Below are 576716 nucleotides of genomic sequence, written 5' to 3' on the forward strand. Positions count from 1 at the left end.
CCTTGGTCTTAAAGGCTATTTTCCACTCATCTCCTTCTTGTATCTGTATCTGATGATAGCTACTATTGAGATCTATCTTTGTGAAGTATTGAGCTCCACTCAAGCAATCCATAAGATCATCCATTCTTGGCAAAGGAAACTGATACTTGATGGTTATTCTATTTATAGCTCAAGAGTCTATACACACCCTCCACTCTCCATCCTTCTTTGGTGTTAGTACTGTAGGTACCGCACATGGACTTAGGCTCTCCCGAATCAAGCCCTTCCTCAATAGCTCCTAAACCTATCTATTTAGCTCCTCAGTTTCAGTAGGAGTCATCGTGTGAGCAGCCTTGTTAGGAAAACTAGCTCTTGGGATTAAATCTATCTGATGACTAATTTTCCTTACTGGTGGAAATCCTTTTGGAACATTATTAGAGATGATATCTCCAAACTCACCTAGTAAATTTGAAACTTCAAGTGATATTTCACTACTACTTTCTTTATCTTTCCTAGGGATCAAAGCATAGCACATACGCTAATGTTTCATGCCATCTAAAAACTTCCTTCCATCAACAAGAAAAATCCTAGCACTGCTACATACCTTTTCAGCTTCCCTTTTCATGGGCTTTAGTTTGTGGCAAACTCCATCCTTTGTTAGAGAGTATGTGTTTGCATGACCATCATGTACTACATGCCTATCAAATTGCCACGGTCTACCCAACAATAGATGGCAAACATCCATTGGAATAACATCACAAAGAACTTCATCATGGTAACTCCCATTTTTGAATTTCACTAAACATTGTTCACTTACCAGGACCTTATGATCATCTTTCACACAAGCAATCCGATAGGGCTTGGGGTGTTTCTCCCTCTTTAGCTTCAACTTAGAGACCATCTCCTCTGATACTAAGTTATCAGTCCTACCACCATCAATGATCACATCACAACATTTATCCTCACATTTGCATCTGGTACGAAATAAACTTCTCCTTTATTTTGGTTCAATCTCACCACTTAGTAGGACCCTTTCATTTACTAAAGTATTACCTATTTCTGTATCCTCTGAATATGATGATTGTGCATCCTCATCTACATGAGCAACCCTAGCTTGACCCTCAACTCTCCTATCTGTCCTTCCTTGTCGTTGATGGTATTCAAAGGCATGATGACCTTCTTCATTGCAATGGAAATAAGAACCATGAAAGCCTCCTCTTCCTTGCCCATGTCCTTTACCTCTTCCTCTTTGATTTCCAAAGTCTTGATCACAGGAGTGGTTGAAACCCTTGTTCCTCCGCTTCCTGCTAGTACCCACATCTTCATTTTTCTTTTGGGTTTCATTTCGACATCTAAATGACCTACCACTACCCCTTCCTCCTTGACTGTGCCCTCTTTGTCTCCTTTCAAACTTTTTATTTAGCTTCTCTTCAACTCGTAGGGCAAACTGGTATGCCTCTTCAACGCTAGTTATTCTTACCAGACTTAATTCCTCTTGGATGCTAGGTCACAACCCACTGATATAATGAGCAACCTTCTCCTTATTTGCTTTTGCATGCCCTACTCTAATCAGAAGTCAGTAAAACTCCTCTGTATATTCTTGGACTAATTTTCCTGCTTGCTTTAACCCATGCATCTTCTTAAATAAATCAAGCTCATAGTCAACAGGAATGAACTGGTTCTTCAATTTGTCCACCATACGATCCCACCTTGTGATCTTCTCCTTTCCTCTTCTGTTTCTTTCCAATTGAACCTCTTGCCACTAGATTTTGGCATGGCCTTTTAGTTTGGCCTTTGAAAACTTAACCCTATCTGGATTCTTGATATGCTCATACTCAAAGTACTCTTCCAGTTCATCGATCCAGTCGATCAACTCATCTGGTTTTAGATTTCCTGAAAATACACCCACATAGATTGTAGGGCTTTTCCCAAACTTAGTAATGACCCTAAAAAGCCTTTTATTTTCCTGACTCAGAACTTCCCCATCAAATTCCCCTTTTGGTCCAATTTCTTCTTCTTCATTGTCATCCTCACTTTTGTCGCCTACAACAACATTTGTTCCTCTATGGAGCTCCTCCTGCAATGCTTGTACCTGCCTTTGGAGGGCTCTAATCTCCTCAAGATTAATAGCTTTGGCCCTTCCACCATGCTCTCTTCATGGAGGCATCTTCTTAACTCAAACCCACAACAACACAACCCTGGTGCAAATTGCCTCACAATCGACGCTCTGTCTACACACTCAGGAAAACCAGCTCTGATACCACTTGATGGGGACATGACCCAAGCACATAATGGACACAATAGGAAAGGGAAAATTGTATTAACTGTGTAAATATTCTATTACATTCTGTACAGAGAAAATAGACTTCAAAACATGCCCTAAGGGCTTACAATAGCATAAAACTGGAGATAATTTCTTCTCCCAATACCTTCTCTGAAACTCCACTCCTAATTGCCTTTTACAATGCTAGAAATGTTCTTAAATAGACCTTGGAGGGTTAAGGATTAGGAATACATTCTATAAAGTGCTAGTAGGCATCCACCAACCAAATAGAAGGCTCTAGAAGTCACATTAGAAGTCGGCACAAAATTAGAAAAATCCAGAAATGGTAACCAAACTTTCGGGAGGCATAACTTTTGAACCGTAGCTCCAATTGACGAACCGTTTACATTTTCAGAAAGCTCTCAAAGTGCTCTATAGCCCTATGGACCAAATTCACTCATCTCCCATTTTTTGGCCCTATTCAAGGTCATTTAATGCCCCTAACCTGACTTCAAAGCATTCTTCTGCAATAACTTTCAAACCGTGGGGCGTTTTGACCTGATTCTATTTTTGGAATGCTTCAAATTACAATTACATTCATCCAGCCAATTTACACCCTCTAATTTACCAAAATGATGGCTCAATTACATACTCCCATTTTTTTGACATTTACACGTATCCCAAGGTGATTAAAAACTCTAACCCAGAACACTAATAGTCGAACTGTGAGAGTTGGAACCTTTATTTAACCCAAATGGGTATCTAGAAATGAAAATACATGAAACATAAACTAAGTCTAAGTACATTTTTTTTTAGGTTGACACAGGATTACCCTTATACCTCTGGATGCTCCTGCGTCAGAGCCCTTGATTGATGAGTTGTTGGAGTTATGGAATGGTCTCACTATGTATGACATCTCTAGACCAATTGGTGAAAGACAATTTCAATTCCATGCAATGCTTATATGGAGAATACATGATTCCCTTGGACTAACACATTTTTGTGGTATGTAAAATTGTTAACATATATTTTTCATTATATGTTTAAGTTTTGTGTGATAATTGTAAATACGAATCTTATGGTACACATGTCATCCAATTATACATGATCTTGTAGGTCTTGAGACAAAGAGAAAATTTGCATGTCCAATTTCTGACCCAAAGATGAAATCTCGCCATTCAAGAGGTTTAGGAAAGTAGGTGTTCGATGAGCATAGACACTTTCTCCACAAAAATAATAAGTGTTGAATTGTCAAAAAATATCTTTTCAATGGGAAATAAGAGACAACGTCAAAGCCATGAAGAATAACACCTAACATGTGCAAGTTGGAGTACAATAGAGTGAACTGTCGAGGTAATGTGAATCGATCTGATGCAAGTTTTTGTATGAAATTTAAATTTGGATACTATGTTTTATTTAGTAATAATATAATTGATGTTCATAAAGGTCATCAAGGAATTGATGAGAAACTTCCAAAAGGACTTAAAAGCTATCCTAGACAATTTAGTAGGTTATTGTACTATGAACACCTCCCAATCATGCATTTGTTTGATGCTATGCATGTTGGGAAAAATGTAATAGAGAGACTATGGAAAATATTTGATGGAAGGTGTGACAAATAAAAATTAGTCAAAATTTGCAATGACATTGATGAATCCATTCATGCATTGAAGTTTTTCATTGAATCAAATAGTAATGGAAACTAGATTAATATGAGCACCATTCCTTGGTTATTAACATAGCAAAAAACTGATGTCATATATCAAGGCATAAAAAAAACTAAATTTCCCACAAATTTTTTTGGAAACATAAGCAATCTCATATCAAAGAAAGGTGATTTTGGGTCAGGGTTGAAAACACATGACTGGCATACCTTCATCAAGGTAAGTCATGTTCTTCTCTATTTATAATAAATTTGTAAAAGACTTTACTTTTGATTATTTTATTATATAATATTTCGAAAAGATCATTTTATTATTATTGTATTACATTCTACTTCTATCTCTCCCACACAACTTCGACAATATGAGTGTCAAACATGTTACATATGATCTTGAGAAATACATGAGGTTAGAAGTGTTACTTGATAGATTTGTTGTATTGAAGTGTTATTAGTCTTGTTAATATATTTTCGTGTGATGAATATCTTCTAAGTGGTTTTTATCCAAAGAAATTGATTAAAAAGATGTAAAGTAATGGAAGAGAAAAATTTCTCAGCTTTTGTGTGAGATGCAAAAGTGTCTACCTTTAGCTTTTTTCAATGCATAAGAATGCTTACTCATAGATCTAGTTGAGGAAATCTAATTGTGTGGATTTGTACTAATTAGGTCAATGTGGATGGTTGAGAGGCACCTAAAATTTTTGAAGGTCTTGTTTCGATAGAGATCATGTCCTAAGGGTTCCATGGTCTAGGGATATATGGTCTATAAGACCATGGTTTACATTAATAGTGAATATCATCCCATGTTTGCATCAAAGATTCATGTATATCACATTTCCATGAATAGATTCAAAGGGGAGTACTTGATAGGGGAAGGTAGATTGAGCAAAGTGAGAGGTAATTATAAGATGTTATTATAGTTAATTAATTCTTATCCATCATCAATATAAGTTGTTTGTAACTGGTCTATTTTTTTATGCAGTTGCTCATGAGTGGGATGCACTTCATTTGTATATAGCAAACAATCTTGATTGGATGATGGTATGGATTGAACAATCTCAAAAAAATGGTTGCTCATTAACATGGGATGGTGTTGCTCCATTGGTTAAAGAATCTCATTGTAATGGAGATCCCAATGTTACACTGATGGTAATTGATATAGAAAATGGTTTAAGAGGTGGAAATGTATGTATAAGTTAGTCTTTCATGACCCATTTTTTTAATAACAACTCAAGGATGGATGCATAATTTTGACATGTTTGAAAAATAATAGGTCAAGCACCACAAAGCTATGTACTACAATGGCCATAAATTTCACATAAAAAAGGTGGATGAGACTAAGAGAACTTGTGATTCTCAGATAACTGTAGTGTTTGTGGTCACCAATATTTCATCTAGAAATGACAAGCATCCTCAAGAATCTAAAAATAGATACTATGGCATTTTTGACAATATAACTGAGTGCAACTTTAATACCTTTAAACAAGTTTTTTTTAGTGTTAAATGGTATAGGCTATGATTGAATCAAAACGATCCTGATAGAATTATTATTGAATGTGATATTAGATTTACAATGATTAATACAATGTCATTTAGCTAGTTGGAAATGGGCCCTATGTTCTTCTAAGCCAATGTGAGAAAGTGTTTTACTTTTCCATTCTACATAAAATGGGTTGGTCATTTGTCATTAGACATTACCCAAGAGGAAGACTAATAAAGTATAATGTGATTTAAGGAGAAGATACCAAAGAAGTGGATGATGAAGTAGATGATAATGGTGAAGATGAAGGAGGATATGATGATGCTGATGATGGTGAAGATGAAGAAGGAGATGATGACGATGATGATGACGATGATGACGATGATGACTATGATGATGATGGTGGTGATGGTGATGGTGATGATGATGATGATGATGATGGTCATGGTGACTTTCATGATGTTGATGATGCTCATTCTGATGATTTGGATGATGATGGTGATAATGATAATGTTCATGATGATGAGATGGATGAAGAAGATGATCAATGACATGATAAATAGAAATGTATTAGGTGTTGATTACTTATAATATGTTTTTTGTAGAGATAACCAATTAAGAAATATATGATTTTATGTTTTTTGTGATGTATGCATATTGTTCATGTTATGTTCTATGCATAATTTGTCGCATAAGTATCATGTAATTTGTAACTAACTTAAGACAAATGATTTACATATGTAGGAAACTATACCCCTTTAACAAGGATCATACAAAGTGACATGGATCGAGAGGTATAAGTTTATTACATGCTTTATTTCTCTTTACGTTTGACATTAACTTTAGGAAAACTTTATCAATATTAGCCTCATTTTATAGCAAAATATTTATCTCCTTCAACTATATCTCTCATTTTATGGGCTCCAGGTACCACCAAATAGGAATCTATCAAATTTGTCTTCCTTAAGTGAGGAAATGCAAGAATAGAAGAGGACAGTGAGACATGTAGTAGGTATACAAAAGAGAGGTAAACTAGAGTGAAAAATATTATAAGAAAATTCAATAAACGCAAGTAATTTTTCCTTGCACAAGGGGGTTCATGTTCTTATGATGATGAGATAAAGGTCAACGTCAAGGCTTCCTTGAGGTACACACATCTTGGGACCCAAGGAATTACCTCCAATTGACACTGGTTTTTGTGTTAATGAGAGGATATATCACATAGCTCCGTCATCATTATATGGTTAAGGCCTATATTCCATGGATGGCATAAAGGTTAGTTATAAAAAAGTTTTTGAATTTATGGAGTATGTAGGACCTTGTTACAAATACAAAAACTATATGCAAATAGTTCAATATAAAAAAGTATGCATAGGTATGCATTGTCAAAACATTATCTACAATGGAGAGTAAATGATCAAATAAAAAGACTTGTTGTATACATTGATGGAAGGCCAAAATCTATTGACATCGTAGTCAAGCTTGTTTTTTAGTGACACACACACACACACACACACACATACACACTTATTTAAATAGTTAGTATCTATCTAGCATATTGTATAATTAATAGTGTTACCAAATAATTTAGACCCTACTAAGTTCTATAGTTTCTACTGAGTTTCAGGAACAATATTCAATTTACATCGACCAATTTCTACTAGGTTGATCATTAACAATGCAAACCAAGATTGTTAGTGTTTACCAAGTTTCTCAGTGAAAATTGAGTTCTAAAGTGGTTACCAAGTTCATAGTTCCAGTGATGTGAAACCAATGTTGACCATACCACTCATTGTCAAACAAGTGATTTAGTTTATACTGAGCTTGTAGTGATAGCATTGACCGAGCTATGTAATTTGAATCAAGTGATTCGGTTCATATGTCAAGTTTCATAGTATTCACTGAGTCACTAGTGTAGACCGAGTTAAGACTACTTGGATGTGATCAGTATGAAATGAGTTTCTACATCTACCAAGTGCATGACAATGCTGAGCATTGATGATGGATGCCAAGAGTCAGAACCTAACTGAGTTAGTCTTTAGAAATAGAGTTCTTGTAGTTGGGTTGACTTTGTGTATTTTATGTAAACTTGTATTGTAGTTAAGTTTGATGAATTATAAATTTGATTGATATATGTAATGTATTGTATCACGTCCAATAGAGAGAAGTATTGTAAGCAGATTGAAAATCATAGAAGTGTGAAGTAAACAGGCTACAATAGTATAAGGATCAACACAAATTTCTCTATCACAACAAGGGGATTATTACACTCAAAGGAATCTCATTCAACAAACTAAGTTGTAGATTAGAGATCAACCACTAGTTCATCCTAATAGGTGGAATAGTTAAATCCTTTCACAAGGTAGATTTAATATTATTTTGTAAATATCTTTACTGAGTTCATACTTCATTGTATGTCTACAAATTCTTTTGCAAGGTGGACCTAGTAGTCCTTATTGCTCCTAATAGGGTAGATCATCAGAAGTGATCATTGTAAGCCTTAACAAGCCAACTTTATACTGCAATAGTAAAGCTTGTGGCTATCATCCCCACCCCATTTTTACTTTCTATTTGGAAGGTTTTTGGGTCACCATATTGTGCATCAAATTTTTATGAATGTTTTAATGATTTTAGTTTTTCATGTATGCAAGTAAATCAGAATACACATGAAGGACTAATTGGTAAATAAAGTTAAAGTTTTATTGGTTATTGATTCACTCGTTTCCTCTCTATAACTTAGCCTATCATATATATTTTGAACAATTGGTATCAGAGCTTTGTGGTTCTTATAGAAGAAGTTTAATAGCTTGAGCAAAGATCAAAAGCAATAGAGGTATTCAGACTTGATAATGCTATTGACAATAAAAAGTGAGATTTGGAATTGGCTATTGGGTGACTTAAGAAAGAAAAGGAGCAACTCTCTCAATCCTTGAAAGGAATAAAAGATCTTGTAGTACAGATGAATGAAAAAATTTACATTTAAGACACAATTCAAGACATCCATTCAAAAAGGAATTCAGATGAAGCTAATGAGGCAATTAGAGAACTATTAGAAAAGAATGGTAATCTTGAAGAAGAAGTTAGAAAACTGAAAAAAGAACAAGGAATTCAATTAGTAAGATTGTGTGAAGTCATGAAAGAGAAAAATAAGATAAAAGAAGAGTTAGAAGGAAAGAGTAATGAAATTCAACATCTATCCCTTCAACAGGAAGACTTCATTGATTAGCTTACCAATGCAAATGAAGAAATCATGAATCTAACAATAGGGAGTGAAAGATTGTAGAAAGATCTAAACATTGAAAGGGAAACCAATGAGAGGATGATGAAATCTCAAGTAGACGTGAATGAATTGAATGATAAATGCCATTACAGATAAAAAGGAAAAGTAGGAATTGGATATACAAAATAAGGTGAATTATCCAAGAAAGGAGCTCAAAAGAATCAAAGACCTACTTGAAATCACTATGGTAAGATAGGTCATACATCAAACAAATGTTGGAGAAATGGAAAAGATAAATTTAATGGAAAATTCTACAATTGTAATCAGCATGGTCATAGAGCTAATAAATTCAAAGAGAAACCTAAATTTGAAGGAAAATGTCACAAATGCAAGAAGCATGGGCACAAATCTTCTAAATGCAAAACTAAGATATTGAATCCAATAGAACATATTGTAAAAGCTATATTTGGTTGGGACTACAATACTTGGTGTAGATGTCATTACTGTGGAGAATTTGGATGCATTGGAATGAATTGTGTAAAACATCACATGAGGATAAGAGACACCTCTAGAATATGTTTTTTTTGTATAGAACTTGAACACCTTGCCAAGAATTGTATGAATACTAGAAGAATTGAAGATGAAAAGAAAGCCAAGGCTAATAACATTAGAAATTAGATGAGATAGAAATGGATTCTAAAATCTTCTAAGAATGTAAGTCCAAGCAATGAAGAATATGTCACTCAATAATTGGGTGACTCAAGAATTTCTACGTTATCTCCCACAAGGAGAACTGGAACAAGGATTCTGAAGTAGACATATTACTTTAGTTCTAGTCAGCTAGAAGAAAAGATCCAAATTAGCATTCAAGATGCAAAGGGATCACCGAGCATTTAAGGAGTTCTAGACATTATTGAGTGAGGTTGGGTTGCAAGACCCTACTGAGGAATGTTGGGAGTTACTAAAATTATTGCATGGACACTAAGTCATGGATGACTCTATTGAGCAATCAATGTAAGCTAAATGGAAGATAGTCTATCATTGAGCAAGTGATCATACCAGGCATTTACAATGATAAAAAGGTGAAATTTGATAAAAAGGGCAAAATTTAATTCATTTGTCACCATGAATTTTCAAGAGTTATTTCTGCAAAATGATTTTAGTGCATTTGAGTGATTTGTGTGAATTATTGTCGAAGTTTTCTATATTCTCTCAAAACCTACCAAACAATGGCATCCTCCAATAATAAGACAAAAAAAGGGTTAGAAATATTGGTTCGAGGCATTGAATGGAAGGCACCTGATTTCAAGCTTATTCCAGCTGTTGCAGAAACCGTTGATCCCACTAGAGCACAATCTTAGATTCCACTAAAGATACTTCTAATAAACAATATTCATTTGCATTTTTGGTGTTCTATCTAAGACATAGGAACCCTAGAAATGGATGATTCATTGGACAAATTGTGTGTGAATGGCATGTTAAAACCAAAGCATGAACACTTGGAAGCAAAGGGTTTGACTCACATTCCATACATGCCACAAGATTTTCAAATTAAGTGGATAATATTTATTCTCAGTTGTGTGCATAATGAGAAGTTATGGTTGGAGCAACCTATTTTGACAATAAAGAAAATAATTAATCATATCACAGGACTTCTAGTGCTAACCAAGGAAAAAATGACTAAAACCCTAAGTAGGGTAGAATTGGAGAAGAAACCCCATACCGAATGGGATGGAAGGGGTATGGAGATTAGTTGTGTAATTGATATGAAGCTAGAGTTTGGAATACATGTGATTTCACATAAAATTTATAGCTCCAATTTTCTAAATATTGTATCCAATGCAGAAATGGATCTTGCTTTCAATGTGGTCAAGAACAACATGTCCTTCAACCTTGCCAAGTTGATGTTAATCTAGTTCAACAAAAATATGAAAAGCATCTGAACTTCAAAGAATAACCCTTGTAAGTTATGTTCACTCTTAACTTATTTATTTTTCTTTGTTCAAAAGTTCCTTCCATCAAAAGGTACATTTGTATGGAGAAAAGATGTACCTATTCTTTACCAAATCAAGGACTATATAGCAGAAATAGGAGAAAACTATGTCAGTATCATGGACAATTATTTTGATGCATTTAAGGATAAGATGAATAATAGATTCAAGATACCTAATAAACTTGTAGAAGACTAAAAACATGATATTTATTTTATGGTTTATTGTGATAAAGTACATATTTAAGTAGTTAGACCAAGAATTGTATGGGTCAAGAATCTAGGTTATGAGGTTAATATTGATGAAACCAAGCCTATTATTAAAGCTTGGTTAAATGAACCTATTGATCCAAAGGTTACATATTTTAGGACATATTAGGAAGCTAAGGCTAGAGTTGAATTAGAGATAAAATTCCCTTGGGCAATCTAGTCTCCTATTGATTGAAGGTAAAGGAGATGACATAGAGGAAGATAATGCAAAAGATGAAGGGAAATCATAAGAACACAAGCTAGTAAAGAAGAAAGGTAAGGTTATCATAACCAAACCTAAAAAGACATCTACTATAGTATTTACAAGAAGGAAATCTAGAAAGAAACTAAAGTTGGGTGAAGAAGAAGAGGATGTGATTTTAAAAAAGCCTCCACCCACATTTTAGGAAAGATTAAAAGAAATAGATTCAGGAGCCAACATAAAAAACTTTAGATCATTAAGGTTTGAAATTAGAAATGCAGAGGAGAAGAAGTAAGTTGAAGACAAGGTCATGTTAAAGCTAGGAAAATAGAAATACTCTCCAGATCAACTTACATAGCATATTCCGAATGAACTAATGGAGAAAATTAAGCCAAGATGGGAGGATGCAAAGAAAATTGCAAAAGATATTTATGAGCAGACCCTGAGGCAACTCATGCCGACTCCAAATGATAAAGAAGTAAAAGAATCCATCAAGAAGAATGAAGAAAATATTTAGATTTAACACTTGTCTGATATTGATCAATGACATTGAACATGTGGTAAGGAATGCCACCAACAAATGGAAGAATATCTATAATCTTTATAAGTAGAGTGATTTTTTGGTTCATTTCAATGATAAGGATGATGATGAAAATGATAAGGAAGAGGAAATTGATGATGAAGAAGTAACAAATTTTGACAATATAGATGATGAGAAAAAAAAAAGGAAGCTACTGAGGAGAATCTCCTTGAGATTCAAAACATTGAGGAGACTGGCCTTGAGAAGGTTACAATAGTGGTGATAGCCTCACTTCTTCATTCTCTGAGTGAAGCATTGAAGACATCAACCTTAGAGAAAGCTACTGTAGAACTAGTTGTGTCAAATACTGAAAATATAAGTACTCAACCAATATTTGCACCTATTTGGCTTAGTATTTCATTGATAGAAGTGACCAACACTTCGTCTACCAAGTAGTCATTAGTTCCTCCTCCATCAGTTTTGGTCACTTAGCATTAAGGTATTTCTTTAATCAGTTCTATATCAACATTCAATTCCATTTCTACTATTTCTACTATTGATTATATTTTGATTATGCAAATAATAAATACTAAGACAATTGAGAGCAAGCCTCAATCGAGTACAAAAGTTTTCAGTAAAGGCAAAGACAGGAAAGAAGAAATTGATCTTGATGAGGATATAGTTATCTTGAATTGTGATATCTCCAATCTAAATCCTGATCAAATGCGTATAGTAGGTGAGCTACTATAGAAGAAAGCTAAGTGACAGAGGCTTAGAGAGGAAAGGAATAGATAATTTTAAGTGCTTGAAGATGCAAAGAACATTCTTTCAGATGTACTTAGCATTGAGATTGACACTTCTCAACCAATTTTGGCTCAATTAGCAAAAGTGGTCTGGAAATTCAATTAAGATTTGAATGGACAAGAGAAATTGTTGCAGAGAGAAGATAAGAAATTTGAAAATAAATTATTGGAGCCAACAATACAAAAGATTGCAACGCATTAAGAAGACTTGTCTACTATTCTAGGCTCATTGGAAACCTCTGCCAACAATGTCACATCTCTATTCAGTAAACATTGTGACACATCCATTTTCACCAATGAAATCAAAGATAAACTTTCCAAGATTGATGAAGATCTAAAAGCTAGTGCACAAAAATTATAACTTGACCTGAGCTATAGTTCTTCTCACTACACAAAGATCATATTTCTAATTGATATGCAGGCAAAATTGCTAAGGAAGGAAGCCATGATAAGGGCTGCACTTGTAGATATACAAAGCATGATTCTTCCTAACATGGATATATTGTAGAAACATATTTCACATGCTAAAACTCTCATCCATGATAACAACTTCTTCATTGCTGATCACATGGTAGAATTATCAATAGCAGTTTAGATTGAATTGCAATCAAGCAAGGTGTTGTAAGAAAACTAGGACAAGACAATGACACTTATTCTTAATGTACATTCTGATTTCTTGTCAGATTTTTGTATAATCTTATAGTATACACCTTTTGCATTTATGTCAAAAAGGGGGAGAAGATATGATATAAGATGTGATATATAATAGGGGAGAATATGTAAAAGGGGAGAAGATGTAATATAAGATGCAATAATGAAAAAATGAGAAGATATATAATGTGTAAAGTATATTGAATATATATGTATGGGGGAGAATCATATACATGTATAGATATTCAGATAAAAATATCCTACAAAAGCAATTTTGAAAAATTTCAAAAATAGAGTACATTACTGAGTTGAAGACAAAGTTTGGAGAATAAAGATTGTTTGAAACTTTTTGAAAATTTAGTTTTGATTGATAAGTTTTTTTGTCACTAATACCAAGGGGGTAGATTGTTGACACTATAGTCAAGTTTTTTTATTAGTGACACACACACTTATTCAAAGAGTTAGTATCTACCAAGCATATTGTATAGTTAACAATGTTAACTAAGTAGTTTATACTCTACCGAGTTCTACAATTGCTACCAAGTTTCAAGAACAGTATTCAGTTTGTGTTGAGTTTCTCAGTGAAAACTAAGTTCTATAGTGGTTACTGAGTTCATAGTTTTAGTGATGTGAACCCAGTGTTGACCAAACCACTCAGTGTAAACCAAGTGATTTAGTTTATACTGAGCTCGTGGTGATAGTATTGACCAAGCTATGTAGTGTAAATCAAGTGATTTAGTTTATATGTAAAGTTTCACAGTATTTAATGAGTCATTAGGGTAGACCGAGTTTAGACTACTTGGAAGTGATCAATATGGACTGAGCTTCTATGTCTACTGATTGCATGACAATGAAAATGGATGCTGACTGTTAGAACCTCACCGAGCTAGTCTTCAAAACCCAAGTTCCAGCAATTGGGCTGACTTTTTGTAAACTTGTATTGTAGTCAACTTTGATGAATTATAAATTGGATTGATATATATTCAATTTATTGTATCATGTCCAATAGAGAGAATATTGTAAGTAGATTTAAAATCATGGAAGCGCAAAGTAAAAAGGCTACATCAGTATAAGGAGCAGAAAATATTTATCTATCATAGCAAGGTGATCATTAAACTCAAAGGAATCTCATTCAACAAACCAAGTTGCAAATTAGAGATCAATTGTTGGTTCATCCTAATAGGTGGATTAGTTAAATACTTTCAAAAGGTAGACTTAATAGTCTTTTGCAAATCTCTTTACCAAGTGCATACTTCATTTTCTGTTTTTAAATCCTTTTGCAAGGTGGACCTAGTAGTCCTTATTTCTCCTAACAGGGTAGATCATCAAAAGTGATCATTGTAAGCCTTAACATGCCAACTTTATACTATAGTACTAAAGCTTGTGGGTATCATCTCCATGCTAGTTTTACTTTCTACTTGGAAGGTTTCTAGGTCACCATATTGTGTGTCAAAGTGTTATGAATGTTTTAGTGGTTTCAATTTTTCATTCATGCAATTAGATCAGAATACACATAAAGGATTAATTGGTAAATAAAGATAAAGTTTCATTGGTTACTGATTCACTCCTTCCCTCTCAGTAACTTAGCCTATCATATATATTTTCAACAATCAATAGGGAACATTGCAGGTTTTATAAATAGTACATGTCCTGGGCCAACTAATGAGTGACACAATTGCATTTTTGAGGTGCATGAGGGAAACCATGTTTTTATATGTTTGATAAAATTAATAATTTTAGGGGAAGAGTTTCTAATAGATTGCAATTTGAATTGCATAGATACAAAGAAAGTTACTATCATGGGACTTGTGTAAGTACTATATTTGTAAAATTTAAACTAATTACTTCTAATTAGAATTCTAATATACAATATACCATTTTAATAATAAGTTTTTTTGCTAAGTGGACTATTCCTTTGATTATTCTAATGTTTTTATATGTATTATTTGTCATAGGGTGACATGGCTGATCCATCAGATGATAGAGGCAGGGATGTTTCTCCCACCCCTTCTCCAATGCAGGTAAACCTTTTGTATAAAAATTAATGCAATTATAATCTTACAAAATGTCAGATTATTATGTTACTTTTGTGAAGGCTTCAGACTTTTTTAAAATTATTTTGCTGATTTTTTTTGTTGTAATTTTATTCATAGGGAAATGGAAAGGAGCATATTGCACAAAAGTAATTACTTGCTAATATGGTGGCCATAGTATTATGTGATGATTACATCACATATAGAAGTGACCCTATTAGCCTATGTAAAAAGACCCTCAAGACCATCAATCTACAAATTCTTGGGCTTGTGATGGATTCACATCCAACAGAAGAGAAAGAGGCCACAAGAAATGAATTATGTCATAGAGCACATTGTTTGGAAGTAAGAAACAATGAGTCATTTTCTAGGACAATAGTTCAATAAAGCTTTTATGTTTTATATTAATTTATGGATCATGAACCACAATATGTATGTTTTGTTACAAGATTTTTTGAGACCACATTGAGTTCTTCCACTTGATAAGGGTACTAGTATATGTCCTATAGGTATGTGATTTCAATTATCAATCATCAAAAAGGACATTAGTTTCTTCATGATTATTAGTGATAGTTTTATATTATTGTTATCATGTTCACTCTTCTCATTTACTTAACCACTTGTATTCATTCTTTGATACTTAAGATTGTTACAATCCATTATCTTGGTGGAACTCTCTGCAATGTCCACATGTACAAGTAAAACTTTTCACAACTTAGTGAACCCATATCCATAAAACATATTCATGCATGCATCTATTAGATCATACAATCACTTAAACTTTGTAGGTTACTGTCAAATCAACTTTGCATAAATGTAAGCATGAAACATAATAGATTCAATAACACATTTGACACAATGATTTTACATGGAAAATGAATTTTAGAAAAACTACCAGTAGCATGCTACTCATTCTCACTCTTTTGAAGTGATGCCCTTTGAAAGGCCAACTAACACACTTGTAGATCACAAATATTTGTTCCAGTCCTCCATTTTGTTTGGCTTTCACACACTTTAGCTTTGATAGCTTGTTCACCCTTCAAGCATCCACACACTTAAGCCTTCTTCCTTTTCTTTCCAATAGCAGTCTCTTTTGGTTGGTCTTTGAATGAAGTAATACCCTAGATTGCTTGTCTAACTTAGTTTCTCACACATGACATCCTTTTCTTCTGACCAACCATCTTTATAAATAGAAAATTAAGATCTTTTTCCATTCATCATCTATCGTCCATTTTAGGGTTAGGTAGGATTAGTTAGGATTCAATGAATATACCCATCTTTTCATTTTAGTCCCTTCTAGAAACTTCTCCTTTAATCCTCTTTGAATTCACCTAAAAATGGTTTACCATGAATTTTGTGCCACCAACTCATCATAGTTATCTTCCACATAGTTCACAAAATTCAAGAAAATAAAATAGTCAGCTTAGATTTGTCAAATCCATGATTTAACATCAATGTAGGCACTCAACATCAATTTACTATCACCTAGATTCCATATTGCTCTTCCACTTGGCATTAACTAGATAACTCGACAAACATTAAAGTTTACTAGTGCTCGAGTGTAAGGAAACTTGGCAACAAAGAATATAACCGTTTCCACATAACCCATAATAGATTTGAAATAAACATGGAATAAAATCCACATGCAAGAGAATAGACAACATACCCACAAAATTGTGACACAAGATATACCCTGGGAAACCCTCATTGAGGGAAAAAACCCAGCCTCCAAAATCATCCATCACTATGTATTATTCAGCAAAAAATACCATTTCAATACAACCATGGAAGCCTTCATGGACATAGCCACAATCAAGAAAACTATGTGAACAAGCATGAATACACACATCCCATGCCATGCTTCCAACCTTCACAAATGCTCCCTTGGCTAACCTGTCAAGCCTTGTCCCACTTGACTCTTACCTTTCTCACTCTTTCTCTCTTGCCCTCTACAACAACTACCCTTGTGGCTTCTTATATAGTAGCAAGTCCCACAAAACCACTAAGTGGTATCACATAAACCATGTGCTAAAACCATGTGCTACCTAATCCATTGACCTCACATTTAATATTGGGTATTTAGTTCTTTTCCCCAATATTAAATAATTACATGAAATATTTTCACAATGTTACAATACAACTCATCAAGAATATTCCATGGGAATCTTTACATGTTGCACGTCCATCTAGGCACAACATTACATAATAAAATAATAAAATATAACAATATTATGCAATGTGTGCAACACCCATTATCTCAACATCAAGATCAACTAAACTTTACTTGGCTTACACTGTATCACTTGATATACACTAAAATTTGACTTTTCTCGGCTCCAATTGATTTTCTACTTGACTTACACTAACTTTTCTCGATATCTACTATCCACTCGATCAAGCTTGGTAGACTCGATTCTTCTTACTTTTTTTGCTAGACTTAATCAATATATCCATTCTTTGCAACCTTAAGTAGATAGTGAATGCACTAAATGATCACTGTTTTAACTGATCTTTGTACTCCTTTTTCATACCAAAACTCAACCTTTCCTCTAGGTGCTTTTGTTATCTCATTTGATCAAAACCTCCTCATTAATCAAGCAAATGATACTACTCAAATAAACTAATAATTGTCTTACCAACAAGTAACAGGTTTGACATCAGTGAAAAAATAATGATTAAAACACATTCTCATACTTGTATCATCTGTTTTCAACAATCTCCCTCTTTGGCATTGATGGAAAACTAGTACAACTAGTACAGCCAAAATTAATACCAAAAAGAAAATGATTCCTTGTAATGAAATCTATCCCTCTATCACCAACTTTCATCTACTATATAGGTTACACAATTTTGTTATGATCAATAGACAATCAACTCATCCTTATGACTCCCTCTTGATCACTTCTTATATCTTCCTTAGCACTATCTCCCTCTTACTAGGTAGATGTAATCATTTCTCTATCTCTCTCTCTATAGTAATCAACATGTACACTATCTCCCTTTGAGTAGATATTTTATTCCTTGATGTATTTCTCTATTCTATTGTATCTCCCTTTTTGACAAAAATGCCAAAGACTTGTCATCTTAATATGTATACATGAACATTTTTAGTTTCTCCCTCTATCACCTATCTTGTAACTGATTTGTAGCTCCAACTCTTTGATTACTTTAGGCAGCTCCTAAAGTAAGATCCACTGCATCAATGTGTAACATATGTCAATCGTCTCAGCTAATGCAGGGCATTTCTCATGTTTGTTAGATATCCTTAGATAGGGGTATCACCACTACTTTACCTCTTAGATACTCATGAGCATTCTTAGGTAATTCTTTTGTGAAGATAATCACCATAACTGCAAGACAAAGGAGGAGATAATAAGACCACAATCAAAATACCAGTATATCAAAAATATTTCACAAAAAATGACTAATTTATTATACAAACTCTTACAACCCACTCTTCATCTTTCTAACTCCACATCTCATCTCCTTACTTCTATGTGAGATTACATGTTTTTATGAAAAAGCATGACCTTTCACCTCCTCTAAGAGCTCGTCTAAGATGGATGGCTTTCCATCTTCCAAAACTTTTCATTTTTGTAGAAAAATGCTGAAAAAAACTTTTTATTTATTTATTTACAATTTACATGTCTAATTCATTTGTGGATTTATATATTCTAACATATTCTAGAAGTGTGATTTTGGGTTTATATAATCTAACATATTTCAAAGTTTACATATATAAGTTGCAGGACACATCGACGGCAACACAAGCTTGGAAAGAGAAGGTTGGTCAACACCATCTTGGCTCTAGTGAATATATGAAAATTCACTCACACCTTGTAAGTAGCAATAAATAAAATTTCATATCATTTTATTATTATATAAAATTAAAAATAAGAAATACATTATTATTGATGATATTATGCAAAAAATACAGGGCATTGAATTTAATCTAGCACCCATAGAAGAGGACAAATAAATTGGATTCAAGCAAGGCTATTAAGCAGTGGTTACCCACCATCGCACATATTCCAGTGGCCAAACAGATGTAGAAGATTCAAGTGTAATAGTTGAAACATAGGTAAATAGGGAAAACGAATAATAATAGTAATTGATAACTTCATGACAAATGATCTATTTGATATTAATTTTGAACAATGATAACAATGTGTGCATGACATTTTATTGCAGCCTACTACCCTTGGCACATATCTTACTCATGATGACGAAGGCACATATCCTAAACATAAAGAAGACCTTTATGTGCATCACAATGATATAGGTACATATTAAATTTCTATTGAAAATTAATCGTGTAATTATTAATAAAATTCAACATCTTAAATTGCAATTGGAGTAACCTTTATGTGATAATTTTTGAGTATGTAGAGTGTGATGTTAGTTTTGAGCATGTTGAGGTTGGGGCTGAACAAAATGTGAGAGTAGATGATGTGGCACTATTAGGTAAAGAATAATACTTGTTATGTTCTTTAGATTAATGAAATACTTATAACATTGAAAAAAATTAGAATTAAACCATTTATTTCTTATTGCATGGGCGCATCAGCCTTGTCCTTGACAAAAGAAGAGGAAGCCTCATGTCATAAGATTAGAACCAAAAGAGCCATTGGATGTCAAAGATAGTCACAATGTTCCTATTAGCCTTTATCTTCAAAAAAACAAAAAACAAAAGAAGAAATGAATGTTAAAAATCTTGTTTGATGATGAATGTGTTGATGGATTTTTATGAATGTTTCTTATTAATGGTTTTTTATGATGATGAATGTTGCTTATTAATGCATTTTTATAAATATTTCTTATTGATGATGAATGCTAATGAATTTTATGTCATGTTATTGAATATTATTATGTGATTATAATGATTGACGTATTCATGAATCATTGATGAATGTTTATAGGTATTAATGAATTATATGTCATGTTAATGAATGTTATGTAAATATAATGATTTGCATGTTCACAAATTATTGATGAATATTTATATGTATTAATTAATTGTATGTTGTGTTGATATATGTTTTGTGATTATAATGACTCAATGATATACTTATAAAATGAATGAATGGAATATTTACTTTGTCATTAATTGGGAATTTAGAGTGATTATTGGGGGGGGGGGGGGGGGCGGGGCGGCAACGGAGAGGCCAAATGAGCTCCCATCTTCATGTGGTTGGCCTTGTTAAGTAGAGAATATGAATGGATTCTCGAATCCAAGTGAAGCTCAAACTAAAACCATGAAAATAATTTTAGTTACAACTTATTTTTGTATCATGTCATTATTGTCTCTCACATGCATTGTCATCATTATTGTAGATTGGGATGCTTAAAATTTGAAGTCTCCAACATGGTACTTACTTTTAGTGGGTGAACATAGTAGTGTTAGAAATATAATGACAAGCCAAGTTACTAAGAGGGGAGGGGTGAATTAATAACTTCTAAAAATTTTATCCCAATTAGCAATTAATGTTTTATATGAATTGTGATCTAACAACATGCATGAGAAATTAAAAACATGAAACACAACACTTTAACACAAAATTTGGTGACCTAGAAACCTTCCAAATAGAAAGTAAAATTGGGGTGGGCATGATACCCACAAGCTTTAGTACTGTACTATAAAGTTGGCCTATTAAGGCTTACAATGATCACTTTTGATGATCTACCCTGATAGGAGCAATAAGGATTGCTAGGTCCACCTGGCAAAAGGATTTACAAACATACAATGAAGTATGCACTTAGTAAGGAGATTTACATAAGACCGTTAGGTATACCTTGTTAAAGGATCTGACTAATCCACCTATTAGGACAAAATATTAGTTGATCTTTAATCTACAACTTGGTTTGCTAAATGAGATTCCTCTAAGTGTACAAATCACCTTGCTATGATAGATGAATCTTTGCTGCTCTTTATATAGTTGTAGCCTTTTTAATTCACTCTTCTGCTCTTCTCTGATCATTACATTGCTTCCTTACATGATTCAATATGATTTGGATGTGATACAGTACATTACATAAATAACAATCCAATTACACAATTACAAAGTTAGCCACAATAGAAGTTTACACAAATATTAAAAAGTTGGCTAAGTGTAGAAACTCAGGGTTTGAAGATAGACTCAGTGAGGTTCTGATACTCAACATCCACTATCAATTTCATTGTCATGCACTCAGGAGATGTAGAAGCTCAATCCATACTAATCACTCCCAAGTAGTCTCCAACTTGATCTGCATTGGTGACTTGGTGAATACTGTGAAGCTCAGGATATAAATTGAATCACTTGATTCACACTGCATAGCTCAGTAATCACTATCACCTCAATCTCAGTATAGACTAAGACTCTTGGTTAACATTGAGTAGCTCAGTTAACACTAGACTTGCATCACATCAACTATAAACTCAATAAACACTATACAACTCAGTTTATATTGGTAAACTTGGCATACACTAAGATGCTCAGTTTACATTGTTGTTCATCAACTTTGTAGTAATTGCTCAGTTCAAACTAAAATCTGTCCATCAGACTCAGTAGCAACTGTAGAACTTTGTATGAACTCACAATATAAATAAGTGTATGTCACTAATAACAAACATGACTGGAATGTCAACAATCTCCCCCTTTGGCATTAGTGATAAAAAATCTTATTAGTCAAAATTGAATTATCCATCACCTTATATCTCCAACTTGGTAGAGTATATTATTTTTGAGATTTTTCAAAATTGGTTTTGTAAAGGATACATTTTTGCATATGCTAGTGCTCCTCCAATATACATTTTCTTTGCACTCTTCTTACAATTTTCTCCCCCTATGTTTTTTACATCTTTATCATAGCTTCTCCTTATAACCTCTATAATTTCTCCCCCTTTATATCATCTTATATCTTCTCCCCCTTTTTGGAATTAATGCCAAAGATTTATACTATATGTATTTGCATAGTAATGCCAAAATGAGACAAGAAATCTGAATGTACCTTTAGTATGAGCACCAAAGTCTTGTTTTAGTTCTCTTGGATGACCCTACATTTGTGTAATGCAACTTGCACTTCTGCTAATAGTTCTACCATATGGTTTGCAATAGAGAAATTATTGTCATTGATGAGGGTTTTTGAATATTCAATATGATTCTACACTGCATCCATGTTAAGGAGGATCATATTTTGGATATCTATCAAAGTTGATTTAATTTTGGCTTCTTCTTTAAGAAATTTTTCTTGTATATCTATCAAAATTTGATCTTTTTAAAATGGGCAGAGCTTGAACTCAAGTCAAGCTACAATTGCTGAGCACTCACCTTGAGATCTTCATCAATCTTAGACAATTATTCTTTTATCTCTTTTGTGAAAATTGAAATATCACATAATTTACTAAAAAGTAAAGTTACATTAGTGCATGAGGTTTCTAGAGAACTTAAAATAGTAGATAACTCTACTCGGTAAATAGCAATCTATTGAGTAATGAGCTCTAACACTTTATTTTCAAACTTTTTCTTTTCTTTCTACAATAACTTGTCGTGTCCATCTAAAATGTCATTATACTTCTAAACTGTCTCTACCAACTGATAAAAAATTGGTTGAGAAGAATCAAATCCTATACCTAGAGCCTCTACCAAAATATTTTTGGCATCCTCAATGATTTTAAATTCTTTTTCTATTTCCTCTCTTAGCCTCTCATATTTGGTTTTCTTTTGGAGTAATTCTTTGAAGGTCTATACTTGATCAGGATTGAGTTTTGAAATATCCCAATTAGGAATCAGAATATCCTCGTCAAGATCTACATTCTCCTCCTTTTCTTTACCTTTACCCAAAAATTTTGTGCTTGGTTGAGGCTTGGTCTCAACTTTTCTTGCACTTATTGCTTGTGTACTCAGAATGGAAACAATAGTAGAAATAGTAGGGCTTGCTGCAAAAATTGATACTGCACTCAATATAGAAATACTAGTTGCACAAATACCTTAAGTATCCAAAATTGATGTAGAGGGTAGAACTTGCAGCTTGGTAGATTAAGTACTTGGTACTTCAGTCAATGAAGTGTTGAGCTGGATTGGTGTAAAGATTGATTGAATGCTTGTGATTGTAGTGCTAGACACAATCAATCCTACTAAGATTGTCTCTATGCTTGGTGGTGTCAATGTTTTGTTTTGGAAGTGAGGCAATAACCACTATAGCAATCCTAACTAGGTCAGTTTCCTCAACATCTTGTGTACCTTCCTTGATAGTCTCTTGCTCTTGTTCCTCTTCACCATCCTCATTATAAAAATTTGTTACTTCTTCATCATCTTTCTCTTCATCCTTTTGTTGATCATCTTTATCATCCTTGTCACTTATACTAACTAGAAAATCACTCAGTTTTTGGAGAAGATAGATATTCTTCCAAGTATTTGTTGCATTCTTCACAACATGCTCTATTTCTTTTAAGAAATAAGACAAGTATTAAATCTTAAATTTGATTTTTCTTTTTTTTTTCTTTAAAGATTCTTTCACTTCTTTATCAATTTGGCATAAGTTGCCTTAGGGTCTACTCATGAATATCGTTTGCAGTTTACATTGCATGTTCCCATCTTGGCTTTATTTTGTTCATTAATGAATCTATAATTTGCTGAGTAAGTTGATCAGGCAAGTATTTCCATTTGCCCATCTTAGATATCAATATATCTTCAATCTTCCTTTTCTTATTAGCTATTATAGTTTCATATTTTAATGCCTTGAAATTGTTTATCCCAAAACTTAATTCTAATTCCTTCATTCTCTCCTCAAATGTCGTCGAAGACCTCTTGAAAATTATGTCTCCCCCATCTTTTTCAACTTTCTTTCTGGAGGATCTCCTGGTGAATACTACATTGGATATTTTGGTAGGCTTAGTAATGATGACCTTTCCCTTTTTCTTCAGTGGCTCCTCTTCCTTTGATTCTTCATTCTCTACTTCTAAATCTTCACCTTTTCCCTTGGTTAGTAGGAGAGTAGAACTTGTTTTCAAGTTGGCAATCCTTTTCTTGCCTTTGTTAACCGCCTAAGGGAGCTTAATCTTCAATTCTATCTAGGCCTTAGCCTCATCACATGTGCCAAAATATGTAGCCTTGGGGTTAACTAGCTCATTTATTAGTGCTTCAATTATATCCTTTGTTTCATCAATATTTACCTCATATCCTAGAGGTTTCACACATACAATTCTAAGCTTAACTGCCTAAATGTATACCTTATCACTCTCCACCATAAAATAAACATCATCTTTATAGTCCTCAACTAGTTTCTTTGGGAATCAAATTTTTTTATTCATTTTCTCCTTGAAAGCATCGAAATAATTATCCATAATACTAGTGTATTTTTCTCCCATCTCAGCAATGTATTCATTTATCTGATAAAGTAATGGTACATCTTTCCTCTAAACAATATTACCTTTTGATGGAAAGAATTTATGAACATAAAAGAATAGACATGTCAATAGAGAGCCAAACTTACAAGGATTTTTCTTTGATGTCCTGATGCTCTCCATGTTCTTGTTGAATTGATTCAATAGTAGCTTGGCAAGGTCAAGAGATAGGTTATTCTTGACTACTTTGTATGCCAGGTCCACTGCTTCACACGACACACTATTCAATCTACTCAAACTATAAATCTTGTGTGCAATGAAATGAATACCAAAATTTTATTTCATGTCAATGATACTGCTAATTTTCATTCCCCTACCATCCCACTCACCTAGGGTTTTCTTCTCTAGTTTGACCCGACCTAGGTTTTTTGTTATTTTAGCTTTTGTCAACATTGGGAGACCAACAATCCTGTGGATCATCTTCTTGGTTATCAAAATTGGTTGCTCCAACCACAACTTTCCATTGTGCACATGACTAAGGATAAACCTAATCAATTTCACTTGAAAATCATGGGGCATGTGAGGAATATGGGTTAAACCTTTAGCCTCAAGTTGTTGATGCTCAGGTTTCAAAACAACATCAACACATAACTCCTTTAAACATTCATCTATTTCTAGTGTACCAATATCTTGAATTGCACATTTAAAATGAGAATGAATATCATTGATCAATAGTACCTTGGGAGGGATTTACGACCATGCTCCACTTGGATCTAGGGTTTCAGTGACTACAGGATTAAGCTTAAAATTCAGTGCCTTCCATTCTATACCATGAACCAACATGTTTGATCCTCATTTCAATTTGTTGTTGGTAGCTGTCATCTTCACTTCATAGGGTTTGAGAGAATTTGAAATTTTTTGATAACAATTTGCTCAAATTGCTTGAATGCACTTCAAGATCGCTCTACACAATTTGCTCAAAAATTCACAGTAAAAATGACTTCAATTTCATTCCTTTTATGAAAATTTTCCTTAAATGCCTGGTGTAAATGTTAGATAAATTTGACAGACGACCATCCACTTTTCTTGTAATGATTACTTGGTAGAGTCTTCATCATTTGGTAGCCACATAAGATTTAGTTACTCTTGACCTTGCTTGGTAGAGTCTATGACTCAACCTCACTTGGTAAGGAAGGTAACTCGATAGTAAATGGTACCTTTTACTTGGTGATCCCTTTCACATCTTGAATGCTGATATGGATATTTTGTCCTATCAATTGGAACTTATTTAGATGTCTTCTTTGGTAGCTTACTTCTAGTTCTCCTTTGAGAAATCAAGTTGAAGTGGTGGAGTCACCCAATTCTTGAGTGACTTGATCATCACTGCTTGGACTTGCATTCTTAGTAGACTTTGGAACCCATTGTTGTCTCATATGTTTTCTAATGTTATTAGCTTTCACCTTCTTTTCATCTTCTATTCTTGTAGTATTCATATAGTTCTTGGCTAGGTGACCAAGTTCTATATACTTGAAACATATTTTGGTAGTATCTCTTTTCCTTATGTGATGTTTTAAATAATTTATTCCAATGTGTCTAAATTCCCCATAGTAATGACATCTACACCAAGTGTTATAGTCCCTACCAAATATAGCTTTCACAATGACCATGCTGATTACAGTTGTAGCATTTTCCATTCAATCTTGCTTTCCCACTTCTCTAACATTTGTTTGAAGTATGACCTATCTTACTATAGTGATTTTTTGTGGGTTTTTGATTCCTTTGAGCTCCTTGCTTGGATGATTCTCCTTTTTCTATGTATCCAATTACTACTTTTCCTTTTTATCTGAAGTGATTTTGCTCATTCAACTGATCCATGTCTGTTTGAGATTTCAACATTCTTTTATTGGTTTTCCTTTTAATGTTTAGATTATTCTACAATATTTCATTCTCTAATCTTAGGTTTATGATTTCTTCATTTGCATTGGTGAGCTGATCAATGAAGTCTGCATGCTAAAGGGATAGGTGTTGAATTTCACTATTCTTCCCTTCTATCTCCTCTTATTTTCTTTTTCTCTTCCATCACTTCACATAATCTTACTGATTGAATTTATTTCTCTCTTCTTAATTTTCTTAATTCTTCTTGAAGATTATTATTCTTTTCCAACAGTTCTTTGATTGCTTCATTAGCTTCATCTAAATTTCTTGGATAGATGTCTTCAATTCTTTGTTCAATGTAGAGTGAATCATTCATTTGGATTGCAAGATCTTTTCTTCTTTTCAGGAATTGAGAAAGTTTGTCTTTTGCTTTCTTGATTTGTTCATTAGTCTCAGATTGGTTTTGACATTTGAGTGTCAACACACTTAACCAAATTCTTAAGATGATGCCGAGTGTAATATAGAAGCTCAGCTACAATGTATGTCGAGCCAAAAAGTTCAATAGGTGCGGAGTGAACTTCAAGTGCCAAGTAATCTTTAGGTGTCGAGAAAAGTTCAAGTGCTAAGAAAAGTATAGATGTCAAGTGAAACAAAATTACTATAGGAACTGAGTGAGCTAGTTTTCCTATATGTGTTGAGCATGAGCAACTAGTATGTGCTGAGTAACATAGAATCAACATATGAGTTTGTACCTTCACAAACTTAGATGTAAACCATTTTTGGAGCTGACATAGGATGAATCTCAAAGGATCTTGGAAATAAGAATGAATATTTTTCATTACCTATGTAATCAGCATGCAACCAATAGGAAAAGTGCAAGAAATGAGTGGGAAATGAAGATTTAATTATGATTGTAGATTTATACCTAACCCTAAGTCTTCAAAAAATTTAAAAGGAGGATGAGACCCCATTGTATGCATGGATGAGAGAAGTGTATGGGTGAACTATAGAAAAATTTGGAGGGGAATTGAAAGACTTAGTGAAGAACATAGCAACATTGTAGAATTCAGTTGACTAAGAATAGAGTATCTAAACTTCAAAGAGTGACATATTAGATTAAGCAAGGATATGGAATCAACAATTGAAGATTGCAAAGCTATCAGGTCATTGTATTAGATAATGGAAATCCGATGGACTTAGGTTTGTGTAGTGCTATTTGTAAATCCTTTAATAGGGTGGCATTCCAAGTGAATGTACTAAAGTCCTTTAACCAGACCTACTTTTTGCAGCATAGTGAAATCGTCTAACCAAGTCACTTTTAAAAGGGTGTTAAGTCTTTAACAGGATAGGCCTTTCATAGGGTAGACCATTGGAAGTGGTCAAACATTGTAACCTTGAATAAGTTGCACATTGCTATAGTGATGTTTTGTCGATGTCATCCCCACCCCAGTTTTACTTTCTCAAATTTTGGAGGGTTTCTGGTTTACCAAACTTGTGTGTTATCTATTTTCATGCATGTCTTTACTTTCATGTTTATTAGATGAATTAGATGCATGGGAATGATATCAGTTAAAAGGATTTGAAAAGGTTTAAGTTAGTTAATTTTGATTCACCTGCCTCCCCCGCCCTCCCCTCCCCTCTCAGAAGTAAATCTTCTCACTTGTTAATTCCAACAATTGGTATCAAAGCCAAGTTCTCATAAGAAGGAGCCTTATAGCTTGGAGAAAAATATCTAGAAATGGAAGTCTACAAACTTAGGAAGATCATAGAGAATTAGGCAATTGACATATAACTTGGCTTACATTCTTTGGAAGAAGCTAGAGGAGAATTGAGAAAATCCTTAAAGAGAAGAAGAGAGATTGCCATAGCTGAGAATGACACACAATACAAGGAGATTGACAACTCAAATCAATTTTCAAATGAAGATTCCAAAGAATTTGATTCAACAATAGTAGATCTGGTGGAGAAGAAAAGAGCTCAAGTGGAAGAAATCAGAACACTCAAGCTTGAACAAGAATCACCATTCATAATGCTTTGCGAGGTAATTGAACAGAAGAAAAGAGCCATCGAAGATAAGGCTATGCTAGAAGAAGACAAGAGAAACCTTGCTAATAGACTGAAAGAAAAGTCAATTGAGCTTGCAAAAATTTCAAACATGCAGTTAGATAGCCTTAGCTAGATGATGAATGCACATCATGAACTAAATATCAAAGATATTGAGATCTCTACACTGAAGATGCAAAATGAACAATTGCAAAATGACTTGAAAAGATAAAAGGAGATTGTAGAAAGCTTCAACAAACCTAATGAAGAAATCAAGTATTTTGAGTAGCTATTGAAATCACCAAGGGCTAGCAATAATACTTCAAGACTAGGTTACACTGGCACTAAACAAGGAGAGTCATCTAGGACTGCAGAAGAAAGGAGTATCAAAGGTAAGAACACTAAATCTGATTATCATTTTTGTGGTAAAAAGGGACATACCTCTAATGTATGCAGGAGTAAGAATACCATTCAGCATTACAAGCCTAAAAATGCAAGTTATTGTCATAAGTACAAAAGAAAGGACATCGAGCACATAACTATAGGACTAGGACTAGTAGGACACCAAGATTTGAAGGTCACTGCTACAATTGCAAGAAGTATGGACATAGAGCTTTTGAGTGCAGATCAAAGCCTATGTGGACACCAAAATAGGTAAAAGAAAGTAACCAAGGACATCACTATAATTGGGACTACAACACAAGGTATAGTTTTCATTACTGTTAGGAATATGGACACATTCTTGAAAATTGCATAAGAACACATTTTAGAGAAAACTACAGAAGATGGTTGAGTCAAACTACATGTTTTACTTACTTGAAGATTAGTCATATCAGTTAGAATTGCCCAACAAGGTCAAAGGCATACAACTCAAGGAACAAAAAAGGTAAAGAGAACGTAGATGTTGAACATATCAAAGGAGAAATGAATAAAATATGGAAGAAGAAAGATGGGTGTAGCACATCAAATGAAGGGATCACTTCACCTAACAGGTCAGGTGGTCACACTTCATCAAACTAAGCAAAGAGAAGGCATGAGGGACTTATTTACAAAGCTTTATCATACATCAATTCCTAAGACAAGAAAGAACTGAAAAGAAGAGATCAACATGAACAAAGATGTAAAGTTGAGTTACCCTCAGATGCCAAGCAAAAAATCCAATACATGCCAAGCTGATTATCAAAATAGTGGGAGCCAAATGATTAGTAGAAGCCAAATTGGTAGAGGAAGCCAAGTGAAGAAATTTTTATTTGAATCCGAGAAAATAATACTTCTGTGGAAGCCAGGTGATGAAAATACAATGGAAGTTGAGTAATGTAGAATCCTTTATAAGCTGAGTAGACAACTGTAAATGCACTAAGCATTAAATACAGGAAAATAAGGTATATTATCATATTTTCAATAATTTTTTTCTCATTGCAAATGGAGAGAAAAAGATGAGAAAGAGCACAGAGATGAGAAAGTAGAGATTCCAGTGATCAAGCAAAATTCAATAGCATTCTAGCACGATTCCATCGATTTCAAGGTATTTATGATAGTGCTGAGCTACATAGTTTCATGTTAAACTCCTAGATTGTATAAAATGGCTTCAAGCTCTAGAAAAACCCCAGGAGAAGGAACCATTTGAAGTTTAGCTTTTATCCAATGAGGTTAAACAACCTGATTTCCACCCCATACCAGAAGTTGCATATAAGAATGACCCAGCTGGAGTCCTATCCATCATACCCCTTAAGGTTGTAATGGTTCGAGATGTAAGGAAATGCTAAAATTGCAAGATTGGAGCCATAGGTGACATGGAAATGAGGGAAGCATATGAAATTTTTTGTGAGAATGGAACATTGAAAGAAGAATATAAAATTGTTGAAAACAAGGGTTTAACATGTGCCCTAGAATTTCCCACAATATTCAAGACATAATGGATTAGGCTAGTGCTGAGCAAAATACATGATGGAAGCTTATGGTTGGAGGATGGCCCTATAAAGATCACAAAGAGAATTGTTCATAGAGTAAAAGGGTACCCAACCCTAGATCGGCCAAAGACCCTTAGGAGTGATTCTAAGGAGGCAATTGAGAAAAATACAAGTGTAAAGTGGAATAAGAGAGGGATGACAATTGATACCATTCAAGACCCTTTTCTTGATTTTTCTATTAGAGTGATTGCACACAAATTCTACCAGTCTAGTAGACTCAATAATGTGCAATGCATTGCAGTGGATGTAGGATAAAAATTGGTGAAGAAGGATCACACATATGATCTTGCAGAACTGCAACTGCAATAGATAAATGAAAAATCTAGCAACACTTAGAAGAACCAAGGGATCCCAATGTAAATTTGGTGCCATTTTGATATGTATTTTCTTTTATGTTCAAAATGACTTTCCTTCATTTGGTAAAGTAGAGTGGAAAACAAACAGGTCTATTATAGCTTAAGTCAATAAATATATTGAGTAGATGGGAGCTAGTTTTGAGACCCTAATGATAGTCTATTTTGAAGACTTTAAGAAGTCAATGAAACAACGGCTGGGAATTCTAGTGTCATTAGTGGAAAAACATGTAAATGATGTATGTTTTGTTGTAGATATAGACTATACATACATTCAAGCTGCCATACCAAGAATGAGATGGCTAAGACCTCTTGGGTATGAAATAAACATAGATGAAGCATCAACAACAATAATTGCATTATTATTAGAGGAAATAGACAAGGATGCACCACATTTTTGGAACTTATGATGTGGTGAGATCAAAAGTGGATATGGCGCTGAAAACTACCTCTACTTTGAAAAATAAGGACAAGCTTGTTAAGAAGCTACAAGCTAAATTTGGGGAAGGAACTGTAGAAGAAGAAGAGGAAGAAGGTGAAGATGCCGAGGGTGATGAAGAAGAACAAGATCAAGGGCAACTTGTCTTAACCCAAGGTATAGGAGAGTATGTAGATGAAGAGGATGATGCTGATAGAAAGCACCCAAGGCTAAGCCATAGAAGAGAAAAACTAAAAAACAACCAACTGCATAGCCCAAGAAAAAGAAGAAGGCTACAAAGCCAAGTCTAGCCAAGCCAACTATAAGGGTTGATACCAGGGCTACAACTCAAGTAGAAAAGGAAAAGGAGAAGCAGAAGGCAACATAACAAGGAGGACCTATAGAACAAAAGAAGAGAAGAAAGTATGTTGCACCTCCTAAATCAGATGAAGAAAGGATAGAGTCTGATGAAGAACAATTCAGATTGGTAAGATGTTCTACCAAGTAAAAATTGGAAAGCATTTGTAATAACATTAGAGATAATGTTGATTTAATTGGTCTAAAGACCATAGATTTTAATAAGTTGTCAAAGGAAGAACAAAACATAGTGGAAGAGTCCATCTACACTATGATGGCTAAGTTCAAGACCACCCCACTTGAATTGTGTAAAACAATGCCTAAAGAGCTAAGCTCACTAATTGAGAATAAATGACATTATTGTGTTATCATATAAATCATGTCTAGATATTGTCTATATATATTTTTTGCATGTTTTTTGCTCATGTGAAATCTACAATAATCACTTCCTCTCACTTGGATGATAGTGATACAGAAGAATGTTACACAAGGGCAATCTTGCATCACCTAAAAATATTTTATTTTTAGTCTTTTCCATTTTAATAAGGACTAGTAGACAAGGTGGTTACTATTTATGGAAACTTACAATTTTTAGTAAGTTTGACATACAAGCTCAGAATGTTCTAATTTCTATAGGAAGGTTCATTTTAGAGTTGTAACCCTACCATAAAAATATTACTGCTCAAGCATTAATTAGTATCAGAGAAGTTATTGCAGATTTTTGGTGGAAAAATTTGCAGAAAAATCTTTAGGATCACTGTTGGAGGCCTTAGAATACCAAGATGAGGTCCAAAAACTTGACAAAAGGGCACTAGTAGAAGTCCAAGCCTGTAGATCGAGAGCTGGCATTTTTGAAAAGTGATTATAATAGCCAATTAGAGCAACAATTTGTGAGTTATGGCCTTCAAAAGTTGGGCTACCAAAATTTCTAAAATAATTTGTCAAAGATGTATTTGGCAAACTCTATGTGTATTGTTAGGGTCTGTCAGCCCTAGGTATTAAGTTTGAGCATCTAGAACCTTCTCGGGTGGCATAAAACTGCCTATTTAAGAAAGGACCAAACATTGTCTAGGACAGCTCTAGATGATAGTTCACAACTTGTCTTGTAATTTATTGTATTGAAGGTGCCCATGTGGGTTAGCATATTGTATTTATGAATTTTGTAATTCCATATTTGCGGTGCAAATAAGAAGTCCATATTTTGTTCTCTCATTTTTTGTTGTTTCTATGTTTTTGTTATGAGTTTATGGTATTAAGGGAAACACCCTACATTAAGTGGTATCAAAGCTAGATTTCTTGAGTGTGTAGATAGATTACTGACAGTGAGGTAGTTCACACTAGAACTGTGGTTTGGGTGAGTGTGTAGGCAGATCATTGATTGTGGGGTAGTTTGCACTAGGGTTTCAACGGAAGCACAAAAATACCTCTACAAAGAGAGCATCATAAAAGAGTTGTAGGTGTTACACCTGAGGTTTTTTAAGCCCTCCAAAGAAAAATGCAAGGATTGGAAGAAAAAATGCATAGAGGAATGAATCTTCCCATAAGAGATGAAAGTGAGGATGAGGATGAAGTAGAAGAAAATGTCGAAGTAGAGGCAATTCTAAATCTATAGGAGGAAAGGCTTTTTACGGCCATTTACAAGATTGGAAAAAGACCCAAGTTTGAGGTTCCCAAATTTTTGAGAAGTCTTAACATAGAGGAGCTAGTTGATTGGATCAATGAAATAGAGGAGTACTTTGAGTATGAAGATATTGATTATCCTGATAGGGTCAATTTTGCAAAGGATAAACTAAAGGGACATGCAAAGATCTAGTGGAAAGAGGTTCAATTGGAGTGAAATAGAAAGGGAAAGGAAAAAATCACCAGATGGGATCAGATGAAAGATAAACTAAAGTGACAATTCATTCTTGTGGATTATGAGCCTGATATGTTGAAGAAGATGCAAGGGTTGAAGCAAGCAAGAAAATCTATTCAAGAGTATACCAAAGAGTTCTACTGAGTTCTCATTAGAACCAACCAAGCAGAAAATGATAAGGAGAAGGTTGCTTGTTATCTTAATGGGTCAAGGCACACCATTGAGGATGAGCTAAGTCTTGTTTGAATGAGCAGTATTGAGGAGGCATACCAATTTGACCAAAGAGTTGAGGAGAAATTGAGCAAGCAATTTGACAATAAGAATAGTGGAAGAGGTCGTGGTGGAAGGTCTAGTAGACAATCTTATGGTGGTCATAACGATGATCAAAATAATAAGGATGAGGCTAGAGGTAGTAGTTAGAACCAGAGGGGGAATAATTTCAATCACTTCCATGATCATAACAATAGAGATCAAAGAGGAAGAGGTAGAGGAAAAGGATCTGGAAGAGGAGGTTTCTGTGGAAAAAGTTTTCACTACAAAGAAGAAGGGCATAGAGCATTTGAATGTACTGAGTGCCAAGGAAGCAAAGATTGAAGAACACAAGGTCAAGAAAGAGTTACACATGTTGATGAAGATGCTAGATCCTAACATTATAATGATGCTCAAAGAGGAGAAGTCCTAGTTAATCAAAGAGTCTTGCTGAGTGGTGAGAATGAACTTGAGCAAAGAAGGAGCTTGTTTCACACAAGGTTCAGATGTGGAGATAAGTGTTTTGATTTGATAATTGATGGTGGAAGTACTAACAATTGGGTGTCATAAATGATGGTCACCAAGTTGAAGCTGAAGAGGCAGAAATACCCACGTCCATATTGTATTGCTTGGGTGCAAGATGACCACAAAGTCATGGTCAATGAGTAGTGCTCAGTGAAGTTCAAGATTCGAAGCTACTAGGGTGAGGTATTATGCAATATCAAACCTATGGACATATATCATATATTGTTGGGTAGGCCATGGAAGTTTGGAAGACATGTTGTACATGATGGGTGAGAAAATACCTACACTTTAACTAAGGATGGAGTGAAACATAAGCTGAAGTTGTTAAAGGATAAAGAAGAAAAGGTATGTAGTGCTGCTAGAATATGTTTTGTTGATGGAAAAGAGTTTCTTAAAGGTATGAAACATGAGTATATGTGTTTTGCTATAATTCTTAAAGATAGTAAATAAGAAGTAGAGGAGGTACCTACATAAGTTGTAGATATGTTGGAAGAGTTTTTTGATATTGTATCAGATAATGTATTTGATAGATTGCCCCCAATGAGGAAGATCAGTTAGTAGATGGATTTTGTTCCAGGAGCCACTTTTCCAAACAAGGTAGTACACAAAATGACACCAATAGAAAGTTAAGAGTTGAACAAAGAAGTTCATGAGTTATTATAGAATGGGTTGATTCGAGAGAGTCTAAGTTCATGTGCTGTACTAGAAGTATTAGCACCAAAGAAGAATAGAGAATGGAGGATGTGCACAAATTCTCATGTTATCAACAAGATCACAATAAAGTATAGATTTCTATTGCCAATGATGGATGATATTATGGACTGTTTGAGTGGAGCTAAGTATTTCAAAAAGATAGATTTGGAGAGTGGTTACCACCAAATTTGTATTAGAGAAGGTGATGAGTGGATGATTACTTTCAAGACAATGGAAAGACTATATGAGTGGTTAGTCATGCCTTTTGGGCTAACCAATGCATCAAGCACTTTCATGAGGATCATGAATGAGGTACTGAAGCAATGATGCCTATTTGCAAGGTGTTTGATAAGTTGAGGGAGGAAAAGTTACTAATAAACCTAAAGAAGTGCAGTATTGTAAAGAAAGAGTTGGTGTACATGGGATTTGTAGTCTCAGGAGAAGGTTTGAAAATGGACCCAAAGAAAGTGAAGGTTATCCTTGAATGGCCTACTCCAAGGAGTGTGATAGAGGTATGATCTTTTTATGGACTAGATACATTTTACAGAAAGTTCATAAGAAGTTTTAGTAGTATTTGTGGACCCTCAACTGAAACAATGAGAGGGGATAGGAAAGAATTTAAGTGGAATATAGGAGTAGATAATAGTTTTAATGTATTGAAACAAAAAGCTTATGAGAAACCTATTTTAGCACTTCCTAATTTTAATAAGGTGTTTCAAGTAGATTGTGATGCTAGTGGTACTGTAATAGGAGTTGTTTTGAGCCAGGAAGGTAGACATGTTGCTTATTTCAGTGAGAAGTTGAATGATGCAAAAAGAAAACATTTTTTTTATGATCAAGAATTTAATGCTATAGTTCAAGCATTGAAGAAGTGGAGACATTATCTTCTTCCTAAGGAGTTTGTTTTGTATATTGATCATCAAGCTTTGCAATATTTGAATAGTCAAGGAAAATTGAACTGAAGGCATTTAAAGTGGGTTGATTTTTTGTTGAGTTATACATTTTTTCTAAAACACAAGAGTGGGAAGTCTAAAAAACTTGTAGATGCTCTTAGTAGAAGACAAATTTTGCAAACAAAAATGTAGATAGTGGTGGTTAGGTTCGAGGAACTCAGTACATTGTATCTAGATGATCTTGATTTTGGCAAAGTGTAGAGGGCTTGCACAGAACATCTTACACTTGACATGACAACGTGGTAGGATTTCATGATTCAAGATAATATGTTGTTCAAAGGAAGCTAGTTGTGCATTCCTAGAAGTTCAATGAGAGAGTCTCATCAAGGAGAAGCATAGTGGAGGATTGACTAGACATTTTGGTAGAGATAAAATCGTATCTTTGGTTGTTAAAAACTACTACAAGTGATAGTTGTTGAAAGATGTGATGAAGTTTGTACAAAGTTGCAGAGTATGTCAGATGGCAAAAGGAGTGAAGCAAAATACAAAGTTGTATCATCAATTACCTATACCAGAGAAGCCGTGGGAGGAGATCAACATGGATTTTGTTCTTAGATTACTGAGGACACATCATAGGCATGATTCTATTTTTATGGTGGTTGATAGTTTTTCAAAGATGGCACATTTTTTTCCTTGCAAGAAGACTAGTGATGTTGTTCATGTGGTAGAGTTTTTTTTTAAAGAAGTGTTGAGATTACATGGCCTGCCAAAGAGTAATGTTTCAGATTGAGATACCAAATTTTTTGGGTATTTCTAGTGTACATTATGGAAAAAGTTGAAGACAAATTTGAAGTTTAGTTCATCACATCATCCACAAACTGATGGATAGACATAAGCTATGAATCACAGTTTGGGAAATTTGCTAAGATGCTTGGTTGAAGATAAACCATAAGGAAGGGATATGATTTTTACCACAAATGAAATTTGCATATAATAATTCTGTCAATAGGAGTATTGGTAAATCACTATTCCAAATTTTATATGGGAGTAGTCCTATAAATTCTAATAAACTAAGGTAGTTGGATAAAGGAGAGATAAGTAGTGTTAAAGCAAAAGATTTTGTTGAACATTTGAAGAACATTCATGAGGAGGCGAGGAAGCACATCATAAAGATGAATACATAGTATAAGGCTAAGGAAGATGTGAAAAGGAGATATAAGAAGTTTTAGATTGGAGATGAAGTCATGGTTCATTTGAGAAATGAGCATTTTCTAATGGGTACACATAATAAGTTGAAGATGAAGAAGCTTGGACCGTGCAAGATAGTGAAGAGGCATGATTTTGGAAATGCATATGAAGTGGAGCTTCCTGCTGAATTGAATATTTCACCAGTATTTAATATTTCAGATTTGACATAATATTATGAAGGAGGTGATGGAGATGAAGTTGCAAAAGTGCAATGGAGCATTCAAGCAGCTAGTTCGACTACAAAGGAGATTGAGGAGATACTAGATAGTTTTGTTGGAAAAAGTACTAGAAATAAAACTTATGAGGAATACCTGGTCAAATGAAAAGGGAGACCAATTGAGGATTCATCATGGCTAGCAAAGGAGGAGGATAACCATCTTCATTTTCCTCTAAACACCTAAGACATGATAGGGTCACTTCTCAAATTACCTCGGGTGGTTGGTGCAAGGGCAATCTTGCATCACCCAAAATATTTTAGTTTTAGTATTTTTCATTTTAATAAGGATTAGTAGATAGGGTGGTTACTATTTATAGAACTTTCTATTTTTATAATAGCCAATCAGAGCTTGTAGATCTAAAGCTGGTGTTTCCGAAAAGTGGTTATAATGGCCAATCAGAGCAATGGTTCATGAGTTATGGCCTTCAAACGTTGGGCTACCAAAATTTCTAAAATAATTTTTCAAAGATGTATTTGACTGACTCTATGTGTATTGTTAGCATTTTTTGGCCCTAGGTATTAAGTTTGAGTATCTAAAACCTTTTAGGTAGCATAAAATTGCCTATTTTAGAAAGGCCCAAACATTGTCTAGGACAACTTTGGGTGATAGTTCATAGCTTGTCTTAAAATTTATTGTACTAAAGGTGCCCATGTGGGTTAGCATATTACATTTATGAATTATGTAATTCTACATTTGCGGTGTAAATAATAAGTTCATATTTTGTTCTCTCATTTTCTATTGTTTCTATGTTTTTGTTATGAGTTTATGGTATTAAGGGGAGCACCTTGCATTAGATAGTATATTTGTATGGTGAGAGGGAATTTAAAAATAATGATAATTTGGTAAAGAATGAATTGATGAAAATGGTATTAGTCAGTTAAATATTAGTATTACAAAAAAATTGAAGTATTTTTCATTTAATCGATCTTTAAGTGATGTCTTTTATCAAGTTAATGAATTCTGTAAATGGAGATGTGATTTTTATTTTGAATGAAAAAGAGTCTAAAAATTACCTTTTAGATATAATAATCATTTGTATTTTTTAAATTTGATATCTTGGAAAGTGTTTATCACTTCTTAATGTTCAACACTCACAATCCTCTCTTATTAAATTGGGTTTGTAAGACATTTATTTTAAGAGACTTTTGGACTTTATTTTCAAAAACTACGTACTTTAAAAAATATATCATTCTCCTCTTTTAGATAGACATGTTATCCTATTTACATCTCTATTCTCTTTAGCCTAAAAAAGTATCTAACCATTTGGGGTTGGTTACTCCTTATTTCCAAGTACAAAATATTTAATTTATGCTTTTAATGACTTGGATCAATACAACCTAGTCTGCAGTTCAATATCTCTTGAAGTATGCAAGCATGCTTTTCTCCCCTTTAATGTCAATAAACTTCAATCCATTCACATTGAATTTATTATAAGTAGAAGAATCCACTTTCAGTAGCTCTTGCACCATTTCTGCATGTTCTTCTTCCCTAGATATTGCTTAGCGCAATGGAGTGCTCCTAAGTTTGTTTGATAATTTAGGTAATTTTGGTAGGTCTTGTAGAAACTTAACCACTACATCTTCAATGAATGAAAATACTATTCAACATGAAGGAGATCAAATTTGAAATTTATATTATGAGCCTTAGAATGCACAAGCATGATAACATTGCTGAAATATATGAAACTGAATTTATAATTGATACTACTCCTAGTTTGCCCTTGTCATGGGTGGATATGGATCTCCATCTTGATCAACACCTAGTGGATGGGGCACTATGAAACTTCATTTGATAGTGAGCTATTTGAATTCAAATTCTCCATTAAAGTTCTTTTTGGATGGTTTGATTTGACTTAAATAAGCACTTTAGATGGTGTACTTCATAGCCAAGTAAACTTGTCAATTCATTCATGAACATACTTATAAAAATGGTGGCCTTTTACTCCACATTTTACACACATCAGTTGATTTTATGATGGCTCAAATCATATCATTCTACACCAACTTCCTTTTTCAACTCTTGTGGATCAAACTGAAATTCTTTCATGGAGATTATATAAACACACTATTTTCTATTATAGTCATTTCCTTGTGCTAGTGGCCTCCTTGACATCATCATGATTTGCATGAGTAAAACACAAGAAAAATTTTGTATGCTCTTTTTTTCTTATTATAGTTTCTACATATGAGCCATATACCTAGTCTAAATCTCACTCAAATAGGCTCCGCTCTTACCATATTCAACAAAATCTTGTACTTTTCAAATCTTTGATGGTTTCGAATATGTAAAAGAGATAAAAGAGAATGTTGTAATTAATATCTTTAGAGGAGTCTAAAATTTTTAATCTAGAAGTGGATAGCATCCACAGACTGTCAGCACCCTATCTAGGTAACCTAAGAATATCAACTCAAATTGTAGGTGTACATTGCCATAATGTTTCCAAAGTGATTGAAGATTATGTTTCCAAACTGATGTTGATTTCCATAATGCTAAGACCTAGAGTATAATATATAGAGCTTGTTTGGTTGTAAATGATTCTTCAAATCTCTAATTACTATATGTGACCTTCAATAGAAGATTCATGAAAACTAAGGCAATTGGATCCAAAAGATTATTGGGGACTACAAGTGACATAAGTAAAGATGGAAGCATCTTCCAAACTAAAGACCACTGATGCAAATCAAAGGTTAAGATTATTTGAAAAAAAAACTTTGATTACCATCAATATTTTGATGCTTCCTATTGTTGACAATATGAGTAACGCATCGAGTCATCTCTACAAGTTGTCAATATTTTGATGCATCCTACCATTGAGAGTATGATAGACCCATTGAATCATCTCTACCATTCATCGATATTTCAATGTATCCTACCATCGATGGTGTGCAATACCCATCAAATCATATCTCATAGTTGTTGATATTTTGATGTTCAGAACTAGTTGTCTGATGCCACCATGCAATAATTATGGCAATAATTTTTTATGGATATTACCATTGATACATCAATAGCCATCTTGTGCATCAAAATTGTAACTCTAGTTTAGTGACATTCATTTTTAACATTTGTGAGTCACAATTTTGACGTCCACACATCTAAAAATAGGTCCCAATTTACTAGTATTGAATTCCATATAAAACATATACTTAATCAAATTCAATGTATTTAGGTATGCATACTTGGCATTTAAGGTTAGATATCCCTTGAACATAACTCCAAAATCCTTGTGGATGTCTTCATCACCAATACTCTCAAATTTGTAGTGAATGTAACTTCTAACATCGTCTATGTGAAGTACATTTGGCAAAAGTTGAGAAAATGCTCCTAATGGATCATCAATGAGAGAGGCATATGAGTGCTTCTTGAATTTATTCCTAGGTCTCTCACTAACATCACATACTAATTGGCTTGCCATAATGCTAATAGCTTATACTATAAATTTCAACTCAAGCTTCATAAAATACCTTTAATTATGTGTATTAGGTTTTCTACAACTTTTCACTTCAAACACTTCACTTCACACTTCAATTCACTTTCATATCACTCATATATTGCTCCAAGCTATTTACACAATCAAATAACATTCACAATCTTTCTTGCAATCCTTAAATCGTTCCAATTTTAACTCCACATTAAATGAATATTTACTTAATCTTCAAAAAGTTGTCACTGATTACAAGTAAACTTGTTTTCTTTGGGCTATGAATTACTGCAACCATACAAAATTCTTGTGTGCTTGACCATAGCTTGCTCACATTGTCCTCTACCTTCTGCTGACTGCACAATTTCTAATTCTCTATAACATCACTTCTGATTAATTGTTGCTCTGCCTCTTTTAGAGATTCTTAATTTAAATAGGATGAGTCAAAAACAACTATTGATTTCAATTTTCTATTAGGCACATTGAAATACCACTCTTCCAAAATTGTACAAGAACTTTCTGGATTACTATTTTTCACAAATGCTTCCTTGAGTTCATCAACATGCTCTTTAATTGCTTCCTTCTAATTGTTATCACTACCACCATCATTTCTTATCTCATTTATGTTATTGTTCCTTCTATAATTAGGATTTATGTTGAAATTCCTTCTATCCATTCTACAAAATCTTTTTTTGTGTCCAAATTTTTTGCATAAATAACATATAGGTGCATTCCTTATCTAATTGGTTCCATTCTGACTTTCAGGTGCTCTGCAATTCCTTGCAATATGTTTAGGGTTGTTACATTTGTAACATACAACTTGTTTCCTTTCACCACTGGATTTCTCTCCATCATTTTATCCACTTTGTGATCTTTCTCTCTCATTACCTATAGGGTTAGTATTCCTAGGCTTTCTACTATTTTCATAACTATTATCAAACTTAGGTTTCATACAATCTACTACTTTGTGTCCATAACCATGAGAATTATAATAATAGAAATTAGTAATAGGTTTAAAAGACATACCTGTTTAATCTCTCTTCATATGATCAACTTCATTACATATGAAACATCTACCTCTAAATTCATCTCTAACTTCCTTAGATGATTCAACTTTCTTAGATTCATCAACTCGCTCTATTTTATTTGGTTCATCATGTTTCATAGACAAATCAATTAGTTCAACTTCTTTAGATAATTTTGTAGGTATGCTTTATTCAATCTTACTTTGATAACTTTCTTTAGGTTTAGGGTTTTAAACAATTGGATTTGGTTCCTTTCTAATTTCAACTTTCTTGGCTGATTTTTCTCCAATAAGATATCCAAGGTCTGTCTTATCATAAGAAGGCCTTTGATAAAATAGTTGGTCATCAATTTTCTCACTATTAGAATAAAGCTTCTCTAACTATTGTTTGACTTGTGTCAATTCTCCTTTCACAATGGTATTGTACTTTTCAAATTCTGCATGTTCTATCTTGATAGAATATATTTTAGACGTTACTCAACTCAATTAGGATCATAGATCTGCATTTTTAGATTTTAGATTAGGTTCAGTTTTGTTATCATTTTTCCTAATCCTCAACTTAAGTTCAACAATTTTCAACTCATGTTTAAGGATGTAATTTTCTTTCTTGAGGGTTCCTACTTCATCATTGTCACTATTATACTCTTTCAATTCCTTTCTCGATCTCAGATCATCAATGTTATCTTTTAGTTTACCCATGTAGACTTTTGCATCTTCATACCTATCTTTCAAGTCATTTCTCTCTTTTGTAAGAAGATCAATTTTCTCAATAGCTTCTTAAAGTTTTATCTTCAACTGTTCCATATCCATAGGGATCTTACTCAAGTTGTTAAGCCTCTTCTGAGTAACTAAGCTCTGATACCAATTTTTAGAAATAGATAATATTGAGGGGGGGTGGAGGAGGGGGGGGGGGGGGGGGGGGGGGGTGGATTAGTATTCTACAAAATTTTGCCCACAACTAGATATTGTTAAATACTTTATAACTTGCATAAGAAATTAAACCAAAAATGTTGAACAATAAATATAACCATACATAGAGAGAACTTATAGCACCATTATTTGTTAACTATGGAAACCTTGGCCAAGGGAAAACCCTGGTGGGGATGATACCCACAAGATGATCCACTAAACAAAAGAATCATGTTAAGGATATTGATGCTATTAGGAGTCTATGAATCACATATAGTGTTTTAGATCCTTGTTAGAGGACTAGGCCCTATTAAAGTCCTCAAACCTCTTAGGAGTTGCTTCAACCCTATTAGGAGTTAGTGGAACAAATAAAATGTATGCACTAAGAGCCCACTTCCCTAACATGCAATATTCAAATAAGTTTCTTCACAAGAGTAGATGTACATACAATACAATCTCACTATTGTATCTTGCACATGCTTTGATCATACATCATATTTCGTATCACATAAGGCTCACATATCACTTTTACTTTCTTTACAATAATTCACATCACATGCATACTTCACATTTATTGTGCAAGATATGATCTTTACTTATACCTTGGAGATTATCAAAACTATGCTTAGTCAACCTTAATGTTTTCACACAATTGAATAATTATAACCTAGGATGTTGACTCATCATGATTAAGTAATTATTTCATTACCAAAATAATTCCTTAAGTTGTACAATTCAATTTACTGATATTCTCTATTATGCTCTAGTAATTACCTGTACTGGTAATTATTTTGTAACTAATATTGTACTATTTGTACAATCTTGTGCACTGACATATGTCCTCATGACACTGTCTCTATGCTAGTACAAACTGTCCAAAACTTAGACAATTTTCTAACTTTGATTATATAATGAAATATGTTTCCATAAATGACAACACTCATACATCTATCTAGCCACATTTCCAACACTATCATTACGAGCATGACACATGAATAATTGATTCTCATTACTTGGGTTATGGTTTATATCTCCAAGACTGGACCTATAATGTAATTCAATATCTATCTGGCTGACTTGTGGTCTAGATGTCTATATAAAAAATTGGATTTAATATAGGAAATTAAGTAGATAAAAGTAGAATAGTAGCATGAATTAGCATGATCAATAGAAGATAGATAAAGACCATTCATTTGGAGTCTGATATTATAATTCTTTGTTCAAGGTTGTAGCTCAAAAGGCCTCACAATCAGACATGTTGGTTTTTGTTTATCTTGGTAAATATATGAATTCTTTGGTCTCTTTTTTGAAATTATATGTTTTTCTTCCATGTGTACTTTAAGTAGGATGTTAGTAGCTTTAAGTTGAGATTATTTTGCTTATGCATCCTACCATCCACTACATCAGTTGGTATTAAATCTTGTGTTCTTTCTTTTGAATTAGATAATGGAGGACATTAATTAGACTGGTTATAGGGTGGAAGATCTAAAATTTAACCTATAACTTGTAGAAGGTTACAATCTTGCAAGAACTATTGTCAAAATGGTTTGAGGTAGAGGAATTGTAGACATTGTTATAATGGATATGTTGTGGAAGATTGCTATGAGACTTGAACCTATGGAGATAGCCCAGAGAAGAGATGTACATATTAAGGATGATAGTAATAATGAAGAAGAACCACCTAATCCTAACCTTGAACCTAAGGTGGAACAAGGTGAGGAAAGACTTCTTAGATTTTTTTCTAGGGTGAATTTTAGACCTATTGTTGAAGTTTCATGCTATAATTGAAGACTTGAGACTAATACAGTTTTAGATTAGATCTCTAAGATGGATAGGTACTTTGAGTATGTAAGAACTCTTGATAAAAAGAAGGTGAAGATAGAAGTCGCAATGTTGAAGGGTCATGCTTCACTCTTGTGGGACCACTTACAAACTTAAAGAAAAAAAGAGGAAAAGAAAACATTATGACATGGGAAAAATAAAGAAGAAGTTCCTTCCTACATATTACCAAGTTAACCGTTAAGGAAAATGTAGAACCTAAGAAAAAAGGACATGAGTATGAAGGAATATATTGATGAATTTTATACATTGGATATCAAGTCTAGGCATGTGGATGATCAAGTTGTAAAGGTATCTAGATACCTAAATGGTTTGAAGAAATTTATTTAAGATGAGATCAATTATATAAGATAGATAGTGTGGAAGAAGATATCAGTATGCCTTAAAAGATGAAGAATGGTTGACGAAGAAACAAAATCAAATACAATGAGGTAGAGGTGGAAGATTTCAAAGAAGTAAAGGAAAAACCTATGGAGAAAGTAGTAGATCTGACAATGTAATGTAAGATAAATGAAAGACAAAATGGAAAGAAGAACCTCTTTGGAAAAGAGGCAATTAAACTTGAGGTATTTATATTGCTTACTCTGGGAACAATAATGGTTCTAATAGAGAAGAGAGATCTTGGTTTAAGAGTACTTATTTCAAGTGTGGAGAAGGGCATAGAGATTTTGAATGTAGAAATTCTTATAATAATATTATAGGTAGTTGTAGAAATACTTTAGATTGTGAAGAAGTTACTAAAACACCTCATGAACCTGTGAATGTACCTGATGCTTTATCTCTAGTGAGAAGTATTAGTCACTATATGGATTTGATACTTGGAGGTATTAGCTGAAGGAATGTTTTAATGTATAATCAACCAGATTATATCTTCTAGGTTCTGGCTAAAGATGGTAAATATTCTATTAAAAATGATACTTATCTCTCCAACACAATCAGTTTAATCAAACCACATATTGCACTTTTAAATTCTATTGGAACAATTAAATTTTGCCAAAAGTAAGATGCTTTGCATGACTTACATTAAAGAACCAAATTTTAACTAGTGACTGACTTCATAGATTGAATATTTATGATTCCTTTAATTGTGTTCTCTGTCTGCAAGTTATGGAAACAACAGATCACCTCCTCTTAAATGGTCCTTTTTCCCAAGATTGTTAGCATTTTGTTCTTAATAAGATTAATTTCCATATTCCATTATCTAATTCTCCGTGGGATTTATCCTAGGCATGGCCAATCTTATGTCTTGAATCAACGTTTTCATGTCGTTGGAAGTGCATCCCTACCTACATCTATAGTGTGGGAAATTTGGTGGGAGAGAAACAAGAGTATTTTTAGATAGACATCATCTCCAATCTGTCAATTGGTGGAACGATTGGAGAGACAAATTTTTGAGCTTGTTAATGCTATAATAAGTAAATATAAGGGTAAACATATTTTTTCTCCTTGGGATGGCTATGTTATTCATCAGTGGAAGGGTTTACTTTTTCCTTATCTTCCTCCTCCATTGTGTCCATCCAAGGTTTCTCTTATCCAAGCATAAACCAAGTGGATTCCTCCAAGTGAGGGTTATTACAAACTCAATTTGATGGGCCCTCTAGGGGAAATCTAGGTAACTATGGATATATCATTGTCATTATAGACTTTAAAGGTCATGTGATTTTAGCAAAATATTCTCCTCTCCCTCTAATTACTAATAAAAAAGCTGAGGCCTTGGCCTTTCTTTTTGATTTCAAACTTGCAAAATCACTATATATATCTAAGTTACATGTTGAAGGGAATCTAGCCATTATTATTAATGTGTGTATTAAACATCTTGTATATAGTTCGTGCATACAGTATATATTGCATCAAGTATGGTCTCTTCTTTATTCAATCTCTGATTATTACATCATGCATTCTTATAGAGAAGGCAATCTATTAGCTAATCGTTTGGCTAATTTGGGTATTGATGGGGTATATTATCTCTTTACTTTCCCCACTTAATCTCCTTGATTTCCCCAACTTGGTTAATATTATGACAGAATAATATATTTAGAATCATGTTGAGCCCTTCTCAAATATTATTTGATAATAAATCACAACTTCTCTCTGATTTCACATGTTTTACTTTTATGGATCTCACTTTTTCTTTTGAGATATTGTATGCAGTTCAGGGTCTTGGATTGCATTTTCATTAGTTGGATTTTTTTCAATATCACAATCTCAATTAGAGTTTTGAATGAAGATCAATGATGGAAATTTTTATGATAGTTTTTGGCTTGGCTCGTGGTGTTATCTCCAACACCAAATAATGAATTATATTCATATGAGTTTTGTGTTCTTTGTAATCACAATGATCTAGATTTTGGACTCACAACACAAGATTCATCAGTCTTGATAGATACTCTCTCTAGATGCAATATTTATTCCTTTCCATCCTTTTTGTATTAGGCAATGACCAAATTTTTTAATTTTTATTTTGGCTCTTTTCTCTAAGAGCCATTTTTGAACCAGTTATTATTAATATAAATACAATGTTTCACCAAAAAACAAACAAACCCTTTAGATAGTAAACAATTTGGAGCAATAAATGGCATAAAGAATGGAATTGCGTGTTAAATGTGCAATAATTTTTGGCATATTGCTAGGAATTGAGGAATATAGACTAATCAATTTGGATCTAGATATGGGAAGAGACTTATAGAATGTTAGATTTGCAATAATTTGGGACATACAAAAAGATTTTGTAGAATGAATAACATGAGATCACAAAATATAACCTTTATAAGGAATGCAAATAACAATGTAAGAAAGAATGAGAATATGAAAGGAAAGTAAATTGAAATTCTACAAAAAAAAATTTGCTAGAGAAGGAAGCTACAAGAACTAAGGTATGGAAAGATAAGACTATTGGAAATTTGGGTAAGGTAGAAATTAGACGTCGTCATTTGTGGTGACATATCTTTTGTGTGAAGAAGGCAAGCTATAAAGACTTAGTTATGGGATTTGTACTTAGAAAATTGTCTAAGTATCACTCGATTTATTTGGCAGAATAAATAGAGTTTTAAGTAGCAAAATTTATAGAGACAACTTGGACACATGCAAAGTTAGGTAAAAATACTTGACATTATGATGAAAATGTATGTAAGAGCATTGGATTGTATGAATAAAGTTATTACAAGTTTACTAGATACAACAATATATAGGTAGAGTGAAGAAAGACATAAAAATGAGTATTTTAGGTTAAGGAACTATTTTGTTTACAAAATAATTACTTAACTAATTAGGGATGACATCCTAGATGTTAACCCTAAGTTAGAAAAAGTTAACTTTATATTTTGTAAAGTGTATAAAGACATGAAGGCCGACTAGGCAATAATTTGTAATTAGCAAGGTATAAAGGAAAAATTGCTTTATGCAAAGTTGTGATATGGATGTGTGTAATATGTGATATGTGAATTATGATGTATTATCTGAGGAATGTGAATTTTGTGTGAACAACAAAGTCAATATCAAATGTTGGAGATATTAACAATAATGTAAAGAGGTTTTTGTATCTATCTTTATATTGAAGAACTACATTGTATATTGCATATTTGGGTAGTGGGCTCATCTTTCATACATTTTGCATTTGTATATACCAATTCCTAATAGGTTTGAGACTTCTAACAAGGCCTATTCCTATAATAAGGATTGAGACACTATATGGATGTAATAGACTCTTAATAGGGTCAATATCTCCCACAAGATACTTTTGATTAGTGGGTCATTTTGTGGGTACCATCCCACCAAGGTTTTCTCTTGGCCAGGGTTTCCCTAGTTAACACATATGGTGTTATGAGTTCTCTTATTGCATGGTTATGTTTACTATTCAACATAATTAATTTTCTTAGTTTTGCAAGTTATAAGATTGTTAATAATATCCATTTTTGGGCTAAACTTTGTAAAATACTAATTCACCCTTAGTATTTTCTATTTCAAACAATTGGTATTAGAGTGCAGTTGCTCAAACAAGGCCTAACAACTTGAGTAAGATCCCTATGAATATGGAATAGTTATAGAAGAACCTAGAAGAAACTCTTGAGTAGATTGGCATTCTTATTGAAGAAAGAGATGTTTTGAAAGAAATAACAAGGATGCAAAGGACTATATTGGAAAGATGAAAGATAAGATTTCTTATCTCAACACAAGCTTGAGAGCTTGAAGATACAATGCGTGTGTGCATGTGTGTAGGGAGAAGTGATGAATTTTATAGATATGTATGAAAAGGGACTGCATAGGGAAGTCATTTAAACCAATTACTAGTTTTTATTATTATAATTGTCATGGATTTTCTCATAGAGTAGTTAATTGTAAGAAACCTAAGTTTGATAGTAGTAGTAGCAATAGTAGATCGTTTAGAGGTACTAAACTTGCAGGAAGAAGATCTAATGAAGGAAAAAATGGAATAAGGGACAACATTGTATGTTATAAGTGCAATAAATTTGGGCAAAACCATAGATTGCAAAGGACTTGTTGATCAACCTATACCTAGATTCAGAAACGATGCTCTAGTATGCCAGTTATGTAATAACTTTGGTTGTATAGAGAGATTTTGTAGAATGGACATGATGAATAACACAAGGAATCCAAATTTTAGAATGAATATAAACATGAATGCCAAAAGGAATGATAACAATATAGACAGTCATAAAGACACCATAAATGAATATGTAGAAGAATTCAAAGAGGTATTTGTCAAAGCTAAAGATCTATCCAATTCACATATGTTGTTAGAGGAACATGTCAGATGAAGCATCTGGAAGAAGATTAAAGTCAATAATTTTATTTGATTCATCTTACTTGAATTAAGTACTTCCTATAAGAGGTCAACCATTAGAAAGATAGAAGTGATGATAAAGAGCAAGTTAAGGTTTGTGAAGTTAATATGAGGTAGAGTATCATGTATTGGAGTCATGGTTAAGTGCACAGATGATTTTAAATTTTTATTGGAGTGCACAAAGGAAATAAAGTTATCAGGTCATCATAAAAAACTTTTTGTTGATTGTGTACTTAAGTAATTAATGCAATGATAAATTACAAGAAATTTAAGGGTCAAAATTGAGTTATTGAGTATCATTCGATCATCCAAGAGTTAAAGAAGAGCTTTGAAGCATTTTTGAGGTGAATTTGAAATAGTTTTCAAGCACTAATAGAAGGAATCCCTAGTTACACAGAAATAAGGTATTTATCATGTGCACAATTTTAATTTGAAGCATTAATCAACATAATGGAAAATCCTACAATTTGTGATGTGAGTGAAAGACCTGGGTATAAATTTAAGAAGCACCCCTATGTTTCTTTGGAGGATGATCCCCTTGAAGAATTAATACATGTTTCACCCAATATTTTATATGTGGAAGATATTAGAGTGTACATACATTGCAAGTTTGGGTGTATTGGAGATAGTGATATACATAAGGATCTAGACCTAGTTTGTTACAGTGATTTGTCTCTAAAAAAAGGGTTTGAACATTTGAGTGGTCTGAACATTGTCAAACACATGTTTTATAACCATGAGTGGAGTATAATTATCTTGAGCATAATTCACAAATATATGTTTTGGATAGGAGATATTCTCGTCATGATTGATAATTAAATGTTTGATAAACTTACTAGACTTAGTAATGAAGGTTATAACCCAGTTAATGAGAAGAATGTGAAAAAATTGGCTAAGACAAACCTAGAAACAAAAATTGATGGTAGAAATATGAGACTTGACTTAATAATGGAAACTAATGTAAGGGTTATTAGCAAGGTTATTGGGTATAAGATGAACTAAAGTTCTAGATTGAACTTTGTGCATGTTGTCTTTACCCATGTAGCTAACGTAATGATAGTAAATAGAGAGAAAGTTAACATGTGTGAGATTGTAACACAATAATTAATAGAAAAAAATGAGATATTGAAGAAGACACCAAATGCAATGTTTAGATTTGAGTCTTTATTGACACATTTATTCTTTCAAGTAATCAGAAGATTCGCAAGAATACCTGACTGTGAATGGGACAATGACAAGTGCACAATGAGTATGATAACACACTGTTGGAATTTACAAGTGGGAAGAATACTTCTGAGTTGGGGGGGGGGAGGGAAATCAGAAGTACCAAACTTTAAGCTATAAAACTTTTAACTAAAATCAATATGTGCATGTAACATTTCTAATTAACATGAAAGTAAAGGCATGCATGAAAATAGACAACACAATATTTGATCATCCAAAAACCCTCCAAAACGAGAAGGTAAAACTAGGTGGGGATGACATTCACAACTTATCACTGCAACAATATGTAACTTGTCAAGGTTACAAATTTTGATCATCAGCAATGGTCTGCCCTGTGAGAGGCCTATCCTGTTAAAGTCTCCAACACCCTATTTAAAGTGTACCTTTCTAAAGGATTTACAAAACATTCACTTGGAATTTTACTCTATTAAAGGATTTACAAAATAACTATTAAACCAACCTATCTTCATAGGATTTTCATTCTACAATACAGTTGTTAGAAAAAATAGTAGAATGTTTGACCTGATTACTTGCAATTTGATAATGCTGATTTTAGATCCTTGTTCTATCCAAACTGATCCTCACTAATTTGGTATGAAACTATTGTAATCTTGATTCACTATTCTGCTAACTGATATTGCAACGTTGTCCTTCTTCTAAGTCTTTCACTTCCTTCAAACTTTGCTATTATTCTCTCCTTGCATGCATTCTCTTCTCACAGACTCTCTCATACATTACAAAATTATGGAATTTTGACCTCCTTAAAAAGATTTCATGACTTAGGGTTAGGTATGAATCTACAATTGAGATTCATCCATCTTTTCCACTCAATTCTTTCCATTTTTCTAATTGGTTGCATGTTGATTTCATAGGGAATCAAATAGATTCGATCTTATCTTTTTAATCCTTTGAGATTTATCATATGTCAAATCAAAAATAGTTTACATCTTAGTTTGTGAGGGCACAAATTCTTATGTTGATTCTCTGTTACTCAGCACTTACTGATTACTAATGCTCAACACATATAGAAATTCTACCTTGCTCAACACCTATAGAAATTCTATCTTTCTTGGCACCTATAGTTTACTTGGCACACATATTGGCTCAAAATCTATTAGTCACTCAGTAGTTGAAACTTGCTTGGCACTATCTATCTGCTCAGCATCTAAATGACTCAACACTTGATGAATTACTGGCTCGACAGAAATTGTGACTTGACATCTATATTATACTTGGCATCATCTTAGAGAATTTCTTAATTGTGTTGACACTCAATTGTCAAAACTAGTCTGAGATCAACAATCTCCCCATTTGATATGAGTTTCAAAAACACTTAATTATGCATGATGACTCTAGTCTTTTTTAGTATAATATACATCTTGTTTGGCATATATACAAAACTTCAAAATTATTCAAGATTGTTTAAAGGAATTTATACCTCAAAATTTTTAACTCCCCTTGAGTTGATGTGCCTTTGCTATATCCAAAATTTCTAATGCTGGATTTGGCTAATGATGATTTTGATACTCTTTATATATGCCTTGCCTTATCATTCTTTCTTTTATCTGCTCTATTCTAACTCCCCCTTTCACATATCTTCTCTTGTAGTTATAGTTTCCTTTTGGCTTTTCTACTTCTCCCCCTCACAATTTATCTCCCAAAAATTTATCTCCCCCTTCTTTGACACTTATATCAAAGGAGTCTATACATTAACTAGATATTTTTCCAAAAAAGACTTATTTACCTCCATTACTATCCTCAGAGCAACATCCCAATTCTGTAGTAAATTTTTTAGTAATTTTATCTAGATGGTTGACTCTACTGCAAGGTGAACTAGGCCTTCTAATGTAGAACAATTGGGGGCTTTCTTTAACACATTTCAGCATAGGCCAGTTCTTTCTACAAAATCTCCATATGTGGGGTTATGGCAGATTGTATCTGGATTGATCTAGCCTTTGTATTTGCCTCATTTTTTGTTAACACAACTGATTCCTTCTGACTATGAAGCATAGTATTCAAATGCTTCTCACTCTAACCTGGATCTTTGGGCAGTTGCATGCTTGATATCTTTAAATTCCTCTCCAAGTTCATTATTCACTAGATGGTTTCTTGTGTGAAAATTGATGGGTCACACAATTTTGTGTACAATGAGAATATGTTCTCAAGTACTTCCTTCAATTTTGTGCACAATGAGAATATGTTTTCAATTTTCTTAGCTAGTTTAACTTGGGAAAGTGCAATTTTAGTAGAGATTTTCTCAATTGCCTTCACCTGAAATTTCCTTTCTGACCATTCTAGTAGTTCGCCATTTGTATCAAGGTCTTCATTATGTACTTGGTCCACTATATTGGATAGGTGCTCCATAATTGGCTTAGTTTCATCAGGTGCCTACAAGCTAAATGCATCAAGAAAGTTGTCTTTTATTTCAATTAATGCTTGCCTTTGTTTATACTTGCTCCTGAGTATCTCCTACTTCTTTTTCCTCTCTAGTGTCTCTTACACTTCATTGATTTAATCAATGTTCATAGTTTCATATTCATACTTGGGGATGACTATGTCATCATCTAATGTAGGGTCTCCATAGTGAAGTACCCTTGCTACTCTTATTGAGCTTGAGCCTGGTGTAGATATTTGTAGTGGCATGGAAATAGTGCTTAGCTTCTGAAGCATTGTTGAAGTCCCTGTTGTAGGAAAATTTACCAATGTTTGTATTGCCTCTTGATCCCTCTCCTTAGGACTTTCCTTGTCCTCTTTAGATCTTTACTTATCAATAATTTTAATTTTTGGGGCTACACCTTGTACTTGTGCTATAGAGATAGATGTATCTATCTGTCATGTTTCTTCCCTTGTAGACTCTTTCTCCTCTGTACTCCGTGTCTTTTGTTCAATCATCAAGACTTGAATTATGGAGTCAACCTTTGTAGATGTGTCTACTATTATTTGCATTTTTGGTTGTCCACTTGTGGCTGTAGGGATGTGAGAAGGTGGTTATTTTGGATTCACCTTATCCCTTGTTACATCTGCTACAACCTTTTGCGGTTCTTCCACACTGACCAAAACTGGGTTTGTACACAATTGTGCTTGTAATGTAGTTTGGTCAAGAATCTTTTTGAGATCCTCTATATTCAATGGGTTGATGTTTAGACCAAAGTTGTTAGGGAGATCCTTTACAATTATTATATCTGCAATTGTGGTGGTATCATGTGGAGGGATCAAGGGTGGTAGTTGTGTGTCTTACACACTCTATTTTTGTTGTTGCTCCTCAACAATTGTCACTTTCTCTTTCCTTTGTTGTGTCTCCTCCATTGTGTTTTCCCTTCACTATTTCTTTCCTTCCTCCTCCTTTTCATTCTCTTCTTCTTTGTCATGGTCTTTATTTGTAAGGGGATCCTTTTCTCCCAGTTTCACTATTGTCAAAACATATATCAACTTCTATATCTTTGTTGATTTATTTACAACATCTTCAATGTTATTTTGAAGAATTTTGAAGGCTCTACACTTGGGACAAAATTTACTCCCATAATTTTTTCTTGCCTTAGTAATTTGAACTTTCATTAGCTCAGGCATTACCTTGGCTAAGGTAGATTCTCTTATTTCCTTTTCCATGTTAAGGTAGTAATGCCATTTATTTTCAATAATTGAATACAAATCTTTTGGTGTTGAGTTGTCAAGTTTAAGTAGAGTTGTCTTGAACTTGGACATCATGGTGTAGATATATTCTTCCACCATTTTTTTCTCTTCTCTACTCAATTTACAAAAATCAACACTTTTCAAGCTAGTCAAATCAACATTATCCTTAATATTATCACAAATGTTTTCTAAATCAGATTTAGATTCATGACTTACCACTTTGAATTGGCTTATGTCCTCTAACTCAGTTTTCTCTTCATTAGAGTCAAGTTGAGAAACATATTTTCTTCTCAAATTTTTCTTTTCTAGCCATTGTTGCTCTATTGCCTCTTCTTCTCCTTGGCCTATTCTTTGACTTGCTGAGTGCTTGCCCTAGTGCTTACTCTTATTGTAGTAGGTGCTTCCTCAGCTTCCTCCTCCTCGACACCTTCTTCTATGTCTTCTCCCATGCCTTGTGTCAAGGAAAGTGGCCCTTGATCCTACTCTTCTTCCTCCTCACCTTCCTCTTCATCATCCTCTTCACCTTTTGTTGTGTCTTCACCAAATCTAGCCTTTAGCTTCTTCGCTAGTCTATCTTTCTTTTTCAAAACTAATGTTGTCTTTAGTTCCATCTCCACCTTGGATCTAAAAACATCATAAGTGCCAAAGGGTTGAGCAATTTTATCAACTTCTTCTGCAAGTAAAGATGTTATTGTTGTTGAATCTTCATTAGTATTGATTTCATAGCCAAGTGGCCTTAGCCATCTAACTCTTGGCACTGTAGCTTGAATATATATAATCAATGTCAACTAGGAAGAGATGCCATTGATGTGCTGCTCAACTAAGGAAATAGGTATCCTAAGCCTCTATTTCATAGACTTCTTAAAGTCTTCAAAAAAGGTTGTCAAAATTGTTTCAAAATTTTCTCCCATCTCCTCTATGTATTCATTGATCTGTACGACAACTGATCTATTTGTTTTCTAGCCTATCTTTCCAAAGGAAGGAAATTCATTATGAACATAGAAGAATATACAAATCAAAATTGATCCAAATTTGCATGGGAACTCTTGGACCTTCTTATGGCTCCCAAGTTCTCCATGATTTGTTGCAGTTGAATCTCAACTAGATCATATGTGTGATTCTTCTTCACAATCTTATATCCAACATCAAATGCAATGTAGGGCACACTATTCAATCTGCTTGATTGATAGAATTTGTGAGAGATAACTCTAACAACAAATTCTATGAGAGGGTCCTTAATTGTTTCAATTTTCATACCCCTCTTATTCCATTGAGTCCAATGTTCCTTTCAATGACCTCCTTTGAGTCACTTCTTAAGGTCTTAGGCCGATCTAGGGTTGGGTACCCTATGACTCGGTGAATGATTATCTTGGTTATCTTTATTGGTCCTCCTTCTAACCATAAGCTACCATAGGGAAGTCTAGGGCATAGGTTAAGCCCTTCCTTTCAACAATTTGAAATTCTTCCTTCAATACCCCATTCTCAAAAAGTTTATCATATGCTTCCCTAATATCCATGTCTCTTATCCCACCTACTTTGCAATTATATCATTTTAAAATGTCTTTAACCATGACTACTTTAGGGGGAAGGATGGATAGGGAACTGGCTGGATCATTCTTGTAGACTACTTCAAAAATTGGTTTGAATTTTGGATGTCTTACATCCCTACTAACTAGTTGAACTTCAAACAACTCTTTATCCTTGGGGTTTCTAGAGCTAGATGCCATTTTCACAAACTAGAGTTTAATGAATTCAAACACTGCGTAGCTCGACACTTGAATAAATACCTTTAGATTGATGAAATTGCTCTGATGCTCAGAATCTCTGCTCAAATTTTTTTGAATGTTTTGCCTCTGCTCATTCTTTGCTCTGCATTCGAATGACAAAAAATGGTCAAAAAATCAAACAAATACCCTTCAATACCTAACATTAAATGCTTAGTACTCATATAGCTGTCCACTTGGCTTGTATGCATTTTCCTGTGTTACTTGTTAGCTAAAGGATTTACCCTTACTCGACGTCAACTAGCACAATTTTACTTGGTAGCAACTAATCAGTCGGCTTCCACTAGTTCTGTCTAACAACTTGACACATACTATGATTTCACTTGGTAACTGAAGGTAATATTTGGCAACAATATAAAAGCTTTTGAGGATAAACTTGCATCTTTATTTATGCTATTTATGTCTTTTGTAGTACTGACTTGTCTTGGAACTAATGTGTGATACAACATTGTATATCAGTTCCTCATACCCTTTTTTGCTTAGTTGGATGAAGTGTGACCACTTGACCTTTTAGGTGAAGTGATCCCTCCATTGGATGTGCTAATTCCATCTCTTTTCCTCAATATCTTATTCATCTCTCCTTTGATGTGCTCAACATCAACTTTCCCTTTTCCTTTGTTGAACTCAGAGTTGGGTGCCTTTGATCTTGTTGAGTAATACTTGTCGACGTGTCCTATCTTTATGTAGCTAAAAAAAGTGGTTTGACTGAACTACCTATTGTAGTTTCCACTAAAGTGTGTTCTTATGCAGTTCTCAGGAATGTGTCCATATTCTTTACAGTAGTGACAACTCTACCTAGCATTGTAGTCCCAATTGTAGTGATGTCCATGACTATTTGTCTTTGCTGCTTGGTTTGGTGTCCACATAAGCTTGGATCTGCATTCAAAGGCTCTATGTCCATACTTCTTGCAATTGTAGCAATGACCTTCAAATCTTGGTGTCCTGATGGTTCTAGTCCTACAGTCATGTGCTTGATGACCTTGCTTGTTGCACTTGTGACAATGGCCCATGTTTTTAGGTTTGTCATGCTGATTGGTGTTCTTGCTCCTGCACACATTAGAGGTATCTCCCTTTTTACCACAAAAATGACAAGTGGGTTTTGTGTTCTTACCTTTGTTATTTCTTTCTTCTGCAGTCTTAGATGACTCTCCTTTTTCAGTGCTGGTGTATCCTAGTCCTGAAGTGTCATTACTAGATCTTGGTGATTTCAGTAGTTGTTCAAAGTACTTGATGGCTTCATTAGGTTTGTTGAAGCTGTATGCAATTTCTTTTTCTCTTCTCAATTCATTTTGTAGTTGTTCATTCTAAATCTTCAGTGTGGAGATCTTAGTGTCCTTGACATTTAGCTCATGATGGGAATTCATCATTTGGCTTAGGGTCTCTAGATGCATGTTGGAAACTCTTGCAAGCTCAGTTGACTTCTCCTCTAGTCTATTGGCAAGGTTTCTCTTGTCATATTCTATCATAGCTTTATCTTCAATGGCTCTTTTCTTCTGTTCAGTCACTTCACAAAGCATCATGGCTTGTGATTCTTGTTCAATCTTGAGAGTTCTAATATCTTCTTCTTGAGCCATGTTCTTCTCCATCAAGTCTGCAATTGCTACATAAAAATCCTTAGAATCTCCATTGGAAAACACTTTTGTGGTGTCAATCTCCTTGTATTGTGTATCATTCTTAGCTATGGTAATTTCTTTTCTTCTCTTTAGGGATTTCCTCAATTCATCCCTAGCTTCTTCCAAAGAATGTAGAATGAGATGTATTTCAATCTCTTGATTCTCTATAATCTTTCCAAGCTTGTAGAATTCCATTTCTAGATTTTTTCTTCAAGCTATAAGGAATCTCCTTGTAAGAACTATGCTCTAATACCAATTTTTGGAATTTAAAAGTGGGAAGAATACTTCTGGGGGGGTGAATCAGAAGTACCAAACTTTAACCTATAAAACTTTTAACTAAAATCAAGAATATATGCATGTAACATTTCTAATTAACATGAAAGTAAAGGCATGCATAAAAATAGACAACACAATATTTGATCACCCAGAAACCTCCAAAATGATAAGGTATAACTAGGGTGGGGATGACACCCACAACTTATCCCTACAACAATATATAACTTGTCAAGGTTACAAAGTTTGACCATCAGAAATGGTCTGACTTGTGAGAGGCCTACCCTATTAAAGGCTCCAACACCCTGTTAAAAGTGTACCTTTCTAAAGTATTTACAAAAAATTCACTTGGAATGCAACCCTATTAAAAGATTTACAAAATGGCTATTAAACCAACCTATCTTCATAGAATTTTCATTCTCCTAATATAATTGTTAGAAAGCATAGTAGAATATTTGACCTAATTACTTACAATCTGATAATGTTGATTTTAGATCCTTGTTCTATCCAAATTGATCTTCATTGATCTGATATGAAACTGTTGTGATCTTGATTCACTATTCTGGTAACTAATATTGCAATGTTGTCATTCTGCTAAGTCCTTCACGTCCTTCAAAATTCATTATTATTCTCTCCTTGCATGCATTCTCTTCTCACATACTCTCTCATACATTGCAAAATTATGGGATTTCAACCTCTTTAAAAAGGTGTCATGACTTGGGGTTAGGTATGAATCTACAATTGAGATTCATCCATCTTTCCCACTCAATTCTTTCCATTTTTTTGATTGGTTACATGTTGATTTCATAGGGAATCAATTAGATTCGATCTTATCTATTCCTTCGAGATTTATCATATGTTGGCTAAAAAATGGTTTACATCTTAGTTTGTGAGGACACAAACTCTTATGTTGATTCTGTGTTGCTCGACACTTACTGATTATTGATGCTCAACACATATAGAAATTCTATCTTGCTCAATACCTATAGAAATTCTTTCTTGCTTGGCACCTATAGTTTACTCGGCACACATACTAGCTTAGCATCTATTAGTCACTCGGTAGTTGGAACTTGCTCAACATTGTTTATCTGCTTGGCATTTCAATGACTCAGAACTTAATGAATTTTTGGTTCGGTACATATTGTGACTCGACATCTATATTATACTTGGCATCATCTTAGAGAATTTCTTAAGTGTGTTGACACTCAATTGTCAAAACTAGTCTGAGATCAACACACACTACTACAAGAAGTAATATAAACATAGAATAATTGATGACATAACAAGAATGATGAAGAGTTTTCAGTTACCTACGAAAAAAAGATGTATAATTCCCCAACTTTGGTTGAGAAATATAAGAATGATATTTGCTTCATGGTATAAACAAATGTTACTTTTATGGAAGCAGTTGAACCTAGAGTCAAATTTATTGACCCTATGGGATATAAAAAATCTTTTGATTTGATTGATTTGGGTTTGTTGTACTTTATTGTCTTCACATAGATTTTTGGTAGCAAAAACACCATATATTTATCTCTCATATGAAATATGCCAACACAATCCTAGATATATTTGGAATAAAAGACTCTAATCCTATGTCTACTCAAATTGAACAAGGTTTATAAATCTCTTACTTCTAGGATTCACCTCATGCATAGGGCACTCTCTATAGATAACTTGTTGGGAGTCTCATTTACTTGACATATACCAAACTATATTTATGCTTTGATGTTATATATCTATCCAGGTTTATGTAGGAACTAGATGAGTGTCATTGGGGGACAACTAAGTATATTTTGTGATAGGTTTGAGTTACTCTGGACTATGCTCTAGAGTATAAGAAGAATGCTATTTTTTTTTTGCAACCATATCTCAAGTTAGACTGTGTTGGACCTCTCGACGATTAGAAATCAACATTAGGGTATATATATTTCATCTTGGATATGGGCCTATTTCGTGGACAAGTAAGAAGAAAAATATTAAGTTTCTCTTTCATCCACATAAGCTAAATATTGTGTTACACAAGAAGCTATTCCCAAGGTGATATGGTTGTGTTGCATCCTAGAAGATATGGATATTTCAAAATATCAAATACTAATTTAGTTTTGTGAAAATTAGTGTAACTAAACTTGTTAGAGATCCTATTTTTAATGAGTACACTAAACATATTGAGGTTAATTTCCATTATATTCAAGTACAGGTGGTCAAGTACCATATTTGACTATAGTTATGTCCCTTCACTTCATAGGTTGTTGATGTACTCTAAGCCTCTTGGAAAGGTGAAGTTTGAGATCTTTTGGGGATTCATTTATAGACCCAATGTATTAAGTGGGTGAATGTTAGTGTTAATACATTAGTTATTAAATAATAGCTTAGATTTATTTATTTAAAGTTAGAGTTACCTACTATATAACCAATATGATTATCCTTTCCTATTTCTTTCTTTCTTCTATATAGTTTTGATATTGCAATACAACCATCTTCTTCCTATTCAATCTCTTGAGTTCCAATATCATTTTCTCTCTCTAAAGGATGCATTCTCTAAGTTATTCATTTTCATAACAATGGTCATGAAGTATAAGATCATGAAAAGGATAAATATAATTTAATTAATGTTTGACATCTAGGTTTTACAAGAAACTAACATGTGATGAGTGTTTAAGGATAAAATTGAGATAATTTAGATTGTTGATGGAGTACTAGTATATCTTGGGTTTAGCATTTTCTCAAATTCATTTTTTTCATAGAGTATAATGAGTTGAATTTGGTAGTTTTAATAATAATGTGTGACTTTGGCAAGAGAGTTAGATGTACTCCTAAAAGTTATTTTTATGTGGTCATCTATTACTTGATGTTAACATGTGATCCTCTTAATATGTTTTGTTGACATCTCTTGAGCCTATAGTATACAAGGACTGATATCTAGAATATTGTAATGTATTTGTTTTTTCATCTCTATAATAATACATGGTCGTATATGTATATGATAGTCCATTAGGAGAGTAGTAATTCTATCATGATTATTTTAATTAGCTACTTGTAAATCATTCATGATAAGTGATTTGACTATTTATGAAATATCAACATGGTGACAGTGAAAATCATGAACTACGATAATTAAAAGATACCAAGAGTATACTAGAATAGGATAGCTTCAACATACACGAGATTGGATACCCTACAAGATAACCAAAACCAAACACTGCATATGTCTAGAAGAAATAACCAAAATCAAATACTCTTCATTTATAAAAAAGGTATTTAATATAAATAAATTAAACACACCATAGAGATATAGGACAAAACCAAACATCTAATAAGCTATACTCATCCTTTAAAGAATCAATAAAAAAAATATTTATATAAATAATTTATCTTTAAAAAATTTCTAAAATCAATATTAATATTATCAATCATTTTTTTTGAATAAGAGAGTAAATGAGATGAATTTTAATATCTATGAAAGCAACGATAGCCTATAAGACAATCAAAATCAAATACTCTATCAAGGAGAGGACTGAAAACCAAATAATTCATAAACCTATACAAATAAATTAAAAATTAGATACTAAATATACCTATTGAACAATAAAAAATTGTATATTTTATAATTGTAAAAAAATACTCCATAAATCAATAGGACAAAACCTCAGTCAAATAGTACATATACATATTTGAAAACAAACACCATAAAACTAAACCAAAATCAAATACATCGTATTCATATTTGCATCTAAACAGATAGAAATGCCTTTTCCAAAAAGAACTGTAGTCACTCCTTAAGAGTATTTTTAAACTCATGAATTGATAAAAAAAATATTCATCTTTATTTCTTACTTTACAAAAGTATTTCACATGAAAACCAAATCAAATATTCTATACATGACAAAAGTATAATCAAACATTTCATAAATTCAAAGAATACAACCTAACTCTGATACTACTTGTACCTCTTGCACAACCAAAATCACATGACTAAAATGAAATCAAATACACTATACTCATATTTGTGTCTACATAACTAATAATAATACTCTACACATAAACATGTAAGGAAACTCAGGTATGGAAACAACTTCCTACACTAATCTCTTAAGAGAAGTATGGCACAAATCCTATTAAAATCTTTTACACTTATAGATTCAATATCATGTAAGCAACAATATTTCAGCCAACCAAGCATAAAGAAAATAGATACAAAAAGAAACACATAACACAAAGATTTGCCGGTGGGGAAAAACCTTTCGATAAAACAACCCCACCCCTCTAGAACTTGCACAATGTATTATCTTCAACATAAGGTTACAATACACTTGCAATGCAAGTTCAACAGTGACAATAGAAGACTTCAGTAGCAACTCACAGTACCAACAATACACTATTTTCGCTTACTCCTCTTCGCAACCCTAAAAACGCTTGTAACATAAGCTTCACTTTTAGGGTTACTCCCAAGGTAACCTTATTAGGGTTTTACCATTCTCCGAGAAAATAGGAACCGTAAAAAATTGGGGTAGAGTGTACAGTACTCGAATTTATCAGTTGCCACGTGTCTTCACCTATCACTGAATCTTCCTGACATAGCTCTTACGTGTCATAGGAATTCGTCATAACTGTTTTAGCTATGATCTCCTTATACACAATTGAAGATTCTGACACATCAACATTATTTACAAGAAATACATTTTACAAAACAAATAATAAGAATAGGAATTATCCAAGGTTGAGACACCTTATTCCTAACAAAACAACCTACAAACTACTTTCTTGGACCATTTTAAACCTTTCAAACCATGTCACTAAAACAAAATCAAACACATTATATTCAACTTTATCTCAGAATAACAAATAATACTTTCTCCAAAAGAACCATTTATAGCCTCTTTCTCCAGCTATTTCAGACCTTATGAACTAACATTAACAATATATTCAATTTATTTATCTTACTTTATTTAACAATAATAATCACCCATTTGAAAAAACACAGATCATAGTCACTCATTTGAACACACCACACCAATAACATATATAGATAATCAATCATTGGAGAAATAACACACCATATTAACAACTAAATCAATTGTGATTTTGAGTCCAACTCATTGGTCCATGTTTCATGAGTAGTGATTTAACATGAATCTATCTCTCATGAGAATAAATGGAACACTTAGCACTCATTGGATCTAGGTGATGCTCATTGGGATGAAGCACCAGGACTTCCCACTAGGTCACCCATCCCAGTACTACTCGAGTACTCAATGTCTAAACAACAAACTAAAATGTGTATCTTACGAAGAGGCACCTCACTTTATATATTTTATGTTGTAGTTTGTTGGATAGTCACTACAAAGAACATATATAGATAATCACCCATTTGGGAAATGGCACAGCACATTGACCATAAATTCGGCATGGAAAGGACAATGTAATCTTGTTTGCTTGTTCTTGTGAGTGCCAAAGGTCACTGAAAAAATAAGAAAAGATGCCAAGAATGGTACAAGATTGACAGCTCTCTATGTGAAGTAAGCAAGAAGACGATAATTTCCATCCACAAACTTAGAAGTCGAGAATCCATCGTCCAAGAGTGGACCTTTCCTCCTCCCAAAGGGGACCACATGTTTCCCATCAATCAGTACATTGCTGGTTCAAGAGGACATGAAAAGAAAAGGGAGCACCAGAGATACCGTATATTTTCTTCCCCACATACAACCCCTGCATAGTCCTTATTTTTTTCCTTTTTTTGCTCTGCACGTCTCTCACAAACACTCTAAAGGACACATGTCGTCTGTCATGGGACCACTCATAGATTATCCATTCGAGCGAAATCGATATGCTCCCAATTATTACTATTATGAATACCCAGTTTGTGCTTCACATCGTAAGCTCAAGTGCTTGCAACGTACACAAGCAGCAGGAAAATCAATCAACGACGCCAGATGCAGACAGGGAATACAATGGCAGACTTACCCAATTTATAAATCACCTTTTTCCCATTCTTAAACTCAGGTTAGATGACTCTTCTTTTATATATATATATACACACCGTTTCTCTATATATATAGGGTTTCAGAGTTCGAATTTTGCAAAGGAAAAGAAAAAGAAAAAGAAAAAAAAAACAGTTTATTGTAATTGAATGTAATTAGTGTGAGTGATGAGATCTTCTCTATAATAATTTATGATATCATATGTGTTAATATTGTGCTAATATTTAAAAGTAATTTTTCCTTTTTTTATGGGTAATCTGTTGAAGTTTTTTTTTTTTTTTGGAAGATGAATTATTACTGTGTTAAGTTTAAGTAGGCTCAGTCTAAGAGACCTCCCAAATGAAAGGTTTCACATGTTACCATTGTGTTGTAGGTTCTTGTTATTTAAAAATATATATTTTTATACAAGATCTAAAATAATTTATGTGAAACCTAATTTGACTGGGATAAATTTCAATGTCTTGCACATTTTTTAAAGATAAATTTAAACATTAGAAATAACATAAAGAATCACTATTTTTCATTGGTAAATTTAGTTATTAGATCATTGTTCTTGTACTTTTTAGGTATATTTAGGTACACCCTTATTAAGAAAATAAATGATTTTGTTTGTGTATTTTTATTGAATTTTAATATTTAATATAAAATAGTTCAAGTGTAACTTGATACAATTGGCATGAATAGTACTGTGTTTTATAGAATAGTTTATGTAACCTTATACGACTACTATAAATGATAATGCATCTTACATGTGTCTGAATACAATTTCACCCTTTACATAGAAACATATTTTTACTCTACTTTCATGAAAATGATTCTCATTTATGTCCCTAAATCTTTGTCGGGTATTATCTCTACTTCATAGAAAAATAAAATAAACTTTCTTTGCACAAAAATGAATATATATTATTGTTTTGATGACACTCCTTCAATAAAATTGAACATCTATTCTTGGACTAATAACTCTTCATTATAGATAATTAAAAAATATTGTTGTATATTGGAAATATAATGGGAGCTAGCTCCCACAAGCACATGGGTCTATCTTTACTTTGTTTACATTTAGGCTTCTTTATTTGGTGTCTCTACAAAATAAGAAATAAAATCTTAAAATTATAAAGTACTATGCTACTTTATTGACCATAATATTTGAACACCTAAATATCAGACAATTGTATGTCAAAATTATTGAGGAGGGTCCTACAAAGTGAGGATATGCTCATGATGTCTATGACCTTTAATAATTTCAATAAATGTTTCTCATACTTTTCACCTTATTTGGATTCTATATAGGTGGATTAGAGAATCTTTTTCTTTTCTACTTAAATGGGTGATGGATGTATACTCATCAATATAACCATTAATATCATATTATTGCTTTATAAAGTGTGTGATATCTTCTACACTAATTTATTTTACTATTAATAATAACTTCCATTCATCTTGTATAACACAAAACTCAACATTAAAGAATATAATTTTCACTATCTTAATTACTAGCATCACTTTTGCTTAAGAAAATGTCACACTATTGTATTATCATTATTTTATATATACCATCACCCTATATTAAAACATTTAAATTTTTTAGGCAACCACTTAAAAATAGAGCTTTCCTACTACTTATTTCAACATAGATAGTTCATGGCTAAATGTAAAGTTTCTAAGAACACACACACACACACACACACACACACACACACACACACACACACACACACACACACACACAGAGGACACACATGTATTCTCTCTCTCTCTCTCTCTCTCTCTCACACACACACACACACACACACACACACACACACACACACACACACACACACACACACACACACACATGCACGCGTTCGCACGCGCACACACACACACAAATGTAACTAACCACCAACCCACCCACATAGACATACACACATATGTGCATGCATGCAAAAATATATGCAAATCTCCACACACACACACACACAAACACATGCATACACACACACACACACACACCCATGCATACACACATTATTAATTGTAAATTAGTGACTACAAATAAAAAATTATATACAAGCTGAAAAAATCCTCAAGATAAACATGTTATCATAAAATCGTGAAAGGGGGGATCTCATGAATAATTTAGAGCAATTTTCACTAGGACAAAATGGTACCCACAAAGAGAGATAGGTGATGTGGAAAAGTCAAGGAAGATGAGAAGTACTTCATTCATAGTCATAAATGTGTTTTTTGTAACAAGAAATAGGTTGTTATTGCACAAAATTAGTAGGTTTTATGGAAGGATGCTCCCCTTAATACCATAAACACATAATATAAATAAAGAAACAACAATAATTTGGAAGAACAAAATACATGCTTTTTATTATCTTCTTGAAAGTATGGAATTACATAGTTTAAAATACAATTAGAGTAGGTTAATGTGCCAATTGTAAGAGAATTCTCCCAAGGTATATGCAACTATATGAAAGACCACATCTTAATGTCCTGTCTCTTTTTGATTGCATATCATTTTGAATGCATACATTTTCTTCTAACTTGTTTGTGATTCTTTATACAAAAATTTGTGGTAGAGTTTTTAAGGATTGTTGGGTTGCTCATGGAGCTATCTAAAAATGTTCAATGGTGAACTCTAAGAATTTTCAAAGAAGACTATTAGACCTGGTGGAAGTGGCTAGTTTTAGTTAGCCAACATGTTGATAGAAGAACCTAAAGTTGGTTGTGCAGAAATATTGAAATAGAGGTTTGGATTTTTTTTTGGAAGGGATGGAGATTTGGACACAGACATTCCCCTTGTGCTATGTGATCAGAATTTATAAAGTGGACTACAAACATGATACTTGGCGAATCAATTATCTGCTATACTAATATTCAAATTCTGGAAAATCTTGCAAAACTCGAAAGAGTTGTATGCAAACCAAAAGCCATCTTATTCATTAAGATTGAAAGAATATATACAATGATGGAATATCAAAAGCCAACATAACCATGTATTCAAAATTTTTATGGGGCTAAAATAAAATAAACAACAAATTAAACTAAACTATTCAAAACCAGGTGTCTAATTACCAATTACCCCCAACTTGTTGAGGTCATAACTTTTGACCCATAGCTCAAAATTCAAAATCGCTTATGCCGTTGGAAAAAACTAAAAATCTAGTTTAGTCCCTAAAGTAGAAAGCCTATGGCTACCTAATTTTAGGAAGTGATTACAATTTCGGCTTGAAATTTTGAGCAGAAGACCTCTAAAAAGGCCAAACAAAAGGATATAGAAAAACTATGAAAAAAATATGAAAAATACTTTCAAAAAGATTAGATCTTCTATATAATTTGGATCACTATGAGTTTGAAAAAAGTGGATAAGTTCTAGAAACTCACCCTTGGTAAGTGAAGACCACAATATTCACTCAGATTTGCAAGGGGATAAAAATTAAAATTTTTCTAGCTTTTTAGATTTTAGAATTGGTAAATTTTGGTACTCCTTCTCGTGCCACTTTTGTTGAGTTTTTTTTTAATGCAAAAATTGAAATAGATTTTTCCCCTTGAAAAGCCAATGAAATCAACTCCAAGGTTCCTTTAGGTTGTTTGTCAACCACCTGGGTAGCTTAATAGGAGATAAATGTGATTGTTTACAATGAGGCATTTTGTCAGTTTGAAATCCTTAAGATTGTAAAACCTATAAAATAACTAGAGATTACTTTGTAATATTTTTTTGTATATTCTATTTTTTATGCATGCAAATTTTAATATGCAACTATTATTAATTTCCTAGTTAACCATATTTGGAATATATTAAGGTATATATATATAACAAGAGGTAAAGAATTTCTCTAAAATTGAAAACCTAAATGGACATAACCTATTGCTAAAAATATTTTATTAATTAAATCTTCAATGGAATGGTAGGAAAACCCACATATCCAGGAGCAACACAATCATGACTTTGTAGATGCAATCACCTAAAGAACTTTTCAAAGGTTGTAGGATGTTTTGTAATCCATTGAATCATGCAAGGAAACTTATACATACACATGAGAAAAGTTACATTAATGTACCAATAAAAAATCTCTTTCTAATTCATCACAATAGAGGGATTTGCAACAATTGTGAAAAACTCCAAAATTTCCAAAATTGACAAGCATCGCATGCAATAAACAATCAACTCTTGCATCATTCTAAATAAAAAGTCACAAAGATTGTATATTCAAGTAGGATTAACCACATACACAATGGGAGAACCAATTGTATGTGTCTTATAGCAATTTTTTTGTCCCTTATATTATATTATACAATCATGCTTATATAGAGAACTAACCTCAAATTTATGGTTTTTAGAGGTAGGGTTTTCTTCCATGCATAAAATATGAAAAATGTTGTATTTTTATCTAATCAAATAAAAAATTAGTCCCTATCAAGATTGTAACTTATCCTATACACTTTTTTAAATATTTATTATGTGCATGAGGCCATTACACAAGCATAAAACTAGAGGAGACAATAAGAGAAGAAGAAAATTGAACTCTAGTTGAACTAGTCTTGAAATTATTGTCCAAACTCCACTTCCAAAAATATGGCCACTTAAAATAAAATAGGCTGATATCTACAATAGAAAATATTAGTTAACTCACAACTACCTCATCTTATCCAAAACTCTAGTGGCAAAAAAAATAAACATGTTGATGACCAAAGTTGGCAAAGAAATATTTTGTGTCTATAGACTTGGTTTCAAAATTTGTTAGATCTATGTAGTTATGCAGTTGTAGAGTCGACTGTAGAGTTGTAAAGTGAAGAGCTCTATAGTTTTCTAGCCAAAGCTAAAAACTAGATAAGTCTTCAAAACTCCAATACTTCGATATGGGGATTTCTATTTCAAGTTTCAGAAGCTCCCTTATATATTCTAATCTTAATTTTTTTAGTAAACCTATTATATTAAAAGGAGCTATTTTATTAGTGTATTAGAACCTTAAGCATGTAATGAGTTTTAAAATGTATTCGGGTCCAAGTCGAGTAAATACATTGAAATAAGATAATATGGATCATGTAGACCAATTTTGTAATCGGTTTAAGTTATTGCAAGCCAAATTTGTCATCAAAATTTACTTTAGAACTAATGAGGTCAATTGTCTCATATATAGTCATTTCAGATCAAAATAAGGCAATCACCCCTTGATCATGTTTCAAATTTTTTTTAATGTTTTATATGGTCATTTTAAGGTTTCACATGTCCTAGGGTACTCTAGAAGATAAAAAATTAATAAATTGTCAAGTTGCTAAAAAATTATCAACAATAACATTTTGCAAAATATTGCCAAGTTGTGAATTTTTGTTGTTAAGATTTAAAGAATTTGAAAATTGTTAACCATTTTTTCCCACCCCTTGCTAAAATTTGATTTTTTCTAAAATGGCAAAAATGTCTAACAGTCAATTGATTATTTCAAATTTGAATTGCCATGAATGTTTAATAGATACATAATGCTTTGAACCTTTATATTCTTAAGTTTAACCTTAGCCTTCATAATTTTCATTTTATATCTTACAAACCATCCAAGTTGTGACTGCACAATTTCTCTTTCCTCACCTAGTTGCAAGCTGTTAGCACTTAACACTCAAGTAGACTGTAAAGGTGCGAAATAGTTGAATGTTTAGTCAATGGATCTTCGCAACATTTCATGTTTGCATGCAGCTCCTAGGTATGATGGTGCAAATTTAACTCTAGCAGTTAGAATTCATGAGTTTGCAAGGTCATGCTAAGTTAAGGATTAAGCATGATCAGATTAGCAAAGCTATGTGTTCCTTTGCTTAGCACATTTGCAAGGTTAAAATGGTCAACCAAGATTTAAGTGATGATGGAGTGATCTTCTATTGTTTGAATTATCACAAGAGTTTAAGGGTAACCCTAGATCTAAGTTGTGAAGTGACAACACATTGCAAACCACATTGTTGTTGAGGTTAATGACTAATCATGGGTTAAGGTCACGGAGTTGCGACATGGTGCCATATGGATGAACACAATGATATGGCAATTTCTGATTAGTCAAAGAGCTACTCTATCAATGAAGGATTCTAGTTGTATTTTGATCGTTTGATTTGGATAAATCTATAGTTGATATATGCGTGCTTTCTGGAAATGCATGATCTTTAGCCATTGTGGGGAAACACTAGATAACCTGTCTCTAGGTGGGACCACTTTCAAGTTTATAGAATAACAACATAATCATCTTCATTGCATTGTAGCAAGTTTCAAAGTCATTTATTGAATAAAGGCTAATTCTTTCAATCAACACCCTTCATCGATGAACTTCAATGTTTCAAGTTATGACAATGTGAATTCAGGAGGTAGTTTTCATTTTAATCTTAATCATTTGATCTTCCAGGATTGATGACTGGTGTATGCACACTTTTGGAGGGTGAAGAATTTTTAACCAATGTGGGATTATCCCAGTTGGACACATGTCCTTGGAGGCCTAGATGGTGAAGCCATGGAAGATGAAGGAAAAATCAAAGATCACCATGTGGTGCATTCTGGGAAGGATAAAAAACTTAGCAAGGTATTGATAGTTGGCTAATAGTGATATGTAATTGTCATTAATGGAAAAAAATGATGTACATGTTGACAGGAAACCTTGGAAATAAAGATAATTAGTTTTTGGCTATCAAAAAATTGTCTAAGTACAAAATTTGGTTTACAACAATGTATTATTTTGTTTATAACATGTTTCATACATCATATCATGTCAAGCAAAGTTACATGGAGATAATATACATGTTGGTGATGATGTGTATAAACTTAGAAGTTTGTACAAACTATATGGAACAAAGTTAATCATGTTTTGATGAAGCAGGACAATGGAATTGAAGGAAATAATTTTTTTGATTGCAAAACAATTACTTGTCCAATTAGGGTCGATATCCTAGATGTTTACTTTAACTTGGAAAACTGAATTGTGATCTTAGCCAATCCAATAGTATTTTATGTAAATGCATGGTATTTACGCAAAGGACTTCTTGTGATAAGAAGTGGATAATCTTGGTGTATTGGTATCTTGTAAGATTGCAAAGTGAGCAAACTTTTGTGAAAGATATATGCAAAGTTTTATTTGGTGATCCAAGATTGAGCTAAAGATCAGAGATCAGACAAGGAAAATAACAGTAAATTACTTGTTTGAGTAGTGGCCTCTTCTTGTAGTTAAAATTGCATGTTTGGGCAGTGGGCTCTTCTTGCATACATTATTCTACAACTCCTAACAAGGTTGGAATCTCCTACCCAGGATTCAAAGTCTGCTCACAGGGATTGGTTATACTAAATTTTCTCATTGACTCATAACAGGCTCCATCCTCTAACAAGGAACATATATATCAATATATTATCTAGTGGGTATCATCCCCATTGGGGTTTTCCCTTGGCCAGGGTTTCCCTAGTTAATGAAATATGGTGTCATGAGTTATCTTTTTGTATTGTTACTGTTACTATTTAGCATTAATTTATTGCTTTGTTATGCATGGTTTAAATTAAGTAATAATATATAATTAGCAACTAAAGTTTTTAGAATACTGATTCACCCCCCCTCTTAGTAATCCTAATTTCTAACACAAGGGATGGTAGGGTCAGTCTTCAATTAAGTTTCATGTATTAACCGATTAAACTTATATATTTTTGTTCAACATAATTCTTTTGAAAGAAAAAATGATATTTAAGTGGTGATGTTGCGATCATCTTTTGGATCACATAGTTGCAATGGATTAATGATAAATAATGGTTAAGGCTGTGATAGAGAAAATACATTTGTTTGTTGGGTCATAGGGTTAAATGTTCAACTCTAGGTCAAAGTAGAAACAATACATATAAGCAATTGCAAGGCATTTGAAGTCTCAATTAGTTGCATCATTGTAAGGTTTAAAAATGTTAATGGTTAATCTATTTTCAAATGAAATTTTCATTGGATAATGCAAGGTTTTTCAATCAATGGATTATTTCAAAAAAAGCTTCAAACGCTCAAATGAAGACAATGTGAGAGTCAGTATGTAGTTCTAGTTTGATCTATATCATGATATCCTGTTTAATCAAGGGCCATCATTTTTTTGCATTTTGAAGATGTAGGGTGTTTAGCTAAAGTGGGATAAGTTTCATGAGCTTCCTTCATTGCTTGGTCACTAGGGTTAAAGCATTACTCAAGGTTTAAGTTGTGAAGTAGTGAATTCCTTCATTCGTGGCTCTGAAAGGTTAAATTGTTAATCTATAGTCATGGCAATGAAGTTGTGACTAAGGCAAAGGCACAGGTCAATATAAGTTTGAATGCTAGGATAGGGTGGAAGAATGTTTTAATATCATTGGGCCACATAGTAAGATTGTTGATTAATTTTGTTTGACTTTTTGAAATATCTAATTAGGTAATGATAAAATACACATAACTAGTGGCTTTTTAATGACCAAATCAATCTTTTGATCATTTGCAACTACTATTTTGCATTCCCCATGCCTGGTCAATAAATTTTCTATCTTCTTGCTGCTTTAATTTATCCATCTACCGAGTCTTTGAGTTATGACTGATGTTTTTGTCCCTTCCATGGTTGATTATGCACATAGGGATCAGATTTATGCATGTGGGTGCACACCTGATCAAATCCTTCTGTATCTGCATTGATGTCTTTCTTGCAACTTGATGGCAGTGGTTGATTTTTAGCTTCCATTAGAAGTTTCTTAGTTATGCTTAAAGTATAAAATCAAGTTTTATACCCTCTCCAAGGGTTTTCTTTTTCTTTTTTTTTCTTTTCTCTGATTCTATAGAATTGTATTCTATGCTCTGCTACTATAAATTTTTTTTTCCCTCTGAATTAATATTATTCTTTGTTTTACCTCTTCTTCCATTAATATACTATGTAATACCTTCTTTCTTTGTGTTAATGTATTGTATTTTTCTATAGCTATATGATTGTATCTACTTGGCCTTTGAATGATATAGAGTGAAGTCTCTTCCTTATATCATTCCTTTGGTTTTTGATTTGCATATAGTTGTTGGGTTAAACAAGGATTGAATCTATATACTTTGAGATTATATTGATGAACTATGCATTCTTAGGAAGGGATAAGGTTGGACATACTATTTGGTGTATCACCTCCTCTTAGATTAGAATAGGTACTTTTATTGCATGCATTCCTTCTTCTGTTTCCTCACAAAGACTAGTTAGGTGCACCCTGATTGTAAGGAAGCCAAATTTCTCCAGAGACTCAATCTCATAGTTCAAGTCCCACAACTTGGAGATTTTTTCCATGTTTCTCAAGGTTGCCTTTAGGTAAAAACATTAGGAAAGGGTGCAAGCTTTTGTGACAATAATTTTTGGCACACCTAATGGGACTCTCATATTGAAGCATTCTAAGTTCACTGGTGTTAACAAGAGAGCTTCAAATATATGATGAGAAGATAGCACTAGTCTAAGTATTTTAGGCCTTCAAGAGGCTCATTTTCAAGTGCTTGGTGACTCCATCTCTACTTTCTTGTTTCTAGACCAAAGTTTTTGTGATTCATGCCCAAGGCTCCCACGAGGGCATCTTATAGAGGTAATTTTTAATACACTAAGCTCTCATTTTCAAACCCTAGAAGAAAGAGAAATAGATTATCTCTATCACCAATTAGGAGTACATCAGTAACAAATATGACTGTGAGATCTCTCTCCACTCCTCTTGTTGATAGATCACAGCCTAGGTTGCCATCTTTTCATTTAAATAGGTCATTATTCTACATGGCCCAACATAGAGAAAATGCATTTTCCACCTTTAATGGTAGGAGTCCTCTCCTTCTAGCCCAAAGACATGACATCCTAGTTGCTGCACTTAAAAGTATACCTAAATCTACTGGTAAAACTTCCATTTCTCCCTTAGAACATATTCAAGAAGTTTCAAATGTCTACAATATACAATTGTAGAAGATGTTGTTGTTGTGAGGTTTCTATCTTCATCTTTGAAGGAGAAGGGATTACAGTGGTATAGAGGTTTGTCTTCTAGCTCTATTACTGATTTGGATGAGTTAGGAGCTAGGATTTGTGGACATTTTGAAGATAAGAGTGATCACTTATCACTCTTTGAGCAGCTAACAACTATTAAAAGAGTACCCCATGAGCATATAACTAATTTTAATTATAGATTTCAAGAAACATGGGATATAATACCAACTATAGTAAAGTCATCTCCTCGTTGTGATATTTCTACCATTCTATAATCCATGGGAGTAGACACTTTGCCTAATGCCTATGAAATTTTTATAAAGGTAGAAAATATTCTAATAGGAGGAAAATTAGCTCCAAGACCTCCAATGCTTTTCTTCCTAGATATGCCCAATCATAGGCCTCTAGTAGCCCCTATTCCTACTACCTCCACAAGTCAACCTCTTACTATAACTCTAGTAGCCTCCACATATTCTAGTGAGTTTAGAGAGTTGAAATAAATGATGTAATCCTTGATGTCAAGTAATCAAAAATTGCAAGATTAGGGCTCTAAGATAGGCAAGAAGCTGTGGGATCAAGAAAAGAAGTTTGAGGATAGTTTCTTAGTAGTCCAAAAGATGAGAAGCAAGGTGGTGACCTTGGAAAGGAAGAAAGAAAAAAATGTTAGGCCTCCCCAACCTTATTTTCAAAGCCCTACATATAGTAGGTCTATTGGATATACCTCTATAGCAAATATAAACCCAAATCTAGTGAGAATATTAGTTCCTCTAAATAATCTTTCTCAGGACCAAGACTTTTGTCCCTCCCATAATTATTCATATAGTCATTGCATGTGCCAAAGAGCAGAATCATACCTAGCTCTAACCACTCAAGACCAAGGATTAGGAAAATAATATAATTTCCCTCAAGCTACCAATGCTGCCCATTTTTAGCACTAAGTTGATTTTTCTTTCATTAACCATCAACTAGGAGAACATTGCCATACTAATCAAGATGCCATAGCTCACAACACCAAAAATAAGAAAAGAGCTATCGAGGATTTTGTTCCTCCTCCATCTAATCAAGCTTCAAATTAAGGATTTTCTCCTCATCTTCAAATAATGAATACACAACCAAGTTTTCCTACCCAACATGAGTAAGACAAAAATAGAGGGAAGCCGAATGAATCTCAATCTACTCGTGTTCAGCCATTCTCCCCTATAGTTCCTAAAGCTTCAGTAAAAGTAGCTAGTATTCCTCTTAACATTGTGGATTAGTTGAAGAGAACCAGATTTAGTTTCCCTATGTGGGATGTTGTTACTACTATGCCATCACAAAGTGTGTTACTACAGTAGGAGCTAGAGACTATAGGAGTGGAAAATCAGCCAACCAGAAGAGGGGATGCTACAAGTCTAGTACAATCAAGAAAATAAGGAGAATCAAGTAAGAAAGGTAGACCTCCTCCCTTTTATGTCTCTTTAATTATAGGGGACAAGCTAGTCCATAATTGCATGGTTGATTCAAGGGCTAGTAGTTCTATAATGCCTAGGTGTGTAGCCATCCTCATGGGTACCAAATATGAGCCAATGATTAGAGATGTGATCCAGTTAGGTGGTAGCTTTATCAAGAAAGTAGGAATCTTGAAAAATGTATAAATGTCATTGCATGCTTGCCCTGGTTGTAAGTTTTTACGCAAGATATATTAGTAGTAGAGGTCAAACCACATTTTTCCATTTGTCCTTCTAGAGACTTTACTGCATAAACAGGTGGCTATATTTCATCTAATTGTTCTTACATGTTTTTTAGAACAAGGTATGGAACGAAATCCTCCATTAGAGAAGAGCCTCTAGCCCTCAATCATATAGAGAGCTGTACTCCAAGTCTCATAAACATGAATTGCACTATCCATGAGATAGATGATAAGGACATGTCACAAGAGCTTGCTACTTCTTTGGTAGAGTTACCTAATTATCTCTTGGATGAAAGCGTCAATGCTTACCAATTTGACCTAGTGCAAGAGTCTCTATAGATAGGGCTTGGCACATATTGCATATCGGATAAGGGTACTCCTATTCTTACCCTCATGAAGACACAAGAAAACATAAGTGGATTGTGGAGTTTTTTCTTTGATGGATCAATGAATAAAAATGGCTCAGGGGTTTGTTTCATTCTCATTTCCCCTAAATTGGAGTACTATTTCTCTTATAGATTCTAATTCAACTGCATTAATAATGTGTCATAGTATGAAGCACTGATTCAAAGCCTTCAATTGGCACAAATGAGAGGCATCAAATCTTTGATGGTATATGGGGATAGTGAGTTGGTTATTCATTAGGTTAAAAATTAGAATATTACAACGAACAACCTTCTCAAATCATACAAGCATAGAGCGTGGGATTTGCTTGAGGGTTTTGAAGCATTCAATATTTAGAGTGTCCCTAGGAGCAAAAATAAACATGTTGATAGGATTGCAGAAATTGGTGCTTCTTATGATGTACCAGAGCATGGTGAAGATGAAAAGGAGCAACGCATTAGAGTGGTTGTAAGACCTTCAATCTCAGACAACAATACCAATTGGCAGGTATTTGACTTTTTTGTATAGATTGTCAATTTTTTGTGAAATGAGGTATAATTCTTAGGGAGGCACCAATCTAGGTTGTAAGGCTACTACGATGATCAAATCATCAACCTCAACTCTAACAAGTATCCCAAGGGTTTAATCACCTTGGAGAGTGTCTTCAATCCTGATGATTAGGCAAGAAGCAGAAGTGTGAATTTAGCTACCAACAAAGATGATCACATACCAGTTGTTGTTGCTAAGGGAAGATTATCAATATGAGAAAGGTATGTTCTAAAATTGAAAAATATTTTTTTTTTCATCTATGTCAAGAGTTTAATGATATATTTTCTTGGACATATGATGATTTAATGGGTTTTGACCCAAGTTTATTTTAGCATACCATAGATTTGAATAATAATGCCAAACATATTAGAAAAAAATAAAGGCCAATCAACCCTATAATTGAACCATTAATGAAAAAGGAGTTATCCAAGCTAATAAAGGCCAATGTAATTTTTCCTATTAAGCATTCCTCTTGGGTAGCTAACCTCAAGCCTGTTACGAAGAAGAGTGGGGAGATTAGACTATGTGCAGATTTTAGAGATCTGAATAAGGCCTCTCTTAAAGATCACCATCTTCTCCCTTCCATGGAACAAATATTATCCAAAGTCAAGTGTCAAAAATATTTTCTTTCTTGGATGGGTTTTCAAGTTACAACCAAGTATTTGTTCAAGAGTTTGATAGGTATAAGACAACCTTTACAACTAAATGGGGCACCTATGCCTATAGTAAAATTCCCTTTGGGTTAACTAATGCAGGTTCTACCTTCCAAAAGGCAATGGAGATGGCTTTCAAGAATATTCTTGAAATATTTTTGTTGGTCTACCTTGATGATATAACAATCTATTCAAAGAAAGTGGTAGATCATTTTGGCCATCTAAGGAAAGTGTTCATAAAGTGTAGAGAATATGGTGTATCTGTAAACCCAAGAAAGTGTGTGTTTTCCACTAATCATGCAAAATTTTGTGGCCATATTGTATCCAAAGGTGGTTTGACCATTGATCCAAAGAGAACAAAGGCAATCTTTATCCTTTCACTTCCTAATCACAAGAAAGGATTGTAGATATTCCTTGGTAGAATCAACTTTTTGAGAAGGTTCATTCCTAATCTTGCTACCATGGTCAAGCCTCTCATAGCCATGCAAAGAAGAACAAGGTGTTCACTTGGAAAAAGGACGGAAGAGACAGTTTTGAAGAGATTGAGGTAGTAATAGCATCAACCCCCACCCTTATCAACCCCAATTTTGATAACTTCATTCTCTACACTCTAGGGGATAAGTCAAGCATTTCAGTTGTTTTGACTCAACTAAATGATGCAAATGAAGAGAAACCTATAGCCTTTCTTATTGAAGACCTCAAGGGATATGAAGATGAATACAACCATGTTGAAAAACAAGCTCTTGCAATCATAAGAGCTCTAAAAAGGTTCATACATCTACTATCTCACAACAAGGTACATTTATTGGTTCCTCATACAAGTGTGAAGGACTTCATCCTAAGAAAGGATATCAATGAGAAGAGAGCTAGGTGGGTCACCAAGGTCATGGAATATGACATTGATATCTAGGTCACAAAGCTTGTAAGGGGAAAATGATTGTGTAAATAGATTGTGGCATCTCAAGAAATTACTACGAAGGTTGCACTAGTATTGACAGATGCGCAACCAACAGGAGATGAAAATCCAAACAATTAGATGCATGACATGTCAACCTTCTTATTAGGAGAATGATATCTACAAGGGGTGAATAGGGCCAAAAGAAGACAATTAAGATTATAGTCTAATCCTTTTTCCGTAGTGGATGGGATTCTTTTTAGAAAAGATTTCAATGGAGCCCTATTGAGATGCATCAACACTAATTCAACTAATAGGATGATCAAGGAATTTCATGATGGTCCTGATGGTGGTTATTTCTCAACTACAACAATAGCTATGAAGGTCATGAGAACTAATTATCACTAGCCAACTCTATTTTATGATTGTCATAGGCATGTGAAGAAATATTAGAATTATGCTTTCTTTTGAGGCAAATAATGGATAGTAACTCTTCATCTTCATCCCATTCTAGTTGATCAACCATTTGCTCAATGGGGGCTAGGTATCATTGGCCCAATCAATCCACCTTCCAGCTCTATCACAAGTGGATCTTAGCTACAAAAAATTATTTTACAAGGCGGAAAAAAGTAGTAGTGTTTAAGGATGCCACAGAGGCCGTAGTAGTTGAATTCCTTGATGGAATTGTGACTAGATTTGGCACCCCTTCAAAAATAATATTAGACAATGCTAAGTCCTTTGTTGGGACTCATATTTTATCTTGGATAGTTGGTCATGGAATCTATTTGAGTACATCCTCAAATTACTATCCTCAAGGCAATGGCTTGCGTGAGTCCTCTAATAAGAACCTAATTAGAATCATGAAGAGGACCATTGAAGATAACCAGAGGATTTGGCATGCCAAATTGAGGATGACCCTTTGGGATAATAAAATTATACCAAAGAGGGCCATTGGGAACTCTCCTTTCATGTTATTTTATGGAAGAGAAGCCAAGCTTCCTATTTCACTGGAGTTCCTTTCTTTAGAGTTAGATAATCAATTAGAGATGACTGAAGATAATGCTATGACTATTAGAATAATAGAGTTAATGGAGATAGAAGAAAAGAGACAATAGGCTATGCAAACTCTTGAGATACATAAACAAAAAGTCAAAAGAAGCTTGGATAGAAAAGCTAAAGCTAGGGTTTTCTGATAGGGAGATCTTGTTCTTAAGTGGGATGTAGATAGAGCCAAGCTAGGAAGGCACTCCAAATTTGATGCTATATGGCGTGGCCTTTATGTTATCACTAGCTACAAAGAGGCCAATGCCTTCCAATTATCCAAACCTAATGGTGATGTTCTACCCATTCCAGTTAATGCAATGTACCTCAAACCCTACTTCTAGAGAGGGTTAGGATTTTCAATAAATATTAAGTAGTTTCTTGTTTTCTAATAAGTGAATGAGAACATGTTGTTTGTTCTAAAGATAACAGGCTTTGAGTTTGCAGTTGTAGACGAGGTAAAGTTTTCTTTTGTTTTTGAAGTTGTAGAGGTTCCAGTTCTTCCATTTTCTAGTTATTGCATAGTAGATCTTAATTTTTGTGACTCTATAGCCCAATGGATGTCTAAGGCCACTGATCTCATGCTTAGCAGGCTAGAATCCCCTCCAAGTCACCAAAATTGTTAACCATATTTGCCTCCCCCTCCCCCTACTAAAATTTGATTTTTTAAAATGGAAAACATGTCTAATGGTTAATTGATTATTTCAACTTTGAATTGACATGAAAGTCTAATGGATACATAATGATTTAAACCTTTATATTCCTAAATTTAGCCTTAGCCTTCATAATTTTCAATTCATATCTTATAAATCATCCAAGTTGCGATCACATGATTGCTCCTTTGTCACCTAGTCACAGGTTGTTAGCACTTAACACTCAAGTAGACCACAAAGGCGTGAAATAGTTAAATATTGAGTCAGTACATCTTTGCAATATTTCATGTTTTCATGTGGCTCCTAGTTTCAATGATACAAATTTAACCCTAATAGTCAGGATTCATGAGTTCCCAAGGTTGTATTAAGTTAAGGGTTAACCATGATCAGGGCAACAAAGTTGCATCTTCCTTTGCTTTGTACATTCACAAGGTTAAAATGGTCAACAATGATTTAAGTGGTGACGAAGAAATCTTCTATTGTTCGTATGATCACAAGAGTTTAAGGCTAACCTTGGATCTAAGTTTTGAAGTGGTGACACACTGAAAATATCATTGTTACTGAGGTTAATGGCTAATCATGGGTTAGGGTCATGGAGTTGCGACATGGCACCATATGGATGAACCCAATGATGTTTTAGTTTCTAATTGGTTGAAGAGCTAATCTATGCATGAAGGATTCTAGTTGTATTTTGATTGTTGGATTTGGAGAAATTGAGGATTGGCATATGCGTGCTTTTTGGAAATGCATGATCTTTATCCATTATGGGGAAACACCAAAATGTCACGTGTCCAGGTGGGACCATTTTCAAGTTTATGGGTGAGAAGCGTTATCATCTTCATCACATCATCACAAGTTTCAAAGTTAGTTATCGAATGAAGGCTAATTGTTTCAATCAACACACTTCATCGATGAACTTTATTGTTTAAAGTTGCGACAATACAAAATCAAGGAGTAGTTTTCAATTTAATCTCAATCGTCTGATCTTCCAGGACCGATGAATGACATATGCACTCTTTCAAAAGGTGCAAAATATTTAACCAATGTAGGATTACACTAGTTGGATATGTGTCCTTGCGGGCCCAAATAGTGAAGCTAGGGCAGAGGAAGGACAAATCAAAGATCATCATGTGGCACATTTTGAGAAGGATCAAAAGCTTGGCAAGGGATGGTAGGGAGAGTCTTCGATTAAGTTTCATGTATTAATTGTTTGAACTTATGTATTTTCGTTCGACATACTTCTTTTGAAAGAATAGAGGATATTTAAGTGGTGATGTTGCGATCATCTTTTGGGTTGCATAGTCGCAATGGATTAATGATAAATCATAGTTAAGGCCACAACATGATGAATACCCTTATTCTCTAGGTCACAAGGTTAAATGTTCAACTCCAAGTCAAAGTGGCAGCGGTCTGTCTAAGAATTTGCAAGGCATTTGAAGACTCAATGGTTGCATCATTGCAAGGTATGAAAATATTAATGGTTAATCTATTTTTGAATAAATTGTTCATCAAATAATGCAAGGTTTTTCAATCAATGGATTCTTTTGGAAAAATCTTCAAAGGCTCAAATGAAGATAATGTGAGAATTAGTGTGTAGTTCTAGTTTGATCTATGCCGTCAGATCTTGTTCAATCAAGGGCCATAATTTTCCCATATTTTGAAGATTTAGGGTGTGTAGCCAAAGCGGGATAATGATATTGTAACACCTGTAATGGTGGGCCATGTTTCATGAGCTTCCTTCATCACTTTATCATTGGTGTTAAAGAATTACTCAGGATTTAAGTTGTGAAGTAGTGAACGCCTTCATTTGTAATGTTGCAAGATTAAATCATTAATCTATGGTCATGGTAGCAAGGCTGCGACTAAGGAAAAGGCATAGATCAACATAAGTTTGAATACTGGGACAAGGTGGAAAAATGTTTTAATATCATTGGGCCACATAGCAGGATTAATGACTAATTTTGTTTGACTTGATGACATATATGATTTGGAAATGATCAAAAACACATAACTAGTGACTTTTTAATGACTAGATCAATCTTTTGATCATTTGCAACTACTATTTTTCGTTCCCCATGCCTAGCGAATGAATTTTCTAACTTCTTGCTACTTTGGATTATCCATCTACCTAGTCTTTCAGTTATGGCTATCATTGTTGTCCCTTCCATGGTTGGTTATGAACATAGGGATCATATTTATGTATGTGGGCAGACACCTAATCAAATCCTTCTATATCTACATTGATGTCTTTCTTATAACTTGATGGCAGTGGTTGATTTTTGCTTCTAGTAGAAGTTTCTTAGTTATGCTTGAACTATAAAAGTAAGTTTTGTACGCTCTCCAAGGGTTGTTTTTATTTAAAATCTTTTCTCTGATTCTATAGCATTGTATTCTATGCCTTGCTAATATAATTTCCTTTTCCTTTTAATTAATATAATTCTCTATTGTATCTCTTTTTCCATTAATATACTGTGCAATGTCTTCTTACCTAGTGTTAATGTATTATCATATTCTATAACTAGATGATTGTATCTACTTGGCCTTTGAATCATATAGAGTGAAGCCTCTTCCTTATAAAATTCCTTTTGTTTCTGATTTGCATATAGTTGTTGGGTTAAACAAAGATTAAATCTATATACTTTGAGATTATATTGATGAACTGTACATTCTTAAGAAGGAATAAGGTTGGACATACTATTTGGTGTATCACTTCCTCTTAGATTAGAATAGGTAGATTGCTTTCATGCATTCCTTCTCCCTTTTTCTCTCAAGGACTAGTTAGGTGCAACTTGATAGTAAGGAAGCTAACCTTCTCCAGAGACTCAATCTCATAGTTCAAGTCCCACAACTTGGATATTATTTCCATGTTTCACAAGGTTTCCTTTAGGTAAAACATTTATGAAAGGGTGCAAGGTTTTGTGATAGAAAAAACTAGTTAGGAAACATTGGTTAATGGTTCAAAAGAATCTATAATGGAATGAGCAAGGGTGGTGACGGTTTTGGACAATTTGGAGAATAATACAATAAGAATTTTTACAATAATTTGTATGTTTTAGTCTACATTTTTCATGTTTTTGGATTAGTAGAAAATGATTGTGATTATATTATATTAGAGGATTTACTACCTTGAAATTTCATGTATTTTTAGTTCCTTAAGTAATAAGAGGGATAAGATGTTGGAAATTTGATTAAAAAGTTCATTGTTGAAGATCAAACAGGGAGATTGTTGCAAAGAAAGAAGATTGTTGTTTTCAATCATTGTTTTGTCATTGATGTCAAATCTACTACCTGCAGGAATGGAATTTGCTTATAAGATCCAAGTACTATCACTTAGTTGATTGACGAAGAGGATTTGATCAACAAGATGTAACAAGAGCACCTAAGAGAAAGGTTGAGTTATGATGTTGTAATGAAGTGCAAGGATCAGTTAAGACAATGGTTGAATGATGTGTTGATAACATACTCAAGGATACAGAGGCTAGTCACACTTAGAAACATTGGAGGAAGAAGTTGTAACAAAGTGGTATGCAAAGCTTAAACTAAGATCTTTAGTCGGTGCTAAACAAGTTAGTTGAAGCCAAGAAAAATTCAAGTTGGAGCCGAGTGATCTTCAAGTGCCAAGTGAAGATTAGGTGTTGAGCATTAGAAAATTTCTAGTTGGTGCCCGGTGATCTTTAGGTGCCGAGTATTAGGAAAAACATAGTGGGTGCCAAGTAACACAGTATGTGTCGAGCACCAATATTTCAATAGTGTTGAGCTGATGCATTATTTCAAATGATGAAGATTTTCCAAATCCAAGTTGACATAGTCGTTACATTGAATTTTGTGAATGAGTTGGAAGATAAGGATGATGAATTGGTGGCACAAAATCCTATGTAAACCATTTTTTGGGAAAATTCTAAAGAATTATTCAAGAAGTTTCTAGAGGAAATAGAATATATGTTATATGCAATGAATCCTATCTAATCCATGTGAATTGAAATTAAAGAATGGAAGAATCAAGTAGGAAAAAGAACTCCACAACTTCTATTTAAGGAGTCATAGAACAAGAAGCAAAGAGTTGTTGATACTATTGTTGCTGAAGAGCCAAATCTGCGAAGTGATTTGAAGGGTGTCAAGGAGGAGACATCTAGGAGAAGGAAGAGCATAGAGGCTCTACTTCTACAAGTGGTCATGAAGAGATGATTGCACTGGTACATTGGGCATGGAGACTTAAGGAGACTAAGCTTGAAAGGAGGGCAAGCTGTCAAGAGTCGCAGATATTGAAGGCCAGGCAAGGGTATGAGCTGAGAAGTGATCTGAGATCTACAAGATAAGTTGTATGTTGTAGTCAGGTCAAGATTTTCCAATAATCTCTAGCAATTGTATTAGATCTGAAAATCCTATGGACTTAGGTTGGCCTAACAACCATTTGTAAATCCTTTAATAGGGTGACATTCTAAGTGAATGTTCTAAAGTCTTTTAACTAGGTCCACTTCTAATAGGGTGGTTAAATCCTCTAAAAAGGTCACATTTGACAATGCGATGTAAGCCTTTAACAAGGTAGGCATTTCACAGGGCATCACTTTAGAAAAGTGTAAATTGAGTGGCATGTTATTGGTGGTTTTTCTCAAATTGGGTTTCCATGTAAATCACTGTGTCATGTGTTGATTTCTTATGTGTTATGCTTGCATGTTGATTTACCGTAACCTACTGATTAGATAAGTTAAAGCTTGGATGAATGAATGGTTGAATGGGTTTACTATACTTAGTGAAAAGTTTGAATAGGACATTTGGACCTTGAATAACTGATTCACCCCCCCCCCCCCCCCCCCCCCCCCCACCCGTCAATTATTCTAAAGCAATTTTAACAATTGGTATTAGAGCCATCTACTTATTTAGTTTCAAGGTACTAGAAGCAGGAAGATCAAGATGTGCAAGAGAGAAGTTCTCAAGCTTAACAAAGACAACTTTTCTACATGGTAGAGTCTGATGAAATTGCACCTTGGATCAATAGGTGACTATGCACAAACCTCAATTGGAATAGAACATCTAACTCTAGTAGGACCTCTAACTGCAGATGATTTGAACAAAAAGAAGGAGAACAACCAAGCAATGTTGGAAATTGCCTCTGCACTTAACTATGCAGAATATGATGACATCAAAGACTGTGACACTACATTTAAGATGTGGAAAAGCTTATCAAAAATCTATGGAGGAGATCAAAATGTCCAGAGAGCAAAAAGAGAAAGCCTAACTAGAAAGTTTGATGACATGAAAATGGAGGAAGGTGAAAATGCTACCCAATATGCTACAAGAATGAAAGAAGTGATAAGTGCAATAAGAAATCTAGGTGGTCAATTGGAAGAAGAAATTGCAATTAGCAAATACTTGAGAACTCTACTCCCTATCTATGCTATTAGAGTTTCAGCCATCCAAGAGCTAAGGTGTGTACAAGGAAACACACTAACCTTTGAAGGAATAGTGGGAAGACTTACTACATTTGAGCTATCCAATTTTGATAACTACAAAATTGAGAACCTTGAATCTACTTTCAAGGCAAAGATGATAGTGAAAGACACTAAGGAGAAAACATCAAATAAGAAAAGAAGAAAAGGAAAACATGCATCTAGTGATAGTAGCATAGATGAGGAAGATGTAGAATAGTTAGAAGCACTACTGGCTAGGAGATTCCATAGAGGCAAAGGTAAATTCAAAGGGAAGCTCCCTATCATATGTTTCAATTGCAATGAAGTAGGTCATATTTTTGTAAGGTGTCCACAGAAGAAAAACTACAATGAAGGAAATAGGTATAGAAACAAGAGAGAAGATGATAGCAAAGATTACAAAGAGAAAGGCAAGAGATGCTACATTGTTGAAGAAGATTCTGATGAGAATGATGATGAAGTAGTCTATGTAGCTATGAAGGATAGATCAAATAAAGAAGAAGATGAAGCAACAACATCAGTTACCTATGTGAACAAGGATGACAAGTGGATTATAGATAGTGGATGCTCACATCACATGACAGGAGATAAAAGTAGGTCCATTACCTTTGCTTATTATGATGGAAATAATGTTAGATTTGGTAATGATGCCCCATGTCAAATCAAAGGAAAAGACTCTATTAAAATTATAGAGAAAATTTCATGTGATAATGTATACTATGTTGAAAGATTGAGCTACAACTTGTTGATTGTATCACAGTTAGGCAATGTAGGTTGCAAAATTGAATTTGGAAAAAAAGCTTCCAAGATCTATGACATTGATAGAAATCTGATAGGAAAAGGTGAACAAAATAGGAGCAATTTATTTTACCTAGATATGGAAGATGCAACATGTCTTGTTGTTAGACTTGATGATGTGTGGTTGTGGCATAAAAGGTTGTGTCATGTTAACTTTGATAATTTGATTAGTATCAACAAGAAGAAGAAGGTCAAAGGGTTGCCCAAGTTGAAGAAACCTGAAAACACAATGTGCAAACAATGTCAACTAGGGAAGATGACTAAGTCCAATTTCAAAAGCAAAACATACACTTCTAATGAAGTACTAGAACTAGTCCATATAGACTTATGTGGTCCAATAGAAGTACAAAGCTACCTAGGAGGTAGATACATAATGCTATTTGTAGATGATTATTCCAAGATGATGACTACTATGTTTTTAAAGCAAAAATATGATACATTTCAAATGTTTAAGTGGTGTTTGGCCATAGTTGAGAAAGAAATGGGAACGAACCTAAAATGCCTAAGGTCAGACAGAGCAGGTGAGTTCACATCAAAAAAATATGAAATATTCTACAATGACAAAGGTATCAAAAGACAAACATCAACACCAAGAACTCCACCACATAATGGTATTGCTGAAAGGAGAAATAGGTCAGTGATTGACTGTGCTAGAACCATGAAAAAATGTTGCACTAAAGTACTAGAGAGAAGCTGTAAGTACTACAATCTACACACTGAATAGAGTTCAAGTCAAGAAAGGTACAAATGCAACACCTTTTGAACTATGGTATGGTCACTCACCTAATGTTAAACATTTCAAAGTATTTGGTTGTAAATTTTATATTCTCAAAGATAACAAAAATGGAAAGTTCGATGCAAAGAGTGATGAAAGCATATTCCTTGGATACTCCACTAGAAGTAAGGCATATAAGTGTTTGAACACTAACACTAACAAGATTGTGGAGAGTGAAAATGTAAATTTTGATGAACATGTAGAAGTTTAGGTTGATGAGTCAAAGCAATCAGAGGATTATAGATCCTTTTTATACTTCCATCAAGGAATGACTATTGAAGAAAATGCTACAAATCAAATTGGGAATCAACAACAAACTTTAGTATCTGTTGAGTCTTAGCGTGTGAATGTTGAGTTTCATTTAAAAGCTAAGTTGTAGAATGTACAAAATACACATTCTAATTCTGAAAACAATACACATGGAAGGAATGATGAATTACCAGATGAAGAAGAACAAAATGACTCTGAAGCTAAAGGATCAAACATGGAAAGAAGGATAGAACCCAGATTGGCTAAGTATTAGAGAAGACATCACCCTGTAGATCAAATTATTGGTGACAAGGATGCTAGACCAATGAAAAGAAATAGACTAAGGAATGAATCATGTATGCTAAGCAAGGTTGAACCTAAAATAGTGAAAGATGCACTATAAGATGATTAATAGTATAAAGCCATGGAAGAAGAGATAGATCAGATTGAGAAGAACAAAACCTGGTCTCTAGTTCCTAGACCAGCTGATAAGAATGTGATTGGTACCAAATGGGTGTTTAGAAACAAACTTGATGAGAATGGAGAGATAACAAGAAACAAAGCCAGACTAGGTTGCAAAGGCTATGCACAAGAAGAAGGATTAGATTATGGGGAAACATTTGCCCCTATTGCAAGAATGGAAGGAGTAAGAACATTACTTGCATATGTTGAATACAAAGATTTCAAAGTCTACCAAATGGATGTGAAGTCTACTTTTTTGAATGGTATACTGGAAGAAGAAGTCTACATAGAACAACTAGAGGGATTTGTAGATGAGAAAAATAAGGACATGGTCTACAAACTGCACAAAGCACTTTATGGATTGACACAAGCACCTAGAGCATGGTATGAGAGACTGCACAAATATCTTGTAAAGATTAGATTTGAAAGAACAGGTGACAACAACAAATTGTCCATCAAATCTGAAGAAGGTAAAGACATTTTGATATCAGAAATCTTTGTTGCTGACATAATATTTGGAGGAAAAGATGTTCTTTACATATATTTTGCTGACCAAATGAAACATGAATTTGAGATTTCAATGTTTGGAAAAATCAAATTCTTTGTTGGATTACAAATACATTAGTTGAAGCATGGAATATTTGTGACCCAATCCAAATACATCAAGTAAGTACTCAAAACATTTGGGTTAGAAGAATCAAAACCAGTTAGCACACCAATGGCAATAGGCCATAAGCTATCCAAAAAAGATGAGTCTATTGAAGTAAATCAGACATTGTATAGGTCAATGATTGGAAAGATACAATATGTTGTACATAGGAGACTAGACATTGCATTAGCTATTGGAATAGTAGTGAGATTTTCTGCAAATCTAAGAGAAAATCACTTAATGGTAGTAAAGAGAATACTAAGATACCTAAAAGGAATTGATGATTTTGGTTTGTACTACAAGTGGAGTGAAAAATTTGAACTAAGAGCCTACACTGATGCAAATTGGGGAGGCAAAATTGATGATAGAAAAAGAACCTATGGAGGAGCACTTTTCTTAGGAAAAAGGTTGATTACATGGACTAGCAAAAAGCAAAGTTGCACCTCATAGTCCATTGTTGAAGCTGAATATGTGGCAGCTACTATAAATTGCACCAATATTGTATGGATCAAACACTTACTGGAAGGTATGAAATAAGAAGTAACCGAGCCTATGATATTTTATTGTGATAATACAAGTGCTATAAACATATCAAAGAATCTAGTAATGCATGCTAAAACTAAACATATTGCAATCAAGTATCACTATGTAAGAGAGTTGGTGGAAGAGAAGCAAGTGAAAATGGAATATGTTAGCTCAAAGGAATAGATTGTTGATATCTTCACAAAAGAACTACCTAAAGATGCTTTTGAGTATCTTAGAGTGAAGTTAGGTGTGAAGTTAGGTGTGATACCCCTTTTCAAATGTGAAGATTTTACACATTGATGTAAAGGATGTTTACTTTGGGATTTATGCCTAATGTAGTAGAAGTGCTGAAGTTCCAAATTAGTCACAAGAAAGCTGATAGAAGGAGAAATTGAATGAAACTACAAAAGCTACACTTGCATACTAAGATGCTTTGGAATTTTTGTCAAAGAGGGAGAAGATGTTTGAAACTAATCAATAAGAGAAGGATCAGGAAAAGGATAAAGAAGGAGAAGTGAAGTAGAAACTAATCAACGATATGAGGGAGAAGATGTGAGATACTAATAAAATGAAGATAGAAGGAGAAGTTAATAGAAATAAGCAGAGGTTGATCAGAACAGTAGAAGATGAGCAATACAAAGGGAGAAAAACAAAGAACAAGGAGGCAACAACAAAGAGGGAGAAGTAGAAATTAAGCAATTATAATAGTAGAAGGAGATGTGAAGCTATAATTAATTTTTGGCATTTGACTTACTGTTCTAACCTAGTTAGTTTATGGTTGAATAGTTTAGTCTTATGGTTGATCAGTTTGGTTTTTCATTAATGCCAAAGAGGGAGATTGTTGGAAATCTGATTGAAAAGCTCATTGTTGAAGATCAAAGAGGGAGATTGTTGCAAAGAAAGAAGATTGTTGTTTTCAATCATTGTTTTGTCATTGATGTCAAATCTGCTACCTGTAGGAATGACATTTTCTTATAATATTCAAGTACTATCACTTAGTTGATTGATGAAGAGGATTTGATCAACAAGATGTAACAAGAGCACCTAAGGGAAAGGTTGAGTTATGATGTTGTATTGAAGTGCAACGATCACTTAAGACAATGGTTAAATGATGTATTGATAACATACTCAAGGATACAGAGGCTAGTGACACTTAGAAACATTGGAGGAAGAAGTTGTAAAAAAGTGGTATGTAATTCTTAAACTAAGATCTTTAGTGGGTGCCAAACAAGTTAGTTGAAGCCAAGAAAAATTTCAGTTGGAGTTGAGTAATAGGAAATTCTAGTGTGTGCTGAGTGATCTTTAAGTGTCGAGTGACTGTTAGGTCCTGAGCATCAAAAAATTTCTAGTTGGTGTTGAGTGATCTTCAGGTGTTGAGCATTAGGAAAAACACAGTGGGTGCCAAGTAACATAGTATGTGTCAAGCACTAGTATTTCAATAGTACTGAGCTATTGCATTATTTCAAATGATGAAGATTTTCCAAATCTGAGATGACATAGTGGTTGCATTGAAGTTTGTGAACAAGTTGGAAGATAAGGATTATGAGTTGGTGACACAAAATCCTATGTAAACCATTGTTTGGGAAAATTCTAAAGGATTATTCAAGAAGTTTCTAGAGGAAATAGAATATGGGTTAGATGCAATGAATCCTACCTAATCCATGCGAATTGAAATTAAAAAATGGAAGAATCAAGTAGGAAAAAGAACTCCACAACTTCTATTTAAGGAGTCATAGAACAAGAAGCAAAGAGTTGTTGATACTATTGTTGCTGAAGAGCCAAATCTGCGAAGTGATTTGAAGGGTGTCAAGGAGGAGACATCTAGGAGAAGGAAGAGCATAGAGGCTCTACTTCTACGAGTGGTCATGAAGAGATGATTGCACTGGTATATTGAGCATGGAGACTCAAGGAGACTAAGGTTGAAAGGAGGGAAAGTTGTCAAGATTTGCAGAGATTGAAGGCCAGGAAAACGTATGAGCTGAGAAGTGATCTGAGATCTACAAGATAAGTTATATGTTGTAGTCAAGTCAAGACTTTCCAATACTATCTAGAAATTGTATTAGATCTGAAAATTGTAATGCCCCGCCAAGGGACCCAAAGAATTTCACTAAGTTTTTCAAACAATTTTTTTTAAAACATGAAAGTAAAACCATTCATAACATTTGCGGAAGCAATAGTAACATCCAACTGAAAATAACATAACATAACAGATTACATTCTTTAAAGATCTCTTAACGTTGAATTACTTCTAACCATAACTTATTCATCTAGCATCGCATCTTTATGAAATAACAATGATGCATCTAATGTACTTAAACAATATACAAGTGTACATTTTAGATTGCTCAATCATCCATGTAAATAAAGTACATCATCATTCAATACTAATCCATGATGCAATAACATAATGAAATCATAAACCATACATGTTACATCATCACAAAAGATATAATCATCCATCATAAAAGATAACCATATATCACAAACATAACTAACTAAGTGCACGGTTCCTCCCAACCGTAAATAGCATCATTAGACCATCATGGATCCTAGCCATCCCTCTGTGTGTAACATTCCAAAGCACTGAAGAGATCATCGGCTATAAACATAGTAGGAATGTCACTCCTAAAAACATCCTACTAACATGCAAAGTAAAGCATAAGATAACATCATGTAACCTATGCAAATCATCAATGTAAGGAACATACCAGTAAATACATCCATCATAGGGTATCTCATCTATCATAATACTCCAAGAACAGAATGAAGATAAATACCAACCAATAATACTCCAGCCACAGTGTCTCAGACAGATCTAAAATGATAAGAGTGATAAAACACTACCACCCGACCGCGTGGAACCTAAATGGTCCACTCCCACCGTGCTGAGAAGATAATCTCAAGTCCCAAACATGATATCATAACCACAAAGCATAAATCTCTATAAGTCCAGGAATCCTAAAAGTATACTAACTCAAAGGTTCCAAGCACAAAATCGACATCTACTTCCCAGAGGCACACAATGACATGTAGGAAACCTACTCTGCAAGCGGGAAAGTGTCATCGCATTTATCTCGTACAAGTTACCCTGGCAATTAGCTAAACTCCACGGGTCCATACAGATCTCATGCGGCCACTATTATCCTCTCATACTGACGAGGCATACTATGGAATGCAAGGTCGCAACCATGCATCTCACTACTCCCATCCTAGCCTGTACAAGCGCTCAAGGCATGGGCGAGAACATCCAAAACAATTATCTTTTTAGGTTCATTTAATCCCCATTTAGTGTGTAAATGTTATCACTTATTAACCAAACTTACAATGAGTTACCCTGGCAGCCACTTAGGGCCCCGACCCCCATTGCAAGCCATTTCCCGACACTGCAAGTAGATTACCTACCCTAATGCTCATGGAATCATAAAATCACCACAGTCCTGTACAAGCGACTGTAAAGAAAATCCAAAAGATAATCCATAAAAAGAATCATCAAATATCCACAATATAAGCATCAAATATCCATAATAAGAATCATCAAATCTCCAAGATAAGAATCATCAAAAATGCATAAAAGCATCAAATCTCCATGAGCAATATCCATAGAAAATCATGACCACAACAGTTCTCTATTGGCAACTGAAGGCATCACTGATAATCATAAGTATCCATTGGTTCTCAATAACCAAAATATATCATCACATCCATTGTTACTTCAACAAGCAACCAAGAATATCTCAAAATCATACTGATCGAAGACTCCAAAATGGTTGAGTCAAACATGTCACAACATGACATCATCAAGAAATAAATCCACATTTTAGTCCCATCATGGTGACTAGAAAATAAACCAAGGATAACTGATCAATGACTCAAAAATGATTAGCTTAGGTATCTCATACACTTACATCTCAGCTTCACACATGAAGACTGATGAACAAATGCAAACATTTCATAGAGCATACGATCACATAACCATGGTTGGGCTTATAAAGATCGAGACCAAATAAGATCAACATGCCAACACATCTCATAACCCCCGAGCCTCTGGTAACAACCTAGGACTGGTCAACACTAGTCAACCCAAAACCCAAAACAAGAAGCATATAGAATACATGATGCAAACACATGTCTTGGTTTACTAATATCTTATGGTTGAATCAAGTGTAGAGTTTCATTTTCCATTTTCAAATGTAGAGGTTTCAGTTTCCATTTTCAAGTATACCTCAAATGTCTAAGTTTCATCATTTGACCTACAAGTCAACCCAATTGTTCCCCGATAGCATTATCCTAAGAATAACTTAAGGATAATTATTCACTAAACTGATCATCATTGACCTTTAATTAACTTGTTCTCTTTATTTGACCAAGATCCATATTATTAATTTAATAATTCTTCTTATCGTTACTTCAACTTTTCACATAAATCAAGGATCATTGATCGTTAAATTATAAGAGAGCCAATTATCAATCTTCGAATAAGATATATTAACTTAATTAGAATGATCAATTAAATCCATCAATTAACATAGGCACACCATCCATGACCTATTATCATTCTAATAGCCTTCAATTAGAAACTTAATTAAGGGTTACTAAAGTTTGAGTCTTTTAATTTAATCGTTATCATCATTGACAACCATATAATATCTAAAATCACAATTCAAGTCATAAGACTTGTCAACCTCAATATAGATAATTCACAATCTCGTCAAAAGATTTATATTAATTAAATCTCCATTACATAACTTAAGTATTAAATCCAATTAACTCTAATTAATTGATTTAATTAATAATTTCACAACCAAACCATCAACTCAAAGAGTATTAGTTGACTAACAATAGTTTGTACACAAATATTAATATTTTAATAATAATAATATTAACAAGTTACTTTGGTAATCTTATCCACAATAACTACATTCATCTTTCTTAACGATTTCGTATTAATGATAATCATTTCCTAGTTAAATCTCTATCGCATTTAATTATATTGACGACTCATTAATTGATAAAAATCATTTATAATCCAAAAACTAATGTCTTTACAAGACTTCAATCATTAAATAATCTCTTCTGGATTATCTCTAACCCTTATTTATTAATAGTTTGTTAGACCCAACAAACATTAAAATAATAAACTCATCAAAACTATTATTATTCGATCTAGATAATCTTCATTAGTTAATATTTGACTAACCCTTAAAAGGTATATCAATAATTTACATAACGAATTAAGAATAACATATTAATTCAATTCATAGCATTGTTATGATATAACAATGACTCCCTAAGTTAATTCATATAAACATGTAGCTCACCATTTACAATCAGATTATTATGTTAATAACTCAATTAGGACTTGATGAAATATTATCAAAATTTGGAGCACTTAATGGAATTATCGATAACCATTCCATTATTAAAATTGATCTAAGGCTTATTACTATACTCTAATTATTAATCAATCTCAATTAAATTTGATTGAATTAATTAATAATTATAGAAAAACTAACTATAATTTATCATTTATTAATAGTTTGTTAATCTTAACCATCATTAATAAATGATCATTCCAATATTATAGTGGTTAATATTTGAATCATATCTTCGTTCATTTAATCAACCAGTCAAGAATATCAAATCCTCCATATCAATATCTCTTTCTATGTGATCTAAATTATTATTAATCAATAATTCGTAATCAATTATAACTCATTGCCATATATATATATTTTATAGCATTGATGAAAAACATACATTAACTTTCAATATAAAACTATATTAATCATCCGAAAATTTAATTAGCTTGAGTATTCAAATCTCATTAATATTATATTATATATATACATATATATATATAACAATTAATATTATATATATATATATATATAACAACACATTATATTTAATAAAGAATCGAATCGCATCACATAACAAACGGATGTATGAAAGTACCGACTCCATATTTTAAAAGGCTTGCGCAGGCTTTAAAGCTGTAGCCAAACGTACATACATGGTCGGTCTTTGAATGATTGGGGCCTGCTGATCGCAGGTATGAGCATCGGGGGTTGACCCTCAGGGGTCGAACCATCGAGCAGGTAAGGGTCCAATGGGACCCTACTGATGATTCTTCAGCTACTTGGGAGGATGCAGCTAGATTGAGGGAGTTATATCCCTATTTGTTTGTAGGCTTCCAGGAGTAAGCCTAACCCAAGGGGGGGTGGATGTAGTGCCTACCCTTGTTCACATCTTCTCTGGACATATTATTGCTATTGTTATCAGACTTTGATGGACTAGTTTATGTAGATGGATTAGTAGTATTGTTTGACACTATCAGACATTATATTATGGATTCAGTTATCATGTGATGAGATCATTTAGACTTCACATTTCATGTATGTATGATGATCACTATATTGTTTTCAGTTACTGCTGATGATTAGTTAGATGGTTGATTATCTTATGTGCTTTATTATGGATACTTACCCCATACTTGCATGTGTATGGTGTGCGTGTTTTCTTATTGTATGGTGTTTCTGATATGGTTAAGGAAGGGAGTCGTAGTCACCTACTTAGTCGGGATCTACACGATGCACCACTTCCTGCCATTGCCTGTTTAGCTTAGCACTATATATTTTGTATGTACATGCATGGCTTTTCTGCAGGTTGCAGGTATCGGGTATCGACTTCCCTAAATTGCCAGGATGAGCGTACCCTATTATACTATCTCAATGATAAGAGAGGGGAGATAAATTCTCAAGTCCAAATCCCAAACCCTAAAACCATTTGTCCTAATGAGTTGGGACAAGTATCTGAGTTGAGTACCCACTGAATGTGTCGGATGACATATTTTGTAATTTTTAATCTTTTAGACTGATTTGGTATGAATTGTTCCATGATGGGTTTTCATATTTTATCATGAAGGTCCATGGTGAATTTTCTATTAACTAAGTTTTAATAAATAGATTTAATTAACAAATTAATTATTTGAGAGATTAAATATCATGATTTTGATATTTTGATTATTAATTAAAGGAGAATTAATTGAGAGAAAAGAATTAAATTAAAAGTAAATTAGAAATTAAAATAAATTATAAATTATAAAATATTAATTAATTAATAAACAAATAATAATAATAAAAGTTATAAAAAAAATTAAAATAAAAGTTATGAAGATTAAAGTGGAAGTTATAAATATTTAAATGAAAATTAATTTAAAAGTTATTGGAGTTATAAGTTTGCATGGGAAATAATGCAGTTTCCTATTTTTCATGTGTCAACAACACGGGGGTTAGTGCATCAATTGAGCACATGGAGTCTACAACCCTAGGGCTTATCTAAAAGGCTGGAAATAGGTCCATGCTTAGTTGGTGATATCTTCCAGCTGATTGTAGAAGCATTCTAGGGTTATCCGAAAGCTCTTTATATTCGGGCATTCCTTAATAGCTTGAGAGAGAGCGGGGACATAGCATGGATAAGATGGTTAGCGCAGAGAATAGTTGAGGCATTGGAGGATTTGGGAAAATTCTGAAGAAGGGAAGTTTGCTCTGCGGGTTGTCTGAGGATAAGCGAGTTTAGCATCAGAATCCGGGTAGATTCTTGTGATTTCATTATGATACTTCTACATCTTGCTTTCCCCTGTCTTCTTCGTATTTTTCATATGTCTTCATTGTGCATTTTCAATTTGGGGCAATTAAGTTTTATTTAAGGATTCTATATGTTTAGATCTGAAAATAATATGGACTAGGGTTGCAATTTCATGGACAAACCCATTAGAATTAGTCATCAAAGAAATTCTTAAGAGAACAAGTTCATAGAGAGGTTCTGAAAATGGAAGCTTGTAATTTTATAAACAATCAAAGATTCTGTATATTATATATATATATATACATATATATATATATATACATAAACCTTGTTTTATATATATATATATATACATACATATATATATATATATGATATGTATTTATATAATTGTATCCTTATTATGGCGGAATCGCAACATGTTATATCGCGCTGCGATTGTTTGATTTCATAAAAACTAATGCATATTGGGTGGGGGCAAAATTCGCACCCCATACCCATGTATTTAAGGGGCGCGCGGTACCTGCTGCGCAGTGTACCCACGACTGCATTGGTCACAGGGTACTTGCGGCAATGGTCGCCACAGTGACAACCGACAGTATATTGATTCGGCTCTGTTCTAAGGAAAACTTTGTTATTCGATTTCCTTATGAATCGAAATTAATAAAAATTTGGTTCTTTTTTTTATAAAATGCAAAAATATTAAATATTATATTATATATGTACGTATGTATATGTTTAAATATAAATATATATATGTATATATGTAATATATATATATTAAAAGATTTAAAGTTGTTAATAAAAGATTTATAAATTCATCTCTTTTTAATGATGGATAGTTTTGTAATTTTATAGTTTTAACTATTATGAATTAATAGTTTAAGATTATAAGATAAATGAAGCATATGAAAGTTAAGTTAGTGGAAAAGTCTTTTAAATGTTATAATTGGAAAACTGAAGTTTAGAGGGAATTTTTAATCCATCCAAAAATTAATACATGGAAAAACGTAGGAAAATGTTCTTTCTCTAAACTTGGAATACAAAAATTGAGATTATGCATATGAATTCAAATTTGAAAACTTAGCAAACCAAAACATGTGTTTACATTGTGTATTCATTATACTAATGTTTTGGGTCTTGGGTTGACTAGTGTTGACCGGTATAGGACGTCTACCAGAGGCTTGGGGGTTATGTGAATGTGATATCTTGATGATGTTTTCATTCGATCTTTATAAACCCAACCATGATTATGTGATGGAATGCTCTATGAGTTGATTGTGAATACTGATTGTTATAGTTGAGATTTCTTGTGTCTGGAACCCTTGACTTAACCATTATTTTGGTCATCGATCAGTTGTCCTTGGATATATTCTAGTCGCCATGGTGGGACTAATATGTAGATTTATTATTGATGATGTCATGATGTGACATGTGTTGACTCAACCATTTTGGAGTCTTCGATCAGTATGATTTTGAGATATATTTTGGTTATTGAGAACCAATGGATATTTTGATTATCAGTGATACTTCAGTTGCCAATAGAGAGTTGTTGTGTTCATGATTTTCTATGGATGTTGCTCATGGTGATTTGATGCTTTTATGCATATTTAATGATTTTTAATCATGGATATTTGTTGATTTCTTATTATGGTGATTTTGTGGACTTTCTTTATGATTATGATACCATGAGCATTAGGGTAGGATATCTGCATGTAGTGTCGGGAAGTGGCTTGCAATGAGGGCCGGGGCCCTAAGAGGCTGCCAGGGTAACTCATTGTAAGTTGGTTAATAAGTGATAACATTCACACACTTAATACTAACTGAATGAACCTAAAAAGATAAGAGTTTTGGTTCTCGCCCATGCCTTGAGTGCTTGTATAGGCTAGGATGGGAGTAGAGAGAACGCATGGTTGCGACCTTGCATTCCATAGTATGCCTTGTCAGTATGAAAGGATACTAGTGGCCGCATGAGATTTGTATGGACCCGTGGAGTTTAGCTAACTGCCAGGGTAACTTGTACGAGATAAATGCGATGACACTTTCCCGCTTGCATAGTAGGTTCCTACATGTCATTGTGTGCCTCTGGGAAGTAGATGTAAAATATAAAATATAACCATATCATGAAATTCATATAATAATATTATAACATATAACATTACCACCGAATTCATGTGGTAACATTATACATTATAATACTACCACAAAATGCTAGTTATCATTTCCATCGTACCCTACGATCATAATCAAACTGTACTGCCACCCGCAACTTCCATACCCACGACCATCCGTGGATTGGTGGCAGTGCCAAAGCAGCCTGCTGATGCAGGCCTGCGACAACACTGCTGTCGCAGTGTCTACGGTAGCAGGGCTACCGGCTCTCATTACCGTGAGAGAGGGTGGGGGTACGGGCTTGTCCCTCCCTGCCTCTCCTTTATTTTATTTTTATAAAATGTTTTGGCAATATATATATAAATCGACTCATCATTCGTTTCGTCTTAATTCAGTTTGCAAATTTGAATTTGTAAACAAAGTTTCTTATTTACACAAATATATGCATATATGTATATATGTATATATATGTATATACGTATATGTATGTATATGTATGTAAGTATATATATGTATATATATGTATATATATGTATATATATGTATATATATGTATATGTATATATATATATATATATATATATATATATACAACATTTGTTATCAATTATTATTGCATATAAAATATATACATATAATTATTTATATGTAGATTTATAAAGGAAAATAAACACTCAGATTTAGAGGCTTTTCTAAACAAGAATTCTTTCCTTTTAAATAATTATTTTTCTAAACATATCCATTAATTCATTCAATAGGTTTAACTACAGATTTGAAATCATCATTCTCAATCTAATTTTAATTCGAACCCAAACCTGTTTAGATCTAATTTATTTCCTAAATTGGATTTAGGGTTTTCTAATGTTTTCTTCTCAACCAAATAGAATATCTAGATACCAATTTTCAATTTTAGATTCAATCACAAGAGTATTCAGACGCATAGATATGATATGGACAAGAAGAGAAATAGTGCAAAGAGAATATGTGATTATCACGAGTGCACCTGGACACTGATGCTAATTTTTCCATGCTTCAGAAGTCCATAGAAAATCCCTTTCTTCTCCATCATTCGCAATTTCTCCATGATCCAGCCAATCGAAGCCTCCAAGTGACTAGAAGAGCTAGAAGAAGCATAGAAGCATGTAGAAAATATATGAGCGTGAAGAAGAATATGAGCTTGTAGCTTGTAGCTTCCATTAAGCTTGTAGCTTCCATAAGGCTTGTCCAAACACACTAGGAGAGCCTCTATTTAAAGGCCTCTAAGATGCATCTAGAGTGTCTCTAGAAACAACTAGAAGATAAGCATGACAACCAAGCATGGGTCTTCTCCAACCTTCTAGATAAGTCTTAAGGTTGTAGACACCATGTGCTCAAATAAAAATGCTAACTTCTAAGTGTAGACAACTTGTGCAAACTTAGAGTGCAAACTTCTGTGTTGTCCACATGACAACTCCCAAGAATTTGCCAACTCGTATGTGAGCAAATATTTAAAATAACGCACATTAATTAATTTAATATTTAATTTACTCTTTCCAATTTAATTAATTAATTTATTAAATCTCATGCACTAACTTTAATAATTCCACTTTTCAATCTTAATATATTTATATTTAGAATCTTTTATTAATTTAAATATATTTTCTACTTTTAAATTTCATTTTTCAAAACTTAATTGCTAAAATATTTATTAGCTTTAATAATAATATTATTTAGTCATTTATTTAAAAATGATCTTCAAATATATTATTATTAAAATAAATATTGTCACATTCCAAATTTAAACTTTTAACTTTTATTTCACATTTAATTATTTTATTTAATTAATTTCCCAGTTAATTAAATAAAATAAATATTAAAATACCATATTAATTTTCCATTTAAATTAAACCATTAATTAAATCTTTTAATTAGGCTTAATTAATAGAAAATACTCCAAAGACTCACAAGGTAAAAATACGAAAACTCATCACAACCAAAATACATACAAAATCAAACCAAGGGTTAATACCGCGAATTACGTTATCCAATGTATTCGGAGGGTTCTCAACTTAGATACTTGTCCTAATTTTTCAGTTAGAACAAATGGCTTAAAGGGTTGGGATTTGGACTTGAGAATTTATCTCCCCTCTCTTATCATTGAGATAATGTGATAGGGTATGCTCATCCTGGCAATTCAGGGAAGTCGATACCTGGTACCTGTAACTTGCATAAAAACCACGCATGTACAAGCACAATATATACTAAGCTAAATAGGCAATGGCAGGAAGTGGTGCATCGTGTAGATCCCGACTAGCAAGTGACTACGACTCCCTTCCTTAACCACATCAGACACGCCATACAAAAGTAAACACGCAAAGCAAACACGCACACCATACACATGCAAGTATGGGGTAAGTATCCAAAACACATATGATAATAAATCATCTTACTAATCATCATTAATAACTGCAAACACTGAAAATAATCATCATACATACATGAAATATAAAGTCTAAGTGATCTCATCACATAATAAACTGAATCCATAGCATAATATCTATTAATCCCAAAACAATGCTGCTAACCATCAACATAAAACTAGTCTTAAAAGAGTTCAGCAATGATAACAAAATGCGAACTAGGGGCAGGCACTACAAAAATCCTATGGACTTAGGTTGGCCTAACATCCATTTGTAATTCCTTTAATAGGGTGACATTCCAAGTGAATGTTCTAAAGTCCTTTAACGAGGTCGACTTCTAATAGGGTGGTTAAATCCTCTAACAAGGTCACATTTGATAGTGTGTTGTAAGACTTTAACAAGTCAGGCCTTTCACAGGGCATCACTTCAAAAGGGTGAGAATTGAGTAGCATGTTATTGGTAGTTTTTCCCAAATTGGGTTTCCACGTAAATCATTGTGTCATGTGTTGATTTCTTGTGTGTTATGCTTGCATGTTGATTTACAGTAACCTGCTAATTATATAAGTCAAAGCTTGGATGAATGAATGGTTGAATGGGTTCCCTATATTTAGTGAAAAGTTTGAATAAGACATTTGGACCTTGAATAACTAATTCACCCCCTCCTCTCAGTTATTCTAAAGCAATTCTAACATAAGAAAGAAGAAATTTTCTATTGCTTGACTAAAACCCTTACTAACTAGGGTTAGCAATAAATCATGAGTTTTGGACCTATATCCACAGTTCAAATTTTTTAAAATTTGGGGGATTTAAAGGTTCAATCATGTACTATAACATTATAGAATCCATTATATTTCCACTCCAAGTGGCTAATTGTAAAATCATGTCTCAATACCTAGCATTTCAATGTCATAGGCTTAATTGTTTAAATAGAGTATAATAGATTGAATGGATGAATGAAGTAAGGGGTTTGAGAAATTAGAAAAGGTTGAATGGGATGAGTTTTAAAAAAAAATTAGTGTTGGGAGGATTACTTTATGTGGATAAGTACTATGAAACAAGAATCTATTAGCAACCCTGCATATTAACCCTTATAGGCCAAATAGCTTAAAGAACCAACCCTTAGTAGATGTTGAGACCCTATCATCAAACTTGGTACTCTGATAGAGGGTCCAAATGGGTATGTTGTGGTCTAGGAAAAAAAAGAAGAAGTTATGGATATTTAGACATGGATGTTCCCCTTTTGATACGAGTTTGAGAAAAGTGGATAGTTTCCAAAAAATTGCCCTTGTTAAGTAAAGACACAGTACTCACTCTGATTTTCATATTTTATAATTTGTAAATTTTGGTTATCCTTCTATTGTCAATTCCTTTGAGTTTTGTTTTACACAATGGCAATCAAAGAAATCTGAAATAGATTTATCCCATGAAAAGATGATGAAATCAAGTCCAAGTTTCCTTTAGGTTGTTTGTCAACCACTTGGATAGCTTAATAGGAGATAAATGAGATTTTTCACAAGGAGACCTTTTTCTTTTTCAAAAACCATAAAATTGCAATACAAATAAAAAAACTAGAGAGACATTTGCAATTTTTTTTTTGTATTTTCTATTTTTATGCATGTAGATATTAATATGAAACTATCATGAATTTCCTTGTTAACTAGATTTGTACAAAAAATGCAATGCGGTTAAGGTAACAAGAGTGTTTTAAGTTCAAGTATTTTTTAGAGAGTCTTATTTATTTTGGTTTCCATTTTCTTTGGAACCATTGGCTTTGATTTTCCCTGTAGCCCAAAATTTCCTAAGAATATAACATGAAAATTTATCCTCATAAAGCTAAACCCTCCTTTTTTTTAGTTGCTCAAAGCCTTTCCATTTAATTTAGTTATGAACCTTTGAACTTCCTAAACTATCAAACCTCTTTGAACTTATGAATCCATTTGAACCTCTGACCACTTTGAACTCAGTTCAAACTAGTTTGAAATAGTTATTTTTAAAGATGAATAGGTGGGACCTAGTACAAGTATGTGGCATAGATGAAGGAATTTGGACATCATGAATATGTAAGTGGATCTGATACATGTACTTATGATGCAAAAATAAGAAAATATGGTGGATGGATTAATGATAAAAAGTAAAATTATGACAGAGTTTATTTCGATTAAAATAATTAAACGGAGAGCACCCACAAAACAAGGCTCAATAAATTGGGGAAGTTAAAAATGTGTCAAGATAATGATGATGAGGTAAAAAGTTATAATGGGTGAAAGAGTTTTTATTTATGGTAATTACTATAAAGGGTCTTGTCGTACTAAATTGCTAGACATGTAAATCAAGTCGAAATCCAACCCTCCATGTTAATTAAGTATCTACATTCTTTAAATGGACTCATTTTTAATGGTAAGTCCATTTTCATTTTGATATTATCTATGGAGGACACATGATAGGAGGGTTCATTAGAGTTACTTATTGCAGGTTCAAGGTAATTTTCTAAAATTTCTTCAACTCAAGTTGACATTTCTCAAGAAATTTCTCTTTGGGCTTAGTTGAGTATTGTTATTTTCTTCAAGAATTGGAAAAAATGAATTAATTTCTACCATTTTTTGGGAATCATGTTAGTATGGATTGCAAGAGTTCCTTGTTAACTGACATAGACTTAAAGGGGGTCAATAAAGATGATGTATATGATTAAATTTAGTCAAACGTGGAGCCTAAATTAATGAGGAAAATCATGGATAGTGAGATATTGCAAGATTTGACTTTTCCCAAGGCCTCTATTAGTCCTAAACTAGTTTAGGAATGTGCAAATCACTATGACATTAGGTCTCTATTAGAAAGAAAAGTCCACCAAGATAATTGAGAGGGGGTGGGGTGGGTGAATCAGTTATCCAACTATAAAATGATTCATCAACATTATTAGTCCTTAACCATTTAAAAAATATAACTAGAAACCATAACAAGATACACATACATGATAACACTAGATATGTAAACTAGGGACACCCTTGATCAAAGGGAAAACCTTGGTGGGGATAGCACCACAAAATAATGTATTGTTATAAAATTTCCTTGTAAGAGGATGGGATCTATTAGGATCTGATGAAATACACTTAGTACATATCAGTTCTTTTTAGGAGACTATGAATCCCTATTAGGAGATTCTAACCCCTTTAGGAGTTGTAGAAGGTAGAAGGAGCCACTATCCAAATAGATTCAAAGAAAGACCACCAAAAATATTGTCCAAGTGATCTCTATATTATTCCTTGTAGAATTATAGAAATTAAATAACTCAAACTCCTTCTCTTTCCTCTTGACCAAACCAAACCTCTTTAGATCTCAATGCTAGATCTTTTAAACTACATGGAATAATCCCTTGGATCTCTCACACCCATTTATCAACTTCGCATATCACTTGCTTAATTCACACTTGCATAATCACTCACTTCACTTAATTTTACAGTTCACCAAAAGGAAAATAACCTTACTTTATACCATATCCTCAAAATAATTCTTTGATCCATCCTTGAGGATTTTCCAATTAATTATAATAGGACCTCATTAAGATTTTACAATTCATTACATCTTTTCTCAATTACAAAATACTTTCAGCTCACAACAGATACAACTTCTAACACATGTAACTTTTGACCTTGCACACACACTAACATCATCATCAGGTTGTCTACTATCACTCTCTAACTTTACTCATCAAAAATCTATCTTTTCTAAGAGATACAATCCAAATATCAGAAACTATTTTTAGATTCTCTTTCTATACATTGTCCTCTTCTTTCTATGCATTGTCCTCTGTAATTCTTGAATAACTCTCACATGTCTTCAAATCTCTACATGTGCACTTGTACACTTCATTAGGACATAATGTAGAACATATCCTTAAGTGCACTTGATCTCATCATCAATACACAATCTGTATGACCCCATTCTATGTCTTGTATTCTTCCAATATTTATAGAAACAATACAATGTTGACATCAATGACAAACACAATCATGATAACATCTCTCCAGTGCTTAGGATAATCCCCCAAAGGAATACCATCAACATTCATGCTAACAATCTCTCCCTTTAGCATTGATAGAAACATAGATGAAAAAATCTAAGTTCCAAGAATACCAAATCCAACTTTGTTATTGTTTTCTTGTTTTCAAATCCTCTTCATCAATCAAATATATAACTCACATGAACAACTCTTCATCTGTGCTTTCTAATTCTTACATGGATTGGCATCAATTGTTCACACCTTTCCCCTATTTATATACTTCAGTGTTTCTTCTTATCGATATCAATCTACTCATGTAAAATTCTCCCCCATACATACATCTCCTACATATTACCAGAAAATGTTTTCATGTACTATCTCTCCCCATTGCTATAGGATTCTTTTCATGTACTCTTCTCCCCCATTGACATCAATGAAAAATTCTTCATTATGTCAATCATCTTCTCAAAGTTTTCAACTAACTCAAAAGACATTGTTATATACCAACTAGTAAGAGTCCTTGATGAATTTTCTCATCAAAGATACTCCTCAATGAATGAAGCATCAACATTTAGTCAAGATAAACAATAGTGATTTGTACCATTGGACTAATACACTCTCTACATCATCTATTCATATATAGGTAGGGGCATAACCCCATGCATACCTCACAAATACTCAAATATATCCTGAGGAAAAGGCTTCATAAAAAATATTTGTAATCTTCTCTTTGTATTCACATACTCTAGTCTAATTTATTTCTCTTTAACTTTCTCTCTCAAACATGATGCTCAATGGATATATGTTTAGTCTTAGAATATAACACATGATTATTAGACATAATTATTGTACTAGTGTTATAAAAATGTATGATAATAGGTTATAAAAATGCTGTCACAATATCCTTCAACATCTATTTCATCCACATGATCTAATTACAATTTTTTTTTGTTGTTACATATTCTATTTCTACTACACTCTATGAGATTAAGTCTTATTTCTTACCTATCCAATACATCAATCTTCCTCCAAGGAAAAATGCTCAACCACTTTTACTCTTTGTGTCATCCACACTTCCTACCCAATCCATATCAATATATGTACACAAAGTAGTGTCACTTGATCTATCATACTACAATTAAAAAATAGGTGTACCCTTCAAATATCTGAATATTCTCTTTACTGCTGCATAATGTGCTTCTCTAGGATCTTCTTGAAATCTTGTAACTATACTAATTGTATTTTCTATATCTAGCCTGATGTGATTCATATATTGTAAACCTTCAATCATGGATCTTTACTTCTTTTGTTCAAGTGTAGGTGTCTCATTTTTGTTAGATAACTTGGGGCAAGTTACCATAGGAGTTCCAACATGCTTACAAATTTCCAAGATGAATCTTTTCAACAAATCTTTCAAATAATTTGTTTGTGATAGGAAGATGCCATCACTATTTTGCATAATCCGTAGACCTAATAAACCTTTCATCTCACCAATCATGCTCAACTCAAATTTATTCTTCATTTCATCAACAAATTTGTCACTTGCTTCATCATTGCCTCCAAATATTATGTCATCCAAAAATATCACAATGATGAAAGATACATTCTCAATCTATTTAAAATACAAATTACTATCTATCATACCTTTACTAAATCCAAAATTTGCCAAATACTTGGCCAAACTGGCATACCAAGTTCTAGGTGCTTGCTTCATACCATACAATGTTTTCTTCAATATACATATTATATCCTTTTATTATGTCAAATGAAATCCTTTAGGCTACTTAATGTAGAATTTTTCTTTCACTTCTCCATTTAGAAATTATGACTTTACATCCATCTAATACACTTTAAATTTCTTAATTACTACATAAGCCAAGAACATTCTTATTGCTCCAATTCTAACAATAGGGGCAAATGTATCTTCATAGTCTATATCTTCTTCTATTCAATATCCTTTGCATATTAATCTTTCTTTAATTCTCATAACCTCACTTTATTCATTCATCTTATTTCTTAAAACCCATTTAGTTCTCATAACATTCTTGTCTTTAGGTCTACAAACCAATTCCCATGTCTCATTCTTCACAATCTAGTCTAGTTCATCCTTTATTGATTGAATCCAATAGTCATCCTTTCATGCCTTAGCTACACTCTTTGATTCAACCTAAGAAATCAAAGACATTTCTTCATGCACTCTGTTTCTTTTCATATCTCCTTTTTCTTTTCTTTTAATAATCTGATTAGTAGGGTGATCCTTTGTCAAATTCATGTTAGGTGTAGGTGATACTCACTCAACTCTTACTTCTTCTCTAGGTTCGGATCTTGATTCTTCTCCCTATTCAATAATTTGAACATCATTCTATAAATCATTGTTATTCTCAAATAAAGTTTCAACATTTTCTATGCTAGGCTTAGGATTATCTTTTTCATCAAAATTATAATCCAACATTCTTTCTTTGACTCCAAAGTTTTCATTCACTTTTACATTTGTGCACTCAACAATATTCTTAGTTCTTTGATTAACACATCTATAATATTTTATTTTCAATGAATAACTAAGCAACATACCTTCATCACTTCTTGTATCAAACTTACCAATATCATCATCTCTCTTTATGTAAAACCTTTTTTTTTTTTTGGAATACTTCATTGAGGGTGCATGTCCAAACCATAATTCATAAGGAGTCCTACTTGTACCTTTTCTTATATGCACTCTATTCATTGTGTATACTATTGTATTTATTATTTCTCTCAAAAATGTCTTTCATACATCATTCTCAAAGATCACATCTCTTACTGCTTTTGTTATAGAGATATTTATTCTTTCATCAATTGCATTTTTTTCAAGAGTCTTAAGTGGTTATAGCTATCTCTTAACACCATTCACTTCACAAAAGGTGTTAAACTCATTCAAGGTAAATTATCCACCTCTATGTAATCTTAAACATTTAATCTTCAATCCCAATTCATTCTCAACTCTATTCTTAAACAACTTTAATTTCTCAAATGCCTCAAACTTTTCCTTAAGGAATGCTATCCACATCGTCATCATAAAATCCTCAACAAAAATTGTGAAGTACCTTTCACTGTAGAATCCTCTTGTTCTAGTAGGACCACTAAAATTTTCATGAAAAATATCCAATTTATCTATGGTTAATAACTTCTTGCTAGGGAAGGAAACTTTCTTCTTCTTATCCATTACACCTTCAATGCACCCAACGTTAATATGCTTCGCAATTTTAGGTAAATCTCTGACAAAAAATGTACTACTAGCCTTCACAATATTATCAAAGTTTATATGAAAAAATGGTTTATTGTATAACCAAATATTATCCACTTTTGTAACCAAACATGTCATCTTTGTAGGGTTCGACTCAAAAACATTATCTCTAGATCTTGTACCAATGCCAATCAACTTTCCATCTTTATCCTTGACAATGTATGTCTTCTTTGTGAATTGTAACTAATATTCCTTATCAACCAACTATCCAACACCCAATAGGTTATGCTTTAATCCATCAAAAAAATAGACATAATCTATATTAGTCTTTCCATCAAGAGTAATAGATCTTGTTCCCTTTATATGACAATCCCTCCATCATGACTACTATGTTAGTTTATGGTGACTGAGAGGCAAAAATACTTGTATAAAAGTGCTTAGGGTTAGGTATCTTTCATAATGTGTGATGCAAAAATTGCTTCTTGTGGCAATATTGAGTTGTAAGGGATTACAGATTGTAATCAAGTTGTAATTATTGGATTGTAATAATATTGGACTTGAAGTTTGGTGGATGTAACCCGGGGTTTGGGTGAACCATGTTAAATCTTGGTGTCTTGTGTTGTCTTCTATGCAATCTATTATTTTTTGATATTGTTTATATTTGCATGTAATTGTCTATATCTTGGTGTCTCACGGTTGAGTGTGATCAATGGAAGATGAGGGTAAAATGAAGGTGGATAAGTTTAATGGGAAGAACTTTCAGTTATGGAAAATGAAAATAGAGGACTATCTTTATCAAAAGGACTTATGGAAGCTATTGGAAGTAAAATCTAAGAAACAAGGAACTATGACAAATGAGGACTAGGAGATTTTAGACAGGAAGGCACTTGGAAGCATTCAACTATGCTTGGCACCATGAGTGACATTTAATATTACAAAAGCAAAGACAATAAAAGATTTGATGTGAACCCTAGCGAAATTGTATGAAAAACCCTCTACTTCAAATAAGGTATTTCTCATGAAGCATTTATTTAATATGAAGATGCCATAAGGTGGTTCTATTGCAGATCATTTAAATGAATTTAATATTATTACTAGTCAATTATCTTCTATGGGTATTAAATTTGGTGAAGAAATTAGGGCTCTCTTGATTTTATGTTCTTTGTATGAAAGCTAGAATGGCTTAGTAATGGATGTCAGTAGTTCTATTTCTAAATCTAATACCCTAAAATTTGATGATGTGATTGGCATTATTTTGAGTGAGGAAACTAGTAGGAAAACCTTAGGTGGATTTACATTAAGAAGTGCTTTGAATGCAAAAAGCAAAGGTAGAACAATTAAGAGAGGAAACAATTCTAGAAATTGTGGAAAATAAAGAGAAAAATCAAAGGGGAAGAGTTCGCAATTGAGAGGACCAAATGACTGCTGGTACTATGGGAAACTAGGGCATAAGAAGAAAGATTGTTGGACTCAAAATAAAAATGAAGGAGATAAACTAGAAGGGAACAAGAAGAAAAATGTGATAAGTGAAAAATCTAGAGAGGATTCTTTTCTTATATCTTTAGAAAGTGTTGATCATTTATGGGTTTTAGATTTTGGTGCTTCATTTCATGCTACACCTCATAGAGGTTATTTTATTAATTATTTCCAAGGTAATTTTGGGCTTGTTTAATTGGGGGATAATAAACCTTTTCAGATTTTTGGAAAGGGAAAAGTTAAGATTAAGTTGCAGAATGAGAATCATTGACTATTATATGAGGTAAGAAATGTTCCAAGGCTAAGTAGGAATTTAATTTTAACAATGCAACTCGGTGATGAGGGTTGTGTAGTTACTTTTAATGATAAAATTGGAAGGTTTCAAAAGTTTCCCTTGTAGTAGCAAAAGGTGTGAAAGTAGGCACCTTTTATCTTTGTATAGGTCATATTGTATCTTCTACTTTGATTATTTAAGAGAAAAATTAGTTTTCAGGAATAATTGTTATAGTTGATTAGGGAGAAGAAATAGTTGTTGTAGATTCTGATACAGTGCTATGGTACAACAAATATAGGAACATCGGTATGAAAGTACTTCATTTAAAGAAAGTTTTACTAGGTCTAAAATGTGTTAATATGGTTTTCTGTGAAAGTTGTGTGTATCGAAAATAAAACATAGTGATTTTTGTGAAGATTGGGAAGTAAAATAAAAGTGAGAGATTAGAGCTTGTGCATACAGATGTATGAGGATCAGCTTAGCTAAGTCAAAGAAATGTATATTTTTTGGATATGGTATTGATGAATTTGGTTATAGGCTTTGGAATTTAAAAAATCATAAAATTGTAAGAAGAAAGGATGTCATATTCAATGAGAAAGTTTTGTAAAAAGATTTGATGTAGCAACATTAGAAGAAAGAAGATGATTATGTAGTGCTAGATGATACTCCAAAAAATGATGTTCCAACAATTTCTCATGATTTGCAACAACATATACAACACACACCAGCAAATGTTAAATGGTCAATAAGGCTAAGTAGACCTCCAAAAATAAATTCTCCCTCTTTTTATTCTATTTTACTTACTGATGCTAGTGAACCTAAATGTTATGATGAAGTTGTGCAAGTGGATACTAAGATTCAGTGGGAGTCTGCAATGGCAGATGAAATGGATTCCTTGCTGAAAAATAAGACTTGGGATTTATGCAAGTTGCCTGTAGGTAAACAAGCTCTACATAATAAATAGATTTACAGGTTGAAAGAAGAGGATGGAGGTAAGAAAATATTTAAAATTAGGTTTTTCATAAAAGGATTTGCACAAAAAAAAGGCATTGATTTTGATGAGACATTCTCTCTTGTTGTAAAAATGACTTCTATTTGTATTATTTTAAGTATTGTGGTTATTAAAGATTTTCATTTGGGGTAGCTTAATGTTAAAACAACCTTCCTTCATGGTGATTTGGATGAAGAGATATGTATGGCACAACCACTGGGATTTGAGGTCAAAGGTAAGGAGAACTTAGTGTGTAGATTGGAAAAAATTTTATATCGCCTGAAGCAAGCACCTCAGTAATGGTATTTGAAATTTGACAGTTTTATGCATGAAAATGGATATAGTAGGTCTCAATCAGCTCATTATGTTTATTCTAAGAGGTTGGATGATGAAAATTGAATTATTTTGTCTATATGTTGATGATATGCTTGTAGCTGGGTCTAAGATAGATCACATTAAGGTGCTGAAATGCAAGTTAGCACATGCATTTGCTATGAAGGATTTGGGGGTAGAAAGATAAATACTTGGTATGAATGTTTATAGAGATAGGATGAACATTAAATTGACATTATCTCAGGATGATTATATTGTGAAGGTGATGCAACATTTCTCTATGGAGAATGCTAAAGTTGTCAGCACACCTTTACCTAGTCATTTGAAGTTGACTAAGGAGATGTGTCCAAAGATGTAGGAAGAGGAGGATAAGATGTCCAAGGTACCCTATGCTTTAGTTGTAGGAAGCTTGATGTATGCTATGGTATGTACAAGGCTAGATATTGCACATGTAGTGGGAGTTGTTAGCAGGTATATGAGTCATCCAGGAATTGAGCATTGGAATGTAGTGTAATGGATTCTCAAATATTTGAGAGGAAAATCTAGTAAGCGTCTACATTTTGGGGGTTCTCCTACTAATTCATAGGGATATGTTGACTCAGATTTGGTAGGGGGTATTGATACCAGGCAAAGTACTATATGTTATGTATTTAGTATTGGTGGGGCAATAGTGAGTTGGGTTTCTTGATTGTAGAATTTTAATGCTTTATCCACTATAGAGGTAGAATATGTTGTAGCTATAGAGACAACCAAGGAGATGATATGGCTTCAGTTCTTCTTGGAAGAATTGGGACACCCTCAGAAAGATAATTATTTGTTTATAGATAGTTAGAGTGTCATTACTCTTTTGAAGAATTCAACTCTACATTCAAAGACAAAACAAATATAGTTGTGGTACCATTTTATTCACTCAGTTCTAGATGATGGACAATTAAAGTTGGACAAGATACATATAGATGAAAATCCAGTAGATATGTTTACAAAGGTAGTTACAAGGGAGAAGTTGAACTCCTTTTCAACTTTAGTTGGTCTTCTAGACTAAATAGAATAAGAGAACAACACAGTCCTGGGTGGTTTGATCTAGTTGGAGCCCCATGGAGTAGTGGCATAGCTATAGGATCAGTCTCCAAGTGGGAAATTTTTGTCTAATGTGGAGCTCGATCAGTCTCCAACTGGGAGATTCTTAGTTTTTAGTGATTGATCAGGGAAGTACTATACATACTTCATAATTCTTTGGGGTTTAGGGCATCCTCTACTGAACTTAACAAATTTACTCATGTCACCAGTCATATGATGTGACAAACCACTATCTATGATCCAATCAACTTTCTTTTAAACTTGTGAAACTGGAGCTTTCACTTCTCTAACTTCTTCTTTAATAGCTACAGATCCCAACTCATCATCACTTTCACTTTGAACTCTTTCATCAAATTCATTATCTTCATTTGCATACAAATAATCTCTAGGCCTTTTAGACTTGAAATTCCTTTTATAATTTTTCTCTATTTTAGGACACTTAAAAGCATAATGACCAAATTCATTATAGGTCCAAGATTTAAATAATCTCTTACTATTTAGTTCTTTCATTATAAGTAGAGAAATTATTTCTTCAATTCTTTTATCCTCCTTTGATCTAGATCTACTATTGCTAGCATAGTCTTCACTAGTTCTTGACTTCTTGATTAAAAAGGGTGACCACTCAATGCACTAAAAAAATTTCCACTCTTGGAAAATCTCAAGATTGCTTCAAGTTCACTTTTGCTACTTTTAATCTTCTAAAAAGTGTCTATCTAGTAAATTTATTAGTGAAAGGTATCACTTACATAATCATCTACGTTGTATGCCTAAATGGTGGTGTCAAAGTTTTCAAGATCTTCCATACAATCTCATCTTCATCTTTAGATTCATTGCAATGCTTAATTCCTACAATAATTTCTGATATTATATCAATATAGCTTCTTGTAAGAAAATTTATGAGCAAAATATAAGTATTTTAACATAATCCATAAAAGATCTAAAATAAATATGCAATTAAAATCCACATGTAAGAGAATAGACAACATAACTACAAAATGTGACACAAGATATACCCTAAGAAACCCTCATTAAGGAAAAAATAAATCCTTTAAAAGCATCCATCACCATGTATTATTCAACAACACAATTACAATATAACCATGGAAGCCTTCAAAGCCATAGCCACAACCAAGAAATGCATGCGAGAAAGCATGAATCCACACATCCCATGCCATGCTCCCAACCTTCACAAATTCTCCCTTGGCTAATAGATCAAGCCTTGTCTTGCTCAACTCTTTCCTTTATTCCCTTTTGTCTTGTCTCTACAACTACCCTTGTAGCTGCTTATATAGTAGCAAGTCCTAGAAAACCATCAAGTGGTATTGCATATACAATGTGCTACCTAACCCACTGAACCCACATTTAATATTGTACATTTAATTATTTTCTCAAATATTAAATAATTACATCAAATATTACCACAATTTTATAATTTACAACTCATCAAGTATGTCCCATGGGAATCTTTCTTGTTGTATGGTCATCTAGGTTCTCCTAGGTACAACATTACATAATATAATATAACAATATTATGTAATGTGTACAACACACATAATCTTAATAATCTCCCACATGTTGTATAAATTGCATAGGGTCAATCCATAACCACATAAAGGAAACAATCCCTCCTAGAACATCCACCATCATGGATCAATGTATACCATGTGTCCCATCTAGGTACCCATAGCAAAATCAAAGTATCTAACCTCTTCAACATGAATGATACAACCTCCTATTATGCCACCATCTCTAGAAATACATAGATTCCATCCAAATAGAAATCCACCCAACTTGTTACATAAGGATCATAATATCCTATACCAACTGACATGTCAAGCACAAACACTTGATCCAAAGGTAATCACATGTATCTATAGCTGTCAAAATCCATAGCTGAAATAGAATCAAAAGCAAGTGACAACCATCCAACTATCCATATCTCCAAAGGTATACCAAGTGAATCTCAGATCACTAACATATCCAATCTGTAACCTACAATCACAAGCCTCAAGAGAAATACCTACCACATTTATACCAAGAAGCACCTACTGCAAAAATAACATCAAACGTATAAAAAATATACTCACAACATCTCATTGAAGTGAATGCACGTAGTATCAAGGAGATCCATAATACATAAAAAAATAATAACCTACAAGAACAACTCTTATAGAAAGTCTCCAAAACTTTCCCAAGTTCTCCACGGCCAACAAAGGAAAGAGATAAAGTAAGAACCATGACATCTCTCACATGACATACATGAATAGAAACCAACAATCATAGTTTCCAACCAATCTCAAATCCAATGTAAGTGAAATTGAAAATCCAAGAAGATAACCAAGACCAAAGAGAAAACCATGCAAATCATAACATGTATCATGTCCTTCTACACACAACTCTAGATGTAAACTATGCAAGTATGATCTCCTCCATAAAACCCCAACCAAGAAGCCACAAAACCACCCAAACCATACTATATAGCCAATCATAGATGTAAGGCTCTCACAAGAAGATCAAACTTATAAGCCATTCCTAAACCAAGGAACAACTATTCCTAATTAAAGGAATATGCCCAATATAAAACTATCTCCTAAACCCAACCAAAATAACACAAACATATGCACATAGACATAAAAAATGCTAAAAAATCTCTCAAATGAATCCTTATAACTAAATCAATTACAATAGTTCAAGATCCATATCATGAAATAAAACCATAAACATAATGCACCTAAGAGAAATAATGGGCTATACCTCTCAAGTAACAAACCACTGAGTAGGCCAAGAGTGGGGAATGAGAATGTTCAACAAGATATCCAAGTCTCCAACCAAGACTCATCTAAGAACAATCTCCTCTCAAGTCCATATCAGGTGAATGTACCTCATTCTTCCTATAGAAACCATAAATTGTCCCAACAAATACTTCTCTAATCCAAGAGAAATCAACATCACTACCATCTCTAAATATCCATGATCACCTATAACTAATCAATCCATGCCAACTCCAAATGAAACATAGAAATATCATGAAGTATCTAAAAAATGATCAATATACTCAATAGAAAGAAACTAAATCAAGATCAATGTCAAAGTTTCAACCATGGCCTCACAAACATAAAACATGACAACATGATCTAAACAATCTCACCAAAGAGATAGCATGCTCCATATGAACACACCATAACATGTCAAAACTCTAAATGTGTATCAAGAGTATACCATAACATAATTATGAAAGTATCTTAACACGACGAATAATATCTCAAATGAAAGCATAAACCATATCTTTAACAAGAACCCCACAAGTCCTCAAGGTGAAACCATCTCCACACACCATAAAGAAAACCATCTCGACATGCCATGAACAACTCTATCCATACACCATAAATAATCAATTGTACCATGCAAATGTCAAAGATGCTTCTGTAGCAACAAGGTCTAGGACGAATCTCCAACATCTACAAACACTCGATAAATATATCAATGCCAAAAATTCTCACTCAACCATGGCACTGAGTCACCATCGCATCATAAAATCCATCTCCTACATGAAGATGCTCTAGGTCTACCCACACATTACCAAAGTGTCAAAACTAAGTCAAACCAAGATCTTCAAACCAAGAAGATGCAAATTAAGCTTGAAATTTATCCTATATTATCAAAAGCTCCAACTCAATTAGGTATCCAATATATCCATGACATCATGATAAAATACTATTAGAAATAGATAATATTGAGAGGAGGGAAGGGGTGAATCAATATTCTATAGACTTTTGTTCACAACTGAATATTGTTAATTACTTTATAACTCACATATGAAAGTAAACCAACAATGTTGAATAGTAAATATAACCATACACATTGAGAACTTATAAGACCAGTATTTGTTAAGGATATTGACCCTGTTAGGAGTCTATGAAGTACATATAGTGTCTTGAGTCCTTATTAGAAGCCTTAAACCTATTAGGAGATGGTAGATCAAATACAATGTATACAAGAAGATCCCACTACCCTAACACATAACTATACAAGTCAGTTCCTTCACAAGATAGGTATACATACACTACTTTCTTGCTACTATAACATGCACTTGCTCTGATCTTACATTAGATTTCACATCACATAAGGCTCACAGACAATTTTTACATTAGTTATCATGTCACATCTAATCATGTAACATCCATAATATTTGTGCATTACACACATTCACTTTGCAACACAATTTTTCCACTTTATCTACACAACATAAGATCTTTACTTATATCTTGTTCATTCACAATTAGTTGCTCAATCAAATTCCATGTCTTCACACACTTGACATAATATAAAATAATATCCACATAGTTGGCTTGACACGAATTAGCAATTATTTTGAAGAAAAAATAATGCCTAAAGTCATACAATTTTGTTTTCTGCTATGCTATGTTCCGCAGTGTTAAATATCAACACAGTTAAACTTACTGTAACTTGCACCATACTGATTGTACACCCATGCACACCGGTACATGTCATCATGATAATGTTAAAAACCTTTTCTCAACTATGCATAAACTAGTTCTCTATGCATCATCTGTACTATTAAGATTTGTTCACTATACTCCTACAAACTATCTAATACTTAGACAATTTCCTATCTCTTAATGCATAAATGAAATGTTAAATATATGTTGCCAGAAATGACAAACATCAATACATGTAACTGATCATATTCCCAACAGTCTCCCCCTTTGGCATTGATGACAATATTTGGGGATATTAGCTAAGTCCCAAAATGATGTCATACAAAACAAAAGCAAATAAAATAACTACATAGAAATTGCCTTCAAAACCTAACAAATTTATTCATGTTTTGGTGGATCATTACATTGCTCATCACTCCTTTGCACTGATACATATGCTAGCCTCTATGTGTGTGTGTGTGTGTACATGCGCGAGCACGCACGTGCGCATGCCAAGAGTCATCCTTCTTGAAGCACCTATTTTATTTAAATCCTAATACACACACACACACACACACACACAAAAGCTAGTAGTAGTTCTCATGCACTGTGGAAGATATTTTTAAAGAAATTTGGATGGTTATGGTTAGGAGCAAGATATTTCTTTATTATTAAATATAGTTGTATAAAGTTACTATAAAATTATTCTTCAACATTTTATATTTTAATTGTATATACGGTGTTTTTTTTGCATAAATTTAATGTGTTTTTATTTTAAGAATATTGTTACATAAAATATTATAGTTATGAGTAGAGTTATGGTTAGGGTTAGATTTAGAATTAGGGTTAGCATTGTGATTAAAATAAGAATTTAGGATTGGGTTAGGGTTAGCATTAGTTGTAGGGTTAGGGTTAGAGTTAGAATTAGAGTTAGGGTAAGGGTTAGGGTTAAAATTAGAGTTAGGGTTAGGGTTAGGATTAGGGTTAGAGTTAGAAGTAGAGATAGAGTTAGAGATAGGGTTCAAGTAAGGGTTAGGGTTAGGGTTAGAGTTAGGGATAGAATTAGGGTTATAATTAGGGTTAGGGTTAGAATTAGAGTTAGAGTTAGAGTTAGAGTTAGAGTTAGAAATAAGACTAGAGCTAGAGTTAGGGTTAGAATCAAAGCTAGCATTAGGGTTAGAATTAGAGCTATGGCTAGAGTAAGAGTAAGAGTTAGAGTCAGAGTTAGAGTTAGAGTCAAGGTTAGGGTTAGAGTTAATAATAGGGTTAGGGTTAGGATTAGATTTAGAGTTAGAGTTAGGGTTGGGATTAGAGTAACGGTTAGGATTAGGGTTAGAATTAGAGATAGATTTAGGATTAGGGTCAGGGTTAGGATTAGAGTTAGAGTTAGAGTTAGGATTAGAGTTAGAGTTAGAGTTGAGGATTGAGTTAGAGTTAGAATTAGAGCTAGAGTTAGGGTCATAATTATGTTAGGAATAAGGTGTCTCAACCTTGTATAATTCCTATTCTTATTATTTGTTTTGTAAAATGTATTTCTTGCAAATAATGTTGATGTGTCGACATCTTGAATTGTGTGTAAGGAGATCATGACTAAAACGGTTATGACAGATTCCTATGACACGTAAGAGCTATGTTAGGAAGATTCAATGACAGGTGAAGACATGTGGCAACTAAGATATTTGAGTACTGTACACTCTACCCCAATAGTGGGGATGCCCCAAAAAAATTTTTGGGGTTCCTATTTTCTCGGAGAATGGTAAAACCCTAATACGGTTTACCTTTTGGCAGTAGCCCTAAAGTGAAGCGCATGTTATAAGCATTTTTAGGGTTGTGAAGAGATGCGATGCGAAAAAGGTGTGTTGTTGGTACTGTGAGTAGCTACTGGAGTCTTCTGTTGTTGATGTTGAACTTGCATTGCAAGTGTATTGTAACCTTGTGTTGAAGATAATACATTGTGCAGGTTCTAAAGGGGTGGGGTTGTTTTACCGAAAGGTTTTTCCCCACTGGCAAATTCTTGTGTTATGTGTTCTTTTCTCTGTCTATTTTTTGTATGCATGTTTGGCTGCAATATTGTTGTTTACATGATATCGAATCTGTACAAGTGTAGAAGATTTTAATAGGATTTGCATCATACTTTCCTTATGAGATTAGTGTAGGAAGCTATTTCCGCACCTGAGTTTCCTTACAAGTGGTATCAGAGCTTGATCAAATTTTGATCCTAGTTGTTGGGTAGGGTTTTTTGAGCTAATCTCAAGTTGAGTGGGAATATTTTATTATTTTATTATTTTAATATTTAATTTAAAATTTTATAATTGCTCCATCTCTCAACATAATAAGCTCCCCCTTACATATACATTTACATCTATACAATTTTCCTCTACATAGTAAGACAATACTCCCCCTTTACCATCAATGACTACAAAGGTGTTAAAAACTATATCACAAAAATTGGTTGCCTATTGTTGATCAACTTGTCATTCTGGATATGCAATTTGCAAAATCAATCTTCAATCTATCAAAGTCCTTCTTCTAGTTTCCTTTGACTTATTCAATATATTTATGAGTGCACAAAGTGCATCAACTCCGCTAAAGTTAGTATAGGCAAAATTGTCATAGGAATTCTTTGTTGAAAGCCATTCCTCCAATTGCCTCTACAAAATTACAACCTTGAGGGCTAGATATTATTTGAGAACAAATAATCTTCTTATTACCTTGTCTTTGTCAAAATCAATGCTTCTGACAACATTTTGGATCTTCTCAATCTCATTCTTAGAATCTTCAATTTTGATCTCTAGTTGTTGTAATCTTGTAGTGAGTGATTGAATCTCACTCATATGGCATTTGATCTTTGCATCAAAATAAAATAATTAATTATAAGACATTGCACACTATCGATACAACTTCTTGTCTTTAGCAATACACTGTCTCAATTCCTTGATGTTTCCATCAAGTGCCTTCAAATCATTGTGCACCTTAGTGCATACTATGTTGAATAGGGTTGCATCATGATTAATGTGTTTGCACTATTGCTAGTTTAGCTAAGGTTATGAATTCCCCATATAAGGTATTCACCAACTCTTTTTCCTTGGCTTGCAAGTCTAGATTAGCTACAATTGTGGAAATTGTCTTTTGCATGTGCTCCAAGACTTCAGCAAGGGTCTTCTCCAAAGACTTTATAGATATGTTTTTCTCAAGCAATTTTCTCAAGATGTCCAATAACTCTTTCTGGTCTTCATCATCAAATGGAATAGGTATTGCTACTGATGTTCCAACTACTAATACTACTAAAGATACAATAGTCTTTATCTATTCCTCTATGTTCTTCTTTTCCTCAGCTTCTTTCTTCTTGTCTTCTTCTTCTATACTTTTCTTCTTCTTCTTCTTCTTTCTACTTTTTCTCTTTTTCTTCTTTCCTCTTCTTTTCCTTTTCTTCTTTCATCTTCTTTTCTTTTCTTTTCTTCATGTTCATTTCTCTTCTATTCTTCTTCTTCCTTCTTTTTCTCTTCATCTTCATCATCAAAATTGGTATAGGCAGTGATATTGCCAAAAATATTTTCCCCATATGCTACAAATGGATTCTCCTTTTTATCCATAGTTATGTGCATACTATCCACTTACATGGATTTAGTACCCATAACAATGTAAGGTGGAGATAGTTCTTGTTGTACCCCTTCTACCTCTTCCTCTTCATTGGAAGGTATATCTACCTATACATATACTAGACTATCAACCTTTACTTGTGCACTCTCCTTATGTACCGAGGACATATATTTAACTATAGCCTCCTTTCATTTCCATGCCTTCTTCCCTGTGGCTATCTTTGATTCTTGTGAATCTTTCTAAATAGGTTTATCATCATCATTTGAGCTTTCAAAACTTCTCACATATATGGTTTTCCTCATTCTTCTAAGCCCACTATTGATCTACTTTACTCCTTTCTTTTCTTGAGGTATAGGTTCTTTCTTAACCTTCACTAGTCTCCCTAAATTTCTTTGTACAATAGGTGCTTCCACCTCTAACTGCCTTCTTACTTTCTCATAGCTTGCTCTTATAGGTTGCACTTGTGCAATTCTTGTATATGGTGTAATGGGAGCTTGCACACATGGTTATGCCAGCATTACTCCTTCTGAAGGTCTTGCTATTGCAATAGGTGTTGCTACCAACACTTATGTCTACTCACTAGATTTCAACTCTAGCACAATTCCCTTAATCTCATTGAATTTCTAACTAGTCATGCCAAATTCCTTGATTATAGAGTTTATCTCCTTCTCTACTTTCTTCTTTCTCTCCTTGCTATGGAGCTTAGACTCTACAATCCTTAAAATTTCATCAGATGTCCCCCATCTAAGATATTTTGTGTCTTGCTCAGACTCGGGTATGATCTACGCATACCCTTCAATTAGTTCTATACTCATCTTATAGCCCATAGGCTCAATGAACTTCACTCTAGGTATTATTGCTTCCATGTAGGTGTTGTTAGTTTCCACCATGAAGCACAAATCATCCTTATACTTCTCTACCATATAGGGAGGTATCCTATACCTAATTTGTATCTCACACTAAAAATTCTTCATCATTTTATCAATATAGATGTCTCTGATATTCTCAAGTTTAGATCTATAGCTTTGATTCATAATATTCATTGTGCACTCGCTTCTATCCCAATTAATAACTTCAAGAAACTTCTTAGTAACATAAAATAACAAATGAGTCAATAGGCACTCAAAACTAAATATTGCACTCTTAGTTTTCTTTATCTTGGTAATATTGTCCAATAGCTACACTTTTACAATGTCACAGAAATTTACTTTTCTCCTTTCAATGGCCACTACATATGTTGTATAAAGGAATCTAGATGGTACAAAGTTTACCCTTGATCCATGGTTCAACTTGTACCCTAAGATTTTGGTCAATAGTTTGATTGCTCTCTCCTGAATAGGATCAACCCTCATATTTCTTCCATCAAACTTGGTTTTCAAGTTTGTCTCCACAATTTTCCTAATGCTTTTCTCATTAACAGGATTACAACCTTTATTGCTAAATCATGTGACCTTGTGAATTAGTTCATTGTCATTGACAATCTATGCATCACCTAACCAAAAAATATCATCATGTACTCTGCTCAATATAATTTTGGTCCATTTGTGATTGTTAAATTCTTTGTAGAACACATACTTCACCAAATTCAAATCTTCAAGGTGCGCATACTTAGACTTTAGGGATAACTCAATATTACACATGACTCCTAAGTCCTTATGAATCTCCTCATCACCTATACTCTCAATTTTGCAATGTATATAATTTCTTATATACTTTACATGTAACACATTTTCTTGAACTTGCAAAAATATGCCTACAGGATCATCTAGTAAAAAAAAAAATTGGTGTTTCTTCAACTCATACCTTGGTATGTCAATAACATCATGAACTCTTTGACTAGCCATTCTTTTATGACTATAAAAACTTCAAGAAAATGAATTCAATATTCATAAAATACCTCAAATTTGTGATGTTCAGGTTTCTGCAACTTTTGTCTTTAAAAACTTGCTTTGTACTTCAATTGATGTCAAATCACTCTTCAATTCACTCAAGACACTTTGCACAAATAAATGGTACATCAAATCTTGTTTGCAATCCTTAAATCATTTCAAATTACACTATGTATTAAATGTGTAGCTACCACAAACTCAAAATATTGTCTATGTTTACCAGTGACCTTAATCTTACAATTCCCACTTATTGTGATCATATCAAGACTTGCACGCTGAACCATAGTTTTCTCTCTATGTATTCTACTTTTTATTAATTGCACAATCTCTAACTCACTCTCTAAAATCCATTTTGACCAATGATGCTCTGCTACTTTTGCAATGGCTTAATTCAGACAGGTTGAGCCACAAACAATTTGTGAATTCAACTTTCCATCAAATGTATTAAAGAATTTCTCTTCCAATACTGTATGTGAACTCTTTGGATTATAAGTCTTCACAAATGTTTCTTTGAATTACTCTACATATTCCTTGACTGCTTCTTTTTGACAATTGTTACCTCCATTTTCATTCCTTCTATCATTCATGTTGTTGTTCCTTCTATGATTAGGATTCCTATTAAAGTTCTTTCTGTCCATTCTACAAAATCTTATTGTGTGTCCAAAGTTATTGCATAACTGACATATAGGTGCATTACTTCTCTGATTGTTTCCATTCTGACACTTAGGTGCTTTGCAATTCCTTGCAATATGTCTAGGATTGTTACATTTGTAACAAACAAACTTTCTCTCACCATCAGGTTTCTCTCCATCATTAGATCATCTCTAAGATCTATTTCTTCCATTACCTATAGGGTTAGTATTCCTAAATATTCTACTATTCTTATTATCATCAACACACATAGGTTCATTACATTCTACTGCCTTATGTTTATAACCATAACAATTATAACAATAGAAATTAGTAATAGGTTTAAAAGGATTTCCTATACAATCTCTCTACATATGGCCAATTTCATTGCATATGTAGCATCTACCTCTGAATTCATGTCTTACTTCTTTAGATAAATCATCTTTCTTAGGTTCTTAAACTTGCTCCATTTTTATAGGTTCATCAAATTTCTCTATCAATTTAGTTTTCTCAACTTCATCAAGCCACTTTAACTTTTCTTTAGGGATTTCTATCGTAGGATCTAGTTCTATCCTAATCTCATGTTTCTTTATTGACTTCTCTCCAAGAAGATATCCAAGGCTTGTCTTGTCATAAGAAGGTCTTTGATGAAATGTTTGCTCATCAATTTTCTTAGAACTTGTGTATATGATGTATTTTTCCATCTTTTCATTTTCTATGTAATATAATTTAATTCATACATTACTTGACTCAACTGGGATCCAAGGTTTGCATTCTCATATTTTAGATCAAGTTCACTCTTATTGCCACTAGTCTTAAGACATAACTTTAGTTCAACAATTTTCAACTCATGTTTCAAGATCTCATTCTATTTTTTAAGATTTTTTGCATCATCATTAACACTAGTATGCACAAACGGTTCCTTTCTATATTTTAGATCATCAATTTCATCTTTTAGTTTGCTAATACAAACTTTTGCATCTTTGTATCTATCTTTCAAATTATCTCTCTCTTCAATAAGAAGGTCAATCTGTTCAAGGACTTCTTCGAGATTCTTCTTCAACTATTTCATATTCACTGGGATCTTACTTAAGCTGTTAAGCCTCTTTAAAGTAACTCTTCTCTGATACCAACTATTAGAAATAGATAATACTAAGAGGGGGAGTGAATCAATATTCTACAAACTTTTTCCCACAACTGAATATTGCTAATTACTTTATAAATTGCATATGAAAGTAAACCAACAATGCTAAACAATAAATATAACCATACACATAGATAACTCATAACACAATTATTTGATAACTAGGAAAACTTTGGCCAAGGGAAAACCATGGTGGGGGTGATACCCACTTGATGATTCACTAAACAATAGAATCATGTTAAGGATACTAAACCTATCAAAAGTCTATGAAGTACATATAATGTCTCAAGTCCTTGTTAAATGACTAGGATTTTTTAGAAGCATCAACCCTGTTAGGAGTTTGTAGATCAAATATAATGTATGCAAGAAGAGCCCACTTCCCTAACATGCAATTATATAATTTAGTTCCTTCATATGATAAGTATACATACAATACTTGCTCATTGTTGAAACTCACATTTGCTCTGATCTTACATGAGATTTTGCATCACATAAGGCTCACAGATAGTTCTCACAATAATTCACATTTCACATATATGTTAATATTATTTTGGTTTTGATAAGTGAGTATGTATACACTTAAGTTATTTATTTATTTCATGCCGAATAAGTAACATATGTTGAGCACAACATATAAGTTAGATAATGTTGGCTAAATAATGAGTGTCAAGTCACCCAAGTGCTGAGCAGATAGTATGTGCCAAGTGATTTAGTTGCCAAGAAAATAATGCATGCTAAGTCATTTAGTTGTCACGTGACAACATTGAAGTCATAGTTAGTGTTGAGCACCAGGGACTTTAGATGTCGAGTAACACAGTTTTGACATAGTTGTTTGTATTGGCACAAACTACCATGTAAACCATTTTTGAGCTGACCTAAAGATTAATTTATGGTATTTTGTTGATAAGGACAAATCTTAAGTAGAATCCCTATGTATTAAATGCATCCAATCAGGTAAAGGGAAAGTTTAAGTAGCAATATGAGTGAATCACAGTTGTTGATTTATACCTAACCCTAAGTCACCTAGGTCTTCTTAAGAAGGACAAACCCTAAACATTTTATGAGGGAATGAATGAATGATCAGAGACAGAGAATGAGAGTTTGCATGTGCAAACAAGACATTCATGGTGACCAAGGTATTATGATCTAAGTTACATTATAGAATCATTTAAATGAGAATAGAGGAAGGAAACCATGAATAGAAGAGAGACAGCTGATCAAGAAGAATCAAGTATACATCAATATAGAGGTCATCTAGCATCACGCAATAGAGTGCTAATCATAGGATCATTGCTGAGACATTCTAACAAGTGAATCAGTTAAATCTCTTAATAGAGTAATCCTAATAGGCTATATTGAAATCCTCTAACAAGGTGCTTAATTGTGAGTTGAAGTCCTTTAATCAGGCACACTTCTAATAGGATGTCAAAATCCTTTAACAGGGTGAGACCCAACAATATTTTTAATCTTTTAATAGGGCATACCTTTCATAGGGTAGATCATGTTTCATGATCAAACATTGTAACCTTCATTGGATACAGTTTATTACTATAGTAGTGAAGATTTGTGGGTGCAATCACCACCCCAATTTTACCTTCTCATTGCAGGGCTTCTGGATAATCATATCTTGTGTCATATATGTGTGAATGCTTACTTGTTTACATACTTTATATGTATATGCTTTACATGGTATTTTAGTTTACTTATTGAATACGTGAGATGGTTGTATGGTAAATGTTTTATGGGTTAAAGTTTAAAAAAAATTGTTTCACCCCCCTCCCCTACCCCCCCCCCCCCCCAAAAAAAAAAAGAAGAAGAAGAGAGTTTACCTTTCCTATTGTAATTCCAATGATTGGTATTAGAGCTCAGTTCTCTGAAAGTAAAGCCTAACAACTTTTAGGAAAGATCTTAAAAATGGAAGTTTACAAGTTGGGAAAAGTTATTGAGAACCAGGAGATTTAAATACAACTCATTCTACATTAGTTGAATGAAGCAAGAGAAGATCTAAAAAAATCATTGAGAAGAAGGAAGGAAATTGCTATTGAGGAGAATGACACACAATACCAAGAGATGGACATTGCTAAGCTATTTGCAAATGGAAACTCAAATGAATATGATGTAGTAGTTGCAAATCTAATGGAAAAGATCATAAATCTTAAGATAGAGAAAGAATCACAAGCCATATCATTATGTGAGGTGACGAAATAGAAAAAGATAGCTATAGAAGACAAAGTCATGATTGAAGATGAAAAAATAATTTTACCAGTAGACTGGAAGAGAAATTATAAGAAGTAAATAGGATTTCTCACATGTAATTGGAAACAATGAATCAAGTCATGATTTCTAATCGTGAAATAAATAGTAAAGACATTGAGATCACAACACTGAAGTTGTAGAATGAATAGTTGAGAAATGATCTGAAAAGGGAAAAGGAGTTTTCTAAAAGTTTCAATAAACCAAATGAATCCATCAAGTACTTTGAACAATTGATGAGATCTCCTAGATCTAACAATGATACATTTAGACTAGGATACACTAGTACTAAAGAAGGAAAATCATTCAAAAGTGGTGAAGAAAGAAGTAAAAAAGTTAAGAACTCCAAACCTACTTGTCATAATTGTGGAAAGATAGGACACACTACTAATGAGTGTGGGAGCAACAATGTTAAGCAAAAGAACATGGGTCACTGCCATACGTGCAACAAACAAGGTCACCAAGCATATGAATGTAGAACTAAGACCATAAACACTCAAAGATTTGAAGGATATTGTTATAACTACTAGAAGTATGGATATATAACTTTTGAGTTAAAATCCAAACCCAAGTGGTCATCTAATAAGAAAAAAAAGGTAAAGAACAATGGTAACTCTTATAATTGGGATTATAATACAAGGTATAGTTGTCACTATTATAAGGAGTATGGACATGTTCCTGAGAATTGTATTAGAACACATTTTAGAAGTGATTACAAAAGGTGGTTGAGTCAAACCACATGTTTTAGCTATTTGAAGACTAGTCACATCAGTAGACACTATCCAACAAGGTCAAAGGCACTTAGTTGTGAGTTCAACAAAGGTAAAGGAAAGGAAGATATAGAAAATGTTAGAGATGATATGAACAAGACATGGAAGAGAAAATAAGATTGTAGCACATCAAGTGTAGATGGTTGCCAAGTAAAATGTTAGTGGATGCTAAGCTAACAAAATATGTTAGTTGAGGTTGAGCTCGTATTGGTTACTAAGCATATAGAAAGACATGTGGATGTTGAGTGAGCCAAAAATCAATTGATGCTATGCTTACAGCTCTGTAAGCACTTTGCATTAAATGTAGTATTTTTAAGGGCTATTTGATCAATTTCTACTCATTTAACATCATTTAAATTTGATAAAGAACACAAAGAACTAAAGAAAATATAGAGAACTTGATCTGAATATTTGCAAGAGATTTAAATAGTTGTTCGACACCATTTCAGAAGGATTTATAAGGTATTAACCATGTGCCAAGCTATGTAGTTTCAAATTTTGCAAACCATAAATATATGAAATGGCATATAGTTCTTCTAAAGTGAAAGGTGTAGAGGGAAAAGAGGTTTCAAATGTTTAGTTGATTAGCAATGAAATCAAACAACCTATTTTCAAGGCTATCCCAAATATAGCTTATAAGTAGGATCCCTCTAATGCGTTTTCTATGATACCACTACAAGTATTGATGATTCAAGATGTCGAGAATTGTTACACTTGCAAGATTGGAAGCACAAGATACATGGAAATTAGAGAAGAATATGGGAAACTATGCAAAAATGGAGTGTTGAAGGAAGAATACAAGATTATTGAGAAGAAAGGGTTAACACATGCCCTAGATTTCCCCAATGTCTTCAAAAAAAAGTGGATTAAGATTGTTCTAAGAAGAATTCATGATAGTTCTGTATGATTAGAAAATGGGTCAGTTAAAATCACAAAGAAGATTGTTCATAGGGTAACAAGGTATCCAACCCTAGATCAGCAAAGACAATGAGAAGTGAATCTAAGTAAGTTATCGAAAAGAACACATGAGCTGTATGTAATAAAAGGGGAAAGACCATTTATACTATCATAGATCCCCTGATAGGTTTTGTAGTGAGGCTAATAGCACACAACTCTTATCAGTCTAGCAAATTAAATGATGTACCTTGCATTGTAGTGGATATGGGCTACAAAATTGTGAATAAGGATAATACTTATGACCTTGCCCAGTTTTAGTTGCAACAATTGATTGAAAATTTTGGAGCCATAAGGAAAACCAAGAGTGTTCAGTGTAAATTTGGATCTATTCTGGTATATACTTTATTTTATGTACATAATACATTTCCTACATTTCACAAGGTTTCTTGGAAGGTGAATAGATCAATTGTAGCTCAAATAGGAGAATTTATTGAGTAATTAGGTGATAACTTCGAGTTAGTGATGACTAGTTATTTTGAAGATTTTAAGCACAAAATGAAAAAAACACTCAGCATATCGGTCTCACTAGGAGAGAAACATTATAATGATGTTTGCTTCCTAGTTGATACTGATTTCACATATATACAAGAAGTAATTCCCAAGGTGAGATGGCTAAGGCCATTAGGGTATGAAATAAATTTGATGAAGCCTTTGTATCAATCACAACATTACTTTCAGAAGAAGTGGATAAGGAAGCCAAAGTATTTGGTAACTATTACTTGGCCAAATTAAAGATCACTATGGAGTTTAAGAGCACTTTAATGATGATAAAGAAGAACAAATTGGTGAAGAAATTGAAAGAAAAATTGGGTGAAGGAGCCAAGGAAGAAGAAGAGGAAACACAGGCTCAAGCACTATTGGTATTGACACAAGGTTAGGGAGAAGATTAGCAAGAGGAGGAAGTAGAAACTACAAAAGGTGTCAAGGAAGAAGAAGTCGATGAAGCACCTATAACTACTAATAAGAAGAAAAGAAAGGAAAAGACTTAATTAGTGAGAAAAACAAAGAAGTTTGCAAAAGCTAGTCAGCCCACACCTAAAACACCTACCACAAGGGCTACTATAAGAGTCACTACACAGAAGGCTAAAGAAGTAGCCAAGACTAAAGAGAAGGAAGATGGAGCAAAGAACAGACTAAGGAGGAAGTATATTTCCCAAGTTGAAACTAATGAGAAGATGGTTGAATGAGATGACAATAGCCAATTCCAAGTGGTGAGTCATAGTTCCTCTTCATATCTATACAATTTATGTGAGAATGTTAGAAACAATGTTGATTTATTAAGTTTCTCTAACATTGAGTTTGATAATCTTGGAAAGATTGAGAAGAACCAAGTAGAGGAGATAGTATATGTCATGATGGCTACATTTAAGAAGGCTCCTCTAAAAATTTCCAAATCCATACCTAAGAGTTTATATTATAGAGTTGAGCAAAAATGGCACTATTGTTTGAACACTGAAAAAAAAATTAGGGAGACATTTGTTGCTCAAGTTATGCTAGAACTTAGTAAGCCTAAAATGTCTAAAGCAATTAAGAAATATGTTGTAAGATTTGTATCTAAGTATAGGGCATTTAACATACTGCAAAACAATATAGAGGATGTTACAAAGAAGTCCAAAAAAATGTTGAAGTTAACATATGGACTGACAACATCTTTTGGACTGACAACATCAAAAGATGATGACCAAACACCTATTGAGATAGGAGAAGATGAAGAAGATAATAATGAACAAGGCACAATTGAGGGAGACACTGATATTAATATTGATAACCTGGCACCGGTTGAGGAAGAGTAGCAACTAGAACATAGTGTACAAGATACATAAATACTAAGTGACATCCCTCCATAAGTGACAAGTATGAACACTAAAAATTTCAGAGTAAAGGATGTTTCTAATACTATTGTTCAAAACATCAATCCCCTTATAGAGGAAGATTTGAAAAGGATATTTATCTAGTCCACTCTCTAGGGAAAATTATGTGACAACCCTATACTAGTATGTGTAAATGAAACTTAGAAAATAAAGATTGTAACTATAGGAGAGGAAGTGAAAACACAAGAAACACCTATAATCACTCCTCAAGTCAAAAGTCTACAACTTTCACAACCCATAGTTGTATATCAAAAGAAGGAGACAACAGGTTTCACTTTCAATACACTCATACAAGACACTCTAGTTTCAAGAAATGAACAAGAAACTGAAAAAGATAAGGTTGAGGTAGTTGGAGAAGACAAGTTGGAAACACCAGTAAATGATAGGACACAAAGCCAAATAGGTCATGTAGATACACCTACACCTCTAGCACAAGATCAATGTACAACTAAAACCAGAGAGGTAGAAAAGGACAAGTCTGAAGAGACAGCTTTGACACCCAAGCTAAAGGAGCTTGTAGTAATCCAAGCACTGGTGACATTTAAAGAGATCCAATTTCCACAATCCATTAAATAATTGATTTGTTTATGGATTTGATTGTGTAAATATTTTTACCATCAACATTTCAAATCACACTATGTGATCCATTATCAAGATGAAAAGAGAACAAGAGATGCACTGGTGACATTACTAGAATTTGGTACTCCTAGTCAAACTCTTCAGAGGCTGAGCACATATGCTACACCATTAAAATTTCTAGTGCTGAGCCCTAGCTCATCTAAGGAAGAAGAGGTAATTATTATGGATATGTTAGCCTACATGAAGAGATTGTATTGCCAAAATTTGATTATGCAACAATAACAATTGAGCAAATAGGTATACTACAAGAGTCCCTAGCAAAGAGGAAACATCAAGAACTACTCAGAAGGGAGCATAGGTAGAAGCAAGATTTGATTGATATCAAATAGATTTTTTTATATGCATTTAGTCTACCTACTCTAGATGAAACAAATCCAATAATTGAACAATTGACCAATATAGTGAAAAGAGTTAGTGACATAGACCTATATATTAATGTCAAACTATTAGAATGGTATGAAAAGAAGTTTCAAGACAAGGTAAATGAGAATATATCCATTGGTATTGCACTAAAATAGGTTAAGATAGAAACTAAGATAGAGAGTGTGAAGAAGGTAATAGAGAACATTTTCTCTCTTTACACAAAATTGTGCAATCCTACACTCTTCACACATGAGATAAGGAATCACATCCTAAGTTTGGAAAGCCAAATGTAGTCATTTGGTACAACATTGTCCAAGTCTCCAACTCAGATTGAGAACCATTTTCCTATTGCAATCCCAAAGTTAGTTAGGATTGTTACAAATGGATGAAGCCAATGTAAGGGCTAAACTTATCAGCATCCAGTCAAGATTGAATCCTCACATAGAGATTTTACACAAGGAACTAGGCTATGCAAAAACACCTATGAAGAGAGACCCCAATCTTTCTACATTAGACAATTTAGTCCAACTTGATACCAAGTTGGCCATCCAAATTAAGTCTTTGGAGGTAGCTTGTGATAATTGGGATCCAACTCTTAAAATTATACTTGAGGTCCATAAATCCGGATGAATACATTATTAGTGTATAACCCATTAACATTAGTGTCAAAAAGGGGGAGCAAGAAGAGAGGAAGAAAGTTGAACAAAGAGATATCTATTCAAAGGGGTTGTAAGAACAAAAGGAGTAAGAGAACAACAAAATGAAAATATCAATTTAGATAGAAAGTAGAGAAAGAGTATTGGTTAATGCAACCCTACATAGTAGGAGAAAGATTTTGATATAGAGTATAGTATAGAACAAATCAAAGAAATTAGGGGGGGTTATAATATTTTGAGGTATAAGTCATGTTGCAAAATTTTGATATTTTGATATTTTGTATAGAAGCTGAATTGACATCTATGTTGTGCTCAAAAGACTAATATTATTAATATATAATCAAGTTTTTTTGACACTCATGTCAAAGGGGGAGATTATTAATATCAAATTGGTTTTGACAAGTGACTGTCTATACACTTAAGTCATTTACTTAGTTCATGCTGAACAAGTAACATATGTTGAGCACAACATATATTTTAGAGCATGTCGAGTAAACATTGAGTGCTTAGTCATTCATATGCTGAGTCTCTCAAGTGTTGAGTAGATATTATGTGTTGAGTGATTCAGTTGCTAAGAAAGTAGCATGCCAAGTCTTTTAGTTGCCAAGTGACAACATTGAAGTCATAGTTAGTGCCAAGCACTAGGGACTTTAGATGCCGAGTAACAAATTTTTTACATAGTTGTTTGTATTGGCACAAACTACTATGTAAACCATTTTGTAGCCCATTTAAGGATTAATTTATGATATTTTTATGATAAGGATGAATCTTAAGTGGGAATCCCTATGTATTACATGCATCCAATCAAGTAAAGAGAAGGTTTAAGAGGCAATATGGGTGAATCATAGCTGTTAATTCATACCTAAGTCACCTAGGTCTTCTCAAGGAGGAGAAACCCTAAAATTTTTATGAGGGAATGAATGAATGATCAAAGAGAGAGAAGGAGAGTTTAAATGCACAAATAGGACTTGCACAGTAACCAAGATATTATGATCTGAATTGTATTGCATAATTAGAGGAATGAAACAATGAATAACAGAGAGACATCTAATCAAGAAGGATCAAGTGAACATTAGTATAGAGGTCATGTGACATCGAGCAATAGAGTGCTAATCACAAGATCATTACTAAGAAATTCTAATAGGTGAATCAGTTAAATCTATTAACAGAGTAGTCCTAACAGGATGTATTGAACTCCTCTAACAAGGTGCTTACTTAATTGTGAGTTGAATTCCTTTAACTAGGCACACTTCTTACAGGGTGAGACCTAACAGTCTTTGCAATCTTTTAACAAGGCAGTCCTTTCACAGAGTAGATCATGTTTCATGATCAAACATTGTAACATTCATTGCATACACTTTATTACTGTAGTAGTGAAGATTTTTGGGTGTCATCCCTACCCCAATTTTACCTTCTCATTGGAAGGTTCTTGGGTTTTTTAGTTTATTTATTGAATATGTGAGATGGATATATGGTGAATTTTTAATGGGTTAAAGTTTAAAGAACTCATTTAACACCCCCCCCCCCCCCCCCACCAGATTTTACCTTTCCTATTGTAATTCCAACAATCTAATCATGAAACTTCAACAATATCTTCACATTACACACATTCACTATGCAACACACATTTTCTACTTTATCTATGCAACATAAGATATCTTGTGCATTCACAAATTTTTTCTTAGTCAACGTCCATGCCTTCGCACGCTTGAAATTATATTATTTGTGTGCTTAACATGACTTAGTAATTATTTTGAATTTTTTTTTCCTAAAGTTGTATAGTTCTATTTTTTGCTATGTTGTATTCTGCATTGTTAAATACCAGCATTGTTAAACTTATTGCGACATGTATCATACTAACTGTGCACCCATGTGCACTAGTACACATCATCATGACAATGCTACAAACCTTTCCTTAGTTGTGCATAAACTATTTCTCTGTGGATCATCTGTACTGTCAAGATATTTTCACTATATTGTTGCAAACTATCTAATACTTAGACAATTTTCAGTCTCTCAATGCATAAATGAAATGTTGAATATATATTGCCATAAATTAAAACCATCAATACATCTAACTAACCATATTGCCAAAAAAAGCTACCCTCTAACCATGAGAATCAACCAATGCATCAAACCATCAAAGAACTCAAAGTGCACATCATGAGCTCCTCAAAAGAAACTAAATATCCATGCTCCTCAACCAAGAAGATATATACCTCCATAACCAAGTCAAAAATCTAAACTAATGAAACATCAAGGATGTACCTATATGTCCAAGGTCAGCTAGTGTGAGTTGGAAATAAGGCATAGATCATGGCATAATTCTTAAGCCTTTGAATCTCCAACACTAAATGGTCATACATGTCTAGATATGGAATAGAGAGACACCATATGCCTTCCCATGTGGCAGCTCTAAATCATTTAGAGGTGATTTATCATAGGCCAGATAATGAAGCCTAGATTAGATTATCACTTATTTTCCTCAAAACTTCAAACTTTCCAAATAATAAGCTTCAACTTCATTTGTGTATGATCACTGAATAAGATGAACCATGCACATTATACCTTATGTGTAGAAAATTCAAATCACTGAGAGGTACATGTTGTTGGCTAGAGCACCAAAATCAAGGTCAAAGTGGTCTAAGATGATTCATATTTGAATGTCCCCAGGAATTTATTGTAGCTATTCTTAGTAGTGGAAGAATAACTCTAGTGAGGAGTTGAGTGTAAGGAGTTGAATAAGAAAGTTCTTCTTATGTGTAAAAACCATAATCATGAGGCTCCCATAATATCCACAATGTTGTCTAGATGTTCTTTCTGTCGTGCAATCTTTTTCTAAAGCCACTCCTCTTTCACTCTCATGCCTTAAATTTTGATTATCAAACTTTTGAATATCTGCCTCTACCTTATCTAAAATCAACTTCACATTGTGTTGTAACTCTGGCATAAGTGTTTGATCATCGATCGCTTTCATTTTAGCATTCAAGTTTTCAAGATTGGTCAACACCCTCACTTGTAGATCTCTCATGTCAAGCACTTTCTATACTATTTCAACACCATGTTCTTGCTTCTAAACTAACAGTTCTTTAGGTGCATTTTCTTGTAAAACATTAATTTTATTGAACAATTGTAAACTGTTAGGAAGTGCATTATTTTTTTCATGTATGTATGTATATATAATAGTGAATAATAATAATGTTTTCATGTATGTCAAAATAATAACTAACATTACCATTGGATCATATATTAATGAAGTCATCAACCTAGTTAATCAACAACTAGACCAATTTAACTGGTGTTCCCAATGTCATAGTACCCACTGCAACACTTTCTTGGATTCTATCCAATGGCTCCCATACTATCCTCTATGTTGTCTAGCTATTGTTTCTACTATGTAGTCTCTTTCTAAAGCTGCTCCTCCTTCTCTTTCTAAAGCCATTCCTTCTTCTTTGCTCTTGTGCCTTAAAATTTGATTATCAAACTTCTAAATATCTGCCTCTAACATATCAAAATCAACATCATAGTGTGTTGTAACTCTATCATAGGCATTTGATCATTGATAGCTTTCATTCCAGCATTCAATTTTCCAAGATTGGTGAACACCCTCACTTTGAACCTCTCATGTCAAGCAATTTATGTACTATTTCAACAACATTTTCTTGTAAAATATTAATTTTAATGAACAATTGTAAACTTTTAGAAAGTGTATTATTGTTTTCATGTATGTATGTATATATATATCTATGTATATATGTATATACGTACATGTATGTATACATATGTATATATGTATGTATATGTGTATATGTACATACATATATATACATACATATATGTATGTATATGTGTATATATAAATACATACACACATACATATCTATGTGTCTATGTATGTATGCATGTATATATATAGAGAGATATTATAGATTGTAGATTATGGATTGTAAACAAAAAAGAAAAGAAAACACAACATTAATCATTCCCAAATTTTTTCAATTGATTGTGGAAAGCTCTGCACGAGGGTGGAGAGCACTGAATATTGGTAGAGATGAGTGGAGATCAAGGATTTTGTTTCCATTCCCTTGTGATCATTGTCATGTTGTGTCCTTGTGATCTTCATGCTCTTGTTCATATATAATAGCTTTGGTCAGATTCAACGATAACTGATTATGATGATTGTATGCATATGTGCATGTATATATGTATATCAGTTCACTATGTGAACTGCTTTACATGCATACATACACACTTGCATAGCACTTGTGCTAGATAATATTAACCATTCATGTCTTGAATTCACACAAGCAATTATCCTTGCATTTGATTCAAACAATTCATACGAAACTAAGTATCTCTTGGTGATTGAGTAAAGGTCTCGGGCATAATATCATCTAGGTAATTATCAGATGCATACACATATAGTTATAATAGGATCAAGAAGTTGATCCATTTATGTTACTTCATACTTGTTTTATTAAACAGTTTGTTACTTCATTAAAATTAGGACTTGAACAAAGCTAATGATCTGTACATTTCATTGTCATGCCCTTGTGATCTTTGTATATGTATGCATGTATGCATATACATATATCCATATGTATGTGTATCTATATGTGTATATGTATGTATGTATATAAATAGAGAGGTTTTGGCACAATAGTAAAAGAATAAAACTCATTGAACAAGTAGCATGGCCATAGATGCAATGACAATGCCTATTGGTAAATAGATTCCTCTTTTTCTCTCATTTTTCATGTACTTATTTCACTTGAACTATTATTTCTCAGGGGGAATTTTGTAATATTGGATTCATTTTATGCAGCAGACGATGAGGATATTCTTAGATGTACTCGTGTGATGAATTTCTCATGAGCAATGAAGATTGACTTCACCTAAGAGTAGTAGGAGGTGATGAGGACATTCCAGGCACTTTAAAGATTGATTCATGACATTCTAGCTAACTCACCATGCTTATACACATATGGATATTTAGGTAATCAACCTTACATTTAAGAAAAATAATATGTACTTTTAAACAAGCTTTTGTCACATTGATTATTGTCACAAGCTTTTAAACATATATAAGGAGTGAGTTAGGATGTATATAGGTTAAGCTTACATTAACTGCAAACTGCAACACAAAGGTTGTACTAGGGTATTACAGTATTGTAATCATAGAAATTTGCTTGATTCACCCGAGTAGGTGTATGATGGAAAACACCTATATTAGGTGAGTAAAGCTCACCAGTGGTTATAGGAATACAGCTACATCAAAGCAATTAGAAACTAGAACTACATATTTTTTAGAGTGAGTAGTTCAAGGGTATTGATCTTATGGATATGGATATGGGTATGCCTCTAGTGTGTAGATGCCTTGGACATAGTTAGGCATCACTTAACTATTTTAAGACATTATATGTTAACTTGCAGGGCTCATTCCCTTGCAGAAGCCTCTACCATAATGACATTACCTATAAATTATACAAAGGATGTACGTATGTGTATGTATGTATGTATGTATGTATAACAAAGGTCAAATTCACTTGTTTGCCTCACATACTAGTGATACAAAAATAGTCCTAGTTTCCAAAAAAGGAACATCCCCTATTTGATACAATGCCCTCAATTGGTTATGCCTGACTAAGTTATGTATATACATCACAAATAAGATTAAGTAAATGGCTATTGAATTTTAATTCAACGTCAATTTTCATAAAGTACTTTTTATTTCACCAAGACTATTATTTATTTTTCAGTATGAGTTTGGTTTTATGAAGACTTTAGTAACAATATTATTACAAGAGTGAGAATCGTCACTTCTACCTACATTTTCAATTTTAGTAACAACTTACAAGTAACAAGTAGTTTGACATGAAACCTTGACAAATTCACTATTTCTATTTAGATACATTCTAATCCACCATGAACCAACAAGAAGTTAACATTGAATAACCTAAGAAATAGCACCAAAAAATGCATGGCCCATACACTTTTCAAATAGAATCTCTCATTGCATGATGCATTTAAGGTAAAAATAAAGTTTCAAGTGAAGTACACTGTTGATAATACTAAAACAACTTTCTAATTATTTTCAAAATGGTGAGCCGAGAAATATTGTTTTTCCAATTTACAAATAGAAATCCATTTTTGAAATATAGCATTTAAAAAATTTTGCAATTACCAAATTCTAATATATAACCCACCATACTAGATTATGAGTCAATGGAAAACTAAAATATAAAATATTTTACTTCTTAGTAACATGTCTACAAAAAGAGAAAATAAATATCATACCATGTACGTACTAAATTCTACAAAATAATATATCAATTAGCTTGTAGGCTTGCGCAAACATTCTATGACTTTAGTTACAGATTTTATGCCTTTGTCACTATGAATCATTTTTCTAGTTGCTGATTAGCTAGGTTGATTACAAATTCCTGTAGAACTGTCATCAGATTAGGTATGATAAAATGAACAATAAGTTGTTCCCAAGTAGTAGAAACTTATTATTACTATCTTCGTCATGCTTTTTACCTATCACCCTCAGCATCTCTACCCCAATTAATTCTTTCTCCCATTGTCTCAACCCTTCTAGGCTCCATATCATCTTGAATTTTTACAAAGGTGTGATGCTTACAAATTCTATGAACAAATTTTTTTTTTCCATATCTTTGTTCTTGTATTTCCCCCTGCATCATATATAATATCATCCTATTTAGTACCTCCATAAATCTCATTCCTCTAATTAGAACCTTTTGTAGACTTTCTATTATATTTCTCTGAATTCATTCCAGTATGTCCATAGTTTATATTTTCACTACCATGGTCATGATCATATCTTCTCTTTTTTTCCCTTTTTCTGGTACCCTCTCAAATGATTCATTATCTGAATCTTTTTTATGAGGGACTTCAGTCATAGATTCTATGCCTTTGTCACTACAATTCATTGGTGTAGTTGAGTGTAACGAGTTGAAGACAAAAGTTTTCTTCTATGTATGTATATGTATGTTTGTATATACATATATATACAAACTAGAAAAAATTCAATAACTTAAAGTTTGCAATCATAATAGAAAATAGGATGTGTGATTTTGAAGAGAGTACTTTCCTAAAAAATCTATTTCCAAAATTCAACTTTGGTTATGAACATTATTAGGAGACTACAATGCTCTTACCCCTATAACTAGTTTTCCTATTATTTTTATCTTTTGGGAGAGATCAGATGATTCTTGTGACCATCAAATTCTACCCATTGCAAGGAGGACTGAAGACTAATGGAAAAAAGTTGTATGTGTCACTTTTAATAACTTTAAACAATTCCAACAACTAATGTAATGTTAGTAGAATCAATTATCAGATGTTGGTAGTGTTGAAAGATTCTCTACTAATCCTAGAAAGAACCATATGATGGTAGTAAAGAGGATACTAAGATACTTGAAAGGAACACTAGACTATGGACTATGGTACAAGACAAGTGATAGATTGAGTTAAAGATTTATACAAATGTTTATTGGGCAGGAAATCTTGATGAAAAAAACAGCACAAGTGGAGGAGCTTTCTTCTTGTGTAGAAGGTTGATTTCTTAGACAAGCAAGAAAAAAAAATTGTATTTCACAATCTACAATAGAGGTTAAAAATGTTGGTGTAGCAATAATTTGTTCAAACTTTGTATGGTTAAAATAATTATTGAAATAAATGAACGAATAGATCACATAACCTATTGTCATATAGTGTGATAAAAAAAGTGCTATAAACATATCAAAGATCCTTGTGATGCATACCTAGACTAATCATATTGAGATCAAGTATCATTACTTGAGAGAGTTCGTACAAGACAAAGAAGTAAGATTGGAATATGTGAATCCAAAGGAACAATTAGCTAATATATTCACAAAAGCACTTCCTAAGGATGCTAATGAGTATCTAAGAGGTAAGTTAGGGGTCATTCCCCTACCTAAAGAAAACTAAGTAGAAATGTTGCATTGCATCAAATGTTTTAATCAGATTATCATAAACATTAATGCAAGAGACCACACTTTAGGAGCTACCTAAAATTTTGAAAAGGAAAAGAAAGACACTAAACTATGAGTAAATGAAGTTGCAAAGAGTTCATGATTGAGATAACATTTCTATATTAGTCAGAGCAGTGATATGCAGATGTATGGATGGTATGTCTTTTGCATTGTTGTCACAGAGGGAGAAGTATAGAACTGAGTTACCATACAATCATCCATAAAGAGGGAGAAAATTCCTGATCAATATACATAAAGTGGGAGAGATTAACATGATACAAAGGGGGAGAGTAAGAAGTTATGTAGAGAGAATGTCTGTTGTAAAAAGGGAGACATATGTTTCTACATATATTGTTGAACTTTTGAGGTATTACTACTAAGAAAGAGTATGTACTAAGCTAATAGAGGGAGAATCTTGAGAGTGCATGGATGAGAATCTAAATGAAACTAAGAAAGAGGGACTAAAAATATAGGGGGAGCTGATAGTACATAGTATTGAAGATTTTGGATTGCATGGTAACTAGTACAGTATGTGAAGTATATGAGGTCTTGTCATCAATTCCATAGAGGGATATTGTTGGAAACTATAATTGGAGCAATTATTATATTATCATTAATGCCAACCCTATTGGTAAGAAATAGTGTAAAAACTACGAGAGAGACATTTTACTAATAGCATAGCGTGTCATATCATTTGATTGATGAGGAGGATTTGAAAAGAAGAGATGATAGGATGATGTACTGCAAAGTTGAGTTTAGATGTGTTAAGTATCATAGAAATACAATGGTCATCTGATAGCTTAGTCCTTGAAAAGATAATGTGTTATTCAATCAATACACAAAGAATAGAAGATAGTTGGATGAAGCTAAGAATTGAAACAAGTCAAGAGGATAAGCTTGACTAAGTACCAGTATTGCACGATCAATAAAGCAGTTGAAGTTGAAGATTAAGGAACTTAAGTAGAAGCCAAACAAAATAGTTCAAGTTGAGTTCTAGTTACTACCGAGTGTAGTAATTGACGAGTGAGCGTGTTGATGCCTAATTAGAAGATATAGTCTATATCAATCTACACAGTATCAATTTAGTTGAAGAACATGACAATTGTTGAGTAACAAAAAAATTTATAGCTTGAGAAAGATTTGAACTTAAGGCCGACATTGTTGGAATTTTGAGTTATTCAAATTACTTGGAAGATAATGATTGATGAACTAGAATATTTAATACACGCGGAGAGTTTTTAAGTGATCAAAGGAAAGGATTTGATCAAAAGTTACTAAAAGAGGAAGGAGAAAAAAAAGATAGGACTCAGTGAATTTGACCTAACCCTAAGATCAATAGTGATGTTTAAGTGGAAAAATATTGAAATTACCTATTTAAGGTTGTACAAGGAATGAATTTCAAGGTTGGTTTTTTGTTTTTCAAAAATCTTTAGGAGAAGCTGTGAAAAGGAAAATAACATACGTGAAGTATGAAGATTTTGGTGAAGAAGTGATTACTTAGGAGATACCAAGTAAATTTGATGAGGGCACAAACCATGGCCAAAATGAATGCAACGGGAAAAGGGAAATATTATTATTAGAAGTGATATGCTATTACATCTAGTACAATGAAAATAGACTCAAAGGCATGCCCTACCAGATTACAATGGTCTGATTCTAGAGAAAAATACTTCTCATAGTATCCTCTCCCAAACTCCACCGAAAAACTACCTTTACAATGCTAGAAATGTTCTTAAGTAACCTCAATTAGGTTTAGGGTTAGGAATACATTATAGAATATGCCATTTGGCATTCACCACCAAAAAAAAAAATTCTAGAAATCACATCAAAAGTTGGTGTAAAATAAGAAGAATCCAAAAATGGTAGTCCAACTTCTAAGAGGCATAACTTTTGATTCAGGACTCTAATTGACGAACCATTTACATTTCTAGAATGTCCTTCAAGTGCTCTATAGGGATATGGACCAAATTTTCTTCTCCCCCATTTGCGGGCCTGTACAAGGCCATTTAGTGTCTCAAATATGACTTTGAAGTGCTCTTAGGAGGTCTCCAAGAAACTCAAAACCGCAATAGCTTTCAAACCATAAAGTCTTTTAACCTAATTCTTTTTTTGGAGTGCTTTTAATTAAAATTATAATCATTCCTCCAACTTACACCCTCTAAGTCATCATAATTATGGCTCAGTTACAAAATAAGTTATTTTCTACATTGGTATGTATCCTAAGGTGCTCAAAATCTCTAACCCAAAAAATCAATAGTGGAACTATGAGAGTTGGAACCTTTATTTGATCCAAATGGGTATCCATAAATGAAAACACATTAAACAAAAACTAAAACTAAGCATTTTTTGGGTGATAAAGTATTGCCCTTACACCACTGGATGCTCCTGCATCAAAATCAATGATGAAGATGTTAATGGAGGCTAGTCAATGAACCAACAGATGAGTGAATGGAGATTTGAATTTGCAAAGTGAGTTGTACTTTATAGATTAAACCTACTATTACATTCTAACCATTGTATCAGTTAAAATCCTTAATCAACAATGACTTAATAGTCTTTTGTAAATCCTATAATCAAGGTAACATTCCAATAGAATTTTCTAAAGTCATCTAACATGATCACTCCTAATATGGTGATTAAATCCTTTAACATGGTCACATTTAACATTGTGTTGTATAACCTTTAATAGGGTTGGCTCTTAACCTAGATCACTTTAGAAGAGTAGAAAATTGGTAGCATGTTACTTGGTGGTTTTTCTCAAATTAGGTTTCCATGTTAATTGTTGGTGTCAAATTGTTCTTTTCATGTATGGATGTTATTGTTTTGTAGGCTATATTTTATAGTAGATTATTTACTAGCAATAAGCACTTATAGAGATAGAGAGTTCCATTATTGCATGAAATGTTAAATTTATGATGATATGCTATATAGAACAAGTGGGTATCTAAGATTGATTAAGTTGTTTAAAGTTATTAAAAGTTGAATTGGTACATTTGGATCTAAGGATAATTGATTCAACCCCAACTCTTAGATATTCTAAATCATTATAAAAATTTCAAAAAAAAATTTCATGTTCAATAAAGTCATTATAAGGTGTTAGTGGCTTAGGGTACTTGGGAATTTGAAAAATTCAAAAAAAATTCAAGTTTCTAAAATAAATTTGTTGATGATAACATTGACAACATTTTGAAAAATGTTGTCAAGTACCAAAATTTTGTTGGCTAAAGTATCTAAATGATTGAAAACATAATAACACTCTTTAGTAAGTCTATAAGGTGACATTTAAGCCAAAATTTTGTATTTCTCTTTTGTCAGCATTTGCAGAGTCTTGGTAGTAAGGCTCCAAAGATGTGAAAAAATTTCTCTCAAGCTCCCAACAACCAAGCCACAAGTTTGGAAGGATTTTAGGAGGCTAATGGAGGTTGGAAAAATAAACTTTAGTAGTAACTTGTGTAATGTGTTGCAACTTCTTAGAAATTCTCTTAAGTTGGTCAAGCACATAGAAAAAATGACTTAATAACCAATGAAAATACATAAACAAAGGGCACTACATTACCACACATGATTTATGGAACCTCATAAATGTATAGACTTGAGAGAAAAATGAAAAATTAGATGAAGACAATCATTACTAAAAGGAAACCATCAAGAGGCAATAGCTTAGTGACTGGACCCACATCAAAGATATTATTGGACAATGAATAACATCAGAAAATGAATAAGATATACAAGGTGCTATATTCCCTACTTAATAATTATTCATGATTATTCTTAGATATATTGAAGGTGGATTTTGCGTATCAAGTAATAAGGCATGATTTCAAGGAAAAGGAGGATGAATATCAAATTCAGAGGGAGTCTCACACTTCTTTAAAGATAAAGAATCTTAGAAATTTGATGATTGATAGGAAGTCTAACACATCCATCTAAAGGAGAAAATAGAGAATGTGACTAAATCAACCTTTGGTAATCTTGGTCATATTGATTTAGAGGGAGTAAACCATGCTGAGATGGATTCTCCAGTGATCAATTATAGCAAGACCGTGCTTAATAAATATACCTCATGACTATGTAATTTTAATGGACCTGCCTTATTTTTTATGTTTTTTCTCTCAAGTTTACTCTTTCAAGAAAAGCTAGTTTGAGAGCAAGCCTAACATTTCATTAGAGAAAACCTTGAAAGAGAGGGAGAACATAGAGGAAACATGTATTCTGAAGAGTAAAAGATATATGATCTCCATAAAACCAAGGCATACCCTATTACATATCAAGGATCAATCATGGAAGTAGAACTTCATTGCTCAAGATACAAACTAGATACTATCACTCAATAAATAGATACTATCACTCAACAATGTTGATAGAATAAGTGGAAATTTTTAATTGGGGGGGGGGGAATAATAAGAAATGTTTCATTTCCATTGGTTGACAAATTTTTATACATAGATATCAACTTATTTGATAGATATGGACTATCATTGGAGCAACTTGTATCAAGAACATTAATGTGTAGATAAGTATTTATTATCCTTGAGTATTATATTTATTTTCTTATTGTAGTCTCTATCTTATTTTTAATCCTACAAACACTATAAGGGTTGTTTTCCTTGATCTTTTCCTTTATGTTTGAGGATATTCTTATAGGAAAGAAGGTTGGTACTTTACATATACTACCAAATATTGTGAAAACTCAATATAAAGATAGTAGTTCCAAAGACCCTTATGATCAAGATGGATAAAGTGAGGATCTTGAAGCAAACATCCTTGATGATTGAGAATATGATATTCTTCTATATTAAGAGGGAGTATGACAATTCTTCTAAGGAAAAGCAAGAGCTTAGAAGATTAATAAATAAGGAGTATAGAAATACATGTGTATGACTACATGATTTTGATGGGCCTAGTATTGAGTGCATCATGAGGAAGTATTGGATTATCACTAGAAAATTAAAAGATTGATATATGATTTAGAATGAGTTTGACAGAAATCCTTGGGTGAAGAGAGCTTCTGAGGAAGTAACTAGAGGACCCAACTTCTCATAACCGATGTTCAAAGGGAGAATTTTGAGGTGTAATACTTATTAAATGATATATTCTCTATGAGAAGAAGTCCTAAGTGAAATTATTTGTAATGAGTTCTTCTCTATGAGAAAGAGTTGATGTGAAAACCTTTGTACCTTCCTATAACTGGGTTCATGGTGGTTACTATTTCACATATGATATGTAATGAAAGGGGACAATATTATATGTGGTAGACATGTTATCATGATAGACTTCATTAAATTGTTGACCTAGAGTGCTAGAAGTCATGATAATGAACATATCAACTAGAGGGTAACTATAGTGATGTGATGACTTTATCAACAATTGATCTATCTTGGTTCTTTGAGCTAGATTTTTTAGAACACTATGATAAACAACTTATCATGGTTCCTTGGGACAAATTTTGCTAGACATCTTGATAATCAACTCATCATGGTTCTTCAAGCCAGATTTTACTGGACACTAGGGAAATCAAATTTTTATGGTTCTTTGGGCCGAATCTTGTAGAACACCATAACTTCAAACTATCATAGACCACACATAAGGTGGTGTTCAAATCTTGTATTGTAATTACTTTAATTGTCTCTTTGCTAAAGAGGGAGTGTTGAGAAATTTAGCCTCATAGTGAATTGAAGCAAATTCCATATGTAACATATGTTAATATACGTGTGTGTATTGATGGATTTATGTTGATATTTGTAAACATGCCTTTCCAGGAATATCAAATTGAAATGATATATCTCCATATGCTTGAGAGAATATTGTGCTCCATAACAAATCCTCCCTAGGTAAGAGGGAGTGTTAAGATTATAGATTATGTCTCCTCTCTTATATTTATAAGAGATTGGGATCTATATTTGGAACACAACTATAATAATGGCAGTGTAATTACATTTTTAGAATTTGATCCATGTTACCCAAGACAACATACCCATTAGAAAATTAATACTAATTCATCCCCCTCTCAGTACCCGTTGGAACCAATACCATGCTCTAAGAACAAAAACCATTGAACATTGTTATAACTAATTTCATTGTTTGATTTGACTACATATCCAAACAATAATGACATTCATGAGTAAAAACAACAGTACCTTCAAAAATATGCTCATGGCTTACAACCTTAATTATTAACAACGAAATTGAATTTTCCAATTCAAACACCACAATAACATGTCAATATTGACCATGGTAATAACATATACTCTCAATGCAATTAAGCCACATTGGATTTTTTATTAAAAAAATCCATGTAAAGCATAAGTTATCAATAACTTATTGAGCTTGTATATATAATTTTTATAGAGGTATCAAAACATTATGATTATAAGATCATACATGCTATCAATAGCTTATAACTAATAGAGGTAATAAGACCATAATATAGTGAATCACTCACACTATGGGACAATAAGACAAATTTTTGGGTGCAACAAAAAAAGGGTTTCATTTTTGGGGGAGGGTGTGTGTATACGGGGATGGGGATTGGATATGATATGTGTGTAAGTTAAATACTAATTGTAAAAAGATGTTCCAGTATATCACAACAAATGCAACATGTTTAAAATTTGTACATAGAAAAATTATCAAAAAATAAAAATTCAATATGGCAACATTAAACATAACAACATAGTAATAAAATATGTGATAAATGAAAATGAAAATATTCAACATTCAACATAGTAACTCGGTAGCCAATATGGAATAAAAATTACGTATCATAAAGTCCAAGATAATTATGATTATAATAACTAAATAATGAGAGTACCATGGCATGATTTAATAAATCTTTATCAATATCAAACTCAAAGTGAGTACAAACTACAAACTTTTATAAATGTCAAGAGTCAGGTTTCAAAATCTAAAACAATATCATATCAAAATGATAAAATGTATTAATGGGAGGCCTCAAATGACTAATATTACCCAATGCAAAAGTCCACATTACTAGAACTAGTCAATTGAATATCTTTTTCTTGTAGAGCTATCAAAGGAATGCGAATTAGTCATGCATTAGCCTTTGTTACAATCTCATCTTCAACAACCTGAGTTGAAAAATTTGGCTCTACATCTCATTGTGTGATCCATTACACACAATACATTTGTGTACAACAACTAGCTTCTCTACTCTCTTAGAGGTAATTTTTTTCCTCTTGTGTAGAAAAAGTTGTATATAGACAAGTTTCTCTCTGTAGTTGAGGAACTAGAAACTTGAAATAGAAAAAAATGTTCATTGTGAGAAATAAAAAATTAGAAAACTATAACTCTAAAATAGATTATAAAGGCAAGGAACTCCAAACCTGACAAAGGAATTAAGTTGATATTGTCCTAATGTTTACCCTCTATGATCCATGGTATTTTCACCACAATATGAGATGCACCGATCAAGCACATAGACAAAATGGCTTGATAACTAATGGAAATATATAAACAAAGGGCAATACATTACCACACATGATTTAGGTAACCTCATAAAAATATAGACTTGAGAGAAAAATAGAAAATTATATTAAGACAATCACTACTAAAAGGAAAACATAAAGAGGCTATAGCTTAGTGACTGGGCCAACATCAAAGATATTATTGGACAATGAATAACTTAAAAATATGAATAAGATATACAAGTTGCTACATTCCCTACTTAATAAGTATTCATGATTATTCTTAATCATATCAAAGGTGGATTTTGGGTATTAAGTAATAAGGTATGATTTCAAGGAAAAGAAGGATGAATATTTGATTTAGAAGGAGTCACACTTTTTCAAAGATAAAGATGTTGGAATTACAAATGGGAAACATGTACTTTTTTTCTTTTTTCTTTTTTGTAAGGGGGTTTGTATCAGAAGTTCAAAATTCAGCTATTAAAACTTTTACTATTCATTAGATGCATGTATTATATGAATTGAAAATAACATGAAAAGTACATGCATCTAAAACATGTAAGCAATTGAACACACAAACTTAACACCAGATATGATTACCTAGAAACCCTCCAAATGAGAAGGTAAAATTGGGGTGGGGATGAAACCCACAAATCTTTACTCTTGCAGCAATAAAGTGAAGCCAATGAAGGTTATAGTGGTTTGACCATGAAACATGACCTGCCTATGAAAGGTTAGCCATGTTAAAGGATTATAAAGACTGTTAAATCTCATCTTGTTAGAGGATTTCAACACCCTATTAGAAGTGTGTCTAGTTAAAGGATTTTAGAACATCCACTTGGAATGTCAACTTATTAAAGGATTTACTATAGCCTGTTAGGACTACTCCACCTACGAGATTTAACTAAAATCACTTGTTAGGATGTTTTAGCATAGATCTTGTGATTGGCTTTGGTTGCCTAATTAAAGATCAAATCTATACAATGTTCTTCTTGATCCTCTTTGATCTAATATAACAATTGTTGTATCCTTCTATTCTTTGTTCTCCTCCAACTGATTATGCAATTCAAACTCATTGCTAAGTCACCTTGAATGCTTTATGAACAAATTTGATCATTCACCTTGTGTCACCTCCTATAACATGATCTCTTTCACTCTCTCAATTCGTTATAATAATTGAGGATCTATCTTCCTTATAAAGACTTTGGTGGCTTAGGGTTAGGTATGAATCTATGGCTGAGATTCAACCTTTTTGCCACTTAACTCTTCCTAATTTCTAATTGGCTGCATGCAAATACATAGGAATTCTACAAATAGATTTGTCCCTATCTTTAAAGAATCAAAATCTAACCTTATGTCGGCTTGAAAATGGTTTACATAGTTGTTTGTGCAATCACAAACAAATATGCCCAATCTATGTTACTTGACACATGAAGTTATTAATGCTTGACACATACTGTAATTATGTTTCTGACTTGGTATCTGAACTGCTCGGCATCTACTGTTCACTCGGCATGGTCTATCTACTTGACACTTGAGTGATTTAGCACATGAGTGAATCAGTATTCAATGCAACTCGACACATTCTTGTATTTACATATTATACTCAACATGCATTACTAATTTGACATAAACTAAGTAAATGTCTTAAGTGTGTTGACACTCAATTGTCAAAACCAATCTGAGATCAACAACCTCCCCCTTTGACATGAGTGTCAAAAAAACTTAACTATACATAATCAATCTAATCTTCTCGAGTATAACATATTCACAACTCAGCTTATATACAAAACTTCAAAATTTCAAAATTCTATAATAACTTATGTACCTCAAAAATTTATAACTCCCCCTGAGTTAATGTGCCTATTTTGTATCAAAAATTTGTTCTCCATTATGTGTAGGTTTGTCTCTACTAACTGATACTCTTTTCATTCAATGTATTTGTAACTGATGCTTTGTCTTTAGCTGATATTTTCTCTGCTCTATTTTCTGCATTGGATTTCTCAAAAATATATATCAGTAGGGTCAAAATCTGATTAGCTCCCCCTTTGTTCATGCTTCCTCTTTTGTTTTATTCACCTTTTTCCTTTTCATTATTCTCTCCCTTTCTCCTTGCATATTTACTTCCTCCTTGGAATCTGTCTCCCCCTTGCTTGTTTATCTCCCCTCTTTATTTATTCTTTTATCTCCCCCCTTTTTGACACTTATGTCAAAGGGTCTATACACTTATAGTGTATTTGTCCGAAAAGGATTTGTCAACTTCCATGATTATCTTCAGAGCTACATCCCAGTTGTCACATGCAACATCCAGTGACTTCAGTTGGATTGCAAGCTTGGCTACTAGGTGAACGAGCCCTTCTAGTGTTGAACGATGAGGATCTTTCTTTAAAAAAGTTTCTGTATATCTTAGCTCTTTATGGAGTATTTCCATATGTGGAGTGAGGGAGGCTTGAATATTTGTCAACTTGGCTCTTATATTAGCCTCTTCTATTTTTAACACAACTAGTTGACTCTATGATTGAAGCAATACATGAAAATTCTTCTCACTCTAAGTTGGGTTTTGAGGTAGTTCCATACTTGATATATTGAGATTTCTCTCCAAACTCAAAATTCTATGTCTTGTGTCTTGAGTGAAGAGTGTGGGGTCACACAGTTTAGTGTAAAATGAAAAAATATTCTCAAGTACCTTCTTTACATTCTCAACCTTTGTAGTTAGTGCAACTTGAGTAAGTGGTATCTCACCAAATATTTTCTCATTCACTTTATTCTAGAATTTCTTCTTTGAACACTCAAGAAGTTTTGCACTTGTGCCAATATCTTCATTATTGACCTTTTCAACAATTTCTAACAATTGTTCCAATAGAGGTTTTGTTTCTTTAGGTGTAGGTAGCTTGAATGCATCTAAGAAGATTTCCTTGATGTCTTGTAATGCTTGCTTTTGCCCAAATTCCTTTCTAAGCACTTCATGGTGCTTCTTCTTTTCCAAAGCTTGTTGTAATATTCCTATTTCCTCTATAGTGATAGTGTCATAACCATACTTAGGAATAATGATCTCTTCATCTAAAGTTACATCACCATAGTGAGTTACCTTGTCAATTTTTGTAGAGCTTGAGCCTAGTGCTGAAATTTACAAGGTTACAACTTTCGTGCTTGGATTCTAAAGGATTTTTGTAGGAGTGCTTGATGTTGGTAATGTTACCAATGCTTGAATAGCTCCTAGCTCTTTTTCCTTTGGTGTATCCTTGCTCTCTTCAGATCTACTTTGGTAATCACAATGATTTGAGTTGCACCTTGTTCTTGTATTTGTTTTTCAGGTACATATACATCTATTTTTCTTATTTTCTCTTTTGTTGTATCCTTTTCTTCTACTTGTCTTTGTTCAACTAAGTCAACTATAACATTTGTGTCAACCTTAGTAAATGTGTCTACTGATTTTTGAATTAAAGATTGAGCACTAGTAGCTAAAGGGATGGGAAAAGGTGGTTCTTGTGTATTCACCTTATCCCTTGTGATGTCAGCAACTACCTTTTGAAATTCATCCATACTAACCAATACTAGGTTTTCACATAATCTTGCTTGTAGCATAGATTGGTCAAGAATCTTCTTCAGAGCTTCTGCAGTTAAATGATTGTTTTGAGCTAAACTATTTGGAACATCCTTAACAGTTATGGTTTTTCCAGGTATACTAGTGTCATGAGGAGGGCTCATACTTGGCATTTTTGTGTCTTGCACACTCTGTTCTTCCTGCTACTCTTCAGCTATAGCCATGCCATTAGTTTTCTTTTTTGTATCTCCTCCATAGCATTATCCTTTTCTTTATCTTCTTCCTTGTCATAATCTTCATTTCCAATATTTCTACCCTTAAAGGGATCTTCTTCTCCTTCTTTAACAGTTGTCAATCCATAAATCAATTTTCACATTTGAGTGGATTTCTTCACCTCTTCAATGTTATTTTGAAAAATGTTGAATGCCCTATATTTTGGTGCAAACCTTCCACCATATTTCTTGTTGGCCTTGGTAATCTACTCTTTTGTCAATTCTGACATTACCTGGGCTAATGTGGATTCTCTAATTTATTTCTCAAAGTTTAAACAATAATGCCATTTATTTTCAACAATAGTATGTGATTCCTTTGGCATGGTATTATCTAATTCAAGTGGGGTGTTCTTGAATTTAGACATCATTTCATATATTGATTCTTCAATCAAATTTTGCTCCTCTACCAAGGTTTTCAAAATTAATACTTTGCAAACCAGTCATATCTACATTATTTGTAACATTTTCATAGATATTTTCAAGATCAAATTTTGGTGGATAACTTACCACTCTAAATTGGCTTGTATCCCTTGATTTTGTTCTCTTATTATTAGTTTTTGGTTGTGCAATGTATTTCCTTCTTTGTTTCTTCTGTTTTAGGCCTTTTTCTTCTAAAGCCTTTATTTTTTCTTTGGCTTTCTCCTTGGCCTTTTATGTGGTGGCTTGTGTGCTTGCCATGGTTGTTGGTGCTATTGGCTTTGTTGAGCTTGGCTTAGCAAGCTTCTTTGCCTTTGTTTTTTCCACAGGCTATGCCTTGGCCTTTCTCTTCTTTGGTTCTATTTGTACTGGTGCTTCCTTGGTTTCTTCTTCTTCGGTACCTTCTACCTCTTCTTCATCCTTATCTTCTCCCAATCCTTGGATTAATGTAGAAGGTTCTTGAGCTTGTTCATGTTCATCATCTTCATCCTCTTCTTCTTCTTCACCTGTAACTTCACCGAATTTGGAATTTAATTTCCTCACCAATTTGTCTTTCTTCTTCAATGTGGAGACAGTCTTTAATTTTTTCTGAACTTTGGACTTCATCACATCATAATTTCCAAATATTTTGGTTTTTTAATCAACTTCTTCAACAAGTGCAGTGATGGTAGATTTGAGGCTTCATCAACATTAATCTCATATCCTAAGGGTCTTAACTATCTTACCCTAGGTACAACAACCTGTACATATGTATAATCAATATCAACAAGAAAGCATATGTCATTGTAATACTGCTCAACCAAAGACAATGGTATTCTCATCCTTTGTTTCATAGACTTCTTGAAGTCTTCAAAATAGTTGGTCATGAAAGTTTCAAAGTTATCTCCCATTTGCTCAATATACTCATTGATTTGAACTGCAACTAATTTATTTGTCTTCCAACTCACCTTGCCAGAAGATGGGAATGTGTTCTGTACATAGAAAAATATGCAAATTAGGATTGATCCAAATTTGCACTATGCAGTCTTGGTTTTTCTACTGGCACTTAGGTTCTCCATTATTTGTTGCAATTGAAGTTCAGATAGATCATAGGTATGATCCCTCTTCACAATTTTGTAGTCCACATCTACTGCAATACAGGGTACAATGTTCAATCTACTTGATTGATAACACTTATGGTGAACTCAAGTAGTGGGTCTGTGATGGTATCAATTTTCATTCCACATTTGTTCCACTTGGCTCCTGTTTTTATCTTTAACCTCCTTTGAATCACTTTGCAGAGTCTTTGGCTGATCTAGGGTTGGAAAACCAGTCACCATGTGAACTATTCTCTTTGAAATTTTGATAGGACCATCTGTTGGAATTAAGGTATATTTGTCATTAGTGCAAACACTTATTCGATTATGGATGCTTACCAAGCTCATCACTCATTCTACAAGTTTATACCGAGCATTCCTTTGAAAATCGAGCATATGGGCAGTTCAGCAGTGTTTGCCAAGTTCATAGTGGTTACCGAGCAGAACAGTGTTCTCCAAGCAGTTAGTGGTCACCGAGCTGCGCAGTGTTTATCGAGTGATCAAGGTAAATAAAGGACTTAGTGTTTACCGAGTGATCAAGGTAAACGAAGGACTTAGTGTTTACTGAGTGATCAAGGTAAACAAAGGACTTAGTGTTTACCAAGTAAACAAGGTAAATAAAGGAATCAGTGTTTACCAAGTGAAGAAGGTTATCAATGGATTTAGTTTTCACCGAGTCACCAATGGTTACCGAGTTCCAAGCTATTTAGAGTGATTAGTATGGACTGTGCCTCTACTCTTACCGAGTGCATGACGATGCAGTGTATTGTAGTGGATGTCGAGTATCAGAAGGTCACCAAGTCAGTTTGAGGAACTCGAGTTTTCTACTATCTGGCCAACTCAGTAATGATTTGTTCACTTGTGTTTGACCGACCTTGCCAATGTAAATATTGGAATGGTATATATCATTTGAAGAGAAGCAATGTTGTATGTCATTTTTGGTGTTATATTGAAATATTTTGTGAAGAAGGAAAGAAAATCAGCAGTAGAACAGAGGAATACAACAAGGTCAACATAGATGCAGAAAGGTTATATCTATCACATCGAGTGATTAGAGCCTAAAGGATCTTATCAACAATCAGTTGTAACCAGATCCACTACTTCATCCTAACAGGAGAATTAGTTTGTAAATCCTTTAAAAGGGTAGACTTAACAGTCTTTTGTAAATCTCCTAATAGAGTGCATACTTCATTGTATGTTTGTAAATCATCTAACAAGGTGGATCTAGCAATCCTACTTGCTCCTAATAGGGCAGATCATCAGAAGTGATCACTGTGAGCCTTAACAGGCCAACTTTATACTGCAGTATTGAAGTTTTGTGGGTATCATCCCCACCCCAGTTTTACTTTCTAATTGGAAGGTTTCTGGGTCACCAAATCAATGTGTTCATGTGTTTACCTTTTCATGCATACAGTAGATTAGATGGATGAATGATGAATATGTTATTATGCAGAACTAATTTAAAATTTTAAGGGTTACTGATTCACCCCTCCCCTCTCAGTAACCTTGCTAGTCTTGATTATTTCCAACAATTGGTATTAGAGATTTCTCGTTCTCAAGATAAAGTTTGACAGCTTGAGCAAAGATCAAGGACAATGGAGATATTCAGACTTGACAAATCTATTGAGAATGAAAAGCTAGATCTGGAAATAGCCATGGCTCAACTGAAAGAAGCAAAGGAGCATCTTTCTCAATCCCTGAAAAGAAGAAAGGAATTTGCAAGACAAATGAATGATCATCAGTATATTGAAGAAAATATTGAAGACCTTTTACCATCAAGCAGTTCAAATGAAGCTAATGAAGCAATCAAGGAACTCCTAGCAAAGAATGGTTCTCTACAAGAAGAAGTAAGAAAGCTCAAAAGAGAACAAGAAATCCAATCCATCAGGCTATGTGAAGTTTTGGAACAGAGAAACAAGGCAAATCAAGACTTAGAAGTAAGAAATAATCAATCCCTTCAGCATGAAGATCTTGTAGGTCAACTATCTAATGCAAATGAAGAAATTATGAATCTAAGATCTGAGAATGAAAGTTTGAGGAATGATTTAATCACTGAAAGACAAATCAATGCAAGCATACAAAGTGATCTAAGATCTGAAAGACAAATGAATGAAAGTTTGGAAAATGACTTGACCACTGAAAGGCAAGTCAATGAAAGAATGATGAAATCTCAAACAGACATGACTCAATTAAATCAGCAAAGTGAGCAAAACTTTCATAAACAAAAAGATAAAGTTGGTCTTGGATACAAGGAAGAAGGTGAAACCTCCAAGCAAGGTGCTCAAAGGAATCAAAGACCCACTTGCAATCACTGTGGCAAGATATTCATACATCAAACAAATGTTGGAGTAATGGAAAGGAAAAATTCAATGGCAAATGCTACAGCTGTAATCAGCATGGTCACAAAGTAAATGAATGCAAAGAGAAACCAAAGTTTGAAGGAAAATGTCACAAATGCAAGAAACAAGGTCACAAGGCATCTGTATGTAGATCCAAAGCATTCAATCCAGCCAAACAAATTATCAAAACAATATTTGGTTGGGACTACAATACTTGGTGCAGGTGTCACTATTGTGGAGAATATGGACACATTGGGATAAACTATGCAAGACATCACCTAAGAGAGAAGGACACAACCATAAGATGTTACACTTGTACTGAACTTGGTCATATAGCCAAGAATTGCATGAATAGTGGAAGAATTGAAGATGAAAAGAAAGCTAAAGCTGATAATATTCAGAAGCAGATGAGACAACAGTGGATTCCTAAATCTACTGAGCAAGACAACTCAAATGATGGTCATGTCACTCAAGAAATGGGTGACTCCACCATTTCCAATTAGATTTAAGAGGAATAAAGAACTGTATCTTATAGCCATATCTTAAACAGTTCCAGAGTGAAAAAGTGCAAATGGTCAAATCAGTATTTCAGATACAAAGTTCAAAGAAAGGTTATCATTCACCATGTTGCATCTACCGAGCAAGGTTGGTTGAAGACCTTACCGAGCTAGGTCGGGAGTAACTAAAGTTTTGTTTGTTCACCAAGTTGCAAGGTTTACCGAGTAAGTCGGTGACTATCTGAAAAACCCTAGGTCATCTTAGCTACCTTTGTACCTGAGCTTTAATGACAAATTTTTCATAAAAAAAAAAGGCAGAATTTGATCTCATTTTTCACCACGAATTTAGAATATACAGAGTGAAGAGATTTCCAAGAGCACGCAAGTGAGTTCAAGCGATTTGAAGTGATTTTCCAGCAAAAAATTTGTTTTACGAAATCATTCACTCACCGAGCAGCAATGGCATCTGCGAGCACCAGTAGAAGCAAGGCAAAGAGAGGCTCTAAAATGCTTGTGAAGGGATTGGAATCGAAAGCACCTAGCTTCAAGCTTGTTCTCGCCATAGCTGAATCGCTCGACCCACGTGGAGCTCAATCATGGTTTCCACCCAAGGTACTACTTATAAATGACATTCGTACTCATTTCAAATGCACTGTTCAAGAGATAGGGACACTAGATATGGATAATGCCCTAGCCAAGTTATGTGTGGATGGAACCCTCAAACCCGAGTTCAAACATCTAGAAACCAAAGGTTTGACCCATATCCCACACTTGCCAAGGAACTTTCAAATGAAATGGATAAGATACATTTTAAGTCGTCTGCATAATGGTCAGTTGTGGTTAGAGAAACCCATCCTGATAACGAAAAAGATGATTCATAAGATCACGGGTTTACCTATGTTGAGAAAATCCAAAACCAATAAAACCCTTAGTCGAGATGAACTTCAGAAGTTAACCCTAGCTGAATGGGATGGCAGAGGACTAAAACTTAATAATGCATCTGATGCAGAGCTAAGATTTGGAATTCATTTAATTGCATATAAGATGTATAGTTCCAGTAGATTGAATAGTGTGCCCTGTGAGGCTATGGACTTAGCCTATAAGGTTGTGAAGAAGAATATGGAATTTGACCTAGCAGATGTGTTGTTGAAGAAACTAAACAAAAATATGGATAGCATAAGGACTTCAAAGAACAATCCTTGTAAATTTGGTTCTTTTTTAGTTTGTTTATTTTTCTATGTAAAAATGTTTTTCCCTTCTAAAGGTACAGTTGTATGGAGAAAAGATATTCCAATTTTGTATCAGATAAATGAGTTTATTGCAGAAATGGGTATAAATTTTGATAAAGTAATGGATAATTATTTTGAAGATTTCAAAGAGAGAATGAACAACAGGTTTAAAATTCCCCCTAAGCTTGTTGAAGACTATAAGGAAGATGTATGTTTCATGGTTGACTGTGACAAAGTGTATATATAGGCAGTCATACCCCGTGTGGCATGGGTAAAACCATTGCCTTATGAACTAAATATTGATGAAGCAAGAGATATTATTGAAGCACTAGTGAATGAGCCAGCTATTCCCAATGTTCCAGCATTCGGTACCTATCATGAGGCAAAAACAAGAATTGAACTTGAAATCAAGCTGCTTCAGGCAATTAACAAAGGTAAGAGGAAAATTGCTAAGTTAAAAACTGATACTGGCCCTCTAATGCTTACCGAGGGAAAAGGTGAAGATGAAGAAGGTGAAGAAGAAGGAGGAGAAGACGAATCTGCAGAAGAACAGCCAAAGAAGAAAGGTAGGGTAATCATTACCAAACCTAAGAAGAAGCCTACTGCAGTATTTACCAGAAGGATCAAAAAAGGTAAGCAAGAACCTATACTAGTCATGCTTCCACCCACATTCAAGCAAAGGCTCAAACTATTGGAAGAAGGAGCTAGCATCATAAATTTCAAGGCATTGAAATTTGAAACTAGAACAGATGCTGAGAAAATGCAGATTGAGGAACTGGTACTCAGTAAGATGGGTAAATGGAAATACTCCCCATACCAGATTGCTCGTCAAATCTCAAAAGAACTACTGGAGAGATTGCAACCGAGATGGGAGTTAGCCACCCAAACGGTAAAAGATATTTATGAGCAATCCCTGAAGAACCTTCGACCAAGTCTCACTGGAGCAAAAGTAAAAACTGAAATGAAAAGCCATGAAGGTAAAATGATGATCAGATTCCACACTTGTTTGATTTTGATCAAAGACATTGAGCATGTTCTAAATGATGCTACAAACATCTGCAAAAACATCTATCATCTACATAAGCCCAGTGAAGACCCAGTGGAAATCAAAGATGATGACAGCAGCAATGATGATGAGTTTGATAGCACTCCGTTCATCACAGTCTCACCAGGAGAGCTTCATGCACTGATGGAAGATAAAAAGGAAGAATACAAGGAGGAAGAAGCCGAAGAGGAAGATAAGGAGGAAGATGATCCGATGAAAATTGCAGCAGCAGTTATTGCATCCCTTCCTCACTCTCCACCTAAAACTGTGACATCATCAAGGTTGGAGTCAGCTTCAAGAGGTTTGATAACATCTACATCAGATTTATCATCTACACCTACCACATCTCAAATCCAGGTATCATCAATGGAAGTGTCTACCACTTCAACTACCGAGCTGCATCCCTCTTCTTCACCTACTGAGCTAGCCTCCTCAACTCCATCATCATCAGTCGGTATAGCAGTAAGTTCCACAATTTTGTCAATTCCAATTTGTTCTACAATTTTGTCAGCATTATCTGCATCTACTTCAGACCCAATTAGTTCAGATACTACATTACCGAGTGTATCACCATTTTTGGCAAGTACTCCAGTTTTTGATCCGGTATATACTCCTATTTACACTCAGTCCTCAAGCATCCCGTTTTTCACTGCTAGTCCTTCCATCTCTACTATTGTGTCTATTCCTAAGGTCAAACCAGTCGTCACAAAAGTCAAACAAAAGCAACCATTAAGACTTATGATCACTGGAAAAGAAATTCCTAAAGATATTGACTTAGACACACAGATAGTAATTCCAAATATTGACTATGAAAATGCTGCCATTGAAGAAATGAAGTATGCTAGTCAACTAATTGAGATGAAGGCTACGCAGAAGCAGTTAAGGTCTGAAAGGGATAAGGAATATAGAATAATTGAGAATGCCAGGAATATAATTACAGAAGCTGTAGGTGTTGAAGTAGATTCTACTCAACACATTTTGATTCAGTTAGAAGAGGCTGAAAATAAATTCAATGAGGACACCTCTGATCAAGAAAAGTTGATGGAGAAGGCAGAAAAGAAGTTTGATAATAAAGTGCTTGAGCACATTGCTCAGCATATAGAAATAAAATATGTTGAATTAACCACAGTTTTGGCCAACATTGAAAAATCTTTTAATAATGTAACATCTCTTTTTGCTAAGCTTTGTGATGTTACTGAGTATACTAAGGAGATAAGAGAGAAACTGAATAAGATAGATGAGGATCTGAAGGCAAGTGCACAAAACCTGAAGCTTGACCCCAATTCAAGCTCATCTCATCACCCCAAGATCAAATTTTTGTCAGAGAAGCAGGTAGAGTTGCTCAGAGAAGAAGGAAGGATTCGGTCTACACTGCTAGATATCCAAAACATGATTCTTCCTATCATGGACATAATGCAGAAACATATTGCATACTCCAAAACATTGATCCATGACAACAATTTCTCTGTGGCAGATCATGTAATTGAACTTTCTACAGAAGTTCAAGTAGCTCTATCCACATGCAAAATCTTGCAAGAGAATTGGGATAAGACTCTACAACTCATTCTCAAGGTACATTCTGAATTTATCTCACATTTTGGTGTCTCTATGTAAATACATTATTTTATTCTTTGGCATTATTGTCAAAAAGGGGGAGAAAGAAATACTCAGGAAGATATATTGAAATATTCATGAGATAAATGTACAAAAGGGACAAAGAGATACTGTGAATAAAAGTCATATAACTCATGTAAATACCTTGTGTATATTGTATGGGGGAGTTATATGTAAGGAAGCCATGTATATTCAACAGAATCATATGTCAGTATGTCAGATGTTGTATATAAGTTTTGACTCATAAGTGTTTTTGTCACTAATGCCAAAGGGGGAGATTATTGGTATTAAGGTATATTTGTCATTAGTGCAAACACTTATTCGATTATGGATGCTTACCGAGCTCATCACTCAGTCTACAAGTTTATACCAAGCATATGGGCAGTTCAGCAGTGTTTGCCAAGTTCATAGTGGTTACTGAGCAGAACAGTGTTCTCCAAGCAATTAGTGGTCACCGAGCTTCGCAGTGTTTACCGAGTGATCAAGGTAAATGAAGGACTTAGCGTTTACCGAGTGATCAAGCTAAACAAAGGACTTAGCGTTTACCGAGTGATCAAGGTAAATGAAGGACTTAGTGTTTACCGAGTGATCAAGGTAAACAAAGGACTTAGTGTTTACCGAGTAAACAAGGTAAATGAAGGAATCAGTGTTTACCAAGTGAAGAAGGTTATCAATGGATTCAGTTTTCATTGAGTGACACAATATTCACCGAGTCACCAATGGTTACCGAGTCAGTAATGATTTGTTCACTTGTGTTTGGCTGACCTTCCCAGTGTAAATATTGGAATGGTATATATCATTTGAAGAGATGCAATGTTGTATGTCGTTGTTGGTGTTATATTGCAATATTTTATGAAGAAAGAAAAAAAATCAGCAGCAGAACAGAGGAATACAACAAGGTCAACATAGATGCAAAAAAATTATATCTATCACATCGGGTAATCAGAGCCTAAAGTATCTTATCAACAATCAGTTGTAACCAGATCCACTGCGTCATCCTAATAGGTGAATCAATTTGTAAATCCTTTAAAAGGGTAGACTTAACAGTCTTTTGTAAATCTCCTAACAGAGTGCATACTTCATTGTATGTTTGTAAATCATCTAACAAGGTGGATCTAGCAATCCTACTTGCTCCTAATAGGGCAGATCATCAGAAGTGATCACTGTGAGCCTTAACAGGCCAACTTTATACTGCAGTATTGAAGTTTTGTGGGTATCATCCCCACCCCAGTTTTACTTTCTAATTGGAAGGTTTTTGGGTCACCAAATCAGTGTGTTTATGTGTTTATCTTTTCATGCATACAGTAGATTAGATGGATGAATGATGAATATGTTATTATGCAGAATTGATTTAAAGTTTTAAGGGTTACTGATTCACCCCTCCGCTCTCAGTAACCTTGCTAGTCTTGATTACTTCCAACACCATCTTCCAGCCATAAGCACCCATCATAAATTCTGCTCAACACTATCTTGATCCATTCTATTTTGAACAACATGGGAAAGTCTAGGGCATGAGTCAAAGCCTTCCTTTCAACAATCTTAAATTCTTCTTTCAAAATGTCATTTCCACACAGCTTGTCATAGGCTTGCCTTATTTCCATGTCTCCTATTCCTCCTATCTTGCAGTTGTAGCATCTTTTGATGTCTTGGACCATTATGACTTTTGGGGGAATCATGGAAGTGTGCCTGACGAGTCTTGTTTATAAGCAACATCTAGAATTACTCTAAAATATGGTTGTTTTGCTTCATTGCTAACTAATTGAACATTTAAAACTTCTTCTCTCTCTACATTCTTTGAATTGGACACCATTTGACAAACTAGGGTTTATTCAAATTTCAAACTCCGTCACTCAACATATGAAGAATACCTTAGAAATTTGATGAACTGGTGTTGGATCATCTCTAGAATCTATGCAAATGCCTCAAATTGGTTTTTGAGTCACCTTTTGCTCTCCTTGTATTTGCTCAAATTTGAAATGACAAAAAAGAGTAAACATTGACCTTATCTCCTTCAAAATTGTACATTTAATGCTTAATGCTTGTACATCTGTAAACTCGACATCAACATAATTTATGTTTCACTTAGCATCTAATGACATGGCTATCAATCAGTAGGTACAACAGACTTGGTATCAACTAGCTACCTTGGCAACTCGACACTAACTAGTGTTTCATGCTCAAAATTGATGTATGATGCAACACTTTAAGGAACAATCCCACATATCTCTTGTTTGCTTAGTTTGATGAAGTGTGACCACTTGACCCATTGGTTGAAGTGATCCCTTCTCTATTTGATGTACTACAACCATCTTTCTTCTTCCATGTCTTATTCATCTCATTCTTGATGTGTTCAACATCTGCCTTACCTTTGCCTTTATCAAATTCACGACTTGGTGCCTTGAATCTAGTTGGACAATGTTTATTGATGTGACTAGTCTTCAAACATCTAAAACATGTAGTTTGACTCAACCACCTCTTGTAATTACCACTAAAGTGAGTTCTAACACAATTTTTAAGTACATGTCCATATTCTTAACAATGGTGACATCTATATCCTTTATTGCAATCCCAGTTATAAGAATTTCCATAGCTTCTTACCTTTGTTGGCTTGCTTGATGACTTTGTGGACTTGAATCTACACTCAAAGGCTCTATGCCCATACTTCTGAAAGTTGTAACAATATCCACCAAACCTTGGTGCATGCATGGTTCTAGTTCTACATTCATATGCCTAATGACCTTATTTATTGCACTTATCACAATGGATCATGTTCTTAGGATTAGCATTTTGATTTGTATTTTTGCTCCTGCACACATTAGTGGTATGCCCTTTCTTTCCACAATTATGAAAAGTAGGTTTGGAATTCTTACCTTTGTTGTTCCTTTCCCCAGCAACTTTAGATGATTCTCCTTCTTCAGTGCTTGTATAGCCCAATCCTAATGTATCTCTATTGGATCTAGGGGATCTCAATAATTTCACTTGGAATGTCACCCTGTTAAAGGATTTACTATAGCCTTTTAGGACTACTCTGCCTAGGAGATTTAACTAAAATCACCTGTTAGGATGTTTAGCATAGATCTTGTGATTGGCTCCGGTTGCCTGATTAAAGATCAAATTTGTACAGTGTCCTTGATCCTCTTTGATCTTATATAACAATTGTTGTATCCTTATGTTCTTTGTTCTCCTTCAATTGATTCTGCAATTCACTCTCACTGTTGATTCACCTTGAATGCTCTGTGAATAAATTTGATCATTCACCCCTTTTTACCTCCTGTAACATGATCTTTTTCACTCTCAATTCATTATAATTGTTGCCGCTTAACTCTTCTTATTTTCTGATTGGATGCATGCAAATACATAGAGATTTTGCAAATAGATTTGTCCTCATCTTTAAATAATTGAAATCTAACCTTATGTCGGGTTGAAAATGGTTTACATAGTTATTTGTGCAATCGCAAAGAAATATGTCCAATCTGTATTACTCAACACTAGAAGTTACTGATGCTCGCCACATTGTAAATCTATTTCTGACTTAGCATCTACTATACACTCAACACTTGAATCACTCGGCATGCTCTATCTACTCAACACTTGAGTGACTCGGCACATGAGTGACTAGGCACTCATTGCAACTCGACATAGTCTTGTATTTACATATTATACTTGACATGCATTACTAGTTTGACATAAACTAAGTAAATGTCTCAAATGTGTTGACACTTAATTGTCGAAACCAATCTAAGATCAACAAAAGAATCTTAGAAATTTGATGATTCATAGGAAGTCTAACACATCCATCTAAAGGAAAAAAATAGAGGATGTGACTCAGTCAACCTTTGATAATCTTGGTCATATTAATTCAGAGGGAGTAAACTATGTTGAGATCGATTCTCCAGTGATCAATTGTAGCAGGATTATGCTTCATGGATATACCTAACGACTATGTAATTTTAATGCACCTGCCCCATTATTTATATGTTTTCTCTTGAGTTTACTCTTTCAAGAAAAGCTAGATTGAGAGGTATCCTAACATTTCGTTAGGGACAACCTTGAAAGATAGGGAGAAAATAGAGGAAATATGTATTTTGAAGAGTAAAACATATACAATCACCTTAAAACCAAGGTAAACCCTACTACATATCAAGGATCATTCATGGAAGCATAACTTCATTACTCAAGATACAAATTGCATAGAACCAAATTATCACTCACGAAAACTAAGTATCACTAAATAGATATTATCACTCAACAATGTTGATAGAATAAGTGAGAATATTACTTCTATCAACTTATTTGATAGATATGGACCATCATTGGAGAAAATAATAATAAGAACATTAATGTGCAGGTAAGTAGTTATTATCCTTGAGTATTACATTTACTTTCTTATTGTAGTCTCTCTCTTATTTGCAATACTACACACATAAGGGTTATTTTCCTTGATATTTTCCTTTATGTTTGAGGATATTCTTATAAGAAAAGAAGGTTGGTCCTTTACATATACTACCAAAGATTGTGTAGAGTCAATCTAATGATAGTAGTTCAAAAGACCCTAATGATCAAGATGGATAAAGTGTGGCTTTTGAAGAAAAAATCCTTGACGATTGAGAATATGAGAATCTTCTATGTCAAGAGTATGACACTTCTGCTAAAGCAACACAGGAGCTTAGAAGATTAATAGTCAGAGGGAGTCTAGAAATACATGTGTATGACTACATGATTTTGATGGGCCTACTCTTGAGTGCACCATAGGAAGTATTGACTTATCACTAGAAAATTAAAAGATTGGTATCAAATTTAGAATGAGTTTGATAGACATTCTTGAGTGAAGAGAGCTTCTGAGGAACTAACTAGAGGACCCAACTTCCTAGAATCGATGTTCGGAGAAAGAATTTTGAGGTGTAATCCTCTATAAATGATATCTTCTCTATGAGGAGAAGTGCTAAGTGAATTTCCTTGCAATGCATTGTTCTCTATGAGAAAGAATTCAGGTGAAAACCTTTGTACCTTCCTTTGAGTAGGTTCATGGTGGTTACTATTTCACATATAATATGTAATGAAAGGTGACGATCTTTCATTGACATAAAGAAAAAAAAGGTAAACATTGTAAAGTGACGATCTTGTATATGGTAGACTTGTTATCATGACAGATTTCATTACGTTATTGTCCCAGAGTGCTAAAAGTAATGATAACAAACATATCAACCAAAAGGAAACTATAGTGAGGTGACGACTTTATCAATAAGAGATTGGGATCTGCATTTGGAACACAACTATAATAATGGCACTGTAATTACATTTTGCAGAATTTGATACATGTTACTCAAGACAACATACTGGCTAGAAAATTCATACTGATATATCCCCCTCTCAGTACTGATTGGAACCAATGCATGATCCCAAAAAAACTCCATGACATTCACTGTAAAACTAGAATTAGAATTAATTATTAAAGTACCATGTTCTAAGAACAAATACCATTGAACATCATTATAACTATTTTCATTGTTTGATTTGACTACATATCCAAACAATAATGGCATTCATGAGTAACAATAATAGTGCCTTCAAAAATATGCTCATGACTTACAACCTTAGTTATTAACAATAAATTTGAATTTTCCAATTCAAACACCACAATACCATGTCAATATTGACCATGGTAATATCATATATTCTCCATGCAATTAAGCCACATTGGCTTTTTAACAATAAAAATTTCATGTAAATGATAAGTTATTGAAACTTTTTGAGCTTGTATATATAATTTTTTATAGAGGTATCAAAATATTACAATTATAAGATCATACATGCTATGAACGCATTATAACTAATAGAAGTAATCAGACCAAAACATAGTGAATTAGTAACATTGTGGGACAACAAGATGAATTTCCGATGCAACAAAAAAAGGGTTTCATTATTGGGTGAGGATGTCCATATATGACGAGGGGTTTCATTTGTTCTAGTATATCACAACAAATGCAACATGTTTAAATTTTATACATAGAAAAATTACCAAGAAAAAAAACCATTCAACATAGCAACATTAAACATAACAACATATTAATAAAATATACAATAAATGAAAAAGAAAATATTAAACATTCAACATAGTAACTTGGTAGACAATATGGAATAAATATTATGTATCATTATGGCTAAGATAAATATGAAATTATTATAACTAAATAATGAGAATACCATGGCATGATTTAATAAATCCTAATGAATATCAAACTCAAAGTGTGTACAAACTACAAATGTCAAGAGTCAAGTTTCAAAATCTAAAATCAATATCACATCAAAATGACAAGATGTATTGATGGGAGGCCTCTAATGACTAATATTACCCAATGCAAAACTCCTCATTACTAGAACTAATATATTAACTATCTTCCACTTGTAGAGCTATCAATGGAATGCTAACTAGTCATGCATTGGCGTCTGCTACAGTCTCGTCTTCAACAACCTGCGTTGGAAACTCAGGTTGTACATCCCATTGTGTGATCCATGACACACAATACATTGTGTACAACAAGCAACTTCTCTACTCTATTAGAGGTATGTTTTTTCTTCTTGAGTCAATAAAGCTATAAATAGACAGGTTTCTCTCTGTAGTCGAGGAACTAGAAATTTGAAATAGAAACAAATGTTCATTGTCAGAATTAAAAAATTAGAAAACTATAACTCTAAAATAGGTGAGGAACTATAAACCTGAGAAAGGAATTAGGTTGATATTGTGCAAATCTTTACCCTCTTTGATCATGGTATTTCCACCATTATATGAGATGCTTCCGTTCTATAGATATAAGATCCATTTTTGCCAAACCTAAGCATCTTGGAAGATAAATAAGTTGTAATAAAATGTCATATCTCATACACATACCCAATAGTAAAATTATTAACATACTAGATATTAATGGCATATCTCTAGATACTGGTGGACATTGAGTATTGATTCAAATATTTGCATGTAAGAGTGGTAAATGTTTTCTACTTCCAACAAATCCAGGTAGTAGTCTCATCATTAAACATCTTTCTGATGCATCAAAATAACCTAACCTTTACCTCATCATCCTAAACTAGTGTAACCCTACCAAACCTACGAATGTACCAATTAGGATTTAATACATAGGAAACCATGTGCAAAGGAGTGTCTTTATTTTCCTATCCGCAATGAATGATAGGTTGAATGTGTTCAACATTGAATGCTAGAGTGGGGTCACTCTCCAAGGGTAGTTGAATCCCCATAACCACATCTAACAACCTCCAAAGTTGGAAAAATATTGGAGACTACATGTATTTTACATTAATCCAAAATTGATCACTCTTTAACTCCTCTATCCTCTTCCCTTGGTTGGCTCTAGACTCGGCCCATCAATTACTTTCCTTTGTCATAACAATGAGTTGCAATGGGTTTATAATGATTCAAGTATATGTCATTTTTGAGAAAGTTCAAACTAATTATATCTTCAATGATTGCCAAACCTATCTTATGTTCAAAATTGTGCCAATCAAGTATATCATAAATGTATGCCAAAGATATCACATGTAAACTAAGCACAAACCAAGTATATCATCAAAGCATACTAAAGATATCATATGTAAACTGAGAAAAAACATTATTTTAACAAATACACATTTGTGAACACACCAACACTATTAAATAATATCATGTCATTATATTATACATGTCATCAAGGTAAAGTGAAGAATATACCATGTTTGTGTACCCATCTTATCAACCAAAGCAATTGAGGGAAGGATATAGTCATTAACCAATGGCCAAATCAATTATTACATAATGAAATTAGGAAAATGTGCTATACATAGTATATATAGTTATATTTAGTGATTTGACATTACAAAACACACTATAAATAAAAATAATCTTAATAAAGCATTGGTTCGCATGTACATGATAACATTCGACTCTTGTCATCTTAGTTTTAAAATTCAGATATATAGTTGCATAACACTTGCATAGCCTCAACACATTGCTGAGTTCTAAATTTTGCACCTTACATATAGCTCATTCGGCTTGATATTGCACCATGCTAGCTTGACACTTTGACATTATGATGACTCTTTCAATATTTTAAAAGTTGTACCTCACCAACTCATTTGGGCTCACACATCACACCAAGATAGGTTGACTCTTTAACATTACTAAGTCTCTCAATGTTATGAATGTTGTACCTCACTGATTCATTTGGGTTTCGCATATCATACCAAGCTAGCATGACACTTTGGCATTATTAATACATAAAATATTCTTAAAGTTGCACCTCACCAACAAACCATATCTCTAATACTACATTTAATAAGATAGCATCAAAATAATGTTTTTGGTTTTAGTTATGATAGATAATTTTCAAGAAGCAATACACAACAGAATGTCTCTTCCTAAACCATATTTGGATATATTGGCTATTTACACCCATTATATTTCATTGCAACTCATGAATTTTAAGAATTTTAGTTTTTTTTTAATAGTATGAAATCAATAACATATACAACTAGGTCATCTACAACACTTTATCTAAAAACAAACAATCAAACAAAAAGCTATTATTCAAATATTTTTACGTCTTCTATTCATCTATAATCATAAATTCAGTGCGCTTGAAATTACGAAATAGTATGCACTGGACATGCTTATCTTACAAATCTGCATAATTCTATTTTACAAGCTCTATTCCAGATATCTCTTAAATTCCATCTTACAACGCCATTTAACATATCCTACTAAGAGCTAACAAATGCCATGTTATTCACATAAGAAAAGGAAGCTGTAAGGTGTTGGTCATTGCAGTAACCCATCAAATACATCACAATTAAAGGAAATACATGAAGGTGTGCAACTTTTATCATTACTTGCTTACCATGATGACTCTTCCAGTTTGATTGTTCATCCCTCAGACTCTCTTGAATGTTATGTATTATTGATCAAAGCTAATAAAAAAAGAAATTATACAGAAATTATACTACACAAGAATGCTGAATTAAATTCTCCCTTCAAAAATGATCCGGAGTCTGGGACAGTCACAGAAACACGCAATTAACTTATTAGTAAAGTCAAATAAAGGCATGCTAGAAATAGGCAATGGATATGAATATATTATTTCTTCTGTACAAGTAGCACTGTGTACTCCAGAATCTAGTTTACCTTTGTATATATTTTGTTTGGCACAATCCTTGTCTTAAAGAACAAAATGCAAATAGCACTTAGGTTATGCCTCAGACATGTCTCCTCTCAAAAAGAAGCTTAAGAGTACACTAAAACCCTGAAATTTGATTTTTGGAAGTTCTGCAACGACAATATTGTATAATAGGTTACTAAACACTATCTACAATTTTATCGGGAGATATGCCAAATTTTGGATTTTTACTCTACAGTTAACAGCGAGAATCAATGACTTTAGACTATAAATTGTGGCTGGAATGTCAAAAGGTTACTTCGGTACTTCTCAACAGTGTTCAGATTGAAGGAATGTATAAGACAGCATTTAATTCTTCCCTCCTACTCTCTTTTAGCTTCATTTTTTCAGCGAGATTGAGTAATACAAAATCGATCAGAAACACAGCTTTTAAAAACATGGCTATAAATTCAGAATCCTTTGGCATATTATGCGCCATTCTTTATGAAATAATTTGTATACAAGAAGAGAATTCTAAATAGCTGAGAATAACAAGATAGTTCTAGGGTTATTTCCAGATTATCTCTTCTTCACTACTATTTTCAAAATCCATATTACTGTCGCTCCCTATGGTTCCGTCCTTCACGCGGATGCGACTGTAGTCCTTTGATGCGGATCCACCTCTGTGTAGAATAATGACAGAACAATTTACAGTTGTATTAAAAAAAATTAGAACAAAGTATTATATGAATTCCAAATGTTAAAAAAGGAAAGTAGCATTCAAAGAATGCGAAGAGCAAAAACCTGTAGAATGTAATTACAATGCAACACTATGGAATGGGATAGGATGTTCAAAGGAGAGCAATGAATAACTGTATAGAGAACTTCTCTATTTAAGAGACTTAAAATACAATTAATATGGAAAACACTTTAAATAAAATTGACTGAGCATGTTAAGAACTAGTTAAAAGAAAGTCAAAGTGTGGAAATGCTTTTAAATGTTAAATCTATTATAAGAGATAATCTTAAAAAATTCCAAATCCTTAAACTATTGCAAACTAGATAAACACAAAAATATATTTTAGCAAATAAACTCACAACACAAGACATATGTGGGGAAACCCTTGAGGGCAAAAAGCCAGACTCAATTGTATTATCATCAACAACAATTACAATACAATCCTTGAGCCAATGCTCATCAAGAGAAATTACAGAAGCAGAGAATTCTAGAGAATATTTGGCACATGAACGCTCCTTAGAAGATATCCAAAATAACCATACAAAATGCAAAAAAGGGTTAAATATTTATAGAGCTCAACACAAGTCGATAGAGCCCATGGTTTCCAAAACTATCTCCAATATCAAAGAGCTATGTGGTGTCAACTTGCTAAACCAATGACTTATTGCACATAGAAACTTCCAGAATATCTCCACCATAATGGTCAACATTCCATATGCAACACCTACCTCACACCACCACTCGAGAGTGAACTCCACCATACATATATATAGTCAAATATGAACTCTCCATGACTCTTCCATTGCACTAGTAATTGTCATAATCATTACATAGATTCAACATAGCAACTTATGACACCAGCTATTTCACTCAAAGAATCTAAAATGGGCTATAGAAAAAAAAAAACATGATTGGACTCAAAGGTTGAGACACCTTCATCGCAACATTCTCTCACTTGTCAAAGACTTGTAAAGAGCCATAAAATTCCGTCACTTGGTAAAGGCCCCAAGGCCCATAGAACAACCACACTATCTAAACTTCACAATGCTCACTAGCTTTATCAACGCATCTGCAACATTCTTCAAAGCACCAACCCTTTCCAACCTCACCTTTCCATCTTTCATAATATCACAAACAAAATGATATTGTACATCAATATGATTTCTTCTAGCATGGAGAGTAGCATTTGTTGCTAAATAGATGGCACTCTGGCTGTCACAACAGATAGTAATCTGTCCTGCATCAAAACCAATATCAGAACACAATCTCTTAAGCCAAATAGCCTATTTAGAAGCATGAGTAGACTCCATATTCTCTGCTTCTATAGTGGACAAAGCAACTATAACCTATCGCTTCCTCATCCAACTAAATGCATCACCAACCATCGTGAAGACATATCCATTGGTGGACCTTCTACTGTCAATGTCACTTGCCGAATCTCAATCCACATATCCAAGAATGTAAACAGAATGTCGAGATACAAAGAATTACCATTAAAACATAAGTAATACTCAGACATGCCCCTCAAATACCTGAACACTCTTAACTATATCCCAATGCAACCTTCCAGGATTAGCCATATACTGACCAAGGACTCCCATTGTTTGGGCAATGTGTGACATCATATAAACCATGGCACACATCAAGCTTCCTACAACACTTGCATAAAGTACTCTAGACATGTCATCCATTTCAGTAGAAGATTTTGGACAATCCTCCATAGAAAGCTTTGTTGCATGTAACACTGAAACAACTAACTGCCTGCAAGTTGTCATCCTAAATTTCTCCAACTCGGAGTTAAGATACTTCCTCTGGCTCATCCAAAGTTTTTTGCTAGCTCTATCTCTAATGACCTCAATCCCAAGAACATATCTAGCTACACCTATATCTTTCATCTCAAACTGTGTTGCTAACTAAGACTTCAAATGAAACTATTCTTTTACCATTCCCATAAACATTATATCATCCACATATAGGACTATGATAAGAATGTGACCAGTTTAAAATTTATAATATCCACAATGGTCAGATTTAGATCTACGAAATCTCAAGGACAACACATAGCCGTCAAACTTTTCATACCACATGCTTCAAACCATATAGAGACTTCTTTAACTTACAAATAAGATTTTATGTATCTTTTTCAATGAAGGGATGTTGTCTTCACATATATTTGCTCTAAAAATCATAAGATGTTGCAAGTGATAACAATAATCGAATGGATGTTTAGCTTCACTATAGGAAAGAATATTTTACCATAATCAATTCACTCCACTTGTGAATACCCCTTCGCAACCAACTATGCCTTATACTTCTCATGGCTTCCATTTGGACCCAAATTCTTCTTGAACACTCATTTACATCCAATAGGTTTATGTGATTTAGGAAAAGGTACCAAATCCCATTTAGCATTCTTCTTCAATGCTGCCATCTCTTCATTCATGGCTTCTATCAAAGAATTTGCATCATTCATAACCATATGCTCTCTAATAGTCCAACGCTCATCAGTGTTAACAATCAAAGAAAATATAGAATTGGAATCCAATAAAGAATATCCAAACCCTTTACGTGAATAACCATATCTATCAAATCGCTTCCTATCACAAGTAGAACTCAAATTTTGAGGTTGGGGTTCTTGCTCTCCTTCAGAACTTTCAAAGCTACTTAAACTCTCCTCATTATCAAGTCCATCAAGAGCTCATAGTTCTTCCTCCTTAGGGGTAGTAGGAATATGAATTACTTTATTTTTATGTTTCTCTTCCTTCTCTAGCTGCAAATCAGTTGTGGAAGGTTTTAGCTCATGAAATATCACACTTCTATTGTACAAAACTTTTTGTGCAACTAGATCCCAAAGCTTGTAACCTTTCGCACAGACACCATAGCCAATGAAGATACACTTAACTGTCGTGTTCTCTAATTTTAAACTTTTCTCACTAGTAACATGAGCATATGACTCACAACCAAAGACTCTAAGATGTCTCAATGAGGGCTTCTTGCCAGACCATGCCTCCATCGGTGTGTTCTCAATAAGTGTTGAAGTAGGCGACATACACCTAACCCTCTCCATCAGCATTATATTCATCCATTCTGTAACTCTATTTTGTTGTAGAGTGTATGGACTTGTCTTCTGTCTCTCAAATCCATGATCCTTACAAAATCTATAGAATTCAATTGAATACAACATATTGATTCTATCAATCTTCAAAGACTTAACTTTTCTACCAATCTAATTCTCAATCAACGACATAAATTATTTGAACCAACTAAATTTTTTTGATTTACTTATGAGGAAATACACAAATGTCCTACTATAATCATCTATGAATGAGACAAAGTACGTATATCTAGATATGAAAGGAATATTAACTGGACTAAACACATCTAAATGAATATAATCCAAAACGCTTGAAAACTTATGAGAACTAAAATAAAAAGAAATATGGTGTTGTTTACCATAAATACAATGTTCACAGAAGTTAAACTCCAGAGTACAATGATCAAGGCCTTCAACAAGCCTCTTATTTTTCAGAGCTCTAAGACCCTTCTTACCAATGCAACCAATCATTAGGTGCCATAACATTGGCTTCTCAGTTGGGAGCTTCATCTCCAAAGCATTGGCATCCTTTGGTAACCAAAAAGTACAACCATCAAATCTAGAAACGACATTTTTCTTCTTTGCTTGATTTGATGGTGTGAGGATGAACAATCCAAAGATTCTTGGACTTCACAGAAGCACTATTACACTGAATCATGCATGCATCCAAGCTATACCAGGTGCATATCGTAACATGCTTAGCAAGCAGCATAGAGTCCCTTGTCATCATGTATCCACCACTCAAGAAAATAACTTGCACACCCACATCACCAAGCTTGCTGATTGAAAGTCGATTTCATACCAAACCAAGGATATGCAGTACACCATCAATCCCCTTCCAATGAGAGCTATCATCCAAATACTCCTTCCAACCATCAAAATCTTCATACTTTAAAAACTAACCTCTATACGATATAATGTGCAAAAAAGCATTTGAATCTATCAACTAGACATCATCCAATGTATGTGTTGCGAATACTGCAACAAAAGCATTTATAGTCTTCAGATGATTTTTCAAAGTCAAAATTAGAGAAATCCTTTTTATATTTCTTTTTCTTCACCTCTTTGCACTCTTTTCAAATATAACTATGTTTGTTGCAATTCCAACATTTCGCCTTGGACTTTTTTCCAGGAGATTTTACATCTTCCAGGAGACTTGGATTTTCCCTTCTTGTCCTTCTTCTTTCCTTTCTCCATTGTTCTACTCTAAGCAACTAGAGAATCCTTAGCTATCTTTGAAGATTTTCTTCACATCTCTTTCGATAACAACGAACCAACCACATCCTCCAATTTGAAAGTGCTCTTTGTGCTTCCAATAGCCATAATAAGGTGATCCCATGAATCTAGCAAAGAGCATAATAAAAGTATGCATTTATCTTAATCATCAATCTTATCACAAACATAATTCATCTCGGAAACTAGCATACTAAATGCATTCAAGTGATCAGCAATAGAGTCTCTTTCCTCCATTCTCAAAGAATACAACTTCTTTCTCATAAAGAACTTATCTACCAAGGATTTCCCTTGATGTATATCACCAAGCTTCTTCCAAAGATCAACTAGGGTCTTCTCTTCATGCACATTTAGGAGCACTAAATCAGTGAGACAGAGTCTTGTCAACCCCATGGCTTTTCAATCTATCTTATCCCAATCATTTTGTAATGTAGTTTGAGGTTTCATTTAAGAAACTATATCCCATCTAGATCTTTATCTATGAGCATGTCTTGCCATATCTATCCTACAACAAGATTATGAAAACCTCCTCTACAAAACTCTCACTAAAACTCAATCAGCACAAGAAACCCATATACCCAACAACAATGGTTGAAAACAATTCCTTCTCTTTGGAAAAAACAAAACAATTCCTTCTATTTGGAAAAAAATGAAAACAAATACAAATGCAAGTATGCTACCCATAATCAATATGAATTGACATGAATCAGTTGGCAATGGAATAAAAATGTCTGATGACATCTCCACAAATGTCATCATAGTCAAACCAAAAATTATTGTAGATGGTAATCTAGAATTTGGCAAAGACTAGTGTAGATCACAATTGATAGATATGGATTTGTTGGAAGGATTTAATGGGAAACAAGATACTGAGACAAAGGTGAATCGGGATCTTAAACTTATTACTTACAAAACCAAACTACTGATTTCACACCTAACACATCTCATATCTTAGATCTAACATCAAAACTATAATGCTGAATTGTAAATGAAAACATCACATCCATGAAAAGATTCAACAAATAACACAAATGGTTTGGTTACCTAGAAATACTTCGATATGAAGGTAAAACTAGGGTGGGAATGAAACCACAAATCTTCATTGTTGCAACTATAAAGTTAGTCTGTTAGGGTTACAATGTTTGATGATAACATATGATCTACCCTATGAGGGGTCTTCCCTATTATAATCTTTTAGATTGTTAGGTCTTACCCTGTTAAAGGATTTCACACTTACAGTCAAGTAAGGACTATGTTAGAAGATTTACATAGATTTGTTAAGATCACTCTGTTAAGAGATTTGGCCTGACTCAATCCTATTAAAAATAGATTCAGTACTCGACCCTCAGTTTTCTCTATGAGTTAATTTCAAATCTCCTTTGTACAATATCTGAATTTGATATCTCTGTTTTGTCCTTCACTGCATAGTTTTCTCTATTTGATCTCCTTTTAGACTTAGCTTTGCATGCTCTATTCTAGCCTTGTTCGTTCCCTCACTTGTGCATTCTCTTCTTCTTCACTCATTCTCTTCACTCTATGATTCTAGGGTTAGAACCCTCCTTAAATAAACAATCTTCAAAATTTATGGATCATAACCAATGGTTCATAATTCATCTCTTTTGTCATTTCCCTTCTAATTTTTTGATTGGTCAATTTTCTTTCCTCATGATCATTACCTTTTGTAAAGATGCATAAACTCCATCTTAACTATCTCTATAATCATTAAATTTATATAGAAGTCGGTAAAAAATGGTTTACACAGGTGTCTGTGTGATTACAAACTCATATGACAAAATTGGTTTACTCGGCATCTAAATGTTCTAACACTCAATCATTACTAACATTCATGTCGGCACTCGGCTTCTACATGCTTGATCTTCTTTGTTTACTCGGCAAAAATTATCTTCCAGTCTACTCGGCTTCAACTGTAATAGCTCATCCTATATATGTGCTTGGTCTCAACTCGGGTGATTGGCAATGTCTAACTTGCTTGGCATGAACTATAAAATAAATAAGTGTGCAATCTTTACTAGATGATTCGATCACAGTGATGACCTTCCATCCTTGCCTAGTAAATGACTAAGTATTTGTATACTTATAGGAAACTTAGGCATATAGATCAACAATCTCCCTCTTTGACATTAGTGTGTAAAACACTTTTTCATGTATATCTATTGATACAATAATGCTCCCCCTCAGACTATAATATAGATCTACAATTTGAATATACTAATGTTGTTCTATCTGATGTCTTTGATTCTGATTTTTAATATTTTCCCTTATTCTTCTTCCATTTGACTAATTTCCCACTTGTTATTGTCACTTATGGATTGGGGTCATCTTATATTTCTCAAAATTTCTGCATAGCCTTTATTCCACTGCTCTTTTACTTTCTCTAAAACGTGAATTTGAATTTCTAGCTCAACAGTTGGATCAATTAGGCTTTCGATATGTCAGCAATGTGTGTCCTTCTTTAGGATATTTTGTGCTATAGACACTTCCTTTTGAATAATTTCTAATTATGGTAGCAACTAGGATTTAATTAATATCAGTTTATTCCTCATGTCACTAACTCGAGCCGTGAGCTCGACTAATCTCTGATGTCCGAATGTTAACTTATTGTATGAGGGTGAGCTTGAACTTGCATTCTTTCTCAATGAAACCGTATATGCCCTCATATCAATGTGTATCGTATCAATAGATCGTTGGTTCTCTAATGTGAATGACTCATCTGCCATTTCTTTAGCTGATTGAGTCATAATCTACGATCGTGGGGTAATATTAGTAGGTAGTGATATTTGCAATTGCTTACCCTTCTCAATCGATCTAGATATGTCTTGTTGGTCATTTTGAGTAGATGTCACCTATTGTTTAGGTGTTTGTGTCAATGTATCTGATAGCTTTGCACTCGAGAATTGTATTAGAACTTGTGTAGCTTTGTGCTCTTGTGATTTCTCATGCTTTGTTGGAAGCTCAATTTGCTTGATCTTTGCTATTTTTACTACAGTCTAAGACATAGGCACACAAGTATTCTGTGAAAACTGAATTAGAGCTTCGTCCTGTTTCTCAACACTTGTATCCTCAGTAATTCATGTAACCTTAGAACTATTAGTTTTTGCACTTTCAATACTTGGAAAATCAATGACTTGTAAAGATGTGTCAGGCTCAACATTTTGTAGGTCTCCATCTGTTAATACATTCTAATCATGCGGTGATGAATCAGGAATGTCCTCTACGGTGACATCTTGTTGTTCATACCTTCGATCAATTGCTTCATTTCCTCAGCAAGTTTGGCAATTTCTTCTACTTCATCATCTTCTACGCTGACTTCTCCATCTCTTTCCTCTTTCATATTCTTTTTTATTTGATCGATTAAGAAAATGAAATGCTTCTCTCCATACACTTAGGCTATCTTTCTCAACTTCATGAGCTTTATTAATCAAAATTTTATATGCCCTTTATTTTCCCATGAACTTCTTTACAAAATCTTTTAAGGCAATAGATATATGTGTCTTCTCCAAATTTGGCATTGACTACACTAAGGTGGTCTCCATAATCTGTCTTTAAGCAGATAATGCCCAATTCAAGTTAGCATCAAAATTTTTATATAGGTTACCTGGAATGCCTTCTCCCAACTCTATAGGTGGTCTTGAATTATATCATCATCGCTATCAAAGATTTCTCAAATTTATCTTGATCTTCTTTAGTTAAGGAATCAAAATTAATATCTTTAAATCCTATCAAGCTTGCTTGTTCAGTGATTTCTTGACATCCCTTATCAAAAATTGAAGGAGGTGGTTTTGATACAATTTGCAATTTTCTCAGATCATCAGACTTGGTTTCTTCATCATCTTCTTCCTCCTTAGCTACAACCATCTTTCTCTTCAATCTCTTAGGAATGTTCTACTCAGGTGCACTAACCTGTTTCCTCTTGGTTTGACTTTCTGTAGCTTTGATAGTTGGGGGTTGGGTTATCTTTGATCTTGTTATAATTTTCCTTTTAGGCTCCTAAGGTGTAGCAATTTTTTGCGCATGTTTTTCAAGTTTAGCTTGGTTGCCTCGAGGTGGGAACAACTAGCTATTTTCCTCTGCCTTCCTTGGCTTCAGCTATATGTTTTGATGATTATTCTTCTTGTTTATCATCCTTGCTTTGTCTTGGGTTGACTAGACTCCACATTCATCCAATCCTTTACTAAGTCGTATGTGTTGAATCACTCGACATTTGCATCAACATCTTCTGAGAAGAGTGCAGTCACTGCTGTTGTGACTTCATCAAAATTAACCTCATAAGGCATAGGCCTTAACCATGCAATTCTAGGTTGCAGTGCCTGTTCATTTATTTGTTGTATAGTTGTCTTAGGCCTATCCCATAATATAGTACCCACTATAGGAAAAAGAATTCAATACATAAAAGAATGTACAGACTAAAAATTATCCAGGCTTACACAATGTGTTCTTTTCTTTCCTAATTGCTCTTGAATTCTTTGTTAGTTATTGCAGTTGCAGCTCGACAAGATCATAAGCATGATCCTTTTTAACTATTTCCTAGCCTAGGTCCACTGTAATGCATGACACACTGTTCAATTTGTTGGACTGATTTAGTTTGTGTGTTGTAACATGTATTGCAAATTCAATCACATGATATTCAGTCCCATCTACTGAAATCCCTCATCCATTCCACTTTGCTTTGCTAGATTTTTCAATCTCATTTCATTATGCATCCCTATGCTCTTTGATCTGTCCAACGTAGGGTATCCAATAACTTGGGTATTATGGGCTTGTTAATCTTGATTGGACATCCTTCTAACCATACCTTTGTATTATGAACACAACTTAGGACAATCTTTATTCATTCATCCTTAAAAATTTAAGAAAACCTAGGGCACGGGTAACCACGTTCTCAATGACAATCTTGTATTGATCCTTCAGTACACCATTGCTGCATAGCTTCTCATAAGCTATCCCAATCTCGAAATCTCCAATTTCTCCTACTTTGCACAAAAAATAGGATCTTACATTTTGTATAGTGAAAACTCTGAGTGGAATTGATGACAAGGTGCCAATGTCATCTTCAATCTCTTCAAAATTTATAGTATTACTAAAGTTCGGTGGAGGACACTAGTCATTGCTCACATGATTTGATTGTTGCTCATTTCCAACATATCACTTGCTGATATCATTTCAATTTAGGGCTCGTGAAAAAAAATTCTTCTATAATTTTTTGAAAAGCAATTAACTCAGCACTACAAGTAACACTTCATCAAATTCACCAATGCTTCACTATGATTCGCTTGCTTTTTAGCTAAATTTTCCTTGATTTCCTTTAAATCACTTGTGAACTCTAAAATCTCTTGGTAGAAAGAAATGTATACCCAAATCCAATAAATGCCTTCAATTTTCCATTTCATGTCTGCAATAAGTGTTCTCGTACTAGTAGGTGTATGACGGCTTACTCAATCTTCATACTTACTTATGATTAAAAAAAACTAATTCTCCACTCAACTATTTCTTGTAATTTCCTCTGAAATGTATCCTAATACAATTCTTTGGGATGTGCCAATATTCTCCACCATAATGAAGCCTATACCATGTATTGTAATCCCAATGGTGAGTATTACCTTTTCTTGGTGCTTGTTTTTGTTTTTCAGATGTCCAGTTAGGTTTTGTCTTGGATCTGCACTCATGAGCTCTATGTCCATATTTCAAACAATTATAGCAAAGTCATTCAAATCTAGATGTAGTGAGTGAATTTGCTTTCTTCTTTTTCTCTATCACCTCACCTAGTCTTACTTATTGGATTTTCTGATCTCTCTTGAGTTCTTTTACCTCTCTGCTCAAAATGTTGTTCTTTCCCAATAGTTCTACTATTGCTTCATTATTGTCACAAATATTTTCACTTGCATATAGTCCTTCTGTATCAACTTCTTTGTATTGTGTGTTATTTTCATGAATTGCCAACTCTTTCTTTTTTATTAAAGATTTTCTTAACTCTTCTCTCGCTCCTTCAACTTGTTGCAATATGAGTTCAATTTTAATCATTTGGTTCTCAATGATTTTTCCCGTTAGGTATTCCTCCATATCCAAAATCTGATCCTCTTAAGTTGTTAGGCTATTTTCAAGAGAACTAGGCTCTAATATCAATTGTTGGAAAGATTTACTGGAAAACAAGATACTGAACAGGAGGGGAGGTGAATCAGGATTTGAAACTTATTGCTTACAAAACCAAACTATTGATTTCACAATAAACACATCTCATTTCTTAGATCTCACATTAAAGCTATAATGTTGAATTGTGAACGAAAACATCACCTCCATGAAAAGATTCAACACATAACACAAATGATTTGATTACCCAAAAACACTTCAAAGTTAATGTAAAACAAGGGTGGGGATGAAACACACAAATCTTTACTATTGCAACAATAAAGTTAAGCTATTAGGGTCATAATGTTTGATCATAAGATATGATCTACCATGTGAGGGGCTTGTCCTGTTAAAAGCTTTAAGATTGTTAGGCCTTATGTTGTTAAAGGATTTTACACTTACAATCAAATAACAACTCTATTAGGAGATTTACATAGATCTGTTAAAACCACTCAGTTAAGAGATTTCTCCTAACTCAATCTTGTTAAAAACTGATTTCGTACTTGACCCTCAGTTTGCTCTGTAAGCTAATTTTAGATTTCCTCTATACAACGTCTAAATCTGATCTCTTAATATGATATCTTTGTTTTGTCCTTCATTTCTTGGGTTGCTCTATCGGAGCTCATTTTAGACTTAGCCTTCCATGGGCGGTTCTACCCTTCGTAACTCCTTCACCTACATGTTCACTTCTTCTTCACTCATTCTATCCACTCTATGATTCTAGGGTTAGAACCCTCTTTAAATAGACAATCTTCAAAAGTTCTGGAACATAATCAATAGTTGACAATTCATCTATTCTGTTGTTTCCCTTCTGATTTTCTGATTGGTTGATTTTCTTTCCTTGGGATCATTACCTTTTGTGAAGATGCATAAAATCTGTTTTAACTGTCTCTACAATCATTAAATGTACATAAAAGTCAGCCAAAAATGGTTTACATAGGTGTCTGTGCGATTCTAATCTCATATGGAAAAACTAGTTTACTTGGCATCTAAAAGTTCTAACACTTAGTCATTACTAACATTCATTCTGTCACTAGGCTTCTACATGCTTGATCTTTTCTGTTTACTCGACAAAAAATGTCTTCTAGTTTACTTGGCTTTAACTATAATAGTTTGTCATACATATGTGCTCGATCTCAACAAGGTGCTCGACAATCTTTGACTTGCTTGGCATGAACTAAAAAATAAAGAAGTCCACGATGTTTATTAGATGACTCAATCTCAGTTATGATCTTCCTTTCTTGCCTACTAAATGACTAAGTGCTTGGACACTAATAAAAAACTTAGATGTAGAGATCCACATGATCAGCCCCCTAAGTGTTGCTCAAATATGTCGAAGAAAATGCCAAAGAGTAACCCAAAAGCCAATGATAATAGTTGGACAAATGTGAAAATGGTACATGATAAGAAACAAATAAAGAAAATAGAGCAAAAGAGGGCCTTACGATGCCCCCATAACATTAAATCAAGATCAATCAAATTCATAGGATTTATGAATTTATCTCTAAAGTATGTACATTCAACGCATCTACCAAACATTTTAATAACTTCCTTTATGCACAACTCTTTCCTTAAAAATAAAGGAAAACGAATAAATTGAAGAAAGAAGGGAAAGATTTTGTTTTCTTCTCCCTCTTGCCTTAAAAACAAAGCATAGAAAATGAATCAGAGAAAGAAGAGAAACATTTTGTTTTCTTCCCCAAGTCGACCATCACCAAAGATTTTGTATTTATTTAGCATCTTTCTAAAAAGAATAATAAAATAGCAAATAATGATAAGGCCGAGTCATCTTATCGCAACAATCTCGCACTTGATGAAGACCTTACAAGAGTTATTGTATCACAGCATGGATCCCAAAGCCCATAGAACCAATACATCAACTAAACTTCTCAGTACTCACTAAAATTATCAATCCATCTGCAATATTCTCCAAAGTAGAAAACTTTTCTAACTTCACCTTTCCATCAAAATGTATCACAGGAAAAATCATATTGTACATCAACATGCTTTGTTGTCGTACTGAAAGTAGCATTTATTTGCTAAATAAATACCACCTTGGCTATCACAACTAATAGTAATGTATCTTGCATCAAACTAAATATGCAAACACAAGCTCTTAAGCCAAATGACCTCTTTAAATGCAATAGGAATCTTCAAAATCACGAGCTACTGTAAGTGATAACAAGAATTGAATGGATATCAACTTTGCTACAAGAGAGAATATTTCACAATAATCAATTCCTTGCACCTATGAATACCCCTTCAAAAACAACCATGGCTTTAACTTCTCCACACTACCATCTGGACATATTTTCTTCTTGAGTAGTAAGTGTAGTTCGACTAAGTGTAGTAAGTGTAGTACAGGTAGGTGGTGTGGAACTGGCACGAAAGGTTGTGAGTTGTAGATGGGGTATGGAGTGAAGATGAGTCTTGTTATACACCATAAACTACTAATCTTGAATTTATCAAAAAATGCCAAACAAAGAGGAAGATTTGACCATGAAGAATTTCCAATCCCACTGAAACCAGAATAGCAAAGTAGAGAACATCTTTCACTTACAAAATGTCAAACAACAGAGAATCCCAACTAGAATTTGTAATACAAAGAAATAATACAAAATAAATAACTACAATGACCTAAAAGCCATGCTTATATACCCATCGAGGAAAACATTTCCGAGGGTGTACAAAGATAGCCAACGGCAACACTTACCAATGGAAACTAAAATAAAAATAGGTTTGAGATATATTATATCAATCGGAACCACAAATCCAAATATTAACTCGGGCCCCATATTAATTAATTAAAGTAACTAATTAAAATTTAAATAATATAAAGACACGTTGGAGATGATGTGGTTAAGCTCATTCATCACAATGTTACACATACAGAAAGGTATTCAAGTTACAAGGTGAAAGATTAATATTATCGCTAGGTGTAATGCATTCTTAAAATGGTCCTATAATAATTAATTGAGGTGTAACAGCTGACTCTAGAAATTTTTTTATGGATTTAGTATAAAGGAACGACATTTTTCGTTGTCATGTATGGAAGTAAGTGAATGATTGTAAGCAGTATGAAGAGTAGAATGCGAAGATAAGAAGAGCAAAGCAAGGTTGAAGAGAACTTCATTGCCGAGGTTTTATTGTGAGATCCGAAGTTTGATATTTGGATTTCAAGGACAGTGATTGGTCTGGTTGACAAAATAGGGGAAAGAAGTTAAAGAACAATACAGAAAATTATTCCATAAGGAATAGTTGAAAGGTCAATTGGACAGTGAGTTCAATAGTCTTGCCACAAAAGTTGTTTGGACAGTGGGTCCTTTTGCCTTCCACAACTCCTAACAGGACTGGAATATCCTAACAGGGATTCAAAGTCTCCTAATAAGGACTCATATGTATTTATATTAGTGCATCATCTTGTGGGCATCATTTCCACTGGGGTTTTCCCTCCGATCAAGGGCTTCCCTAGTTAACATATCTGGTGTAATTCTGTATATGCATCTTAGTATGGTTGTTGTTTACTATGATTGAAAGAAAAAATGAAGACATGTCTTCTATGTATGGGACCAGGATGTTGGATCTTGACAATATCATAAAAGATAATTATTGCTGAAAATTTGTTGGAGACTTGTATTGAGGATGAAAGAGAACCTTTCATGTGCGAAAATTGAGCTAGAGAAGCACTATTGTGTGCACTTCCTAAAATTGAGTATAACCATGTAAAATCCATGGTTACCAGGAGACCCGTCTCGGAGACCCCCAGTACCGGAGACACGTCTCTAGGTACCAGAGACGTCCCCAAAAATGTTTGGATGCAAAAGGTTTTGGTTGCCATCTCCAAAGTCCCCCAACCAACAATTGATGTCTCCCACCAAAAATATTGAGCATAAGGCATCATAAAACTCCTAAATCTTATCCTCTATCATCACCCCTTAAAAATTGTTATTACTTATATCATATATGTTAGTAATTATAATGATAGCCACTATAGTTTTCTAATCAATTTGCTTAATTGCCTCTAGAAAGACTTGTCAATGATGTATAATTATTTCTTTATTAAACAACAATTAACGTCTCCAAGTACCCATGTCTCCTATTTTTGAAAATTAGCCATATCAGTACCAGTACCAGTCTCCAAGGTCTCCAAGTACCCCAGTCTCCTGGTAACCTTGATAAAATCACTTGATACTTCTCATAAGATTTGGAGAGCTTTAGATAATAGTTTTCAAGGTGATAAACAGTCTAAGAATTTAAGGCTACAAAGTTGGAGTTGTGTATTTCAAAATGCTAACATGATGGAAGATGAATCTATAAGAGCATACGTAAGCACGACATCAAAAATTACTACAGGTATCAGATCTCAAGGAGGAACCAACGAAGATGATGAGTTCATTAGGAAGATATTGAAGACCTTAAAGCCACTACTCAAGCAAGGAATTGAAATGATACAGTTGTTGATCTATTGTACCGTAGATTTCACAAAGGAAACATTACTTGGGAGATAAGAAATAGTTGAAAATGAACTTAGTCTGGAGAATTGACCAGAACAGAAATAGCCTTCAATGCGCTGAATATTTGACCTAATTTATCAAGGAGCACAATTGCTAGAACAAACTTTGCTAGTAGTAGCAGATCTAACGAGGACAAAAATATAGGAGCAGCTCTTCTGGTAAGAAGAGAAAAGGATAGTAATAAAAATTTTAAATGTTGGACGTGTAATGAGTTTGTTCATTATGCATCTAAGTGTCCTAAAAGAGAAAAAGTATAAAGGAAAGTTCAAACCTAGAAGAGATAGAGAGTGTTTGTATGCAAATGAAGAATTTAATTTTGATGAACAAGCAATAAGTGCTAGTAATGATGAAATAGGATTTTTAGCTATTAAAGAAGAAAGTATGGGGAAAATGGACTTGGTATCACAGTCTGAAAATAAATCTGACTGGATAATTGATAGTGGTTATTCACATCATATGACTGGTGATATGAACTCATGATGCAGGCATTATCAGAGTTTAAAACAATGTTGCATGCATGTTAAAGGTATTGGATCTATAAGTCTTGATGGAAAGACTAACACTGAGGATGTATTTTGTTGATGGTTTGAAACACAATCTTCTAAATGTTGGACAACTAATCGATGAATATTATTAGTTATAGTGCACAGAGAAGACATGCATGATTAGAGACAAAGATGGAAAGGTGATTGGAATAGGAACCAGATCTCGAGGTAATGTATCCCAGCTGAATCTAACTAAAATGACATGTTTGCTTGCTAAGGTAGATGATAGTTGGTTATGGCATAAGAGATTTTGTCATATAAACTTTGACAACATTGTGAAAACTAGTAGCATGTTCGAAGATAGAGATGTGCTTAAGATTGTTAAGTCTACTAACACAATTTGCAAGGACTGTGTATTAGAAAAGCATACGAGAACTTCTTTTCCTAGTAAAAAGTTTACTACTACAACAAAATTGGAGACTATACATATAGATCTTAGTGGCCCCACAAAGACTTAAGGATTCTATGGTGAAAGGTATTTCATGTTTTTAGTTGATGACTTTTCTAGAATGATGTGGGTTGCATTTCTTGATGAAAAATCTAAAGGATTTTATAAGTTCAAGATATTCAAGAATAGAGTTGAGAATGAATCAAGTACGAAGATTAAATGTTTCCGATCAGATAGAGAAGGAGAGCTTACTTCAAATGAGTTTAAATGTCATTATAGAGACAAGAAACAAATCAGTAACAAAAGCAGCAAGCAATATGTTAGCTGAGAATAATGTATCCAAGATGTTTTGTAGAGAAGCTATAAATACATCAATCTACACTATGAACTATGGTTTTGTCACTCACCTACAGTTAAGTATTTCATGAAAAGAGATGATGATATTGGTAAGTTTGATGCTAGAAGTGATGAAGGTATGTTACTTGGTTACTCATTGAAAAATGACGCTTATAGACGTTATAATCTAAGAACTAAGACTATTGTTGAGTGTGCAAATGTAAGAGATGATGAAAAATTCAAGATACAAGAAAGAGTAGTTGAATACAATTATGATGATGAGAATGTTGTTACTAAACAAAGGAATGATCAAGAATTCTTTGAGACTAACAATGATTTGCAAAATGAAGGAGAGCAAAGGCATGAACAAAGCTTGAAATATTCAACAGAGCTCAGAGGTGAGATAAAAACTCCTACTCTTAGTAGGAATATGATAAAGAATCATCCACCAGAGCAGATACTCAGAAGTAGAGATAAAGGTAGAATGAAATCAATGAAGAACTATGTTTCATATCTCAAGTTGAACCAAAGAATGCAGATGAAGCATATAAAGATGACTATTTGAAGCAAGCTATGAAAGAAGAATTCAATCAGATAGTAAAGAATGAGACATGTGAATCGGTCCCCAAACCAACAGACAAGAATGTGACAGGAAAAAAATGGGTATTAAGGAACAAGCTGAAGTTGTAAGGAACAAAGCAAGATTGGTATGTAATGGTTACTCACAGCAAGAAGGAATAGACTACGACGGAACCTATGCTCCTGTGGCAAGAATAGAAGCAGAAAGGTTATTCTTAGCCTATGCAGCACATAAATAATTCAAAGTGTATGAAATGGATGTCTAGTCAACATTTATGAATGGAGAACTTGAAGAAGACGTATACATAGAACAACCTGAAGGTTTTTCCTTAACAGATGACAACGACTCAGTATGCAAATTGAAGAAAGCATTGTATGGCTTCAAGCAAGCACCCAGATTTCCGCATGCTTGGTTCGACAAGAATTTGACAAAGCTTGGATTTAGCAAAGGTATGGCAGATAGTAATCTATCCTGGAAAGAAATAGATGATGGATTGATGATTTTGGTAATATTTTTTGATGATATCATAATTGGAGGAGATGACGATGAAAGTGACATGTTTGAAGAAGAAATGAAGAAGGAATTTGAAAAGAGTATGCTAGGAGAGATGAAATACTTCTTAGGATTACAGATTGTGTAGGACAAAGAACGAATCTTTATTTCTCAGACTAAGTAATTGAAAGAACTATTGAGAAGATTCGGTTTTGAAACATATAAACTAGTTGGAACACCTATGGTAACTGGACATAAGTTATCTACAAAGGATGAGACACCTATTGTTGAGTAGAAGAAGTACAGATGTATGAATGGAGGGTTGCAATATCTAACTCACACAAGGCCACACATGACAAATGCGATTGGAATTGTTGCAAGATTTCAAGCTGATCAAAGAGAAGCACATTATGCAGCAGTCAAAAGGATATTTAGATACCTTAAAAGAATCACCAGAGTTCAGATTGTGGTATAATAGATCTAATGATTTCAGTTTATATGCTTAAACTAATGATGAATGGGCACGCAATATGGATGATAGAAAGAGCACCAGTGGTGGAGCCTTCTTTCTTCGAGGAAGATTGATTTCTTGGCTAAGCAAGAAGTAGGATTGTATCTCACAGAGTACAACATAAGCAGAATATGTTGTAGTAGCAAACAATTGTAATCAAGTTATTTTGATAAAGTAGATGCTGAATGATATAAGTATAGAACTTAGTGAACCTGTCGTCATACATTATGATAATACAAGCACAATGAATATGTCTACAAATCCAGTGTTGCATTCTAAATCTAAGAACATTTCTATCGTATCATATATTGATAGAGAAAGTTGCTGAAATGGAAATCAGATTGGAGTATGTCAGCACCGATTAGCAGATTGTTGATATTTTCACTAAGCCTTTTTCCAAAGAGACTTTTGGGTATTTGCCAAATATTTTCACTAAGCCTCTTACATTAGAATAGATGATGCAAGAGTACATCAGTCCAATGTAACAAGCACTATTGTGTGGACCAAATACTGATGCTTCTTATATAGGGGAGTATTTGTGATGGATAGAGTCGTCTAGGACTCTTGTTAAATGTTATTTTGAACAATGTCTTTGTACACTCGAGCATGTTAGAGACAATTGTTGTAGAGATTGATGGTTGTTGAAATCTTTGACATTGATGTTAATAGGGGAGAGATTATAGCATGAAAAACAGTTTCATATAGGGTACACTAAAGGGAGATACTGCAGTTTGATATTTTCTAGTTGCTATTTTTGGAACTAGATGTTTTTCATCTATGGTGCCATCAATGCCAAAGAGGGAGATTGTTGGAAGCATGAATGCTTATAATAATTCTATGGGGGACTATTGTAGAAACATGATTAGATCATTATCATGATGATATGTTACATTCATGACTATTCTTATAATTGATGTCAACACAACAGTTTTTTGAAGTATCTGATAGAAAAAAAAAAAGATCAAATTGGTACGAACAGATAGTTGAGCATTTCTACAAATTGGTACGCCGAGCAGATAGTCTAGTATATGCAACTAACCTCAGAACCATAAGATATTGAGTCTAGAGGAAGCTATGCAAGTTTTGATGAAGACTATTCTAGGATAGAGTTTACAAAAGCTTGTTATATCTCTTAGCAGAGTTGTTATTCTGATAAGCCGAAGTTAAAGATGTGAAGAAGACATGTTAGAGATAACTTGGCTCAGCTTTCTCGTCATAATGTTATAGGTATAGAAAGTTATTCAAGTTACAAGGGAAACGATTATTATTATCGCCATACGTAACATGTTCTTTATCTGGTCCTATAATAATTAATTGAGAAGGTGTAACAAATGACTTAAAGAATTGTTTTATGAATTCTATATAAAGGAAGGACTTTTTCCTTCATCATGTATGGAATTTAGTGAATGATTGTAAGCAGCACGAAAAGCGGGAGGAGAAGATAAGCAGAGTAGAGAAAAGTTGAAGAGAACTTCACTACCGAGGTTTAATTGTAAGATCCTGTTAGAATTAATAATCTTTCCTTGGTTGTATTTATTTATTTATTGAAAAAAACCAAGGTATCCTTTATATAGTATTTATTTGTCCTTTAGTCCACATGTAAAGGACATGTCATTCTTGTCCTATTGTCCACTTGTGAGGACAACTCATTTTTGTATTTCCTTTAATAAAAAAAATAGATATTCCTCCTTAAGAGGAACTTGACACTTTGCACACACCTTTTATGAATGTGGCATTCATAAAAATGGGAGTTACACATGCAAAGACATGCAACTCCTTTCTCATCTTTTTAAAAGAGGTGCTTCTCACTCTCATTTTCATTTAGTCTCCATTATTCACATCAAGTTTTTGATGCTATTGTAAATGAGTTGTTTTGCTCCGTTTCTTCTCTCTCCCTCTCATTCTTAGGCTTTTGCCTCATTCATAATACTCATAAGGGGTTTTCTTTCTGTTCCCCTTATCAAATCCTTGTCTCTTGTGTTGCTTCCTCTTTGGTATTGCTCCATTGATCTTGTATCATTTGTATGGTAAAACTCTTCTTACTCTCTTGGATTAAATCTATTATTTCATGCTATTTCATTTTATTATATTTTATCATTTCAATCACTCTTTCTTACATGGTATCAGAGATACTAATCCTTGTTTTGAGCTTGTGTGAAGGGTTCATTAGAAGAGCTTGATATTGTGAAGATCTTCAAGTTGGAAATATTGAAAGTCTTATCTTATTCTTTTGCAGATTTTCTTCTTTCTTATTCATTCTAACCCACTTTGGAAGGGTTGCTACCAAAGAGTTCTTCATTTTTTATTTTTTCTAACCTCCTTTGGAAAGCTTGCCGCTAAAGGATTTTTTATTTTTAATTTTTTTTATTATATCTAACCCTATTTCTGTTGCAGGCTTTTTAAGCTTTTTGAAATTCAAGTTTTTTTTCTGTTTTTGTTTTAGAAAGAAAAGTATAGCAGTTCGTATTTTTCTTATATCTCATAATCTATGATCTGGGTTTGGTTGAAATTTTAACAGCATTTAGAAAATATAAAAATAAAAAAACTCTTTAAATTTTATTAAAAATAGAGTTAAATTAAAAAAGTTATCACTCTCTGTGTGTAACACGTTTTTTTCAGTTTTTTAAATTTTTATTTTTCCTATTTCTTCAATCTGACCAGTGGTTTTGCAGGGAACATTTTAGTTTTTAATTTTGACTCTCTAAATCTCTTAATAATTATTTAACATTCTTGTGGACAATAAGTCTCACTTTTTTATTTCAAATCTATTATTTAAATTTTAAATGTAATTTTTAAATCATGTCGACTTTAATTTCAGAAATCAAGTTAAATAACTCAAACTATCATGCTTGGAAAACCCATCTTTCGTTTATATTTTGTTTTAAGCATATTTTAGATGTTGCTACTAACCCTTCTGTAGTTCATGGTACCTCAGCTACACAAAATGAAAAAAATGCATGGAATACTAAAAATGAGAAAGCCCTTGGCCTCATTGGTATATCTCTTAACCTAGATTTATATGTTCTAATTTCTCATTGCACTAATGCCCATGAAGCTTGGGATATTTTAAAGGAAACGTATGACAAGCCATCTGAATCACGCAAGATTTAATTACAAGGCAATTTGGAAGACTTAAGGTATATTGATTTCAAATCCATGGATGAATTTTTACTTAAATTTGATTATATTAAAAGTCAACTAATTGGATTAGGTGTTATTCTCACTGATATTAGATTAATTACCATTATTTTAAACGAATGTCTTCCTAGACAATTTCAACAATTTATTACTAATGTTCATTCTCAACTTGCAATTCCTACTTTGTCTACTCAATTAACTTATAGTATTTTTCAAAATTTGTTACGTCAAGAGAAAGCTAAGTTGTTACAATTTGGTACTCTTAGATCTAATGAACATGCTTTTATGTCTAAAAGTCAAAATCAGAATTTCAAATCTTCTAATAATGATTCTCCCAATACTTATAATAATAATAATCACAATAATCATCCAAACACTCATCGTAATAATACTCATTCTAATCAATCTAATAAAAAACCCCACTGTACTTATTGTGAGAAAGATGGTCATGTAACTAATAATTGTTTAAAAAAAAAAAAAATAAGCAACCTATCAATAACAATAATCAAAACTCTCAATCATCTCGTCATGCTTTTACTGTTAGTCACAATGTTCTTAAAAATTTAGAATGGATTATTGATACTGGTGCATCTCAACATGTTACTTTTCATAAAAAAGTGTTTGATTCTTTAAAACCCAATCTTTCCAATATTTCAATTCAATTAACTGATAATCATAGTTGCAAAGTTGAAAGATTTGGTAATGTTAGTATTCCAAATGGAAAATTACATCATGTCCTTTATGTTCCTGAGTTGAAATACAATCTTCTTTCTGTTGTAAAATTATCTCAAAATTACAAAGTTGAGTTTCATAGGGACATGTGCTATGTTATTGATCCTAACACTAATGAAGTTGTTGCTAATGCTAAGATAGGCGATGATAACTTATTTAAATTTTCTAGGTTCACCTCTTCTAGACTCTCTTTGCACAAAGATATTGCTTTTAATATGGAGCATGAAAGGCTCACTCATTTGGAAAATGAGCATATCTTATCTAATATGCTTGACAATTTACCTCCTATTGCTCCATCTAAGATTGCACGTACTAGGTGCATGAGTGAAAAAATACAAAATACCAAAGGTTTTCCAGCTTATAATCCTATTACTAACAAAGTGCAAATAGCACGAAATATTTGTATTGCAGAAAAAAATATGCATGATGTCTCTAATGCTCAAAATGAACAAGTTCATGGAAGTAGAATTGTGTTAGTGTAGGACCAACCTCCTTCTCTAAACCCTACTCCTCATATATCTACCTTTATTCCTCCTATTCTTACTTACAATGGTAATGGTAATGATGCATTAATAGATCATGGTAATAATGCTAATATTGATAATGGTAATAATGCTAATGTTGAAACAAATGATGCATTTATACATCATGACTCTTCCTCTAGTGATAAATTTGTTAAGAGAAAAAATAAATGATTTCAAAAAGTACTTAGTAAAAGAGATCAATTTTTAGAATAGGTGGACTTCAACCTAGGAGGATTAATTACTGCAAATATTGTTTGATGTTAATAATTCTCTTTCATCATCCTTGGCATTTCTCTTTAGTATGTTGCCTAGAAATTATGTTCTATATATGATCTTAATTCTATTTGCATGATTTCATACCATGATAGTTTAAGTATATTTATTCATGTGTATATATGAGGGCCCACATATATATCCTGATAAATGTACAAATTATTGTGTTTCTTGTGACTTATCAAATATGAGTGCATTTTTTATTTCACATAAGTAAATTTATTTTATTTATTTTTCTTATTCTTTGGGATTATGAGTTATTATACACTATTGCCTTCTACATTTATTTTGTTCTACTGATTGGCACATAAGTGCAGTTTATGCTTTTTTAGCATCATTCTATTGCCATATTGGCACTTTATGGTTAATATCATTTATTATTGGAGTTTTCCTCCAATTTTAGTTCATTTGACCCATCTTGAAGGCATTTTACTCTTATTTGAAGGCAATCAATTGTTAATACTCATACTTCTTCCTTTTGACATCTTTGAAAATATGTCATATAATGTTATGTATACTTCTTTGCTTAAATCATGAGTTATGCAAGTTATGGATTGATCACCCATTAACTTGCAGTAAAATGACTTATTAGTGGACTATCTATATCTCCGTGATTGAAGCATTGTTGATGTTGGATTCATTAGCTAGCCTTTTCTATGGTCTTTTCTTGAAAGTTTTGATAAAATATTTGTTCTTTGCAAGATATGATTTATCTTGATTTCTTTGCGGTACCAAGTTACACTTATATTTACTCTATGAGAATTTACTTATACATAAAAAGTTTCTAACTTGAATATAAGATGAAATTATCCTTCTGGATAGTTGCCTTTGTTCCTATGTTTTAGGTAATCCATCAAGGCACATACAAGATATCATTATTCGTTGTACAGATCCTATGCCACATGAATCTACTTGAAGATGTAACACACTTGAAGAATTATCCACTTCTTTTGGCTCTCCAATGGTGTACCCATGATGATAAGAGACCTCTTGCACAATGAAGATATTTCAAAAAATCAAGTTGTAATATTGTAAATTGGTTTTGACAACATCTCCCCAAGTAAAGATTAAACGGGGGTGTTACAATTAATAATCTTTCTTTGGTTGTATTTATTTATTTATTGAGATAAACCAAAGTATCCCTTATGTATCATTTATTTGTCCTCTAGTCCACATGTAAAGGACATGTCATTCTTGTCCTATTGTCCACTTGTGAGGACAACTCATTTTTGTATTTCCTTTAATAAGGAAAATAGATATTCCTCCTTAAGAGGAATTTGACACTTTGCACACACCTCTTATGAATGTGGTATTCATAGAAATGGGAGTTACACATGCAAAAACATACAACTCCTTTCTCATCTTTTTAAAAGAGGTGCTTCTCTCTCTCATTTTCATCTAGTCTCCATTATTCACATCAAGTTTTTGATGCTATTGTAAATGAGTTATTTTGCTCCATTTCTTCTCTCTCTCTCTCTCTCTCTCTCTCTCTCTCTCACACACACACACACACAGGCTTTTGCCTCATTCATAATACTCAAAAGGGGTTTTCTTTGCTTTCCCCTTATCAAATCCTTGTCTCTTGTGTTGTTTCCTCTTTGGTATTGCTCCATCGATCTTGTATCATTTGTATGGTAAAACTCTTCTTGCTCTCTTGAATTAAATCTATTATTTCATGCTATTTTATTTTATTATATTTTATCATTTCAATCACTTTTTCTTACAGATCCAAGGTTTCATATTTGGATCTGAGGCTCGTGATGTGATCTACAAGGCCTAACAATGAATGGTTTGGTTAACATGATAGAAGAAAGAAGTTCAAATACAGTATTGACAATTCCACAACTCCTAATAGGGTTGGAATCATCTAACAAGGATTCAAAGTCTCATAACAGGGACTCATATGTACTAAATGTTGTAATAGAATCCTAACACGCTCTATCCTCTAACAAGGAATATTTATATTAGTACATCATCTTGTGAACATCATTGCCACTGGCATTTTCTCTCTGATCAAGAGTTTGTCTAATTAACATATCTGGTGTAATTGTGTATGTACCTCTTAGTATAGTTGATGTTTACTTTGATTGAATGATTAAGATTATTTAAGGATGAATATTATTTATAACATCGTCCACTAAGACTCTGCAATTACAACACACCTTCTAGATCTTTTGTGTCATTGCACACTTCAAAAGTATTGAGGTTTAGGTTACGTGGCAAAAGCTTCATTTCAGTTTCAAAGAAAGTCAAGATCTATATCCTCATGCCTCGTGAACGACCTTGACGCTTTGTGTTGTGCATATCCAATGATCCTAGTAAGAAGAAAGTTGCAAAAATGGTCAATAGAGCACTAAAGGTTGTCATCTTTCTCAATGATCGATGACGAGAATCTTTCACGCAGTTGCACACATCCAATCAAGTTGTTTGAAACCTTAACATTGAATTGGCACATATTTCTGATTCCGCCATGTGGTCAGAGCTTAGCAAATGGCTTTAATGTTGGAATATAAATTGAGGTTAAGGATGCGTTCTACTTGTAAAACAAGAAAATTTGATATAGGTGCCACATGCAAGACTTAGCTTTATTGATTGATATAAAATGTAAGCATAGTCATTGGCTCACTACCTGCACATATTATTTGAGCTCCAATTACGTGGCTAATGGTGCAAACTCTTCTGAGTACTGTCAGTAATGGTTAATCTTTAGAGCGTTAATTTAGTTTTATCCCAATTATCATTCACTAGAGTATGCAATCAATCCTTGAACTTGAATTGAATTCATGAAACAAAAATTGGGTTAAACTTCTTAAGACTCTAGCCTTTTCTTGCACCAAATGATTCCTTGAGTCCTCAAAACACATCATGGCTATAACGTCATCTATTGGAACCAAAAAAGGAATTCATAAGAGTTTATCACTAAATTTTGTGGCAAAAAATAAATACAAAAAAGATAATGGTGGAAACGAACTTTGGGATTTTATGCACGATCACTATGATGGTTCTAGAAAATCCAACCATCCCTATTGAGAGTTTAACACTATGGAAAAGAGATCATAACAATTCCTAGGAGAGGATGTTAGGAAACCTACTAGCAGAAAACACCTTCCAAATGCCAATTTACAAGGGAAAATATAAAAGATTGTAAATTTGCTTTAGAGCATTGAGATGCACAGGAAAAACAAGAACATTGAAAAAAAAATATCCATCAGATAAACACAGAAGAGATTTAACGTCATGGGAAGCCCTTTCGGAAAAAATCCACCACCCAAAAATCCCCAAAAAACTTTGTATTACAGTGAACAATTTACATACAACAAACTCTAGTTTTTGGACAAGCTCACAGGCTCAGATTGCCTTTAGAATTGACCTGACTTTCACAAGCCCAAGTTTTGTCTTAACCTCAACCTCAACTTATTTATCACAACGAATCCCACAAATATTTATACACTTGTTAGTGAACAGATTGTCCCTTCAACTATTTAACAAATTCACTCTATGCCCAAGGTATCGAAAGCACAAAATACTCACAACAGTTGAGAAAATCTCATGTTATTTGATTTTCTCTCTGTATTTTAAAGGTACAACTTCCTTATGAAATTTGCAATGAATTCAAAATTATCTTTACACTTTTACCCAAAAGCGCATCAGGATCTCTCACTTACTCCTCGGTAGTGAGGTAAGAACCAATTCAAACAACAAAATAAAACTTCATCGAACCATACTTCCACAAAATATCTATTGCAAAGGAATGAATAACACCATAAATTGATATCAGTCATTCAAGCACCTTAATTGAAATGAACTTACAGTAAAAACAGCAATCAAATATCTTGAACCAACAAACCATAGTTTGCAACGTAGTACTGATCTAAACGCTTCGAACACCAAGTATCTACATATCAGAATTTTTAACTATCTATCTCTAACCCCTAATAGGTTCAATGCCCCAACATTTATAGTTCCATTACACAATCCCAAAGGCCTCCATCAAAACCCAACCATTTCGGTTAAACAAGAAACAGTTATGAAGAAGAAAGTAGTTATAAAATAGGTGTCAAAATGTAACTATAAGAACTATCTTATTTAGGCCTCGCCGCTAGTCTTCTCTTCCTCGCCCATGGTCTAACGCACCAGCTTCCAGCTCCTGAAAGTGTTCATGAACTCCTGAATTGCGTGGGAACGTGGATTCTTCAAATTCAACAACCTAGCCTGACACGTGTCTTTTTGCCATTTGAACTCCTTTATCTTTAGGTTTCGACATGTCATGAGGTTCTTGTTGAGACATAACATCGACTCAATATTTGCCAGCGCAGTGAAGTCATTGGTGCTTGGCGATTCATTCATCGACCCAATCCTTCATAGCGTCTGCTAGCAGCTTCCCCCTTTGCATTTGCTTCACCAACTGTTGGATTCCTGCAGAATTTGGGTCGAAGGCTTGGGGGGCTTGAATAATTGGCAATTTACCAAGATTCATCAACGAATCGATATACGCGCCCATAGTCATCACCATGCCCTTAAGTTCCTTTTTCTCTTTCCTATCCTTCTTAGATTTAGTAAACATTTCATCAGCAGAGAATTTGAAAAAGTTATTACCAGTGCTTCTATTAATGGTCCCTAATTCAACTGAGGTAACTTTGAAACCTTCATCATCAATGTCTTCGAACTCTATTTTTTGTTCATATGTGGCTATTTCAGTTTTAATCTTCCCAATCACTAGGTCCTTGGTTAGGTGGGCATCTGTTTTCAACTTCTCGACCTTCGAACCCTGTGCAGCATATTTAGTCACAATGTCCTTCACAGCTAATGTAACCAGTTGCAGGCTTCTTTTCTTCTTGATCTCTAGTGGGAGTCATAAACCTTGGTTAATCCACCTTAGGAGCCTCGATGAACTGTACATCACCATCAGAGAAATTGAGACCATCAGTTCAATCCTGCCCCTGAGTTGACATCCTCTCTATTTACACCTTGTGTTGCTTAAGGGCCTCAGATTTAGCTTGAGATCTGGTTCTAGGAGCTATATTTTGTGTATGGATGGGCGTCCTCTTCTATTTACCTTGAGCCAATTCACTACCTGTAACAGGAGACGAATGTGGGATGTCAGAAAATGATGGTTCAGAAAAGGAAACCACCACTGAAGAGGGTTCATTGACAACTTTCTTGTTGAGCTTCTTTAGCCAGTCGTCTGTGTAATTAAATATAAATCTAGCTATTAGATTTATATCTTCCTCATCTTGGTTCCAATCTAATACCAGTGGCTTCGATTCATGGGACTCTTGCCAGCCTAGTTCAACCATATTTGAGCCATCCTCAATCACCCCTTTTGTTTTAAACTTCAACTTAAGGTAAATGATCTGCTATAAAGTTAACCTTGAATGATCTCTTCTCAAAACCTCCTCCTCATCTTTACAATCTTGCCATAGATCCTCTAACTGTGGAGTTGCTGATGCGTGGCCTACAAGTCCGAGAATTTGAACTGCATATCCTTTACTATCGAAATTTCTTCTGCTATGATAAGAGCCAAAATTGAATACAAGCAAATTGCTTCAAATAACAGAAGCGTTAATCATACTGCTATATACCAGAGGACCCAATTTAATCAGAAAAGTTGTCTCCCAATCCACCTGTGGTAAATTATCCTTAACAACAGAGAACAGTTACTTGCAAATCTCAGCTAAACCAAAGCAATCCAAAGCATACCGTAGGAGTTTTACAAGTTCCTCTTCGAATCCACCTATTCTCAAGTAAGTGAACTTGGGAAACTTTATCAAATAACTTTCGTATTGTTGAATCAACCTTTGAGCTTTGACAACCTAGGCATTGGTGCTTTCTTCAAGACTATATGCACATTTTCAATTAACACATCGTGAACCTTCCTAAAGCTCTAGAGCACTTTATCTTTTTCAAACAGAGGCAATATTGGTACACCATTATTTCTTCATTCTAGACTGTGTGAGGAAGAGGCATAAGGTCACAAACACAGGCAATACAATAAATCAAGTAAGAAGCGTTATAGAAATTTTTCCTAGACTCTTTGGTATGCTTAAGTTGCATCCTTAGTGAACTAGCGATAATCTCTCCCCAGTCCATCCATTGTTCTCCCTTCAAAATGATTTCTATATATCTGTACATCGATTCCTCAAAGAGAAGAACATTGAGAGAACCTTTGAGACTATGCAATAATAGCAAAAGGTCGTGAATATGAGGTTTAAGGTGATCTTTAGTGATACTTTTGGCTAACCTAGAACCTCCACAATACATGGTCTCAGTCTATTTCCTAGCCAAGGTATTGCGGAATTGGTTTGGGGTTTCTTGATATCACCGCTTCACCATCTTTGTTAGGACTTAGAAGAGATGGAGGAAAAGCCACAACTTCAATTAGTCCACTAGTTAGAACTTCCATGCACCCTTTCAATTTATTAGCATAATCAAGCAAATTTACTTGCAAATTCTTTATCTTGACACCCTCTAAGTTTGTACCACTTATCACAGGCTTTTTACATTCCAAAGTTGAAACATTCCCAAAGAAATGTAAAACAAACTTCATCCTTAATCGAAATAGCAAGGCTTCAAACTTATTTTCTTGGGAAACACAAAGATTGCAGAACAAAAACAAGAATTTCTATATTTCTCACTTGTGATTTCCTGAAAAAAAACGATTTTCCCTTCCTTAACAGTTTCTTCTCCAAACTTTCAACTCTTCACACAATAAACAAAAAAAGAAAGCCGAGCTCATTTTAAGAAGGAAAAGCACTTACAGGTGGAGGTACAAGCTCATTATAACGCATTAATGAAAAATCACCCCTTGTTAGAGTTCACATGTTCGAAAGCCTTGTCATATAACCATTTCATTTAATAATTCACCTTTTCAGCTATACCAAGAATGATTAGCTTTAATGAAGATTTTCCAGTTTTCCTCATAATGATGACCTTTCACATTGAGAATAAAAATGTCCTTTTAATTATTACCCTCTGACACAACAATCAATGCCTTACAAAATGACAGCGCATTGTACATCATAATCCATCTTCACCAAGGAACCTCTATCGTTGAATGACTTTGAACTCATTTGAACTGAGGTTAAAAGTGGTTTAAAGTAATTGAAAAGAACACCTCACAACTTTGGCACATGTTTCCTACAGAAAAATTGTTAGTCCAAAAACCTTTGGTTGAACTACTTTGAACTACTTTGAACTAAAGTTCAAAGTAGTTCAAAATGGTTCAAAAGAAGAAACCATGACACGGAGTGTGATGGACTTTGGACAACACGTTGAGATATGTTGAACACGCGAAGCGACGAAGGAAGAACGTCAAGAGCTAGGTGAGCAAAAATTTAATTGAAGAGTTTTAAACATGTCGACTCATTGGACAACTAACAACAGTCTACAATTCGTTATTGAATCTGGTGCTCTATAGTAGTGCTGAGTCACACATGGCATAGTGACAAACATCTCCTACACGAAGATTGAATAACTCTAACCAGTCATCATCAAATGACCGATTAGCCAAAGCAACATTACTTGCATCTTCATCGTCACTCTAAGAAAACAAAGAATCAGAAGAACTCTCCATTTTGCTCTTTGTCTTCTTCTTCTTCTCTTTTCAATCCTTTCAAACTTTTATTTCGACTTTTTCCCAAAAGATACAGGCTTCATGTCTTTCTTGCTTTTGTCTATTGCTCTACCTTTAATGATGAGAGCCTCGTTAGCCACCTCAGAAGATTTCCTCTGCATCTCCTCTGACAGAAGTGCAACAACTTCTTCATCCATTTTTAATTAGGTGGTAGTATTTCTAAAGGCCATCACAAGATGATCGAATGAATCAAGCAACAACTGTAGCAGTACCATGCAATGCTCTTCCTCACTAACAGATACACCAACAAATGTTAGTTTTGTAATCACCATATTGAACAAGTTTAAATGAGTTGCCACAACCGTTCCTTCGTCCATCTTCAAAGAGTACAACCTCTTTCTCAGGAAAAGCTTGTTAACCAAGGATTTTCCCTGATAAAAATCTCCAAACTTCTTCTACAAAGCATGTGCAGTTTTCTCCTCCTCAACACTCAAGAGAATAGAATCTTCTTGGTTCATGCCTGAAGGCTTATTTCTAAACACAACAACCAACAAATCAAAATCAACTAATATATCTTCAACTTTCCACAATTCAAAGTTTGTGCCATTGAATTCAATCTCTACTCTCCCTGTACCTGCCATCTCAATTGCTAGATAAATTACAAGATAAATAGTTTTCAAAACTCCCATTCAAAATAAATTGACATAGAAAATAACCCTGCCCAACAAGAATAACCTAGGCCCTCATACCACTTGTTAGGAAAGCTACTTGCAGAAAATGCCTTCCAAATACCAATTTATAAGGGAAATATAAAACATTGTAAATCTAATTTAGAACACTCAGATGCTGAGGAAAAACAAATACACACAAGATAAACAAAGACAATATTTAACTCAAAGTTCGTGCTATTGAACTTTTCAATCTCTACTCTCCTTATACCCGTCATCTCAATTACTAGATAAATTACCAAATAAACACTATTGAAACTCCTACTTGAAATAAATCCACATAGAAAACAACCCTACATCACAAGGATAACCTCGGCTTTGATACCACTTGTTAGGAAAGCTACTTGCGAAAAATGCCTTCCAAATGCCAATTTATAAGGGAAATATAAAAAATTGAAAATCTACTTTAGAACATTGAGATGCACAGCAAAAACAAGCACATTAAAAATCAAATACATGCAAAATAAATAGAGACAATATTTAATATGCGAAACCCTTTCAGGAAAAACCCGCCACCCAAAAACCTTCGAAAAACTGTGTCTTACAATAAACAATTTACATACAACAAACTCTAGTTTCTAGACAGGCTCATAGACTCAGACTGCCTTTACAATCAACCTGACTTTAATAGCCCCAACCTTAGTCTTAACCTTAGCCTCAACTTATTTAGACCAATGAATCCCACAAACATTTATACACTCTGCAATTTGTTACGAAATCTGGTACATTAATTGTCAAGAACAGAACGGTTACAATCCCAATGGTTTACCCATCCATCATACGGTAACTCTTCCAGTTGGCATTCCTTTTAATGGTGGATCATTCCGTTCGACATGGGATCACTCTCTTCACTCCCTTTGACATCAAGTCCTAAAACACTCCCTTTTGCCCTCAGTCACTCGTACCAACTTTGTCGTACTGCTTCACCATACTATTGTGAGGCTTCACTGTATGGTTCTATGGACCACACATGACTTCAATAGACCAGATCATTCAACTTTACCTTACCACTGTACGGGTGTAAAAATCACTCACAACTCCACCATACAAAACAATATTAGATTTACTATGTATGCAAGGCGTATACAATTTTAGATTTAGTGCATAGCCAAGACAAAACAAGGTGTGTACAATTTTGGATCTAGTGCACAACTGCCAAGACAAGACGTATACAATTTTCGATTTAGTGCATAGCCTATTAACTAAAATTAAGTACTCATAGCATTCCACTTGTTCATTTCCAACAATTAGTTTTTTCATCTTATGAAGCATGTTGTCCATATAAATATATTATTTTAAAGGGTTAGTAGAGGTTCTATTAGCATCACTTATGACATTTATAATAGAATGTCAAAATCTGAATTCCTTGAAAGAAATTTATGATTTCAGATGAAAATGAATATCAACAATGTATTACGAACAGAAATTTGTTTCATGGCTTTTCATTGAAGAGTGTTTACAATAGGCCATCTACTCCACTCTAAATTCACTGTTATTTGTCGTAGAGCATCATGCACCAAAAGATCATCTCTAAAAAAATGTAGTACCTGACATATGTTATCTCTACAAGTTTGAGAAACTCCTTTGCAAATATCTTGAAGAAAGAAAGTCAGGTTAAACATCATAAAATCTCTACCTTTTGTCAACACTTATTTTACCCAAAACAATTTCTCGATGTCTTTGAATTTATTATATAATACATGAACAAAACATCAAATCCAAAAGATGTTCATGGAAGAACCCTGCATCATCATGCAAGTTAATTTTCACTCATATGTTGAATTAGTGATCATCTAAACCACATTGGTGATAAAAGGCCACACCACCCTTACCAACTCAGAAAAAAAGACTTAACAACATGAAGATAAAGAGAAGGCGAAATGCTTCACGAAGCTTACATTCATAACACCTGCAAATTTATAAAATATCAATGGCATTATATGAATTATATCACTTGTTCAAGAAGAGATTTTACAAATTCTTCAAATTAAGAGCTTTCACCAAGAGCTTTCCAACTAAGAGCCTTCAAACCATATGTTTGCTTATAAATACTCATATTATTTTTTTATATAGGCACTTACCACCAAAGATATTACAAACACAACAAATGTGGGATAAAAGATAAATGAAACTACCTTGATACAATATTGAATGCCCACCCAAATACAATTAAACACCACCATGTTAGCAAATTAAAAATTCACAATTTCTTTGTGGGACACAAAAAACAATTAAGCACATGATGTAAATAAGTGCCTAAATAATTTCAAGAAACTTTCAACAAACTTCTAAAATGCCACCTACACACCATGAAAAATAAAATGTTGTAAGATAACTGCTTATAAGATTCAAGTACTATCACTTAATTGATTGATGAAGAAAATTTGATCAACATGATGTCACAAAAGCACCTAGAGGAAAAGTTGAGTTATGATTATGCAATAAAGTACAAGAATTAGTTAAGATAGTGATGACATGATGTATTGATGGTCTACTTAAGGTTACAAAACGATTGGCTACACTTAGAAAGTTTAGAAGAAAAAGTTAAACAAAGTTTGTCTGCCAAGCTTGACCGAGTGGATAGTAGGTGTCAAGCAAAGTCAGTGCAAGCCGAGTAGAAAGTTAGTTGGAGCAGAGTACAGTTTAGTTGATGCCGAGCACCAATAAACTTTAGTTGATGCGGAGTGATTTTACAGTCGATGCCAAGCAACGCAATATGTGCTAAGCATCAGAAGATTGATAATGCCTAGCTGTTGCATTATGATAAAAATTGAAGATTCACCAAATTTAAGCCGACAAGTTTGTTTTTTTTGAAACTTTTGAACCATGAGGAAGATAAGATTGATTAGTTGGTGGCACAGAATTCGATATAAACCACTTTTAGGCAAATTCAAATGGATTCTAGAAGTTTCTATAAAAGACAAGATATAGAGAACATACATTGTATCCTACCTAATCCATCCAAAACCCTAATTTTGACGATGGAAAAATATTCTAATTTCCTATTTATAGGAATGTATAGTCATGAAGCAAAAGAGGTTGGCATCATGTACGAGAACCTAAAGAGGAGAAAAAATTAAGTGTTTTTGTTTCATCAAATGACCTAAGAGAAGAGCCTACAATGACATATTAAGCAAGAAATCTTAAGAACATGAATGCTTGATGGGTGAACAAGTTGTCAGAGTTGCAAAGTATGAAAGCCAAGAAGAATTGACGACTGCGCAAAGATTTGTAATCTATAAGAGAACTTGTAAGTTGTATCGGATCAAAACTCTACTGTTACTCTCTAACGATTGTATCAGTCTACGGTAAATTATTTGGATTAAGGTTGACCTAACAATCATTGGAAAATCCTTTAACAAGGTGGCATTCCAATTGAATGGCCAAAAGTCCTCTAAAAGGGCTCACTTTTAATAGGGTGATTGAAATCCTTTAACCAGATTACATTTAACAGCATGTATTGTAACCCTTACCAGGGTTGGCATTTCACAGGGCATCACTTCAAAAGAGTGAAAGGGAGTAGCATGTCACTGGTGGTTTTTACCAAATTGCATTTACACGTAAATCATTGTGTCAAGTGTGTTGATAAATGTGTTTTGTTTCTTGTTTTACACTTTTGCAAATTGATTTGACAGTAACATACAAGTTTTAGTAAATACACAATGGATGCATGCATGGGTATGAATGTTTTATGGGTTCATTGAATTGTGAAAAGTTATATTTATACATTTCAACCTTGGATAACTGATTCACCCCCCTCGCCCCCACCCTAGTTATTCTAAAATAAATTCCAACAATCGGTATCAGAGCCATCTGCTTAAGAAATCATGCTACATTGTTGATGAACATGATGATAAAGTGGTATATGTTGCAATGAAGGACGAACTTGATGAAGATGAGGCAACTATACTTGTGACTTGTGTGAACAAGAATGATAGATCAATCTAATAGTGGATACTCACATCACATGATTGGAGACAAAAAGTAAGTTCATTACCTTAACCTGTTAGGATGGAGATAGTGTAAGATTCGGTAATGATGCACAATGCTTGATAAAAGGAAAAGGCTATATCAAGCTCACAAACAAGATTTCATCTAACAATGCTTACTATGTTGAAGGACTAAATAATAATTTGTTAAGTGTGTAACAATTGAATAATCTAAGATGCAAAGTTGAATTTGCAATCAAAACTACCAAGATATATGACACAAATAGAAAACTAATTGGAAAAGGTGATCAAACTAGAACTAATCTGTTGTATTTGGATATAGAGGATGCTACTAGTCTTGTTGCAAAATTTGATGATGTCATGTTAATTTTGATAACTTGGTTAGTATCAGTAACATGAAGAAAGTTAGAGGATTGCCTAAGTTGAAAAAACTTGATAATATAGTATAAAGCTACAGAGATAAATACATAATGCTATTTGTTGATGATTACTCTAGGATGATGAAAGTTATGTTTTTGAAATAGAAATCCGATGCTTTTCGAATGTTTAAGTAATATTTGGCAAGAGTTGAGAAAGAGACAGGCAAGAGTCTGAAATGCTTGAAATCAGATAAAGGAGGAGAATTCACTTCAAATGAGTTTGACATGTTCTGTAATGACACCATCAAAAGACAAACATCTGCCCCTAGGACCCCTCCACAAAATGGAATTGCTGAAAGGAGAAATAGGTCTATCATGCATTGTGCCAGAATACTTATGATACAGAAGAATGTTGCTTCGAAATACTGGAGAGAAGCTGTAAGTATTGCTCTATATACATTGAACTGTGTGCAAATCAAGAAAGCTACTCATTCAACACCTTTTCAACTATGGTATGGATATCTACTTGATGTAAAATAATATAAGGTATTTGGAACTAAATGTTACATTCTTATAAATGTTAGGATAGAAAAGTTTGATGCAAAAAGTGAAGGTATATTACTTGGATACTCCACAAGAAGAAAAGAGTCTAAGTGTTTAAATAGTAACACTAACAAAATTGTGGAAACTGCAAATGTGAACTTTGATGAATTTACAGAAGTACATGTGGCTGAGCCTATGAAAGAACTAGAAGAATACAAATCATTTGTATACTTTTATGAAGGAACGCCTGATGAAGGAGATGTTGCAAACCAAGTAACAAGTCAACAACAAGTTTCAATAACTGTCGAGTTACGTCCTGTGAATGCTGAGTTGCATTCAAGAAATGAGCTACATTCAGATGTTGAGTTGCAAAATGAAGAAAATACACATTATGATTCTGACATTACTACACATGAAAGAGATGTTGAAATACTTGACAAAGATGTACACAGTGACCCTGAAGCTGAAAGACAAAATGTAGAAACAAAAACTAAGCCAAGATTGTCTAAATATGTCAAAAAACATCATCCAGATGATCAAATAATTAGAAACAAAGATGCTAGGAAAATGACAAGCAATAAATTAAGAAGTGAATCATTTTTGTTAAGCATGAAGGAGCCCAAAATAGTAAAAGATGCATTAGAAGATAATGATTGGTACAAGGCCATGGAAGAAGAGATTCAATAGATAGAGAAGAAAAAAACATGGAGTCTAGTTCCTAGAATAGAAGACAAGAATGTAATTGGTACCAAGTGGGTATTTAGAAACAAGTTAGATTAGAATGGTGAAATCACAAGAAACAAAGCAAGATTAGTTTGCAAGCGATATGCACAAGAATAAGGAATTGACTATGGAGAGACATTTGCTACTGTTGCAAGAATAGAAGGACTCCACTTGCTTATGATGCATGCAAAAGTTTCAAAGTTTATTAGATACATGTTAAATCTACAGTTTTGAATGGCATACTAGGAGAGAACGTCTACATCGAACAGCCAGAAGAATTTGTTGATGATAACAATAAGAACATGGTAAGTAAACTACACAAAGCCCTATATGGATTGAAGCAAATACTAAGGGCATGGTATGAGAGACTTCATAGTTATCTTGTAAAGATAGGATTTGAAAGAACTAATGATAACAATTTGTACATAAATACAAAGAGAGATAAAGGTATTTTGTTGTCTGAAATATTTGTTGATGATATCATATTTGGAGGACAAGATGCTTTATTTAAACACTTAGCAAATTAGATGAAGCAAGAATTTGAGATGTCTATGTTTACAGAAATCATTTTTTTTTTTGGGATTGCAAGTATATCAGATGAAGTATGGCATATACATCACTCAGTCAAACTATGTCAAAGAGATATTGAAGACATTTGGTCCAGAGGATTCTAAACTAGTAAGTACACCTATGGTGACAAGACACAAGTTGTCAAAGAATGATGATTCAGCTGAGCTGAATCAAACATTGTACAGGTCTATGATTGGCAAATTGCAATACGTAGCACAGAGCAGACCTAATATTGCAGACCTAGAGTGCCCTGCATCAAACAAGCTGATGTTCATATAATGAAAATTGATGTAGTGGATCTTACTCTAGGAGCTGTATAAAGTAAGCACAGAGCTGAAAATTAAAATCAGTCATAAGCAAGGTGACAGAGGGAGAAACTGAGGAAACTATAAAGCTTATATCTGCATATTTTAAGGATGACAAGTTTTTGGTAAACATCATTGGCATTGTTCTCAAAGAGGGAGAGAGTGCACTAAACTGATCATCATCAGAAGAAGAGTTTTACTCGTCAAGTGCAAGAGATAAGTGGGAGAAAGTCCTAAACTAATCTGTTGATAAGAGAGGGAGAAAGATATCAAGAATCGAGTCAAAACAAAGAGGGAGACATTGATCAAAGAGCAAGAAAGATCTCGTTAGAGGGAGATACTTTGCTGATCAATCTAGTATAAAAGAAAGAGAGAGAAATCCTAATTTACCTAGTAAGAGGGAGATGCACAAAGGAACTCAGAGGCAGTTTTAAGAAATAGTTTTGTAACCTAATCAGAAGATAGAGGTTGTTAATAAAGAGACGAATACAAGTTCTTTCTTTGGTATTGCCTTATTTTTACCTAGTCAGTTTGGTTCAACAAGATGTTCATCATTTCATTGACTTGGTTGATCAGATTGGTTTTCCATTAATGCCAAAGAGGGAGATTGTTGAAATCTAATTGAAAAGATCATTGAAAAAGAGATTGTTAATAAGGAGATTGTTGAAGAAGATCAGATATTACAATCATTGTTCTGTCACTGATGTCAAACCCACCATCTACTGGTAAGACAACTACCTATAAGATTCAGGTACTATCAATTAGTTGATTGATGAGAAGGACTTGATCAACAAAATGTAACAAAAGCCCCCATAGGAAAGGTTGAGTTATGATTATGTAATGAAGGACAAGAATCAGTTCAGATAGTGATGACATGATGTATTGATGATCTACTTAAGATTACAAAATGGTTCGCTACACTTAGAAAGTTTAGAAGAAAAAGTTAAACAAACTTTGTCTATCAAGCTTGACCTAGGGGATAGTAGGTGTCGAGCAAAGTCAGTGCAAGCCGAGTAGAAAATCAGTTGGAGCCGAGTAAACTTTAGCTGATGTCGAGCACCAGTAAACTTTAGTTGACGCCAATTGATTTTACAATTGATTCCAAGAACCGCAATATGTGTCGACCATAAGAAGATTTATAATTTCGAGTTTCCACACTATGATAAGAATCGAAGATTTGCCAAATCTAAACCGACAAGTTTTTTTTCTTGAAACTCGTGAACTAGGAGGAAGATAAGATTAATGAGGTTTTCCCATAGAATTTGATGTAAACCATTTTTCGGCGAATTCAAATGGATTCTAGGAGAAGTTTCTAGAAAGGACAAGATATAGGGTAGATTGAAATCCTTTTACAGGGTCACATTTAACAGTGTATATTGTAACCTTTAACAAGGTTGCCCTTTCATAAGGCATCACTTCAGAAGAGCGAAAAGGAGTAGCATGCTACTGGTGCTCTTTCCCAAATTGGGTTTACACGTAAATCATTGTGTCAAGTGTGCTAATGAATGTGTTGTGTTTCATGTTTCACACTTCTACAAATTGATTTGATAGTAACATACAAGCTTTAGTAAATACACAATGAATGCATGCATGGGTATAAATGTTTTATGGGTTAATTGAATTGTGAAAAGTTTTATTTATACTTCTGGACCTTGGATAACTGATTCACCCCCCACCCTCCCTTAGTTACTCTAAAGTAAATTCCAACAAATGTCTCATTTTTTATTTTTTTATGCCACATATATACCTTAGTAAATGAAATGTCCTTTATTTATTTTATTTTTTTGTTTTTCTTTTTAACTATTTTCCCTCTAATTAATGATGCAAGATGCTCCTGCATCAGAGAACCAAGGTAGGAATTTTGTTTTGAATGAAGATTTACAGAATGAAGCAAAGTTGTATATATTTTCTCTTTCTTTTCCTCGAACACCTAGCCAACATAATTATCGACTACTAACAATAATGATTTTTTCCAATTAACTTTGTTCAAGTGTAACTCTCATTCTTCTAAAATCTTGTGCTCCTCATCTAAACTATTATTAGTACCTATCACATTATTGTGTGCTACCATCAACAAGACATGTTGCTAGTTCACTTCATTGATAGGACAAAGGAAAGAGGAAGATAATAATAAATTACTTGTTTGAGCAGTGAGCTCTTCTTCTAGTTGAAACTGCATGTTTGGGCAGTGGGCTCATCTTGCATACTTTATACTTCAAGTCCTAACAGGAATTCAAAGTCTCCTAATAGGGACTCATTGTACTAAATGTTTGCATAGACTCCTAACATAGTCCATCCTCTAACAAGGAATATTTATATTAGTACATCATCTTGTGGGCGTGATCCCTACAGCCCTCTGCTCAAGAGTTTCCCTAGTCAACATATCTAGTCTTATTGTCTATATGCATTTTATTATGGTGAACTATTGTTTCTAACAATATTATGTACACAAAAAGCATAGACACAAAAACCTCTTGCCAATCTTGATATCTTCAATGTCTGGTTTGAACTTTGTAATTCAATGTATCAACAACACATATATTGAGTCCTTTTACTACTCTCAAAATCAAATTCGCATCATAAATCAACAGCATTACAATATCATAGACATCATAAAACATTGCATCTAATGTTCTTTCCTTTATACCAGGTTGTTTTGATCTATCGACTTTTATGTCTTCACATGTGTCCCAAAATGAACATTCATAGTTTTCTCACTTAGGATTAACATCTAGAATATCATCCTTGACCAGTAATGTAATTGTTCCTTAAATTAACATAACCATTTCCTTGTCTCTATGTTATTCTTTCTCTGCATAACTGCAATCACTAAATCATCATTATATGTTGCCATAAATGAAAAATTCAATGTCATCTACCCTAGCCAAAATGCCAACAATCTCTGTTAGTGTAGTTTTTTATTTTTTCCATTTTGCTAGGTTTTTCCTACACTTTTAGTAATCTCGCTTAGGTTAATAAAGCATGTCTTATTAGGTGAATGGTTGTGAGGTCTCACCTTCCTACATGTGAGCATCCATTAGCTATCTTGGGAAGATACTTTTCTATCTTTAGTCCGATAGATGGTTGCTCCTCATTGGTTGGTGTTGCCACCTCCTCCCTCTTCCTAGCCTATACAAGCATGCTTCCTGGCTTGTATTTGTATCTCTTACTTTTGCATCCTCTTAATGCTATTTGGCTTCCAGAATTTGCATTACTCTCTTGGAGACTAACTCTATGATACTATTTTGATTTTGTATCATTTGCATTCATTGTTTAGATATTTATTCTTTGCACTAGTTTTTTGGGTTATTAATCTTTTCAGATTCTAACAATCTCCACCTTTTGCATCAATGGAAATATCTGGAAAAATTAGTTTACTCCCAAAAATTAAAATTTCAAAATTTGTGAATCTTCACATGGCGTTCACAAAATTTACAAAATATGGATCAATTTCTATTTATACCACCGTACATTCTTATATCTCCTAATTACAATAATACTCCCCATTTGACTATACTCTATCTTATATCTCCTTTTACATAAAATTTTTGCATGCCAATTTCCATACACTATCTCTCTCCCTTTGACATCAATGACAAAGGGCAGTTAAAAACAATGTACAAATCTAAATTTTGAGTCTACCTGTCATTTCTTCATGCTTATGAAATGTTTATCAATTTAGTAAAGTCGGGAAGGTTATTCTTAAAACCAATTATTCCATCAATACATGTAGCTTTTAAGAAATCTTTCAATATAAGAAGCATCCACAAGCCATAGAATGCTAACTAAAATGCTTGAAAATATGGATAGCTAAAGTGTTCATGTGATGTGTTTAGTTTTAAACAATATTTAAGTTGTCTCTACACGGTAATTGCTCTCTATTGGATTTCAGTATCCCTCTCTCATAAAAGAAATTTGCTTTTCTTTTTCTCCAAGTGGATCATTTGACCATTGGCATTCGTAGTCTCACTAATTTTATTCATAAATTAATTAGCCTTGATTTTAGATGTTTGGGTACTCGTATGTTCATGTGCTAACACACATTTCTCATATCATTCCTTGCCTTCATGTACACATCTAAATTTTTATTACAAAAATCCAATCTAGCTAATCCATCCTTAATATTCTGGCATACCTTTCTGAAAAGGTTTGCATCATGCTTTGGTTGTGCCTTGGCTGTAGCTACTTCCACCATAGTCTAAAAATTACAGTCAAATTCCTTCAAGACATTATTGGCCTTTTCCACAAATCTCCCTCATTTATCTAAATAATTATTAAGCTCTCTATTTTCTTAGTCATCCTCTAAAGAATTTCTTGAGATCCTTTATTCCCTCTACTTTGATGAATTATCCTATTTGTTGCCAATGCAGATAGCTTACTAAGCTTCTCTATCTCAAGTCCCTTGATTAATGTATGTGGAGTCAAGCTCATCATGCTCTCTGCCTCGATTTCTAATTAGAGTGATCAATTGCATCTTAGCAATAGTCTGACTCGCATCAACTAATTTTAGTGGTTCATCTACTTGATGATTCAAACTAACCGCTATCCCTATCTTTGTATGCTTTATCTATAATGAAAAGAGGGAATAATCTTCTGCAATTATTCTCCAACTTTCTTGAGTTCATCTGCAAGAGTAATCAGGTCATCATTCTTTTCTTCCTCTTCCTTCTCTTTAACTTTTTTCTTTCTCTCTACTACCTCAGATACCTTTTCCTCATCAAAACTACTATACCTTGCCAAAGTCTCAATACTGGGGTCATAATCCTTAAAAGGATCTTCTATTGTCTCTACAATTATACTAGAATTCTCAATATTAATGCTATTTCTACCTATTGTGATCTGAGGTGCTTATCATGGTTGTGCTTCCACTACTTCGTAGTCTTAGGCCTCTTTCATATCTGTATTTTTTGTTAGTGGTGTAGGAACTGTTGGTACTATTATTATCGGTATAGGGATGGCTACCCCTATCACCATGCTTTCTTGCTCTTTACTTATTATAAAAGAAGACATTATTTTGTCATCTAAAGTCTTTTGTACTTCAATGACCTCAAACTCTCATTCCCTTAATTATAACTTTCTTTGTTTCTTTGTTTACCAACTTACTAAAATTAGCAAGCTCCCACATAGCAACACTGTACAAGAATGACAATTTGTAAACATAAAACCTCGAAATAGAAATATTTTTGGGTCATGCAAGGTTTCCCTTGCATCGATTGCACCCAAGATGTTCTTGTATCACCGCCTTACACACTAAAGTATGGTATCTTGACATACCATACTATCACTAGATAACTATGCACGTGACAATAATGTCTCTCTGAAGCACACAAATCAAAACTATGCTTGTGTAAATAGATAATTTCAAGATAAATACACAATTTTCTAATTATTTATATCTAAACTTCCTCTTCATGATATGCTCACTTAATACTGAATATATATTTCCAAAAATGGAAACGTCATATATTGACTTTATGTACACTATTTATGTTACTACACATGTACAAATATGGTATCCCGACTCTCTGTACTATCTCTACTTTGTTATGCACATGCAATTACTAGGTATGAATTGCACCAACCGAAAAGGTATTTGTACTATCTTATATCATCTTATTACAATATTACTCCCCCTTTTGATTATGATCTACCTTATACCTCCTCATACATATAACATTTACACTTTTAATGCACAATCACTCCCCCTTTGACATCAACAACAAAAGGTGAGTCAAAAACTATATACAAATCAAAAATTTGGTTCTACCTTTCTCTACTTCATACTAATGAATTGTAATATTGGAATTTAATTAGCAAAACTATTCTTCAAGCTGATCAAACTTTCATCCCATACTCCTTTAGCTCAGTCTAATGCTTAGTCTATAGGATGCCAACTTTGTTGCTTGGAAATTCGAGGAGCTAAAGTGTTCATAAGATGTCTTCGCCTCAAGGAAATCTTCAAGTTGTCTCTAAACTGGATCAATTAAATAACTTCTACCGTTCTCCTATCATCATGAATTTTAATATTATTTTGTTTTAACTTAATTACATGAGCATATGCACCCCTTAACTCAACGACCTTTAATCTGCGATGTGAAAGTGGTCATATATTCATGTGCTAGGGAATATTTCTCATAAATCTCCTTACCCTCATGTACACATCTTTGCAATCCTTAAATGCATGTATCTAGATTAGCTAAGTCATCCTTAAAATTTTGACATACCTTTCTAAACATGTTTCCATCAAGGTCAATTGGTACCTTGACTGCAGCTTCTTCAAACATAGTTTTACAATGAATATAAAACTCTTCTAAAACGTTGGCTTCTTTGTGGGTTGCTCTCGTTAATCTATATATTCATTAAGCTCGCCATTTTCTCTATCACCTTCTCAAGAATCTCTTCAATCCCTTTTATTCCTTTGCTCTTTTCAATTATTTAGCAAGTAACGAAGGTTGACAATTTACTTAGAATTGCAATCTTAGGGTCATGTTCTATTGCCGGTAGAGTAGTACTCATCATGCATGCAATGAAAGTCTCTAAGGGTGTCTTTGATGAAATAAGTGTATCTTTGCTTCAGGCTATGTCTAGTGTTTTCATATGGTCTTGAATTCTCCGACTGACATTATTTGGTTTGGATTGTTATAGGGCTGATCGTCAATGATATCTTCTTTTGGTTGTTCTTCCTCTGCATGCTAGCAGGGCTGATCATCAATGATATCTTCTTTTGGTTCTTCTTCCATTGCATGCTAGGAGACAGCTGATTCCTTGTATGTCTTAGTATTCCTTAACTGTGGTGTGAAGTCAGAAGTTTCTTGCACAATAATTCTCTACTCAATCTACAACTTCTTATCAAACTTCTTAAGTTCATCTTCAAAGGTAGACATATCCTCCTCATTCTTCATTTCTTATCCTCTTTTTATCTACTTCATCTTCTTCTTTTCTTATCCAATACCACTATATCAAAATCAAATGACGATTACAATTAAATACCACTATCTTACTTAGGGCATCACATATAGTTGCATCAATCAAAGCATATATTATCATTGGATCATCTCGGACATAACATACCCCTGTGTTAATTAGGGCATCAATTACCATTAGATCATTTAAGGCATCAGATACAACTGTATCACTTGGGATGTCAGATACCACTGTATCATTTAGGGCATCAAATACCATAGTATAGTTTAGGACATCTGATACCACTATATAATTTGGGGCATCTCATACCTCTGTTTCATTCCTTTTCTTCTTATTCCTAACGGTGGCAACAATGTAAGATTAAAATTTATGCTCATTATCATTTTTCTTATAAATGAAAGATTGAAATAACAATTGAATAGATATATTTCATATTCAGTTGAAAGATCAATCAATCTTAAAGATTACCAATTATATTGAACAAAAAGTTTGCTTTCATCAAAATAAATAATTGAATTCAATAATTTAAATTAATTATATCTTCTACTTGTATAAATATCATAAAAGTAAAAATACCTATTACCAATAAATATTTGAATGCTCAACAAATCTTTACCAGCTCTTTCTTTTGATATTCAACTGATATAAGAATTTTTTATGTTTCCAGTTTCTCACATTTTGTGAATATTGAGTAGTGTAACTTTCAAACTTGCAAAATAAATATCATTTGATTCTAACCTTCAACGGCATAATAAAGACATGATATCATATCATGGATATTTGGCTTCTACACCTCATATACATCTTTATCTTAGAGATGGTCTAACTAATGATATTTAAGGAAAATAATTTGCATCATCATGTAAGACTGTATCTTATTGCTATAGTAAATTGGATTGCAATGATATTTGATAATAAAACATATTGTAATGCTTGGAATATGATCACCACATAACTTGGTAAAAAATCTATAATAGAATGGTGTCTAGCTGGATGCTATTAATTTGCCTCGGCCTGCAGAGAAATCCAAAGTATAGGAAGAAGACGGGTGCTAAAAAGAAGTTGCATGCAATAAAAATAAATTGGAAAGTAACATGAAACTTCGTTAAATGCCATCAACAAGCACCTTCACAAAAAGAACTCTGAATGCAATCTTACTATGATTCCAATCACATATTCAAGAAGAGTATAGACAAAATGAGAATCACTGTGGCAGAAAATATGTAGGAAAAGAACGAAGGAAAATCTGTAGAATGATATCTCATGAGGAATGAGACTCTATGGTCTCTCATGGCTTCTATAATATAAAGAGATAAAATGTCTCTTTGGCTTCCAAGAAACCAAAATATAAAAGAAGTGTCTTGGCTCTTCAAAACCAAATAAATATACCAAAGTGTTCAATGAGTTTCGAGTAAAGAATTGAATAAATAAGAAAAAGAATAATATAAACATATTTATTTACTTGCATGTAAATAAACTTTATTAAGATGACACATATTAATGTTTATCCAAGGTCATAACTTTTGAATATGTATATCTAAATACATTTTTCATCTTCGAAGATTTATTTTATCTTCTCATACATGAATTTAAATGTACGTATTAAATTGATAAAATATTGTATAAAAATAATATGATGATGTTATGTTTAGTTTATATCTATGTTTACATTTATAAATATGTATATATTGATGTGGTGGAAAAGTCAACCAAAAGTCGTTAAAGGTATATACATTAATTCAGTTAGAATTATTAATGTTTTTAATGTTTATCTAATAGCTCATCTGTAACTAATGTGTGTATCCTGTTATCCAATCGCTAGATCCTCAACCATGGTGATTCACGATTCATATACATTTTCCCATTGATCGTAATGCTTCTGTGCGTAATTCTTTTCTGCCAACGCCTCCACCTCTTCGATGTGCTCCATGTTAGAAATATAAGAGTAATCGAGAGGGGAGGATTGAATCAGTTACTACAAAAATAAATCTCAGATCCCTTAGATGTCAATACAAAATGCAAATAGATAATTGAATACTGTTGAAGCTTGCTAAACACACAGAATGTTGTAATTTCGTAATAACTAGATGTTGTGGAAACCCAATTTTGGAAAAACCACCAATAGCAACTAGTTACTGATTTTCACTCTTCTGAAGTGAGCCCTGTTAGGAGCCAACCCTGTTAAAAGTTACAAAACATATTGTTAGGTGTGACCCTGTTAAAGAATTTAATCATCCTGCTAGGAGTGGCCTTCTCAAAGCTCTTGAAAACAATTCAATGCAATTGCCACCTTGTAAGACGATTTGCAAATAGCAGCTAAGCCAACTCTGTTAGAAGATTTAGATCACTGCTACACTGGTTAGAGATAAATAATGAGATGACCTAATTCCAATGCAACTGAACTGCTAATTTCAGATCTCTATTCTGGCTTGTACTTAATCCTTCTTGATCGAATATGGCTTTGCTGCTCCACAAAGGTTTGCTACTTATTCTTCAAATTTGCTTCTTCTGCTCATCATTAGATCTTTACTCACATCATCATAATTCGCACACTCACTTGCCCACTTTCAAATCACAATTTGACCTTATACTTATATCTTCCACTTTGTCTAGTCGGCTCAAATACAACGTACAATAATTATTATTCATCACCTTAGTCACCTAGAATCAATAGATAAATCAATTAAGCTCAATACAAATAAATAAATAAATCCATCGTTAGACAGCCTAGCTCAGTAGAAACTAACTCTAAAACAATTTCCTTCGTTAACCAACAAAAGAACGGTTAACACTGCAAACTTACAAAAACCCCTTTGGCAACCGAGTGAGCTCGGTTAGCACTGGTTCTATCCAACTTTCCTTTGTTACCCGAGTGAGCTTGGTTAATACTTGGTTAACTTTCCTTTGTTCTATCCAACTTTCCTTTGTTACCCAAGTGAACTCAGTAGACACTGCCTTCTAAACCAGGCCGACAAAAGAATGCTCTGTAGACACAGAGAACTGTCTTCACTGCACAAGTGAGCTCGGCATATACTAACTGATAATGATATGACATTTGTGTAACATCAAAGACAATACACAACATGTCATAGCATTGATGGCAACACAACATGTCATAGCACAATGAAATTTTGCATTTTAGACCTGGGAACTCCCTCTATTAGTATGAGCTCTTCTTTTTACTGGATTCTGTCTTCAACAGTTGCTACCAAGTCCATTCAGATAATCCTCCGTCTTTCAGCATACTTCTTCTTTCGAAGACTTCTCCCTCTCTGATTTCTAAAGTTATTCAGGTTCCAAAAATTTCTCCAAGATATGACAATGTACTTCTCCCTCTTTGACAACACACGCCAAAGACAATAAATCTATAAATACCAATGTAACTACACTACTGATTCAGCTACAATATGCCCTTGCCAATTCAGCACCAACTAATTGATCTTAAACAAGTTCTGGCTGATGCATTCACTAAACTTCATTTAGTGAATTTCTGGTAGGGGAATGATGCCTAGCTTACCTCTTAGATACAGAAATGCATCCTTAGGTAATCGCTTGGTGAGTATGTCTACAATCAGTTCCTTTGTATTCACATATTATAATCTAACTTCTTTATCTTGCACTAATTCTCATAAAAACTGATAATTTATAGTAATATCCATTGTTTTGGAGTGCATTACTAGATTCATTGATTATTGATTGCACTAGTGTTATCACAATATATAACAACTGGATCTTTGATTTCTACCTTCATTCCTTCCAAGAGTTGTTTGAACCAAATAATGTTTGAACAATTAACTACTACTACTACATATTTTGCCTCTACTATGGATTGAGATGTACAATTTTGCTTCTTGCTTGTCTAAGATACTAGTCTTTTACCAAAAAAGAATGTTTTGCCACTAGTGCTTTTTCTGTCATCAAGACTTCCTGCCCAATCAGCATCAATAGATACTTTGAAGTCCAAATTGCCTCCAAGTTTATACCATAAACCATAGTCTTTAGTACCTTTCAAATATCATATGATTTTCTTTAGGATTTGCTGAAACTCTTGCCACTATTCCAACTGCTAGAGCAATATCAGGCCTTTTCTGTAGTACATACTGCAATTTCCCAACCGTTGATCTGTAAGTGGTTTTATCTACTTTCGTGGAATCATCATTTTTGGAGAGCTTATGTCTAATAGACATAAGTGTTCGAACTGGTCTTGAATCTTCCATTCCAAATTTCTTCAATATCTCCTTCATATACTTAGATTGAAAGATGTAGATGCAATTCTTGTTCTATTGTATTTGCAATCCAACTGTTAAGGTTTGAGGATCTTCGTGATCACAGTTAGCCTTCCTTTGACTGTACACTGAAATGAATGGAGGTAATTGTTGGTGTAAATTAGTATTCACTATTTACAATTACTTAGGTTTACTTAGGTTAATGCATTATTTTATTATTTTTTATTTGTGAGACACTTAGGAGCTTGTGCCCATTTTTGAGTTGTCATGTAGACAAAATAGGAGTATGCAACTCTATTTTAGCACATGGTGTCTAGAACACTGATTTGCATGTCACACCTTTGTAGACTTATCCTCTCATCACTTCACTTACTTTTGTGCTTAATGGAGGATATCCCATGTCTAGTGGACATGTGCCTAGTTGTTGACATATCATATAGTTGATTACGAGGCATTCTAAATGTCTCTCAGAGGACTTTATATACAAGCACTCCTAGTGTACTATTATCATGGCATATTGAATATATTGTCATTCTAATCATATTATCACTCCTAGTCTACTGTGTGCTTGTGTTTGAGTTCTCAATTCCTGGATGAATTTTTCCCTTAAGCAAATTTGTATATGGTATCAGAGCAACTTAGAGATTTTCTCATCACACAGCCTTTTCGAGACCATGCTTGCTTCAACACCTTAGCCCGAATCCGAAGTACTGCAAAAATTGGGAGCATCTAGACCCAGATCTGACCTCGCCATTGTATCTGGAATGCTGATTCAATGAAGATCGACAATAAACTCAGCTACCTTGGCCCAAAGTCGAACGTGAGGTAAAAAAAATTTACAAATCGATACCCAGAGGCCCGAATTTGCAGTTCGAGTATGGTCATTTGCAGACTTTATTTAATTCATTTTAAGATCTGTATTTTGTCTAGAGTTTCGTCATATTTTTGTGCAAATTTTGGAATTTTTTTGCCCAGACAGCAGAGAAATTTTTTTAGCAAGAACCAGGCAGTGACATCCCGACTCTGCCATTTGGAGGAATATCTCTTTAAGTAGCAAGTTTAATCGACAAGTATAGTCAATTTTTATTCAGCACCGTATAAATTTTGCAGAGGGCTGTACTGCACATAGCAGTCGCAGAGGACGTACTGTATTCCGAAAGGCGTTGAAGTCCACAGGAAAGGCCACACCTTCATAACACCCACCGGCGGCAAGAGCACTCCAACTATCGGCACGTTCTTACAAACCCCAAAGGCTCTTTGTTTTCAATTACCATAGGTTATTTAAAAACACTGCACATTTTGTTCAAATCTGGCATCTACTAAGAAGATTCTGTCCTCTGCAAGTTTTACAACGAATAGAACACGAACACCGGCATGGCAAACAAGGATTTTCCAACCTCCCTCCAACTTTCGAATACAAACCCCGCGATTTTTCACATTTCTGGTGCCTACAAGTTTATTATTCCGGTTGTAGTACCCGACGCTGTCGAAGAATTCCCAGCACAATTTTCCGGCATCCTACGCGCATACGCAGTTAGCCGGCAAGTCTAAACTTTTTTTGGCTCGAGTTTAGAAAATCTGGCGACGATGGACTATCTTTCACCAATGGGATAGTTTCTAACATCGCAAAACCTATTTTCTAAAAACTGTTTCACCGTTTTTTAAACTCTTCCCGCCTCTCTCCAGTGGACACGCGGCTTCACCGACATCTAACACGTGGCAACTCTTGCAAGTGACATGTCAGCCACCTGCGCAGCACGCAACATAAAAAAATGTGTACGGTACACGTGTCACTGTCCATATGCCTTGTCAATAGACACATCACCAAGGCCAATGTTTTCTTTGCTTATGTCATCTTTTATTGGGTTAAATTTGAAGTTCGTTTGACCATTACTCCCGATCATTTTACAAATGTTGCAATGGTCGTTTGACCATCAAATTTAGACTCACAATTTTTTGCTCAGACCCCTATCCATATTTGCTTTTCAGTTTGGTAGCCAAATTTTACAAGCCCATAACTTAGACATCCAGACTCCGATTCAGGTGCAATTTTTTTGAAATTGCATAGAATTTCCTGAATTTTCCAATGGTTGTGGCGTTTTCTCGTTTTGGTGCACAGATTTTTCAAAAATTGCATTTTTTGGCAACTGTAACTGCATAATCTTGTGTTTTGCAACTTCAAACGCTCCGTACGGGCACATCTAGTCACTTTCTGAGTGTCCATTTTTTTTGAAAGTGCGTATTTTTTTGTCTACTTTCTAGATGTAAAGTCAAATTCTAGGGTTGTGTGGACCAATTTCTCAATTTCAGAATTAGGCCTCTTACAGCATTGTAAAGCTTTGATTCTTTTTTAAAATAGTTGTAAATCTGAGCTACAATGCTTAAGTGAGAAATTGCAAAAAGCCAAATCATGACGAGCATCATTGCAAAACAAAAAGAATCGATGAGTTAGAAAATCTACTCAGGAAGAACAAGATTCAAGTGCTAAGTACTCCCAAGGATTCAACTCCAAGCTCTTCAAAGGGTAAAGGGCAAGCACTTATGGCAAACACAAGTTCTTCGTCGGAAGAGATACTTAACTCAGGTGTCTCTTACCATATGGGTTCTGCAAAGGAATACTTTTCTTCATTGAAGCAGTTAAACGTACCACACATCCTTGTGGGAGATGATACTAAAATGGAAGTTGAAGGGAAAGGACATGTGGAAATGGAAAATGGGGAATTCAAATATGTTCTACATTCCAAACCTTAGCTCGATTCTCCTATCAATTTACCAAATCACTCACCTTGGATATGGTCTTAACATTGAGTTCCTTCCAGATTCAGTGATGGTGCGAAGTCTTAGAGATGATTCATTGGTTATGGTTGGGAAAGTCAATGATAACAACAAGCTTTATTCCTTCTCCCAGTTTGTGCCTAAGAGTCCTTCCCAAGCCTTGTTGACTTACTCTACTTCAAACATCAACCTATGGCTTGAGCGGTCTGGTCACCTTAACTTCCGCTATCTTCAACAACTTTGCTCAAAACATATGGTCAAAGGTCTACCAAATATAAACTTTTCTAAGGGAGAGTGTTCATCTTGTTCAGTGGATATGAATCTCAAGGAGAAGTATGATAAAGGGAAGTCTTCTAAAGTTCCAGTTCTTCTTCAACTAGTTCACATGGTTTTACCTACTAGCATGACACTTTGCACTAACTTTAATCAGCCAAGGCCGCTATATACTCAGATTTGTTGATGACTTTTCGAGATTCACTTGGGTCTTCTTCCTTCATCGTAAGAATGAATTAGTTCATAAGCTTCAAGACTTCAAGACTCGTGTTCAACACAAGTTAAGGAAAGCCAACAAGGTACTAAGGGCGGACAATGAGAACAGATTTGTCGAGAGAAGACTTAAGAACTTTTGTAGAACTAAGGGGATTGATCTTCAGAACTCACCAGCATTCAGTCCACACAAGACATATGTTGCAGCTATGAGGATTAGGACTCTCAAGACCATGGCAAGTTTCATGATAAAGGCCAAGTCTCTTGATCCAACATTAGAAGTTGAAACCATTAGCAGTGCTACCCACATACTTAATAGGTCTTCTCATAATGCCTTGGATGGTAAGACTCCTTTTGAGGCATGCTGTGGCAGAAAACTAGTTGTGAGTCACATTAGAGTCTTCAATTGTCCAACATGGGCAAACCTATCTTCCAAGAGTTGCAAGGCACTGGCACCTAGGCCTTGTACCTTCATCAATTATGAAAACAATGCGAAGGCTTACAGACTGATGGATCCCAACACACACGAGATTTTTGTGGAAAAGGATGTTCACTTTGAGTAAAGTTCTCCCAGCTTATCCTGTACTCCTCTCCACACATCATACAAAGTGGAAATCGATAGTGACACCAGCGATACTGCTTCAATAGGGTCAAACACGTAGCGTTCTATCAGTAGTTACAGTGAGACATCACATCAGTCCAGTCCACACGCTTATATTGCCACAGTGAAAGGTCCATCATAGCATGGTAGATCTCATATTCCAACTCCAACTTCAAATGACTTGGGAGACAAACTTGAGGACTTACATCTCATTGATGAAGGTGATCCTTCTACAGTTGTTGCGAGGGATCAGTCTAACCCTCTTATCCATTCTCTACATGATCAATCTTCACAGGTTGGCGTGATTGTGAATCCTTATGAACACCAATTAGTAGAGGTCTCTTTGTCAGTTGAGGAGACAAATGGTTTAGTGGAACAGGTTTGACAGACATCCTTGATAGATCTATATTCATTCTTTTTAGCACAGTGGGAAGGGGCGACCATCAGCATCAGCACAGGAATACTTAAGCAGGTTTCTTGGACCAACTTCTTCATCGGAGCAATTTTCACTATTTAGCAAGAACACCAGTCTGCATTCTTGGACCAACTTCTTCATCGGAGCAATTTGCACTTGTCAACATTCTTCTTTTTTTTGGGGGGGGAGAGCCTATTTTGTCTCTCTTCCTTCTCTCATTCTCTTATGTATATACTGGATGTATGTCGTAATGGTGGGGTATTGATTACTATATCCATCGATGCATTGCTATTTATCTATCTTTTTCGAGGAGGGTTTTTCTATTATGTAAATCGGTACCTAACATGGCCTAGTAGCCAAAACCCATTCTGCATCTTCATCCTAGTTTCGTAAGCTTAAGGGCATTCCCTTGGGTTGCACTTAAGGGGGAGTGTTGGTGTAAATTAGTGAGACACTTAGGAGTTTGCACACCTTTTTGAGTTGTCATTTAGAAAACACAGGAGTACACAGCTCTATTTTAGCACATGGTGTCTACAGCACTAATTTGCGTGTCACACCTTTGTAGGCTTATCCTCTCATCATCGCATTTACTTCCATGCTTAATGGAGGATAACCCATATCTGGTGGACATGTGCCTCGATGTTGACATATCATATAGCTGATTACGAGGCATTCTTGATGTATCTCAGAGGCCTTTATATCCAGGCACTCCTAGTGTACTCTTATCATGGCATATTGAATATATCGTCATTTTGATCATACTCGAGCTCTCCTGGTCTACTCTGTGCTTCTGTTTGAGTTATTAGTTCCTAGGTGAATTTTCCCCTTAGGAAAATTCTTATAGTAATATATGTTTGATGTTAATATATCTATAAAAATGAAATGTTAAACAATGTATTCGCTCAAATCACAGGTACTAAGATTGCCATAAATTTATATTCTTCACTGCAATCAGAATGGCATATTCATATGGTTGCAAGAGGACATGACTCCGAGGAGTCATGTCTCTACCTAGGATAATAAGGAAAACTTCCTTGCTTAATTATAAACCCGACAACCACTACTCTGATCACATGTAATGAGACATGAATAATACATATCTGCTGATAAAAAATGGAGCCTGATCTTAGTATAATAAATAATCCATGTATTACATCTTCTAATGCTAAAACATTAACACTCCCTCTTTAGCAAGGGAGAAGTAAAACATCAAAAGATTAGAATCAGAATCATCATGCAATCAACACAATATGTATTAAGTATATCCTATGATCTTTACTTCCACTTAAGCAATGTCTAGAGATGTCCATGACACATGTAATCTCAAGAGTATTAATCTCCAGAAGATCAACATATGATATTCATTAATTACTCAAATTAGGGTAAGATATCACATTTGATATCAGGAGTCTTGATCTCCCAAAATATCGACATCTGATATTCATCAAGTACTCAAAACAAAGTTTAGATATCACATTTGATATCAAGAGTAGTGGCCTTTCAAAATATTAAAGATATTCACCACTTCCTCAAAATGTTTAGATATCACATTTGATATCAAGAGTATTGGCTTCCCAGAATATTGAGATACAGGACATTCACCATTCTCTCAATTTATTTAATCTCATAGTACAAGTTAATTGTAAGATCGTCACGTTACAACAACTTCTCCCTAATACAAGTGATGATCATTTGGAAGACGTCACTTCCTCATGATGTACACAAGGGTCAGGGCCATATAAAAGTCACATGTTCATAGTCCTCATGACTATGATAACTTATGATCATAAGGGAAACCATCTCAACATGATTTACTCCCTCTTAATCAATAAGATCAGATTTACTGAGGTTAACAAAATATCATCCCCAATCTTCTCCCTTTGAATGATAAATAGGACTCCTCATTTAATTCCCCCTTTCTGTAGTACATTTCAAAATAGAAAGTCGAAAGCACATAGCTTACATGACAAGCAAATATTACATATAAGAGTATAGTAATTTATTTCATATTCTAAGACTCTATCTTAGACTTATAACAACTAAATTTACTTTTGAGACGTATTCAACATTTATTTACATTACATGAATATAATAAAGAACTCCCTCTTAATTTAATATTTCACTTATGTTAAGGATACTTAGAAGTTCCTTTTAGAATGGTTGTTTCTCTGACACTATATCATAATCACTGACTTTGGCAAAAGCTGCTTGATATTTCAATCTATCAGGACATTTAATTTGATTCTTGTCATTCTTTCATCAGATTTGTCTCCAATGATTTCATCAAGTGTATGATGTCTTCTGACATATGTGGCTAAATCAGACTCCTTAATCTTTGAATGTGTTCCACCATCTTCTTCTTTAATTTTAGTTTCAAGCTCAAGTCCTTCTGTCTGTGAAGTCCACCAGGCTTGTTTTGAACTAGCGTAGTAGCCTCTCATTGTGACTTTGGTCCTTGCAACTCAGGTTGCACTGTCTACAACTCGATAGCTATTGGAGTTTCTGGGGACTCGGAAGATGAAGTTTCTTTTCTCTCAGTTAGATTTGGCAAAGTATCAAGTTCATAGTAAATGAATCTTCTACAATCTTCTGGTTCCTTATTGCTTTCTTCTTCACTCTTTTACGCAAATTCATCAATTATGTATTTGCGCTTTCTATAATTTTTTGAGTAGACAAATTCAAACATATGTATGCTTTACTTCTGCAAGAGTATCCTAGAGATATGTCATCACTTTTTACATCAAAATTTTCATTTCTAGATTATTTCAATATATAACATTTGTTGTCAAATACTTTCAAGTAACTTACATTGGGTTTGTAGCCATACCATAGTTGACAAGTATTCATAGTTGAATCTTTCTTCAACTGAACTTTGTTCAAGGTATGAACTGCATTGCTAATAGCTTCCTTCCAGTATTTGAAAGCAACATTCTTTTCAATCACTAATGTTCTTGCACAATCCATGATATATCTATTTTTTCTTTCTCCTATACCATTCTGTTGTGGTGTACTAAGAGAGCTAATAGTTATCTTTTGATTCCTCTATTAATGTAAAAATTATTGAATTCATGGCAGATAAATTCACCACCTCTATCTCATCTTAAGCATTTTAACTTTTTTCAATTTCTTTTTCTACTCTTGCCAGATACCACTTGAATTTTTGAAAGGTTTCTAATTTTTCTTTTAGAAACATTAATGTCATCATTCTAGAGTAGTCATATACAAAGAGAATGAAAAACTTTTCTCCACTACAACTCTCTATTCCAATACATCCACATAAGTCTGTATGAACAATTTCAAAAATATTTTTGAATCATAGACTTTGCTCTTGAATCTAGTCTTTCCCATCTTACCAATTTGGCAATTCTTGCATAGACCCATGCCAAGCTTCTTCAAACTTTAAATACCTCTTACTCTTCTATGTTTGCTTATTTTGACCAAACTATCAAAATTAACATGACATAGCCTTTTGTGTCATAACCAACTTTCCTCTATTTGAGCAATAAAACATGAACAATTACTGAGATCAAGATAAAATAGATTACCTTTTGTTTGATTGCCACATCCAACCAAATTTCCTTTCCCATTGAACAGTTTGGCCTGTCCATTCATAAATTCTACCTTGACTCCAATGTTATTCAGTTGTGCCACACTCAGTGGATTATGCTTTAGTCCTTCAACCCAATAAGCATTGTCATACACAAGTTCTTTAGTCAAAAAAATACATTCTTTTCCTTTTATGTTAAAAGGTTCATTGTTTCCAAATCTTACACTACCTTCATCATAATATTCCATATGCTCAAATTTTATTTTGTCACCAGTTATATGATGTGAACAACCACTGTCAACAATCCATATATTATTTTTGCTAACATGACAGATAAGTGTCATCTTGTCTCCTTCATCATCAGATTCATCCTTCACAGCTATATATACCATTTCATTTTTAGTGTTATCAAAATCTTTGGCCATAAAACAAAATTTCTTACCTTTGTCCTTGAAGCTCTTGTAGTTCTTGGAGTCCTTACCTTTATCCTTGTTTTTATTTCATCCTTCATTTCCTTGTTTGGACACATTGCAGCAAAGTGACCAATTTCTTCACAAGAAAAGAATATCCGAGGAACTTTACCTTTGTACTTTCCTCTTCCTTTGGAGTAGTTCCTTACAACCAGGGCTTCAACTATTTCAGGATCACTCTCTGAACTTTCTTTAGATGATCCATCTTCTTCACTTCTTGATTGACTAGACTTTCACATTTCACCCTTATCTTTGAGTGAAAGTTTAGCTTTAAATGCAGATTCAATATTGAAGCAGGAACATAGCTATCATAATTGTCTAATTCCAAAGTTGTCAATCTTCCAACTAGAGCATCCAAGCCTATTTTATTAGTTGGATCACATCTCATTCCTTAAATAGTAGATACTCTAATTGCATAAATGGGAAGAAGGGTCCTGAGCACTTTACTTACAACAGTTTCGTCCTTGTTGTCTCCTTCAGATGATTTGATTACACTTACACTGCCCTTGATCCTTTCCACATATTTTTTAATGTTTTCGTCTTCTCTCATTCTCATTTGATCAAATTGTCCTCCAAGGCTTTCTAGTTTTTCTCTTCTCACATTGTCATCTCCTCCATAGATATCTTTCGGTTTGTTCCACATTGCAAAGGCAGTTTGGCAATCTTTTACCTCATCAAATTCAGCCTAACTAAGAGCAGATGCAATATCAATCATCATGATATTATAATTCTTCTTTTCAGCAATGTCTTAAACTAACAATGTTCTAGTGGGACTCTTATATTCAGCATCAAGATACTTGTACCTGAATCACTTATGGTAGCGAGATGTAATCTCATATGTCCTTGCCATGCAGAAAAATTGTCTCTGTTCAGCTTGGGAATCTTTCTTTTGTAAGACATCATGATCTTTATCTTAGGTCCTTGAAACTTTCTCTACAACCACCAAAAGCTCTAATACCAATTGTTAGAAATATAAGAGGAGTATATAAGAGGGGAGGAGTGAATCAGTTACTACAAAAACAAATCAATGATCCCTTAGATGTCAGTACAAAATGTAAACAAATAACTGAATATTACTGGAACTCGATAAATACACAAAATTGTTGTAACTTGGTAATAACTAGATTAGCTCGGTAAATTATTAACACATAACCCATTAGATGTTTTTTGTGATCACCATTACCTTAACTTTGTTGCAAACACATAATAGAAAATAGCATGAACACATTTGAAACCAGGATTTAACGTGGAAACTCAATTTGGGGAAAAACACCAATAGTAACTACTTACTGATTATCACTCTTCTGAAGTGAGCTCTGTTAGGAGCCAACCTTTTACAAAACACATTGTTAGATGTGAACTTGCTAAAGGATTTAATCACCCTGTTAGGAATGCCCTTGTTAGAGGTCTTGAAAACAATTCAATAGAATTGCCACCTTGTTAGAGGATTTGCAAATAGCTTTCAAGCCAACTCTATTAGGAGATTTAGATCATTGCTACAATAGTTAGACAGTAATAATGAGATGACCTAATTTGAATGCAACTAAATTTCTGATTTTAGATCTCTGTTATGGCTTGTACTTGATCCTGCCTGATTGAATATGGCTTTGCTGCTCCACAAGGATATTCTGCATATCCTTCAAATTTGCTTCCTCTACTCGTCATTAGATTTTCAATCACATCATCATAATTCACACACTCAGCCCAAGTAAAACCTAAAATAATCAATATTCATCACCCTAGTCGGCTAGAATCAATACATAAATAAATTAAGCTTAATACAACAAAATAAGAAAATCCTTCGTTAGCTAACTCAGCTCGGTAGAAACTAACTCTGAAATGATTTCCTTTGTTAACCAACGAAAGCTTGATTAACACTACAAACTTACGAAAATCCCTTTGGCAACTAAGTAAGATTGGTTAGCACTGGTTCCATCCAACTTTCCTTTGTTACCTGAGTGAGCTCGGTTAACACTCGCGTTTTACAACTTTCTCTTTCAATGCTTGAGTGAACTTGTAGACACTGCCTTTTGAACTAAGCAAACACAGGAACACTCAGTAGACACTGAGAACTGTCTTAATTGCCTAAGTTATCACGGCATATACTGACTGATAATGATGACATTTGTGTAACATCAAAGAAAACAGACAATTAATCGATTATATCTAACACTCCCTACAAGGAAATTCTCCACTGTTAAATCATATTATCATAATAAGTTATTAATTATAAATAATCATAACAGTTAACCGCCTTTTCAATTCTATGAATTCGTGATAAATAATCAGCCAGGATGTTATCTTCACATGATATTATAACAATTGACCATCTTACCATTTTGTAGGATTATAACAAATTTAAATGTCAACTGACTTCATATGAACCTCAATGGCTATATGAAGATTTTATATTGGGTCAAAAATTGGGATATAACATACCATTCACCTTGTGTTTCATTGTCCTCGATGAACTTGAAATTGTAACAAACTTTATAAAGGAGCATTTAAAATTGAGCCAAAATTTGCAATGTAACATACCATTCCCCTTTGTGTTTCATCATCCTCATTGATCTCTGCAAATTAGACACTAAAACAATATTCCAATTACAAGATGTATCTATAGCATCATGATATCATTTCCTTTCAAATTTGAGTCAAATCAAAGTCATGACCAAAAATCAAGATCTATTTTTACTTCAATACTTCTAGAAAGATGCTTGTATGATATTATGAAATTAAACATACACTCACCTAACTTCACTTTACCATACTTGTGGTCACCTCAGCATCACTTGAGGTGATCATGTTGTAGGATATTCTATTTCATATTTCAGTCATACTGATGTAGACATTCACCATATCATTAGTTTGATTCCCATATTAATATCTTGATATAACAAAAATTTCGAGGTTCAATAACTGACAGTATGACAAGTATTTAAAATTGGAATTCTTCAACTAGCAACTTCTAGATTATGACTTGTTCACATAATTTAAGTCACTAATGCATATCATCTCGCCTATGGCACTCATTAATGACTAGATCATCCTTGCAAACCTACAGGTCACCTGAAAAAGGTTAATAGATCCATGTTTTCCATTTATGTAACCTCGTCCTTCACGCCCATCTTATCACAATAACATTTCATCAGAATAATCATCCCATGATAGAAATATACTTCATCTCTAAGCAATATACATGGCTCAGTATCTCTTGTTATTTCCATAAGCATCAAAAATAAATTTACATAGGGTTCTTATAGAGTAGCTCATCTGAGCATGCTCATCATTCGCCTATATATATTTGGACGTTTATCTTTTCCATTTGTGTGACCTAGGCTTTCATAACCATCTTGTCAGTTTACTATTTCAAAGAAAAACTAAACTCAAATAAAATTTTACATCTACAAATAAGCATTCATATTTTCAATTATGCAAGTGTGTGTACTCCATATTGGAGCACAAAATTACCTTGTCGTTTAATCAACATCAAAAAGCATTATTATTCAAAAGCATGGTCATTATTATTCAAAAGCATGGTTCACAATTTTGTTTTTACTAACATAGATAGCAAAATGTTACTACCATTTCATATGAACATGAATATAATTGCATAAAGTAAATGCTAGGAACATACAACTGAAAAGAAATGTTTACTCACCATCAACATTTAGATAACATCTCATCAAGGTTATAGAAAATGGTCTATATTGTGCAAGCCTCAGCATTTGGACATAGCTTAACCTTCTCAATTATCTACTGAGAATGGCACATCCTCTTGGGATAAGGCTCATGTACCATTTTTGTCTTGCCACCCAAGCATCCTAGTGTTAGAGTGTTCACTCAACAACAGTCAAGCTTTAGGATACACCTCCACCAACCCTTCTTTCTATTACCTGGCACTACCGACCTCTTAGTGGTCCATTTTAGCCTAGCATGCCTTTAATCTACCTTGGCCAAGGATTTAAATGGGCAAATGAACAGCCCGATCACCACCACTTGACTTGCCAATCATGTCATTTTCCTACTGCTATATCATCTTTATGATATTGCAATTTATCCATCTGTCCATTTCATCTCAGGCATTCCTCGACTATTCTGGGTGATTCCTCGATGTGATTTTATTTTTTCAACTTGATTGTAAAATATTTAGTTACAAAAAATAAATATTTTTCCACATTACATTATCAATTTTTCTCAATACTATGTTGGGCATAAGGTTTCAGTGTTGAACACAACGCTCTGATACGATGTGTAACATCCATTTTTTCCAAGTCTTAATAAACAGCTAACATATTCTAAGAAATATAGTTGTTACTTCATTTTCAGAGGAGGACAGTTATATCAGTTATGTCATGTGAATGAGTTATATCAGTTACGTAGCATTGCTTAACGGGATATACGAAATACAGCACTACCTTAGACCATTTATCTGATTGACTGGTATAACCTCTTTCTAACTTGGAATGGACCTAGCGACTACATAATACAGTACATACATTGGACACGCATGAGCCATTGGACAATCAATAAAATATTAAATAAAATATTAAACATTTAAATATAATCAAATTGCGTACCTTTAAATGGTTTAAGATGGCATTCTCATCATTTCATTATATATGTGTGTGTGTCCACAAATAAGTATTAAAAAGTATGGTACCACCATAGTATTAAATAATTCAAGTTCATCTCTATTAACATATATATATATATATATATATATATATATATATATATATATATATATATATATATATATATATATATATATATATATACATGTGCATATACATTGAGAGGACATGAAGATAAAATAATCTCTCAATTATGCACATATATAGATATGTGTATCCTAATTGGTATAACCTTGGACACAATAATAATATGATGACACCATTTGAAAATAACATATAAACATGAAATTATGTGTATAAATTTATAAATTATATCTTTTAATAAAGAGACCTTCGAATTCATTTTCTCATAATTATAAGTCTCTATAAGAGACGAGGAGTACACTTGATTTCTTCTTTTAAAATCGGTGAACCAAGAAGCCAATTTTCTTTGTATAACTACTATCAAAAGCCGCCACTTCCTTTTAAACCTCTAGTTTTATAGTTCTACTTTAATTCCCTCTTCTCTTTTTCCTCCGTTATTCTTGCGACTGATATTGAAAAAGAATCTGAGCTATTGTTCCTCTCATTAAATGGTCTTCGAATCTAAAAACTTCATTTGAAAATTAGACTTCAAGAGCTGACCATTTAGAGTTGAGCAAAGATCTATTTCCTACATTGATTAGATTATGTGATCAATTTTCCCAATCTTCTTTGGTATATGTACTGCATTCAATAGTATGGATGCAAGGGCAGTTTCTATGATTTCTAAATAATGATTCTTGCTTGTGATATTGAATAGCACAATCAACCAAGCTATCTCACCATGCTAAGTCTGAACCAAATGCACATGTCATGTTATGATTTCCTCTTTGTTTTAGTTGGACTTTCAAATTCGATTTATAATCATCTGATGTTTTCTTAAGTAAAGCTTTTGAGTCATAAGGACTATAATGTGCCTACATCAAAATATTATTTTCATCAGTTGAGTTTCAGGAAACGAATTGATATCATCTATGATTAGACACCCAGGACTAACCTAGATAGTTTGTTGAGAAGCAGGGTGAAAAGGTTGAAACAAAGTTCTGCAAGAACAAGAAACGGAATCAGACTTGATATCACAATTTTATTACTTTTAAAGAACTAATCAATATCTCATGCATGTCCATCCAATTACCCTATTATCAAGTCAAGCGATGGTGATCGGGTATTAGAAACCCATCCAAAACATTGGCAAAGGTCATTAAAGACATGCTTTCCTTCTATAGATCACATGATGTTAGTGGCGCCACTTAATCAGCCATCTTCATCTTTAACTGAGTGAACATTCTAAACACTGGTATTGCTCAAATAGTTGGACTAATAGTGCCCCAAGCCTAGCCCCAGGGTAGGGAGGGCCATTCTTATCAAAAGATTGTCTGGCAATTGATATGGTCCGCGGTTGGGAGGTTAAGCTTAAGCTAATGCTTCTCCTCTTAATCGGAAAGCGAGTCTTGCACTACCATTTTCAAGAAACTCAATTAGATTTTGTTTGTTCTTTATCTATCCTTTCCTATGCAGTTACTTTCTCTTGTGAATATCGTATATCATAGATTTTAAGATAATGATTTAAGCTCATTCTATAAATATGATAAAAATTGTTATTCCAGTTGGTAGTTATTTTAGTTGAATGATAATCCGATATAAAGTCAAACCTCCTAGTCTATGCATTGCCACAACTGCTCCCACTCAAAGCTTCGACTCTGATCGCTTCTTAAATCACTATGCTTTATTGTTGAACACACAATAATAAGATGAACCATAGACAATAGGCACAAATTATAGTCAAACCTCCTAATTTTCTCTACCACAATTTCTTACAATCAAATCTTTGAATCGAATTGCTTCTTTTATCCACTTTTCTCCCAGAGTCGTACTGCCCAATCAAAATTATGCTTGCACAATTCTAGCAAAGCTTTATTGCATAAAACAAAGATATGAGGGGGGCACTCCTTATATATTAAAAGTTGTTGAGAAAAAGATGGAATAAAAAGTGGATTACATGTCATTACACATGTAATTCGTATTACAGGTAACTACACCTATAAGTCGTATTACATGTAATTAAACATTTTCATGTAATACATCCTCTTCAATTACAAACATTAAAGAACAAGAAGAAGGAAGATGGAAGACAATTGAAATAATCTTAGAGATTATTTTGAATGGTCTTGTACTTCGTGATGCTATCTTGGATGATCACAGAATCGACAGTTCATGTATTTTGTGCTACTGCATTCACCTTCATAACCATTGTTTTGCGTCTTCTGATTGCCCCTAACTCTCTTTGATAAATTGTTTGTTATCATTTGAAACTTTGATGTGGTCAAGCTTTTCCTCATTCAAGTTATCATGAATACTCCTTTGCAGATCGACACAAACTAGAGCCTTTGAAATTTTTAAAACCCTCTTGATGGTGTTCAGATATAAACTCAACACAACTTTCTATCAGCACATTTAACACATTTTTAATTTTTTTTGAAGCAAAGTGCTTGGTCCATTCCCATACAAACTAAAGTTCTCAGACAACCATTGGGAAAATGGAGACCAAATGAAATATTACTTTTTGAGAATCAAAGCAAGTCTTCCTAACGAGATATCTCTTTTTTTAAAGAAGTTTTGACATTCCTTGAAGAGCGTGCCACAACATGAAAATGATATCTTCCATATCTTCCAATGAGATTGAATCCTTGAGAACTTTAGGATTTGAGTTATAATGATGAATCCATGAGGGATGGGTATTCAAAGTATGGATTAGATACTTATGGAACACGTATATGATTGGAAATGAACTAAAAAACATGTATTTAGATGGAAAGGGCAAAAATGGGACTTGGGATGATGAATTGCATATGCACAATGTTGGGATTTCATGGGTGATAAAAAGAATACAAGTTGGGATGTATATGAATGTGTGCAAATCATACCTATCATCTCTGTAGGGCTCAATTGAAAATAATTTCCTTTGGATCTTGTACCAGTGCCAATCAACTAACCTGCTTTATAATTAATAATGCATGTCTTCTTAATAATTAATAATGCATGTCTTCTTTATACTTAATATATCTTATTCCCTTGAAATATGACAAGCCACATTCCTACCAACTCTGTGAAATCCTCCATCATGGCAATTAAAAAAAACAAATTATTCATGTCACTAGTCATATGATGTAAACAACCATTGTCTATGATATAATCATCTTACTTTTCAACCGGCACAATTAGGAGTTTCTCTTCTCTGACTTCTATTTTAGGATTTCCTTCTTTTATAGCTAAAAATCCTAATTCATCATCACTCTAAACTATCTCATCAAACTCATCATCTTAATTTTCTTACAAACAATCTGTAGGCCTTCTAAACTTGAAATTCTTCTTATACTTTTTCTCTCTTTTTAGAAACTTAGAAGCATAATGACCAATTTCATTACAAGTCCAATATTTAGAAATTCTCTTACCGTCTAGTTCTCCCCTTACAAGCAAGCCCTTTTTCGTCTTCAAGCCTTCTATCCTCTTTAGATTTGGATATGTTACTGCTAGCATATTCTTCATGGGTGCTTCTACTTGACAAGGAAGGGAAAATACCTAATGCACTAAAAGCAATTTCCACCATAGGAAAATCTCCAGCCTTATTCAAGCTCACTTCTATTGCTTCCAAACTTCCAAGAAGAGTCTATCTAGTGAATTTCTTAGTACAAGGTATCACTTGTTCAATCATTTGCATTGTTTGCTTCAATGGTGATGTCAAGGTATTTAAGCTCTTTGTTTTAATCTCATCATAATCTTTAGATTCATTACAAGACTTAATTCCCACAATAATTGATGCAGGAGCATCCAGAGGTATAAGGGCAATCCTATTTCATGTGTTTTCATTTTTGGATACCCATTTGGGTCAATAAAGGTTCCAACTCTCACAGTTCCACTATCAGTGTTCTAGGTTAGAGTATTTGAGCACCTTGGGATACGTCTAAATGCCAAAAAAATATTAGTATGTAATTGAGCCATCACTTTGGTGAACTAGGTGTAAATTGGTTCGATAATTGTAATTATAATTTAGAGCATTCCAAAAAAAGAATCAGGTCAAAAGTCTCCACGGTTTTAAAGTTATTGCACTTTTTCGGTTTCTGGAGACCTAATAAGAGTGCTTTGAAGTCAGGTTCAGGGCATTAAATGACCTCGTACAGGGCCGAAAAATGGGGCATGAGCTAAGCTCGTCCATAGGGCTATAGAGCGCTTCGAAAGTTTTCCAAAAATGTAAACAGTTCGTCAATCAGAGCTACGGTTCAAAAGTTATGTCTCCCGAAAGTTCGGTTACCGTTTCTGGATTCTTCTAGTTTTGCGCCGACTTCTAACGCGGCTTCTGGAGCCTTCTATTTGGTCGATGGATTCCAACTAGCACTTTCTAGAATGTATTCCTAATCCTTAACCCTTTCGGGTCTATTTAAGGACATTTCTAGCATTGTAAAAGACAATTCGGACTGGAGTTTGGGAGAAGGAACTGGAAGAAGAAATTATCTTTTGATTCATACTATTGTAAGCCCATAGGGCATGTTTCGAAGTCCATTTTCTCTATACTACATGTAATAGCATATTTACATAGTAAATAAAATTTTCCCTTTCCTGTTGTGTCCATTTTCTGTCCTTGGGTCGTGTCCACATCAATAATTATTGTTCTTCTACCAACACAACTTCTTACAAATTTATCTTCCATCATTTTAGCGCGTTGAAACAAACATATCCAATTTTGTAATCTATTTCTCTTAGCATGCTTATCTCCTTCAAAAGTATATTCCAAAGCTTTCTGAATCAAATGAGATAATTCTAAGGATTTTACCTAACTGTATTCAATTTCAAAAAGAGCTGACAATAGTGATTTTCTACATATCTTTCAGCTTCCCTTCAAGTTATCTTTTTATATGATCTTCTTTCCATTTTTTGTCATCAGCCAATATCCTGGACCCATGCATAGCAGATGCGTCTTCATCTTTTCTTTCCAAATGTCATAGTTAACTCTATCAAACTTTAGACTTTCTTTTTTGAAATGACCCGCCATTAATCTCATTAAGCTATTCAGCTTTCTCCTTGAAGGCACTGATGCTCTGATACCAATTGTCAGAAAGTAAACTCCACCAAGATAACTAAGTGACTAGGGGGTGAATCGGTTATCAGATCAATATAGCTATTATCAACCTTATTAAGCCTTGAGCATGTGTAATCATAAATCATATGAAGACACACATACACAAAAGCACTAAAAATGTTAACTAGGGAAACCCTTGATCAAAGGGAAATCCTTGGTGGGGATGGTACCCATAAAATGATAAACTAATATATAAGTTCCGTATAAGATGGACTATATTAGGAGCCAATGAAATTTGTTCAGTACATATCAGTCCCTATTAGGAGACTTTGAATCTCTATTACAAGATCCTCTACAACCTCTAATCTCCGATGATTCTCCTTTATATTATCCAAGACTAGTCTCATCATAAGGTCTTTGTGCCATGATCTACTCATTAAGCTTCTCACTACCTAAATACAACTCCTCAAGATGTTTCTTTCTCTGTGTAAGCTCTCCTTTCTTAATTATATTGTACTCCTCAAGTTTTGTATATTGTAACGTTAAAGATTTAAGCGTTGATGTCACCTTGGTAAGTTTGGATTTCAAATCTGCATTGTCAAATCTCAAATCCAATTAAATCTTCTAGTCATGATCCTTCGAACTTAATTTGAGGTATATAATCTCTAGCTCATGCTTTAAGATCTCATTCTCTTTCTTAAGCTATAAAACTTCATTACTATCTTTGATCGGAATACTAGGCTCTTTCTTGTATCTGATAGATTATATCTTATCGATCAGCTTCTCAATGTAGTGTTTTGCATTTTCATATTTATTCTTCAGAATATCTCTGTACTCCTAAATTATATCAAGTTTCTAAAAAGATTCTTCTAGGTTCTTCTATGACTCATCCATATCCATAGAGATCTTACTCAAGTTGTTAGGTCTCGTCTAGGTAACTGATCTCAGATACTAATTGTCAGAAATAATAAATACTAAGAGCGGAGGAGGGAATCAGTATTCCACAACGTTTTTCCCAACTATGAATATCATTAATAATCTTAAAACATGCACATTCAAATAAACTAAAAACTAAACATAGAAATAACACAATGCAACTCAAAACACTATTATTTTTTAACTAAGGAAACCCTAGCGGGCATGGTACCCACAAAATGATCCACTAATCAAAGTATATTGTGAATGATATTGACCTTGTTAGAAATCTATTATATTATAGTGTATCGGTCATAATTAGAGGACTAGGCCTTGTTAGAAGCCTCAACACTGTTAGAAGTTGTTATTACAATTACCAAATATATGCAAGATTTTCCCACTATTCAATAATGCAATATACAATAATATTATGTACACAAAGGGTATAGACACAAAAACCTCTTGGCAATCATGATATCTTCAATATCTGATTTGACCTTTGTAGCTGAGTGTACAATCTTCATATATACCAGCTCTTACATCTCTCAACATCAAATTCACATGATAAAACAATAGCATTACAATGTCATAGATGTCACAAAACATCACATACAAAGTTCTTTCCTTTATACCAAGTTGTTCTATTTTTTTGGCCTTCAAGTCTTCACATTTATCCCAAAATGCAAAATTATATTTTTCTCACTTATGATTAACATCTAGGATATCATCCCTAATTGGTTAGGTAATTATTTTGCAAAACAAAATAGTTCCTTAACTTAACATATCCCTTTCCTTATCTCTACCATGTTCTCCATATGCATACCCGCTATCACAAATCATCAATATCTCCATCTATATTGCTTAATGCCTTACGCATTTAGATACGAAATCCTAACACTCTGTATTATCTTAAGGTAATTGTGCACGTGCCTAAATTTTGTGCATAAACTATGCCAACCAAGAAGGTGCATATGCTCAAAGTTAAAACATTATGATGGTTAGACAACTTTCTAAGTCTTTCAACAACAATTGTATATCCATAATTTATTGACCTTATACAACTAATATGTTGCCATAAATAACAATCTAAATACAATTTCATATTCTCCTCTTCTCCACATTGCCAATAGATATTGCTACTTATGTGGTGTTGAATTCACACGTACTATTATGGATTCACTTATACCTAATGTGGTCGAGAATCTAAATGTTACTAATGAATAGTATTTACATGTTATTGATGTGGATTCACTTCTTGCGGATGCGGTTGAGGATCTACATGTTACTAGTGATCTGCTTTTACATTTCTAAGGAGGATAAGATGTCTAAGGTACCTTATGCTTCAACTGTAAGAAGCTTGATGTATGCTATGGTATGTATAAGGCCAGATATTACACATGCAGTGGGAGTCATTAGAAGGTATAGGAGTCATCTAGAAATTGAGCTTTGGAATGCAGTCAAATGGATTCTAAGATATTTGAGAGGAACACCTTGTAAGTGTTTACACTTTGGGGGCTCTACTCTTGACTTCCAAGGCTATGTTGACTCATAATTGGCAAGGGATATTGATACTAGGCGGAGTACTTCAGGTTATATATTTACTATTGGTGGGGCAACAGTGACCTGGGTTTCTAGGTTGCAAAAGGTTATTCCTTTATCCACTATAGAGGCACAGTATGTTGTTGCTATAGAGGCAGCCAAGGAAATGATATGGCTTTAATTCTTCATGGAAGAGTTGGGACACCCTCAGAAGAATAATTATTTGTTTACAGATAGTTAGAGTGTCATTCATCTTTGAAAGAATTCAGCTCTGCATTCAAAGACAAAATATATACAATTACGGTGCCATTTCATTTGGTCAGTTTTGGATGATGGATAGTTAAAGTTGGACAAGATACGTACAAATGATAATCACACAAATATGTTTACCAACGTAGTGACAAGGGAGAAGTCGAATTCCTCTTTAGCTTCAGTTGGTCTTTTAGACTGAACAGAATAAAAGAACAGTACAGTCCAGGGTAGTTTGATATTCTAGTGGCAGCTACAAGTTTAATACTGTTATGATCAGTCACCAAGTGGGACATTATTATTCTAGAGTATGATCAGCCTCCAAGTGGGAGATTGTTGTGATGTGGAGCCTAATTAGACTCGAAGGTTTATTTAGCGCAATTTTCTCCCCATATTATATATGCAAGGGTTTGGCGGTAGCCCCCTCAAAGTTGAAAATGATTTTATATTGTAAAAGGTGTCAAATGCTATTTTTCCCATTGGACAACTTATTCTAGCCCTAATTTTGTAAGTGGCAAAGCCTTGTATTAAAAGGCTTAGGGTTAGGGATTTCATAATGTAATAGTGATATTGTAGCTTCTTGCGGCAATATTGAGCTGTAAGGGATTGTGGATTGTAATCACTGGATAATAATAATATTGGACTTATTGTTGGTGGACGTAGCCCAAAGATTGGGTGAACCATGTTAAATCTTGGTGTCTTGTGTTCCCTGATGTGCAATCTATTATTTTCTGATATTGATTATATTTGCATGTGACTTATTTTTGTCTGAGGTTAATCCTAACAATTGATTTGGTTTTGGAGTTCCATAATAATGCTAGTATGGTTTTTATAGTGAAGAATATTACACGATTTCTAATTGTGTTCGCTATTAAAAATTATTTTTGAAACCCTATAATGTTCAATTTGTTCCTATGAGCGAGCATGCTGATTGCATTTTCTAGATTCAGACAATTTTGATGTTTCAATGGATGAAGCAAAAATAGTTGATGCGCAGATTTATTCTTTTGTCTGAGAGAAAGTTGAAGCCTTTGGCATCATAGTGTGAGACATACTATTCTATTTACCTCACGAGTCTGATGCAAAATCATAGTTTTGATTGTAACCTATGTCATCGAGCTTGTGCTTACATTTGAGACATATTTGTGCACTATTACATATCTTTGCATAATATTTGGATTGATCATGTTTAACTTAGAGATTTTTTTGTGGTTGTTGGTAGCATGTTCTATATTTATTGGATAAATGATGTAGATTATTTTTGTGATCTTTGATTTGGGAAATTAGCATATGTGATCTTAGATCCTAACTGTCGAATGATATGTGCGACTCTGTCTAAGGCCGCAAGGTTTTGTTTCATTATTTGAGTTAGCTATGTTTGTAAATATAGGACATGTCCTAAGTATTATTTAATGTAATCTACTAGTTTGACTTGTGGCTTGAGTGTTTATTTACTGTAACCTACCAGGATGGCTTATGACTTACTTGGTATAAGTACAAAGTCTTGTGTTGTCTACAATCACCAGTGGTTAGCAAGAATTAGCCACGAACATCTTGACAAATGTTAACTAGGAGGAGGAATCTTGCATATGAGAATTGAGTTTTAGTCATCTTTGTAAACTGTCATAACAGGGAAGGCCTCATAAACAAACATGTTGGATGTAAAGTTTATGATTATATTTTCAGAATATATGTGTTTTGGATCTTACTCTTTGTTTTTTTCATTTTTTTTATTGGGGATTTTTTTTTTTGGGTGATTCATCACCTCGAATAGGAGTACACCCAGCCTTGTACTACATCAAAATGTTATACTTCAATGAGAATCATATAATCATCACTAGCATCTACTACGTCCAACACCTCACACAAACATGTCTTGAACTATAATCTTGTGATGTCTTAAAATGGATGCACTTCATTTTGAGACCTTTTGGCCCTCCTAGTGTGGTTTTGGAATATTTATCCCCTCTCCCCATCCATTTCATGCTTTTTCATCATCTCTAATTTTTTGACATGCTCTTCTAGGTATCACTGTGGTACACTTTTGACTATATCTCACGATCTACTTATTACCTTTAGATTTAACCTGCACATCTCTCTGAGCCTTTCTAAGGCCTTTCCCTATATTTGTTCTCTAGCAATACGATGACCCAAGTCAACCTAATCTAGACAAGTTCGACCCAAGTCAACCTATTCCTCAGTGGTTATGAGGTTCAATACCTAAAAGTCTTCAAGTTAACCAATTAGTTCAATTTGACAGCTTCATTTTCATATCTCATATTCTACTGTTATCTCATTCACAAGTAAACAATCAAGGCATTCTTCAACCAAGCATCTTCAAGCATTCTTCAATATTTATAAAAGAAACACAATTATTCTTTTTATTTGTCTATGAAACTATTCTTTCACCGAGTCATGAAGCTTGCTATCCTTACTACCATAGACACATAACAAAAACAATTAAGTAACAATACTTTATGAGAGAAAAATATGGGTTTCTTATTATCAACGCAAACACAAATTTAAAAAATTTTGGAATAAAATATGCAAACCCGCATTGGTGCTTTCCTTACAATAATCTACATGACAAACTTGTAAACCATCACCCAGAGCCATCTTAGACAATCTATATGCCTTCCTATAAAGGTAATTTTTATTGGTCTCTCTAACCAATTTTGTGTATTAGTGTCAAACACTAAATCATTTACAAGGCAGAGTCGGATGGTCATCACTGCGACCGAGCTACTCTATATAGGTCAACTCATATACACAAGTATGTACCAAGCTCTATAGGAGCCGAGTAATTATATGGTCACTAATTATTTTCTATACAAGCCAAGCTCAACATTGACCAAGCAGTTTCAGGCATATAAGTGTTGAATTACATAGTATGTGAAAACAACAATATAAATCGAGCAATAGCATTGCCAAGTGTCAAAAAGAACCAGAGGCCAAGCAACGCAGAATTTACGTGAAAGTCAGAAATGTAATAGATTTTGAGGTAAATTATTTTTAAGCTAACATGGAAGGAACATTTAATATATGTAGAGATTGTGGCAGAGAGTTTTATGTGTTAATGACATGGATTACAAATCCCTAAATTTTGTGATCAACAATACAGATGGAGAGGCTATTATGGAAGCATTTAGAAAACTCTTTACGAAACTCTTTAAATAAAGAAGATCTTGATCTACATCATGTGGTATGGAATAGAGATGAGAAGACTATGCATGTCAACAAGGAGCAATACGTGAATAGCGAAGTAAAAGATTGAGATCAGATCAAAGCTTAGTGAAAGGGTTATGTTTTCTCTTAATAGGGCAAGTGACCTAATCGAAAGAGTAAAGTGGAAAACAAGTATTATCAGATAAAAGGAGAGGATTAGTTAGCAAGGAGAAGACTCGGAATTAGCTTATAGGGCATATCAGGAGTCAGGTACTGAATCAGTTCTAACCAACTTGAAGCAGGGTAAATCTCTTAACAGAGTGGTCTTAATAGATCTTAACGGAGTGGTCTTAATAGATCTTTATAAATCTCCTAACAAAGTCTTCATTGTAAGTGTTAAATGTTCTAATAAGGTGAAACCTAGCAATCTCTTAATCTTTTAACATGCCAGACCCCTCACAGGGTAGATCATATTTTATGATCAAATATTGTAACCCTAACAAGTTAACTTTATTAAATTACAGTAGTGAAGATTTCTATGTCTCATCCCCACCCCAATTTTTCCTTCATCTTGCAAGGTTTCTAGGTAAAACATATCGTGCTATGTGTTTAATTTCATGCATGTGATAGATCATATTTACATGATAGAAAAAGTTTATTATTACAAGTTTTACATGCATAAATTCAATGGTGAATGTGTGAATGAATTGGTGAAAAGAAAAAGTGCTTAAGATTCTTATTCACCCCCCTACCCCTCTAAGTATCTTGTTATTATGTTTATACCTCCATCAATCAATAATCTCTACACCAACCAAAAAAATTTCAAGAAATCAAATCCTAACACTTGAGGCTAACCAACCCTAAAATTATATATACAGTCAGACCAGATAGATAATGACATTTATTTTGGAAATTCCATTTGGCCCAAATTCAGAACACCATAACTTGTGAATGGTTGATCTAATTGGCTATTATAACCCCATACTGGAATCTTGAACGTCTGATCTATAGGGCCAATGAATTGCACAAGCTATGATCAGCATTATTTTGGAGCCCATTTAGAACGTCTAAGGCCTTACAAATTGAGCCTGAAGTTTTTCTACCAAAAATCTATAATAACTTCCCAAATACTCATGATCTAGCACTGAGCCTCAACTGGCAGAATGATATATCTAAGATGAACATCCACCTCTAAAATTACAAAATTTCTAGCTCATATGACTGAATTACTAAGTAATAACCATCCAAAAATGACAACTCTACATTGGAACAACCCTTATTCAAGAAACTTAAAGGAAATATTTTTAGGTGATCCAAGGTTCCTATTATGCCCAAGATGTTCCTATATCACCGAGAAAGAGTACCACAATACCTATATGCCTTTTCTATCTTCATTATTACCATCCCAAGCATCATAAATAAATACATTCAAAATGAAATCTCTATCTTTTACACACCAAGGGCCATAATCTTCTTGTCCTTTGAGACATTAAATAGCCTGTTCACGACAACCATATGTGATTCTTTAGTATTTGAAGAAAACCTTGCCAAGTTGCAAACTTCAAGTGCAATATTTAGTATTCCATGAACAACATATTTTAACTTACCAATCATTGATATGTATAAAGCTCCTATTGGTATAACATCTTGTATTTAAAATATTTCAAGATGTCCTTGACATACCTTGATTGGCTAATGTACATCCCGTTCTTTATTTGTTATACCTCAAGTACACAAAATCATTTGTGCTCTCATATTATTGACATCTCAAAAACTTTTGTCATCTATTATGCAAACCACCTTCTCGTTGGTTTATTTCTATGAAGGATCAAGTTATCAACAAATATTTTAAAGCAATCAATATCCTATCATCACTTTAAAACTTAAGATACACATTACCATTATCACAAGCTACTATGAATTCTACATTTGAAATATCAGCATAGTCTTTTATACCATTCCGTTTGTGTTCATTTCAATACATAAAAAGTTGTGTGCAACTTATAAACTAAGTCTTTAACTTTTTCACCCAAAAACCTTTAGGTTGTTCAATATGTACTTCCTCTTCCAATACTCCATTCAAAAATGTAGATCTATTACCAAATCTGACAGCGCTTCCATCACATTCTTCTATTGAAATGAAATTTTCTGATCATCAATCATATGTTGTATACATCCACTATCAATTATCAAGTCATCATTGGTATTCATGTTTGTAATCAAGCTTTGATACCGATTGTTCATATGGGGGGAGGGGGGACAGGGGGTAAGAGGGTTGTATTAGAAATCACCAAACCAAACTAAATTTCACTTAATAAAACTGATCAATACTTATTTAACCTCCAACCTATAAAATGTTCAATCAATAACTTAAAAGTAAAATGAGCTTTTACAACATGAAACTACATGAAAACTCAACCAATTTAGTTAAAATTTAAAATATGAGATGATGCTCACAAGTTATCTATTCTTTTGGAATATACCTTGTGACAAGATTTCTAGGATAAGGATAACAATCAACACAATTAGGTGCTACCTTGCTAATGGATTTACATAAAGAACTATTAAAGTATTTTCCTTGTCAGGACCACCCCATTTAGAAGATTTTTAACCTATTAGGATTCACCCTGTTAATTGATTATCAAGTTAAAATGGTTAGAAAGTAACAGAAAGAAAATGATATGTGAGTTGTTTTACCTCTACATGATTAGATCCAAGTAATTTCAAAAAATATTCAACATACTATACTCTTCTCTCTAGCTTGATCGCACATCCTTATAGTACCTATTAAATCACTACAACCTTCTCTAATTTTGCAACCATCAAGAAGTTCTTTCAATATTTTTCCTTTAGGTAAAACTTCTTTCCACTGCATTAATGGACCCTAGATCCCATGATCCATAAGTTAGTATTTTTTCTACTTAATCTTAAAAATAAATTTCTCTGTTTAAACAAAAAAAAAAAATTTAACTCTCTCAACTCACAATTAAAAGTCACCATGGAAACTATTCCACCACATAAGCTATTTTGGCCATAAGGAAAGTTATTTTCCACCTCACTCACATACCTCAATAAATGTGTTGTTTAATCATTCCCACAAATCATTGAACTACCTTCCTACTACATGTTATGTGTTCAATTTCGAGTTCATGTTAATGATGTATGCTTGAATTTTTTTATAGTTCAGTTTGAGAACCAATATGAGTTTTGGTTTATTATCATGTGTTCTAGTGTAACTCACCCCTTAAGGGTTTAGGGTCTAGTGTAACTCAACTATTTTAACCATGTAATGAAAACCCTAATGTTATGAATTACAAGTGGAGAGTATACTTCTGAGAGGGGTGAGTGAGAATTAGAAGTACTAAACTTTAACAAATAAAACTTTTAACTATAAAACATTGCATGCATAAACATATGGAAATAACATGTAAAGCAAATGCATCCACATAAACATTTGACATCAGATATGATTACCCAGAAACCCTCCAATGAGAAGGTAAAACTGGGGTGGGAATGACACCCACAACTCTTCACTACTGCAGCAATAAAGTTCACTTGTTAAAGTTACATATTTTGAAGACTCTTATGATCTACCCTATTAAAGGCTTCCCATGTTAAAGGCTTACAAGGATTGCTAGATCCTACCTTGTTAAAGGATTTTAACACCCCGTTAGAAGTGTACCTGGCTAAAGGACTTTAGAACACTCACTTGGAATGTCACCTTGTTAAAGGCTTTATACAATGGATTTATTCTGCTGTAACAATTATCTGACTGTACAATAGAATGTTTTGATATTATGCACTTACAATCTGATATTGCTGATTTCAGATCCTTGTTTTATCCGATCCAATCCTTACTGATCTAATGTGAAAATGTTGTGACCTTGATCCTTTATTCTGATAACTGATTCTGCAATTTTGTCCTTCATCTAAGTCAATTCACCCCTTTCACTTCCTTCAAAACTTTCCTAACATTTTCTCCTCACATGCACTCTCTCACACACTCTATATAAATTTCTGGGCTTTGTCTCTCTTTAAAAATATTTTGTGACTTAGGGTTAGGTTTGAATCTATGATTGAGATTCATCCAACTTTCCCGCTCAAATCCTTTCATTTTACTCATTGGTTGCATGTTGATTGCATAGGGAATACAAATAGATTTGATCTTATCTCTAAGCTTTGAGATTTATTGATATGTCGGCTCAAAAATAGTTTACATCTTAGTTTATTAAGGAACAAACTCTTATGCTGATTTTGTGTTGCTCAGCATTTGCTAGTTACTGATGCTCAGCACATACTATATTTTGTCTTCTTCGACACTTGAACTTACTCGGCATCTATTGTTCACATTGCACTTGAAACTTGCTCGGTACTATCTGTTTGCTCTACATCTAAATGACTCGACACTTGTTGAATTTCTTGCTTAGCACATATCGTAACTCGGCATCTATATTATACTCGGCATCAACTTAGAAAATTTCTAAAGTTTGTTGACACTCAATTCTCAAATCCAATCTGAGATCAACAATCTCCCCTTTTGACATGAGTGGCAAAAACACTTAACTATACATGATGAAACTAATCTTCTTGAGTATAATATACATTATGTTCGACATAATACAAAACTTTAAAATTGTTCAAAATTTTGTTAAGGACTATATACCTCAAAATTTTGGTATCTCCCCTTCAGTTGATGTGTCATTTACTTGTATCCAAAATCTCTTTGAGTAGATTGATTTGCCTGTATTAATACTCCTTGTCTTTATTCTGAATTCTGAATTATGATACTCTTTATCTAATGTAACCTATTATGCCCTATCTCCTGTTTTGCTACTCCTTTCTTTCCTCTGTTTATTTTACCACTCCCCTTTTTATTTTATCTCCCTCTTACACATGTTTCCCCTTGCAGATCAAGTGTCCTTCTAGCATTTCAATTTCTCTCCCCATATTTACAATTTCTTTCCCTCTTTTTTTTAATTTTTCCCCTATTTTGACACTTACGTCAGAGGGTCTATACACTGACGAAATATTTTGCCAAGAAGGTTTTGTTCACTTCCATTACAATTCTAAGAGTAGCATCCCAGTTTTGTATTGCAACTTCTAGGGATTTGATTTGAATAGTTCTCTCTACTGCAAGGTGAACTAAGCGAGCTAATGTTGAAAGATTTGGATCTTTCTTTATCACATTTTTGGCATAGGCTAGTTCTTTCTGTAAAATCTCCATGTGACGGGTTACAACAGATTGAATCTGAACTAATTTGGCTCTAGTGTTAGCCTATTTTGCTATCAATGTAGCTAGTTCTTTTTGTGTGTGCAGCGTTGTGTTAAAGTGCTTCTCACTTTAAGTTGGATTTTTTGGTAGTTGCATGGTTGATATTTTCAGATTTCTTTCCAAGCTCATTCTTCTCTGGCTGGTTTCTTCTGTGAAGATTGATGGATCACACAATTTTGTGTACAATGAGAATATGTTCTAAAGTACTATCTACAACTTTCCAATTTTCTTAGCCATTTCTACCTGTGAAAGTGCTATCTCACTAGATATTCTTTCATTCACCTTTGCTTGAAACTTCTTTTCTGACCATTCAATCAGTTTTGCATTTGTCTCCTGGTCTTTATTGGTCACCTGCTCAACTATTTCTAATAGTTGTTCCAATATTGGTTTTGTTTCATCAAGTAACTGCAATCTAAATTCATCTAGAAAGATGTCTTTTATTTCAATTAGTGTTTGCCTTTGCTTATACTCATTTCTTAGTCTCTCCTACTTCTTCCTCTCTAGTGCCTCTTGCACTTCATTGATCTGATCAATGTTCATGGTTGCATAGTCATACTTTGGAATGACTATTTCTTCATCTAATATTGGGTCTCTATAGTGAAGTTCCCTTACAACCTTTGTAGAGTGTTCTCAAATTTGGAGTTCTATTGCTTTAGTGCTCAACTTTTCAGGCATTCTTGTAGGAGTCCCAATGGTTGGTAGATGAACCAAAGTTTCAATTGCTTCTTGCTCATTTTCTCTTGGGGTCTCCTTCGCCTCCTTTGATCTTCCTTGGTCAATTGCACCTTGTACTTGTGCAGTAGGAATAGAAGTACCCACCTGTCCTATTTGGTCCTTTTCTAGCTCCTCGGCAGTTGCAGTGATTTTAATTGTGGAGTCAACCTTAGCTGATTTATCTTCTGAAGCCTGCTCTTTAGGTTGTCCACTTGTAGCGGTAGGGATGACAGAAGATGTTTCTTCTGTTGCCATCTTATCCCTAGTCAAGTCAGCTATTGCTTTCGGCAACTCATCTACACTGACCGATACGGGATTATTCCACAATTGAGCTTGTAGAGTTGATTGGTCAAGGACCCTTTTAAGATCCTCTCCAGTCAATCGATTGATGTTCTAACTAGAGTTGTCAAGAACATCCTTCAATTTTACTATATCTGCAGGTGTGTATGTGCTATGTGGAGGACTTGGAGGTGGCAATTGTGTGTCTTGCACACTCTGTTCTGTTTGCTGCTCTTCAGTAGTTGCTATATCATCTTTTTGAGTTTCCTTCTCTATTGTATCATCTGCCTTTTCTTTTTCACCTTCACCTTCCTTATCATTGTCATCTTCTTCTCCATTGTTTCTTTCCTCAAAGGGATCTTCCTCTCCTTCTTTAATAGTTGTTCGGCCATAAAACAAATTTCCACATTTGAGTGGACTTTTTGACATCTTCAATCTTATTCTAAAGAATGCTAAAAGCTCTATATTTGGGTGCAAATTTTCTCCCATGCTTCTTATTGCCCTTGGTTATTTGCTCTTTTGTGAGCTAAAGCATTACTCAAACCAATATAGACTCTCTTATTTCCTTTTCCATATTAAGGCAATAATGTCATTTATTTTCAACAATAGAATATAACTATTTGGGCATTGAATTGTCAAGTTCAAGTGGAGTGGTCTTGAACATAGTTGTCATGGTATAAACTGATTCTTCAACCATGTTCTGCTCATTCTTACTTTACTTAATGAATTCAATATTCTTCGAGCCATTTAAGTCAGCATTATCTCTAACATTTTCACAAATGTTTTCTAAATCACATTTTAATGTATGACTTACCACTCTAAATTGACTTGTGTCTTCTGACTCTGTTCTATCTTCATCCTACTCAAGTTGAGCAACATATTTTCTTCATATTCTTTTCTTTTCTAGACCTTGTTGCTCAGTTGCCTTCTTCTTTTCTTTGGCTTGCTCCTTGGCCTTTTGAGTGGTTGCTCTTGTGCTTGCTCTTTTAGTAGGCTTTGCAAGGCTTGGCTGAGCAACCTTCTATTTCTTTGACTTCGTTGTTGGATTTGTGCTTGCCTTTCTTTTCTTAGGATATGGTTTGTTAGGTGCTTCCTCGGCTTGTTCCTCCTCAACACCTTCTTCCTCTTCATCTTCTCCCATGCCTTGTATCAAGAAAAGTGGCTCTTGGATCTGTTCTTCCTCTTCTTCATCATCTTCTTCTTCTCCTTTTGTTGTCCCTTCACCAAATTTGGCCTTAAGCTTCTTGACCAATTTGTCCTTTTTCTTTAGGGTTGAAGTAGTTTTCAACTCCATCTCTACCTTAAACTTTACAAAATCAAAAGTGCCAAAAGGTTTTGCACTTTTATCAACCTCTTCTACAAGCAACGTTGTGATTGCTGCTGATGACTCATCAATGTTCATCTCATATCCTAATGGCCTTAGCCATCTCACTCTAGGTACTGTTGCTTGGATATAAGTGTAGTCAATGTCAACTAAAAACCAAATGTCATTGATAGACTGATCCACTAGGGAGACTGGAATCCTTAGTCTTTGCTTGATGGACTTCTTAAAGTCCTAAAAATAGCTTGTCATGAGGGCTTAAAAATTAGCTCCCCTCTGCAATATGTACTCATTTAGTTGTACTGCTATAGACCTATTGGTTTTGCAACTTATCTTACCCTAAGAGGGGAATTCATTCTAAAAATAGAAAAATATGCATATCAAAATTGATCCAAACTTACACTAAGCACTATTTGATCTTCTTATTGCTCCTTAGTTCTACATGATTTGTTGTAGTTGCAGTTATGCCAGATTATATGTATGATCCTTCTTGACAAGTTTGTCTCCCACATCAACTGCAATGCATGGTGCATTGTTCAATCAACTTCACTGGTAGAATTCATGGGATATGACCCTAACAAAAAATTCTACAAGTGGATCTCTGATTGTGTCAATTGTCATGCCCCTTTTATTCCACTTTGCCCCAGTGTTCTTCTCAATGGCTTCTTTAGAATCACTCCTCAGGGTCTTTGCCCATTCTAGGGTTGTGTATCCTGTTACCCTATGTATGATTCTCTTTGACGACTTGATGCATCCACCTTCCAACCATAGGCATCCATCGTGAATTCTGCTCAAAACTATTCTTATCTACTTCGTTTTGAAAACTGTAGGGAAATCTAGGGCATGGGTTAAGCCCTTTGTTTCAACAATCTGAAATTCCTCCTTCAATACCCCGTTCTCACAAAGCTTGTCGTAGGTTTGACGAATCTCCACATCACCAATTGCTCCAACTTTACAGTTATAACACTTTCTGACATCTTGCACCATTACAATCTTAGGTGGAATTATAGATAGTGCACCAATAGGGTCGTTCTTGTACGTGACTTCAGGAATTGGCCTAAAATCCAGTTGTTTAACTTCATCACTGACCAACTAAACCTCAACCGGTTCCTTGTCCACGGGATTCCAAGAGCTAGACGCCATTTCTGAAAACTAGGATTTCAAGATGTAAAAATTGCGTAACTACATAGGTCGACACTTGAGAAATACCGATAAATTGACGAAACAATGTTGAATCTTTGCATAAGCTTCAATCTCTAGTTGCTAATCACTTATGCGTTCTTCTCGCTCCTACTCTATGTTCGCAATGACGAGAAATGATATCACATTATTATGAGCCTTCCCTAATTATCTCATCAAATATCTTTCTTTTTAATAGTGCAACTATTTGGTGAGAATTTATTCAGTTACATTCACAAAGTCAACTAAAATACGAGTAGACTAGGAAGTTGAAATAGAGAAACAAGTTCATGTAGCTTGATCTGTCTTGATCAATATAGAATAACTCAAATTTAAATGATCAATACAGAATAACTCAAATTTACATGTTTCTTTCTAAAAAGTGGGATCAACTAAAACACAAGGCTTGCATCCACGAATGAGACATAAACACGGAGAAAACTAATCGAAATATGCATAATACTAAGTATATGTGTGTGAATGATATTTCACCAATACACCTTTCAACCCCATGATCTATCTTCCAAAGCTTTTTTCACATTATTTTCCTCACTCATCTCCACCAATTATTTACCTAGCTTTTGCAATGTGTTTCTCATCTTATCAATTTATCATTTCCACTTTTATTATACTCTACTCTTTCTATTCCATTTTCTATTCACTCAAATGTGTAAAAACATTTGGGCCATTTACTTAAATAATGTAGATCTAGATTCTAAGTGTATACAATAAACTCCATTAAGATATAGATCTAGGGTAAAGATATGAGAGGAAATAAAATATAATAGATGAACCTTAAAATATTTATTAGAAAATGTATTTTATCTCCGAACATTGTGGATCTGAGTTGGTTTCTAAATATTGTACTATGTATTCTCGAATACAATAACAAAAGTTGGAAAACTAAAAAATCGTTCATCTAGAAAATCAGCAGTCTAGGTTCACCTCAAGGATTAGATTCTCGTAAGGTTGATGTATACTAGAGGCACTGTAACAAAGTTGAACCAACTTCTCGAAGAAGCTCTTGAGGAGTCATTTTCATGTTCGCATACAAAATTCTACTATCCTACTCCTACACACAAAAGATGAAGTGTTTTTGTTGTTTATTGAGTGAGGGCTTTCCTTAGTCAAGCCCTAGACTAAGGAATCAACATTGTAAATAACAAATATAAATGTAAATCACTGAATAAAATAAATGTTAAGATTCACTTATTAGAAAGTAAAGTCCACCAAGATAACTGAGAGGTTGGGGGGGGAGGAGTCAGTTATCTTATAAACACAACTTTTATTAACCTTATGAAAACTAAAACATGTGATCAATATAAAGAGCAACCATAAAAAGATAATCATACACAATAACACCAAATATGTTAACTAGGGAAACCCTTCATCAAAGGGAAAATACTAGGGGGGATGTAACCCACAAAATGATGTACTAATATATAAGTTCTTTGTAAGATAAAAGATACTGTTAGGAGCCAATGTCATGCATTCAGTACATATCAGTTGCTATTAGTAGATTTTGAATCCATGTGCAGAGATTCTAACCCTATTAGGATTTGTAGAAGGTTGAAGAATGATTGTCCAAATAGCTCCAAGGGCAAGACCACTGAACTAACTCTCCAATTAGCCTCTATATTATTCATATTAGAACAATAGCAATTGATCAATTTTCCATTAGCACTCTCTGAAAAAGAAAATAACTATCCCTCTTTTCACCGAATACTTCTCATATCTCAATACCAAACTTGAAAACTCACATCACAATAATCCCTTCAATTAATTACTTCCATGTACCTCACACTTACAGTTCAGCTTCTATAAGCATCTCATATACACATCTCTCTATCGTTGTAAGGAAAATAACATTCATTTATACCGAGTCCTCAAAATAATTCATTGAATCAGCCTTAAGGCTTTTCCTAGTTTACAATAATAGGACCTCATTATGATAAACCAATATGTGGCACATTATATCCTTTTGTAATTATATAATACAATCGGGTCACAATCTTTACAGAGCATTCACACGTGCGACCTCAGACTTTGCGTAATCACTAATGTCATCAACAAGATTTCTTTTACCTCTGTCTAACTGTTCTCAACCAAATTCTATCCCTTTTAGAATATATAACCTGATTAGCAGAAACCACTTCTCAAGAAATCTATATGTAAACTGTCTTCTAAAAATCTCAAATACTTATTATAAATCTTTGACTTTCTCCATGGGAACTTAGCCACGTCATTATGGCACTCTATAGAACATGTCCTCAACTTACCTTGATCTCATCTTCAATCCTCAAATTGTATGGTATCTTTCTATGTCTATTGTATTGTCAATCTTCACAGCATAAACAATATGTTGACATCCATAACAAACACAGTCAAGAAGGCAACATGTAACCACTGTAACAATCTCTCAAGTGCACTAGCAATGTTGGGATACCCCCCCATAGGAATATAATGAGCATTCATGCTAACATCAACTTGCTTAAAACACTTTCCAATCAGGATTTTGTTTGTATTGTGTCGTAGATCCTGAATTTGGCATAAGAGTCTAGGGTATCTCCAAAATTTGCAATGGATCTACCATAATAGCATCATGGTGCTAAAATATAGATCTCCTCCATCAATGACCACCAATAAGCTAGATGTTAAAGAGGAAATGCTCACAAAGGATCTTTCAATGCTTGATAGAAATCTCCCTTGCTTGGATGCTTGAACTTATTAAATGCAGGGAATTACTTGATTTCAAAACGATATGAATGCTTCAACTTGAGAAAATGAATTTAAATAGTATGTTATGAAAATGAAAACTCCAAGGCTCCTTATATATCAGTTTTTGAGCAAGAAAATATTACGAGTCAAATAAGGAGAGTGATTAAACTAATGAAACCCCCAAGACTTTTCGAACTCTGAGCTAAACAAACCCTTTGCGCAAGATCGACCTTGTCTACACTTATGTCTAGTTATCACACTACCCCTTTAAATATTTCAACACCAACAAAGAATCATAAAATAAATAGTTATAACTTTAATTACTCAATGGAGTCTTTCAACTTAATATTTCACTCATTCATTCACTTCTTTACAAATTGTTATCAAACAACTCCTTGCATTATCAACTAATAATTAATTTTAAGTAATTACCTAGTGATATCTCAGTTATTACCAAGCTGTAGTAAACTGTAAAACATATCTAACAACTTGCAACACAAATAAAAATCACAATATTAAAACCAAGATTTTAATGTCAAAACTTTGTTAAGTGAAAAATCCCCTGAGACCAGCAAATTGAAAATTTCACTCTTCTATAGTGATCTGTAAGGATATAACCTTATTAAAAGTTACATACACTTTGTTAAAGTGACCTTGTTAGAGGATTTTACAAAAAGATCATGTAGACCTTATAACTCCCTATCCTTAACTAAAAAGAGTGCGTTGATTTAAAGGATTTACAAACACCACTAATCCATGTTAGCATATAGGATTTCACAGACTTGTCATGTCAATTCAGTGCTTCAAATATTTTCTACTACAATGGTTAAACAATAACAATATAAAGTAATCTGTTAAGAATAACAACAACCCTTTCTTGTTCAGAACTATGTTCTTGCTCTTTCTCTATCCAATCTTCCTCTTTCATTTCCCTTCACTTTGTACTTTGAATTGGCTGTATAACTAACTCTCTTTCTCCTTTCAATGCTCAAATTCACCTTCCTACATAATCACCTCTTTCCTTCTTCACCTTCTCACTTTGATCTACTCTTAGCAAGATGATGACTAGGAAACTCAATAACATCAGCCAATAACATAAAACCATCTCCTTAAATAGATTTATTAATGCTTCCAAATCCTTCCATCCTTTGTCGCTTAATCATCATCGTCAATCTTACATTTACTATAGAATTTTTTCATACAATGAATTTAGACAAATAGAACATCTAACTTTACATAGAACCTTGTCTATCCTTATCCTTCTTCAATCTCCTTGATCAAATCCTTCTCAAATTTTCTCTATCGTAGTTCTTGTAACAAACTTTGATTTGTGCCTTAGACCTTCTTGAACATTCCAAATTTTCATCAAAAGTCAGCCTCGGATTCAAATTTTCTAAACTCGTTCATCCAGTTGTCACTCGATAAATATTACATTTACTCGGCCAACATATAGCTTGCTTATTACTAACTTTCTCGTGCAACACCATGTTGCCCTTCTTCTTTCACCAATCACTCAAGATATACTCTAAGCATTCGGTGAATCTAATCTCCCTTTATTAACCTTGTGACTTGGTTCACCTTGCATTCTTCAATAAATTACAACAAATCATGACTATAAAACAATTAAACCAACAATACATTATCATTGTCCAGCTCATTCAAATACCCATTGAATGCCTTAAATAATACCTTTGTCTTCATACTTTCTTCAAACTCTATTTATCAATGAAATCATCTTGATCAATCTAAATGATATGGTACGTTCCTAAGTTAACATAAAGTTTAGCAAACTACGAATTTGTCATCAATAACAATATAACAACACATATGACTCTTTTACGTACATTCATAGAATCATCAGCTAGCGATCTCTCACTATCTATTAAAATCGCAATTGGTTCTAAAATATTTGGTCTACCTTAACCTAGTCATGGTCGACCTAGTCGGCCTTGATAAGTCCAAGTTGACCTACATCTAGTTCGACCTAGTTGCAGAGCGGAGGATAGGAGAGCCACAAAGAGCTCAGGGAATTGTTAGAAGGAATATAAAATAAAGTGTAAGGAAACAGCGAAAAGAGAGCACCAAGAATAAGTTCATCCATGATTTAGGAAAGGCATTATGCAAAGAATTCTAAAAGATCTTAAAACGAAAGTAGGTCTATTTTAAGACGGTAAATTAATATCTTATCCAATTCTTCTACATATCTTTCATTGTTCTTTTATGTGACCTTGTTCATCATCAGCACTAGTTTGGGTAAAAATCCCTATATTTCAAAGTCCTTGAACTGACAAGGGAGTTCAATGCTTTAGCCAAAATATTGATTTTGTCGCTTCTACTTTGCCTTTGTGAAATCAAACTGCTACCTCATTTTTAATCATAACTTACTTTTAATATGATAGTAACATAACAAACCTTTAGTATATCATATATACACCCTATTCTATCGTATCCAAAAAACATGGTCTTTTGTCTGCTGCTAGTGAATCTCGTTGATAAAAACTATCTTCTTGGTGACTGATAATCTTTTGTTTTACATAGTCAAGTAGTTCACTTGACATATAAAAACTCTATCTCTATTATGAGAGGCCCTAAACACATATAGTATTGGCACTGATGGAAAAACTTAGTGAAAATATGGTAAACTATTCAAAAACTCAAAATTTAAGAACGGTCAAAATTATGGCCATGCAAAATTTTGTCTTACTCACATATCTTAATCTTCATTCATCTTCTTGCTCTTGCTTTGTATAAACATATGGCCCACTCATATTTTTCACTACCTATTCCTCTCCCTTTGACATCACTAAAAAAGGTGAGTCACATATGTAAAACTCAATATTATAGTCCCAAAATGTTCCTTAATCAACATAAATTAGGATGTTTGCAAAAGTTATCCTCAAAGTATCAAACTCTATCCCATGACTTCTTCATTGACTCTGTTTTATGAATGACAATAGAAATAGCGTATGTTGCTACCTCAACTCCATTTCTTAGATCCATATGAGCAAAAGATTCATGTGATTTCCTCGAGGATTCCAAAGTCACAAGCTCCCTCTTTTGCATATCTACTTTGGGGATCAAATGACTTCTCAATAAGATAAACCTCTCCAATATTTTTTCTTTGTCCCTTTGAAGCATACTAACAACATCATATACTTTACAAACTGCCTTTCCATTTCAGTAAGACTTGTTGTCTTCTGCTCAAAGTCTTTTGCTACCTAGTCTATCTTGTCTTCATCCTCTTTAATGCATATTATAATAGAAATACAGAACTTCTTTCTTTTCTCAATACATCCTTAGATGTCTTTAATGCATTCATCTATCACTTGAATATCATTATTTATATTCACATAAACTTTGTAGAACTATGCAACTTCAAATTTTGTTTCCGCTCTAACTATAGCAGACTCTGGCAATGTAGAAAAATGATTATCAAACTCTTTAGTTACCTTATCCATATTTTCTACAATATTTATTCCTAGTAATATTGTTGGTAAAGGCAAAGTCTTTTGTAACCTATCTAAAGCTTTTTAAATCAGCCTCATTGTACCGTCTAAAAATGGACACACTTTATTTTCACACCTTTTAGCCCTACTTGGTGTGGTTTTTACCTATGTCTCCTCTTCTCTTCCGGTTTATGCTATTTCTTCATATCTCACTTTCTGACACGCTCTTCTAAGTGTTGCTTAGCTACCCTTTTGACCATATCTCCAGATCAAATGGTTATCTCTTAGTTTCACCAAGTTGACCTAATCCTTAGTACTTATGGATTTCAGGGCCTAAAAGTCCTAATTTTTTAATTAGTTTATTTATCTCCCCAACCGATCGAAGTTGTTTTCTCACCCGATAAATCGTATAAAAAGAGGCTTCAAGGCTTTATTTTCATATCTCATCTCATGTTCTCTGAATACATCCACAAGTAAGCTAATAATCAAGGGCTTCTTCCTCAAGCAAGTATCTCCAAGCATTCAAGTCTAAGTATATACTTTTTGCATCAAGCTTCTTCCTTCAACGTAGTAGTGGAATTTGGCTCTAAGGAGAAGATCTATAATGCATTCAAGTTCCATTATTTATTCATCACATCTCACATACATTAGGTTTTTCTTCTTTGATTTCCTTATAGTTTCTTTGAATCAAGGCTATTCTATTCACATACTTGATAACATATCAAAGTGAATTGCATGTTTGAAGGTGACTGTATCGTTGATTTGATATTAATTAGATCTACTACATGCAAGCATTTCCTTAATCAATTATATTTAAATTTACTGTTGATTCCTTAAGCTAGGGATTGACCAAGATAAGCACTGACCCAACCCAACAATAAAACCCCTTAATTTTCTATATGTAGAAGCAAGACAACAGGATTTCTCTTGCAAATCTAGAAATAAGTCTTTAGGAGATTTTTGGAGAATCCTGTGACAATGTTGCCAGACCACGTCAACCACTTTGGAAGAGATCCCTCCTCCAAGTTAACCTAGTCCTTATTGCCTTCATGACAAATAATTTCAAGCGTTTGTTCCTTTCATTGTTTCATTTTGGAATCCATCGTCAAATATTCAAACTAGCCTAATTGTATATACATAACATTTAGATTTTCATTATTTAAGAAATTCATTCAATTTTATATCCACATTATATTCATTCAATTTTAAGGGAGAGTCTCCTTGTATTGCATTCCTCTTCTTAATTCGAATTTGGTATCGGTGCCAGTCTCCATTTAGGTTCTAGCTAATATAATTTGGATCATAAGTTCAATCAAATTTTGAAATTTCCCTCTTTCCCTTGCATACATATTTGATTGGCTTATCGACCCGGATATCATATTTTGAAATTTTGCTCTTTCGCTCACGCAAGATCTTAGCAGAAAGAAACATGTTTGTTGCCAAAGTGAGGTCGATTCATCATACTTTAGAAATACTTGTATACTCATCTGGGCATTCAGTAGGGTTGTTTGGGATCTAAAATTAGAGATGGCTAAAATTTTTTTTCAATAAGAGGTGGATCCCTTTTTTGAAGTTGCCAAAGATGTGTAGGACTCGACTGATAGGTTATTCAGTCTTGTCTAAAAAAACATTAATTTCTACCAGTGATTCAATCCTATGGCTTAGATCATGGGCTTTCCCGCTCTATCCTTTGGGTTCAAAACCTTTTATTGGGAACACACATCTCCAATTTGAAGCTCTCTCTATCTCTAAAACAATTTCTATTATTGCTCAAGTAGAATCCTTAGCTTCTTGCCCAATCGCTCATGGCCTGACAATGCTAGAAAATCAAGTGTTGTTGTTCATGTGGCAAAAATTGTTTCAGATAATGCTACAACCATAGAAATCTACATGCATGAATTGCTAGAAACATCCACAAAGTACTCATTAATTTCCTTGTTTATTCTGAGCCTGAAAAAATAATTAACCCCTCACAAAATTGCTCTTAGCTAATAAGAAAAAAAACAATTATTGATTGAAAACTAATTAAAAAAATTTTAAAAAATTATAAACTTTAGACATACACTTGTTTTCCTCTAATTTACCAATTCATAGGCGAATTGCAAAAGCGAATACAGGATACGGGGGTTGTATGTGTATGTGTATGTGTATGTTGCACTTCAAGACCAAATGCTTGACCCTTTATCTTCTTTCTGAATATAAGGGATTCCATATGCCACATTCATTACTAATGATCATTTGGCTCAATGTATCTTTTACCTTGAGGAGTGGTTTGATAACAATTCTAAGAGATGCAGAATGAGTCTCAACAACCTAAGCAAGTTAACAATATGCCAATCGACAATAAAATCATATATTTTAATTTTTAACCATGTTACAAATCCAATGAACTTAGAAATTTTTTTAAATTAATTTACCTTAACCAACTCTAACTTATTGTTTGTTTTAAAAATAGATTGTGACATGTCGTAGTTTGTCACAAACATTTATATGTCCTCCCCCTCTTGGTATATTTTATTCACCCAATCTATTCGAGTGTCAATCTTATGCATGACTAAGTTAACAGTGTATGGTGCATGCAGTCAAAAAAAAATGGTAATACCAACTCTCAACCAACACACCTAAACCCTTGTAATTTTTGGCATTGTCTGTGACCACTTGTACCACATTCTCACTACCCACCATCTAAATGGCCTCAATGAGAATTATTCAAATCAATTCAAAATCCTTCACTTGCCCCCTCACAATCAACAGTCTTCAAAAACATTGCCCCTTTTGGGTACACTACAATCACATTAACCAATGCACAATTTGTTAGTATTCTTCCATCCATCTGACACAATAGTTAGACCCAAAGTTTTCCAATATTTTTTGATTCGTTGAGGGTCCTTCCCTATATGTGTCTTCTCTCATTGCAATAGAGTCGTACGCACTTTTTCATCCCAAGGCTTGCGTAGTGAGCTGGTGGTTATTTGATTTATGCAACCAGTTCCTTCCATTATGTTGATCTCACCATGTTGAAACAAAGCTCATTCGAATAGAGGCAACGTGCAATAGCTTCATCAACACAGTGTATTGCCTCCATTCTAAATGCGGTGCGCAATAGGCCTCTTTTACAAGTTGAAATTCACACTTCTTCTTCATCCTCTCCTGGCACAGGTATCTGCAACAATGGGTGTTGGGAGGATACGATTGGTTCATTGGGTGCATGCATCTAGCTCTTTGAAGATGGACCTTGATAGGCATTTTATTTTTATCTATTCACCAATACATCAGCAGCTTCATGTTCCTTTACAAATGAAACTATTTCTGCACTAGTCATCCCAGTACCATTTTTACCTTTGCACATTCCAAATCTTTTGCACACAAGGCCCATAAAATCAAGCTTCACCTAGGAATATGAGTTGTTGAACGGTTTTCCTTTGTTACTCTAACAATAATTACACAATAGTTACACTTCCAATAGTATGTACCGCCTCTTGCAACCTCTAATATTTGTGTTGTATGTCTCCACAAAGAAGAATCTATATTAGTTTTGCAATTATCAGTCCCTTGACCTGCTTCCCCCCTATTGAACTTTAATTAGCATTACCACTGGCATCAATTTTTGCCCAATTTTTTGAAATCGATTAAATAAGAAAATAAATAAATTTTAATTAGGTCCTAACAACTAAAATAGACACCCAAACTTGCTTCTTTATATTTTTTTTGCTAATAGAAAAAAGCAATTAAAAAATTCATCAAAAACTCAAAAAATATATAAAAGTACACAGGAACATGATTGATCACTTACCTTGCTTTAAACTAATTTGTGAAGCTATCGATCACCCCTCGATCGATCCTCTTCGAAAATGTTGAACTTGTTTTCACAATGGCAATGCAAACTAGAGACCAAATGAGAAGTGGTTGTAGGTGCAAAGAAAGTTCAAAAATGAGCAACAAATGCTTCAACAATCATCGTTCGTGTCCTTTTAGGGTTCCGTAGCAAAAAATAACCTAAAAAATCAATTAACGCACATGCATATTGAACCTAAGTGTTTTTTGGCATTTCTTAATTGTTTATGGTCGATGGGCCCACGGTTACTCTCGGATGCATCCAGAAGTCCTGGGGAAGCTTGTGATTGGCTTTCAAAAGGCCTCCACAAGGCTTTTGGATGAATCTGGCACCCGTTAGGATCATAATTCATATCCACAGGACCTACAGAAGAATTGATAACTTAGGTTTTAGTTATATAAATTTATATAAATTAATTGTAGGAAGCTACTAGGAATATTAGTTCTCTACCTAAAAATACAGAAAGACTAATAAGAAACGTATGGAACACATTGTGAATCATTAGAAATGTCAATATTTTACGAGTTCCTCATTTTGTCAAGATGGTTGGATCACAAATTTAATCAACCTTACAAAGTCTGAATCATATCCCACTTCATAAACATATTATTTGTACTTTTATAAACTTACTTAATATTTATTTGTAAACCATTGTCTAATCATATTCATAATGACCATACAAATACTAAAACGTATTACATAAAACTAATGATAAGATATGCATTTTAGTTTACTCTTTAGATGTTACCTGATGCATAAGATTAGACTTGGTTTGCTTTCCTACGGTTGCCATTTGTCTAGCTCAAGTTAAGCCACAAAACTCTACAAAATCATTTGCTTACATCGAATCCATGCATTCTCTATTTGCAATGACGATTGCACGCAAATATTGTTTAACTTTATTTGTCAACATGGTGTCATGATTTGACTTGAGGGCATCCTTACGCAAGCATTTTGCATTTTACCACCGATGCATAACGGGGGCAATCAATTCAGCAATTCCATGCTTATCTGTAATGTCGCCGCCGTTTTCTGCACGTGTGTCGGGAAAAGTTAAAGAACCAACCAATCCACTACGAGCCTAACTCAAGATCCCAAAATCAATGTCGTCATAACGAAGGACAATTTGGCTGTCGCTCAGAAAATTTGGAATAATTTCGCTTTCACTTGTGTGTCACAATTTAGTCCCCATTCAACATCTCTTTTTCTTTTAGTAGCATTTTAATCTTTTCGTATTTTGGGCCAACATAAAGCATAATGAAACAAAGTGAGATAAACATATCGTTGAGTTGAATCTCACTTAGTACAACGGAAAGGACATTTACCCTAATTTTCCACTGTCCAGCTCCTTTAGCTTTTTAATAATTCCATTCCCTCCAATGTCATTTTCATCGACTATTGTAAGTTACACTTCGCTTTTTCTTGTTTTCTAGTTCTAATATTATAATCAACCTACTACCACCTATATGATTACTTGTGTTTGTTTCTATTAAATAATAATAAATAGAAAATACTATATACTATTAACAAAAATTGTACTATTTATTATTTAAATAATATTATATTGAGAATAGATATGTATTACATTAATATAAATATATAAATATAATCAATATCACATTGAATGCACGATTACATTTTTTCAAGTTATCTGAAAATTTAAATCTTAACTTTAGAACAAAAAGTATGTAAGAAAATTCAAGTCTAACAAGAACTCACATCATAAAAGTATATTAAAATCTGGTCAAGACTAAAAAAATAATCATAAAATATCACTGCATTGACTGATAAATATTAAATCTATCCGATCATTTCATAAAAGATATATCATCAAATAGAACACTGCCATGTGTTATTATTCTTACCATAATATGCAAAGGCTACTCCATGAAAGATTCTTGAATACTTATATATTGGGGACAAAGTTGAATGTTTGTGATCTCATTGGTGCAGGTTCAAATTAAAAGTCCTTGCCCCTTTGAGAAAATATATATTATTTAGACAATAATGTATAATACATTGTGCTTAATGTTTCACAAAAAAATCGCTACTAAGCACTCTTTTAGTCCACTATTTGCTCCCATAAGAAAACAAGCTTTGTCAACTCCAGGTCTATCATAGATAATAGTAATGGTGTTTGGGGAGGACTCAAATGGCTCTATCATTCTTAACAAATTACCCTTTTCCTCGATATTAATTTTGCCAAAAAAATATGCCTATATAGAGTGGCATTTTAATTTGACTTGTTGGCTGCTCTTGCAATCATTTAATGATTTAATATGTTATTTGAAGATACCTTTGCCTGCATTAATATAGAGATTTTGGTCACTAGCCTCACACTTGTGTGGTGCACCGGTCCATGTGCTAGGATTGTTATATTCCTCCTTTGTATATTCTTGTAGTTGCTGACTTTGCATACATTTTAGTAAACATATTTACAAAATGAGACAAAGAGAGTCCCCTTCCAAGTTGGTTAGTGGTAGCTTTGTAAATGAATTTTTTTTTCAAACTAGTTAAAGATGCTCTGTAGGGTTTTCTTCCTGCATGCGAACTTGCAGTTGCTTTTGCGTACGGCCTTTCGCTTGCACTCCCCTTCTATCGGCACTTGTCATACCGCATTTACTGCGGGAGCTTTAGGTTAGGATATAATGGCTCCGGCTAGCGGTGAACCAGTTGTTTCTAGTGTTCACCTTGCTGCTTCGGACTGCCAAGGCGCCGCCACCAAACAAACACCCACGCAAGCTTGTCCCAAAGGTTTTCCACGAGGTAAGCCCGATATTGTCCTGCCTTTGCAAGAATTTGATGCCACATGTGACTGGTTAGAACAACATACCTTGATTGGGTATTTTGTTGGTAGGACCCCACCTGAAGCTATGCTCAGAGAATGGGTTAACAAAAGTTGGACCCCGCATGGCGTCCACCTTGACGCTGTGCAAAACCTTACCAAAGGTTTTTTTTTATTTCGCTTCGCTAACCCGTCGCAAGCTGACGCGGCTTTTACCAACGGCCCTTGGTCTGTGCGTTCCTCTCTACTTGAATTTCAAAAATGGTCGCGAGACTTCTCTGTCTCGGACGATAAAAAACTTAGGGTTCCTGTTTGGGTTGAATTCCCAAGTCTACCCTTGCCCTGCTGGCCTTTTATTGAGGCTATTGCCCAAGCCCTTGGCAAAATTGTTACCAAGGAGCCAAAAAAAAATTTTAATGCTCGCCCTCAGCGGCGTGTTTGAATTGAAGTTGATCTTTCTAAAGATCTCAAGGATTCGGTGGAAATCCAGATTGGCACTCAAACCTTCGCACAGAAGGTGCTTTACTTGAACCTACCTAACACCTGTTATAGGTGCCAGTCTGCGGAACACAAGATCAAGGACTGCCCTTTGGCCACGCCTAGGGTCAAACCCCAGCCTAAGGCGACGCCTGTCAAGCAGGTCGAAGGAAAAAAAGAAGAATGGGTTACTATTGGGCGCAAAGGCAAGCCTGCCTTGAATCCTTTGGCCCCCAAGCCATCCTATGCGGCCGTAACCGCGATTCCTCTTGCTACCATCGAAGTATCAGCGCCTGCTAACGTGGAGACGCCAGCGGCTTCTGTTGCGCCAGTTTCGGTTCCGCAAGTTTCAAACCCTGCTGGCTCGCAAGGGATTAAGGCAGCCCCCAAGACCTCATTCTTGGCTGGGGCTCGTTCTCCTCTTGCAGTCTCTTCCATAGTACCACCAGCAACAAGGCGTTCTCGCAATCCTCCTGGACGTGCGGAGATATCAGGGGTCAAACGGCAGGCTGTAAGTCCAAAGGATTTCCGATCTGACTTTCACCTGGTTTCTACCTTTTTGCAGAATAGTTACTCCTCTCTCGAGGACGATGATGATATGGAAGAGTTTTCAAGAACTTCCTCTCCTGGAATGTTCGAGCTCTTACAGACCTCCCCAAAAAATTCTATGTCCGGGATACCCGTCATAGACTTGGGAATTTAGATTTTCTTTGCCTACAAGAAGGTAAGATTTCTGGTTTCATGCTTTCTACTACATGCTGCGTCATTTGGCAGGATAGCGTCATGTTTTCTTCTCAACATGAAGCTGGCCGAGCTGGTGTAGTTACTGTCCTGTCACCTCGCCTTCATTCTGCTATTATTTCGCACGGTTCTGAGCCCACACACCGTATTATTTGGCTTTTGTTTTCCATCAACAATCTTTCTTTTCGAGTCATTAATGTTTATGCCTCCAATTATGCTGTGGAAAGGGCGCAAATGTGGGTTTGGCTTGCTGACAACCCGCCGCCAGCTACTTGGGTCCTGTGTCGGGAATTCAATATGGTTGAAATGGCCTCTGACAAATATGACATTCTACCTTTCCGTTGGACAGTTGGGGAAAGACAAGCCTGGTTTCACATGCATCATAAATTGGGCCTCTTTGATCCCAATACTCGCCGCCGTCATGATAATGGGGCTTGGCACACTTGGTCCAATTTTCGAGCAGGCCCTAATCGCATATTGAAACGTCTTGATCGTCCTATGATCTCGGCGCAATCTTTTATTATTTTTCTGAAGATCGTGATCTACCGGTCATTCCCCTGACAGATGTGACGTTGTCAAACCACTATCCCATTTATTTTGGCATTTCTTGGCAAACTTTTGTCTCCAAAGTGGTTAAGTCTCAATTCTTCCTCAACACGTCTGTGCTATTGCATGCCTCCACTATCTCCCACATACAACGTGTCTAGAATTTAGAACCACGTCCACATTCCCATCGAGGTTGGATTCAATGGTGGAATGATGCCATTACCAGAACGGCTCATTTTTTGCGCATCTACGGGCATCTGCTGGCAATTTTCAGAAAACGTTCTTATGAAGCCAACACCCTTGCCCTCAAAAAAGCCTCTGCAGCGCTCACCTTCAACCCTTTTGATGTGGCTCTGCAACTTCAGCTTGCCAAGCTTCGCCATGAAAAGCAAATTGCTGATAACTATGCTGCCCGAGGAGCTCAAATCAAAGCCTGTCTCCACTAGTTGGAGGTTGGCAACAAAGCCTCGAAGGAGTTCTTCCAGGCTCTACGAGCCCGTCATAAAAATATTGGGATTAAAAAGATAAAACAGGGAACTAAGGTTCTTTCCAATCTGCCAGACATCCTGCAAGCTTTTGTTCTTCACTATGAGAACATTTTTGCTTCACAGGGCCATTCGGTTGCTCAGGAGGAGGCTCTCAGAAAGTGTATTTGTGTTACTCCAAACCGTCTTGCAGTTGAGCAACGCGCTTTCTGTGAGCAACTTCTTTCCCTCTGAGACCTTAAAGAGGCAGCTTAATCCATGGCGGATGACAAATCCCCTGGGTGTGATGAATTGCCCTGTGAATTTTACAAACATCTTTGGGAGCAAATTGGTCCTGATCTGCACAAAGTCTATCTTGAAGCATACCATTCTAAAAGCTTAGGAGCGATCATAAATAAAGGCAATATTAAATTCATACCTAAAGTTGGTGATCCTAAGGACATCTGCAACTGAAGGCCCATCACCCTCCTCAATGTGTCTTATAAGATCATTGCTAAGGCGCTCTCTCTCAAAATCCGCCATATGCTTCCTCTAATTGTGCGGCCTGAACAAACTGGCTTTATCAAATCCAGGTATATTTTTGACAACATCATTGTTTTCTGGGAAGGTATGGAATGGGCCCGTATGTCCAAGCAGTAGGCTACCTTTTTAAAGATAGATTTTGCTAAAGCCTATGATCGCATTGAATGGCCTTTCATTTTGGCTATGCTTCAGGCTCTGGGTTTTGGTCCCAATTTCCTTCAGTCCATGGAGATGCTCTTTGGTGACGCTAATGCTTGCATCACCATCAATAATTCGCAATCTAAAGCTTTTGAACTTTTTCGTTCCATCAAACAAGGTTGTCTGTTAGCTCCTGCGCTTTATGTCCTTGCTACCGAAGGCTTTGGTTATTTACTTGCTCATTCTGTGTCTTCTGGGCTGGTCCGTGGCATTTCCTTGCCTGATTCTTCCTCTCAGTTAGTCAATGGTCATTTTTCTGGTGATTCTTTTCTCACTCTTCTTGAGGATGAAGAAAACATCAAAAATGCGTTAGATTGTCTTGACACTTTTTGTCAAGCCTCTGGATCTGCCATTCAATGGCATAAAACGCTCTGTTACCGACAATCTTTTTTGCCAGCTTCACCTCGGCTCAGCCAATTCCAATAAAAATGGGTTAGTCATGGAGAAATTTTCCGCTTTCTTGGCATTCCCTTTGCTCTCCAGGCTTCCCCTGTGGAACTTTGGAATGTTGTGCTTAAAAAGATTACCAAAAAGCTTGATTATTGGATCACTAAGCCACTTTCTCTTGCTGGTAAATTCCAAATTTGTTCTAAGATTTTGGCTGCCACCCATGTGTTTTATTCTTCCTGTTGGGCTCCCTCCAAAGCTTCATACCTCAAATTAGAACGTTTGCTCAGAGATTTTCTTTGGGCCTCTGGTTCTGACCATCATAGTTTTCACAGAGTTGCTTGGGATTTCTGTTGTCTCCTGAGCGAATCTGGGGGTCTCAGCCTGCTTTCCACTCGGAAGCAGGGCCTTGCCCTCTGTGCTAAATGGATTATCAGAGCTATTTCTGGAGATGAAGCCTAGAAAATTCTTGTCAGACATTGCATCTCTTCAGGCTTCCCTGCTAACAGATCGGCTTGGAAGGGAATTGGTTTTCAGACCATTCTCACTATGCGAGAACCAGTGGTCATACAGGGCTCCTTTGTTATAAAGAGCATCTGGAAAGCCTGAGAAGCTGTTAAACCTTGGCTTCGTTGGGCTGGTAATGAGTTCCACAATGGGCTGTCTTTAAATCAGCAGAAAATTTGGTGGTCTCCCCTGTTTGCCTTCTAGGGTATTCCTCTTGCCAAGACTCAAGGTGCCAGTGCTCTGCGTTTCTATAAACGAGGCATTCGCACTACTAAGGATATTTTTTCAAGAGTCACCATGAATTTCAGGTCTTGGGAGGATATGCAAGTTCAATACCGCGGTGTTCGTGCCGATCGTTAGACTTATGAGCTTTTGTCGTCTTCCATCCCTGTGCACTTACTTCATAAAGTGGGGATTCAGTCTGTTCGAACTTGGTGGCATGATTCGAAGTGATTTCCTGCCACTCCATTTACCAATTATAAGCCCAATATCGGATATAGATGCCTTTCGCCCCACCTTCCGATGGTAGACACGCTTAATCAACGGTGGCATTTGCATTCTTCGCTTTCTCAATGGAGAAAACGGTTCGACACCATTTGGAGTGCCATTGCAGAACCTAAGATTGCTCACTTTGCTTGGTGCCTTGTTTTCCAAGGTCTTCCCCTGGGGCCTCGGCTCAAGCACATTGGGGTTCCTGACCCCAAATGCCCCTTCTGTGGCCAACCTGAGTCCTTTTTGCATATTTTTTGGTTTTGCAAATGTGCTATGAATTATTGGCACTGGATCCATGATTTTTTCAAGCCTTTCAGGCCCGAACCTTTTTCATGGCACATGATCCTTCTGGGTGATTCCCCCAGATTTCCTTGAAAGTTTTCCGAGATTTGGCATACCTTCAGGATGGAAATTTTGTTTTCTCTATGGAAAGATAGGAATGCAGTTTTATTCACTCATAGTTTTTTGGATGTTAACATTGCAATGTACACTAAGGCATGCATTTGTAATAATATCATTATGCAGATACAAGTGCAAGCTAATAAAGTTCCACTGGAGGTTGCCCACTTACAAGAATTGTTAAACCACTGGGGCAACGCTCCTTGTACCATTGCCAGAGTTCCTTCGGATGCCTCAGCTGATGCTTCCTCATCCCACGGTCGCCGTTCCAGACGCCAGTCCTCTGGCCGCCATTCTCACACGCCGCGCTCCCAGGGTCCCCACCATCGCTCTCCTAGCGGTGGTCATGGCGGTTGGAGGCGCCGCTCCGCTTCCCCACCATGTGGTGGTTCTGGCTGGTCCCCGACTCCCCCCCTTGGGCATGCTTCTGGCTGGTCTACGGCTCCTCCCCCTATACGGGCGCACTCTGGCAAGTTTCCCCGGCTGGCCTTGGCTATTTCTCCTCCACGGCCAGACAAGAAGGATGCGGAGACTGCAACTACCCTAGATCCTGCGGATGCTGCTAACGGCTGGATTGTTCCTAGTCCGCCTCACAATCCCACATTTGCGTGGAGATTTCCTCATAAAGATGATCCTCCTCCCTCTGCTGGTACTGCCTTGGCAGCATGAGGTTGTTATATTTTTTTATTTTTTTTGAATAGTCTATAGTTGTTGGCTGCGGCCATGTTGTTTGCTCCGGCTTCGACCGATTGAACTCATTCGCGACGTGATCCTGTATCCCCGGGTCCTTTTTTGTGAATTGTAATCTTAGTAAATTTTATTAATTGAAAAGGACTATTCATCAAAAAAAAAAACTAGTTAAAGATGATCAAAACATCAAAGAAATACTTGACCTCTTAGACATATTATGTCATGAATGTGGATTTGTCATTCGATAGCATTAAGCAAAGTGCTATTGACAATTGTATAACTTTACAATCGATGTTCCCATTGGACATGCAGGAAAAAAAATTAGATTTTGACCATTCTCCTTTTGCTAAGACTCTTCCTATAGACCTTCAAAGTACAATGTTTTCCTGAAAAGATAAGTAACTTATATTTTCGGTTGCCAAATCCACTCTCACTGGTTGGTAGATTTTACGTGTATCCAAAATTATTGTGATCACTCCTATTTATTAATCTTCTTACTTGCCTCCTTCTTAGGCCTCTTATTCAAAACTGAGAAGCTTCTATGAGATTTATTCTTAGTATCGCCAAAAGCATTTTCATTTGGTTGTTTGGAACTTATATTATCTTCTACAAGATTCTGGCAATCTTAGGCTCCTCTCAGCCCTAAGACAAGTTCATACCATTTTTGGATATGAATCCTTGAAAGTCCTCAAGCATAGTATCTCCTCTAGTTATTCAATTAACCACCTTATTGGAAGTGGATCAAATTTTAAACCGTTATGTTTATAATAGTGTTTGCATTGAAAGTAAATTATTTATGTCAAAATGTATTTGGCATACCTGAGAACTTCTAAACCCCATGGATATAGCGAGATACCTTTATCTTTTAAGATGGTTTTCCGTTAAACTAACATAATCCTAGGTACTCTTCATTTGTTAAAGTTTAAGGGCTACTACTCTTGCTAATTCATATATGGTGTGTCCCTTTGTATTTGGACAAACAAGGTATTCTCGCAACTCATTATTTTTTCTCTAGAAATACAATGATTCGTTATCTTTAAATGATATGAGAGTCCAATTTTGACTCTCTTGTCTCGATCCAGAGAAATTTGGCATATTCATATTAATCTTTCCTTTGAACAAGTTATACTAGTGTTCGTATGAAATCATACTGAGAGGAGGAAGGGATGAGTCAATACAAAATGTCAGCCACTAATTTAAACTACTAATCAAACTTTTGCTCCAAATGCATTAATTGTATAACTATTGTAACAAGAAAACTTAGATCACTAATCAATCAAATAGGTACAAAACATAATATAGTCATTTTGGTATTGTTGGAACCCTTGTTAGAAGGTAAAAATTGTGCCCAAGATGACACCCACAAGTCTTTCACTACAATTAAAAGATTTCCATGTTAGTAGCCCACGAATACATTTTTTGAGGGTCCACCTTATTATGATTGTTTTGTACACTGTTAGGCGGGCATAAGAAGATCTATAAGGATCTATCTTAAAGGATTTAGTACTCCATCTGAGAGTCCACCCTATTAAAAGTTATACAATTAAAATATTAGTATTATAGAAATAGAAATAATAATTACATGCAAATATAACCACATCATAAAGGAATGAAACACATACAAGAGAATAGAAAATATAAAGATTTAACATTGCTCACCAAATCCCTAGGCTATGCCAACCAGACAACAAGCTTAGTATTATTATCAATTGATTTTAACTTGATTACAATCTATAATATCTTACAGCTCAATACTACCACAACAAATTACTATCTCATCATACAGTATAAAACCCCTAACCCAAAGCAATTTTATACATGACATATGTCGCTGAAAAATTTAGGCCAAGAATATATCATTCCATAGGAAAAAATACTCCCAGCACCTTCAGTAAGCAACGTGTGTTACCTCTTGATCCAACAAAGGACATTGCCTCTTGACCTAGAAAGTCGTGTTTCTCCTTCAACAAAACATGGAGGTCTTTTCCCCGATCCACTATAGAAAACTCTAGGCGAAAACTGTGCGGAATAAAGTCAAGAGAATATTAACCTTTGAGTCAGATTTGAGATCCACATAACAAGAAGTACTAGTTAAGGTTCACCCATATAAGGGATTGGCTTTTCTCAACATTTAGGTAACAACTCGAATGATCCAACCATACCACTCATTGCCTATCAAATCATTTCTATTATGCTCACAATATACCTTGTATATGCTCCTTCACTTATTGTAACCACACACACTCTGCATTCACCTCTCGATGTCTTTGTGTCTCTCTTTCTATGATAGTTTTCATAGTTTCCTTTCATCTTCTTTAACATGTACTCACTCTTTTTTTTCATAAATTTCAACCCTTCGTTCAAATTACAAACTTGTTGTACTAATACCTTGTTTACTTCACATATCCGAATGTCCTTAGCATATTTTAAGTCATTGCATTGATCATTGTTATGTCTTCTTGCACACTTACCCAGATGAGTCAATATATATTTTAACTACACTTTCTTCATCTCAGATCTTCTCATTTGTCTTGCTTCCATCTACTAACTGCCAAGTTAGTATTACATAGTCCAAGGAGAAGATTCATCACATCTTTTTCTTTGATTGTTGATTCAAGAACCTCATTGGGTTATTAGCAATCTTACATCATCCAAAAATAGTTTAGTTTATGTCCACTAAATTTAGTATGAGAATTTATGGTGGCAATCTGTGGATCGAATGTTCTAGTTTATGCAAATTAGGTTTCTTAATGATGATGTACCATCAATCATCTTGCCTAAGGTGACCTTTCTTTATTTTTCATAGGCATGAAGATCTAGCTTAGTATTGTTGCATGACGTGTTCTTCATTTGCTCATCAAGTCATGCATTGTAATTTGCATATATGATAATTATCTTCACTTGCAAGGTTTAGTGGCTTTTCAAGTTGGTTTATGGATCATGTGTGGCCTCATATCTAAGGTTCCTAGTTCTCCTATGCTTAATTGTGTATTTACTCATTTAATATTAAAATATAAGCCAGTATTGTCTAACATGTTTCCTGATTAAGGAAATTATAATGTTTTGAGTCCACTTGTGTGTCTTGATGAATGTTTATGTAATGTAAAACAAAGGGAGTAGACGTAGCCAAAGTAACCATATCAGAAGAGGATGAAGATCATTATGAAGAGCCCTTTCACTATTGTGGAGGATAATAAGACTTTCATTTTGGTGTCATGAAAACTAGAGTTAGAAGGTAAAAACCTCTAACTGAATAATACCCATGAGTCTTTTATTGCAGTTAAAAAGCTGCCACATTCAAAGCTTACAAATACACTTTCTAAGGGTCCACCGTATTATGAGCATGTTGTCCACCATTAGTAAAAACGGAAAATCTATTAGGATCTACCTTAGTTACAAAATTTATAACTCCTTTTGATAGTCCAATTAGAAGATCACTTAAGGTTCACACATTAAAGAGATTACCATTTTTGTAACTATTTGGTAACAAGTTGACTGATTTGTTTTTAGCACTAATTTCCTTTTAGATCCTTTATATTTTTCTCACACCATACCTTCTCTCTGCTCCTTTACTTACCATAACCATACAAACTTAACTGTCACCTCTCCATGTCTATGTATCTCTTTGTTTCTATCACATTTCATACTCACCTCTCTCCTTCTTCAATATGTCCTCACTCTTTTTCTTCTTAATCTTCAACCCCTCATTCATATTAATAACTTGTTGCACTTGTACCTTGTTCACTTCACACATCTCTACGTCCTTAGCACAATTTTTATCATTGCCTTGTTCATCTTTAGCTCTTCTTGTGGGCTTGCCCAAAATAATCAAAATGTGTCTAACCTCCACTTCCTCCATCTCGATATTAGAAAATTGAGATGGGGGGAGTGAATCAATTAAAACCACATATCCTACTTGCCTTAAAAAAAATTTACTCAAAATTAATCTTTTTAAATTTTAAGATCAATAGCTCAGTAACCAAATTGAACATTCAATTTAATTTTTCAATAAACTATTAACATAATAAACATCTAGACAATTTGACACAAGTATTTATTGTCGAAATCCTATTAAGGAAAATCCCCTTGGGAACTAGCAACCCAAAAGTTTTGCCCTTCTGAAGTGACATCTACTATGAGGCAACCTTTCTAAAGCTTACAAACACATTATTAATGTGACCTTGTGTGAAGATTTTCACCAAAGATCATCTACACCTTATCAATCCTGCATATCTATAGAGTGGCCTGATTTAAAGGACTTATAAATCTTTTAACGAAATGTCACCATATAATGCATTTCTAAATAAGACTATAAGGTCCACTCGGTTAAGAAATTTTTTGCTACAACGGTTAGAATGCAATAGTAAAATAATTCGTTAGGTTTAGCACTACCTTGGTTGTTTAGATCTCTATTTCACTCTATATATTTCCTCTTTCTTCCTTCTTCTCCCTTTTGGTTGATCCACACACTCACATCAACCTAGCACTTCTCTTGCTTGATCTTCAAAATGCAATTCTTCTCAATTATACTTTGGCTATCACTTTCCTTCTTCAACTTGATCAACAATAATGAACAATGTGTCGATTCTTTGCATAGAAAAATTTTAACACTCCTTAAAAATCTTTCAACTTTTGTCGCTTAATCACAATTGTCAAATCTTCATCCAGCTAAGATTTATTGAATCTAGATACTTGAGTAACATGCCTTCACCTTGAAAATTGTGCATCAATTCAAATCATTAAATCTCTTTGATCAGATTTTATTTCAATTTCTCCAGTTGTTGATCTAATAACTAACTTCATCCTTATCATTGAAACTTCTTGAACAATCTTTATTTTTAGCAAACTTCTTGAAACTCTTTTTCATCAATTCATTAACAATACATGCGCCTAGTCAATACTAGGCTCAATCAATACTGTAGCTGCTCAATGAAAACTATAGTACCTCGATTGATACTTGACTCCTTCATTCACTAACCAAACAATCTTGCTTGAACATGGTCTCAAAAAGTAATCAAATCATGTCAAAATAACATTATATTCTCATAGTCTAACTCATTCAAGTGCACATTGGATACTATACTTTTATTAACACTTAGCTCAAATCATCTTCAGCAGTCAAATCTTCTTTATCAATCCAATGATATAGAACTAAACTAAATTAGCATAATGCCTCACCAATTAAGGTTTAACATCAATGACAACATAAAAACTAATATGTCTCTTTTACATACATTAACAATATTATTGATTGGGGCTAATACTTGAATTGTCTCACATATCTTGCTTCCATGTACTAAATATCAAGTAAATATTACTCAATCCAAGAAAATTCATCATTACTTCTTGGTCTTCAATTGTTGATGCATTAGCATCCTTGGGTTCTTGGTAATCTTGTATCATCCAAAAATACTATTTATTAGTTTTTATTTTCTAATTGGAGTCTGAGTATTTATGTTGACTATCATTGGATCACATGTTCCAATTTATATGCACTTGGTTGCTCAACACGGACCTATAACGGACTATCTTTGCAAGGTAAAATATATTTACGTTTCATATACATGAAGATCTAATTGATTTTTCTCAACTGGTGTTTTCCTTATTGGCTCAACAGGTGATGTATGGTAATTTGCTTATGTAACGATAGGCTTCACTTGCAAGCTTTCATGACTATTAATGTGAACTCTTAGATTATGTGCAAACCTCTATCTAAGATTGCTACTTCTCCTATAATTAATTTTATATTTTCTTATTTAATCTTAAGGTCAGTCCTATTTTGTATAACACTTCCCTTTTTAGGAAATTGTAATTTTTTGTGCTGACCTTCGTGTCTTCATAGTTATTTATGTCATGTGAGATGGAGGGGATAGAGAAAGCATGCTAATAAAGTTGGTTTGTAATTTTTGTTTTCATTTTGGGCATAACAAAGAACACCTTACAACGTAACATGTTTGATGTTCATTTAATACATTTGGATCTTACATTAATAAAGGAGTTATTTTTAGTTCTATCTCTAATTGTTTTTGTTGTTCAATTCTTATCTAACATTTTGGTCATCTAATCATCGTTTTGTAACCTATTAATCTATTACCTGATCATGTTTTGACATGTATATTCTTGCATAACTCTCATCATTATGAGTGGTTAGAACAACCTAGACTTTTATATAGACATCACACAATATCCCCCTTTGATCGTGTTACTATTGATATTTTTTTAATTTTGGTCATAACAGAGAAGACCTTACAGTATAACATGCTTGATGTTCATTTAATACATTTGGATCTTATGTTAACGAAAGGAGTTATTTTTTGTTCTATCTATAATTGTTTTTATTGTTTCATTCTCCACTGACATTTAGGTCATCTAATCATCCTTTTGTAACCCATTAATATATTACCCGGTCATGTTTTAACAAGTATATTCTTGTATAACTCTCATCATTATGAGGAGTTATAACAACCTTGACTTTTATATAGACATCATACAATATCCTTCTTTGATCGTGCTCCTATTGATTCTTGATTGCTAATGTCTTCTTCTTGATACATCAATTCTAACTAATGATCACTAATCATCTACATTGCATCACCAATAGTTCCTAGGATTTAGTTAGTCGTCTCACCAAGTTTTCCTATCACTTACTTTTTTTCAACAATAATGTTTCACCAATCATATTTTGTTAGTGTACCCAATGAATCTCCTCTTGTTAATTCCAAATACCAAAAATCTTCTCCTTTGCTATTCCCCACATTATAGCTATTCCCCCTTTCTTTATGCATGTTGCTTTATTATTCTCCACCTATGTGGATACTCTAGTTACTCTCCTCTAATTAAAACCTTATTATCTCCAAAAAAATCATTTTCACCTTAGCAACTATACCAATTAGTATGTGCTATATCTCACCCATTTTCTCAACAAAGATTAAGGTAGTTTTCGACCAGTCAAACAATTTCTTGTTATTTGTATTGGCTTACTCGATTGATTCCTCCAATCACTTGTTCAAGTATGACAATGTGACTAACTATTCATCAAAATATGTTCCCAGTTCTTCTATTTAGTCCAAGTTACTTATATCAAGGAGATTTGAGTACTTTTTTTGCATTTCTTGAACATTTTTGCATTTTCTGGAATGTATGGGATAGGTAGAATTATACCTCCAACAATGTTGTATTCTAATGTTAAGCTTAAAAGTGGATCAAATTGTTCAATTAATCAGTTTATTTGTGTATGGGCTATACTCTTGCCATTCTCCAAATTATCTTTAAATTATGACATTTTTGATGCTTTGAGCATCAATTGTTCAACTTCTTTCGGTATGATCTTTTTTTTCTTAACCTATTCTGACAAAGATATCATTATGTCTTTGTCTATTCTATCCATAAGCTTCAAAGCTCAATATTATCCTCTACCACTTGAGTTTTGTTATCTCCAACTACGGAACTTACCATGCAATGTCATTGATCACGATGTCCATCTAATCAATAAGAATTTCAATATGATCACATGGAACATCAAGAACTAATTCTCTCATTTGTCTCTGGTTGTCTTGATGATACGTGTTTACCTCTTCTTGGCCTTCAATATATCCCTTATTTCATTTCTCTTTCGCTTCTCAAAATACTTAGGAAGCTACGTTGCTTTAGCTTTGTAATGTCAATATTCTTCAGTTTTTTATCTTTTTTATTTTCTTCTTCTCTGTCTATGACAACCTTTTCAATTGGTCTTCTACTTTTCCTTCCACTAGTACTGCTGAAACTTGGCTTTCTTTTTACAGTCATGGACTCTTTTATACTTTCCTTTTTCAATTGTGTAATTGATCGAATAGGTTGAACTTTGGGCATAGATTTAATTTATCCATATGGTATATCTCCTATAAAAAAATTATTATATGTTTAGCTTTGGGCATATATTCAATTTCTTCATATATCTTCTTTAATTATCATTACCACAAGACTATTGTTAGACATGCTTGACATGTTTTCCACACTCGACATGAGAGTTTCCTACATTCATCGATTAAATCCTTCTCTTTTATTTCACTTTCAAAATCTTCTTGTCCTACCCTTACTTTTGTTAGATCGCGGTGACTGATCAAGAAAGTACTCTACATCATAAATTCTTTGGGGCTCAAGGCATCGGCCCGAAAAAAATTCCGAGTCTTATTTTATCAAGATTTTGGACCGACATGTAATTATTAATTATAACCCAAAAGTGGTAAAAATACTTGTATAAAAGGGCTTAGGGTTAGGATTGTTTCATTGTAGTGATGTGAAATTGGTTCTTGCGGTGATATTGAGCTATAAGGGATTATGGATTGTAATAAAGTTGTATTTACTGAATCATAATAATATTGGACTTTCTATTTGGTGCACATTGCCCAAGGATTGGGTGAATCGCATTCAATCTTGGTGTCTTGTGTTCTTTTTTATGTGATCTATTATTTTTTGATGTTGGTTATATTTGCATGTAATTATTATTTCTATCTGTGGTTTAATCCTAACAAGTGGTATCAGAGTGAGGTAGTTTTTTCCAATTATCCTCTGTAGGAAAGTCCCATAGTTGAGTGGGAGTCTTACGGTTAAGTGGGAACAATGGCAGATGAGGGTAAGCTGAGGGTTGACAAGTTTCATGCGCAAAACTTCCAATTATGGAATATAGAAATGAAAGACTATTTGTATCAGAACGATTTATGGAAGCCGTTAGAAGGCAAAGCCAAGAATCAGGGATCTATGTCAAATGATGAATGGGATCTTTTAGATAGAAAGGCACTCGAAAGCATTTGGTCATGCGAAGAACCATCAGTGGCATTTAATATTACAAAAGCGAAGACAACAAAAGAATTGATGCAAACCCTAGAAAAAGTATATGAAAAGCCCTCCGCTTCAAACAAGGTGTTTCTCATGAAGCATTTATTTAATATGAAAATGGCAGAAGGTGGATCTATTGCAGATCATTTAAATGAGCTTAATACTATTACTAGTCAGTTATCTTCTGTGGGTATCAATTTTGATGAAAAAATTAGGGCTCTCTTGATTTTGTGTTCTATGCCTGAAAGCAAGAATCGCTTGGTAATGGCTGTCAGTAATTTTGTTCTTGGATCTAGTACCCTAAAATGTGAAGATGTGATCGGTGTTGTTTTGAGTGAGGAAGCTCGTAACCTCAGGTGGATCTACATCAGGAAGTGCTTTGAATGCATAAAGTAGGGGCAAAACGACTAAGAGAGTAACTCTGGAAATCATAGGAAATCAAGAGGGAAGTCAAAGGGGAGGAGGTCTCAATCGAGAGGACCGAATGACTACTGGTGTTGTGGGAAACCAAGACCCAAAAAGAAAGATTGTTGAAATTGAAAGAAAAATCAAGGAGATAAATTAGATGGAGACAAGGAAGCAAATGTGGTAAGTGACAAATCAGAAGAGGATGCTTTGCTTCTGCCTTTAGAAAGTGTTGATGATTCATGGGTTTTAGATTTTGGTACTTCATTTCATGCTACACCTCATAGAGGTTATTTCATTGATTATGTCCAAGGGGATTTTGGGCGTGTTTATTTCTGAAATAATGAACCCTGTTAGATTATTGGAAAGGGAAAAATTAAGATTAAGTTGCAGAATGGGAATCATTGGCTACTACATTACGTAAAACATGTTCCAAAGTTGAGTAGGAATTTAATTTTAGTAGTGCAACTCGATGATGAGGGTTGTGTAGTTACTTTTAATGATAAAAATTGGAAAGTTTCAAAAAGTTCCCTTGTAGTAGCAAAAGGTGTGAAAGTATGCACCTTATATCTTTGTATAGGTCTTTTTATTCCTTCTACTTTAATTGTTTCAATCAAAAATGAGTGTTCAGGAACACTGGCTGGAGTTGAGTAGGGAGAACAAATAGCTACTGTAAATTCTGATACAGCACTATTCCATAACAGACTTGGGCACATGAATGAGAAAGGTATGAAAGTACTTCGTTCAAAGAAAGTTTTATCAAATCTAAAATGTGTTAATATGGATTTCTGTGAAAGTTGTGTGTATGGAAAACAAAAGAGTGAGTTTTGGAAAGAGTGCGAAGGAAAACAAAAAGGAGAAATTAGAGCTTGTGCATACCGATGTATGGTGACCGGCTCAACTATCTTCCCTTCGAGGCTCTCATTATTATGTTACATTTATTGATGATGCAACAAGAAAGGTATAGGTTTATTTCCTTAAATAGAAATCTGATGTATTCCAAACTTTTAAGAAATGGAAATGTTTGGTTGAAAATGAGACGTGTAAGAAATTAAAATGTCTCAAATCTGATAATAGTTGTGAGTATTGCACTCATGAATTTCAAGACTATTGCTCCACTAATAGTATTCGTAGATAGAAAATTGTTCCAAGGACTCCTCAAGAAAATGGAGTGGCTAAACACATCAACAAGACTATAACGAAACATGCAAGGAGCATGAGGTTGTATGTTGGGTTGACCTTACACATGTGGGCGGAGGCTATCAATACTACTATATATTTGATTAATAGAGGTCCCTTTACTCCTTTGGGTTGTGGTATTCCAGAGGAAGAATATACTGGTAAGAAGGCAAGTTATTCTTTTTCCAAAACCTTCGATTGTGAAGCATTTGCTCGAATAGATTCTAAAAATATAACTAAACTGGAAACTAAGTCAAAGAAATGTGTACTTGTTGGATATGGCATTAATCAATTCGGTTATAGGCTTTGGGATTTTGAAAATTAGAAAATTGTAAGAAGCAGAGATGTCATATTCAATGAGAAAGTGTTGTACAAAAATCAATTGCAACAAAATGAGAAGAAAAAAAATGATTATATAGTGCTGGATGATACTCAAAAAACTGATGTTCCAGCCATTCCTCATGATGTGCAACAACCGCAACAACAAATACCACACGCACCGGTAAATGTTAGATGGTCAACAAGGCAAATTAGACCTTCATAAATATTTTCTCCCTCTTTGTCTTCTATATTACTTACTGACGATGCTAAACCTGAAAGTTATGATGAAGCTATGCAGGTGGAAACTAAGATTCAATGGGAGTTTGCAAGGAAACACGAAATGGACTTTTTGCTAAAGAATAAGACATGGGATTTGTGCAAGTTGCTTGTATGTAAAAGAGCATTATAGAAGAAGTGGGTTTACAGTTTGAAAGAAGAGGAACGAGGTAGTAAAAGATTTAAAGCTTGGTTAGTTGTGAAAGGATTTGTACAAAAAAAGAGAATTGATTTTGACGAGATATTTTCTCCTGTTGTTGAGATGACTTCTATCGATACTGTCGCTACTGAGGATTTGCATTTATAGCAGCCTGATTTTAAAATAACTTTCCTTCATAGTGATTTGGATGAAGATATATATATATATGGCTCAACCACAAGGATTTGTCGTCAAAGGAAAGGAGAACTTAATGTGCAAATTGAAGAAAAGTTTATATGGCTTGAAGTAAGCATCTCGGCAATGGCATCTGAAATTTCACAATTTTATGCATGAGCATGGCTAGAGCAAGTGTCATTTAGATTATTGTGTTTATTTCAAGAGGTTGGATGATGATAGCTACATTATTTTATATTTATACGTTGATTATATGCTGTTAGCTGGATCTAACATCGATCACATTAAGGGGTTGAAACGCCAATTAGCACATGCATTTGCTATGAAGGATTTGGGGGCAGCAAAACAAATCCTTGGTATGAAGATTTGAAAAGATAGGAAGAATAGAACATTGACGCTATATCAGGCTGATTATGTTGAGCAAGTGTTGCAATATTTCTCTATGGAGAATGCTAAAGCTGTCAGCACACCTTTACTTAGTCATTTGAAGTTGACTAAAGAGATGTGTGCCAAGACACAAGAAGAGGAGGATAAGATGTCCAAGTCACCCTATGCTTCAATTGTAAAAAGCTTGATGTATGTTATCGTATGCATTAGGCCAGATATTGCACATGCAGTGGGAGTTCTTAGCAAGTATATGAGTCATCCAACAATTGAGCATTGGAATACCGTCAAATGGATTCTCAGATATTTGAGAGGAACATCTAATAAGTGTTTACGCGTTGGGGGCTCTACTACTGATTTACAGGACAATGTTGACTCAGATTTGGCAGGGGATATTGATACTAGGCAGACTACTATAGGTTATGTCTTTACCGTTGGTGGGACACCAGTGAGTTCAGTTTCTAGGTTACAGAAGCTTAATGATCTATCTACTACAAAGGCAGCCAACGAGATGATATGGCTTCAATTCTTCCTGGAAGAATTGGGACACCCTCAGACGGATAATTATTTCTTTATAGATAGTCAAAGTCCCATTCATCTTGCAAAGAATTAGGCTCTGCATTCAAACACCAAACACATACAATTGATATAATATTTCATTCAATCAATTTTGGAGAATGGACAGTTAAAGCTGGAGAAGATACATACAAATGACAATCCAACAGATATGTTGATAGAGGTAGTAACAAGGGATAAGCTGAACTCCTCTTCAGCTTTGGTAGGTCTTCTAGATTGAACATGAATAAAATAACAACTGAGTCCATTGTGGTTTGATCCAATGGGAGCCTCATGGAGTAGTGACATGGCTCTAGCATCAATCTCCAAGTGTGAGATTGTTGTTTAGTGTGGAGCCTGATCAATCCCCAAGTGGAAGATTGTTAGATTGCGGTGACTGATCAAGAAAGTACTGTACATACTTCATAAATTCTTTGGGGCATGGATTGTAGTCAGGTTGTATTTACTGAATTGTAATAATATTGGACTCGTTTGGTGGACGTAGCCCAAGGATTGAGCGAACCACTTTAAATCTTGGTCTCTTGTATTCTTTTTTTTTTGATCTATTATTTTTTGATATTGATTATATTTGCATGTAATTCTTATTCTTGTATGTGGTTTAATTCTAACAACTTTCTTCAATACTTCAACACTCTCATTCTGTACACTCTGAGTATTTCCAATCATGATCCTTGTAACTTTGATCTGGATAGTAAATTATTATATGTTGGCTTCAATAATTATCACAAATGCTTTACAACTCAATTCAAAGGTTAATTCCAAGAGTAAGCTTTCCCTAAAATGCCTATCTAGCTTTAACATTCCTCTTCATCTTCCATCAAATAACTTTTATATCACTTTGATATTGTTCCATACTTGAGTTGTTGACATTAATGTCAAGTTCGTTTATTAGTGACTCACACATAGGCAATTGGTTATCTTTCAGTTTGTACTGTTAACTAAGTGCTACAGTTACTACTGCATAATATAGTTACTACAGAGTCTTATATTTGCTACTGAGTTTTAGAATCTACATTCAGTTCATACCAAGCAGTATATATCAAGTTGATCAGTGACAATGCAAACCAAGCTTCACAGTATTAACCAAGCTGCACAATGTCAACTGTGGTGTCTAGTGTCTACCGAACTCGTAGTGTCACTGATGTAAATCTAGTGTTGACTGACCCAAGGAGTGCCAACAAAAGGATTTAGTTTATACCGAGGTTGCAGTGTTAGCGTTGACCGAGCCATGCAGTATCAACCAAGTGATTTAGTATATGTTCCGAGTTTTGCAGTGTTCACTGGGTCACGAGTGTTGACCAATTTCAAGCTACTTGGAAGTGATTACTATGAACCGAGCTTCTACGTCTACTGAGTGCATGACAATGTCAAGTGTTGACAATAGTTGTGGAGGATTAGGACCTTATCGAGTTTGCCTTCAAAACTCGAGTGCTAGTATTTGACTCGACTTTGTGATCATTGTTCAAAATCTATGCTGTATCCGACTTTGATGAATTGTGTTTTGGATTGGTGTCTATGTAATGTATTGTATGACATCCAAACATGAATATGAAGCGGATATAAATAGCAGAACCATCAATTAAGAAGGCTTCAAGCAGTATAAGGGAAAACAAAGATTTATCTATCACGATAAGGTGATCTTCACATTTCAAAGGAATCTCAACCAACCAATCCAAGTTGCAAATTTGAGATCGGTCGTTGGTTTATCCTAATAGGTGTATCAATTAAATCTTTAAACAAGGTAGACTTAACAATCTTTTCCAAATCTCTTTATCGAGTGCATACTTCATTGTATGTTATGTAAGTCCTTTCACAAGGTGGACCTGGCAATCCTTATTGCTCATAACAACGCAGATCATTACAAGTGATCAATTGTAAGCCTTAACTAGCCAACTTTATAATGCATCCCCACCACAGTTTTACTTTCTATTTGGAAGGTTTTTGGGTCACCATATCTTATGTCAAATTGCTGTGAATGTTTATTTTCTTTCATTCTTTCATACACGCAATTAGATCAGCGTTATTACATGAAGAACTAATCCGTGGAATAAGAAAAAGTTTTATTAGTTCTTGATTCACCCCTACATTATGAGCAACCATGCCTACCTAATACTTCCAACATGAATGTCTTATGAAACTTGTGCATATACCTAAAAAATGTTTTTGCTCATAATTGGAAAACTCGCCAAAGGCAAAAACTCACCAAGCCACCAAAAGTTCAATCAAGAAAAACTCGGCGATAAAATAAAAAACACTAAGGAAAACTCAGTAAACAAAACAAATCACTGAAATTTAATTAAAAATTCGTTTAGTTTGAAAAAATTTAATGAGAAGATGCATCTAATAAGTAAGTTAATGAGAATATAGAAGAAACAAGCAAAGTTCATATATATATAAATGCATAGTGTGTACAAAATTGCATTCTCATGCAAAATGCTCATGGCAGGAAGCAAAACAGTAAATAGTTTCAATCCGTCAAACTAGAAATAAATACTAAAAGTCTAAATACATCAAAATTCAATACAATCACATCTTCCTCTTTCCAGTTGCACTAGCAAGAAAGAGAGGGGGTCTACTACTCGAAGAAGTGCCCCGCACTAGGATAGGGCATGAGCTGCGTGACTGTGAACTCTGTGGTTGTGCCCCCTCGCCCCACATCCCTACTGACTAGCTCGACGTCCTGAAAGAGAATGCATCTACTCCTATATGTCGCACTGGTAATGCCTCATCCTCATCCTCTAAGCCTGAATGATCATTGTCCTCGTAGTCGTCCTCAATTTCATCCATTGTGAAATAAGAATAAGTTTCAACATCCCTCTCCATGGCTTGCCTCTCCAAATCAGCGATCTCATCTGGTGTAAACAATGGATATGGCTCTTGTGAAGTCTAATCAGAATAAAGATCTATCTCATCTAGATCAAGTGGACCACGTAGTTTTGAACTCTGTGCCTTTTTTATGCGCAACTTAAGATTATAGTGCACATAAACAAGGTCAATAAGCTATTTTTGAGTCATTCTGTTTCTTTTCTTTCTATAGATGGACTCAAATAAGCTCCAATTGTGCTCACAAGGGGATGAGCTATAAGGTTGGGATAGGACTTTGAGAGCAAATTTCTTTAAATTGGGGGTATTGCCACACCAACTTGCGCACCAAGAATCTACAAAAAAAAATATAAAAAGTTATAAAGCAATAAAAACAAATAATCAGAAACACAACTTATCAATTAGCAAAAGTTTTAAAGTTTGTCGCCTTACCTGGTGCTTGAGTAGATCTTGCTCTCTTTGCTAGCATAGAAGAGAACAAATTACCCCTCGATTCCACATAGACTTGTTGTTCGGTCACAATAAGGTCTCTCTCCGCTTCATTGGATTTTATTCTCTCAATGCATTTAGACAGACCTTCCATGACGTCTCCATTAGGATTTGAGTAGGAATCATCAACCCTAAAACAAATAGAAAATGATATCAAGTCTTACTACACAACCTTAAAAAGTAAAGTAAAATAAAGTCTTACTAAAATCCCGACTATAATTACAATCATTTACAATAGTACCTGAATTTGGGGTTGAGGAAGTAGCCTGAGGCATGAATGGGTTAGTGGAGGATATTGTTCCACCTCTTATAAATTATTTCCCTAATGGAGTCAAATCTGAGACTGCCCACATGATAGTAACCTCTAACAGCCTCTTTGGCCCTATCCATAGCCTCATAAAGACCTCCCATTAGGGATTGTTGCCCATCACATATGTGCAAGACTAGAACCAGGGGTAGAGACATCCACATTTGAAATTTAAAAAATACAAATTAGTTAATATCATAGTAAGTTATGAATTAAATATAAAACTCGAGTAAACTAAAAATATAATGTTTTGATTCTTGAAGTTGAAGTTACCTCCACAATCACCTTAACCTTCACAAAAAAGCTATAATCAAAGATTATCCGTGTCACAGCCTCTCCTTCAGGCTTCTTTGAATAAGATGAAGCAACCCAATCAGCACACACAAACATTTGTTTTAGAGCCAATATGTGGTCAACAATACTTTGCAACATCAAAAAGACCATTGCAAACCTTGTCATAGCGGGTCTCATCAAATTTTTGCCTTTAGTGGTCTTTCTCATCAAACTGAGAACCCACGAGTGATTATAGATATATTTGGTGACTCGCATAGCATCTTCCACAACTGGACTTACCCAATCAAGTTTTTCTATGTCCTCCAAATAAAGCTCAAGGACATGTGTTGCACAAGGTGACCAAAAAAGTGTGCGATGCCTCTCTTAGAGGATTCTACCTAAAAGATTAGCAAAAAATCAATAATTAATTACAAACTTTCCATATTTAGTATTTACAAATTACAACAAATCTAAATTGAATAATACCATAGCATTACATTCATGATTCATATTTATTCCAACATAAAAAATTAAATTTACCTGTTGGCACATATGCTACTGCATTGGCTCAGTGCAAGAAATTGGGTCTCACTTTTGGCCAAAAAGTAGAAGTGTTTTTCCTGTTTTTGAAATATTTTGTCAATTAATGCCAAAATTTGAGCCATTTAGAGATTAAATATAAAAAAATTTCAGCAATAAAAATCGTAGTGCCTGGAATCTTCTTTTTGAATATGTAATTTATTTGTATACCCGTATGATAGATTTTTTTTTGGTATGGATCTTTAAAAACCACTTTTCCAAAATGCCTGTTTCAGGACCATACCACGCTCGTGTACGAACACCATAATTTGACACAAATGAATGATTTTTTGCAAATTCTCTTAAATGCAGTTACCTAACACACCAAAGATTGATGAGAATATTTTTCTTCAATTTTTTAATGAATATTTTTTTTTTAATTCATTTTTAATTCGCTATAAAGGAAAAAAATTTAACCTCTCGTGTACGGACACCATAATTTGATCAAAACTTCACTTTTTATAAATTTGTTTTTTTTTAACATCAAAATAATTGAATGTAGATTGATGACATATAAATTAATTTAAGAAAAAATATAAAATAAAAAAATTATTAAAGTTTTAGTGAACATTGCTATTTTATATTTAGGTACCACCTTTAATTTAAAAAAATAAAAAAATAGTAAATAAAATCATAACTCTATAAAATTTATATTTCTGAAATCAGAACAGCAAGAGCTCTAATGGCTTTTTGTTTTGTAAAAAAATTTGATCGGGAAGACCCTCTAAAAATTATGGCAAGGCATGAATTTGTCAATTCAATGCCTTAGCCAAATCTTCAGAGGCCAAGGCATAGGCTTGGTCTTACCAACCCTATCCCAAACCAAAATCCGAGGGAGGAAAAAAAAAATCCCGCCTAATGTTGTAAGAAACAGGCACCCGTTATTTAAATTTCAAAAAACGGGTACCCGTTTTGAAAAGCTAAAAGCGGCATGTAAAATCCACAAAAAACTTAAAAAATTGAATTTTTAAAAAACGGGTACCCCATTTTTACTTTTAAAAAATCGATACCTGTTTTTTATTTTTAAAAAACGGGTGCCTGTTTCTTAAAAATTCAATTTTTTTATTTTTTGAGAAACTGGTACCCGTTTTTTGAAAATAAAAAACGGATAGTTGATTTTTAAAAATAACAAGTGCCCGCTTTTTAAATTTAGGGTCAGGCACCCAAGCCGAAAACGGGTGCACATTTTTAAAAATCAGGTGCCCATTTTCTAAAATTGAGTACCCGTTTCTAAGAGGTCTCATTTCACGGATTTGACTTCCACAGAATTGCAACCCAACTCTGTGCATTCACCCCATTATCTTTGATTACTTGCACCACATTCTATACTCCCACCTCCATGACAACATTCTCCAACATTAAAGCCAATATGGGTGCATTTTTCCCTTTGTTGGAAGCGTCAACATATTTCCAAAACACCACATCATCTTTGCAAGCAACCAAGAAATTAATAATGGTTCTACTTCTTCCATCTGTCCACCCATCAAATAAAATGCTGCAGCCAAACTTCTCCTAGTCTTTCTTTTAGTCTTCTGTCAATACTCTTGCCCTAAACCGCTTTGTCAAGCAACCTACAAAATTTAGGTGTAATAAAGTGTTAGTAAAAAATAGGAAGTGAATCACAATTATTTACAACTACTAAATAGTAAAATACTAACCTTCCACTCATATCCTTGCGACTAGGCAGCTTGTACCCTTTGCCCGATATTGAAATTGCATTCACCATATTGACCCAATAAGGACTATCAACCGCATTTATTCAGATATTGTTGAAAAACCAAAAATGAGATGTTGCAATATTAGTTTGCTCATGCACCTCCTTGAACCATGCAGTGCCCTCTAATAATGGTTTTGCTCCAAGTGTGTTCCTGGGCACAAAATAACTCCCTATCCCTGATGCAGATGGTGATCAACAACTAGGACCTGTAGAAGAAGTGGAACCGGCAAAACAGACATTTTATTTGCAGATCTATGGACCACAAAGAGATCCTGGTATGTTCTCAAGTACTTCTTCTTCTTCTTGCATATCAAAAGGAGCTCCTTTAGATTCAACTATGGCTGCCCTCATAGATGATTTCGCCCTCTCCGTATTCAATTTTTTCTCTTCAACAGCTACAAGTAGGGCATTGATGAATCTTTTTTCTTCTTCAGTTACCTTGAGACAAGGATTTGAATCATATTTCTTTATGCCTGTAAGGTGGTATTTGAGGCGATTTTTGACTCTAGAAATAATACTCTCACATGGAATGCATCACTTCCCAACATAATTTGGAGCTCCATAGGCATACCGCAATGCCTTATCTCCTGCATTTTTAGGCCGAGTCCCTATATATCCAAATGGGCATGGTGTTTGTGGACACTCTTCTTGCGGGTTTGTCATTATTTTTAATGCTTGACAGCTGCGCTACACATAAATTTATAGAAAAATGAATAAACAAAGTTAGAACTTACAGGCTAGAAGTTTAGAACAACTAGGGTTTCAAATGATTCAAAGTTCAAGCATAGAGTTAAAATGATTTTAACTGATTTGAAATCATTTACAAACAACAACAACAACAATAGAACATTTGTTAAAACTATAAAAAGTTTTCAAACTATGATAAAATGAACATACTTGGAAAGAAATTTATCTTCTAAAACCGGTTAGAATCCTCTAAAATCCACTCAAATCCACCTTGAATCACTTGCAATCATCTAAAAATGCCTCCAAACCTTCTTCCCTCCACAGAAATGGAACAAACAAATCAAAAACAATGACTTTTTGCCCTATTAAGCCATCACTGGACGTGGGATTTTAACCTTGTAAGTTTTTTCGGGATTTACTCGCCCAACATTAAATGCTTGGCAAGTGTTTGAAACTCGCCAAGTAATCTGCGAGTCTTCCATCTATGTTTTTGCTATCTACCTCTTGTATTTGTCCTCACAAAGTTCATAATTATCTTCTAGATCATTCAAACTTTTATTTTTCATTATGTCACAGATAGTGAGATCTATATCACCATATGTTTCCATACCACTTTACTTAACTTTGTCTACATTAAATTCCAAAACAACATTTCTATGTGTCTCTTCTTGTTTGTCTTGTTCTTTCTCCTGTTCAATGACCTCTTGCACTTGTACCTTTTTAGTTTTCGTTTTCCTTTTGAGACCATGTATCTTTCTTATACCTTTTCTCTGATAAGTACTTCCAAGTGTTTCCTACTCTTTATCTTCATCTGTCGAATGAATTGAAGTTTCTTCCCCAAGGTCTTTACTTACAACTACTAGTGTACTTGGTTTAGCACCCCCAAACCATTGTGCCAATATACTCATAATTTTGTTAAGTTTTCTTTGAGTCGCCAATTGATTGAGCTCCATTTTGATCTTGCAGATTGCTTCCTCATAATTTCCAATCCTTTCACTTGTAACATCTATAGGGGTAGAAAGTAATTCATTAGCTTAAGTCCTTATTGTATCTTCATCTTCTTCATAACCAATTCACGGTAACAGAATGTCCTAGGTTGAACAAATTGTATAATGCTTATATTAGTATCAACTAGAAAATGTATTCTTTCTATTCTAAAACTAAATTAACTTGTATTCTTTATCTTTTATCCTATCTGGACTAACAATGTTTTATGTATCCCCACATGGCACTATTAAAAATGTCTCCTATATTCTTACTGAAGTCATTTATTTGTACCATCACAAGTTTAACTTTTCACCGTTGACTCATACCTTTTACAGGAAAGAAAATTTGCAAATAGAAAATGATAAATACCAGGATGCACCAATCCTTAATGTATTCCTCTTGTCTCTCTTGATTTTATCTTTGTTTACAGATGACTGGCATCTTAGAATCTGACTTTGATCATAAACTATATCTCATTTCGTCGTTCTATATATTGTGTGCATTGCTTAATCGAGCACACTATTCAATTTTCTAGATTAATAGACTGTAGAATACAACATCATTGTTGAATATCTCATAGCTACATCTTCAATCTTTCTCACCCTAATGGCTCTTAAATCAGATGTGACCTTAGTTATGTTTGTCTCAAAGCTTCCGGCTTTCGTTCTTATGAAGGGTGATTCACCAATCATACATAGCCCAATTATTGCATGAATGACCTCTTTGGTTATCACATGTTGACTATCTAACTACAACAACTCTATGAACTCTTCCTGATACATATCAAACCTATTTCTGCTGTAAATTGTTTGGAGTTTTCACAAGGCAACTGAAACCTTTAACTTCAAAATGTGTATTTGAATTCTCTAATATTTTCTTCATGTACAACTCTCCAAGTGCTTCATTTATTTCTTCCACTCCTAAATGTTGCAATAGATGTATGACCTAACATATTTAATTAATAACACTCTTGGAGTTATTGAAACTAGGTCTTATGTCATGTCGATCTTGCTTCCCTTCAAAGCATATAGCCTAAAAAATGATTGGGGTTTATTGATTACATCACTTAGTATGGAAGTATCCACTTTGTGATCCATGGGTCATTCTGAATGAATGACATTATCACTCTTCACAAAGATGTTTCTAGTTTTGTCAAAGGTGGACTTTGCAACTCAATTCTTCTTATAATTCTTGAACTCTCACTAAATATAGTTACAATCACAATATTACAATAGATAACTTCTCAAGAGTGTTTCTAGATAGCAATATGACAAATGAACTTACTTTATCCTGATTAATTCTTAAAACTAGTCATAGGATATTTTTCAAATATAATATTTTTTCAGTTAAAGGTATTAATCACTGTTATTCTTTTCTTAAACCACTTAAAGTGCCAATCTTTCAATGCAAATTTTAAATGTTGATAGCCATTGATTATATGTCTTAGCTTCTTCATTTTTATCTTACCATTTCCACATCAACAAATTTATTCTCTTTGTTACCCTCAATGGTTCATTCACAAGCTATGTTGGAACTATAAATTTTCACAAATTTAGAGGTTCCACTACATGACAAGGAAATGCAACATCATCAAAGTGAGTAATTAATAATAAGGATAGGAAAGAATTTTCAACAGGGAAAATTAACGATTATCAAAGAGTTCATTTTGAATATGTAAGGTGTGACCATTCAAAAGAGAAAAGATAACAAAACCAAAGCCGCTGGACTAATTATTTTGTTAAAATTTGCATTGTAAATTAACTTGTTTAGTTGTATTTAGTTTTTAGTTAAGAATAGACATGACGATTTGAATCTTGTAACCATCCGTTGATTTTCTATAAAGGATACCAAGATCATACGCAGTAGGATATAGCGAACAAGATAAACTAGTCAAAAGGATAAGGAAAAAATTTGGTTAAGGTATTGAGGGGGCAGTTAAGGAAGAAGAAGATGAGAGTGATGCAGATGAACAGGGGCAAGGCCCACTTGAATTAACTCAAGGCTTAGGTGAAGATGAAGATAAGGATGAATGTCCATAGGAAGAAGAAGCCGAGGAAGCACCATCTCAAGCCGAGCTAAAGAAGAGAAAAGCTAAAGCTCAGCCTACAGCCCAACCCAAAGACAGGAAGGTTGCCAAGCAACCCGAAGCCAAGCCAAGACCAATAATAAGAGCTACTACAAGGGCCTCCACTCAAAAGGCCAAGGAGCAAGTGAAAGAAAAGAAGAAGGCTACTGAGTAGACTGGACAAGTGCAGAAGAAACTAAGGAGAAAATATGTTGCACAACCAAAATCTAATGATCAGGAAAGAACAAAATCAATGAACATCAGCCAGTTTAAAGTGGTAAGCCATCCTCCTAAGTTACATATAGATAAAATCTGTGACAATGTTAATAATGTAGATTTTTCTGAGTTGATGTCATGTCCCCTTTTCAAATAATTAAAAATAATAATATCTTTGCTAAGGCAGGTAGGCCCGAAAAGGTGAAGCTTCGGCAAAATGGGCTAATCTTTGGAAACCAATGGACTAATAAATGAAAATTATTATTAAAATATCTTTTATTAACCCCTCTTGGACGTGAGTTAGGGTTATTCCCTCTTTTAAGGGATTTGGAGGCATTTTGGGCGCATTCCAGAACTTGATTTTTGCTCATTGCTTTGTTGTTCTTCAAAGGCTGCCAAACCTATGGAGAAGGAGACCCAAGGATGGGAGTTTGAAGGTTTCCAAGAAGGCTAAGGATGGGAGTTTAAAGCCATTCCATGTGCAAGCTCATGAAGAGTTTGCCCTTGTGCTAAACAATACAGATTTGTGGGTTTTCAGATGTGTTTTTTGTAAGAGTTTGGTGTTTCCGGTTGAGTATTTCATATCAGTTTGGGTTGCTGTTGTATTTCAGATATTTGGATGTTAAAATAGAGCTGAATATATGTATTGGGTCATGGTTGTACTTCTGTGATAGTTTATTAGTATTTTTGTGGTGTTTTTGGGCTATTTGGTGTTATTTTCGGGAGCCCGATGAGCATTGTTTTTGTCCTCCATTTGGGAGTTGTTTTGTAAACTCTATACAGATCTGCAAATGTCATTTTGTAGGCCATTATGCTCGTGAAATTTTTGTAAAAATGTCCACTTTCAAATTTATTAATAATATGTGAAGCTGTGAAGTTTTTGGCACTATTTCGAGCATACCCGATTTGGGTTTATTTGAGAAATTGGCGGATCTTTGAAATATTGGTTGTTTGATTTTAAAGATTTGATTAGAGACTTTAAATATGATATAAAATCACAAAAGGGACATTACAGTTGAAAAATGTTGATTCCAATAAATTAACTAGAGAAGACAAAAATAAAGTAGAAGAATCAGTGTATGCCATGATGGCAGAATTCAAGTACACACCGCTTTAATTAGACAATACTATGCATAGGGAGTTGTATGACATTATTGAAAAAAAGTGTTATTATAGTCTAAGGATAGAAAATGAAAGAAGAATCAACACTGGCACAAGTAATGCCTGAATTGACAAGAGGACAATTTGCTAAGGTAAATAAGAAACGTGGTGCCAAGTTTGCACCAAAGTATAGAGCATTTAGCATTTTGCGAAACAAAATTGAAGAAGTTGTCAATATATCCACAAGATTGTGGAAGATAATATATTAATTGACTAATGACAAGGATGGAAAAGAAGAGGAGAATGTAGAAGCAAATAAGGCTAACGCCAGTGAGAAGGAGAAGGAAGAGAAACATCAAGAGGAAAACGAAATAGAAAAGAGGAAAGAAGAGAAGGCAGTAGAAGAGAAGAAAGAGGAAGAGGAGAAAGAAAAAAGTGAAGAGGAGGAGATAGAGAAACAAGATGAAATGGCAACTACTGATGAGCAACAAAAAGATCAAAGTGTACAAGACACACAATTGTCACCTCTTAGCCCTCCTCAGGTCATCTCCACAATTGTAGATACTATAACTGTGAAGGATGTTACTGACAAATCTTGTCAAAACATCAATCCACTGACTGCAAATGATCTCAAAAAGATCCTTGACCAATCCACACAAGAAGCAAAATTATGTACAAATCCTGTATTGGTGAGTATGGATGAGTTACAAAAGGCAGTAGCTAATTCAATTAGAGAAAAGGTAAATCCACAAGAACCACCTTCCATCATCTCTACAGCTACTAGTGGTCAACCCCAAATGCTTCCACCACCAATTGCAACAATTGACATATCAAGAATAGGTTATACCGTGTAGCATAAGCTGACTGCAGAAGCATAGAAAGTTACATCAACAGAGAAAATAGGAAAGTTTGCTACATTTGATTCTACAGTACAGACAACAGGTGCACCACAAATAGTTGTAATTAATCAAGGAAGATCAGAAGAGGAAATGGACACGTCAAAGGAAAAGGAGCAAGCCGCAATACAAACATTGGTTAGTTTACCAACTACTGGCACTCCTACAAGGGACCTTCAAAAGCCAAACACTGATGCAATGCCATTGCAAATTTCTGTACCAGGCTCAAGCTCAACAAAGGTAACAAAGGTACTCCACCATGGAGACCCTGAGTTAGATGAAGAAATAGTCATACCTAGTTATGACTCAAAGAAAATAAGCATTGAGCAAATTTCTGAGATGCAAGAACCCTTGAATAGGAGAAAAAGGCAAGAGATATTCAGGAAGGAGTATAAAAATAAGCAAGCAAAAACATTAAATTAAGGACATCTTTTTTGGATGCCTTTAGCTTGCAAACACCTGATGAGACCAAGCCAATAATGAAACAATTGTCAAAAATTGTAGACCAGGTGAAAAATGAAGACCAAGAAACTAATGTAAAACTTATGGAATGGTCTAAGAGGAAATTTCAAGGAAAAGTAAATGAAAAAATATCCAGTGCCATAGCACTTTCACAAGTTGAATTGGCCAAAAGGATTGAAAAGGTAAAAACTGTACTTGAGAATGTCTTCTCATTGTACAAAAAGTTGCGTGACTTTTCCTATTTCACATCGGAGACAAGCCAAAGGATCATGAGCTTGGAGAGAAATCTAAAGATTTCTAGCATGCAACTACCCAAAGATCCAGCTCAAAGTTTGAAGCATTTTGCTAAAATGCTTCACACACAAAAGGAACTAGTTACACTAACAACTGAAAACATCAATATCAAGGCCAAACTAATGCAGATACAATATTTCATTACCCCAAATTTGGAAGTACTCCATAAAGAACAAGCCTATGTTGAAACTGTTCTAAAGAAAGATCCTAATCTTTCTACTTCAGATAAAATTGTACATCTTGCTACAGAGACTGCCATCCAGCAAAAGTCGTTGGAAATTAATTTGGAGAATTGGGATGAAGCTCTCAAGATGATTATGAAGGTAAATAATACATTTTTGGCAAAATATGGTATTACTCCTTAGCACCCTTTGACATAAGTCAAAAGATTGTACATATCCTATAATAGCCAAAAAGGGGGAGACATAAAAAATGGGGAGATATGAATAAAATTTGCAATTGCAGCCCAAGTGAAAACAAAAGAAACAGAACAGGGAGCAAAAACAGGACAAAGGCAAAGAATATCAGATACAGCAGCATGAAAAAAATTCAGCACAAGAATGGGAATGGCACAATCAGCTGAGGGGGAGTTATAAGAATTTTGAGGTATATTGTTTCTTACAAAACTTTGAACAAATTTTTTGCAATTTTGCCAAGCAGAATGAATAATGTACTAATAAGATCAAGCATAAAGCTTAGTTAAGTGTTTTTGACACTCATGTCAAAGGGGGAGATTGTTGGTCTCAAATTGGTTTTGACAACTTAGTGTCAACAAGCTTAACTTTCATATAGATGTCGAGCCACAGTATGTGTCGGGCCAAAATTCCAATAGGTGCCAAGTCATAGTTGATGTCGAGCAAGCTGAAATACTACATGTGTTGAGTGATCTTCATGTGCTGGGCAATCTTCAGGTGCCAAGTGAAAAGCAAAGTATAGGTGTCAAGCCACTATAGATGCCGAGTGAAACAAAATTTCTATAGATGCCAAGTGATCGAGTTTTTCTATATGAGTTGATCATTAGAGGTAACAAGTACCTGGTAAAACAGATTGGACATAGTTGTCTGTAAATACACAAACACATATGTGAATCATTTTCTGAGCTGACATAGAAGAATCTCGAAGCATATTAAAGATAAGAACAAATCTTTTACATTTCCTATGTAATCAACATGTAGCCAATAAGAAAAATGGAGAAGGAATGCAACCAATCAGAAAAGTGAAAGGAATGAACAGGAATTAAAGATTCAATATGGATCGTAGATCCATACCTAACCCTAAGTCTTTGAAATCCTTAAAAGGAGGACGATACCCCATTGTATGTGTTGGTTCCCAAAACTGCAAATTGGAAATCCAAGACCCTGCCACTTCTCCAGTAGGATCTCTCAATCAAATTTTGGCCAACGAATGGAAATCGCTAAGATTCCCCTGTACTTCGGGCTCTTCTACACCCAGGCGGATAAACCTTTACCCAAGGTTGCATGGGTACTCGTACCCACACCCCTGGTACTCGTACCCACGTACCCAAGTACCGGGTACACGTATCCCACGTACCGGGTACTCGGTGGAGAGCATCATAGCTAAGGACCTTGATTAAGATTCTGATTTTTTTTTTGGTTTTTTGTTTTTGTATTAGCTTGTTGTTTATCAAACTTAATTCAATACCAAATCAGTTTGAAACTTTGATACTCATTAACAATAAACTCTATCACTGTTCAAGTCAAAAGTTTATCATTTGCAATATGTCATTGTCATATGGTTTAGGATCTTCTTGTTCATGTTTAAAGTCTGCCTTCTTTGTTATGCATCTAAGCATTTATCATGTATTATTATTTCAAACATATAGCAAATCTGAAACTGAAAACAGTACATTACATTTGCAAACTTTATCACTGTTCTTGTTTTGAAAAACCATTGTCATGACTCATAAAATCAGATTTTTTATAAATATAAAAGTGTAATTTTTAAATAAGTTTGACATATCCAAGTACCTCTGTCCCCTATCATGAAAAATACTTTAAACATTCAGCAATAGCATATATATATATATATATATATATATATTTGACTTATGGCTTATATTTTCAAATTTCTTGTTTTGAATGCTCAATGTCATGACTCATGACAGATATTTTGATTTTTATATTTTCTAAAAATTTTAATTATAAAAAAAAAAATTAGGCATACACACGTACCCCCGTCCCCTATTTTGAAAAATATGCGTACCCGTACCCGCTCCCGTACCCGTTCCCGTTCCCGTACCCACGTACCCATGCAACCTTGCCTTTACCTTAACGCTAACTGCCTAGTTTAAGGTTTTCCTATAGCGAATTTAAATTCCTGGAGTTCTTCAATTGGCAAAATCCTCAAACTCAATTAAAATGAAAACTGGATGCTCGATAATGGTTAAATGTTTTGAACAATTGAATAATAATAAATTTAATGCTTGCAGGAGGAATATATAGATTTTCTGACTTCAATAAAAAGACCAACGCCTTTGCTCATCTGCTTAATAGAGTCAACTTCGGTGAAGTTTTACATACAACTCCATAATGTTCAATGCATTTGTACTACTAGTAATTTTGATAATCCAGATGCGACAGACCAATTATAATGCAATCTTAAATTAGTCCAGACTGAATTTTAACTCCGCAGAGACAAACTGGACACAGTTGCGGAAACAATTAAATATTTCATAACACCTATGATGACCGAATTTAAAATGCTAACTGACCATCTCCACTTATCTGATATCAAAATTGTATACAGAATTCCAAAATATAATTACGAAGTACGATTCGCCTGCAATTTGAATATCCATGCCTTAGAAATAAACAAAACACATTTTATTTTATTCTAAAAAAAAATAATAGACTTTGTATTATAAAATCATAATAGACACCTTATTCCTTCATACAATAATAAAATGTAAAATACTCCTTTTGAGAGAATATAAATATGTTCCAATATGATTGTATTTTTGCAATGGATAACTTCAAGTATTTATATCTGGAAAACATGAAGTAACATATCCCTTCGTTTACCAAAGGGTATGACTCTTTTGTAATGCATCATTTATTTTAAAACTTAAAGCTCAGTTAACACCCTCCTTAATTTGTCGCATCTCCGCCAAACTTTAATCATAATCCTCATGTGTTAATCGCATTTCAATAGCTTCCAGCAATCTTAAGTGAATCGCAAGAGGTGGATTTTGACTTCATAAAACGTTTTGGTGTTTTTCCATTACTTTAATCCTTCACATGTATCAATTGATAGATTTATGAAAATAGGTGGCTACCATAGGTTCTACTTCAGATAGCTTCTTTTATAAAGAAAATATTATTCTTTGGCAACAAACAACTCCCCATTTCGATGGTCTCACGCCTTTTACATCATCATTCTTCTTCATCGCAAAGGAGTCAACTCATTGTGCAACAAAAACAACCAAACTCTTCTACGGGTGTTCCTTTATTCGGCATTGTCTTCAAATTAATAATCACTGCTCTTAATATCTAATAGGAAATCCCTTCTCCTTATCTTCGCATATGTTATACCTTGGCTCATTATTTGTCTTTAGCACACAAATACCTTTACCACAAACATTTCCGCTTCTACAAATCCATTATAATGTGACGTGGGAACTCCATATCACCAGTGGACTCAATATCTTTCTCTTATCAGGCTTGTATGATAATAATATTACTGTCGTCGTTCATGTTCTCTGACAATGATCGCTGGATATTGAATTGAGTATATATCTATAGGATGTGCTTTGAATAAGCAACTCCATACCCATGTGGATTTCACATGACACGATTGATATAGTAGATTTCTTGTTTGGGATGCTCTGTCTTTGTGTGCAAGTGATGCAAGTCTGTTAGCCAAGCAGAATTTCCGCTAATGATTTGTTGGTGCCTTGCTTTGACCTTATTACAATCAAATCACCTACTTCTACATGCTCAGGTTTGGGCAATCCTATTTTTTATTGATGCCAAATTAATTCGGGACTTCTTTGTCTGATATTTTATTTTGGCTTCAATAACATGATTGACAACAGTTTTGTTTTGTGCCTTTCATATTCCCAACGACACCTCTGTGTTGTCATGAGAAAGTAAACTTGGTCAGGACTTGAAGGATTTTTCAACCATTACTCGTATCATACGCTACTACAAGCTATTTGTTGTATTTTACTGTGTGCGAACTCTATGGTCTTCCTGTGTATTCCCTTGCTCTTGGCACTATCCCCTATCAGTATATGTTCGAAAGTTAATTGTATAATGTTACCATTTCCTGCAACATTTTTTACTTTATAAATCCCGATACGAGCCCTATTTGTTTCATTTGTATTTCGAAGTATGTCTCTACCATTATCTGTCAAATGGAGGTCTAATTATTTTGAGCTCCATCAATATGCATGGATGAGAGCAGTGTATGGGTAAATTATAGTGAAATTCAGTGGGAAGTGTGAAAAGACTTAGAAGAACAGAGCAGTATTGTAACATCCAATTGATGAAGAACAAAGTATCAGAATATCGAAGAGTAACATATCAGATCTCAAAGGATCAAGATCAAAAAGAGCAGATCAAGTGCCTGAATTCAACAATTTGAGATTGTAAGCAATCAAGTTTATGAATCTAATACTCTCTAGCAATTCTATTAGAAGGGAAAATCCTATGTTGATAGGTTAGCTTAACAGCTAGCTTGTAGATCTTTTGAAAAGGTGATAAAATCCTTTAACAGGGTAACACTTCAAGTAAAGTATTTGTAAATCCTTTAACCAAGTCACTATTGACACAGTGTAAAGCCTTTAACAGGGCAGGCCATCAGAAGTGGTCAAACATTTATGCTGTAGTGATTTTGTGGGTATCATCCCCACCCCAATTTTACCTTCTCATTTTGGAGGGTTTCTAGGTTACCAAATTTGGTGTTATGCCTTGTTGATGCATGTGTTTACTTTATGCTTATTTCATATGTTTACATCCATGCAGTTTATTTTAAGTTTAAAGTTTTTAATGGATAAAATATATTACTTTTGATTCACCCCCCCTCTCAGAAGTATTTTTCCCATTTGATTATTCCAACAGCTTGTTGACCAAATTGTGTTGGATTTCCTAGCATTGAGTCGGAATGACTCGTAGGAATCCGGCCAGCAATTTAAGGAACCAATAGGTTGTGTGAACAATCGTTGAACTTGGAGTCTTTTCCTAGATATCTAGCCATGTGTAAAAAAATTCATGGTACACTGGTTGATCTCCAAGATCTAGCACTACCTCTTATTGATCTTATCCATAAATGAATTGTCATGTATCTTTAATGTCCACACACTAAATAAAAAAAATCAAATTATCATTCTCTAGCCAATGTAATCACCAGTTTGACTCATTGGTCTGACTAGGGTCCATGGATTCTATACCCTATACCTCCAATCTCGAGCTTTATGACCATACCTTCTACATGCAAGACAATGACAATTAATTCACCTACCACTAGATTTACTCCTTATACTTGTTATACATTCATATGTCATATGAATATATATCCACAATCATAACAATGACCATACAATGCTCGAGGCTTAGTAATCACAAGCCTGCTTCTAGAAACATTACAAGTATAAACTACTTTTGCATAATTAAAACAAGAAGGTTTACATAGTTTCCTACAAGTCATGAATCATTGCACATTTAAACCTCGTGCAATCTTTATTTACTTGATGATTCTAGACAACATTAAATGTTCCTCGACTAGTGCAGGTGCAACCTTTCAACGTGACACGAACTTGGCTTTTGGTAACTTCAAAGATAAAATTATTGTCATATACCTTGATGATTTGACAATCTTTTCTAACAAGATAAAGGATCATATCAAAGATCTAAAAAGCGTATTATAAAGATGTAGAGATCACAGTGTGTCACTCAATCCAAAGAAATCAGTATTTTGTGTGACAAAAGGCAAACTGCTTGGTCATATTGTACCTCAAGGAGTGAAGATTGATCCAGATAGAGTTAAAGTCAATCAACAATTAAGTCTACCCTTGAGCAAAACTGGAGTAAAGCCCTTCTCTAGCCAAGTAAACTTCTTAAGGACATTTGTGCCCAATTTCTCAGAGATACTTAAATGTATAGTTGATATGATTAAAGGTAAAACTACTTCCAAATGTAGTGATATTGGAAAGAAGGCTTTTGAAGATAGCAAAAGTTCCACTGCTAAAGCCCCTATTTTGGTGCATCTTGATTATACTAAGGAATTCATCATTTACTGTTATAACTTAGAACACACTATCTAAGCTATATTGATGCAACAGAATAAAGACAGAATACAAGTTCCAATTTCTTTCGTCAATATACTATTGAAGAATCAAGAATTGAGATACTCGTGCATGGAAAGATATGCATATGCAGTTGTGAGAGCCCTAAAAAAATTTAGGTTCTATATGTTACATTATCGTTCAGAGATATATGTGCCATATCCTACGGTAAAAAGTATTTTGTCACAAGAAGAGGTTGGTTGTAATAATAGAGGATTTTGAATAGCAAAAGTCCAAAAATATCATATAGAAATTAAGCCAACCAAACTTGTAAGAGGTAATGCACTCTGTAAAGATTTGGCAGAGGATCAAAAATTCAAAGAAGAAGATAATCCAAAAGTTCTTATAGTAAGTCTTCAAGATCCATGGATCTCAAACATTGCTTATTTTCTCACATATACTGAATGCCCTTATGGATTGACTACTAAGCAAAAGGACAGATCTAAAAACAAAATCCTTGAAGCATGTGATTCATGATGATGTCTTGTACAAGAGAGCAATTGATGGAACATTATTGAAATGTGTGGATAAAGAGTGGGAGGTAAAATTGTTGACATCTTTTCATAATGAGGCATGTGAATGACACTTTTCTTCTACTATCACTGCTTTCAAAATTCTGAACCAATGCTATTATTGGCCAGCATGTTTAAATATGCATATAAATCGGTCGGTAATGCTGAGAAATGCAAGATATTTACTAGTAAACTTCAGCTTGCTGTGCTACCTCTGTATCCAGTGGTAATTGAAGCTCCTTTTTATCAATGGTGTTCAGATTTTATAGCCCCAATTAATCCCCTTTCCAATCAAGGTCAGAATTATATACTGGCTGCCATGGATTATTTCAGTAAATGCATTGAGGCAAAGCCAATTAAGAAGACGTCATTAGAGGTAGTATGTGAATTCTCAAAGAGCACATACTCGTTATGTTTGGAGTTCCTGTGAGGTTGATAATGGATAATCCATCTTATTTTTCCTATTAAGAAATTGTTGAATTTTTCTATGATAATGATATACACGTTGGGCATTCTTGTAACTATTTCCCCCAAAGAAACAGGTAGGCTGAGTCTACTAATAAGAATTTCATTAATATTTTGAAGAAATTGGTCTGTAATAACCAGAAAAGTTGACATAAGAATATTCATGATGCTTTATGGGCTGCCAGGACCACACCTAAAAGACCTATAGGTATTTCACCATTTGAATTGGTATATGGAGTGGAAGATAATCTACCACTACCTCTTGAACTTGATCCATGTAGAATTAAAGACTCTCATTGAAGAAGATGTTTTCAAAAATGGATTAGAGAAAAGAATCATGAATCTTACCAAACTGCAAGAAGAAAGAGAACGGATGGTTGATAAAATCAATAAACACCAAGGAATAGTAAAGAAGTTTAATAAAAGGGCAAAGGCTTAGAAGTTCATGGATGCTGATTTGGTATTGCTATGGATTAAGAGACATGAGCCAAGAGGTATGCATTCTAAGCTTCAATCTTTGTACAAATGGCCTTTTCAAATCATTCAAGTGAATCAGAACAGTTCTTTCAAATTGGCATATTCCACTGGAGAAACACTACCATGTTCTTATAATGGGCAAGATTTGAAGTTGTATCAAAAGAAAAACCGAGAGCAGATAATCCCTACATGGTGGTTACATAGGTAGGTTTCCATTCATGCAGTTTACTTTAGGTTAGTCGCTTATTTTCCTACGTATCTTATTATTTTCTTAGTTTAGCCCATTCTTTTTCTTTCCAAGTTGTCACCTTTTGTATGGAACCAAAGATTGCTATGATTCTTTCAAGCATTATCATGCTTGAATCCCGAGATAGAGCCAGTTGTTACCCAAGTTTTAGCTCATATCTTTTTTCTCTAGAGTTTTGAGTAAAGTCAAGTGTTAATGCCTCACGTCTAAGTCTAGATTGTTCGTAGGATGGCCATTCTTCTCATCATTCCTTTGAGCTAATATAATACGTGAAATCATAGAAATGCACCAACCCAAGCCTAGGTGATTAGGTTTTGAAGGGTTTGTTATGTGTTTCCCTAATGAGAACAACATCTGGATTTTCTACTGATTCATCTTTCTTTGTTCCTAGTTGTTAGAAAACAGTTTTTCCCACATGTATTCATATGTAAAAACAGAGAAAAAAGTACATAAACTAACAAATGAATTCCTATAGAAGAGATTGAGGAATTCTCTGCTTGATATTTCTTCACTGAAAACAGGCGCAACTACCTTTATTGCAATGAGATTTTCTTATTTAAAAACTCAACAGAAAGACCTTTCAGGAAAACAATCTACTGAAAATGTTAAATCAACTTATTTTATCTTATCAATACAAAATAAACTTTAATTGAAAAGAACCACTCGATTTTAATTATCAAGATAATCCACATATTTGAAAATTAAAACTACCAAGTAGGCAAATTCATAAAACTAATTTCTCACAGCATCCAAGTACGAATTGGCAATTTCAAAATAAGTAACAGACACAGCTAAAAGCTTGAACAGTATCTTCAAAAACACTGATTTAAATAGGCAGATAATAGTATCCACTTACAATGCTTTTAACCATAAATCAAATTTTTCTATCGATCTGCTGGAGAATTCTAACCCCCTTCAACATACTAATTATTACATATATATAGGCATGGGGCTGGACCATTGCCAAAATTACCCCGCCAAGAGTTAATCATTTTTTTGCCAAAGTAACTGATAACTGAAATGCAAGAAACATGAAACTAAAAAGAAAAAGTAACTAAGCAATTAAGTGTAACTACCTGTCTTGATTAGATAGCGCTGTCACCGATTGCCATGCCTTTCGCCGTGTTCCACATTTCCTAGGCAGTTGAAAAGGTCGAAATAACATATTGATGTGGCAAACCGATGTAGGCGAACCTTTGCTTCCAAATTTCTTTCATCTTCTTCAGTTCGGCAACCTTTTCCTCGTGCATTTCCAAATGTTTCAGATTAATGATTAACATAGCCTCTTTATGCGCCACGTTGGAAAAATCCTGCTTAGTTGATGCCCTTTTGTCTTGCCACTTATGAACCTCTTTGCTTATTTCATCTGATTGGGCAAAGGAGTCATCTTCTTTTCCCATGACCTGTTTGGCAAACCACTTAAGATCATTTTGGATGATCTAGTGTATGACCCTAACCTCTTGTAACGCTTCTTTAATTTCAGTTACTCCTTGTGTGAGTGCCTCATTTCTCCAGTCAATGCAATCTTTGATGACGTACAGGGCCTTTTCATCTAGACCAGCTACAACACATTCGGCCTAGAATTTTTGTAGGCCAAGCTCTTGCACGTCTTCCAACCACATCACCACTTTTGCCCAGTTGTTATTTTCTTTTTCATATCCTTCACTACTTGATTCCACATTTTTGGTAATGTTTGATATCTCCTTTGAATTATGGTCCAAGTGACTTATGTGCTTTACGGTATCATGTAGTACATCCTGAACCCATTCACCTGCTACTTTAGCTACTGCTTTGCACTTATGCAGATTCTCCAATGATTGCTGATTGGTCGCAGAGGATACATCAATAATGGCTGACATCTCACGGATTGGCTTTGTTTCAGGGTGCAAGATAGCATTAATGTATTGTGCCATATTTTTAATCGTTTCCTTCATTTCTTGCTTATCTTGCCCATCTTTCCATACTCTATGCGCGATCTTTTTATTAGAAACTTCAAAGAATTCCATATCTACTTCGCAGTTCCCTTTTCCCAAATCAACCTTTGTTATTTGGAAGTCTTGAGGCACTACAGAATCACGAGAGCTTCCATCTAGTGGTGTAGCTATCTCTGCTGCCCATCGACCTGAACTTTGTCAAAATTGACTCTTGCTTCGGTCCTTGCTTTTTTCACTTTAGGTGCTTTACCAAGTCATTTACTGACCAGATCATCAATAGGCATAGATATTGAGACTATGCTCCTTTTCTTCTCCATTGATGTCTCCAGCCATTTAGGCATAGCTTGATCTTTTACGGCAGCAGGGGAACATTTAACTAAGGAGAGATTACTTTCATAGTTATCGGTAGCCATTGCCAAATTCTGGGATTCAAGTACATCATTCGCCATAGGTAGATCTTCTGTTGTCTCCAAGTCCAGGGTTATGGTGTTCTTGCTTTTGACGGCTGATGCCTTCTTCATGCTTGAGCGGGATACTCTCCTTCCTTTTGGAATTTCTTCTTGAACTTGAACTTGAAGTGTTTCAGGAATTGCTTCAACTTCAACATCAGCTAGACCTGCAGCAGAACCAGGAACACCTTGGTTAGTTCGCTTCCTAGCAATCCTTTTATCTTTGGTTTTTCAAAATTAACTAGAAAGATCTAGAGTAGCCATGGCCTTTAACTTTATCCACTTGGCAGTTCTAGCTATTACATCCTTAGTACGGGAATATACATCATTTTCTTCCTTCTTTTCCCAATCAATTTCGCAAATGGGCATGCATTCAATCTAGTCGATGTAAAACTGATCAAGCACTTCTTCAAAATCATCATCTTTTATTCCATAAGTATCTAACTCCACATTAAACATAGTGATCACATTAAACGGGTTAACGATTTTGCTGACAATATGGCTTCTTTCAGACTAGGGCATCTATAGTGTCCAATCTCAATTGGGAAGAATGCCGAAGATGATCTTTTTGAAATTTGAAAAGACTCAATCACTGAAACAAATTGCCTACACATCTCAAATAACACTATAGAATCTGAACAATAACGTGGCAGCTTTAAAGGTTCATCAGAAAAACCACCCACTCTGATATATGTAAATCTGGGAAATTGAATTTAATAACAACCATAGATTTGCACAACTTGCATAGCTTCTTCTGTCATCCTATCATTCTCCTGACCTCGGAGTTCAAATACCAATTTCCCTAAAACGACATCATTGACCCTCTTGAACTCTTTGCATACTATAGCTTCTTGAAGATCACCGTAATATTGGTAAATGGGTATGTCATTAACCCAAGGTGCATGTGGAAGATAATCCCATTCTTTCAATGCAGCTAGGACGTAAATTAGATAAGAAGACAAGAAAAATGGGCCACGGTTGTTAACAGCCATTAAACCCCCATGAAGGTTTTCTGCTATGAGATAAGACCAATCAATGAATTTAACCCCTTCAACGATCTTCCATATGAAAAAGTACATCCAAGATTCCCAATGGAATCCATGCTCATTTCCTTTGATCCTATTCAACAAAAGAACCATGTCTGCAATTTCTTTTATAAAATGTTCAATAATCAATGGCTTAGGCAGTCTAGAACCTCCCTTTGCTGGTTTCAAAAGCCAAGACTGAGCTATCTTGTTATAATAGCTGTTTTTGTTTTCGGCATACAAGCGCTCAGCTTCTTCAAACGTCCATGGCTCATAATGTTCCTTGTGAGGAATTCTGAAGGCCGAATGGACACTGGTTCTATTGATTCTAAGAATCACTTCCTCTAAGGCTTTTTTGATACATCCAGAAACAGGGTCATAATGGCTTGCACATTCAAGGACAAGTTTTGGATATGTGATAGCAGCGAGAAAAGCGGCGACTTCTAATAAACCACTATCGACTAACCTCTGATAAATGGGGCGTGACTGAGTACTCTTGGCTCGTTCAATTAACTCAGATAAACTTTTATTTACCATGAATGTGTCACGAATTTCAAGCAAGGAACTGAGCAAAGAAGGTTTCTCTAGCTTAGGCAATTTTGGGCGGAAAAGCGTCATGACTGCTAATAAAGACAGGCTTTACAATATATGGCTTGAAATACCTCAAAACAAAGCAAACACAATTTGAAATGCGAAGATGTACTTACAGTTTAACAGAGACAAAGCCTGCTACTCGCACTTCTTACCCGATAATACTAGGAATTTCTTCGAAGAGAATGGAATGAGCGAAAAGGGGCTAAAATGAATATATTTAAGGAACAATTTGTACGAAAGATCACAAGAATATATTTGGCAAGTTCACTAATTACCCACTCATGCAGGATGGCTTTGACAAGATGCCGCGTGTGCTTTGTTTTAAATAATATATCAAATCCGCACATATGCTGCTGCGTTAGGTGATCATGACATGACAATTTTATCCCTCAACCAAATCTTGCCGTAACTAAACATGTACTGCCTTAAATCCTTTCAATCATAATTTCACATGTTTGGGAACTGTTGTTCTAGGACCCACCATAATTTGGTTCGAAAATTTAAAACCTATGGACAAGTTTAGTTAGTGTGCAACATTGAGATTGAAGTTGAAATTGAAGAATTGGGTGACCGGGTTTCCACTTCAACTTTAACTTAAACTAAGACCAACTCGAGAAAAGAGATCGGACTTGACACACGAAGACTAAGGCAGACCTGAACTTGAAGTTGAGGTAAACTAAAACTTAAAGTTCAACTTCAAGACAAGAATAACTTGGGACTAAAAACATATTAGAGTGCAAGGGAAATTATAAGCACTAACAATTGGCTCCTGTTGGGGAATGAGACTGAAAGGATCATGTATGAACCCAGGGTCTTAGGCTTTCCAGATCGATTCAAAAGACGACAACACAAAACGAGAAACAGAACAAGAAAGGAAAAACAGAAAAAGACGGTATTTATAATGAGACATGAAAATGGACCTAAAGATGGTATAACTTGAGGTCCTGCCCGTTGTAGGACAGCGGGAGTTCATCTCCATTAGGGTACTGCAGCTTGAAGGCATTTGAACATAGTTCTTTAGATATTACAAATGGACCCTTCCACATACTTTCAAACTTAGAATGAGCTCCTTTAGGTTCCCTTCTTTTATCCCATAAGAGCACGTGGTCTCCTTTCATGAATTTACATGGTCTCACTTTTTGATCAAAACTCCTTTTAACTCTTGCCTGATGATTTATAATGTGATCCACTAGCTCCCTTCTTTCCTCTTCTATTTTTTGGAGATATAGTATTCTCTTCTCAATGGAAGACTGGAATATTTCGTCCTCAATCGCTTTCTATAAATTCAATGTGGCCAGTTCTAAAGGCAAGGACAATTGTGCCTCTACTCTGTACACCAATTCAAAAGGTGTGATACCTATGGCTCTTTTGGGAGAAGACCTGTCAACCCAAACTGCTTCATATAACTTCTTGTGCCAATCTTTTCCCTTTTCATCCACCAATTTTTTCATAATGTTAACCAGGTTTTTGTTCGTGGACTTAGCCTGTCCATTACCTTGAGGGAAGTAATTCGAAGAATGAGACGAATGGGCACCATGATCATAACAATACAATTGAATTTCCCTGGATGAAAAATTATGCGCATTATCTGTCACTATTTTACTGGGAGTGCCAAAATGAGTAAGAATATTTTCTATCAGAAATTTGCACACCTCCTGCGAAGTTGTCGCTTTAACAGGAATTGCCTCTACCCATTTAGTAAAATAATCCGTAGCAGTAAGGATGTGTGTATGTCCAGCACTTAACTCAGATTAATAGGCCCTATAAAATCCAATCCCCATTGTTGAAATGGTTCTTCTATGATCACTGGTTTTAGGGGCAGAGCAGCCAATTGTGGTTTCCCGGTAAACAATTGACATTTTTCATAGTTCCTAACCCAATGGTAGGCGGCTTTAAACATACCTAGCCAATAGTACCCACTTCCTAGGATTTTGAATGCCGTTACTGTTGATGAAAAATGACCTCCGCAGCCTCCATTATGAAAGGTTTCCAATAACTTACCTTATTGGTCAGTATCAACACATCTTAAAAACATACCATCTAAACCTCTTTTATATAAGATATCATCAATTATAACAAACATAGCTTCTCTGAGTTGGAGAGTTCGCCGGTCCTTTCCTTTCAGGTGATCAAGACATCTTCCGTATGTCAGGAAATAAACAATATCTGAATACCATTCATCTTGGAGACTTACAAACAAGCAAGTGGGATTTGACTCCTCTTTTTCACCTTCTGCAATACGTTTACACAAGCCCTGTCCTCAAACCAATTTTGTTGGTTGGATATCCAAATCAAATTCTTGGACTTTTGCTACCCATGTGGCCCTATTGTTGACAGCTACATCCTGCTGTGTGAGAATGCTCTTGACCGCGGTGGATGGCACTTACACTACAGAATGAGAATGCAGAATATAGTATCTAAATTATTTTACTGCTTTTACAACAGCGAAAGCCTGCTTTTCAGACAGAGAGTAATTAAGCTCATGTTTCTTCAGAGGTACGCTCATAAAAGAGATAGGCGTTTCTTCCCCTTTGTCATTCTTTTGAAGCAGCATGCCTAACATGGTATGCACCGACGCATAACAATACATTATAAAATCGTTTTTAAAATCAGGATGAAAAAGCGTTGGGGCTTGAGCAATAGCTTCTTTTACCTCTTTGAATGCTTTTGACACTAGCTCATCCCATTTAAAACTCTGCTTCTCACTCAGTAATTTGGCCATAGGTTTAACAGTTTCTGCAAAATCAAGTACAAATTTTCTCAACAAATTGATTTGTCCAAAGAAGGATAAAACACCATTTCAATTTATAGGAAGACATAGCTGCTGGATAGCTTTCACCCTTTCTGGGTCGATTTTAATACCTTCTTTTCAGACCATGTGTCCAAGTAACTTTCCCTCTGTCATACCAAAAATTGATTTCTTGGGATTCAATGATATTTCGTGATCTCTACACTTCTGGAGTACCTTTCTCAAATCTTTCAGGTGTTTCTTCCGTCTTTTGGAAAACACTATTGAGTCATCAAGGTACACTGTGATACATCTGTCCAATAAGTAACCAAAAGTTGAATTCATAGCTCGCTGGAAGGTGGCACCGGCATTTGTTAAGCCAAAAGGCATTCCTTTGTAGGCAAAGGTCCCCCATGGTGTTGTAAATGTCATTTTGTGTTGATCATCTTCAGCAACTTCTATTTGGTTATAACCTAAGAAACCATCTAGAAAAGACATCATTTCTAAACCAGCAACTGTTTGAAGGACTTGTTCCATTATCAGCAAAGCGAAATTGTCTTTCAAACTTGCTTGATCCATTTACTCTATTTTCTTGTCATGTTTTGTTGCCCATGTGCATAGATTAGTTCTGCATTAAAAGTCAAAAGACAATAATATGTGATTCTATGATAATCATATGGATTCCATTTCATTTTGGTAATTAGAGTGAAGGTGATTCCATTTACTTTCTTCATATATAGTTTTGTTTCCTCTCTTACTAGTTTCATAACATGCTGCATAGTTTCATTTGGGAAATGAAATATAAATGTTTATGAATCTATTAGTTATTGGTTGGATTCTATTTCATTCAAAGCTTATGGTGAAAGAAATTCATTTGCTATCATGTGCAGATCTCTTTGTTCCTCTTCTGCATTTAGATGGTTAATCTACATTTAGAAGAGAAGTAAGGGTTAGTAATATCAAGGTAATCTACTACAGTCATTCCATTGAGTGTGATAGATTATTCAATTCGGTTATCCTTTACTACTCTCAAGATAAGAGCTTATAATGTCAAAACATCTGATCTCATAAAAACATATTCATTGCATATCATTGCAAATCATGGGGAGTTGTACCTAATAATTCAAAGGGTAGTGATAGAATACACACACTGACCCATTTGTTGCTAAACATCCTTTTGTTTCTCCAAAACATTGGGTATCAAAGAGTCAGGTTATAAGATCTACTACGAAAACAAACTATCAACCAACAGGTTGTTGACGTGGCTGTAGTTCTCCTCCTCTCTATTCTTATATGTTGATGTACCAAAATCATTTCTACTAATCTCATGTTATTCGGGGTTTTACTAGACCTTTTTCTACCTTCTCACTATGAAGAGACTTTAAATAAACATAGGCTTAGGGTCATCCTCTAGTGCTCGAAATAGTAGGCTCATCTCTTCTAACTAGCTTCCCTATTTGTCTTTAGAACTTTTCACACGTTCCTGTCATTAAAGATAAGGAGGCTAATAATGATAAGATGTAGAACCTTTCAAGTGTCGCCCAAAACCCAACTAAATGGAAGTTAGATGACATGTAACTCTAACGTCATCTAGTGCTTCTATTTCTAATAAAACTTGTTGCTTTTATTATCTTTTCATTTTCCAAGGTTTGTCCATGATATTGGTGTGTTGCTTTCATATAAAACTTGTGTGACTAATCTTATATTTTTCAAGGACTTCGTGAGTATTCAAGTAATTAAACAAAAGATTTCTTTGTACTATAATATTTTTAATTCTCTTCATAAATCATAGTCATATATTTTAATTATATTTTAAGATTATACTACATAGACTTACATGTATAATATACATAATGAATTAATTTTGATCATACTAAATAGAAAACAAACAAAAGTAGATCAAATTTTTAACAACACATCCCTAGTAAATTGTATAATACAATCAAGTCAGTACAGGTAATTAATTTATTCTCTATTGTAAGGGACTTCTCTAAGTTACTCAAATACATGCGCCTTTTAAATATGTGATAGTTAATCCACCTGATATTCATGCATAGCATAGCGAAGAAGGTTGATCTGGAATTGCAAGAATAATAATAAGTCATTTTTTATACAAGTACCTAAATATATTCAAACACGAATATTTAAAAATGGCAATGCTTAGCCTAATCATTTTTACCAAGAAAACAAGCAATTATTACTACTCAATCCAAAAATAAAGTAGCAGTATGCACAACGTTCAATAATTAATGTCTCTAAATAATCAAATTTTCTATTTATCATCCACTCAATTACGAATACTTAAACATGATTCCAAGATTTAGTTTCTACCATTATTGCACATTTTGGAAATCTAACTCCCCGTTTTTCTAGAAAACATTTGGCTTTCAAAAGGAAGCACATCATAATGAGATTAAATTCAATAGTTTGAAAATTGGTCTAGTTAGATTGCGTCTGAAAATGTGCTCTGCTAGGGTTTGTACGATTTTCATTTGAACCCTTTCTGTCGTTCCATTTGTCATTCCATATTTAGTGCTGGAATTCCTTTAAGGATATATTGGCCTCGACCCTCTCCGGCCAAGTAGTTGCTGCAAGTGCTGGAGTTGTTGCTACATGCACGAACGGGCCCGCCGAGCAAACGCCCGTGCAAGTTTGTGCCCAAGGTGTTCCACAAGGTAATTCCTCTCCCAACCTAGGTTTTGAATATCTCTGCTATTGAATCTGCTTGTCAATGGCTAGAAACCCTAAACCTTATTGGGTATTTTGTGGGTCGCACTACATTTGAAAGCACGTTACATAAATGGGTCACCAAGGCCAGGACCCCTAGGAGATCCGCCTTGAAGGGATTCAAAGCCTCACTAAGGTCTTTTTTTTGTTTCGTTTTGGTAACTCCTCCCAAGCTGAGAGTATTTTCAGCCATGTGCCATGGACAATTCGCTCGTCTACACTTATTTTTCAGAGATCGATCGAGACTTGTGTCTCAAATTACCGCAAACTTAGCGATTCAATTTGGGTAGAGGTTCCTAGATTGCTCATCCCCTGCTGGTCTTTCCTTCCATAAATTGCCCAAATTGTGGGCAAACTGATTTGTGTGCAACCACACAAATTTTTCAATGCATGCCCTCAGCGGAGGGTTTGTGTTGAGGTCAACCTCTCTAGGGACCTTTTAGAATTAGTGGAAATTCAAATTGATGCTACCACTTTTACCCAAAAGGTGCTTTACATCAATTTCCTAAATAGCTATTTTCACTATTAATCTACTAGCCATAAGATAAAGGATTGTCCTCATCTTGAGCACAATTGGTCTCCGGTCCAAGAAACCAAGCCAGCTCCGACCGTTAAAAAAGATAAATGGACGATGACCGTCAAGAAAAGTAAGGTCGTTGCTAAACCAGTCCCCGTTTCTCAAGAACCTAGCCATCCCAACTCTTGAGGCTCCCGTGGCTGTGTCATCGCCTATTTAAAACCCTACATTGTAGGGGATTAAATAGCCAAAGGTTCAAGCTACTTGGGTTTGTGTGCCTCAAGCAACTTCTATGATTTCCTCTCGATCTCTTTGTCGCTCTCGCAACCCTAAAGGCCAAAATGTAGTCTCTATCAATGGGGATAAACAAAGAGCCATTTCTTTGCGTGACCTATCCTTTGAATCCTCTGCTTTCTTGCATAACAACTTTTCCTCTCTTGGGGACGAGGAGAATATGCAAGCTGGTTTATAATGAATTTTCTCTCATGGAATGTGCGAGAGCTAACAGACCTCCCTCGAAAATATTTTGTTTGTGACACTAACTGTAGGCTTGGCAATATTGATGTATTGTGTGCGCAAGAAGTCAACGTTTCTGGGTTTCTTCTGAACTCAGCCTACCATGTTACATGGTTGGATGTTGTTAGTTTTGCTTCTCAGCATGACGCTAGTCGAGGTGGTGTAGTCACTATCCTCTCCCCTTGGCTTTCTCCTTTTTCTATTTCCCATCGTTCTGACCCCATTCAAAGAGTTGTTTGGATTTTTCTATCTTTTCAAAATTATTCTTTTGGCATTGTCAATGTCTATGCCCTTAATGATGCGATTGAGTGTTCCCACCAACGGAGGTGGCTAGCTAATTATTTTCTGCTTACCACTCACATATTCTACGGAGATTTCAATATGGTTGAGTTGGTAATTAATAAAGTGGGCCTTCTGCCTTTTCGACAGTCAGCAGGAGAGAGGGAAGCCTGGTTTTACATGCAAAACAAACTAGGTCTTCTTGATCCCAATGTTCACCGCCACAGGCATGATGGCGTCTGGTGTATTTGGTCCAACTTTCGAGAGGGATCTGATAGGGTTCTTAAAAGGTTGGACCGTGCTATGATTTCTACTTAGTCCTTTTTTTCCTTTTCTCACACGAGTGTGCTACCTGTCACTCCACTCCCTAATGTGACTCTTTCTGACCATTTTCGCATTCACTTCTCCATTAGCTAGCATTTCGCCCCTCCTCGTAATTATAAAACTTACTTTTACCTTAATACCTCCTTAGTGTCACATCCGCCCACCACCTCTCATATTTTACAAACTTGGAATCTTGAACCTAGGCCCCAATCCACCTCTGGGTGGATTCAATGGTGGAATGATGCCATCACCCGTACTGTGAGATTTCTTTGCATTTATGGGACACAGTTGGCCACTTACCGTAAGAGATCATATGAGGCCACTGCCAAAGATCTTTGTATGACCATTAAAGCTCAAGTCATGAATCCGTTTGACACGGATCTCCAAGTTAGGCTTGCCAACCTCTGTCACTAGAAGCAGGTTGCAGACAACTATACTACTTGGGGAGCTTAGCTCAAAGCCCGCCTACACTAGTTGAAGGTTGGAGCTTCCTGACATTCTCCAAGCCTTCATTCACCACTATGACAAAGTTTTCACAGTGCAAGACCCTTTGAGAGCCCAAAATCAAGATTTGCAGCCTTGTTTGGATGTCACTCCTAAAAGGCTCACTCCAAAATAATATGCATTTTGCAAGCATAATCTCACTTTAGCGAGTCTCAAGGAAGTTGTTTTCGCCATGGCAGACGATAAGGCCCCTGGTTGTGATGGTTTCCCTTGTAAATTTTACAAAGCATTTTGGGAAGAGATTGGACCAGACCTGCATAACAATACGTTGAAGCCTACAATTCCTACCCTTTAGGTAATATTATTAATAAGTGGAATATCAAATTCATGCCCCAGGAAGGTGACCCTGAAGATATATGCAATTGGAGGCCCATCACCTTGTTGAATATCTCTTACAAGATCATTGCCAACGCTCTCTCTCTTAAAATCGGTGATCTTCTTCCTCAGATTATTCTCCCTAAACAAACAAGTTTTATCAAATCCTATTATATCCTGGTCAATATAATTGTTGGGTGGGAATGAATGGAATAGGCTCGGCGCTCCAAGCAATAGGCCATTTTTATATGTGTTGGTTGCTGAAGGTGTTGGGTACTTGCTCGCAAACACCATCTCACAAGGGAGGGTTCGTAGTATTTCCCTTCTGGACTCCCCTGATCAGCTTGTGAATGGTCATTTCGCAGATGACTTCTTCCTCACTCTCATTGAGAATGAGGAGAATGTTGCCTCTGCTCTGCCATGTCTTAAAACCTTAAGCCTTGCTTTAGGGTTTACTATACAGTTGCACAAAACCCTCTGCTACAAGTAGTCTTCCCTTCCCCTACCTGCTTGGCTTGGGCAATATTAATGGAAATGGGTCCAACATGGTCATTTTTTTGTTTTTGAGGCATCCCTTTTGCCTTCCTAGCTTATGTCGTCGAGCTCTGGAATGCAGTCCTTGCACGAATAGAGAAGAAGCTAAAATATTGGATCACCAAACCTATCTCCCTTGTGAGAAAATTCCAAATTTGTTCCAAAGTGTTTGACGCCATGCATGTGTACTACTCTTCTTGTTGGGCTCCTTTGAAGGCCTCTTATCTAAAACTTGAGCGCCTGTTACGTGACTTCCTCCGAGCTTCAGATGCTTCTCACCAGGGCTTTCATTGAATTGCCTGTGATTTTTGTTGTCTTCCCGAAGAGTCCGAAAACCTATGTTTTTTGTCTACCCAGAAGCAAGGTATTTCTCTTTGTGCCAAATGGGTTATCCGAGCAGTTTTTGCCAATGAAGCTTGGAAAATTTTGTTGTAGCATAGCATTTCTTTAGGCTGTTCGGTTCACCGGCTAGCTTGGAAGGGGATTGGTTTCTAGACCGTTCTTGTGACCATTGAACCTATCTAGATTCAACACAATTTTTTGGCCCAGAGTATTTTGAAATCCTGAGAAGCAATTAAGCCCTGGCTTCACTGGGCTAGTGATGAGTTCAAAGATGGGCTCTCAATAAACCAACACAATCTCTGGTGGCCACCCTTATTTGCTATCCAAGGTGTTCCCCTAACCAAAGTGCATTGAGCTTGTGCTTTTTGTTTTTTTAAATGCGACATAAGAACCCCTAAAGATCTTTTCTATAGAGTTACTATGAGCTTACTGTCATGGGAGGACATGAAAATACAATTTTGGCTCACTCGTCCAAATTGCTGGACTTTTGATCTTCTAGTTTTTGCGGTGCCTCCACATTTGTTGCATAAACTTGGCACTCAATTTTCTCGCCCTTAGTAGAAAGACTGGAAGTGGTATCCAGACACCACGATAACCAGCTTCGAGCCTAGGCTGGGCTACCGACGGCTGGTTCCTAACCTGCCCATGGTTGAAGTTCTCAACGAAAGATGCCATTTGAACTCCTCTCATCGTACTTGGACTCATGGGTTTTCCACTGTGTGGCATATAATTACTAAGCCTAAAATTGTGTATTTCACCTAGTGTATTCTTTTAGAGGGCTTTCCTTTTAGCCCTTGGGTGCGGCATCTGGGTGTTCCTTACCCCCGTTGCCCTTTTTGTGGTCAACTAGAGACTTCTTTGCACATTTTTTGGTTCTATCGACGGGCTCAGTGTTACTGGCAATGGATATATGATCTCTTTCGCCCCTTCCACATGGAACCTTTCTCTTGGCATATGGTTGTTCTGAGTGACAACACTCAGATTCTCTTCAAGTACTCCCAGATATGACATGCTTTCACATTGGAGATCATAGTTACCATTTGGAAAGATTGCAATGCGATTATTTATGCTAATAACACACTTGGCATGAATGTTGCTATGTACGCCAAGGCATGTATTTATAATAACGTAATGTTGCAAATTCAAGTACAGACAAATAAAGTTGCTCTAGAGTCGGCTCACCTACAAGTGTTGTTGGCACATTGGGGAAATGCCCCGTGTACAATAGCTTGTGTTCCACCAGATTTGGCCTCGGACGATTGTACCCCTCCTCACAATCACTGTCGAGGATGTAGCAGTTCTGCTCGCCACTCACACATACCTTGCTCTCAGTCGTGCCACTCTCCAAGCACTAGTGCTTCAGATCAATTTCGCTCTTCTGGAGGCTCTAGTGGTTGGCACTGCTCCACCTCACCTCCTCAGAGGTCTGGTTCGAGGTAGTCCCCAATGCCTCCTCCTACTGCTCCTGCTACTGGTTGGCCCTCTGCGCATTTAGACCCCAAGTGGGTGTCTCCTCAGCTAGACCTAGCCATTTCTCTTCCCAAACCTAAGGGAGAAAAAGAAGATAATGTTGTTGCTGATAACAAATGGGCTCCCCCTGAGCCATCTACACACCCACCCCTATGTTGGGATTTGAAGATAAGGATCATCCTCCCTCGGCTGGCGTTGCACTGGTAGCCTGAGTCTTTTAATGTTTTCTGAAGTTTCTTTTTCATGAATAGTAGATATCTGGCCTTCCGTCGTATGAACTCGCGGAGTGATCCTATTTCCCCCGACCCATTTTTTGTGAATATTTAAGTTTATTGTATTTTTTTAAATACAAGGAAGGGACTATTCATCAAAGAAAAAAGAAGGAAGCACATAAGAAACATGTGACCTTTTAACTTCCTTAGGAGGGTGTTTATCAAGTTTCTAACTTGTACGTACCTAAAATGTCGTATTTTCTAGTTTCCTACTTAATAATTTGATACGTTTCAGTGCATGAATATTCTCATCTTCTTCTCTGTATCCATACAAAGATGTTGATTTATTTATTTTAACATTAAAACAGTAGAAAATTGTATCATGTCTTGCAAATTAAAATTGCTTACAAAACATGTATATCAAATATTAACTATTTTGAACCCCTTTTATTCTCCATGTGTAATTTTTCTAACTAAATAAATATATTTAATTAGCACTTAAAGGAAATTACCAAACATAACTAGATTGGTCGACATGCATAGTCAATTAAATATTACCATCACACCCTTGTATCCTCATGTGTCATGTTTTCTCCGCATAGTATTTATTCACTGTCACATATGTATTTAATTTCAAGCAAATATGCAAGAATAAACTATGCACATCTGTAAACTGATTTTAATCAAAACCCATTATTAGAAACCAAATGAAACTAAGAAATCCATATTTTCATTAAATTTCAGACACTCAAACCCAAGGAATTATTTTCCATACCAACTATGTCTTATAAACGAGAACACAAATGGCACTATGTTAACCTTCTTTTGAATAAATATGTGCATATCTAGTAACCATTTTCTATGTTCTTTTATGCGACATTCCTCTTCAACATATTAATTCTTAAAACATTAGTTGGAATCTACACTTGGCACAATTATTATGTTGCCATTGATGTCAAACCTAATGGAGAGATATTTTCCAAAAGTGTAGAGAGTCATATCATTTGATTGATGAAGAGATTTTGAAACAACAGATAACTAGATGAACTCGTGAAGTTGTTGAGAAAACATGAAAAAGTATGTTAACAATGGGCACTCGATCACTTAGTCTTTGGCAAGATAATATGCTATTTAATCATTGTAAGAACAGAAGAAAATTATGTAGTTGATGTATAGAAGATAAAATAAGGAAGTTCAATAAAATACTACGCTTGCTTGGTGGACAATTTCACTAGGTCAATGCAGGAGTTGAAGTAGAAGATTAAGCAACTTCAGAGTTAGTCGAGAAAATAATATTATCCAAGTGTTAGCTACAACCAAGCGAGATAAACAAGAAAATATAGTAGCCACCAACGATAGTTAAGATCTAGCAAGCCACTAAAAGTTGAGCAAGACATGACAATAGAGACCGAGCTACAAAGTATTGACCGAGCAAAAGAACATAGTGATGACTAAGTGATGGTAAATTAACAGTTTCTGAAAGAATTGAGTTTGAGGTTGATATAGTTGAGTTTTTGGATTACTTAAAATGCACGAATTCAATTTGTTATGTGATCAAACGAAAGGATTTAAGGAGAAGTATCAAAAAAAGAGTGCAAGGACAAAATGATGGATAGATTCATTGAATCTAATCAAACCTTAAGATCAATGGTAACGTTTAAGCAGTCAAAGAGCAAAGGCACCTATTTAAGGAGGCATAAAAAATATTTTTAAATATTCGTTCATTTTTTATTGATGAATTTATGGAGAACTTGTGAAGAACAAAGTTGCAGAGGAAAAACAAGAGAAAATTAGTAAATGTGATTGCTTTAAGGGTTGCCAAGCAAATCAAAGAAGGAGATGATAATGAAGTTGAGTCAACAAACTAGAACATAAGCCGAATGGAGATATGAATTTTCAAAGTGAGTTGTCCTAAGGAACAAGAGACAACACAAATAACCGAGGTAATAAAGATTAAAAAGGAAAAGGTAAGAAATCCTATTACATTCTTGAAGAATATGGTTTTGATAGTGATACTTGTTAACCATGTTTTGAAATTGGCCCTCTTATTTTTCACGACTTCCTAACAAGAGTCTTGACTAACGAATCCAAACCATGAATACTGAGCCAATTTGTGATATGTTAAAAGATTCAGAACTACTTTACTAATTATTGAGAAACTTTTCTTTAAATCTTCCTTTGTTGAGTAAAATTCTTAAACTTGGACCTTGAACCTGTTTGTTTAAAATTCAAAGTCCATTGGTTCACCATTTTATATTTTCACACCCAACAAGAAAAATTGTATTTTGTAACGGGTTTCAATTCTCTATCGAACTTGAACATTGAATCGTTTAAGGTTAGTTCAAGTTCAAAGTCTATGTGTCAAGAGTTGGAAACTTCAATCTTTTTTTTTCGTGAGAACTTTATACTAACATTTTGCGATGGGACGAACTTGAATCGTGAGTCAATTCTGTTATGGTTCATAGATACAATGTTTGTGGGCTTAAGGGTCACTCGCCTTTAGACACATGTCAAGGTCCAAATGTTCATATGAAGATATCGAATATTTCAAAAAATAATGAAAAGGCATGCAATTAATACTAATTCATGAAGGCGGAGGTTCTATAATAGTCATGTATCGGTGGAACTGAAAAAGCACTCATTAAGGAGTAAGATCTTGACAAATCAGTACTTTACCTAATCATTTAGTCTCCTTGTGCTCAAGGTATCAATTACCATAAGAAAAAAAATTGTTTATGGTAACAGACAATTTCCTGAACTAGAAAATTTGGTGTGTGTGTCTAGAAGCAGAGGACAATAATGTGTCTAGAAGCAAAGGAGAATAATGTAATACCCACCCATAGTTTGTTTTTCTATTATATTTATCAAACTCTTTTATGCCTATTTCACAGATGTCACAGTTTGAAGGATATTAATTTATAACTTGGATATTTCATGTGTTGTTTAATGATTATGGTTACTAGTGCATTAATGATGCTTTAATGATTCGTAGTTAATAAATGTGATTTCTTTCATAACAATGTCAGATGATGTTTTAATTATGATTACTTCATATTCGTCACAATGCATTATTTTATATGAGCATTTGATATTTGACTTATAATTATTATGGTACGTACCCCATACATGCATGTGTATGGCGTGTGTTTGTTTTGTCTTTATGTTTTTCGTGTTTGGATGGAGACACAACCTAGGACAAGAATGAACACAACAGGAAAAGGGAAATATTATTATCAGTGAAAATCTGCTACAACATTTAGTTCAAGGAAAACAGACCCAAATATATGCCCTATGGACTTACAATAGGCTGAATCCGGAGAGTAATTCTCCTTATAGTGCCTTCTCCCAAACTCCACTAAGAACTACCTTTACAATGCCAAAAATGTTCTTAAATAAGCCCAAATTGGTTTAGGGTTAGGAACGCATTCTAGAATATGCCAGTTGACATCCACAACAGAAGGTTCCAAAAATCTCATTACAAGTAGGTGTAAAATTAGAAGAATCCAGAAATGGAAGCCCAACTTCCAAGAGGCATAACTTTTGAAATATGACTCTAAATGACAAACTGTTTACATTTCTGAAAAAACTATCAAAGCGCTCTATAGCCCTGTAAACGAGCTTTGCTCGTTCCCCATTTTTCGGGCCCATTCGAGGCCGTTTAGTGCCTCAAACTTGACTTTGAAGTGCTCTTAGGAGGTCACCAAGAAACTTAAAACTGCAATAACTTTCTACCCGTAAAGCCTTTTGACCTGATTCTTTTTCTGGACTGCTTTAAATTACAAGTATAATCATCCCTCCAAATTACACCCTCTAACTCATCATAATTTTGGCTCAATTACAAAATAACCCCTTTTCTGCATTTACACGTATCCCAAGGTTGCTTAAAAAACTCTAAACCAAAAAACTAATAGTGGAACTGTGAGAGTTGGAACGTTTATTTGACCCAAATGGGTATCTAGAAATGAAAACACATTAAACAAAAACCATCTCTAAGCATATTTTTGGGTGATACAGGATTGCCCTTACACCGCTGGATGCTCCTGCATCAGACACCCAAGGTAGATTGAAAAGTGACCATGTCACTTAATGGCTGGTAGAGGAAAACCCAAATGGGAAACCTCCCCTGCTGATATCCAAGTTGGGTCTTCTATTGGTCATCCTTTCCACTTCACCAGGTACACTTCATACTGCCTATTCCTGGTACTCCTGCGAACGCAACTATCAAGAATCTCTTCTATCTCCTCCTTAGAAGTAGAAATTGGACATCGCTCCAAGATCAACCCTCATCTACACCATCATCATGATATTCTGTTAAGTCTGAAATGTTGAAGATAGGAGAAATGTGAATCCCATCTAGCAACACCACCTCATACGCATTTTCCGAGTCATGTTTCTTCAAAATTTTGTAGGGACCAAATTTCTTCATCTTCAACTTGTTTAAAGTACCCACTGGAAACAGTTCCTTTCATAAGTGTACCATAACCAGATCCCCTACTTGGAACTCCTTATGTCTCCTCGTTTGATCTGCCCTAGCTTTATACTGTTGATTCATCTTAGTGATGTGTGCATGGACCTCCTCATGTAGGCTCTTGATATGTTTAGCAAATTATTTTGCCTCAGCACTTTTCCTCTACCAATACTCTTATTTGCAGAATTATTGTAAGCAAATTCTACTTGTGGCAGAATCAAATCCCATCCCTTGCACTTATCTCGCACTAAACACCTCAACAAATTACCCAGACTTCTATTTACCACTTCAGTTTGTCTATCAATCAGCAGATGATGTGTATAACTAAACCTCAATTTTGTCCTCAAATTATTCCATAAAGTCCTCCAAAAATACCCCACAAATTTAGTATCTCTGTCGGAAACAATACTCTTTAAGGAGAAAATGTAGTGTGACCACCTCTCTGAAAAACAAATCTGCAATATGTACAGCATCATGAGTCTTGTGGAATGGGATGAAATGTGCCATCTTGGAGAACCTATCAACCACCACAAACACTGAGTTATTACCCCTTTGTGTCCTCGGCAATTCAAGAACAAAATCCATACTTATGTCCTCCCAAGGCTTTGATGGAACAAGCAATAGCTGATAAAGTCCAATATTGTGACTAAATTCTTTGGTTACTTATGTCACAACTGTTGGAGTTCAACTGGTGGAAGCAAACCATATTTATCAATGAATGTTTGATAAAATTGAGTGATTATGGAAATTGTATGACCCCAAGTAGTTCTTGTTGCCTCTAAGATGTGATTTTGGAATTGTAACCTTGTTATAAAGTCAATTAAGATATCAACTACAGAGATATTTTGATCCTCTTTAATAAGATCTTGTACTGATTGCATTTTCTTTTGCATGACCTCCAAATAAGGTATCAGCATTACATAAATAGAGATCAATTTGGACGTCATGTCGCTCTAAGATCACTAAAGCTTGGCCAATGTGCCTTGAGCATCCTTGTAACTGAACCTTCTACTCTGCAATCATTATCGAAATTATCCACAACCTTATTCTGAAATGTTCTCGCAAACCAATCCATTAACTTATCAATGGATTCAATATCACTATCGGTTATTTGTTTCACAATATTTACAAGCCAGCAAATAATTGGGGCCTCATAATAAAAAAATTGAATTTCAAAAGCGTCAACAAAAATCTTGTTAACATCATATAGCACCTTCTTTTGTTTTTGCTCCCTCAACTTTTCTTGCCTCTTCTTCTTCACCAAAATTTCTTGTAACAAAATTGTCAGCTCCAATGTAATATTTGCCAAGTCTAATTGGGGCATTGCAATCACTTCATCCAAACTAACTTCAGTATCTAGTGAGGTGTTGATTATTGATTTACCTTTTCTAGGTGAAGGAGTGTTCTTGCTAATCACAACTATTGGAGTTGGTAAGAGGGTTTCACCATTCAGTCTTGTTGGTACATCTTGTTGAGAATTTTGTCTCAACCTTGCAATCTTTTTCTGGAAAAGTCTAGAAAATTTTCGACGGAAAACTCTAGAAAACTTTTAGAAAATTCTAGAATTTGCTTGTGGTAGTTTTCAACATGTTTTTCTTCGAAAAAGGTGTATGAGTTGTTAAAAATGTGCCTAGTCTCTAGAACAATGTAGAAGGGCTATTTTTAGAGTGTAAACAACTCATTATATGACTTTTATGGGGGTCTAAACTAAAGGACAAAATTATGGACGAAAATGGTATTCTTGGAGTTACAAATTACAAGTGGGTAACATGTGGCATGGTTGTTTTGCCCATGGTTTTGTAAAACCACAAATGGTCTCCAAGTGGCAAATCACTATATAGGAGGGCTTGGGGAGGTGTTTGAATCATCGAGTTCAATTTGCAAGACTGGTACTAGAAAGAGTCTTAGTCCGAGTCCGAGTTCAAGTTGTGGTGATGCGCTCCTGTAAGAACTTGCATTGCGAGTGTATTGTAATCTTCTGAATTTGAGAATACATTGTGCAAGTTATGCAAGGTGGGGTTTTTCTCCCAAAAGGGTTTCCCCACGATAATCATTGTGCTAGGGGTTCACTGTTATTTTGATTAAGTTATTATGCATTTCTTGAGAACTCTACAATAGTTAGTTGAATTTGCACAATCATCCTCTCAAGATTAGTGTAGGAAGCGATTCCATGCACATTTTTCTTCCTTATAATTGGTATCAAAGCCTAGCCACTTTTGGTTCTATTTGTTGCATACAAGGATTTTTGACCTAATCAAGGTTTCAGTGGGAGTTTGTGCAGAGGTTTTTTATTTCTCTATTCTAGGATTACAAAGATGGCAAGCACATTAAGGAGGATTCATGTAGAGAAGTTTTTTGGAACAAACTTTGAAATTTGAAAGCTGAAGATGTAAGATCTATTGATTGATCGGGATCTATTGGATGTAGTCAATGAAAAGAAGCTGAGGTCCATAGATCCAACTTCAACCGCAGAGTATGATGTGAGAGATAGAAAAGCTAAAAGTCTCATCAGATTGTGTCTTGCAGACTCGATTTTGATTAATGTCCATGAAGAACCTACGGCGAAAAAGCTTTCGAAGAAGCTAAGTGAGATCTATCAAGCGAAATCACTTGTGAACAAGATTTTATTGAGGAAGAAGTTGTATTCCTTGAGAATGGAAGAAGGTGGACAGATTTCTGAAACTATTGAAAGTTTTAATATGTTGGTGACTCAGTGGGGGTGTGGATTGATGAAGAAGAAAGGTGCCAAATATTGCTTTGTTCATTGGCAGACTCATGGGACAGCCTTGTCATGGCCATGGGTAGCACTCCAGTCATCTTGAAGATGGAGGACGTTGTTGGTTCACTAGTTTTTGAAGAGATGAGAAGGAAGGTCTCTCTAAATCCCAAAGAGGCTTCGAATGTTCAAGGAAGGCCAAAGGAAAGAAGCAAGAATGAGAAGCAACAAGGCCATTCTAAGTCGAAGAATAAGGGTAGATCAAAATCTTGTGGTAAGTCCAAGGTGATCTATTGGAATTCTGGCAAACCTGGACACATCCGAAAGGACTACAAAGAGGAAAAGAAAAAGAGGAAAAGGAAAGATTTTGATTCTGAGTCTAAGAAGGAAGATGGAGATAATTTCATTGTAGCCTTGGGCACTCATGCAGGTGACGATGCATGATTGATAAACTCAGACGTATCTTTTCACATGACTCCTAATAGAAATTGGTTTAGTAAATATGAAAAGTTTGATGGTGGTAAGGTGTATTTGGGTGATAACTCAGTTCTTGATCTTGTTGGTCAAGGAAGAATTCGTATGAAATTTTTTGATGATAAAATTAGAAGATTTTATGGTGTCTTGCATGTGCCGGGACTACAGAGGAATTTTTTATCTATTAGTAAACTTATAGATGCGGGTGTGCATGTATAGTTTTCTAAAGCAGGTGTGAAAATGGTCAGAGGTGCTCTAGTAATAGCAGGAGGAAGCAGATTGGGTACATTGTACCAGCTTGATGCATGCATGGTTGAGCACAATATTACATCTAATATGATTGTGAAAAGGACTACTATGCTGGACAAGGAGAGGGTTTCTCTTTCAACAGATGGTCATGGTTTTCTGGAATCCAAGGGTGCTCTATCTATTGAATCAAAGATACCTGGAGACAAGACTATGTTATGGCACCGGAGACTCGGCCACATAGGTGAGAATGGTCTACAAACCTTAAAGAATAAAAACCTTGTTGATGGGTTGAATGACTACAATCTTCATTTTGATTTTTATCAGGATTATATCTATGGTAAACAAAATTGCATTCAATTTTACTCAAGTTCTCATAAGTTCTCATGTATTTTCAATCTAATCCATTCAGATGTATTTGGTCCAATTGATTTTTCTTTTGTTGGTAGATCAATTTATTACGTTTCTTTCATTGATAATTTCAATAGAAGAACATGGGTTTATTTTCTTAGAAGTAATGCTGAACTTTTTGGTCATTTTAAAGAATTTAAAGCAATGGTTGAGTTGTAGACTAGAAAGAACATAAAGCATTTGAGAATTAATAATGGTGGTCAATATTGCTCCAATGATTTTGACACATTTTGTGGAGATTGTGGTATTAAAAGAGAGAAGCCAACTCCATATTCTCCACAGCAGAATGGAGTTGCAAAAAGAATTAAAAGGACCTTGATGGAGAAGGCTAGGAGTATGCTAAATGGAGCTAGACTAGAATAAAAGTTTTGGGCCGAAGCTGTAGCCACTGCCTACTACCTGATAAATAGGTCTCCTACATCAGCTCTTGTTGATAAGACACCAATGGAAGCATGGTCAGGCCACAAGCCTTCACTTAGACATCTGAGAGTTTTTTGCCATGAGGCATATGCTCATGTGCAAAAGAAGTAGACAAAATTGGACAACAAAGTTGTTCAATGCATCTTCATTGGATACAATTATGGTGTGAAAGGATACAAGCTTTGGAATCCTATTGCACAAAACGTATTTTACTCTAGAATTGTTATTTTTAGAGAAACTGAACCTTCTTTTGTTACAGTGCAGCCAGCATACATAAAAGAAAAGAAAGATGTGATTCAACTTCCTACTACGCCTAAGAAAGTTGAATCGAGGACCTTAGAAAGATAAGTTGTTAAAGAGAGCTTTACATGTTCTGAATCGCCAAAGGAAGAGAGAGAACCTGATCCTGAACCTGAACCAGATCTTGTTCGAAGGTCTAGTTGACAAAGGAAAGCACCAGAAAGGTACGGATATTCACCTGATGATTGGAGGTGTATATTTGCTTTAAATGCTAATATTGATGAATCAAAATCTATACAAGAGGCGCTTGGTATAAATGATTCAGAGTCTTGCAAGATAGCCATAAAAGAAGAGATAACAGCTCTTCAGAGGAATGACACATGGGACCTTCTACCATTGCCTGAAGGACGGAAGCCCATTGGTTGTGAATGCATGTTCAAAAGGAAGATGGGTTCAGATTGAAGCATTGAGAAGTATAAATCACATTTGGTTGCAAAAGGTTACTCACAAGTTGTAGGAATTGATTATGGTCAAATTTTTTCTCCAATAGCAAAAATGACATCCATTCGATTTTTACTTTCTATTGCAATAACTTATGATCTAGAAGTTGAGCAGATGGATGTGAAGACAGCTTTCCTTCATGGAGATTTGGAGGAATAGATTTATATCACACATCCAAAGCACTTCCTGGTGAAAGGTAAAAGTCATTTGGTCTGTAATTGAGAAAATCTTTCTATGGTCTAAAAAAAAGTCTTAGGCTATGGTACCAAAAGTTTGACAGATATATATTGAGTTTGGGATTTGTGTGATCAAAATCTGATCACAATATATACTACAAGTCTGATGGTGATTATTTCCTGGTTATTGCCTTATATGTTGATGACATGTTGTTTATTGGCAAAGGAAAAGGTTTGATTGCAGAATTAAAATCTCAGCTCTCAGTAAAGTTTGAAATGAAAGATCTTGGTGCAAGAAGGTACATTCTCGAAATGGAGATTATAAGAGATAGATAAAACAGAAAGCTTTGGTTAGGCCAAAGTAAGTATGTTGGTAATATTCTAAGAAGATTAAATATACAAGATTCAAGACCATTGAGTGTTCCTGTTACTATGGGAACAAAGCTTTCTAGCTCACAGTGTCCTTCATCCCCATTGGGCATGGAAGAGATGAGTCAAGTACCATATCAGACTGTTGTTGAAAGTTTGATGTATGCTATGGTCTATACAAGACCAGACATTGCCCAAGCAGTAGGAGTACCTTCCAACGAAGAGCACATTGGGGTGCAGTAAAAAGAGTTTTCAGATACTTGAGGGGTACCTCAAAGTACTTTATATGTTTTCATGGGACAGGATATGAGCATTCCTTGGAAATTCAAGGCTATGCGGATTCAGACTAAACTGGTGATGTTGATAGGAGAAGATCCATCAGTACAAATGTGTTTAAATTATTCGATGGTGCAATAAGTTGGATGAGCAAGGGACAAGTTGTAATCACTTTGTCGACCACAAAGCAGAGTATATGGCAGCTACTTATGCCTGCAAGGAAGCCACCTGGCTTAAGAGACTATGTTCAGATATAGAGTTCAGATAAGGTGCAATGACAATTTATAGTGACAGTCAGAGTGCAATCTGCCTAGCGAAGAACCCGACAATTCATGCCAGGACCAAGCACATTGATGTACAATATCATTTTGTGAGAGATATGGTCGAGGATGGCAAGGTGAAGCTGGAGAAGGTAGAGACTTTGGTGAATATTGTTGATGCATTAACTAATCTCGTAAGCACATAGAAGTTCAATGGTGTTCGGAGACTAGGGGCCTCCCGGCCCCTCGCAATTAAGTCCATGAAACTGTGCATCCCCTAACTCTTGCAAAGTGTTCGACAAGTGGGAGAATGGTCAGAATTGTGACTCAACCTTGCAAACTTTTTTCAGAAAACTCTACAAAAATTTAGCTAGAAAAATTTACAAATTTTTTTTTTTAAATTCCAAAATTTGTTTCTGGTAATTTTCCACATGTTTATGAGTTGGAAAACGTTGTATGAGTTGTTAAAAATGTGTCTAGTCTGTAGAACAATGTAGAAGAGCTATTTTCATAGTGTAAACAACTCATTATATGACTTTTACAGGTTTCTAAACTAGAGGAAAAAATTATGGACGAAAATGGTATTCTTGGAGTTACAAATTACAAGTGGGTCGAAGCAAGTAGTCTCGATCGACATTGGTGCCTTTAAACTAGGTCTTCACTATACAACTCGGTGTCTTCCATCTAACTCATCCTAGACACTAATTTATTTCTGATGTACGTGGTCCATGTTGCATTGCTCGGTCAACATAGACAATTTTACTTATATTCAGCATTGACTGTATAAATGACTCTCTTACACTAGCCCTTTCACAAATATGTTCTCATGCATCTTTACTTATGCAAATATGACCTTTGGCATATTTCATGTTAGGAACTGATGTATCATATATCACTTAAATATACAATTCTATACATACCTCTATGCTTAGTTTGACATGATATGATTGTCTTCTCCATCAACCTTCTCATCTCAAATTTGTGCCAAATTGCTCTTAAATCTCTTTGCTAATCGCCGAATTGCTCTATGTTGTTGAAATCTATATTGGAGGTGTGAAATAATAAATTTAAATTTTGATACATACATTGTTTTGGTCAAATTTAATGTCTTCATTAATGTTGTGTACTCAGGTAGGTAGAAGGTTGTTGTCTTAGTCGACATTGGTGCCTTCAAACTACGAGTCCACTATATAACTCAGTCTATTCCATCTAACAAAGCTTCTACCAGTTTACTTCAAAAGTACTCGATCCACGTTGCAATGCTCAGTCAACATAGACAATTTTTCTTATGTTCGGCAATGACACTATAATCACTCTTTTGTAGTAATTATTTCACAGATCTATTCTCATGCATCTTTGCATATGAAAATATAACCTTTGGCACATTCTACTTTAGGAATTGATATATGATATATCAATTAAATATATAATTCCATACATTCCCCTATGCTTAGTTTGAGATGATATGATCACCTTCTCCATTGGATTTAGTGACCTGAATTCCATTTGCTCTACTATTTTCATCTCTTATTTTCTTTTTCCATGTTTGACTAATCTCCTTCTCTACTTGATCAATGTTGACTTTACGTTTACCTTTGATATGGCTTGTTGATCGCACTTGACTTGCATTCATGTTTTGTCTGTGATCTGCATTCATATGGTCTATGTCCATACTTTCGACAATTATAAAAATATCCTTCAAATCTAGGCGTGGTAGGTGTATTCCTCATTCTTGACCTACCCTCATGTATTTGATGTCCTTGTTTCTTGTAGTAAAAATAATAACCAATAAATTTGGGTTTAGGATTTTGCATACCATGCTTACTTAGGGAGACAGTTGCAGTATGACTAAATTTTCCACACTGATAGCATGTTGGGTTGCCTTTTGGCCTGGCAATTTTCATTTTAGCATATTTTGATGATTCTCGTTGCTCAGTAAATAAATGTCCTTAACCATCAATACCACAAGACGGCTTCATAAGTTCTTAAAAGTATTTTGTGGCCTCATTGGACATGTTTTATCTTTCCATAAGTTCTTTCTCAATTTTTATATCATTCTTTAGTATGTCCTGTAGTGATCTGAGATTTCATATTTCGACATCCCTTTGGTTTAATTCTTGATTTGCAAGCATTAGTTCATTTATTATGTCTAATTGATAGTTTGCGAGCTTTTTGGACATCTAGTAGCCAACAACCTTTTGTCTTCCTTAGCCACAACCTTGTTTTCTTCAGCTTTCTTATTTTGCTCGATCACTTCACACAGTCTTACTGACTGCATTACATGTTCTCTTTTTAGTCCTCATATTGCTTCATTCATGAGTTTGTTCTTTTCAAGAAAATCTTCAGATGCTTTGTCATTTGGGTTGATTGGTTCAAACATTCCTTCAATCTCAACTTCTTTGTAGGAAAACTGTTTATCCTAGATAGGCAATTCTTTTCATCCTTCTTAGAATTTCTTCAGATCTTATCTTACTTTCACGAGTTTCTATAGTATCAGTTGGATGTCAATCAGCTGATTGTCAATAACCTTGTCTTGTGCATTCTATACTTGTAAAAGTAAAACTACTGTAACATGTAGATATAATCTACCACGTGTATGAAAATAAACACAAAACACAATATTTCTTACCCAAAAACACGCTAAGGTGAAGGTAAAACTAGGGTGAGGATAATATCCACAAATCTTCACTACTATAGTAATAAAGTCAACCTATTAGGGTTACAATAATTGACCATAATATATGATATACCTTGTGAGGGCCCCGTCCTGTTAAAAGCTTTTGAGACTATTAGATTCCACCTTGTTAAGGGATTTAACACTTCCAATAAAGAAAAGACTTTGTTAGGACATTTACATAGATCTGTTAAAACCACTATGTTAAGAGATTTACCTTGATTCAGTACCTGACTCTCCGTTTGCTCTGTAAGTTGATTTTGAGTCTCTTCTTTGTGAATTGATCCTCTCTCTAGCCTACCAAAGCTTTTATTCCCCTTCATTGCACTAATTGGGTCACTTACTCTACAATAAAATAAAAAAACACTTCTACTTGACTTCTTGATATGATCTTGATCCTTCACTTTACTTGTTTGAGTACCTCATTTGTTTCTTTACTCATACATGAGATCTCTCTTGTATATAATATAGGTTAAAACCTCTCTATTTAAAGAATTCTGTAAAAATATTTCTAGATGCTTCCTTATCTCGCATCTTCATCTGAGTAATTAATCACTAAATATAGGGCTATGTGATCCACATCATAAAATGTGTAATCTCTTCAATAACCTCTACAAATATTAAATGCACCTTCCATGCTAGCTTGAAAAAGTTTTACCTCAAAGTTTGTATCATTTCTAACTCTTATGTAAACTCTGTGTTGTTCGACAGTTCTTATCTCTGATACTCGACATGTTGTTGATGCTCGATCAATATTGTGCTCAATACTTTCTATGTAACTCAACATATGCTATGTAACTTGACACTTCTATGCTTAAACTAATTGATAAGTGTTGAACTCGGCTTGTATAAGAAATACTCAACATCCACATACTTCATCTCCTATAGAGGTTGGTACATACATATTTATGTACATGACTCAACCTATATAGAGTAACTTGGTTCTAGAGATACCAACAAGACGAGAAAGTATGTTGGAACAAGAATGAGCACTTGATTAGTTATCCTTTGACAAGATAACGTATTGTTTAATCATTACAAGACGTGAAGAAGTCAAATGAATAGATGTATGGAAGAGAAAACAAGAAGTTGAGTAAAATACTAAGCGTGACCGAGTGACAATTTTGCTAGGTCAATAAATCAGTTAAAGAAAAGCACTAAGGACCTTAAGAGTTAGCTGAGTGTTAGGTATGGTTGAGCAAGATGAAGAATAAAATGTAGTAGCGATCAACCATAGTAAAGATGGAGCAAGCCAGTAAAAGTCGAGCAACACAGAACAATAGAGGTAAGCTACACAATGATGATCAAGTGTCACAAATTAACAGTTTACAAAAGAATCAAGTTTGAGGCCGAGATAGTTGAATTTTTGGATTAGTGAAAATGAATGGATGAAACAAAATGATGATCTAATATATAAATAAACAAATTGAGTTTGTTATACTATCAAATGGAAGGATTTAACGAGAACTTTCTAGAAGTGTCTAGAAAAGAGTAAGACAAAATGATAGATACATTCACTGATTCGAATCAAACCCTAAGATCTACAATGATTTTGAAGAATCAAAAGAATGAAGTTACCTATGCAAAGAGGCATAAGAGATTTTTTCTAAGGTTGGTTCGATGGTTATTGGTGATTTTATGAAAAACCTATGAAGAATAGACTAGCAGAGGAAAAGTGAAGAAGGATATTATAATGAAGTCCAGTAAATGAACTAGCAAATGAGTCCATTGCATATCTTAATTTACAAAATGAGCTGTATCTAAACAGATCAAACCTAGTTGTTACTTCCTAACTATTATAGCTTTCAAAATCCTCTAATCAAGGTTAGCCTAAAAATCATTTTGTAAATTCTTTAATCAAGGTAACGTTTTAATGGAATGATCCAAAGTCCTTTAACTTGATGTTTGGTTTGCACTTGAAAGTGAACAAATGAGGGATTATTTGGCGGATGTGTAGTACATTAGACTAAAGTATTGTTTGGTTCCTTCTACTCAATAGTAGTAATAACACCACCAATCAAAGGATATTTGGAATTTCACACATGGTTATTTTAATAACCATAAACTCACTCATAGTAAAACATTTATTTCAATGTAATAATATTATTAGTGCAAGGGTTATAAAACTTTTATGTCTTACTTTGTTTGAAAGAACCAAACTAAATGTAAAAAACTATTTTATATCTAACTTTTGACTGCTTTAATTACGCCGAGAGGCTACGTGCAAGATCACGGTCAACCAAACTATGCTCTTAAGTGGCAATAAAAAATCAAAAAATCAGGCTTATGTCAAGTTGACGTGCAATTTTCTACTTGTTATTAACTCTATATCAAAAAGTTGAGAGAAAAGAATCTCTAGCAAATTGAATCTAGTTTCTAAATTAGGACTTATGTCAAAAAAAAAAAAATTGATTATTCAAAATATCGAATTTTAATTCAATATTACAAAAATTTCAAAACAAAATTAAGAAGTAGACATATGTCTGACCACCTTAATTAAAATCAAATGATAATATTTTTTAATAATATTCTAGATATAAGTAACAAACTCATGCTCGAATGTGACACATTTTCTGGTATTTTTATTCTAAATAAATAATAAATAATTAATTTTTGACTTTAGTATTTTTGGAATAAAAAACTCTCATGTCTGATGACGTGAACTAATTCAAAACTCCGCAAAATTCAATTTTTCATTTTTTTCCCCTATACTAGAGGAAGCATAGAATGTGATGCATCTTTTCGATTTAAAAAATGTTGTACTAACTAAAAGTTATAGTTGTTTTTCAAGTAGTGTGTCAATCAGCATTTTATACATAACTCCATTAGAAAATAAATAATAATTACTTACTAAACTCATAATTTGACAAACCTTACATTTATGGAAACATAAGAACATTCTTAAGAAACCCTTTTCATTTCATCAAATTTTGGTGAAAAAAAAGTTGTCAGCTACATGTTTGAAGTAAAAATCACGTAAAAACAGGTCAAAAACACATTTTTAAAATATTTGTAAAGTTGACCATATAGGTTTGGTATCAAAAGATATAGTAGACCTTATAAAGATATTAATTGTTTTCATTTAGTATCAGAGTGGGTGGGAAAAAAGTTGGAATAGATTTTTAAATGATTTGAGATATTTCGAAACTAAAGATTTTTTAGATCACCACTTTTTGGCACACCATGATCCTGCATATACCCGAGAGACATTCTATACAATCACAACAAAAATACCCAGCACAAGAATATGCCAAAAATAGATTCTCTGTCAATAAAAAAGAAATGGGAGAGGTTATACACTAATTTAATTAAAAATGATTTTATAAATACATTTTATTTCGCCATGGCCATGTGGCACCTTATAAAATAAGAAAACAAAAATTTATTCCCGAAATAATAGGGTGACAGATGGCCATCCCAAAATAATAGTGCGACACAGTCATCTCGAAATAATAGGCCCCAAAATAAAAAATTAAAAATATTTTATAAATCTATAAGAAAAAAGAAGTAGGTTTAACCTATATTCATTTAAACTTTTATAAATAAATTAATTTAAACTTTTATTACTTACTCATTTAAACTTTTATAAATAAATTAATTTGACGTTTAACCTATATTTAAGATTATTACTTCATTTAAACTATATAAATAAATTAATTTAAAGTAGATTATTACTTCATTTAATCTTTAATAAATTAATTAATTTAAAAAATTAAAAAAATTAAAATAAAAAAATTAAAAATTAAAAATTGTTGGTGTAAATAAGTATTTACTTATTACACTTACTTAAGTTTACTTAGGTTTAATGCATTATTTTATTATTTTTATTTGTACGACACTTAGGAGTTTGCACACCTTTTGAGTTGTCATTTAGACAACACAGGAGTACGCAACTCTATTTAAGCACATGGTGTCTACAACACTGTTTTGTGTGTCACACCCTTGTAGGCTTATCCTCTCATCACCACACTTACTTTTGTACTTAATGGAGGATAACCCATATCTGGTGGACATGTGCTTGGTTGTATGACACTTCATGGTGCTGATTACTAGCCATTTTAGAACCTCTTTTGAGGCCTTTATATTCAGGCACTCCAACTGTACTCTTATCCAATTATTGAATACATTGTTATTCTGATCATACTCTCTCTCTTTGGTCTACTGTGTGCTTCTGTTTGAGTTCTTAGTTCCTAGGTGAATTTTGCCCTTAGGCAAATTCTTACATGGTATCAAAGCATAGAGACTTTCTCATCACATAGCCGTTCGAGACCACGCTTGCTTCATCATCTCAGCTCGAATCTAGAGTGCTGCAGAAATTTGGAGCATCTAGAGCCAGATCTGACCTCGCCATTGCGTCTGGAACGCTAAACCGGTGAAAATCGACTATAAACTCAGCTACCTTGGCCCAAAGTCGATAGTGAGGCAAAAAAAATTTGCAAATCGAAACCCGGAGACCCCGATATGTAGTCGGGTATTATCTAATTTCATCTGATTATTTAATTTTATTTTCAAATTTGTTTTCTCTGTATTTTCGAATTTGGTATTTTCAGAATTTTTTATTCAACCCTAGCAGAGAAAATTATTTGCGAAACCGGGCAATGACCCCCCGACTCGACTATATATATTCAGTGGCTTTATTATATTTCGCAAGGAGTATTATTATTAGAGGGTTTATTTAATATCGGTGGGCATTGCATGAAACAAGTGGTCCGTACCCCATACTGCACATCGCAGTGACCATACTTGCCTCAAATCCGGCTTCAATACCGAATTTCGGCATCGGCCCCGTAACCGACGGCCCACCTTATTTACTTTACCCTCTGGGCCCCTTTTGTTTTAAAGAGTCCGCAAATCCTGGACACGGTTGATGTGGGATATTTCCCATTGAAGTTTCCAGCAACGGTGAAGGAACCCGTCGGTGACTATAATCTAGGGCTGCGGCAGCTACCTCTGCCGACGTCGTACAAAACCTCCGGCGCGATCAGCAAATCTAGCAACCTTGCTCCATCTTCCAGCCCGCGAGATTTTGATTCCCGACAACGCAGTGTTTAAATCTGGCGAGGGTCTTTAGCCCGCGCAGCGATCCTGTTCCTCGACGGCTATCTGCAATATTCGACGGCATTTATAATTCTTCAGCTGTTTCATTTTTTGGCAAGGTTTATAAGCTCCAGCCACGCTGTCCTTCCTCCCGTTGATGTCCTATTTTTCGACAATGACAACAGGTTTGCAACTCCTGCCCGGGGCCCCTTTTGCGAAACGCCACGTCGACTGCGCTCCGCCACGTCTGGCTGACTCAGTCGCCATGCAAGCAAATCTTCCACATCCAATCCGATAGTGCCACATCATCACGTGGAAACCGGCCTGCACATCTGCCACGTCAACTCAAATCTGTACGTTTCGTACAGTATGACATCACAATTAGCTTGCCACGTCATTCTAACAAGCTGATTTTTTGCTGACGTCAGCAGAATGCTAGGTTAAATTTGAAGGCCATTTGACCATCATTCCTAGGCATTTTACAACTGCGTTTACGGTTGTTTGATAATCAAGTTTAGACTTGCAGTTTTCAATCCAAACTGCTCTCCAAATTGCTTTTCAGTTTGGCAACTTGACTTTGCAAGCCCATAACTTGGACATCCGGACTCCAATTCAGGTGCAATTTTTTTTGAAGTTTGGTAGAATTTCTTGAGTTTTCAAGTGGTGGTGTGGTTTTTTAGTTTTGGTGCACAAATTCTGCAGAAATTGCGTTTTTTGGCAACTGTACCTACATAATCTTGCATTTTACAACTTCAGAAGCTTCGTAGGGGCACATCTAGTCACTTTTTCAAATTTCGTTTTCTTTGAAAGTGTGTATTTTTTCGTCTACTTTCCAGATCTGAAGTCAGATTCTAGGGTTCTGTGGACCAATTTCTCACTTTTAGAATTAGGCCTTCTTTGGCATTGTAAAGCTTTGGTTCTTTTTCACAATTGTTGTAAAACTAAGCTACAGTGCTTAAGTGACAGATTTCAGCCTTATAAGGCAGTTGTAAAAGCAAAATCAGAAAGTCCACTTTGTTCATTTTGACAACTAGCCCATTGTAAATGCACTACTTATAAAGTACCAATACCATCTTTTTTGGGGGGTCATTTGATTGAGTGAAAAGGGGGGGGGGGGGTGTACTGCATTTTGTCTGTCTTTCTCTTGTGCTCTTTTCATTTCTGCATCATGGGTTTTAAATGGCATCCTCTAACTTCACGCAACTATTCTACATAGAAAGATATTGCATGGAGTAGATTAATGGAAAAAGGATATAGTTTGTATGTTGATGGTACAATTACCAAACCTATTGATGCTAAAGAACTCATTGATTGGAAAAGACAAGACCAACAGGCTTTAGGTGTTACCAGAAGTTATGTACATGGGGATCTTCTCTTTCACATTAAAAATTGTTCAGAATCTAAAGAAGCTTGGGATAAACTTAAACAGTTGTATGGTAAAGTGGATGAAGAAAAGGCATTTCAGATTGAAGATGATCTACTTCTCTTGGATCCTAAGAATTATCACACAATTCAACATTATATCATCAAAGTCAATGAGTATAGGGCACTTCTTAAAGATTGTGGAAATCCCATGAAAGATGACAAGTTGATTCATCACATCCTGAAGAAGCTACCTTCTGAGTATGCCAACTTTGTTTCAAGTTTTAATATTCACAGGTTGACCATGGGATCTGCTTACCAGAAGCCTTTCTTTGATGGATTTGAAGATATGTTGATTGTTGGATTTCTCAAGCCATCTAAGACCAAAGCCTTAGTGGCTAGTGATGATAAGAAATCAAGTCAAGGGGAAAAAAGCAACAACAACAAGAAGCAGTGGAAGCAGAAAAGACAATCTGAGATACAACATGATTGCTCTCAACAAGTCGGTTCTTCTTCAAACAAGAAGGGAAGTAATGAAAAGAAGAACAAACTCTTTTGTGCATATTGCAAAAAGCCAAATCATGACGAGCATCATTGCCAGACAAAAAGAATCGATGAGTTAGTAAATCTACTCAAGAAGAACAAGATTCAAGTGCCGAGTACTTCTAAGGATTCTACTCCTACCTCTTCAAAAGGTAAAGGTCAAGCACTTATGGCCAACACAAGTTCTTCTTCGGAATGGATACTTGACTCAGGTGCCTCTTACCATATGGGTTCTTCAAGGACATGTAGAAATGGAAGATGGGGAATTCAAAGATGTTCTCTACGTTCCAAATCTAAGCTCCAATCTCCTATCAGTTTACCAAATCACTCCCCTAAGAGATGGTCATAAGGTTGAATTCCTTCCAGATTCAGTGATGGTGCAAAGTCTCAAAGATGATTCATTTGTAGCAGTGGGGAAAGTCAATGATGACAAGAGGTTATAGTCCTTCTCCCACTTTGTGCCTAAGAGTCCTTCCCAAGCCTTGTTAACTAGCTCTAATTCAAACATCAACTTATGGCATGAGCGGTTTGGTCACCTTAACTTTCGCTCTATTCAGCAACTTTGCTCAAAACACATGGTCAAAGGTCTACCTAATATCAACTTTTCTCAGGGAGAATGTTCATCTTGTTTAGTGGATATGAATCTCAAGGAAAAGTATGATAAAGGGAAGTCTTCTCAAGCTCCAGTTGTTCTTCAACTAGTTGACATGGTATTAGCAGGACCCTTTCCAGTAACTTCAGTCAGCCAAAGGTGCTACATACTCACATTTGTTGATGACTTTTCAAGATTCACTTGGGTCTTCTTCCTTCATCATAAGAATGAAGTAGTTCATAAGCTTCAAGACTTCAAGATTCATGTTAAACATTAGTCAAGGAAAGCCATCAAAGTACTTAGAGTGGACAATGAGAACAAATATGTGGACAAAAGACTTAATAACTTTTGCAGAATTGAGGGGATTGATCTTCAGAATTCACCAGCATTCAGTCCGCACAAGACAGATGTTGCAGCAATGAAGATTAGGACTCTCAAGACCATGGCAAGTTGCATGATTAGGACCAAGTCTCTCAATCCTACATTAGAAGCTGAAGTCATTAGCAGTGCTACTCACATACTTAATAGGTCTCCTCATCCAGCCTTAGATGACAAGACTCCTTTTGAGGCATGGTGCGGCAGAAAACCGGTTGTGAGTCACCTTAGAGTCTTCAGTTGTCCAGCATGGGCTAACCTATCTTCCAGGAGTTGCGAGGCACTGGCACCTAGGCCTTGTACCGTTATCATTTATGAAGACAATGTGAAAGCTTACAGACTGATGGAATCAGAGACACATGAGATTTTTGTGGAGAAGGATGTTCACATTGAAGAAATTTCTCTGAGCTTATCCACTACTCCTCTCCAAAGATCATACACAGTGGAAACTAATAGTGACACGAGCGATAGTTCTTTAACAGGTTCAAACACGTGGGGTTCTATCGACAATTGCAGTGATAGGTCACATCAATCCAGTCCACATGCTTATATTTCCACAGTGAAAGGTCCAACACATCATGGTACATCTCGTCTTCCAGCTCCAGCTTCACTTCACTTGGGAGATAGACTTGAGGACTTATATCTTCTCATTGATGATGATTCTTCTACAGTGGTTGCGAGGGCTCACTCTGACCCTCATGTCCATTCTTTGCATGATCAATCTACACAGGTTGGCGTGATTGTGGATCCTTATGAACAACAATTAGTGCAGGTCTCTTTGTCAGTAGAGGAGACAGATGGTTCAGTGGAACAGGTTCAACAAACATCCTTGATAGATCTGCATTCGTTCTTTTCAGCACAGCTGGAAGGGGTGAACTTCAGCATTAGCACAAGGATACTTGAGCAAGTTTCAGGGCCACTATACATCTTCACGACTATACCTTTGCCTTTGTTTCTTCCTAAGGGGAGGAACACTATTTTGCATTCTTGGACCTGCTTCTTCATCAAAGCAGCTTTCACTTGTCGGCATTCTTCTTTTGGAGGGGCAGCCTATTTTGTCTCTCTTCCTTCCCTTATTCTCTAATGTATATACTGGATGTATGTCGTAATGGGGGGGTCTTGATTAGTCCATCCATCGATGCTTCTATACTTATCTCTCTTTTTGGGGGAGGGTTTTTCCCATGACGTTTTCCCTCTTTCCCCGCTTTATGGGAGATTGCATTTTCATTATGTAAATGCCTACCTAAGATGGCCTAATAGCCGGGACCCATTATGCATCTTCATCCTAGTTCGTAAGCTTAAGGGCATTCCCCTAAGTTGCACTTAAGGGGGGGTGTTGGTGTAAATAAGTATTTACTTATTACACTTACTTAAGGTTACTTAGGTTTAATGTATTATTTTATTATTTTTATTTGTGAGACACTTAGAAGTTTGCACACCTTTTGAGTTGTCATGTAGACAACACAGGAGTACGCAACTCTATTTAAGCACATGGTGTCTACAACACTATTTTGCGTGTCACACCCTTGTAGGCTTATCGTCTCATCACCGCACTTACTTCCGTGCTTAATGGAGGATAACTCATATCTGGTGGATATGTGCTTGGTTGTATGACACTTCATGGTGCTGATTACTAGCCATTCTAAAACCTCTTCTGAGGCCTTTATATTCAAGCACTCCTCATGTACTCTTATCCAGTTATTGAATACATTGTTATTATGATCATACTCTCTCTCTTTGGTCTACTGTGTTCTTGTGTTTCAATTCTTAGTTCCTGGGTGAATTTTGCCCTTATGCAAATTCTTACAAAAATAAAACTAAAAAATAAAACAAAATAAAAAACAAAATTAAATTAAAAAAATAAAACAAAATACAACCGCACAGGTTTACCCTCCTCGCGGCGGCCAGCAATCTTCCACCGAGGTGGGCTATGCGGGTGTCGTGGTGGGCTTACGTCGGCATGCAAAAGCAGGTCGTGGTAGGGTGTACATGGCACCGCCACATTCCTCTCCTCTTTTCAAACGTTTCCTCCATCGCATTTTTGAAATGTGTTTCCTCCATTTAAATTTGTTTTTGCATTTTTAATTATTGCCCATGCATTCCATCGCATGTTTTTGCGTTTTCAACGCATTTTATGTTATTGGCCATGCAAATATTTTGTGGGGTGGGAGAGGAAAGGTATTTTGTGATGAAAGGAAGAGTTATTTTCATCCATTATATAAGTGTGTTTATATTTCATTTTTCTATTACAAAGGAGATTGCGAAATTAGAATTTTTTTTGGAAAGTCTCTGCAGGATACAAAACAAAGACAGTGAGTAGAATATAACATTTTTCTGAAAGATTACAGGTTGTTGAAAAAGGGAAGAAATTTAGCAAAGGAAATTGCAAATTTGGAAATCAAAATTCAAGTCACATCAAATACAAAAGTAAGTTTATGCTTGGATTTTTAAAATTTGAAATAAGATTATGCTTGGCAGCGGTGGTGAATATACTCTTGGTTCTTTTATGTGTCCAGACCCACATATGTTTTGGCAACTATTCTACTCTATTAGAAAGCGAACGTTCACTATCTTCTAAAGTGGACTTCCTATTGTTTTTGGTATTGGTATTTTGTATTGTAAAAATACAACGTCATGTACTTATCTATTCTGTAGTAAAATGATGTAATAAATAAGATTATTGATTTCCATGATGTAATAATCTTTTCTGACTATTTATCTTGATGTTGTATATTTCATAATAAAAGTATACACTTCCATAAATCTTTTAATTTAATTTTTATAAAAAAATTCTTCATGCTCTTTTTTTTCCTTTATTAATATATTTTTTTAACAATATAATAAAAATGTCTCCAATGTCTCTCTCCATTTATGGATACTCTATGCATACATTTTGATGCTTATATCATCTCATCGATCTACTTGCACAATAACTTTCTCCAATTTTTTTCTACATTCTAATAGTAAGGTTCATTAGTTGTGTATTTCTCATTTATATACAAACATATGTTACTTTTCTAAGGTTATTTATATTCATTCAGGCATACATTATTTACAAAATTTAATTCACATTTAATAATATTTATTGGTGAAATATTTGTCATCTATATAAAGAATATCGTAGACGTCAACAACAACAACAACAAACAGAACTTCAAAGAGAACAACAAAGAGTAACAGAAAATCAAAGGCTTAGGTGAAGATATGCCAGAAGAAGTGCAGAAATAACAGTTGAACAACTGGAAACTGAAAATTGAAAATTGAGATTTGCAAAATGCAGAGAGAAACCATCGTCAATGTACTTCTGAGAGGGTCCTTCCTGAAAATTCACAAAGCTGCCAAGCTCAACATCCTCAAGCCGAACCAAGCCACATATATGACCATCCTCCAAATACAAATAATCAACTAAATATTGAGAATGTACACTCACCATCCATAGAACGTGTACCAGAAACACCACAACATGGAAGTGACATACATGTTGATTTAGACTTGCAAAATGATAGAGAAAACATGCCCAACCCAAATAGGATGCTTCAAAATAATACAGAAAGCATGCCCAACCCAAATTGTATGCTTCAATCCGAATTTAGAAGATTCCTAACGCAATTTAGATATCAGATTGATACTTTGAAAACACCAAATATGTGTTATGTTTGTCATGAGTCATATGCAGGAATCTAAGTATATCGCACCAGTGAGGGTCCAATATGCAATAGGTGTTGTCAAGAGACAGGAATTCATAGGTTTTCATCTTCAAATAATATGGATCCGAGATGTCAACCACCAAAGCTTGCAATTTAACTCAGATTGAAGAGATGTTGACTGCACATATCAACCTTATATTGCAAGTTACACATGCAACTGGCGGACAATATAACTATAAAGGACATACCATTAGTTTTCCCCAGCGTATTGAATAACTATCAAAGGTTTTGCCACACACAATTCATCATTTACCAATCATTATTGTTCGAAGAAAAGATCAACGTGGTACATGATATAACTTTACTGTGAATAGGGATCGTGTTTATAGAGCATTGAAATACAAAGTTGAAAATGATAAATTCTATGCAGACGTAAGGATAGATGAATGTGCTCTTAATGACCTGCCTACAAATATGGATGAGAATATTTTTCATAGATTAAAGATGGTGCACATGGAGTTTGATTCTGATGCAAATGAAGTTGTATTCCTAGGTCCTCTCATGGAGACAGATAAAGGTAATATAATTGACCACACAAACTCTATGGCTTCAAGGCCACCTAATGCTCAAAGGGAAATGGAATTAATTTATGCTTGGGCTAATAATCCGATTCCGTCTACTTTAATTGAGTGGCCATCTATAGGTGCATCACCTATCAATGAGTATGTCACATATGGGTTGTTGGATATGGCTTTCCCAACATTATTTCCAAATGGAAGTTGTGATTTGTAGAGCCTACAATGAAACGAGTATACTTGCATGAATTTGTAAAGCATTTGATCAAATACAGGGATCACCGCTTTGGAAAACATCCACGATTTAGATATTTCGTGCAGAACATGGTAATGAGACATCGCACACAAAGTTCAGCATCTACTTTTGCAAAAAGGAGCTTTCATGAAATGCTAATTACTATTAATGAATTGCGTGAACGTATGGAGAATATGCCACGTAATAATCTCGCAGTTAGGCTAATGCTGTTCGGAACAAGTCTAAGAGGAACAAGATCATATTGGGCAAAAAAATAAAGCAAGATTAACTGACTTGCTTGACCAACTTGTCACACCTACAATTTTCTTCAAGTTAAGTGCAGCTGATATGCAATGGCCTGATTTACATGCACTAATGCCTGGTACACCACCTGTTGATCCATGAGAGACTCAAAAATGGAGAAGGCAGAATATCATTGACTATCCACATATAGTCACTTATTACATGCATTTAAGCAATACAATGTTCAGGAAAGAAATACTTGAAAAATGTATGAAAGTAAAGGACTTTTGGTGTAGATATGAGTGGCAACATCGAGGTTCACCTCATGTTCGCAACTTCTTATGGCTTGAAGGGGCACCAAATATGGACACTATTAATTGGTCAAATGAGGATAAACGAAAAAGTGCAGAGAGATATTTTGACTCCATTATTCATGCATGGAATTCTAGACACAATCTGCATCAAAGAAATATACATGTAAGTTTCATATTATAAATGAGTTAAATATTAATATATGTTTCTCACCTCAATCCAATAGAATAATATATAAATTATCATTTTTAAGTCTTCCAGAATTTTGGTAAGCATCCATGCCTCAAGAATACAATACAACTCGCTGAGATGGATATAGATCAAGATTATGAATAGATACTCAATTGTGTTCAAAAACAGACAATCTGTAAGGAGGGAGCATGCCTTTGTAAAAAAAGGGGACGCATCGTTTGTAGGTTAATCAAATTCAAAAAAACTTATACCTAAATTATCTATTTCACTTTTTTCAACAAGTTGGATTCACAATATATGTATTCACCAATGTTTCAAGTATAATGCTCCTTGGAAATTAAATTTGGACGGGTCAAAGTTATACACAGATACAGATTCGGAAGAGAAAAAATTTGAACCAGCAAGAAACAATGATACACTTAATACACACAATCGGTACATATTGCAATTGTGGAGGGCCAATGTTGATAGGCAACCTGTCCTTTCAAGACATGCAGTTATCAAATATATTACAAAGTATGCAACGAAAGCAGAGAAAAGCTCTGAAACATATCAACAAATGTTGATGCGTCTTTCAAATCTTGAAAATCCTAATGATTTAGCATCAAAGGCATATAGAAAGCTTTTAACTGAGACAGTTATAGAAAGAGATATAAGAGCTCAAGAAACATGTCATATGTTATTACAACTTCCGTTGGTGGAGTGTGGCAGAAAGTTTGTTAATCTAAACGTCTCACGTGAAGTTTTCAAACCCGTGGTAATCAATGATGACAAAAATCAGGAAGAACTCACAAAATCTTTTGTTTCTGGTTATAAAATAAGACCACTTTCTATGGAAGGTATCAGTTTCATTGATGCAGCAAGGTCCTCGATATATAATCCCAAAAGAAGAGGAGATAATAAATGGAGCCCAAGAAAGAAAGTAGCTATTGTTAGAGTTTTTCCTAGGTATTTTACTATTCCTCCACGAGATTCTGATAAATGGGTGGAATTTTGTTTGTCTGAGTTGATACCATACAAACCTATTCGTAATGTTGAGAGAGACATTGGTCATCATGATGATACTATAGTAGCAAATTGGGACTCATTCAACTACAATCCTTGGCATGTCCAAAGGCAAGAACATGCACAAAATGATGAACCTTCAAGTGATTCAGAGATGGAAGATAACAGAGACATTCAAGAAAATACTACAGAACATGAGTGGGAAATAATATCTGGGTTACACCATGGTCAACATATGCCAATTTCTGAAATTGACATGTTAGGAAGGAGAGATATTGATAGAAATACAAATTGGTTCAGTGAATATCAAACTGAAGAGGAGACAATCCGAGCAATCAAATTCATACCTGAAATAAAAAAGCATGGATGTCTTATATATGATGACATTCCATAGTGCATCAACTTTACAACTCTCAATCACAAGCAACAAAAGACAGTTGACATTATTCTGACACATTACCATAGGAATCAACTGGAAAATCCTTTATTTATGATAATTCAAGGAACAACGAGAATGGGAAAGTATTATTTAATTGGTGCCATCAATCAATCTCTTCAGATGGCATCGATGACAAATGCTTCTCCACTTCTATTGCTTGCACCAACTGGAGTTGCAGCCTTCAATATAGGAGCATCTACCATTCATTCAAAGTTATAGATTCCAATTACAAATTTTGCCCAATTACAAGGGGCAAGACTTACAAGCTTTCAACAAGAGATGCAAAATATCAAATATATTTTGATTGATGAAATAAGCTTCATTGGCTAGAATATGCTAGAAAATATAGGTAGTCGACTTAGACAAGCCTTTCTACATAAAGCAGACATAAGCTTTGGAGGTATCTCTTTCCTTACAAAACATGGTGTTATCAATGTCTCTTGATTCTTATTAACATTGGTCACATACAATGTATATCTTTCGATTTTACTTTATGTACGTAACTTAAAATTTTGTAACTATCTTTCAGGTGTATCTATTATTTTAGTTGGTGATTTGGGGCAATTACCTCCTGTTAATGATAGACCAGCATATGATAGCAACAGGCGGGCAAAGTTATTATGGCAAGAATTCAAGACAGTGGTTACACTAGATAAAGTATTTAGGCAAGATAGAGTAAATATCCAACAACAAAGATTTTTTCAGCTTCTCACAAATGTCGGAGATGCGAATCCACAAATAGATGACTGGAACTTGCTCATGACAAGAACACCTATAAGATTAGATGTTGCAAGCAATGATGAGTTTGATAAGACAGTGCATTTATTCTCTACAAATGACAATGTTCATAACCATAACATGAGGATGTTGTATTCTTTAAGACATCCAGTTGCACATAGCCTTGCAATCAAGTCAAGGAATGGTAATGGAAATGAAGATTTATCAAGCGAGGAACTTGATATAGAGTTATTGATCAATAACAATGCAAGAGTAATGTTGACTACAAATCTATGGATAGAAGCCGGTCTTGTAAATGGATCGTTGGGATATATAAAAAATATTGTCTACAAACTAGGAACTGCTCCACCTGAGCCACCAGCACATGTTACAATTGAATTTGATAATTATTCTGGAGTACCATTTGATGATCATCATCCAAACATAATACCAATAGCTCCATTGCAAAGGGGTAGGACCTTCCAACTCTACCATTTAGGTTGGCATGGGCGTTGACTATTCACAAATCTCAAGGGCTAACTCTTTCAAAAGCCACAATTGACATAGGTCCAAGAGAAAGAATAGGATTGACATTTGTGGCCATATCTCTTCTTATGTCACTGGAAGCTTTGAGGATAATGCCACCATTTACATACGACCGATATGAGAAAATGAGAAGTGGGAAACAACTTTCAAAGAGAAAAGTAGAAGAATGTAGATTGAGAAGTCTTGAAAATCATCGATGTTTTCAAACATACTATTTAATAATTAAGATTTATTTGTTCTACTACATTATGTTATCATCATCGTGAACTATTATGTTGTTATTCTTATTATTACATTGATAGTTTATATTCCACAGTTAATGACAACTATAATTGGATGTGCTCAATGCAACATTATAACCTTATTATTTGCACTTTTTAATGGTTGCAAGTACAATTAGTCTGAGATTTAATTTAAATAATTCTCCAATTAGTAATTTTAACTATGATCATCAATTGGATCCTTAAATAAAGGTAGCTTTAACATTAATTCAAATTATAAAGACCTTCTTCGATTGAAATAAATCAAAATGATTATGCTTCATGACTTTCAACTAATACATTGCTACTCAATATTTTAAAAGTATCTTTGTATATTCTTCACTATCCTTAAAGGTCATAATATTACCATGTTTCCATACCCAAAATGTCATTACCAATTCTAATATAATTAGGTTTTTATATTCATTTTCTCCACAGTTGATTATACCAAGTGACCTATTATGTTTTTTCAAAACCATTATTAATTTAAAATTTATCTCCCTCTCATTAACTATGCACTTATTCTTCTTTCTTATTGGTGCTAATGCTTTCTAAATTGTTTTCCATGATTTGTTTTAAGCATGGTAGCCTTTGATAGATAGTCAAGCATTGTCGACATGAGCCCAACTTCTCCTATAGGATCAAATCAATTTTTCAAGACAAAGTTTCAGAAGTGTGCACGAATAATTAAACAATGTTGTGCAACTATGGTAAAGGCACTTGAGAATGCAACTTTATCAATTGATCATGTACAAGAGATAGAGATAATGGAGACAGAAGATGTTACCAAATACGTACGCAACACTTCTTCAAAAGTAGATGCGTTTCCACCCAAGATGAAAGAGGTCTATGATGATCATATTACAAACAAACATAGTAGTACAATTTTAATCTCTGAAGAATATGTGATGTACTTAAATCATTATGGAGAACTGTACACGTGGTCCATATGATGGTTTCTCATCTTTCATTTTTTCACTTATTACTTCATCGAAATAATTGTACTAGGAGATATAGTTCTCCTTTCATCTATGTATCAGAATAATAAATAAATGATTTAACTTTTTAGCTCAAATTCTTCTTGACTATACTTGCAAATATTTGAAACATTTTTCCTTGACCTTTGTGTTTGTAGCTACACTATTCATGCTAAGCATAATTAACGTTAACCAATCGTCTATTTATAAATGTAACTAATAAAACTATAAAACTACTTAAGGAACATTATAATCCTTATATTGCTCTTTAATTCTAAGAGCTGTGTCTAACAACAACAAGCTACCCTCCTAGATACAACTGTAAACGTAACATTAATCGTAACTCTAACCACGGTCCTACATTATCTCCTCACCCTAACCCTAACCATAATTCTAATGCTTTGTCTACCCATAACTCAAACTATAACCCTAATTGTAACTTAAATTCTATCATGACTTATATTCTAACACTAAACCTAACCCTAACCCTAACCCTAATCCTAACCCTTTATTTACCCCTATCTCTAACCCTAACGTTAAGCCTAACCCTAACTCTAATCCTAACCTAACCGTAACTCTAATCCTAACACTAACCCTAACCTTAACCCTACCCCTACCCCTAACTCTAACCCTAAATATAACTCTAACTCTAAAGCAGAATATTCATTTTATACTCATTTTAAGTGTAATCATTACCTCAATAACATTTACTAGCCCGTTGTTGCACACTATTCATGCTAAGCATAATTAACATTAACCAATGGTCTGTTTATAAACTTAAAAGATGAAATTATAAAACTACTTAAGGAACATTGTAATCCTTATATTGCTCCATTATGTTAAGAGGCATATCTAACGAGAACAAGCTTCCCTCCTAAATGTAACTCTACACGCAACACTAACCGTAACTCTAACTACGGTCCTACTTTATCCCCTAACCCTAACCCTAACCATAATTCTAATGCTTTGTCTACTCCTAACTCAAACTATAAACCTATTTATAACTTAGACTCTAACCCTAACTTATATTCTAATACTAAACCTAACCCTGACCCTGACCTTAACCCTAACCCTCATCCTAACCATTTCTTTAATCCTATCTCTAACTCTAACCCTAACCCTAACCTTAACCCTAACCTTAACCCTAATACTAACCCTAAATCTAACTCTACCATAATTAGAATCTAACCCTAGCCCTAACTGTCATCCTAACCTTAACCCTAACCCTAACCCTAACCATTTGTTTACCCCTATCTCTAACCCTTACCCTAACCCTGATCCTAACCATTTGTTTACCCCTATCTCTAACCTTAACCCTAACCTTAACTCTAATCCTAACCTAACCCTAACTCTAATCCTAACACTAACCATAACCTTAACCCTACCCCTACCCCTAACTCTAAACCTAAATCTAACTCTACCATAATTAGACTCCAACCCTAGCCCTAACCCTAAATTTAATGTTGACTAAAACCTTAACCCTAGCCTTAACTCTAACCTTAACCCTGACTTAAAGTCGTACCCTAACCTTAACCCTGATGTAGCTCTATATACAACCCTACCCCTAACTCTAATCGTTAATCCAACTCTACCATAATTGGACTTTAATATTATACCCAACTCTATATATAAACATAACCCTAACAATAACCTTAAGCCTAACCCTTTCTCTAGCTCCAACACTAAACCTAACTATAACTGTAACCCTACCTCTACTTGTAATTGTTGCCCTAAATCTTACTCTACCGTAATTGAATGTTAACCCTAATTGTAATAGTAACCCTAAATCTAACCTTAACCCTGACTCAAAACTCTAACCCTAACCCTAACTGAAACACTGACTCAAATTCAAACCCTAAATCCAACCCTAATCCTAACCATAATTCCTATGCTCTGTCTACCCCTAACTCAAAACTATAACCCTAACCAGGCTAACTCATTTTAACCCTAAACCTAACCCTAACCCTTTCTCTACAGCTATCTCTAACCCTAACCGTAACTCCAATCCTAACCTTAACCATAACTCTAATCTTAAAAGTAACCTTAATCCTAACCCTAATCCTACACCTAACTCTAACTCTAAATATAACTCTAACTATAAATCTAACTTTACCATAATTAGACTCTAATCCTAACCCTAATCCTTAGTTTAACATTCACTAAAACCGTAACCTAACCATAGCTCTAACCTTAACCCTGACTCAAAACTCTAACCCTAACCTTAACCCTTACTTTAATCTAGACAAAAACCATAGCCCTAACCCTAACCTTAACCCTGATGTAACTCTATATACAACCATAACTCTAAATATAAACCTAACCTTAACCATCACCCTAAAACTAACCCTTTCTCTACCCCTTTCTCTAACTTGAACCATAAATCTAATTTTGTCCATAACCCTAATCCTAATTTTAACCCCAATTATAACCATAATTTCAACTCTAACTCCAGCCTTTATTTGAGCTCCAATTCTAACTCTACCTCTAACTCAAACCCTAACTCTAATTCTAATCCTATCCCTAACTATATTTGTAACCAAACCCTTATTCTTACCATTGCCCTTACCTTAACCCTAAGCCTAACCCTAACTCTAATTATAACACTAACTATATTTGTAACCCTAATTCTAACCATAATCTTAACATTAACTCTAACTCTAATTCTAAGCCTAACCCTAACTATAATCCTAACAAGATCCGTAATCCTAAAAATAACCCTAATGCTAACCCTGACTCTAACTATAACTCTATTCCTAATCGTAACTCTAACCCTATCCATAACTCAAACCCTAACTATAGCCCTAACCCTAACACTAACCCTAATTTAAATCTTAATGCCAACCCTAACTCTAATTCTAACCCTAACGCTAACTATAACTCTACTCTTCAATATAACATTTTACGTAACAATATGCTTAAAATAAAACTGCATTAAAGTGATGCAAATAAAAACCATATATAAAATTAAAAAATAAAATGTCCAAGAATAATTTTATAGTTTGTACTATTGCAATTTTATAGTAAGTTTATACATCTGTATTTAAAAAGAAATAAATAATTCAGCACTAACCTTTAAAAAAACATAAAAAATTTACAAAATACTTTTCCTATCGTGCCGCAATTACCACTAGATTTTATATATATATATATATATATATATATATATATATATATATATATATATATATATATATATATATATATATATATATATATATATATATATATAATGCCGAGAGTAATCGTTCTCGAGGCGCCTATTTTTATTTTTATAAATCCCAACTTTGATTAAAATAACGTTGGGATTAAATAAAAATAGGCAACTCGAGAACGTGTAGTGCCTGCCCCTAGTTCGCATTTCTGTTATCATTGTCAAATTCCTTAGGCTGATTTTATGCATTGATTAGTTTTAGAGATACTGGATTTACAATATTATGATATTATTTCATGTCTTGAATTACAAATATATCGGTTATAATTGTTGCTTAGTTGATTTCATTCATGTGTTGTTAATGATATTTTGATGATCCTAGTTAGTAAATGTGGTTTCTTTTATAAAAATGTTAACATGATGTCTTTAATGATGATTATGTTGTATTGATAGAGATGCATTATTATATGTACGCATTTGATGATACTTACCCCATACTTGCATGTGTATGGTGCGCATGTTTATTTTATCTTTCTGTCTGACGTGTTTGATGTGGTTAAGGGAGGGAGTCGTAGTCACCTGCTAGTTGGGATCTACACGATGAACCACTCCCCGCCATTTTTTGTTTAGTTTAGATATATTATATACATGTACATGCTCGTCTTTTATGCAGGATGCAGGTACCGAGCATCGACTTCCCTGAATTGCCAGGATGAGCGTGCCCTATTACAAATACTCAAATGGTGAGAATGGGAAGATAATGATCAGGTCCAATCCTAGCCATAAGCCTATAATATTTGTCCTACAAGGAGGACTCGTAACAGACTGTCTACCCTTTTTAAACCCGTGAGTATTTTATGCGTATGTTGTTTTGTGAGTCTTTGATGTATTTTCTATTAATTAAGTCTAATTAATAGATTAAATTAATAATTTAATTTAATGGAGAATTATTATGATATTATGAATATTTAATTATATTTAATTAATTAAGAAATTAATTAAATATAAAGAATTGAATTGGAGGATAAAAATTTTAAGATTAAATTTAGAACATGATAATATTTATTTAATTTAATAATAATATATTTAGAGTTCATTTTTAAATAAATGCTAAATATTATTGTTATTTAAGTTAATAAATATTTATCAAATTAAACGTTCAAAATATATTAAAAAGGAAAAGATATTAATTTATGGAAAAGATTTAAGTTCGCACGAATGAGTTTTAAATATAAGAGATTAATTTAAAAGATAAAAAAAACATGTGAACTTAATAAAGATATTCTAAGAAAGTGTGCATGAGATTTTAAAAGTTTATTAAATTTATTAAAGTAAAGTCACGTGGAAAGTTAAATAAAGTAATTTAACAATTCACTTAAAGTGCATGAAGGAATAATAAAAGAATATTTTAATTTAAAAAGGAAATTAATTGTGCATGAATGAATTAATTAAATGAGAGAATTAAATATTGGAGATAAAACTTAAAGTTTAAATTTAGAACGTGATTGATTATATTTACGCTGCTCGGCAGCCCCTTTACGGGGAGGCCGGCGGCCCTTTATAAAGCCGGCGGGCTTTTAAAAAAATACGCTATGTTTATTAATCTTTTTTTTATTAATTTTAAAATGTAATAATGTTTATTAATTTTATTAATGCAATTAATATGGTTAATAATATTTACTATTTAACCATTTGAATTATTAATGGAATTGGGAAATATTTCTATTTAGTAATCGAATAATTTAATAAATGATTAATATTACTTCTAAGTCTTGATATGTTATTATATGAACAAGAATGAGTTTATTTGCAAGGGTTAATTATGAAGGTTAACTGGAAAACTTACTTACTTGAAAACATGTATTAAACTGGAAATTTAAAACCTTAATTCAAACAAATACACGGGTGTATTGTATGAGTAATACTGAGAATCGTATACACTTGAACATATATTGAAACGCAAATTGAAACTTATATTGAAAACGAAAATTGAAACCTTACATTAATTCAACAATATATTATCAATCAAATCCAACTGTGAGACTGTGATGTTTTCTATGTACTGTCTATATTTCTTTTTGGATTTTGGTGTTGTTTAGATGTCGACCAGTCTAGGATGTACACCAGAGGTTTTGTGAGATTTCTTGGATACTATTATGTGGCTAGATGTTATGATGATTCTTGTGATTCAAATTGGAGTTTATACTTATGAGATTTGTTTTGTGAGCATTTATGTGTATTTGGATTTAGTTTGATCCATCTTGTTATCAGGTTGCCTGTTAAGAAACCAAGTTTGATCTTTATGGGTGTTGTGGTATGGGACACAACTGTGTTTTTATGTGCTTAGGAGAGGTTGTCTAGGTATGTGACTTGGGAGTGGCTTGCATAGGGGTCCGGGACCCAAAGTGGTTAGTACCAGGGTAACCTAATGCAAGTTATGTAATAAGTGATAATCTAGTAAGTAAAATTTACGGGGGGAAACACACTAAAAAGATAAGTTAGAGATATTTGATCTACCCATGCCTTGAGTGCTTGTATAGACTAAGGATGGGAATGGGATGAGTGCCTCGTCTTCTTGACAGGGCTTTCTAGTTTCCATATGTGTGATGTTGAGGGTCCGGGGTTCATAGTAACCAGTCCAGGGTAACTCAACGCTTGAGGGTCCGGGGTCTTTTAAGAGATTAGTCCAGGGTAACTCAAGCAGCCATGTGATGACACTCCCTAGTATGTAGCCTGAGTCTCCTCTGTAGATCTTGTGGACTTTGTGTATCTCTGGTGGTGTACTTATTGTATGGTGGTGTATCTATTGTTGGATGTGTTTATTATGCTTATTTACTTTCATTAATGATGATTGGTGATTCATGGATGTTGTACTTTTGACATGTGACTTTTGACTTGAGATGATTATCTTTCGTTGACTTTATTTAATGATCTTGGTATTTGGTTTATACTTGGTTCGTGTATGATGTTTGGTTATGTGGTGTCAGTATTGGATTGAGTGTTCTTACTTTTGGATTATTTTATCTTCTTGAGTAGCATGTGTTACCTTTGAGGTAGTTTTGGCTATTAGGGGTACCTTGCCTAGGAATGTTTTATGTTTGTTTTACCATATGTGGATCGTTCATTATCTTCCCTGCACGGTGGGAGTGGAAGCCTGACTAGGTAACCACGCGGTTGGGAGGTAGTGCCTTCTTACCATTTGGGTCCCCCTTCACATTGCTAGCTGTTGGATGTTCGTTGCAGAAGATGTACCTATATCATTCTTATTTCTTATCTTGGAGACTTCTTTTCTGATGATGTATATATGTCATCATGTATTATATCTATTCTCACATACCCTGCGACATGTGCAGTGGATGTTATTGATTGGATGTACTTTCATTGTATTGTTTATACTTATGCATTTGCTTATGCGATTTATGTATCTGTTATTTCTTTATGATCATGTGACATTGTACTTGAAACTTAAACTAATTAATTTAAAATTATTAAATGTGACTCAACGTAAAAGAATCCTTGAGGAATTGAAACTGTATCTGTAATTGCAAATGTGTATTTGATATGTATGTTCTTATTGCTTCCGCATTAATGTTATCTTGATGTTGCATAAACTTCAAAACAAAAATAGTTCAGTAAACATTGTAACATGTTAGGTTTATTTCTCTTGGGTTCCCGAGCGGGGCGTTACAGAACGATTACTCTCAGCGTAATATATATAGGTATATATAAGCTAGTTAGCAACATAACCATAGCATAAGAAATCAAAACTCTAAAATGAGTAAGCATGGGTATTTTTTCATTCCAAATTTTATAAAAATTGATCATATCTCTTTCAACACAATAATATTTGTTGGTGTAAGTACGTATTTACTATTTGCACTTAAGTTTATTTAGGTTAAACCATTATTTTATTATTTTATTTTGTGAGACACTCAGAAGTTTGCACACCTTTTTCAGTTGTCATCTTGACAACATAGGAGTATGCAACTCTATTTTAGCACATGGTGTCTACAACAATTATTTGTGTGTCACACCCTTGTAGGCTTATCCTCCCATCACCGTAGTTACTTTCGTGCTTAATGGAGTATAACCCATATCTAGTGGATATGTGCTTGGTTGTATGACTTATCATGTAGCTGATTACGAGGCATTCTAGATGTATCTAAGCAACCTTTATATACAGGCACTCCTACTATACTCTCAACATGACATATTGAACATATCGTCATTCTAATCATACTCCCTCTTGGTCTACAGTTGTGCTTGTGTTTAAGTTCTTAGTTCTTGGGTGAATTTTTCCCTTAGGCAAATTCTTACATCGTATCAGAGTTGTACCAAATTCTTACACAATATAAGAGAAACTTGGAGATTTTCTCATCACATAGCAATTCGAGACCATTCTAGCTTCAGCACCTCAGCCTGAATCCGGAGTACTTCAGAAATTGGGAGCGTCTAGAGCCAGATCCGACATCGCCATTGCATCTGGAACATTGATTCGGTGAAGATTCACTATACACTCGGCTACCTTGACCCAAAGTCAACCGTGAGGCAAAAAAATGTACACATAGGAACCCGGAGTCCCCAATTTGCAAATCGAGTATGGCCATTTTTTGCAGATTTAATTAATTATCTAGATCTACATTTTTTCATTTCTCTATAATTTTCCATCAATATTCGCCGAAAAAAAAATTAGCAAAGAAATTTTTTTAGCAAAACCGGGCTATAATCTCCCGACCATACGCAGAGAATATTCCCCGCTTCCTTGGAATATTCCTTTATTATGTCATTTTCGATGGGCATTTTCCTCTCACATCCGAGTGGAATATTCTTGTAAAATCCGGCAGCTTCTAAGTGGACTGGCGAAGCAGTCCACGACTGGCAATCTCTTTGATTCTAAAACCATGGGTGTGTGTTTAAAAATAACCACAAACTCCCACTTCTAATGCATGTGGGATTAAAACTTTTCAACCTCCGCCGGTGTTTGAAGATCTCTAATGACCCATAAGGAAAATCTGGCCATTTTACAAGTTCTCCAGCCACACTGTCCTTTCTCTCGACGACAAACAATTCCGATGAACTTTGCTGAGATTTCGGCATAGTTTCATCTCTTACCGGCGTGGTTTCATGGTCTCCGGCCCGACTTTGATTTCTCCAGTACTAACAATCTTTCAAAATCGACTTTTTCTAATTTTTTCCGCGTCCACAACAATAAGGTCTTCTGGCCAAGTTTACTGCAGCACAAAGGAATATACCGGCATCGTCTAAAGTTTTCGAGCCACTTTTTTTTCCACCCAACTGCGCAGTTTTTCAGCATTTAATTCCGAGAAGACATGCAGCATCCATCCATCTACTAACATGGAGACTTTGACATTCCAACAAACTGCAAAGTCAGCACCGAGTCGGCCCTTACTTGACACATCACTTTGGCTTGCCTGCACAGACTGTATCACAACGTCATTCATACGGACAACCCAGTCAACAGACATGTCATCCTAGTAAGTTGTTTTTTTCGCTAACATCAGCCAGTCGCTAGGTTAAAATTCACGGTCGTTTGACCGTCAAACCTAGTCATTTTACAATTGCTGCGATGATTGTTTGACCATCAAATTTAAGAACGCAATTTTCCATCCAAACCCCTTTCTAGATTGCTTCTTGCCTTGGCAGCCTGACTTTGCAAGCCCATGAATTGGACATTTGGACTCCGATTCAGGTGCAATTTTTTTTGAAATTGGGTAGAATTTCCTTAATTTTCTAATAGCAGTGTTGTTTTCTAGTTTTCATGCAAGGATTTTGCAAAAATTGAGTTTTTTTGCAACCGTACCTACATAATCCGACATTTTACAACTTCAAATGCTCCGTACGAGCACATCTGGTCACTTTTTCAACTTTTGTTTTTTTTGAAATTGTGTTGTTTTTTGTCTACTTTCTAGATCTGAAGTCATATTCTAGGGTTGCGTGGACAAAATTCTCACTTTCAGAACTAGGACTATTTTTACATTGTAAAGCTTTGATAACTTTTTAAAATTGTTGTATATCTAAGCTACAGTGCTTAGTGACAGATTTGGCCCTCATAAGGTAGTTGTAAAAGCAAAATTTGAAAGTCCACTTTGTTCATTTTGACAAGTGGCCGATTGTACACATACTACTTATAAAGTGTCAAAAGCATCTTTTTTGGAGGGGTCTTTTGATTGAGAGAAAGGAGGGGTGTGTACTATGTTCTTGTGTCTCTTCCTTGTGCTCTTTTCATTTCTACATCATGGGTTTTAAATGTCCTCCTCTAACTTCACACAATTATTCTACATCGAAAGATATTGCATGGAGTAGATTAATAGAAAAAGGATATAGTCTTTATGTTGATGGTAAAATTCCTAAACCTGTTGATGCTAAAGAACTCATTGAATGGCAAGGATAAGACCAATAGGCATTAGGAGCTATCAGGAGTTGTGTACATTACCAATTGTTGAGAATCCAAAGAAGCTTGGGATAAACTTGAAAAATTATATGGTAAGGTGGATGAAGGAAAGGGATTTCAAATTGAGGGTGATCTCCTTCTCTTGGAACCAAAGAACTTTGACAGAATTCAAGATTATATCAACAAAGCCAATGAGTATAGGGCACTTCTTAAAGATTGTGGAAATCCCATGAAGGGTGACAAGTTGTTTCATCACATCCTAAAGAGACTACCTTAAGAGTATGCTTCATTTGTTTCGAGTTTTAATACTCACAAGTTCACTACAGGATCTGCTTACCAAAAGCCTTCATTTGATGCATTCGCAAAAATGTTGATTGTTGAACAATCTCACTTGATGGATTAAGGACTTCTCAAGTCATTAAAGACCAAAGCCTTGGTGGCTAGTGACGAGCACCAATCAAGTCAAGGAGGGAAAAGCAACAACAACAAGAAGTAGTGGAAGCAAATATCACAACAATCCTCCTCACAACAACGCAATTCTTCTTCAAACAAGAAGGAAAGTAATGAAAAGGACAAACTTTTTTGTGCATATTCCAACAAGCCAAATTATGTCGAGCATCATTGCAAGAGAAAAAGGATCGATGAGTTCAAAAACCTACTCAAGAAGAACAAGATTCAAGTGCCAACTACTTCCAAGGATTCAACTCCAAGCTCTTCAAAGGGTAAAGGGCAAGCACTTATGGCAAACACAAGTTCTTCGGAATGGATACTTGACTGTGGTGCCTCTAACCAAATGGGTTCTTCAAAGGGAGACTTTTCTTCATTGAAGTAGTAAAAGGTACCACAAATCTTTGTGGGAGATGATACTAAAATGGAGGTTGAAAGAAAAGGACATGTGGAAATGCACAATGGGGAATTCAATGATGTTCTCTACGTTCCAAACCTTAGCTCCAGTCTCCTATCAATTTACCAAATCACTCACCTTGGAGATGGTCATAAAGTTGAGTTCCTTCTAGATTCAATGATGGTGCTAAGTGTTAGATATGATTCATTGGTTGCAGTGGGGAAAGTTAATCATGACAAGAGGTTTTCTTCCTTGCCTCACTTTGTGCCTAAGTGTCTTTCTCAAGCCTTGTTGACTCACTCTACTTCACAAATCACATTATGGCATGAGTGGTTTGGTCACCTTGACTTCCGCTCTCCTCAGTAACTTTGCTCAAAACACATGGTCAAAGGTCTACCTAAAATCAACTTTTCTAAGGGAGAATATTCATCATGTTAGGTGGATATGCATCTCGAGGAGAAGTATGATAAAGGGAAGTCTTCTAGAGATCTAGTTATTCTTCAATTAGTTCACATGGTTTTAGAAAGACCCTTTGAACTGACCTCAGTCAGCCAAGCCGCTACATCCTCATATTTGTTGATGACTTTTCAAGATTCACTTGGGTCTACTTCCTTCATCATAAGAGTGAAGTGGTTCTTAACCTTCAAGACTTTAAGACTCATGTTGAACACAAATCAAGGAAAGCCATCAATGTTCTAAGGGTCGACAATGAGAAAAGATATGTAGATAGAAGACTTAGAGACTTTTACAAACTTGAGGGGATTGATCTTCAAAACCCACCAGCATGCAGTCCACATCAGACAGATGTTGCAACTATGAGGATTAGGACTCTCAAAACCATGGCAAGTTGCATGATAAAAGCCAACTCTCTCGATCCCACACTTGAAGTTGAAGCCATTAGTAGTGCTACTCACATACTTAACAGGTCTCCTCATAATGCCTTAGACGGGAAGACTCCTTTTGAGGAATGGTGCGGCAAAAAACCAGTTGTGAGTCACCTTTGAGTCTTCGGTTGTCCAGCATGGGCAAACCTATCTTTCAGGGGATGCAAGACATCAACACATAGGTCTTGTACCTTCTTAGGATATGAAGACAATGCGAAGGGTTATAGACTTATGGATCCAGAGACTCACGAGATTTTTGTGGAGAAGGATGTTCACTTTGAGGAAAGTTTATCCAGCTTGTCCTCTGCTTCTCTCTACACATCATACATAGTGGAAACTGATAGTGACACTAGCGATAATGCTTCAACAAGTTCAGACACGTGGGGTTCTATTGACAGTTGTAGTAAGAGGTCACGCCATCATTATAGTCCACATGCTTACATTACCATAGTGAAAGGTCCAACATAGCATGGTACAGCTCGTCTTCCAACTCCAGCTTCAGTTGACTTGGGAGACAGTCTTGAGGACTTACATCTTCTCATTGATGACGATGATCCTTCTACAGTTGTTGCGAGGGCTCACTCTGACCCTCATGTCCATTCTCTACATGATCAATCTTCACAAGTTGGTGTGATTGTGGATCCTTATGAACATCAATTAGAGGAGGTCTCTTTGTCAGTTGAGGAGACAGATGGTTCATTGGAATAGGTTCAACAAACATCCTTGCTAGATCTGCATTCGTTCTTTGCAGCACAGTTGGAAGGGGTGAGCTCCAACGTCAACACAAGGATACTTGAGCAAGTTTCAGGGCCACCATACATCTTCAGGATTGTACCTTTGGCATTATTTCTTCCAAAGGGGAGGAACATCATCCAAGATTCATGGATCAACTTCTTCCTCGGAGAAGCTTTCACGGATAGGCATTCTTCATTTTGGGGGGGGGGGGACTTTTTCCTCTTATGAGGTTCCTATTCTTCTCATTCTTCACTTTTGTATATACTGCATGTATGTCGTAATGGGGAGGGTTTTTCTCATGAGGTTTTCCCTCTTTCTCCGTTTTACGAGAGATTGTATTTTCATTATGTACATGGGTAAGTAACATGGCCTAGTAGTCGGTCTCATTCTACATTTCATCTTAGTTTTCGTAAGCTTAAGGCAGGGTGTTGGTGTAAATACGTATTTACTATTTACACTTAAGTTTACTTAGGTTAATGCATTATTTTATTATTTTATTTTGTGAGACACTTAGGAGTTTGTGCACCTTTTTGAGTTGCCATGTTGACAACACAGGAGTACGCAACTCTACTTTAGCACATGGTGTCGACAACATTGATTTACATGTCACACCCTTCTAGGCTTATCCTCTCATCACCACAATTACTTCCATGCTTAATGGAGGTTAACCCATATCTAGTGGATATTTGCCTAGTTCTATGACTTATCATGTAGCTGATTACGAGGCATTCTAAATATATCTCAGAGACCTTTATATATAGGCACTCCTAGTGTGCTCTCAACATGGCATATTGAATATATCATCATTCTTATCATAATCTCTCTCTTGATCTACAATTGTGCTTGTGTTTGAGTTCTTAGTTCTTGGGTGAATTTTGCCCTTTGGCAAATTCTTACAATATTTTTAGTGCAACGGTTATACAACCTATAGGTTTCAGTCTACTCACCGTATCCGCAAAAATGCAAGACTCCAAATTTTGATCTACTTTTTTCTTGTTTTCATGAGTAAATTGAACACATGATAAGAGAAACATTCTAGAATGACTAACATTCAGTTTTTTGTCATGACTAACATTCAATCTTTTGTCCGAATATGCTTCATTCAAAGTTGACATGCCAAGTGCTCAGAGTTAGACTGAGAATTCAAATCTAGTAAGAAAATTAGAATTTCATGAACGAACAAAAGAAATTTGAGAATATTCAAATGAAGAATAGAAAAAAATAGCAGAAAAGATGGCTTAAGAGAAGAATATAAAAACATATTTTGATAGAATAATAGGAAAATAAAATAATATTACAAAATTTGCAAAGCTAAGAGCAATTATTTTATCGATAACTTATCTATAAATATGAAAAAAAATCCTAAGGACCTGCACACCAAATATTCAAATAATCATGAGATCTTGTGAGCGAAAAGACAAAAAAGGAGAATGAAAACAAATTAACATAGAATAAACCCTAACAATCATTCAAGGGAGCAACGGGGGACAAGGAGTAGAGAAAGGGAGATTCATGAGGAAGGACGGGAAAACTCCAAAACAATTAAGCCAAGAGAGAAGTATATTTTAACTTGGGTGAACCAGGTAAAGCAACCCTTTGCACATTGCCTTTAAAAGTATTTCCCTTGTATGTTTTCCTTTATACACTCTTTACAAACTTTCTTGTGTGTTAACCTTAAGGAAACTATAAATCAAAGCTTTTGATGTGAGAAATATAATACTATAAAAATTTTAATACACGTGTAAGATTACACAATAGACAAAAATTCATGTATGCCATAGTGCTAAGATAGTTGTCATGTTAACCAAAACTAATAACCTCATGGAAGCCCTAGCTATCTAGGTTGCAGTGGAACAATGCTATCAACGTGGCTAGAAAAGAATTATCTACGAGACTGACTCACAGGTGGTTGTGAATTTATTGAATAGAAGAAACCTTGTGCATGTGGATTGGCATTTGGCTCTAGTTATTCAACAAATCATTCAGTTATGCAATTCTCTAGATTCTGTGTCTTTTATGCATATCCCTCATGAGTGGAACAGTGTGGCTAATTGTCTAGCTAAATGGGCCTCTGAGCATGGGCCGGCTTGGAACATTATTGATCATAGGATGCTTACCCTTGATTTATCTCAGATGCTAGTTCAACTTGTGGACCAGGATAAAGCTTTGTAGTTCTCTTTGTTTCTTGTGTTGTACTACTCTCTTTGGTATTCAATAAAAATTTTACCCCTCTTTTAGTCAATGAGGACTTCTTAATCGATATAGACACAACTGCAACAACCGAATTGCTTGATTTTTTATCATAAATTGAAACATTGTTGATCTTAAAACACAACCTTATAATTCATTTACACAAGTGCCCAATACTTAATTTATACATTCATAGTAGATTGTAATAAAACTTTTGGTATACTTTCCTTAGTATAGAAAAATGCATAGCTTTTTTTGAAATGACCTCCCACATTTTGTCATTGCCATGTTTTATCTCGGATTTGAAACTATTATAGAACTCCTTCAAGGAATAAAAGGAAAAATGTAGTTGAGGAATCTAAAATGTAAATTTCTTATACCTTTACTACTATTTTTACCATTCCTATAAGATAAAAATAAACTACTTGAACAACTTTGATCACCCTTTTGAACAGAATTCAAACTTTTATTATCAGCTATATGTTTTAATTTACATTTTCATTGAAACTGGCAATAGCTATTACAATGAAAACAACAGATATTAATATTATTATAAATTTGCCTCAACCTCTTCATCTTGATCATGTCCTCCTCCTCTGTTTTCTCTTTCTCTTGATCATGTCCTCCTCCTCTGTTTTCTCTTGATCATGTCCTCCTCCTCTACCTTGGTTTGGATTGCTTTTGGTTTTCATGTGTTTCAAGTGTCTAATTTGAAGGAAAAAACTTTCTCATCAATTTCCCCGTTTGAATGACAGACAATCTTTTTGCATGAGACACGAGAGATAAAAAAAAAAAAGTGATTGAAGTGAAGGGTATTCAAAGTAAGAACTTTCCACAATGAAGCTTCATAAACAAATTATCTCAACTGCTTTGTTTCAGAAATTGGTTTCAAATACTCTTTTTAATAATAGAAGCTTCATAATTTTTGAATAATGACCATCTTATAAGCCGCTTAAAAATCTTCTAATTTGAATTTGAGATATAACCCAGCATTCTACTTCCTAGAACTACTCTATCATTGTCTGCAAGAATATCACAATCTTCTGGCTCTTCATTACATCTTCTATATCATTAACTACAGGAGTGTTCCACTCTGCTAGCTCTTCATAACATATTTTTACAATTTCCACCAATTTTTTTCCTATAAAAAATATCATCGTCTTAATGCACCAGTAAAAATAATCACTTCTATTTTTTTAATCAATAAAATAATCACTTTTATTGATTTCTAAAATTAGTAAATAATTATTCTAGGACATGATCAATTTCTAACAAAATAACCTTTTCTAATACGAAATTGAGACTTTATACAGACCCAACATGAAAACAAGATTACACAACATTGAGTAAAAACAGATTTAAAAGATACATTTGAACTAGAAAAATGAAGTACTGATCGTCCTAGAATCGAAATTATAATACAGATATTTCATTAGACTTTCCTAAAACAGGAAAATGAGAATAAATTTACAAGAGTCCACAGCCAAAAACACATGGGAACATTAAAAAACAGATAACAAAACTTAATTCGATAGCTAGGGAGGTATTGTATGGAGATTTTCGAAAACAAGATGCATGCAAATGCATAAAACTGAAACAAATTAGAATTCCCATTGTTCATGGCAGCTAAGGCACATAGAATTGCGTCATCTCATAAACAATCAGCAAACGAAAACCCCACAGGTTTTTCTGTTCAATCTTTTCATTCATGAGGACTAATGGAAATTATGGAAGTGGTTGTGCTTGTGTCCTTTAACAATTCCGGAAATTCAGTTGTAATCCTTTCGTTCAGAGCATGATTGATATTTAGGTTTATTATTGAGCTGATAATAAGACCTTAGAATGTATTGTACTTGTTTCCACCTGAGGGCGATAAGTTCACCTTACAATCTTCCATCTCACAGTACTCTTAATCTTATCCATTTTTCAAGGTCCGAAACCAGGAGGCTTTCCAACCGCATTAACCATAGGAGCTGGAAAGGGAACATGGTATTCTACAAATAGGATGAAATCTTTCCTACTTAAATAGAGCTATTCTTACCTAATAAAGCAGGGGTTCTATGGGAGGGGCTTGGACTATATTTTTATCGAGCGGATGGCTCCATGATTATTTTTTAGGGGACTAAAAGTTTAATTAGAATCTTTTACTACAAAATAGGAGCCCCCAAATTTTAGCGTTCTTAATTTGAACGGGTGAAAATAGATAGGGCTGGACAGCTTAGGGAAGAATTTTGCCATTTGTTAATAATCTACTCCTAATTTTCCCACCATAATGAAATAATCCCACCAAACAAGTTTATGAAGTAATATAATTTTTATTTTTAAAATTTATGAGACGGCCAGCTTCTTTGAATTTAGGAGCTGATTTTTTTGAAGTTAATTCACATATAAATCCATAGGACCACGTCCCTTTTTAATTATCCCTAAAAAATCTCAGTGGCACCTGCTCTATTTTTAAACAAGCCGGTGCCCATAGGACCCCAGCGTAACATTAATTAAAATTCTTATTGAATAACATTATTTTCTGTGGGAAGATTACTACTTCATTTTTCTTAATCATAACCATTGTGCATTCAAACAGCTATGTAATATTCTGTGGGAAGATTATTACTTCATCTTTCTTAATCATAACAATTATGGATTCAAACATTTTTGGATTGTATCATTGTTATTGCAAGTTTGAAATTAATTTCATTGCGCTCTTTTGAGAATGGATGTTATTTGAATTCCTTGTTAAGTGAAAAGGAGGTTAAAGTTTTAATTAAGTTTATAATTAATGTTTAGTCAAATCGAATACTTTTTCCTTGTTGGTGCACTTAAATATTAATAATTATAATTTATTTAGGATAATCCATTTGCATATTAGTTGTCACTGAAACACCTAGCACATGGTGTAGGAGAGATTCACTTGCGCTTAGTGGTTGTCTCAGTCCTCTTTATTTCTCAAATCTACTTTTGTGTTCTTGTTGTATTATCATCCTCTCATTCGTCCACACGTTACATATATTTTGTTACATAGTAGAGGATGATCCACCTTTACTAGACATGTCATTACACGTTGTCTAATTGATAGCTTACTGTAGAATTTTATAGCTAAAGTTGCATTTAACTATTAATAGTTGAAGACCAACAACTTGCATCTTTTTTTATTTTTTCCTCCAATTTGTTAAGATACTTTTATAAAAACTCTAGAAATTTCTTCAGCAGCCGAGTTGCAACAGGGAGTGTCGACTTTCTCAGAACCTTAAGGAGTCGAGTGACAAGCAATGCCGAGTCACAGGAAGTGCCGACTTGCTCGGAACCAATAGGGGTAGAGATGCTCAATCGCCAAAACGAGAGCTCAACAATAATGGAAAGCTCAACAAAGGAGGCCAAGTTACCAATCTAATAAGAGTTGAGTTACTCGGCTCAAACACATGCCGAGTAATGTGGGGAGATATAACAGCATTCCAAAAAACACGTAAATAAGTTATTTGATTCTCCTTTTTTTTGCAAAAGGTTACTAATCATGGACAGTGAAATGTATCAATGGAGATAACATCTAAAACACAATAGATTTAAGATCTGCAAGTATGCTTGCTTTCTTTCTATTAACTGAATCAAGCAAATAAAATCTGGAGAGTAAACTACAAACCTGAATGAACAAGATATCTAAATGCTTAAATCAAACTTTCAGCAACCTTTGGTTGCATATAGAATGTCTGAAGAGTACTATAAACCCTATTGTTCTACTAAACTAAACTTGCTCTCAAAATGTCTGGAGCTAACTTATAGAATAAAGGAACATTCCCCCCTTTTTTTCTCTTGCTGTTCACAAGAAATCCCCCTCTCATTTTCGAATTTCAGACTGACCTACCATGTTTAATGGTTCTGACTCCTGCAGCTACCGACCATCAGACTTTGTAGCTGGTCTCATAGAGCGCAAAGGACAACAAGGACATTAAATATTTTAACACTTCCCCTTTGTCCTGAGCTGATAATTCCAAGATAACTATTGATCCAAATCTACACCTAGACTTCCCCTTAGCTGCACAAAACTTGCTATTTCCAATGGCCTAGTGAAAATGTCCACCAACTGTTGCTCAAACTTACAATATTCGATTTTGATTTCTCCATTTTCCACTAGCTCTCTAATGAAATGATATATGATCTCAATGTGCTTACTTCTCCCATGGAAGATTGGATTCTTTGTCAATGCAATTGAGGAAATGTTGTCAGAAAATATTTTGGTTCCATCGTCTTGCTTTTCATTCAAATCTACTAAGATTCTTCTTAGCCAAATTGCTTGACACGCTGTTGCAATTGCTGCTATCTATTCAACATTTATTGCGAATTGAGCAACAATTTTTTGCTTCTTACGTGCCCATGAAATTGCATCCAAACCCATGTGAAACATATAACCGGAGGTTCTCTTCCTATCATCTAGACTCCCAGCCCAATCACTACTAGTGTAACCAATTAGCATATTGTTGCTGCATTTGTTGCTTTGTATTCAACCTCTATTGTAGATTGAGCAACAATTTATTGCTTCTTGAATGCCCATGAAGTTGCATCTGAACCCATGTGAAACATATAACCGGAAGTGTTCTTCCTATCATCTAGACTCCCGGCCCAATTACTATTAGTGTAACCAATTTGCCTAAATTCATTATCAGCAGTATATAAAATGTTAAATAACTTGGTGCTATTCACATACCTTAGGATCCACTTTCCCGCTTGCCAATGGTAATCCTTTGGTGCTTCCATGAATCTAGAAATCAGACTTACTACATGCATCATATCATGCCAAGTTGTTCTCAAATACGTCAAGCTTCCAGCCAAGCATTTATACAATGTTGGATTCACATTTCTGCTGCAATCTTCCTTGCTCAACTTCAAACCTATAGATGTTGGTGTTGGGACTGACTTATCGTTTTGCATTTTGACTCTCTCCAAGATTTGATTGGCATATTTTTCTTAAGAGATAAAGATGGCATCATGCATTTGTTTTACTTCTATGCTTAGAATGTATTTCAAGATACCTAGGTCCGTCATCTCAAATTCACTCTTAATGTCATTCTTATCAATAAATGAAAATAGGCTTTCATTACCACTCATCTAGTTGCTACAACTGTTGTCCAAATACCATACCTCAAGGTTGCCTTCTTCACTAATGCTGCACATGATGAAGGCTGTGCGATTGTTTACTTGACCCACATTCACATCAGCCACATTTGCATTTTGTGTTCACTGATCTCCTTGCGTTTTCCAGCATTCACTCGCATAATGTCCAAATTTATGACAGTAATAACATTCTACATTAGTCTTCTTAGAGTTGTAGTTCTTCTTACCTCCTCTAGAGTTATTCTGAGAATTGCTTACTCCATCTTGATTGTCTGCTCATCCTGTGCTTTCTCCTCCAGCATTCCTCTATCCGGAGTTACCAAGACCTCTGCCTCTAGAGCCTCTATCGGTGCCATTTCTTCCTCTCCCCCTACCTCTTGTATTGGACTGCGCTTTAAAAGTTTGCTCTTGGGAAGATGTTGATCTGTTAATCCTGTGGTCATGGGTTTGTAGTTTACCCATCAACTCATCAATTGTCAAAGACTCTTCAATATCTTTTCAACTATTCTCTGCTTCTCATAATCTTCTCCATTTGATTTCAATTGGTTTATCGAACCGGATGTCCTTAAGCTAAAGTCTGAAATAGACTCATTATCCTTCATTTGAAGGTTCTCAAACTCTGTCCAAATCATTTGTAGCTTTACTACACCAACTTTATCAGTCGACTTAAAATTCATCTCAAGGATGTCCCATGCTTGAATAATTAGTTGTTGCTATCTTAGGAAAATTTGTTTGTCATGGTTGCCTCAATCAAGCTTAAAGCTTTTGCATCGCTTCTTGTTGACTACTTCAGCTGAGTCTTTTGATGGTTGGTGAGGGAAGCATATTGTGTTGGGTTGGCTACATCATTGAATCCATTTACCACAAACTCCCATAAGTCATTTGCAACCATAATAGTTCTCATCTTCTTTGCCCAAGTGTCATAATTTTATCTATTAAAAGACGGTGTCTATTGCCATGTCTTTCTTGCATCTCCAGCCATGTCTCCTACAAAATAATGCCCAAACTCACGAGGATGTGGGGTCTACTAGTTCTAATACCATGTTAAAACTCTAAATATTTCTTCAGTAGCCGAGTTGCAACATGGAGTGTCGAGTTGCTCGGCACCTTAAAGAGCCAAGTGACAAGCAATGCTGAGTCACAAGCATTGTCAAGTTGCTCGGCATCTATAGGGACGAAGCTGCTCGGTTGCCAAAAGGGGAGCTCGGCAGTAATGGGTAGCTCGGTAGGGGAGGCCAAATAACCAATCCAGTAGGAGTCGAGTTACTCAGCTCAAACACAAGCCGAGTAATGGGGGAAAATATAACAGCTTTCCAAAAAACGCGTAAATGAGCTATTTGATTCTCCTCCATTTTGCCAAAGCTTACTAATCATGCACATCGGAATGTATCAATGTAGACAAGATCTAAAACACAATAGATTTAAGATCTACAAGCATGCCTACTAGCTTTCTAGCACTCATAGCTTGTATGGTTAGCTCAACCTCACAGTGTGTTTGGTATATAGATAGTGGGGCGTCATTTCATATGACAGGAGTTAGAGAGTACTTCTCCAGTTACAAGGAGGATGACACCAACATCCAGATTTCTATGGGAAACTTGTCCAAACTCAACCCTGTTGGGAAAGGGACTGTTCAATTTCAGAGGGAGAATGGAAAGATAATTCCACCTCATGATGTGTTATATGTGCCAAGCTTAGGTATGAATTTGATTTCTGTATCTGTTCTTCACAATAGGGGGTATAATGTACTCTTGACAGGGACAAATGTGTTGATTAAGCACAAGGATTGGAAATCACCCATAACTATTGGAGTTAGGAGTGGTTTTCCCTTAGGGGTTTTTCCAGGGACAATCCTTAGGGACAGATGAGAAAACCAGTTAGGAGCATCTTTTCCAAGGAGTGACACCAGATCTAAGGGTGTTCTTGATCTAGTACATTCAGATGTTTGTGGACCGATTTCGATGAAATCTCTTAGAGGATATGAGTACTATGTTACCTTTAGTGATGTCCTCTTCCCTAGAGGATGGTCGAGAAATGTGGAGGGTCAGGGAGTTGATAACTTTAGAACTTCTCAATCGAACCGATCAGCAGGCATCGAACATCCATCGGTGTTAGTTTTGTTAGCTTTGGACAGTTGTTTGTCCATTTGCTATTATTTATCAAGTAATTGTTTTGCTAACTAATTGGTTAGATTAGAAACAAATATTTGTTAATTAATTGACCACTTTTGGAAACAACTAGAAACTGACTTGGTTAGGGTTGTTAAGTTGTTTTAATCTCAACCGTCGATTGTAAATCAATCTCAGCCGTTGGTTTACCAACAGGAGTAGTATAAAAGGAGGTCAGGGGGGCATTTGGAGAACATGAAGTTTGGAGAAACGTTTGCAGTGTTAGCAAACAGTCTTACAGTGTTAGCAAGGGCGTAGTGTTAGCGTGGAGATAGCAGTGGGGAATATCAGCGGGAGAAATTAGGAGGTTGTCGGAATTCTGCCAATAAGAGGCAAGAAATTTTGTATCTCTTGATTTGCTGAAGTTTAATATAATTTCTCATCTGTAGAACTGGTTTTCCCTTAGGGGTTTTTCCAGGGACAATTTGTCCGAAAATATTGTGTTCATTGTGTTGCGCATTTCTTTCCGTATTTTATAAGTGAAGTTGCAGTTGTGTTATTTTTCGATATTAGCTGGGAATTTATTTTCAGCAGTTTAATAATCGTTTATGATAGGAGATTAATAATCAATGACTGCAATCGTTAAATTTTCTGCAGTTTAATAATCGTTTATGATAGGAGATTAATAATCGTTTATGATAGGAGATTAATAATCAATGACTGCAATGACTGCAATCGTTAAATTTTAACCAATCGGCCCATCCAGCCGGTGCATATCGAACCGCATCGCCCCACCCTATTCTATGGAAGGCGAGATCCAACTGCAGTGATCAGGCGTCGAATTATGCCCATCTCCCTATTCGTTTGAAGAATCAAATCTTGGACGAGCACAAAAAATTTGCAGGAGAAAGTCTTGTCACACAAGTTCCATGATCGCAAATAAGATCTCAGCTTTTGGGATTGCCTTTGAAGGACAAGAGAGAGCAGTGGAGGGATTTCACAGGTCACTACTGCCTAACTTCAGGATCTAATGACTGTGAATTATCTGTTGTCAGTGCTTCTTAGTGTTGAGTTATCTAGTGTGAGGAGACAATTAAGGAATCTAGACAAGGAGATAAGTATTTTCTTTTCATCATAATGATATTTTATGACAATACTTTGTTTCTATTTGTATAAGTCTGATTAATTTGTGATTATGAAGATTTGAAGGTTTAGCATGGTTATTTGTTCATATATATATATATATATATATATATTTGTGGATTTCATGGAAATGATGATCTAGCATCATCTCTGTTGAAACTTCATGGAAGTTTATTTTTGCATGCATAATAGTTTACTATTCTATAGTAGTTCTTGCATCCCCCTTTGTTATCTCTAGGCTGATGGGAAGGTAAGTGCCGACATTACGGGAAGGTAACATATTTTTACTTCAATCTTCTTGACTTTTTTTGTGTATTTCGATCTTAGTAGATGAACTACACATATTCAAAAATCTTGTATATTTGTATTTTTATATTTCATGTACATGTAAAGATTTATTGAAATATAGGTTGGCTTCATCATAATAAGGAGCTTTGGTATGCTCTGTGAGAGAATCTGATTATTACAAGATGTGGTTGATCAGTTGTAAGAACATCCATAAGAGGTTTTAATATTCAGTATTGTCAATCATGATTATGTCATGTGTTTATTAACTTAAACCTGTGCAAGAGGTTGTGATTAGATAGGCAAGTAGATCATGTTTAAAAGAGATTATTCAGCTTCAGCAAGAGATTACGTAAGAGGGAGATGTCAAACCCTTTTCAAGCTTATGCAATAGTCAACCATCTTATTGTGATGGTTAAAGTTGTCCGTACTAAGAGAGAGACACCATTCTTAAAGTTCCATCTTATTGTGATAGTTAAAGTTGTCTGTACTGAGAGAGAGACACCATTCTTAAAATTGTCCATGTTAAGAGGAAGTATACATTAAGAGAAAATCTCAATTATGAACGCATTCTTCTTTAGGAGAAGTTTGAGGTGAAATCCCTTCTTCCGCCCTTTACAAGTAGGTATGGTGAATCACACTCTGCCAATAGGCATGGTGGATATACATTCTTCTCTAGGGGAAGCTTGAGGTGAAAGCCTTATTCTACCCTCTACAAGTAGGTATGGTGAATCGTGCTCTGCGAGTAGGCCTGGTGGATATGCATTCTTCTCTAGCAGTAGTTTTGAAATAAATGTCTTTCTTCTACCCTCTCCAAGCAGGCATGGTGAAAGTCATAAGTGTGACTACATTCTATGTGCTTATGAAGTAGCCATGGTGGATTATGTTATGCTAAGATAATATATGTGAATTTATCATCTTTGATTGCAGGTATATGTGCATGCCTGACTAAAGATCTCTCTCTTCCTAAGGAGTGTTGAAGATTGTACCTACGCCAAAGATCTTGAGAAATTTGTTTCATCTGATCACTATGATCACCTTTAGCTGAAAGAGATCATTGTAATCATACTTAAGTTATTATTTTATGTAAAAGGACATGTGCCATACATCATGCAAGTTCAAATGGGAGTTTGTTGGATATATGGGAATCCGAGCAGTGTGCATATTTTATTATCCTAGTTTATTATCTTTCACTCCAATGTGTTATGACTCTTCAATACTTTTCAATATCTATAAGTATTTGTTTGTAGAGGTTAATTAGAGATAATGTATTCGTAAAGACGAAGCTACAACTCTGATGTATAGACAAGATTTTAATCAATATGAGGTTTCCCCTGATTAGTGTGGACCTAGCAACAAGTTTTTGTTGAGAGACAATAAATAATCGTGTTGTGTATTTTATTTCTCTCGTTCTTCTGCATTTTCTATTTTACCCTTTCAGTATATCTCTTGTTGTAGATTTTGCAATAAAGGTGCATAGAATTAGCTATGAAGAAGAAGCAATACTCCTAATTTGCCGAATAAAAAAGACCATTTCAGTAATAAAATTTCCTCACTCCACAATTGTTAAAATATTCGTACTAGTGCATGATTTATAAAAAGTTGAAACCATTGATTTAAGGATAAATTTGACTAAATAATATGCAGCGAATACAGTAAAAGAATTGCTAAGAGGAATTAAACAATAGTCTCTTGCTCGCATGCAGCAAAAAGAGACTAAACACAAACACAACGCTCCCTAAAAAATGTTAAAACACCATACTAAAATAAAGGAATGGTGCTCCAAAAAGCATCGATGAGAATTGAACTCAACAGGTTTCCAAAAACACAGTGCAAATAATCCGCCCCCCAACACCCCCCACCACAAAAAAGACAAAAAAAACTGAACAAGAGATGCTACTAAAAATCCTTTGTGAGAAGAAAACAGTGGACATTTGTTGAATAATTATTGTCAAAGTGGTGAATGGAGAGACTACTCTGCAATCAGGATGAAGTCTAGGATCAATCTACATGAGTTCGCCCAACGATACTACTCGAGCAATGAACAAATGACAAACAAATCCAAAACATCAATCAATAGATGATGAAAAGATAATAATTTGCATAACCCCGTCAAAAAATGAATAGATAGAAAACAAACGCAAAACATCTATCAATCAAGCATCTAAATGACACATGAATCTATATGAGTTCCCCCAACGACACTGCTCAACAATGCAAGAATAAATTGTTGGTTGAAAATACAGGTGTCAAATGTCAAGACAAAAAAACTGATGAAATGTGGAGCTGAGAAAATATTAGCACAAAGAGGCATGACAAGTCCCCTAACATGTCACTAAAGAGGAAATGTAGGTAAAACCCATGTAGTAAGTGCATGACCTTGGCTTGCATGTGATGAAATTTGTGGCTACTCCATAGCCTTCTCCAAAGCCTATATTCTCATCCAACATATATTAACTGCATGTCCCATCTTACCGCAAATGCTACAAGGCTTTCCTTGATTCTTATTCGTCTTGGATTGTTGATTGAATTTTGGATATTTCTTTTTAGTTGTATGCACAATAAGAGCATGACATTTGGACCTCTACAAAGTACCCATCTTTATGAGCTTACCTTACTTATATATCAAAGACTCAATGAAAGCATGAAGAATCAGAAATCTTGTAACTTTTTCTTGCCTTAAGCTGGTTGTGTGGAAAGAAAAGACAAACACAACATATTATGGACCCAATTTTGTGAAAATAGCAATGATTAATTTGCTTTATTGCGTAGATTTGTCAATTCCCCATTCTTTCAGCTGAAACAATAAAGCCTTGAACTTTGTGAAAAAGTCTTCACTATTCCCAAAACTACTTGAATCTTGCTTTCCAAAAATAACCTTCACTATTGTCCAAACCTGATACGGAGTTGTGCATGCTTCGACTTAAACAACGATTTGGAGACATGGATAAACGTAAAAGACCAAAAGCCTCATCCGTACCATTAAAATATGTAGATATTTCAATAGCTGAATTCAGTTCAACCTCTGCCACCATGACTATTTAACACAAGACTTTACTTCTAAGCTTAAGCAGAAGCTTGGGCTTCCATTCGACGTAATATAGAGTATGAAGAGTAGAGGCTGAAAATTCCGTTCTATCTAATTAATCTGATCTTCAATATCTGCACCACACAAAAAAAAGTTCTCTTTTCTCGCTTCTAAACTCTTATACCGTATAAAATTTATCTAGCTATGAAGAACTAGCAAAACAAAGAATTTGCAAACAAAATAGACCAGTTCAAGAATAAAATTTCATCTCTTATTCCTTAACTGTTACAATACGCATTATAATGCATGATTTATACAAAGTTGAGACCAACATTTTAAGGATAAATTACGGTGAATAACATGCAGCCAATACAGTAAAAGAGTTGCTGATAGGAATTAAACAATAGTTCCTTTTATGCGTGCAGAAAAGAGATGAAACTTACGTACATTGTCACCTACGGTTGTCTTAGCACAACGGATTGAAATAAAGAAATGGTGGTCAAAAATCATAGATCCGAACTGAACTTAACCGGTGCTCGAATTAACATACACTAACACTTATCACTCTTAGTTATCATGCATTACATATATATTCAGTCACATGTATGTATCCATTGTTGTTTTCATTATTATCATCATTCAATCTAATCATTTGAAGATCATATTATTTTGTCTCTCTTATTGTGTTATCAATTAAGCTTTTAAACCTTGACATTTCATACTTTGCCTAAAGTAAATTTTTATTTCAGAATGCTTGAGAGGCCAATAGCTTGAATGTGTTGGATGGCAATAGTGCGAGAATTACAACTGATATCCGCATCTCAAGCAATCTAAGTTTCAGCCCTCCACGGTGATCAACACTACGGGTTATAGAGGTCGGCTTGCAGATAGATAAAATTTACAACCAGGATCTGTTGCAGTATGTGATCTTTATCTGGTTATCCTTCGAGATAAATACAAGAATAGACTGAGGACTATAAAACTTCTCTTTCCTTATTTACTTCGGATTCTTCCCATGAGCAACCAAGTCTTCCAGTCAACTAGTGTAAATTGTTTATAAAATTCCAAGGTTCGACAAAAGCATGCTTAATTGATCTTTTTCGTGGCATATAATTGTTTAGCTAAATGATACCTTAAGGAAAATTCAGTACATAAATTAAACTGTTGAGCATTTGGTACTTACATACCTGGTGTTCTATCAGCTTTCTCTTCTTCTTTATCCATCCACCATCAACACCTCCTGCTGTCATCTCAGCCCTGTCTTCCTCTTTGTTTACAACGTCATAAACGTCTCTCCAACATATTACACTTGGAAGGCATTTTCTCAAGCTGTTGGAAATATCTTTTTGTCTTGTTCCAATGAGTTGATTTTGCTGCAATACAGTTAGGTTTCCTTATATCGTTAAGCATGCGTATACTGAAGCCGCTAAAACGCATGACTCCACTGAACAAGTGAAAAAAAATTGTTGTGTAAAATTTTCGTATCATATCCTAGTAATAACAATCAACGTTTGAATAACTACGAAAAAACCCCCTCGGCAGTATGTATTTGTTTTAATCTGACTCGGAATACCACTACTTGTTTGGCTGAACAGTGCTCAGAACAATGCATGAAAATAAAATAAGCAATGTCGTAGGATATATAGACCTTTCTGCCTTGTATCACGAAGAATTTTACATGCACAAAACAGATAGAAACTAAGTTAATCTATAATATACGAAATTTACCATTGTAGAAATAGATTAATGATATCCATACTTTAAATCAAGAGTAGAATGTGAGCCAGAGCACCGTTATTATAAATTTCAAAAAGACCATACAATTGCACTTGACATTAAAGACCGGAATAACTGAAATGTTAACTAAAGATAAATTTGTCAGAAAAGAGGGAAACATTTTGGAAGTTAGCCAAAATGAATGAATCTGATTCATTCAATCAGTTGGAGAGATTAGAGAGCAGAAGAGAAGTGCAGAGCAGACCACAGAACATAGAAGGAAGACAATCAGCAGATCAAATCAGAGCAGTCAGAGAGCAGAAGGAAGGTTCAGGAAGAAGATCAGTGTTGCAGCAACACAAGATGCGATTCTTCTTGTTCTCCGTAAGTTATTTTGTTTGATCTGTTGAACCAATGATTGCTCCAGGCATTATTGCATGCAGCCATTTAGAGCTGGAAGTTAATATCATATATAGAAGTCTTTTTTAGGTTAATGTATTTTGACTCTGGTTGAAGTCATATGTTCCCAGATTTGTAATAGCTGATTCAGTATTTAAATAGAAAGTAGGCAAGCAGGCATATTAGCAAATCTCCAAATATTTGGCATGTTGTGGTTGTTCACTTCAATCTTTTCCATATTAGGTTTAGGTTTTATGCAAATCTTTGTTATTACCCTTGCATTTTTATGGCGAAAATGCTCAGCCTGTAAGTCTGTTAAACAGCTCACTCAGTTTACTCTTTAACCGAGTTCTCTCTTTTGTTGTCCCTACCGAGTTCACTCAGCAACCACTGAGTTGAGCTCCACCTTCCCTTCGATGACCGTTCACTCGGCAACCACTGAGTTGAGCTCCACCTTCCCTTCGATGACCGAGCTCACTCAGCACCCTCTTGTGTCAAGTTGCCATTAGTGTCGAGCTACTCGGCTCCTTCATGTGTCGAGTTCAATCCGCACTTAGTTGCACCGAGAAAATCATGCTAAAACAATAAAATAAGTAGTTGCAAATCCTTATCTTTTGTTGTACTTGATCTCTCTAAGCAATCATATATATTTTGTAAATAAATAAAAGCATAATATGATTAAGAAATAATTATATATTTCAAGGAACTCAAACTTAAAATACGGAAGGCAACGGTAACACTGTAGAATACGAGGTGACCAATGGGGTCAATCCTTAGAACTACTCAGATCTATTGATCTAAATTTTGCGAGATATGCAAACGAAGTTACAAATCATGGAAAAGAGAATGAACGAAATGGCAGCCCCAATCGAACACGGTTAGAAAGAGACTAACTCTTTACTTCCTCCTAGAACTGAACCTAAGAATTCTAGCCATAATGAAAGAGGCAATAGGGCTTCACCAACCCGATTTAAGAAACAAAACAAACAAGACATTGTTAGCGACTTATCTAGTGATATTAAGAAGACCAAACCTCCTAGATTCTCAAGCCCTGAATCTAGAGAATATGGTGATGTTTGGTTAACCAAAATGCAACAATATTTTTAAATTACGAATTTTTCTAAAACATCTAGAGTAGTATGTAGAATATATCATCTCTTTCGAGAAGTAGTCACTTGGTGGGAAAACACCAAAATAGAGCTCAACATTAACATAACTGAAATCAGATGGCACAGGTTTGTCTCCATTTTAAAAAACCAATGGCTGTCACTGACCTTCTATTACAAAAAACTGTTAGACGTCCAAAATTTCAAGCAAGGGGATTAGATTATGCCCAACTACTAGGAGAAGTTCACCTGTTTGCTAAAGTACCTTCCCCCTTCTCAGCAAGACAAAACCTGAAATTTAGAAAGTTCACCATTGGCTCAAAGAATAGAATCAAGGGAGTTGTGGATGTCCTCACTCCACAAACCAAGGAGGAAGCTCTCAAGCGAGCCATGTGACAAGAGCATAAAATTAAAAGGGATGATTCTATCCAAGATAATAAGTGGAAGACTAGCTAGAACACCGATAGCTCAAATGCAGGGTCACATTAAAAGAGTTATAATAATTTCAAGTCCAAGAAACAAAAAATGCAGGACAAACAATGGTAAGGAGTTTCGGGGTAGCTAAAATATTAACGGAGGCAATAAAGGACATGAAAAGAAGGGACCACAATTAGCATGCTTTACATGTATTTGGGATCACTATACCAATGAGTGCCCTAACAAGCCAAATCCCAACCAATAGCCACAACCCCCCGTACCTCCTCAACAAGTCATCCACTAGCAAAGAATACATCCAGTGCCAGACAACCAGCAAAACGAATAGCAACTAGGCTTTATAGAAACTCTAGGTAAGACTTATGAAATCCCTATTTCTATATTAATTGATACAGGAGTAACAAAATATTTTTTCTCCCCAAAATTGTTGAGCATATTTCCTAAGAGAGTTGGATTGTTGAGTAGATCTAATCTATAATATCCATGAAAATAAACACACACAATATTTGTTACTCAGAAACCCTCTAAGGTGAAGGTAAACCTAGGGTGGGGATGACATTCACAAATCTTCACTACTGCAATAATAAAGTTAACCTCTTAAGGTTACAATGTTTGAACATAATATATGATGTACCCTATGAAGGGTCTGCCCTGTTATAAGTTTTTGAGACTGTTAGGCCTCACCTTGTTAGAGGATTTAACACTTAAAATAAAGTAAAGACTCTATTAAGAGATTTAAATAAATTTGTTAAGATCTCTCTATCAAGAGATTTCCCCTGATTCAAATTGATAAGAACTGATTCAGATCCTGACTCTTGGTTTTCTTTGTAAGGTGATTTCAAGTCTTCTCTTTCCAAAGTGATCCTCTCTTTTATCTGATAAAGCTTTTCTTCTCCTTTACTACACTAAGTAGGTCACTTGTTCTACTAAGAAATAACAGAACACTCTTATTTAACTTTTGATTTGAACTTGATCCTTCCCTTCACTATTTGCATATATCATCTATCACAATGTAGCTCATTCAATTATTCACCCATGCATCATGTCTATGATATCTCTGGTCTAGATAAAAACATTTTATGGTTAAAGAGTTTTCTAGATTCTTTCTTATCTCACATATTCATCTGAGTCATTAATCATAGAACATAGGCATATGTGATCCACGTCATAAAAATGTGTAATCTCTTCTTCAACAACCTCTACAAATATTAAATGTTCCTTCCATGTCAGCTTTTAAATGGTCTACCTTAAAGTTCGTATCATTTCTAACTTGTATGTAAACTCTGTGTTGCTCGGCACTTACTCTCTTCGATACTCAACATGTTGTTAATGCTTGGTTTGTGATATGCAGGACACTTGTTATGTAACTTGGTTCTTCAATGCTTGAATTTCTCGATAGATGTTGAACTCGGCTTGCATAGGAAATATTCAACAATCACATACCTCCTCGACTTCTATAGAGCTCGGTACATACATATTTATGTACATGACTCAACCTATATAAAGTAACTCAGTCGAAGTGATTACAATCCGACTCATGTTTTTGACACTAATAGACAACAATAATTAGGGATATGAACAATCTCCCCCTTTGACATTAGTTGCAAAAATATTTTGTCACGATTACATCATTATAAATACATTTTGATATGAGTAATCCCCCTAACTCTTATGACGCCAAAAATTGTGACTTATCCTGAATGAATAACGAACCAAAAATGTATAAATACACATGACAAAATAATCTGATATCATAATGTCATACCCTATTTCCCTGCTGAACTCAGAACTTCATAGCTTAATAACTCTGCATCACAATCATTCCCCATTGTTTTTGACACTTATGTCACAGCAATTGGTGTTGAATGGGTGCAAGCAAACCATATTTATCAATGAATGTTTGATGAACTTGGGTAATCATAGAAAGTTCATGATCCCAAGTGGTTCTCGTTGCCTCCAACATATGATTTTGTAACTGTAATTGTGATGCTAGGTCAATTAAGCTACTAGCCACGAAAAGACTGCGATCTTCCTTGATAAGATCCTATGTTGATTGTAATGCACTTTGTATTACCTCCAAATTAGGTATCAACATTGCTTATTGTAGTGTTCGATACTAAAGTCTGTTGACTGCGAAATAATGTTGTTGGACTGTGAAATAATGTTGTTGGATCTCTGTATCTCCACTAGAATCTGTTGAATGTGTGCTTGAATGTCAGTTATAAATCTGGGCACATCTAGCCAAATGTTGTACACTCTCTATAAGTTCTGTCATATTCTATACATGTTCTTGCAACTAAACTTTATGCTCGGCAATCTTTATGGAAACTTTATCCACAACCTTATTCTCAAATTTTCTTGCTGACCAATCCATTAATTTCTTATTGTATTCAATATCACCAGCAATTATTTGTTCAACAATATTACAAGCTGGAAAATAATTGCGGCCTTGCCATCAAAATTTTGAATATCAAAAATGTCAACAAAAATGCTTTTAACATCATATAGCACCTTCTTTTGTCTGTGCTCTCTTCTTAGTACTTCTTGCTTCTTCTTCTTTGCCAAAATTTTATATTATTTCATCTAGAATAACTTTAATATAAGGGCAGGTGTCAATTATTGATTTACCTTTGTTCAGTGAAGGAATGTCGTTGATCAACACTACTTTGGGAGTTAGGGAGGGGGTTTCACCACTCAGTATTGTTAGTACATCGATGCTTGAGAAAATAATGGTTTTACTCAGCTTGACTGTTACTCACTTCTTTATTTACCTCAATGTCAAGTATTGGAACAGTTGACTTTGTATACTTGTGTCCTTTCTCTTTGTCTCTTTAATTGTCTTCATGAGCCTTGATTGCTCGGCCTCTAGAGTGTCAGTGGTGTCGATATGTACTACTAACATGTTGCATTGCGAAGTTGGCACACTTGAATTTTCTCAACTACTGTGATCATCTCCAGTGCTCACCGTCTCAATTCCTTGTTCTGTATTACTAGTTTGGTGGATAACCCAAAAATTCTTTTCTCAACGAAGTCATCTTGTTGTGCTAGAGCTTCAATTTTATTCTTTAATATCATAAACATTATATACTTAGGTACAAATATCTTCCTATATTTCTCAAAAATTGTTTCCTTCTGGCCTTGAGACAAATCAAGCATAACTCTAACTAAACTGTCAGTTATTATCTTTTTCTCCTCTACTTTAGCCTCCTAACACCTTCTTTCCAATCTATCATACAAATTTGTGGATATTTTCTTCTCAACTTCATTTGAGCTAACTACTAATTTGCAATCATATTTATCATAGCCTCCTCAACTTTGGTTCTATCAATATTATCCAATGTGTCATATTTCACAAATCTAAAAAATGGATAATATTAAAGATCTTAGATCTGCACATATCTCATCAATATATTTTGTTTTCCCTATCGGTGGTCCTTTAACCAATCTCCTTCTCTTTGGTTTAGATCCATTGGGCTCAGTAGGCTCTACTACTCTTTGTTTTCAAATTTGTTCAACACTAGCAATTGTCATGGTCTTTGGTTTAGTAGGTTGTGGAGGAGAGGGGTGTTATCACTGACCTCTTTTCAATTCTTATTACCTTCTTGGTACGTGGAGTGGCAACAATTCAGGCTTTTCCCTTGTCTCCTTCTTCTTCTTCTTCCTCTTCCTTCTCACCAATACCCTTTTCTTCATCTTCTCCAACACCTTGTATAATTTGTAGAGGTTCCTTGCCCTTGCCTAGGGTGCCTAGTTTTAGCTCTAGGTCTTCAATCATTCTTTCTTTTCTTCTCCTTAGAGGTTATCTTTATATTTACAATTATTATGGACTTAGCTTCCTCATATTTTCCAAAAGGTTCAACCTCAGTGTCTAATTCTTTTTCCAGTAACACAACAATGTTTGCATTTATTGAGTCAATGTCAATTTCATAATCAAAACGTTGTAACCAAGCCTTCCTCGGCTTTACTACCTATACAACAAGAAAACACATGTCATTGGAATACCTAGTTGCCAATTCTTCAAGTATTTTCATCCTCACCTTCATTCTTCTCTTGAATTCCTCAAAATAAGTATCCATGACATTCTCAAAATTTGTCCTTAATTGAGTATTGTGTTCATTTATGTGTCTTATCACAAGTTTGTTTTGCTCCCAAACAATATCTCTAATACGAGGAAAACATTTCTTTTTATAAAAGAAAATACATATAACGAGGGATCCAAACTTACACATTGAATTCCTTGCTTTTTTGATGGATACAAGATTTTCTACAAATTGCAGTCTTTGAAGCTCGGCAAGATCATATTAATGACCTTTAATCACTATTTTCCTTACTTGATCCACTACCATACACAACACATTGTTCAGTCTGCTTGACGGGTAAAACTTATTTCCTATAACCCTCATTGTAAATTCAATTAACGGATCAGAAATATTTATGGACAAACCCGGTCCATTCCACTCGACAACTGTGTTTGCCTCAATTTCCTCTCGACTCAAACATTGCATTGTTTTCCTCTTCTCTAGGGTTGGATAACATGTAACCTTGTGAATCAGTTTATTTGTTATCTTTACGAGTCCATTCTATAACAAAAACTTCATATCATGGATCATGCTTAGAATGATTTCCATCCATTCAATCTTGAAATTCCTTGGGAACTCTAGGGCATGAGTTAACCCTTTCCTTTTGATAACATTGGATTCATCCTTCAAGATTCCTTCATTACATAACTTTTTATATGCTTCTATCATTTCATAATCTCCTATTTCTCCGATCTTACACATATAACAACTTCATACATCACGAATCATAGTAACCTTGGGTGGTATCGAGTATAGTGCGCGAGTCTACTTTCATTGAGATTTCTAGAATAGCATTAAACTTTGATACAGGACAAGCGTCCCTCTTCACCAATTCAATTGTACTAACTTCTTGCCTCATTTTAGCAATGGATAAAGCTGTCATCTTCTCTTTGATAGGGTTCGAAAACTTCTTTCCTCTCATATACTCAACACAGCTCAAATTTTCACTCGATGAACCTTCTCTTGTAAGATTTCCTCCAAATCACTCTTAAATCTCTTTGCTAATCACTTAAATCGCCATATTGCTCTGTACTGCTGAAATCTGTATGTGAGGTCTGAAATAATTTCTGCAAATTTTGATATATACCTTCTTTTTGTTGATTTAAGGTCTCCAATGATGCTATATACTCAGGTAGGTGGAAGGTAGCTATCTTGGTCGACATTGGTGCCTTCAAGCTAGGTCTTCACTATACAACTCGGTGTCTTTGATCTAACTCGGCCTATACACTAGTTTACGTCTAAAGTTCGGCACTCGGTCAACATAGACAATTTTACTGATGTTCGGCACTCACTGTATAAATGACTCTTTTGTACCAGTCCTTTCACAAATTTGTTCTCATGCATCTTTATTTATGAAAATATGAACTTCGGCATATTTCATGTTAGGAACTTATGTATAATATATCAATTAAATATGCAGTTCCACACATACCTATTTTTCTAAGTTTGAGATAACATAATCACCTTCTTTAATAAGATTGGGTGATCTTAATTCCATTTGCTTTACTATTTCATATTCTGCTTTCTTTTTCCATATTTGATTCATCTCCTTCACTTGTTCAATGTCCACTTTACCTTTACCTTTATCTTTCATGTGATTTGTTGATGGTACTTCAGTCCTGCAATTCTTGCTTAAATGTCCAAACTTGTGACATTTGGAACATGCATTGTTGGGTGCATAACTATACCTTCGATTTGTCAAAGACAATTTTGCCTAAAATATGCATTCATATGCTCTTTGTGCATACTTTTGACAATTATAGCAATATCTTTCAAATCTAAGTGTGGTAGATGCATTCCTCATTCTTGACCCATTCTCGTGTATTTGATGCAATAACCAATAAATTTGGGTTTACAATTTTGTATACCATGTTTACTTAGGCAGATGTTTGCAGTATGAATAAGTTTTCCACAATGATAGCATGTTGGTTTGCCTTTGGGATTTGCATTTTTCAGTCCACCACATTTGGATGATTCTCCTTGCTCAATACATGAATGTCCTGAACCATCAATACAACCTGGTTACTTCATAAGTTCGTCAAAATATTTTATTGCCCCATTTGGTTTGTTAAATATTTCCATAAGTTCTTTCTCAGTTTTTAATTCATTCTTCAATATGTCCTTTTGTAAATTGAGGTTTGCTATTTCCACATCCTTTTGGTTCAATTCCTGATTTATAAGCATCAAATGATTCATCTTGTCCAACTCAGTGTTTGTGAGCTTTTGCACATCTGATATCTTTTCTTCAAGTCCAGTAGCCATTACCATTTTGTCTTCCTCAACCATAGCCTTGTGCTCTTCAGCTTTCTTCGTTTGCTCAGTCACTTCACATAGTCTTACTAACTGGATTTCTTGTTCCCTTTTTAGTCCTTTAATCTATTTATTCAGGAGTTTGTTTTTTTCAAGTAGATCTATAAATGCTTTATTATTTGGGTTGATTGGTTCAAATACTCCTTCAGTCTCAACTTCTTCATAGGAAAATTGTCTATCTTGGATAGCCAATTCCTTTCTTCTTCTTAAGAAATTTCTTCAGATATGGTCCTGCTTTCACAAGTTTTTGCAGTATGAGTTGTATGTCAATCAATTGATTGTCAATAACCTAGTCTAATTTATAAGCCTTCATCTCCAAGATCTTATCTCCAAGCTATTAAGCTTTTGCAAGAGAACCAAAGGTCTGATACCAATTGTTGATTGATGAAAGTATAAATAGGACAACAAGATAGTGAGGGGGCGGGGGGCCGGGGGGTTGTGAATCAGAATCTTAAACACTTTTTCATTTCTGCAATTCATTCACACATTCGTCAGTTTCTTCTTGTACCACGTCGATCTAACTTATCACATCCATAAAAATAAACATATAAGACAATATTTGTTACCCTGAAACCCTCCAAGGTGAAGGTAAAACTGGGGTAGGAATGACACCCACAAATATTCACTACTTTAATAATAAAGCTAACTTGTTAGGGTTACAATGATTGACCATAATACATGATCTACCATTTGAGGGATCTACCGTGTTAAAAGCTTTTGAGACTATTAGGCCTCACCTTGCTAGAGGATTTAACACTTACAATAAAGTAAGGACGTTGTTAGGAGATTTACATCGATTTGTTAAGATCACTCTGTTAGGAGATTTACCCTGACTAAAGTTGATTAGAACTGATTCAGTATCCTAGGTCTCTACACTGACTAGGAAACTTGTTCGACTAAGAAATAATAAAACACTCCTACTTGAGTAATGATCTAAACTTGATGTTGAACTCATAATCGTTTTGACAATTGAGTGTCAACACGCTTAAGTCATTTACTAAGTTCATGCCAAACTAGTAATACATATCAAGCGTGATATGTATAGACAAGACTGTGTCGAGTTCCAATGAGTACTGAGTCACTCATGTGCCGAGTAGACAATACATGCCAAGTGATTCAAGTGTCGAGCAAACAGTAGATGCCGAGTAGTTCAGGTGCCAAGTCAGAAACAGAATTACAGTATGTGTCGAGCATCGGTAACTTATAGTGCCGAGCATCACAGATTGGACATATTTGTTTGTGATTGCACAAACAACTATGTAGACCGTTTCTCAACCAACCTAAGGATAGAATGCAATGTTTTGAAGATAAGGACGAATCTGTATGTGGATTCCCTATGCAATTACATGCAACCAATCAGAAAAAGGTAAGGATTAAGCAACAAAAAGGATGAATATCAGCCATAGATTCATACCTAACCCTAAGTCTTCTAGTCTTCTTGAGGAAGAAACCCTAAACTTCATAACGAGCGTGTATAAGGAATTGAAGGAGGAGAATAGTGAAGTTTGCATGCAAAAAATAGAGCATTCATGGAGACTTAGAAGTTGTAGAGAGTGAATTCCAGAATCAGTTTGAGAAGAACAAGGATAGAGGATACAACACTGACATACCATATCAAACAAGATCAAGGACATTGTACAAATTTAATCTTTAATCAGGCTACCAGAGCTAATCACAAGATCTATGTTGAAACATCTTAACAGGAGATTTTAGTTAAATCTCATAGGTTGAGTAGTCCTAATACACTATTGTAAATCCTTTAACAGGGTGACATTCCAAGTGGATGCTCTAAAGTCTTCTACCCAGGCACACTTCTAACAGGGTGTTGAAATCCTCTAACAAGGTGGGACTTAACAATTCTTGTAAGCCTTTAACAGGGCAAGTCTTTCATAGGGTAGATCATGTTTCATGGTCAAACCATTGTAACCTTAATTGGCTACACTTTATTCCTACAATAGTGAAGAATTGTGGGTGTCATCCCCACCCCAATTTTACCTTCACTTTGGAGGATTTCTAGGTAATCATATCAAGTGTCAAATGTGTGATTCCTTATGTATTTACATGATTTAGATGTGTGTGTTTTATCTATTGAATGCATAAGATGGATGAGTGGTGAAAAGTTTTATGGGTTCATGTTTTAACTGCTGATTCACCCCCTCACCCCCCCCCCCCCCCCCCCCCACTCTCAGTAGTTTACCTTTCTTTCTTGTAATTTCAACACTTGGTATCAAAGCTAAGTTCTCAAAAGAAGCTTTGCAACTTAGAGGAAAGATCTTGAGATGAAAGTCTACAAGTTGGAAAAGACAATTAAGAACCAGGAGATTGAAATACATCTCATACTACATCAACTAAATGAAGATAGAGATGCTTTGAAGAGTTCCCTGAAGAGAAGGAAAGAGATTGCTATAGCAAAAAATGACACCCAATACAAAGAGATTGACACCACAAAGCTACTTGCAAATGGTAACTCCAGTGAATTCGATGCAGCAATTGCAAATCTAATGAAAAAGGTTAGAGCACAGGCTGAAGAGATCAGAAATCTCAAGTTGGAGCAAGAATCACATGCTATACTGTTGTGTGAGGTGACTAAACAAAAGAAGAAAGCTATAGAAGACAAGGCCATGATTGGAAAAGACAAAAGAATCTTGGCAAACAGATTGGAAGAATAGTCAACAAAGCTATCCAGGATCTCAAACATGCAATTCAATACCTTAAGCCAAATGATAAACGCTCATCATGAGTTGAATGTCAAGGACATTGAGGCAACTACTTTAAAGTTGCAGAATGATAGAAAAAGATAAAAGGAATTTGTTGAAAGTTTCAACAAGCCAAATGAAGTCATCCAGTACTTTGAGCAACTACTAAAATCTCCTAGATCCAGTAGAGATACATCAGGATTGGACTACACAAGCACTGAAGAAGGAGAATCATCCAACGCTGCTGAGAAAAGGAATAATATAGGTAAGAACTCCAAACCTACTCATCATAGTTGTGGTAAGAAAGGACATATAGCTAATATGTACAGGCACAAGAATGCAAATCAAAATGCTAAGCCTAAGATAATGACTTATTGCCACAAGTGCACCAAACAAGCTCATCAGGCACATGAATGCAGAACCAAAACCATGCATGCATCAAAATTTGAAAGACACTTCTATAATTGTCAGAAGTATGGACATAAAGCCTTTGGTAGATCCAAGTTCCCATGGTCATCAAGGAAGCCAACAATGGTAAAAAGCTATGAAAACTCCTATAACTGGGATAACAATACAAGATATCGCTGTCACTATTGTCAGGAATATGGACATGTACCAGAAAATTGCATTAGGACTCACTTCAGTGGTGACAACAACAGATGGTTGAGTCAAACCACATGTTTTAGTTGTCATAAGACTGGTCACATCAGCAAGCATTATCCAACTAGGTCCAAGGCACCAAGTTGTGAATTTAATAAAGGTAAAGGCAAGGCAGATGTTGAACACATTAGGAATAAGATGAACAAGACATGGAAGAAGAATGATGCTAGCAATACATCAAATGAAGAAGGGATCAGTTCACCCAATGGGTCAAGTGGTCACACTTCATCAAACTAAGAAAATAAGAGGTATGTGGGACTCATACTTAAAGTGTTGCATTATAAATCAGTTCCAAAAGAAATTAGCACTGAAAATATTACATCAGCATGAATTAAGATGCAAGAAGTTGTGAAAAATTCAAGGTTAAATCTTCAAGTTTTCATGTTGTTGTCGAACATGAAAAGTCTTCTGTGTATGCTGTGTGGAGGAAGTCTCTATAGATGCTGAATGGAAGAAAAATTATGTTGATGCCGAGTTTACAGCTATACAAGTACCAAGCATTAAATGCGAAGTTTCGAAGGGTATAAGGTCGATTTCAACCTATTCTTCATCACTACGAATTCAAGCGAGACCAAGCAGAGCGAAGAGGTGATTCATAATCCAATTCGAAGCGTTTGTAAAGATCCTAGCGACAATCAAACACGAGTTCACCGAATCTTCAAGGTATTCTTCATAAGCCAAGTTATGCAGTTTAAATTTTGTAAAACCCTAGTTTGACAGAATGGCTTCCAATCCAAAGAATGTGAAGGAGAAAGAAGTTTTTGATGTCCAATTAGTCAACAATGAAGTCAAACAGCCAAATTTCAAAGCCATTCCAAACATTGCCTATAAAAATGACTTGTCAGGCGCATTATCAATGATTCCACCCAAGGTCATAATGGTCCAAGACGTGAGAAAATGCTACAACTGCAAAGTAGGAGGTATAGGTGACATGGAAATAAGGAAAGCTTATGATAAGTTGTCCGAAAACAATGTCTTCAAGGAAGACCTTAAGATTGCGGAAAGAAAGGGTTTGACCCGTGCCCTAGATTTTCACATGGTTTTCAAAACTGAATGGACAAAAATAATGTTGAGTAGGATACACGTTGGATGTTTATGCTTGGAAGGAGCACCCATCAAGATTTCAAAGAGAATTATTCATAAGGTGACTGGTTATCTAACCCTAGATCGGCCAAAGACACTATGAAGCAACTCAAAGGAGGCAATTGAGAAGAATATAGGTGCAAAATGGAATAAGCACGGAATGGCAATAGATACGATCACTGACCCATTACTTGATTTTGTTGTTAGGGTTATTTCTCATAAATTCTATCTGTCGAGTAGGTTAAACATTGTGACATGCATTGCAATCGATGTTGGTTATAAAATTGTCAAGAAAGATCATAGTTATGATCTTGTAGAACTTCAATTCCAGTAGATAAATGAAAACCTAGGTGCCATTAGGAAGACAAAAAGTGCACAATGTAAATTTGGATCAATACTTGTGTGCATGTTCTTCCATATATGTACAGAACGAATTCCCATCCTTTGGCAAAGTAGGTTGGAAAACCAACAGATTAGTGGCTATACAAATGAATGAATATATTGAGCAGATGGGTGAGAACTTTGAAACTGTTATGACCAGCTATTTTGAAGACTTCAATAAGTCTATGAAGCAGAGGTTGAGGATACCAGTTTCCTTATTTGAACAATACTACAATGACATTTGTTTTCTTGTAGATATTGATTACACATATATTCAGGAAGCAGTACCCAAAGTGAGATGGTTAAGACCTTAGGCTACGAAATTAATGTTGTTGAAGCCTCAATTGCCATAACTGCACTCCTAGAAGGGGAGAGTGATACAAGTGGAAAAATATTTGGTAATTGTGATGTAATGAAATCTAAAGTTGAAATGGAGCTTAAGACAACCTCCACATTAGAAAAGAAAGACAAATTGGTCATGGAAATCAAGGCCCAACTTGGTGAAGAGGAAGAAGAAGAGGATGAAGAGGATGAAGAGTAAGAGCAAGAAAAAACCTCTTGTATTTACCCAAGGTATAGGTGAAGACATTGAAGAAGAGGGTGCCGAGGAAGCAGAGGAAGCACCAAAACGGGCAGAATCAAAGAAGAGGAAGGCAAAGCTCAGCCTGTGGAAAAGACAAGGACTAAAAAGATTGCAACACCAAGTCAAGCAAAGCCTTCAGCACAAACAACCAGGGAAAACACCAGGGCCGCTACACAAAAGGCCAAAGAGAAAGCCAAAGAAAAGGCCAAGGCTACTAAACAAGAAGGGCTAGAATAGAAAAGGCAAAGGATAAAATACATTACACAACCACAGACTGACAATGAAAGAACAAAATCTGAAGATACAAGTCAATTTAGAGTGGTAAGTCATCCACCAAAATCTAATCTTGAGAATCTCTATGAGAATGTTAAGAATAATGTTGATTTATCTAATTAGAAAAATACTGCTTTTGGAAAACTTAGTAGAGAAGAACAAAATTTGATTGAGGAATCAATATATGCAATGATGTCCAAATTCAAAAACACTCCACTGAAATTAGATAATACAATGCCTAAGGATTTGTATAATATTGTTTTTGATAGATAAACAGGATTTGAAGGGATCCTGAAACACTTTACAATTCAAGAATTTTCAATGAAGCTCAACTAAAAAAATGTACAATTCTAAGGAAGAACGGGTTACCAAACAGACCATAGCAACCAGAGTGGCATCACAGATAACACAGTACTAATCAGCAACACAAACAGGTTTTGAAGGGAGCTTGAAACCCTATATCAGTCAACAAAGCTGAAACAAGTCACCATACAAGAGGTGACCAAAGTGGCAACACATTAAACAAGACAACAATAGCCACAAAAACAAGTTTTACCGAGCTCCTAAAAACCCATAAAGAAACACTGCCAATAACAAAAGGCCAAAAGAGCAAAGAGACAGCTGGCCAAAAGTCAGGAGAGTCAGACCTTCCCTTTTGAACCCTTCTTGTAAGACCTCAATGCTATATCAAAAGAGGGAGTGCATGGTTTTACCTTTTTTCCTTTTATTGTAGTCCATCCATCCTCCACCAAACTAGCAACCTTCTGCCAATGTAAATCTGCACCATCACAACCAGAACAAGAAACTCCAGAAGCCAGGGAAGAGGATGTGACAGTAGAGACTAGAGATGAAACAGTGGCACCCTGCAAAGGTACCATAGAAGGAACTTCCTTGGAAACACCAGAAGAAAGACCAACAACCACAACAGAAGGACCCAAAGGCAGATCCATCAACAAGAAGTCAGGAGTAGGCAGACCAACAGAGACAGGAGCAGAGTCCAAACCAGAAACTAGGTTCAAAGAAGGACCTACTGTCACCACTGAAGGAGCCAAAGGAGTGGACAACATAACAGAGACAGTAGTAGAATCCACCAAAGAAATAGGGACAGTAGTAGGAAAACTAGTGATACGTACAAGATCCAAAGACAGACTTGTAGTCACCACAAAAGGGGATAAAGCAAGATCCTTCTTCAAGATGCCAAGAGAAGACACAACCTTCTCAAACGTATAGTGGTCATCGGAGACCCCCTTCCACCAAGAATGGGAGGTTTTCGATCTAGCTTTTCTAGAAGAGCACCTAGCAGCCAGGTGACCTATCAAGTGGCAACTCCTACAGCAAAAGGGGATACCCTCATAGTCTAGAAGAATATTCCAAGAGCCAAGAGGAGAATCCACCGTAATCATTTCAAGGAGTCCCTTAGAAATGTCGATCTCAACAAGTATGCGAGCAAAAGTTGTTCAAAACAAGCTAGAAGCAATCAAATCAGTTTTCACAAAGTCTCCAAGACCATTCCCCACCTCCTCCAAGAAAAGATCCAGCCAAAGATGAAGGGGAAGATTCAGTAGCCTTACCCACAAAGGGATCTTGCTAAAAAAATTTGTCAATGGGTTGAAGTCCTTGTGCCAAATTTTTGCATTATTGTAAATAAGTGGCATTATTGTTTAAACCTGGAGAAACAAATCAGAGTATCCACACTAGCCAAGGTGATGCCAGATTATTGTCAAAACAAACAAGCAATATGGTGGAAGGTTTGCACCCAAATACAATGCATTTAGCATCCTTCAGAACAATATTGAAGATGTTGTCAAGAAATCCACCCAAATGTGGAAATTGATCTATGGGTTGACAATTGTTAAAGGAGGAGAGGAAGATCCCTTTGAGGGAAGAAATAATGATAATCATAACAATGATAAGGAGGAATAAGATGCAAAAAAGGATACTACTATGGAGGAGAGACAAAGAGAGAAAAATGACATGGCTACAGCTCAAAAGCAGCAGGAAGAACAGAGTGCACAAGACACACAAATGCCTAGCATGAGCCCTCCACATGACACAAGCATACCTGTAGAAACTATAACTGTTAAGGATGTTCCTGATAATTTGGCTCACAACATCATCCTTTAATTGCAGAAGATCTCAAGAAGATTCTTGACCAGTCCACACTACAAGCCAGAGTGTGTGAGAATCCAGTATTGCTCAGTGTTGATGAAATTCAAAAGGCAGTAGCTACCATTACAAGGGATAAGGTGAACACACAAGAACCATCTTTTGCCATCCCTTCAGCTACTAGTGTTCAACCTTTAACACAAACATCAATAGACACATCAACAAAGGTTGACACAATTGAAAAAATTGATTTGGTTGAACAGCAACAGACTACAAGAGAAGAGGAAAAAGAAACTACAACAGATCAAACAGGGCAGAAAGACACTTTTGTACCTACAACACAAACACAAGGTGCAAGTCAGATCAATGTGATTCATGTAAGTAGATCTGAAGAAATAAAAGACATACCAAAGGAGGAGCAAGAGGGTGCTCAAGCATTCGTAAAATTACCAACATCTGACACTCCTACAAAAATCCTTCAGGAGCCAAGCACTGAAGTTGTGCCAAGATATAACAAACCCCATTTTAAGACCTTCACGTGATACAACAAACCCCAAGTAGACGAACTCCCTTTTTGCAAAGATACACTTCTTCAAATTAATTAACAGTTTCTCTTCCCTCAACCTTTCAAGGACACTATGAATATGCAATAAATGTTCTTCCAAAGTCTTGCTGAAAATTAAAATATCATCCAAATAGACAATAACAAATTTTCCCAAGAACTTCTTAAGTACATCATTCATAAGCCGCATGAAGGTGCTTGGGGCGTTCGTCAATCCAAAGGGCATGACTAACCACTCATAAAGACTCTCCTTGGTCTTGAAGGCAGTTTTCCACTCATCTGCTTCTCGTATCCGTATCTGGTGATAGCCACTCTTGAGATCTATCTTTGTGAAGTACTGAGCTCCACTCAAACAGTCCATAAGATCATCCATCCTTGGCAAAGAAAACTGATACTTGATGGTTATCCTGTTTATAGCTCAAGAGTCTGTACACATTCTCCACTCTCCATCCTTCTTTGGTGCCAGTACTGCAGGTACTGCACATGGACTCAGGCTTTCCCGAATCAAACCCTTCCTCAATAGCTCCTGAACCTATCTGTTTAGCTCCTTAGTTTCAATAGGAGTCATCCTGTGAGCAGCCTTGTTACGCAAACTAGCTCCTGGGATTAAATCTATCATATGATTGATTTTCCTTAACGGTGGCAATCCTTCTAGAACATTATCAAAGATGATATCTCCAAACTCACCTAGTAAATCTGAAACTTCAAGTGGTATTTCACTACTACCTTCTTTATCTTTCCTAGGAATCAAAGCATAACACATACGCTGATGTTTCATGCCATCTAAAAACTTCCATCAACAAGACAAATCCTAGCACTGCTACATACCTTTTCGCCTTCCTTCTTCATGGGCTTCAGTTTGTAGTGAACTCCATCCTTTGTTAGAGAGTATGTGTTTGCATGACCATCATGTACCGAATGCCTATCAAACTGCCACGATCTACCCAACAATAGATGGTAAGCATCCATTGGAATAACATCACAGAGAACTTCATCATGATAAGTCCCAATTTTGAACTTTACTAAACATTGTTCACTTACCAGGACCTTATGATCATCCTTCACCCAAGCAATCCGATAGGGCTGGGGGTGTTTCTCCCTCTTGAGCTTCAACTTAGAGACCATCTCCTCTGATACCAAGTTATCAGTGCTACCACCATCAATGATCACATCACAACATTTATCCTCACACTTGCACTTGGTACGGAATAAACTCCTCCTTTGTCCTAGTTCAATCTCACCACTTAGTAGGACCCTATCATTTACTAAAGTGTCTCCTCTTTCTGCATCCTCTAAATGTGATGATTGTGCATCCTCATCCACATGAGCAACCCTAGCTTGGCCTTCAGTTCTCCTATCTGTCCTTCCTTGACATTCAAAGGCACGATGACCTTCTTCATTGCAATGGAAACAGGTACCACGGAAGCCTCCTCCTCCTTGTCCACGTCATCTACCTCTTCCTCTCTAATTTCCAAAGTCTTGATAATGGGAGCAGTTGAAACCCTCGTTCCTCTGGTTCTTGCTAGTACCCACATCTTCATTTTTCTTTTGGGTCTCATTTTGACCTCCAGATTACCTACCACTGCCCCTTACTCCTTCACCACGCCCTCTTTGTCTCTCTTCAAACCTTTTATTTAGCTTTTCTTCAACTCGTAGTGCAAACTGGTATGCTTCTTCAACACTGGTCATTCTTACCAGACTTAATTCCTCCTAGATTCTAGGTCACAACCCACTGATATAACGAGCAACCTTCTCCTTATTTGCTTCTACATGCTCTGCTCTAATCAAAAGTCAGTAAAACTCCTCCGTATATTCCTGGACTGATTTTCCTACTTGCTTTAACCCATGCATCTTCTTAAACAAATCAAGCTCATAGTCAACCGGAATGAACTGCTTCTTCAATTTGTCCACCATACGATCCCACCTTGTGATCTTATTCTTTCCTTTTATGTTTCTTTCCAATTGAACTTCTTGCCACCAGATTTTGGCATGGCCTTTGAATTTGGTCTTTGCAAACTTAACCCTATCTGGATCCCTGATATCCTCATATTCAAAGTACTCTTCCAGTTCATTGATCCAGTCGATCAACTCGTCTGGTTTCAAATTTCCTAAAAATACACCCACATCAATTGTAGGTTTTTTCCCAGTCTTAGTAATGGCCCTAAAAAGCCTTTCCTCTGCTTGATTCAGAACTTCCTCGTCAACTTCCCCTTCTGGTCCAATTTCTTCTTCATTGTCATCCTCACTGTCGTCACCTGCAGCAATATTTGCTCCCCTACGAAGCTCCTCCTGCAATGTTTGGACTTGCCTTTGGAGGGCTCTAACCTCCTCAGGATTAACAGCTCTAGCCCTTCCACCATGCTCTCTTCATAGACGCATCTTCTTAATTCAAACCCACAACCACACAGTCCTAGTGCAAACTGCCTCACAGTCAGCGCTCTGTCTACACACTCAGGGAAACCCGCTCTGATACCACTTGATGGGGACACGACCCAAGCACAAAAAATGGACACAACAAGAAAGTGAAAATTTTATTTACTATGTAAATATGCTATTACATGCAATACAGAGAAAATGGACTTCAAAACATGCCCTATGAGCTTACAATAGTATCAATCAAAAGATAATTTCTTCTCCCAATTCCTTATCTCAAAATCCACTCCGAACTGTCTTTTACAATGCCAGAAATGTCCTTAAATAGACCCCAAAGGGTTAAGGATTAGGAATACATTCTAAAAAGTGCTAGTTGGCATCCACCGACCAAATAGAAAGTTCCAGAAGCCGCGTTAGAAGTTGGCGCAAAACTAGAAGAATCCAAAAATGGTAACTGAACTTCCGGGAGGCCTAACTTTTGAACCGTAGCTCCGATTGACGAACCGTTTACATTGCTAAAAAGCTCTTGAAGCGCTCTATAGCCCTATAGACGAGCTTTGCTCGTCCCCCATTTTTTGGCGCTATAAGAGGTCATTTAATGCCCTGAACCTGACTTCGAAGCACTCTTAGGAGGTCTCTACAAACTAAAAAACTGCAATAACTTTCAAACCGTGGAGACTTTTGACCTGATTCTTTTTTTGGAATGCTCTAAATTATAATTACAATCATCGAACCAATTTACACCTTCTAGTTCACCAAAATGATGGCTCAATTACATACTCCTATTTTTTTGGAGTTTACACGTATCCCAAGGTGCTCAAATACTCTAACTTAGAACACTAATAGTGGAATTGTGCGAGTTGGAACCTTTATTGACCCAAATGGGTATCCAGAAATGAAAACACATGAAACAAAAACTAAGTACATTTTTTTTTTGGGTAACGCAGGATTGCCCTTATACCTCTGGATGCTCCTGCATCAAGTCCTTTAGCCAGGCACACTTTTAACAAGGTGTTAAAATCCTCTAACAAGGTGGGACTTAACAGTCCTTGTAAGCCTTTAACAAGGCAATCCTTTCACAGGGTAGATCATGTTTCATGGTCAAACCATTGTAACCTTAATTGGCTACACTTAATTGCCGCAGTAGTGAACAATTGTGGGTGTCATCCCTACCCTAGTTTTACCTTCGCTTTGGAGGGTTTTTGTTTAATCATATCAAGTGTCAAATGTGTGATTGCTTATATGTTTACATGATTTAGATATATGTGGTTTACATATTATTTCAAGTTTATCTATTGAATGCATGAGATGGATAAGTGGTGAAAAGTTTTATGGGTTCATGTTTTAACTACTGATTCACCACGACTCCCTCCCCACCCCACCCCTCAGTAGTCTACTTTTCCTACTTGTAATTCCAACACTTGATCCTTCACATCACTATTTGTATATATCGTATGTCACACTAACTCATTTAATTATTTTCTCAGCATTATGTCTGTGACATCTCTATTCTAGGTAAAAGCCTCTTGTATTTAAAGAGTTCCATAAAGAGTTTTCTAGATGCTTTCTTATCTTGCATATACCTCTGAGTCTTTAATCACAGAACATAAAGATCTGTTATCCTCGTTATAAAACCGGATAATCTATTTTTCAACAACATCTACAAATATTAAATGTTCCTTCCATGTCGGTTTGAAAATGACTTACATCAAAGTTTGTATCATTTCTAACTTGTATGTAAAATTTGCATTGCTTGACGCTTATTGTCTCTAATACATTGACATTTTGTTGATGTTTAGTCTATACTGTTGGAAATGATTGAAAAAGATCATAAGGGAGATTGTTGGAAATGATTGAAGAGATTATACATAAAAAGTAATTGAACTAGTAAAGAATGTTCTCAATCATTGTTTTGTCATTGATGTCAAACTTGCTACTTGAAGGAATGAAAATTGCTTTAGTAATCCAAATACTATCAATTGGTTGATTAACAAGGAGGAGGCAATCAATAAGATGTAACTAGAGTACCTAGAGAAAGGTTGAAGTTATGATGTTGTAATGAAATGCAAGGATCAGCTAAGCCATTGATGAAAAAGTGTATTGATGACATACTCTAAAACACATAGAGTGGGCACACTGAAACATATCAAAGATATAAGGTTTTAGCTAAGTCATTTGTAAAGTCTAACTAAGTTCATTAGAAAGAGAGAGCCGAGCAAGCAAGTCAGTGCCGAACAAATAAGTCAGTGCCGAACAAATTCTTAGTTGAAGCCGAGCAAGTTCACTTTTACAGTGTGCCGAGTAAATATCAAGTGCCGAACAGAAAACAAGTGCCGAGTAAATATCAAGTGCCAAACAGAAAAAAAGTGCCGAGAAAAAAACAAGTGTCGAGTAAACATCAAGTGCCGAGCATAAAACAGGTGCCGAGTAAAGATATATATGCCGAGCAAGATATAAGTGCCGAGTAACACAGAACAAGCCGAGTATCAGTAAACCAATAATGCCAAGTTGCTGCATTATTTTGAAATCGAAGATTTGCTAGACCTGAGCCGACAAGGTTGTTACCTAGAAGTTTGTAAACCAGATAGAAGATAAGAGTGATGAGCTGGTGGCACAGAACACCATGTAAAAAGGTTTTTAGCGAATACAACTGGATGCTAGACAAGGTTTCTAGATGAAGAAGAAAAATGGGGTAGATACATTATATCCTACCTAATCCATTGAAACCCTAAAATTGGAGAGAGAGAATTGAGCGGGAAAGATATTTCAAATTTCTATTTAAGAAGTCATATGGTCACGAAGCAGGAGAGTGGTGGTGAGAGTATGAAATCATGAGCTGCTGAAGAAAAGTGCTAAAGCATAAGAGAACAGAGAATACTTTGTTTCGGTGGATGACCACAGATATGATTGCATTGTTATGATGAGTAAAGAAGACTCAAGGAAACAAAGCTTGAGAGGAAGACAAGCTAACAGAACTGAAGTGATTAAAAAGCCAAGCAAAGGATTGAACTGAAGTGTGATCTGTAATCTGCAAGTTATGTTGTAAATTGAATCAAATCAAAGCCATTGTTATTACTTTCTAGCAATTGTAACAGTTAAGATAAAACCTATGGACTTAGGTTGGTTTAATAGCCATGTTGTAAATCCTTTAACAGGGTGACATTCCAAGTGAATGTTCCAAAGTCCTTTAACCAGGCCCATTCCTAACAGATTGGTGAAATCCTCTAACAAGGTCACATTTAACAATGTGTTGTAGCCTTTACCAGGGCAAGCTTTTCACAGGGCAGACCATCAGAAGTGGTTAAAATCAATTGCGCAGTTATTTTGTGGGTATCATCCCCACCCCAGTTTTACCTTCTTATTCCTGGAGGGTTTCTGGGTTATCAAATTTTTAGTGTTATGGTGTGATGCATGTTTACTTTTCTTAGTTGTTTCAATATTTAAATTGCATGCATGATAAGTTCAGTTATGCATCATTAAGGATTTGTAGAGAAAATAGAAAAAGTTTTATTATGGCATTTCGACCTTGAATAACTGATTCACCCCTCCTCTCAGTTATTCTAAAGAATTATAACATATACTATGCTTGGTACTTGTTATGCAACTTCGCATTTACATGCATGAATTGTTCGGTAGGTGTTGAACTCAACTTGCACAGGAAATTCTTGGTGATCACGTACTTGTTGGGCTCCTATAGTGTTTGGTACATACATATTTATGTACATGACTCGGCCTATATAGAGTAGCTCGGTACTCTTGATGATTGTCTGACTATGTCTTGTAAATTACTAAGTGTCAGACACTATTAGACAATAATGGTTAGAGATACCAATAGTGTCTCACCTTGGGCAGCTCCAGTGTTGGCCGTCAATAAGAAGGATAGAACTATGAGGGTGTACATATCCTATAGGATGCTTAACAAGCTCACCATTTATAATAGATACCCACTTCCCAGAATTTAGGATCTATTTGACTAGAGGAGAGTAGCAACAATATTTTCCAAGATTGATTTGAGATCAAGCTATCACTAGCTTCAGATCATGGAAGAGGACATTCACAAAACTACCTTTAGAACCCTTTATGGTCACTATGAGTTCAGAGTATTACTCTTTGGGCCAACCAACACCCTAGAACCCTTCATGAATCTCATGAATAGAAAGCTCCAAGATTGTTTGGACAAATTTGTGTTAGTTTTTATTGATGATAATCTAATGTACTCCTAAAATGAAGAACACTGGAGACATCTTAGTTACATAAGGTATATGGTAAACTATCCTAGTGTTCTTTTTATCAAAAGGAAATTCAATATCTAGACCATATTATATTAGTCCAAACAATATTAGTAGACCCTTTCAACATCAAGGCAATTAGAGAATGGCTAGTACCTAATAATGTGTCATAGGTCAGCAGTTTCATGGACTTGGCGAGATATTACAAGAAATTTGTCTGGGATTTCTCCAACATTACATACCCCACCACCTCATTTCAAAGGAAAGGGAAGAAGTTTATTTCAACTAAATGCTAAGTGGCCTTTGAATACATCAAGAACAAATTCAATACCGCACCAAGACTTAGGTTACCTGATCCTAAGGGTCAATTCCAAGTTATAAAATATTATTGCAAGAAGATCAAGTTATTACATACCAATCCATAAATTTGAAAAAAATTGAACAAAATTATGCATCACGTGACCAACAATTTATGGTCATTGTTCATGCTCTATAAATGTGGAGACACTACCTAATTGGATAGCCTTTCAAACTACAATCAAATCATCATGGACTTAAATGCTTATTTACCCAACCTAACCTTAATGCTCATCAAAGAGGTCGGCTAGAGTTTCTACATGATTTTGACTTTGAGATCAATTATATCAAAGGTAAAGAAAATAAGGCAGCGGACACTTTGAGCAAAAGAAGGCATATATCAGCTATGGTGGCAATAAATATTGAGCTCAAGGAGCGATACTACAATATCTGCTAGAGAAGACCTTGATGGTGAAATCCATCAAGCACTTTCGAGGAACCCCCAAGACCCCAGATATGGAGGAAACTAACTAGAAGAGGATCGACTCTTGAGATATAGGGGTAGAACATATATACCCAAGGATCAAGAAATTGAAAGGATGATCTTAGGAAAAATTCATGTTGGTCCATATTGATTACAACCTAGGGTGACTAATGTAACATCTAGTTTTTCCGGGTCTTAGTTGACAACTAACATACTCATAGGAAAACAGTTATCACTTCATTTTCATAAGAAAATAGTTAAAACAATTTTGTTCATATGAAAGAGATTGAAAGTTAAATCAATTAAACAAAATTTCTTAACTAAGGAATTAAAACACCATAAAAATGAATTTCCTATAGAAATCAAGATCCACATACCATGGAATTTGAACCGATAAATCATTGTAAAAATACTTCTGCAATCACCCAGTTTAGTCCACAAATACTACTATAACATAATCATATAACGACTATCATTCAATACTGCTCTATCAAAAACAAATGACGATTACTATTAAATACCACTACATAAAATTAGGGCATCACAAACCACTATATCTATTAGGTCATTGATTACTATTGAATCATTTAGGGCATCAAATACCATTGTATCAAATTAGTGCTTCATATACCACGGAATCAATTCTAGCTTCAGATACCATTGTATCATTCCTTTCCTCTCGATTGCCTAACTGTGGCAATAACATATGATTTGAAGATATGCTCATATTTATTATTCATATAAATGAAACATAACAATCCACCAGATAAAACTATCTCTCGCAACTAAACGTAAAATAACTCAATTAATCTTACCTTAGTCTTGCATATACATTATAAAAGTAAAAACACATGTTTCTGATAAACAATTGAATGCATAGTTTATCTCTGTCTGACGTACATCTGACAACTTGGGGAGAGGTGAAACATTGTCAGGGGCTTAACCACCAAACATCAGACCATAATTTTATCCCCACACAAAATCTCAAACGAGAAAGGCCCTCCCTACCCGAAATAGACAGGGTCATCTTGTCATCAGTTGAGCAATCTGGTATCTAGACACACCTCTCGACTTGACAATAGAAAATTACAATATACAAAAATATGCATGAGTTATTAAATAATATTCTTCTAGATTTAATGTATCATATTTGACTTTTATTTTCTAAGCCATTGCAGACTCCATCTCACCTTTTCACCTTTTTCCATGGCTACACAACCAGGCGAGTCCCAGGTGTTCAGAATTCTTAGAACAACTGTTTCTTTCTGTTGATTCTCAATTGTTTCGTAAATTAATATATGTTCCAGCTTATCACAATCTGTGATTTGAAAGATTATATTTTTTTAAAAGATTACAGTATTGATTGTTTAATTCTAATAACCATTGGCACAATTCATTTATGGTTTCATACTATGATTACCTGGCTATCATTTGCCATGAACAAGGTTAAAATAAAGAAGGTCAATCTGTAAATTCAACAAGATATCATCATGATAAATATTGGAAGTTGCTGTAATCCACTCTATGCATAGTTTCGCTGCTTAGTGTAACATCAAGTTATTCTACAACTATAAATCAGCTGAATTTAATATTCTAATTATCAGATGAGATATATCTAAACTAATATTGAAGTTAATCTAAAATTTCTAAATCTAAAATACTAAATATCAAATTTATTCTAATGATTGAGACTACTGAATTTTAACCCTAATCTAAATTATTGTGAGAGAGAAAAAAAAATGCATTTAATATACTTAAAAGAATCATTTTATGATACATCTAATTACTGGAAAAGAATATTTCAGTTACATTCATTTATTGCATAAAAGAAATAAAGAAACAAAGATACGTACTGATTACTTGTAAGACTTTTCCAATTTATTTGACCAAGCTCTGACCTTGGTGAGAGGAGAAGCATTAACGTAGGCTTAACCTCCCAACCACAGACCTTTTTACTTATCCCCACAAGTTCTAAATAAATAGAACGGCCCTCCCTACCCTGAGGTCAGGCTTGGGATGTTCATCGATCCAGATCATCGGAGTACTCAGGTGGGTTGAGGTCCCAACAGCTATTCAATTGAATGGCTGAAGTATCAGGACAACAACGCGATCTTTTTGTTGTGGCATGAATGCCCTTTTTATCGCCTTGGCCAGGGATTTCAGAGGTGGGTTTTTATAACCCGATCTCCACTGCTAAGCTTGACAATTAATTATCAAATTGGATTTACATGAGCTAATCAGATTATCTTGATTATAATTAATTATTGATATCTTTCTTTCTTTTTTTCTTGTGTCAGGTTCATCTACACCTCCACCATTAAAAAATCTTTAGATCGATGATTCCTTGGTGCCTGAACTCATTAAATCTTATTCATAAGATTATGATTTTGCATTCTCAGAGTTTCCTTGGTTTTTTAAAAGTTAATCATATTACTGATTTTGGTTGATTGGAACAATCCATGACACAATGCTACAGATTTAAGATACGTGCTGATATTGGTATAGTTCTATATTCAAAAGTATTATTGATTGAAGTGGTAATATCAGGCAAATAAAAGAAGATCAGAAGTCTTAATGCTAGCCTAAGCATCATCTACTTTAATTGCTAAACATCGTTTACAACTCAGTTGGTTTTTCTACAATTATGATGGGCACAAATGTGATAATATAACTCAGTATTCAATCTGTTCCAACCCGGCTTAGAAAGAAAGAAGACATAAAAGATGGAACCCCGTGAGCAAGGAAATGAGAACGTTTTTAATACACCTTACTTGTCTACAGTTACTGAGCGCTCTGCTTGTGAAGTCTTCTATATAGGCTGAATCTCGACTCTCAAGAAATGGCTTCACGTCTGCTTCAAATGAATGATTTTGTGATTCCTCAAAACAAGGCTGCAGGCGATGATATTTAGTAGGAAGTTCGAGAGATCTTTAAAAGATAAACCAGAACTAATAGCTCACAGCAGAGAGAGTTGCTTTCACTTATCCCACTCGGATTCTTGATAGATAATATCGAAAACCATGGAGAAAACGCGAACAAGCGGAAGCATTTGTTATTGTCCTTCAAAGACGACAAAGGCAGTGTATAAAAGATGTTGATTGACCTTTCGTCTCCTGCCGTTACAAGATTGAATGCGATTTGAAATTCCATCGGTTGGGAATATGAATCGATGTAACAAGATGGAAAAAATTTTATTAATATAATTTGATGTTGTATCGTTATTTTGGTTAAATTATAATTAAATAAATTACAAGATGACATTGTTGTATTATAGATCTTAATATAATAGTGCCATTTTGCAAGTATTTAATTGTGGTTTATTCAAAGTAATGATATAATATTTAATTTTAACTTTTAGAGGTAAGAATTTCTTTATTTAAATTTAAAATCTCATATTATTTTTAGCTCATGTGACTTTCCACTTTGAATTTTAATTGTCAAGCTTGACAACCTTGCCATGGCGTCTTTTTGATCAAACTTGATATTCCTGATAACTAGATCGCATGAAAGTCCCATCTTCGGATGACCTCATTTCGTAATGCTTCCCCTCTTTCTCTAGTCTTTATCCTGCAACCTTCAAAACAATCATTCTCGCCAAAAACATCAATTTCATAATTCATAATATTGTTAGAAATTTCATTATAAATAATAACTGATTAAACAATGTTTATACAAAAACTATATTCTTTATGAACGAAACGGCTATAAACTATATTCATTTCACATGAACATAACGACTATAAACTATATTCATTTCACATGAACACAACGGTTATAAACTATATTCATTTCACATGAACACAATGGCTATAACTATCATGATGGAACAACGACTAACTTCACATGAATATGAAAATTTATTCTGGTTCAACGGTTATTTTTAACTAAAGAGAAATTAGGGCAAAAATTGGGATGTGACACTTAGTATGCTTAACACAACTATGACTAGAAAGATCATGTTCTTAAAACTATGTGGAAAATATATATCATTCCAAACTTTGATGCATTTGGAGAAATGCTTTCATAAGGGTTGTATCAAATTTATTATGAAAGTCTAAAGAAAGGGACTGATAACAAAGGACATGAAATATGCAGCAAAACTCATATCGTATCTTTGATATAAATCTAGAAAGGAAAGTCTTTTGAGCCTATTCGGCTGTTATGGAAATCATTTAAATGATATTGAAAAATAAGAATAAGGTTCTTTATAAATCTCAAAGTTTATTCAGCAAGTTAAATAACATGAATATAGACATAAGAAGGAAGTTACTGTTCCTAGCCGGCAGCTATAAAATTTCATTTAAAACCTTGGAAGGAAATTCCATGACCTGAAATGTATTCTTTGTAAGAACTTGAATCTAAACGGCTCCCTCTCGACTTTCTTCAATGCATACCCCCAGCAAGTACACCTGTACGACAGATGACTTGAACAAGCTTTACAAACAATATTACATGAAATCGCCACAAATAAAAATTAGGAATTTTGACGTGTTGAAGGCGGAAGTATCGATTTGCAAGGATATAAAATGCTGTAAACAAGAAGTCGAGTATATGGAAAGACTTAAACAATGGCTTCCTCTCTCAATTCAGATTAACACCAATAGAACCAACAGATGGCGATACAAAATGGAAGAATCGTCCATCAAGGAATACTAAATCTCAGACATCTTGTAAAGATATAAAACTCAAATGCCATATAAATCGGGTGCCATGAAATAGTAGAAAGTCGCATATGAGAATTCTCTCTTGCATCTTAATCTCCCTCCGCCCCCCCCGACTCAATATATAAAAAGGTCTTAAAAGACTCTTTGACTTCTAGTATTTGAAGATTATAAATCATTTGATTTCCAAATGTTTTAAAATAAAGAAAATTTAAATGGTTGGAAGATAAAGTCGGAAGATTATAAGATAATTCGAATTGCCAAACATTAAATTGATTTATCATGCCAATTGTTAATTGGTTAAAAGCAAGAATATTAAAATGGAAAGAATTGAAATTCGAATGTTATAATTAAAATCTTATTATATTTCAAATATTATTATAATCTTATATTTATAAATGTACATGTAGACATATTAATAGGGTGACATCACTTTATTAAATTATTATAATATAATGGTGCTATTTCATTTTTATATCCATATGCATATATATAGATATATCTACCATAATAATAAGGTGAAAGATCATATTAAATCCTTTAAGGTACATTTTATATTTTAACCCAATTATTTTCTCAATTTATTTATTTAAATAGCGCATGCGGGTCACACAAATATATATTGTTTCAAGTCACTAGGTCCTCAACCCATTTGCCCTGTGATAGTGATGCTCCTGCCTAATTCTTTTCTAACAATGCTTCCACCCCTTCGACGTGTTTCCTGCAAGGAAATTGTCCATAATTAAACTATAAATTATTTAATCATAAATAATCATAATGGTTAACCTTCTTCTCAACTCCATGAATTCATGATAAATGATCAACTAGCTTGTTATCTTCACTTGAAATTATAATGACTAACCTTACCATTTCGTTGGATTATAAAAAATTTAACTGTAAACTGACTTCGTGTGAACCTTACCGGCTATATTTCAAATTAGGTCAAAAATTCAGATGTAACAACTAAGATGTTGGCTGATTTGAAACCCTTGTACTTTTGGAAAGGGAAAATTCAAAAATAATGGAATACATGGAAAGATGTCTTGAATGTCTGAAGGTCAAGCCAAAGCACCGTTACCTTGCTGGGCTATTATCATCAAATGAGATTCCAGAATGAAAATGTAAAACAATCACTTTCCACTTTATTCAAGAGCTTCCCATTACCTAAACCAGACATAATACCATCCTAGTAGTTTTGAATAGCCTTACTAAGGTGGTTCATTTTATACTAGGTAACCTTACAAATGGATCACCAAAAATTGCTCACAAGTTTGTAAGAGAAATTTTTAGAATCGACGAAGTTCCAAACAAAATTATACCCGATGGAGATACCACAATAACATTGAGATTTTGGGAAACCTTATTCTCAGCCATGGGAACAAAATTGAATAACAGTTTCACTTATCACCCTCAGACGTTTCTCAGACAAAAAGGATAAACCAGGAATTAGAAGATCTCTTAAGAATATAGTGTAGATTGACAATACCTATGGGAAATGCATGTTCCATTAGTAGAGTTTGCTTATAACAACTCTTACCAATGTGCTATCAATATGGCACCTTTTGAGGGCTTATAGGGCCATAGGTGTAGAGCCCCTATAAGTTGGAACAAAATTAAAGACAAAATCATCGTTGGACCTAAGATTCTTCTAGAGATGTAGGAATAGGTAGTCTTATTTCATCAGAGGCTAAATGAGGAAAATGGCAAACATAAATGTTATGCAGATGCAAAAAGGATACCTCAGGAATTCTCACTAGGAGAAAAGGTTCTCCTGAAGGTAAAACCATTCAAAAGCACAATCAAGTTTGTGATAAACGCCAAGCTAGCCCTGAGATATGTGAGAAAAATTCAGCTGTTAAAAGACATAAACCCAGTATCCTACAGAATTATCCAACCTCCAACCCTTGCCAAAATGCAATATGTTTTCCACGTATCATATCTTAATAGATATATAACCCATCGCGAGCATGCTATTGACTAGAACCTCTTATAGGTATGAGACCTAAGGGTGGTGAAAATAGAACCACTCGGGATACTCTAAATGTGTATGCTTCACTCGTTGAATTGGGACATAACCTAATACAAGGTTCAGTGTGATGAGTATACTAAGGGAAATTCCACTTGGGAAGATCACGATGAGATCTTCCAAAAAATTCCTCATCTCTTGAACTATGAATAAACTCTAATAAAATGAAAAGTTGGCTTGTGCATGAGAATTGCAATCCTGAGGCCATATCTACTATAGAAGTCGTAAGGGATCTTATTCAAAGTGATGAACATAGAATTAACCTTTTGTGTAGCATTTCTCCTCTTGTTCATTCCAATGTTAAATCTCTAATAGAGGGCGCTTTTTAGATAGGATATGTTCTGCATTTTATGAGTGTTGAGTCATTTCTCCCTATTTCAACTTTCGTTCCTAGTGTTTGTACTTTGAATCTGCCTCTTATTACCACTTCTATTCAATCTTCTAACCCTACTGCTATAAGACTTTCCAATCCCACTTTCCTAATGAGTGTCACATGTGTTTCATTTCCTTCATCTATGCCTTCTTATAATAGTGTTATACTTACCCATTCTCATCTACCTCCAACGACTTCCATTATGATCCATGCCTCATCTAGTATACCTTGTGTGTCTTATAGGTTTCCCAACACAACCAATGTGTCTCTTTCTATTATATCCTCTACCAACCCAATCATTTATAGCCTAGCTCAACCAATTTCTATCTTGCAACAATAAATTGCTTATTTTACTCAAACTAAGCACAACATTCCTAGATGTGACATTATTAGTCCTTTGCCTTTCGATATTATCTGAGCAATTATTCCTCCAAATATTGAAATTCCCTATATTAACACTCATAACAGTCAAGGTGATCCTATGAGTCATCTGAAAACCTTTCAAACCTTGTGTAGTGATTTTCCTCATGACCATAGGTCCATGACTAGCTAATCGCTAGAACCTTTTCACAAAAAGCCTTGTAATAGTAATGTCCTTAGACTCTCTATTCTACTAATTCTTTTCAAATAATCGCTAATGCTTTCACTCAACAATTTTAAAATAATATTGGTCCTCAAATTTCTCTGACCGACTTAATACATTGCAAACAAGGAGTTAAATAAATGGTTAGCTACTTTATCAGTAGATTCAAATATTTGCATTATCAAATTTCTTATCATGTGCTTGATGTTGATATACAATATATTTTTATTTATAATTTTGAAAAGTAGAATAAAGATAAGATTCTTCTAACTCAATATATATCATTTTCACAATTATGAGGAATGCTTCATTATTATTAACTTCAAGTGACTTAGCTTGACATAAATACCATAATAGTTGTTCTTAGTGTCGATAAGTGTGATGTCGCATCCCATAAAAACAAGTTCAAAAAGCAAAATAGATACATAAAGATCAACAAATCATCTACTATAATAGATGATCAAATGGTAGCAACATATAAAGTTTTCCCTCCCTTGTTCTCTATGTTTGGCCCTGATCATTCTTCTAATTATTTCTCTAGCTCTTTCCATAATGTGATGGAAATGTTACTCAATGCTAACATTATTATAATTTGCACTATTCAACCATTGGACACTAGAAAACCCCCTCCTAAATCTTATGATGCTAATGCTTATTGTCACGATCACCTTCAACCTGTTTATGATACTAAAAGGTGCTACTCTTTAAAGAATATTATCTAAGATCTTATTGATTCTAAGGCTATATCAGTTAATGTTATTACTCATGGAAACAAACTTTTCGTACCTCTTAAACAAAATTAGAAAATTTGCACAAATTCTTTACCGTGTCACTCTACCAATACTATTACCCAACCTTATTCATCTACAAAGCATATAGCTATGATGATAAGATGAAAAAGCCAATCATGTTGTTAACCTTGTTGAGCACATCTAACCTACACCTACACCTCATCCTCCACATATATCTCAATCTCAACCTTAACTCAATCTCAATCTGAAACTAAGCTTTGCATAACCTCTGATCATGCGAAGACGATTAAATAACCTACTAGTCCTCCTTATAATATTTCTAGGGTGACCTATATCCCTTCAAGTGGCATTTTAGTTGATCCTTCTATGACAAATGTGATAAGCAAAGAGAATATTTTCATCTAATGATTGCGTAAGAATTTCTATGATTCATCTAAGTTGTGGATTCAAACATACAATATTTTCCATTATGTTCCTATTGTACTATATATCTTCCTAATATGCTTAGTGGTAAAATTGTGGATACTACTTTTGTGGTTATTCCTACTTCTATTCACTTTTAAGTTGAGCTTAGTATTCCTTGGCTTTCTTCCATGAAATGTATAGCTTCTCCTATACATTAATGTCTTATGTTTCCGCATGATGTATATTTAAAAACCACTAAGGTAGTCTTTATCATCATTTTCGCTGTTATAATGATTTTCAGGTCTAGAGGATTCGTGAACTTAGCATACTTAAGACAAATCTGTCCTCCCTTTCTCATACTATAGGCTAGGAAAAGGGAACCAATCATACCATACATTTATGAAAGAGGAAGACTGAGATCCACCACTTTAGATTATATATAGATAAATACCATGAGAGGTATCAATCCAAATATAATGGAAGAAAATTGAATAAATGACATGGATTTGTTTTGCTCTCACCCCACCTTAAGAGGATTTATGTGAATGGGTAAATCAAGTAATGTTGAAATAGAAACTATGGAAAAAGAACGGAGCAAATGATAGACCTTGCAAAATACAAGCCTAAAAATCTGTTATCAATTGATCTGAAAAGCTACTATATCACGAGGTGTCGGTTGAAACTTGTGAGATAGACAAATCCCTGAAATTGTTTGGAGAATTGTTCGGGGAAAACTAGATGTTCAAGAGCAAAATGAGATCATGGCTCTGTAGTGCGACACTAAATCTGATTTTATATTCCTATTGAAAGCCCAAAAGGATTTCCAAATATATGACTCGTTCATCGATCCAAGATCCCAAGCCTACAAAACAAGAAATTATTTATGTGTTATTGCAGGGGGGGGGGGGGGGGGGGGGGAGGGGGGGGTGGGGTTCCTCAATCAAACCCCAATTTAGAATTTAATCTTTCAACTGAAATAATTGAAATAGAATAGTAACAAGTAATATTGATAGATCTAACATGAAGCAATGTAAATCTATAAATATGCTCTTGAATTTGGAATGTAATCAAGTATTTAGATGTAGTAGCTTTGGCTCAACTTTAAAACCCTAAAAGGATATCAAAGTGCAAACCAAAACCTTTTTGAATGTATGTGTTTTAACTCAGCCTTGTAGATAAAATTAGATCTTGAAAGGGATGAATGTAGAAGATGCAACAAAGGATATTGAATGTATGAAAGAATGTCTTGAATGTTGAATATGCAATAGAAGATCTAACATGAAACTCCTCCAATTGCTTCAATGCACAAGTCCTTGGTCTTCAATGTAGAGATAGCTTGAACCCCTTGAATGTGTGAATGTTGTGCTTGAGCGTGTGGAAGCTTGAATACTTGAGAATGAAATGGGTGAGAAATGGAGCAAATGGAAGGGTTTCTATACAGCTTAAAATTGACTAACTCCAGCAGGCCGACCTCTTATAGAAACCAACACCCCAAATGTTTCTTAACACAGAACTTGATGAGGAGAACAAAATTAGGGCCTCATGAGAGGCATAGTTGTACTTGATTGGCCCATCAAAGACAAATTGTACACCATATTGGTCAGGGGTGCACAACACCCCTAATGAACAAGTGCAAAAGCCTCCATGACTATCTCGGGACAACAAAACAAGTCCCAAAATATAAAAATAAAATATAGATTTTCAGGAAACCACATTCCTGTACAAAGAGTAAATTCTAAGTGGATAGATAAATAAATTGAAGGACCTAGGAGGATCGATCCTACATTGAGCTTAATCCTATGAAAATACGAGTTTTAGAGAGTATCTATCAGGTTTTATCCCAATTCCACCTAGGAGGAAGGACAGAAAATGGAAAAAAGGATGAAACACACAAGGATATTGACGATTTCTAGTTAAATATTTGTTAAACCTTCATTAAATTGGAATCCCTCCTATTCAAGAGGGAATATTTAGCCCCCACTTTAGTAAAAGCATGAATCAACCTACACTTTTGGTAAAGTAGAGCAAAGAACAGTCTAGCAAATCGCAATAAGATACAACATGTCTTAGTCAAAGACAGCAAGCGCCCAAGACCAAGGGCCCCAACTCCACATCCATGCATGAGGGTGCAAAGAAAAACAAATAGAAACAAAACCAAAAGACAAAGATATGACAAAGGTGTTACTATTACAAATAAACTCAAATGGAGCAATAAGAGAGACCTCAACTAAACAGACGTCTCACCCACTAATATCATAGTTCAAAATGTATTACATGAGAAAAAGTAATGAAATAAAAAATGCAAGAGAAACATCATTATTAACATAGCTTCTAGATCTATCTCCACTAGCATTAAGGAAAAAGAGCGAGGGTAAGGTGAAAGAGTGACTTCCTCACCCACTAGAGTACCCACCCTACTGTGAATCATCATGAAAGTTGTTACAAAAGATGGTGTAAAAATGGTCTAATGGAGTGGCAACCCGATAGTCAACCCACCAAAGTTCTATCCATAGATCAACATCCATCGTATCACCATTGCATGGTTCTGTATAAGAATGCGTTACCCATGCATGGGACCTACCATATTGTATTCGAATGTGTTACGTATATTTTGACTTAGCAAATTATTATGTGTTACCCAAATATAATATTTAGCAAATAAGTGTCTAGATGTGTTACCCATTAATGAGATTTAGCAAGTTTATCTGCATTACCCATTATGAGATTTAGAATGTGTCTGTGTGTTCAAAAAAGAATGATGAATTTACAATACATAGATTTGAGAATGCCTTAGCAAGTATACCTAGCATCTAGGGCTAAAGTACTCTAATTGATGCTCAGAATCTTTATTTACTACCCCATGAGAGCAAAAACTATATGCAAAGAGGGTGTATATATGCCCCCTTCCTTATCATGTCTATATACTAGACTTGCATAGGAAGAGAAAGAGGATACCTACTTACACAACAAGGAGATATCCTTATAGAAACTATTTTCATTACAATCTACAAACATAAAATATCACGAAAAGGATATATTTCTTATGGGGAGAGGATCCTCAAAAGGAAGAAATATTAATAGCAAGACGTCCACCTAAGAGGAGTGCTTGATTAAGATAACATTTTTGAGAAGTAGGGAAGAAGAACAAGAGTGCACATATTCATCCCTTTATATATATATATATGGATCCTTGGATGAAGGATTGCAATCTCCAAACAAGTAAAAGTTTGTATAATGGACATAGTTTTACTTGATAAAGAAGAGGTGATCACTTAGGACATACACCTCCTTGCAAAAGAAAGAGAGTCCATAGTCAAGACACAATTTTTCATAAAGAAAAGGCAATGCAACATGGCAAACAAATTCCACATAATCTTGAAGAAAGTAGATCCTTAGAAAAAGACACAGAATATACAAAGGCTCTTGCCAGCAAAACGAAGGACAAGAAAGGAGATCTATAGTGGATTATATAACCAAATATTTAAGAATATAAAGACAAGTTGTAAGCAAAAACCGATAGCCATGCACAAAACACAAACATTTGATATTCAACAAGAGGAACATAATACCATACTATAGGGGAAATAATTGATGCGAGGCAATATGAGAATGCTAGAAAAGTAAGTCATACATGACAAGCATTAACATCAAAGATATGAAATATACTTTGTTAAGAAAAACACATGGTTATGTATATAACAAAGGAAAACATACCTAGAGGAAGAAAGGATGCCATTATAACATCTTATAAATAATAGCAAGATGAGGAACACAGAAATCAACACTCATGTAATGTAAAGAGATATAACATATAAAGGTAACACATCATGTAGAAAGATAATAAAAACTTAAATCAAGATGAGATAACAGAATTCTCTTCCCACATAAGATTTCAGAAAATACCAATATATAGGAAGAAGGAAAGGATCTCTATGAAAGGATAGAAGGAAGTCTTTCCCCCGAGTAAAACGGACAAGAAAAGGAGACCGATTGGGAGATTTTAAAGACGCATAATACAAGATAATTGTGAATCAACTCCACTTGGTGATAAGTAAAGACTAAGTGAAATTATGTAGAAATTATAACACATCGCAAATATAAGGAATAATACCCATTGAAGCCTTTTCCATAACTCACAAACAAAAATGGAAACAACCAACAATTATGTAAGAATTATCATTGTGGAAAGGACATGAATATACAAAAAGAGAGTCTTCAAGAGGTGTGCTAGATGTCTTCAGTTCAGTATTTGAGTGAGGTCACATGAGTAGGGTAAGGAGAGTGAACAGGGTAAGGAGGGTATGTTGAGGATTGGTGAGAGGGCGAGAAGGGATGGTGAGTGCGTGAGTGGGTGAGGGTAGTTGGGCGTTAATGGATGGTGAATGGATGATGACAGTGGGTGAAGGGGTGAGGGGGTGATGATAATAGTGGTGAGGGGGGTGAGGGCATTTTGTAGTTATAGTTCTCAAAAGTAGGGGTTATAGCCTATATTTTAAGGAGGGGGCCCTTAAAATATTGGGGTAGGGAGATTATTGTAGGGGTTGGATGAGGTGATTGACCAGTTTTTTGCGTGCGCTCCAACGAGACTATGAGAAGGAGTGTTGTCTCCATAGGATCTCGTCCAGCATCTCCCAACCACGATGATTCTCTAATAGGGGGCTCGATCCATTCTCATTTGATTTCGCCCCCATAGAAGTTTAGGTCCCACCAATTATTTTGAACGCCCTACCCATACAATAATAGGCAAAGGTGGCCCCTACAATAATAGGCTACTGGGGGCCCCTACAATAATAGGCTACTGAGGCCCCGCCCAATAATAGGCGAAGGGGCAATTAACCAGTATCAATTAATCGATGGTAGGTTTGATAGAAAAGGTTAGTTAGCTAGTGATGGTTCAGGTTCGGTAACAACATCTCAGCCCTATCAAAATCTGGGCCCTATAGTTCCCCCCCACCCTACTTCGATAATATAGCCCCCAACAATATTAATCACCATAATGCCCCCGAGGGCCTCTATGCCCTCACCCACTATCATCATCCACTCACCATCCATTAACGCACAACTACCCTCACCCACTCACCCACTCACCATCACTTCTCCCCCTCTCACCAATCCTCAACATACCTTCCTTAGCCTACTCACCCTCACTCCATCGATTTTCAACTATCCTACCCAAAATGGTACCAAAATGTATGGGTGGGTAGATTTTACCCTTCGGATAGCGTAAAACCAGTTATACTACCCAAAATCTCTATTGGAAAGGCCCTTTCCCATCCCATAGTTGGTTGAGTCTTTTAAGGGTATACTTGCATATATACATTTAAAGCCAATTTTCTAAGAGTATAGGATAATCAAGATCAGGTATAGCTAAGAGAAGGCAAAGAGAGATTGTTTAGAATATTCTTGTACTATGTCAGAAGGAGAATATCCAATACCATGTTTATCCACCTTACGAGATACATGAATAGGATTTTTAAGACCATGTTCATTAATACAAACTCCTATGCCAATATAACATTGTTTAACAACCATATGATAACCTTAAAAATAGTTATTCGTCTAACCTTCAATAGGAGGAGATTTTTCATTAGAATCATATGCACAAGTGGTGTAAGGAATGATAACAAGAGGAGGAACAAAATAAACCTTATGCTCCCCTTATTATGAGTCACAAGACAAGAAATAGGCTCCTCAAGGAATGTGAAAACGCGCTCATCATGAACTAAGGTTTTAACTTGGACATATCTTTGAGACATGCTAGGACACAAAGGAGGAGAAGGAGGATTAGGAAGGCTAGGAAAAGGATTAGTGGGGTTAAGAGGATGATTATGATGTAGGAGCATCCTAGTTTGCCTTGTTATCCTGCTCATCTTTGTTCATTCTACATGTTCGAGCTGAGTGCCAATAGTTTCCAAATTTTTTGTTGCTACAGAGTTGTTCAATGGATGTCAAGTTATTGTAGCTCTGGTGGATGCCGAGTTACTATAGTAATCTTGTGTTGACCGAGTGTTCTTTCATGTGCCGAGTGAACTTGTTGGTGCCAAGAGTTCCTGTTGGTGTGCAGTGTCCCTATATGTGTCGACCATTGCCTACTGTCAACAGTTGTTTTCTTGGTACTTCTTTGATCAAGTTGTCTATGTCTGGTTCCAATTTGGGCCGACCTTGCATGTATTTAATTTCGGTATTGGTAGCTAATATTTGATGTGAGCCAACTTGTGGTTATGCATGCATTTAATGCAAGGTTTAATTTTGTGATAGGCCGACCTATGGCCGCACAAGTATTTAAGGAGGTCTATGATTGAGTTTTAGGGAGAACTATGGGGATTGAGTTTTAGGGGGAACTTAGAGGATTTCAAAGTAGGAAGCATAAGTATCTGGAAATGTATTTTGTGTTTGGTCGTAACCCGGAAGGCGTTACAGTTAGGCATGTATGCTGATTATTTCATGAATCAATAAAGAGTCTGCTCTTCTTCCTCCTTTGGTTGTTGTTTTTTGTGTTGTGTTTTCACTGTGTTAACTCTTGCAACGTGGTTTGGATAGCTAAGTGTGCCTTTGGCCCTAGTTCTTCATCCCTCCATGCGTTAGATTATGAGCATCCTCAACTAAAGTTCTAACATAATCCAAGGAAGAAGTAATCCAACCACATAAAGAACCAATCACAATTTCAAAAGAAGGAAAAGATCTATTCATTAAATTCATAATAGTATAAGCAAGAAGAGTATGAAGAGACATAAACACAACAAAGTCATAAAGCTCTCATAAATATCATAAGTACTATAAAGAGAGGCAAGAAGCAAAATATTGATTAAGCTAACAATACACCAAAAGATCTTCATGATGCAATATGTATGCTAACAAAAAGAGCAATCTAAACCTAGTTCACCAACAAGGAGGAAGATGAACAAGAAAGTTAGAAGGATCTAACTCCAAGAAAAGAAGACACAAGTTAATTTCGCCAATAAATGTAGGGTAGGAAAATAGAAGCATCACAACAATACATTTATGAAAGCGAGCAAACCGAGATCCACCCCTTTTGATTAGATTGGTTCAACACCAAGGGAAGTATCAATCCAAAACTAATGTGAAAATGAATCAATGTCTTGAATTTATTTCCCTCTCACCCCCACCTTAAGAAAATTTATGTAAAAATGTAACTGAAGTAATGCTTAAAGAGGAAGTATAAGAAAAAAAAGGAGAAGATGATATACCTTGCAAAACTCAAATCTGAAATTTTGTTGTTTAATGATGTCAAAAGTAGTTGCAACCAAGAATCTAGGTTGAAATACGTAAAGCAGACTAAATTGAATTTTTTTTTAGAGATCTATCAAGGGCGAAATGGGACCATTAATTACAGTGTGCGATTTTGATTCTAATTTTGTAGTCTTGTAGAAAGTCAAAAAGGGTATACAAATTCGTGACATGTTTGTCAATGTGAGCTTTGAAGCCTATAAAACAAGATTTGCGATGGTTTTCCTCTATCAACCCCCAATTTAACAATTAGCCTTGAATTAAAATAATTGAAATAGAATAGTGGCAAGCAATATCACTAGATCTAACATGAAGTAATATAAATCTATGAATATGCTCTTTAATTTAGATTGTAATCAAGTATGTAGATGTAGTTTCTTTGACTCAACTTTAAAACCCTAAAAGGACATCAAAGTGTAAACCTAAACCTCCTTGAATGTATGTGTTTTAAATCTTCCTTGTAGATAAATGTGGATCTTGAAATGGATAGATGAAGAAGATGCAACAAAGGATGCTGAATGTATGAAAGGAGAACTTAAATATTGAAAATGCAATAAAAGAACTAACATAGAACTCTTTCAATTTCTTCAATACATAAATCCTTAATCTTCAATGCAAAGATAGCCTGAATGCCTTGAATGTTAGAGAACTTGAGAACCTGAGTACTTCAATGCTAGAGTGCTTGACGTTGTGGATGCTTAGATACATGACAATGAGATGGATGAGAAATGGAGAAAATGTAAGCCTTTTTATGAGCTCAGAACTTACTAACTCCAACAGGCTGACCTAATAGGAATTGTTGGAAAGCAAAGTCCTACAAGAGAATTGGAAGGTGGGTGGGGAATTAATTATGTAATTAACATAACTCTCAATATACTTATTAACTCTAAAACATGTAAATGGTAGATGCAACAACCATAGAAAGATAACCATGCAAAATAACACTTTATTTGTTAATAGGGAAACCCTTGGTCAAAGGGAAAACCGCGGTGCGGATGGTATCCACAAAATGATGTACTAATATAAATGATGCTTGTGAAAGGATTAAACTTGTTAGGAGTTAATGAAATATATTCAATACACGAGTCCCTATTAGAAAACTTTGAATCCTTGTTAGGAGATTCCAACCGTGTTAGGAGTTGTGTGAACCTGGTTAGGAGTTCAAAGGAAGACAGATGGACCCAATGTCCAAAACAGTTTTGATGCTATCCTCACTAAATGATACAAGTACACCAAGTAGAGTTCCTTGCAAGCTCACCATGCCTCAACTACACCAATCACTTCTCTAATCCAAATGATATTCGCAATCAAGTTCACACAATACATCAAATAGATATGATCGCATATAGTAAAACAATCCACTGATCATTACAACGAAGGAAAAAATCTTTCCTTTATACCAAGTTCTAATAAATATTATTGCACCAGCCTTGAGGCTTTCCCAATTTACAATAATAATATAGGACCAACTTAAGATATTATATTTACACTTTACATTACAACATTACATCTTTTTTTCACAATTTCAAGCATTCTATCAAAAGTCTTCATAACTTTACAACAGTTGATCATTTGAATGTGTGTGATTAACCACAACATCTTCAACATGCCTTCAACCTCTTTCTAAGCTCTCTTAACTAAATTTTGTCTCTGGTAGGAGATATAATCCAAACATTATTACTACCTGCTTTCTAGAAACGTTGTCTGAAAGTTGACTTTACCAAATCCATCATAACTCTACACAGTGTTCATCTTTCAATATGTGCTCTTAATTGTAAAATTTAGCCATACATTTGAATGCAATCCAATGTACACATAAACTGATCTCCAATCCTCTAACTATGTGAAGCCAAACTCTATATGTTGCTCTGCTAGGCTTCATAGAATAACCAATAGGTTGACATCAATAATAAACTCTATCATTAGTGCAACACACAACCTCTGAATTGTGTCTCCAACAATGCTAGAATACTCCACCATAGGAATACCATTAGCATTCATGGTAACAATCTCCCCATTTTTTATTGATGGCAACATAAATGAAGAATAGCTAAGTTCAATGAATACCAAATATCTATGCTACAACTACTCCCCCATTCATGATGCTCATGAATGTCATCTATATTATAACCATCATGACTAAAGAAGGTGTTAATCTCCCCTGTACATTAAAATCTTTTCAAATCTTCTTTAACAATGTTTTCATATCCTCTTCATCAATCAATTTCTCCTTCAGGAACATCTCTCCCTCATTAACATCAATCTGTATTAAAGCATGTTTTTTATGTCCTATTATCTCACAAATATACATATAGAAAAATGTTTTTCACATATTACTCTCCCCCATTAACATCAATGACAAAGGTATCATTTTGTCAATTTTCTTCAAAAAAATCTATAATCAGCTCATATTTCCAAACACTGTTAAATTTCAATACCAAGTGTCCTCAATGACTCACTTCAAACACATATACTCCCCCATAGAGAAAGCATCAAGGATCCGATCCAAATAAAGGAAATAGTACTCTACTACCACTAGACTGATGCAATCTTAGCATCATCTACTCAAAAGTAGACTAAGGAATAACCCAAGTATACCTCTCAAGTACTCAAATCTATACTTCACCAAAGATTTTGTAAATATGTCTGTTATCTGCTCTTTTGGGCTAGCATACTCAAATTTAATCTCTTTCTTCGCAACTTTCTCTCTCAAGAAGTAATACTTGATAGATGTATGCTTTGTCTTTGACTGTAACGCTAGATTCTTTGACATACTCAGCATCTTTGTGTTATCATAATATATAATAACAGGCTCTATAAACTTAGTCCCAATGTCTTTCAACATTTTTTCATCAAAATAATCTAATTACAACTATTTTCTGCTACATACTCCACACTTCCCGCCCAATCAGGATCAACATACGCACATAGAGCAAAATCATTTGATCTATCATACCATATTCCATAATCATGCATACTGTTCAAATATTTGAAAAATCTCTTTACTGTTGGATAATATGTTTCTTTAGGATCTACCTAAAATCTTGCCACAGTTCCAACTATGCTAGCTATCTCACATCTAGTGTATGTCAAATATTGTAATCCACCAACCATAGATTTGTGCTTTTTTTGCTCAACAGCAAAGAATTCATCTTTACTAGAAAAATTATGTCCAATTACCATAGGTGTTCCAACAAGTTTAGGGCTTTCCAAACTAAATCTCTTCACTAAATCTTTAAGATACTTAGCTTGTGATATGAAAATGACATCTTTGTTCTATACAATTTGCAATCCCAAGAAATACTTCATCTCAACAATCATACTCATCTCAAAGTCTTTCTGTTGAAATCTGATTGAAAAGACCATTGATAAGAGAGATTTTTGAAAGAGGGAGATTGGTGAAGAAGACTATATGTTTCAATCATTGTTTTGTCACTGATGTCAAACCTGCTATTTGTTGGTAAGACAATTGCTTACAAGATTCAAGTACTATCACTTAGTTGACTGATGAAGACGTTTGATCAATAAGATGTAACAAAAGCACCTAGAGGAAAGGTTGAGTTATGATCATGTAATGAAGTACAAGGATTAGTTAAAATAGTGATGACATGATGTATTGATAATCTACTTAAGGTTACAAATGTTGACTACACTAAGAATGTTTAGAAGAACAAGTTACACAAAGTTTGTGTGCCAAGCTTGACCGAGGGGATAGTAGGTGCTGAGTAAAGACAGTGCAAACTAAGCAAAAAAGTCAAAACCGAGTGAAAGCAAATTCTAGTGGATGTTGAGCAAGATAGTTGGTATCGAATAAAGTTTAGTTGATGCCGAGCATCAGTAAACTTTAGTTGATGCCGAGTGATTTTAAAATTGATGCCAAGCAACGGAGTATGTGTCGAGCATCAAAAGGTTGATAATGTCAAGCTGCTGCATTATGTTAAAGATCAACGATTTGCCAAATCTAAAGCCAACAAGTTTGTTTTTTTGAAACTTGTGAACCAGGAGAAAGATAAGGTTGATGAGCTGGTTGCACAGAACTTGATGTAAACCATTTTCCAGGTGAATTCAAAGGGATTCTAGGAGAAGTTTCTAGAAAAGACAAGATATGGGGTAGATACATTGTATCCTACCTAATCCACCCGAAAACCCTAAATTTGATGATGGAAAATGAGAGGAAAAATATCCTAATTTCCTATTTATAGGAATGTCTGGTCATGAAGCTAAAGTTGTCATGTATGAGAACATAAGGAGGAGAAAAAGTTAAGGGTTTTGCTTCATTAAGTGACCCAAGAGAAGAGTTTGCAATGGCATGTTAAGCAAGAAAGCTTAAGAAGATGAATGCTTGAAGGGTGAACAAGCTGTCAAAGCTGCAAAGTATAAAGGACAAGCAGAATTGAGGATTGAACAGAGATCTGAAATCTGCAAGAGAAGTTGTAAGTTGTATCATAACAAAGCCTACTATTACTCTCTAACAATTGTATCAATCTAGGGTAAATCCTTTGGATTAAGATTGACCTAAAAGTCATTTGTAAATCTTTTCACTGGGTGGCATTCCAAGTGAATGGCCTAAAGTCCTCTAACAAGGCTCACTTCTAACAGGGTGATTGAAATCCCTTACCCAGGTCACATTTAACAGTGTGTTTTGTAACCTTTAACAAGGTTGGCCTTTCACAGAGAATCACTTCAAAAGAGTGAAAAGGAGTAACATGTTACTAGTGGTTTTTCCCAAATTGGGTTTTCGCGTAAATCAGTGTGTCAAGTTTGTTGATGAATCTGTTGTGTTTCATGATTTACATTTCTACAAGCTGATTTGATAGTAACATACAAGTTTTAGTGATTGCATAATCCAATAAGTTTCATGCATGGGTATGAATGTTTTATGGGTTCACTAAGTTGTGAAAAGTTTTATTTATACATTTGGACCTTGGATAACTGATTCACCCACCCCCCCTCTCAGTTATTCTAAAGTATTCCAACACTTTCTTCATTTCTTCTAAAAATACCTTGCTTCCTTATTTCCTCCAAAACTAATGTCATCCACAAATACTACAATAATCAGTAATCCTTGATCATCATTTCTTGAATACAAGTTAATATCATCTTTTGTAAGTGCTTCTTAAAGTCCATATAATGCCTTTATGCAAACCATATCTATTTTATCTATCAAAGAAAAAATCATCAAGCTGCTCAATGTGGACCTCTTCTTTTAGTTCACCATTTAGAAACACTGATTTTACATCAATATGATAAACTATGAAATTCTTATTAGCTACATATGCCAAAAACATTCTCACTTCTTCTAATCTAGTGATAGGTGCAAAAGTTTCTTCAATGTCAATTCATTCTTGTTGCGAATAACCTTTACATACCAATCTTTTTTTGTTTCTTACAACCTCACCTTAATCATTCATCTTGTTTCTAAATACCCATTTAATTCCAACCATAATTGTATCCTTAGGTCCAAGAACCAATTCCCATGTTTTGTTCTTCTCAATCTCTTCTAGTTCTTCTTTCATAGCTTTCATCCAACAAGCATATTTACAAACTTCATCAACATTTGTAAGCTCAAGAAAAAATTAAACATAATTCTTTTTATACCTTGTTTCTTGTCATAACTCCTCTCTTTATTTCCAATTATCTACTCAATAGGGTTGTTTATCAAATTTATGTTAGGTGTCACTGTTTCAATTCTGATTTCAGATTTGTATTTACATATAGGTTCTCTTTATTCTTCTCTTTGTCCATCACTGTAAATTTGATTCTGGAAATCTGTGCCAGTCTTATTAAATAATCCTTGTTCAACATTTTTTTTGTTAGGTCGTAGATTAGTCTCTTCAACAGAATTATAATCAAGGATCAATTCATGAATTCTAAAATTTTCATCAAATCTCACATTTCCATTGTCAACAATAGTCTTGGTTCTCAGATTAAAATAACTAGATGTCCTTTTTCAATGAATATCCAAGATACATACCTTGATCACTTCTTGAATCAAACTTTCCAACATCATCATCTCTTTTAATATATCATTTACGTCCAAAGATTCACTAATACGAAATAGATGGTGTATGTCCAAACCAAATTTAATAAGGTGTCTTACCAGTGCATTGTCTGATTTGTACTCTGTTCATTGTGTATACTATTGTATTTACTGCTTCTCTCCAAAAGATATTTGATACATTATATTCAAGCACTATTGCTCTTGTTGTCTATGTCATTGTTCTATTCATCCTTTCTTCTCTACCAATATGTTCAAGTGTCTTAGGGGCTGAAAGTTGTCTCTTTATACCATTATCTTCAGAAAATTTGTTAAACTCATTTGACGTAAACTTTTCTTCTCTATCATATTTTAAACATTTAATCACTAAACCATATTTATTCTCAACTCTAATATTAAATATCTTGAATTTCTCAAAAGATTCAAACTTTTCTCTAAGAAATGCTACTCACATCATTCTAGTGAAATCATCAACAACAATCATAAAATACCTTTCACAATAGAATACTTTCGTTTTTCTACAACCACAAAAGTTTGTAAGCACAATCTCCAACTTCATAGATGTAGTCAACTTCTTACTTGCAGATAAGCTTTTGTTTTGTTTTTCCGTTACACGAACCTTACATACCATGTTAGTAGGTTCCATCGTATTAGGGAATTCTCTAACAGCAAATGTAGCATTGACCTTCATAATGTTATCAAAGTTGATATGAGAAAATCTCTTATCCATAACCTACTATCATCCACCTTAGCAACTAAGCATGTCATCTATGTAGGATTCAACAAAAATACATTACCTCTTGTTCATGTACCCATACCAATCAATGTGCCATCATTCTCTTTGATAATATAAGTCTTCTTTGTAAACTACAATTGTACTAAAGGGCGCAACTCTGAATACCACAAACAAATAACAAAAGCAAACAAATAATTGCAATTTACAAGAATAGAATATGAGCTTTCTATTATCGCCACAAATATGGAATTACTTAATTTTGAAATACAATATGCAAACCCACATGAGCACCTTCTTTACAATAATTTTCAACCAAAACTACAAACTGTCACCCAAAGTTGTCCTAGACAATGTACATTCATTCTTTAAATAGGCTTTTTCACACCGCTTAAGAAGTTTCTACATCAAACTCTAACCCTTGAGACCAATTAACTCTAAAATTATATATAGAGTTTGCCTGATACACCTTTGACATTTATTTTTGAAATTTTAGTTGACCCAGCTTCAAAAGACCATAACTTTTGAATCGTTGCTCTGATTGGCTATTATAACCACTTTTTAGAATCCTCAGCTTCTGATCTACAAGGTTGGACTAGTGCAAGCACCAATTGACCCTATTTTGGAGCCCATCTTGGGCCTCTATGGTCTTCAACAATGAGCGTGAAGTTTCTATCCCAAAATTACACGCCAAAAATGCACAATAGATCAATAAATACTCATGATATGACATTGAGTCTCAAATGGTAAGCCGATATATCCAAGATCAACATCCACCTCTGAAATTATGATATTATGAGCTCATATGAGAGACTTACTAAATAGCAAGCCTTTAAAAACGACTCTGCATTGAGACAATCCTTTTTCAAGAAACAAAAAGGAAATATTTTTGGGTGATGCAAGATTTCTCTTACACCCAATATGCTCCTGCATCAGATACTTGTGGTAATTTGAGAAGTGACCCGATCACGTGTCAGGTATTCGGAGGAAAACCGGGACTATTAACCTCCTCCCTTGTTAGCCATGATAAATCTTGTACTAGCCTCCCTTTCGATTTGACCATATACTCTTCATAATTTTGGTTCCTTGTACTTTTACCAACACGATTATCCAGTAGCTCATCAATCTCCTTTGTAGCCAAACTAGCTGTCAGAATACTCCATTGCACTTCTCCAACTTCATCTCCATCACTACCTTTATAACACTATGTCAAATCAAAAAGTTAAATATTAGTGAAATATTTAATTCAGCAGGCCACTCCACTTCATAGACATTTCCAGAATCATCAATTTTCACAATCTCGCACTCCAAACTTCTTCATTTTTCAGCTTATTATATGTACCCATTGGAAAGCGCTCCTTTCTCAAATGAACTATGACTTCATCTCTAATTTTAAATTCCTTATACCTCCTTTCCACATCTTCATTAGCTTTATACTATGTATTCATCTTAATAATGTGCTTCCCCACCTCCTTATGGATATTTTTTAAACGTTACACAAAATCTCCTACGTGAGCACCACTAATTTCTATTTGATCCAATTGCATCAATTTTGAAACAATTTTGGAACTGCTACCATCTACAATCTGGAATGGTGATTTATCAGTACTCCTATTGACAAAATTATTATATGCAAATTCTACCCCAGATAAAATTAAATCCCAACCCTTTGGTTTAACTCCGACCAAACATCTCAACAAATTCTCCAAACTCTAATTTACAACTTTTATTTAACCATCAATCTATGGATGATGTGATGAACTACACTTCAAAAATATCATCAATTTCTTCCACCACGCATGCTAGAAATACCCAACAAACTTGATATCTCTATCTAAAACTATACTCTTTGGCAGACCATGCAGTCTCATTACTTCTACCAAAAATAACTCTAACACATGAACACCATGATAAGTCTTCTTGCAGAGAATGAAATGTGCAATTCTTAAAATTTGTCAACCACTTCAAATATTGAGTCATGCCCTCGCTAAGTTATTGGTAAACCAATCACAAAATCCATGCTGACATCTTCTCACAGCTTCTCTGGTATAGGTAATCATTGATATAACCCAATATTTTTCTTCACTCCTTTTTCCATCTGACATACTCTACAACTCTGCACAAACTTCTTCACATCTTGATACATCTATGACCAGTAATAATTCTCAACAACCAAAACAATGGTCTTATCTCTACCAAAGTGTCCAACCAACCCTCACTATGCTTCTTCTTGATTAGATTCTCTCTCATACAACTTCTAGGAATGCAAAACCAACTTCCTTTAAACAACATTCCATCTTGGATGATGAAATCCAACCACTTTGTCTGGTAAAGTGTAACAAGTTTTTTAAAAGCTTTCCATGTTTCAACAAAATCAGGATCCTCTATATACAAATTATCTAGTTCCTTGAACACAACCACATCAATTAGCATCTTTGTCAACAAAAGTTGTCTTATACTAAGATTATATGCAACTCTGTTAGACTTTTGATTCCTATATTTCAAAACAAATGTATAACTCTATAAAAAATCAACCCACTTCAAGTGCCTTTGGTTTAATTTTCCTTAACTATTTAAACATTGTGAAGCTCGATTATCCCTATACAAATAAACTCCTTAGGAAGAAGATAATGTCTCCACTTCTTCAATGCCTAAACTATAGCATAACATTCCTAATCATAAACAAAATATTTTCTTTCAGCAACATTCAACTTCTCACTAAAATAAGCAACAGGTCTACCTTCTTGGCTCAAAACATCTCCTACTGTAGTACCACTAGCATCACAGTCTACTTGAAACACCTTGTTAAAATCTCTAAGTGCTAAAATGGGTTTCTTTGTAACTTTCTATTTCAACAAATTGAAATTCTTATCTGCTCTTAAAGTCCACTTAAATTCTTTCTTGTCTCCTCTCATTATTTCAGTCAAAGGACCAAAAATATTGCTAAAACCTCTAATAAACTTTCTGTAAAAACTACTCATTCCATCAAAAGATCATACCTTTGTTACACTCCTTGAAATATGCCATTCAAGAATAACGTTCTCTTTGTCAGGGTCAATTTTCAGCCCTTATGTTGGTACTACAAATCCCAAGTATACAAACTCTTTCTTCACAAAACTGCACTTCTTTTAATTTGTCAACAATTTTTCTTCCCTCAAATTATCAAACACCTTACGAATGTGCATCAAATGTTCCTCGAATATCTTACTAAAGGTCAATATATCTAGGTAAACAATGACAAACTTACCTAGAAACTCCTTCAATACCTCATTAATGAGCCTCATAAAAGTACTTAGTGCATTGGTTAGTCCAAAAGGCATGACTAACAACTGAAGGCAATCTTTCACTCATCTCCTTCTCTTATGTGAATCAGATGGTACCTAATCATTAGATCTATCTTTTTGAAATCCGAGACTCCACTCAAATAGTATATAATATCATCCATCATTGTAAATGGAAATCTATACTTGATAGTGATCATGTTGATAACACGTGAATTTGTACACATCCTTCATTCTCCATTCTTCTTTGGTGCTAATACTGTTACTAAAACACATGGACCTAGTATCTCTCGAATGAACCCCTTCTTCAATAACTCATGCATTTGTCTATTCAACTCTTCGCTTTCTGCTGGTATCATTCTATGCACAACCTTGTTTAGCAAACTAACTCTTAGAATCAAATCCATTTGGTGATTGATCTTCCTCGCTAGGGGTAATCCACCAGGTACATTATCTGCCATATTGTCAAGAAATTCACCCAACAAATCAGCAACTTATGTATGTACCTCCTCTACTTCTTCTCTACCATCTTTATGGATTACAACAAAACACATATGCTCATGCTTCATACCTTAGAGAAACTCCTTTCCATCAACAAAATATATTCTGGGAGAACTACATTCTGTTTCTTCTTTCTCCTTTAATGACTTCAACTTATGTTTCACTCCATCCTATGTCAGAGTGCATTTATTTGCTCATCCATCATGTACACCATACCTGTCAAAAACCACGACTTACAACATTTGACATATATCCTTAGGTATAACATCACAAAGCACCTCATCCTGGTAGCTTCCAATCTTGAACTTCACTAGGCACTTCTCATTGACCATGAACTTGATGTCATCCTCCACCCAAGCAATACAGTATGGACATGGGTGTCTTTGACTCTTGAGATTTAACTTGGTGACCATCTTTTTTTACACCAAATTGTCAGTACTTCCATAATCAATGATCACATTACAGTACGTATCTTCACATTTGCACCTGGTAGGAAATAACCTCTTCTTTTGATCAAGTTCATTCTCACCATTCCACAAGACTCTTCTATTAACTGGGACTTCTATTTCAGCATGTTCAGAATGGGATGATTTTACATCTTCATCAACATATGTAACTCCAGCCTAGCCTTTAGTTCTCCGATTTATCCTTGGCATTGAGAACATTCGAATTCTCTATGCCCTTCCTCTCTGCAGTGGAAAAAAATTCCACAAAAGCCTCATCTGCCAAATCTTTACCCTCTTCCTCTTCCTCTTCCTCTCTGACTGCTATTGTTTGTCTTTTTGTTCTGATTGCTACCTCTTGCCACATCCTTGTTCTTTTGATCATCATTTCAGCCCCCATAAGACCATCCGCCAGATCTTAACATGTCCCTTCAGTTTGGCCTTTGCAAACTTGACCCTATCTAGATCTTCAATGTCTTCATATTCAAAGTATTCCTCCAATTCATTAATCCATTTGATCAATTCCTCTCGCTTTAGATTTCCAGCAGATCAATGTTTCCTTCTCTTTCATCCTCACTTTCATCATCTCCTACAACAAGACTTATTCCTTTGTGAATTTGTTCTTGCATTTTCCTGTGGAGAGCTCTAAAACCCTCAAGTGTAAAGCCTATAACTCTCCCACCATACTCTCTTCATGGAGGGATCTTCACGCTTCTACCAAACCCTAGTGCAAACTGCCTCACAGTCAACACTCTGTCTACATGCACAACCCAAACCACAGTCCTAGTACAGCTACCTCACAGTCGACGATCTATTTATACACTCAAGAACTCTTGCTCTAATACCACTTGATGAAGGCTACAACTCTTAATACCATAAACATATAACAATAATTTGCAAGAACAAAATATGGGCTTCTTATTACTAACAAAAATGTAGAATTACAGAATTTTGAAATACAATATACAAACCCAAATAGGCTTTTTCTTTACAATAATTTACAATACAAAGCTGTGAAGTATCACCAAAGTTGTCGAAAACAATGTATGGGCATTCCTTAAATTGGCAATTTTACACTACTAGGGAAGTTTCTAGACATCAAACCCTAACCCTTATGACCAACTAACTCTAAAATAACATATAGAGTTGGCCTGATACACCTTTTTGGTCGGGCCAACTTCGAAAGACTATAACTTTTGAACCATCTCTCTAATTGGCTATTATAACCACTTTTTAGAATTCTTAATTTCTGATCTATAAGGCTCAACTCACGCAAGCTCCAGTCGACCCCATTTTGGAGCCCATCACCTTTTTGGTCGGCCCAACTTCGGAAGACTATAACTTTTGAACCGTCATTCCGATTGGCTATTATAACCACTTTTTAGAATTCTTAACTTATAATCTATAAGACTCAACTTGCGCAAGCTCCAATTGACCCCATTTTCCAGCCCATCCAGGGCCTCTAAGGTTCAATGGTGAGCCTTAAATTTTTAAACCAAATTTACACACCTAAAATCCGCAACAAATTAATGAATTCTCTTGACATTCTATAGAGCCTCAATTAGTAGGCTGATATATCCAATATGAACATCCACCTCTGAAATCAGGATATTGTGAGCTCATATGGCTGACTTACTAAATAGCAAGCCTCTAGAAACAACTTTGTATAGAGACAACCCTTATTCATGAAACAAAAAGGAAAAGTTTTTAAGTAATGCAAGATTGCTCTATACCTAGGATGCTCCTCCATCGAACTGATAGCCCTTGTCCACTAGTTGTCCAGTACTAAAAAGATTATGTTTCAAACCATCAGAAAAGTAAACATCATTGGTGGTAATCTTTCCATCAAGTGTAATAGATCCTTTTCCTCTAATATGATAGCCTGCATTATTTCCAAATCTAACTATTAATTCATCATAGCTATTGAGTTCAACAAAATTATTCATATCTCCAGTGATGTTATGGAAATAACCACTATCAATAATCCAATCAGATTTCTTGTTTCGATTTTGTTATAATAAAACTTTTTCTTTTCTAACTTCTTCCTTTTCAAGGCTTTCTTCCTTAATAGAAACAAATCCTATTTCATCATCACTTTCACTCAAGAATTATTCTACTTTACCATGTAATTATTCCTTGTCAACAAAAAAGATAATCCTTAGGCATTCATGATTTTATAAGGCTTTCTGGTCTCTATTACTCTCTTAGGACGTTAGAAGAATAATGACCAGATTCATTACAAGTCCAACATTTAAAGATTTTGTTACCTTAGGTTCTCTCTTCATAAGAAAAATAAGTCCTTCCTCAATTTTCTTTACTTCTTCTACTTAATGCGCGAAAAGTAAGTTCAACAATTAATGGTGTCCACTCTATCTCATCCACATTTCTATTAACTGTAGTCTTCCAAGAATAGTCTCTCTTGTAAAATCAATTGTTAAGGGAATAATTTGTTCAATCATTTGTATTGTTCGTCTGTATGTAGGTGTCAAAGTCTTCAATATCTTTCATACAACTTCGACTCCGAAATTCTCCTCTCCACAAGTCTTAATTCATGTGTAACAATCTCTGCTGTCCTGCCAAAGTAACTTCTTACATATTCATCTTCCATCATTTTAGCATCTTGAAATAAGAAAATCAAATTTGTAACCTAACCTTTGAGCATGAGCATCAAGTTCAAATGTACTTTGTAAAGCTTTCCAAATTTCTTGAGCAATTTCAATTTCAGGTAGTGTTGATAATCATGCTTCTCTAGCAAGCATATTGAACATGAATGTCTTTCTAATTTTCATCACAACCTTCAAGCTTTTCTTCTTCAATCATATCCATTTTACTTTTCGTAATCAACTAGTAAACTAGACCCACGCATAGCAAATGTGTCTTCATATTTTTCCTTCCAACTGTCATAGTTAACTCCATCAAACTTTGAACTTTCTTTAGTAAACTGTGCCATTGATCTCCTTAAGTTGTTAAACTTTTCCTTCTAGGACCTGATGCTCTGATACCAATTGTTAGAAACTAAAGTCCACCAAGATAACTAAGAGGAGGGGATGAATCAATTATGCAATTAAAATAACTCTCAATATCCTTATTAAATCTGAAACATATAAACAATAAATGCAACAACCATAGAAATATAACCATGCACAACAACACAAAATGTGTTAACTAGGCAAACCCTTGATTAGAGGGAAAACACCAATGGGGATGATACCCATAAAATAATGTAATAATATAAATGTTCCTTGTAAAAGGATGAACCCTATTAGGAGTTAATGAAATACATTCAGTATATGTGAGTCCATAGTAGGACACTTTGAATCCTTATCAAGACTTGTAACAACCTAGTTAGGATTTGAAAGTAAGACAAGACCCATTGTCCCAACAGATTCACTACTATCCTCAATGAATAATACAAGTGTATATCAATAATTGTCCAACAACAACTTATCTTGCCAAATACAGTTCCTTGTAAGCTCTAAGTGCCTCAACTACACCAATCACTTCTCTGATCCAAATGAGATTCATATTTATATTTGCATATTATATCAAATAGATATGACCCCAATGTTGTAATAATATAAATGTTCCTTGTGAAAGGATGAACCCTATTACGAGTTAATGAAATACATTCAGTATATGTGAGTCCCTAGTAGGAGGCTTTGAATCCCTATTAGGACTTGTGCCAACCTTGTTAGGAGTTGACTGTAAGCTAGGACCCATTGTCCCAACATATTCACTACTATCCTCACTGAATAATACAAGTGTACATCAATAATTGTCCAACAATAACTTATCTTGTGAAATACAATTCCTTGTAAGCTCTCAATGCCTCAACTACACCAATCACTTCTCTATTCCAAAAGATATTCATATTTAAATTCATGTAATATATCAAATAGATATGACCGCATATCACAAAATGATCTCGCTAATGATTACAACCAAGGAAAACATCATTCATTTATACCAAGTCGTGTAACAAACTATTGACTCGACCTTGAGGCTTTCCCAATATATAATACTAATATAGGACGTACTTAAGTCACTACACTTAAACGTTACATTATAACATTACATCTTTTCCTTTTCATAATTATAAGCATTATGTCGCCTCACAATATTCATAACTTTACACTCGTTGATTATCTAAATGTGCATGATTAACAACATCTTCAACATTTGCCTAAGTTTGATTAACCAAATTCTATTTTTATTGGGATGTACACTCTAAAAATCAATACCCGCTTTCTAGAACTGTTTTTGAAAGTTGACTTCACCAAATCCATCATAACTCTATTCAATATTCATAATTTTGTACGCATTCTTAACTATAGCATTTAAACATACTCTAGAATATAATGCCACATGCACATGAGCTAATATTTAATCCTTGAACTACGAGAAGCCAAATTTTGTATGTTGCTCTACCAATCTTTATAGAATAACTAGTATGTTGACATCAATGACAAACTCTATCATGAATGTAACACGCAACCTCTGAATCATGTCTTCAACAATGATAGGATACTCCTTCATAGGAATACCATCAGTATTCATGCTAACAGGAATTAACATCCCAAACACTTTCGAACATGGGACTCAAAGAGGAGACCAAAAATAAGGCCTCATTAGAGGTACACTGGCCCTTGATTGGTCAAGGACACATTGTTCCCCTGATCATCAGGGGCATAAACCCTTGGGATTGTCTAAATACTCCAGAATATGTCCTAGAATCTAGAAATCAAGTCCAAATTCTAAGAAAATCTCATTTCAGCGTGAAGAGTAGATTCCAAGTTGACACATAAATAAAAGAAAGGATATAGCAGGATAGGTCTTACCTCGAGCTTAATGCTTTGAAAATAGGAGCTTTAAACAGGATCTATTAAATTTTACCCCAATTCCACCTAGGACAAAGAAAAGAAAAGGGAATAATAAATGGATGATCTCACATTATATAGCTGCTAAACATTCTTCAAACTAGACTGTGTCTAATTGAAGGCGAAACACGTACACTTATTCCTTCTTTTTCAACTACACTATCACCTTTTCCTATTCATACCCCTCATCCTATTATTTTCCTTATACTCCTCAATCACACAAAGATAGTAACCCCATGGTAGTTCATCCAACCACGCCTCAAGTATCTTAGAAAACTAAGCATAATTGATGTTCTTGTGATTGTCATAAGAAATAACAAGCTAAAATTAAAGCTAAGAATTATGTTTCATAAAATACTTCATTATCTTATAAACATCCTAAATTGCTTCACTTTGATCACCTTATTTCTGAAAATATAGATAATAATGAGCATAAAATTCATTTCTTAGATTCAATTATAATTAATCTCGATGAAGAAGAAACTCTTTATGATGTTATTAATACTAATAATGATTTCAAGACTTCAAAAATGAGAAATAGCATATTATGAAGAAAATTTTCTAGAGTACCATCACAAGGGTCAATGAGTTTGACATTAAACATTATATAGTCAAATCATTTCCTGATAACAATATCATAATTTGACTTGTGAACATTATCACTTACTTATTAGTTGATGAGTTGAAGAGGATTTCTAATGAATGGTTCATGAGGAACAACACCTTGTGAAGGTTTTGCAAACAAGGTTACAAGCACATTGTATTTAACCATTTAGGAATCTCCGTAGTCAAGCGCACTTAAGATGGAGTAGTACTAAGATGGGTGACGTCCTGGAAAGTTGAAATGTCCCTTTCTAATTTTATATGATATTTAAAACCTCTAATCAGATTTTTAAAATCAAACAACCAATATTTCAGAGATCCACCAATTTCTCAAATAAACCCAAATCGAGTATGCTCGAAATAGCGCCAAAAACTTCACAGCTTCACATATGATTAATAAATCTGAAAGTGGACATTTTTACAGCAATTTTACCAGCATAACAGCCTAAAAAATGACATTTCCAAATCTGTATAGCATTTACACAACAGCTCCCAAATGGAGGACAAAAACAATGCTCATATGGCTCCCGAAATTAACACAAAATAGTCTGGAAACACCACAAAAATACTAACAATCTATCACAGAAGTATAATCACGACCAAATACATATATTCAGCTTTATTTTAACATCTAAATATCTGAAATACAGCAGCAATCCAAACTGATATGAAATACTCAACCGGAAATACCAAACTCTTACAAAAACACACCCGAAAAATCCACAAATTTGCACTGTTCAGCACAAGGGCAAACTCTGCATGAGCTTGCACATGGAATGGCTTTAAACTCCCGTCCTTAGCCTTCCTGGAAACCTGCAAACTCCCGTTTTTGGGTCTCCTTCTCCACAGGTTTGGCAGCCTCTGAAGAACAACAAAGCAATGAGCAAAAATCAAGTTCTAGAATGCGCCCAAAATGCCTCCAAATCCCTTAAAAGAGGGTATAACCCTAACTCACATCCAAGAAGGGTTAATAAAACATATTTTAATAATAATTTTTATTTATTAGTCCATTGGTTTCCAAAGATTAGCCCCTTTTGCCGAAACTTCACCTTTTTGGGCCTGCCTGCCTTAGCAAAGATTATTATTTTTAATTATTTGAAAAGGGGACATGACAGAAATCTCGTTACTTCACCTGTGTGAACATCACCTAGATCTAATCGGCATTAACTGTTCCATTCATTTACATGACAGATGGGTTCATGTGAGCCACTTACCTTGAAACATGGGTAAATGAATTTGACTCAAAAAATTACATAGGTTAGTCCTTATAGTAAAATTATATAATTTGATTTATTGTAGAAAATACATCCTACTTATAAATTGATCAGCTTAAGGGGTTTTCTAATGAATGGTGCATAAGACACACCATTTGGTGAAGGTTTTATAAATGAGTTTATAAGCCAAGTGGATTTAGTCATAAAGGAAGCTTCATAGTTAAGCACGCTAGAACTGGAGTAATACTAGGGTGGGTAAACTCCTAGAAAGTCCTAGTGGATTATCTTTGAGAAAATCACCTAGATCCACTGATTGCTAGTGTTTTGTTCATTATCATGAGAGATGAGTTCATGTGAACCACTACTCGTGAAATATGGGTCACATAGTTGAATCCTGATAGCAATATCATAATTTGACTTATTATGGAAAATATCTCTTACTTATCAATTGTTGAGCTTAAGAGGCTTACAAATGAATGGTTCATAAGGCACAACACTAAGTGAAGGTTATGCAAAATACTTTGCAATCAAAGTGGATTCAACCATAAACAAACTTCATAGTTAAGTATGCTCGAGCTAGAGTAGCATCGGGATGAGTGACCTCTCGAGAAGTCTCAGTGCTTCACCTCTGTGAGCGTCACCTAGATCCAATGACTACTAAGTGTCTGAATCATTCGTGTAGAGATGGTAATGTGTGAACTACTACTCATCAAACATGGGTTGATGAGTTTGACTCAAAAAACTAAATAATTGTATCCTGATTGCAAAATCATAATTATCATAGAGTTTTCATATTGATTAATTGCATTATTTAGAATCATGGATAGCTTAGTTTAGTTCTATACTTGTCTCTATTAGTTTTGTGTCTTCATTCACTTATTCTACATTATGTCCCTATCTAGATTCACATTTAAATCTTCATATCATCCAAATAAGCTTAGCAATCACCTGGTGAGATGCCCTCTGTGTGTTTGAGAGGATATCCACATACAAACAATCAAAGAGTACATCAATAGAGTAGGATGACCTTAATTTTAGTCAAACTTGAGGTACAAGTGATTTTTGTTGGTTTGATGCATGCTTTTAAATCTTTTGCATTTTACTTACTAGTAAATTTACCCATATACAAAAAAAATATAAAGATTTTGTTCCATATTATTCTCATGACTAATTAATTTTATATTATTTGTGGCTTGAGTAGAATAATAATTCTCTCCTTATACTATGTATGCATCACCTTAAGACCACTTCAGTCATTCTCTTGATTCCTTTTAAGCCATCGTCCTTTCTAGGTTATAAAGATAAGATAATAATTTTAATGTCCAACAAAAGACCACAAAAAGTATATGGGACTGAGAGTTTACAATAAGACAGTTGACAACAATAGGAGCACCAAACGATGTCCGAGAAAGAGCAAACAACAATAAACAAGAAGAAGAAGAGAGAGGCCAAGACAAAGACTAGAAATCCTTTCTTGGCAAAAAAAAACCAGTCACAAAAGGATAGGACTACGAATGAACAAGAACCCTAAACTATCTTTGTGAGCTCATGGAGGAGTGTCGTTGTCGTAAGAGATCACCTCTGTGGGGTCTGACAGACCTAGAATGGCTAGTATGACTGTTAGAACTAGATGACCTTTTCACACCCCGAGAGGCCAAGACAAAGACTAGGAGTACTTTCTTGGCAAAAAGAATTTAGTCACAGAAGGATAAGACTGCGAACAAAGAAGAACCCTGGACTGTCTTTATGAGCTCATGGAGGAGTGTCGTTGTCCTAAGAGATTGTCTCTGCAGGATATGACAAACCTGGAATGGCCAATATGACTGGTAGAACTAAACTGCCTTTTTACACCGTGAGAAGCCAAGACAAAGACTAGGAGTCCTTTCTTGGCAAAAAGAAATCAGTCACAAAAGGATAGGACTGTACGAACAAGAACCCTGAAATGTCTTTGTGAGCTCATGGAGGAGTGTCGCTATCATAAGAGATTGCCTCTGCAGGGTCTGATAGACCTAGAATGGCCAATATGGCTGGTAGAACTAAATGGCCTTTTCACACCCCACAAAGGAGACAAGGGTGTGAAAACGACAGTAATGAGCTGGTCAGAGGTATGTCAGTGAGCAAATAGTGATTGTAAAGTACTATCACGAAGGAGGGTGACCTCCTTAAGATAGAGCGCAAGACACCGCTTGTCACTGTAACTGAAGAAAAGCTAAAAGAGAAAAACAGTCTCAAAACAGACAATAAAATCTTCTTCGGTCTCATAGAAGATATGGCAACGGAAAATAAAGTGAGTCTCCATCTCAACTTCAACTAAAGTACACAACTTACAAATCCATTCTCCGCTATCAATAGGATGGTCGTCCTGAGCCCAAGACGGTGAGAACCAAGTCTGAAAGACCCTTGATCCATTCTCTGCCATAAAATAATATTTTAATTTAACTTGTTGAGGTGTATATTTATCCTAGATCCTTGAAAAGTCTTTTAATCCCTCATGCAAATCCTATCCTCAAATCATTTTGTAATCTGTGAAAGTTGTTATCTTTGTAAGGAAGCTAAATAGAGAAATTAATTTCAAAACTAATTTTGACAAGTGGGTAATATAGAAAAAATAAAGCCTTTACAACAGTTACAAAAACTTATAAAAAATAACATAAAATAATATACATACTACACAATATTAATTTATGTGGAGAAAACCCTAGGAGGAGAAAAACCCTATACTCCATAAGTCACGCAACATCTAATTGGAAATTAATAACATATTATATCATACATAAAGAGAAAGGTTCTCCTAATGAGTATAAAAAAGCAAGGACAATTTGGTAATCAAATAGCTATAAGACCCTTACACATACCCTCCACTTCATACAACTAATATATAGAAGATACAATACAAGAAACTATTTAATGATATTAGAAAGTCATGGGCTACAAAGCACTTTTAAAGTAGTGCCTATCTTATCCACAGTCAAAGATGCCTTATAGTATGTCCATGCACCAACATATGTAACTTCTCTCTACAACTTATATACATGTTTAGCAAGGGTAATAGTACAAAGTTGTTTCACCTTTCATGTTGACTTATCAGAACGACTAAATTAGAGTATTTCTATCTAAAAATCAATTTTATTCAAACATATGAGCTAGATAAATTTATTTTAGCTAAGTTATATGTAGTCTCACACGTTTCCAATTGGAAATGTCTATTAAATGCATGTTTTATAAATGTTCAAAAGGAAGTCACTTCTAAATAGTTAGTTCAATGATAAACAGGTTGTATTAAAAATATCACTACATGCTCTATCACTTTCAAAATTGCTATGTCATCTAGCAATACTTTAATCCAATTTTGGTGTCTCTAAAGCCTCTAAAATTATATTTTCAAGAGTTTTGTGATCATTTCAAAGAACAAAAACTTTAATATCTTGAAAATTGGACAAGATCTTTTAACAAAAATAAACTGACATGTTTATCTAACCAAATTAAACCTTCAAGAAACGAATTGAGAAAACCTAGTCTCAAATGAAATTTTTAAAAAAAAAAACCTATATAATACTAGTTTAGATACACTTTCCAACAATCTTAATATCTATTTAACCCATAATACAAATGGCTTAAATGTTGGAAATACGAGAGATTGTTGACACTTGGAGTGGTTACAAATATGTTGTATTAATGATAGGTTTTATCATTGGTGTCTGCATATATTCTTTAGATGAAGATTTAAACTCAGTTTTTATATAAAGCAAGTCATTGATCAATTTAGTGCCGACAGTGATTGAAAATTTTGGATATGCAAGCTTACAACTGTGTAGGGTTGTAGAAATCATGTCTATATTTGTCACAAAGCTTTGTAATGGTATTGTTCTTTTCCACCTTATTCTATTGATTCATTTCACAAACTTGCTCATACTTTAATCCAACAATTTTAGAAAAACCTTGGTCCTCAAGTATCTTTGACTAGTGGGATGCACTATAAACTAAGATCTTGAGGAAAAATTGACTAATTTTATTGGTAGATTTAAGCATTTGCTTGCTCAAATTTCTTATCACGTGCCTAATATTGATATTCAACATATGGTTATTTCTAATTTACAAAAAGACAAATAAAAAATAAGATTTTTCTTAGGTTTACTTCCTTTTCACAACTTTGTGTAGTGCCCGATCATTATTAATTACAAGTGAGTCAATTTGAGAGTACTACTCCAATGGTTCATGTACCCTTTGATAAGAATAATGTCAGACCTAGCAAAGATAATTTCCATAAACCTAACAACCATGTCAAGATCAAAAAACCATGAATATAGTAGATGAACTAGTAGCAATTGCATCCAAAAGTGTTGTTGCTTCTTCTTCTATTTTTCAAATGGACCGTAAGTTTACTCCTCTTTCTGAATCTTTACAATCAATTATAGGAAGAGTCGTTAGTGCTATTATTATTAAACTCCATCCTATTAGGCCACTTCTTCCTTCTACCACATGAAATCCGCACTTTGATTATAAAGTCTTTGTCAATATCATTGCCAACCTAGCCATGATATTGAGGCATGTTATACCTTGAAACTTATGATTCAAGACTTGATTAATTCCAATGCTTTGTTTGTTAATAGTCATGATAATAGAAACAAATAGGTGGCACCTCCTAATAAAAACCTTCAAATTTATACCAATCCTTTACCTCAAGACACTACTAATACAATTGCTCAACCTCATTTTTCTTCCCTTGATATGAACATTGCTTATGATAAACAACGAGAAGAGAATGACTGTAGTGTTAACATTATAGAGTATTTACCTCAACATCCACCTCTACCTAAGCCTAAAGTTCCATCTAAATATCAACCTAAGCTTTAACCTAATCTTAAGCTTGTTAAATTCCTCACTATTTTATTTGATGATTCTAATATTTTTCATGCTCTTGGTGCTCCTCTTCATCTTGCTACTAGGGTTGTCTTGTTGATTTTAATATTTTTCATGCTAATTCTCCTACTTATGGTTAATGTTATCACTGAGGAACATCTATTTACTAAGAAATTGAACCGCGATTTTTATGATTCATTGAATACTTGGATTCAGACTTCTCATGGTTTTTTCAATCCCCTCATGGTTCCATTTCCCTAATTGGTGCACTATGTGGAAAAGTGGTAAATAGTCCCTTTCTTGTCCTTCCTACTTTCGATAAATTCCATGTGAAGCTTGGTTTACCTTGGTTAACTTCCATGCAAGTCATTTTTTCTCCTATTCATCAGTGAATTAAATATCCTCGTGATGGTGAGATTAGATGATCAATCATAGTCTTTATCATCCCTCTAGTCCAAGGCATCGTGCTACCTTTGATTTATTTTGGCCTTCCACTTTGATTATACCTCATACTCATCCTGATTATCTTTTCCAATCATATCAAGCTCATAAATGTTGAAAGATTACTCATTTCAGTATGCCTAGAGATATTGCTCGTGGTCTTTTTCCTACACCTTCTATGCCTATTTCTTCTAATTCTTCTATTTCTGATGGTCAACCACCTTCCACATTCAATGCTCCTTCTAGTGTGGTTCCTCCTAGTTCTCAACTTGATATTGTCCCTTCTCCTATACATGTAAATATGGTAAGGAAACTATGAGTATTGATCTTTCTTCTCAAGCAATTTTTGGCAAGGCTAAGCATAAATGGCATACTCACTGTAAGATATAAAAATATAGATGAATATGGATTAGAATAACACACATGAAAGAGATCCTAAACCCATATTTTTATACATACATTTGAATTGTAAGGGGATGGAATGTAAATTTGGAAATACTAATATTGAAATGAAGAAATGAAAGTGCTTACCTCTGAAAAAGAACCTGCTAAAAACCTTATCAAACAATCTCAAAACCTATTGATTTCTGTGTTCATTAACCAAAACTGTGAGATCTACAAAACCCAAAAATCTTTTTATTTTCTGAGCCAGATCGACCTTGACCCAAATGCAGGGTAAGATCTTACCCCAGGGCACAATCTTACCCATTTATTTCTAACCTTGACCTGTACTGCTCCAATGGGAATTATGTTCACGGATCCTAAAAATTTGGCGAAAAGGGTATCCAAATTTGTACTAATATTCGTTGTCCCATACCTATATCTACAAGAAAAAGGGTTTTGTTGTCCCTGACCTGTACTGCTCCGATGGTAATTATGTTTGCGGAGCCTAAAAATTTGGCAGAAAGGGTATCCAAATTTGTACTAATATTCATTGTCCCATACCTATATCTGTGTTCATTAACCAAAACTGTGAGATCTACAAAACCCAAAAATCTTTTTATTTTCTGAACCAGATCGACCTTGACCCAAATGCAGGGTAAGATCTTACCCCAGGGCACAATCTTACCCATTTATTTCTGACCTTGACCTGTACTACTCCAATGGGAATTATGTTCGCGGATTCTAAAAATTTAGCGAAAAGGGTATCCAAATTTGTACTAATATTCGTTGTCCCATACCTGTATCTACAAGAAAAAGGGTTTTGTTGTTTGGATGAGGGGTTTGCCTTGGTCAAGCCCCCGTTTGGAATCAACCTTAATAATGGGAGAATGCTAGCACATAGTAGAAGTAGATTTAACAACAAAGCTATGATATTCAATAGACAGTCAATTGTATTTGAAATGTAAACAAGTATATTGATATGAAAGCTTGAACTCAATAATGTAAATCAAAACCATAAATATAAATCAAAAATTACATGATTGTATGCTTGAAATCCACCTTGAGGGAAGAATGAATAGATCTTGAAGATGAACAAAGGATCTTGAAGGAAGATCACACCACCATGATGAATAGATCTAGGGTTTGAATGATGAATCTTGAAGATAAACAAAAGATCTTGAAGGAAGATCACACCACCATGATGGTAGATCTAGGGTTTGAATGATGAATCTTGAATGCTCGAACCAAATCCCTTCAAAGACTTGAATGCTTAAATTCTTGATCTTCAATGGAGAACTTGAATGCTTGAACGGGTGATTGCTTGCTCGCTTGATTTGCTTGGTTGAATTCAATGGAAGGCAGATGCTTGATCATGAAAAGTAGATGTGAAAATGAGAGGAAAAAAGCTTCCTTTTATACCTAGTCTAGGGCAACAACTTCTAGAGAGGCTGACATAGGAGAATTAAATTCCAATTAAGCCTTAACCCCTAGAAATGGACCTAAATTAAATACAATTTAAGAGATTACCATTCCAAAACCCAAAATAGCCAACCTGGAAGCAAGAAAACAAACTTTTGAACTTTGCCCGCATCTTGCAAACTTTTCGATGAAAAGATGGACCTAGGTCAAGGTCGAGGTCGTCCTTGACCTTGACCCAGGGGTTTAGTACCCCTAGAAAATGAGCCAAAAGGGAAAAATAGTGCCCGGGACATCCAAATAGAGCCTTAAATAGGCACAGAAGATGGGAACGGGGCAAAAAACATGGGACAACTTGATGAAGGCCCAAAACACCCCCTGAGGATGACTAAACGTTCTTCACATGGAAGTGCTTTCATTTTAAGACAATACACTCACAAACATTGAAAGAACCATCAAGCTCATGCTAGGGCTTATACACATGCTTTTCATTCTTCTCCTTCCTTAGATCAGCCCATGTGTATAGGGAAAGTTGATAATACTAATGAGATAGATAAAAGTGATATTCATATTTTGGATCTATATCTATTAATCTTGATGAGGAAGATACATTAGATGATGATGACAAAGAGATGATTATTGATGTTGATGTTTAGTTGGCTAACATTCTTTCTACACATATTCAACTTACATCTAGACTTTAGAATAGCCAACTCTCAAGGGGGTTGCTATCCACCTAGCTATTGTTCCTGTTGTGTTGGACTTTGCTCCTCTTGCAAATTATATAGCTTCTCTATGCTATTGACCGGGATTGAGGAGGATAGCAATGCGCTTGAGTGAATGTTCTAGCATAGTAGCTATTTGTGTGTTTGCCTGTTGTGATGTACTTCTTTCATATTGTGTTTGTTATATGTTTGTTTAGATTTCTTTAGACGATCCTTGTTTCTTTGTTGGCACAAGGTGATAAGGGAATCAAAATGTTGTATCATTATTCTATTTGTATCTCACTTTTTCTATATGTTGTTCTTTGTTATGTTGTACATGTGCTAGTGGTCATAATTATATCCTTGTGTTAGTCTACTTGGATTTGCAAATCATAGCACCAATTCATTTTGGTCTACACAATGGTAGTCCAAAATGACTCTTCTTCATAACTCTTATGTCTCCTCCTTTCATTGTGTTGTAGTTATACTTCCTTTAGAAAATGATGATATTTAATACTTGATATAATACTCTTCTATATTATCATATAATTGTACTACCTCTAAAGTTAGTAGATCCCTCTATGTTCTCTATGCTATGTGCTTATTTTTTGTGATTTTTATTCTCTTGGGGGTATTTCACAATGGAAACATCAATTACTAGATGTACACGTACTCTATTAAAGCCATTACTCATGTTAAAGTTTTAGCAACGACTTCAACATGCGGGCATATACTCTACTCATTTTTCTTACAATCATGTAGTAGTAAATACAGATTTTGTGTATGTCTTAGAGTACTTTAGCCTTAGACGCTTGTTCTACTTTATGGGTTATCCTCAAATCTATGCGTTGTTGTTTAATCTCCTTTTTTGCACACATCTTGTGAATCCCTTTATGGGTAATATACAATCCTAAAGAATGGATTCTCGATGTACACCTTTAGTTTAGGAAGTGAACATCCTTAAGATTTGGTCTCTCTCCCCTTTGTACATATATATGCTAAATTTCATATATGGGCAACACATCTAAACATATATGGGAAATGTTTAAATTGGTAAAGCATAAGAATTTTCTAAATCTCATATATAGCTAACTCATTCAAGCACATGCTAAATCCCATGCCCAAGTAACAAAAAATTATTTTTATTTTTTTGTGAATCTTAATGAGAAGTATATTTTTCATTAACATATTAATCACCCCTTTTCTCTCTCTGCTTCTCTCAATTAGTGATATCTTTCTTATTATGATCTTGGAGATAGCAAGGACTCAATCCCTTGGGGCCTTGAAGGATTCTTTGTCTCCTTGATTATGACAAAATCATCTTATGTCTTATGCTCTACTTTACCAAGAGATTTCATCGAGCCCACACTCTCACTAAAGTGGGGACCAAATGTACCATCTTGGAAGTACTTAATGATGGTTTAGCACCTACGTAATGCAGGATAATTATTTATTTGTACCTCTCCCCCCTTTCTTCTACTTTCTTATCATTTCTCCTAAGCGAAATTAGGGTTGGACCTAATAGACCCTCTTTAATGCTCCTATATCATGGTGTAAATCTCAAGGTAGGATAGAACCACTTAGGTCCTTCCTTGCCTTCATCCAATCACTCAAAACCTATTTTTTGTACCGTAACAAACTTTTCTTGAAATTTGCACATGATTTCCAAGATTTGGGACCTCTTTCAAGACCTTGAGAGAATCTGAGGGCTTTGGGCCCTAGTTAGTAGGGACAATGTGCATCCATTCCCAATCAATGCAGTTAGTTCCTACTAAGGCCCTATATTAAGTCCACTTCTTAGGTATCATTTTTGGATTGATCTAAGGTGTTAATTACAAGGTAGCGTTGGCCAACGGGAGAAAATTAATTCTGGACCCTTTATAAACCCATCCATTTTCTCCATTTGCATCATGTACACAAATGATCATATCACACTCAAGCACTCAAGTTCTCAAGCATTTGAGTTTTCAAGAATTGAAGCAAGTTCTTTATTGAAGATCAAGGAAGGAGTCTATGTATCATTCAAGATCTCGCTCAATATATTAAGGATCCTTTGTTGAATCTTCTACATTCATTCATCCCCGCTTCTCTTAATTCGATTCAATTGGTAATGTTAGTTTATGACGTTCAATGAGAGCTCCTACTATTGTAAGGTGAATTTGTGCATTCACTTTACATTTCAGCATTTCAATTATTTTAATTTAAAGGTTAAATCCTAAATTAGGGTTTGACCAAGGTAAACCCACCATCAAGAAAACAAAAACCCCTTTATTTTGTATGTTTCAAATCTGAGAAGGAAGAACAAGTTGCAGATTTGGATACCCTTTGAATGCCAATCTTCGAAGATTCAAAAACTATTTCCCACTAAAAGACCATTGGTCAGGGATGCACTACATCCTTGCTGCCTAAAGTCATCCCCACTAAGAAAAGTTGACTTTGCCAAACAACTGAACGATTTTTAGGTTTTGGAGATCTCGTAGTCTCCAGTCGAGGGCTTAGATTATTCGTTGATTGGATTTGCACAGACATCATAAAATGTTCTTCATCCTTAAAGTGGGTTCTCTAATTACCTTCTTTGTTTCAACACATCAACATATAAGGATCTTGTGTTCTTTCTCTAGTTCTATCATATTAGATCTTTGTTTGAATTAGTGCCCCTTCATCACTTGGTTAGCATTAATATTTCTAGATCTAATTACTTTGGAATTAGGACTGAAATGATTGATTTCATTAGACTTCCCTTTGAGGTGTTAGGTTATGGGATAAACTTATGTTTACTTTCCTTTATTCACAATTTTCCCTATATAGGATGCACCGAAGAAGTTCAAGGAGCTTCTCCTATTTGAATTAGATAGGGTACTCAAGTGGTAAACATCCCAATACTTCAATTGCAATAGATGTAGCAAGCAGAGATTACCTTTTGAGATTAGCCTTAAAGAACTTTGTGGATAAAATCAATGACCAAAAAGTAGAGAGAGCCATCAACCCCTAGTGACTGTAGCAGCCCCTCTACAAGTGTCCTGAACATAGAAATATCTAACACCGTTGCTGAGATTTTACAACCATATTTAGTCGACAGATCTAGTGCAAAGACCACATAATGGACCAATTAAGTACAATGTAGCAATCTTGATAGTTTTGTATATCTGAATGGAATGATTGTTTTGTATATGTTGGACATAAAAGATAATGCAATATTGTGATAGATATCCCCAACAAGCACTAGGTCCACAACAAAATACTAGGAGTTCTCTAATTGATAATATGTAATCAAATTGTGTTATGATTAAAAGAAAAAATATTTAAATATTATAATCAAAAATGTGTATAAACCAAAAAGTCTATCATTTATTGTTATCTTATTTTCATAAGAATATCTTTAAATTTTCTTTTTTTTTTAATTAGAATATTCCATTATTTTTTAAGTTTCAAAGGAAAAAGAAAAATTATTGAAAAAGAAAAAATTAGCTTTATTCTAGTTCTTTTCAGGTTTAGTTTTTTTGTTAAGTTCGAATTTTATTTTAATTATTTATGTATTCTTATGAAGTTACTAATAATTAAAAAGTCATTAAAAACAATAGAGCTCATAATTACTTGTCTTCTTATTTTCTGATTTTTTGATTTTTTTTTATGCTTAGAGGTATCCCCACAACACCTACTATGGATTTACTTATTTTTCCAAGTTGGACTATATGAGAGCATGTTTAGGTAAGATTAGTCCTATAGAGGTTGTTGATAGGGCATGAATCCACCAAACAATCAATTGACTTTAGGTGGGGACAGTTGACCTCAAGACCTATATATGACAACTTAAAGCCCTTAAGCAACTATCCCACCCCTTTGAGCTTATTGTAGACTAATTAAATTTTGACATAAAAATTATCTTTGGTTACTATCTTCTTTTAGTAAAAATGTTTTTTAAAGTATCTTCTTTTATTTGTGATACTTCAAAACAATATCCTCTAATCCTTTTTTCATTATTTTAAGGAATGATTTTAATTATGTTCAAATTTTCTTTTTATCTTTTTTTAAATATAAATAATAATTAAAATATTTTTTAAAAAAAATTAATTTATAGTTTTGACTTTTTGAGAAAACTTGAACTACCTTTAAGACCTCCCAAATGAAAGGCTTGCAACTTACTGCTGTATTGTAAGTTTCTGCCTTATAACTTTGTCTTTAATTTTTATTTTTATTTATGTTATAAAATATATTTTACATAATACCTAAATTAAAGGTTTAGAGCTACAGAACAAGAAAGAGGAACTAACTTTTGATTTTATATTTCTTGTCAATAGTCTTTATATCTCTATTTCTTGAGCTCCTCTTTCTCTCTCTTTCAACTCTCCCCCTCTTAAACATCTTTTCTATACTTTAAAGTTATGTCTACTTTATCTCTACCTCTTTCTATTCTTATCTATCTAAATTCTACCTTCACTTCTCCCTCTTATGCTTTTCTCTATTCCTGTATCTTTCCTCTCTCTACATCTCTCCCTCTCTCAAAATATTTCTCTTATGCTTTTCTCACTCAAATCTCTCACTCTTGTCCCCTCTATCTCCATCATCATATATCTTTACCCCCCTCTATATCTATGCATCATTATCTCCACCTCCCCTTTTTTACTCTATCTATCTCTATTTAGATCTATCTCCTCCTTGTTTTTTCTCTCCCTATCATTTCTATATGTATCTCTCTATCCCTCTCTTAATGTGTTCATTCTCCTCTATTTTAAAATCTTGCTCCCCTCAATTATTTATTGTTTTTTTGCATCTCCTCCTCCCTCATTCCATTCATATCCCCTATATATCTATTTACTCTACCTTTAGCTTCCTCTTTCTTCTTGTATATTATATCTCTCTTTTTAATTTGTTAATATACACATATTTGTCCTCATCCCTTTTCTCTCACCCTTTCACCACCTCTATTTGTTTATATCTAGTTCTTTGTATTTGTCTCTTTTTCTCTCTTCATTCTCCTCTCTCTCTATTTACTTGTATCTCTATCATTCTTCCCATGGTCTTTAAATCTCATCTAGATCTCTTCCTTTGGATATCTCTCTATCTCTTGCTCTACCCCCTACCTTTTTATCTTTCTCAATCCCTTTATCTCTCTATCTAATTTTTCCCTCATCCTTTGCACTTTTGTCTCTCTCTCCCTCTCTATCTCTAGACATGTCTTCCTCCATCCAGACACCCCCATATCCCTATATCAACCCCTCTCTCTCTCCCTCTAGCCCTATTTAAAACATAATATGAGCCTCGTTCTAGTATTATTTGATTATCTTCTTGATTTCAAGGCTTTATTTTAATTATGATTGGATCTTTATAAGAGCATACATAGTTATCTGAAGTTGACACTTTCAATTAGTCTTTTGTTAAACAAACAACATCATTTTCTAAATGACCTACCAATATCCTCATGTACTCCACAAATTTATAGAAGAAAAAGAAGACATTTTACCCTAATGAATCATTCCCACCTCTTAAGCATACCCATTGGACACCTATTACGAGGTAATTGGTAAATACTTGCTTATTAATAACAGAGACCGAAAGGTCAATTTATACAAAAGGAAGAGACGATGTTTCCTTAGGAAACGATCATAAAGAATACAAACATTCTATTCCAGAGAAAGCAAAAAACGAAAGCAAACTAAAGCTAAAGATATTTACAAGATAACCATTAACTAATAATAGACGTCTTATCTATTATTGTAATACCTTCCCTTAATGGTTAATCTATCTAACACACCAAGTTGTCCTCTGAATTTGACAAACTTATCAGGACCAAGAGGCTTGGTGAGAATGTCTGCAGTCTGATCTGAGGTAGGAACATACTGCAGATCTATAGTCCCGTCTTCAACCAGCTGTCGTATGTAATGACAATGAACATCCACATGCTTGATTCGTTCATGGAAGACTGGATTCCGTGCTAACTAATAACGCCTTCGTTATCAACAAACAAAGTAGTCGGTCCTGGTGATGACATCTGCATATCCCCAAGCATCCGACGAAGCCAGACAGCTTCACATCCTGCCTTAACAGTCCCTCTATATTCAACCTCTGTAGAAGAGAGAGAAACTGCCTGTTGCTTCTTGCTGGTCCATGTGACTGCACCGGATCCCAAACTGAACATAGATCCAGATGTTGACTTTTTATCCTCAACAGAGCCTGCCCAATCTGAATCTGTGAACCCACTGAGTTTAGATTAGAACTCTGAGAATACAAAAGTCCATAATCAGAAGTGCCCTTCACATAATGAAGCACACGCTTTGCTGCCATCCAATGATCAGCCTTAGGAGCTGTCATAAAGCGTCAAATATAGCTGACTGCGAAGCTGATATCAGGCCTAGTAGCAGATAGGTAGATGAGGCTGCCTACTAGTTGCCTATACGTAGTATCATCAACGGAAGGAGAATCGGATTTGGCTGATAACTTGAGACCTTTCTCCATAGGTGTAGATGCAGGTTTGCAATTCTGCATTCAAAATTTGTCTAACAATGCTCTGGCATATTTGGACTGAGAAATGAATATACCAGAAGACTGTTGCCAAACTTCAACACCTAAGCAATAATGCATGAGCCCAAGGTCAGTCATATCAAAAGACTGGCATAAGTGTTGTTTGATTCCCTGAATCAAAGATGCCAAACTGCCAGTGATGATCAGATCATCCACATAGATAACCAGAAGGATGATGTCACTGTCAGTAGTCTTGATGTACAGATTTGAGTCTGAAGAACTCCTCTTGAAGCCTTGATCACTAAGGTACGTATCAATCTTGATGTACCATGCCCGAGGGGCCTGCTTCAAACCATAGAGAGCTTTTACCAATCTGAGAACCTGATGGTCTTTACCAGCAACCTTGAAACCAGGAGGCTGCGTCATGTAGACCTCTTCATGGAGATCACCATTCAGGAAAGCACTCTTTACGTCCATCTGATGGACCTTCCAGCCAAACTGTGTTGCCATGGCTAAGACTAATCTGATGGTGCTCATCTTTGCAGTAGGAGCAAAGGTCTCCTCATAATCAATGCCCTGAAGCTGAGAAAAGCCCTTTTCCACTAAACGAGCTTTGTACTTATCCAAAGTACCATCTGATTTGTATTTGATTTTGTAGACCCATTTGCAGCTAATGGGTTTCTTCCCTGGGGGAAGATCAGAAAGGACCCAAGTGTTGTTCTTCAGCAGGCTCTGGTGTTCAGATTGCATAGCCTGTTCCCACTCTGGAATTCCTTTAGCCTCAGAATATGTTTGAGGTTCAAACACACTGTGAATGTTGGCCATAAGAGCAAAGTTAACAGAATCTATAGTTTTGCTCTTTTTTTCGAGTAGTTCTCCCATCAATGAGCTCATTATCATGAAGATCAGCAAGTGTCTTAGCCCACCACTTAGGCCGGAGAGGAGAATGACCAACAGTAGTACTAGGAGATGCTTGATCAGCAGGATCCTGATCAGAAGAATCTGGATCAAACTCAGGTGAAGCATCTTCAAAACGAGGTGATCCTGCAGGAGAAGCCGGAGGTGGCTGTACAGGTATCACTGGCAGGACTGGAGCTGTAGGAGCTACTGGAGCCCTCCCATCAGGTGGACCTAATGGAAGCCGAACTCCCAAATTATGAACCTGCATAGGCTGGTCTGCTGGATCAGGAACAGGAGAAACAGGCATGAATGGTCCTCGCTGCTCATCAAAGACTACATCGCGACTGTATATGAGACGAGATGTCTTAACATCAATAAGGCGGTAGGCTTTGTGAAGACTGCTATATCCAGCAAGCATCAGTTTCTGACTCTTGGCATCCAACTTGGTGCGTGAAGCATCAGGGATCCAAACAAAAGCAAGAGAGCCAAAAACCTTCAGGTGACTGATTCTGGGCTTGCGACCTGACCAGGCCTCTTCCGGAGTTTTACCTTTGACCGCCACTGTGGGTGACCGGTTCAACAGATAAACTGCAGTGTTAACTGCTTCTGCCCAAAAACGCTTCGGAACATGTCTGTGTTCGAGCATGGAACGAGCCATCTCGGTGATTGTCCTGTTCCGACGTTCAACTACACTGTTCTGTTGTGGCGTGTGGGTTGTGGTGAACTGGCGTTGGATGCCATGTGTATCCAAGAAGTTGGAGAAAACATTAGAACAAAATTCCCCCCCATTGTCTGATCTAAGAGTAATAATAGATTTCCCAGACTCTTTTTCAACTAAGGGTTTAAACTTCTGAAATACAATAAATGCATCGGATTTCTTTTTAAGGAAATACACCCGCATTTTTCTACTGAAATCATCTACAAACAACAGAAAATACCTGTACCCAAGAACAGAAGGAGTGGCCATAGGGCCGCAAATATCAGCATGAACAAGCTGAAGTACTTGAGAAGCTCGCCAAGAATCGCCACTGGGGAAAGGTGTGCGATGTTGCTTCCTAGCCTGACATGCGTCACAAACTCCAAAGTGTTGGGTTTGAATCTCTGGCAAACCAAGAACAAGCTCATCCCGAGCAAGTTGTGAGAGATAATGCACATTTAAGTGCCCATATCGCTGATGCCAAAGTGTGCTGATGGAAGATCGCCAAGCAGCCATAGCTAAGTCCTGAGAATCACCAGAATTAGTAAGTCTGAAAAGACCATGATCCTCAAGACCAATTGCAATAGTAGACTTAGTCGCCCGATCAGTGATGGTGCACTGATGTGAACTGAAGGTGACTGCCAAGTGTGGAGAATGTCGCAGCAACTGACTGACCGAGAGTAGATTTAGTTCCATCCCTGGAACGTAGTACACATCAAGGAATATGAGCTTCCTCCCAACAGACTGAATTTGAATGTTGCCTTTACCAACAACCGTGTACTCTTCTCCACCACCAAAGATAACAGAATTTGAATAAGGCTGGTAGTCAGTAAACCAGTCTCTGCGGTGAGTGAAATGTCGAGAGGCACCTTAATCAATGTACCAGGCAGATGACTGTACATGATCTGCGGATCTTTTAGCCATGAAGGCATAAAAGGCAGATTTCGCCTGCTCAGTGTGCTCTGCACTGTTCGCTTTGGGTTGCGAACCTGATTGCTTAGACTGGGCAGCTAAGCGTTTCCGACATGCAACCTTCATGTGACCATACTTGTGGCAATAGTTGCATTGAATGTTCTTCTTTTTGGTACCATCAGATGCTAGAGCAGAAGACTTCTGCTGAGATGGTTGCTGAAACTTGCCCTTATCCTTCTGAAAGGATTTCGCAGCAAAGGCTTGCTCAGTGGAGGTGGAACTGGAGCTGCTACCGAACTGTTGTTTCCACCGATCTTGCTGAAGTAGCAGGGTGCAAAGATCAGTGAACTTTAGATCAACACCAGTAGATGTGATGTTGAGAGTCTCGATAAAATGCTCATAGGAATTTGGTAAACTCCGAAGAGTGATTACCACAATATCCTCTTCCTCCATCTTGCGACCGATGGCAAGTAACTGATCACGGATTTCCTGAATCCGATTCAGGTGTGCCTGGAGCAAGGTGTGCTCATCATGACAATAGAAAACAGAGTGTTTTTCAGAAAGAAGGCTCTACTCTTGTCGGAAGTCTCATGAAGACCTTTTAGATGTGTCCAGATTTCGGCCGCTGTCTTGCCAGATGGAATCTGAGAAAGCTGGTCATCAGCTACGGATAGTTTGAGAAGCATTACTGCCTCTCGATTATTCAAATCCCATGTATCTTGATCAGGACCCGGAGAAGTCGGACGCTGCGTAACACCCAGAACAAGTTGATCAGTGTTTCGATATTCGAAGATTGCAATGATGCGTTGCTTCCAGGTTCCATAATTGTGACCATTGAATTTGGAATTATGCTCGAGCAAAATATTTGTCAGAGATGCCATGGCACGTTTTTCAATGAAAACCTGTGAAAATCTGTGAAGGCACGTTCTTCGAGGCAAAAATACAAAAGACCCAAAAGAATCAGAGAATGACCCAAAAGGAATCTGCTGTCATTTTTTGAACCCGCCAGCTCGAAAATCGAGGCACCCAGAAAAAACGGACAACCCAGTTGAGCTCTCGAAAAACCCACCAAGAATCTGCAAACAAAATTTTTTTCCGACCCCAAAAATTAGGGTTTCGAAAAAAAACGGCCCTAGCTGAAAAAAACTTGAAAAAACTTCAGATTTCTTGATGAAAAATGGTCGAATCTGCTTCCCAGAGCACGATGACAGACTAAGACGGCTAAGAGCATGAAGATTTGATACAAAAACATGCAGATTTTCACCCCAAAAACGTGAGTCTTCAAAAAATGGCCACGATTTCCACGCGATTTGCAGACCCGTAATTTGGGAATTTCTCCAAGCAGAAAAACCCTAGGTGGGTTTTGGAGAAATTAGCTGAAATAATATTGGAAAAATTTAAACAAATAATTTCAAGAAGAAATTATAAATTTTTCCGAAAAAATTAAAGTATTTAGCTCTGATACCATATTACGAGGTAATTGGTAAATACTTACTTATTAATAACAGAGACCGAAAAGTCAATTTATACAAAGGGAAGAAACGATGTTTCCTTAGGAAACGATCGTAAAGAATAGAAACATTCTATTCCAGAGAAAGCAAAAAACGAAAGCAAACTAAAGCTAAAGATATTTACAAGATAACCATTAACTAATAATAGACGTCTTATCTATTATTGTAATAACACCAAGGTCTGATTTCTAGTATTTAGATGTTATAACACAAACATACAAGTAATTAAATGATTATGGAATATCTACGCAAAATTCAAATTTAGTGGCTTTTCTGTTTTTGACATTTTGTGTTCGTCTTCTGTCAACCAAAGGAATCACTCGAACAAAATTCTTTGAATTTTTTCTCAAGCGGTTAATCTGTTTTTCACGTTTATCAGCAATGATTATTTATATGATATTATTGTTATGCAGATGAACTGTAACGTAAGAAACTCTTTGATTTTTGAAATCATAAAGAATGAAGAATGCAGAGGGAATGGAGTAAAGCAAGGATTTGCTGTCAATAATAATTCTTCAGATAATTCATAATACACAGCATCCAAGGGAAGAAGACAAACCTATTTGTAGCTTGAAAAAGAAAATGTTTTGCTCTTTTTTTAAGCCGAGAGGCTTTCTACAGTGGTAGCAATCTTCAATGTAAACAATAAGCACTTTTCAAAAAAATTGACAGGCATTTACCTGTTTGTAATGTGAGGTGAAAATAGAATTTAAAGAAACAAAAAGTAACAGTGGATTAGTTACATATTGCCATATGTTGCATGTTTCAATTTCTTTCTTTACTAGACGCATTAGTTACATACCAAGAATGAATTTGGGAATACGGTTCGAGCAAGCAGCTCATCGGGCAGGTGATTTTGTGTCTATTTTTAAATATTGTTTAAGCATTCCCCAACACCCATGATTAAGCCGAGAGGCTTTCTACAGTGGTAGCAATCTTCAATGTAAACAATAAGCACTTTTCAAAAAATTTGATAGGCATTTACTTGTTTGTAATGTGAGGTGAAAATAGAATTTAAAGAAACAAAAAGTAACAGTGGATCAGTTACATCATGTCATATGTTGCATGTTTCAATTTCTTTCTTTACTAGACGCATTAGTTACATACCAAGAATGAATTTGGGAATACGGTTCGAGCAAGCAGCTCATCGGGCAGGTGATTTTGTGTCTATTTTTAAATATTGTTTAAGCATTCCCCAACACCCATGACTACCAAAATCAGAAGAATCCAACGACTTTCATTTCTTATTTTTTAATCAATTTAATAATAAACTAGCTTATATATATTTTACAAAAATAAAATGAGCCAGAAAGATAGAATGAGATTATGAAAATACGTGCCTCAAAAAGGATATCTCTCAACTTATTTTATATATATGAACTAGTATGAGTACGCCCCTTCAACAAATAGCGAACACGACAGCTGCTGGTCACAGAGAATACTTCAGCGAGTAAAGAATAATTAGCCAAAAAGGCGAACGCTTTCTGTATGCTATGCAAACCTATGCAGTTGGCATGCAATATGAACTGTGTGGTCTGTTTCTTTCCACTTTCTGGTATTAGGATTCGTTCTTCCATATATGTGCATCTACGAGCATCAACTGAAGGAAGCTTGTGGGATCTAGGAGCATCAACTACAGGAGGCTTTTAAGCCTTTGACGCAAAAAATACTGAGGAACGGACCATTATCTATATTTGTTAGAGACTGATTAAATCCTGGGATTGACGAGGCGTGGAGGCTTCAAAATCGATTTTCACGTAAATACATTTTATGCATTCCAAATCATTAAAGGAATTGGGTAATGATTTACTCGTCCAAACTGAAGTTTTCCCCTTCTAAAATTTTTTAGACCAAATCCTTTTATTCTAATCAATGTCCTGTAATACCGCTTTAAATGGATACTTTCTACTTGAAAGCATTTATATGACTTTCCCATGTTTATAAGGACTGTACCGCTTATTTTCATTGAAATGGAGGTTACATTGAGTTTTCAGCATAGTCAAATCCTATAATTGATGAGCTGTCTGAAAGCATATAAGGTAGTTTTTAAGACTTGTAGAGCTCCAACAATAAGAGGTTAATGCCAAAAATGTTCAAAACAAATTGCTCGTGTAAATATCGAAATTAACGAAAGCCTTACTTAGGTATACATATATTGAAAGAGGTCTCATTGATAGACCTTTAAGACTGTAGTCTCGTTGATATACCTGCAATACCCGTAGTTGGGAAGTCACAGGCTGCATGCAGCAGGGGAGGTCAGTAGTGGCTCTTACTATTCTAAAATGATTATAACAGCTTCTATTTAGGAAAAATAAATGAACCTAATTATTGGTCAAACAGTAACAGGCTGCACACAAAGCAGTGTGCAAATCACCAGGTTTACAGATGCTCTCACGACTAAGATGATGATAACAGCTTGTACTGAGAAAATTTAAATGAGTTTTTCTTATTTATTACTAAATTCATTTTAATAAATAATTTTCATGCTGAATTTGTCTTTGAATATTTTTTATATTTTATAATTGTTTTTATATACAGTATTTTTTATTTATCTGTTTAGTTAATAAGTTTGTTATTTTTATTAGTTTTTTCTTCTTTAACTATTTATATTCTGATAATAGATCATTCAATACTATTTTAATATGATATTTCCTAAACCAATATATGTTTGTGAGAAATCTTATATTTTTAATATTTGATTTTACAAATTATTTTTAAATATTGAAGTTCTGACTAAGAATATTTTAGCTTGTTCTAGAAAACAATTATAATTTATATATCGTAAAGAATAAATAATTAAATAAATTAAAATTAAGAACATATAAATAATTCAACAGTAAATATTTTTTTAATGTCATACTGGCTATATGGCAGGCTGGGCTGGCCTCCGCCCTTATGTGCTAAGCTGAAACTTCAATATTTGTTATTACATTTGGCTTCCTCCTTTGCAAGCTTATGACAATACGCCCTTCTCTTCTCATTTGGAACGTTTGGTTGGAAAAGAACAACCCAACTTTCAAATCTTCCTCCTCGACCCAATTTCCTTATAAGGTTGGAAATGTACATCTGCGAGGGGGGACTGTTTCACTCTTTTCTCATCTTGGGATAGTGAGATTAAACATAAATGGAAACCCCTCATAGGTCTTCCCAACAGAGGTTCTTCTGAGTCTCATGCTGTTAAAACAAGCTACTTGTAGGTTTGTTAAATGGTCTATCCTCAGCCCCAAGTGGCAAGTGCAAAATAAATTATGATGGTTCCTCAACAGGCAACCCAAGCAGATCAGGTGTTGGGTATTGTCATTGATTTAGCCCTCTCTTTCAGGATGTTATTCTTGAGGACTCCATCTTCACTTTCTATGCAATCTCCAACAAGTCTTTTCATATTTGACAATATAAAAATATTAATACTTCAATGGTTTTAAAGTTGTTTAATACTTCAAGTCTGACTCATTATTATGAGGAAGTCAATGGCTATGTAGACTTCCTTGCTAATAAAGCAATTTGATGATCAATACTCTCCCTTCTAATATTGATAACCTCTGATTTCTCCCTATCTTGCCTTCTTGTTTCTACTCTTGTTTCTCCTCTTTTTCTCTATCATAGTTTGCTAGTTCCTGCCATAACGCAGGAGATTAAAGTTTTCAAGTTATTTTTGGCTATTAGTTCATTTTTTAGGAATCTCAAAAACATCAAACAATTTCATCTATCCTATGGTATTGTGAGTGCTTTCTATTAAAATGGAATTTTGGATTTTAATTTTTGTTTTATGATTAGCTGTACTCTATTTTCCTGGTAATCTTTTTAATTTTCTAGTGAAAAAATTACAAAAAAAATTGCACCCTACAAATGTTACAAAAATATTTCATTGAACTGACAATATATATCATTTGGGAGCCTGTTGGCATTCCAGCTATCCAAATTAATATTCTTTTGTGTGTAGGTTGCATGAAAGTTACTTCTGCTAAATGAATAGGTCATTCCTATATAGACACGTCAAGAATTTGAATCTCCTTCTGTCTTGTCGCTAATTTATCTTTTCAGTTTTTTGAAGGAAGAAGAATTCCTTATGCCTCTCAAAATGGGAATTCATTCTACCTCTCGGAATAGTCATGCAAGGTAAGGAATTATTATAGGTTTTCTTAATAAGATCTAACTCTTTTTCTCTGCAGATCATTTGGTTTAGTTATATAATGACAAAAAATTTATTCTTTGTTTTTTTAAATTTAGGATTGCAAAGAGGTTTTCCTCTTCATAGAGCAACTGGTGATTGTCCACATGGGAAGAGTGGAGATAAAAGGTTCGTCTTGGGGTTCGCCGGATCTTTTATCTCAAATCTATATCGAGCTGCCTTATTTCCCAGCGTGGATGGTGCCAAGACATTTTTGGGAGATTTCTAACACTATTCTCCTCAAGATTTTGTAAATCAACGCCATCCTTTGAGCACTGCCAAATCAGATGTACGAGCCTATCGATTCCTTTAGGTAGTGAAAATAATTAACAACAATTTTTTCATCATTATTCAAGGTTCTTCAAAAAAATTCTTCTCTGAAAACATGAATTTTGGCATCGATATTGGTCTTATTTAGTTTAGCCTTTGAATCATTGTTAAAGATTTATTTAGTTTAGCCTTTAAATTAGTATTTAAATTTATTTAATTTAGCCCTGTTAGCCGACAATGTTTTGTTATATTGTATTTAAAGCCTACAGCGATGATAACAATTATATTGCTTAACAAGTCATAGGCTCTTGCAACAGCCCTATTTTTACTGTTGAGGTAATTTTTGAAAAGCCAATGTGATTCAACATTTGAGTTGTGCACCAAAAAAATGTGGGTATCACCAGTCTAATATGGACGATTCTTTTTCATCATTTAAGTATATTTTAGCACTCTTTTGCCCTAAAAACTTAATCTAGTTCTATCTTATTTTTATGCTTGGAAGATTAGCTTTTGAATGACATTGTGGGATAGGGTTTTTTAATATTTCACTTCTTGTTCTATCATTTATTAGCAAAATGATTAAATACTATTTAAAACAAAATGATTTTATAACACTCAAGAACCCTAAATAATAGACCATAAAATAATATATTCTAAAAAGTAACACAAGAACTACCACATAATTTAATTGAAAAGTGATTCTTCTAAATTTAACAGATTGTGAAAACTTAATGTGTCAACTTTCTATATTGAAATAAATATAATTAATTGCCTTTAACAATTCATGTAACCTTTTCTTTTTAGATATTGAGTTCTTGTTTAACAACACTAACAAAGACAATGTGGGAGTGAAGGGCATATCAATTGTAGCAACTATTCCAAAACGCTTTGATGGGACCATTGTCTGTAGAAAGGAGTACTGGAATCTTGTTGACAAAACGTATGAATTGGGAAAATCCTTTAGCTGACTCAAAGATTACCCTATTCTTATTCAGATGCCCGTAGATGTCGATCCTATGTTGTTTGCAATTGAGTATTATTTGAATGTCTTCTTCACAAAGAAGAGATGAATATGTACAGTAAGTTTTATCTATCAATTCCAAGATTTTATAAATAAATATACTAGCAAGAATGTCATTTGATTGGTGTGTTCCAAATCCAACGTATAAGAAAATTGTTAAGAGGCATTGCAAACAATTGGAGGAAGCGTACAATGATTTGGGCACACAATGCTTGTATACATTTTATGTTTTCAAAGAGAACGACTTTCTGATATGTCATTGTAATTCATAATTTTTAAAATCATAATCATAATTTTTTTCTAGCTTTCATCTAATTAATTTTTAGAATTGAAAATTTTGTAATGATTTACATTTTAAAATATAATTTTGTACATAAATTTCTAAATTATCATTGACTAGAGCTATTTTTGTTGGACATTAAATTATTATTTTTCAAACGCAGTCAAGAAAAATGCCATCATTTTTCCTTTTAAACCCTTCCTAGCTTTGTCATCATGTGGTACCTCCATTCCATTTATGAATTTATCATAAATTTCTTTATTCGTGCATTGGTAGAATTTTTCTCTTCAAAACAAGATTATAGTACAAGAGGAAAACCCCCAAAAAAGTCTCTCTCCACACTTCAAAAATAATAATTTTTATAATTTTAATATATTGCTTAACAACTACTTATATAGGCAACCACAATTACATTGGAGAATTCTCCCCATCATTTTATAGCAAAAATTGGAGGTCGATGATATCCCCTTATACTGACCCATAACTCTGACATAGAACATCTTTCATTTTCTACAAGACACAAAGAAAAGGACTCTATTGTAGTCTTTGGTTAAGCGGTGATTTGGCTGCCCCCTTTTTTTTTATCAACTGCCATTTTGTACATATTAATATGTTGTTACACCTTTTTTTAGTGCTCTTCATGGCTATTCTATTGTGGTGGCTAATGCTACTTATGAGTCTCTCAAGGTTTTGATATTGCTACTATTGTTGTTACATTGATTTCTTCTACTTTGGATGAGCTTACTTCACATTTTGATGAGCTTTGCTAGAACATTTAGTGGACTACTTAGTGGACTTATTCCTAGTGTTTGTACTTGTGTTTAACGATGTGTCATTCTACTACAATGATTCTTAGTTTTTGGGTTTTCTTCCTCATTAGACATGTTCTTTTGAATGAGGACTAATGCAAAACATTTTCTTATTTATAAAAAAGATATTTCAGTGGATGGGAAAATAAATAGAATATATAGTCTTTAACAAATGACTTTTAATACTTGACATCTTCATATGTGAATGATTAAAAAAATTAATCCAAAGATCATTTTAAAATTAGCAATCTATATTTATTTATTTTATTCATTGTTAATCTTTTTATTCAAAATATTTGTAAAAATTTAAATATCTTGAAAAATTTTAAAATAAAAAAAGTTTCTATTAACAAAATTGGAAAAACATTACCCATGAAAATAGACAAGTTGCAAAAGATCAAGCATATAATTTATTGCACATTATCTTCTTTAATTTGTAAACTACTCTAAAATTTCAAGAAAATATTAATAATCTAATTTTTTCAAATCTAAAATATTATTAAATAATAAATCTTTATAATTTTTACAAACAATAGTTTTAAATATTTATTTACAATTCTATGTTCAAAATTGAACATATAATTTTTTCCCAAATTATATAAACATTTGTTTAAATCTATATTCGTAATCATTCTAATTGAAAATAATATTAATAATAGCTTTTATAAATTATAACTGATATTTAGTTTATATAATTATAAGAAATTATATAATATTATAAAAGATATCTTATAATCAACTTACAAATTATTTCGGGAATTTCAAATGTCCAAATAAATAAATAACTATACGTTCATACAACAATAACATGACTCCTGAAACTCTCTCCCCAGAAAATCCAAAACTTATTCCATCCCCAAAGGATTGAATCTCGTTTCCTGAAAGCAAAGCTCAACTACATCGCTTACAAATCAATATGATGGTTACAATAAGGGGACATATATTTCTACGTGTCCACATCATAATCGCATACTGGGCTCCATCGTTTCCCTTCAATATATTCAGAGCAACTTGCGCATTAAAATATTCTCCGTACTTGTCTCTATCGTGTAATAAGACTCTAACAAGTTACATTGTAGGTTAAATAATAGACCAATTTGTATCTGTCTCGTACTAATGCCAGTAAACAACTTTCAAAGCAGGTGACATCTCAACAGATGTTTCGTTCTCCTCATTTGTATTTTTTTAAAGCATTTTTACAGTACTGTAGAAAGTAGAATAAAATTAAAAACGTTTTTTCTGGATCCCTTCTGTACTAACGCATTAAATAACTTTCAAAGCAGATGTTTCGTCCTCCTCATTTGTATTTTTTAAATTTTGTTTCAATACAGATGAAAAATAAAATAACAATATTGTTTAAATTTTGTAGGGAAATGTATTGAAATGGGCTTTCTAATGAATAGTTCATAAGGCACAACACTTGGTGAAGGTTTTGCAAATGGGGTTGCAAGCTTTGGGTTTAACTTTGGAGGAAACTCCGTAGTTAAGCGCGCTCAGGCTGGAGTAGTACTGGGATGGGTGACCTCCCGGGAAGTCCCGGTGCTTCACCCCTGTGAGCATCACCTAGATCCAATGAGTGCTAAATGTTCCATTTATTCTCATGAGAGATGGATTCATGTTGAATCACTACTCATGAAACATGGGTCATCGAGTTTGACTCAAAAATCACACAGTTAAATCCTGATATTCACATCACAATGTATTGAAATACCAAGAAACTGGGAGTTAAAATACTACAAACACATTTCCCTGCGAATCAAAGGCTGAAGCCTCATGTTTAGCAAAGAAATTATGGATTTCTAAGGCCTATAGAAGCTGTCGTTCTAATCGCATGCCCCTCTTATTACGGGAAAGAGAAGAAAAACGGATGTTTTCTCCTACCAACATTATTTTCCGTTTACGAGTAATGAAATGCCAAGAAGCTTGAGAGTAAAATACTAATCACTAAATTCCCTGCCAGTCTGAGCCTCGTCTTTATCAATCAAACCATGGATTTCTATGACCTAGAAAAGCTGTTCTTCTATTCTAATAACTGTATTTTCTAGGTGAATATCAATCCTAATCCAATACATAATCCCATAAGGGGAAAATTTCTGCACTCCAAGCGCTGCGGTGAAAAACTCTGCACTCCAAGCATATAAGTTTCTTTTTCTCCTGTCAACACGATCTTATAATCTTAACACCTAAGAGTCGTTACCGAACAGATGGAGGTCAATCATTACACACAATATCACATTTCGTTTACAAATTTAACGCAATTTCACATTTCCGAGAAAACATTAATTCTACAGAATCTTAATCAGTTGAAAATTTTATTTCCCGGTATCATTTTCCCTAACCTAGCAGATCAGAGTCCAAATACATCATATACACATTTCAATATCATTATACTGTGACTGGTTCGATTCCATTACAGTAATATTTAGGGCAAATCCATGAACAGAACTTCTTTATATTTAATCTAGGGCACATAGAATAATACCTGCTGGAAGCTGGAAAATAGCGCACAAATCGTGCAGCAACACAGCAAACTCGTATAAATCCATACAGAGCAATTAATTCCTTTTTAGCTGAGCCCTTTTATTCTCAAGAAAGCACCAAAAGTTACGAACAAAAACGCATTCAGGAGCTAACACAATGAAAATATCCTGAAATACAAAAATAAGAAAGGGCCTGTAGACGTAATTATTAAAGATCAGAGAAAACGTAAGTGCTTCTGAAAACTGGCATACGGAACACTGCAGAAACAAATGGAGTGCATATAAATTAAACGAAAATTAAGCTCAAATCAAAAAAGCATAGTTGCAGTAATAAAATAATGTAAATTTGTACCGCGATGCAGTACATAATGGCACGCGATATTGCTAAATATGGAACATAATCCAATTAATTCTCCACTGCCATTGGCTCTCCTTCACGTGACGCACTGTAGTTTGGTATAAAAGGGGAAATTTCAGAAAAACCGCCAAAATTCTTGTTGATTATATACAGATTCTGGAAGACTGTTCTCTGCGATAATAGATGGTTTCTGATAGAAGATTAAAACCGTGGTACTGATACTAACCAACTTTGCTCGAAAACCGCCGGTTCCGGTGACAGCTATAAAAAGATAAAGGGAATTGGTTTACCGGGGAATGAATTGTGTAGCTTTTTGGTTTTTAGTTATTTCAAAAGAAATGATTCTTGTTAGGAGTGTATTATGTTCCCGCTCAAAAATGATGCATTCAGATCCGAGTATAACCTAATTTATAATAGTTTCCTTCCGATTCTTATTATAGTGAGGAAGGGGTTAGAAAAAAATTAATTATGGTTTTAAATATCTTGTTTATGGGGTAATCATGGTGTATTTTATTATTATTGTTATTATTGTGATATAGATATTGATGCATTTCTTTTATTAGTATTTCCCTGGTAGGCCTATTGTAACACTTTTTTAATTTCTTGTAATTAAAATCATAGGACTTGATCAATTAGAAATTATCTTTTTATTATTAATTATTTACTACAATTAGCTAATTAGTTTTGTAAAGATCAACCAATTATATTCACCTATTTCTATCGAGTTTGTCATAAAACTATTAAGATCACCTAAAAAGCTATTATTTTCATCAAATGAGCTAGGTTATGGAATTTTGTCAAATATTATACTTACTCTTCTCTTCATTTTATTATACTTAGCCTTCTCTTTTTTTTAATTTATTAAAAGTGAGTCAATAATTTACCTTCTCTTTATTTTATAAAAGCTTCTAAAACCAATTTACCTACTTATAACATATTAAATCAACTTTGTAAAAACAATTTATCAACATATTAAATCAAAGATAATCTATTAATAGAGAAGACGAAAATGAGCTCTTCTAGGGTTTGTATGGCCTCCGTCTAAATCATTGCTAGTTTCCACTATTTGTCATACTGCATTTACTGCAGGAATAAGATTTCATTTATAATGAGTTCGGCCTTCTCCGGCCCAGCAGGTGATGTTGGCGTTGGAGTTGTTGTTGCTAGTGGAGATAATGGCTCCACCGACCAAACACCCACACAAGTTCGTTCCCAAGGTGTTTCACAAGGTAATTCCTCTCCTAATATTATTTTGAATGCCAAGGAATTTGATAGTGCATGCCCATGGTTAGAACAACAGACCCTTCTTGGGTATTTTATTGGGTCGTACTCCTCCTGAAATCACACTATGAGAATGGGTTTGCAAGGTTTGAGCACCTCAAAGTGTTCGCCTTGAAGGCATTCAAAGCCTTACCAAAGGATTTTTTTCTTTTTTGGTTTGGCAATGCAAGCCAAGTTGAGCATATTTTTGTGCGAGGTCCCTAGACTGTCAGGTCATCCCTCTTGGTTTTTCAACACTAGTTGTGATATTTTGTTGTTTTTGGTGATTGAAAGCTTAAGGTGCCTGTTTGGGTGGAATTTTCTGGGCTTCCCATTCCTTGCTAGTCTTTTTTACCTGCTATTGTGCAAACCGTCGGCAAGGTTGTGTGCCTTGAACGAGACAATTTTTTCAACGCTCATCCCCAACGTAGGGTTTATGTTGATGTCAACCTGTCTAGGGACCTCAAAAATTCAGTGAAAATCTAGATAGGTGGTACCACCTTTACTCAGAAGGTGTCATACCTCAACCTTCCAAACACTTGTTATTGGTGTCAGTTAGTTGAGCACAAGATTAGCAATTGTCCCTTGTTGGACCGTAATCGTACCTTGGCTTCGAAAACCAAGCCCACTCTAGCTACCGAGAAAGATGAATGGACTATGGTAGTGAAAAAAAAGAAAGGGTTCAGCTGTGGCTAAGGCGAGCTCTTTGCCTATGGATCATGGTAAACCTAGCTCAAGCCAGATATCAAGTGACTCCTCTATTCCATTGCTCCTTCCACCTCATGTTTCAAACCTTGGAGGCCAAGGGACAGTGGGGGTTCCTACCGCGGATCCGCGTCCTCTTTGGACTCATGCGTTGCAAGCAGTGTTGATGATTGCCCAACAAAAGCTACACCAGCCCTGCAGCCCAAATGGCCGTGAAGAGTTTTTGACAATGGGGAGAAACTTCAGAGGGTCGTAGCTATTGATGATCTCTCTTTTGAGTCTCCCTCTTTTTTGCATGACAGTTTCTCCTCTCTAAGGGACAAGGATGACATGCAAGCTTGTTTACCATGAATTGCCTTTCATGGAATGTGCAGGGGCTAATAGACCTCCCTAGAAAATATTATGTTCGTGATATCAAACTTGTTGGTTTGATCTTGATATTCTTTGTCTCTGAGAAGTTAAAGTTGTTGGATTTCTTCTCTCCTCAGCTTGTCATGTTATTTTGCCCGATAGTGTCATTTTTGCTTCTTAGCATTAAGCTAGTCGAGGTGTTGTTGTTACTCTTCTTTCCCCTCATTTAATTTCCTTTGTTGTTTTGCATGTTCCTGACCCTTTTCATAGGGTGATTTGGATATTGTTGTCTTTTTAGAATCATTCTTTTGGTATTGTTAACATTTATGTTCCCATTGATGTTATTCAATGTTTACATATGTGGCATTGGTTGGCGAATCATTTGCCACCTGCAACATGGGTTTTTTGTGAGGACTTCAACATGGTTGAGCTAGCCTCTAACAAAGAAGGGCTTCTACCTTTTAGGTGGGCAGTTGGCAAATAGGAAGCCTAGTTTTACATGCAAAACAAATTAGGCCTTTATGATCCTAATGTTACTCGCCGCCCCCCAAATGGGATTTGGCACACTTGGTCCAATTTTTGAGTTGGGTCAAAAAAAAAATTTAAAGAGACTTAACAAGGTTATGATTTCTGTGTAGTCCTTTTTTTTTCCTTTTCTCAAAAGCATGCCCTACCTATCACTCCCCTACGTAAAGTGACATTATCAGACCACTCCCCCATTCTCTTTTCTATCACTTGGTAGACAGCTTAGCCTCGCCCGAGTAAAACTCAATTTTGCCTCAACACCTCTTTGATGGCTCATCTGCCAACTGTTGCTCACATTCTACATGTCTAGAATCTTAAGCTCTGGCCCCACACTCATGTTGGATGGATTTAATGGTGGAATGGTGTTATATTCCATACTACGAGATTTCTTCACATTTACGGTAGACAACTAGCTATGTACCACATAAGATCTTATGAAGCCACTACTCTTGATCTGCATACAGCCTCTGAGGCTCTTACCATTAATATGTTTGATTAGGATCTCCAGGTTTGACTTGTCAACCTTAGGCTCCAAAAATAGGTTGTAGATAATTATGCTCCTTGGGGAGCTCAAATCAAGGCCTATCTCCATTGGTTGGAGGTTGGTGATCAAGCTTCCAAGGAAATTTTAGTGATTTGAGGGCTCAGCATTCTACAATGGGTATTAAATGCATCCGAGAAGATCAACAAGTTTTCACCAACCTATCGAATATTGTCTAGGCTTTTGTGTGTCATTATGAGCAGTTTTTACAGCTCAAGGGGCCTCTATTACATGTGATCAAGTTCTGCGAGCCTACCTTGATGTTACTCCTAATAGGCTTGCTCCTAAACAATATGCCTTTTGTGAGCAAAATCTAACACTTGTAGATTTAAAAGGAGTTATCCTTTCCATATTTGATGACAAAGCCTTTAGATGTGATGACTTCCCCTATGAGTTCTAAACTTCTACAAGGTGCTTTGGGATGGCATTGGCCCCCATTTGCTTCATGTTTATCATGAAGCATACAAATCTAATTCATTAAGTAACATCATTAATAAAGGAAATATTAAATTCATACCTAAAGCTAGCGATCCTGAAGAAATTTGCAATTAGCAGCCCATCACTTTGTTGAATGTCTCCTACAAGATCATTGCTAAGGCCCCCCCTCTTAAAATTTGGCATTTGCTCTCTCAAATTGTTTGACCTGATCAAACTAGTTTTATTAAGTCTCAATATATTTTAGACAACATTATAATTGTCTGGGAAGGGATGGAATGGGCCAAACATTCCAAATAGCAGGCCCTATTCTTGAAGATTGATTTTGTCAAAGCTCATGACTGAATTGAATGGACCTTTATTTTAGCTATGCTTAAAGCTCTTGGCTTTGGCCCAGTATTTCGTTAGTCGGTGTGGATGCTTTTTAGGGATGCCTCTACTTACATCACCATTAATGGTCATCAATCTGAAGCTTTTGGGCTCTTTAGATATATCTGTCAAGGTTGTCCTCTTGCACCTTCTCTCTAGATTTAGTAGCTAAGGGCTTTGGCTATCTACTAGCCAATGTCATTTCTCAAGGTTTGGTGCATGGTATTTCTTTACCAGAGTCAACCTCTTAGTTGGTTAATGGCTATTTTGTAGATGATTCTTTCCTCACTTTGATTGAGGATGAGGAGAACATTGTCAGTGCTTTGCAATGTTTGGATACTTTTTGCCTTGCTTTAGGGTTTGCTATCCAATGGCACAAAACCCTCTGTTGTTGTCAATCTTTTTTGCTCAACCCTCACTAGTTGCAATAGTATGGATGGAAATGGGTCCAATATGGTAAAAAAATTAAATTTTTGGGCATTCCATTTGCTTTTCAAGAATCTCCTATGGAGCTATGGAATGTTGTGCTTGCTCAAATTGAGAAGAAGCTGGAGTATTGGATCACTAAGCCTCTCTCACTTGCGGGAAAGTTTTAAATATGATCCAAAGTGCTTGCTTCTACTCATGTGTACTATTTTTCTTTTTGGGCTCCCTCAAAAGTCTCGTACCTTAAGGTCAAACATCTTCTCAACGACTTTCTTTGGGCCTCTAATGTTGTGCATCATCACTTTCACAAAGTTGCCTAAGACTTATGTTGTTTACCCAAAGATTCTAGTGGCCTTGGTTTGCTTTTGATCCACAAGTAGGGGATAGCCCTTTCTACCAAGTGGGTCATATGTGCTTTCTAGAGATGAAGCCTAGAAAATTTTGCTACGACGTTGCATTTCTTCAAGCTTTCCGATTAACCATTTGGCCCAAAAGGGGATTGGTCTTCAAACCCTTCTTGTGAATTCTAAACCTATTCAGATTTAGGGTATGTTTATTGCTAAGAGCATTTGGAAATCCTAGGAAGCTCTCAAACCTTGGCTTCATTGGGCTAGTAATGGATTCAGACATGGGCTCTCAATGAATCAACAAAATCTTTGGTGGTCGCCCTTGTTTGCCAAATAAGGTGTGCCTTTAGCCAAGATTCAAGGAGCCAGTATTTTGTGATTATTTTGCAGGGGTATTAAAACACCCAAAGATTTATTCTCGAGAGTTACTATGAGCCTTCGCTCATGGGAGGATCTGCAAGTCCAATATAAACATATCCATCTAGATCCATAGACAATTGTTCTTCTAGTTTCTACGATTCCTCTCAATCTGTTACACAAGCTTGGAATTCACTAATCCTGCTTGTGGTAGAAAGATTGGAAGTGGTACCCTACCACTCTAATGACCAGTTACAAGCCCAAGTTGGGGTATCGGTGGTTGGTGCCCCATCTTCCGATGGTTGATACTCTCAACTAGCATTGGCATTTGCATTCTTCGCATAAGACTTGGAGTCTTATATTTGCCACTGTCTAGCATACCATCACAGAGCCAAATATTGGTGTCTCCTTTTCCAAGGTTTGCCTTTGGGCCCTCGGTTTCGACATTTGGGAGTCCCATATCCTAGATGCCCTTTTTATGGATAGCCTGAAAAGCTTTCTACATATTTTTTGGTTCTACAAAAGAGCTCAGAATTATTAGCTCTGGATTTATGATTTTTTCAAGTCTTTTCATCCAAAGGCCTTCACTTGGTATATGGTGGTTTTGGGTGATGCTCCCAGACTCCCTTTTAGATATGCCCAGATCTGGCATGCTTTCAGAATGGAGATATTGTTTACAATTTGGAAAGATCACAATGTTGTTTTATTCTCTCACAACTTTCTTGATATTCATGTTGCAATGTACTCTAAAGAATGTATATGTAATAATGTCATGTTGCAGATTCAAGTACAAACAGGCAAAGTTGCACTGTAAGTGGCTCACCTATAGGAGCTACTTTCTTACTAGGGAAATGCCCCTTGTACGATTGCCTGAGTACTATCAAATAATTTTTTTGGTGACTACCCTCCTCCTCGTGGTCACCAACGAGGTTGGAGCAGCTCTCCATGTCGCTTGCAGACCCCCAAGTCATAGTCTCGTTGCTGCTCTCCTAGTGGTGGCTTTTGTGGCCATTAGTTCTCAACCTCGCCTCCTCAAAGGCTGGGCTTGGGCTAGTCCCTGTTGGCTCTCCCTGTTGCTACTGATGCAGGTTGGCCATCTACTCACCGTGATCCCAAGTGGGCTTTTCCTTGGCGGGATCTCACAATTTCTTCTCCCAGAGCTAAAGAAGATAAAGAGGTTGACAAAGATATTGTTGTTGCTAATGGTTGGGATCCTCTTGAGCCAACCAATAACCCCAAGGATTTATAAGATTCTGATGATAAAGACCTTCCTTTGGTTAGCACTGCTCTTGCAGCTTGAAGTTTCATGTTTTTCCTTTATATGTTTTTTTTATGAATAGTTGATTTCCAGCCTTGGGTCATTTGAACTCACGAGGTGATCTAGTATCCCCAACCCCTTTATTGTGAATACGTATCTTTAATATTTTAATTAATGGAAAAGGTCTATTCATAAAAAGAAAAAGATAATCTACTTTATTTATTAACTAGGATATTATTATATTGTAAAAAATAAACTATTTGTCAATACTTGATGAATATAATAAATATAATACAATAGTTTGACTATAATAGTATATTCAATCTCCATCTAATAAATATGTATCCTATCAACCATAATCACATATTTATTCTATTAATTATAATTTTATAATACATATTATTTTATTAGCGTAAGTACACACCACTATATAGTATTTGTTAATGTTGTAAAGTTTTTGTTTTTTTTGTCCTAAACCTTCCTCCCTGCCTTCTTTTGCTCTCAATTCCTCTCTCCTTCAAGACCAGGACCTCCTTGCTATATCCAAAATTGTCCATTGGTATAACTCTTCTATCTGCAAACATGCTAACCCTATTATCCAGTGGAATCAAACTGTTATGGCTTGGAAAAAGTTGTTCAAGATTGTGGGTCAAAAGAAAGCCAAGGATGCTAGAGCCCAAGAGCTTTCCCTTGTTAACTCCCTACATTCTACTGAGGTGGCCTTGCAAAATCAACCTTCTAGTCCCCAGCTTTGTGATGATGTTACTTTTGCAAAGCATGGATTAAGGAAGCTTCAAACAAGGAAAATCCAAAGTGCCAAGATCAGGTCTAGGTTGAAGTGGTTGAACCTGGGGGACAGAGGTTCAAAGTTCTGCTTTAAAGCCTTAAAATTCAAGGAGGCCAAGGACAAAATTACCAATGTTTGTAAGGATGGGAAATATTTTTCTGATCTCGAAGGTATTTTGGAGGCCTTTATCCAATTGTACAAGAATATTTTTACCTCTGAAGACTTTGGGGATGCTATGAAGGTTTCTAGGGAATAGATTAAGACTATCATTCTTAGCATTGTGGAGGTTGCTGACTCTTTAAGGTCAGAAACTCCTATTTTAATTGGGAGATTAAGGAGGCAATTTCCTCAATGGGTAAAGAAAAGGTCCCAAGCCCTGATGGTATTACTGTGGAATTCTTTCAACTTAATGTTGAGTGGATGGTATTTTTATTTTTATTGGTATTTTTAATTTTATTTGTAATTTTTATGTGGTCTGTTCTTTAGGTGGATGTTCATTTATGCATTTATCTAGCAGTTTGTTCGTGTGGGTGGTCTTTGCTGTGTTATACGTATTTCCAACTTATTTTTTAATTATTTATTTTCATTTTCATTCATTTTTTACTCTTATTTTTGTTTTTTGTTTTTTGTTTTTTGTTTTTTGTTTTTTGTTCTTAGTGGGGACGTGCATTTTTTTGCCACATACCCTACATCTGGCCATTTCTTTAGTTTCCTTTTCACTTCTCTTTTACTTGTTCCCCTGTTGATTGGGTGTCTATCTCTTAGGGTCTTCTATCCTACCATCTCCCCATTTGACTTTTTTGGAGTGCGTGCAATCCCCCTCCCTTTGTCCCTATATCTTTGAGTTTGTCTACTTCTGCAACCCATTCTGTTTGACATCTCTTGCTCTCTTCATCCTGATGATGGATCACTTGGTGTGATTCGAAACGTTGATGGTAAAAATCTTTACACAATCAAATCCAGAAATATATCAGTTTAATTGCTATGGATTGTGGAAATTTAATCTCTTTAATAGTCCTATACTCCTAGACCTTTATCACTTTTCTATGGAGATTGGTATGTTGGGTTCTAGTATCAATTCTGGACTCGTCAAAATATTATACACAAGAGGAGATAAGGCTCTAATAAAACAATGGAGACCAATCACATTATTGAATGTATCTTACAAGGTTCTAGCAAAGATTTTGGCTTCCAGACTGTCCTCCACTCTACCTAAGATTATTAGCCCCACACAGACTGGATTTGTCAAAGGTAGATATATTCTGGAAAACTTGATCATCTGCTAAGAAACTATGGATTGGGCAAGATCTTCAAGACAATATGTTGGGATGTTTATGATTGATTATGAAAAGATGTATGATAGGATTGAGTGGGAGTTTATCCACGTGATTTTGAATGCCCTAGGGTTTCCTGGTTCCTTTCTCTCTATGGTGAAAACTTTGATGAAGGATGTCAATGCAACTATGGAGGTCAATGGGCTCAAGTCACAATGTTTTGGGCTTTCTAGGTCCATCAGGCAAGGATATCCCCTAGCCCCAACATTCTTTGTCATTACAACTGAGGCACTACACTATCTTCTTCATGATGATTCCCTTTCCCCAAGGGTCCATGGTCCCTGCCTTCCTGATGGCCAAGAAATCTCTAATGATTAGTTTGCAGATGATACTACTATTTTATTTATATTGGAGGAGGATAATATGAGATGGCTCATGATAAAATTGGACTTCTTTTGTATGGCCTCTGGTAGAAAATCTCAATGGCTAATTCTATACTTTTGGACTAGGATCCATCTCCTCTTGGGTGGTGCAGTAAGTGTGGCATCAGTTGGGGAGGTCCTAGCCACATTGTAAGATACTTTGGTATCCCTTTTGCCATTAACCCAAATATAAATGACATGTGGGGCTGGTTGAAAGATAGGATTAATGTGAAACTGTGTAAATGGAATAAAAGGTATCTATCTTTGGTAGGAAGGGTATAGGTTTGTCAAAAGATTCTTTCTTCTTACACCACATATTTCTCCTTAACTTAGTTGTTTAATTTAAATCAGATTGCCTACATTTAGAAAATCATCAGATATTTCCTATGGTCTGATGGTAAGGGGACTTATAAGACTCATGTGGTTAGACGGGAGTGGTGTATGAAAGAGAAGGCTGGGGGGGTCTTGGCCTGAAGGACCTGAGATTATAGGGCATTGTTTTGGCAACTAAGTGGATTGCTAAAGCCATTGTTTGGGAGGAGCCATGGAAGGTTCACATATGGCATAACATAAGTAAGGGTTATCCCTATGGCACTAAATCATGGCGGGAATGGAATATTTTGGACTTCTTACATTGGATTGTAAAACAAGGGTGTTTGGGTCCAATGTTTTTAAAGCTTTATGGAAAAGTTGGGTTTATGTTAGACCTCTATTGGGGGATGTTCAAAGAGTGGAAAAAGGTAATGTCTGGTTAGAAATTTCTCCATTTGGTAGAATCTTAAAAGTAGTGGTAAACCCTTGGCTCTTTTGCAAGGGTGTTCCACTAAGAAGTGGGTTGGTCTGGGAGTCAGAAATTATAGTGACATTATGTCAAATGGCAAGCTTGTTGATTGGGCTATGTTGAAACAAAGACTCTCTTTGGAAGAGTCTCAAAAAAGAACTTATTCTATTATGTCGAGAGCAGTGGTCAAGGCTAGATTAGGTGAGAAGTGTTATTTTGATTCATGTTCCTTCACTATTTTCTGGTCAGATTCCTCTCCCTTGCACTTGGTAAAATCTAAAACTATATATTCCTTGCTCACCTCAAACTCTATCATCTTGGACCACTTTAACAATCACTGGAGCCTCTTTTTGCCCCATGAAGAATGGAAAAAGTGCTTGTTAATCTATGGAAAAGGCCTATTGAACCCAAAATTATCTATTTCCTCTGGAGATTCATGAATTGAATATGTGCTTTATGTGCACTCAACCTGAATCTGTCATGCATGTATTTTTTGAATGTCCATTTGCTGTTGAAGTTTGGCATATGTTTGGGTTCACTATTAGGATTAATTTTTCTATTGGGAACATCATTTATGGAAAAATTTGTAGTAGCAATAGTCTTCTCAATGTGTTCTGGTCTATTTTATCTTCTTGTATTATCTAACATATTTGGAAAATTAAGAATAATTATATATTTCAAGAAGTTGGAATTGTGCTACTTGGGTCTCATATGAGACTCATCCAAGTGGATATTGTCCTATAGGTCACAACAATTTTCAAGTTAAAGGAGGATCAATTATGCAAGTTTCTTGAAGATGGACAAGGAATTCTTACCAAGAAGGATTTGCACTATGGCTTTACATCTATGATTGGCAAAAAACATGAGCAACACAAGGATCTCTTCAACGTCCCACTATCTCAGTTGTTAAAGAAGGTTCATGGGGAAGGCAGATGGCTTCCATAGAATGAAAAGAAAACCATTAGTTTAGTACCTTCACCTATGAGGTTTATCGCTTTAGATTCCAGTGATGAAGATTGATAGCTCTTAGTCTTGTTTTTATTGATCATTTGATCTTTGAAGTTATGCAATTCTTTTTGGTTTATTCCTTTGACATTCAAAATACTATTGACTGATTTGTGATAGCCATAATGGTTGTTTTTGATACTCTTCACTGGTTGTTGTTCTTTTGTTTTCTTGACATGTAATACAAAAAAAAAAAAAAACTTTTTTATGTTTTAACATGCATTATTAATATTGTATAGATTTTACACACACATAAATATTTATTGATAATACAAATAAAAATTATAAATATATAGTTCTATAGAATATATATTTAATTTCATGTATATTTATAATTATATTGTATATTACTTATGCATGATAAATATTCCCATTCTTCACAAAATATTATAATTTGAATTAAATGTATTGAATTATAATTTTATTTGATTATATTTATCAATAATTTAATATAAGATATTAAAGTGAAATAATAGATATATTGTTTAAATCAAAATCATATATAAATTTATTATGATCTAAAATATTGATGATTAAAAATTCCCACACAATCATTTAGAAAAGCATCTTGACATTCTTATAAACTCTCAAAACTGACTATCAAACTTTTAATTTCTAAGATTAAGAAGTCAACTTTATTTGAAATGCTTATATTCATTAGTACTTTCATTTTCTACTTTGGCTAAGAAATTTTATTCTATTTGTGTATTTAAAAAAAGTCAAATAATTTAATTTAACAAAAAAATTAATTGAATAATGTTGAATACAAGAAAAATATAGCATCAAAAGAAACAGGAAAAAAATTAAGGGATATTGTATGAGATGTAGTACCTCTCCCATTTGACTTCAGTAAATTATCTCGATGGATGCAATTTTGTTGGTCTCTCCTTGAGAAGGGATCATGATTGGGATCATGAGTGGTCTACACCCTTGAGGTGACTTGATTTATGTTACTGTATTAGTTACTTTGATTATGCTTATGGCTCATATATGACATTATGATGTGATTTATGATTCACTGAGGTTTGTGCCAGTGGTTACCAAGATCGATGTGGTATCATGATGTTGTTCCTTGATTACCCTGAGATGTGTGCAAAGATTGCACTGTGTACTATTATCTTGCTACACTAGACTAGGTTCTTGTAGCAGTGGTTAGTCATGTATATGACTCTATCCCCTCATGTGTTTTAAGTGCCTTTTTGATGTTGTTTAAACAACCATTATTAAATGTTTAAATAATTAGAAATAAATTGTCCACGTTGGATTCATTGGTTTTGTATTGTGAATATTTACCTTGTTATGTTTTAATCTGAGAGATATTTGTTACTTATGAGATGTTTTACATTTGAGATGACTTAAGGGTCGGATGTTATACTTTGATTTCAGTATCATAGATCTTAGACTATTATGTTGTGCAGTTGATCATATTGCATGATGATGCCATTTTGAGATGACAGTGTGTTTTATGATGATATCTGGTTATCCAATATTTGGGCATATCCTTGATTATGTTATGTGATGGATCATTTAATGCTATGGTTGTTTACTTCATTCTTGCTTCATTATGCTACATGCGAACATGAGTGATATAGATGAACTATAATTGAATAAATGGTTAAATTAGTCATTTAATACATTTATTGCTTTGGCTATGTTATTATATGCAATTGCACTTGATCGTGTTGTTTAGTGTACATGATTTATATCCCTAGTAGTGGTACATGGAGTTAGTGATTTAGCTATTCATATTTCACCAATGTCGCCCCTGTATGGTCAATGTATCCTTATTTTAATTGTTTAATTAAACCTTTTGGTGATTATTAAATCTAAACTAATTTGCATTATGTGATTAGACCAATGAGTGTGTATGTCAGTTTAGAGGTTCACATTGTCACAAAGGTTGTTAAGAAAATTTTGTGATTTTGGGCTTTATTTTATTTTATTTTAATTTTTGGTAGCTTTTTTGTAGAAGAATTCCTATTACTAGGAATAGCCTGATTTCATTTGGGTTGATTTAGGGTTTAACTAGGTTAGCTGGTTATTTGCCCTAATTGATTATTCACTCAAAAAGTGAATAAGTATTAAAAAAGGATTTAATTCCTCACTTGTCACTTTTGAATTAGAAAGTTTGAGAGTAAAACCCAAAATCCTCTTCATAAGGAAATATTGTTTTGTTCATTGTGGGAGCTTCAGGCATGGGATCGTCGTGAGGTTGGTCTCATTGGATCTAGCTCAGGGAGACCTTGGGTTGCCATGATATTTGGATACTTCTACAAAGTTTTTATTTTATGGTTTAGATTCCCATTTTGCCCTTTTTGGCTGTAAGGTAGGGCTCTCTTGTTTTATTGTTTCTGCTCTATTTCAACTTCTATTTTTGGTAGCCATTTGTTAGGAGGTTGAGAACTAGTGTTTTCCTCCTTTTCTGTTTGTTGGTTCAGGTGATCCCACAATAATGGGTTCCACTTTTTGACCAATTTTGACACTGAAATCAATATTTTTGAAACAAACCTCATGTTCGAGTGACTATATCTCTAAAACTATAAATAATTTCAAGATGACATAAACTAATGATTTTTAGTACTCTATTCCTACTTTATAAGTAACCACATTTTTTAATCTAAAAAAAGAATTTATTTATGTCAATTTTTTCTTCTCTTCTGAAAAGTGGTACATAATAAAATTCAATATTTTTAAAGAGTGATAGTCTGTTTGACACACATATCTTTTTTTCTAGAAAAGATAATGAGGTAATTCTTTTAGTGTTGGATTTGTAACATCAATATTCAGAGGATACATTTGGTTTGATTTGATTTGGTTAAATATTGTAGAGTTTATGAAGTTTTGAGGTGACATCAATTGTAATTTAGACATACGTTATTTTTGACATAGATAACTTGAAGTCAATTTATCATAAATATTTTTTTCTTTTTTGAATAGAAAGCTAACTCAATAAGCTATCTCCTAGATATTTTTCAAAAAAAATTGACCTAATTTACTAATTTTTCTGAAGTGTCGAAATCAGTTGATGTTTAATCGGTAATGAGTCTACGATGAGTTAAACTCATATTTGAAAGTCTTAATGATTAAAATATATATTACAATTATAGTCATTGGAAAGCTTGCTCCGAGTAGCACATTTTGGCATTTTTTTATTTTACAGTAGGCAATCATTTTTTTGCAATTTTGGGTGTCAAAAGAGCTTAAAATTTTTTAAAAAAAAGGGCCCAAAAAATGTCATTTTGTATGTCCGCAGCGAACAACCCGACCAAAATTTTTTGATAACCAAAAATTGAAGCGGATATGTTCACGCGTACATATAAATTTTATTACATTCGCACAAACATAAAAAAGCAAAAATGCTAACGTTGACTTCAGCCAAGTCAGCTTAAAAATAGTGAAGTCATACTGCCAATTCGTACGACATTTTTATAAAGTTATTGCACAAAATTTATGTTGAGGCAAGAATTTTTATTTATTTATTTATTTTAATGATTTTATAATGGGAAATAAGAAAGGAAGGCAAAACAAATATTCAAGGAGGAGATCTGATGAAGCAGAACAAAGAAATCTTCAGAAAACTGTGGCACATTATCATCGAATTAAACAAGGTACACAATTATATATATTTTTTATGATTTTGAATTTAATTATGTTTCAATCTTATTTTGTATCTAATTTGATTTATTTATAAATTTTTTGCAGCCAATCAACAAGGTGAAGGAAATGTTGAAAAAGGCTCGACAAAAGTAGAAGAAGTGGAGATGGGAGAGAGGTCAGAAACACTCCCTACGAAATCTCAAACCATGAATGTTGAAGAAGGTTCAAGATTGGTCCCTACAGAGGTTTGAATAACAAAAGTTGGAGAAGGGTCAGAATCTTTCCTTGCAGAATCTCAAACCATGAATGTTGGAGAAGGCTCAAGATTGCTCCCTATAGAAATTTCAGTAACAAAAGTCAGAGAAGGGTCAAGATCAGGTGCAAGAACTGGTATGGATGAACTCCTAAATATTGACCAATTTATAAAGAATGCTATTTCTCCAAAAAAATTAGATCATTTACTTAAAATGGATGTGGATAAATTGAGAAGACTTGCAGCTATTGTTCAACCATTAAGATTGTCTAAGAAAAGGTCAATGAATAAGAAGATAAGATAAATTATGACTCAATTTGATAACCTAAAACACTTGAACAAGCTTAGTTACTTTCACTTTTGCTTACAAAAAAGAAGTTGCAAGAGGCATTGAAATTGTTAGGTGTAGACACAACATCAAAGAAGAGAAGATTTTCTAACATGCAAACTGATTTGATTGAAAATGTTAAACAAGGTTTGAGAAACATAGGAAAATACTCTCGAACTAAAGATAAGTTTGTGGCAAGAAAAGTGATGTTGATGTTAGTTGTAAATAAGAATATGATCCAAAATAGATAAATATCTTCAATTTCGTCTAAAATGGGTTTTAGTAGGACAATAATGAGAAAATATGTTAAGAGAAGATTAATTGTGGATGACAGTACTATTGAGGGCAATTTGGAAATCATGTGTAGAGCACCTCATTCTGATAGGATTGAAGAGTCATTAAAAAATTTAGTCATATCATTTTGGATTCATAACACTCGTCCTTCATCAAATAGTACAGATGTTATCAGGCATAGGATTACATCTGGTCAATATGAACATCATACCAAACATTGGTTGGACACAACACATCATGAGTTAAATGTGTCATTTTGTAGTGAACATCCTAATGTAAAAGTTGGGCAAACTTTGTTTGAAAAATTGAAGCCATACTTTGTGAGGTCAAACAAAGTTTTTGAAACATGTTGTTGTCGTCATCATATTGAGTTTGATATCCACTATCAGGTATTTCGAAAGTTTGTAGAAGACAAATATGGTTTTCATGTTGCTCCTCTTAGTAGGAAAAGTGAGTTTATATCATCCATTCTATGTGACAAAATAGATGATCCAGCAACTCAAATAAATTTCATCAAAGGATTATGTGAAACATGTGGTGAATTGGATCTATTTCCTTTGAAAATTGAAAATATTGATGCAACAAAAAAAATTGAATTGCAAAAGTTACAAGATGTCAAGAATGAAACAAAGTTGGAAAAAGAGACAAAAAGGTTGGAATATGTTGAAGAGGAGTTACCTATTCTAAAATTTATGGATAGATTTAAGAATTTTATTCAACCTTATATTTGTCACGCATTTTTTGCAAAGTGGCAAGCACAATAGTTTCAAACTTTGAGAGATAATTTCCCACTTGGAACGATTGTATTAGTTGTTGATTTTGCAAAGAACTCTTCCTTTGTTCATCAGAAAGCAATTCAATTAGATTATTACTTTTCTAAGCAGGTCACTATTATGGTACATGTTTGTTATAGACATGCATAGTAAGATTTGGATGGTTTTTAGAGTATAGTTCAATCATGAGTAATTAAAAAGGAATATCATTTCTATACAAGTGATGATAAAGAACATGACATTCACTATGTCGAACATTGCTTCAATATCTTCTTTTCTTATTTGAAAGAAAGAAACATAAATGTTGATAAACATTATGTTTGGTCTGATGGATGTTCCACACAATTCAAATCATCTATAACATTTTATGCATTATGTAGATATCATCGCAATGAGAATATAAAACACATATGGAATTTCTTCAAGAGTGGTCATGGAAAAGGTGAACATGATGGTGTTGGAGCTTGCATCAAACATGCCTTGCGAAATTATCTAATGAATTATTAGGGACTTCGTATAAATGATGCACATGATTTTGTTGAATGGTGTAAGACATATTTTGCATTAGATGAGGTTGAGACATCATCAACAACGAGTCGATAGGTACCATATAGTCTTTTGGGAGATAACAAGTATGGATGTGTACATCTGTTTAGTTTTCATGAAATTAAGTTATAAAATTTTATTGTTAAGTTTTATTTTTCAATTCGTTGAAGTTTAAATTTAATTTGTCCATATTTTCAATTTAATGAACTTTCAAGTGTTAATAGAAAAAATATGCATGGTTGCAAGAGGATAGAGAACACACGTTCCTTACATTCAGTCATGAATATAGATAATTGCAATTGGACATTGAAGACAAGAGAGTATTCATGTTTTTGTGACTGTTGCATTGACGAAGATTATGAAGAATGCATCAATCAAGCACGTGGATATACAGGTGCATGGATTTTGGTACCACTTGATGTTACTAATACAGTCGATAAAGATGATGAAAATTTTGATGATATTACATTGATTTCTGATGATTATAATCATATCTCTAGATTGGTAAAAGTGAGTAAATATCATAAAAATTAATTTGAACAAGTGTTATTTAATTATCAATTTGAACTATCTTATATATGTACTATACACATACACATGTATACTTGTTATGCAAGAGATATCTTTGCAGTGATTGCTGAGCATGGAAATTATGAAGGTGTCAGTTATTATTTATTGCGATGTACTATAGAGAGGACAAAGTTAAATGACCCTGAAGAAAGTGATGGAATGTTGTTCCCCATAGGTAACTTTATATATATATATATATATATATATATATACATACATACATATGTATGTATGTATACATACATACATATGTATGTATGTATACATACATACATATGTATGTATGTATACATACATACATATGTATGTATGTATCCATACATACATACATATGTATGTATGTATGGATACATACATACATATGTATGTATGTATACATATATATATATATATACATATATATATATACACATGTATATATATACATATACATGTATATACATACATACATACATACATATATATACATATATACATACATACATATATATATATATATAGGTAACTTTATATTTATCAAATTTTAAAATACTTAAATTTGTGGTGCAGGTTCTGTTGTGATAGAGGGAACATATTTGAAGCAAGACAAAATAGTCCAACATGGAATACACTTTGTTGATTATCAACCTAACAACAAGGTTTTACAATACAACCACCTGGTTGTTGCTACTGGGCTTTTTCTATATCTAGTCAAAGTTAAGCATGCATGTCGCAAGTGGAGACTAGATAGTGAAGGTCATGAGAACATATTACATGTTATAAGTGTACATCATGGTTGAACTAACATTTGAGATTTATTTTATAATAATTTGAATATCAACTTCTTTTCAAACTATTGAATTTCATCTTGAATTAAATGTGTTTTTAATTGTACGATCATACTCTTAGTTATCATTAATTTATTAAAAAATTATATAAATTAATAATATTAATTGTACTATGGATGAATTTAATAATTTAATAACTCGATATATAAATAGGCTAAGTTAGTTTGCACTTACACAATCATTATTTATAGATACATGATGTATGATCAAAGATAATTTAATATGTTAGAATTCTTAAATATCAACTTCTTTCCAAACTATTGAATTTCATCTTGAATTAAATGTGTTTTTAATTATACGATCATAAGTTCTTAATTATCATTAGTTTATTAAAAACTATATATTTTAATAATAAATTAATTTCATAAGTGAATTAAATGTGCTTTTAAAAGCGTAAGATTAATAAGTTCATCTAGTTAGATCATTAGTTTATTAAAAAACTATATATATTTTAATATTATTTTATTATATCTATGGTCATACTCTTGCTGGGAATTTATTTTGCACAAGGTCAATGACAGGAATCCATTGCGTAATTCTTCTCTTGAAAAGCAAATCTTTTTAAGGATCCACTCCAAGGTTTAGTATTTATCTTGCGATGTACCAAAATTCGCTCAGTAGAAGATAAATGTGAATGTTCACGAGGAAGCCTTTGCTGGTTCTAAAACTCTTTTATCTCAGAATTGAAGTAAATCTGTTCCTTGTCTCAAAATATCACACCAAAAGAACAATATTTTTGTATTTTTTATTTTTCAATGAATGCAACTCTAACAATGCAGCTATTATGAGGTCCTATTCTAACAAGGGGTTAGCAAAGTAAATAACAAGAAATCAAATGACTTGAAATTGAAATTTCTAAATGGACATAAGCTACAAAACACAACATGCTGCGAATTAAACCTTCGAAGAAATCGGTAGGAAACCAATGAAAATAGGAGTAGCGCTTCCTAGAATCCACTGATGCAATCGTCGGTGAGAATCTTTAACAAATCGAATGATGTTTCACTCTTCATCAAATTGCAAGGCCACGAAAAGTGCATTCATGCGAGACAAAAGCTATGTAGACACAATCGGGTGATCTCTTCTCAAGCTCGTTATGTTAGCGAAATTCATATATCTGTAGCAAACACTAGAACTAAAAGATCGCACAACCAAAAACAATGCAATAAACTTTTGGCAAAATCACAATCTCATGAATAAAATCCACAAAACAATGACACATTCAGGCAAGAATGACTACACTCCAAATGCGAGCACCAAAAGCATAATTTTATTGCATAATAACGGTGGCCCTTTTTTACATTTTACAATGGGTTATTTATAAGAAATCGCTTCCTCAATTTGTGTTGAGAGTGAGAGATATCTTCATGCAATAAAATGCTTTTAAAACATTAAAAATAAACTAAATATTTACAAACTATCAACTAATCTAGTGCTTAGAGGGACTCCATCCATGTTTTACTCATTATTTGGATGCATGAGCCCTTTAAATGTCAAAAATAGAGAAAATATGAGAGAGAAAGTAGGAGGAAGCCATCAGTCCAAGTGGAAGTACATGGAGGCACCACAAATAGAAGCTAGCCCTTCACTAGGCGTGTGTCGGAGTTAACTCACCATCAAAATGCTTTTTTGATGCATGGAAAATGCTATTTTTGGAACTGGTAGTCAACTGTCGGCACACCTCTAAATTGTGGAGCCGCGGACCTGCAAACCTGCGAACCTAGGGACCTCGACTGGGTCAAAATCTCAAAATTTTACTAAGTATCAAAATTGAAATTCTGGCATCTGGGTTTTGTTCATCTTCATCCTAAAGCTATTTTTGGATGTTTGCCCTTGAATTTCTCTATAATCTTAGTAATTTTAGTAGAATCTAGAAGATCTAAAGCCTCACACTTATCCTTGACCTTCTGTCTGTAGTTATCCACCCTGATTCAAGTCTATGCAAAATCTCTGAGTTTAGTGTCCAACTCTAACAGTGCTTCCTCTATCCTGAAGGCTTGTCTGATGTCTTCATCAATGGATGCTTCCTCTAAAGTCTTCGTGAAATTCTCCACTACTACCTCAACTGGCAACAGATTCTCTCATTCTTTATCTTCAAAGATGTCCAAGCATGCATCACTGTACAATTTTTTTGCTTCCAAAATTCGCTCTTAAGCTTGGCCCTTGAGCCTATGTATCTCATCATGCAATGTTTCCATCACTTTATTCCCATCTACTATTTTCTCTATCCAATCATCTATCATGTCTAGCTCTTCTCTAGTATATACATCAATCAAAATGCGGTACCTTTGCCGTTTTATGGCTTGTAGAGTTTGTAAATCTTTGCTCCATGCCTGTACCTCATCCAAGATAGTGAAGTCTTGCCTCAAAATTGCCACAATATTATCCATGTTGTCTTGCATAACATGCAAGAACTTCAAACTTCCTATGATTATAGTGACACCTTTATCCTCAAGGTTGTCCCACCAATCTTGACAAGCTTTCTAAAATGGATTGAGCCATACACCTTCCCCTTCTCTAAGAATGGTATTTAGAGTCTCCTTGGGGTGTTTAGGATCAAGAGGACCAACAACTTCGGCTAGATATCCCTTTGAATCTCAACTTGCCTTTGAAGTGTTCTGATTTGAATCTCATCCTATTCCATGTGCCTGAGAACCTCTTTGACTCCCATAGTCATCATCTATTGGGATGTATCTCATGTAGGCTTTCCAACATAATATCTTTCATTTCATAGTCCTCAAGACTAACAACTTCTGCATCTGTACCTTCAGGAGGGTAACCCACTTATGCAAATAAGTCCTGGTTTCATATGGAAGTGATGACCGCAAATGGTGTTGCATCATGTAATGGAGAATTAGGCTTGTTTAAGATTTTTGCAATATCACAAATGTCATCCTTTGAAGCATGAAACTAATGCTTAGCACTTCTCATTATTTCTTTTCGAAACCATCTTAGGATATGTCTCTCTACAACATTGGCTCTAGATGATGAAGGCATGTGTTCAACTACCTCCTTCTCTTTATAGCTCTTGCTTGGAGTCTCCTACTGTGAGGATTCTTCTTCTATAGTCTCGGTCTCTGTAGATCCTGTAGTTTGATCCTCAACTTCCTGAGAAGGTTGTTGTACATATTTTGTTATTTGCACCTCTTTTGATGACTTATCAACAACCCTTGGTTCTGGTTGCTCTTGTAATGATGGTTCCTTTTGAACATGTTTCTCTCCTAAACTTGGAGATGGGGGAGTTACTGAACCCTTATCTACCATCGTGACCTGTGGTGGAGATGGACAAGTAAGATGAGGTCCTTGTGTCTTTGGTGGCATTTGCATCTAGTCTTGCTATTGGAGTTCACTTGTAGGGGTGTCTATGATCTTATCCCCAACTAACTCCATACCCATAGGCATAAAATCAAAATCTGGGATGGAGAGAACATCTTAACCTTGCTCCCTTTGCTCATTTTCCCATCATTGTACTTCATCTTTCGAAGAAGAGAGTTCTATAGGTTCTGCTTGGGTGGGTGGTGGGGTACTCATGACACTCTTCCTTCTCTCCAATTTTGTGGCTTTTTCCAACCGATTCTCCTTTATAAGGGTACTTGTTCTTTCTCCTCATCTAATTCTGTTTCTTCCTTATCCATTTCTTCCTCTAGAATGGTTTCAGGAACTGATGGATTAGGCACTAATCTCTTACTGACTCTTTGCCTTTTGTTCATCCTAAACTTGATCCTCTTTTGTCTCTTTGGAGTCGCAGGAGAAGCAAACTCTTCTTGCACAGAAGGAATAAAGGTCTCTAGAATTTCTCCCTCTTTTGTTTGGCTCCACAAAATAGGACGCAACTGAAGTTCAACTTGGATTTGGGTAGCTCCACCATCCTGGGGCTCTTGTGGACTTGGCTTCCATTTCTGGGAAGAGACTTTTTCTACAACATGCTCTGTCTGAATCCTCTAAGGAGAGGCTCTCTTCATCTTTCCCTTTCTCTCTGAAGGGTGATAATATCCCATTGGGCAATCAAGCTGGTAGATTGTCTCTGGCCTAATAGGAGACTGGAGCACAAAGATAGGAATTGTGACTTTCCTGCCCTTACCCCTTTCTGGGCGAGCATGTGCATGGAAGATCACTGTATCTGGAATTGGATCAAGTGGAAAGGGTTTCTTAATCCAAATCTTTGTCATTCAAATGACATGTCTCACTCGACGATTAATATCATCTCCTTCCTCTCTATTAACTTCTGCATTCAGATTGGGTCTCTCACCAACTTTATCTATATTGAATAGGGGATCCAGTAGTTCCTTGGAGTCCTGTAGCCTTATCTCATCAGGAATGGTCAAATGGAGAGCCTTTTCTACTAGATACAAAGTCATCCTACAATAGTCTCTGATGCGGACATCATAATCATTTGTGACATTCATTCAATGATCCTCAATGGCATCCTCATGATAAAAATCCTTCCCTGCTAGGTTTTCCACTTTGTCCACATTGTCGAAATATGGTCGAGGAGAGTTGTACTCTTCAAGAGGATAGTTCTCCCATTCCCATTCAAATGTCAGAATATCTTGTTTTCTCTTCACCTGATATGCTCTTATGAAAAAAGGCCAATCCCAATGAGGTCTCTGTTGTTTTTTAATCCTCTCATAAGCTGACTCAATTTGTTGGAATATTTCCATTAGGACCAACTTGTCACTTGGGTACCTCGAGAGTTTCTTCAAATTGATAGATGCACCACCTACCTGAATATATGTAAATGTCTAAAACTGGATGAAATATGCTCCAAGAGTTGTGATCTGTGCCTTGGCTTCCTCGAACAATCTCTTCCCATAGTCCCCCTCGATGAATCAAATGATGGAAAAGATGAAGGCATCATTCACAATTCTGTACTCCTTGCTCTGCGATGAGAGCTTCTTCTTTACCAATTGAGGATAGACTATATATGGCCATGCATTGGAGTCTTGCATACTGCCTTTCTTGTATAACCCAAGATAGCTCGTTGCCCTTGTTGCAAGTAGGTACACCATAGAAGAAGTCATATAGAACTTCTTCTTGTCCTTTACCATCCTCAGCTGCTCACCCAAGTTTTCACTAAGTGTGGTGGCCCAATTGAGTTGTATCTTTGCATGTCTAATGATCTCAATGAAGTTGACCATGAATGGAGTGAGATGACCTGCTGCAGGTAAGCCCATGACTCTGCTCAAGAGAATGATAGAGTATCCGATGTCATCTTTCATGTATCCCCGATTCATATCCACTTTGTTGATTGTCTTTCGCCGAAGTGGCTTCTTAATGAAGTACGAGGAGTGTATGATGTCAATGGCCTCTTAGTGATGATCTTTATACCATCTTTCAGGTGCTGCATAGGAGAGTTAGATGAACTGATCAGCTCTGGGAAGATGGAAGACCCTCTTGATGTTATCAGGTCACAGATCTAAGACCACTTCTCTGGTGACGCTCTTAATTACCCTTTCATCAGGAACGAAGTGTTGAGATAAGGCCATGACCAATTCAGCTGATTGTATCGACATAGGATGTGATGCTGTGTTCACTAATCTAGATCAGATCAATGCAAAAACCAAGATTAACCTTTGTGTTGGATTGTTGCAAACTTTCAGGAATTCACCCAAGTTTGTGTGTCCAAGGTTAGTATCTTTGATCTCAACATACTCATCATGTAATCTTGACTTTGAGGGTACGCCTTGGAACTTGAAAATAATTGGTTTCATTGGTGCTCTGAATGTGGATGTCATCTGATCTCGTTACGGTTACTTGCGCATTACAAGAAAAAAAATGATCAGTCTTTAGATAGTGAAAAAATGACATAAGTTAAAAAAATGTCCCCCTTAGGGACTTATTTATTTTTTGTGTTTTTAAAAAAACATTTAATTAATTTATTATTATTATTATTATTTAAATTTAATTTTTTAAAATATTTTTTAATTTTTAATATTTTTAAAGTTTTTAAAAAAAGAATTAAAACCAAATAAAAAGCAGCACGATGCGAGCCCGCTCACAGCGCAACGCAGCACGGTGCGTGTGCCTAAAGGTGGCATTGTTGTGCGTGCACTCGAGGGCAACATTGCGCAGCCTACCCGAGGGCGGCACTATAGAGCTTGCTCGAGGGCGATGTTGTTGAGTCCACCTGAGGGCGACGCTACAGAGCCCACCCAAGGGCGGTGTGGTGTGCGCTTGCCTGAGGGCAGCACTGCACACACGTGTGCACCTAAGGCATAGCACACGGGGGTGGGGGGGCGGGGGAGACTTACCCTCACTCCAAAAAAACTAAGACTTGGAAGAGGATGGGGGGGGGGTTAAAAGAGCTTTATAGCCCTTGCCCTGTTGTGCACACTACACCTTGACGCACACGCGGGGGTGTGTGTGATTTTTTTTTTAATTTTAAAATTTTGACACAAACCTTAAAAAAAATTTCTTCTTTCGACTCTCGAATTGTGAGTCTGGGAGTTGAAAAAAGTAGGGGGTCCCCATTCCTGGCTAGGAATGGGGCGTGCATTGTGGATACCATAACAACCCTTAGTTTAAATTAATATATTTTTAAATATTATATTTTGTAAAAGTTTTCTAAAATAATGTATTGGCTTACCTAATTAACATATTTTTATCCATGTAAAACTAATATTTATCTTTAGCGGGTTAGTAATTGATAATTTAAGAAATACATGTATCTTTCTAACTTCCTACTATTATATTTAACAAATTTGTATCTTTATTCCTATTAATTGATTTACCAAATTTAAACGTATCTTTAGTCCTACTAATTGTTTATTTCATATAATGATTACAAATAAATAATGTTCTAAATTTATTTAATCTAAAATCATTTGGGTTAACTTACTAGTTTTAAGCACCTATATTAATTCAATTCAATCACCCTATAAATTATTATTATTTTTGAAAATTTTAAATTAGGTTTGATAGAGATCAATTTTGAACTTCTTTGACTATTTAACTATTGAAGTAGGTATTTAGAGAAGTTAATTTGATTATTTTAAATATAATGATGATAATAAAATCTAAAGTTTAAAAGCTATAATCTAAAAATTATACATCTAGTTTACTATAATACAAAAAAAAAAAACACATGTACACATATATATACACGTCTCAAGAATAAACATCTACATCTAATATATATCTCTACAAATTAAATACATACATATGCAAACTATAAATCTCAAATAAATACATGTACGTAGCAAAATATAAAAAGTCATATATACATGTGACCATCTAACTACTGAAGTACTAAATAATCAAATAAATAGTGAAACATATGTATACATGTGAAATGTCAAGGTACTAAAATACACATATATATGTGTATGTAAAATGTCTCCAATATATAAATGCATCAAAAAATATATAAAGATCTATTGTACTACTAGAGGGACCCCTCAAGAGGCATACAAACAGAATGACCTTCTAATCGACTCGTCTCCTATACATCCTCTTGCTGAGGTACATCAACCAAGCCCTGCAAATATGTATGTGTGTGTGTGTAATGTTAGAGTTCTAGATCTAAACACACACACACACACACACACACACACACACACACACACACACACATATATATATATATATATATATATATATATATATATATATATATATATATATATATATATATATATATATATATATATATATATATATATATATATATATATATATATATATATATATATATATATATATATATATATATATATACATGTGCGTACATTCAAATTAAATATGAGTGCATATATATATCTAGTTTGAAACATAAAACTAACTTTAAACAAACTATTTAAAACTTGTATCTGAGCACTACTGGGTGCCTCAATAGAATTATCTCTCTCACGTACATGATGCCCTAAACCAACACTAGATGTAACCATGTGCTCAATGACCTGTGCCTGCAGACATGATTTATTATAGTTAAAGATTAAATTTAATATCTATTTGAATTGAATTTTTAAACAAATTCATGTATTTTTTTAATTTCATGTACATATTTAAATTTAAAAATAAAAATAATATATAGATGTACCTGGGTCTCTGAAGGTGGAGGATGACCAACAAACTCCATCATATCGTCTATCGATGCACCTCCTGAAACTCTGACACCTAGTAAACCACCCTAAGCACCATGTCCAACTGCTAGTAACGATGAGTGAAGTGGACTATGTAATCGACTGGGTAATGGTGTAGAATCATGGCTATCAAGTCGAAATAACATCTCCATGTATGATGAAACACCCATGCTCGAACTAGTATCAATCTTAGACAAGCCTCACAACTGCTCACCAAAATCAAGACCCTCAGCTGTGATCCTGACATCTCCAACTCGTATGCCTGAGTCATCTATAGAGTGCCATGAGCCTGGTACCAAATGTTGTGAGCTATGCACAGGTGTATCGTCTGTCACTGGTGTGGCGGCCTATGTTTATGGAACTATGAGGCTTTGATGCTGTCTAACAACATCCATCATTGAGTGAACTAGCATCCCCTGTGTATCAGAAATGTAACTAATAATCTACAACATATCCTCCAAAAAATACAGTGCCAAATCCATATGTGTCTGATGTCTTGAAAGAGCATGAACATCACCTGGTAATGGTAGCCTAGTAGCTCTATATGCATCATCAGAGGAGGTGTCTGAAGTGCTACTAGATGCCTCTAAAGATGGTTGACTAGGTGGATAAGGATGTCAACTATGAATATAACGACCAATATAATCAAATGTGATACTAGTGGCCACAGATGTAATGTGTCCAATAGTGTCAATTGCTCCCCTATGGGAAGCAATGACAACTCTATCTGCAATAGGTACATGCGCTAGAGTCATGGGAGGCAGTCTCTGTCCAACATATTGTGTGGCATCTAGAGGTGGCAGATGATGTGCACTACGATATTGGTCATGATTTGTGATTCGACCATGCCCCTGTCTGCAATAATCTGGAATGTCCAAGTAGTTGACGTTGAGCCCCATGTGGAACTTAGCATACAAATGCTATGCAAAATAAAGAGGTATTTGGTTGTTATTAGGATAATGACCATGTGTAGCTAAAAATCGAGGATAGATCATGCTAGCAATAATAAGATCTGTGCATTGTGTGACTCGGTAGCCTCTCACCCTACCTCGTGCTCCCTCATATCCTGGAAAGAGATCTCTTTTGATGAAATCTTTGGGGGTGACCCTCTTGATGTCATCAAAAGATACATCTCCTAAAATCTTAACCCTAAGATCCCTAGATATCGAAGCTATTATATCAGGAGTAAAGGAACGGTGAGTTCTAAATCTAGATATCAGATCCTGTAAACTCCTACATATAGTAGAACATATGTCTCTGTAAAGACCATCATCAAAGGAAAATACAGTCTATTGTAGTCTAGCAACCTCCTGCTCTGAAAACACAAATAAAGCATCGATATCAATGTGTGGAGGTGGTGTAGCAGGACCTCCAACAGGAGCTGTAGGTGTAGCCTGACCTGGAATAGAAGCCACACTAGGAGCCATGCCAGGACCTACATCACTTGGAGTTGTGCCAGGAGCTACACCAAGAGCCAGAATATGAGCTACACGATAAGCCCTACCTTGAGGTACACCACGAGCCCCATCATGAGCAACACGATGAGCTGCACAAGGAGCTAGAACAAGAACTGCATCAGGAGCTACAATGGGAACTGCATCAGGTCCCACACCAAGAGCCACAACAAGCTGATCGTGTGAAGCCATATCTGTATCTAAATGTATCAAGAGCTATGTCTCCTATACACACAATTTTTTATTTTTTATTAAAATTTATAAATGTAATTGAACATACATCAGGCATGTCTAGATAATCTGTAACATGTGTACATATGATATGATAAAATTTAAATATATTCAATTGAATGCATATACACATACATGAGAGTTAGAGTTAGAGTTAGAGTTAGAGTTATTTAGGGATTATAATCAAAACTTACTAATATGCAAAATTTAAAAGTTTAAACAATTCAAAATATTGCTTGATTTCATGTGATAATCTAAGTAAATTCATTTTGTTGAGAGAGATCACATGTGGTGTCACAAAGGTTGGTCATGAATCCTTCTAAATTTAGTCTAAACATGTGTAATTAAATATAAATTTGAACACATTGGTCCATTAACCATAAATTAAAATATATATAAAATAAGAACATGATCTAAGGATATTAGATCTTATTTTATCCCCTACATCAAATAGTTGGAGTAAAGTTAAATTCTAATATATATATATATATATATATAGTTTTCGTATTTTGTAGTTTGATTACTAAAATTGTATAAGAAATATAACTTGGGTTCATCTTATTAGATATTTAAGTAATATTTTTTAAATAATTTTCTAAGAAGTGCAATTCAAAACATTGAGTTTTATACATATGAGACCAATTCAAGTTTTCTATTAAAATACATTAAATTATATATTATGACATTGTGTTATTTCTATAAGGAATTAATCATATAGTTTATGAGTGAATCTCATTGACCCATGTTTCAAGAGTAGTGATTCACATGAATCCATTTCTCACGAGAATGTCTTCTAAGTTTATCAATATTATGACGTGTTTTGAAAAGATTTTGTATATTTCATTTAACAATTTAATTTATTCAAAATAAACTTTCAAACATGAAAATGTGTTAAATTAGTTGTATGTATATTTACTTATTATTAATTAAAAATTAGCTAAGTCTACCAGGTACACTTAAAATACATTATTATTTATTGCGACATTTTGTTATTTCTATAAGAAAAATATAGAAAATCTAACTAATTTAACACATTTTAAATTAATAATAAACTTAAGTATAATAAGTAAACTTAGATTTTCTATATTTCATTTAACAATAATTTATATTCAAAATAAACTTTCAAACATATAATAAGAAAGCAATAACATATTTACTTATTATTCAAGTTTTCTATTAAAATACATTAATATATTATGACATTGTGTTATTTCTATAAGGAATTAATCATATAGTTTATGAGTCAATCTCATTGATCCATGTTTGATTGAGTCAATCTCACGAGAATGTCTTTTAAGTTTATCATACTAATTTTTTAACCATGTATCTCCAAATTTTCATATAGATGTTCAAGTTTAGGTTATCTCAAGGAAAAAAAAAAGTCAGCTTTTAACACCTTTTTTAACCCCTTATTTTCAAGCTTTTATCCAAACTAGTTTTTAAATCATTTACAAGAATCTCAATTGATCTTTTATCACGAGATATGTTGTCCAAGGTCTAATATGATGGCTAAATAATTTTTTATTAATGTTTCTACTAAGGTTCAAACAACCTCTGGGCTTTTATGATTTTGGTCCTTATGATTCAAATTGAGCTTTTGTTAGGATTCAAATTAGGACCGTATGGTTATCATGAATGTTAGGTTTGGGTTAAAGGTTATGGTTATGGTTTAGATTATATTATAGTTAGGGTTAAAATAGGGATATATTAGTTTAATTAATGTTATGATTTAAGGAAAAATAAGGTTAGAGTTAAGGTTAGCACTTAGGATAAGGTGCAAATTAGAGGGAAAGTCTTTGATTTATAGCTAGGGTTGAAGATAACTTTAAAGTTGAGAGTTTGGTTATGGTTAGAGTTAATTTTTTGTTAGGATTTTATTATACTTTGGGGGGTATTATTAGAGTTCAGTTAGGGTAATAAATTATTTATATTACTCTTAAAGGATAATGTTGAGGTTTAGGTTTCAAGTTGGGTTACATATCATTTAAAACAACGGTCATACTTCATGTATGTACATGTGTTTATGTATGCATGTATCTCAAATGTAATATTATAATTTAGGGTTAGGGTCAACTTGTTTTAATTTTATGTACGTTAGGCCTTAATTAGGTTTTGAAATAGGGTTTTAGTGTAAGGGTTATAATTAGGCTCAATTTTAGGGTAAGATTTAGGACCTTATGACATTTTTAGGGTTTATACGAGCATAATTTAGCATTATTTAGGGGTTAATATTAAGGTACATGGGTTAAGAATTTAGGATAAGGGTTTTTTATATGAAGTTCATGATTTGGTTCAAGATTATGATTTATGGTAAATTATCATTTATAATAAGGGTTTAGAAATTAAATTTTAAGATCAAGGTTAGGGTTAGAGTTTGGATAATTATTTTAGTTAAGGTTTAGGTTTAGAGTTAGGATTATGGTTAGGGCTATGATTTAGGATTAAGACCATGATTAGGGTTAGGATCATGGTCAGAGGTTAGGAGTACAAATTATAGTCTATCAATTAGGGTTAGTATTAGGCTTTAGCATTTAGGATTTAGGGTTATAGTTATTATTAGGGTTAGGGTATGGGTTTACATTTCTACTAGTATTATTTATAGGGTTAGGATATGAGTTGACATTGCTATTAGTATTATTTTTACGGTTATGGTTTGTATCAGGGTTAAAATTTATGGATAGGATTATGATTAGGGCTTATAATTTAGGATAAGGGTTGGGGCTTATCCCCTAGTATAAGGGTTTACCATTTAAAAAATTAGGGTTAGAATTATGGTTCAGTAATTAAAATTAGTTTATAGCTTTTAGAATTAGAGTTTCGCAGTTAAATTTAAATTTTAGGATCTTAGTGTACAAAGATTAGGGTTTAGTATTTAGGGTCATGGTTTAACACTTATGATTTATGATTATGATTAGGGTTCTAGGTTATGAGTTTACATCATTGTTAGAAGTATGGTTAGAGGGTTAGGGTATGGGTTTACATCATTGTTAGAAGTATGGGTTAGGGTTTGTATTAGGGATAAGATTTTGGATTATGGTTTTAACACACATAGTTTTAATATTTATAATTAAAGTTAGGATTGAGTATTAGATGATTTACTATTTAATGTTAGGGTTTATCATTTAGGTCTACAGTTCAAATTGAGATTTAGGGGTTATGGTTGAGCATCTAAGATTAGGGGTCATAATTTATGATTAGGGTTTTACAGTTAGGATTATGACCAGGTTTAGTATTTAGGATTATTGTTTAGCATTAAGGTTTAAGAATTAAAATTTAAGTTATATATAATCTTTACATGTTCTTATATGATGTACATTCTCTATGTTTGTATATAATCAAGTTATGCTCTTATAATTAACTTTTATTAATTAAATGTTGTAACATGTATTATTTAGGTCATACACGTTCTAATTTATATGTTCTTATGTATGTACATGTATGTTATATTATTATCTATGCAAATTAATTTGCATTCTTATATATGTATAATTTAGGATCTCCCCTTAAGACATGTCATTGAATTATATAGTTAATTATATACTTATATTAAGGCATTAAAAATAATAACATATACATAAACATGAATATTGAAAACATACATGTGTCTATATTTAACACGAACATATTTACATGTACATTTATGAAATAAAATATACATTAATCTACATTCTTACGTATAATTTAGGATCTCCCCTTAAGACATGTCATTAAATATAGTTAATTACACTTAGTTATAAGACAAATTAAGATCAATAGTTAACATCTGTACATATAAAAATGTGAATTTATTGAAAACATGTACATGGACCTACTTTTAACCATGAACAAATATACATAAATCTATGTTCAAAATAAAAAATACATTTTAATCTACATTCTTACATGTATAATTTAGGATCTAGACCCTTAAGACATGTCATTTAATTACAATTCTAAGATTAAGACATTAAGATCTGAATTTGACATGTACATAAATATGAATATTGAAAACATACATGTCTACATTTAACATTAACATATATACATATATCTATGGAATAAAATATGTATATTTTAATCAGCATTCTTATGTATAATTTAAGATCTCCCCTTAAGATGTATGACATTTAATATAGTTAATTACATAGTTTAGATTAAGGTGCATAAAGATGAATAACATACACATAAACATGAATAAGGTATTAAGATGAATAACTTATATACAGAAACATGAATAAAACATAAACGTAAACATAAAAGATTAAGATGTATTAAAAAATCAATAACATGTACATTAACATTAAATTAATATGAATATTGAAAATATTTTTCTAAATTTTATTTTTCTACACTATTGCTTTTTAATATTTTTAAATATTTTTCTAATGTTTTCTAATTCTCAAGACTAATTTAAAAAAAAATGTTTTCTAATGTTTAAATCCTAATTTATTTTCTCGTAGTTTTCTAATATAAAATTCTAAATTATTATTTTTTAAATATATTTTCTAATGTTTTTCTAATATTTAAATCTAATGTTTTTTCTAATATTTTTCTTATTTTTTTTCTAATACATTATATTATTATAAATTTTCTAATTTTTAAAAATATTTTTCTAATATTTTTTCTAATATTTTTCTAAATTTGTTTTCTAAATTTTATATTATTATAAATTTTCTAATGTTTATCTAATATTTTATCTAATGTTTTTCTAAATTTGTTTTCTAAAATTTATATTATTATAAATTTTCTAATATTTTTCTAATGTTTTTTCTAAATTTGCTTTCTAAAATTTATATTATTATAAAATTTCTAATGTTTTTCTAAATTTGTTTTCTAAAATTTATATTATTATAAAATTTCTAATATTTTTTCTAAATTTTATATTATTATAAATTTTCTAACGTTGTTCTAATTTTTTTCTAATGTTTTTCTAATTTTTTCTAATTTTGTTTTAAATTAATTTTTTTAATAGTGTTTTCCAAATTTGTTTTCTAATGTTTTTTATATAATATTTTTCTAATGTTTTCTAAATTAATATAATTAAGTTTAATATAAATAAATAATAAAAATATTAAATTAACATTAAAATATGCTTTGGAAATATTAAAAATGTAAAAAACATAAAAAAATGCTTTGAAAACATTAAAATATGCTTTAAAAACATAAAAAACATTAAAATAATAATATATAGACATACCTAAAAATGAGAATCTGAAGGAAAATGACAAGATGATGGTAATAGAGATCACACGTTTGCTCCAACCTGAGTGTGTTGGTGTTTGAAAACGTTGGAGGGTTTTCAATTATCCCAATGAGAAGATGACATATCTAGGGGTAGCTAACTCCCATTTTCAACATGCCATTTTAGACACCGGGCCAACTATAAGGCATGACCCTTCTTCACTTCAGGCTCTGCAAAACCTAGGCAGGTGGACCTCAGATTCAATTGACATGGTACCAGTGCAAAAAAAAACATATTCGTGAATCTATTCAAGTAGATTACAACCCTTATATCTCCTAATAACTCATGTAATAACACATATCTATAGTAGCAAATTGCAAATCCTATGATATTCACAAGCTGAGTGAGGGCATCACATTTAGGTCCTTCAACATGAACGGGAAATAGAATTTGATTAATAATGTTGATTCAACAAAACCTCAAATATGCAACAGTAAGACTTGATGATCCTGTAATCTGATCAGTGCCTTAACCATTGGGCAATTCCATGAATCTAAAACACACATATGGATATCTGAGACATATTCCTATCTTCAAATACATGATCTATCCATTTACTTTGTAAATAGACATCTATGCTCAATCTAAACCTCATTCTTACATGATATCCCCATTAGTAACCTTACAACCCTATTGATTTCCCTGAAGCATTTACATAACCCTTTGAGTTATAGGCAACAATGGAATAACATACAACCTTAAGGGATTGCAACTACAACCTAATCTCTTTTTCAAATATTATAAAACATTGAAGATTGTTGATAAAGGAGACAAGATTCAATTGAAACTCAACATGCTATTCTTTGTATTAATTTCGTTGAAACTATACATTCATATGCATGAGATGAAAATATGAAAACACCTAATAGATTTGAACTATTTGTATTAACCTTCCTAATGCTATTCATACAAGAGAGAATCTGCTGAAGAAAATGGTGTCTTAGTATTGGGAATGCATCAGGATTGGATCCAAAACCTTGGTATCACAGTAATGAGCAAATTTTCTCGAAAGAACTGGAACCTATAGAATGAGAAAGAATGAGAATGATATAGGAAGAAATAATTCTTGGATCTACTCTGCAACTGATAGGCATCCACTTGAAATTCTTTCTCTTTGCCATGAAAAGACTCTCTCTAATCTCTCTCTATAACTGCATATCAGATCTCATCATTTGGCCTCTACAAGGCATAAAGAATCTCAAATATTTTTATTGGAAGAAATAACTGATTTCTGATGTCAAATTTGAACTCAAAGTAAAAGGTGAAAATCAGTTATATGACCTCAAAAGGAAAAATGAACTTTTTAGAATAGTTTTCCTCCATACCCAGGATTCAACAAGCCTTCACATCTGCCCTTTAACTACTCTTGATGATCAATGATGAGTTTTGCCTATTCTACTGAGAATGCCCCAAATTTTACAAACTGACCTATAGCATGAACTAGTGAGCATGTGTGTGAAAACTGACCTCAGATTTGGAAAATTTAGATCTCCTTGGTTTCGGTGGTATATTGGAGCACCCATTTTCGACAAAAAATGCTCCAGTTATGGCCTTCTGAAGATCAGACCTCTGTTCCATGGCTTTCATTAAAAATTTGCAAAAATTTATCCTTATATATAGTTTCAAACTATATGATAAGTCAAATTCTATTTTTTTAAAAATCTTCCTTGCACATGAAACCTTGAGAAGAATAAAAATAAACTTTTATTTGAGACTTTTGAATTTTCCCAGCCTTTCAATCTAGGTCAAAGCTAGTTTGAACATCATTGACACATGGTGAGTTTTGATTGGTTATGACCTACATAGCTAGTCACCACACGTCATCAAATTATTGGTCTTGCTCACTGCCATGTTAGCATGCCACATTAGCATGCCACGTCATGGTTGCTATGTTAACTAGCGATCAACTTCACCTTAGCAACATAGCGACATCCGTTGGATCTGTCACATGGCATGATCTAATGCGTCCCTAAAATTTATTTGCCATGTCACTGCCTACTCGCCACATGTCATTCACTGGATCATTGTCAAACTGCCATATCACACAGGTGGGACCCATGTTCTCCTTTTGTCTCTCACCAATTTTTTAAGTTTTTCCAGTGACTCGCTATGTCGCTAACTGGATTTTTGAGTTTTTTTGGTTATCGAAGTAGTGAGTTACCAGATTTTGGACTTTTCTAGTTGCTTGGCTACGCTGATGTCATCAACCTTTGGGTTGCATGTTAGTTCAAAACTTAACCATTGGACCTCCACGTTAGTCAAATGAATGGACCACTCATTTTCCCTCACTGCCTTTCAAAGGCCACTCCTTATTCACATTAATCTTCTTATGCATTTTAGTATTTAAATAAACTAAATGTCCATATGGGAGAAATGTGGGATATCTATTTTTTAACATACTGCACTTTTCTTTCTCCCTCTACTAGTACAATGTAGCTTGAATCTTCTTTTTAATATGTAGGAGGAGACTCTCCTTATTTTCCATGCGCCTGCTCCTTTGTTATATGGACGGCTTCTTGCTCCTTTAACATGCATGGAGATCCTTTTATCTCTGGCTGCCCCTTGCTTGGGCAAGTTCTTCTTTCTTAGCATGTGTTTTTTTTTACTTTCCACAGGCTTTGACTATGGCTTCCATGCTCATTGTATTTGCGTGGACATTGGTCTCTTTTTAGTTGCCACAACTTCTATCCTTTGAATTAGCACGAGCTCTTCTCTGTCAATGCATGAGCTACTATTTGATGTGCCCTTTTTTGAAAGTGTGGGCTCCTTTTAAATGTGAATGTGTGGATTTCATGCAAGGCATGAATGTGTGGATTTACCAGGCTACTTATACTGTATGCATTAAACCTATAGCTTCAATCCTATATGGGCGACCTTTCTCAAATGACTTTTGCTTAATTTCTACAGCTTCCCTTTTAATTTTTGGCATCTCTTTTTCTTTGTTCTCTGCACATTGTGGCTCCGGCTTTCTTTCTTATTACTAGACCCCTAACCTCTTTTGTTATTTGAGTGGGTGTAATCCTTACCTAGCAACGGGTTGTGATCTTTGTGTTTTCCTTTGCCCATTTAAATCTGTTGTGTCTTCCTTATTATTTTATTGACTGTAGATGGCTTTGTCTCAGTGCCATCTGTCCTCTCTAATGCGCGAGGCTTCTTTGTGAGTTGTTGTGAGTCTCTGCCCATTAGCATGGATCTATCTTTAATACACTTGGGTCTCCTTTTCATGCGTGAGCAGAGCTCTTTGCATGATGATTTGCCTTGTTAACATGGCTCCCTTGCTTTTCTCAGTATGGGGCTACATTTTTTGTCCTTGCCTTCTACCCTCTAGTCAGCGGCTTGTTCTTGTTGCTGGCTGCTCCTCCTTAATACGTGAATTCCCTTGTTCCTTGGATTTAGCCATGGGTTACCTTTTGATCATGCCATTGGATACCTTCTTACTATTGATCTCACATGAAACTCTTTTAACATTGGATTTTAATTACGTGAGCTCCTTCTAAAAGCTTATGTAAGGTTCACTTGTTTGGAACGTGTAAGTTCTCTGTTCTTAAGTCCCCTACGACTTCTTTTCTAACACCTGTTGTTATGGAGTTGTTTTAATTTGTCCTTTGCTTATTGTAAGCTTTTCATCAATAGGCTTTTCATCAACATCCTTCTCCTAGAGTGGCAAGCATGTTCCTTCACATTTATTGCCTGATCAATTGCACATATAGTAGGTACATTCATGTCAAACAACCCTTGATATATGACTCGTCTTAATTAATGCCCAAGTGATGATGCTCATCATAAAAAAGAGCTTCCAACACCAATCTTATTAAGTTCTTATATGAGATGACTTAAACTCGTACAATTCCCTTTTAAAAATACTTTCACTTCTCGAGAATTCTGTTAGTTTGATAAAATTTGTCGGACACCAATGTGGGTCTAACTAATTTTTTTTTTGTTTTTGGACAACAATCATGGAAAATTAATCCATTGATCACCTTGAATTGTTTGAAATCAAAATTTAGCACTAAATCATCGTTTAAAACTGATTTTACCATTATTTTGCAAATTGCGAATTTTATGTCACGAGGTCCATTAACTGGCCTTAAAAACTGACCCAAACCTCTTACCAGGCCCCAAAATTGGCACACTAACTCTTTGCTTTAGATACTTACATCCTATCAAATCTTGTACCATGATGAATTTGGAGTCAAAAGATATTCATTGTCAAAGTTGACCTCTCAGAACTACCTATAAGCAAACATGTCAGAAAATAATAAATTGGCTTCGGATTTGGCTTGGAAAACTGGGCAAACTGACAGTTGGGACATCAAAAACTAGGGCTTTAGTAAACTGTCATGAGAAGAATATGGATGTACGATTTGGGCTCATGATGAATAACTAGGCGCAAATGGTGAGCAGTCAAAGTAGGCTACTCATATTTTTTTGACTAGAAACATTGACAAGATAACGATTTTTGCAAATGGAATTGACATAGAAAAGTGTGCATATGGATTTGTCAGGACCTAAAAATTGACACACTTGGAGTATTTTTAGAGGAAAAGAAAGTGGTACAATCTATTCAATCTTACTAGTCACAAATTTCAAGTTATGATGTCACGAACAGGGGTACCAATCAATCTGCAAATGTTGACACCAGTAAAACTTTAGAAATTCCATTTGGAATTGCAGCTGAAAATTGATCAAAAGGATTCGTCATGAACTAAAATTGAAACATAACAAGTCTCTAATGTTTGTAATGAAATGCAATAGAAATTTCAACATTTTGGTCAACTGGTCAAAAGATATCATTGGTCGAACAGGGCTTCCCAGAATTGTGAATAACTACACAAATGCACGAAATAGTAAATGACCAACTTTGAGGGATTAAAAACCTAGTCAAACGGAGTCAAAACAACTCTAAATCTAAAATATAGTTTTTTAGGTATGGATGTTAGGTACTCCCAAAGTGGCATGTTATGAAACAATTTTGGGTGCGAGATGTTTACTATCAAACACAGCCTCCTGTCGCTATTTGACATGGGTAAAATGCAGAATTGACATTTTCTCAAAATGGGACTTCACGAAATGACTTAGAATGATGATTTAACTTCACGTAACAAGTAGACACACTAACTAAAAGGTGTTAGAAACATTAAACACCTTATGGGGCTCAAAAGTATAGTTGGGTACGTAGGCATTTATGGGGCTTGATTTGACTCAAAGCTTCAAATAGACGCTCAAAATGAGAACACAATTTTGAGCACCAATAGAGTGAACAATTAATGCTGTAAAAAATGACAAGAAAGGGTAAAAATGACATTTTTAAACACCAAAAATTGACATTTTGTATGTTTGTTGCGAACATATCAATTATTTATGTTCACAACAAACATACATAATTATATATTATTATGTTTGCTGCGAACATGGTTTTAATATATGTTTGTTGCGAACATATTAAGTATGTTTGTTGCAAACATATGATAAACCCGATTTTGTGTTTTGCAATTTTTTTCCATTTTTGTTCATCCCACTAAAGTGGAACCCATTATTGTGGGTTCACCCATTCTGCTTGGTTGGATGGGTATGAACATTTTCCCTATTTTTAGGATGGGGGTTTAGGGCTTTGTACTGTTATGCTGGCCATTTTTGCATATGGTGTCTAAAATAAATTTTATTAGATTTTTGGGCTTTTTGTGCCCAAAGACCAAATTGGTTTTAATTTTGAATTTTTCTATTTTTTGGGGTTTTAACCTTGTTTTATGTGTTGCCCTATTTTCTCAGGTTTTCTTGGCATGAGTTTAGTTGTGGACCTAGATCATCTTTTTGGATGTTAATCAGACCATTATTACACTTTTATGTTTGCATTGGGATGCATGCCATATCCATTCTCTTGACTTTGTGTTTGGTTGAGTGATTTGATACCTGGTATTATGGTTTCTCTTGGACCCTTATCATTGTTTCGTGGACACTAGGATTCATGTATAATCCATACTCCTAGATTGAGGCTGGTTGAGTGCATTCATGATGTTTGGTCTTGCTACATCATTATAATTTTTGTAGAATCCATACTCTTGGATTGAGGTTGGTTGACTAAGTTCAAAATGTATGGTTTTGTAGTTCATTGGGATGTGTGTCACATCCCTCCTCCCGAGTTGTTATTTAGTTGAGTGTTATTTCTACTTTGTGTTCTCATCCAAGCCTTGTGTTTGATTGTTGTGATGGTGGGACACCACACACAAACACGTGCACGTGCATTTTTTGGATGATTTGCAATGCCCGACCTTCTATTGTATTTCAGTGGAGTTATGTTTATGTAGGGTTGGGTTGGGAATATGCATGCCTATGGGCACTCATCATGTGATGAGCATGGGTATGTAGGGTAAGACAGTGAAGGGGCTTCTCGTATAACCCATATGGTGTCCCTAACATGGTGTACATGTAGAAGTTTCTAATAACTGATAACTTAATTAATTGATAAATAATTAAATAAGATAAGAAATTATGGTCAGCCTCTTGAGGGTGGTGCCGAGGGGAATGGTTATTAATTTCAGCATGTTAGCCTCCCAAGGCTGTACTGAGGGGGATCTTTTTTTGTGTGCTATAGCTTGGGTAATTCTGAGTTACAAACTCTCCACCAGAGTTCCTACATAGTTACCCATAGATTGTCAAACTAGTACCTATTGTACTTGCTTTGTTGCATGGTCTTGGATTCTACCATTATTACTAACTGGCATAAGTGATAGCCATGGTTGTTTACTTTGGTGTGTGGTTGGATCATTATCTCTATCAGCATGGCAGGAGTGGACCTATGAGTTCCATGTGGTTGGGAGGCATAGCTACCTATACCACTACTGGGGACTAGTGTACAGAGAAAATTTACTATCCTAGTGTGACCGTTGTTGAATGTTTTCACTTGATACTTTGGGTTCTGGAGTATGCTTTCTTGTGATTTACACTTTCATTGGAATGCTTAGATATCATGTTTAGATGATGCTAGTTTATTTGATGCATTCCTAAATTATGATGTTTAGCATATGATTAGATGATGTGAATTTCTTTGTTGGTGTATCTATTTTTTATTGGTTTAGCAGGTCAGATTTCCTATTTGTATGATGTTTAGCATATGATAGATGAAGTGGAAGATTTATTGGATTATCTTATGCTTTACTTCTAGCATGTTAGATTTCCTTATTCTTGTGTTGTGGCACATTTTAGTAGTGACATCCTCATAAGATAGCTCTAATGATGTGGTCAATGGTTTGGGATGTTACTCGTGGGGGATGGCTAGGACCCATGATGGTCTCATGATGCTATTAATAGTTGGGAGGAACCACACGCTTAGTTTGTTGTTTTATTACATTGTGATTTTGCTTCTGTACACTGCGATGTTGCTTTTAGTTATTTCCCTTCACTACTATATTAGATGGTTAGATGTAGATTCGTCTAGTAGCTATTGTTTTTGAGTGTTTATGCCTCAAAATGTGGATCTAGTACTCTCCAGTGTAAGGAAATTTATTTCCTATCTTTTTACCTTTATATTTTTTGGCTTATTGATTTGTATCCTCATGCAAAATTGTACCTTATTGTGAAAGAATGTGAATGTTTGCATGGTGTGTCAGGTTTCCTTGCATAGCTTGTGGTGAATCCTTGTGCAAAACCCCACACAAGTTTGGGTGTTTTGGCTATTGGACCAAGCATGTCCTCACGTGAGATGGTGTTTCTTCACATGGCTTAGTGTACTTTCTTGTGTGAAGAGGTACTTCCTTACGTGAGACTGTTAGTTGTTATTCTCTTGCATGAAAAATAGGGGGCCTCTCTGCTATTTCTTGGAGGATGCAATTTAGAATTTTGAGTACCCTTTAGGAATGCTCGTGGTTCCATGATTCAACAAGTTAGAGATTTTGTGTTCTGATGTTGTCTTGGGTTTTCATTCTTCAGTTGGTTGTGTCAGTTAGGTTGTGGCATTTGGAGATCCATTGGTTGTTGGGATTGTTGGTGAAGTCTTCCATTGTGATCTTTGTAATCCCAATATGATGTTGTCATGTGCATTCATACTTATAGAAAGAAATATTGTGGCTTGAATTGAATCCTTGTTCCAAGGATCTCTGGGTGGGGCATTACATATGGTATCAAATCCCATGTTCAAATATTGGGAACTCTATGTATATGTTACCCATATTGTTGTTGTTGCATTGTGTGAGTTTGAGTGTCTTGGTGAGATCTCATGATTTTGTTGCTTTGGTAACTACCTGTGATGGACTTGCTTGTCCAGTAGATACAACTAGAGTACTATGAGGAGAAGGAAGTGAGTCTTCCTAGTTTTTAAAGTGGAATCGATGTGCCTTTCTTAGGTTGGTTGCATGTATGACCCTATTAGATGGAACCACTGATTGGTGTCTCTGTGTTGGCTTTGAGTGACTCTTTAGTTCTCCTTGTGGAGTTAGGTGCATTGTTTTCCTTATTTTCTCCTATTTTTAAGTAAATGAATGAATCTAATTTTTGATTCTGTGTTATGTCAATATAGTAATGAAATGGTTCCTTTCATTAAGAAGTAAGTGTTTATTGTGAATCATTGCAAAGCAGTAGGTTTTTCTTTAGATCCTTTGGGTTACCGACTTAAGTCCCCAATTTGATTACTTCATAGGCTTGTAGAAAATTGTATTAAATTGATGGATATCTAAATGTTACATTTCATGAAAAATAATTAAGAAAATTATTGTAGTCTACATGTGCATGGGGTTATTTATGGTATATTGCTTGATGTGTGTGAGTGTGTTCTCTAACACTGCTAGGATGATGTATTCCTTAGTATTGTGTGGTGATGTATCCCTCTTGTGTGACTTTTCTTAGTCATCACATGTAATGTGATTTGTATGATGCCTTATTTTATTTGGTTAGAGGTACTTTCCTAATGTTGTTGGGCTAGCATTGGTTTTCAGTATTTTCCTCTCTTGGGATAGTCATCAAATTTTATCTATCACTCTCTTTGTGGTTGTTGTCACACTTGAATTATTGTTGAAATGATCTCTTTTGTGATTTACTATTAGAATTAAAAATTCCCCATTTGGGGTTTTTTTGTTTTGTTTCATGATGACTATTGTGAATGTGTTTTAACTATTGTCCAATTGTGTGTCGTGACTCTATCACATTCATCTCAAACCTCTGGTAGTATGTACAAGGGATAATATCATAGAGAATATACTAGTGTAGTTATCCTAGATGTAAAGTTGTTAATGTAATTGGATGGTTGAAATGGTGATTAAACTTAATGTTATTTTGGAAAGAAATTTGAAAGGATATGTATTTGTTATATGGAAAGTGACTCTTGAACCCTTGCTTTGAAATGCTTTCAGTTTTATTGTGCATTAATGCTTGTGTTATGATTAATTGATGAAATTATGAAAGATAAGTAATGATGGTTTCATTTTGTGAATTACCTTTCATTTCATATCTTATGTCATTCTGGGCATGTGTGCTCTTTGGTTATTTTGGAAATTTTGTCCATTGTGTGTCTTGGTAGCCGAAATAGTTTGAGTTACCTATGACATTGTATCTTGAGTGGTGATTCAAACTCTTAGGTCTTAGGACTCTCTAAGCTCCATCATTTTGTAGGCCTTGTTGATATCTTTTTAATGCTTTTCAAATGGAGTCAATTAGAGTCTGAACATGAAAGTTATGGCCTCTAGAGTGAAGGCAATTTTTGTGCTGATTTGAAATTTCATGTGAGAATCAAGTGGTTATGCACTTTCTCTCTTGGTTCATTGCATTTTTTCACCTGGGTTAGTGAGAAACTTCGTATGAGATTGTGCTAATGCAAAATTTCTCCTAGGGAACAATAAGCAAATTTTTTGCACTTCTAAAGGTGTCGATCGATATTTTGAGTACCCTTTATTGAGTGGAGGCCAATTCAATCATGATGTATTACATTTATGGTCATTGGAGAAGTTTAAACTTTCATGTTATTCTTAAAGGGGGACTTAACAAGCCTTCATAATCTACTAGGTACTTGTTGGGATTCATGCTTGGGTTTGTGTGTTTCCTATGGCACCGCCCCACCTTGGTGAGAAGAAGTGTGGACTGTGAGCATTCCTTGCTTGAGATGGATGTTTCCTTATCATTTGAGAGTGACTCAATCTTTTAGTGAGTGTAGATCCTCCTTTTTGAATGCTAACTTTTGTGCATCTCTATATCCTTGCCTCACTTGAGGAAGTAGGCTAGTGTGGTTATGCCACTAGTTTAGTTAGTGTTGGATGAGTATTTTGATGGTTGGTGGAATGGTGAGTTTCCCTAAGCCATCTTGGATTGTTTTAGTGGAAAGGTTGAGAGAGAATATGTCATTATTTATGGAAGAAAATATACAATGTATTAGGTGACTATTTTTCCTTCAAAAGAAAAAATATTTAGGTGCATTGATGAAAATTCTTGTTTTTAAAGGAAAAGAAATATTTTGTTTGAAAAAAAAAATCAATTGTTTGAAATTTTCAGATTTGTTGTTTTACTAATCTTTCATTATTTATGTAAACTATATAGTTTTTTCTAATTTTTAAAAATTTGTTAATATTGCAATGTGGATTTTTTTCAATCAACATTTTATTAATAGCCACTTTCCATTATTTGTGACTCTTCATGGCCGGTCAATGTCGAATAGAAGTTAATCTAATCAAGTCAATATTAGATCGAGAGAATAATACTTATATTTGTTATTAGCTTGTCTATAGACTCTATATGATGGTATTGATCTAAGCACAACCACATCCACATGCACCTAACCATCATTTCACCATAATAAAAGTAATGTTTATGATTTTTTGATGATCTTAGATCAATGGCTAAACTTTAATTTCAACCCAAAATTCTAAAGGAAATGTAGTTCTCTAAAATGTTTGTGGAATGGAGACACATATCAATCTTAACCGCACACCTAACCTTGAACATTAATTAGAACTGGTTACTAGGTTGTATGGATGGTTGATAATGTTGCGCTGTCTTGACGGACATTAAATAATAAATTTCCTGTCACTAACATTCTTAACTATAATCCATGCATGACATTTTATTTGGTACTAATAAGCAGACAATATTTCTAATGTTTTTGATTAAGGAAAATAGGCTTTAAAAGGGCCCTAAAACCCCATACAAAGTTCAAATAGTCAACAGTTTAAATGGAAAAGGCAACCAAGTGCTTGGAAGAAAAAAAAAACTCCCTAAACTGATAAACATGATAAAGCTAGGGAGAAGTGCCAAAAAACTAGGACAGGCCACCAAAGGCCAGGGCACATCAGACTATGTCTCTGAGCATCTCAGCAGCATTGATTTTGAGCTCAGACAACTTGCTTGCTTCCTCCTTCATCTTCAAAGGCTCCTGCTCAAGTGCTAGCATATCTTTCTTCTTGGTGCTGGACCTGGTTCTTTTCCTTGCACCTTCATCCAAAGGCTTTTCTTTTAAGATGATGTCATATTCCTATTCCTTGCCAATATTCAGATCATCCCCAAAGTGGATGAACCTTTTGATGCTCTTGTTCTCCTTGAGAATATTAATATTTTTCTTGGCAATGCCTTGCAAGGTGTTCATCATCTCAAGGGAATGAGTATTGGCAACATCCAATTTCCTCTCCATGCTAAGCTCATCCTCATCAACCCAGTTCCTGAGGCTATGGGTCTCCCTTTCTAGCACACCGAGTCTATGTTTGAGCTTGAGAATTTCATGATAGAACCACTTAGTATCCTGTAGCTATCCACGATGCTATTCTTAGCATTATTTAGGACATCCATCTCTGAATTCTCCCTGGCAATGTCACTAAGGATGACCAAGGCAGGATCAATAAGTTCCTCCAGCTGGATCCTGCCTTCTTCATTCTCTCTGACCTGGGTTTGGATAATCTCTCTTTTAATCCCCAAATTGGCTTTGGAGCTGTCAAAGTTTCTCCAAACCACCCTCCTATCCTTCCCAATTATTGAGAACCTGTAGGTGGAAGTGCCAACCTCATCATAACCCTAGTTGGGATCCTGCTCTAGCTTGTTCGTAGGGTTCACCTCCATCTTCTTGCTTCCTTCCCCCTATTTATCCTTGTTTTCTTCCAAACTATTCCTCTTTCACTTGACAGACCCTATGGCAACCTCTTCTCTACTGGAGGGCACTTTAATTATAAAGTTTCTTTTGCTCTTCCTTCATTCTTTTCCTTCATCAGCCCTAATATTCTCCTCCACCTCGGTGTCCGTCTCCATACCTTCATCCTGCTCATTGTACCCCTTGTCTAAAGAGGTATATTTCCTTGGCTCAAGGGGCTCAACCAACTCCTTGCCGCTATGGGATATTTTGCCCAAGTTGCGTTGTGGGACTTCAAAGTCTTCAGAGTCCGTGTACAAGTCCATGCCTTCCTCCATTTTTGAAGGGGAGTAAATTTCATTGGAGTTCTTAGGGTCCCTTTTCACCTTCTTGCCCTCTTTCCTGTCTTTGATGTGCTTACTAATAGTTCTAGCCTTAAAATATTCATAAATCAATAGGAGCAGCCCCTCATGGAGAGTAGGGTTCCTAGTTTTCTTGTCTTGGAACTCATTAATGTTCTCATTCAGAGAAGAATAAAGGTAAAAGAGGATGGAGATTTTAACCTTGTACTTGAAATAATTGAGCAACATGAAATGGTAGGTGCAGATGCAGTCAAACCTGGTATTAAGCATGATGTATTTGATGATAGCCCTTAGAACCTATCTCCAAATAGGCTTGATAGACCTCGGGAGGTAGCAAGTTCCCTACTTCACCAGCCATTTTTTCTCCTCCAAGTTTTTGGTGAACTTCGTGACCGCTTGCCCACAGATTTTACAATCTCTATAAATTTTTTTACTAATGACGGTGATATTAGTAACATGTGAAATAATTACTTTTGTAACCAAGAACTCTACCCCATAAATCTCCACCATGCCCTTGTTCCAGTTTTTGACCATTAATTTGGTAATCGAGGGTTTCCAACCATGAAGACACTCAATGTAGTTGGTGATCTCACCTTTCTTCAAGATTTTCCAGATTTTGGTTCTCCTCTACCACTTCAGAGCCTCTTCCTCTAGCTCCCATGTGTGTCATTCTCCCACCATGATGTTCTCCTCTCCTTTCCCTCTAAAACTCAAAACCTTCAAAGCCTTCAAGTTTTTGGCTCCCTTATTTTTCTTGTGATTAGGAATATCCTTGTGAATTTGGTTTCTCAGCTTGTGATGGAAGATATTGTTGATATGGAAAGTACAAGATAAACTGTACTTCCACTCCATAGTTATGTGCCTTCCCAATAAAATAATAATTACCTTATTAAGAACACATATGTTTATACTGCACTCGGCCTGCGAACAACTAATTTTCATTATGATCATTAATAATTCCCAATCTGCCTAGGATACGATCCTTTTCAATAGCTTCATTTACTTCTGACGGAATGTAAAATCCATCCATCCACTTGGACACCTCACTATGTTTTATCCCCCAATTTTCCAGCCTATTATTGGCCTTGCGGTACTCATGTGCCATGTATTTTTTTTTAAAAGACTAGAGATCTTTGATACTTTCCCCAATTATATTTTCCCTAGTCCAAGTAGGTTTATTTTTTCCCTTAAGGCAATCTATAATGTTTTTGGAGTCTCCCTCCAACTAGAGCTATTTAACTCCCACTTCTTTAGCCAACTTAATACTCTGGTGAGCCACCAAGGCCTCAACATAGTGATTGGTTGGGCTCCCAATGGGAACAACAAAAGCCACTATGCCTTTCCCATGTTCATTCTTGATGATTCCCCCAACCCCAGCCCTTCTAGGGTTTCCTTTAGCAGCCCCATCAAAATTGTCTTTGAGCCATCCCTTGGGAGGGAGAGACCAATAGAAACCTTCTCTTTTATTTTTAACCTTAGGCATTAGGGTGGGGATAGGCCCCTTAGAAATGGTATGGTTTTCCATTAGAGCATGCAAGCATTTATGGAAAATCACCTTCTCATTCACCTCCTTGTTCCTAAAGATATGATTATTCCTCTCCTTCCACACTCCCCAGTAGATGTGGGGTAAAGCCCATAGCCATAAGGACTTGGAGAGGTTAAACTCCAAGCCAAATTGCTAATGAACAAAGAGCTCTAGGATGTTAGAAGGAAAACACCGAGACATATTGAAAAAAGATAGGAGAAGAGACCAAATGGTCGTAGTGAAAGGGTAGAGTAAGAACAAATGATCAATACTCTCACAATTCTATTTACATAAGATACATCTATTAGGTATCAAGTTACCACATTTGATGAGATTGTCCATAGCGAGGATGCAATTTTGCAGAATGGTCTAGAAGAAAAAGTTGATCTTCAAGGTAAGATCAAGGAGCCAGGATTTTGCCCACTCTGGGGCCCAGACCAAAGGCTAGAGAGACACATAACCAAAAGCCACCGAATAGAGGCCAGTAGTGGTGTTCCCCCAAACAATAACATCCTTATTATTAGATAAAGGAATGAGTCTCAACAGATCCATGAGCGATTTCAGATCCTCAGAAACCTCAGTAAGGTCAATCCACTTGTCGTTGACTCTGTAGTCCCTCACCCTATTTCCATATATCTCAATGTAGAAATTAGCTAAAATATTGAAATCCTCAACCTCCCAGAGAGGGCCCTGGCTGAGCCAGTCATCCTTCCAAAAATTGATATCTTCTCCATTGCCCATAGACCATTTGGATTTGCCAAAAGCCAAGTCCTTGGAACACACCAACCCATTCTAGATGAAAGAGCCATAGGGGTGAGCCTCTTTGTTGATGAATTGTTTAAGGTTGAGGTTGTTAGCATGCTTGGATAACATAATGTCTCTCCATTCACCAACATTATTGAAAATTATCCAAATGTGTTTGGCTTGGAGGGTAGAATTAAACTGTTTTAATTTTTTTATGCCTAGCCCTCCATGGTTTTTGGGCTTACAGATAGAGTCCCAAGCCACCAGAGGGTACTTCTTGCTGTCATCAGGCCTAGACCACATAAATTTCCTTTGAATACTTTCCAGTTTCTTGTTGAAGCGATCCACTAGATTATCCCAGAAAGAGTCAGGAGGCTTAACTCCTAGGGGGAGCCCTAAGTAAGTAGAGGGGAGCAAGCCAACCTTGCATCCTAAAATATCAACAATCTTCTTCTCCCTTTTAACCGGGGTATTAAAGAAGAAAACATAACTTTTATCCCAGTTGATTAGCTGACCAGAGGCTTTGGGATAAGTGTTTAGAATGTCTTTAATAGATTTAGCTTCCCTGACCGATGATTCACCCCCCATAATAGTGTCATCAACAAATTGCTGGTGAGTAAACACCGAAGGGCCATAAGATAGTTTCAACCCCACTAGATCCCCATTCCTTCTGCAAGAATGGATGAGCCTTCCCAAGCCTTTTGCTAGAATGAGGGATAAAGGGACTCCCTATTTGAGGCCCCTGGAGGGTTTAAAAAAATTAGAGGGAGCACCATTCACCAGGACAACAAAGGTCAGAGTGCTAACCAGCTAAGAGAAGAGCTCCCTCACCTTAGCATTGAAGCCAAAAGCATCAAGAATTCAGTCCAAAAAGCCCCAAGCAACTCTGTCATATGCCTTAGAAAGATCCAACTTGAGAAGAAAGACCTCCTGCCTACTAGCATCCAAAGAGTGGATAACCTCATGAACTTCCATAATGGAATCAAGAATTTTCCTACAAGGGACAAATTCAGATTGTTGGGGGGAGATGATATTTGGCAAAATGCCTAAAAGTCTATTGGCAAGGACTTTAGCGAAGATCTTATAAAAGGAATTGCATAGACTGATAGGTCTGAAAGCACCAAAAGAGTTAGCTCCAACAATCTTAGGAATGAGGACAAGGAAGATGGAATTAACTTCTTTTAGGAGATCCCTCGCCCTGAAGAATTCTTGAACAACATGAACAATATCCTCATGAATAATGTCCTAGAAATGCTCAAACAAGAAAGTGGGGAAGCCATTCGGACCAAAGGCCTTTTCTGTTGACAAGTCAAAAACAACATTTTTAATTTCTTGATACTTGGGAGTGGCCAGTAAGTTCCAATTCTAATCCTGCCTGACAATTTTGGGTATAGCCTTAATGACATCATTATGGTCTTCCATATTCAAGTTAAGATCCTTAGTGAGAATATCGGAGGAATATTTGATTGCATCCTCAGCAATGAGATTGTCTTTTTTCATAGTCTTTCTCCCCTTTTTGATCTCACTAATTCTATTAGTAGCTCAATGTTTTAGGGTGGACATATGGAAGAATCTAGTGTTTTTGTCTCCTTCTTGAAGTCAAACCGCTCTAGATCTCTATCTCCAATACATTTCCTCTTTCCCAACCACATTATGAAGTTCAATAAGGATGTCTTTCTCAGTGTTGAGAGAGGCCTCATCATAACCCCAAGTTTGGATACCATTCTAAACATCTGCCAGGTTGGCCATAAGACTTTCTTTTTCCTAGAAGATGTTGCCAAAGTCAAACTTGTTCCACTTGCAAATTTTAGATTTGATGTATCTTAGTTTCTTAGCAACCTTGTACATAGCAGTTCTATCCATAGCAATGTCCCACCACTCCTTTATCTTGTTGCACAAACTAGGATGGTCCAACCACATCTTTCAAATCTAAAAGGAAAAGCTTTCTTCCTATTAATCTTGTCCAAAGAAAGGGAGATTGGGGAATGATTAGAACCAATTCACACTAGTGTAGGTAGCTTACAGTGGAAGTTGCCCAACCAGTCCATAAAAATGAGAGCTCTATACAACTTGACTTGAATGCAACCTTGGCCCACCCTCCTATTAGACCAGGTGAAGTTGCATCCCCCAAGGTCCACATCAAGTAGAGCTAAATCCCTAATCAGATCAACCAGGTGTTGTCTAATTTTCCCATCAGGCGGGAACCCTCCTAACTTATCAGAGATTAGAAGAGGGGTATTGAAATCACCCATTACGATATATTTAGAACCCCCTAGATTGGAGACCAGGTCCCTAATTTTGATCCAAAACAACCTTCTATCATGTTAGGAATTGGGGACATACAAATTTAACAAAACCATCTAGATTGATCCAAGGGGTTAAAAATAATAATGAGCAGTATGTCACCTTCATTATAGATAGTGGTGGCTTCTAGTGAGTCCTTCTAGATGGTGAGAAGACCTCTCGAAGCCCCCTCTGAATCCATTGTAGTACAAAGTCTTTTTCCATAAGAAAACATCTCAAATTTTTCCTTCTTCATTTTGGTTTCCTGAATTAAAAAAACATCAGGCCTTTGATCCTTGATCATATTCCTAACAATGTCCTATTTTTGGATTCCACTGAGTCCATGAATGTTCCAAGATATGATCTTCATGCTTTGATTGATGAGCAAGATTCTTGAATGGTACACTACATTCCATCCTTAATATTTCTTCTCATTTCCTCCTTTCTAAGTTTGTTCTTTCTTTTCCTGCCTGACTGATTGGAGATAAAGACAAGATAAGCTTTCACCCTACTCCTAGTAGTAGCTAGAGAAGTAGGTGAAGGGTATCAACTATTCTTCTTCTTTCTATTTCTGACCAAAGACTAGGGAGCTTCATCAACATCCTTGCAATTATCAAACAAAGTTTCCAGTCTAGCTAGATGTCCTGGTGTGGTGGCTGAGAGTCACTCAAGGATTTTGTTCACACCAGGTTCCAAATCATTAGAGATCATGACCTCTTGTATCTTCTCAGGCCCTTGGGTCTCCCCCTTACCTGCCTCTTCTGGTAAAATTGTGATTGCCTTCTTGTAAGGGGAGTAAGCTATGCCAATAGGTTTATCCTTAATATCTTTATCTGAAGCAACCTCCACATCTTGAAGGTCTATGACCTTAGCTTGAGGATCTGTAACCATATTAGTATTGACTTTCCCTACTATCTCCCCTACTTTCTTGTCTAAAGTATCTATCTTCTGCCATTCCTTTTTGGGAGCATTGGTAGTATTCTTGCCAACTTTGTTTTGGGCCTTTCCCTCCTTTCTTTTACCTTTAAATAAAAAGTAGCTGCTAGCTTTGTGGCTTGCCTTTTTGCAATGAAAACATGTAAAAGGAACACTTTTATAGTTGATCTGTTGAACCCTTCTTCCCAAACAAGACTGAAATTCAATGACTTGAGGCATGTCCTGTCCTTCCATCACACCAACACAAATCCTACCATAAGTAAGCCTTTTCTTAGCTGCTGTGATAGGATCAATGGAAAGGAGTTCTCCAAAAAATCTTGCAATACCAATGAAGACAATCTCATGCCAATATTCAAGAGGAAGTTTAGGCAATCTGATCCATACCGAGGCCTAGGTAAGGAAATCATTGTTCAAATCCAAGTTGGAGGTCCATTTCTACAGGATCAGAGTAGATCTCCCCAAAGACAAGTTTCTCGCATACAAGATTTTAGCACAGTCCTCCAAACAAGAGAACTCAAAAGTCATGAACCCTTTGGCCATAGCAGTCACTCAACATGCCCCTTCAGCTCCCATTTGTTCCTTGTGAAGAACCTCACTAGGTCAATGTTAGGCCATGGGTCGATGAATTTACCCACTAGAGTTGTTGCCATATTGAGGATATTATGATCTATGATTTCTCTGGGGACTTCCAAACTGAAAATGACCTTCTCCTTATTAGATTTGTAAATGATTTTAGGAAAGGTCAACTTACCTGTCGGTTTGACCCTGAAGAGATTTGACCACTAGCCCCAGGCCCTAGAAGACCTGCCACCTGATGGGGGGGGGGGAGAATCTTCTCACCTAGATGAGACTGCAGTGCCTGCGGGTCCCCATCCTTGGCCCCCCCTTTTCCTGCTCTGAACCTATAGGTGGATCCCTGATGCCTGTGTTCTCTAGATTCTTGCCTAAAGCTCGATTCAAATTATTGCTCCTTGTTCTTCCGCTCTCCATCTCCAATACTCATCCGATAATGTTTATAATGTTGCACACTTGCATTTATGGAAAAGAATTACAGGTCTAGATATCAAATATTTAAAGGTTTTTTAGGATAAAGGAATCAATAAAGTTAGAGATGGAATTAGTTAGTATCAAGGTCTAGTTAGGTTGAAAATGGGTAGGATTTATCATACATTGAATGTTTAGTTTAGATCTTAAGTATTGTGCCATCTCAAAATGGAAGCACTTCATTTTGAGACCTTTTGGTCCTCCTTGGTGTGGTTTTGGTTTCTCTCTCTCTCTCTCTCTCTCTCTCTCTCTCTCTCTCTCTCTCTCTCTCTCTCTCTCTCTCTCTCCCTCCCTCCCTCCCTCTGTCCCTCTATCTCTCTCCCTCCCTCCCTCTCTTCCTTTCCCCCTCTAATCTTGCTCAAATTTCTAGGGCATCTCTCATTTTATAGCATGGCCCTTTAAGTTATATTTTATCACCTTTTTGGTCATATCTTCTGGCAATTTCATTATTTCCTCAATCTATCTGCACTTTCCTTAAGACCTCATGGACCCCTTTTTTGGGACCTGTAGGACTAGAAACTAGGCTAATGTTTGACATACCATGAGAAAATCATAAACTCAATAAATGTACATCAACACCCTCTAGTCTACTATGAAAGTCAAATAAACAAAATGTTAAAACCCCCTCTTTCATTTGTAGCTCCCATGTTAGTCTTTCTTCTCCATATGATGTAGCTTCAAATTGCCTATAATGCACACAATTAGGAAACAAAAATCCTAGAGTAGTGATAATGCTATGAGAATACTAGAAGATGTGATTTTAGTGTGAGATAAAGAGAAAAAATACTAAGAAGCTAGGGACTTGAAGGACTTCAAACTTAGGGACCATAAATGAGAGGAAGAATGCTCATTTTATAATCAATTCACAAGATGAGAGCATTGGAATTGTCACCTTGGATATGCAATTTGGCAAGAGATTCCTTTGGGAATCCATAAAACATATGACACATGATGCCAAATGTAGGATTGTGTGATGCTTTGGAAGTTAGACATGGCTATAAATGGAAGAGGATCTATGACGTGTCATATGACACCTCAAACCCACTTAAAACCAAGAATCTATGACAATGGAAGCCAAATATGGATGCGTGTAAGATAATATGAATATATGGATTATAACATATCTTATCTAAGTGTAAATGGAGAATCCATGATGTCATGCCCATGTGTCACGGTGATGCCAATATTATGTGGAATATTTGAATAAAGAATCCATTATTCCGTACAAATATTATTTAGTTAAAAATGAAATTAATGGAGAAAAATATGACTTATGAAATTGAGAATTTCCATGATTTGTGAATGATGAACCAATTAATTAATAAAATTAATTAACTAAGGATGTTAGTTGGGAAGAATAATTAGTGAAATGATATAGGATTAAATCATGGGTTATTTAATCCTATAGAGAAAATTAGTAGGTGATTTACCAATTTGATTAAATAAGTGCAATAGTATCCTTTGATGAAATGTGACAATAATGGAGATTGACTAGGATGATGATAGATAGATGAAAGCCATGATAAAATTGATTGAAATTGATAACATTCCAAGGACACATGACATGAATTAAGGACACATAACATTCAACTGACATTGTAAAATGCTATAAGATTGAGATTGGTTGATAGGGTTGATCATAATAACATCAACGAACACTTTCAATGTTATTAAATGGTTGATAATGCCATGATATGACATTGAGAGACTCAACAATGTTAAAGATTGGATGACGTGAATGACAATTTGACCTAGCATTGAGAGCCATGACAGTACTAAGGTCAAATTGATAAAATTTGATAGATTGATAAGTTTCCAAGGCACTGAAAGCCACAAAAATACCTAGAATTGGACAAATGATGATAGATTTGGGATGTTTGACATGTTCTAGGTTGATTAAGACTAATTTTGTGTGATTTGGGGTGATTTTGAGTTGATTTGATATGATTTCAAGTTGATTTGAAATGATTTCAAAATGATACAAAAATTGATGTAAAAGAGGATACAAATGATGATAGATAGTGTTGAGATATGATCAAGTTGGCCAAACAATCAGTGTTAGTGGAATGATAAAAATGGAATGAGTTAGTATGAAAATGTTATGAAACTATAGATGTGAACCATTTTTGAGCATCTAAATTTTTCTCCTCTTTCATACAATATTATTTAGAGCGTTGTGCCAAAGAATGCTGACGAAAAAGTTATAACAACATGCCCCAGTAATGGTGGTATATATTGGTGCCCCTTGAGAAATTGACTGACATAGGCATATGATAGGTCAATTCCATCAACAATGAGAAGACAAAACCATAGCAACTGACGGATTACAAATCAGAGCTAAAATGTGAAAGTTATGGACTTCAGATTGCAAAAAGGCATCACAAACAACATAGAAAGGGCCTCTTGCACATCCATCTAGGCAAAAAGAACTATAAAAGGGCTTGGAGAGAGTTTTGAAATTCATTTTCACCTTCATTTTGGGAGAAAAGAGCTCTAGAGCAAGAAAAATGGACTAGCTACCTAGGGAGCAACATCGTGGAAAATGAGTGCGTACCTATCGACAAAAAGTAGATGCAAGACCTCTGGTGAGTACATCAAGGCTGTCTTTTTAAAAAAAATTCTTTTCTATACTTTTCTATGTTTTTTATGCTTTTCCCTACTTTCTAAGCACTTAAGAGTTAGTCAGGGTCAAATGGGGGTCCCAGGGCCAGGTTAGGGCATCAAAATGCCCTAATTGCATTCAAAATGCACCAACTATGTAGTGGGTGCACTTGGCATGCCCAAGTGTGCCATGGGTATAGTTGGGCCCCAACTGTGCCCTAGGGTGGTCTGGGGATCCGAATGGGGTTCAGATGGGCTTAGATCCACCCAAAACTTGGGGTAGACTACCATGACCCTAGGGGGATGTTAGAAAAGTGTTAAGATATAGTCAAAGGTGGTCAAATTGGTCAAATTTAGTCAAACTTAGGGTAGATTTAGGTCAAACTCAGGTAAATGCTAACAAAGAATAATGCAAAGGGCCCGAAAGAGTGTAAAAAAACTCGGAATGACTTGAAACTTGGACCACATATTTAAAACCCTAGGAAGAGTTGAAAACATAGGCTAACTTAGGCTAGCATGGTTAGGAAAAAGTCAAACCTAGTCAAACCTTTCTCAGATGGAGGAAAAGGCTAACAAATGTACAGGGAGAGGGTCAAAATGATGCAAATAAGCTCAAAATGACCCAAAACTTGGTAAACATGTTCAAAACCCTAGTAAGAGTTCAAAACATAAATCAAATTAGTCAAACATGCTAAATAAAAGTCAAGATTAGTCAAACTAGAGTTAAACTAGGTCAAACCATGGTCAAAAGTGAGGTAAACTAGATATAAAGCCATAGAAGGCTGACACAGGCTATATGGTTTTGTAGGAGGATCTACTCCTACTAAAAATGAGGGGACATAAGCCGCAGAGTCTTATGTTACATCACCAGATGATAGTTGGTGAGTGGGTGATCTTGGCTTATCTTGGTTTATATCATATTACTTTTATGCTAGAGGTGAGGGGCAACAGAGCCTTGTTGACAGTATTAATTGAGAGATGGCACTTGAAGACTAGTTCATTCCATTTATCGATAGGAGAGGCTACGATTACCTTAGAGGATATATGGTGCATCCTGAGGATATCGACTCATGGGAAGTTAGCAGTATACAACCCAACAATTGGGTGAGCAACATTACATGAATTATTTAGATGTGGAGATGCGAAGCTGGGGATATGAGATTATGAGATTGGATGGGACCTATTGGTGGTACACCATGAATGGTTGATAGTAGTGATCTGCTGGGTGATTGGTGGACTATTGATACTGGATAGGTGGGGACATGGATTTCCTGTCAGATGGGGCCAAGTGCTAGAGTAGATGATTATGGAGGGGACTATCTTTTCCTAGGGCCCATGCATGTTAGGGATGATGTATTACTATCTACATCAGGTAGCCTATAGAGGTGGGTTGACATTTAGTACCAGGTGTACACTATTACACATCTGGGTGTACGAGCACATTGTAGTATTTTAGCCACTTGTAGAGAGGGAGCTAGTGGAGGACATGCCATATGCATACATTTATAGAGGCATACTAGCACAAGGACCACTAGGTTATACGAGGTACTTCTAACATTAGCTAGACACTATGACACAGTTTATCTGGAGACCCTATAGAGATTTCTCTAGATGGGATGATGATGAGATTCACCTACCATACTATAGGTAGGAGCGCTATCTCATAGGGCACATAGTGATTAGGTACCTAGTGGTAGGGATCTACCTACTAGAGAGGGTACACAAATAGTTTAATGAGATACAGGATGTGCCGACAGGTCTAGCATTATTTGCATGATTCATAGTAGAGGTTTGGGAGTGGGGAGCACCTATTAGGACATAGGTGGCTTATGCATAGTTAGAGGAGTTACAACCGAGGATATGGGGACAAATAACAGTTGTAGTGGATGCAAGCATGATAGAAACATATGATAGATGGTTTGCATAGCATTTTTCAAGGCCCTTGATAGATCTGACAGTACCAATACCATGACGAATGAAGGCTTGACATCTCAATGTTCATTTTTGGATAAGTTGGGTGGTAGGATTTGGACATGTAGATAATTGTAAATGTCTTGATATTAGGGAGAATTGGGACCAACAAGTTCATACACAAACTCAAATTAAAAGAGCTCAAATACTGGAATCAAAAGTTGCTCAACAAGGAACTCAGAACGTTCCACATTTTGAGGCATATCAATCATAGAAGTGATGGTAGCCATAACATCAGCTTGCTTGTTGTGTATTCTAGTAGATGAGGAAAAGAGATAGTGAAAAATTTAGATTTAACGAAGTCTACCATCTGCTTGTAAGGCATTAACTTATCATCTTTTGTTTCATAATCATCATTAACTTGGTGGATAACCAACTGGGAATCACCAAAAACTTGTAAATGTTGAATGTTCCATTGGATAACTATCTTGAGTCTTGTGATCATTGCCTCATACTCCACTATGATGTTTGTACAATGGAATGCTATCCTACATGACTTGAGGATTATGTCTCCTTGGGGAGTGATAAACATAATGCCAACTCCTAAACCATTTCTTGTATGTGTTCCATCAAAGTAAAGTTTTCATTTATTAGCTATATCCATGTTAATTATGGCTTCATTTGAAAAGTCTATCAACATGGGATGATCATCTATCATAGGTGCTTCTACTAACTGATCTGCTATCACTTGCCCTTTGATTGCCTTTCTGTGTACATATTCTATGTCAAATTCACTAAGGATAATGACCCACTTGGCTAAGCACCTTGTGAGAGTGGCCTTGATTAAGAGATACTTTAGTGGGTCAATCTTAGCTATGAGCATTTTTTTTTGATGGAGCATGTAATGTCTTAGCTTTTGGGTTGCAAAGACAACATCAAGGCAAGGTCATTCAATGAGTGAATAATTTAGTTCATACCCCACAAGTGTTTTGCTGATGTAGTAAATGGTACACTCTCTTCCTCGTACATCATTTTGTGCTAAGAGAGCTCCTAATGCTGTATCTGTAGAAAATATGTATAGAATGAATGGTTTTCTTGGTTCATCTAGAATATGAGCTATTAAAACTAGTGGATGTAGAAGATAATCTTTGAGTTTTTGGAAAGATTCATTCACACTTGTTGCTCTATTGAAAGGATACTCCTTTACATAGTAGATGTTGAAAGGAGTGGCACTTATCTGCTAGTTGTGCAATGAATCTGCGGATAGACTGTAATCTTCATTGTAGACCTCTTTATGTTTTTAGATTTTTTGGAGGAGGCATGTCAAGAATTTCCTTTACTTTCTTGGGATCCACTTCAATGCCTCATTGAGAAATAATGTATCGTAGGAGCTTTCGAGAAACAACTTCGAATACACACTTTTTTTGATTTAGACAGAGCTTATAGCTTTCCATTTTGTTGAATAATTTATCTAGGATGTCCAAATGATCTTTTATTCTATAGGATTTGCAAAGTAAGTCATCACCATAGTCTTCCATGAGGATGTGCATGAAATCATGGAAGATGGTAGTCATTGCTCTTTGATATGTTGTATCATCATTTTTATGACCAAATGACATAAAATTCTAGTAGTATGTTCCCCAATGACATATAAAAGATATTTTGTGTTGATCTTTAGGAGCTATTCTTATCTAATTACAACCAGAAAAGCCATCCATTAGTGATAACATCTCATATCCAGTTGTCATGTCTACAATGATATCTATATCTGGTAAAGGGAAATCATCCTTGGGACATGCCTTTTTAAGATCACAGAAGTCAATGCATATCCAAATGCCCTGAGAGTGTTTGCTTACTGGTACTAGATTAGATATCCACTAAACATAATCAATGGGTCTTATGAAGCCAACATCCAATAATTTCTTCAATTTAGCTTTGACAAGGAGGACAACTTGAGGATGCAACTTTCTCAACTTTTTCTTTACTAGTTTCACTCCTAGCTTTAGCAGTAAGTGATGAAGGACTAGTTTAGGATCTAATCCAGGCATGTCAATATAAGACTAGGTGAAGTTGATCTACCTCTCTAGAAAGAATATGATAAATTCATCTTTTTCCTTTGGTGATAATGAGGCTATATACTGTATGATATAAGGGTGGTTAAGTGTTCCCAGATTGATCTCTTCTACCATTTCTACAAGTAGTGTTGATCTTTCCTTCAATGGGGGTATGCCCAATCTTCCATCCTTAGGCACTATTACCTATTTTTTCCCCCTACCAAAAATTTGAATTCAAATACTTGAGCCCACCCAATGGTCTTTAACCATATTTTATATTATTTTAATGCCATGGAGATATAAAAAATAAACGAGTAAAAAACCTTATTGTATCCCATATATTCCCTAAGTTTATTTCCGCTGGCTTGCAACTTTCCTTTCTGTTAGATCTTTTGTGATCTATGGTGGGCTCTTTTCCACATTCTCAAAGTGCACTACCTTTAAGTAATGCAGGCAAGCACCTAAAGGCCACATGGCAGGTGGGTCCATCTTCTTTGGTGGGCCGCAGAGGGGAGAGCTATCGAGTGAGCTGGCAATTTGATTGGCAGGTGCTTTCCCACATTCTGTGTTTTGTCAGACTTCCTGAAAATGTAAGAATGTTCCCTAGTGACACATGTCCTAATGATGTCATCAAGGATATTCACATAGGTTCAAAGTGTACAGGTCATGTACACTGTCCGATGTAATGAGATCAAGGGCTAGCGCTTCCCCACATTATGAATATGCAAGGAGATTAAGGAATGCGAGAAAGTGCCTTATTGCTGCATGTCCTTGTGAGGTCAAGTTATTATGAAGCTGCAGGGTGATGCCGAGGTGGTGCCAGGTCATGCTGAAGTGTATGCTAGGAGGTTCCTGGGCCCAAAAATTTTAAGGGACAGGTGCAGTATAAGGAGGATCTTTCATGATCATTGATCTTACAGAGATCAACGATCGACATTTTCCTACAATATGAAGATGTGAGGAAATTTAGTAATCTAGGAAAGTGCCTAAAGGACATGTGTCCTAGCAGGCCCAGCTAAGGAAATTAACAAAAAAGGTAGCATAGTTAAGGTTGACGGTTATGTGACATCGCGGTTAAGTTGGGTAGGTGGTGCAGTTAGTTGGTTTGGTGGTCAAAGTCGAGAAAGCCTTGCATGGTAGCAAAATGAAATGAGACTATTGGCCCACATGGCCCATTTTGGTTGTAGGATTTAGTTGACCTGTTGGCTTTGTTGACTAATGAGCCAAAAATGAAGGAAATCAAGTTTTCTTGCACGATTTGATCCTCATGATCAATTCCAAGTACTCTTGAATGAATGCTGAACCTAATAAATAGAAGGAGAACACTCCACCACCCCAATTTATTCATCTACTTGGTCAAAATAGTTTAATGGTGTCATTTCTGTTAGGGCCCTATTTCAACAAAATATCAGATTTCATTGTATCTAAATTTGTGCCCAAATTAGATTTATTCCAGATCTCTTAAGAGACTTAATGGTAGTGGTTGTGGAGAAACTTTAGCTAGAGAACATCTTAGTTATGCCTAAGCTATAAAGGCAATTTTTGTAGATTTTGTCTTGACTGGTCAACTCTTCTCTGTTTTCTCTAATAATGCTTTGCAATTTCACTATAAATTCCCTTTGCCTCTGAATTGTATGACATTCTTATCTCTTTCAGCCATTGATGTGAAGTGCAAGAACTATTTTGTTCTCATTGGTGTAATGTAGACATCTGCAATCTTGCTTGAGTGTATCTCTTTTGGCCTATGAATGGTATATAAGTGAATCCTCTCTTTCCTTGTGTTATTCATTTGAGTCTTTCTGATCTGCATGTGATTGTTAGATTAAAGCAAGTTTGGATTTGTATATCTTTTGGTGTCATGATGGTTCAATAGTGCATGTATGGGCAGAGATTGATTTGAACACTCTATTTTTGGTGCATCACCCCCCTTAGGTTAGAATAGGTAGATTTGCTTCTACACATTCCTTCTCCCTTTTCCTCTCCAAGAGTAGTTAGGTACACCCTGATAGTAAAGGAAGCCGACCTTCTTTAGAGACTCAACCTCATAGTTCAAGTCCCATAGCTTGGAGGTTGTTTCCATGTTTCACAAGGTTGTCCTTAGGTAAAAACTTTGGACAAGGGTGCAAACCTTTGTGACAACAATTTTTGGCATGCTCGATGGGACAATATTCATAAAATTTCAAGCCTATTGGTGTCAAAAGGAAGATTTCAAGATTAATACTGAGGAGGTAGTATTGGCTTCGGTGTTCAAGCCTTCAAGGGATTCATTCTTCAAGTACTTGGCAACTCTAAGCTTCAAATACATCTTGTTCCAGACTAAAGTTGCAGTAATTCATGCCCAAAGCTGAAACAAGGGCATCTTCTAGAGGTAAATTTTAGTACCAAGAGCTTTCATTTTCAAATCCTAGAAGAAGGAAGACTAGAGTATCTTTATCACCAGTTAGGAGTGCAATAGTAACAAATACACCTGTAAGATCTATCTCTACTCCTCCTGCTATTATATCTCAGCCTAGATTGCCATCAACACATATCAATAGATCACTTGTCTATATGGTGCAGCCTAAAGCTCATGCTTTTTCCACCTTTAATGGTGGAAGTCCTATTTTATTGGCCCAAAGACATGACATACCAATTGCTACACTCAAAAGTATACTAGAATTTACTGGTGAAACTTCTATCTCTCCATCAGAAAACATTCAAGAAGTTGCAAATATCTGCAATATCCATGGTATTACAGAAGATGATGTTGCAGTTAAGCTTCTAGCCTCATCCTTGAAAGGAAAAACACTACAATGGTATAGAGGTTTGGCTCATGGTTCTATAACAGATTGGGATGGATTAGGAGTAGGATTGTGCAAACACTTTGAGGAAAAAAGTGACCATTTGTCACTTTTAGAATAGTTGACTACTATAAAAAGAGCCCCCCATGAATGTATGACTAATTTCAACTATATTTTTCAAAAGACATGGGATAGAATACCTACTTCAGTAAAGCATACCCCTGGTAATGCCTTTTTGCATTACCTCAGAGCTTTTAACAGTGACATTGCCACTACAATCCAAACTATGGGAGGGGATACCTTGCCTAATGCTTATGACATAGCAATAAAGTTAGAAAACATCATAATACAAGGAGGTAAGCTAGCTCCAAGGCCTCTTATGCCTTTCTTCCTTGATGTTCCAAATCACCAACCAACAATGGCTCCTCTTCCCACAACTTTTACATCACAATCCCTTGCTCTGGTCCTTGAAGCTTCCACATCTTCAAATTGAATAGATGAAATCAAGGAGATGATGCAATCTATGATGCTAAATATAGATAAAAGATTGCAGGGCTAAGAGAAGAAGCTCGAGGATAGCTTCTTTGTGATGTAGAAAGTGAGCAACAAGGTGGTGACTTTAGAGAGACAACAAGCTCAAGGTAGTAAGGCTCATCAATTGCAATATCAAACTCTGAATAGTGGTAGATCTCCAAATCATAATCATGGGAACAATTCTTTTGATAAGAATAGGCAGAATAGCCATGCTTCAACCTCAAATATAAACCAAAGTAGGGCCATAGTTCCTCAAAACAACATGGCCCAAGATCAGGATTTTTGTCCCTCTTGTAACTACTCCTATGCCCATTGCATGTGTCAAAAAGTTGAATCTTATTTAGCTTTGACCATCCAAGAGCCTACAACAAGACAATCATACAAGGAGGACCAATTTAAAGATGCCTCGTATATGCAAGGACAAGGTGATTGCTCCTTTATGAATCATCAAGTGGAGGAACATTGTAATGTAAACCAAGATTCCATTACTCACAACACTAGGGGCGAAAGAATAGCTATTGAAGATGCTACCCCTCCTCCTCCCAATCATGACTCAACTTCAAATGCAATACCTCATGAACAAGTAGTAAATGATCAATCAAATACCTTTCAACAACAAAGGCAAAATAATGGCAGAAAGGATGTAAGTGATCCTTAGGTTGTTCTATCTCAACCTCCTACAAATGTAGCTCTCAAGGCTTCTACCAAAGTACCTACTACAAAATTCAGTGTGGTAGAACAAATGAAGAAGACAAATGTGAATATTTCCATGTGGGATGTTGTTGCTACTATAACCATGTGGAAGAGGTTGCTAAAACAAGAATTGGAAAGTATTGAGCCAAAGGGTCAGCCACCCAGCATGGAAAGTGCCACAAGCCTAGTACACCCATCAAAGGAGGTAGAAAAAAGTAAAAAGGTTAGACCCCCTCCATTTTATGTTTCTCTAATTATAGGCGGTAAACTATTCCACAATTGCATGATTGATTTAGGGGCTAGTAGTTCTGTGATGCCTAGGTGTGTTGCTGATGCTTTGGAAATGAAATATGAGCCCATTGTTAGAGATGTGTTACAATTGGATGGTAGTACTGTCAAGACTATAGGGATCCTTAGGAATGTGGAAATGGCCCTACATGCATGCCCTGGTTGTACTATAACTCAAGATATATCCATTGCTGAAGTCAAGCCACATTTTTCCATTTGTCTGTCAAGAGACTTCACTACCCAAATAGGTGGTTACATATCTTCTGATTGGTCATATATGTCTTTTAGAACAAGATATGGGACCAAAGCTTCAATCAGAGCAGAGCCTCTAGCGATCCATCATATTGAAACCTACACCCCTAATCTCACTAACATGAATTGCACTATCTTAGAAATGAATGAGAATGACATAATGAATGAGCCTACTACTTCCCTAGTAGAGATACCTAATTTTCTCTTAGATGAATGGGCTAATGCATATCAATTTGATCCTATGTCAGAAACCCTTGAGATAGGCCTCAATACATATTGTATATTAGAGAAGGATGCCCTAGTTCCCAATCTTGTGGAGACTAAAGAAGATGTGAGTGAGATATGGAGTATGTAATTTGATGGATCAAGGAATAAGAATGGATTAGGGGCTGGTGTGATGTTTATTTCTCCTACACAAATAAGGTACTACTTCTCCTTTAGGCTCTAGTTCAATTGCACTAATAATACAACTAAGTATGAATCCTTGATTCAGGGTCTCCTACTTGCTCAAAAAAGGGGAATTCAAGCCTTAAGTGTATATGGAGATAGTGAGTTGGTGGTTACTCAAGTGAGAAATAAGAATATCACCAAGAGAAATTTTCTCAAGTCTTATAAACATAGGGTATGGGATTTTCTTGAGGGTTTCAATGCATTTAATATCTAAAGCATCTCTAGAAAAGAAAATAGATATGCTAATAGACTTGCATCAATAGGTGCATCTCATGATGTGCCAGGGAATCTTGAGGAGAAGAAGAAGCAACAAATCAAAATGGTAGTAAGGCCTACCATGCCTGACAACAACATCCATTGGAAAATGTTTGAATATGATGAAGAAATTATAAGCTTTTTACATAATGAAGCAGAATTTTTAGATAGAAACTAGTTGAGACTGCAGGATCAGTATGGTGATCAAATCATTAATCTCAGTTTCAACAAATTGCCTAGGGGTCTCATTACCTTAGAGAGTATTTTCAATCTTGATGACCAAGCAAGAGGTAGAGTCATGAACCTAGCTACTAACAAAGACAATCACACCCCAGTCACAGTTGCTAAAGGAAACTTGGGAACATATGTTCTGAGATTGAGCAAGAAATATTTATTCATCTGTGTCAAGAATTTAATGATGTATTTTCCTGGACATATGATGATTTAAAGGGTTTTTACCCAAGGTTGTTTCAACATACCATATATTTAATTGATAATGTGAAACTAGTAAGACAAAAATAGAGGCCAGTGAATCCCAAAATTGAACCATTAATGAGGAAAGAGCTATCCAAATTGGTTGAGGCCGATATAATTTTCCCCATCAAGCACTCGTCATGGGTAGCAAACCTTGTCCCTGTTAGGAAGACGAATGGAGAAATTAGATTGTGTGTGGACTTTAGGGAGCTTAACCAAGCTTCCCTTAAAGATCATCATCCTCTACCTTCCATGGAGTAGATTTTGTCTAAGGTTAGTGGTTCAAAGAGGTTTTCATTTCTTGATGGATTTTCTAGCTACAATCAAGTGCTGGTCAAAGAGTCTGATAGGTACAAGACTACATTTACCACCAAATGGGGTACCTACGCTTATTGTAAGATGCAATTTGGACTAACCAATGTAGGTGCTACATTTCAGAAGGCAATGAAGATGGCCTTCAAAGGTGTGATTGAAAATTTTGTATTAGTTTACCTTGATGATATCACAGTTTATTCAAAGAATATAGAAGATCATTTTGATCATTTGAGATAGGTGTTCTTAAGGTGTAGAGAGTTTGGGGTATCCCTTAACCCAAGCAAGTGTATCTTTGCTACCAATCAAGGAAAATTATTAGGACACATTGTATTCGAGGGTGGTTTAACCATTGAACCAGAAAGAAAAAAAACAATACTTGCTCTCCCTCTTCCTAAACATAAGAAAGGGTTACAAAGTTTCCTTGGTAGGATAAATTTTGTGAGAAGATTTATCCCTAATCTTGCTACCATGATAAAACCCCTTATGGCTATGCTCAAGAAAATTATGGTCTTTGCATGAACCAAGGAAGGGAAGGAAAGTTTTGAAGAGATCAAGGTAGCCATAGCCTCAGCTCCTACTCTCATTAATCCAAATTTTGAAAAGGATTTCATCCTTTATGCCCTAGGTGGCTAGTCAAGTATTTTTGTTGCCTTGATTCAAACAAATGATAAAGATGAAGAGCATCCCATAGTCTTCTTTAGTGAAGGCCTTAAAGAGTATGAAAACAAATACAGCTATATAGAGAAGCAAGCCCTTGCAATCATCAGAGCTTTAAGGAAATTTAGATACCTCCTATCTCAAAATAAAATTCATTTGTTAGTACCCCATGTGAGTGTGAAGGATTTTCTTTTCAGCAAAGATATTAGTGAGAAGAGAGCTGGTTGGATTACTAAAGTAATGGAATATGATGTTGACATCTAGATTACCAAGTTGGTAAGAGAGAGGGGGTTGTGTAAATAGATGATATCATATTAGGAATCAAATGAGGAAGCCACTATGATACTAACAGAACAATAAGAGACAAGAAATGATGACCCAAGGAATTGGATGGATGATATGAGGAATTTCTTATTAGGCAATCAATATCTTCAAGGATTAGATAGAACTAAAAAGAGACAATATAGATTACAGTCAATTGCTTATGTCATAGTTGATGGTATCTTTTTGAGGAAAGATTTTAATGGAGCCATATTAAGATGCATTGACATAGACCAAGTTGAAAGAATGATCAAAGAGCTTCATGATGGTCCTGATAGTGGTCACTTCTCAGCAAGGACAACTACAATGAAGATCATGAGGGCTGGTTACTATTGGCCATCCCTATTCTATGATTGTCATAGGTATATAAGGAATTGTGAAAAATGTGCCTTCTTCTTTGGTAAGAAAAAGCTTGTAGCTCTTCCTCTTCATCCCAATTAGGTGGATCAACCTTTTGCTCAATGGGGATTGGATTTCATAGGCCCTATCAATCCTTCTTCTAGTTCTGGTCACAAATGGATTTTAGCTGCTATAGATTAGTTCACCAGATGGATAGAGGTAGTTGCATTGAAGGACACCACAAAATCTTTAGTTGTTGAGTTCCTTGATGGAATTGTGACTAGGTTTGGTACCCCTTCAACCATTATTTCAGATAATGCAAAATATTTTGTAGGAGCTCAAATTTGTACATGGGCAGTTGACCATAATATCTACTTGAGCACATCCACAAACTACTATCCTCAAGGCAATGGTTTGGCTTATTCATCCAACAAAAATTTGATTAGGATTATGAAGAGAACTATAGAGGATAACCAGAGGTGTTGGCATCAAAAGTTGAGGACTACATTGTGGGCTGAAAAAATAACATTTAAGAGGTCAATAGAAAATTCACCATTTATGTTGGTATATGGCAGAGAAGAAAGGCTTTCAATTTCATTAGAATTCCCATCCCTAGAACTAGCACATTAGCTGGAGCTAATTGAAAATGATGTCATGACAGTTTGAATGGTAGAGCTGATGGAGCTAGAAGGAAAAAGAAGTCAGGGCCATGCAGACCTTAGAAACACATTAGCAACAGGTGAAAGGGAGCTTTGACAAGAAGGCTAGGATTAGAATCTTCAGAGAACATGATTTGGTTTTGAAATGGGATGCAGATAGGGAAAAGCCATGGAGACACTCAAAATTTGATGCACTATGGAGTGGTCCCTATGTGATTGTCAGTTGCAAGCAAGCTAATGCTTTTCAATTAAGCAAGGCTCGTGGTGAAATTTTTCCTATCCTAGTCAATGGGATCTATCTCAAACCATGTTTTTGATAGGGGTTGAGGTTTTAGGTACATAGGTAGCTTAGTTTTCTTCCTGTTGGTTTCTAACTTTCCAAGAAGTGCACGAGCACATGTGTTTTGCTGAGTTGCAGAGGAGCAGAGATAGATCTTTTAGTGTTTTACTACCATAGAGGTATGGTTAGGATTTCATAATGAATGAGATCTACATTTTTTACAACTCTATAGCCCAATGGATGCATAAGGCCATTGGTCATACGCATAGCTGACTGTCCCCCCTGAATCGTCAAAAATGTTACCTATTTTTGCCCCTGCCAAAAATTTGAATTCAAATACTTGAGCCCACACAATGGTCTTTAACCATATTTTATATCATTTTAACACCATGGAGATACAAAAAAATAAATGAGTAAAAAACCTTATTGTATCCCATATATTCCCTAAGTTTATTTTCGCTGGCCAACAACTTTCCTCATCGTTAGATCTTTCATAATCTACGATGGGTGCTTTCCCACATTCTCAAAATGCACTACCTTTAAGTAATGTGGGAAAGCACCTGAAGGCCGTGTGGTAGGTGGTTCCATCTTCTTTTGTGGGACATAGAGGGGAGAACTATCGAGTGAGCTGGCAATTTGATTGGTGGGTGCTTTCTCACATTTTGTAATTTGTTAGACTTCTTGACGATGTGGGCAAGCACCCTGGTGACACATGTCGTAATGACATCATGGAGGATATTCACATAGGTTCAAATGGTATGGGTTATGTACATCATCCGATTCAATGAGATCGAGGGTTGGCACTTCCTTGCATTATGAATATGCAAGGAGATTAAGGAATGAGGGTAAGTGCCTTGTTGCCGCGTGTCCTTGTGGGGTCAGGTTATTGAAGCCACAGGGTGATGCCAAGGTGGTGCCAGATCATGCTAAAGTGTATGCTAGGAGGTTCATGGGCCCAACAATTTTAAGGGATATGTGTAGTATAAGGAGGATCTTTCATGATCATTGATCTTACAGAGATCAATGATCGACACTTTCTTGTACTATGAAGATGCAAGGAAATTAAGTAATGTGGGCAAGTGCCTAAAGGACACGTGTCCCAGTGGGCCCAGCTAAGGAAATTAATAGAAAGGAAACACATTTAAGGCTAATAGTTATGTGACATCATGATTAAGTTGGGGAGGTGGGGCGGTTAGTTGGTTTGGAGGTCAAACACAAGAAAGCCTTGCAGGGTGGCAAAATGAAATGAGACTATTGGCCAACGTGGCCTATTTTGGTTGTAGGATTCAGTTGATCTATTGACTTTGCTGACTGATGAGCCAAAAATGAAGGAAATTGAGTTTTCTTTCATGATTTGATTCTCATGATCAATTCCAACTACTCTCAAATGAATGTTGAAACTAGAAAATAGCAAGAGAACACTCCACCACCCCAGTTTATCCATCTACTTGGTTAGAATGGTTTAATGGCATCATTTCTGTTAGGGCCTTGTTTCAACAAAATATCAGATTTCATTGTATCTGAATCTATGCCTAGATAAGATTTTCTCCAGATCTCTAAAGAGACTTAATGGTAGTGGTTGTGGAGAAACTTTAGTCAGAGAACATCTCAGTTATGCCTAAGCTATAAAGGCAATTTTTGTAGATTTTGTCTTCACTGGTCAACTCTTCTCTATTTTCTCTGATATTGCTATATAATTTCACTGTAAATTCCCTTTGCCTCTGAACTGTATGAAATTCTTATCTCTTTCAGCCATTGATGTGAAGTGCAAGAACTATTTTCCTCTCATTGGTGTATTGTAGACATCTGTAATCTTGCATGACTGTATCTCTTTTGGCCTATGAATGGTATATAAGTGAATCCTCTCTTTCCTTGTGTTATTCATTTGGGTCTGTCTAATTTGCATGTGATTGTTAGATTAAAGAAAGTCTAGACGTGTATATCTTTTGGTGTCATGATGGTTCAATAGTGCATGTAGGGACAGAGATTGGTTTGAACACTCTATTTTTGGTGCATCACCCCCCTTAGGTTAGAATAGGTAGATTTTATTCTATGCATTCCTTCTCCCTTTTCCTCTCCAAGAGTAGTTAGGTGCACCCTGATGGTAAAGGAAGTTGGCCTTCTTTAGAGACTCAACCTCATAGTTCAAGTCCCATAGCTTGGAGGTTGTTTCCATGTTTCACAAGGTTGTCCTTAGGTAAAAAATTTGGACAAGGGTGAAAACCTTTGTGACAACAAGCACCTCAGAGAGGTTTTCACCCTTGGATATGCCCTTTATTTTTACTTTCTCATGGTCTAATGGTGCCTTTCAGTTTTTACCAAGTGACCCACTTTTGTCTTTTTTTGATATTTTCTCAATTTTGTGACTAGAAGATGGAGTTGACTCCCCAGAGTATGCCATGATGTTTAAATCAATGGAAAATCTAGATTTGTGATCTCTTTGTGGTAAATCTTCACAGAGCTCAAAGAATTATGCGATGGCATCATCATTTTCAAACTGGACAAATATTGGTGGTCCTTGTTGGTCCCAATTAATAAGTTCATGGAAAACTAGGGAAATGCCACCATCAATGTTGAATAAGCTTTGGTCAAAGGCATATATATGGATATTGGAGTCAATGGTATCATCAAGATCATGTTCAGAAGTAGGAGGGCTTGGATCCTAGAATGTTCTGATCTAAGGTGAAGAATTGGTTTGAGTGATAGGTGGAGTTACATGTTTGTCTTCCATAGGTAGGCTATTAGGGTGAGAAAATATATGATCAAGACCGAGGGAGGTATTAGGACCATCAATGTTGGATACAAATTGGGTGGGTTGAGTTGGGTGTTCTCACATTCCTTATTATCGTTTGAAGCATTCACATTCTTAGACGAGGATGACTTAGTATTAGGAAGACCCAAAAGAAATGGTTTGAATCCAAGGACCAAGCTACAAGGTCATCCTGATGTAGTGATGGGCTGAATAATGCCTTGCTTTTGAGGTCCCAAGCCACTACATCAATCATATCCCTTTTTTTGCATGATGGTGAATCTAGGTCCATACTTGTTGGAGGATATAGGAGTAGGTTCTTGTTCTTGTTCTTCTTTAGCCTTTTCAATCCATGTAGAGGTGTTTTCATAGAAATGTTCTTCATGTAGTCCACCACCACTAGTGAAAGCCATAGAAGATTTCTTTTGAAATGTAAACTTAGGCTTGTTCCATATAATCTAAGGTTTACCATACAACTTGGTAGATAAAGGAAGGTTTCCAATGTGAAAGGCATGTGACATGGAGTACTCACTACAACCTTGGTCTTCAATTTTGAGTTTTCCTTTGAATGTGGGTGTGAGTGCAGAAGGATCAATGTACTTTGAGGAATCAAGTAAATTTGTTGCATGGTTTGTTGGGACCTAGTATGTAGTGGTTCCTCTAAGATTGGCACTGTTGGTGTTTGAAAACGTTACCCATTTCCAATTATCCCCATGAGAATATGACACATCTAGGGGCAGCTAACTCCCATTATCAACATATCATTTCAGACACAGGGCCAACTATAAGGCATGACCCTTCTTCTTCTTCAGGCTTTGCAAAACCTAGGCGGGTGAACCTGTAGATTCCTTATATGGTACCAATTATCAAAGCATACACTGAATCTAATACAAAGCAGATAGAAACCCTTATTTCTCCTAATAACTTATTGAAATAACATATATCTGTAGTAGCTAGATGCAAAAAAATGAAATTCATAAGCTGAGTGAGGGCATTCTATTTATAGCTCTTCAACATGAAAGGGAAATTCATTTGATTAAAGATGTTGATTCAACAAAACCTCAAAAATGCAACAATATAACCAGTGATCCTATAACTGATTAGTGCCTAATACATTGGGAAATTCCATGAATTCAAAACATACATCTATGACATCAGGACGTATCTCATATACCCAGACATCAGATCTATCCAACCACCTTGTGATTCAGACATCAGTGTTCATTCAGGTCTCATTCTCATGAAATATCCTTCTCAAATAACCAGTAACCTTGTTTAAACATATCAAGCATTTACTTGGCCCTTTGGTCCAACAGCAAAATACATCAAACATACAACCTGAAAGGGATGCAAATGGGTCTCAAATCTTTGTTCCAAAACCACATAAGACTTACAGATTGCTGAGACAGGAAACAAGAACCAAAACAAAACTAGTGAAATTGTTGCTCATATGTATTCATTTTCTTGAAACTATACATTCAGATGCATAAAATAAAAACTTGAAGCAACCTAATATCTTAGAACTATCTATATTATCTCTACAACTACTGTTCACATGAGAGTTCTGCTGAAAAAAATGGTGTCACAATCATGGAAACATGTCAAAATACCGGAACCAATGGTCTCATAGTGCAAAAATTGGAATCCCTAATGGCATCACAACAATGAACCTTTTTTTCCCAGAAACTGGAACCTACTGGTTTCTCAGTAACAAAAACTGGAACCCCTTCAATAGAGAAAGAAAAGAAAGATATAGGAGAAAGATAATTCTTAGATTTGAATTTGCAACTGACATCTATCCACCTGGAAAAACCTTCTCAACAGGTTAAAAACAACTTTCAAATCTTTTCCCTCAAATGCTGAACCAAATCCTTTTCCGTTATGGCTCTACCAGCATCAAATATCTGAAAAGTATGATTAGAAACAATAACTGATTTGATGCCTGATCTTTACCCATGGTAAAAGTGAAAATCAGTTTAAAATTCAACTTCTAAAAGCCAAGAAAATCTTCTAGAACTGATTTTCTTCACATTTAGACTTTACCAAGCCTTCCAAACTGCTCTGGAACCCACTTTGATGCTCTGTGATCAAATTCTGCCTACTGCACTGAGAATACACCAAAAATTGCAAAACTGTTTACAGACTAAACTGGCAAAGACCTATGCATAATTTGACTCCATAAATGGATAGTTCATTTTCTCCTGGTTCCAACGGTATATTGGAGTGCCCAATTCGGTTAAAAATTGCCCCAGATATGACCACTTGAAAATCTAAGCCTCTAAACTCCATGGTTTGCATTAAAACTTGCAAATTTTATTCCTCCCTCTATAGCTTGACTATATTAATAATCTTGAGTTTTATTAAAAAAAAAAAAACTGACTGCATGTGATCTCATAAGGAATATAAAAATGAATTTTAAATTTGAACCTTTGCAATTTTTTGCCCTTTTCCAATTCGGGTCAAACATATTGACCAACCTGTGACACGTGTTAGCTTATGATTGGTTCAGCTCATTGCCACATCATCAAAGGACGAGACCCGCCACGTGTCAAAAATGCGCTTCCCTACATTACTTAAATTCCTACAACTCCATTTTGTGGGGATGCGCAGACCGTCAAATCTCACCACGTGGCAAAATCCTGTGCCTCCGTCTGCAACTAGTCGTCTGCGCCACATCACCGTCAACTGGGCCTGTGCTGCCACATGTCAACTACCCACATTCTCGCAATATTTAACCAGTGTGCAACTTATTTTTGTGGGAATGCAAAATTCGCCCGATGCGCCACGTGTCTACATCTGCTGCGATCTCCAATCTGGGTGCCAACTCATCACATGTGCACTTTCGATTAAAATTTTACCTTTCCACACGCTAACGTCACCCGGGCCCCACCTTGCACACAGCTATGCCTTTATAGGAGGCCCCTTTCTTTAATTCACAATGTTTACTATTTGCAAAAGTATTTAAGCTTTCTAATATCCTACCCACGGGGCATGTGGGATAAAACTGTTTTTCTCCCTTTGCTTTACTGTGTTCCCTTTACAAGAAGGCTGTGGCTTCATTAATTCAGCGTGTTTCTTGCTTCAAGTATTAAGTCTCTACAACCATAGATTGTTCCATGCAAAAATTTTATCAAAAGTGTTTCTAGTGCACTATCGGGGCGAGGAAGACGAGCAAGTTTAGAACCCTCACGACAGTGATAATGAGGACCTGGCAATTGTGTTGACATGAATGTGACAACTCTAAGGAATTTTGAAACCACCAAAAATGCCAATAGCCGAAAGTGTCTCGCTAATGTAGGCCTTGGCTTTCCCAAATTTAGGAATAACAATAAAACCAACATCTTGAAGAACTGGCCTAGGACAATGTAAAAGATGAACTCCTTGAGCAGCTAAACCATGAATATACTGACATAGAAGACCGAATAGTAGAAATTTTAATCTTTCAAGGAGGGGCAATTCTACCATTGTTTCCATACTTATTCTTCTCCATACCTTTGAAGTTGCACGAGCAACATCAAGTGACATCCCCAAAATGTGTGCAAGTTAGTTCTAATGAAAATACTTTTATTGTATTTTAGGGAAACTTGTGGTTAGGTATTGCAACTATATATGAAATGGAGGGGGGGGGTCTATACTTTCACTATTTTGTCTGTTGCTCCTCCTGCATTGCATGGGCTATGCCTTCTTGCCTACAGCTTGAAATGGTATGAGGTAGTTTATCAGATTCTCCTTTATGCAGGTGGCTTTCATTATGGTTCTGACGTGCCTTTCAAGCATAGGCGTTACTTGCTCTTTCAAACATATCTTGCGTTAATTGCCACAGCTCTTCTTATGGTGGCTTCTTGTTTTTTGCTGAGACGTGGGTGCCATTAAGATTCTCCTAAGAATTCTGCATGGTTTTGACTGTGAGCTTCTTTATATAAAACCGCGTGAGGTCTCCCCTGCTGCTTTTGGAAGTGTGAGGCTTTGCTTAGGCGGGGAAAACCTTTTAAAAGTGTGGAGTTTGGTTACAAACTACCATGGATCTACTTTTTATTGCTTGCGCATTCATTTTCCTTGCCACGAATGTGCATTTCCCTTTAAAACAATACGCCTCAGGTTCATTCTTTATGCGTGGATACTCTGTCTTTTGTAGCGGGTTCGTTTTCCTTGAGTAGGGTCTTTTTTTAGCTTGTATTGGGTGGCTTTGATTCTCGTGTTCTTCTTTGCCAGCTTAGGCATTGCTGATTTCATGCCATGGATTGTCACTGGACAACTTAGTATTTAAAAGGCTATGAATTATTTTCTTACATTGCCACCCTTGTTTTAAATGTAAGCCTCTGTCTTCACCAAAAACATGGGGCTTCTCTTTTATTCCTGCATGTGTCCTTTCAAAATGTGAGCCTTTTAAACATGCCTACGCCTGTGAATTGGCATGTGGCCCTTTTGAGGCATAGATCTGGGACTTCTTTATGGCTTCTTTCACTGCTGGAAGCTCCCTATTCTTTGCTTGCATCGAGACTCTTTGTATTAAAAGTTATACTTTAGTTGTTTTGCAACTTTGTTTTAATTACCTTCACCTCAATGGAAAATGGAAACACTTCATCTTTTCTCCTACTGATGTTCTAAAAGTTTCTTATAATGCATCTAAAGGCACCAATTTCTTTCTTTATAATGAGTTAAGAAACATTAATTCAAACACCACAGTTTGCATTGTAAGTTTCCCTTTTAAAACTTTCAATTTGCTCAGCCTCTTCTTTAATTTGATGTAATTAGTCAGACCCCAAAGTGGGTCTGGCTAAAAAAAATTCATTTTCAGACACCTGAATTGGTAAACTGATCCATTCATCACCTAAAAACAATTGAAATCCATTTGCACCATTGACTCAACTTGAAAACTGACTTTCACCCTTTTATGCAAATTGTCCATTTCATGCCCACAGGTCCATTGACTAGCCTTAAAAAGAAACTGATCCAAACACCTGACCAAGCCCTAAAACTCAGGATCTCTATTCTTTCTGACATGTTCAACATGGCTGCTAGATCTCATTGCATGACGACATCCGGGTCAAAAGATATCGACCCCCGAAGTTGCCAACTTAAATTCACCTGCAAATAAACATGTCAAAAGGCTGGAAATTGCATTTTGAAATGGCCTGGAAAATTGAGCAAATGGGCACTTGAGGCTCTGAAAACTGGGGTACTGGTAGATTATCATGAGGTGAGTATGAATCCACAATTTTAGCTCATGACGGATCACAGGACGCATTTAGCAAGCATTCAAAGTGGGCTATCTGGATTAGCAGGACAATGATCATCAGTAAAACAACATTTTTGTGTGAATGGAATGACCTTTGAAAAGTGTGCAGACGGATTCATAAAGGCTTAAAAAATGACACACTTATAGTATTTTCAGAGGAAAATATAGGGGTACAATCCATTCAACTTGACCAATCACAGATCATGAGATATGATGTCCCGAATAGGGGTTCCAATCAATTTGCAAATGCTGACACCAGTAAAAAGTTACAAATTGTGTTTGGAATCGAGTTTGAAAACTGATCAAACAGATTCATTATGAGATGAAACTTGAAACATAACAATTCTCTGACATGTACAATGCAACACAAAAAGAAATTCAAGATTTTGGTCAATTGGGTCAAAGTTATAGCACGTCAAACAGGGCCTCCCAGAAGTAGGTGCAAAGTGTATCAATCATAAAAAAAGTAACCGACCAACTTTGAGGGATTCAAAACCTACTCAAACAAACTTGAAACGACTCAAAATATGAAACATAGGTTCTCAGGTATGGACATTAGATAGTTCCAAAGTGGTGAGTCATGACACAATTCTGGGTACGAGATATTCAGTGGCAAATAGGGCCTCCTGACGCTGTTTGATACTAGGGCAGAATTGCAAATTTGACAAATGCTTGAAAAAGGACTCCGCCAAATAGCTCAGAATGATGATTTATCTTCATGGAATAGGTAGACAGGCTGAATGGAAGGTGTTAGAAACATTAAACACCATTTACGCATTAACTCAACTGCGAGGTACATAGGCTTCATGAAGCATTTATAAGCCTGAATTTTTCAATAGTGCTCAAAATTGACCATGCAATTTTGAGCGCCAACAGGCACATCACCAGGGATGATGATCTCTACATTTTTATAGGAAAATTTAAAGCATTAGTGATATGTAGAGGGCACTATTTTCATAACATGGATCCAAGGGTGTCCTAGTATCATGTTTCAGTTCATTTTGATATCTAGGACCTACAACAAAGTATTCTCAATAGTTAGACCAACTCGAATAGGTAAGATGATGACCCCCATAGAGAAGTGTCACCATCATCATAGGCTTTTATTGTGATTCTTCGAGAAGGATCCACATCATCTTTAGAATAACCCAAACCCTTGACTACTTTAAGGGTGCAAATATTCAGCCTTGCTTCTCCATCTATCAAGACATGTTTGACCTTAACATTATGGACAAAGACTTCAAGTGAAGAGGATAATTATGGTTAGGTCTATCTTTAGGAATATCCTAAGGGGAAAAGGTGATATGTTGTGATGCAGATAGGTTCCCCACCATGGGTTGGAACTGGGCAACATTGATGTTATCTAGGACTACTGAGTCTTTAAGGGCTTGATCCAAGATCTTCTGATGTTGAAGAGATGCACACAGTAGGTCTAAGATGGATATTTGTGTAGGGGTCTTGTTGAGCTATTCAACAAGGCTATAATTAGATGAAGTAGGAGTAGTATGTCTAGTAGGGGAAATAGGTCTAGTAGAGGTAGTAGGCCTAGATGTAGCTCTAGGAAGGGTGATCTTGGTGTGGCATGTAGTAATAGCGCAATGAGGGTCTTCAACCTTTAAGGTGAATGTGGATGTGCAGGAATCAAACTCATTGAAATAGTTGATGGTGTAGTCATATCCAATACATGTATAATTCACATTAGCTTGTGTGTTTGAGCTTAAAATGGTAGCCTTCTCTTTTTCATGATTACCTAAAGGATCTTTAAAAATACTATGATCACAATTAGATGTTAGTAGTGATGGATCAACTATGATCACACTATCATAAATAGGGTCTTGTATTGCATGCTTTAGTTAGAAGCATCATGAGGTCTTATGTCCTTTGGTGTGGTGGTAATCATAGATTTTTTTATCATCCCATCAAGAAGCTTTAGTTAGTGGCTACTCTTTGATTAGGGGTAACTGCAGGTAGTTATTACTGAGTAATTGTTGAAGTGCAGTCTCAAGAGGTATCCCCAATAGTGTGAATTTTCTACCTTTGGTTTTGGATGTCTCTGAGGTCCATCCTATGTGGAAGCCTCAATTTTTTGTTGTGGAGGTGAGGTTTGATTGGGAGTTTGTGAATTTGTAGGTTTTTCACTTTTCAAAATTAGTTGAAGTTGTGTTGTGCTAATTGTACATGCATCCACAATGCCATCATTGGTCACATTCTTTTTTTTGGAGAAAAATTTCACCTTGTTATTAGACAAGTTGGTGTTTGTGTTGTCCTTGTTTGTCTTGAGGATTCCATTATTGATAAGAGCATCTTCATGCGAGCCCCTTTTTTCATTAGTTTAGAAATAGTGCTTGGACTTTTGATTTTGGGTTCATACATTAAGTTGAGGACTAAGTTTTCAATGCACAAGTTAACTTGTTGTTCTTCAGGAATGTCTAGTGAGCATCGACTAACTAGGCTTCTCTAGCATAGGAAGAATGTGATAAATGGTTGTCCCATATTTTGTTTAGTTGAGAAAAAATCAGAGAGTGTCATCTTATTTGTGATGTTAAATAAAAAGTGGGAGATGAATTTGTTTGCCATCTTTGACCAAGATTTGATAGTACCACGAAGTTTGGAGTACCATTCAAGTGCGGGCCCATCTAGAGAATGAGGGAACAATCTCGTGAGGTAGGTGGGCTTATCATTGAGTTTAGTATAAGAGGCATAGAATTCTTAGATGTGATTAACATGGTTTTAATTAGGGTTGCCTTTTCCTTGGTATTTTTTGAATCTTGGAGCCTCGAAGTGCTTTGGGAATGGAGGCATAGATAGAATTTTATCAAATGGATTAGGATGTAGGTCCTTTTTAGCATATAGAGCCTATTTCTTTTGGACTCCCACTGCCTCAACTTGTTTGGAAATTTGTTCAAATTGTTGTAGTATTTCTTCATTAGGGTTTTCCATAACAACCTTCCCTTCAAGTCTTTTGTATCTATGAATAGACCATTTGTTGTGGTGAGAACTGTTGGAGTTGATGAAAGCCAACTCCGAAGATGCCCAAGATCACCTGCATGCAAAAACCTATCAAAGAGAAGCCAAGGAGAGAAGAGTGTGGAGCAAAGGAAAAACCCTAAATGGACATGAGAGACCACATATGGAAACACAAGAGAAAATTTATTTACAATATAAAAGAAGTGATTGTGATATACAATGAGGGAGCCCGAATATAAAGAGCTCCAGGAATCTTCTAGAACAAGCTAGAAGATGCTAGGAGATAAGTGTGACAACTAACCATACATCCACTTGAGGTGGAAAGTCCTCGAACAATGTGAGAGGATAAGTATGAATTAGGAGAGAACAAACTCTCGTATTGTCAACAACTTATAACAAACTCCTAGGCTACAACTAATAAATAAATGCATTTACCTAAGTAAGCTTAAGTAACTAGAATAAATAATTAATAAATTAATTATTTACTCTAACAAGATCTACGTCTACTTGATTCTAATAGTTTTGTATCTGATGAGTCTAGTGATGTGTCACTAGGTGGTGGAGGTATGTTAGTACCTAGAAGACAAAAGGGTCCCTGTTGTGATAGATGTTTGGATGCTTGTTGTGGTATTTGATGTGGTACTTGTTGTGGTATCAACTGTGATTGATGTATCATGTGTTGTTGGGATACCTCTATTGGTTGCATGTGAGACCATGTATGCGATTATTGTTGTAGAGGTATTTGTTGAGATTGTTGTGGCACATGTTGTTGTTGTAACACATCTTGTGTATATGCAATTTTTTGCTCAAGGTGTCTTTGGTATTCCAACTATTGTTTGAGTTACTCTTTTTGTTTAGCAAACATGGCTTGTTGTTGTTGGAATTGTTGTTGATACATTGTATGTAAATCAAGTGGATTTATATTGGAGTGTGTGTTAGGGAAATTAGATCCTTGCACCACTTGAGGTTGTTGTTGTGGTTGATGTTGCTATTGATGTGTCAAATGGGTGTTGAGTAGTTCATACTTAGTTGTGCATTAGAAATGTTATGTCCTTATACCACTATAGGCTAATGTTGCTGTGGGAGTTGGCTATGTCCTTGAGAATTGAACATCATGTTTAGGTTTTTGTTTTGGTACCTTTGTGTGTTAGATGTTTCTCCTTGTGTAATATCAATAAGACTTTTCCTTGTGTGTCAATAGGGATTGTTGCAATTGATGTTTCACATGGTGTATTTGTGGGAGGCTCTATAACATTTGGTAGAGTTAGGAGCAAAGGTGTGATTTGTTGATTTTCCTCCAAAGGAGATATGATTGGCATCCCTAGAGTACAAGTTCCCTTAGGCATGTCTTGTTGTTACATCATGTGATTGAGATCAAGTCTTAACATCCTTTTGGGATATTTAGAAGGAGTTTTGTTTCCCTTCATTGGTTGTGGTTCCTCAAACAAGGGATTAATGTTGATGTGTTCAAATGTACTTTGGAAGATTTTGATGGTTGATTCTTGATGGGACCTTATAGGTGCCATTATTGTGTTTGACAACTCCAAAGGTTCTTTTTCCTTATCTAAGTCCAAATTGATCATGGGTTGTATGTTTTCAATTGTTGTGTTGGTTTGATGTTTGGACCTAGGTCCCTCCAAGTGTGGATTAAATTTGACAATTTCTTAAGCTGCCAAAAGTTTGAAGTTTTAGCAATTTTTTTTTTGTCTTGACATGCTCTAGCCATTCCTTTGTTAGTGATGTCGTAATTAGTATCAAAGTCATCACTTAAGTGTACAGTACCTTGTTTTGTGTTTGATGTGTTGGGGTTGAAGGTACTTGTGTTGAGTTTATTGAATTCAAAGGGGTGTGTTTGTTCATCTTTAGGTGTGATTGGTACACTTCCACATCTAGGTGGTATCGACATGAATATAGGTTCAAAGTCAAAAATTCATTGAACTATCTTGTGTGTAGGGAAAGTGTTTGAAGGAAACCTCATAGTGGGTGTATTGCTTAGGGTTTGTAGTGTCATCTCTTGATTATGGTGATCTTGCAGATACATGTTTAAGGGGTTCATAAGTAATAGTTGTGATGCCTTGATTTGGTCTTTGTCAATTGTTTGTTGGCTTTTATTGCTCTTCTTTTGTCTTGGATGAGGTTTTGGTTGTGTTGGTACCTCAGAAAACAAGGTTTGATAAAGGTCATTGGGTCTCTGAGCTTATTGTTCCTAGTGAGTGCTAACATGATGCCTAAGGATGCAGAAGTAGTGGAGGAAGACCTAAATGGATTCCCTACCTTCCAAGTGCACACCTAAGCTACCAACTATGCTTAGATAGTACCAAGTGTTCCTTTGGTGCATTTGGCACCTTGAAGGTAAGTAGTTGGTAAGAAAAAGGTATGTAGTTGGTAAAGAAAGGTGCTAGGGTGACTAAAATGTAGAACATGAATGATTTGAGTCATTTTGAGTGTTTTCTAGGGTTTTGGGATGCAATGAAGGCTATTAAAGTAAAAATTAGGGTTATAGAACCTAAGATGAAATACCTAATCACAAAGTGCACTCTAAAACTACCAACTACACACTGAAATTACCAACTCCACACTTGAAGTGTGCAGTTGGTAAAACAAGGGTGTAGTTGATAAAATAGGTCAAAATTTGATAATTAGGATGTGGGTATACAAGATATAAGTTTTTTTAGATTTTTAGGTGTTATGAAACCTTGGAAACTGCCAAATGAACTAGGGTTTTTATATGCAAAGTGTGAATGTCCTAGGGATGCCATGCAAATGCAAATACAAAGTGACATTTTTGGAATTTGACTAAAGGAGATGAAAATGACTCTATGGTATGCAAAATGATAATTAGGGTTAGACTTTGGACTTGGTAATGATGCTAGAGGTTGGTGTATGTAAGGTGGACTATGTAAAAAATGGTGTGCTAAGGTTGATAATGACATTAGGATTATGCAAAGTGAGGATAAGTGATCAAGGAGACAAGTTGGTCGATAGACAATTTGATAGGGTTTGATAGTGAGAATGATGCTAGGACTTTGCACAATGCAAGATAAAGGGGTTATACTGCTAGGGTATGTCAAAATGACATTTAGAGATACTAGGATATGTGATGATGCTAATGATAAGGGTATATGCAAGGTTTTGAACTTAGGTGAAATCTTTGGAAAGTATTTTGTTTAGGAATTTAACCTTGTGAAGATGGACTTTGGATCTTGACTAAAAAGTGATAAAAGACAAAAAGATAAAGTTGATAAAGATGACAAGGTAAAATATATCAATACATAGACAAAGTTTGACAAAACAAAATGATAAAAAAGACAAAAGGATTAGTCAAGATCCATTATCCATCCACACTAGGAGATACCCTAGGACTCATACTTTGTTCAATTTTTTGACTAAATCCAAAGGTTTTGGGTTCAAAATGGTGTTTAGGGGGTTCAAAATGATGGTGATGCTAAGTGGATATGAAATATGCAAAGGTCCTAATATGTAAAATGAGATTTTTGGTGCAAGATTTCATTTTGGGTCGGATGCAGAATGAAGACCTACAGAGGCTTCTAAATGTAGTTTTAGGGTCCCAAAATGTAGTTTGAAGGCCCAAAATGGTCATACAAGTACCCAATTGCAATGTAATAGCACCAAGTGCACTCCAATAGTACCAACATAACCTATGGTGTAGTTGGGGCCAGGTTGGGCATAGATGGTAGTTTCATGGCATAATTTGGAGGCTAGGTTGAATGATTGCTGATTCTAAGTTGGTTGATTGCCAAGTCATTCAACCAGAGAGCTAGGATGTTGGGGTTGATGTTATGATGGGATAGGAGATGTAGAATGAAGATTATTACCTAAGGAATGATTTCATAAGTGAAGAAAATTAAGGTTAGGAGTTGTAGGATGCAGATCAGGGCATGCTGATACAGGGGGACCTATCCAAGTACCTAAGGACACCTCTGAAGTCTTTGAATGTTGTCTAGAAGGGAAAACTAGGTCCTCAAACCACCAAGTGCACTCAAATAGTACTTATTATGCCAATGATGCAGTTGGGGCCAGTTTGGACATAGTTGGTAGTTTCAGGCCGTAGTTGGTAAACTAGGATGAAACTAAGGCAATTTTAAGTGCTAGAGTTTCCAAATTGATGTCAAAGTGAGCTAAATAGTACGTAGAGGACAATTATAAGACAAGGATGAAGGTGTAGAATGAAGGTTAAGGCACTTGGAATGATGGTTAAAGTGTGCAATATGAAGGTTGAGTAATGCAAAAATGAAAATGGGAGATGCAAGCTGCAAATTTTGAGGTTGAAATGCAAAGACTAAGGGATTCACACTAAAACCTAATGAATGCAATATGAAAGGCGAGGGATACTAAGTGAGGACTAAAGATGCAAGATGAAGCCTAGATGATGAAAGTATGAGGCTCAAACTAGGGTGAATGTACTTAGGGATGAAATCTATGTTATGCCAAGCATGTTTAGGATCAAGAGTTGCCATGTTTTCCAAGTCTTGAATGTATTAGACCAAAGTCTACAAAGTTGTAATGTCCCTTTACTGATTTTTTTATGATATTTCCAGCCTCAAATCAGAAATTTAAAATCAAACAACCAATATTACAAAGATCTGCCAATTTCCCAATAAAACCCAAATCGGGTATGTCCAAATTAGTGCCAAAAACTTCACAACTTCACAAATTATTAATAAATTTGAAAATGGACATTTTTACAGAAATTTCAGCAGTATAACAGCCTAAAAAATGAAATTTCCAGATTTGTATAGCCTTTACACAACAGCTCACAAATGTAGGGCAAAACTATGCTCAATCGGGCTCCCGAAATTAACACAAAAATGCCCGAAAACACCACAAAACACTCATAAACTATCTCAGAAGTTTAATAATGACCCAATACATATATTCAGCTCTATTTTAACATCATAAAGTCTGAAATACAGCAGAAAACCAAACTGATATGAAACACTCAACTGAAAACCCAAACTCAAACCAAAAACAACCCCGAAAACACCCAAATCGGCACTATTCAGCACAAAGGCAAACTCTGTATGAGCATGCACATGGAATGACTTCAAACTCCCATCCTTAGCCTTCCTGGAAACCTACAAACTCCCATTCTTGGGTCTCCTTCTCCACAGGTTTGGCAGCCTCTGAAGAACAACAAGAAAATTAGCAAGAATCAAGATGTAGAATGAGCCCAAAATGCCTCCAAACCCCTTTTAAAGAGGGCATAACCCTAACTCACATCCAAGAGGGGTTAATAAAATATAATTTAATAATAATTTTTATTTATTAGTCCATTGGTTTCCAAAGATTAGCCTCTTTTTCCAAAATTTCACCTTTTTGGAGCCTGCCTGCCTTAACAAAGTTTATTTTTTTTAATTATTTGAATAGGGGACATGACAAGTCCTCCCTTCCCAAATATTGCTTGTCCTCAAGCAATGAAGGTTGGAATTCTCAAAAATATGTGCTCCTTCCCAAGTTGCATCCTCTAGTGGTAATCCTTTCCATTTGACCAAATGCTCTATGATGCTCCTATTTCTCAACCTTTTCTCTCTTGTATCCAAAATCTCTTCTGGTATCAAAACTAATTTCCCTTCATCATCAAGAGGTGGTAATTCTGTAGATACTATGGTTTGCTGGCCTAGAACCTTTTTTAAGCAAGATACATGAAAAATATTATGTATTTTGCTGTTTGGTGGGAGCTCCAATTCATAAGCTACCTCTCCTACCTTCTTGATGATTTTATAAGGCCCATAGAACCTTGGCTTGAGTTTCTCTGCCCCACTTCTCTTCAAGGTGCTTTGCTTATATGGCTGCAACCTAACAAATACCAAATCTCCCACCTCAAAAGATCTTTCAATCCTTTTCCTGTCAGCATATATCTTTTGTTGGTTTTGTGCATGTTGTAGATTATCCTTGAGGGACCTTATTATGTCTTGGCTTTGCTTGATGAAATCACTTGCTGCAGGTACTCTGCTATCGAAAAGTATTAGATCAACAAAGGAAAGGGCATCATAACCATAAAGAGCACAAAAAGGAGGCATACCAATAGACATGTGATGAGATGTATTGTAACAATACTCCCCTAGGTGTAACCATTTCACCCAAGCATGTTGTTGATTTGAAACATAGTTCCTCAAATATCCTTCTATCCATTTATTAACTATCTCTGTTTGTCCATCTGTTTGAGGGTGATAGCTAGTACTGGGAGTGAGTTCAGTTCCTGCCAAATGAAAGAGCTCCTTCCAAAAAGAGCTGAGGAATCTACTGTCCCGGTCACTAACAATGTTTCTAGGCAAACCATGTAATCTAAAAATTTCCTTGAAGAACAATTCGGCCACTTGTGATGCCTTGAAATCAGATGTGATAGGAAAGAAATGTGCATACTTAGTTAGTCTATCTACCACCACATATATGCAATCCTTACCTTGAATCTTGGGCAACCCAGTGATGAAATCCATGGAAATACTTTCCCATTTTTGTTCGGGAATAGGAAGTGGCTGCAACAACCCTGCAGGAAAATTTTGCTCACTCTTGCTTTGTTGGCATACCATACATTCCTTAATGTGTTTAAGGACATCCTCCTTCATACCCTTCCATGAAAACCGCTCTTGAATTTTCCTGTATGTCTTGAAGTATCCCTGCTGACCAGCCAAAGGTGTGTCATGAAAGGCCCTCAATATCCTCTCCTTAGTTTTTGACCCTAGCACTAAGAATATCCTGTTCTTGTAATAAATCAATTCATCAACAACCTTGTACCTGTTATCATCCACTAACTTATCCAAAATCTTGGTGGCAAATGAATCTTTAGCATACTCTAAAATTATGGAGACTTTCCAATCAGTAGAGATAGATGATAAGGAACACAAAGTGGGCTTTCTTGAGAGAGCATTAGCAACCACATTATTCTTTCCTTTAATGTATTCAATATCAAAATCATAAGCTTGCAATTTTCTTACCCATTTTTGTTGATGATCATTCAAATCCCTTTGGTTCAAGAAGAACCTGAGGCTATTATGGTCTGTCTTTACAATGAATCTCCCACATACCAAATATTGTCTAAACTTATGAAGTGCATGCATGATTGCCAACATTTCCTTATCATAGATGGAGTACCCTTTCTCTGATTGATTTAATTTTTGACTCTCAAATGCTATTGGATGTCCCCTTTGAGTTAGGACAACCCCTATACCTTCTCCAGAAGCATCACATTCAACAACAAAAGGTAAAGAGAAATCTGGAATTGCAAGCACAGGGCATGAACTCATTACCTCCTTAAGCTTATCAAATATTTTTTGTGCCTCTTCTGTCCAAACAAAAGCTCCTTTCTTTGTCAAATCAGTCAAGGGGGCAGCAAGCTGAGAAAATCCCTTGGCAAATCTCCTATAGTAGCTACACAACCCAAAGAAACCTCTCAACTGTGTAAGATTAGTGGGTGGAGGCCAATCCAAAATTCCTTGGATTTTTTGTTGATCAACCTGTACTCCTTTAGAGCTTATAATATGTCCCAAATATAGGATCTCTGTCAAACCAAACTCACATTTAGATAGCTTAGCATAGAAAGATTGCTGCTCCAAGATTCCCAAAATAGTGTCTATGTGCTTTAGATGCTCTTCCCATGTTTTACTGTATATCAAGATATCATCAAAAAATACCAAAACAAATTTTTGAAGATGCTGACTGAATACCTTATTCATACAAGATTGGAATGTTGCAGGTACATTAGTGAGTCCAAATGGCATAACAAGAAATTCAAAGTGCCCATAGTGACATCTGAAAGCAGTCTTTTCCACATCTTCACTCCTCATTCGGATTTGATGGTAGCCTGATCTTAAGTCAATTTTTGAGAAGTATACAACACCATGTAACTCATCAATGAGTTCATCTATGCGTGGTATGGGATACCTATTTTTTATGGTCTTCTTGTTTAGAGCCCTGTAGTCTATACACATTCTCATTGTACCATCCTTTTTCTTGACAAGTACCACAGATGATGCAAATGGACTAGAGCTAGGCCTTTGTTAGGAACCTGTGTGTTCCTTCTGTTTATTTTGTTACAGTAGAGTTGTTGAACGCATATGCTTTGTAAGTCGTCCCGTGAGTTTATTTTATTATCCCACATGCATAGGTAGTATTACTTTTCTAGATCGTACCCAGTATATAAGAATAGGTTGAGGCCCTTGATGGGCACGGACGAATTTATTGTATTGAGCTTGCTCAAAGGAGGTTACCCCCTCGAAGTGGCCTGCGATCAGTAGATTTATTCTGAGTTCTGCTATCACTTTGTATTCTGTTATTTCGAGCATTCTCACGATATTGCTATAAGGAGGTTCTTCTCAGCCTTATGAATCCCATGTCCAGGAGTTCTTTAATAGTTTTTTCAATTTCTTCCTTATAACCTCTTGGATGGCGGTATGGGGTTGTTATAACTGGTTTGGCACCCTGTTCTAACTCTATAACATGCTCAAAACCTCTATCTGGTGGTAATCCTGGAGGCAAATCATTGAAAACTATACTATGCTTATCAAGAATATTTTGAATTTCAAAATGGAAATTACCTTGATTCTTTGGAGAGCTTGTTGGTTGGATTATGACTCCTGCTGCCCATGTTACTTGTCCTCTTCGAAAAGTCCTCTCCATCCTCTTTGCCGAGACCGCCTTAGGTGCTCCATTCGATAACCCTCTCAATATGACTTCTTTCCCATTGGAATGAAATTTAAACTCCATAGTTTGATGGTTCATGTAATAGCCTCCGATAGCGTGCAACCATTGAACACCCAATACAAGATCTGTCTCCCCAATACCAACCACATAGAAGTCATCACATAACTCATAATCTCCTAAGGTCATCTTGAGTTGTTTCACCACTCGTGTGCAAGGCATAGTGAATCCATCAGCTACAGTAACATTGAATCCCTCAAAATCTTCTGCTTTAAGCCCTCTTTTCATGACAAATCCCTCATCAATAAAATTGTGAGTTGCCCCACTATCAAGAAGAACAGTCAACCTTTTCCCTGCTAGTACCCCTCAAATTCGGAAGGGATGGTATCTTGGGACTCCTGATAATGCTGCTAAAGTGCCATCCTTGCTGATTTCTTTTACTTTCTCTTCTTCTACCTCCTCCCTAGTATCATGAAATTCCTCATGCTCATCTGAATCAGATTCTGAAGCAACTTCAATATAGTGCACTTGACCTTTCCCCAAACATCTGTGTCCTGGAACCCATGGTTCTCTACAAGTAAAACAAAGCTTTTTCCTTCGTAATTCACTCCTAATCTCTTCATCTACCTTCTTTTTTGCCACATTTGTCACATCTTTTGGTGGTAGTGTTGGGAAAGTCTTTTTCTGAAAATTTCCCTTATGTTGCCAAAGATTTGGGGGTTTTTGATTAGTGATTGATTTCATAGGCACGCAAGTTTCAAGTTGCAAGCTTCTTTTGATAGCTTCCTGTAAGGTTGAGGGTGAGAAAGCCTTAACCAAACCCTTAACAGAATCTTCTAAACCATCAAGAAAAAGATAAACGATCCTCTTTTCACTCATATCAGGTACCATAATAGCCACTTTTTGAAATTCTTCTATAGACTCATTAACTGATTTGGTTTGCTTCAACTTTGACAATTCTTTAAAGTACTCTTCATCATCCTTGAGGTCAAATCTATCTATCACCCTTTGACTGAAATCTTCAAATGTAGTTACCTGATCGTGACCTTGAGTAGTCATTCCATGATACCACCAATCATAGGCTGCATCTTCCAAGTGTAGACTTGCAAATTGAATAGCATCACTCTCTTTCATGGGGTTAAGTGTGAAGAAAGTTTGTAATTTTTGTAGCCATGCTCTAGCTGAAATTTTATTTGTTCCATCAAAAGTAGGTGCTGTAAACTTGCTTATTTTATTTTTGAGCTCTCTTCCACTTGTGTCATGCTCCCTCCTATTCTCTTTCTTGGGCATCAAAGTGTTCATCATATCCACATATTCTCTAAAAGGAACTAAACTATGAAAGTCATCATCTAAGTCATTGTAAGTAGCTCTTAATGTAATCAAATTACCTGTAACCTCTTCCACTGGATTAATGGCTGGATTTGGTACTGGTGGCTCATCTGAAGGCGAGAAAATAGATTTGGTTGATTTAGATGGTGTGGATCTCCCATTTCTTGGCTCCTCTGAAGTGCTCCCTTTCTCATTAATATATGCAATTCCTTGTAATTTTTCTGTCAATATTCGCAAAGCCTCTCTAGTTTCCGCCAACCCATCCACTGTTTGCTTCTGAGTATTTTGGATGTCTTGGAAGAATTTTTTTGCCATCTCATCTGGATCAGCCATACTTTTTCTTCCTTGGATTTTGTACTTTTGCTTTCAATTGGGGGTTTGATCAAAATTTATTTATTCTTTTCTCGCTGCAAATATCTTTTTTCTCTTTCACTTAGTTGCATGCAATCATAAAATATGACATGCAAGATCTGGGTAGTTATCAAAACTTGACATGCAAGATCTGGGTAGTTGTTAAAACTGACATGCAACTTCTACAAACCCTCAGGCTGACAAGATCACGGCTCTGATACCACTGTAATGTCCCTTTACTGATTTTTTTATGATATTTTCAGCCTCAAATCAAAACTTTAAAATCAAACAACCAATATTACAAAGATCTGCCAATTTCCCAATAAAACCCAAATCGGGTATGTCCAAATTAGTGCCAAAAACTTCACAACTTCACAAATTATTAATAAATCTGAAAATGGACATTTTTACAGAAATTTCAGCAGCATAACAGCCTAAAAAATGACATTTACAAATTTGTATAGCCTTTACACAACAACTCACAAATGTAGGGCAAAATTATGCTCAATCGGGCTCCCGAAATTAACACAAAAATGCCCGGAAACACCACAAAACACTCATAAACTATCTCAGAAGTTTAATCACGACCCAATAAATATATTCAGCTCTATTTTAACATCATAAAGTCTGAAATACAGTATCAAACCAAACTGATATGAAACACTCAACTGAAAACCCAAACTCAAACCAAAAACAACCTCGAAAACACCCAAATCGGCACTATTCAGCACAAAGGCAAACTCTGTATGAGCATGCACATGGAATGGCTTCAAACTCCCATCCTTAGCCTTCTTGGAAACCTGAAAACTCCCATTCTTGGGTCTCCTTCTCCACAGGTTTGGCAACCTCTGAAGAACAACAAGAAAATTAGCAAGAATGAAGATGTAGAATGAGCCCAAAATGCCTCCAAACCCCTTTTAAAGAGGGAATAACCCTAACTCAGGTCCAAGAGGGGTTAATAAAATATAATTTAATAATAATTTTTATTTATTAGTCCATTGGTTTCCAAATAATAGCCTCTTTTTCTGAAATTTCACCTTTTTGGAGCCTGCCTGCCTTAACAAAGTTTATTTTTTTTAATTATTTGAATAGGGGACATGAAAAAAGTTTTGACAAAGGTTGTAATGTTTTGACAAGGTTAAAATGATATCCAAGGTGTAAATTTGAAAGTTTTTTTTTATCTTGATTAATGTTTTACACACACACAAGACATAATAAGACAAGAATAATTGTTGTTAAAAGTCAACAAACACACCACAACCTAGTCTTTAGGAATGTATCCATTGAATTCCTAGTTGAACCAAAGTTCAAGCATGCTTATCTAGAGGGGAAAACTTAGGGTCTTGGCACTACAGGCTCCCCCTTACAATGCACTCACTTCTCAGGGCTACCAAGATCCACTTCCCAAGGGATTGTTGTCTCTACTAAGGACTGCAAGAATGTAGGATGTCTTCACAGTCATGGGTGACCCCTTGAGTTGGTGGATATAAAGGATTTTGGCCACTAAAATAAGTTTTTTGGTAAGGACATTTCATTTGGCAAATGAATGATAAACTTCCTCAGAAGGTCTCCCAACCTTGAGAATTGGGGTTTGAGGCACCACAAGGGTATTAGAGGAGAGCTATCATGTAGCAATACTACTAACACGACTTTCACTATAATTGAGTTTTATATAGTTATTGGAATGTTGACTTGGCTTTTCACCTATACTACTCTAAAGTCATCCCCTAGCATACCTAATATCAGGTATGTTGGTCCAAGGCAGGTTTCCTATATAAGTCACACAAATTTCTCTTACACCCAAGATCCATAAATAGTGAGGGGAGAGGATACATCCATGTAAAACCTAGGGTTTTAAACACTGTAGACATGCCAAGTAGAAAAAAAAAAGTTCATTCTATGCACCAAATGAAGCCTTGTTTAATCTAGGAAATCCGCACACATAGTTTTGAGAAACATATAGGGTCTCCGACAACATCCTACAAGCAAGTATTAGTAGTTTTTAATGATTAGTATTCATCTAATGATCAGAACATGCTACAAATAGACCATTAGTAACACAAAAATATCTACTCTAGGTCCTAGAAAGAAATAAAAAACCCTAGATGTAGATTTTAAGTTATGTATGTGCTTTCTGTGAACCAAGTACACTCTGACAGAGCAGACTTCACCCCAGAGGGCTAGAATGACTCAAGATGCCCCCAAGTGTGCTCAGATAGTGCTAACTATGCCCATGGTAAACTTGGGGCCTAGAAGAGTTGAGTTGGTAGTTTCTGTGCGTAGTTGGGAGACTAGTTACAAAGTGTTGGGAAATGGGCCCTAAACAATATCTAGAAAGTGAAAATTTGAAATCTACCATCCCAAGTGCACTCAAATAGTGTAGACTATGCCCATGGTGTAGTTGGGGCCAAGAAGTGTGTAGTTGGTAAGCTAGGAACAACAAATGGGGGTTATGGTGGCTCCTAGGCAACTAAAACTACCTCCTAGGGGTCCCAAGTGTGCCTTGGCAGAGCAGAGTGCACCCTAGGACAACAAGCTAACATAATGCATAAATGAGAGCATAAAATCATATTACTAGGCCCCCTAATTAGATTAGGTGTGATAAAGGAGAGAGAATAAACATTATGCCCCTCTAAGTGAGCCCCTTTCTTGCACCTACAAGAACAAACACAAGAAACCCAAGTTAGTTAAGCATGTTCACATCGGGTTCACCAATTGTGAGACTAGAAAATGGGCTAATGTCTAACATACTATGAGAAAATCACAAACTCAATAAATGTACATCAACACTCTCTAGTCTACCATGAAAGCCAAATAAACAAAAGGAAAAAACACAAGGTTAAAAACCCCCTCTTTTATTTTTAGCTCCCATGTCCTTCTTTCTTCTCCATACAATGTAGCTCCAAATTGCCTATAATGCACACAATTGGGAAGCAAAAAGCCTAGGGTAGTGATAGTTCTATGAGAATACTAGAAGATGTGATTTTAGTGTGAGAGAAAGAGAAAAAATACTAAGAAGCTAGGGACTTGAAGGACTTCAAACTTAGGGACTAGAAATGAGAGGAAAAATGCTCATTTTATAATCAATTCACAAGATGAGAGCATTGGAATTGTCACCTCGAATATGTAATTTGTTAAGAGATTCATTTGAGAATCCATGACACACATGACACAAGATGCCAAATGTAGGATTGCATGATGCTTTGGAAGTCAAACGTGGCTATAAATGGAAGAGGATCTATGACGCGTCATTTGACAACTCAAACCCACTTAAAGCTAAGAATCTATGACAATGGTAGCCAAATATGGATGTACATAAGAGAATAAGAATATATGGATTATGACATATCTTAGCCTAGTGTAAACAAATAATCCATGATGTGTCATGCCCATGTGTCATAGTGATGCCAATATTATGTGGAATATTTGAATAAAGAATCCATTATTCCACACAAATAGAAATTAGTAAAAAAAAAAAAATAATGGAGGAAAATATGACTTAGGAAATTGAGAATTTCCATGATTTTTTAATGATGAACCAATTAATTAATAAAATTAATGAATCGAGGATGTTAGTTGGGAAGAATAATTAGTGAAATGATATAGGATTAAATCATGGGTTATTTAATACTATAGAGAAAATTAGTAGGCAATTAACCAATTTGATTTAATAAGTGCATCAATATCCTTTGATGAAATGTGATGATAATGGAGATTGACTAGGATGATGACAGATAGACCAAAGCCATGATCAAATTGATTGATTGATTGAAATTGATAACATGCCAAGGACACATGACATGAATTAAGGACACATAACATTTAACTTATTGGAAATATAAGAGAAGTAATAGAGTGGTAGGAGTGAACTAGTTACTACAAAAATAAATCCCAAATCCCTTTTGATGTCAGTGCAAAATACAAACATATAATTGAATACTGTTGAAGCTCGGTAAACACATAGAGTGCTGTAAATTGGTAGTAACTAGATTAGCTTAGTAAAATATTAAATTATAAACCATTAGATGTTATCTATGATTAGCATTACTTTAACTTAGTTGCAAATACATAAAGAAAATAGCATGAATACATTTTACACCAAGATTTAACATGGAAACCCAATTTGGAAAAAACCACCAATAGAAACTAGTTACTGATTTTCACTCTTCTGAAGTGAGCCCTATTAGGAACCAACCCTATTAAAGGTTACAAAAAAACTATTAGGTATGACCCTATTAAAGGATTTAATTACCCTATTAGGAGTGGCCTGGTTAGAGGTCTTGAGAATAATTTAATGGAATTGCCACCTTGTTAGAGGATTTTGCAAATAACTATTAAGCCAACCCTATTAAGAGATTTAGATCACTGCTACAATGGTTAGAGAGTAACAATGAAATGACGTGATTTGAATGAAACTTAATTGCTGATTTTAGATCTCTATTCTAGCATGTACTTGATCCTTCCTGATCGAATATGACTTTGCTGCACCACAAGGATATTCTGCTTATCCCTCAAATTCACTTCTTTAGCTTACCAATAGATCTTCAATCACATCACCATAATTCACACATTCTCTTGCATCCATACTTGCACACTTGCTTGCTCACTTTGAAATCACAACTTGACCTTATAGTTATACCTTCCACTTTATCAAGTTGGCTTAAATATAACTTAAAATAATCAATATTCATTACCTTAGTCGAATGGAATTAATATATAGATTAATCAACCTCAATACAACAAAAAAATAATACTTTGCTAGATGACCCTGCGCAGTAGAAACTGACTTTGAAAAAATTTCCTTCATTAACCAATAGAAGCTTGGTTAACACTGAAAACTTATAAAAATCCTTTGGCAACTGAGTGAGCTCAGTTATCACTGGTTCCATCCAACTTTCCTTCATTACTCTAGTGAGCTTGATTAACACTCACTTTCTACAACTTCTCCTTCGATGCCTGAGTGAACTCGGTAGATACTATCTTTTGAACTAGGTAAACACATGAATGCTCGATAGACACTAGGAATTGTCTTCACTACCTAAGTGAGCTCAGCATATACTGACTGATAATGATTATGACATTTGTGTAACATCAAATACAACATACAATTAATCAATTGTATCCAAAAATCTCCCTCTTTGGCATTTATGGCAACACAACATGTCATATCACAATGAAATTTTGGATTAGAGAACTCCCTCTATCAGTATGAGCTTTTCCTATCACGAAATTTTGTTTGCAAAAACTATTACCAAGTTCATTCAGAGCATTTTCCCTCTTTCAACATACTTTAACTTTTATTAGACTTCTCCTTTTCTAGTTTCTGACATTATTTTGGTTCAAAAATTTCTCAAAGATGTGATAGTAAACTTCTCCTTGTTTGACAACACATGGAAAAGACAATAATTCTATAAATTCCAATATACCTTAAGTAATGATTCATTTGCAATATGCCCTTGCCAATTCTACACCAATTGATTGATCTTCAATGGGTTCTAGTTGATGCATTCACTAAACTTCATTTAGTGAATTTTAGATAGGGGAATGACCCCTAGCTTACCTCTTAGATACAAAAATGCATCCTTAGGTAATGGCTTGGTGAATATGTCTACAATCTATTCATTTGTATTCACATATTCAAATCTAACTTCTTTATCTTGCACCAATTCTCTTAAGAAGTGATATTTTATAGCAATATTCTTTGTTTTGGAATGCATCACTGGATTCTTTGATATGTTGATTGCATTGGTGTTATCATAATATATAACAACTGGGTCTTTGATTTCTACCTTCATTCTTTCTAACAATTATTTGAACCAAACAATGCTAGAGAAATTTACTGCTACTACTATACATTCTGCCTTTGCTATGGATTGAGAAGTATAATTTTGCTTCTTGCTTGTCCAAGATACTAGTCTTTTACCAAGAAATAATGCTCCACCACTAGTGCTTTTTCTATCATCAAGACTTCCTACCCAATCAACATTAGTAAATACTTTTAAGTCCAAATTGCCTCCAAGTTTTTACCATAAACCATAGTCTTTAGTACCTTTCATATACCTCATGATTCTCTAGATTGCCATCATGTGATTTTCTTTTGGATTTGTTGAGATTCTAGCCACTATTCCAATTGCTAAAGCAATATCAGGGCTTGTGTGAACTACATACTACAATTTTTCAATCATTGATCTATAAGTAGTCTTATCTACTTCTTTGGAATCATCATTTTTGGAAAGCTTATGTCCAGTAGACATAAGTGTTCCAACTGGTCTTGAATCTTCCATTCTATATTTCTTCAGTATCTCCTTGATATACTTAAATTGAGTGATGTAGATACCATTTGTGTTTTGTTGTATTTACAATCCAACAAAGAATTTTATTTCACCAAAGATGGACATCTCAAATTCTTTTCTCATTTCTTCTAAGAATGCTTTTTATAAATCACCATTTCCTATAAATAAAGTATCATCAACAAATATTTCTACTAACACAATCTTCTTGTCTAGTCCTTCCTTGATATACAAAATACTATTATCATTAGTCCTTTGAAAACCAATCTCTACCAAGTAATTATAGAGACTTTCATACCAAGTTGTGGGAGCTTGCTTGAGACCATATAAAGCTTTGTGTAGTTGTCAAACCATGTCTCCTTTGCTAGGATATACAAAACCTTCTAGTTGCTCAATGTAAACTTCCTCATCAAGGATTCCATTCAAGAATGCAGATTTAACATCTATTTGATATACTTTAAATCCTTTATGTGTTGCATATGCTAGTAAAGTTATAACACCTTCAAGTCTTGCTACAAGAGAAAAAGTTTCACCATAGTCAATACCTTCTTCTTGAGAGTAACCTTTGCATGCCAATCTTGCTTTATTTCTTGATACCTTTCCATCTTCATTCAGCTTATTTCTAAATACCCATTTTGTACCAATTACATTTTTATCCTTGGGTCTAGGAACAAGAGTCCAAGTTTTGTTCTTTTCTATCTGTTCTATCTCTTCATTCATTGCTTCAATCCAACATTCATTTTCTAGAGCATATTTAACTCTTTTAGTTTCAAATTTAGCAAGTAAACATGTATCTTTTAATTTTCTTCTTATCATTGTTCCATCTGATTTGTCTCTAATGATTTGATCAAGTGCATGATGTCTTCACACATATCTTGCTAATAAAGGCTCCTTGGTCTTTGAATGAGTTCCATCATCTTCTTTTTGAATTTGAGTTTCAAGTTTGGGTCATTTTTTCTATGAATCAAGTCCATCAAGCTTGGTTTAAACTAGCTTGGTAGCCTCTGTTTGTGGCTCAGGTCCTTGCGGCTTGGGTTGCACTTTTTGCAACTCGATAGCTATTAGAGTTTCTGGGGACTCAAGAGTTGAAGAATCTTTTCTTTTAGATATATTAGGAAGGGTATTAGGTTCATAGTAAATGAATCTTATGTAGTCTTTAGGTTCCTTGCTACTTTCTTCTTCACTCTTTTCTACATATTCATCAATTCTGACATGTGCACTTTCTATGATTTTGTGAGTAGATAAATTCAAACATCTGTATGCTTTGCTTCCATAGGAGTATCCTTGAAATATGCCTTCATCACCTTTTACATTAAATTTTCCTTTTCTAGATTCGTTCAATATGTAACATTCGCTGCCAAATACTTTCAAGTAACTTACATTAAGTTTGTAGCCATACCATAGTTGATAAGGTGTCTTGTTTGAATCTTTCTTCAACTAAACTCTATTCAAGGTATGAACCATAGTGCTAATAGCTTTCTTCCGATATTTGAGAGAAAAATTCTTTTGAATCATCAGGGTTCTTGTGCAATCCATGATAGATCTATTTCTTCTTTTTGCTATATCATTCTCTTGTGGTGTAGCAGGAGCAGATACTTATCTTTTGATTCCTCTTTCAATGTAGAAATTATTGAATTCATGGGAAATGAATTCACCACCTCTATCTAATCTTAAGCATTTCAACTTCTTTCCAGTTTCTTTTTCTACTCTTCCCAGATACCACTTGAATTTTTAAAAAGCTTATGATTTTTCTTTTAGGTACATAATTGTCATCATTTTAGAATAGTCATCAATAAAGAGAATGAAATTTTTTCTCCACTATAACTTTCTATTCCAATAGGTCCACATGAGTCTACATGTTTCCAAGACTTCTAACTAATAGTCTTTTCTTTTGAAGCTTTCTTTCCCATCTTACCAATTGTGCAATTCTTGCATAGACCCATGTAAGGCTTCTTCAAACTAGAAATACCTCTTACTCTTTTATGTTTTCTTATCTTAACTAGATTATAAAAGTTCACATGACATATTCTTTTGTACCATAACCAACTTTCTTCTACTTGAGCCATAGAACATGAACAATCACTAAGATCAAGATAAAATAGATTAACCTTTGTTTGCTTGCTAGAACCAACAGTTTGGCCTATCCATTCATGAATTCTACCTTGAACCTAATGTTATTCAACTGTGCCACACTCAGTATATTATTCTTTAATCCTTCAACCCAATAAGCATTATCACACACAAGTTATTTAGTTAACAAGATACATCCTTTTCCTTTTATATTACAAGGTTTATTGTTTCCAAATCTTACACTACCTCCATTAAAATATTCCATATGCTCAAATTTTGTTTTGTCATCAGTCATATGATGTGAGTAGCCACTGTCAATATTCCAAATATCATTTTTTCTAACATGAGAGATAAGTGCCATCTTATCTCCTTCATCATTAGATTCATCTTTCACAACAATATAAACCATTTCATCTTCACTTTTATCAGAATCTTTAGCTATGAAACAAGATTTCTTACCTTTGTCCTTGAAGTTCTTGTCTTTATGCTTGTTGCTTTTCTTTTCATCCTTAATTTCCTTGTTTGGACACCTAATAGTAATGTGACCAATTTCTTCACAAGAAAAGTAGATAAGAGGAACTTTACCTTTGTACTTCCCTCTTCATTTGGAATACTTCCTTGCAAGTAGGGCTTCAACAACTTCAAAATCAGTGTCCAAAATTTATTCTAATGATCCATCTTCTTCACTTCCTGATTGAATGGATTTTGATTTTTTACCCTTTTCTTTGCATGAGAGTTTAGCTTTATATGCAGATTCAATATTCTTTGAAGCAGGAACATAGTTATCATAAATGTCTAACTCAGAAGTTGTTAATCTTCCAACTACAACATCCAACCCTATATTATTAGTTGGATCACATCTCATTTCTTGAATAGTAGACACTATAATTGCATAAATAGGAAGAAGAGTTCTAAGCAATTTACTTACAACAATTTCCTCCTTGATGTCTCCTCCAGATGCTTTGATTGCACTTACACTAGCCTTGATTCTTTCCACATATTTTTCAATATTTTCATCTTCTCTTATTCTCATTTGATCAAATTTTCCTCTAATGATTTTTTCTTTGGCTCTTTTTACATTTTCATCTCTTCCACAGATATCCTTTAGTTTGTTTCACATTGAAAAAGAAGTTTTGTAATCTTTTACCTCATTAAATTTAGTATAACTAAGAGTAGATGGAATATCAATCATCATGATATTATGATTCTTCTTTTCAACAATATCTTCAACTAATAATTTTCCAATTGGAATCTTATATTTAGAATCAAGATACTTGCAACTTGAATCATTGATGGTGGCCAAATGCAATCTCATAAGTCCCTGCCATGATATAAAATTGTCTCTATTCAACTTGGGAATCTCTCTTTTGTAAGACATCTTGATCTTTAGCTCAGGTCTTTGAAACCTTCTCTGCAAGCACCAAAAGCTTTGATACCAATTGTTAGAATATAAGAGGAGTAACTAAGAGGGTAAGGGTGAATCAATTACTACAAAAATAAATTCTAGATCCCTTTTGATGTTAATACAAAATGTAAACAAATAACTAAATACTATTGAAGCTCGGTAAACACACAGAGTGTTGTAACTCGGTAGTAACTGGATTAGCTCGATAAAAGACTAACTTATAAACCATTAGATGTTATCTATGATTACTATTACTTTAACTTAGTTGCAAAAACATAAATAAAATAGCATGAACACATTTTACACTAGGATTTAATGTGGGAACCCATTTTGGAAAAAACCACCAAGAGCAACTAGTTACTGATTTTCACTCTTCTAAAGTGAGCCCTATTAGGATCCAACCCTGTTAAAGGTTACAAAACACACTATGAGGTGTGCCCCTATTAAAGGATTTAATCACCCTGTTAGGAGTAGCCTGGTTAAAGGTCTTCAGAATAATTCAATGGAATCACCACCTTGTTAGAGGATTTTACAAATAGCTATTAAGCCAACTCTGTTAAGAGATTTAGACCACTACTAAAATGGTTAGAGAATTGACTTGATTTGAGTCCAACTTAAAAGTTGATTTTAGATCTTTGTTCTAGCTTGTACTTGATCCTTCCTAATGAAATATGACTTTGCTGCACCACAAGGATATTCTACTTATCCTTCAAATTCACTTCTTCAACTTACCAATAGATCTTCAATCACATTGGAATGAATTATGTAAAACATCACATGACGACAAGAGACACTACCGGAAGATGTTTCATTTGTACAAAACTTGGTCATCTTGCCAAGAATTGTATGAATATTGGAAGAATTAAAGATGAAAAGAAAGGCAAGATTAATAACATCAAAAAGTAGATGAGATAGCAATGGATTCCAAAATCTTTCGAGAATGCAAGTTTGAGCAATGATGAACATGTCACTCAAGAATTGGGTGACTCAAGCATTTCCACTTGATCTCTCGCAAGGAGAACTAGAACTAGGATTCTCAAGAAGAAATCTCACATTAGTTTCAATTAGTAGAATGAAAGATCCATATTAGCATTCAAGATACAAAGGGATCACTAAGCATTCAAGGAGGTGCCAGTCATTATTGAGTGAAGTCAGGTCACAGGCCCTACCGAGCAAGGTCAAGAGCTACTAAAATTGTTATGTGGTCATCGAGTCATGGATGACTCTACTAAGAACTTAATGCAAGAAAAGTAAAAGACAATCTATTATTTGGGTGAACAATTTATTGAAATTTAAAGGCAACATTTGATAAAGGGAAAAATCAAAGTCATTTGTCATTGCAAATTTTTTAGAGCTATTTGTGCAAAGCAATTTCTGAGCATCTAAGCAAACTAAATGAATTAATATTAAATATTTTTGTGTTCTCTCAAACCCTACCAAGAAAAATGGAATCCACTAGGAGAAAATCTAAGAAAGGGCCAAAAATGTAAGTTCAACGCATGGAATGGAAGGCACGAGACTTCAAGATGAGTCTGGCTATCGCAGAAACCATAGATCCAAGCGGAGCACAATCTCAATTCCATTAAAGGTATTGTTGATAAATGATATTTGTTTATATTTTTGGTGTGCTATTCAAGATATTGGAACTCTAGAAATGGATGAATCCTTGAGAGAATTTTATGTGAATGGTGTGTTAAAACCGAAGCATCAACACCTTGAAGTGAAGGGTTTGACTCACATTTTTCACATGCCATGAGAATTTTGGATCAAATGGATAAGATTTATCCTCAACCATTTACATAATGGTTAATTGTGGATAGAGAAACCTATTATGATAACCAAGAAGATTATTCATAGGATCATTGGTCTTCCAATGTTGGTAAAAGCTAAAATGACTAAAACCTAAGTTGGGTCGACCTAGAAAAGAAAACCCTTGCCAAGTGGGATGGAAGGGGAATGAATATCAACTATGTTATGGATATGGAATTGAATTTTAGGATACATGTCATCATGCACAAAATATACAGCTTGAGTAGACTCAATAGTGTATCATGCAAAGCGGTGGATCTAACATACAAAGTGGTCAAAAATAACTTGTCACTTGACCTTGCCAAGTTGATGTTGAATTAGTTCAACAAAAAATATGGAGAGTATAAGAACTTCAAAGAACAATCCTTGTAAGTCGGATTCACTCTCTACCTTCTATGATACTAAGGGTGCACTTGGTACTCAATTCACCATGCCATCTCTAGATGATTTTGCTGTCAATCTCACTCGAGAACAGGACAAGCTAATCTAGATGGGCACTCTTAAGTCCTCTAAGTCACATGCCTTAGCAACCAACCAAGGCACAAAAGAACAAAAAGGACAAAGTAGTAACAACAATAGTAAGGATGAGAAACAAAATAATAGTGAGGAAAAGAAGGATCAGATACCAATTGCTTCAAAAGCAACTATTGATACCTCATCCTCTAAGGGCGATAAGCCTAAGAAAGAAAAAGGTTAAATGTGCCTATTGTAAAAGATCTGGTCATGATGAACATAAATGTTTGCAGAAACAACTTGATCACTTGACATACATTCTTGAGAAGAATAATATCAGTGTTCCTGAGTCTATCAAACAAAGTTCTACTGAAGGGTCTAACAAAGAAAAAGAAAATAGCAAGGGAAAAGGAAAGGGCAAGGCTCTTTTTGCAGTTGCTTCCTCACCATCCACTTGGGTTCTTGATTCGGGTACTTCACACCACATGGCTTCATCTAAGGAAGAAATTGCATCCTTAGAGCCATGTACTATGCCTTCTATGTTGATGGGTGATAACACTCCTATTGAGGTGTGTGAGAGAGGGTCTGTTGATGTGGGGGATGGGACATTCCATGATGTTCTTTGTGTATCCTCATTGTCAACTAATCTCCTATCAATACACCAGATCACTCACACAGGTTTAGGCAAGCGAGTTGAGTTCACTCTTGATTCAGTGGAGATACGTGAGTTGCACAATGATTCTACAGTTGCAGTTGGGAGAGCAGATCATCAGTCACGACTCTATATGTTTTCTCACCTTGTTCCTGATCCTCCTTTGACTGTTTTGCTCACTCACTCTAATGATGTGAGCAGATTATGGCATGAGCAGTTTGGCCATCTTAACTTCCACTACTTGCATCAGCTTAACCAACAGAGCATGGTCATAGGGTTGCCTTCTACTTTGACATTGGAGTCACTTGGAATACATGATAGATCTTCTAATGGGTCAGATTCACTTGAGCAGTCTTCTACCTCCAGTTTTGATGCAGAGAGTGATTCAGAGGACTCACCTCCTTCCTCTCCTAGTCATCATTCACAGGTTGATGATTCTCCTCTAGATTCTCCATCTTCTGGTCCACTTTGGGCTAGACAGACCTTGCAGTTTGCAGTTGATTGGGTTGGGGATCCATCAGACACCAAGAAGACTCGTTCACAATTCCAAGATGCTCTACATATCTTCATTGCTACTACCTCAAATCCATAGTCCTTTCATGAGGCTTCTGGTATTTCTGAGTGGGATACAGCTATGCAGGAAGAGTATTGTTCCTTGATGAGGAACCACACTTGGCATCTTGTCCCTTTTCTTAAGGGAAGAAAACTTGTTCGATGTAAGTGGATCTACCAGACAAAATTTGCAAGCTTTGATGGGGGTGTGGGATGCTTCATCTTTTGGGGGGGCCGCTTCCTCTCACTTGGAGTCCTAATTTTCTTTGGAGAGTCTCTTTTCTCTCTCTTTTGGGGGAATTTTATGTAAATGGGTACCTCATCAGGCTTGACTTGCAGGGACCCATTTCTACATCCACCTAAGCTTCGCTTATGGGGGGGTGTTAGTGTAGTATTTTATTTTTCCTATTTTGCTAGGTTTTTCCTACACTTTTAATAATCTCGCTTAGGTTAATAAAGCATGTCTTATTAGGTGAATGGTTGTGAGGTGTCACCTTCCTACATGTGAGCATCCATTAGCTATCTTGGGAAGATACTTTGCTATCTTTAGTCCGATAGATAGTTGCTCCTCATTAGTTGGTGTTGCCATCTCCTCCCTCTTCCTAGCCTATATAAGCATGCTACCTGGCTTGTATTTGGATCTCTTGTTTTTGCATCCTCTTAATGCTATTTTGCTTCCAGCATTTACATTACTCTCTTGGAGACTAACTCTATGATACTATTTTGATTTTGTATCATTTGCATTCATAGTTTAGATATTTACTCTTTGCACTAGTTTTCTAGGTTATTAATCTTATAAGATTCTAACATGGTATCAAAGCTTTTCTATGTGCAAGAGTAGATTTTAGTTTCCTTATTTGAGAGGATTTGGGGGGGGGGGGGAAATAAACTTTATTGTAATTTTTTGAAAAATGAAGTATGCTCTTCTCTTGCATCTTTGGATGATCCTGAGAATCAGAAAAGTTTTGACAAAAATAGTTTTTCTCTAGGGTTTCAATCTCAAATCTGACAACCAACTTGCATATTTGGAGTTTTCAATCAGTTTTGCAGGTTTCAGCATGCCATTGATGGACTTAAGAAGCTGATCCAACATTTGCATGTCATATTTTGGTTGCTGGGGTCATTTTTTGATTTTTGGAGCCGTTTTTTACTGTTAAAGGCGTTTGATTTACACTACAACAACATCTTCTATACATCAGCAAGAAAAATGCTTTCTGGGTTTTGTTCGCAGCCCCAAAAAACCATCTGGGTATATTTTAGATTGTACATGCAAGCTGTATATTTTTTAGAATTGAGCATGCAAAGCTACAACCATACCCCTCTCCGTTGGCAGTCATAGATTTAAATGCAGTTTTCAAATGTCTCGTTCTTGCTCATACGGACTCTGATTTTGATGATTCTTGTTATGAACTTGGCTATTTTTTTGTGCTCTATCCATTAGTGGAGTTTTTTTTTGATTTTCATGCATGAATTCTTCAGAAATTGCAGATTCTCAACCGTGACTGTGCACAGTTCTCATTTTGGAAACTTCGGAGGATCATAACTTTCTCATATGACCTCGTATCGAGGTGATTCTTTTTTTGAAAGTGCCATAACAGGCCAACTTTATACTGCAATACTAAAGCGTGTGGGTATCATCCCCAACCTAGTTTTGCTTTCTATTTGGAAGGTTTCTAGGTCACTATATTATGTGTCAAAAGTGTTATGAATGTTTTTTCAATTTTTTTCATGCATACAATTAGATCAAAATATACATGAAGGATTAATTTCCAATAAAGGACTAAGTTTTATAGGTTACTAATTCACCCCTCCCCTATTAATAACTTAGCCTATCACGTATATTTCCAATAACTTCTCTTAAGGAAATACCTCCGAGAAAGATCTTGTTTAGAACCACTTGAAAATAAGGAGGAAAGGTATGTAAATTAATTATAGATTCAAGGTATACTATTAACTTAGTATAATGTGAAATAGTTGAAAAAATAAATTAAAAAATAATTTCCCAACCTCTACTTTTCAAGGTCTCTTGGTTAACGAAGTGTCAACATAACATAGTAGATAAATAGGCTTGCGTGGAGTTTTAGATTGGAGGATATAAGGAGAGTGTAATGCCTTACAAGGAAGCCCAAGAGAAATTAACTTATAAAGTCACTAAGTTTTCTAAACATTTTTTAAAATATTAAAACAAATAATAGATAACATCACATACATACATAAGCAATACAATAACAATTACAATACTCAAGGGTCCCATTATGTTGAATCACACACATAAGTTTTATTAAGATTAAATTTGATAAGTAAACAAATTTATTGACATAGAATAACCATAATTACTAAATCACATAAAATAATATACAAGTACAAAAGATACCACATGGCATAACCAGAATTCATAATCATCCTTTGTGTGCAAGTCACAAGGTACGAAATGCTAAAAGAATATATATCATGATAAGGTACAACATCTCATAAGATCTCAAATAATCAAAGTACAATATACCAAAATATGGCCATAGAACATAATCACAAGATCAAAAGAATAGAATACTTGCACAAGGTACATCCAACATTGACATCAAGTTGTTGGATCTCAATGGTATAAGAAACACTACCATCCAACCTTGTGGAACCTAAATGGCCCACTCCCACCATGTTGAGGAGATAATTTCAAGCCCCAAATAAATAATAATCGAAAAGTCATAAAAAGAATCTAGGTCAAGGAATCCTAATAGAAATCTACCATAAAGGTACCAAGGACACAAGTAAGGGTGAGTGCATCAAGATGGTGTACAAAAAAGGGGGGTATATATGGACACATTTTTTTTTTCAAAATTAGGTAAGCTTGAACTTGGACGAGACATTTGAGGGTCATCCACTAAAAATGAAAAGATGTGTAAAGCATATAAATTGTGGTACTTTGAATCTACTTTCTAAACTACAAGAGATTTTACAAAATGGTTAAGATTGGGTGGGTCAAATCATATGTACACAAAAAATAGTTCCTGATTTTTTAGAAAAACATAACATAGTTATTTTCATGTGCAACACAAAATCCATAGTTATATTTAGTATTTTGCATATCCCTTTGGTAGGATGATAGTTAAGAGTAATATCTAGAAGTTGTGTATTTTTTTGTAATTTAATGATGAGTATTTTTTTTAATGAATTATTGAACATACTACATCCTGAAATTTTGGTAATGTTTGTGTGTTTAGCATAAATTGTATCAAAATAATTGAAAATGGATTTTTTTTAAAAATGTGTATATAATCAAGTGTAGAAAAATAGATGTAATTTATTTTGAATTTGGTTAAGCATATCAAAAGTTATGAAAAAAGTAGTAGACATATGTCTATGAGGAATGTCAAGGCATTAGTAAAAGTAGTTAAAGTTTATAATGTTAATGTTGTCCAAAAAATTAAAAAACTTGTATGGTTAGAAAGCTAAGGAGAAATGTAATATTATGGTGATCATTTTAGAGATACCCACTTCACCATTAGCATACCTGATGAAGACAAAGATGAGAATTCATCTTAGAAGATTAAAAATTGTCTAAAGGAAAAATAAATGAATAAAAATATCTCCCAAGCCTTTGTGTTGTTTCCCTAGGTTATCACCAAGCCATAACCCGATCGAGGTTTTTTAGATTCAAATAACTTGATCTAGTTATGAAACTAAAAAATGTATTAAGAACTTGATCAGGTTTTGTAAAACCCAATTCTATTATGTATTACTACTACACAAGGGTAGATAAAACCCAATTCCATAATGTATTACTACTACACAAGGGTAGATTGAGGGAGAGAGGGAGAGAGAGAGAGAGAGAGAGAGAGAGAGAGAGAGAGAGGGAGAGAGAGAGAGAGAGAGAGAGAGAGAGAGAGAGAGAGAGAGAGAGAGATGAGCAATGATAATAGATTACTTGGTACAGACTGGTTTTCAAAGGACTAATGATAGTAGTAGTCTGTATATCAAGGAAGGATGAGACAAGAAGATTGTGTTAGCAAAAATATTTGTTGATGATACTTTATTTATAGGAAATGATGATTTATGCAAAGCATTCTCAGAAGAAATGAGCAAAGAATTTGAGATGTCCATGTTTAGTGAAATAGAATTCTTTATTGGATTGCAAATATAGCAGAAAAAGAATGGTATCTACATCACTCAATCTAAGTATATCAAGGAGATACTAAAGAAATTTGGAATGGAAGATTCAAGACTAGTCGGAACACCTATGTCTATTGGACATAAACTTTTCAAAAATGATGATTCCAAAGAAGTATATAAAAACTACTTATAGGTCAATGATCAAAAAATTGTAGTATATAGTTCACACAAGGCCTGATATTGCTTTAGTAGTTGGAATAGTGGCAAGACTCTTAGAAAATCCAAAATAAAATAAAATGACAGTAATCAAGAGAATCATGAGGTATATGAAAGGTACTGAAGACTATGGTTTATGGTACAAACTTGGAGGCAATTTAGACTTAAAAGTATTTACTGATGCTGATTGGGTAGGAAGTCTTGATGATAGAAAAAACACTAGTGGTGGAGCATTCTTTCCTAGTAACAGACTAGTATCTTGGACAAGCAAGAAACAAAATTGTACTTCTTAATCCATAAAAAAGGAAGAATATGTAGCAGAAGCAATCAATTGCTCTAACATTGTTTGGTTTAAACAACTATTGGAAGGAATGAAGGTAGACATCAAAGATCCAATATATTGTGATAACACTAGTGCAATCAACATATCAAAGAATCTAGTGATGCATTCCAAAACAAAGCATATTGCTATAAAATATCACTTCTTAAGAGAATTGGTGCAAGATAAAGAAGTCAGATTGGGATATGTGAATACAAAGGAACAAATTGCAAACATATTCACAAGCCATTACCTAAGGATGCATTTTTGTATCTAAAAGGTAAGCTAGGGGTCATTCCCCTATATAACATTCACTAAATAAATTTTAGTGAATGCATCAACTAGAACCTATTGAAGATCAATCAGTAGGTGCAAAATTGACGAGGGCATATTGTAGATGAATCAATACTTAAGGTACATTGGAATTTACAAAATTATTATCTTTGGCATGTGTTGTCAAATAGGTAGAAGTTTACTGTCATATCTCTAAAAAATTCTTGAACCAGAATAACATTAGAAACCAAAGAGGGAGAAGTCTTCTAAAAGATGAAGTATGCCAAAAGAGGGAGAATGCTCTGAATGAACTTGGTAAAAGTTGTAGACAAAATTTAGTGAAAGGAAAAGCTCATATTGACAGAGGGAGTTCTCTAATCCAAAATTTCATTATGCTATGACATGTTGTGTTGCCATCAATGTCAAAGAGGGGGATTTTTGGATATAATTGATTAATTGTGCATTGTATTTGATGTTACACAAATTTCATAATCATTATCAGTCAGTATATATCAAGCTCACTCAGGTAGTGAAGATAGTTCCTAGTGTCTACCAAGCATTCCTGTGTTTTCCTTGTTTAGAAGGTAGTGTCTACTAAGTTCACTTGGGTGTCAAAGGAAAAGTTGCAGAAAGTGAGTGTTAACCAAGCTCACTTGAATAATGAAGGAAAGTTGGATAGAACTAGTGATAAATGAGCTCACTCGGTTGCCAAAGGATTTTTGTAAGTTTGCAGTGTCAACTGAGCTTTTGTTGGTTAACGAAGGAAATCATTTCAAAGTTAGTTTCTACCGAGTAGGGTTGACTAGTAAAGGATTTTATTATTTTGTTGTATTCATTTTAATTAATCTATCTATTGATTCCAACCAAATAAGGTAATAAATAATGATTATTGTAAGTTGTATTTGAGCTAACTTGGCAAAGTAGAAGGTATAAGTATAAGGTCAAGTTCTGATTTCAAAGTGAGGAAGCAAGTGTGCAAGTGTGAGTGCAAGAGAATGTGCTATTCATGGTTTTTCCCAAATTGGGTTTCCACATTAAATCCTGGTGTAAAATGTGTTCATGCTATTTTATTTATGTGTTTGCAACTAAGTTAAAGTAATGGTAATCACATATAACATCTAATGGTTTATAAGTTAATCTTTTATCGAGCTAATCTAGTTAATATTGAGTTACATCACTTTGTGTGTTTACCAAGCTTCAACAGTATTCAATTATTTGTTTGCATTTTGTACAAACATCAAAAGGGATATGGTATTTATTTTTGTAGTAACTGATTCACCCTCCCCTCTCAGTTACTCCTATTACATTTCCAACAAGTTAAATGTTACGTGTCCTTAATTCATGTCATGTGTCCTTGGCATGTTATCAATTTCAATCAATCAATCAATTTGATCATGGCTTTGGTCTATCTGTCATCATCCTAGTCAATCTCCATTATCGTCACATTTCATTAAAGGATACTATCACACTTATTTAATCAAATTGGTCAATCACCAACTAATTTTCTCTATATGATTAAATAACCCATGATTTAATCCTATATAATTTCACTAATTATTCTTCTTAACTAACGTCCTTAATTAATTAATTATATTAATTAATTGGTTCATCATTCACAAATCATGGAAATTCTTAATTTCCTAAGTCATATATTCCTCCATTAATTTCAATTTTTACTAATTTCTATTTGTGTGGAATAATGGATTCTTTATTCAAATATTCCACATAATATTGGCATCACCGTGACACATGGGCATGACACGTCATGGATTCATCATTTACTCTTGGATAAGATATGTCATAATACACATATTCTTATTCTCTTATGCACATCCATATTTGACTTCCATTGTCATAGACTCTTGGCTTTGAGTGGGTTTGAGGTATCATATAACACATCATAGATCCTCTTCCATTTATAGCCATATTTGACTTCCAAAGTGTCATAGAATCTTACATTTGGCATCTCGTGTCATGCGTCATTGATTGTCAAAGGAATATCTTGCCAAATTAGATATCCAAGGTGACAATTCTAATGCTCTCATCTTGTGAATTGATTATAAAATGAGCATTCTTCCTCTCATTTTCGGTCCCTAAGTTTGAAGTCCTTCAAGTCCCTAGCTTCTTAGTATTTTTTTCTTTCTCTCACACTAAAATCACATCTTCTAGTATTCTCATAGCATTATCACTATGCTAGGATTTTTTCTTCCTAATTGTGTGCATTATAGGAAATTTTGAGCTGCATCATATGGAGAAGAAAGAAGGACATGGGAGCTACAAATGAAAGAGGGGGTTTTTAACCTTGTATTTCTTTCTTTTGTTTATTTGGCTTTCATCTTAGACTAGAGAGTGTTGATTTACATTTGTTGAGTTTGTGATTTTCTCATATTATGTTAGACATTAGCCCATTTTCTGGTCCTACAATTGGTGAACCTGACGTGAACATGCTTAACTAACTTGGGTCTCTTATGTTTGTGCTTGTAGGTGCAAGAAAGGAGCTCACTTGGAGGGTATAATATTTATTCTCTCTCCTTTATCACACCTATTCTAATTAGGGGGACTAGTAATATGATTTTATGCTCTCATTTATGCATTCTATTAGCTTGTTGTCCTAGGGTGCACTATGCTCTGGTAGGGCACACTTGGGACCCCTAAGAGGAAATTTTAGGAGCCTAGGAGCCACCATAACCCCCATTTTTTGTTCCTAGTTTACCAACTACACTTAGAAATGAACAACTACACCCTTCTAGGACCTAGCTACACCAGAGGCACAATTTTCACTATTTGAGCACACTTGGGAGGATAGATTTCAAAATTTTACTTTCCATGTATTATTTAGGGCCCATTTCCCCACATTTTGTAGTTCATCTCCCAACTACTCCCAAAAACTACCAACTACACCCTTCTAGGCCCAAAGTGCACCATGGGCACAATTAGCATTGTCTAAGCACACTTGGGGGCATCTTGAGCCATTCTAGCCTTCTAGGGCACAGTCTACTCTGTCAAAGTGCACTTGGTTCACATAAAGCACATACATAACTCAAAATCTACATCTAGGGTTTCTACTTCTTACTACGACCTAGATAAAATGTTCATGTGTTATTTATGGTTTGTTTATAGCATGTGGTGATCATTGGATGAAGACTAATCATTAAAAAACTACTAATGCTTGTTTGCAAGATGCTGTCAAAGACCCTATGTGTTTATCAAAACCATGCATATAGATTTCCTACATTAAATAACACTTTTTTGGTGCATAAAATGCACTTTTTATTTTTTTCTTGGCATGTCTATAGTGTTTAAAACTCTAGAGTTACATAGAAATATCCTCTCCCCTCACAATTCATGGATCTTGGGTGTAAGAGAAATTAGTGTGACTTCTATAGGAAGCCTGCCTTGGACCAAGATATATGATATTGGGTATGCCAAGGGACAACTTCAGAGTGGCAATGGGCCAAAAGCCAGGTTCCAACCACTTTATAAAACTCAATTAAAGTGAAAGTTGTGTTGGTAGTATTACTATGTGATAGCTCTTCTCCAGTACCCTTGTGGTGGGTCAAGCCCTAGTTCTCGGGGCTGAGAGACCTTCTAAGAAAGTTTTTCATTCAATTGGAAAACAAAATGCACTTACTAAAAACCTTGTTTTAGTGGCAAAAATCCTTTCTATCCACTAGCTCAAGGGGTCAATCATGCCCATGAAGACATCCTACATTCTCGTAGTCCTTAGTAGAGACAACAGTCCCTTGGGAAGTTATGCCCCTTGGGAAGCAGATCTTAGTAGCCATGAGAAGTGAGTGCATTATAAGGGGGAGCCTCTAGTGCCAAGATCTTAAGTTTTCCACTCTAGATAAGCATGGATGAACTTCAGTTCAAGTAGGAATTGAGTGGATACATTCCTAAAGCCTAGGTTGTGGTGTGTTTGTTCACTTTTAACAACATCTATTCTTGTCTTATTGTGTCTTTTGTGTGTGAAACATTAATCAAGATAAAAGAAAAGTTTCAAATTTACACCTTGGATATCATTTTAACCTTTCCAAAACATTACAACCTTTGTCAAAAATTTGCAAACTTTGGTCCAATACATTCAAGACTTGGAAAACATGGCAACTTGTGATCCTAAATGTGCTTGGCGTAACATAGATTTCATCCTTGCATAGAACAAACTTGCATTCACCTGAGTTTGAGACTCATACTTGCATCATCTAGGCTTCATCTTGCATCTTTTAGTCCTCACTTAGTATCCCTCATCTTTCATATTGCATTCATTAGAGTTTAATGTGCATTCCTTAGTCTTTGTATTTCAACCTCAAAATTTCTAGCTTGCATCTCCCATTTGTATTTTTGCATTACTCAACCTTCATCTTGCACACTTTAAACCATCATTATAGGTGTCTTAACCTTTTTTCTAGACCTTCATCCTGGTCTTAGCACTGTCCTCTGCTATTTAGCACATTGTGACATCAATCTAGAAACTCTAGAACTTAAAATTACCTTAGTTTTAGCCCAGTTTACCAACTGCACCCTGAAACTACTAACTGTGCCCAAACTAACCCCAAATACACCATAGGAATAGTTGGTACTATTTGAGTGCACTTGGTGGTCTAAGGACCCAGTTTGGGCTTCCAGACAACATTCAGAGAATTCAGAGGTGTCCTTAGGTACTTGGATAGGTTCCCCTATATTAGCATGCCCTGATCTGCATCCTGCAACTCCTAACCTTCATTGTATTCATTTAGGAAATCATTACTTAGGTCATAAAATTCATTATACATCTCCTATCCCATCATAACATCAACCCCAACATCTTGGCTCTCTGGTAGAACAACTTGGCAATCACCCAACTTAGAATTAGCAATCATTCAACCCAACCTCCAAACTATGCCATGAAACTATGAACTACACCCAAACTGGCCCCAACTACACCATAGGTGTAGTTGGTAGTTTTTGAGTGCACTTGGTGCTATTAGAATGTAATTGGGTACCTGTATGGCCATTTTGGGACCTTAAAACTGCATTTAGAAGCCTCTATAAGTCCTCATTTTGCATCTAACCCAAAATGACATCCTGCACCCAAAATCTCATTTTTCATCTTATACCCTTTTCATATTGGATATCCACTAAGCATCACCATAATTTTGAACCCTCTAAACACCATTTTCAACCCAAAACCTTTGAATTTAGTCAAAAATCTGAACAAAGTATGAGTCTTAGGGTATCTCCTAGTCTTGGTGGATGATGGATCTTGACTAGTCCTTTTATCTTTTTAATCATTTTATTTGGTCAAACTCTATCTATGTCTTGATAGATTTGAGCTTGTCATCTTTATCAACTTGATTTTTTTGTCTTTTATCACTTTTTGGTCAAGATCCAAATTCCATCTTCACAAGGTTAAACTCCTAGACAAAATACTTTCGAAAGATTTCACCTAAGTTCAAAACCTTACATATATCCTTATCATTAGCATCATCATATTCCTAGTATCCCTAAATTTCATTTTGACTTACCCTAGTAATATATCCCTTTTATCTTGCATTGTTCAAAGTCCTAGCATCATTCTCACCATCAAACCCTATCAAATTGTCTATCAACCAACTTGTCTCCTTGATCACTTATCCTCACTTTGCATTGTCCAAATGTCATTATGAACCTTAGCACATCATCCCTTTTATAGTCCGCCTTGTGTATACCAACCTCTGGAAACATTACCAAGTCCAAAGTCTAAACCTAATTGTCATTTTGCATACCTAGAGTCATTTTCATCTCCTTTAGTCAAATTCCAAAAATATCACTTTGCATTTGCATTTGCATCGCATCCCTAGGAAATTTGCACTTTTTATATCAAAAACCTAGTTCATTTGAAACTTTTCAAGTTGCATAACATCCCTAAACACCTAAAAATTCAAGAAACACTCATATCTTGCATACCCACATCCTAATTATCAAATTTTGACTTGTTTTACCAATTGCACCCCTATTTTACTGACTACACACTTTAGGTGTGTAATTGGTAATTTCAATGCACAGTTGGTACTTTTAGAGCACACATGGTAATCAAGTATTTCATCTTAGGTTATAGAACCCTAATCTAACCTTTCATATCCTCCATTGCATCCTAAAGCCCTAGAAAACATTGAAGATGACTCGAATCATTCATATTCTACATTTTAGTCACCCTAGCACCTTTTTTTTACCAACTGCATACCTTTTTCTTACTAAATGCTTATCTTTAGGGCCCCAAGTGCACCAAGGGCACACTTGGTACTATCTAAGTGTAGTTGGTAGTTTAGGTACACACTTGGGAGGTAGGAAGTCCATTTAGGTCTTCCTTCACTACATCTACATCCTTAGGTATCATGCCAACATTCACTAGGACACAATTAGCTTAGAGGCCCAAAGAAATTTATCAACCCTTTTTTTGAGGTGCCAACACAAACAAAACCTCATCTAGGACAAAATAAGAGCAAGAAAACCCAACAAACAATTGATGAAGACCAAATCAAGGCATCACAACTGTTACTTGTGAATCCCTTAACCATGTATCTGTAAGATCACCATAATCAAGAGGTGACATAAAAAACCCTAAAAAATACACCCACTATAAGGTTTCCTTCAAACAGTTCCGCTACACATGGGATGGTTCAATGGAGTCTTGACTTTGAACCTATATTTGTGCTGATACCACCTGGAGGTGGAAGTGTACCAACTACACCCAAAGATGAACAAACATACTCCTTTGAATTTAGTAAACCCAACATAAGTACCTTCAACCCAAAAACATCAAACACACAACAAGGTATTATACACTTAAGTGATGACTCTGACACTGATTACAACATTTGTATTGTGCACATTTGAAATTTCTATTTTACACATTCAACATTTTTTGGGCATTTGACTTTTGTATGGTACAAATGAGACATAACATTTTTTTGTAACTATATGATTGATATGGCACAATATATTGTCCATTTTAATGTACATTAAACTTGGATTTCTATCCAACTTGTTCAGTGTGTGCATACAAATTTGTATTTTATCTTACTTTCTTGCAATTAATCAAACACATGAATATTCATTATTTTATATAGAAAATGTAACATGTTTATTAAATTCATTATAGCATGAATTAAAGCTCATATGCCACTTATTTTAATGTAATAATACATGAAAATTAAAAATAGATCATGATTTTTCTATTTGTGCCAAGGATCACAACCCAATAGTACTTAGAGACCCTTAGGGATGCTTCTGTTTAGTGTGGTCGATATCATTGCAGGGACGTCCTAGCTAAAATAAGGTTGGTCCTAACCTAAAATTGACCAATTAGAGCTAATGTATTAGATGATTTGATCCTAGGACTAGCATTTTGAAATATACATAACTTTTCTCATTTGAATTGACTAACATTACAACATTTAGCATTAGGTGAGATAGGGATGGAAAATCCAAACAAAGTTGAATCTCTAAAAATTGAAATAGGTTTTTGTAGGCCTAGAAAATGTGATCTTATAGCACCTAATTTTTTTTCAATTCCTCCCATGAGCTCAAAGAAATGCCAGATCAAAGATCGTAGCCTGATGGTGCTTAAAGACCCTTTCAGATGCTTCCATTCAGTATGATAAATAGTATCCTAAAGACATTGTGGATGAAATGAAGATGGCCCTAGCCTAAACTTGACCAATCAGAGCTAATAGAGTAGATGATTTGATCCTAGGACCAATGATTTGAAATATACACAACTTTGCTCATTTGAACTAAGCAATATTGCAACTCTTGGCATTAGGAAACATAGGGATGCAAAATAAAAACAAAGTTCAATATCTAAAAATAGAGATAGGTTATTGTATGCCTAGACAACATGGTCCTGTAGCACTTGACAGTTTGGCAATAAATCACACGAGCTCAGATAAATGTCTGATCAAAGATTGCAACTTGATGGTGCTTAGAATTTTGTGCAGTGTGGTTGATAACATCCTAGGGATATTGTGGCTAAAATGAGGATGGTCCTAAAACATGACCAATTGGAGCTAACAGAGTAGACAATTTGATCCTAGGACATATAGTTTGAAATATACTTAACCTTGCTCATTTGAATTGAGAAACATTGTAACTTTTGCATTAGGTGAGATAGGGGTGCCAAATCCAAAAAAAAAGTCAAATCTCCAAAAAAAAAGATAGGTTGTTTTATGCCTAGACAATGCAAACTTGTAGTGCCTGGCAGTTCATATATATCTTGTACTATCTCAGAGAAATACTCAATAAAAGATCACAACCCAATGGTGCTTAGAGATTCTTAGGGACCCTTCCATTCAATGTGCTCAATAGCATGTAAGGGATGTTGTGGTTGAAATTAGGCTAGTCTTAGCCTAAAACAAAGCAACTCAAGCTAACAGAGAAAATAATTTGATCATAGGACATATGGTTTGAAATATACACACCTTTCTTATTTTAATTGAGCAACATTGCAACTTTTGGCATCAGGTGAGATAGGGATGCCAATTCAAAAGAAAAAAAAAAGAATCTCTAAAAATGGAGATAGGTTGTTATAGGCCTAGACAACATGATCTTGTAGCTTCTAATAGTTTTTTAATACCTTGCACAAGCTCGAAGAAATGCTCGATCAAAGATCACATCTTATTGGTGTAAATAAGTATTTTCCTTTTACATTTTACTTAAGTTTACTTAGGTTAATGCATTATTTTATTATATTGCATTATTTTATTATTTATTTAGGTGACACACTTAGGAGTTTTCATACTCTCATGTTGACAACACTAGAGTAAGCAACTCTAATTCAGCACATGGTGTCTACAACACTAGAATTTGCATCATTAACTGAGTTTTCATGTAGACAAAATAGTTATTCACACTCCTATCTTAACACATGGTGTCTACAACATAATTTTTCACATGGTGTCTACAACATAATTTTTCTTATACTCTCATCATCGCACTTACTCCTGTGCTTAATGGAGGATAACCCATATTTGGTGGACATGTGCCTAGTTGTATGACTTATCATGTTGCTAACTTCAATACATTCAGAAGCATTCCAGAGGCCTTTATATATAGGCACTCCTAGTGTAATTTCATATCATACATGTAATATTGAATGAATATATCATCATTTTGATCATAACCTCTTTGGTCTACTATTGTGCTTGTGTTTGAGTTCCTTGGTCTTGGGTGGCCGGTGAATTTTGCACTAAGGCAAATTCTTACACATCCCAATGGTACTCAGAGACCCTTAGGGAGCAGGTGGTGAGGATTTTATGGTTGAGAATGTAAACAAGGCCAAGGATAATTTAAGCCTTGTTAATCAATAGTTTTGAAACCTAAGTAGGTATTGTACAAAGTTGGTCACTTAGGGGTTAAGGATAAAGAGTACAATAGGGAGGTTGGATGAATCATTCAATGATTCATGCTCTTGGTTTTCTTAAAAGAATCTTAGGGTGTCTCTTCTTCACCCATTTTTCAAATATACAACCTTAACTATCTTAGGTTCCCTTGGTTTCTATATCCAACCCAACTACCAAGACATATTACAATATCAAGTCAAAACTTGATGCTTTCACACTTCATTCACTCTAGCCGTTACAACAATATAAAGGCTCTCAACCTCCAAATCCTAAACCAGACCTTGCAGAGGTATGGATGTGTCATAAAACACTTCAACTCAACCAATTAGGTGAGTTACAATTGCCATAAATTTCATCCTCCCAACCAATTTCTTCTTTTCTTCACAATTAGGGCAAAAATGCTAGTAGCCCTAATTAGGTCTCACACAGTGAGAAAATAGGTTTTTTCTCATATGCCTTCCAAAGGAACCCTATAATTTATTTTTGGTTTCTTCTTCATTTTCATCCCCTTAGATATTTTTTGGGTCTTGGGGTCATACCCTTCCATCCATTACCCTAACCCAATTTGGGTGAAAATAGGGCTTTTTGGGTTTCACTAACTACTTCAGCAAACAAGATCATTTTGGGCTTGTTTTTGGATTGGTATGAACCAAATAAAAGATTCAAGAAAACATAATAACCAAAAGTTTCACAAGTGACAATCTAGATCTTTAACTCCTAACTACCTACTATCATTCAAAATACATAAATTTCTCACAAAATGCTTCAAGATGTTGATTGCAAAAACACACAATTCGTACAATAGACTTCCAACCTTGCTAATAGGTCTTCTCATGCCTTATATAGGGTGGTTTGGTAGTTTTTCACCATTTAAGACTCCTCTTCAAATCTTTTCAACTTTCTTTCCAGAAGTTGTTCAAGCAACTTTTGAAAGTTGCAAATTTGATAATGCAACTTTTAAATTTTTTTGCAACTTTTTACCAATTTGGTCAAATGACCTTCCTATCTTCTCAAACTTAAACACAAACCTTACCTATGGTAAAAACCTCAACCTAACTCTTCCTAGACCCTATTGAACTTGTGATGCCATCATCATTGTGCCTTGTGCCAATCAAAGAGATTTACAACTTACTAGCCCCTAATTGCACCTAATGAAAGACCTTGAGAACCTATGAAAAAATTCTCCATTTCACTCCTACTATAGTCAAAATGAACTTATATCCAACACATTCAAAATTACCCAAGGCTCACACTTACACAACAAAAACATGAAAATTTAGATTGCCCAAGCAATCCTTTTGTGCTCCTGCACTAGACTAGTTGCTTTGTAAGTGTGGCCTATTTTAAGCCTAAAGGGGGGTGTCTTAGTGTGATAGAAATGGTATGGTCTAAAAAAAACCTATCCAATATTTTTTATATTTTTTAGAGAAGCCAAATGGGTATCCAAATCTATAATTTCTTTTCCTAATGTTTTGAGAAAGTTGGGAGAAAAATGAAAGAGGACAACCATCTAAATTCATATAAGTTGAAGATAATTGAATATTTTTAAAAAGATATCATCAAACCCACAAAAAAGAGTTCAAGAGACAAATTTATAATAATAATGTATAATATTTACATCTCTTATTGGTTTTATATACAAAATTTGGCATCTAAATATGCACATGTAACATCTCTTATCAAATTTATATGCAAAATATGACATATAAATATGAACATGTTACATGTCTTCTCTTTGTTATATAAAAAATTTGGCATCTAAATATGCACATCATTGGGAAGTTGCAACATTTTGAATAACACATATACACAAATTTCAAAATTATTCTACCATATGTAGAATGATTAAGCTATATAGCACACAATCAATCAAGAAAACCTTATGGATTGGCTCTAATCCTTATTGTATCAAGTATTGCCTTACGATCAGATTCACGTACTTTTCATAAATTATTATTAAGATGCTTACCACGATATAATATCAATTGAATATTTGTTACAACAATAAGGTTAGAGTAATGAAAAATATGTTCGTGTGTCTCAAAATCCTCAAATAACCACATGGTAGAATTCATGATAGGGTAGCTACATTTAAATGTAAAGATAATTTAAGGTCAAAATTGATACATTATACATGAAAAATTAACTTAAAGATATCTTCATGGTAGGGGAAAAAACTATACTAGCTTCTAAGCCATGTGCTTGTCACAACGACGAGTCCTATTTGGTATTGAATATCCTCACCATTAATGACTGTAGCTATTAGTTTCTTTTTGGGCTCAATACACCGACATGGAAAGTAATTTTTTCCTTTATCATTATTCTCATATGCAATAACTACATATACATGACTTGCATTATATGTAAGGATAAGTTAATGCCAAAATTCAAAGTAATCTATTTTAACCAAGTATTAAATTGATAACATAGTACTTGGTTCAACTAGATTAGATTCATGCTCAAAATTTGTTGATGCTTCAAACTAGTTGAGTTCTAGTTTAGTAGGAAGGTGATATGAATCAATTGGATGCAAATGTCTACAAGACCATTGGTCAACCTACTCTTTTGATT

The 576716-nt window shown here is 34.8% G+C and overlaps 2 long non-coding RNA genes across 16 annotated transcripts; one reads left to right on the forward strand and one right to left on the reverse strand.

Annotated features, from left to right (window-relative positions):
* Nucleotides 1–167496: 167496 nt before the first annotated feature.
* On the reverse strand, nt 167497–458903 carry LOC149554452 (uncharacterized). Of its 15 annotated transcripts, XR_016364358.1 has the most exons (5): nt 458533–458903; nt 458183–458277; nt 372586–372842; nt 360300–360436; nt 167497–168219 (listed from the first exon to the last, which is right to left on the reverse strand). It is a non-coding gene; the product is annotated as an uncharacterized LOC149554452 (long non-coding RNA). The 15 variants fall into 15 exon arrangements; XR_016364359.1 differs by lacking the exon at nt 372586–372842; XR_016364356.1 differs by lacking the exon at nt 360300–360436.
* Nucleotides 453187–453667, forward strand: LOC149554453 (uncharacterized). The gene is made up of 2 exons (XR_016365232.1): nt 453187–453268; nt 453380–453667. It is a non-coding gene; the product is annotated as an uncharacterized LOC149554453 (long non-coding RNA).
* Nucleotides 458904–576716: the final 117813 nt, after the last annotated feature.

Source organism: Cupressus sempervirens, chromosome 5 (genome assembly GCF_028749045.1).
Source record: "Cupressus sempervirens isolate cs-2001-9-10 chromosome 5, ASM2874904v1, whole genome shotgun sequence".
NCBI classification, from domain to species: Eukaryota; Viridiplantae; Streptophyta; class Pinopsida; order Cupressales; family Cupressaceae; genus Cupressus; species Cupressus sempervirens.